Below are 576,716 nucleotides of genomic sequence, written 5' to 3'. Positions count from 1 at the left end.
GTGACAAGGAAGGGCTTCTCAACCTCCTTAATGCCCTTAAGGAAATCGAAGTCCTTAACATAATTTTTCGCGGCACCAGTGTCTATTCAAAATTTTAATTCCCTCCCTGCGAATGATCTACTTACATATGGCAGGAGGGACTTTGATCTAAAAAATTAATTTCATCAATAGGTTCGTCCAAGTATTGGTCGCCGTACTGTATGTCCTCGCCGTTATTAATATTCTGGCCACCACTATAGTCTTCATCGCACCCTTGCTTCTCGTCCCCATATCCCTGCGTTCCTAGGTGGTTTATGCACTGCACCTTTGGTGCCGTCTGCCTGTCGCTTTCCACTCGCCTCTTTTGAGCTACTTCTTGCTTTCCTTGGGACCGGTAAGTATTGAACGGATTCCTCTGAGAAAGAGGATTCACAGTGGATCCTGGTTGGGTTCCCTGGCTTTGGTTAATCGAATGATGCAATTGCAGTCTATTCTGTCGATGGTATGAAAGGGATGGATCGACCTCCATCGGTGTCACATCCTGTCGGGTGGCTTCCATTCTTCGATATTGAGGGAGATTCTGGGGGATGAATGGGGTTGCCCTCTGAATGGCTCCAAGCGGTCGCTCCTTCCTATTGAGGAAGAATAGGCGAATGCAGATCTGGCTTGGTTAGCTTCTAGCTTTTGTGCAAGGACTAGTGCTGTGGGCATATCGGCAGGCCTCGAGGAGAACAAAACATCGCATAGAGGCCTATTAAGACCTGAAATAAACACTCGTGGCGCATCTTGTCGATATTTTTGATTAAGAGTGCCGATTAGCTCAGCGTTTCCACTATACGACATCGCTGTTTTATTTACGAGCAAGGTAAGTTTTCGTTCTACTTCATCATAGAACTGCAGGATGTTCTTGTTGCTCTGACGCAACGTCGACATCTCTTGCTCAATCATATGAAGGGGTCTCTTATCGGAGTAAGTGAAATCTAGTCTGGCGATAATCGCCTTGAAATTTAGAACCGTGTTGAAAGAAGCAAGCACGGTGTCAGCTGTTCCTGTAATCTTGTTCCTTATGATCGCTACTGCTTGGTAGTGACGGGAACTACCGTCATATTGTTCATACACCTTATACGCTGCCTTAGCGGCATTTCTCCACGAAACATACCGTGATTCTGTCCCGTTGAATTCGGGCAGCGATTTTATCACGTCCAGAGATTCGTCACATTGAACATTGCCTGTGATTGTAACAGGCGCATATTCTATTACCCTTGTAGGGGTCTCTAAAGTCGCCAGTATGTTAGTCAATGAGTCAATGGTTCCTTGGAAATCTCTTTTTGTTATTTCAGTGGCAGTCCTTATGGCTGCTGTTATTAAGCCCTGCATCGTTTGTGCGTCCATGGTTTACACAAAAAACGATCACACAAACGAGAATAAAAAACCAGAAAAATTGTAATAACATTAACTATGTCGTGCTTCTGAGCAGTAATAGCGTCGCTTATTCAGAAAACTATAATTGATACACGCACACAAGTTAAGAAAAAAAATTATTTATTCGAAAGCCGATCACTTTACTTACATGTGAAAAATTATCATATATTATTATTTTATATTTAATGGGGATGTCCACAGCTTAGTCCGATTCTCTCCTCAGTCCCTCGCTGGCTACGTCTAGGCGCGACGTGCAAATCCTTAAGCTTGTTGATTTAAGCGTTGTTTTTATTTTTAATTAAAATTTTGGTTGTTACTCGCGGGTATCGAGCTCGCGGCCACCTTGCGAATTGTTAGACTATTATCCTTTTATAAGGATTTTACCGTATCTTTTTCCGCGCGTGGCCCCACGTTGGGCGCCAATAATGAAGTCTCTTCACTTATAATTTTTTAAACTTTTATTTCTCCTGCTATGCAGGAGCAGTCAAATCTTTTCGATTACAGAGTCGGTCTTAGACTAACTATTTCCCTAAACAAAAGCCAATTCCTAACTTAACGCTACCCTAAGCGTCGCTGCCGCTGCCACTGCGGTTCGCCGTTGTTGTCGTTATTGCTGTCACACGCTACTCTGCAGACAAAGCGTCAGCACTTTCCGTATCTATGGGAATGTTATTGTCGCTGATTTCGCATACTGTTGTTATTGCTGTTGTTGTCATGCGCGGAAAGTAAGTTGCATCAAAAGCACTTCGATGCACTACAGGTGAAATGAATAAGCAGATGGTGGTTTGGCTATGTGTGTTAACTTATATGGCATGTAGTTTTTATAATGGAGTACGAACCCTACAACAATGTGCTTATGACAATTGCGCTGTGATTCCTGACATACAATAAGCGGCTCCCGCTCGTGATATTTGGACGACTTCTTAACAAGATGAGAAAGTTTTGCCGATGCAGTAGAGCTGACTAAAAACGTGGACACCATCTTATCTGCGGGAAACTTCACCCTAAGAAAATACGGCTCGAACGATAGTTAGGTGATGATGCGTTCATCTAATGAGCAATCTCTTCCTAATTATATCTTCCATCCTGGTGAGGCTTCAGTTTGGGCTTAAGATGAAACGCACTCACGGGTTAGTTATTTTTTCGCCTCAATCTACGTCAAAGAACAGATATACCCACGAAGCGCTGTGTATTCAGCGACGCAGCATGACTCGATGATCCTACTAGATTGTTATCGCCTGTTATCGTAATCGGGAAAATACTGACTCAGGGATTGTAGTCTGATAGTCTATCTTAGGACTCACCATTATCTGACGATCTTTGCCTCGAATGACTGAAGCATCGGTCACAGCTTAAATAGCTTAATCGAATTCGTATCGCATGATAGATGGGAATGATTCCACCTGTTCAAACATCGTTTCACGGGTTTTGCGATGCTAGCTAACATGCATATGCAGTGGTGATTAATGCGAAGAGGCATGTACCAGAGTGGCACCACTCAAGGCTGCTACTATACGCGCGGCAGCGCTACTTCTTGCAAGACATTCAAGAACGTGCGGGATTTGTTGGGACTAGTTGACGTTCCCTACTATTCATGATCGGATTCAATCGTATTGTGTTCGCTTATGAAGGATCCAGCAAAAAAGTAAAAACCGTTCATGTCAAATCGGCTTCGTAGAGTACAAGATGGCATCACATTCGTTCTTCTTATAATTCAGCTGATTGTGATTGGACAGTAGTGATGTTCCTCTCAGTAAGTATAAAACAGATGTGTTAGTCGCCGAAAATCGCTAAACGAACAAACTAATTGTACTCGTGTCACATCCGTTATATACTAATCGTCCAAACAGGCATGCTATTCAGTTAACTGAACGTTTCAGTAGTATCACTCAATTGTTGGGAACGTTTACTATTATCTTACAATGGTTAAGAAAGCATCGACACTTTCGCCAACCGATGATCGTTGGTGAGGAAATGGACGACGCACTACACGCTATAATCCTTTTAGAGCAAGAGGAACATTTTGCAGATGAATTTCGACAATTGAGGTCTAATTCAGACTTAGAATCTTCCAGACATCAATTTATAGACAAGGACCGAATAATGCGTGTTGGAAGACGCATTCACAATGCTGAACGAGAACATATTCAACTATCCCTATTATTTTTCCAGAATCAATGCCGTTGATCAAGCTTTTACTACATCAGGCACATGAAGTTACACTGCATGGAGTAGTGATGAGCGATATTTCACTACCGGTGATTTTTTCACTGTGATTGAAAAATCGCAAATCGCAACTGCGATCACTTTTTATAAATAGCAGTTTGCTTCTATGAACTGCGATTGCGATCGCAGTTCGAAACTGTGATCGCAGTTCGAACCAGTGAATTGCGATCGCAGTTCGAAACTGTGATCGCAGTTCGAACCAGTGATTGCGATTGCAGTTCGAAACTGTGATCGCAGTTCGAACCAGTGATTGCGATCGCAGTTCGAACCTGTGAATTACGATCACAATAGCAAATAGCAGAAAAGTAACAACTTTCTTCAGGGTAAGTATATATATATGCGTATATATGCTATTTTTCATCATAGCGGTTTGAAGTTTAAAGTGCAACGTTCTAATAATTTGTAATAATGGCAGGAAATTTAGCAAGGAAAAGAAGTGAATTATGGCAGATGTTTGAAGTGTTAGATGAAATATATGCAAATTAAAACTCTTTTCATGGTTGCAATATTCATAAATATTTAATTTAAGTTTTTAATAACACTTATTAATAAATTATATGATTTTTAATAAAAATGGAGTTACTTTTACTGTTGTATATTTATTTATTCTTTTATTAAGAAGCTCTTATAATTATTTCGTTTAACCGAATATAATTTAATTTAAAACAAGAATTGTAATTAATTAATTTCAGAAAAAAATATGGAATAAAAAAATTACGGGTTTTTAATATTTTCCCAAAAATTAGGAAATTCCCGTTATTAATTTGGTCTTGAAAATATTATTAGCGGGTATTCAAAACATTCTGATGGATTATAGAATTCCCATCATTAGTTTTTCTTTGAAAATATTAAAAGCGGGTATTCTAAACAAACAAATGATCAACCACACTAATGGTAATCCCTTCTAAAAAATGTATGAAACCATCATACCAACATACAAATGAACACAATACACTCTACGGGTCAGGTAGCCGAACCGCTCCAACATTTGCGAAAATGTTGTGCAAGGAAAAGCGGAAAAACTTGACTCGAGTTACAGGAGCTAAAAGAAAATTTACCGCCAATAACGACAAAATGTTTCCGTCGTTCCCACGACAGTCGGGTCTACGTAATTGGAACGAACCCGGACGATCTGCCGCTACAACAACAACAACAAAAGGTCTCCGTTTAAACGTCGACTTAGTTGCGATCGCAATAGCAATATAAAATCACAGTGATTTAAAAATAGCAATCACTGAAATCACAGTGATTTAAAAATCGCAATATCGCTCATCTCTAGCATGGAGGAGAGCAATTCATGCTGTACACTCTTCTTCGCCGCTTCTGGATTCTGTGTTCCAGGTAAACAGTCAAAAGTTTCATCCATAACTGGTTTGTATATCGGCGTCGCAAAGAGGAAGTCCTGAAGCTGCAAATTACTTCCTTACCTTACCCGGGCATAGGATTAGAGCCGCTGGGCCGCTCAACTCATCTGGGGTCGATTACTGTGGAACTTTCGCATTATGAATCAGAACGAAATTCTCTCGAGCGCTTATCAAAACGTGTCTCACAATTTTCGTTTGTATGGATACCAAGGCTGTACACATTGAGGTAGATTTTACGCGTTCCTTGTCGGGGCTTATATAGAGATAACGGTACAGCGTTTTTTGGTGCCAACCAACTCCTGAAGGAAGATCTGGCAGCATGGCAGGGTGACAGTAATCCGCAATAGTTAGGGAATTCGGGCACTCATTGGCATTTCATTACCGGTGCGTAACACGCCGCTTAGGTACGCCGGTCATGTGGTATAGTCAATTCCCGTCCTATTACACCACTCACTATTCTGCAGAGACGAAACAAATGGCTTTGGTGCACAAGGAATATAAGGGTAAATGATAACATCCTAGTCAAACAAGAGAACCTGCCTCCCAACCCACTGATGCCTAGGTCGAGTGATAACAGTATATCCTTAAGCTAATGGTGTGGTCCATAATGTCACGTTAAGAACCTGTAAAGGATCCAGAAACTATGTCTATTGCTAGAGAAGCAGGTTTTCGATTCGAACGTGCTGGATGTTTAGGATAATTTACGTTAGTTTTAAGTTCATTTTCTAATGATATGAAGTCTGATTTTGCAATACTGTTTTATCTGAGCTTTCTATTTGTCATCTCTCTTTTATAATACATTTCTATTGGTTATTATCTTTGTTTATTTTTATTTTAAAGTTATTGTTTAATCCAAACAAATACTCCTCCTCATTACTCCCACAAGTTACATAAAGTAATAGAGGCGTAATACAGAGGAATATCAACCACCCCAACTTCACGCAACAGGCGAAAAAGGAAAAACAAAGAGAATATCTTTCCCGCGTTTTTTGCAACGAATATTATCCCGCCAACACAGCAATCAAACAGAAGTGAACACAACAAGTGAGACTTATAACATTTAGAATTTTATAATTAGAATTTAGAATTTCGCTATTTGCATCTTTTCAGAAGGGGAAATAATTTCTTGATAAAAAAGTCGTCTTGTTTGTGCCAATAGTAAATCGTCGCCAGAGTTACTACTCAACCCGTTAGTTTTTATGAATTTCGCTTTGCAAAAATAATATAGTATTGTTTCAGTTTAAACTTGTTTCGCGTTAAAATGTTCATTTTTTTCTCTCTGCAACGCTTTTGAACTCTCAATTCAACAATCCTGTTTTTAATATAAAGTTGCGATAACGCAATTTGAAGTTTCGTATCATGTTTTGATTAAGTGATTGGCAAACAGAGGTTGTGTTAGCTTTCAAAAATATTCACTTTATATTTTTGAGTGTCATGTCCCTGGTAACTGAAGTGGCGTTGTCCAAAAATAGCAAAACCTTTCCTCTCTCACTAATAATTTTTCTATCTAATTGGTGCTGCAACTCCATCATTATCTCACGAGTCATCCAGGACTTTGACTTACAAATAGATTGCAGATGTGTTCCAAAGGGTAAAACTGTTAAACGTTTCTTGGCTAGTTTTTCACCTACTCAAGTTTTTCCTTTAAAAGCCAAAGTCTTTTGAGAAAGAACTCAACAAAAGTGTCCAGTTTCATCCAGGTTATAGATTTCTTCTGATCGGTAACCAAAATTGGTGTAGCAACTCCGTCATTATCAAACGGTTCATCCATAACTTTGGCTTTTAAATAGCTAGCAGATGAGTTGCAAATGGTAAAGCTGTTAAATGTTCTTTGGCTAGTTTTTCACCCACACAAGTTTCTCCTTTAAAAGCCGAAGTCTCTTGGGGAAGATCTCAGTAAGAGCGTCCAGTTTCATCCAGGCTATAGATGTCTTCTTGTCGATAACCAAATTCTAAATTAACAAAACCCGCTTCGTTTTCTTAGAAACATATGCAAACATGTTTACAAAAATTCGAAATAGCAAAAGCTTAATTCTTTACCTGAAATGCATTTGAAATTGATGTTTATTCACTTTTTCCAACCATATCAGGCTTTTACAATTGGTATATTTACATTGAATTCTCGATTTATTGCATATACCAGTTTGGAGAGATTCCCCGAATTATTCAATAGATTTAACAGTGGCAAATAATTATATATGCATATATTAAGGAAGCACATTTTGCAAAAATTTGTTTGCTTCAAAGAGCGCGGTGTTAAATAATTAGTTTGTGTTAAATTTGCTGAGCTGGCAGTTTTCGTACTGCCTCAATCTATGGATAAAAGCCCTAAATCTTTGTAAAAAATAATTTTAAAACAAACAACATGAATCCTTATTTAATAAAAAAAACATTTGTTTCTTACTTATAAAACAGAATTTTCCTCCAATACTGGCTATTTATAAGGTTTAAATTTGATATTGACAGATACACACTGTTATGATACAGTATGAGGAATCTCATGCTCTTGGAAGATAGCAGATTGCAAAAATCCTATATCGAAATATACAAGGGCACGAGAGCACCCATTGCAGAATCTAGTGATATATGAACGGCTGATTCGGTCAATTTATTGCAACTGACTATTGTGCACGACTATTGTGAATTGGTGCACCTTCTGCATTCATTCTTAACAAAAAAACTATAAAAAATCTTTATAATTTAAATAGAAATTATAAAAATGTACTTAAAACTTGCCTTCCTCAACAATTTAACGACGAAATATGTCTTTATGTAAAATGATAGCCAAAACAGGGTTGCAATTATATTTTTATGTTTTTTGGTCTGACATATTTTACAGCCATTGCAAACAATTTTCTGCGTGCGTTTGTTGTTCTGCCGTTACACCAAGAGGAAACTTCTACAATTCTTGCATCGTGCAAGGGTTTCGCAAGAGCAAGAGAATCCGCCTAGTCTGTTAATCAATTTAAAACATTCTCATAAAATAAATTGTTTGTCTTGTTATGCAGCGCGAACACGCGACGTTAAATGTCCATGTGCGAAACTGGAAAACTCCTAGTTGATTCCGCAAACTTTTCAAGATTGTGAATGGTATACTCTTTTTTATATTTTCCTTTTATTATTGTTGTCTCAATGACAATAGCTGTCCACCCGGGATATGTTTACGGCCGTGTACATACCATCCTAAATTATCCCGGCGCAAAAACTGTATCACCTCAGATACAAAACCAAAGGTTTTGCAGGCGTAATCGCCAAACAGTTTGCTCTCAATGACGAAAATTTAAATTTTGCTTAGGAAGCTCTAAAAGCACGATACCAAAACGAAAGAATATTGCTCGATAAACAAGTGAGGAAGAATTAAACTTCAATCCACTTTGTCCAACTGTTTGTCGGTTCTAACGACACAAAACATTCCCACAGACAATTGGGATCCTATTCTGGTAAATATATACACAGCAGCATTACCAGAAAAGTCGTTACTTCTATGGGAGCAATCGCCCTCATCGCGAAGAAATGGCAGCAAACGAAAGAATTTTTTACTACCCGATATAAAATTGTACAAAGGCTAGATAAAACACTACCATCTTAGCATCAATAGATCCCAAGCAAGTAGCAACAACAATTTAAACAGAAGCTTTTTCAAGCAAATGTCATGCGAACTGTGTAAAGGAAGGTACAAGCTGAAATCTTGCGAAAAAATTAATATTAGCGACCGGAAGAATTTGCCACAAAAGACATTAAAACCTTAAACGCTACACAGCGAGAATCAAAGTAGGATACTACTACTCACAGCAGTCGTCTCCATCGAACTCCGAGGAGAACGTTTTAAACTCAGACCCTTAATAGACCAAGGATCACAACGATCTTTTATATCGTCAAGAGCACAAAATAATTTCTCTCAAAGCGGATAACCGCATTCAAGCAGGAGCTATTTAGTCTTAGCCTATAACCTTGCCGTAATCAACAAATATGCTTCCAAGCTATCATATAAACAACAAGCATTGGCAAACGATTTTACACCTAATGCTAGTAGACCCTAACTGCAACACCCCCTCCCTTGCAGCTATCTCATACCACAGATAATATAGTTTAGTTTTTGTGCCATTTGAATTTTATATGGAAACATCTTCAAATCTTTATGAATTATGCGTCGGAGAGTGGTGCGAGAGATGTCTAATTCCTGAGAGCGGCGATAACTCGATGTCGATGGAGTCTCCTCAATACTGGCTCGTACAGCTTCGATATTTTCATCAGAACGTCTTGTGCGTTGTCTGGATGCATGACTGGCATTACTGAGATTACCGGTGTTCACAAATTTTGCGTATAAAGACTTAATTGTGTTCTTAACTGGAGCACTTTTCACTTTATTTTTTTTGCGAAACGCACGTTGAGTTAACACAATTGAAAAGTTATTTTGAATATAAAGCTGAGCAATTTCAGCGCGTTCTTTTGGAGTGTACTGTTTCATGGTATAAATTGTCTTCGAATGACGCTTCTAACGCGGTATGACATTAGCCGATTTGTCAGCGCTGTTAAAAGTTACAGCGTTGCCAGATGGGTCAACTTTAAATGTACAAAAGTAGTATTAAGTTTGGTATTTGTATTGCTATATGCATCCCTTATTATAAACATTGGGCGCCGCGTACTACTAAAACAAGAGCTGCATTTGGCGCCGCGGCTGTCTGCTTGTTAACCAATAGCTGCATTTGGCGCCGTATAGCATTATGTTCTTATAATTGCCAGACGCAATATTCTAGAAGGACACTTCAGCATCAGCAAGGAGTGCGTGGCTATATAAGCTGTGGCAGCGCCAACGTAATCAACCAGTGCTAAGAGTAAACTGCTATAGTGTAGACGAGTTGTAAAATAAAGAGATTTTGTTGAAGTGAATTAAACGGTTTTTGGTTTTATTTGTCGATCCAGAGATACGAACCTAGTAAAGTAAACTAGTAAGCAGTAAAATCGTAACAATTGGTGTCAGAAGTGGGATTGTCAAATAATCCAAATTCAAGATGGTTAAATTCGGAGAATTGAGAATTCAGCAATTAAAAAAGGAACTGGAGGAGCGTAATTTGCCGATAAGCGGGCAAAAGGCGGATCTGCAGGCACGATTACGTGAAGCAATGGAAGCGGATGGAATTAATGTGGACGAGTTCGAATTTGTTGGGCCAGAAACTTCTACAAAGGTAGAAGAGAAAGTAGAAGAACAACGAACATCATCAAGTGTAGACATGAACACGTTGTTAGTGGCTATTAAGCAAATGGCAGAAAATGTAGTGCAAACAGAAAATCGTCTGGCACAGCAAATGGCAGAAAATGCAGTGCAAACAGAAAATCGTCTGGCCGAAAATGCAGAAAATGCAGTGCAGGCAGAAACTAGTCTGGCACAGCAAATAACGCAAATAGCTGAAAATAAATCACAGTTAGAGTCTCGCCTTACACAACAAATAACTGAAAATAATACGCAGTTAGAAAAGCGTTTGGTACAACAGATTACAGAAAATAATACACAAGTGCAAGAGAAATTTTCAAAATTTGAAGACGAATTAAGCACAATAAAAAATGACGAAGAAAATTTAAGATCAGAATTTCTTCAACTGAGTAATCGTGTGCGAGAACTGCAACTACATGGCCCTGCACCATCAACAAATAATCAAAGAATGAAGGCACCCACATTCGATGGAAGTATTCCATTTCAAATTTTCAAACTTCAGTTTGAAAAGACAGCAATGGCCAATAATTGGAATGCAGCGGACAAGGTGGCGTCCTTGTTTGTATCATTGAAAGGACCTGCGGCAGAAATCCTTCAGACTATTCCAGACTGTGAACGGGACAACTATGAGGCATTGATGAGTGCGATAGAAAGACGATATGGTAGTGAGCACTGGAAACAAATATACCAGATCGAACTGCAAAATAGGGGTCAGAAGATGAACGAGTCATTGCAAGAGTTCGCAACTGAAATAGAACGACTGGCTCATTTGGCAAATGCAGATGCACCTGTGGATTACATTGAGAGGGTAAAAATTCAATGTTTCATAAATGGAATTCGTGATGTGGACACCAAACGCGCCACATATGCATTGCCAAAAAGAACGTTTGCTGAAACGGTTTCGCACGCCCTCACACAGGAAACAGCTTCCCTACTAAGTAAACCAGCACACAAAGTACAAAGGGTTGAAATGGAACAACCGGCGCTGATGGAAGAAATATTGAAGACTCTGAAGACAATTGCTGCACCGCGAGTAAATACAACAGGAAGATGTTTCAACTGTGGAGAAGCGGGTCACTTTGCCCGAAATTGCAATATAAAAGTAAACCCATCAAAACGGAAACAACCAACAGATAACGAGGACAGAGTATCCACATCTCACAAGTCGTTAAACTAAAACGAAACAGTTCAAAGGGGCGTGAGTTGGTTCCCACAACTATTTGCCCCGCCATCTCGATATCACAAATAGGTCGCCATGACAACAATCTTACTATTAACGGTATCGTAAATGGACGACTGTCAACGCTTACTTAGGATGCTGGTGCCACACATTCAATTATCCGACCGGATGTGGTGAGAGGAACGGTTGAACCATTAGTCGGTTGCAAGCTTCGAACGGCCACCGGAGAGGAAGCAGCTGTTGCGGGAAAAGTGTTTTGCGAAGTGATGATTGGTACCCTGGAAGTTAATCACACCTTCATCGTAGCAGAAATCACGGATGAAATTATAATGGGAGTAGATTTCATGATTGATCACGGGGTTACTTTGGATTTAAACAAGCAAATGCTGTTTTGCCAGAACATGGAGCTGCCTATAAACACCTGATATGTGACCAACGTTGAAAGTAAGTGGGTGATTCTTGATGATAATCAGAGTATTCCACAAAAATCTGAGGCGATTGTATGGGCTAAAGTGAATGGAGGAAAAATAGATACACCCATATTGGTAGGAAGAACGCTTGTGAAAATTAGAGAAGACGCCACCATTCCGGTCAGAGTAGTGAATGAATTCAACACGCCTATAAGGCTGAAGAAAGGAGCAGTAATTGGACAGTGCCAGAATATAAGTGCAATAGCACGATGCGAATGGTCACAACAGAAGCCTACTATTGAGCCACAGCAGATAAGTCCTACACTCCTAAACAATTTGCTGAATGAGGTGCATGGAAATGAAAAATTAAAAGCAGAAAAACTATTACAAAAATACGCATCCATATTTGCAAACGAAGGAAACAACACAGGAAGGACCGGCATTGTCAAACATCGCATAAATACTGGAGACTCTAAACCAATCCGACAAGCTCCGCGTAGGGTTCCACTAGCAAAACGTGAGGATGCTAACAAAATTATTGAAGACATGCACAAAAACGGTGTAATCGAACCTTCAATAAGTCCATGAAGCTCACCTATCGTCTTAGTTAAAAAGAAAGATGGTAGCACCCGTTTCTGCGTAGATTATAGGAAGTTGAATGATGTCACAAAGAAAGACAGTTATCCTCTACCGAGAATCGACGATACATTAGACACCTTGTCTGGAGCGAAATGGTTTTCTACATTAGATCCACAAAGTGGATATTGGCAAGTCGAAATTGAGGGATGTGATCGTGAAAAGACCGCTTTCAGTATGGGCGACGGGTTAAGGGAATTCTCTGTGATGCCATTTGCGTTATGTAATGCGCCTACAACGTTCGAGCGACTGATGGAACATGTGTTAAAAGGACTCAACTGGAAGACATGTTTGGTGTATCTTGATGACATTATCATAATGGGAAAAAGTTTTGATGATCATCTGAAAAATCTAAAGGAAGTCTTTCAGCGAATAGCATCAGCCGGATTACGCTTGAATCCCAAAAAGTGTTCATTATGGAAGAAGCAGGTCACATATCTCGGACAGAAAGTGTCAACTGAGGGGATTCACACCGAGGAGGGAAAAATAAAAGTAGTTAAAGATTGGCCTCGACCCACCAACATACATGAACTCCGCAGCTTTCTCGGCTTATGCACGTATTACCGCCGTTTTGTACCTGGATTTGCGAACGTGGCTAGAAGTTTACATGATTTAACAAAGAAGAATCGCACGCTTGTATGGCAGTTGGAACAAGAAAAAGCGTTTGAGCAGCTTAAAGAACTACTTTGTACGGCGCCGATGTTAGCTTATCCAATACCTGGAAAGAAATTCATCCTGGATACAGATGCGAGCGCTTATGGAATTGGAGGTGTCCTGTCTCAGCTCACCGACGGGCAAGAAAAAGTAATTGGGTATTACAGCAGAGTGCTCGGGAAACCAGAGAAAAACTACTGTGTGACGCGAAAAGAACTACTAGCTGTGGTGGAATGTGTAAAACATTTCCACAAGTATTTGTATGGACAACGATTCTTGCTGAGGACTGATCATGCAGCATTAAAATGGTTATTACAGTTTAAGAATCCGGAAGGCCAAATTGCACGATGGATCGAAAGATTACAGAATTACGACTTCGAAACTTAACATCGAAAAGGGATTCACCACAAAAATGCGGATGCATTATCACGTCGCCCTTGTCCACTGGAATGTAAACATTGCTCCAAATCAGAAGGAAAAGAAGGTATAATCGACATGCGATTTCTGAATATAGAACCTGAAGATGATTGGACTCCTCACCGCATCAGAATCAATCAGCTGGAGGACCCTGATCTTGCAAATCTGATAGTAGCCAAAGAAAATGGGGTACGACCACCAAAGGAACAAATAAGTAACGAGAGTCCAACGGCAAAAGCATATTGGGCCCAATGGAACAGCATAAACCTCGTTAATGGATACCTTCATCGTACCTGGGAAAGTGAAGATGGCAAACAGTCTCGTCTGTTGATCATAGTACCGAAGTCCATGATCCCGAAAGTGTTGAAAGAATATCACAATGGACCTAGTGGAGGGCACCTTGGAATTACAAAAAATATAGAGAAGATTAAACAACGGTTCTACTGGATCGGTTGTCGCGATTCCATAGCAGAATGGATAAGTAATTGCGTAGAGTGCATGGCAGCTAAAGGTCCTCAGGCCAAAAGTCGCGGTGGGCTACAACAGTACAACGTGGGATCACCATTTGAACGAGTCGCAATGGATGTTGCAGGTCCGTTCCCGACCAGTACGGCCGGAAACAAATATCTACTGGTTGTCATGGACTATTTCAGTAAATGGCTAGAAGTATATGCCTTACCAAACCAAGAAGCGAAGACAGTAGCCGAAGCGTTTGTAGAAAATTGGATAACAAGGTTCGGAGTGCCCGTCGAATTACACTCAGATCAAGGCAGGAATTTCGAATCTTCCATTTTCCAAGAAGTCTGTACATTATTGGGCATCCACAAGACACGGACAACAGCGTTACATCCACAATCAGATGGAATGGTAGAGAGATTCAACCGAACGCTCGAAGAACATCTGCGGAAAATCGTTGATAAAGATCAACGGAATTGGGACAAGTGTATCCAGATGTTCCTGCTGGCGTACCGTTCAGCGAAGCACGAGACAACTGGTTACACGCCAGCAAAGATTATTTTCGGATCTGATCTGCGACTCCCTGCTGATCTTAAGTTTGGAACGAATCCTACAGCTGTAAGAAATGATGGAGATTATTGTTCTGCCTTAAATGAAGAAATGAATGAATTGCATCTAATGGTAAGACAGCATACGCATCTGAAGAGCAATAAGATGAAGGACCGGTTCGATCAAGCGGCAAATTCAAAAGGTTTTGAAGAAGGTGATCTGGTCCTGTTGTACAATCCACTTCGAAAGAAAGGCTTGTCCCCGAAACTGCAGACAGCCTGGGAAGGACCCTATATGGTGATGAAACGACTAAATGACGTGGTATACCGCATACAAAGAAATGGAAAAGCACGATGTAAAATGAAAGTAGTACATTTGGAGAGGCTCGCCCCATTTGGTTCAAGAGGATTTATGCCTAATCGGGACGATTAGGCTTTAGTGGAGGGCAGTGTTACAAAAGTAGTATTAAGTTGTGTTTGTATTGCTATATGCATCTCTTATTATGAACAATAGCTGTAGGTATATGGAATAGCATTTGTCTTGTTGTAGACATCTGGCGCCGCACTGTCTGCTTGTCTACTTAAACGATTGCTGAGTCTGGCGCCGCGGCTGTCTGCTTGCGTTTGGCGCCGTATAGCATTATGTTCTGGTAATTTCCAGACGCAATATTCTAGAAGGACACGTCGGCATCAGCGAGAAGTGCGTGGCTATATAAGCCGTGGCAGCGCCAACGTAATCAACCAGTGCTAAGAGTAAAGAGTGTAGACGAATTGTAAAATAAAGAGATTTTGTTGAAGTGAATTAAACGGCTTTTGGTTTCATTTGTCAATCCAGAGATACGAACTCAGTAAAGTAAAACTAGCAAGAAGTAAATTCGCAACAATATTTAAAAAATTTAATTTTATCTTTTATCAAGTAATTTGCAAATATCTATACAGATATACATAATGTAATATAAATATTTTAGAAAATGGAGTATGACGAAAAAATCGAATTAATTAAAGATATTGTGAAATGTATGGAGAAAGCCATACAAATTGATTCAGACGATAGTGAAAAGGGTGATATATGTATGTGAAAGTCTGTCATAGATTTTGAATTATAAATAAAATGTATTTCTTAATTGTCAGAACTGATTAATATATGTGATAGAGTGGCCCAAATACCTATAAGGAAAAAGAAACGACAATGGGTTAAAGTAAAGAGTAGACAATGGGTTAAAGTAAAGTGAAAGAAAATGAGAAAAAAACTCGAACAGAGTTGCGCAACATAAGTTGCTCGTGTGAAGGTAATGGGCGACAGCAAAAGAGAATCGCCGGAGAATTAGCAACTTTTGTTGCCTCGTGTAATAATAGACAAAGATGCGTGCGACACTGGTTATTATGAATCTATGTACATATGTATGTGGCTCGCTTTTGCTTTCGTAAGCAAATGTGCCAAAGAAATAATATATGTACATATGTATATGCCATAGAAATTCTATTGGTGCAAATATGGAAATGATAACGAAATAATGCGAATATGCATATTTCATGATATGCTGAACACAATACGACGACAGACGACATCTGTCAAATAAATAAAATACACACGTTCTTATGGACACTGTTATTTTGACGACGACACTACTAGGCCGACGGTTGTCGTTCTCGCTAACTTCAGTATTCTCCTATATTTGCCAACGACATTAGGACGACAGTAGAGTTGACAGTATAATGGAAGATAGAGAGATGATGAAGAGTGGTGATGCCACTAATATGTAAAATGTTATTTTACAAATAAAAGCATAAAATAGCTCTATTATAGCTCTATTTTACCATTTGTAATAACAATTGATAATTTAAAACAAATAAATTTACCTATTTACTTATTTTTTGCATAAAAAATTTCATTTTGAACAAAATATTAAAGTTTCATTGAAGTGCAAGGTATTAGTATGGCCACAATGAAATTGAGTACATGCAAAATGGAGAGCTGTGTTGTCTTGTTCACGTAGTAGGATGCCCAACGCCATTTTCAGTTCACTGTCGTTCTGTCGTGTCGTGTCGTAAGCATTGTAAACAGCATATGAGGGTCATCAATTTTGCGGAAACTTTAGTATACCATCCCACGATTTCAGGGTCAAAAGTGGTATGGTTGGATAGAGCTGATGCTCCAGATTAAGAAAATATATAATTGTTGCCGCCGCAAACTTATAGTTTTCGAGATATTTGCATTTAAAGTTGAAAATTTTACAAATTTTATCTTGCAATTTCTCGATTTCTAGTAATTATTTATTTCATATTATGCACTTTTTATGCACTTGTACTTTATTACATTGATTCTACATATTTATTTTTTAGTAATTACAGGGTGGCTGATGAAAGCCGCTACCAAAAAAAAAATTAAATAACTTTTTTTCTATTTAATGAATCTGGTTAATTTTTTTTTTTATTTTGCAGATTGACTTTTACATTTAACAAAAAATGGATAACTGGGACACTGAAATAAGAATTTGGATTGTCCGCCGCTATCACGCACTGGAGTCCATAGTTTCGGTTCAAAGAGAGTATAGGCGCACGTTTGGCGGCAATCTTCCGAGCAAATGGACCATAATGAGACTTGTAAACAATTTTGCCGAGCATGGGACAGTCAACAGAAGACCTTACCATCGAAACCATTCAGTTCGAACGGAGGAAACAATCGCTGCTGTAGCTGCTGCCATACAAAACAATCCACGTGTTTCGACAAGAAGCTTATCTGCTCAAATGGGTGTAAGCAGACAGCCACTACAGTCAATTATGCACAAAGATTTGGACTTATTCCCATATAAATTTCAAATGGCCAACAAATTCAACCCTGCAGACTTGCCGATTCGCTTGGAATTTTGAAAGAAGTTGCTTCAAATGGTGGAAGAGGATGGAAACATGTTGAACTGTCTTTTCATGTCTGACGAGGCACATTTCGATTTAAACGGCAACATAAACAAACAAAATTGTCTAATATGGAGTGCTTCCAACCCACAGATACTCCATGAGACGGAATTGCATCCACTTCGTGTCACAGTGTGGTGTGCAGTTTCATCACGCTGTATTGTCGGGCCCTACTTCTTCGAAGAAAACGGTCACACCTTTACGGTTACTGGAGACCGTTACTTGAGCATGTTGAGAGAATTTTTCTATCCAGAATTACGCCGAATGAGAATTTCTTTCAACTCTGTGTGGTTTCAGCAAGATGTTGCACCTCCTGTTTGTGTTCAATTTTAATATTCACTTTATAAAAAGTAATAATTAAAAGGTTTATAATTCCGAAAACTGGATGAAAAATGACGAAAACTGGAGGCGGGAAAAAACGCTGATGTTGTTCGGTTCAAATGTTCGCACACGCGTACAGGTCGCTGCTAAAATCGAAAGCGAAGTGAAGACATCGAACTCCTTCTCGGTTCCTTTTTTCCCTTTGTTGTGCGGGATCAGATGGGGTGATGTGGTTGGTTGGTGTACGTGTATGTCGGTGTTGATGTGTGGTGGTCTCATAGTGTGGAATGTGGGTTGTAAGCAGTGATGATTTGTGAAGTGAGTATGGTGAAGGTGCGTATCAGTGTTGTGAGGTTGGGTTGATGTGGTGTGATAGTGTGGTGTATGTGTGGATGTCCGGGAGGATGCTCATGTATACACCGTGCGATTCAAGTCTCTAAATTTGAGATTTTAAGTTGGATATAATTTTTGAGACGATTTTGCTATTTTGTAAGTGACAGTCACAAAATCTATTACATTTCATTATTCAGAGATATTTTTACAATTGAATGAAAATAAATATGTCGATAACAAATATTAAATTTTCTATAACATAGTCAAAAAACATAAGTATCAATAAAAATTAAAATATATGTTGATTTTATTTAATATTTACGAAATTTATGTAAAATTGATTTATTTTTAACATTTTCGTGTTTGTGTTGCTTACAAAATATAAAAAACGACAATCGGTTAATATCTATGATGATCATGGCAGATAAGAGTTCTTTTTAGTTTTGTAACCCTCTAACTATTAGGTCTCAAATTTGAGGCAATATTTTGAGACTAATGCTAGAGACTGTTTAATGAATAGTAACTAGTCACAAATTGACACTTTACCTCAAAATGTCTCAAATAGAGACTGGTTACAGAATCCTGCTGTAAATGTATGTGCTGACTTACTTTATCTGGTATTAGCGTAGCTCCAATTGGTTGTTTATTTGGTCTGCGTTCATATTTGTTTTTAAGGCAAATTTCAGCGTTTCATTTTTACACAGTTGGCAAAAAATATTTAGTTAGTATTTCTTGTGTGGTGTTTTTATAACTGCGATGTGCACATTTATGTGGTTGCAATACAATTTCTTTTTGTTTGTTTATATTTTTTACATGTTCTATAATTTTTTGAATTAAAACAATTGATATATTTGGAAATCTAGCAACAAATCTCATTCTCAATATTGAATAGAGCATCTTCTTCTATTTAAATAGCGGTTGTTTCTTTTGAATTTATTGTACATTTCAAGTTTAAGAGTTCTGGATATGAATGTAATAAGTTTCCTATTCTGAGAGAGTACAACTCCTATTCCAAAGTTACTTGTATCTGTCATTAATTCAAATGGTTTGTTGAAATCTGGTTGGAATAATTCTACTTTTGCTTGTAATGCATTTTTATACCCTGAACAGGGTATATTAAGTTTGCCACGAAGTTTGTAACACCCGGAATTAAGCGGCGGAGACCCTATAAAGTATACATACAGTAAGCCGCAAAACTGAGGACACATCAATATATTTTTAAGTTTTTTTTAAGAAAATTTTATTTGCCACAAAAAACTAACAAAAAACCATTCGAAATCGTAAGAATAAAATGTAGTAATACAATCTAACTAAAAACTAAGGAACTTTGTTTCATTATTTGGGAAATATATAAAAAATATTAGTATAACTCCATATATTTGCACCGCAAAAGTAAGGGCACACCTATAAAAATAATAGACATTTATTAAAAAAAAATCAAAATTATTTAAAAATTTAACAACTTTAGAATTTGGTAGGGTATCCTTTATTGTTTAAGACAGCTTTTAACCGATTAGCCATTGAATCTACCAATGTTTTTGTGGTTTCGGCGGTTATTTTGTTCCACTCCTCCATAATAACCTGCTTCAGTTGTGGCTTGCTCCGAATTTCGTGTTTTCGCACATTTATTTCTAAAATTTCCCATATGTGCTCTATGGGATTGAGGTCTGGGCTTTGTGGAAGGGTTTTCAGCATATGCGGGTGTTATAGAGAAGCCACATTTTCACATTGTGGGCTGTGTGCTTCGGATCGTTATCTTGTTGGAAGTAGTAGTCGTCAGCTAAACCCAATTTTGAAGCACTTTCCTGTAGATAGTGTTTTAATATTTCCAAATAAACGTACTGGTTCATTGTTTTTTCAATAAATACGAGATCACCCACTCCAGACGACGACATACAGCCCCACACCATGACACTCCCACCTCCATGTTTAACGGTCTTCACTGTATTTTTTGGATTCAAAGCTTCTCCTTCTCTACGCCACACTTTTAAACGACCATCGGATCCAAATATGTTATATTTGGATTCGTCAGAGAATATAACCTTGTTCCAGAACTCTTGTGGCTTATTTATATAGGTTTTTGCAAACTCTATGCGCTTTGCTCTGTTTACCTTGTTTATAAGCGCTTTCTTTCTTGGGACACGAGACTTCAGTCCCTGTTCAGCTAAGCATCTTCTAACAGTATCGGGCGAAACTTTAACGTTTTGGTATTTCTCTAGCTCTGCTGCAATTTGTGGGGCGCTGGTGAATGGATTTTTTTCAATGGTACGCTTTATAAGTCGCTTATCTTTCTCGCTAAATTTGGGTGGCCGGCCACTTCCAGGTATATTTTCGATCCGGTTCTCCTTTTTTTTGCGCTGGATGACTTTTCTAACCGTAAAGCGACTATGAGACTGAGCTGCTTACGCGCCATACTTTCAATTTTTTTCGAAAATATTTAGGTTACAACACAAAAATTTCAATAAATTTATATTTACGCGTGTTAACTGCAATGCTCCTTTCACACTCCAACTAAACTTTATTTCTTTGGTGTGTTCGTTGAACCGTTATTCAAAGAAAACAACAAGTGTGCCCTTAGTTTTGCGTTGCCATATAATTGGTTATTTTGAGTACACATAGATATTTTTAGGAATTTATTTAAAAGTCCACATTTTTTTACATAGGTATTAAGAACAACATTGAAATGAATAGTAAACATTACTATTGTGATTACATTTTAGAGAAAACTACAATAAAATTAGTAAAATATGAAAATACCCCTGGTGTGTCCTTAGATTTGCGGGTTACTGTATATAGTACATATGTATGTAAATGATCAGTACATTGAGCTGAGTCGGTTTAGCCATGTCTGTCTGTCTGTATATATACGAACTGTCCCTCAGTTTTTAAGATTTCGTTTTGAAATTTTGAAAACGTCACTTCTTCAAGAAGTTGTTCATCTGTCGGAACTGCCGATATCGGACCACATATAGCTGCCATACAAACTGATTGATCGGAATCAAGTTCTTGTATGGAAAACTTTCAGATTTGACAATGTATCTTCACAAATATTGGCACAGGTTATTTTATAAGATAATAATTTAATCTACGAAGAAATTGTTCAGATCGGCTTACTATAGTATATACGAGGTGTGTTCAAAAATTTTCGCGAATTTTGAATTTTCGCGGGTTACGTATATTCGAATTTTTTGTGGCGTTATGTTGGTACTCATGTCTCTCACTTATGCCGACAAGCTCGGCAATTTTGAATGTTCATTTAATTGTTGACAGCTGCTTTGCTTGCACGTGTTTTGGAACGTCTTCGATTTTTACCTATCAAAAAAATTGCACCATGATAACGCCCCTGCTCACACAACGTTGCTTGTGCCCGACTTTTTGGCCAAAAACAACACACAAATGATGCCGCAGCCACCGTATTCCCCAGATCTGGTCCCCTGTGACTTTTTCTTGTTCCTTAAACTGAAGAGGCCCATGAAAGGACGACGTTACGCTTCCCTTGACGAGATAAAGACGGCGTCGAAGGAGGAGCTGAAGAAGATAAAAGAAATGATTTTTTGAAGTGCTTCGAAGATCGGAAAAATCGTTGGCACAAGTGTATAATATCTCATGGGGATTACTTTGGAGGGGACAAAATAGATATTCATGAATAAATAAATAATTTTTGAAAAAACACAAAATTCGCGATACTTTTTGAACACACCTCGCAGCTGTTATACAAACTGAACTTTCCCATTTGATGTGTTACGAGTATCTTCACGAAATTTGACATGGTTTACTGCTTAAGGTAATAATATAATCTCCGAAAAAATTGTTCAGATCGGGTAAAGGGTACATTAGCTTTGGTGCAGCCGAAGTTAACGTTTTTTCTTGTTTATTTTTGTTAAAGCTTCAAGTGCCGGTTAATCTAAAATAATTAACATTTTCCAGCCTTGATTTTTTGTTTCCACTGTCATTTTCTCTTCGTAAAAAGATTGTAAAGAGTTTTACTATTGCAGCGAAATTCTGTATATATTTCCTATAGTAGCTTCCTAAATCTAGGACTGATCGTAATTAGGATTAGGATCTACAGTTATTTTATTATAATTCCAAGGTATTCGACTGAATCCTGGAAAAAAATTGATTTTTCGTTTGAAATTTTCATATTGACTTTGTGCAGTTAATTTTTAATTGTGCGAATATGCTCTACTATATACAAGTTAAAAAACTTTTTATTGTTTTTTATAAAAAAATATTTTATTGGAGCTATGCTCCTTTATTGAGTTTCACTTAAGAACTAACATTTACAATTAATTATACTTAACTCTAAACCTATGTTTGCCTGCTGCAACGGGTACGGAATTTTGATGACGCTGCGCTTGCCACAGGTTGGCACTTCGCTGACGTTGCGCTTCCCATAGGTTGCCACTACACGTGTCGCAGTCTCAGCGATTTAGTGGTATCATATTATTTTACTTTGTATCATATGATATTACTGCATCATATGATACTTTTGAATGTATGGGGTGCTAACTAGTCCCCCCTTGAAATTCAAACGTCCTCGTTTGAATCTTTAGGTGTATTAAAAATTTGGTTGAGACCTTCTATTGCCGGCTGTGAGAGTTTGTTGGGTTCATCTTCTTTTTGTTTGATTAGATGTTTCTTCCCGAAAATTAGGGCGATGAATATTAAAAAGATGATTAGCGTGATGCTGGTTCCGTGCTTTACTCTGTTTGCTGCTTCTAACAGACTTACTTCTTTTGTATTGTTGAAGTTAAGCTGTTTCAGCATCTCCAGCGAGAGGAATTCTTCTATATTGTGTAGTGCGGATGACGGTTGAAGGATGGCTGGTAGTGGTTTACTTGCTGTTCTTTCTTCGTTATAGAACTTTTTTCCATTGATAACGATTGTTACGTTGGTATACAAAATTATGAAGGTCCCGTTTAAAAATGTAGGTTCGTTGTTTATTGAAATTTCTCCGTTGTATTTATTTAGAAATATTATTCCTGGTCCCATTTCCTCTATGGTTGGAATATGCTGGTTGTTGATCTCCGTGCAGTTTGGCAAACGACTTTTTAAAAAATTATTTATACAAGTATCATTACTTAAATCTATTACATTATTGCTTAATCATATTTGTAAGGAATTGTATTTTTTACAATAATTTTCTATTCCATAAATTCCTTTTTCACAGTTTAGAATTGTATTGAAATTGATTTTATTGATTCTCCCGTTATTTTTTACTGCTCTAATATCTAAAGTTTTACAATTTTGATTATCTACGGTTGGGAGGCTAACAATATAAATTATAATTTTGCCATTGGTTGCAATTTTTATTTCGGAAAATTCGAGTGCTTCGTCTAAATTTACATATGGAATATTGTCATTGTCTATTACTTTTTTCACAATATTTATTTCTTCGTTTGATAAGATAAAAGAATTTATTATATTGGCTTTTGCCCAATGTATTGCGTATGCAATATTTAAAATTTCTTCCTTAATTATTTCTAATTTATATTTTAGCTGTAAAAATGCTTCAAATTCTAAACTCTTTTCATTTTGCATGGTTTTAATTATATTATTCGTAATATTTGTTATCTCGCTAATTTTGCCTATTGTGAGTTTGTTAATTAATACCTGATTATTGTTATTTTGTAAAACATTATTTATCTTACTTGAAATTATTTCGTAGTCTTCATGGTCTGGACTTCCTGCAATCCATTTCCATGCGCTACCCAGGAAATTTATTGATCTTTTAATTTTTTGCTCTACTTTTAGATTGTTAAGTTGGGCTCTTATCTGTGTTATTAAGTGGGATATGAAGGGGTAATTAGGGTTTTTGCGGATAGTTTCAATTTTAATAGTCGCTTCTATGTGGTCTAGTGTGTCCGTATATTTTTCTATGTCAATTTCATGTATTATCCTAAATGTTCCTGTTTGTAGTCTAGCCGTTCCCTTTTCTATTGTTATTAATTGGGAGTTTGAGTAGTCGAGGATCTGTACTTCCGCCAGGCATAGCGGTAGTAATATTCTGGAAAAAAATGTCAGTACATATTTAGTTACGTATTCTACCTTTGTGAATTATTTGTCCTTTTTCAGTTAACACGGTACTATTTCTATCTTCCTTAACTATTTCCTTACTGTAGGGTTTACTTAACTTAGTTCCTAATCTCCTATTTTTCTTAACAAATATTATTTGTCCTGGTAGATATGATTTTATTTCCTTCTTATTTTTGTTATGGTATTCGATATCCTTTCTTTGTTTCTCAGCTAATTTTTCTAAGTTGCTTTGTCTAGTTCTTTCTATGTCTTCGGGGGTAAATGTAACATTCCTATGAAAAAATAGGTCTACTGGTCTTTTAAGTGTAGTGGAATGAACTGAATGATTATACTCGGATACTGCTCTTTCTAAAAGTTCTTCAAAATTTCTGTGTCCACCGTTTTCTTTTATGCAGCGCATTATTTCAATTAATGTAGAGTGGAATCTTTCCACTTGTCCGTTAGCTTGGCTTTTGTATGGAGGAGTAGTGTAAACTTCTATTCCTAACTCGTCTTTCATCATAAATTTTAAAGAGGCTGAATTTAAAGATGGCTCATTGTCGATAACTATTAATTTTGGTACTCCGAAGAAAAATATAATATCTCTTAAAGGTTTCCTGACGTCTTCTATTGCTCTGCTATTTAGGCTTTTTGTTACTGCGTATTTTGTAAATTTGTCTAAAGCTGTCATTACTATTTTTCCTTCTGTTAAAAATATATCGATATGAATTGTGTGTCCTGGATATGTTGGTAATGGAGTTCCTGCAATTTTCGGTTGATTGGGATGCCTCTCGTACTTATTTTCTTTACAAACGGTGCAGTTGGCTATTATTCGTTTTATTTTATTTAACATACCGGGAAAATATTTTGTTTCGAGAATTTGTGTTTTATTTTCTGTGGCATTCCTATGTGCTCTTAAATGTTCTTTTAGTATGATGTTCTCCTGCTCTTGTTCATCACTAATATCTTCAACTAGTTTTTGGGTATATCGGCTTTTAATGCTACTAAAATGAATAGGATAGATATTTTGCATCATACCCATTATCCTTTCTTCGGTATGAATTCCATTTATAACGGATGGGTTAAGGTATCGTTTCATGTATGAAATCAATGACTGTTCGTTATACTCTGGCTCTGTAATTATATGTCTATGCACTGTTGGAAAAATTATTTTAAATTGATATGAAGATATTTCGTCAATCTTGAAAAAAATTTGATTTTTAAAAACATTGATTGGAACTTCTGTACAAGGAATTAAATTATGGCTTGAGCTTTCATCGCTATGAATAGTAGGTGTGAGTGAATTTATTTGTATTGGTATCCTTGAAAGTGCGTCTGCAACCACATATGTTTTACCAGGTTTGTAAGTTAGTTCGTAGTTATACTCTTCTAAAATGGCTTTCCATCGCTTCATTTTACTATTAGTATTCTTATGGCTTAAGGCATAGGTAAGAGGTTGATGATCGGTGATAATTTTAACTTTTTTTGAACCGTAGAGGTAATTTCTAAGTGAGTTAAGTGACCATATTATACCAAGCATTTCCTTCTCATTGGTGGCATAATGTTCTTCGGCTTTACTTAGAGTTCTCGATATGAAAGTAATTGGTCTACCGTCTTGCGATAGGACGGCACCTAATGCGAAATCTGAGGCATCGGTTGTTAATTCGAAATCTTTATCGAAATTTGGATGCGCTAAAACTATATCCTTGGATACTAAAGTATTTTTTATTTTATTAAATGCTTCTAGAGCCTCGTTGTCTAATTTTATTTCTATCTTTTTCGAGTTCCGTTTGGAGACATGACCGGCTTCTCCTCTTAACAGTGCTGTTAATGGTTTAGCTATTTTTGCGTAATCCTGGATAAATCGTCGGTAATAACCTGACATACCTAGGAAGGATCTTAATCCTTTGAGAGTTTGTGGAACTGGAAATTTGGCTACTGCTTCTACTTTTTCAGGGTTGGTTTTTATCCCATTTGAACTGATTACATATCCTAAAAATTCTACCTCTTCTTTAGCAAATGTACATTTATCTAATTGGATTTTCATATTAGCATTTTCTAGGGTTTGAAATACTAATTCTATGTTTTTATAATGTTCTTCTTCATTTTTGCCGAATATTATTACATCATCGATGTAAACGTAGCATCTTACTCCTATATGTTGACGAAGGATATCGTCTAGTGCTCTTTGGAATGTGGCCGGAGCATTTTTTAAACCGAAAGGTAAGCGGAGGAATTCATATTTTCCGTTGTTTACGGAAAATGCTGTTTTTTCAATGTCTGACTCGCGAAGTGGAATCTGATGGGACCCACTTTTTAAATCAATAACAGTAAATAGTTTATTGTTTCCCAGATTTGCAAGGACTTCGTTAATTTCTGGTATGGGATATTTATCGGGAATCGTAACTGAATTGAGTTTACGATAATCTACGACCATTCGGAATTTTTTTTCGCCAGAGGCATCTGCCTTTTTGTTAACTATCCAAATTGGGGAGTTATATGGAGATTTCGATCTCCTTATTATTCCGTTGTCTAAGAGTTCTTCAATTTGGCGTTCGATTTCGTATTTTAATGCCATGGGATACGGGTATGGCTTGGAATAGACGGGGGTTTCGGTTTAACGAGGGTGGTGTAGGTAAGTTTTTCATCAGGATCGGAAAAAAGGTTTGGACATTTATCGATAATATTATTAATTTTGTTTTGTTGTTGTAATGAGAGATGTGGAGTATTGATTGCCACATTATTCACCTCGTGAGATATTCGTTGCTTTAACGTTATATTTATCCTTTGACAAATTGTCATCAAATTTTTGTCGGTATGAATGATTGCTTTTAATTCTTTAAGTGTGTCGTTGCCTATTATGCCGTGGAACGACCCTAGAGTTGGTAATATAAAAATTTTATTTTCCCTATTGTTGGTCCGAAAATGTCGACGAAGGTATGGTGAGTAATTTCAATAGTTCCGGCAACAGATTTCACCGTAAAGGGCTTTTCGTTTAGAATTGGATTCCTAATTCTAGTGGATTGGATGTAATTCTTATTGGATCCGGTATCGATAAGAAAATCTATTGTGTCTCCGCGCCTTGTCCTAAATTCGTAATAAGGCAGCGAAGACGGCGCTAATCTAAAAAATTAATGGTATCAGGCTCATTTTTTCCTGCATTGTCGTAATTGCTATCGTAGAAATTGTCATCGTATATCCCGTTGGGGTCTGATTCTACTGCGTTAGTAAAAAAATTTCGTTGTATTTTGCTTGGAGGGTGAGTTAGTTGTGCGGAAATCGGACGTTTCGGTGGTCGATTGTCCTGGAATGTATTGGGCCTATTCTGATAATTGATTTGTCTTGAACGTATTGATTGGTCTACTTCCATTGGGGTCGGTGGTTTAGGTGGTAAATTCGGTCTGTTATTAAAGGAGGTATTTTCTCTGGTAATATGGGGGTTGTTCGAGTAATTGTTAAACCTCGGCATGAATCCTTGGTTATTTTGCATATAGTTGGGAGAGTGTTGGTGATATCGATTTGATTGACGACCAAATGCTTGTTGGCCGAAATTTCGTCTGGGGGAATGGGAATACGTTAATTCGGGGTAAAAAGGTTGTTATTGAAATTATTAAAATTGTTATTTCGGGGAGGTCGTGGTGGTGGTTGAATATTGGGTTTGTGTGAATTGTTCGCGTGGTTCATTCTATATGTCATGTTGTCAAGTTTTTGACATAGATGTAATGCTTGGGGCAAGGTCGTCGGTTCTCTCATGCTGAGAAGACGAGGTAAATCACCATTTAGTCCTCTTATGAATGTGTCGAGAGCTTTGTCCCTATATGAGTTCGTCATAGCCCGTATGGACTCGTCGCTTAGCTCGAGGCATGAAATTTTGTCTAATATAAGTGAAAGGTGTTGATAAACTCTTTGATAGAAGGTCGGAATGTCGTCGTAGCGTTGGACCAGAGTGGTCATCTGATATTCGAGGGTACCTATGTCCCTTTTGTCTGAATAATGCATCATGAGGCATTTTCTAATTTGGCTCCAATCAAGTGGAGTATTATATGACTCTAGTGCGGTGTCGGCATCACCAGTTACTTTATGCCTGATAGTATGAAGTATTGCAAAATATTTAGGGGTATTTTTGACTCCCTCGTAGGCTTTAAAAATCCTGTCTACGGTCTTCCTCCAGGAGTTAAATTCTCCTGGTCGTCCTGAGAATTCCCTAAGGCATTTCACCATGTCCGGAATTTTGTCTAGTTCATTTACGTTATTCGCGTTTAGTGTCACGCTATGGTCGGGTTTTGTAAAGTCTGTTACGGTCTGCGTACTCATTCGTTCGAGTACTTCACGGACTATTGTCGTTATTAAGGTTGGGTTAGGGGTGGGAGGGTTTAGAGGATGGGTGGAAGGATTTGGAGGATGGGTGGTTTGCCCATAATCTAGCCTCATTTGATTCAACTGCTCGATTAGCTCTTCGGCTGTATCCGGCATTATAATAATCTTTTCTTTTAGGTTAATTAATTTAAAAAAAAATCTCCTTTGCAATAGTACTTTCTTTGACAATATTTGGATCTTTTCGTAAAGTTTACGATAACTTAAGGCTTTTTTTTGTCGGATAATTAATTTCTTTCAATTCAAGTTCCGTATTCTTAATAATAAAATTCTTTATAATTTCTTTTTTTTCTTTTCTGTGTCGAATAATTATTTTCTTTCAATTCAAATTCCGTATTCTTTATAATAAAATTCTTTATAATTTCTTTTTTTTCTTTTCTGTGTCGAATAATTATTTTTTTCAATTTAAATTCCATATTCTTTATAATAGTATTAAAATATAATATTTTTTAAATCTTACATTAGGTGTTCCCAGCTTTCCATGGGATGTTGTGCTGCGCTCCGGGGTTGTCCCTTTTCTTTAACAGTACTGAGGTCCCTCGGCGTTTAGAAATCCCACGTTGCGTTGTAGCCGCTCGTTAGCACAGTATTATAATTTGCGTTTTCTTTTCCACTTTTAACGTAGCCTTATTTTTTTTTTCAGGCTTTCTTTTTCTGTTGTTTTTTTTTTCCACTGTCACTACCGTTCGCGTAGCCTTACTTTTTGATTTTCAGGCTTTTTTTTCTATTATTTTTTTCACTGTCACTACCGTTCGCGTTGCCTTACTTTTCGATTTTCAGGCTATTCTACTTCGCTCGCTGGTCCCTGCTCGGGCGCCAGTTAAAAAACTTTTTATTGTTTTTTATAAAAAAATATTTTATTGGAGCTATGCTCCTTTATTGAGTTTCACTTAAGAACTAACATTTACAATTAATTATACTTAACTCTAAACCTATGTTTGCCTGCTGCAACGGGTACGGAATTTTGATGACGCTGCGCTTCCCACAGGTTGGCACTTCGCTGACGTTGCGCTTCCCATAGGTTGCCACTACACATGTCGCAGTCTCAGCGATTTAGTGGTATCATATTATTTTACTTTGTATCATATGATATTACTGCATCATATGATACTTTTGAATGTATGGGGTGCTAACTTACATATGTTCTTCATGTGGGGAAGATCATTATAAACATATACGAATTTGTCAATATAGGGACGCTGGAATACAGAAGATGCGTTCTTTTAACCAAACTCACTGAAGTGGACTTTTACTAGGTTTAATCATGCGGTTTTTTAATAATTTGTTTGGTTCACTATTATAAATTCTTTGTCTGCTCGGATACGGATATTCTTTCCCCAAATAGGATTTTCTGATTTTGTCATAGATGTAGCTTCTATCGTAATTATAAACGGCGGCATTTCACATATTTCTTCATTTCTTCTAATAATATTTTCAATTTCACTTTTATATTTTTCGTTTTTGATTGTATAATTCACTTTTTGCACGGTTGAATATGCAGTTTCCAAATATTTCAGGCGCTGACTGTATAATGTATCACTTGTCAATTTACTATTTAGTCCTGTTATAAATGCTCGAACGACGTCTTCATTTGCATGCTCGCTCATTGAAGTTGAACCTTTCTTTGATCGGCATAACCAAGCCCAAGTTAATTTTTGTATTATATGTAGTTTATGGGTATGTCAGCAATATCTTCTATAATTTTTGAATGTTCTATCGTAAATGCTGTGTAGTAGTTTGGGTAATTGGGAATCTCTTTATGATTTCTATAAATATCCATACCCTTTCCCTCCAGAATCTTCAAATGTTTTCAAATTAATTTGCTATGCATCCATGATATTAACAATTTTGTAAATTCTTACTGACTACATTTCATACTCTTAATTAATTGATTCGTATATTGTCTTTTATCTGCTGCTCATCCGTTGTTGAGGATATTTTTGAACCTATTGTTTCTTTGTTTTGTGCATTAGGTGATAATACATTGTTGAAACATATTTGTTATGATGTTTACATGAATGGCAAATATTATTGTTTTATTTTTCTTGTAGTAGATAAGAGAATAGGTACAGATTTGAGATAACCATTAACTCATGCCAGTCGTTTCTTCTTTTCTATTTGGCGCCCATTCGAGTAGGACTAGGCGGCACAGTCCTTCTCCACTTGATCTCTCCCTCCACCGATGGATACAGAACCGAAAACCTTCGACGAGAGAGGACTTTACTTTTCAAATACCTACTCAGTCAGAAGTAGAACCTGCTGGCAAGAGTTATTCTGCGTTGGATTTCGAGTCTGACGTTGTTGTTGCTGTTAATGCTGGTTCCAAGATAGACGAAATTATCTACATCTTCGAAGTACTACATTCCTGTCAACAGTGACGTGGGAGCCTAGTCGCGAATACGACGACTGTTTGCTTGATGACAGGAAATATTTCGTCTTGTCCTCGTTCACAACTAGACCCATACGCTTCGTTTCCTTATCCAGTTTGGAGAAAGCAAAACTGACAACTACGTCAGCAGTTGGTCACTCTTGTAGAAGATTGCCCTTTCTCTGTTCTGTAATTCGAATTATTTGTTTGAAGAAGTCGCATGTTAGGGAGCCGCCTTATCTAAAACCTCGTTTGGTATCGAACGGCTTTGTGGGGATATCAAGTTCAGACAAAGCGGCATAAGTACCTTTTCGTGCTGTCGAAGGTGGCTTTAAAACCATCGAAGATGTGGTGTGTGTAGACCTTCTATTCACGGGTCTTTTCCAAGATTTCCACGTTTAAAGCCACACTGTCAGTTTTTCGCCACCGTATGCGAATAGCTCGGCCGGTAATCCATCGGCACCTATAACAAAATGTTCTTCAGGCGATTAATTGCTATTCGAATCTCATCATAGTCGGACAATGAAACATCTATTCTTCTTGTGGTCGATTGCAACATTGCGAGGTAAGCTGTTTCTTCACTACTACACGACATTTGTCATCGTACCATCGGTTTTTTCGTCCTTTACAAAAACCAATGGTTTCGCTTGCAACAACACTGGATACATGCCGTCCATCACAACATGATCGACCTGGTTTGGAACTTTTCGATCCAGAGACAGCAAATTAGCATGATACAGAAGTTAGTTGATATAATGCGTCCACCATAGCGTTCTATCAACAATTCCATGCGGGAGCTACTTGGTTCTATCGCGAAGCTTCACGCATGTGCCAAGGATGAGCATGCCCCACTAGGTGAATTGAATCGTAATGTGTCTAGCCAGACAAAAGTTGTCGAACTAACACCTAAAAGGCAACGTGACGGCAGACAAATGTTGAGAAGAACGCCCAAAAAAAAAAAAACCAAAACCATCCATGAAGTACTATCGATGAGAACTGTAGTCGATCTGACAATCGAGGACAAAGGTATGCTATCCTGAATTTGCTAGAACGAAACCAGCCACAGAGGAAGACTGGGTCACAGTCCAGCGTAGGACAAAAAAAAGATTAAGAAGAATACAAACACGACACAATGCCTTCGACCTGATGTTATCGTGATTGCAAAAGTTGGTGAAATGACGTACGCAGACATTCTTCGAACAGTTAAAACAAATGGGACACTAAAAGAACTTGGTAAAAATGTCTCGAGAGTAAAAAAGGACAGCCAATGGAGATATTCTACATGAACTAAAGAAAACCTTTGAAGCAAGAAACCACAGTGGAGTTGTGGGACTTGACGATATCACCACAAAAGAAGACATAGAAGAAGCAATCTGATCAGAAATTAAAAAACTCGTGGCCTACGCGCACCCAGATAGCAGTGATGTCTTCCTGAGCAAGAAGCAAGATATTTACTACAGGCCCAAAAGATAAGATCGGCTGGACAATATGCAGGATAAGGGAGAAAGTTCAACTGAAGAAGTGCTTTAGGTGTCTCGATTACGGGCATGTGGCGAAGGCGGCGTGCAGCTTGGAAGACAAGAGCAAGGGCTGTATTAGGTGCGAGTCACTTTACGAAATCCTGTACACCAAATATGGAGCCGAAAATGACACATTTACATAGCAGCGTGCAATAAAGGCATAATATGAAGATCCTGCCAATAAACCTGAACCACTGTGAGGCGGCTGTGGCGGCTATTAACGCAAACGATATATGAATATAGTATTGACGTAGCAATGAACAATACAAAAATAAAACGACTGACAAGTGGATCTCAGATATCACAAAAAAGGTAGCAATATGGGCATGTGGAGACAAAACGTTTCAACACAAACCACTAACTGGAAGTGCCTATTACGCAAGAGCGAAAATATATGGGATCTACTCTAGAGCCGCTACAAACCGCCAAGTATGCCACTTGACCAATAATAAATATACGTGACGAACTTGTGAAAGATGCAACGACAATTACACCAAACATAATTGCCAGGGACTTCAATGCCTGGGTGATAGAATGGGGAAGCAAAGTGACTAACCCAAGAGGAAGGTCACTGCTTAAAACCTTCGCTGTGTTGGACGCTTTTTAAAAAGAATAGACGTGGCTTCATTATTCTTCTTTGCTAGCAGAACCTTACTTCGATCAACGGACTGGCGGGTATGCGATATACATATATACTCAGAGTGATCACCTGGCTATATTAATAAACATCAGTAAATCCACACAAGGACTATGCAGAACCACTTGTCGCCAAAGAGTGCAGTCCGAAGGGTGGAGGATTGAAACACTTGACGATGAAAATGCAACGTCTAGTGCTATTGCGGAAGGCAAATAAAGTGTGTCCGACTAGAAAGTTACCTAGAAGGGTAAGCCTGCAGCCTATCAAATACCAATACGGCTTCCGCAAAAAACGCTCAACTGTTGACGCAATTAAGAGGCTCAAAGGTATTGCGGAAAAGGCCATAGAAGGAGAAAGATGGATGTACGGCAATAAAGAATACTGCGCGGTCATAACGTTTGATGTGAAAAACGCATTTAATTCGGCTTACTGGCCCCACATACTGCGTGCGTTACTGGCAAAGAAAAAACACTAACTTATTTGTTGAGCATCATACAGAGCTATTTGTCCAAAAGGCTGCTGCTCTATAACACAGACGAAGGTCCAAAAGAGTATACGGTAACTGGTGGTATGCCACAAGGTTCCGTATTGGGTCTAGGTCCTGTATAATGGAATAATACGCCTCCCGCTGCCTAAAGAAGTACAGATTATCGGATACGCCGATGATATAGCGGTAACCATACTGGCCAAAGAACTCCACCAAATTCAGAGCATATGTAATGAGACGGCACCAAAAATATTATAAAATACTGGCTAAATAGCTCAAAACTTCAACTCTCAGAACAAAAAACGGAAACAGTGCTTATTACAACATTAAACATTGACGGACACAGCATTACAACACAATCAGCACTAAAGTACCTTGGTGTAATGATCGTCGCGCGACAGAGCTACAAAGTTCACATTGAGAAAGTCTGCGAAAAAGCTGCCCATGTAAATGCGGTCCTACCCAGAAGTATGGGCAACATAGGAGGTCCAAAACAAAGCAGCACACCGCTTGACCAAGGTTAGCCAGTCAATCTTAACGTATGCCGCACCTGTATGGGGACCAGCACTAATGCAAAAAACATATGCAAGAATGGCACAATCAGTGTTCCGGCTAAGCGCAATTAGAACTATTAGCGCATTCCGCGCAGTATCTCATGAAGCCGCTAACATTATATGTGGAGCAATGGCGCCAGACATAATGGCTCGAGAACTAAAGCGGATCTATGACATGAGCAAAACTATAGGCAGAAAGCTGACAATGGCAGAGCGAAAAGAAGAGAGACAAGAAACCATAGAGGAATGGCAAAAACGTTGGGACACAACAAGAAAGGGAAGATGGTAGCACCGATTAATCGTACAAAAATGGTTGGAACGAAAGCATGACGAGATAGACAGGACACGGATGTTTCAGAGAGTACCTGCATAAGTATGGTCATGACAATGGAGTTACTTGCTCTTTCTGTGGTAACAGTAGTGAAAATGTGGAGCACATATTTTTCTACTGCCCAAGATTTACGTCAGAGCGCCAGGCTCTGGAGATGGAAGTGGCAGGCCGAGTAAAACCTGATAACATAGTGAATCATATGTGGTAAAAGAGACGAGTGTAGTATGCCATGGAGAGGACGACAGCTCTGATACTGCAAGAGCTGAGAAAGCCGAACACCAAAGAATGACGTGAGCCAATAGGCTAAGCTGGCCCTGCGATGTAATGCTTAGCGGCGGTCCCGCAGGGCCTTTCCATAAAGCTACAGATGACGGAATTAAGGGTTTAATACGTAGGCGTACTGTTCCGAAATGGTGCACCTCATTCGGTGCGAGCAGTATGATTCGTGCATACGGCATGCCACTAAGTATCAGTATCTATGAAAGATTCCCCCTTCGGAAACAAACAAAAAAACAATATGGTATTCTTACTACATGTCCTACTACATGACCTCTGCGAATGGTAGGCACCTTGTCGTGGTGCAGGGGCTTAAACCGCAGCACAGCACAGCATCTCCCAACCACCAAGAGGGATGCCGCATAGCATCTCTCCTGAGGGCTGGCAGAAGATGCATGTGCGCGGCGACCAAGAGCTACCACCTCCTAATCCAGGGTGTTATGCGACCCGTGCCCATTGGATGATTTGCAGCCAGGAGGTAAATTCGGCTGTATTCGTACGGAGCCTTCCTAACACCGGGCCGCCTTGGGAAGTAACGGTGGCCTTACTGCGTCAAGGGGCTCTGGCGCAGCGGGTTTTCAGCTTCCCCTTTCCAACACTAGGCCGGGAGGTTCACAACACGGGCAAAAACGGTCGTAAGAAAAAGATGATCCAACAACAACAGCAAAAACAACAACAACAAAAAAAAAAACAAACAAACAACAACAACAACAACATCTACAACAACAGCTAGCAGCAGCAGCAGCACTAGTGCCACTAGCAAGAGTGGCCCGGGAGCTAGACGGAAGCCTAGCTTTTTGGATGCCTTGTCGCCAGATGAACGTGTACTCTTTGAGGAGCACGCACGTGACGACGACGAAGTGCCCTCCTGCAGCGGCACTCAGCGTAGTGTGTCAACCGTGACCACTGTAAATCGCGCAAGCGCTGCCCCCGCAACCCCCTCGAGCAGGATCGACTGCGGACAGGAGGGTGGTTTCACGAAAGTGGAATCGAGGGGAGAACGGAAAAGGAGACGACAACGAGGGAACGTCTCATGTACCCCGGAGCCAGGACGGCCAGGAGGCCATGACGACCCACGCAGAGCTGGAATGAGTGGGACCACTCTAAAGTGGTACCTGAGGTTCCTCGAGGACGGCATGACGCCGGAGTCAGCCGAAAAGCGGGCTCTGAATAGGAGCAGTGGGAACAACCCCTCTCCAAGCAATACGCGACGCGTAGGTGCCAATGGCGGTTCGTCTGCAACTAGACGCAGGAATCGGAGGCGCCGCCGAGCTCAAGCAGCCCAATCGGAGGGGCGAATCGAAGCAAGGCCAGCACCCCAAGAGGAACCCAGTCGGATGGGGAAACGGAAGAGCGTCCAGATAACACCCCAGGAGCCACCATTGCCCAAGAGAATACGGGAAGACAGACCACAGGGAGCCGGTGGAAAACGCCCCAGCCCCAACCAGCAGCCGATGAAGACCACGAGCCGCAAATACTCGGAGGCTGTCAGCAACATACGGATGGCAGTGTTGCCCAACAACTACCCTGCGGAGACACTAGGGTCTGAGCAGCTGACGGCTCTCCAAGACTGCCTAGTTAATGCCCTAACTATCGGCGTTGGCTATACCGGTGCCTTTAACGGCATCTTCTTCAAGGGCGGCATGCTGCTGGTCGACTGCCAGGATGAAAAGTCGGCCACCTGGCTGAAGAATATCACGCCGAGGCTAGAGGGCTGGGAGGGTCCGGCCCTATGTGTCAGAAGAGGAGAGGAAATACCGCAACTGCATAGTATGGTGGCGTTCTTTCTCAGGAGTGCTGACAAGAGCTACGACTTCGACTGGTGAGAAACCAGAACAAAGGTTTAAGTACCTCAGCGTGGAAGGTCGTAGCAAGCACTGTTGAAGGTTCCGGGTGGAACCTCAACATTACGATGGACGACGTATCGTATAAGTATATTAAGCAGAAGGGGTACAGATTGAACTTCCGCTTCGGCAAGATTGTGGTGAGGCCATGGAGGCCCAAGGCTACGACCACGAGCCAAGAACCGCCAACGGGGACGACCGCAGCACCAGCTCCACCCATAACCCGCCCAGCTGCGCTTGAAGCGACTGCCGCCGTGGTTTCGTTCGAGCAAGACGAGTCCCCCAACGACCAAATCTCGGCTGGGCAGGTTGCGACCACCGCCGCAGACGTGAACAGCGGAAACGAGATCACCACAGCGCAGGAAGGCATGTTGCCGTCCACCCAAGAGCTCCTAGAAGGGCTGGAGATGCAGGTCGATGGAGAGATTGAAGACGAGGACCTGTCTCTCGTCGAACCCGCACTATAATCTCCAGTAACGGCATAGAGGTGGCTCAGGTGAACCTCCATCACGCATCGGCAGCCTCGGCGGTCATCGTGAGGAGGTTCATTTCGGATAACCTGAGCATCCTCCTAATCCAGGAGCCTTGGGTGGTCAGAGGAGAGGTAAGAGGCCTCAACACAAGAAAGAGCAAGGTAATCTGGGATCTCTCTAGCGAGAGACCCCGTTCCTGTTTAGTCGTTAGAGCCGATATAGACTTCTTCTGTATTTCAGAGTTTCTAACGCAAGATCTGGTGGCCGTGCAGATAAAGGACAAGGAAGGATCGGACTTCGTCCTTGCGTCAGCATATTTTCCGGGAGAAACAGCCACGGCACCAAATCAGAGAGAATCTAAGTAGGAACCTAAGTGGAGTGGAGCAAGCGGATGGTAGGTCCACCACAGTTGGGCTGGAGAGCAGACTAAGTGCCATAAACCAGTCCATTGTGGACGCCTACGATTGTGTCTGTCCACTGAAAGCGACCACCAGCAAACAAATTTGCCCCTGGTGGTCCAGTAAACTCTCATCTCTTAGACTTAGGGTGCGCAAGCTGTTTATCAAAGCCAAGCGCACGGGTAGCTGGGAAGAATACAAGCGGCAGCTAACAATCTACAACAAGGAGATTAAGCTTGCCAAGTCAAACAGTTTCAGGAAATTCTGTGAGAGCGTCTCCTCGACCCCGGAGGCAGCCCGACTGCACAAGGCGTTGTCGAAGGGTAAGACGGACACAGTATTATCCCTAAAAAGACAGGACGGGACCTATACGACAAGCGCAGAGGAGAGGGCGGAAACACTCCTACAAACGCACTTCCCGGAGACAGTTCAAGCTGACCTAACCCCAGCTTCGGTCATGCGTAGGCCGGATCGCTCAGACTGGCTGACTGCAAGGAACATGTTCACTGCAGACTCAGTCAGGTGGGCACTGGCCTCTTTTTCGAGCTACAAGTCACCGGGAGTGGATGTCGTCTTCCCAGCCCTCTTGCAGCAAGGTATGGACATTCTCTTACCACACCTGCTGGGGCTGATGAGAGACAGCCCGGCGATGTCGTATATTCCCGGGCCCTGAAGAATTGCCAAAGTAATTTTCATTCCCAAGATAGGAAGAAGAGATTATTCGTTAGCCAAGTCATTTCGGCCCATATGTCTAACGTCCTTCTTTCTAAAGGGGATGGAAAAAGTAATAGACAACCACATAAGATCGGAAGCGCTAAAAGTCGCACCCCTGCATGCCAGACAACATGCGTACAGAGCGGGAAGATCAACGAATACTGCTCTGTATCAACTTACGTCTGACCTGCAGGATTCGCTGGTCAATGGCGAGGTAGCGATCTGCGCCTTCCTTGACATTGAGGGTGCCTTTGACAATGCGTCTCATACAAGCGTGATTAAGGCACTCGAGAGAAGGAGTGTACCCTTCCGATACGCAGATGGATTGTAACCCTTCTGCGCACTAGGGTAGCAGAAATAACAGTGGGAGAAAGTAAGATTCGTCTTGGCACCACGAGGGGCTGCCCTCAGGGTGGAGTACTATCCCCTCTGCTATGGAGCCTGATTGTAGACGAACTACTCGAGTTACTCACAAGCAATGGAATCCGCTGTCTAGGGTACGCGGACGACATCGTCATAATGGCGAGAGGCAGATTTGAGAACACTCTCTGTGACATTGTTCAAAGGGGCCTAAACTTGGCAAAGGGATGGTGCAACACGGTAGGGCTTAACATCAACCCAGCGAAGACCACCGTGATCCCATTCACTAAGCCGAGATCTCTGCCGGGCCTGAGATCCCTTACAATCGGAGGCACAGAGGTGGAAATGTCTAAGGAGGTCAAATTTCTTGGCCTCACCTTAGACTCACAGTTAAAATGGAGTAGGCATTTGGACTTAACTTTATCCAAGGCAACTAGAGCGCTTATGATTTGTAGACGCCTGGCCGGCAGATCATGGGGATGCAAGCCACGCATCATCAGATGGCTGTATACCATGATAGTAAGGCCTATCGTCACCTATGGAGCGGTTGCCTGGGCCACCAAAGCTGCGCAGTCTTCGGTGATAGGAAGACTGTCAAAGCTGCAAAGACTTGCATGTGTCTGTGCTTCGGGGGCAATGCGCACATGTCCCACCGTGGCACTGGAAGTCTTGCTAGAGCTAACACCGCTTCATCAGGTGATCAAGATAGCAGCAAAGCACACCATGCTGCTAATGTCAGCAGAAGGCTGTGGAAGAGGGAAGATCATGTCCTCTAAACAGATGGACGCCCTAGCGGAGAGCACACCGCTAGCCCTCCTCCCGCGAGATGGTACAACTAAGCAAATAAATCTCAAAAAGAATTTCACAGTAACTCTAGGCAGCAAGATTGAGTGGAATGATTCCACTCTGGAAAAGCTGCTGGAAGACAGTAGCATTCAGTGGTACACTGATGGCTCAAAAACACCGGAAGGTATTGGGGCAGGTATTGCGGGACCGCGTACTAAGCTGTCCATACCTATGGGCAGCTTCCCAAGTATCTTCCAGGCTGAAATTTTTGCCATCAGTCAGTGCGCGGAAGTCAACCTCAGCCGCAACTATCGCATAGCTATTCTCAGTGATAGTCAAGCGGCACTAAAAGCGATTCTATCATACGAGACCAAATCGCTTTTAGTCGAGGAATGTATAGAAAGGCTAAACCGCCTGTCCCTGTGCAATCGGGTACCAGGGCACAAGGGAGTAGAAGGTAATGAGAAGGCCGACGAGCTGGCCCGCACGGCAGCAGCATCCAAGATGTTGGGACCAGAGCCATATATAGCGGTAGGACCCCACACTCTTAAGGAGCTGCTCCGCACGGAAGAAAGAGAGGATAGAGAGCGGCACTGGCGGCAGGCAGCAGGTATGCGCCACGCTAAGCTGCTCCTGGGAGGGTATAATCTCTCCAGGTTTAAAGAATTAATTAACCTACCTCGTGAGAAATTCCGTCTCCTCGTCGCAATATACACCGGCCACTGTAAACTCAGGAAGCACCTGTCCAACATGGGCATGGTCTCCTGTGCCAACTGCCGGTTCTGCGACCTGGAACAGGAGTCACCAGCACACCTTATCCATGATTGCACAGCAATCTGTGGGAAACGGCTTAAGGCCCTGGATTCAGTGTATATCAGCAGGGATCACATAACCTCGCTTGTGCCCGGCAAACTCCTGGAACTGTTCAGGCTGCTGGGGCTTTGTGAGGTCATGTGATATAGGAGAGGGCACAATAAACCCTAGGTCGCGGTGCATTACCTCAATTAATAATTCTAATTCTACTACATGTCTGCACGGGTATTATTCTGTGAGGGAAAACTAAAAATAAAAATAAAACGATGATTTTATGAGGAAAAAAATAAATTGGAAAATAATTATTAAACTTAATTTTTTTGCTCATTTCTTCATAACTGTTCCGGTCCCTGATATTGTAATGAATAAGAGCGTAATCTGGATACTTGAAAGCATCAAAATTTGGTAATAATCCAGGGCAACAAAAAAAAAAATAAACGCTTTATACACTGTAACAAAAATGCAAAATTTTATCAATGTATAATCACTTAACTAAAGAGATGGTCAAATATAACAATTATTTAATTACTACTTGATTTATTTATTGTAAAGAACTACATGAAATTCTTACTCTCTACATTATATATATAAATATATATATATATTATTTTGTTATTGTTTGCATAGGGTTAGTGCAATTTTAATTCCATATATATTAAAAATAACAAAGCAGTATATGATTCTTTGTGAGTGTTTTACGATTTTAGTGGTAGAAACAAAAGCTATATAAAAAAAAAAACTATTTAAAAAAAAAATGAAAAACTTCGTTGCACATACCAATGTAAACGTATTTTGAATATTTGGTGCGCATATGACAGTATTTATTGAAATTGATACAACTCGGTTAATTAGACAGTATCAATTGTGTTGATTTTGAAAACAAAAAATATTGTTTTAATTCAGGTCATACGTTTGACATAATATGCGCTAATTTAACGGTTATATTCATAAATTATTCAATTTCCATTTAACGTAGATATAGTAAGTAGTATACATGTATATTTAAAAAAAAGTATTAATGGGCGCTTACGGTGATGCAAACTGCGCAGTATGCATGATGAAATCTGATCAAAAAAGCAAACCTAGTATCTTCGCCGATATTGAAAGTTCGAAAAAACATCAATATCGTAGCGGGCACGCATAAACGTATAAAACTTGCAGCATTTGAAAAGTAGTTGCACAAAACTTTGCAGCAAAACCAACTGTGCTAGCTAAATTGTCATTGCAAGTGAGTTAAACATAATCTTAAATTATGGTTTTTATTATATTCCTGTTTTTTTTTTATTTGATAAGATATAGTAGAAAGAGATTAAGTCAAATTTTGGAATAATCTGTTTGACTTTAAAGCTATTCGCAATTAATAAATATCTTTTTTTGTACCTTTTTAATTGAAATCGATCATTTATTTTTGATTACTATGAGTTCCATGCAAGGGCATTAGCCGGCAGAAAATCAGTGCAAACTGCGCAATGTACTAGTATTTACTCCATTTCCAAAAAAGTCCAATATTTTTATTCTGTATAAAAATATTTGCAATATTTTATTACGCTCAAAAATATTTATGGACTTTTCATTTACAAAGAAAAATTGTATTAAACAAGTCCTTTTCAAATATCTGATCTATTTTAAAATGCAAAGTAAAAGAGCTAAATTAAACACAATCTTAATCTTGCTATATTAGTAAATGTGCTTCTCACTGAATTGAAGTTAATACTTTTAACTAATTAATATGTATAGTTTAAAGAAAGTATACTGCGATTAACACGTGTGTTTATGTATACGAACATATTAAATCTTAAAATAACTTATAACAATATTAAAATGTTGCAAGTTCATATATGTACATATATGTATTACTATTATCCAGCAGATCAAGTGCTTTATAGCATTAAACCTAGAATTTCCTTACATTATATTCTCACAAAGGACCTTAGCAGGAAAATCTAGAAATGGAATACATTCCTCTGCGAAAATATCTTGTATACGTAAATTAAAGTAGGGTGTTTTCAAATAGATTCTTGAAATAATTAGTTTGTATGGCATACATAAATATGCTTATGTATTGTGGGAAATGGAAGTAAGGAACAAAAAAATATAAATCACCAAGTTGGGCCTTATCAATTTTATATATGTATATGACATTTAAAGCCATTTACGCCATAATACGTGTTTACATTGCGTTTTTAAAGATATACAGTTTTAAGACTATAATATAGAAGTGGCAAATATATGCATTTATTGTGTAATGTATGTACAAAGAGCAGACTGGAATTACTCACGCCAAAAAAGTATATACATATGTATGTCGATAATTGCTGTTTGATATTTGCAAGCCGTATCGTCGCATTAATAATATAATAAATAAATGTGGTATCTATTTTTGATATTTTTATCGTATCAAGAAAAAAAGACAGGCATTAAATCAAAAATGTTAATCCCAAATAGCTTTCTTCAAAAAGGGTAAACCCATTTTTTCTTTTATAAATGGATTATATTATAAAACAAAGGATGTCAAGACGGAATCTAGCTGTTTTTGTTGAATTTGCAGCATTGCAGTCTTGAAATAAACTTTTAGAATGCCCTAAAATAGCTAAAGAGAAGAATATAAGGCGTATTCTTCTAAAGCGTTCCATATAATTGAAAATATCATATATTTTGCATTTGCTTAATTAAAAAATTAGCACAATGAGGACTCAGGTTTACTTATTCTGCTTCGCAAATCCAAAATGCAGGAAAATATGAAAATTTATTTATGTATTTAAAATTATATGTATTAATAATTTAACGAGTAGCTTGAGCTCTGCCCTTAGTGGATGCAACAGCGCTATTTGTCGATGTTTGTTGTTGTGGTGCAGATGTCCCTGTACTTAACGCATTGCTATTAATGCCGCTTGTACTAATAATGGGCATTGCTGTGGATGTTGCACTGGACTCAATTACTGAATGATTACTACTATTAACGCCACTTGCCACGACTGTCGATATAGCCATCGTTCTGGAGCAACGTATGCAGAAGTAATCATCATCGGCTTTAATTTGACTTCTATTTAGACCAACGCAGTACATATGGAACCATTCATTGCAACCGCCATCACATTGTACCCAATCAACTTCACGGCCAGTTGGTTTATGACAGTTTTCTGCGCGACACTCTTCTTCATCATCTTCTTGTTGCTCTGTTTGACTACGTTGAGAGTGTTTTTTTTGACCGGTAACATTAGTATTGATGTTCGAACTGTTTCCAACGCGTTTTCGCTTCTTTTGTCCTGAAAGTGTGTTTGAGTTCGTACTCCCGCTTCCACCATTTGATTGTTTACTATCAGGAGCATCATCTGCTTGCAGTACTTTACTATTAGCATCAATTGTAGATTTTCGTGTTGTCTTTTTAGCTGAAGAACTGTAGGGCTTATTGGGAGTTGCAGTCTTTTTACGTGGCAGTGGACAACTGCTATTAAGTGGTTCTAATGAGCGACGCTTTTTATTAGCACCGGTGGGGTTCCGACCACTAACACTGCCACTATTGCTGTTAGGGCTACTCTGAACTAATAAACTGTCGTTTGAATCTTCAGCAGCTGAGTTAACGTTTGAAGTCTGTTGAACCGATTGTTTTTGTATTTGAAGTTGCTTTTGCAGTGCAGCTGCTTCTGCTGCACAAATTGGTTGAATAGCTGATAAAATACGCCATAATTCCAATGACTCATCTAAGGACACTTCAAGGAGATCTCCTTCCATCATTAAGTCATTTAGATTTTCTTTCTCACTATCCGACAATAGCTTTTGCAACTCAGGTGGCGGTGCTACTTCAACATTACATAATTCTTCTTCCTCATTACTTAACGAATCTTCAACAATGTGTAATCGGTCTCCTTCGTCATCATCATCGGTACTATCTGGATTATCTGAGTTCAGCGCATTGTCTTTGGAATTACGAATACTTCTACGTCGTAGCTGCTTATGAGAATTACTTCTAGCTAAAATCGCAGTTATACCAACACCCTTTCGATTTCGTTTACGTTGTTGCGCAATAATTGCTTCTAGTGCGGCGGTTACATCTGGACTAGTCAACACTTTACGGGCACGATCTTGCCAATTCATGGCGCGTTCCGCTAAACAACGCAAGGCCTCATCTTCCGGTAAACGTATAGGCAAACGTTGCAATGACACCAGAAGTGGTAGAATAATTTCGAGCCGCGGTCGCTTTGATCGAACACATGACGGACAAAGCCACTTTGGGCGTGATATAAAATTACTTCCCGACGTTATGTTTGATATTCCCATTTGTGGCGGCACACAATCCTCATGGAACCAATCACGGCAGAGCTGGCAATTAAACATTACTCCTTGAAACGGAGATTTACACAGACAATATAGGTCTTTTAAGGGATTTTTTGACATATTTTGTCGCCTAAGTTCGCGCATATCTCGCAATTCTTTCTCTTCAGCCTTCTTAAAAGAATCGACTATTTGAGCGGGATTCATTTCCTTTACAAACCCATCTTCAAATGGCTGTTTTAAATCTGAGTCAATTATGACAGATTCGGAACGGGGCATCAACACTTCGAGTAATGTATAGAATGTTTGCTTTTTCAAAAAGACGCGCGCAGTATTGTCTTTCCACTCATGAGCACTATTCAAATGACCCTGCATGCGTTTTAATTCTTCAAGTTGTATAGGAATACATTTACCCCTTTGAACTATTGCTTCAAGAGTATGACAATAGGGAAAATGATCGTTGGTCTGTAGCTGTTCTACCGAATGTAACCACTCTTTAGCTTTTCGCAATGCATCTTTTAATGTTATATACGATGGAACTTGACCTTCTAAATCAGCAGCTGTTTTTAAAAACTGTTCAATGTCAGCTAACTCATGTTGTTGTGTTGTACATCGAAAATATCGCATCGCCTGCTTTTCCCAAGCTTCTATTGCAGCGCCGATTTCTTGTAATTTTCTCATTTCCTTATCTATTATTGGATCTGTTGGATCCACTTCAGCTGCTGCGCTATTCAGCAAGTTCTTTATATCACTATATGTCAATTTAGTATTGCCGTTTCGCAAACCTTGTGAACGTTTATACCATTTTATTTGTTTTAGACGGATGTATAATTGATTCATCTGCGGCAGTTCTATTCGAAGTGAGTTCCCCTCACTTATTAATTGATCTATTTCAGGTTCTTCCAATAAATGAATTGATCGATTTAATAGTACATTTGCACGTTCCAAAAATTGTTTACCAAGAGAAAGAAGCTCTCTTACGGAAGTGCCTTCTTCTATAATACAACACAAATTGTTAATTTCTTGCACAAACAGCTCTAATTCCTCCATGGTAAGCTTGTATTGAGCTGCTTCCTGGTTATTGTCGGAGCGTGTACGAACCTTTTGAAGAAAACGAAAATTATGTATTTAAAATAAAAATATCAGTATTTTTGAATAATCATCATAAATCTTTGTTTTATATAATTATTGGAATATTTCTATTTATGTGCATTTTAGAGCTTTTTTTTTTAATTCGAGAACATCTAAAATATCTGAGGACAATATATTTTTATTATTTTAAAGTCTCATGTTTTGTAAATCTCTCGGCTCTATGTAAAAGTATATATATATATATATAATTTGACAAGGTTGCTTCGCGAAATTTTGAACAGCATAATATAAAAATCACTTACAGCTTATCGACTGCACATCAGTCTGTAGACGCAGGCTTAGGCTTAAGGCCCTTGTATCCATGTTTCCACATCGTTTCGCTATTTATTAAAATCATTATTGAAATTTTCAAATGAGTTGGTCGGTGCATCCTCATCCTCACCAGAGAATGAAATGAGGATGTTAGTTGTTGAAGGAGATTTCCTACCCAAGTTAAATGCATTCGTAGAGGTTGTGAACGCTTACTTAGACCCAAAAAGTGTAAAATGAAAAGCTTATTTTCATTATTTTCGTAAATTTCGACGTCGAGAAGCTGCAATCACAACAGACAGCCGAACGATTTTCTACTCGGCTTGCACTCCTGCTGTTGTTGTTGTTTTAACGGTTAGCTAATCCCCGTTAGGATGGTAAGGGTTGTTTGTGTTGTCATCGAGATCATCTAACGGTAGGCCCAAGAAACGTGCTGTTTCGACGGGGTCGGACCAAAGGGAAGAAGGTGTTAGATGGGTGGGGTTTGTGGGGCATGCAAAGAGGTGGAGGGTGTCATGCGGAGACTCGTTGCATGAAGGACATACATTAGGTATGTCGGGGTCGATTCTGGATAAGTAGGAGTTTAACCTGCTACAATATCCAGAACGAAGTTGCGCTAGGGTCACTCGCGTTTCTCGCGGCAACTGGAGCTCTTCGTCTGCAATAGGTGGTGGTTGGACTCCAAGAACGCCATTCACGGGAAGGGAGTCGGTGAAGGTGTTGATGGCTCCACTGTGAATGGCGGTCAGTGGCTGTCGAAAGTTAGTTGCGTCCGAAGTCTGGTCGGCGTACTGTGCAATGTCGTCGACATAGTCGAGGAATGACCTCTTGATGCTCCTGGGAGGCGGTTCCGCTCCAAGCAGATGGCTGCAGGGGTGATTCCTACGGAAACAACCAAGCAGGAACTGCCTGGAGAGGAGTAGATTATGCTCCTTTACAGGAAGCATGTGCGTCTCACTATGGAGGTGTTCAACGGGAGACATCAAGAGGCATCCCGTCGTGGTCCGGAGTGCTGTATTTTGACAGGTCTTAAGTTTCCTCATCTTCGTACCATTGCATCTAGGCGACCATATTGGTGCTGCGTAGTTAAGGACCGACCGGCCGATCGCCTTGTAAGTTGCCAACAACGTTTCATTGTCTTTTCCCCATGTGCTGCCGGCTAGCGACTTGAGGATTTTGTTGCGGCTCTGTACCTTGGCGATAATCGCGGTCGTATGGGGAGAGAAGGAGCATAGACTATCGAAGGTTACGCCTTAAATCTTAGGGTTATTGACAGTCGGAATTTTGACGCCATCGACTGCAATATTAAGTTCAAGTCTATACTCCTTCGTCCAGTTTGTGAATATAGTCGCTGTGGATTTGGTGGGTGAAAGTTGGAGGTTTCGTGCAGTGAGGAAACGAGAAAGGTCGGAGAGGTAGCTGTTTACTTTCGAACACATGCCATCTTTTCCATTGCCCGACGTCAATATCGTGCAGTCATCTGCGTACGAGGTTATGGAGACCCCCTCTGGTGGTTGAGGAAGTTTCGAGATATAGAAATTAAACAGTAACGGGGAGAGGACACCACCCTGCGGAACCCCCTGTTTAATTCTTCTAAGTTTAGATGTTTCACCTCGAAATAGTACGGATGACTGACGACCGTTCAGATAGTTCATGGTCCTCCTCTTAAGCCCTGGAGGGAGAGTGGTTTTTTCAATGTCCTGCAGTAGCGTTGTGTGGTTGACCGTGTCAAAAGCTTTTGACAGGTCCAACGCTACGAGGATCGTTCTTTCGCAGGGTGGTTTCTGGTTGAGGCCACGAACCATCTGGGCGTTTATGACGCTAAGTGCTGTGGTGGTGCTGTGCACTTTGCGGAAACCATGCTGGTGGCTGGCTAGGCTCAGGTGGTGAGTGAAGGTCGGGAGTAACAAGGCCTCAAGTGTCTTCACTACTGGGGAGAGGAGAGTTATGGGTCGATAAGATTCCCCTTTGTTGGCGGGTTTCCCAGGTTTCAGTAGTGGGACCACTCTTCCGACTTTCCACACATCGGGTATTTGAAGAGTGGTGAGCGACAGGTTGAGGACCTTGGTGAGATATTTTACACCCGTCGAGCCTAGATGCTTTAACATTAGCATGTTGATTCCGTCTGGGCCGATGGATCTGGAGGATTTTGCCTTGTTGATGACACCCTGAACCTCCTCATCGGTGAAAGTCCTGCTCTCTGAGAGCACTCGTCAACAACTCGGTATAAGGGAACTGTGTGACGGCATTTCAAAATCCTTACGTACAGCTGCAACCGAAACCATTGGTTTTCGGAAAATGCAAAAGAACAGCTGGTACGACGAGGAGTACCGTGTCGCAGCGGAGAGAAAACCGACTGCCTACCTCACAACGATACGATCGACCACAACACTTGCGGGATGGGGTAGATACCGAAGTTTGAAAAAGGAAGCGAGACGCATTTGCAGACAGAAAAAGGAAAAGGTCGAAATGAGTGAGTACGAAGAGCTTGATAAGCTGGCCGACAGGGGTAATGCTCGAAAATTCTGCGAAAAAATGTGGCAAATCAACAACCGACCAGATATTCACCATGCGCCAAATCTTGGAAAAGACCCGTGAAAGGAGAATCGACACACATCACCTCTTCGTCGATTTCAAAGCTGCTTTCGACAGCACGAAAAGGTGCTGCCTTTATGCCGCGATGTCTGAATTTGGTTTCCCCCAAAACTAATACGGCTGTGTAAACTGACGTTGAGCAGCACCAAAAGCTCCGTCAGGATCGGTACCAAACGAGGTTTCAGACAAGGCGACTCCCTATCGTGCGACTTCTTCAATCTGCTGCTGGAGAAAATTATTCAAGCTGCAGAACTTAATCGAGCAGGTACAATCTTTTATAAGAGCGTACAGCTGCTGGCGTATGCCGATGATATTGATATTGATATCATCGGCCTCAACACAAGCGCCGTTAGTTCTGCTTTCTCCACACTGAACAAGGAAGCAACGCAAATGGGTCTGGCAGTGAACGAGGGCAAGACGAAATATCTCCTGTCATCAAACAAACAGCCGTCGCACTCGCGACTTGGCTCTCACGTCACTGTTCACAGTCATAACTTTGAAGTTGTAAATAATTTCGTCTATTTAGGAACCAGCATTAACATCACCAACAATGTCAGCCTGGAAATCCAACGCAGGATTATTCTTGCCAACAGGTGCTACTTCGGACTGAGTAGGCAATTGAAAAGTAAAGTCCTCTCTCGAAGAACAAAAACCAAACTCTATAAGACGTTCATAATTCCCGTCCTACTATATGGTGCAGAGGCTTGGACGATGACAACAACCGATGAGTCGACGTTAAGAGTTTTCGAGAGAAAGGTTCTGTAAAAGATTTATGGTCCTTTGCGCACTGGCCACGGCGAATATCGCATTCGATAGAAAGGTTCTGTAAAAGATTTATGGTCCTTTGCGCACTGGCCACGGCGAATATCGCATTCGATAGAACGATGAGCTGTACGAGATATACGACGCTATTGACAACAAGCCGTTCCCACGACAGTCGGGTCTACGTAACCGGAACGGACCCGGATTTTTATCCGGCCAAGGACTGTCAACTCGGCAGAACTCTGCCGCTACAACAACAACAACAACAACAACGCTATTGACATAGTTCAGGGAATTAAAAGACAGCGACTACGCTGGCTAGGTCATGTTGTCCGGATGGACGAAAACGCTCCTGCTCTGAAAGTATTCGATGCAGTACCCGCGGAGGGAAGCAGAGGAAGAGGAAGACCTCCACTCCGTTGGAAGGACCAAGTGAAGAAGGACCTGGCTTCGCTTGGAATATCCAATTGGCGCCACGTAGCGAAAAGAAATGACTGGCGCGCTGTTATTAACTCGTTTATAATCGCGTAAGAGGCGTCTACGCCAGTAAAGAAGAAGAAGAGTTTAAAAAGTTTATTGTATTGTATGTACTATGAACGAAAACAATGCAACAGCTGATTTATAATAGGTGCCAGTTTTTTGTTCTTTTATCATTTAAAAACTTTAGTATTTTTGCATGGTGTAATGAAACGTTTGTATAATTCTCTAACTTATACATTCATTCTTCGATCATACCCTTGATTTCTTATTCGCAGTGACTTATTATTCCTAGGCAAAGTTATCACTATAAAATATTAATTGAATTTAATTTAGCGTAACTCTTTTGCTACACATCGGATTGTCATCAACTTGCTCCTTATATACATATACATATTTGTGTATACAGCTATGGACAAAGATTTAGCGCACTTTCTTAATGTGAGATACAATAACGTCACAGTTAAGGGGGTATTCTACTCTAGAATTTTGAAAAATTCGACTTTTTTCATATATTTAAAGTTTAGACCCTTAAGAACATATCCTCCAAAGGATTTTTAAAAATTAAAATTATTTTAAGAGCTACAGTTACTTTAGTGACCCAGTACCTAGCCCGGTAGGTAGGTAGACTCACTTTTTAAACGCGTTTTTGTCGAAACTACTTTTTTCCACACGGTACCGGCATTATCCCAAGTTCTATACAACCCATTTAATTGAAATTTTGTGTGAACCTTCTTTATATAATCCTTTATGCTTTATCTTTATTTAATCCTTAATCCTTTGTTTTTAATATTTAAAAAACATTCAGGAATTTCAAAAAAAAAGCGTAAAAAATTATTTTTATTTTCATGCAGTCGCCATTTTTCAAAAAAATTTTCGTGTTCCCTGAGGTAGGGACTATAACGGCATTCTTATTGATTAAGAATTTGTTTTGATTTTTTTTTTCAGATGACCAGGAGAGTCAGGATCAATGTCACCAGGATGCGCCATTTTTTTTACACCTGTCTCTCTCCCCCCTCTACTTATTTTAATTTTTAATATTTTTTTGTATTCTTAAGATATCAATAAAAGCACCATAAAAAAATTGATAGTAAAAATATTTTTGGATTTTTAAATAAAATTCAAAAAACTGCTCAAAATTTGATTTCTAGAGTAGAATACCCCCTTAAAAAGAGCAACCCGTTATTTTGCACAAAAGCTATTTGTTTCTTCCTTAGAACTAAAATATTTCAAAATACTTAGCTTCTTATAGGAGTAATAAATATACAATGTTTGACTCAGTTTTTATTCTTAAGTCAAAATTGACTTGGACACATATTTAGCGCACTTTAAAAGATCTATAACTCTTTGATATTATATTTGCCCAGGTTAATACTTTGTGGAATAACCGTTATTCCTAATCACCGCATCACAGCTGCATGGAAAATTCTCTGTTGTTGTTGTTGTAGCGGCAGAATTCTGACGAGTTGACAGTCCTAGGCGGGATAAAAATCCGGGTCCGTTCCGGTTACGTAGACACGACTGTCGTGGGAACGGTGGAAAGTTCTCTATTAACTTTTGGCATCTGTCCAAAGGAATAGAGTTCGAAGCATCTTCTACTCCTGCTCAAAACTCGTTGCAATTTGTAAATTTTCTTTGTCCAATTTTTCCTTTAACTTCATTTCACAAGTTTTCGATCGGGTTTAGATTTTAATTTATTAAAATTTGTAATAAAATTAAGTATTAAATACAACTTCACGACTGAAAGCGGTTATTTGTTAAAACAAATACAACTAATGACCGATAACTATAAGTGCGCCATATCATTGTCCAATGAATTTATGACGAAATTTAACAAAAACATTTTAGCAACATCTGAACAGAAATGATAACGTTTATTTTCCTATGCGTTTAAAGAGGCGTCGGAAGCAGTATTGATCTCCTATTAATAACAAATTTTTGGAAATATCGCTCTCTTACAAGTAACAGTAATATTTCTAATTATCAATAGAAGTGTGCTAAATCTCTGTCCATAGCTGTATATTATATAGTATATACATATGTATTTATATATAATTAATTAATAACATAATATTAGAAATATAATGTTATATAAATCATGCCAAATAAATTTACCTTGTTTATTCCGAGTTGTTGAATGACAGTTACGCATTTTTCGGCTTCGACTATAGCTGAATTCAGGCGATCTATTAGTAACGATGACGGAAATTTCTTAATTTCAGCTTCCTTGCACAATTCCTGTAATTCAGCTAATGGCGCAGAAGTGGGCGTATTAGCATCCATAATGTCGCGACATCGTGATAACCAACGTTCAAAACTTTGTGCTTTGGCTTTAAGCTTTTGAAGCATTAATGGCATTTCGTCTAGTGTATATCTGTAAAGAAGAGTGTGTTTTTCTGGAATGCAATCACACAGAATTGTGTAATGGCGAAGACAAACGATTGACTTGGTGCATTCACATGATACAGCAGACAAAAAACACGTGGTATTGCATTCTTGACAATGTCGCTCGTCGTCTGGAACAAGTTCGAATGCCTTTCGCTCAGCGCGAGTAACACCCCATTCCAACAAAGATTTTCGAAGCTTCTTTTCGGAGTCTACCATTTCAGCCATGTCGATATAGCAAGCTGTTGCAATGCCAAATGTGAGTTTGGCTGGTTCTAGTGCCATTTTACATACTAACTCATCGTGAGAAAAAACGCAAAAACGTCGCAACATTGAATAGTGATTAACACACTCCCGACCCATTTTCAACCAATCAGCGGGAGCGAAATTCACAGCTTCAGCAAAGTTGTAGCCCTGATTAAATCCTGCATGATACGCACGGGGAAATGTTATGACAAATTCTCCAGCATTTTGATCAGTTCGATAAACAGGAACTCCATTATTCATTAAAATGTTCGGATTCATTATGGTCACTAGCTGATGCAATAAATCTGGCTGCGATGCAAAAAGTTCCGGAGCTGCCTGTTTCATTGTTTCTTCAAATTGTTCTGCCCAATAGCCCGGAACACCGTACCAAGTTTTTGGTTCTCCCCAATGCAAATAGTTAATGGAGTAACTCCAGTGGTCTTCATTGTGCCAGCAAAAAGCGGCAAAACACATTCCTACATACATCCAGGGTGCATTCATTCCACTGATATCAGCATTGATATGGCCCAAAATTGAGTCTTCCAGTAATGGTAAGTTATTTAAATTCCAACTAGATTCGGCGTATTCCTGATCCCCTGGAAGCAAATATAAAGAGCTTTTTGTTGGAAACCCCGACCCATGATCCATGGTATGCAAATCAGCTCCATATTCTACTGTTACATCTTCATCAATCGATGAAACAATGCGCCAAAATTCACGCTCCACTAAATTTGTTGGGACCAAATGAACTGGTTTTCGAAAATAATCCGTTTTAAACTGGTCAGCCATTTGTCCAAATTGCTGCAATGTATACTCTCGTTCTGCCTGCTCAAAGCCAAAGGCTTCAGTAGGCTTACTAACTTCTTCTACAACACAGCGTGGGCAAAGCCATTCACCTGAAAGTATGAACAAATAAAAATTAATTTGCTAATTACTTATATATCATGTCCATATTTTACAAAAAGTTACCTTGAAATTATTTATGATATGGTTGTGTAATTTCATCAATTAAAATTCATTTCATAAATTTATTATTGATGATATTAATATTATCTTGATGTACTTACCTTTAGGAATACTGGACAATGGTGGCAACAAGCAAAATGTATGATAGCTGTCGTCACATCCGTCACACAATAGCATTGATTCCTCCACATCGCCACGATTGCATATGTGGCAAATATACTTCATTAAAGGATCAACTATTTGAGGATCAGGTGCTTTCTTTAGAGCAATCGAATTTGCAGAAGATGTACCACCAACTTGACCGCGAGCCCCACTGGCAGACGACGAAGTACCAGCAGCATTAAAACAATTTAAGAGATCCCGCTTAAAATCCTCCTTTGTTTCCATCTTAACAGTATTGCGTGATGCCGCATTGTTCAATCCACAATTGGCGCTAGAATTGGCAAAGCGTTTAGACCGTCGAGCGTTATTTTCGTTTGGGGGTGTAATTTGTTGGCGAGTTGGTATTTCGTGTGTCTTATAATCTGTACCATCTTCAAGCTTCACTGCATCCACGCTAGTGCTGGCTCCAGCTCCGGCTCCCAACACTTTACCAGATGTATAAACCTCAAATGGATGAAGTATCCGCTCGTAATGGGCTTTTAAGGTTGCTCCAACGCTTTTGCTAGATGGATACGACATACGATTTGCAACTTTTGCCCATTTACGTTCTTTTGTTGTTTGTTCCATACCTCCTTCCTCTTGGACAATCCGATGTAAGGTATATAAATCTAATGCTTTACGTTCAACCATTGGTATTTTTAAAGAAGAACCCTGTAGTTCCCAAAATTTGGCAATTTGGTCTAAAAAATTAAGTTTCACTCGAGTTTTTGCTTCTAATTCATTGAGCCGTTGTACCCGTGGTGTAAATTTTAATTTGTCTACATCTACAGCAAATGGTGGTGACCACGATTCTGGTGGTAAGATTTTAGCTATTCCACATTTCTCCGCAATCGGTCGTATCTTACTAATGTAAGCTAGAGGATTCTTGAATTCTTCGTGCGTAGGGCGAAAAACCGGACATTCAACCGGTGTATCAAAATGAAATTCTTCTGTTTTATTCAAATTAAATGTACTCGAGCTATGAGGTTGTAAGTGTGTTAATGGTTTACCCCTACCACGGTCATTTGTTGGATGAGGACAACTATTATGATATTTTTTGCCTGACCCAGTGGTGGAATTTGTACCACTGCAGCTATTCGAACTTAGCTTGTCATCACCCGAACTAGCCCCTATAGCTGAAGTAGGAGCAGTGTTATTACTTCCTCCATTGTTTTTATTAAAATCTGAAGAACTCATACTTCGTTCGGTTCCATTAGAATTGTTTGATGACTTTTTGGCCGAATCTCCACCACTAACATTGCCTCCAGTCGAAGTTCTAGTACGTAAGCGTCTAGCGGGTGTAATGTTACCACTTAAACCACCTGTCGATGTGGATGCACTCGAAGCCGAAGTTCCCTCCGCTGCAGATAGTTTGGTTGCCATGACTTCAATTAAATTGTGCGTCTATAATATTAGTCTAAAATGTAAAAGAAAAATAAATGTATTAAATAGAAAAATTTATTTTGTATATTTTTCTCTGTGTAAATTTGGCGGGGAAAAAATTATATAATTTTTTAGAAAAATGTATTAAATAGAAAAAATGTCCATTTATACATTTGATATTTACGTTACAATTATTTTTTTATTTTCGTTGTAGAATAAAAAAATATTATATAAATTATTAAAGATTTTTGAGTTATAGCTTTGTAAAGTGTTTGCTCTGTTCAAACAGCTCAATCATTTTGCCTTTAAAGCGGGAGCCTACTTTAGAAGCTTAAAAAAATCGATTATTTTTTTTACTTAAATCTCTTTAAAAATAATCTAAGAATATGTCCCCAAAGTTTTAGATGAAAATTCGAAATATTTTCGAAACTAGAAGGGAAATAGTGACCAAGCATCTAGCAGATATATGAGCGATTGGGCAGAAAGCGAAAACTTTGACGCACGATTTCTCGGTTTTTCATTTGTACAATTTTTCTTAATTGGCGGGCAGGATAGAAAAAAAAGTAAACGTCCTATCGAAGCAAATCAAAATGCGTTGTATTTGTTAATCCGGTTTTTAAACGATTTTAAGAAAAATTTGTTTTTTAAATGCTTTTTTTTTTAATATGCGAAAAGTTGTTGAATTTTTCACTTTTTGGTGAATTTTCTTGGTTCACCTAGTAATCACACTATAGAAAATTAAAAATTTCTTTTGTTTTTTTGTTTCAAATGAAAATTGCGACCTGCATCTTGCCCGCCACACAGAAATTGCACACTCGAGGCGCCTCTGCCGATGAAAAAAATGATATGAATGATATTTTAATTTCATTTCATTTACACTATAATAGAAATTAATATTTTATTTATTTTTTTTACGAATTTAGTCGGTACATCATTTTAAAAACAATAAAATCGGCCGCTTTTGTACAAGCACAGAAAAGCTAATTTGCGCTTTATTCATTCAACATAATAAATTAAAAACTATAATTATAATTAGCTAATATAATTTAGTTTACTTATGCTTACTAAAAACATAAAAAAAAAAACAAATATGAAGAAAATCCCGAACGAACGAAAAAGTCCGAAAAATTTTAGAAAGTATAGTGGTAAGGTTTGCGTGGCCCCGAGTGTATAGTCGTATTAACATAATAGTACGTCCCCGCAATTACAGTTTGTGCAATCCACAGTATTTTCATTATATTATATTTAAGTGCCCGATGCTGTATTCTTTGATTGATGGAAATTTTAAATTTAGGATCTATGAAAGATATATGAAAAGCTAAAACAGTGTTAAGAACTTATAATTTTATCGTTTGGCATCGTATTAAAACGAAGTGCTCGCAATTTTTTTATTCGTCAACAATGAATATTGCGAAGAAACTCATACCAAAAGAAGATAATTTTCTGAATGGATAGGTAACGAAATTGCTACACCCTTCTTATACAAGAACGTATAAAACCAAACCCTACTTTGCTTTAAAATAGAAAATTGGTCGGAAATTATTAATTTTTTCAGCAAGATGTCGAAAAGGCCAAGAACCATTATCAAAGAGAAAATATTTTAGCAAAGAAAGTAAATTAAAGTCATTTAATAATTGTTGATAAATTAGTAAAGTGATTTTACAATTAGCCTGTGCGAAAAAATATGGACGCCAAAGTTATCTAAATAACTCTTTAAAAAATTGTAAATTTTAAACATTTATAATCGGTAATCGGTATTTAAATCAGCTTCAGCTTTGATAACTAATAAAACACCACTACAAAGATATTTTCGAACCGAAAATTAGACGAGACGTTGAAATGCTCTAAGATAATGGTAGAAAACTTTCAACATTCGCAAAAAGTTTAATGCAAGTTTGTTTCTAAAAAGCTACTTTATGCTCAGGAGCATGTCAACTAGCCAGTGAAAAAATTACGTCATATCCTATGAGTCTAAATGAAAAAGGATTCAACAAGGTTATGATTTTCTTATCGCGCTTAAGGTCCGTTAAATCGGACTGAAGATATAAAGATAGCAGCTTATTCCCATATTTTCAGTGAAGTCAAGTGAAGCAGTTATGAGGAAATTGGAAACAAAATATAACGATTATTTCGTGAGAAAAAAATAGAAATCAAAAATTAAAAGTTTTTGACATATTTGTGTAGTCTTCAAAAAATATTCTATTACCAAATCATATACAGTGATGAACGCTATTCTCGCAGACACTTGTTATTGCTTTCCACAAAATAATAGGAGTGTTTGATATTTCGTTTGCAAAATAATCCTTAACATAAATAATATTCACAGAATTAGAAAAGTAAGTATAGTTCCATCATCTAGCAGCTATTTTACTTAGTTATTGATTTATTTAAGCATTAACCATTGGGGTTTTCTCCAGTGGGAAGAGGAAAGCATTGTACATAGGAAAAGCGGTATAAGAAAAAAGGAGAAAACTAGGAAAAACTTATAAAGAGAACAAAGAAATCGTAAATAGCTCTCCTCAAATGGTAGCAAATGCCTTAAATTATAGAAATAAAAATGAAACTTGTGGACGCAAGCGCAAAACATCCACTGCAAATAATACGCTCCTGCAAGATTTTTCCGTTTGTGTCAGTTGAGAAACTATTCGTAGGCGTTTGGCGCAGAACAAATTATTTGTCATTGTACATACAATTTGCACAACATCATGGTTCGTGGCCCGTGGCTACATGGCGAAACATATTGTTGTCAGACGAATCCAAAATTGAGTTATTTACACGTTCTAGAAGCTTTGTCCTGCTGTCCCCATAACTCAGAATATAATCCCTGGTTTACAACAAATACCGTTAAACATGGCGGCGCTAAAATCATAGTATGGGGTTGTTTTTCACATAGTGGTGTTGGTCCAATACACTTAATTGAAGGCATAATGGATCAAAGGGCATATGTCAAAATGTTAGATGAGGTAATGTTACTATATGCCTTATGGATATGCCATTGATATGGGTATATTAACAGAATAATGACCCTAAACATACTATAGCACGAGCTCAAAAGAATGGTTTAGGGCCAACGGGGTTCAGGTTATTCGGTGGCCTGGTCAGTCTCCCATCAACCACATAGAAAACCTGTACACCGATCAACAAAAGAGTAGCTGAAGAGAGGTCAACCAATTCGAGAGATTTATGGCAAGTAGTGAAAGAAGCTTGGAAATGAATACCATTAAAAAGTTGCCAGGATCTCATAGATACCGTTTTAAAAAACCAAGGTTATCAACGAAATATTAATTATTTTATTATTCTGTGAAACTTTGGAAACATTATATGTATGTTAAAATTTTAGAAGAGCCTCGTATTACATAAAATACTCATATTTTTTGTAGAACTAGTTTTTGGTTTATTTGATATAGACTGCGATATAAAATTTGGTTTATGTTTAGTGGAAATATATAAAACTAGAGGGTCCGTCCACGATTCACTGTGGCTGATACATAGATAATACCACCATCTATATGATTTCTATTAGTTGGTTTATAACTATTAGTTAATGAGATATAGCATTTTTGTGAAGCAACTTGTATTAGTTTGCAAAAAAATGGATCATAAATCATTTCTTGTGTTAATAAAGCATTGCTTTTTTGGGGAAAATACAGTTGAATTTCGGCTCAGGGAAATCCACCGTTGACAAGATGTTTGTTAAGCTGGAAACAGGCGAAATGAGCAAAGCAGGTGCTTCGCAAGTTCATAATCCAACAAAAACAAATAACTGATTCTGAGAAGTGTTTAAGAGGTTAAGGGTAGTCAGAGGCACGAAAAAATGAGAATATTCAGTATTTTTTTTTTTTTTTGCTATTAAATCGTGTTATTTTACAAAAGTAGTAATATGGCATTATTATAGAATGTGTTGACTTGAAGTCACAAAACTGTGATAGTTGTTGTTGATCCTGTTCCAAAAAAAGGTACTTGCGGTGACAACCATAAGTCCTTGGAGATTCATCTAAAATCAATCGGACAAAAAAAATTTGTTTTATAAGTATATAATCCTGGGCCTGATCGAAGGATTTTTTTTTTTTTCAAAATTAACAAAATGGCGGCCTCAGGAAATTTTTTTCTAAATTTTTACGAAAAAAAATCAAATAAAAAAAATCCTTTGATCAGGCCCGAGTTTACTATGTATTCTAAAAGCTGTATAAATTTCATTAAAATCTACTAAGCGGTTTTCGAGTTACAGTTGTCACCTGTTCAAAAAACATAGTTTTGAGAAAAACACGTTTAACCCTTATGTTAGTAACCAAGTTTACCGACGTCTTTAGCAACCGGGTACCGGGGTACCCACGATCTGAGTATTAAACATTTTGTTTGATTTACTAAATTTTTCTAAATTTTTTCTAAAAAACTTTTTTCTTCAAATATTATTAGTCGGTGACAATTTAAAGAAAAAAAACGTAGCAATTAAAAAAAAAAAAAACGTAGAATCGTGAATCAGGGTGAAAGAGTAGTGAAAGAATTGGCGGCTCCGTACCGAGGTACTGGTAGAAACATCTGCATGGATAACTTCTTTACTACTGTACCAGTTACTAAACATTTGTTGTCGTGGAATATTACCATTGTTGGCACGCTTAAAAAGAATAAACCTTACATCCCTAGTGTTATGGAAGCGAATAAGACACGGGAGCAATATTCGACAGTTTTTGGATTTCACGAAAAGGTTACCATGTGTTCCTACGTTCCTAAAAAAAATAAAGCTGTCAGTTGATGATGACGCTAAACTAAAACCAGAAATAATAAATTTTTATAATAAACATAAAGCTGGAGTTGACACAATGGACCAAATGGTGCGGAGATACACCTGTCACGACGATCTTCGAGATGGCCAATGGCAATGTTCGTCAATATGCTAGATATGTCTTCACATGCGGCATATAAAATTTATTATGAAAATAATAAAATTATTGTCAAAAAAAGACAGAAAGTCATCAATTTATGCGTAAACAAAGTGAAGAACTAGCATTGCCGATGACTGAACATCGCACGGCGATTCCTCAAGTAATGCGCCACTTCTCCACAAAGATTGCCGTTCAAAGTGTACGAGGTGTATTCAAAAAGTATCGTGAATTTTGTGTTTTTTCAAAAATTATTTATTTATTCATGAATATCTATTTTATCCCCTTCAAAGTAATCCCCATGAGATATTATACACTTGTGCCAACGGTTTTTCCAATCTTCGAAGCACTTCAAAAAATAATTTTTTTTTATCTTCTTCAGCTCCTCCTTCGATGCTTTTTGAACGCTCCTCGTATTAGGCCATACACTGACAGAAAAGTCGTGATAAATCCTGGTCCAGAGACTCCGAAAGATAAAACCGGAAGGAAAAGAGTAATAGGATCTTGTCATGTCTGCAATGCTTTGCCAATAAGAAGACGGCGAAAGACACGGAAGGCCTGTGCCAATTGTCACCAACCTGTTTGTGACGAGCACTCAGTTAATCGTGTACAATGTGTTCAATGTCGTTAATTATAAAAAAAAGGGTAATATTTCTTTATTTCTTTAATAAAATTTAGTTGCATGGATTAATAGAAATTATATACAATTTATTTCCTATGCTTTCCATATATATATGCTTTAAGCTTATTTAAAATAAAAAATAAATCAATTAAATGAACTCACAAATAGCTTTCCTTTAAGTTAAAAAACGATGATTTGAGAGCTTAAAATGAAATATTGAATTTTTTTAAGCTATTCACACAAATACACCGCGGTGGGTACCCGGTTACTAACATAAGGGTTAAAGTTTCACACTAGCGCTTTGAAGTTATCAACGTGAAATTTTCAGAGAATATTTTTAAGATATTTCACTTAACGAAAATGCAAAAAGATATAAATTTTTTGAAAATTCTAACTACCCTTAACCCCTTAAGTGCTCTCTAATCGGAATAAAGCCGAATTTTTGCGTCGGTGATAGAAACATAGCTCCATCATTTCCCACTGGAATCCAATCGACAGACATTCTAGTGGACTGCACATGATGAACCGGTTCTAAGTCGTGGAAAGACGGAAAAGGCGGTTGGAAAGGTTATGACATCAGTCTTTTGGGATGCACGTGGTGTAATACATACTCAACGACTGATTAATGAGCCAGTTATAATCTATATATATATTTGGTTACAGTTCTTTTCTTCTATTCCAAATACTTAGCATTTGTATTATTTTTGAGGAAGAATCTGCTTAAAATTGTACGCATATATTCAAATGATTCCTACAAACATGAATTTTGAACAAATGCTTATGATTTAAAATATAACTTTTGTATTTATGAGTTGTATGGGAATCTAACATAAAGAGATAAAAAGAATCTTACGCCCTTGCCCTGGTTCTAAGCTACCTCCCCCACCAATTTTCAGCCAAATCGGTTCAGGCGTTCTTGAGTTATAAATGGTGTAACTAAAACAACTTTCTTTTATATACATATATAGACGTAAGGTTGTTTTTATAATTATATTGCTTTTTTTTTTTTGAAGAAATCAAATATTCAATTGATTCCTACAAACATGAATTTTGAACAAATGCTTATGATTTAAAATATAATTTTTGAATTTATGAGTTGTATTAAATTTTGACATAAAGAGATAAAAGGTATCCTATGTACTGGTTCTAAGCTATTTCTCCACCAATCTGGTGTAACTAACACAACTTTCTTTTATATACTTAGCAAAAAAACAACTTGTACACCATTCAAAGTAAAGTAATTTTCTTATTTAATTAGATCTGGTCTTAATTAATATTGACATTTTATATTAGCAATGAAAGGGATTTTTGTCTACTTTTAAATGTGTGTATAAGATTCTGCTTTTGACCGTTTTTTTTAAGTTACTTTTGAAAATATATTAGGTGGCAACATTGCTATGCCAAAAAAAAGTTGTACACTTGTTAGTTTGTAACAGAAAAATATCCCGTTATAAATTTGCTTCACAAAAACAATGTATTTTGTATTATAAGTAGTAAATCTATAAATTGCGGCAATTCATTCTGTTTTTGCGATCGAATAATAGTAAAAGATATGGCAGAAAAACAAATATCAAAAGATTTAAAGAAAACGATTATAAAACTGTGGAAAGAGAATAATTCAATGCGTGAAATCGGAAAAATAGTGAATAAACCGCATACTACTGTTCATTATGTTGTCAAAACATTCCAAAAGAACGGATCTGTGGAAAGACCTAGTGGAGGAGGTCGTCCAAAAAAACTAAATACACCTCAAATTCAACGGAAAGTTTTAAATTATGTAAAAAAAATAGCCAAAAATTTCCGCCATCAAAATCGCAAATGATCTGAAAAATGCAGAAATAGTTGACGTCACTCCACAGACAGTAAGAAACTTCCTCCATTCCCAGGATTTGAAGGCGTATGCAGTTCGAAAGAAGCCTCTCCTCTCTAAAGCAAATATTAAAAAAACGCTTAGTGTACGCAAACGAGTACTTACACAAGGATAATTCGTTTTGGGAAAATGCAATCTTCACGGATGAATCCAAATTCAATATATTTGGAAGTGATGGACACAAATCTGTATGGAGGAAGGAGGGACAGGCACTAAATCCTCGTAACATTACACATACGGTTAAGCACGGTGGGGGAAATATTATGGTTTGGGGCTGTATGAATGTTAATGGGGTAGGTAATCTTGTTTTCATAGAGGGTATAATGAATAAAATGGATTATTTAAATATTCTAAAAAATAATTTGCCGCAATCCGCTCAAAAAAATGGGCTTAGGGGATGGATTTGTGTTTATGCAAGACAATGACCCAAAGCACTCAGCTGTCATAGTAAGAGAATGGTTGCTTTATAGTACCAAAAAAGTGTTGCCTCATCCTCCCCAGAGCCCAGATTTTAATCCGATTGAGCACTTGTGGGCTTACATGAAAACGAAATTAAAAGATTACCACATGTCTGGCAAAGAAACCTTAAAAAACGCTCTTAAGGATATATGGAGTTCTATTGCTCAAGATGTAACACAAAATCTCGTACATTCGATGCCAAGAAGACTCTTAGCTGTTAAAGAAGCTAAAGGGCACCATACAAAATACTAAAAGCACAAAATTTTACTTTTTTATAGTTACATTAAGTTTTTTTGTTCTGTACAAGTATTTTTTGCATATGAATTTTAGCATGTTTTTGTTATAGTTATTTTTTTAACATAAAAATATTCAAAATCGAAAAGGATTTTTATTTAAATTACAATATTGCTTGTAAGCTTTAATTTATGTTAAACAAATATTATATACTCTTTCTAATTTAATTTCTGTATTTAATTTTATTTTAGTTCAATAAGAGTACAAGTTGTTTTTTTTGCTAACTGTATATGGCATGAATGAAACACGAAATAAAATGAAACATGAGTGAAACAAAATTTTAATATTGGTTGAAACAGGTTTATATCTGACCGCAGAACCTGATAATGTTGAACTTATGTAATATTATGTATGTAATTTGAAGTAGTGAAGCGTAATCAATAAGACACTCAATTTCAAATTTTTTGATGATACGTTAATTTGCATTTCAGGTGACGATATGTATATAGATGTGGAAATATTAATAGACCTTTAGTAAATTACATTCTTAAAAAAAAACTTTTTGTTAATGAATATTAAAAGAGTGGTGTTTCTCATGTGGTCACCCCCATATTTTTTATGGACAACTGTTTATTCGACCCTTCCTTCATATTTTTTAGTCAGAAATAATGAACTAAGTGTAGTTTTCTGTGCCTGGTTGTTCCGTTTTTCGAAGATTCTTAATGATTTTACTTATTTCGTCGCTGCGGTGTTTTCCTCTAACACTAACAAAATAAATATAGTTTAAAAAAACTAAAAAACACGCTTTTAAAGCATATCAAACTAAAAAGTGAAAAATAATTCTTTGTATAAACTAACAATAATAATGAAGGAAAATTTCCTGCATTATTGTGAGAAAAGCGTGGCATGCTCGATATATGAAAAATATGTCACAAAGCACCCCACGCTTTTCTCACAATAATGCAGGAAATTTTCCTTCATTATTATTGTTAGTTTATACAAAGAATTATTTTTCACTTTTTAGTTTGATATGCTTTAAAAGCGTGTTTTTTAGTTTTTTTTAAACTATATTTATTTTTAATTTTTTAGTTTGATCTGAGAAACCCCAAAATTAGTTAAAATATGAACTATGACATGTAGTATTGGTTAAGTAAATCGATACTTAGGCAGCATTTAATATCTACTCGTAACCTTTCATTGACTAATTGTTACATTATTTGCGACCAAGTTCTATTGACGACTTTACGAATTATTACTTCTTAATCGAATAATTTCTTCTAAAGCTTCACTGTTACATGGGGTTTTACCTGTCAACTTTGAACAGTCCAGTTCTTCAATTCGAATACAGTCCAAAGATCTACAACGACTAAGTGCTACATAAGCTTGTCCAGCAGCAAACAGTCGAGAGCCCAGATAAATTACTTCGTGTTCTACTGTACAACCTTGCATTTCATGAACGGTCGACGCCCAAATCAGTATGCTATTTAAATGTTACTAAAACTAGTTTTATATAGATGTTGCATACTTTTAAGCGCATCTTTTTGGTGAGGTGCTCAAACTTACTATCGCCTTCCTACAGTGTCGCTCAAATATTTTACGTTTCAGTACCACTTAAAAAGTTACAAACATACATACATACATACATACAAGTGAAGCTAATAAAAGCGTTTTAAAAAGACTTAAATTTTACATGTATCGTTTTTATTTTTCTACTCTTGCACTTTTACAGAATTTCTTCGGCTCACACTCCTATTTTTTGAGCAACGCAAATACGACACTGAAGTGAATGAATAATATCACAAAAGAAGTTTATGCTTTGTGTTTTACACGCGGAATATCGTTAGAAGTATTGCTTGAATAGTGCTTGATGTTTATGTTCCGTCACTTTTTCGACCAAATATTTTTCTCAAGGACACTAGTGTTATTTTGAACACATCTGTATGTAATAGATTCTATGATAGGAGGTGTCGACTTTGTTAATTAAGGGTTTTGGGAGTAGAAAAAATTTTCAAATTGTTTTTTATGTATCGTCTTACAAGTATACATAGCATAGAAAATCTCTCTGAAATTTTGATTTGAATCCGGTAAGTACTTTTGTAATTCCAGCAAAGAGTTTTCGTTGCTCTGGAATATTTGTGAGGAGGTAGCTAACAGAAGATGCAACTTCTAAAGTGTTTCCTGAAAACTTTTTAAACTGGCGTCTATTGTATAGTTTTCGAGATACATATTTCACTTTAAAGTTCAAAAATTTGTTAAAACAATGCTCGTTATTTCACTATGTTTAACCCACTTTTCACACAATTTTTAATTAATATATATTTAATTACACTGTAGACATTCGTATATATCAAAAATTTATATTAATTGTATATATTTTAAGAAAATAAATATACTTTAAAATAATTTTGCACATTCGAAGTTTCAAGCGATTTGTGTGTTTACATTTATGACAAATAGCAGTGTTGCCATTCTTTGTGTCCTGAATATATAATCAAAAATTTGTTTTATATATTTATATGATATATTTATTTATTTATATATTTTATTTGTAGTTCGACACAAAGGAACTATGAATATCCCGGCGTTCGATCGATGAGGGTTATTTTTTTTGAAGCGCGGCCGAAGGCCGTCAGTGCAGAAAATACTTCGACATAAAGGAACTATGAATACCCCGGTGATCGATGAGGGTTATTTTTTTTGAAACGCGGCCAAAGGCCGCCAGTGCAGAAAGTAGTTCGACACAAAGGAACTATGAATACCCCGGTGTTCGATCGATGAGGGTTATTTTTTTTGAAACGCGGTCGAAGGCCGCCAGTGCAGAAAGTAGTTCGACACAAAGGAATATTATTTTTTATCTTTATTTATCAATTAACATAATATACAAAAACCATTTGTACCATTTTCTGTATATATATACATATGTTAAACAGGAAAATTTTTAATAGTTTTTTTAAAAGAAAATATGTGGCAACACTGGTATTTGTCATGACATGTAAAGAAAAACAAAATAAAATAAGAGTGAATTGCATGTAAAATTGTGGAACTTTGAAGTGAAATATCTCGAAAACTATGCGTCTGAGGACGGTATATGTATATATATATATATATATATATATATATTTTAATCCTGAGGACCTCCTCTATCCATCGGTACCATCAAATCGCGGCGCCGCAAGAATCGTAATCGTGCCGTTACAAATAATCATAAATTAAAGTGTAATAACTAAATACATATATTATATGTCCATACATATGTGCAGTAAAATTAAATGTAGATATGTTTTAAAAAAAAAGAGGTGTTGGATTTAGTAGTTTAGATTTAAAAAATAACAATTATCAGCAATAAGATAAATATACTTTTATTATCTTTCACATAACATCCCTCTTTTTTAACAATTTATAGAACCATATGACGATAATTCAGCGAACTTGTTTTCAGTAAGTATACACTTTGCCGAATGGTGGTGGTTTTATCGGCCACATTGAAGTTAAAACTAGCAAAATCTTTAATATACGTAAGGGAATAAAGTACACAGTTTAAAATGTACAAAAAATTTATAATGTATAAATGTAAAAGTCAAAGTTATCAAATATGTAAAGCATGGGAGATTTTTAAAGTGATAATTACTAAATACCAACTGGTGGGCACTGAAATGATGGGAATATTTTTAATTTACATAAAAAAATTCCATTCTATTATTATAAACAAATGTTATGAAACCAAAAATGCTTGTTTGAGCAAATTTAATAATTTTGACTAACTGGAAATCTAATACATATTTTAAAAAGTCCCTTATTGTCAAATACATATATAAATGTGCAAAAACAATGTTAGAAGTAATGTATTATACATATTAAAAAGTTCTGTTTTGGCTGGAATTATGATTTCTGTAGAAATATATATTATTGAAATCTCGAAAGATTCTATTCATGTATATACTGGTTTGATATTAGTTAAATACTTTTTTTAATGATTTAGGATATAACAGTATAAACCTTCACTGTAGGCATCGGAAAATAAACTGTGCGAAAAGTTTATAGCATTTGAAGATAAAATAAATGATTATCAAATATTATTTACGCTCCTTTTCGCTGCCTTCATATCTTAAAATTTTCAAGGCTTATAACGCATTATAGTATTGAAAGGGCATTGATTGTTTATATAATTTTCTTTTTTTGGTCACCAAAGAAACCACGCACACTCAAGCGCAATGAAATTTACATATTGTAAATGAAATATAATGTTATTTACAACGCTTATTAAATTTTAGTACATCGCCAAACTTTGTATTCACATTAGACCAAGTCGATCCCACACAAAAACGTATTATAGATATTTTAAAGTAGTATGTCGACGTGTCTAATAAGGTAAATTTATTTTAGAAATACTGTTCCAGACAGTTCAGTAAAGTCAGAGCGAAAATGTGTGTACTTTACTTTCCTTATGTACTACTAAGTCCTCCCGTTGATTAACAAAAACGTGGTTATAAATATTTTCATTCGAAAAACAACTAAAACCATTTTCTATGATTAAGAAATTCTTTACAAAGCTGCAAAATATTAAATAGCGTTCCCAAACAACTATATGGAACGAATTCTAAGTAAAATGTCTATTGTAATCAAATAGTGAATTTATTTATATTTTTTTTTTTTCATTTTTAACACTGTATTCATTTTAATTAGGGAAATTAGTTGTGCATAGAAACAATTAATATTTTCATTCCTATGTACGTGTTTTATGTTGCAGATCTTCGAATTTTCAAATATATATATTAATTGAGCAGCAACTTAATAATTCCAGAGTACAATAATATATAATTGAGGTATCTTACTGTTTTTATCTTTGTCAACTTATTAACGCAGTAGTTCACTTTTTTCGGGACAAACACCCTGATGCCACAATAGTGAATATATCTCCGATTTTGTTGCGACTCACTGTCTTTCTTAAATACACGATTTGTACAATTTTCTGTTGGTTTGGCTCACTTCGAAAATGTAACATGTCCATTAACTTTGACTGTCTTGCAAATACTCGCAATGTAAAAACACAGAAAGTTTACCATTTTTTACAAAACACATACAAATTTCCTTTTTACCAAACGATAAACCCGAAGTCTATTGGTTACAGGCGAATCAGACATATTGAACGAACGAACAGACAAAACCAACGAGAGAATACTACTCACACAATTATATTACGCATCTCGCTACTTTTATTGGCGATTACACTTTGGCAACAGAAATTATAATATGACAAAATTTATCGATATGTAACAACATATTATATACTAGTTTCTAAAAATATGGATCAAGATATAGCGGGATTCTGTAACCAGTCTCTAGTCTCTATTTGAGACATTTTGAGGCAAAGTCTCAATTTGAGACTAGTTACTATTCACTAAACAGTCTCTAGCGTTATAGCGGGATTCTGTAACCAGTCTCTAGTCTCTATTTGAGACATTTTGAGGCAAAGTCTCAATTTGAGACTAGTTACTATTCACTAAACAGTCTCTACCGTTAGTCTCAAAATATTGAGGCTTGGTAGTTAGCAGGTCACAAAACTAACCGTGCGATTCTGTAACTTGAGACAGTCTCAAGTCTCTAAATTTGAGATTTTAAGTTAGAGACAATTTTTGAGACTTGAGACGATTTTGCTATTCTGTAAGTGACAGTCACAAAATCTATTACATTTCGTTATTCAGAGATGTTTTTACACTTGAATGGAAATATATATGTCGATAACAAATATTAAATTTTCTATAACATCGTCAAAAAACATAGTTATCAATAAAAATGAAAATATATGTTGACTTTGTTTCATAATATTTACGAAATTTATGTAAAATTTATTTATTTTTAACTTTTTCGTGTTTGAGTTGCTTACAAAATATAAAAATACGACAATCGATTAATATCTATGATGATCTCTATTCAGTATATTCAAAATGGCACACAAGAGCTCTTTTTAGTTTTGTGACCGGCTAACTACCAGGTCTCAATATTTTGAGACTAACGCTAGAGACTGTTTAGTGAATAGTAATTAGTCTCAAATTGAGACTTTGTCTCAAAATGTCTCAAATAGAGACTAGAGACTGGTTACAGAATCCCGCTATTATTCTACATGAGCGATAACATATACATTAGCTCAACGGACAAATACTCAAAATTTTGCTACTTTAGACAAATACCTTCAAGGAAAGATACATACAAATACGTCGACGAGATTCAAAGATTTGTGAAGACGCACAGGCGAAATAAAAACGTGAAAAAATACGCGAAAGAAATTGTTAAAGAAGACAAGGGAAGGACGGTAACGACAAATAGGGGACGTGTTATTCACAAAGATAACATAAGAGTACAGGCATGTACAGAATAATTTTTTTTCTTTATTACACTATCGCATTATGCGACAACATAATTGATTTAAAAAACAAAAAATATGTGCTTGTTGAAACTGACACGGTTTACTTTTACCAGAATAGTTCGTTTTTATATCACATTTCAAATTTGTCCAACATCCTTGCACCTTACGAAGAGATAATGAAATCTTCATATAATTTAGAAAACCAGCCTGAAACAAAAATATTAGTAAATAAAATTGAAACTTAAAAAAATCAACTCATTCCAAATATTTATAGGTCTAAAAGATCAATTAACTTTCTTGGTTCTGCGCTAAAATTTATAACTGGTACACCAGATCATGACGATCTTATAGAAATCAAAACGTCAATTAATATGCTAATAGAAAATAATAATAAACAAAAAAGCATTTTGAGAGAATACTTGAAACACTCGATCCTAAAGCAATAAATGAGAATTTAATCATAGCAGAAATTTATAATGAATTGCAAACAATTGCAAACACTATTAATTTTGCTAAAAATAACAATTCTTACTCTGGCACACTTAATTTAAATGATGTGCATGAATTAATAAACCATGAGGAGTTGGATCTTCCCCTTATTAATATATTGGAATATTCTAACATGCATATTTGTTACTTAGAACAAGCTAAAATAACAATTTACAAATATCCAATACTCGAAACTAAATGTAGACTATATAATGTATACCCTTTAGCACATAAGCATGGTAAAATAATTTTAGATTTTAATAAGATAGCAAAATGTAATAATTATGAAAGAATTTCAAAATGTAAGAATTTTCAGCAATTTTATTTGTAAATCAGAATCCTCAGATAATTGCACTATCAATATACTAAATGATAATCCAGCGAAATGAATCGTCTTCAATAACAACAATTTGTAGCAGCATAGCGAGGACGCTCCGTTTTTAAGAATGAGGGGAGTTAGCGACGCTGAAGATAGCCTAAGCACACTTAACCTAAACAAACAATAAAATTCCCGCACTATAAACAACAAACATCTGGCAATGGAATAACCTTTATGTCAACAGAGAATTTTACATACGCACGTCAACAGACAGCATACCCGGGTAAAACCATACATTTTGTATGAAGATTAGTGTAGTGTAAAGTGAAAAGGAGGTTCGCTTCACATTTTTACATGTTTGCAGTTACATTTTTAATTTCAAATTGAAAAGTAAAGATTGTGTTGTGCAAAAATAATTACAAAATGGCAGATGGAGATTGGTTAGAGCCTGAATTTGAACATGAATCTCATGAAAATATCTTGTAGAGAAGAGAGGAGTATGGGTGTCCAGATAGCGATGAAGAGCCGATGACATTTGAAAATGAAAACGATAATGAGCCTGTTATAAATTCAGCTGAATCTGATGTGGAAGACGTACAGCCGCCTGAATACAATCCAGAGTATGATAGTAGATAGCAGCGCGCGAACGTGAGGGAAATGTGGGTGAAAGAGTGGTCAAAGACTTATGCGTGGGCATGTTGCGTGGAAGTAGACACAACATTATTTGTGACAACTTTTTCACAACACACAACTTAGCAAAACAATTGGTGAACGATCGCAAATTGTCCATACTGGGCACAGTCAATAAGCGCCGCAGATTTGTGCCAAAACAATTGTCCATTGCAAAAGGGCGCCAACCAGAATGCAACATATTTGCATTCAGTGAGAGCGTTGCCATGTGCTCATATGTTCCCAAAAAGAACAAAGCTGTTGTGCTTCTATCTACAATGCACTATGATACGCAAATTGTTGGTCCTAGACGTAAACCAGCTGTGATAATGGATTACAACAAGTACAAAGGTGGCGTTGACAATATGGACAAATGCCTCGCTGAGTGTTTCACCAAACGGCGTACAAATAGATGGCCTTTGGCGTTTTTTTATAATATTCTGGATGTCGCAGCCTTTGCCGCATATATTATTTACATGGAGAAAAATCCACACATGAAGGTGTCAAAAGCACGGCGCAAATTTCTGCACAATCTCAGCGAGCAGCTGGCCCGTGCGGAGGTAGATGTCAGGTGCACTAATCCGCAAATATCTAAAATCTTCTCAACGCGCAACGCAATAGAAGCTATAACTGGTGCACCTTTGCAACTGGCAACGGCACAACCAGATACAGAAGAGCGGGACAACACTGGTCGACTAAAGTTGAAGGGTTCCTGCTACTTATGTCTCAGAAGACGCCGGACTCGTAAAGCATGCTCATTCTGCGGCAAGCCCATTTGTTCAGAGCACTCAAAGGATATGCCGCGCTGCCTGAATTGCCCATAAATAGTAATAAAATAATTTAAATTTTCAATTTATTGTCAAACTAAATAATATTATTATTAATAAATTAAATAAAAATTAATGAATTTCAAAAAAAAATGTATTTTTTCGCTTTTTTTCAGTATTGTTGCTTGAAAATTCAATGTGTTACCCGGGTATGCTCTATGTTGACGTAAGGGTTAGTTGTTAGTTTTTGGTCATAGCTCAGTTACAGGTGGTCCAGTCCGACTCAGATTAAACCACAATACGTAAAACCCTTCAGACTAGGCAATCATGAAATTTCAAGTTGATCGGACTTACGGATCCAGAGATATGGCACTTCAAAGGCAAAAAAGTTACCCAGGTAACGCTCTGTTGACATAAAGGATAATCCACTGCGATAACCACCTGCGCATCTCAACAATAACATACAAGCGATAACAGATATCAAATTACAACAAATAAGTTGCAAGCAGATAACAGCAGCCGCATTCCACAAGTAGTATAAATAGCACTAAGATTATAAAATGTAGTCAGTAAGAAATTATGAATAAAATAGGCAACACGATAATAAGTGTACTGCCCAAATAAATATAATTTCTTTTACTCGCGACAAACAACAGTTTGTTAACTCGTGTTCTGACTTCTTACTATTATATTAAAAAATTGTTTGTTTTTATTATTTTTATTAGCGGTTATTTATCTTTATCTTATCGGTTTGATAGACCGGTTATTTATTGTTTGCGTTTTCTGTATTATCGGCAGTTGTTTCCATTTTATTTATTATCGGCTTATGAAGGATAGTAACTTCACGCCTGGTACAGATATGGCCAGAATGGGTATTTCTTAGCCCTCGAATTAGGACTGGGAAAATATACGGATCTTGCCATGAATGGGGAACGGCTTCGATTCGTAAAGCAGAGAATTCTTCACAATTTATTTGAAGCTAAATGCGATAAAAATTACCTTTGCTTTTTGTAATTCTAGATGCGTCACTGTATTGCAATGCGAAAAAGGTGATCTCTTAACCCTATCATGCCCGAATTCAAATTGGCGGAGTTAAAACATGCTTTAGGACAGATGTATGTTATTCTTAACTCGAGTATGAAGTAATAAAAATTTCAAAGTCCTACGTGACCTGGTTCGTTAGGTACAGGATATTGCCTATAGCCAGCAGCACTTTTACAAAATTATTGTAAGCAAACTAAACACTTTTGCAAGGACCTATTTTTATTTTTAATAACTATCTTACCATTATTTATTTATGTTGTTTCCTTGGTTTTACAATAAAACAGTTATTCTCATCTTTTTAAACACTTTTTTCCTGAACACCTTTTTTCGCGATTTCGACAATTTCACTCTATAAAAACGCCTACTGAATGAACCCTTGCATAGCTTACAATAGAACAATTCACTGTAAGCTTACATAATACACTAGATTACATAACGCAAAAAACTGCGCGTCAAAAAAATTGAAATAACGGGATCTAGAAGCATATATGTAGAATGTTGCCTATAGGCAGCATCGGGCATGAAAGGGTTAATTTTATTTTTATATTATATATGATATTTTAGGAAGCTTGGCCTGGTATGTGGGTATGTTTAGACATTACGGATTTGTATATTGAGGATGCAGTTCAGTTTCACTTGTTCGTTAGGGGGTTGAAAAGTAACATATGTATATGTATTTTTGTTTGTAAGAATGGGATTGTCAGACTGAATTCTGACTTTGTTTTTTCTGCCAATAGTATGTGGGGTGTTGAACAATTGTGGCTCAAGTGGTAGTCGTACTACGTACCGGCCATTATTTGATCGCGTAGTTGTGGCTATATAGAAGTCTTCACAATACTGATCTTCTAGAGTTTTGTTTGTTGTGGGGGGAAGTTTCCTTAACTTTCTTGTGAACTTGCGAATTATAGTATTTGTTTGCATTAGCCTCATTGAGTTGGTATGGGTGTTGGCGGGTGACAAAGTAAAACACTTATTTTAAGCCGATTCGTCCTGTACTTAAATAATTCGATCGTTCGCTAAATTCGATCGTGAGCTAACACGGACAAATAGCGGGACATACATCTACATGGTTGCATTTTAATGTACAATCAAAGTAAAATAATTGCTTAGACTTGTATTTTAATGTACATTGCTTAGAATTGTATTTTAATGTACTTTCTTAGTTTAAACATTTTATAAAATTAGGGATGATGCTCGCTAACATTGGGGTTCACTTTCAGATCTAGGCGTGCAAGTTTGACTACTGGCCGCGTTATTAAGCCGTTGAATGTTTTGATTACGGCGCTTCTTATTTGTCCGTCGCTGCCCTTTATGACATCCAAAACTATTCCCTATGTCCAAGTGTTCCTTTTCATGTTTTCATCAACAATATTACGACGTCTTTTGGAGCGATGAGTTCTGGTGTTTTTTCAAACCATTTTGCGCGTCTTGTTAGGCCTGGCAAGTACTCGCGAATCTATCGCTTCCAGAATCGAACAGCCAAGTCACCAGATGTGCAAAATCTGTTAGTTAGCAGCGACGGATTGGTAACATCGCGATCACCCTTTTCTCTTATGCCACTTGAATTTCCCAGAAGGAAATCGTTTGGCGTTAATGCTTCGCTATCGTATGATTCCAGTGGAATGTATGTAGGTAAGAGGACGCATGTTAATAATATTTTTGACGTCGGCTAAAGTTGCTCTCAATACTTCCTCCCGTATACCTTCTTTTGGTAATATGGTAGGAGGAGTGTCAGTAGATAGTGATAAAGAAATCTCAATATGTACAGCACGCATGGTCATGCAGGTAAAAACAACTCCCCAACGCTTCTCATGCCTTCTGTCAATCGTCACGTCGAAGGGTTCGAAATAGTCCACTCCTGTATAAGCGAAGGGATCGGTGAATTACGCGAGGCGCTCTGGTGGTAACTATCCCATATCTGGCGGATTCGGTGTGGCTCTCCGATTACGGCATTGTTGCCTTCCTTTTATATTATCCGAACCAAAACTCGTAGATAATAAATGCAGAATCGCTCTCGCATCTCATTTACCGCTATCTCGTAATGATGGCGATGGAACCTTCGATGATAGAAATCTGTGATCAGATGAGTCACAATATTATTACGGAGAAGTATAATCGGTTGTTTGAGATCTGTTGTCACTCCCCTTGCTTCTTCGATCTGACCCTTTACGCGTAGCAGTCCGAGCTTGTCTACAAATGGGCGTGTTGTATAGTTTCCGTTACGATTTGTGGCTCTCTGAACTCGGATGTTGGCTAGAGAGTTTCTGATAGACTTAGGAATTCAGGGACCGTAAACCATCTCCCAAAGCTGTTAAATTGCGTATTACTGTGCCGTTTTGTACCGTCGCCATCTACGTTATCCTTCGTTGGAACCCACCGCCACTTGTTGATTTGTGAATCCTCTACAATTTCGCCAATCTGCACAGCTACAAACTGGTTGAATTGTCTGGCGTAAGACCTAATCCAATACAGTACATCCTTCGAATCGCGCCAGAAAATCCGGCGGTTAATTTGTATAGAGAGTTCCTTTCCTATGAACTTAGCTAGACAAATTCCTAAGATGGCTGCCACCAGCTCAAGTCTCGGCACCGATAGTGGCTTCAACGGAGCAACTCATGTCTTGGAGGCAACGAGACAGCAATGAACTTTGTCGCCCATACTTGAATGTAGAAAGGCCACAACATACCAAGAACCTTTTGAAGTTCTGACCCAGGCTCTATGAAGCATTTGTTCGCGGGTTTATAATTACTTGAGAGGGCTTGCAGAACTCGTTTAGAATTCGACAACCAGTTTCGCATCTCGAACTCGCCTTTACAATGGAGGATCGGACGTCAGTAGCGAGTCGAATCATTTCTTCCTCATCATCCATACTATGCAACTAATCGTCCACAAATGTATTTTCGACAATTGTTGCCACAGCATTTGGTAGTATCTTCTGGAATCGTAGAGCGTTCTTACCTTTTATGTAATTTGCCAAAGATGGGGAACACGATGCCCCAAATGTCATAGCGGTCATAGCGAATACATCGGGACGTCTGCTACTTTCGCCATTTCGCCACAGGAATTGCTGTACTACCTGATCTTCCGCTATCACCCTAATTTGATGAAAAATTTAATGAATATCTCCACAGATAGTCACTGGTCGTTCACGAAACCTCAATAGAACATCGAGTTTCCATAATACGTCGTTCAGACTGGTGCCACTCACCTTAACTGCTGCATTCTACACGATTCTCAATTTATTTTTGTTAACGTTCTAATTAAGAATATTGGAATAAACGAAAATTTGCCCCCTTTTGATATTTAGTTTTCTTATGTAACCCTTTGCGAGATAGTCATTTAACTTCCCAACAAGGTACTGCTTCAGATCGGGGCTCTTTTCCATCATCTTTTCCAGACATTGGAGAAGGTTATATGCCATTCGATATGGGTCGGGCAAGTCAATGTGGTCATATTTCCATAAGAGCCCCGTTTACCATTTCTTTACACTGGCATCATACAAGACTGTTTCTGTTTTCTCAGCGGTTTGAGAATGGGATTGATACGCCCCGAATGGATAGAGAAATAGGCTTTCATTAAGTTGTCAGACTGATCATACTTAGTACAGGTGCAAACGTGGAGCAGATTTTCGTCTGGTTGATAAGCCGACTTATTCTGACCATATACGGACCAACCTATTTTGCAACGCGCAGCTATTCGATCATCTCCTTCAGCTTGACTCACCTCCCCAGGTACGCAAAGTTTAGCCGTGTTGTCCAAGCCTATTAATAATAGCGCTTTGCAGTCGGTGTATGGTAGAATTTGCAATGGCTTCAGGTGTTTCTGCTCATTTAAAGTGCTTGCGTTGAGAGTTTATCGCGGTAACTCCAGGTCAGTGATTATTAGTTTATTGTGCAGCTTAGCCATGTCATCAAATTCAGTTTTATCTTTCCACAAGGTAATCATATTTCAAGTCATTTAAGTTATAAAAAGAAGCTGCAGACAATATTTGAAGGTCGATCTCTGCTTTAGTTTTTGTTTTAAATACAGCTGGGTGAAGGTATGACAAAGCAAAAGCAGAATTATTTTGATCGAAAAAGCGATTTTCAAAAGCCATTATTAACGAGTCCAAATACGGAATGTAAATTGAAATCTTAAAAAATTCAACTACAGTCGTTGCTGGTTGATTGGCACGATAAACTTGACGGACAACAATCCTTGGCAAGCTAATTTCAAAACCAAGTTGCAGGGCAATATTTGTAGCTTCGTCAAAAATGAATTTAAAAGTGCTGTCTGCTGTTTCTCTATCTTCTTCTTCTTCTTTACTGGCGTAGACACCGCTTACGCGATTATAGCCGAGTCAACAACAGCGCGCCAGTCGTTTCTTCTCTTCGCTACGTGGCGCCAATTGGATATTCCAAGCGAAGCCAGGTCCTTCTCCACTTGGTCCTTCCAACGGAGTGGAGGTCTTCCTCTTCCTCTGCTTCCCCCGGCGGGTACAGCGTCGAATACTTTCAGAGCTGGAGTGTTTTCGTCCATTCGGACAACATGACCTAGCCAGCGTAGCCGCTGTCTTTTAATTCGCTGAACTATGTCAATGTCGCCGTATATCTCGTACAGCTCATCGTTCCATCGAATGCGATATTCGCCGTGGCCAACGCGCAAAGGACCATAAATCTTTCGCAGAACTTTTCTCTCGAAAACTCTCAACGTCGACTCATCTGTTGTTGACATCGTCCAGGCCTCTGCACCATATAGCAGGACGGGAATTATGAGTGACTTATAGAGTTTGGTTTTTGTCTGTCGAGAGAGGACTTTGCTTCTCAATTGCCTACTCAGTCCGAAGTAGCACCTGTTGGCAAGAGTTATCCTGCGTTGGATTTCAAAGCTGACATTGTTGGTGGTGTTTACGCTGGTTCCAAGATAGACGAAATTATCTACAACTTCAAAGTTATGACTGTCAACAGTGACGTGAGTGCCAAGTCGCGAGTGCGACGACTGTTTGTTTGATGACAGGAGATATTTCGTCTTGCCCTCGTTCACTGCCAGACCCATTTGCGTTGCTTCCTTGTTCAGTCTGGAGAAAGCAGAACTAACGGCGCGGGTGTTGAGACCGATGATATCAATATCATCGGCATACGCCAGCAGCTGTACACTCTTATAAAAGATTGTACCTGCTCGATTAAGTTCTGCAGCTCGAACTATTTTCTCCAGCAGCAGATTGAAGAAATCGCACGACAGGTAGTCGCCTTGTCTGAAACCTCGTTTGGTATCGAACGGCTCGGAGAGGTCCTTCCCGATCCTGACGGAGCTTTTGGTCCCGCTCAATGTCAGTTTACACAGCCGTATTAGTTTTGCGGGGATACCAAATTCAGACATTGCGGCATAAAGGCAGCTCCTTTTCGTACTGTCGAAAGCAGCTTTAAAATCGACGAAGAGGTGATGTGTGTCGATTCTCCTTTCACGGGTCTTTTCCAAGATTTGGCGCATGGTGAATATCTGGTCGGTTGTTGATTTACCAGGTCTGAAGCCACACTGATAAGGTCCAATCAGTTTGTTGACGGTGGGCTTTAATCTTTCACACAATACGCTCGATAGAACCTTATACGCGATATTAAGGAGGCTAATCCCACGGTAGTTGGCGCAGATTGTGGGGTCTCCTTTTTTATGGATTGGGCATAGCACACTTAAATTCCAATCGTTGGGCATGCTTTCGTCCGACCATATTTTACAAAGAAGCTGATGCATGCTCCTTATCAGTTCTTCGCCGCCGTGTTTGAATAGCTCGGCTGGCAATCCATCCGCCCCCGCCGCTTTGTTGTTCTTCAGGCGGGTAATTGCTATTCGAACTTCTTCTTGGTCGGGCAATGGAACGTCTTTTCCATCGTCATCGATTGGGGAATCGGGTTCGTCTTCTCCTGGCGTTGTGTGTTCACTGCCATTCAGCAGGCTGGAGAAGTGTTCCCTCCATAATTTAAGTATGCTCTGGGCATCGGTGACTAGATCACCTTGGGGGGTTCTACATGAGTATGCTCCGGTCTTGAAACCTTCTGTAAGCCGCCGCATCTTTTGGTAGAATTTTCGAGCATTACCCCTGTCGGCCAGCTTATCAAGCTCTTCGTACTCACGCATTTCGGCTTCTTTCTTTTTCTGTCTACAAATGCGTCTCGCTTCCCTCTTCAACTCTCGGTATCTATCCCATCCCGCACGTGTTGTGGTCGATCGTAACGTTGCGAGGTAGGCAGCCTGTTTTCTCTCCGCTGCGACACGGCACTCCTCGTCGTACCAGCTGTTCTTTTGCACCTTCCGAAAACCAATGGTTTCGGTTGCAGCTGTACGTAAGGAGTTTGAAATGCCGTCCCACAGTTCCCTTATACCGAGTTGTTGACGAGTGCTCTCAGAGAGCAGGAGTGCAAGCCGAGTAGAAAATCGCTCGGCTGTCTGTTGTGATTGCAGCTTCTCGACGTCGAACCTTCCTTGTGTTTGTTGGCGTGCGTTTTTTGCTGCACAGAGGCGGGTGCGAATCTTAGCTGCAACAAGATAGTGGTCCGAATCGATGTTAGGACCTCGGAGCGCACGCACATCTAAAACACTGGAGACGTGTCTTCCGTCTATCACAACATGATCGATCTGGTTGGTAGTTTTTCGATCCGGAGACAGCCAGGTAGCTTGATGAATCTTCTTATGCTGGAATCTAGTACTACAGATAACCATATTTCGGGCCCCGGCGAAGTCGATCAGCCTCAACCCATTTGGGGATGTTTCCTCGTGGAGGCTGAATTTACCGACCGTAGTGCCAAAGATACCTTCTTTGCCCACCCTGGCGTTGAAGTCGCCAAGCACGATTTTGACATCGTGGCGGGGGCAGCTCTCATAAGCGAGCTCCAAGCGCTCATAAAAGTCATCTTTGGTCACATCGTCCTTCTCTTCCGTCGGGGCGTGGGCGCAAATCAGCGATATGTTGAAGAACCTCGCTTTGATGCGGATTGTGGCTAGACGTTCATTCACCGGAGTAAATGATAGTACTCGGCGACGGAGTCTCTCTCCCACCACGAATCCAACACCAAACTTGCGCTCCTTTATATGGCCACTGTAGTAAATGCCACAAGGACCTACTCGTCTTTGTCCTTGTCCCGTCCATCGCATTTCTTGGACGGCGGTGATGTCAGCCTTTATTTTCACGAGGACATCAACCAGCTGGGCAGCGGCACCTTCCCAATTAAGGGACCGGACATTCCAGGTGCATGCCCTCAATTCGTAGTCCTTATTTCGTTTTCCATGGTCGTCATCAAAAGGGGGGTCTCTCATCCGAGGCTGGTTGTTGCTATTCGCTGGGGTTGTTTTTTTACGTGGCGGGTCCCAAGCCCAGCGCACAACCCTATGTAGGGGATATTTCGCCTTCTCACGTTAGCTCGCCTTCAAACGGAAGTTCTTAGGCTACCCAGAGGATACTTGGTCAAAGACCGGAAGTCGTGAGCTGCTTGAGTCATATGTAAAAGAATCGTTTCTGGCCACTCCCAAGTGAATGGCGATCAGAGAACTTTCCTCACTTGCGTGAACTTCTACATATGACTCCATCCTCTATCAGACTTGATTAATTGCACGATCCGTTTTATATGGTTAGCAATGGCAAGTATATCCAACTGCTTACTCTGGAACAAATTTGCTGTTGGCTCCAAGATTGCTGAATAGTGCGAAATGATGCATAGACAGACAACGAATGTATTTTTAGCTGCACAACTTATCAGCTGGAAAGCAGTTTTCCTTGTTGCTGGGTTTCCTGCAAGTGAAAGTTTTTCTAAACCTTTTGTTATGGCCACAAAGTTATTTTTGCTATGCTTTTATACTTTTGTGACCAACGAGTTTCACATAAAAGTGACAAATTTGGGACATGTTTTCCTAAGTGGCGATTCCCAAAAAAATGTAATTACCTCCTTAATATTAGTTGTCGTGTTCCGAATTTCTGCAACGCTGTTCAAATCATTGATCACTAAATTTAGCTTATGAGAAGCACAATGGAAAAACAAAGCTTTTTTATAAAAATCTTTCATAATTTTTTGCACGCCACCATCTTTGCCAGCCATTGTTACACAACCATCATAACCCTGTCCGATGCATTTATTAGGATCCAAACCACAGTTTGTAATGATATGATGTATTGCACTTGCAATTGATTTTGCGTCCATATTGTCTAGATCAACAAAGCCTAGGGAATATTCACGTAACTCTGAAAATTCACTGTAGAAATATCGCACTCCAACAGACAATTGTTCTTTCCCAGCAATATCACAGCTTTCATCTGCTAAAATGCTAAACCCTTCAGCTTTATCAATGGAACGACAAATTGTTTCTTTGAGCAAGTCACCACAAATATTAATAATTTCCTTCGGAATACGAACAGAAATGTACTTCGCATTGCTCTTAGCGTTTTCAAAAATTAATTTCAAATCTGCGTCCGCTGAAATTAATTGCAATTTAAGCAAATCCCTAAAATTGCCTAGTAGTACATAACAGTTAAATTATTATCTTAAATAAAAAAAATTAATTCCACTAAAATGCTCACCTTCATCATTTTTTTTTTGCCACGAAGAGCAATATCATGCGTTCCACAATGAATAATAGCATATTTAATCAATCTGATCATTTTCTTATTGTCACTAGTTACTTTTTCATGCGCGTTTTGTGCCACTACATCAACAGGCACTAGGTTTAAAAATCCATTAGCATCCATACTTGCTTTTTTGTGACAAATAGATATTGCATGAGCTCTAAAATGCTCATGAGCGTCTTTGTACTTCGTAAATGGTCTAATGGTCAACGACCCTATAACGCCTCGTGTATTTTTTGGCGGAAATAGTACACAGTACATACAAAATGCTCCCTTCAGCCGACAAGAATATGCAAGCCATGGCTCATACATTTTAAGCCAATTATAAATAAATTTACGCTTGGAATCTTGACTATCTTTTCCAAAGTCATATGACTCATGTGGTTTCCAACAATGAAGCACCATATTTCTTTTATTTTCACCATTGGGAAGAAATGCGCGTCCCACCCAATTGCCAATGCCATTGGTAGCATAATCTTCGACCGTGGAAGTTATGTACATGAGTTAATTCAGAAGTTTCACTTTCTACAGTATTTTTCTCAATGACTGGTTCGCTGATTCTTGCGCGCTTTGTTTTTTCTAACAAATAAAAAACCATTAATTACCAACAAATTCTATAACTATGTTTTACCAAAAAACAATCTTATATCCATTTTCAACCAATTGATTAATTTAAATATATTCTACTTCTTTATTATGTTAAATATTGATTAAAAACCACCTTTTATTCTTTCCGCCACACAGTAAGTACTTTCAGAGTTTGCAGCGAATGAAACTAGGGATGGGAAAAGTATCGGTACTTGTCGAAAAGTATTGACAAGGTCCGTATTCGATATGTAACGACAACAATAAACGCAACAATAAGATATCGATAATCGTTTAGTATCGTTAAGTAGAAAAGTATCGATATTTATAGTTTCATGAGGAATTTGATTCCCATAAATTTTAGACTCTTTGACATTTTCATTTGCGAGCAAAATGGAGTAAGAACCAGGAGGATTTATTCATGAATGATATATGTGTGTATGTATACAGCTTTATTTTTTTTTTAAATATGTTAAAAATAGTTACTCTTTTCATTTCACATTACATAAAATTTCATTTGCAAATGCATTTATTATTTAATAGTTTTCCCAATTTTCGTCGGATTTGTATGAATGTACTGGGCAAATTGAATTCTTGCACAAGTTCTAAATCGCTGCTTGATAATAAGCGAATAAATGTTTTATTTTAAATTCCCTATAATAAAATCATACAAATGAGTAAAATATCATACAAATGAGGAAAATATCGTTACATACGGTACCATTTAAAATATAAAGCCTTAGAAATTGTATAACAATACATACATGAATATGATTAATATTGAAGTAAAGTTGTTGTTTACAAGTGCAGATATTACTTAAATACAGAAATATTTGCCCACTTTGTTGTTGTTTTATTGTGCTACCACGATCGTCAACCGTCTCGTTTTTATTCACAGCTTCTGTTTTTTACCTACACATTACTCTGTAATTATCCCCAATTTTTTTGCATTTTAAAGTGAAATTTCTCGAAAACTAGTTGAGTTTTTTTACCAAATGTTTAGATCTAAGCCTAAGCTATAGATTAAGTCCAAATACTAGGAACTACATATATGTATACCCATTAGTTGTTAAAATGTGTCGAATTTCATTTTCGATAATCTTTCGACTTTCGTGGCCCGTATCTCGAATATTTAGTTAAAACCTTTATAATTGAATATACAGTTTTAAGAGCTGGAGACTATTCTACGAATCGAGTGCTTAATATATGGCAAAACCTTGAAAATAATATCTTTTATGATGCAAAAAGGTCACAGGAACGGCTGTTTTTTTATTTTTCGTGCCACGCCCTTAAAGTTAAAACCACAGCTTTTTAATGTTGATATTCGTAATCAGTGACCCCAAATTAACTAGAAAATGTATGTCGTACCCCAGTGTAATTTTACGTGTTGTGTAGTGTTATTATTAGAGTGATTGGCCGTCCAAAGCCGATGCTTTTTAGTTATTTTACGCAAGGAAATTTTCTTTATTCGCACTGTATACATTGTAATTATAATAATATTAAATAAAAAATTATTAAAAAATATGTATGTACTTTTGTATTTAAATTTGAAATAATTGTTTTCTCTCAAATTGTAGAGGGGGGCAGTGGCCCTAGTTGCTCTCCCCCCCCCCCCCCTGTGGTCGCCATGTACATACATGCGTATGTATGCGCTATTTAAATAAGTATGCACGAATTGTTTGTGTGTTTATGATCAAAGAGATCAATTCGCTTTTTGTACGCAATCCTGCTTGTTTTTATTTGTCAAAGAACAACGCGTATTGCCGGATAATTGCCAACGTGGGCTTTGAATATTTGAATATTTATGTGCGCACACAATTTTTGTTTAACCGCGATTTAATTTTTGTTTTTAATAAAAGTAAGTAACATTAAGGAACTTTTATTTCTCTTTACCGTCTTATTGTAGGTGAACGTTAAAATTACTTTTTTTTTAATTTTAAGATTACTTATTATACATATACATATAGATAGGGTAAGAGATGGTGGATCTATCTCGTTGTATATCTGTATTTTTTTGTTTTGTTTTTCGCTAACTTTTTTGTCTTTTGTCTTTTTGTATGTTACATGTATTTTTACATTTAATACATATTATTTTTGTCACTTCACCGTGTTATTTGTTTTTCAGAAGTCCCTTTTTTAAGGCTATAAGGGGCGTTGATACAATATTGACCCAATTTATTGGGGAATCACGCCACTGTATTTGTATGTTTCAATTTGCACTCACACTCGCGCGAGGATATAAAATGAAAAAAACAGTAGGGGTATTCCCTTGCTCTTGCAAAACCCTCTCGTGCCCTTTTATATTTCGGTATAGGACTTTTGCAGTCTGCAATCTTGCAAGAGCAAGAGAATCCCCTAGTGTATTTAAGAAGAGTACAATCTTTGTACTATAAAGTATTTAAAAGAAAGTCATGTTAGTTACACCATTTATAACTTAGGAACGGCTGAAAAGATTTTGCTGAAAATTGGTGGGGAGGTAGCTTAGAACCGGGGTAAGGACATAGGATAATTTTTATCTCTTTATGTTAAAATTCAATACAATTCATAAATAAAAAAAAAATACATTTCAAGACATAAGCATTTGTTCTAAATTCATGTAAGAATCATTTGAAAATTATAGTAATTCAAAAATAGAAAGAAATAAGTAAACATGTTCACATCCCTACATGATATGATGAGTTACTTGTGTATGAGTTGTGAGTTATGTATACTGATTTTGCTTTTGAACCAGGCAGTTTTTTTTTACGTCAGATATATTTAATATCGCAACAAAAAAATGGCATTAAAATTTTCGTCGTAAAAGTATTGCGGATACATACTTTGCTATAATAAAAATATATCGGAATAACTGGAGTGTAACAAAAAAGGTCTATTCTAATTTGAGATATACAGAAATCTTTTGCAAGCATTACACAGAGCCGTGCAATATTTAAACGGCAACGATGAAGTATATGCGTACAATTTTAAACTGATCCATCCTAAAAAACAATAAATTTGCTAAATATTAAATATTGGGAATAGTAGAATAGAACTGGGCACGATTCCGATTACTTTGCCGGAGGTGTAAAAAAACTATGTGCGGATAGGGAAGCTTCTCCAGAGGAGGAATATGCCAAAATAATATAAAAATAACTTATACTTTTTAAAATATTCACGATTAAAAGTTAAAAAATTTGCACTAATAACACATGGTATTTCTCTATGTTTACTAAAATTTTTCACGTTTTTCACTCTGCATATTTAAATGTACACTCTAAACATTGGTTATTATACATATCTGTCAGCGATTTCCATTTATTTTTGATTATAAGTTGTTTTGTATTTTAGGTCAAAATATTACTATATAATATTACTTATTTGTTTATAAAATTATATAAAGTACATATCCATATGCATGGAAAGAGTGTTTATACTGTATACTTTACACTTTATTACTATATAATATTACTTACATATACATATATATAACATTATTAAATTTAAAAATGAAAATATCCATATGCAAGGATAGAGGAATTTTTGCCAAAAAAGGAATTTCAGCGAATTGCCCCATCATCACATGGCAGCGTTCCATTTCGTCGTAATTTTTAGCACACAAATGATGTTCACTACGAGTGAAAAATGAAATAAATTGTGGATTTATTTAAAAGTTTATAGTTTAATTTAATTAATTTAAATAGCTTCTTGAAATGTTCGAATTTTGCGAATTTTTGAACTTTAATGTCGAATATCTCTTAAACTAAGCGTTTACGGTACCTATAATCTTGAATATTTTTAAATCAGGAGGACTTCCTCTTTCCAACGGTACCTTCAAATCGCAGTGCCAAAGAAATCGGAATTGTGCCCAGAACTGCAACCAAATCAACCAGTGAAACCAATGAATTGAATTAAAACTGACTCAGTAATTATTCGATGAATAATATACCACGTGCATGCCATAATCTTACCAGTCGATCTTTTTGTCTTTCAACGATTGAGAACCGTTTCATAATATGCAGTCCACAAGGCTAAATGTCGATTGGACTCGGTTGATTTCACTGGTGCACTGCCCAAATTCAACAGTATTTTCCCCCCCAAAAACCAATGCTTTATTAACGCACGAAATGCTTTTTGATTCATTTTTTTTGTAAACTAAAACAAGTTGCTTCACCAAAAATGCTATATCTCTCTAACTAATAGTTATACTCTAACTAATAGAAATTATATAGATGGTATTGGTAGTATTACATATGTATGTATGTATCAGTAAAACGTGGATGGGTCCTCTAGTATATTCATAATTATCGCTTATTTACACTAATTTTTTTTTTCGAAATAATATAAAATTGTGGTGGTATCGAAGTAATGTAAACTAATTGTGCCCGACAATGGACAACTTTGTGAAGAGTGGGTTTGTGTACAGATGTGGTGAGTTGTGTTTGTGTTGTATTGTAGTGTCAGCAGTTGTGGCGAAATGAGCTGTGTTTTATAAGGATGTGTAAGTTTTTCTGGGTAGAGTGAGTGGATACTTACATAACTCTTTTAAACAATGATAAAGTTATGATTTGAATTTCTGAATGTATACATATGTACTGTCTTGTTGCTCATTTAAAGTTAAGCATCCATCCCTTCTACCCGGTAAAACTGGCGCATACTAATAAAACAGCGCAATTCACCACAGGATGCCACTACAATACAGCACCAATATAACACACCACACTCGCACCAACCCAACCAACAAAAGGAATGGACAACGGGGAAGCTGACACAATTCGTCACACACTCGTCACATATCCTCGCGCTGCAATATTTTCTCGCTTAACTTAGATCGGATGGATCCTGCGCGCTGCGTTCAGCATTCTATTCGTCCTGTACGACTTTTTTTTACTCCCTCGTCTGCTCGTCGTGGATTTCAATAACACATACGCACGTAGCGAGTACACTTTCCTTTTGCTTACACATTTTATTGTGAAATCTAAAGTATCAAAGTTACCATTATAAATTAAATTTAATAATATTTAAACGAACAAAAGCATTTTTCTTGTCCCCACTTATTCATGGTCCTTCGAGCCTTACAAAAAGGCACTATAAATCATAGATGGGCGTTTTGACTCACATGAGCAGTTACTCTCAGCACACGTATTCTTACGCTCTTATTTCAGTCGCTATTGAGAGCGAAAAAACCAGTTTTGCACTGTGGGATAATGAATTGATTTTCCTGCCAGTTGCGCTGCAGACAGCAACGAGGTAACATAGGTAGTCGGTATGTTGATGTTTTTTTATGCCCTGGTATATTTTTGCCCCATTTGAAATGTATAACATAAATAAAATTTTATAATTTCAGATACCTTTGGTGGGGTAAATTGGGAGTTGACTACTTTTACTAGCAAACTAGTTAGCGGAAATTTTAAGATAAATCTCTTCAGGCAATCACCCCGGCTTAACCACCGTACATCGGTGAACATCTTTAGGTCACTGTATTCACTATTTGAAGTTTTTAAGAACTCCTTAAATTTCCGGTGTGTGAGTGAATGATGACCTTCTCTTATTTTGTTAATTATTTTCTCTGCAGTTTTCATATATGGAAGCGCGCTCAGGAATTTGGAGGCAAGAGACAGCTGGTGTATTATGCAATGAAAAGAATAAACCTTAATATTATGCTTTTCCAACTGCCCAACGAAGCCTTCCAGTTTACCAATCATTACGTTGGCCCCATCCGTACAAACCCCAGCAAATTTCCTTAAGTCCACTTCAGAAAGTAATTTTTGGTGAATGGTTTCGAAAATTAACTTACCTGTTACATTTCCGTGGAAGCTTTCTAACGAGAGCATTGATTCAAAAACTTCAAAGTTTGAATCTACGCATCGAACACAAATGACCATTTCACATATGTCATTTATATCAGTGCTTTCATCCAAGCATATGGAGAAAAATTGGCAGTCATCAATTCTTTTTTTAATAGCTTTTTCAACAAACGTCCCTTTTCCGTCCACATTTCGTGTTATAGTTCTACGTGATAGAGGAACTTTTTCAACAAAAGCTGCTAATGGGCTGCTGAGTATTTGTAAAACTTTTACAACCACTTCTTTTACAAAAGTACCGTCTGAAAAAGGTCTTCCATGCATAGCAATGCTTGAACTAATTAGGCTCGAGATATCTTTTTTTAGTATGTTTTCCGTACCTGCATAATTTTTTTGACCATCGTTTTCAACTTGGAAAACCCAATCCTTATACTTCTGCAAAAGGGTATTTTTTTTTTCAAAAAACATATTATCTCTCTCAATACCCTCATATTTCTCAAAGTATTTATGGAAGGTATTATAGTGCCTCCTAAAATTATATGCCCGGGTCCCCTTTACACACATATTACACAATAGACATTGCATATTACCAAAGGCATCGGGAATCATAAAGCAATATTTGTCATTCATTTTGAACAAACACATATAAGTATATAGGTACGCGCATAAATAGTATCATAAAACAATCAAGCGGCGCACGATGTTGCTTCGCTGTTGTTTGTTAATCAACTGACTGCAAATGTTCTTTGTCCCATGGTAGCCACTTTACGCTCGCGGTTACCAATACATCCTCTTCTTCTTCTTCTTAATTGGCGTAGGCACCGCTTATGCGATTATAGCCGAGTTAATAACCGCGCGCCAGTCGTTTCTTCTTTTCGCAACGTGGCGCCAATTGGATATTCCAAGCGAGGCCAGGTCCTTCTCCACTTGGTCCTTCCAACGGAGTGGAGGTCTTCCTCTTCCTCTGCTTCCCGCGGCGGGTACTGCGTCGAATACTTTCAGAGCTGGAGTGTTTTCGTCCATCCGGACAACATGACCTAGCCAGCGTAGCCGCTGTCTTTTAATTCGCTGAACTATGTCAATGTCGTCGTATATCTCGTACAGCTCATCGTTCCATCGTATGCGATATTCGCCGTGGCCAACGCGCAAAGGACCATAAATCTTTCGCAGAACTTTTCTCTCGAAAACTCGCAACGTCGACTCATCTGTTGTTGACATCGTCCAGGCCTCTGCACCATAAAGCAGGACGGGAATTATGAGTGACTTATAGAGTTTGGTTTTTGTTTGTCGGGAGAGGACTTTGCTTCTCAATTGCCTACTTAGTCCGAAGTAGCACCTGTTGGCAAGAGTTATCCTGCGTTGGATTTCTAGGCTGACATTGTTGGTGGTGTTTACGCTGGTTCCAAGATAGACGAAATTATCTACAACTTCAAAGTTATGACTGTCAACAGTGACGTGAGTGCCAAGTCGCGAGTGCGACGACTGTTTGTTTGATGACAGGAGATATTTCGTCTTGTCCTCGTTCACTGCCAGACCCATTTCTTTTGCTTCCTTGTCCAGTCTGGAGAAAGCAGAACTAACGGCGCGGGTGTTAAGGCCGATGATATCAATATCATCGGCATACGCCAGCAGTTGTACACTCTTATAGAAGATGGTACCTTCTCTGTTGAGTTCTGCAGCTCGAACTATTTTCTCCAGAAGCAGGTTGAAAAAGTCGCACGATAGGGAATCGCCTTGTCTGAAACCTCGTTTGGTATCGAACGGCTCGGAGAGGTCCTTCCCGATCCTGACGGAGCTTTTCGTGTTGCTCAACGTCAGTTTACACAGCCATATTAGTTTTGCGGGGATACCAAATTCAGACATCGCGGCATAAAGGCAGCTCCTTTTCGTGCTGTCGAAAGCAGCTTTGAAATCGACGAATAGGTGGTGAGTGTCGATTCTCCTTTCACGGGTCTTTTCCAAGATTTGGCGCATGGTGAATATCTGGTCGGTTGTTGATTTACCAGGTCTGAAGCCACACTGATAAGGTCCAATCAGTTTGTTGACGGTGGGCTTTAATCTCTCACACAGTACGCTCGACAGAACCTTATATGCGATGTTGAGGAGGCTTATCCCACGGTAGTTGGCGCAGATTGTGGGGTCTCCTTTTTTATGGATTGGGCAGAGCACACTTAGATTCCAATCGTTGGGCATGCTTTCGTCCGACCATATTTTACAAAGAAGTTGATGCATGCTCCTTATCAGTTCTTCGCCGCCGTGTTTGAATAGCTCGGCCGGCAATCCATCGGCCCCTGCCGCTTTGTTGTTTTTCAGACGGGCAATTGCTATTCGAACTTCTTCATGATCGGGCAATGGAACGTCTGCTCCATCGTCATCGATTGGGGTATCGGGTTCGCCTTCTCCTGCTGTTGTGCGTTCACTGCCATTCAGCAGGCTGGAGAAGTGTTCCCTCCATAATTTAAGTATGCTCTGGGCATCGGTGGCTAGATCACCTTGGGGGGTTCTACAGGAGTATGCTCCGGTCTTGAAACCTTCTGTAAGCCGCCGCATTTTTTCGTAGAATTTTCGAGCATTACCCCTGTCGGCCAGCTTGTCAAGCTGCTCGTACTCACGCATTTCGGCCTCTTTCTTCTTCTGTTTGAAAATGCGTCTCGCTTCCCTCTTCAACTCTCGGTATCTATCCCATCCCGCACGTGTTGTGGTCGATCGTAACGTTGCGAGGTAGGCAGCCTGTTTTCTCTCCGCTGCGACACGGCACTCTTCGTCGTACCAGCTGTTCTTTTGCACTTTCCGAAAACCAATGGTTTCGGTTGCAGCTGTACGTAAGGAGTTTGAAATGCCGTCCCACAGTTCCCTTATACCGAGTTGTTGACGAGTGCTCTCAGAGAGCAGGAGTGCAAGCCGAGTAGAGAATCGTTCGGCTGTCTGTTGTGATTGCAGCTTCTCGACGTCGAAGCTTCCTTGTGTTTGTTGGCGTGCGTTTTTTGCTGCACAGAGGCGGGTGCGAATCTTAGCTGCAACAAGATAGTGGTCCGAGTTGATGTTAGGACCTCGGAGCGCACGCACATCTAAAACACTGGAGACGTGTCTTCCGTCTATCACAACATGATCGATCTGGTTGGTAGTTTTTCGATCCGGAGACAGCCAGGTGGCTTGATGGATCTTCTTATGCTGGAATCTAGTACTACAGATAACCATATTTCGGGCCCCGGCGAAGTCGATCAGCCTCAACCCATTTGGGGAAGTTTCCTCGTGGAGGCTGAATTTACCGACCGTAGTACCAAAGATACCTTCTTTGCCCACCCTGGCGTTGAAGTCGCCAAGCACGATTTTTACATCGTGACGGGGGCATCTCACATAAGTGCGCTCCAAGCACTCATAAAAAGCATCTTTGGTCACATCGTCCTTCTCTTCCGTCGGGGCGTGGGCGCAAATCAGCGATATGTTGAAGAACCTCGCTTTCATGCGGATTGTGGCTAGACGTTCATTCACCGCAGTGAATGATAGTACTCGGCGACGGAGTCTCTCTCCCACCACGAATCCCACACCAAACTTGCGCTCCTTTATATGGCCACTGTAGTAAATGTCACAAGGACCTACACGTCTCTGTCCTTGTCCCGTCCATCGCATTTCTTGGACGGCGGTGATGTCAGCCTTTGTTTTCACGAGGACATCAACCAGCTGGGCAGTGGCACCTTCCCAGTTAAGGGACCGGACATTCCAGGTGCATGCCCTCAATTCGTAGTCCTTATTTCGTTTGCCATGGTCGTCATCAAAAGGGGGGTCTCTCATCCGAGGCTGGTTATGACTATTCACTGGAGTGTTTTTTTACGTGGCGGGTCCCAAACCCAGCGCACAACCCTATGCAGGGGATGTTTCGCCTTCTCACGTTAGCTCGCCTTCAAACGGATGTTCTTAGGCTACCCAGAGGATACTTGGTCAAAGACCGGAAGTCGTGAGCTGCTTGAGTCACATGTAAAAGAATCGTTTCTGGCCACTCCCAAGTGAATGGCAATCAGAGAACTTTCCTCACTTGCGTGAACTTCTACACATGACTTCATCCTCCTCAATATATCCATACATTTCATTTTCCCATCTCTGCTATAAATTAACAGCCACAAGACAAACCAAAAATTAAAACAAAAACAAATCAGTGCAGTGCAGTAATATACATATGTATAGGCATAATAGTGTGGTGACCAACTAAAAAAAAAACAAAAATAAAAACAAAAAAACCCAAACAACAAAGTGCAGTGACCCAAACTGAACAAAACAGAGAAAATATACATATATTAGTAAGGTGACAAAACTGTGAACAAAAAGAGAGTGTATTTGAAAAATTAAACCACCAAACATTTTAAGCAAACAAAAAAGCAACAAACGCGCGTAATCTAAAAACAAAATATAAATCGGCCGCGAAATAGAAAATTAAAATAATATCTTGCGGGCGCGAATCGCAACAAAAACCAAAAACACAAACCACAACACACTCAAGAAGAGAATTTGCGACAAAACACCTTAGTACATACGTACACCTAAAAGGCCCCTTGAGGAAAAATAAAGTGAGCGTATTTATTTCATTTATTCAAAATGTACGTATATATGTATGTAAACATACGTTTTTATATACTAATATAAAACCATATTTTAAAATCCGTTTAACCGCGAAAAAACACGTTAAAAAAAAACCGTTAAAACACCCCCCGCACTCAGAGAAAAATATATGTTTGTTGATACGGGTTTGGAATGAGGTTATTGATCAAAAAATCACAGCAAATTATAAGCAATTATAATAAGTTACAAGATTTTTGTTGTTGTTTTTGCACAAGCAGTATCGCTAAAGCTCAGTGATTAATTGAGGATTACACGGGATCTCACATTGCATGTTATATTTTCCTTTGTTTTTGAAAGAATTCTTCTAGTATTTCATCAACTGACAGATCAGGGAGGATGGAGTCATGTGTAGAAGTTCACGCAAGTAAGGAAAGTTCTCTGATCGCCATTCACTTGGGAGTGGCAAGAAACGATTTTTTTTACATATGACTCAAGCAGCTCACGACTTCCGGTCTTTGACCAAGTATCCTCTGGGTAGCCTGAGAACATCCGTTTGAAAAGGAACAACAAGCCTCGGATGAGTGCGGTTCGACGTCGAGAAGCTGCAATCACAACAGACAGCCGAACGATTTTCTACTCGGCTTGCACTCCTGCTCTCTGAGAGCACTCGTCAACAACTCGGTATAAGGGAACTGTGGGACGGCATTTCAAACTCCTTACGTACAGCTGCAACTGAAGCCATTGGTTTTCCGAAAGTGCAAAAGAACAGCTGGTACGACGAGGAGTGCCATGTCGCAGCGGAAAGAAAACAGACTGCCTACCTTGCAACGTTACGATCGACCACAACACGTGCGTTATGGGATAGATACCGAGAGTTGAAGAGGTAAGCGCAACACATTTGTAGGCAGAAAAAGAAAGAGACCGAAATGAGTTAGTACGAAGAGCTTGATAAGCTGGCCGACAGGGGTAATGCTCGAAAATTCTACGAAAAGATGCGGCGGCTTACAGAAGGTTTCAAGACCGGAGCATACTCTTGTAGAACCCCCCAAGGTGATCTAGCCACCGATGCCCAGAGCATACTTAAATAATGGAGGGAAGACTTCTCCAGCCTGCTGAATGGCAGTGAATGCACAACACCAGGAGAAGACGAACCCGATACCCCAATCGATGACGATGGAGCAGACGTTCAATTGCCCGGCCATGAAGAAGTTCGAATAGCAATTGCCCTCCTGAAGAACAACAAAGCGGCAGGGGCCCATGGATTGCCGGCCGAGCTATTCAAACACGGCGGCGAAGAGCTGATAAGGTGCATGCATCAGCTTCTTTGCAAAATATGGCCGGACGAAAGTATGCCCAACGATTGGAATTTAAGTGTGCTATGCGCAATCCATAAAAAAGGAGACCCCACAATCTGCGCCAACTACCGTAAGATTAGCCTCCTCAACATCGCATATAAGGTTCTGTCGAGCATATTGTGTGAAAGGTTAAAGCCCACCGTCAACACACTGATTGGACCTTATCAGTCGGGCTTTAGACCTGGTAAATCAACAACCGACCAGATATTCACCATGCGCCAAATCTTGGAAAAGAGCCGTGAAAGGAGAATCGACACGCACCACCTCTTCGTCGATTTCAAAGCTGCTTTCGACAGCACGAAAAGGAGCTGCCTTTTGATATCATCGACCACAACACCCGCGCCGTTAGTTCTGCTTTCTCCAGACTGACCAAGGAAGCAACGCAAATGGGTCTGGCAGTGAACGAGGGCAAGACGAATTATCTCCTGTCATCAAACAAACAGTCGTCGCACTCGCGACTTGGCTCTCATGTCACTGTTGACAGTCATAACTTTGAAGTTGTAGATAATTTCGTCTATTTAGGAACCAGCATTAACACCACCAACAATGTCAGCCTGGAAATCCAACGCAGGATTACTCTTGCCAACAGGTGCTACTTCGGACTGAGTAGGCAATTGAAAAGTAAAGTCCTCTCTCGACGAACAAAAGCCAAACTCTATAAGTCGCTCATAATTCCCGTCCTGCTATATGGTGCCGAGGCTTGGACGATGACAACAACCGATGAGTCGACGTTGCGAGTTTTCGAAAGAAAAGTTCTGCGAAAGATTTATGGTCCTTTGCGCGTTGGCCACGGCGAATATCGCATTCGATGGAACGATGAGCTGTACGAGATATACGACGACATTGACATAGTTCAGCGAATTAAAAGACAGCGGCTACGCTGGCTAGGTCATGTTGTCCGGATGGATGAAAACACTCCAGCTCTGAAAGTATTCGACGCTGTACCCGCCGCGGGAAGCAGAGGAAGAGGAAGACCTCCACTCCGTTGGAAGGACCAAGTGGAGAAGGACCTGGCCTCGCTTGGAAAATCCAATTGGCGCCACGTAGCGAAGAGAAGAAACGACTGGCGCGCTGTTGTTGACTCGGCTATAATCGCGTAAGCGGTGTCTACGCCAGTAAAGAAGAAGAAGAAGAAGACAGATCAATAACCCTATGAATATTCATTGATGCTAGACCATTAAGCCTATCTTGACCTGTCGTATTTCGTAAATAGGTTTTAATTCTCTTTAAACTTGGAAAAGTTCCTTCCGGTGATGCTATTGTAACGCCAATATGCGTAAAGTGTTGCAAATAAAGTGGTTCTAAAAAAAACCTCGCGAAAAGAATAAAGGAATCTCGGGGAAAGTTATACTTCAGCATCTGGAAAAATTATCCCTGCTCGTATTGTGCGCCCGCTGGAATCTTGCAGAAAAAGATGCGCTGATAGAATAACATAAGAGGAACAGCAAATTATTCACAAACAATACTGGGAACAAGGCTCCTATAGACCGAATTGGAACTACTATTTTTTGGACGTTCATAAAATCAGTTGTGAAGTCAAAACTTGAAGGAGAATTTAGTGGAGATTTGCGTGGAAAACATTCGTGCTCTAAAAAGCTTTCTCGGCAAGAGAGCAAGAAATTTTAGACTTCATAAAAAGCTCTCCAAGCGTTATCTTCCGAGTGATTTGTCGGTAGCTGAATTATATCGCCTTTATAAAGATAAATACAACCATTCCGTGTCGCTTTCAAAATTTGCTCAACTCTTTGGCACACTCGATTTAAATTTAAAAAAACTTAAAGTTGACACTTACCACGAAAGTGATTTGCTTCAATGTAAAATACAAGTTGCCAATCTGAGGAACTTGAATCTCTAAAAATTGAGCAAACTGAACATCTCAATATAGCACAACAAGCTTATGATACTAAAAAAACCGATAAAGAAAAATCTTTAAATGATAATAAACTAAAAGTGTTTTGTTTCGATCTTCAACAGTGCCTTCCCACACCTTTGTTGAAACTTCATTGTCATTCTACAAAAGTCCTTTATGGACCTTTCACCTTACCATATAGGACTGTGCAACAAATCAACCAATATGCTACATGTGACATGAATCAATAGCTAAAAGAGGTGAAAACAAAATAGCTTCATGCGTGTTTACTCATTTACTGCAATTAAATGCAAACGTAAATCATATTGTTTTCTACAGTGATTTTGCCCCGGCCAAAACAAAACCTCTTTCGTTGCAACTATGTTTGCTATTTTCATGCAACTAGAAAACAATTTAATCATTCTTCTTAATTGGCGTAAACACCGCTTACGCGATTATAGCCGAGTTAACAACCGCGCGCCAGTCGTTCCTTCTTTTCGCTACATGGCGCCAATTGGATATTCCAAGCGAAGCTAGGTTCTTCTCCACTTGGTACTTCCAACGGAGTGGAGGTCTTCCTCTGCTACCCCCGGTGGATACTCCGTCGAATACTTTAAGAGCTGGAGTGTTTTCATCCATCCGGACAACATGACCTAGCCAGCGTAGCCGCGGTCTTTTAATTCGCTGAAATACGTCAATGTCGTCGTATATCTCGTACAGCTCATCGTTCCATCGAATGCGATATTCGCCGTGGCCAACGCGCAAAAGACCATAAATCTTTCGCAGAACTTTTCTCTCGAAAACTTGCACCGACGACTCATCCCTTGTTGACATCGTCCACGCCTCTGCACCATATAGCAGGACGGGAATTATGAGCGATTTATAGAGTTTGGTTTTTGTTTGTCGAGAGAGGACTTTGCTTCTCAATTGCCTACTCAGTCCAAAGTAGCACCTGTTGGCAAGAGTTATCCTGCGTTGGATTTATAGGCTGATATTGTTGGTGGTGTTTACGCTAGTTCCAAGATAGACGAAATTATCTACAACTTCAAAGTTATGACTGTTAACAGTGACAGTTGTTTGATGACAGGAGATATTCCGTCTTGCCCTCGTTCACTGCCAGACCCATTTGTTTTGCTTCGTTGTCCAGTCTGAAAAAAGGAGAACTAACGGCGCTTGTGTTGAGGCCGATGATATCAATATCATCGGCATACGCCAGCAGTTGTACACTCTTATAGAAGATTGTACCTTCTCTATTTAGTTCTGCAGATCGAACTATTTTCTCCAGAAGCAGGTTGAAAAAGTAGCACGATAGGGAATCGCCTTGTCTGAAACTTCGTTTGGTATCGAACGGCTCGGAGAGGTCCTTCCCGATTCTGACGGAGCTTTTGGTGTTGCTCAACATCAGCTTACACAGCCGTATTAGTTTTCGGGGATACCAAATTCAGACATCGCGGCATAAATCATACTGTTTTCTACAGTGATTTTGCCCCGGCCAAAACAAAAACTCTTTCGTTGCAAATATATTTGCTATTTTCATGCAACTTTTTTTTTATTAAAACGTAACAAGATGAGGTTTTATATTTCATTCGAATTGCAACTAGTGACAAGTGTACTAACAAGCAATATTAGCTCTATTAAGAAAGCTTAACTTTGTATTAAAAACTAAATATTATAATATATGTTATTTGCTTAGAAGGTCATGGAACGTTGCGCCTGGTATTTCTGGCCTCTCCTAGTTGTCGGGCTTCAGCGTTTACGTGGTTTTGCAGCCTTGTGGCATGTTTCGATGCCGTTTCGCGAATGACTTCCCGAACCGTTTTTATGTGAAGATCACGATGTAGATCTGAGTTTCGTATGTACCACGGGGCATTTACAATTTTTCGCAGAACTTTATTTTGGAATCTTTGCACCATTTCGATGTATAACGGTGCTGCGCATCCACATAGCTGAATTCCGTATGTCCAAATGGGCTTCAACGTTTGATTGTAGACTACAATTTTATTTGAGGTTGTTAATGGTGATTTCTTGCCGATTAACCAATTTATTTTGTTGTATTTTAGTTTTAGTTCTGTAACTTTTCTTTGTATATGCTCCTTCCACTTTAACTTTGCATCCAGCGTCAAACCAAGATATTTCGCCGAGGAGAAGTGCGGAATTACTTCATTCCCAATATATAAGGGATATACGAATCCGTTTTGTTAGTGAAGTTAATATGTATAGACTTCAATTCGTTGATAGTAATATTCCATTTTTGTGTCCATTCCACAATTAGGTTGATTGAAGACTGCATACTGTTCGACGACTCTACTACATTTTTACCAGTAGTAATGATGCTGATGTCATCTGCAAATGCACTATGGGCCAGCGGACCGCTTTTTTTTGGCAAAAAACCATTTTTTTTGCATCGTTCAAAAAAGGAAATTAATACATATAATTAATACCACTATACTTATCTTAAAAAAAAAAAAAATTATATGGACAGATGGCAATCCTATTCATTTACCGTACGTTCAAAGATGACATTTCAATCATATTGTTTTTCGTGATTCGTATGAAGAATAATAACTCAAAACGCAAGTGTTTCTAATAGTGAATGGTGAACATTTTTTTTTCTTTCTAAAAACGGAAAATAGTTATCAAGGTATTTTATATAAAATGGAATAGCTAGCATTTGTTTAATCATTGTTGTGAGCGATTTTTCATTACGTGTAATTATGTCGTTTTGTTGTGTAAATTTATCAATCGTGTTTGTGTTCTGTGGATGTGACCGTTACTTCATTTTGGTCCCTTTTGTATAAACAATATATCAGGTTAAAGGTGATAATGTGTACTTTCATGTGGTAATTAAAATTTTTGCGAATATTTGCGAATGATGGAAATAATGTATATTTTCAGAATCGATTAACCTCAAAAATAAAGATATTTTTAATGTATGGCTACAAAATAAGAAAAATAAAGATGTAATTGAGAATTGGATTATCCATGAAATAAATAAAAATATAAATGAAGAAGAATTGGAAGCGTTTAAAAAGAAAATTGAGAATCTTTGTTCATTCATAAATCGAAAATGGATCAAATACCAAATGTCATTAACTCGTTTTAAGCAATATAATAATGAATGGCTAGAGGGTGAGACAAATTTCATAATTGGTCGCAAATGTAAAAGAGGAAGACCACAACTTAGTTATAGTGAGGCGAGTGATCGCTTGAAGAAAAAATTTGCCCCAGATGTGTCTTCGGAGCAACAAAATGACCCTATGCTACTAGTTCACGCTGCCTCTAATGCAGCACGATCTGCAAATGAACCTGATTTAAGATTTGTGTTGAAAGAGTCGCTTAAATCTCCGACAAGGCCATCGAAAATTAAGAAAATTATTGTTTCTACAACGAAAAGTCCAATTGCGTTATCTGCAGAAGAAGCTTTAGTGTTTTTATTAGAGAATAACTTGAGCAGCAACAGTACGTAAACATGCGATTACTAAACAAAGGTCATAATTGCGACATATACCCTGCGTACAATATGTTAATTGAATGCAAGCTTCCCTGCCGGTCAGAGGGGATAACGAATTGTGAAACTTACGTAGAAGTTCCTTTACAAAAACTGGTAGACCACACTGCCAAAAGAATTTTATTGCTACAAAAAGAAGTTATTGAACAACTCTCAGATATAAATGAAGCTACATTGATATTGAGCTACGGTTTCGATGGTTCAACAGGATAGAGTATGTTCAAACAGATGTTTAACGAAAACACGCCTGAGTCCTTTGATCAGTCCCTCTTTGTAACCTCAATTATACCTCTTAAATTAATATCATTTTCGAATCAGATCATTTGGCTTAACCGCACCCCTCAATCCATACGGTTTTGCAGACCAATTAAAATTGAGTACGTTAAAGAAACTAAAGAACATATTTTAGCTGAAAAAAATTAAATTAGATCTGCAAATATCTAGTTTAGCGCCGTTAAAATGGGATTTGGAGGATGGTACGGAAATTATCATTAGATATGATTTAAATATGACATTGATAGATGGCAAGGTTTTGAACATATTAACCGGTAGAAATTCTACTCAATCTTGTCCTATTTGTGGTGCAAGTCCGAAACCATTTATGTCTATAAGAGATCTAAAATCTCCTGATTTTGAACCAAAATCAAGCACTTTAAAGTACGAGTAAACTTTCTTACTTTATACTCTCCATTTTTGCATAAAATAAATTCATTTTTATAAACTATTGAAACGTTTGCATATTACAGAATTTTTAATATTTTATATCTACGAGGGGTAGGAGTGGCAGTACTCCGACTAGCCTCATTTTTACAAAAGTCTATGAAATATGTAGATATGTATATGAAAACCATTTGAGCAAAGTTTTAGCGATCTAGGACGTTTCTCTGATTTTATGCCAAAAATAATGGTGCGCTGGCCCATAGTGAAATGTAGCGATTGTGCTGTTTGGCGGCGTTGGCATATCACTAGTAAACAAAATGTATAAAAGTGGTCCCAGGACGCTTCCTTGGGGTACACCTGTTTTTATTGGCTGTAACATGGTACATGATTGTCCCTGCTTGATTCTGAAGTAGCGGTCGCTAAGGTAAGAGGGGAAGAAAAGTCTTAACTTATGAAGTAAGCCATGGTGCCATACTCTGTCAAACGCCTGAGATACATCAAGAAAAACAGCTGTGCAAATTCAATGCGCTATTAAATATGTATATAAGTATGTGCGAATTGTTTGTGTGTTTATGATTATGCGACTGAGAGCTTGTTAACGTGATCAATTCGCTATTTGTTCGCAAGTATGCACGAAATGTTTGTGCTAATATACGTGTATGTGTGTTTAATATGTTTTTTTTTGTGCAATCTTGCATGTTTTTGTTTGACAAAAACAAAAGGTATTGTGGGATGTTTGCCAATGTGGCCAAATATGAATATAGTTTTGTACAGAAATGTATGTACAATTGTAGATGCACCAATAATATATTTATGTACATATATAGTGTTCAAAAACTTATTTATATTTTTGTATTCGCTCTAATTTAATTATTTACGGAAAATTACGTTATTTTCAAAGAAAAATTATAATTTTAAAAATTTAGCTTGTGGTACCCAGTGTAGGGTATACAATTACAGGCAGATTCTGAGCCGTATGATTATATCTGTGTCGTTTTGTCATAATATCTTAAGTCTAAAAATCGTGTTTGGAGATATTAACGATTTTGTATAAAATCATGTGTGCGGCAGTTTAAAAAAAAAAATGGGTAACCCAATATAAAGTTTAACTATTATTAAATTAAAATTAGGCAAGTTTTGAAAAATAGATTGTTTTAAAGTATTGTTTTTTTGTTGTTTTGCACTTAAGATGTTTTGTAAAACGAAAATAACTAAGAAACGATGTCCTAATTAGACTTAAGATTTTGTTACGCAAGAAAGATTTATTCCTTAGAAAAACGATTTAAATTCAAAATTTACAGTCTTCAGTTTTTATATTTTTATTTAAAACGAAAAAAAATCCAAAAAATAAAAGGCAATGTTTAAGTGTTTCAATCAAGCTTGTAAATATTTGATTGTACTATATATAATCGTTGCTTTCATCGTTTTCAGTTATATCTGGCTGACAGTCTAACATATCTTCTAAAGATAAGTTCGTATCTCTGTAAATTTCATCCGCGGCAGCATATCTATAAGATCATTTTTCGTTTTAGTGCTAATTTTGATTGGTGCGACATAACAATTTTTTAAATCTTTTATTTTGACGAAATTGATTTCTCGCTTTATTATATTAATGCACTTGAAAGGAATGAGGGAATGGCAACTTTGCTTGTTAAGAGAGTGAATAATTGTGAGTGCTAAAAAAATTAATTATTTTTGGTGAAAAAAGGTAGAAAATTAACAAAATCTGTTCGTCAATCCGGAGAGTGCAAAACGCGGCATTCGGGTGTATTGGAGTGCAGAACCAGCGACCTACAACCACTGACTAATCTGGATTTGAAGGTTTGTCATTTCGTCGATATCACTTTTCATTGGACACAGAGGAGAAAACCATCAGCTGTTTGGGAGACTTCTTATATTACCTTAGCCTAAAAGTATACCAAAAATTTTGTTCAACAATTATACCTAAGGCAACGAAGTTATAGGGTTGCCAAGTATTGTTTATTTTATATTTATATCTTTAATTGTTTATATGAATATAATTATAAGCAAATTTTAAAACCAATTATGCCAATTATCAAGACACCACTTCCAGAAGGGGGTAAATTAAGTAAAACAGCCAAAAAAGATGTCACAATAGAAGAAATTACAAAAAAGCTAGAGAAAATGGAAGAAATGTGTAAAAAACTCTCAATCGAAGTAAATACTTTAAAAGCCGAAAATATAAAGCTTAAGTCCACTGATGTGAAGAAAATCCAGAATTTGGAAAATAAAGTCGAATTCTCAACGGATGAGGAAGAACTAGCTAGTGAAACGGAATGGATTCTAAAAAAAAGACCGGCTAAAAAACGAAAAGCGGAGTATTCCCCTGATCTTCAGGAAAAAGCGAATAACGCCATATCAAACCCGCTTGCCCCAAAAAATAGTACGCGGCCTCCACCAATTATGGTCTCTGGAGATGCCAACCGCAATAATTATCAGCAACTATATGCTATTGCTAAATCAGAAGCAAAAAACAATTTTACTATTAAACTTCTGAATAATGGAATATATAAAGTAAATACTTTCTCCGTAGAGGACTATAGATGCATATCGAAAGCACTTTCGTGTAGAAATATATCTTGGTATAGCTTTGAGAATAAGCAAACGCGGCCAATTAGAGTTCTTGTAAAAAATTTGCACAATTCTTATGATCCAAAATCGATTATTGATGACTTAAAAGAGCAAGGATTAAATGCACTGAGTGCTGTCAATCGTCTCCAATGGAAAACTAAAGCTCCCCTCGACATGTTTTTGGTAATATTCGATCCCATGGAGAACATAAAAAAGATTTACGAAAGTAAAACTATATTAAATTCAATTGTTTCTATTGAACCGGTAAAACTCCCGAAGATGATACCACAATGCAAACATTGCCAGTCATTTGGCCACACACAAAACTATTGTGGCAAACAACCAAGATGCGTTAAGTGCGCCGGTAAGCATAAAACATCTGAGTGTTCGAAACCAGAAAACCTGCAGCCTAAATGCTGTAACTGTGGGGAAGCACATCCAGCCAACTATCGAGGGTGCCTTGTTGCCAAAGAATTACAGAAAATACGAGCCAACACAATTGGCCACAAAAAAGATGATGGTCTAGCCCAAAAAGTAGAAGGTCCTGTAGACTTTAGAACAAAAAACAATGAGCATCAACAGCAAGAAGATCCAAAAACTACAGCTGAAACATCAAACAAATTTACTTTTGCTCATGTTCTAAAAACAAATAATAATGATAAGATATCCAATAGCAGCATTCTATCACAGATCTTACAGAAACTTAATAAACAAGAGGAATTCAACACTTCATTACAAAATCGCTTAAGCGAGCTTGAAAAATATCTTTTTAATACCAAAGATGTCTAAGTCTATAAAAATTCTTTTATGGAACTCAAATGGATTAATCAAACATAAGAATGAAATCGAAATTGTACTGAACTCAGAAAATGTTGACGTATGTATGGTATCGGAGACACATTTTACGTCACAAACCTATTTTAAAATTAAAAACTACGAAACTTACCATACAATTCATTCTAGCAATTGCGCCCGTGGCGGGAGCGCAATACTAATCAAAAGTACGACCAAACATTTTGAGGAAGAAAAACTTTCATCTGATAAGTTTCAAGCTACAACAGTGACTATTTACGGAGTTAAAAGTCCACTCTCACTTACCTCTGTGTACAGTCCTCCAAGGTATCAAATCCAATTTGAAGAGTACCAACACTTAATAAACAGACACAGGTATAGATTCATAATGGGTGGAGATTTCAACGCAAAGAACACGCACTGGGGCTCAAGGCTTACGACTACAAAGGGAAGGGAACTCTATAAAGCACTGCAGTCAACCGGAAGTTACGCATTCTCGACGAACTTACCATCATATTGGCCACCAGACAATCAAAAGATTCCAGACCTGATAGATTTTTTGATTGTTGGCAAAATATCCCGGAACTATTTGTCGATCAATCAGGGTTATGATCTTAACTCGGATCATTCCCCAATCTATTTAAACTATAGTGAAACGGTAATCTTTAAAGACAAAGCAGCGGCCTTGTATAATAAACGTACAGATTGGGAATATTTTAGAACAATGATGGAATGTTACGAAAGTAAATATGACTCTATATTAAATATAGACCAGTTGGAATCTGAAATTTTTCACTTTACAACAAGTATACAACACGCAGCTTGGAAAAGTACACCGGAATTAAAGAAAATTGCAATAAAATCTCAATATCCTAATGATATAAGGGAAACAATTAAATTAAAGAGAAAGCTACGACGTAAGTGGCATCGAACTCTTTGCCCAGCTGATAAATCTATTTTAAATAAAGTCTGTAAAGATATTAATCGGAAAATTAAGAGGTTTAAAAATGAAAGTTTCACAAAATATCTTCGTTCCCTAAGCAATGGAAAAAATTCTGACTACTCTCTTTGGAAAAGCTGTAAAAGACTACAAGCACCAGAAACTCAAATATGTCCCATTAAAATAAGTGCTGATAGCTGGGCCAGAGACGATTCAAAAAAGCAGAAGTATTTTCGGATTATTTAGCCAAAATATTCTCCCCATATGAAACACACGTTGATTATCCTACTGCTTCCAGTCAAGAAAACGAAAAAATCCCATGTTGCACAAGTAGTGAGCTAAGTGAGGAAATCAAAAATCTTAAAAACAAAAAATCCCCCGGTTACGACCTAAATACTGCCGGGGTCCTAAAACAGCTTCCTCAAATAAGTATAGTAAAAATTACCAACATTATTAACGCAGCTTTTCATCTTAAATACGTGCCAACTTATTGGAAAGTTGCTGAAATTATCATGATTCCAAAGCCAGGAAAACCAGGATATGATGTATCTTCTTATAGGCCCATATCACTTCTACCGATAATATCGAAGCTATTTGAGAAAATTCTCATAAAACGTATCAATAAAATCATTGAACGGAAAACCATAATTCCAGCGCATCAATTTGGGTTTCGAGCCAACCATTCTACGATTGATCAAATCCACAGGATAACACACATTATTGAGAAAGTCTTTGAGGAAAAAAATTCTGTTCTGCCGTATTTTTGGATGTTGCAAAAGCGTTCGATAAAGTTTGTCACAAAGGACTGCTTTCGAAACTGAAACTAATTTTACCGAAACAGTATTATAACATCATAAAATCGTATTTATCTGATCGCTACTTTCGCGTTAAACAAGGAGACAAATATTCTGATCTTAGGGAAATAAAAGCTGGAGTTCCACAAGGTAGTGTGTTGGGTTCTCTTCTTTATATTATATTCACGCACGACCTGCCAATAGACTGCAATTATACAACAGCCATATTTGCAGATGACACCGCGTTGCTTGCTGTTGGTAGTAGTGAACACGAGTCCACTAAAAATCTCTAAAAAGCTGTAAATAAAGTCGTACAATGGGCAAAGAAATGGCAGATAAAGCTGAATGAAGCTAAGTCTGTACACATTGTTTTCACATACAACAAGATACAGTACTTACCAATTTTCATAGACGGTGCTCGAATACCGTACTTTAATTCCGCTAAATACTTAGGAATGACGCTTGACACTAAGCTTCGGTGGAAAGTTCACGTAAAAAACAAACGTAGGGAGCTGGACATGCGACTCAAAAATTACAATTGGTTAATCGGTAACAAATCAGTGTTATCCATTGAAAATAAGTTACTTATCTATAAACAAATACTCCGACCGATATGGAGCTATGGTGCACAACTCTGGGGATGTACTAATGCAAACAATAAGAAAGTCATCCAACAATTCCAAAACAAAGTACTAAGACTAATTGTCCAAGCGCCTTGGTATTGTAGATGTGCTGATATAGAGCGTGATCTAGGCGTAAACTCGGTTAATGCAGAAATATTAAAAATTGCAACAGCACATAGTGCAAGATTGCTACAGCATTGCAACGAAGAAGTAGCTATGTTAACTTCTGGAGATGGTCCACCAAGACGACTCAAACGCCTCAAACCCAGCGATCTTTTCAATTAACCAATACTCTCATAGTAGTTTTGTGATTTTGTAATTATATGTTTAAGTCATATTCAAGTTGCTTGTTAGTCCTTTCTTTTATTTGAACTAGTTGCAATGTATAAACGTAATAAAAAAAAAAAACTTGAAAGGATTACCTACAATGATGTTTTAAAATATATTTTACCGTATTCCTTAGTAAATCTGAACCATTTAATGTCATGCCAATTGAATTTATCACCGTTGTCATCCACTTTACGCTAAGTAAATACACTTTTTGATGCGAAGGCAAAATCATATATATTTCATTGATCCATTTCGTTAACTAAAAATTTTTTCTTCACTCCGACTGTTCTTATAAATTCTTATAGCAGGGTGGTCACTATCGCACTCCATGTGTGTGTGTCCACGGACCATGAATTTATGATCTATAATGCTTAAATTGTAGGACGGAGTCATGTGTAGAAGTTCACGCAAGTGAGGAAAGTTCTCTGATCGCCATTCACTTGGGAGTGGCCAGAAACGATTCTTTTACATATGACTCAAGCAGCTCACGGCTTCCGGTCGTTGAAAAAGTATTCTCTGGGTAGCCCAAGAACATCCGTTTGAAGGCGAGCTAAAGTGAGAAGGCGCAACAGCCCTATGCAACCCTATACAGTTGTGCGCTGGGTTTGGGACCCGCCATGTAAAATAACTCCCAATGAAAAAACAACAACAGCCTCGAATGAGAGATCCCCCTTTTGATGACGACCATGGAAAACGAATTAAGGGATATGATTTGAGGGCATGCACCTGGAATGTCCTCGTGAAAATAAAGGCTGACATCACCGCCGTCCAAGAAATGAGATGGACGGGACAAGGACAGATACGAGTAGGTCCTTGTGGCATTTACTACAGTGGCCATATAAAGGAGAACAAGTTTGGTGTGGGATTCGTGAAGAGAGACTCCGTTGCCGAGTACTATCATTCACTCCGGTGAGTGGACGTCTTGCCACAATCCGCATCAAAGCGAGGTTCTTTAACATATCGCTGATTTGCGCCCACGTCCTGACGGAAGAGAGGGACGATGTGACCAAAGATGCCTTTTATGAGTGCTTGGAGCGCACTTATGAGAGATGCCCCCGCCACGCAAGGGTGGGCAAAGAAGGTATCTTTGGCACTACGGTCGGTAAATTCAGCCTTCACGAGGAAACATCCCCAAATGGGTTGAGGCTGATCGACTTCGATGTGACCCGAAATATGGTTATCTGTAGTACTAGATTCCAGCATAAAAATTTTCATCAAGCTACCTGGCTGCCTCCGGATCGAAAAACCACCAACCAGATCGATCATGTTGTGATCGACGGAAGACACGTCTCCAGTGTTTTAAATGTGCGTGCGCGTAGAGGTCCTAACATCGACTCGGACGACAATCTTGTTGCAGCCAAGATTCACACCCGCCTCTGTGCAGCAAAAAACGCACGCCAAAATAACAAAGAAGGTTCGTCGAGAAGATGCAATCACAACAAACAGCCGAAGGATTTTCTACTCGGCTTGCACTTCTGCTCTCTGAGAGCACTCGTCAACAACTCGGTATAAGGAAACTGTGGGAAGGCATTTCAAACTCCTTACGTACAGCTGCAACCGAAACCATTGGTTTTCAGAAAGTGCAAAAGAACAGCTGGTACAACGAGAAGTGCCGTGTCGCAGCGGAGAAAAACAGGCTGCCTACCTCGCAACGTTACGATCGACCACAACACGTGCGGGATGGAATAGATACAGAGTTGAAGAGGGAAGCGAGACGCATTTGCAGACAGAAAAAGAAAGAGGCCGAAATGCGTAAGTACGAAGACCTTGAAAAGCTGGCCGACAGGGGCAATGCTCGAAAATTCTACGAAAAAATGCGGCGGCTTACAGAAGGTTTCACGATCGGAGCATACTCATGTAGAACCCCCCAAGGTGATCTAGTCACCGATGCCCAGAGCATACTTAAATTATGGAGGGAACACTTCTCCAGCCTGCTGAATGGCAGTGAACGCACAACGTCAGAAGAAGGCGAAACCGATTCCCCAATCGATGACGATGGAGGAGACGTTCCATTACCCGACCATGAAGAAGTTCGAATAGCAATTGCCCGCCTGAAGAACAACAAAGCGGCACGGGCCGACGGATTGCCGGCCGAGCTATTCAAACACGGCGGCGAAGAACTGATAAGGAGCATGCGTGGGTTTAGCCTCCTTAACATAGCATATACGGTTCTATGGAGCGTATTGTGTGAAAGATTAAAGCCCACCGTCAACAAACTGATTGGACTTTATCAGTGTGGCTTTAGACCTGGCAAATCAACAACCGACCAGATATTCACCATGCGCCAAGTCTTGGGAAAGACCTGTGAAAGGAGAATCGACACACACCACCTCTTCGTCGATTTCAAATCTGCTTTCGACAGCACGAAAAGGAGCTGCCTTTATGCAGCGATGTCTGAATTTGGTATCCCCGAAAACTAATACGGCTGTGTAAGATGACGTTGAGCAACACCAAAAGCTCCGTCAGAATCGGGAAAGACCTCTCCGAGCCGTTCGATACCAAACGAAGTTTCAGACAAGGCGATTCCCTATCGTGCTACTTTTTCAACCTGCTTCTGGAGAAAATAGTTCGATCTGCAGAACTAAATAGAGAAGGTACAATCTTCTATAAGAGTGTACAACTGCTGGCGTATGCCGATGATATTGATATCATCGGCCTCAACACAAGCGCCGTTAGTTCTCCTTTTTTCAGACTGGACAACGAAGCAAAACAAATGGGTCTGGCAGTGAACGAGGGCAAGACGGAATATCTCCTGTCATCAAACAACTGTCACTGTTAACAGTCATAACTTTGAAGTTGTAGATAATTTCGTCTATCTTGGAACTAGCGTAAACACCACCAACAATATCAGCCTATAAATCCAACGCAGGATAACTCTTGCCAACAGGTGCTACTTTGGACTGAGTAGGCAATTGAGAAGCAAAGTCCTCTCTCGACAAACAAAAACCAAACTCTATAAATCGCTCATAATTCCCGTCCTGCTATATGGTGCAGAGGCGTGGACGATGTCAACAAGGGATGAGTCGTCGGTGCAAGTTTTCGAGAGAAAAGTTCTGCGAAAGATTTATGGTCTTTTGCGCGTTGGCCACGGCGAATATCGCATTCGATGGAACGATGAGCTGTACGAGATATACGACGACATTGACGTAGTTCAGCGAATTAAAAGACCGCGGCTACGCTGGCTAGGTCATGTTGTCCGGATGGATGAAAACACTCCAGCTCTTAAAGTATTCGACGGAGTATCAACCGGGGGTAGCAGAGGAAGACCTCCACTCCGTTGGAAGGACCAAGTGGAGAAGAACCTAGCTTCGCTTGGAATATCCAATTGGCGCCATGTAGCGAAAAGAAGGAACGACTGGCGCGCGGTTGTTAACTCGGCTATAATCGCGTAAGCGGTGTTTACGCCAATTAAGAAGAATGATTAAATTGTTTTCTAGTTGCATGAAAATAGCAAACATAGTTGCAACGAAAGAGGTTTTGTTTTGGCCGGGGCAAAATCACTGTAGAAAACAATATGATTTACGTTTGCATTTAATTGCAGTAAATGAGTAAACACGCATGAAGCTATTTTGTTTTCACCTCTTTTAGCTATTGATTCATGTCACATGTAGCATATTGGTTGATTTGTTGCACAGTCCTATAAGGTAAGGTGAAAGGTCCATAAAGGACTTTTATAGAATGACAATGAAGTTTCAACAAAGGTGTGGGAAGGCACTGTTGAAGATCGAAACAAAACACTTTTAGTTTATTATCATTTAAAGATTTTTCTTTATCGGTTTTTTTAGTATCATAAGCTTGTTGTGCTATATTGAGATGTTCAGTTTGCTCAATTTTTAGAGATTCAAGTTCCTCAGATTGGCAACTTGTATTTTACATTGAAGCAAATCACATTTGTGGTAAGTGTCAACTTTAAGTTTTTTTAAATTTAAATCGAGTGTGCCAAAGAGTTGAGCAAATTTTGAAAGCGACACGGAATGGTTGTATTTATCTTTATAAAGGCGATATAATTCAGCTACCGACAAATCACTCGGAAGATAACGCTTGGAGAGCTTTTTATGAAGTCTAAAATTTCTTGCTCTCTTGCCGAGAAAGCTTTTTAGAGCACGAATGTTTTCCACGCAAATCTCCACTAAATTCTCCTTCAAGTTTTGACTTCACAACTGTTTTTATGAACGTCCAAAAAATAGTAGTTCCAATTCGGTCTATAGGAGCCTTGTTCCCAGTATTGTTTGTGAATAATTTGCTGTTCCTCTTATGTTATTCTATCAGCGCATCTTTTTCTGCAAGATTCCAGCGGGCGCACAATACGAGCAGGGATAATTTTTCCAGATGCTGAAGTATAACTTTCCCCGAGATTCCTTTATTCTTTTCGCGAGGTTTTTTTTAGAACCACTTTATTTGCAACACTTTACGCATATTGGCGTTTCAATAGCATCACCGGAAGGAACTTTTCCAAGTTTAAAGAGAATTAAAACCTATTTACAAAATACGACAGGTCAAGATAGGCTTAATGGTTTATATGAATATTCATAGGGATATTGATCTGTCAGTTGATGAAATACTAGAAGAATTCTTTTAAAAACAAAGAAAAATATAACATGGAATGTGAGATCCCGTCTAATCCTCAATTAATCGCTGAGCTTCAGCGATACTGCTTGTACAAATGTAGAGAAAAGTTCGAATTATATGAATAACAACAAAAACTTGTAACTTATTATAATTACTTATAAATTGCTGTAATTTTTTTGATCAATAACCTCATTCCAAACCCATATCAACAAACATATATTTTTCTCTGAGTGCAGGGGGTGTTTTAACACCAAAAACCCCCCCGTGGATCCGCCACTGATAAGCACTTATACCCATTTAAGTTATGAAAATCTGAAAACTCAATTTTAACATAACGGTTTAAGTAAACAGACCATTTCTTATTATATTAAATTTGTTGAATATTTTCTAGTAAATATTGAGTTTATGTTGACTTAAGAGATTATAAAAAAACTTCTTAACAACCGATACGGCATCTCAAAAACTATGGTTTACGTAAGATATTATGTCGTATGAAATATATTCAAAAATAAAGGACGTTAAAAAGTAAACCGTGACAGTTTTTTCTAAAATGGTTGAAATTGAAAACTGATTGCTAAAAAGACAAGCACTATACAATTTAATTTTTCAATAAAAATTCATATTTTTGTTTTAATAACAAGTAAGAAAATTATTTATTTGTTTATTGGTTATTTATATTATTATTTTTATACTTCATTTCAATTTCTAATTTCCTTATTCTTTCATTCATTGGAAATCGTATTCAATCTTTTTCTTTTCATTTTCATTTTTGTTTGCTTCAACTTCCTTCATCCACTTGAATTTTTCAATTTCAAATCGAAGCTGTTTTTTTCGAAAGCTCATCCTTTCAGCCTCTAATGTTGGTGTTTGGCCTTAATTTTATTGGCAAACAGGCTGGCCGTAGATGAGACAGATGCCAATACAGAAATGTAATGTTCTTCTTCGGGATCTTCCAAATTATCCACAACATTTTCCACAGAGTCGAGTTCCATTGCAGAGGAGCTCATTACCACCACCTCAGCTTTCCTCTCCGTAGCAAAAATGTCCGCTAATTGCTTGTAATACGGACAACTTTTAAGCACTTTATCTGTTATAAAGCAAATCAATTTAATTCCAAAGTTGATATTAAAATATATATAAAATCTACCCGTCACAATCAGCTCCACATTTAGCCAGTGTCCTGCCGATTTCATTTGGCTTCTTAAATACCGAAACTTTCATTTTAGAATGTTCCATGTTGTTTCAATTTTTGTTACTGCAAACAACTTACTATAGTAGATTTTCGCTGTTGGTTTCTGAAATTAAAGGAGATGTAATTAAATCAAAATAAATAACTAATGTGTCGAAAACTCGCCTCGATGTTTCGGTGATCCTGCATATAGCACAGCACGGTTTTGATTTCGGCTTCCGTCCATTACTTACTTTTGGATTACTGATCTTTATAACGGTATACAAGGTTCAAATGTGCTTCTGTATTGTGGCTGATATTCCGTCAGAAGGATTTGTACTTGTGAGCGTTTTCGCTTCTCTGCAGCTTCTTTATGTTTTGGCGTTGCAAGGTGTTGCTTCACATTAAATATTTTTGTAACCGTAATAGAGCAATTACAAAATGTGTAGAACAGCACAGAGCGATCCGACCTAAATACTCCCGGAAACTGATTTACCATTCGACGTATGAATTCACGCAACGATTTCTTTTCCTTCGGCGTTGTAAGTTAACCATAATATCCAAAATTTTTCAAATATGCTTTTAAGTATTAAATATGAAAAATTCTAAGCACTTATCCGCTCTAATTATAAGAGAGATACGGATTTCGAAGAGAATACATAGGGAATAGGGCCCAGATCCTTTCCTTATCTCCAATAAAGTCCGTTTAGTGATTTCTAACATTCCACCTGACTTTAATGCATAACACAAGGTGCATTCCAAAGGGCCTTTTTGAATCCAGCGCCCCTGGTGGCGCCATCTATATGTCGACTGGTGTGTTAGAATCTTTTATAATTATTGATTGCCCAGTTAGAATTTCATGACATTTCATCTATTGGAATTGAAGTTATTGCGTTTTAATTGTCAGTATGTTTGTGTTATCGGTGCGAAATTGAGCTTTGAACAAAGAGCCAACATTAAATTTTGTTTTAAAATTGGAAAGACTTAACCAAGACGTTTCAATTGATGAAACAAGTTTATGGCGATGATTGCCTATCCCGTAGCAGAGTGTGCAAGTGGTTTCAACGTTTTCAAAGTAGTCGTGAGCACAGAAAGACGATCAACATGTGGGCCAATCAAAATCCGTTTTTTTTTTTTTTTAATGAAACGTACGTGGTTTTACATTTCATTCAAATTGCAACTAGTGACTAACCTAAACTAACAAGCAATATTTTTCATAATTTATAAGGTACAACATAAAAGCTCTATTAAAAACTTTATTCAAAAACTAAACTTTGTGTTAAAAACTAAATATTATAATATTTGTTATTTGTTACTTGCTTAAAAGGTCACGAAACGTTGTCCTTTTCAGTTCGAGTTTCTCCCAGTTGTCGGGCTTCAGCGTTTACGTGATTTTGTAACCTTGTAGCATGTTTTGATGCCGTTTCATGAATGACTTCCCGAACCATTTTTATGCGGAGATCACGATGTAGATCTGAATTGCGAATCCATGAACACCGGAAAACTGTGCATGAATTCATCAAAATTCATGGAAATGGAATTGAACATCTCCAAAACATCGATTGATCGCATTTTGACCGAACATTTGGGCTTACGAAAGGTGTGTGCACGGTTTGTTCCGCACAAATTCACTGACGAACAAAAATTGCTCAGAATCGTCTCATCGATCGACGCTTGTGACCGATTATTTGACCAAAAACCACATTTTAACCACTCCCTGCATTCATCTGATATGGCACCGTGCGACTTCTTCCTTTTCGGAAAAATGCATTTGCCTATGGAAGGAGCTGAAACACTCGTTCGACATGCTTTTGGACCGTTTAAAAAGCTGTATTGAAGCAGAGGGAGACTATTTTGAAAAATATAAATTGATCTTACCGAAAAAACATTTTTTTTCTGTTTTTTTTTAAAGTCCTGTTAACGTTGGAACACACCTTGTATGTTTCGTTAGACTCAAACATCCTTATTTGTTTATTATAAAATATACCAACACTAGAAGATGGAGGATGGAGTCATGTGTAGAAGTTCACGCAAGTGAGGAAAGTTCTCTGATCGCCATTCACTTGGGAGTAGCTAGAAACGATTCTTTTACATATGACTCAAGCAGCTCACGGCTTCCGGTCTTTGACTAAGTGTCCTCTGGGTAGCTCAAGAACATTCGTTTGAAGGCGAGCTAAAGTGAGAAGGCGAAACATCCCTTGTATAGGGTTGTGCGCTGGGTTTGGACCCCTCACGTAAAAAAACACCCCCAATGAAAAATCAACAACAGCCTCGGATGAGAGACCCCCCTTTTGATGACGACCATGGAAAACGAAAGAAGGGCTAAGAATTGAGGGCATGCACCTGAAATGTCCGATCCCTTAATTGGGAAGGTGCCGCTGCCCAGCTGGTTGATGCCCTCGTGAAAATAAAGGCTGACATCACCGCCGTCCAATAAATGCGATGGACGGGACAAGGACTGAGACGAGTAGGTCCTTGTGGCATTTACTACAGTGGCCATATAAAGGAGCTCAAGTTTGGTGTTGGATTTGTGGTGGGAGAGAGACTCCGTCGCGGAGTACTATCATTCTCTCCGGTGAATGAACGTCTAGCCACAATCCGCATCAACGCGAGGTTCTTTAACATATCGCTGATTTGCGCCCACGCCCCGACGGAAGAGAAGAACGATGTGACCAAAGATGCCTTGTATGAGTGCTTGGAGCGCACTTATGAGAGATGCCCCGTCACGGTGTCAAAATCGTGCTTGGTGATTTTAACGCCGGGGTGGGCAAAGAAGGTATCTTTGGTACTACGGTCGGTAAATTCAGCCTTCACGAGGAAACATCCCCAAATGGGTTGAGGCTGATTGACTTCGATGGGACCCGAAATATGGTTATCTGTAGTACTAGATTCCAGCATAAGAAAATTCATCAAGCTACCTGGCTGTCTCCGGATCGAAAAACTACCAACGAGATCGAACATGTTGTGATAGACGGAAGACACGCCTCCAGTGTTTTAGATGTGCGTGCGCTCCGAGGTCCTAACATCGACTCGGACCACTATCTTGTTGCAGCCAAGATTCGCACCCGCCTCTGTGCAGCAAAAAAGGTACGCCAACAAACACAAGGAAGGTTCGACGTCGAGAAGCTACAATCATAACAAACAGCCGAACGATTTTCTACTCGACTTGCACTCCTGCTGTGGGACGGCATTTCAAACTCCTTACGTACAGCTGCAACCGAAACCATTGGTTTTCGGAAAGTGCAAAAAAACAGCTGGTACAACGAGAAGTGTCGTGTCGCAGCGGAGAGAAAACAGGCTGCCTACCTCGCAACGTTACGATCGACCACAACACGTGCCGGATGGGATAGATACAGAGTTGAAGAGGGAAGCGAGACACATTTGCGGACAGAAAAAGAAAGAGGCCGAAATACGAAGTACGAAGAGCTTAATAAGCTGGCTGACAGGGGCAATGCTCGAAAATTCTACGTAAAGATGCGGCTTCTTACAGAAAGTTTCAAGACCGGAGCAAACCTTTATAGAACCCCCAAAGGTGATCTAGTCACCGATGCCCAGAGCATACTTAAATTATGAAGGGAATACTTCTCCAGCCTGCTGAATGGTAGTGAACGCACAACGCCAGGAGAAGGCGTAACCCGATGCCTCAATCGATAACGATGGAGCAGACGTTCCATTACCCGACCATGAAGAAGTTCGAATAGCAATTGCCCGCCTGAAGAACAACAAAGCGGCAGGGGCCGATGGATTGACGGCCGAGCTATTCAAACACGGCAGCGAAGAACTGATAAAGAGCATGCATCAGCTTCTTTGTAAAATATGGTCAGACGAAAGCATGCCCAACGATTGGAATTTAAGTGTGCTATGCCCAATCCATAAAAAAGGAGACCCCACAATCTGCGCCAACTACCGTGGGATTGGCCTCCTCAACATCGCATATATGGTTCTATCGAGCGTATTGTATGAAAGATTAAAGCCCACCGTCAACAAACTGATTGGACCTTATCAGTGTGGCTTTAGACCTGGCAAATCTATAACCGACCAGAGATTCACCATGCGCCAAATCTTGGAAAAGAGCCGTGAAAGGAAAATCGACACACACCACCTCTTCGTCGATTTCAAAGCTGCTTTCGACAGCACGAAAAGCAGCTGCCTTTATGCCGCGATGTCTGAATTTGGTATCCCCGAAAACTAATAGGACTGTGTAAGCTGACGTTGAACATCACCAAAAGCTCCGTCAGAAGCGGGAAGGAACTTTCCGAGCCGTTCGATACCAAACGAGGTTTCAGACAAGGCGATTCCCTATCGTGCGACTTTTTCAACCTGCTTCTGGAGAAAATGGTTCGAGCTGTAGGGTTAAATAGAGAAAGTACCATCTTCTATAAGAGTGTACAGCTGCAGGTCCCTTTTGAAATTGAATTCTAACAGGACGGCAATAGCGGGTGGACGAAGGTCTGCAGATTTTCCAAATATGTTTGTGCACTTCATCATTTCGCGATTTTATTATCAGTTATACAAGCACATATGTCGTGAAAAATAAATTATTGTCTTCCAAATTATTATTTTCAAATTTCTGCTTATATTCGCTTTGACCAGAACTGACATTAAAGCCACATACATATTTCTATTGATAATAGGTAATTAGAGGACTTATTCCGTTCATTAATTACATTTGTGACGCAATGTGGTCCAATAATTTTTAAGCTCAACTTCAACATTACATTATGAGATTTTTATTTGCTCAGGATAACTGTTTTTCTTTCAAAATGTTATTATAGTAGGGTAAAAAGTTATTATAAAGTTTTTGGTTAACGAAGCTTCTAATAAGTTGATACTGATGCTTGGTTAAATTAGCTACGGTGATAAGAGATATTCATACATTTAAACATCTATTAAACATCTATTTAAACATCATTTAAACATCTAAACACCAAAATTCAAAAATATAATATTTTATATAAGCGTGAAAGTTTTTACCGATATGATGTGCCTAAATAGAAGGACGTATAAAACAAACATTTGATAAAAGTGAGAAAATGGTAAAATGAAAACCAATATATGGTTATGTAAGTTATATCGAGAAAACGACACACCCTAAAGTTATCGCGAGGAAACGATACACCCTAATTCCCGTCGTAATAAGAGCCTACCACTCTGCACATGTTGCTAAGTTAGAACATTTTGCGTGAGAACATTGGCCAGACATCAAAGTAAAGTAACACCATGCACGAGGCGCAAGGTCAGCAAAACGTCAGCAGAGGAGCCACAACGCGATGCGGGTTGGTGGCTTGAGCTAAGTTAGGGATAATTATAAGTTTCACTTTATACTTGACAACTAAGCCGAGATGACGGCAAATAAAGTAATTTTGAATTAAACATTACATTTGAATAATTGGCGCCCAATGTGGGGCCCGCGAGTGAAAAGTTTAATAGAAAAATATAAAGTTCTTAACTCGACTCGTGTAACTACGACAGCTGGCTCACTTAAAATCAACAACAATCAACTACTTGGACTCAACGTGGGCTTAAAGAAGAGACAGCATTTGGCCCGATCAACTAACCGGAAGAACCTGAACCTAATCTTAATCTATTCAAATCTAATGGAAGGGTAAGTGAGATGCTCGTTTCCTGGAATAAATATAGCAATAATTGTGAGTAAAATAAAAGAAAGTGACAGAACAAAAATTAATGAGTGAAGGTCTGGAAGACCTTTTTAGAAATTTAAAGTTAGGAAGTCAGAAAGCAAATATGAACACAGAACAAATAAGCGAGTTAATTAAGGCGGAAGTTAGAAGTGCTTTGGCAGCACAAAGTGACATGTGACATAACGCTTGATGCGATCAAATCACTTCCGGCGGCGCATAACGCTTATGAACTGTTCAAAAGGTACGATGGCAGTGAACGACACTACCAAGCAGTTACCATTTTGAGGAACAAAATAAGAGGGGCTGCCGATGCGGTCCTCTCATCATTTAGTACTGTGCTGAATTTTAATGCCATTATAGCACGTTTAGATTTTACGTACGCGGACAATCGTCCCGTATATCTTATAGAGCAGGAATTATCTACCTTAAGACAGGGTTCTAGGTCCTGTCTGGAATTCTACGAGGTAGAAAAGAAGCTAACGTTACTAGCTAATAAGACTATAATGTCTTACGAGAGTAGCGTGGCAGAAATTATGAACGAGAAATATAGGGCAGATACCCTAAGAGTTTTCATTTCCGGCTTAAGGTAGCCCTTATGCGATATTCTTTTCGCTTCACGGCCGTCTGACCTTCCGTCTGCTCTTGCTTTAGCACAGGAGGTAGACTCAAACCATGAGCGGTATGCGTTCGCGGCCAATTTTGCTGCCAGGAACGTCGAGGGCAACCACATTAAAAAAAATAATAATATAATTTCAAGCCAGAACAACCATAGGACAAACACTTACGACCCACCCTCAGCTCATAAAAGCCCACACTACTATAGTAGTAGGCAGTATAAACCCGGACATGCACCTCATTTTACGGAAAATCAAAGGGTAAATAACGGACGTGACAGCGACAGACTAGTTAGAGCGGAACCAATGGACGTTGATCCATCCTTATCAAAATTTAAACACCAATCGTTTGACAGAGACCGAGGTGCCTATCAAGGAAACAGTAATAGAACGCAACAGGGCTATCAACAAAAACGTCCAGCAAATTCTGGACGTTACACAGTACCAAAGATCCAACGCGTTAGTCATCTGGAGGAGGAAGTTGAGCTACAGAGTGAATCATTGTACGGTGCAGAAGCCGAACAAGCGGCGGATGACGTAAGTTTAGATCAACTTAATTTTTTAGGGGAAGATCCCTCCTACCCTGGATTTCAAAGTCCCTAGGAGGGAAGGAAGTGAAACTCCTTATCGATACCGGTGCGTCGAGGAGTTATATGAAACCAACACCGGCTTTAAGGACACAACATTTCAGGGACACATTCTCTGTAAAATCTATTCACGGGGTTACTTCTACCATGGAAAATTGCTACATAAAAATATTTGGCGTAGTGGCAGAATTTTTCATCTTATCGGACTTAACATCGTTTGATGGCGTGATTGGGCTCGACATACTAAACAGGGTCCATGCGAACATTGACCTTAAATCGAACACAATAAATCATGATTTTTGTGAGGAGGAAATCTTCTTCATTTCCAGTCATGACGTAAGCCATCTTAGGCTTCAAACAAATCTAGTACCAACAGACGTTAGGGAAGATTTTTCAAGGATGATCAAAAGGATGAATGGGGTTTTTGCTGACCCCAATGAGGCACTACCATACAATACAAAAGTGATAGCAACAATTCGCACGGAGGACGAAACACCAGTTTACTCAAGATTATACCCGTACCCACTGAGTGTAGCAGATTTCGTGGACAAAGAAATCAAGGACTTGTTAGCAAATGGAGTTATCCGGCCATCAAGATCACCGTTTAACAACCCTATATGGGTGGTAAAGAAAAAGAGGGTAGACGAAAACGGACAGGCGAAGCAGAGATTAGTTATTGATTTTCGGAAGCTCAATGAAAAAGCTATCGGTGATAAATACCCAATTCCTGACATAACAGGAATTCTTTCCAATTTGGGTGGTAGTAAATACTTCACCACTTTGGACTTAAAATCTGGTTTCCATCAAATTAAACTATTGGAGCGTGATAGGGAAAAAACAGCTTTCTCTGTCAAGAATGGCAAGTATGAATTTGCCGGTTACCTTTTGGATTAAAAAACGCGCCGAGCATCTTTCAACGCGCCATAGACGACGTATTAAGAGAGCATATTGGGAAAAGCTGTTTTGTTTATGTAGACGATGTTATTATTTTTTCGGAAAACAAACATCAGCATCTGAAAGATATAGAATCAATTTTAAATGAATTATTTAGGGCCAACATGAGAGTGTTCTTGGTTTCACAAGGAGGAATAAAAACGTGTCCAGACAAAGTCGACACAATACGAAGTTTCCCTGAGCCCACCACTCTAAGGGGACTCAGATCATTCCTAGGTTTAGCGGGTTATTATAGATGTTTTATAAGGGATTTCGCTAGAATATCAAAACCATTGTCGAGCATCATGAGAGGCGAAAACGGTCGAGTTACTGCGTCCCAATCAAAAAAAATCAGAATTGATTTGACGGATGAAAAGAAAAAGACCTTCGAAACAATTAAAGAAATTTTAGCGTCAGAGGATGTAACCCTGACGTATCCAGATTTTAACAAACCATTTGACCTAACTACTGACGCGTCGGCTCATGCTATAGGCGCCGTCCTCTCTCAGGAGGGCAAACCGATTACCATGATTTCTCGCACTTTGTCCGGGAGCGCGGAGCATTACGCTACCAATGAAAGGGAATTGTTAGCTATTGTATGGGCATTGAAAGCTCTTAGAAACTACCTATATGGCGTAACAAAACTTAATGTTTATACTGACTACCAGCCGCTGACCTTTGCGGTTTCGGATAGGAATCCTAATTCGAAAATTAAAAGATGGAAAGCCCTCATAGAAGAATGCAACGCAAAGCTAATCTACAAACCAGGAAAGGAAAATGTGTCGGCAGACGCTCTATCTAGGCAACATATAAATGCTTTAGATAACACGAGCGTCGAGACAATTCATAGCGAGGAATCATCAACCCATACAATTTAAAGATCGGAAAAACCGGTAAATTGCTTCCGCAACCAGATTATTGTGGAGGTAGGTACAGAACCTCAAAGAAAAACTTTTATAATTTTGGGAAAAAAGACAAGGCATATCATTTCTTACCGAGAAAAAAAGGATTTATTAAAACTTTTACAGGAGGCCGTAAACACAACAGCAGTAAACGCAATACACTGCGATCTGCATGCACTTGCACAGTTTCAACACGAACTGGTCGAAATGTTTCCAACAGTTAAATTCAGACATACGGAGAAATTCGTTAATGACATTACGAATCCGAATGAGCAGCAGGAAATTATCGCTGCTGAACATAACAGAGCGCTTCGAGCAGCGCAGGAGAACACAAAACAAATTCTAGAGGATTATTTCTTTCCAAAAATGGAGAAAAAAGTTAAAAAATTTGTGAGAAATTGTCGAACTTGCTCGCGGGCGAAGTATGATCGGCACCCAAAGAAGCAGCTTATTGCTCAAACGCCCATACCAACATATTGTGGAGAAATTCTTCACATCGACATATTTTCTACCGGGTCCAAGTTCTTCTTGACGTGCATCGACAAGTTTTCAAAAATTGCGATAGTACAGTCGTTGAAATCAAGAACGATAGTAGATGTCAAACCACAGCTCCTTCAGTTACTCAACATGTTTTTCGGTACTCGAATAGTTTATTGCGACAATGAGAAGTCGGTGAATTCACACAGCATCAAAGCTACATTAAAGAATCACTTCAATATCGACATTGCGAATGCTCCACCACTACATAGTACATCAAATGGTCAGGTGAAGCGATTCCATAACACACTAATGGAAATAGCACGATGCCTTAAACTTGACAAAAATCTTGATGATATTGAGGAAATTGTCCTTTTAGCTACGATTGGCAATAAGCTTACGCCTCTTTATACTGAGGAAGAGGTGGAAAAGGACTTGGGTACAACAGTTTTAATAAAAGGGGTCCATAAGGACAACCTTCGTTAAACTTAATCTAGAACCCTAGGTGTTTCTAATGATAAACAATTAACAAAAAGTTTTTAGGATTTTCATAACTTTGGCCATATCAATATCGGCAACGACAGGAAGGTTAATCGACTATACCAATGCAAGGTACATTCCGGTGGTCGGTGAGGACCTTGTAATTTGGGAGAATTCAGGACACATCAAGCATGTTACCAACTTGACACTTTACGAATTATTGAGAGACGAGACAATTAATGCCACAGACCACTTTCCTCAGTCACATATGAGGAAGTTACTAGACGCGGACATAAACCAGATAAGTCGACTGATACAAATGATAAACGCTCACCACAGACAGGCGAGAAGCCTGAATGCCCTAGAGACAGTCCTGAAATACATTACCGGAACTCCTGACCATGACGACTTCAATAGATTAATGAACACAGAAGAACAGCTAATTAACTCGCAAGACAGACAGTTTACCATAAACACTCAAGTACAGAAAGAAATCAATAACTGTAGGCGGGTGGCAAAGTAAAACACTTATTTTAAGCCGATTTGTATTTTATTTTAATTCAATATTTCGACCGTTCAATACTTCGCTAAAATAATTGTGCTCCTTGTAGGTGTATGTACCACTCCGCCAGCGAATCAAAAGAGAATGAGCCAACGCAAAAGGGTAAGCCGCAGTTGAGCTAGCACAGACAAATAGCGGGACATACATCTACATGGTTGCATTTTAATGTACAATCAAAATTCAATAAATCCTTAGAGTTGTATTTTAATGTACATTCTTTAAGTTTAAACATTTTTTAAAATTAGGGTTGTTGCGCGCTAACATTCCCCCCTCCGTGATCTCCATGCTCTGACGTGGGGTTCACTTTCAGATCTAGGCGCGCAAGTTTCACTACTGGCCGTGTTATTAAGCCGTTGGAAGTTTTGATTACGGCGCTTCTTATTTGTCCGTCGCTGCCCTTTATGACATCCATAACTATTCCCTTTGTCCAAGTGTTCCTTTTCATGTTTTCATCAACAATTATTACGACGTCTTTGGGAGCGATGGGTTCTGGGGTTTTTTCGAACCATTTTGCCCGTCTTGTCAGGCCTGGCAAGTACTCGCGAATCCATCGCTTCCAAAATCGATCAGCCAACTCACCAGATGTGCGAAATTTCTTATTTAGCAGCGACGGATTGGTAACATCGCAATCACCCTTCTCTCTTATGCCACTTGAATTTCCCAGAAGGAAATGGTTTGGCGTTAATGCTTCGCTATCGTATGATTCCAGTGGAACGTAGGTAAGAGGGCGCATGTTAATAATATTTTCGACGTCGGCTAAAGTTGCTCTCAGCACTTCCTCTCGTAGACCTTCTTTTGATAATATGTCCATCAATACTGACTTTATAGATCGTACCATGCGCTCCCACACTCCGCCCATATGTGGTGATGCTGGTGGTATGAAAGTCCACTCAATTTCGGGGTATTTTTCTATTAGTGTGCCAGATGATATTTTCTCGATTTCATCTGCTAGAATGCGACTAGCGCCTCTGAAATTAGTGCCGTTGTCAGAGAAGATTCGACGAGGAACTCCTCGTCGTGATATAAACAATTTCAGAACAAGGAGGAATGAGTCAGTAGATAGCGATGAAGAAATCTCAATATGTACGGCACGTATAGTCATGCAGGTAAAAACAACTCCCCAACGCTTCTCATGCCTTCTGCCAATCGTCACGTCGAAGGGTCCGAAATAGACCTCTCCTGTATAAGCGAAAGGATCAGTGAATGACGCGAGACGCTCTGGTGGTAACTTTCCCATTTCTGGTGGATTCGGTGTGGCTCTCCGATTACGACATTGTTGACATACTTTTGATATCATCCGCACCAAAGCTCGTAGACCATTAATGCAGAATCGCTGGCGCATCTCATTTACCACTATCTCGTTGTGGTGGTGATGGAACTTTCTATGATAGAAATCTGTGACCAAATGAGTAACAATATTGTTACGGGGAAGTATAATCGGTTGTTTGAGATCTGTTGTCACTCCTCTTGCTTCTTCGATCCGACCCTTTACGCGTAGCAGTCCCAGCTTGTCTATAAATGCAGAAAATTTGTAGATTGAGCTTTTTCGACTTACCGCGCCTTTTTTTATTTGATCAAACTCTGCGCCATAGCATTCTTCCTGGCACTTGCGGAAGAGAAGTAGTTCTGCACTTGTACAGGTGCTATCGGAAATAATTGTTTGAGTAACTGGATTTCTAGCGGTGTTCTTCATAGTCAAACGGAGAAAACGAAGAACACACATCTGTACAGCGCGCAATTTTTCCCACTTACTAAACCTTGTAGGATCTGGTTGCGTATCACCAATATCTTTCGAAGAATCAATTGTTACGTGCTGTATAGTTTCTGCTACGGCTTGTGGCTCTTTGAATTCGGATGTTGGCCAGAGAGTTTCTGATAGACTTAGAAATTCAGGGCCCGTAAGCCATCTCCCAGAGCTGTTTAATTCCATATTATTGTACCATTTTGTACCATCGTCAGCTACGTTATCCTTCGTTGGTACCCACCGCCACTCGTTGATTTGTGAATCCTCTAGAATTTCGCCAATTCGCACAGCTACAAACTGGTTGAATTTTCTGGCGTCAGACCTAATCCAATATAGGACATCCTTCGAATCGCACCAGAAGATCCGGCGGTTAATTTGTATGGAGAGTTCCTTTCTTATGAACTTAGCTAGACGAAGTCCTAAGATGGCTGCCATCAACTCAAGTCTCGGCACTGAGAGTGGCTTCAACGGAGCAACTCGTGTCTTGGAGGCAACGAGACAGCAATGAACTTTGTCGCCCATACTTGAACGAAGAAAGGCCACAGCAGCATATGCTGATATGCTAGCATCAACGAAGATATGAAGTTGGTTATCGCTGCTGCGATTTGCGAAAGTGTAGCACCTTGGAATACGGATTTTATCAATACAGCGTAGCTTTCGCAGCCACTGCCACCAAGCGGAACGTTCTTTATCATGTACAGGCTCATCCCAAGTTACGCCCGATCGCCACACATCTTGTAATATCATCTTTGCTTTAATTACAATAAACCCCAAAAGACCCAAAGGGTCGAATATAGTCATCATTACTCGAAGCATTTGTCGTTTCGTTGGAAAAGTGGATTCATTGAAGATATCCGGTTTGAACCTGTGAACAAAGGTTAGTTCGTCACTGGTTGGTAACCACCACATACCAAGAACCTTTTGAAGTTCTGATCCTGGCTCTATGAAGCATTTATTCGCGGGTTCATGCTTACTTGAGAGCGCTTGCAGAACTCGTTTAGAATTCGACAACCAGTTTCGCATCTCGAACCCACCTTCACAATGGATGAAGCGGACGTCAGTAGCTAGTCGAATCATTTCTTCCTCATCATCCATACTATGCAACCAATCGTCCACAAACGTATTTTCGACAATTGTTGCCACAGCATTTGGTAGTGTCTTCTGGAAACGTAGAGCGTTCTTATCTTTTATGTAGTTTGCCAAAGATGGGGAACACGATGCCCCAAACGTCATAACGGTCATAGCGAATACATCGGGATGTCTGCTACTATCGCCGTTTCGCCACAGGAACTGCTGTGCTACCTGATCTTCCGCTCTCACCCTAATTTGGTGAAACATTTCACGAATATCTCCACAGATGGCCACTGGTCGTTCACGAAATCTCAATAGGACACCTACCAACGATCTTAGAAGATCGGGTCCTTTCAATAATACGTCGTTCAGACTGGTGCCACTCACCTTAGCTGCTGCATCCCACACGATTCTCAATTTATTTTTGATAACGTTCTCAATTGTGAATATTGGAATAAACCAAGATTTGCCTCCTTTCGATATTTCCTCGACTTTTAGTTTTCTTATGTAACCCTTTTCGAGATAGTCATTTAACTTCCCAACAAGATATTGCTTCAGATCGGGGCTCTTTTCCATCTTCTTTTCCAGACATTGGAGACGATTATATGCCATTCGATAGGAGTCGGGCAAGTCAATGTGGTCATATTTCCACAAGAGGCCCGTTTCCCATTTCTTAACACTGGCATCATACAAAACTGTTTTCTCCATTATGTGGTAAGCACGCTCGTCTGCCCTTGATCTAAGGGGTTTGAGAACAGGATTGATACCCACCGAATCGATAGAGAAATAGGCTTTCATTAAGTTATCAAGCTGATCATATTTAGTACAGGTGCAAACGTGGAGCAGATTTTCGTCTGGCTGATATGCCGACTTATCCTGACCATATACTGACCAACCTATTTTACAACGCGCAGCTATTAGATCATCACCTTCAGCTTGACTCACCTCCACAGGTACGCAAAGTTTAGCCGTGTTGTCCAATCCTATTAATAATCGCGCTTTGCAGTCGGTGTATGGTAGAATAGGCAATGACTTCAGGTGTTTGTGCTCATTTAAAGTGTCTGCGTTGAGAGTTTGTTGCGGTAACTCAAGGTCAGTGATTGTTCGAATATTGTGCATACGATATCGCCTAGAATTTTTCTCTCTTGCAGATATTTCACAGTTTAAAACCTTTGAGTTTACCTCCTGCTGTGTTATGTCGCCCGTCCATCTCAAGCACAAGTCTTCACCAGGGCCGTCGAGACCTAGCTGCTCAGCCAATTTACTGTCCATCAACGTGCAAGATGCTCCCTCATCAATTAACGCAAATATCTCCACCGTGGCTTTAGGACCATACAATATCACCGGAATGTAGCGAAAAATGGCTCTCCTAAACTTACGTTGATGAACTAGGATTGTATTTACCCGACTAGTCTTAGCTGCAGCATTTTGGCTATGTAGTAGTGGGTTGTGCACCATTCTACATCCATCTACCCCGCAAACTTGCTTAGAGGTGCAGCGTCTAACCATGTGGGACTTAAAGCATCGAATGCATAGCCTTTTGTCCTTGATTAACTGCCAACGTTCATTTCGGCTCTTTGCTAGGAAGTTTGGACAATCGGCAAGATTGTGCTCTTTGCCGCACAGAGAACAAGCTATGGAATGTTTAGTTTCCTCATTACGCGTTTTGGTGGGGCTAAGCTCCTTTGGGATTTCGTCGTGCACGAAAACTCTTTGCCTATTGCTCTTTCCTAACACCTTTTCTTCCGCAGCGTTACCGTTGGTTTCGTTAAGTGGCGTTACCTGGCTTGCACATGAAGCCAGCGCAAATAACCATTCATCAAAGGCCACGACATCTACCCTTGAGATGGTCATTCGACGACGACCCCAGTCTAATTTCATATCTCCAGGAAGTTTACTCAGCAACTCATTGATTAGCATAGGGTCGTTGAGATAGTCGTTCAGACCTAATGCTTGCATGGTTGCTCTATAATTTTGTACACCCAACGCGAGATCGATAAGGGTATTCAGTCGATCGGTCCTCACTGCTGGTATCTGTCTCAATTTCCGTTGTAGGGTGTTATGTATAACGTCTGGCCTCCCGAAAAGCATACGAAGAGTTTCGATGGCTAGATGAACTGTAGATGGCATCATCAATTTTCCTCGAACAGCTTCAAGAGCGGCACCGCGCAGTGATTTTTGTAATCGTATTAAGTTTTCTTGTTCAGAAAACCCGCAGCGTACTGTTGATTGTTCATAGTTTGTTATAAACAATGGCCATTCTTCTGGCCTCCCGGAGAAAGGTGGCAAATCTTTGCTTATCGCCTGTCTAGACGCTATATGTGATGGGTTTAAACTCACGTCTGAACTATTCTGAACCTGCCTCCATGTACTATCGTTGACGGGCGCAAAACCTCCCTGTGGTTGCCCGAAATAGTTGCGTGCAGGAGAGAAGGGGTTATATTGGGCGGCAGCACTGCACCCATCTCCATTACCCAAAGATGTGACGCAAGGTAGTTGCGCGTTCTGAAAGACGCTTCCTCCATAAGTGGACGTATAAACTGAACTCATTGGTACGTGCTGGCTCTGACCAAACACGCAAGCGGATGAATGAGCAAATGTAGAGTTCATTTGGGGTCCACCTACAACTGGAGGCAGTTTGTTATAGAGCCCCACGTGGTTATGTTCCTTAGGCAAGCCCGCATATGCTGTTGGTTGATTCATAGCCATGTCCACGCCTCCGAACCCAAAAGGCAGCAAAGAATGTGACGAAATTCGATATAAACCATGCGATGAATATTGAGCAGATGTGATCGTTGTAGTCGCAGCAACATTTGTGGAAAAAATTGGTGAAAAATTAATTTGTGTCGTATTTATATTTGACATACTACTTTGTATTGAAGACTGTGTCCCAGTTATTGCGTTATCCACATTAAGAGGTGCTTCCACGTAGTTGGTATGCGCACCGGTAAACGGGATCACGCTATCATCAATAACGGCACCATCTAAGTTCCGCAAGTCAGGCATAACGGCTTAGCAAATGGCACTCCGCAATGCAAATTAATTTTAAGCGCGAATTTCCACAATTGTATTAAGTGACAAATATCACGAATATTTGATCGCTAATACCACAATTATTTTAGAATGTTGGCGGGTGGCAAAGTAAAACACTTATTTTAAGCCGATTTGTATTTTATTTTAATTCAATATTTCGACCGTTCAATACTTCGCTAAAATAATTGTGCTCCTTGTAGGTGTATGTACCACTCCGCCAGCGAATCAAAAGAGAATGAGCCAACGCAAAAGGGTAAGCCGCAGTTGAGCTAGCACAGACAAATAGCGGGACATACATCTACATGGTTGCATTTTAATGTACAATCAAAATTCAATAAATCCTTAGAGTTGTATTTTAATGTACATTCTTTAAGTTTAAACATTTTTTAAAATTAGGGTTGTTGCGCGCTAACAATAACCTTACCATTACAGTAAATAAAATCCTGAAATTAACAAAAGAAAGAGAAATAAACTCTGGTCACCTTTATGACATACTTCTGGCTAGAAACAGAGCAATTATTACGGAATTAAATAACATTATAACAGCTGTCACTTTCGCCAAAATTGGGGTCTTAAGTCCCATTCTCTTAGACAGTAAGGAAATAAATTTCATAACAGGAGACGAGCACTTCACTGACCTTACCGTGGCCGATGTTATGGCAGTAGCTAGAATTAAGATATTACAGTATAATAACATAATTTACTTTTTAATAAGATATCCGATTCCTATGTTTAGATGTAAGAAAATTACTATTTTACCAGTAGCTCATGGCCACCAAATCCTGCACCTTGAAGAATCCATTTTAGCCAAGTGTTATAACCATACCGTAGCCGTAAAGAACTGCAGCGACACAACACCAACGTTTTGCTTACCATCTCCGACTACATCATGCGCTCTGCAGCTACTGACTCGCAACACCGCTAATTGCAGTACAACATTTAACAACCTCACACCAATTTCACCGATAAGTGACGGCATTGTTGTCATCAATGACCAATTGGCTGTCATCGAGGAAAATAATGAGGACCCTAACGGAACATACTTCGTGGTCTTCAAAAACAACGTAAAGATTAATGGTACGACTTTTTATAACGAAAATTCTACGTTGCCTCTAAAACCTGAAACTCCATGGGCTTCTACAAAAAACTTGACGCAGCATACAGAAATATTAAGCGCTTCTTATCTTCACCATGTGAATCTAGAGAATGTTCAAAGGATCAATCACCTGCAGCGATCAATTCATTATAGGTCCGTTGAAACTGCAATTAAAACCGCTTCTTTGAGGACCGAGGACGTTCCCCATTTAGAAGGGGAGGAGTTATCGCGAGAAAACGACACACCCTAATTCCCGTCGTAATAAGAGCCTACCACTCTGCACATGTCGCTAAGTTAGCACATTTTGCGTGAGAACATAGGCCAGACATCAAAGTAAACTAACACCATGCACGAGGCGCAAGGTCAGCAAAACGTCAGCAGAGGAGCCACAACGCGAAGCGGGTTGGTGGCTTGAGCTAAGTTAGGGATAATTATAAGTTTCACTTTATACTTGACAACTAAGCCGAGATGACGGCAAATAAAGTAATTTTGAATTAAACTTTACATTTGAATAATTTGTATTATATGTATGATGAAAAAAAACATAAAAATAACAAAATATTTACCTACACGTAAATACAAAAAATTATAAAAAATAACACACAAAAATGGCATGCCTGGTAGAAAAACATGAAGAACAAAGAAAGTTGCAAAAAGTTGCAGCTGAAATCAAAAGCATAGACTTAGAAAACATTAGCTTATATAAACAAACTTGATTCATTTGAGGGCGAGACAGGGATCACAACTTTTTGTATACCTTAAATCGATGTATGAAGAAAAACATACCATCCAAAAGGGCACTTATTAAACAATTGTTTTAAAATAATTAAACAACATACTTATTATTACATATAAACCACTTTGTTATATAATGTATACCTCTATTATCAATACTCATTTCCATTTATGGGGATTGAACACGATTTTATATTGCAATTTAATTTATTATAACAGATAATTTTTAAGCTATTTTCACTGTACAGTCCCCGTGTTTCTATTGTCTCAATTCTCTCGCTTTTCGTGGCCCCTACGAATGGGATAGAGCAAAAATGTATCTACCGTTAGTTTTACTGGTGTTTTAAGAAATAGCCTTGATACAAACAGGGATAAATTTCAAACTTTTATTTTTGGCCTATGAAACAGACCAGTTTGCGTCGGTGTGAGCGTATGTTACGAGTATACTTGTATACGCGAACTAGTCCCTCAGTTTTTGAGATTTTCAATCGATGTGAAATTTTGTTCGAATTGTTTTCTCTGCAAGAATCTGCCCATTTGACGGAACGGGATGAAGTTCTTGTGTGGGTTTTTTATTTAATAAGATATCTTCAATTTGATATGGTTGCCCAAAGCAACGGATTAATCTCTGAACAAACTAACAACGCTTTTATAGAATAGAATAGAATTGATAAATAATTGAGGAATGCACCGCGATCTATTGTGCCCTCTCCTAACTCATAAGGACTCACTTAGCCCCAGCATATTGATGAAGTCCAATATCCTGCTGGGTGCTAGCGAGGCGATGTGATCCGTATCCGGAAACATGGATCCAAGGGTCTTCGACCTGCGCCTACAGACTGCGATGCAGTCGATTAGTAGGTGCTCCGGGGTTTTAGGCTCCCTGTCGTAAAACCGACAGTTAGCGCAAGATGATAGGCCCATGTTAGATAAATGCCTTTTCAACTTGCAGTGACCGGTGTAAAATACGTCCAGAAGCCTAAGTTTGTCCCTTGGGAGGTTTATTATCGATTTGAATCTCTTCTGGTTATACTCCCCAACTAGGCGTGTCGCATATCATGCGCTCGCTGCCAATGCCTTTCCCTGCACACTCTTTCTTCCTTGCGGAGCAGCTCCTTCACAATATGGGGACCCACGCCAGTGAACGGTTCGGGCCCAACCATATTGGTGGAGGCTGCAGAGCGGACAAGCTCGTCAGCCAGTTCGTTGCCGGCTATACCCCTGTGACCAGGCACCCGGATCAGGTGCACCTGGTTCTTTTCAGCTAGGTTGCTCAGCCGTTCTCTACACTCCTGCACTGTAGCGATTTGATCTCGTAAGAGGAGATCGCTTTTAGTGCCGCTTGACTATCGCTAAGTATAGCTATTCGCTCATTTCGATAGTTGCTGTGGAGGTTTACTCTATACACCGACTTATGGTCAAGACTTCGGCCTGAAAAATGCTCGGAAAGCTTCCCATCGGTATGGAGAGCTTGGTACGTGGACCTGCGATACCTGCACCGATTCCTTCCGACGTTTTCGAACCGTCGGTGTACCACTTTAATGTGCTATCCCTTAGCATTTTCTCAAGAGTGGGGTCGTTCCACTCACTCTTGCTACCGAGGGTAACCTTAAACTTCTTCGTGAAGTTAATTGTTTTGGTAATACCGTCCTTCGGGAGGAGCGCAATTGGAATGTTGCCACTTATCATCTCCATCCTCGGGACGAGATTACCTTGCCTTTGCCACATCCCTCTTCTGTTATCTGCAGAAGTAAGTGCTTGGCTATTTGACCTATCACTACATGAAGCGGTGTGAGTTCCAGCAGGATCTCCAGAGCTGCCGTCGGCAGGTTCGCATAGCACCCGTCATGCATACACATGCTAGCCGCTAAAGCTTCGATAATTGGGTTACAACCGAAGCCTGCGACGCTATGGAGGCCCAGGACACCGCCCCGTATGTAATTGTAGGTCGCACAATCATGGTGTACAACCACCTAACGATCCTTGGCTTACAGACCCAGGATTTTCCCGCTAGCCGTTTGCACACCATTAATGCTTTTGTTGCTTTGACTAACGTTTGGTTCACATGCTGCTTCCACCGCAGTGTAGAATCCAGCGTAAGACCAAGGTATTTATCCTTGCTAGTCACTCCGATCTCTCTGCCCCCAAGTGTGAGATTCCTGAGGCCGGGTAGGGACCTGCGCCTCGTAAAAGGGACTACGGTCGTCTTTGAGGGGTTGATATTTAATTCAACTCCCCTGCACCACCCCTTTGCCAGATTTAGACCTCGTTGCACTAGGTCACAGAGAGTATCCTCAACTTTGCCTCTTGCTATAATCACAATGTCGTCCGCATACCCTTGGCAGCGGATCCCATTGTCAGTTAGCAGTGCTAACAGTTCGTCCACGACAAGGCTCCATAGCAGTGGTGATATCACACCCCCCTGTGGGCAGCCTCTTGTTGCGCCCAGACGAATCTTTGTACCACCTACTGTGGTCTCGGCGATCCTGGTGCGCAGCACGGTCTCTATCCATCCACGCACCGGTGCTGCCACATTCCTTCTCTCCAGCGCCCAGGCTACACTCCTGTGAGATGTGTTGTCAAAGGCATCTTCGATGTTTAAGAAGGCTCATATCATCACCTCCCCTTTCTCCAGTGAACTCTCTATCTCAGAGGTCAGCTGGTACAGAGCCGTACTGGTGGATTTTCTCTCTCTGTATGCATGCTGAGCAGCATGCAGGGTGCAGTCTTCAGCGCCTTTGACCTTATATCATGGTCTATGATCTTTTCCAAAGTCTTTAGTTGGATGGAGGTTAGACTAATTGGCCTGAAAGATTTAGCCAAGGAATAGTCCTTCCTTCCTACTTTGGGTATGAACATTAGGCCGGGTCGATTTGTATGGGTGGAAAAAACCAACAAAGCGGCTAGCAAAACCGAAAACTACAGAAAATTCTAAGAAAGTTTTGCCAAGAAATCATGGGTCTGAAATTAATTCCCCGTTCGCGCAGATCGACTTTAGATTTCGAGGTCATACTTATTAAATTGTAGTCAAAAACCTATACTTTCAAAAGAAGCGATCCGGAAAATTGTGCTTGGTTTCTTCAATTATAACGAAAGTTTGTGCTTGTATGTATGCAGCGTATAGATATTCCCATATTGTTTTAAAAAATTCAAAAATTGTGGAAAATACGGTGGATTGAAAATAAATAAAATTTTATTATTGTAATTAAGTTTTCAAAAAATTAAAAGTTTTTGTTTTAATTTTAGTTTTTTAGGTTTTAAAGTCTTTTTTGGATTCCATACGTGGTGTTGTAGTACGACTTTCTATAGTTACGGCCATGATATGGTCTCTATTCTTTGCAATAGTGAGTCGGGAAACTCTTGTCAGAAGCTGTACACAATGCTCAGTTGCTTGGGTATGAGAAGGAATCCCTGGGTCAGGAAGCGGGGGATCATCAGACTCAATAAACTGCAACCAAGTGTTCGTATGGAATGTTTGCTGAGAATGGAGGCTCAGAAAAAACACTGCCATCATCTAGGTCAACCAGATCAAAGTAGTCTGAGCATTCAAAATTTATTGCGTGCTTTTTATCATAAGCCCTTGGATTAGTCGGATCACAAACTTTATCGCGATAATGTAGTATCTTTTTTATGGCTCTTTCGTGAACATCTTTTCTCTTATCATAAAGCATTGCCAGTAAGATATTTTCAGGATGAGCGAAGTATGAATTATTTTGGATTACAGTGTTAACAATTTCTCGCAGCGTTGGTGGTAAATATCGCGTGGACTGTATAAATTTAAATAACAAGAGACTGCCGTATACAACTAAGTTGTAGAACTTAATGTTAAAGTACATCGGTACATAAACTTTCAGTATGTAAGTTGCCAAAGTTTTCAAATTTACTGATGGTGAACTAGTTGTCACGTATAAACGTAAGAGTCTTCCTGCCTTTGTTAGCCATCGAGAGTGCAAAATCTGGCTAAATTTTCGGGGCAGAAACCATCACAAACTACATTTTCCACTCGATGCAAGTACTGAACGTCAGTCGAGAGCGTTTTTTCATGAATGGGTGGAGGCATATCTCCCAACGAAATGGCCTCAAAGTCGGGTACAGCCTACAGAAAGATTTTATTTATTTATCTCAGATGAAAATATACATTTTGCTTACCGCCATCTGCTCGCATGTTTTGATTTGCTTTGTTATTATCCCACTAGCTGTGCGCGGTCCGTTTGTAGTGGACTTTTCCAATGCGGAGAACAAGTGACGAAGTGGAAGTTTGTTGCTTCTCAATCATAGCAAATTCCAATCAGTCTCTTAAGGGACATATTTTTTTCTGTAAGGAACTAGCACAATTGCCTCTGTTTTGTTTTAGCGTCTTCGGCGTCGAGTTTTACGTAACCCAACTATCTGCTCTCAGACTCTTTAAGAACCACTAAATGTGATTATTTTACCATTCTCGGAAGATATCTTCCATTTTCTTCTTCGTTCGTCAGAGAGTTGCTTTTTCTGCCATCAAAGTAGTGATGAGCGATATTTCACTACCGGTGATTTTTTCACTGTGATTGAAAAATCGCAAATCGCAACTGTGATCAATTTGTGAAACTGTGATTTTTTAATAGTACAGTACATGTGATCACAATAGCAAATAGCAGAAAAGTAGCAGCTTTCTTCAGAGTATTGTATATATATAATATGTATATGCGTATATGCTATTTTTGTCATAGCGGTTTGAAGTTTTGAGTATAACGTTCTTATAATTTTTAATAATGGCAGGAAATTTATCAAGGAAAAGACACTTAGTAATAAATTATATGAATTTTAATAAAAATGGAGTTACTTTTACGGTTTTATATTTATTTATTCTTTTATAAAAATGCTCTTATAATTATTTCGTTTAACCGAATATGATTTAAATTAAAACAAGAATTGTAATTAGTTAATTTCAGAAAAAAATATGGAATAAAAAAATTATGGGTTTTTAATATTTCCCCAAAGATTAGGAAACTCCCGTTATTAATTTGGTCTTGAAAATATTATTAGCGGGTATTCAAAACATTCTGATGGATTATGGAATTCCCGTCATTAGTTTTTCTTTGAAAATATAAAAAGCGGATCATACCAACATACAAATGAACTATGCAATAAGCTCTAAGTTTCAGGTAGCCGAACCGCTCCAACATTTGCGAAAATGTAGTGAAAAGAAAGGCGGAAAAAAAAACTCGAGTTACAGGAACCAAAAGAGAATTTGCCGCCAATAATGACAAAAGGTTCCGTCCTACGACAGTCGGGTCTACGTACCAGGACTTTTATTCGGCCAAACACTGTCAAATCGGCAGAATCTGCCGCTACAACAACAACAACAAAAGGTATCCGTTTTAATGTCGACTCAGTTGCGATCGCAATAGCAATATAAAATCACAGTGATTTAAAAATAGCAATCACTGAAATCACAGGTATCGAAAAATCGCAATATCGCTCATCAAAGGAGAAGGCTTTCCCACATTTCATTCTTTCACGTGAAACTTTAAATTTGTCCATAATTATTGGTTCCCCATTTTCATCTTTAAAGTCAATGTCTTTGAAAAGCGACTCTCTTGCAGTTGGCATGGCAAACATCACCTCTGATTCAACATCCATATTTGTTGAACCAGGAAAAAAAATTGGATCAAGACTAGTTGGCGCCAGTGTTGATTGTTGGTCAACAGCAATCTCCTCGAATTCGGGAATGGTTAGTTTCCTCTTACTGTGCTGATCAATCATAAACTGTTGGAGTTCAATGGGTATTAAACCACAGCAGCAAGGCAATGCTTTTGCGCACTGACATTTTCCAATATAAAACACTTGATCAATTGTTTCCAGAAACGTTGAAGACTTACTTGGTCTATTTTGAAATTGTATTTCATTATGATATTTATTTAGCAATGTTTTCAGTTTTTTCGAGGCAGTTTTTTCCTTGATTAACGAAATGTTTAGTTTATTTTTTGCCACTTGTGTGTTAAGATTACCGTACGATTGCTTTTTAATACGCTTTTATTAGCTTCACTTGTATGTATGTATGTATGTTTGTAACTTTTTTAAGTGGTACTGAAACGTAGAATATTCGAGAGACACTGTAGGAAGGCGACAGTAAGTTTAAGCAGCTCACCAAAAATATGCAACATCTGTATAAAACTAGTTTTGGCGACATTTGAGTAGCATATGTATATACTGAAATATACATATGTACATATATAAGTATAACCGCGCACCAGAAGAAATAATATCAAATTAATAATGCAAAACATGTGACTTTTAGGTAATAAAAAAATTAATACTTATAATAAAATTTATGTAGTAAAAAAATTCAGATACTAGTTTTCAAAATGCCTCCGAGAAGCAACTGTAGTAGAAAACTCCTTTTTTTAACTTTGGCTGTCACGTCGATGTGAGCTTTTTAAAAATTTTCACCGAATCTAATGGCGGAGAGTACGATTTAAGTTATATTCGTTTATATTTCACAATATTGGCAAATCTCATAGAAGAAAAAATAGATTCTTTCAATAAAAAATAAGAATTCCTAAAAATTTTAAATACACAAAGAAATATTCTACCTACCCTCTTATTTGAACCCCTCTACCTGAAAAAATGGAGCTTACCTACTTTCCGGGTCGACCACTTGAATTAAAGGGTGATTTTTTAAGAGCTTGATAACTTTTTTTTTAAAAAAAACGCATAAAATTTGCAAAATCTCATCGGTTCTTTATTTGAAACGTTAGATTGGTTCATGACATTTACTTTTTGAAGATAATTTCATTTAAATGTTGACCGCGGCTGCGTCTTAGGTGGTCCATTCGGAAAGTCCAATTTTGGGCAACTTTTTCGAGCATTTCGGCCGGAATAGCCCGAATTTCTTCGGAAATGTTGTCTTCCAAAGCTGGAATAGTTGCTGGCTTATTTCTGTAGACTTTAGACTTGACGTAGCCCCACAAAAAATAGTCTAAAGGCGTTAAATCGCATGATCTTGGTGGCCAACTTACGGGTCCATTTCTTGAGATGAATTGTTGTCCGAAGTTTTCCCTCAAAATGGCCATAGAATCGCGAGCTGTGTGGCATGTAGCGCCATCTTGTTGAAACCACATGTCAACCAAGTTCAGTTCTTCCATTTTTGGCATCAAAAAGTTTGTTAGCATCGAACGATAGCGATCGCCATTCACCGTAACGTTGCGTCCAACAGCATCTTTGAAAAAATACGGTCCAATGATTCCACCAGCGTACAAACCACACCAAACAGTGCATTTTTCGGGATGCATGGGCAGTTCTTGAACGGCTTCTGGTTGCTCTTCACCCCAAATGCGGCAATTTTGCTTATTTACGTAGCCATTCAACCAGAAATGAGCCTCATCGCTGAACAAAATTTGTCGATAAAAAAGCGCGAAACACATTTCGAACCGAACACTGATTTTGGTAATAAAATTCAATGATTTGCAAGCGTTGCTCGTTAGTAAGTCTATTCATGATGAAATGTCAAAGCATACTGAGCATCTTTCTCTTTGACACCATGTCTGAAATCCCACGTGATCTGTCAAATACTAATGCATGAAAATCCTAACCTCAAAAAAATCACCCGTTATAAGTGCTAGTCAAGAACAATAGAAATGGATTAAGCCAAGTTTATACCGTTACTTTTTTGGTTCCCGCGGGACATCATAATTATCAGGAATATATTAGGTATACAATCAAACGAAAACAAACTAAAAAATTAAAAATAAATATAGTTTAAAAAAACTAAAAAACTAAAAAACACGCTTTTAAAGCATATCAAACTAAAAAGTGAAAAATAATTCTTTGTATAAACTAACAATAATACTGAAGGAAAAATTCCTGCATTATTGTGAGAAAAGCGTGGGGTGCTTTGTGACATATTTTTCATATATCGAGCATTCCACGCTATTTTCACAATAATGCAGGAATTTTTCCTTAATTATTATTGTTAGTTTATTCAAAGAATTATTTTTCACTTTTTATTTTGATATGCTTTAAAAGCGTGTTTTTTAGTTTTTTTAAACTATATTTTGTTGTTATTTTTTGCTCAGCCACGCGTAAAAATAAATAGTAATTTATTACGTCACGATTACTTGGTACATTTAAATCACTTTAATCTCTTGGCAAGCCAATATTCAGACTGGGAAGAACACAAGACCCGGAGTTAATTGAAATTGTATCAATGTCTGAATTGGTGGAATCAACTGACATTGCAGACGTTTCCATTATAATTTATTAATCGAAAACTATGTAAAACTTGAAAAAAAATTATTTAGAACACACATTGTTTATTCAACGCACACCACTTCTGTGGTAAGAGTACCGTACGATTGCTTTTTTTTTTTGTTGTTTTTTGCTCAGCCACGATAAAAACAAATAAGTTACAAGAGCCTGATTTTATTGCATTAATTGCATGGCATGGCTTTCGACAGCACGAAAAGGAGCTGCCTTTATGCCGCGATGTCTGAATTTGGTATCCCCGCAAAACTAATACGGCTGTGTAAACTGACGTTGAGCAACACGAAAAGCTCCGTCAGGATCGGGAAGGACCTCTCCGAGCCGTTCGATACCAAACAAGGTTTCAGACAAGGCGATTCCCTATCGTGCGCCTTTTTCAACCTGCTTCTGGAGAAAATAGTTCGAGCTGCAGAACTCAACAGAGAAGGTACCATCTTCTACAAGAGTGTACTACTACTGGCGTATGCCGATGATATTGATATCATCGGCCTCAACACCCGCGCCGTTAGTTCTGGTTTCTCCAGACTGAACAAGGAAGCAAAAGAAATGGGTCTTGCAGTGAACGAGGGCAAGACGAAATATCTCCTGTCATCAAACAAACAGTCGTCGCACTCGCGACTTGGCACTCACGTCACTGTTGGCAGTCATAACTTTGAAGTTGTAGATAATTTCGTCTATCTTGGAACCAGCGTAAACACCACCAACAATGTCAGCCTAGAAATAAAACGCAGGATAACTCTTGCCAACAGGTGCTACTTCGGACTAAGTAGGCAATTGAGAAGCAAAGTCCTCTCTCGACAAACAAAAACCAATCTCTATAAGTCACTCATAATTCCCGTCCTGCTATATGGTGCAGAGACTTGGACGATGTCAACAACGGATGAGTCAACGTTGCGAGTTTCCGAGAGAAAAGTTCTGCGAAAGATTTATGGTCCTTTGCGTGTTGGCCACGGCGAATATCGCATTCGATGGAACGATGAGCTGTACGAGATATACGACGACATTGACATAGTTCAGCGAATTAAAAGACCGCGGCTACGCTGGCTAGGTCATGTTGTCCGGATGGATGAAAACACTCCAGCTCTGAAAGTATTCGACGCAGTACCCGCCGGGCGAAGCAGAGGAAGAGGAAGACCTCCACTCCGTTGGAAGGACCAAGTGGAGAAGGACCTGGCTTCGCTTGGAATATCCAATTGGCGCCACGTAGCGAAAAGAAGAAACGACTGGCGCGCGGTTGTTAACTCGGCTATAATCGCGTAAGCGGTGTCTACGCCAATTGAGAAGAAGAATTGCATGGCATGCTGTTATTTTTAAAACTATAGGTTTTTGAGTACAATTTAGTAAGTACGAGAGCTACTATATATATTTCTGGCCTAATAATGAAAATAGGCATATTTATCAACGAAAATGTTTTTTTTTTTTTTCGTTGGATTTGGCTCGTCTTAGTCGATTGCGGTTTTGTTTCGGGCTCATACGTATAGATCCATGATTCATCACCTGTGACAATCTCATAGACGTCTTTTGAAGCACCGCGATCGTATTTTTTCAGCATTTCTTTACAACAATCCACACGTGCCTTTTTTTGAGCGATTGTCAAATTTCGCGGGATCCAACGAGAACAATCCTTTTTTACGGCCAGGTGTTCATGCAATATCGAATGTATGCTGGTAGGAGAAATGCATAGGCATGCTTCTATCTGAAGGTATGTTACATGACGGTTTTGCGTTATCAGTTCACGTACGGCATTGATGTTTTCTGGCACAACGACCTTCACGAAATTCGTCTTTGAGCGAGCTTCGGCCACGATTGAATTCGTTGTAACAGTTTTTCACAGTGCTATAGGATGGAGCTTCATAGTCATACAAAGATTTTAGTTCATGGATGCACTCTTGTCGTGATAATCCACGTCGAAAGTTGTAAAAATGATCGTACGAAAATGTTCACGAGTTAATTCCATTTTTTGGCCGAGATGAATTTTTTAATTCCCTGTAAATAAAATAATTCACGATTAAATGGCATTACGTTCTGAGTGATGTTATGCTAAAAAATGCCAAACTTTCCAATGGAAATGTCAGATTGCACCTGGCAACACTTAGTGTTGCCTAGTCCAGAAATATATATAGCAGCCTATGTATGACCTCAAAATCTAAAGTCGCTCTGCGCGAACTGGGAATTACTTTTAGACCCATGGTTTCTTTTCAAAACTTTCTTAAAATTTTCTGTAGTTGTTGCTTTTGCTAGCCGCTTTATGCGAAAAAAATTCGACCCGCCCTAATGAACATCACCTCAGCCGTCCTCCATGTGTCAGGGATGTACGCCATTGCGAGGCTCTCCCTCAGCAGCCGAACCAGGTGACGTAGCAAAAGCTGTTCACCTTGTTGTCCATTTTCACAATGTGACCTAAGAAAGTATGAAGAATGACTCGTATTAAATTTTGTCAAAATCGGCTGGTCGGGTCCCGCTCATAAGATTTCACCAAAAAGTTCGCGGAGCCACGCCCATCGACCAATTTTCACACCATTCTCTCATACCATCTCGGTTGTAAAATTTAATGTCTGTCGTATTTATCTATCACGCTTTTAGTAGTTTTTTATCAGTACCGTTATATGGTGAGTGAGCGGGGTTATCCTCCGATTTCATCCATTTTCACACTGTCGGTAGAAATTGTGAACAGAACTATAATACTCTGTAGCAACTGGTTGCAAGAGTATAAAAATCACCCGCATAAAATGGTGGAACAGATATTATTTTGTAAAACTACAAGAAATCAAGCCTTAATTGTATACTTTTATAATGGTATAGAATGAGGAAAGTAACGGTAAAAAATAAGCATTTGGTACGAATTTCCCAATAATATTCAAACCCAGGTACCTTTAGTTGACTTTTGATCGAAAATGTCGGTCAATGTATGATATAAATAAGTGAAATTAAGGGATAATTCTCCTCTTATAACGGTATGTCTATACATCGAAAATGGGTTGAATCGGACCTACATATGCATACTTCCCTTAGCCCCCATATACTTAATATAAAGATTTTCGAACTTCGGGATGACTCTGTACAGCATATATCGGCCAATATGTGAGTTATCCTAATGAAAATAAGATAGCGTGTTTTATTCATAACAGTGTATCTTTCTGTCTAAAATAGATAAATTTCAGCGAAAACTTGGTCTAGCCCCTATATAACTAGTATCATGATTTTCGAACATCCGGCAGACTTTACTTTATACGATTGGTTATATGTCAAGTGGTCTATGAAAATTTCGAAAAATCAATATTATTATTTAAATAAATGGATTGTGAAAAAATATCTCTAATGTAGCACTAACAGTTTTTTTTGTCTTCACAAAATTTCATCGATTTATCTCCAGTAGCTTATGAGAAAATAATTTTACAATTTTATCATGCTCTAAATTTCAACCTTCAATAACTTTAACAAAAAAAGAATTTTAACGAAATATTTATATCTCAGGGTATGCGTCTGGTTCCTTTTCTAATGAAAATCGGTGATTTTTTGAAATTTTCATGTACCACTTGACGTGGTTTGATCCACCTTAAAGTATTTTCCTGCTTTTATTCTGGCAAGTTGCAAGAATATAAAATGTTCGGTTGCATCCGAACTTAGCCCTTCCTTACTTGTTATTATATATTTTCTTAACTTTTACTTTATTGAGAATCCAGTAAACTTTATTGTTAGAGCTATTGAAGATAAAAGCATATTACCTGATTTTTTTCCATTTGTGATTATTAAGGTCAAACAAAGTACTAACAATAAACATAAGTATGTATGTATATGTTTTCTTATTCAAGATACAAGTATGTTCTTTAAATCATCTACATTACATAGTGTATAGTATGTGTATGTGATAATACATTTAGTTTTTATGCATATATAGATATGTATATTTATTTGCATATATTTCTTTATATATATATATATATATATATATATATATGTATATATACCGCTAAGCATTAATCTCATCTTAGGGATATGTTAAGCTTTTCCTAGAGCACTTTTAGGCATTTTTGCCCAATGATATTTTTCTTTTGCTAAAAGGCAACATAAGCGCATTAAACGCCGTACTAATTATTTCGCTTTAAATTAGTTTACCTGTGATTCTAGCATTTGATTATTTATTAAAAATATCTGTATAAGGGTCATAATTTACAACATTATTTAACTTATATATTCGTATCTATATTGTATATATTGATATATATGTATGTATATATTTATATGGCCATGCGATCGCGAAGTATGATTTAAGAGAACGAGCATGAAGGCATTTGGGGAGTAATATGTACTACGAAAGCGTTACATACATTACATAGATGCTTATATGATATATGAATGCAGATATATGGTATATTTTTAATAAACTCATGCTTCGGTATGGAACATTGGAGCTTGTGATGTTATGTTCTCATAAACATAGCCTTAATACTATAAGCATAGCAATCCACATTAGTTTATTGGCCAATATTTTTGACAGTGCTCCACCATTTAGACCAACCTTGTCATGGTGGGCTGCATCGGTGCTACTTGCTCCTGGACCGCCATTCGTTTTATCAGCAAATGATTTTCGTTCTGATAAGCCGATTTCATTTAGATTGGATAGAAAACGTGTACCTCGAATAAAAAAGAGAAAAAAACTTTTAATTACATAGGCGCATTAAAGATTTCTCTTCGATTTTGTATTCGTATAGGGAACTCTTGTTTTTATTACCTGATATGTAAGGCCTTCAAAAGTGAAATTATACATGAAATACTTAGACTTGCATCTTACCCTCTTAAATATTTTAATATTTAAACAAATATTATGTATGTAAGTATATATTATAATTTAAATATTTAGATTTGGTAAATCCGACAATAGACTTACTTTTGTCCTGGCCATAACTGCCATAACTTGATCGTGATGTCTCACTACCGTGCCCGAAAAATACATCCCAACGAATTTCAGTAGAAAAAGGTCCAGGAGGTGGTGTGGTTGGTGGATATGAAACTATATATGTATATAAGAAATACGTAAATCTATGTTTGTTGTAAACATTGTTGAGTAATTAAAATTTTATATTAATTTACTTAATGCGAGTGAAATAGTTCTGTTATAATATGATACATTATACAGGGTTTGTCCGGAAAGTAATAGGACTGAGTCGCTTGGTTGGGGTTGGCACATATGGGCCGCCCGGCTGCGAAAGCGTTAGGATGCCGTTCTTGGTTAGGGGTAGATTCCAATCGGCTGCAATGTCTTGTCGGACCGGATTGACCCTTCATTTGAGTCTTTTGAGAACTTCCACGAAAAACTTGACTTTGACGGTTTGTCCAGGAGGAGCAAATTCATGGTGGATGATGCCTTTGATGTCAGAAAAGAATGACCATCGTTTTTACTTTGGATTTGCTCAATCATCAGCGACATTTTTCTGGCCCTCCAAAATGACCTGGTGGCACCGAATCACACCACTTCTTGCTAAAGCAACATCTGGGTAAGCCTGATTGATCATATCAAAGAATTTAATCGCATACCTCTGCTCTAACGAACGCTGCTTTTTTGGCTTGACCCACTCACAGAAACACGTCGCGAGATAGATTTGTCCTAGATAGGAACGACCTCTACCGAATCTAGTCTGTGCGCGCATGCTCCGAAGTACAGTCGCGGCGGAAGAAATTCAGTCCTATTACTTTCCGGACAAACCCTGTATCACCAATCCCAGATTTCAGTTCGCATTCCTTGCCATATTTGTGGGCAACAGTAAATATAAACTTACCGTACAGCCGAATTACACCATCGGTTTCTCCACGTGGGTTTTTGGCCACACATTTGTAAATGCCATCATCGCCACTGCTAACGTTTATAATGGTTAATTTCATATGAGTTTTATAAACTGGAACACCAACACTAGATTCCACCCTAAAAGAAATTTTTAATGAGTAAAATTATAGAGTAAAGTTTTCTAGGTAATGTTTTTATTAATAAAAGTAACAAATAGTAAGTATCTGAAATATTTCAATTATATTTGAATATTTAATGATTTAAAAAAATTATCGAGTGTACATATTAATTTAAGGAGAAGTACGATTGTTTGAATAGCGATGCTAGAATCTATCAATTTGCAATGACCAAGGAGCCGAAATACTTTCAGGTGTTGAAAAAACTTTATATTCAAAAATTAAAAAAAAATAATTCTTTATTCATTATTCGACGAAATCGTGAATGACTTACAAATAAATTTGATATCTTATAACATTATATTGATGGTCGATAACAGGCGACAGAAGTCTACGTACGATCCTAATTTCTGATGTATTGCTGAATGTCAAAAGAAATGAAATTAATTGAAGTCTCTTTCAATTACATTTTATTAGGAAGTTATAAAAAAGTAAGTAAAAAAGGACAAGTTCGGGTGCAACCGAACATTTTATATTCTTGCAACTAGCAAGAACTAAAGCCAGGAAATACCTTAAGATGTAAAACGTCAACCAGAGGATCGGAACCTAAGAAGTTTTATATATAGTATACATACATATATTCTATGTAACTCATACACTGATCGACATATTAGGCAAACGCTTTGTTAGAAAAGGAAAACGCAGTATATGGAAATATCGACCCTATTTTATCTATTAACTATTATCATGCCTCTTATTACAAAATGTTACCTAGGTTTCATTAAGGTACCTCACATACAATCACCAATCATATGGAGCAAAGTCAGCCGGATGTTCGAAAATCCTGGTCATATTGGGTAGCCGAAAGTACATTGTGTCAATAGATGTCGTTGCGGTCATATATTTCCAGTACTACCAATGCACAGTGTTGGAAAGGTGATATTTCAAGCTTCATTTAACTAAAAAAATATATTTCGGGGAAGTTGAAAAAAGTTGCAGCTGTTGTCTAAATGACTCTCGGCCTACCCTGTCATGAAACACAGCCACACCACATTGCAACACACAAAATCATCATTACAGCACACCACACTCACCACTCACCTTCCATATCACTACACATCACACCAATACACTCAAATATGACACCACACTACCAACCAGAACACAACAGTTTTACACAAAAAAGGGACGGACAACTCCAGCCGCCACACTTCGCTTTTTGCTTCCGTACGCGTTAAGACTCAACGTACTTGCGCATACGCTTTCGCAGCATCGTTTTTTTTCCTCCCACGTACATCATCGTTCATCGATTGGGGTATTCGAGCAATTTATAACATTTGAAAAATATATGTAAAATGAAATAAAATAGAATTCCGAAATCTGTAAATCCAAAAAAACCTGTGCTGCGCGATATTTCTTTTATAACAAAAGTGAGTTCAGAAATAAAAATAGAATTGTGAATTTGAAATCCAGAAAACCCGTTCTGTGCGTTGTCCTTTCTAGACTAACAAGTGAAGTTTGGAAATAAAGGTGAGTTCACCAGTTATTAAAACATGGCCCTTCGACCCTACAGAAAGGCACCTTAAAAAAGAAAAACAAAAGGAAAAAAAGTAAATAATAATAATAAAAAATTTTTTATTAAATAAAGTGCGGTGACTAAAACACATATTTTAAAACTATTAAATTGGAAAAAAATTAGAAAAGAGTGTTGTGAAATATTATAAAGTGTTAGTGGAGTACAACCCAGTTCGGATATATAAACACATATGTATACATATATCTATACAGTGAAGCAAACAAAAACGCGCCAAAAAGAAGGGAAGACTAAACGAAAACAAAAACAACAACAACACCGAGCGCGAAACTAAATAAATCACACCACCGGGCGCGGATAATAAAAACAATACAACATACACAAAAGCACTTACATAAGGCACACCAGAAAATAGGAGCAAACTAAGAGCAGTGAGATAAGGCACAAGGCAACAAACATTAGGGCAAGCCACAATCAATGGAAATGAAAGAGAGATTCATAAATAATAAGAAAAATAGGAATTGGCGAAAAAAATTATTCCGACTCGCAGTAGATGCAGGTGTAAGTGTTCGGGTTCGGTCCGGCACATTTCAAGTGAACCCCTCGATCACAAACGATGCAATGGACCGTGTTTTGACGATTCTCGTGCTTCGGCATCTTTTTCTTGCAAATCGTGCAAAAATCGAAGTCCTCTTCGATGTCGGTTTCGGTCGGAGACGGGCTTCTCTTCCGTGGCGTCTTCGATTTGCCACGGCCTTTTTGCTTCTTGGCTGCTGGTTCATCGGCTGCCTTCGTCAATTTTTGCCGCTTTTTGCGGCCTTGTCACGCAGATCTGCGACAACCTCAGGCGATGTCAAAATCGTTGACTCCATTGTCTTGCGGCTACGTTTTGATTTCGGCGCAGGTGTGCCCAATTTCAACGGGCCAACCGATTTTAATGCATCACGGAGCTGTGGAGCCGAAACAAGAGACAACGACGATGATGCAGCACCACTTGTTGAAGCTGGGGCACTTGTCGATGCCTCCGACGTTGACACCTCCTCATTCGCAGCAGTCACAATGGCATCACCAGAGGCAACAACTCGACGTTGATTGTCGGCGTATTTCTCTTCGTCACCGAACAAATTTTCGCCACTCAGTTCCGAAGCGACAAAGTCAACTTCAGTGAAAATTTGCGGGTTGACCGGGTAGATGCCAGTTGTTCGGAAGCCGGATTTGATGGTTTTCGGCGTTAACATAACATCGAGGCACTGATCGACAAGGAGCGGCACATGATGCAGATCGAAAGTGACACCAATGTTGGACTTTTTCCATGCATCAAGCTCCATCAAACTAATCCCATAGTTGATGTCGCTGGCTTGGAGAATGTAGCTTATCAGCGCCTTCTCTTGTTCGATGTTGAAGATCTGAAATAAAAAAAAAATTATTTATTATTCGATGAAAGAAAAAGAAAGAAACCAGCAGAACTCACTGTTTTTGTGCCCATCGTCGTGCTTTCAGCCAGCAAATTCTTCATTACATCGGCATTAGCAGTAGTAACGTCGATGCTCGCACCATCAAATGCTACAATATAACGCATCAGGTTGGTCCTCGGAATTTTGTGTGCCGTCGCAGATTGTCGAACGCTGTTGTGATGTATTTTCACCGACTTGATCGCCTCCAGAATGTTGTCGAAATCAACAATTTTCTCTTGTTTGGGATAGTACCGCGGCATAATGACTAAAAAAAATTTTTCGGAGCACGAAACTATCAGGAAATGATGAAAAACTATTGTGTTGTTGAAATTCTGCACGAAAAATCACTTATACACGTCAAATATATGAAGTTAGCATGTCAAATGTAAAAAACCCGACATTCCCCGTAATAATATTTTGCAAAATGGCGGTGGATAATGAACACAATTTAAATTCGTGCAAAATTTCTTTTGTGTGTCGAAGGCTAAAGGCTCAACTAATATTATAAACATATTTACCTGGATGAATTTATTGGAAAATGTGAAAAAAAATCAACTGTACACAGAGTTGAAAAAAAACTTTCGAAGTGTCGAATTTCTTTTTGTTGTCGCAGAGAGGTTATAACACGTGTTCACAGCTCGAGTGCTATATAGAAACTGAGCTTAGTATGAGACGAGCCGATGACAGTTGGTTGCAGCTGTCAACCTATACTAGGGATAAAAATATCACCATTCCCCACCTTCCCCTACATATATGCACATATAAGTAGTATATATTCATATATTTAAATTCCAGATTTACAGCCGGTTCAAGCAATACCCCTTGTATTTGCACAACAAAACAAGCAGGTTTGCACCGTATTAAAGTAATTTAAGCATACTTATATGTATACGAAGCACATATCGTGCATACTTATTTACAAAAGGTATTGACCCCTTTCGTTACATACGAACGAGGGCATACCTATAAATCCGGAAGCTAAAAAATACTCGCAGTACATATAAAAAAAAAAAATAATATTGTTATAATAATATTATTATTAAAATAATATTTATAATAATAAAAACTATAAACGCGGATTTCATTAATTTTATCGAAAAAAAACTCTTATTTACCTAAAACAGTTTTCGGTTGATATAGTTCTCAGTATACACTGAAAGAAAATATATACAAATATTTTACAAATTTACATTTTCTAAATAAATATAGATTCAAAAGAATCTAAAATATCTCAATTCTTGAAAATTCCCAAAATGATTTCTGACGATAAAAGTCCATGTACACCTGCAGAAGCTACACGCTCTAAGCAAGGTGCTACAAAACAAAAGAGGGGGAAAGACATATCATACTCCAAATTCATTTCTGAGAGTGACTGTCTAATAAAATACTGCACTCGATTTGCTTCTTCAGGATAAAAAGCCAAACGATTGAAAATTTTTGGACATCTCACCAGAAAACTTTAAATTTTCTGCATACGCCAAATTTGAAAACTGCTGAGACCAGAATGAAGGCACAAAAGTTATGATCGCAGATCAACTAAAACTTATAAAGTCAATTGCACCTACTCCCCACAGTAGAGTAGAGTTACCACAATTGCAAGCCCAAGAGGCAACAGGCATTCATCTCAAAGTGCCAGCGTGCGATACAGAAATATTCCATGGAGGTTATGAACAATGGCCGTCCTTCCGGGACATGTTTACTGCCGTGTACATAAACCATCCAAAACTATCGCAAGCGCAAAAATTGTATCATCTCCGATACAAAACAAAAGGTCAAGCAGGCGTAATAGTAAAACAATTCGCATTAAGTGATGACAATTTAAATTTGGCTTGGGAAGCTCTGAAAGCAAGATATGAAGACAAAAGAATATTGGTTGACAAGCAAGTAACCATACTCATAAGCTTGCCGAAAAATCAAAAAGAAACAAGTGAAGAATTCATAAAATTAGAATCCACTGTTTTAAATTGTTTGTCGGATCTAACAACACAAAATGTTCCCACAGACAGCATTACCAGAAAAATCATTACTTCTATGGGAGCAATCGCTCTCATCAAGAAGAGACTGCCCAACGTGGCAGCAAATGAAAGATTTCTTAACTGCCTAATATGAAATTGCGGAAAGGGTAGATAAAAAAACAGTCAGAATTAAAAACGTTCAACCCGACCTAAACAGAAGCTTCAATAGACTCCGAGTCAATAACAACAACAATTTAAATAGAAGCTTTTTCAAAGCACAATCGTTCACATCTGAACAGAACAAATATACGTCATGCGAACTATGTACAGGAGGGCATAAACTCAAAACTTGCGAGAAGTTTAAAAAATTAAATATAAACGAAAGGAACAACTTTGTCAGGTCAAAAAGACTCTGTACAAAATGCTTGTCCCACGCGCACACTCTTACTAATTGCGAAAGCAAATTCAACTTCGTATATTGTCATAAAAGGCATCATTCTATGTTACATCTCAATAACTTTCCCAACACATCTCATAGCAGCGCTTTTTCAAAAAAGCCACGGGTTTAGTTGCAGCAGCAACTCCCGAAACAAAAATTCAAGAAATTTGCCAAGAGACACCATGCTGCTCAAAGGCATTAAAAACTCAAACGCTACACAGCGAGAATCAAAGTAAGGTATTACTCCCAACAGCAGTGGTCTCCATCGAACACAGAGGAGAACTGTTTAAACTTAGTGCCTTAATAGACCAAGGATCACAACGATCTTTTATAGCGTCTAAGGCACAAAATATATTAAAATTGCCAACAAGGCAAGCCAAATTTGAAATTACGGGAATGGGCGGAAGAGTAGTACAAAACTCTAACAAAATATGCCCCATTACCCTAATTTCCCCCCAAGCGGATAAGCGCATTTAAGCAAATGCTATTGTCTTACCGCAACTAACAAACTCGCTTCCAAGCTATCAAATAAATAGCAAGCATTGGGATAAGATTTCACATCTGACTCTAGCAGATCCCAACTGCAACACCCCGCTCAAATAGACCTTCTATTAGGCAGAGATCTTATTACGCAAATTATACTAGAGGGTGTTGAAAAAATTTCGAAAACACTACTGGGCATTTTCGGATGGGTACTAAGTGGACTAGTTGCGGAACCAGTCACAGTAATGACAACTCAAGTTGAGGAAATCTCAAATGAGTACCTCAATTCACAATTGAGAACATTTTGGGAGTTAGAAGAACTCCCCCCCATTTCAATTACAACACCAGAAGATCAGTATTGTGAAGACTTTTACAAAGCCACAACTACTCGATCAGATAATGGTATAAACGGTATGTCGTACGACTACCATTAAAACAATGCAATACGGCAGTTTCTAAGTATGGAAAAAAACCTACTTAGAAAAGGTGAGCTGAAACAAGATTATGATGGTGTCTTAGAAGAATACCTTCATTTAGATCACATGGAGAAAGTAAGCCCATGTGAAAAAATCTCAAAAGGCAAATATTACTCATTCTACTTGCCACATCATGCAGTAGTAAAGCCTGACAACAAAAAACAACAAAAGTCAGAGTTGTCCTCAATGCCTTAAGAAACACTAGCTCGGGGAATTCCCTAAATGATATTCTATTTACGGGACCTACACTCCAACCAGGTCTAATGCTCCTCATATTGAATTGGCGTATATACAAATACGTATTCAATGGGGATGTCGAAAAAATGTATCGACAAATAGTCGAATTGGCGTATATACAAATACGTATTCAATGGGGATGTCGAAAAAATGTATCGACAAATAGTCGTACATAAAGACGATCAAGATTTTAAGCGAATTATTTTCCGAAAATCTGCGACTTTAAATTAAAAACAGTAACCTTTGGCGTAAACTGTGCTCCATACTTAGCCGTCCGTACACTCCACGAACTGGCAGAAAACACAAAGTCAGAATTTCCACTGGCAACACAAGTGTTAAAAACACAGACGTGTGTAGACGATATCCTGTCTGGAAGCCACAGTCTACCGCAGGGTTTCCTTTAAAAAAGATTACAGGCAATCACCCGAATATTTTACAAAATATTCCTAAAGACCATTTGTTGGATACTAATTTCCTTATATTTGAAACGGAAAGTACAACGAAAACACTGGGCATACAATGGAATGCGATATCTGACCAGTTTTCATATATTACAGAGTCAATATCCGCATTATCCGCCATCACAAAGAGACAAATTTTATCCTCTGTGGCAAAACTTTTCGACCCCGCAGGATGGCTTTCGGCAATTATAATACAAGCGAAAATCCTGATCCAAGAATTATGGCTAGACGGAACCGACTGGGACGAACAAGTGAAGCCTCTTCGCTTAGAAAAATGGTCCCAGTTTGCTAATAACCTAAAAGACATTTCGCAGATACAAATTCCACGGTGGGTAAACTATTCCCCCGAATACAAAGTGGAACTACACGGCTTCTGCCTCTGAAAAGGCATATTATGCCACTATATATGTGCGCAAACAAAGCGATATTGCAACTACAAGCCACCTACTAGTGACAAAAACAAACGTTGCGCCTCTAAAAACCATAAGTCTACCACGACTTGAACTCTGTGGCGCTCTGCTACTAGCAAAGCTCGTCTCCATGGTGCAGACCCACTTAAACATGGAAAAATATAATGTATACCTTTGGTCCGATTCCGAAATAGTTCTAGCCTTTCCACACGCATGGAAAACATATATTTCTAATCGAACGTCTCAAATACTTGATCTAGTAGGACCAGCCACTTGGCGACTCGTAGCCAGTGCTGACAATCCTGCCGATCTTGGGACAAGAGGGTGCAAACCCCTTCATCTTGCCACCACCACCCTCAGTTGGAATGGCCCCCGATAGTTAACAGAATCTCCCGATTCTTGGCCACAATCGCCAATACGCAACAATGGATGATGCTGACATCCTTGAATGATTTTCATCGTTCCCCCGAGCACTCAGAGTAGTCGCCTATATTCTCAAATTCGCAGAGCGACTCAAACTTAAGGTAAAGGGAGCAACTTGCCCCCAATGCCATATACTGACGCACCAAGACTTACAAAAAGCGAAGGTCGCTCTTATCATCAACCCAAACGCGCTACTTCAGCCGCGACCTAGGGTTACTAAGAGAATCGAAGCCAATTGACAAAAAGAGCTCACTCTTAGTACTAAACCCATTTATAGACACGAAAGGTCTCCTTCATGCAAACGTCCGGCTTGCTAATTCCAGCCTTGTGTATAACGAACGCCATCCCATAATAATACCAGAGAAATCCTCATTTGCCACATTATTCATCAATTATATCCATATACTCATGTTACACGCCGAACATCGCCTCATGCAACATATGGTACGCCAAGAGTACTATGTTCCCCGCTTTAAGCCCCAAATCAAGAAGTGCATTTTCACGTGCAAGGTCTGCACTATGCACAAGCAGAAAATGAGAACGCAGATTATGGCAGCCCTTCCACCGGAACGCTGCAACTTCGCTCTGCCTTTCACCACCACAGGTGTCGACTTTGCTGGGCCTTTTCAAATAAAGGCGTCCATGCTAAGCTTTCCCACCCTGATGAAAGGCTATGTGGCTGTCTTTGTCTGTTTTAGGACAAAAGCAGTACACCTTGAGCTATGTACCAATCTGACAAAGGAGACTTTCCTCGCGGCATTTGCTCGCTTCGTCGGACGACGTGGCTTTCCATCCAAAATCATGAGCGATAATGGTAAAACATTTATCGGAGCTCAAAGAGCCACAGAAAAACAATTTGTGGATTTTATGAAACAAGTCTCACCTGACATTATACAAAAATATGCTCCCCAAGATATCAATTGGCAAGCGCTCCACATATGGGTGGTTTATGGGAATCAGCCGTAAAAAGCTTCAATTGGGAAAGAATTAAAATTCTCCATCATGATTTCAGTCTTCGATGGAAAGAAGATTATTTAAAGGACCTCCACAGAAGGTACCGGTGGAAAACACCAGAAAACGCGCCTAAGCTTGGAGATTGTGTCTTAATTCATGACGATTGTCTACCCCCCACTGAATGGCGGCTTGGCCGCATAGAGAAGCTTTACCACGGCTCCGACGGTCATATTCGCGTAGTTGATCTCCGTACGCAAAACACTAACTCGGCCGCTCGTTAAACTATGCTTTTTGCCCACAGCCGATAAAACCGACACGTAAACCGCAAACAATAAACGATAAATCGATATAACCCGCAAAACGAACCACAAATACTGTCTTAATGAAAACCGCAAAAGTAGTAATCGATGGGTGATCCACATGACTACCCACCAGTGCCACCTAACGTAGCACCAACTATCCGTTTCTACCACAAACATGTAACTTAAATAATATCTTTGACAGATCAAATGGATGTCGATATGCCGCCAGCACCAACGCCAATCGTTCGGTCGACCATTCACGTGCCACGAACGGGCCTTCGTGCCACGAACGGGCCTCGAAATCCCACGGCCACAACGCAACCAACCGTTGCCCGAGGTGCAACACGCGCAAATCCGGCGCCGGTGCCAGCAGACCCACAGCGCCTCCGATGCCCACTTTGCCGCCGCCCCCACAGGTTGCCGCACTGCGGCATATTTAAGAGGATGCTGCCTCCGCTCCGCCAGCAGATTGTCCAGGCACATGGCCACTGCCTAAATTGTCTGGCAACTACCCACTACACATCGGAGTGTACGTCCGGATATACGTGCCAAATATGCATGCGGCGGCATCACACGCTCCTTCATCGAGGCGGCAGACAATTACGACGACCACAGGCGTACCGTGCTGCACGACCACGAAGAGCTGAGCCACCACCAGAAACCCGAACACGTACTCGGCGCCAACAACCTAATACCTCTACGCGGCGGCGTCAACCTAGGCCGCGGTCTCGCCAACCCACTAGGCTCAGTAACGTGGTGGCCACATTGCAGCAATTGCAAAGGCTACTAGGCTAATAATTTGCCTAGGGGGGCCGGGATGTCTAAATGATTCTCGGCCTACCCTGTCATGAAACACAGCCACACCACATTTAAACACACAAAATCATCATAACAGCACACCACACTCACCACTCACCTTCCACATCACTACACATCACACCAATACACTCAAATATGACACCACACTACCAACCAGAACACAACAGTTTTACACAAAAAAGGGACGGACAACTCCAGCCGCCACACTTCGCTTTTTGCTTCCGTACGCGTTAAGACTCAACGCACTTGCGCATACGCTTTCGCAGCATCGTTTTTTTTTTCATCGATTCCGCCGCCGATTGGGCGAAATCTGTAAATCCAAAAAAACCTGTGCTGTCCGATATTTCTTTTATAACAAAAGTGAGTTCAGAAATAAAAATAGAATTGTGAATTTGAAATCCAGAAAACCCGTTCTGTGCGTTGTCCTTTCTAGACTAACAAGCGAAGTTTAGAAATAAAGGTGAGTTCACCAGTTATTAAAACAACTGTTCTAAAATGACTGAAAATAATGAAGAAATCCTCTATATTTTGAAATTTTTGTATAAAAAGGATGAAATTTGTGAAGTTTACGGAGACGATGCTGCATCAGTTCGTGTAGCACAACAATGTGACTAGAAATACGAAAAGAGTTTTTCCACTACCCAATAGTTAAATGGGGGTAGGTGAAGTTTTCGCCCAATTATATCTATCTCTAATCTATTTTAGACACAATGGTATATTGTTATGAGTAAAAAATGTTCTGTAATTTTCATTGAGAAAACTCTAATATACTTACTTGTAATGCCTAGTTTTCACTAGGTCATATTTGACGTCAAATGTTGTCAAAATAATGAAAACAGGTTGTCATATGGTGTCATTTGCGTTTGGCGGCATATTTGGCAGTGCACGGTCATTTCAAATGACAGTCAAATGAAAACAATCAATGTTCGATATGTGGCAACATTTTACAACTAATTTTTATTTGCCAACATGTTGTCAATCAGAGATAAAGAGATCCCCAACTCTCCTGTCACTGGAAATGTGAGAGCCGCTCACCTACCGAACTTTGACAGTTGACTGGATTGGGTAGGTGTTGACGTTTTGCAATTGGAATGACTGGAACAGCCAGATTGAAATTATACCAAAAATATATGTGAACGGAGGAATTTGTTGCCGCCGTTCAAGATCGCTAATAAAAATTTAAAACAATGAAAATCAAAGAAAATGCGAAATTTAAATATATTTCATGAAACGTTATGTAATTTGATGCATAATAGAATTAATTTTCTATTACAATTGATTAAAAACATTTATTAATTGAGAACTAACAGGCTTAATTCACCTTATTAAGTATTGAAAGATCGAAAGTCAGTTGTTTTAATATACCATAAAATCATAAAAAGGGAATTAAGTAGTTTCGCCATATATTAAAAGTGCAATATATAATAATTTGCAATCGTAATAAATGTTGGGTATTTTAATTTAAAATGCCCAAAAAATCTTATTTTGTTCGATCTGGCCATAATGGAAAAAGTTATAAAAAACGATTTTTCAAATTTCAAGGTAAGGTTTTTATTATATTTGATGAAAAATACTATAAATTTATTTTCTCAAACTTTTTCAGTTTCAAATATGGAGGAAGAAATGAATTCAGAGATTCAAACTTCAATGACCAAGCATGTGCGGAAAATGAAGGCAAAATGGACAGCGGAAGAGACCGAGGGGCTGATCCAAGAAGTGGAGTCCAGGGACAGGCCCGTAGCCAGCTTTTCATTTTAATCTATTTAATATCCCAGTGCACTGCAATAACAGCAAGTGCACTCAGCCGCTCATTGCCCATCACACTGCGTGGTAAAGTTTTTATTCTTTTTAAGGTTGAAGAAGTTCTTTCGAAGGAAGCGGTCCTCACTGGAAGAGTTGGTAAAATTGTAAGCAGGTAGTGAATATTTTTAAAATACGTTGCATCGCAATGTTGCAGTAATTTCAACACTTCTATGGTTGGATCTATTGTTGATAAGCTGGCACACCACAATCGATACTCTGATTTTAATGCTGTCATTGATATTTGCTCCTCGAAGTAAATAGTTAAATTTTTTAATTCTTCGGCATTATCAATTGCAGCAAAACCTGGGAGTAGAATTTGAAATGACGAGAGTATATCCTCATTCACTAATAAACGTTCTGTCATGTTTTGAATCAGAGCATCAACGCATGGAATAAATATTGTAACTCTGAAGTGGCTTTCAGGGGTTGTGCAAGGTGGATTAGCACTAGTAGTTTGACGCGAAGTCACTCTAGGCACTACAAGATCTATGTCATAAAGATCTTTAGACATTTGTGATGCTGTTTGGAAAATATCGTTGAAAAAACCATCCGCTGTTTCTCTTCTCTGGTGCAGAGTTCTTATTAATTCTTTGGCTCGGTTCATTGCTGATACAAAATCCATAGATTTTTCTTGGAGTTGCACAGACAGTGGCAGCGTTAAGCTGAACAATTGCTCACAGACGAATAGACTAAGCAAAAAATCGCTTTTCTTTACCGCTGCTAAGAAGGCTGATGCTTTAGACGAAATGGACCATGTCTTACTCGAAATTATTTCCAAACTTAGTACAATGAATTTGAAAAGCTCCACAAAGCTTATAATGCTTTCATGCCTTTCTATAAACCTTGTTTCACAAAGGCGAACAAGTCGTCTTTTTTTGCTTTCTGGTGCGTGCTTCTGTATAACGTCCTGGAAAGTTGTGTTTGCATTTGAATGGTTTCTAAATAAATTTGCTATTTCACTGACAATACCAAGGCAGTTCCGTATTGAAGGTAATGACATAGTATTAGAAAACGCAAGGTTCAATCGGTGACTAGCGCAATGAACATATCGTGCTTTTGGATACAGTTGTCTTATCCTGGTTTGCACTCCACTTAAATGCCCTGATATGTTTGCTGCTCCGTCATATCCCTGGCCAACCAACTTCGCCATATCAAGATGGAGATCTGTACAACGCTTAAGTATGACTTTTGATAAGTTTTCAGTCACCGTCTAGTGTAGTTGCGTACGACTGTTATAGGTTTGAGCTGAGTTGTGTATAAGAGTTTCAAAAGATTCAGTCAGTGATAAATCTTTTTTATTTGCGATTTATTTAAAAAATTTCCTTATTTCGGGGGGGGCTTCAGCCCTCTAGCCCCCCCCCCTGGCTACGTGCCTGTCCAGGGAAGGAACGTGGAATTTTCTTTCTCACGATTATAAAGATAGAAATTTGCGAGATGCTCAGTGGCATGAAGTAGCAGACGTATTAAATATGCCACGATCAGAAGTAGCAGCCAAATGGAACAGCCTTCGCTGCTCTTTTCGCGTAAGTGCTTGTGAAATAGTACAAATTGCATTATAAATATTACTTTTAGGCGGCCTTCAACCGAAAGGCACATACAAAAAGTGGTCAAGATGCTGAAAGAACGCCTGCAATGAATCAACTTTATAATTCCTTAAAGTTTCTGGAGCCCACCTTGCGTGTTGAAGCGAAGACGACAACAAATTTAATTAATGCAAGTATGCGCATTTATGCATACATTTGTCTGTAAAAATAATACTATGTGCATATTTGTTTTTACTGTACAACGAGTCGACCCTGACCCCTGGAACAATATTGTTTGAGGCGCAAGATGCAAGTTTATCTGGCGAAATACAACCAACGCCATCCACTTCATTCAATTTAGGGAGACGTCGAGCTCGTGATGATGATGAGTACATTCAAGTGGTGGAACGTGCACTGGAGACCCTCACATCAGCTACCAAAAGTGACGCTTGGGATGATTTGGGAAATTTTGTTTCATCCAATGGCCGAGAGTTGGCCCAAGAATCTCCACAACTGGCCAAAGAATATAAGCGAGATATTTGTGAATTGATATTCAAATATAAACAGAATATAGCTAGGTAAGAGCAGTTGCAAAATTTTATGTGTTAAAAAACCTAATTTTGGTGTTTTATTCTATAGTTCAACATAATGCTATTCGACATCTATTTCATGTACTACATCTGACTTTGTGCATGTAAATTTTTTTATAAAAAATGAAATATATAGAAATGAATTGAATTTTAACTTATTTTATTTAAATTTGAGAAAGTTTGTAATAAAGGAACATGAAAATATTTTGTATTTGCAAAATAACTTAAATTATAGAATTACATATTTATAAAAGAGGAAAGTACTACAAAGACGAATTATGCAATATCGTCCTATTATATTGTCATTCAACCTCTCCATGAGGAGTCATGAAATACTCCATAAAACTTTCACGGACATTTATCGCGCTGTCTGCTGGCCTACCTAAAATACTGCTTGGCCGAACTGATGGAAGCATTCCATTTTCTCCCAACTCCATTCGCCAATTACCTGGATCAGTAATGCCATTTGTATTTTTGTCTACATCAGATAATCGTATATATGAGCCATTCCATCAATTGGCGACATGGTTTTGTACCCGTGGTTCTTCGATTTTGACCAAACTTTAAAATATCATAATTTAGACCAATAGAAGAATATCTGTTAACTTTTTAGTGGGCAAGGTTGCTCCATTGTTTTTTGGCGTGCAGTTCAAATTGAGATCAAACAAATAAATGACATTTTCTTTTATTTTTTAACGACCTCAAAATTGAGTGAAAAAAATTTTTAAGTTATCCAATGTTATGTAAATAAATCTCAGCTTTCTGATAAAAATATTTTCAAAATCCAAACAAATTTTCTAAATCCAAAAAAAACATTTTTTTTTCAAAAACCCGTTTTTTGTGCTTTTTTCCCAGCTATTTTTCAAATTTGACTTTTTCATTCGATTCCTCGTTAAATTTTACATAAGAATCAGTGTTCAAAAATATGGGACTCTGATCCCATGAACAGCAAAAAAAATGCAAAGTTGACGCTCGAAATCCAAAAAAATATTAATTTTCCAAAAATCCGTTTTTTTGTGCTTTTCTACCAACTTTTTTTCAAAATTGACTTTTTCATTCGATTCCTCGTTAAATTTTACATAAGAATCAGTGTTCAAAAATATGGGACTCTGATCCCATGAACAGCAAAAAAATGCATAGTTGTCGGTATACGGCCAGGCACGTAGCCAGGGGGGGGGGCTAGAGGGCTGAAGCCCCCCCCGAAATAAGGAAATTTTTTAAATAAATCGCAAATAAAAAAGATTTATCACTGACTGAATCTTTTGAAACTCTTATACACAACTCAGCTTAAACCTATAACAGTCGTACGCAACTACACTAGACGGTGACTGAAAACTTATCAAAAGTCATACTTAAGCGTTGTACAGATCTCCATCTTGATATGGCGAAGTTGGTTGGCCAGGGATATGACGGAGCAGCAAACATATCAGGGCATTTAAGTGGAGTGCAAACCAGGATAAGACAACTGTATCCAAAAGCACGATATGTTCATTGCGCTAGTCACCGATTGAACCTTGCGCTTTCTAATACTATGTCATTACCTTCAATACGGAACTGCATTGGTATTGTCAATAAAATAGCAAATTTATTTAGAAACCATTCAAATGCAAACACAACTTTCCAGGACGTTATACAGAAGCACGCACCAGAAAGCAAAAAAAGACGACTTGTTCGCCTTTGTGAAACAAGGTTTATAGAAAGGCATGAAAGCATTATAAGCTTTGTGGAGCTTTTCAAATTCATTATACTAAGTTTGGAAATAATTTCGAGTAAGACATGGTCCACTTCGTCTAAAGCATCAGCCTTCTTAGCAGCAGTAGAGAAAAGCGATTTTTTGCTTAGTCTATTCGTCTGTGAGCAATTGTTCAGCTTAACGCTGCCACTGTCTGTGCAACTCCAAGAAAAATCTATGGATTTTGTATCAGCAATGAACCGAGCCAAAGAATTAATAAGAACTCTGCACCAGATAAGAGAAGCAGCGGATGGTTTTTTCAACGATATTCTCCAAACAGCATCACAAATGTCTAAAGATCTTTTTGACACAGATCTTGTAGTGCCTAAAGTGACTTCGCGTCAAACTACCCGTGCTAATCCACCTAGCATAACCTCTGAAAGCCACTTCAGAGTTACAATATTTATTCCATGCGTTGATGCTCTGATTCAAAACATGACAGAACGTTTATTAGTGAATGAGGATATACTCTCGTCATTTCAAATTCTACTCCCAGGTTTTGCTGCAATTGATAATGCCGAAGAATTAAAAAGTGTAACTATTTACTTCGAGGAGCAAATATCAATGATAGTATTAAAATCAGAGTATCGATTGTGGTGTGCCAGCTTATCAACAATAGATCCAACCAAAGAAGTGTTGAAATTACTGCAACATTGCGATGCAACGTATTTTAAAAATATTCACTACCTGCTTACAATTTTAGCAACTCTTCCAGTGACGACCGCTTCCGTTGAAAGAACTTTTTCAACCTTAACAAGTAAGGAAGGGCTAAGTTCGGGTGTAACCGAACATTTTATACTCTCGCATGATAATCGAGATTTCATTATCCGTCATTTACATATTTTTTTATTTTGCTGTAAAATTAATTAGAATTAAATTCTAAGAGATTTACCGATATTTTCGGTGAAAAATTAGGTTAGGTTAGGTAGGGCACTGAGTTCTTCGTGTTCGATATCAGGGACCTTGAAAAGTTATAGTCCGATCACGACAATTTTTCCACAAGGGATAACTCAGCTCAAATACCGTATTTGTGTAAAGTTTTATTCCGCTATAATCATTGGTTCCTAATGTATATATTATACAGATAAGGCATCAGATACATTCAAAATAGCGTTGTATTGGAAGAAGGCGTGGTTGTGAACCGATTTCACCCATATTTCGTACATATCATCAGGGTGTTAAGAAAATATTATACACAGAATTTCATTGAAATCGTTTGAGTAGTTCCTGAGATATGGTTTTTGGTCCATAAGTGGGCGACGCCACGCCCATTTTCAATTTTTAAAAAAAGCCTGGGTGCAACTTCTTTTTGCCATTTCTTCCGTAAAATTTTGTGTTTCTAACGTTTTTTGTTAGTCGGTTAACGTACTTTTAGTGATTTTCAACATAACCTTTGTATGGGAGGTGGGCGTGGTTATAATCCGATATCTTCCATTTTTGAACTGTATATGGAAATCCCTGAAGTAAATGACTATATAGAGTTTGGTTGACATAGCTATAGTAGTTTCCGAGATATGTACAAAAAACTTAGTAGGGGGCGGGGCCACGCCCACTTTTCCAAAAAAAATACTTCCAAATATGCTCCTCCCTAATGCGATCCTTTGTGCCAAATTTCACTTTAATATCTATATTTATGGCTTAGTTATGACACTTTATAGGTTTTCGGTTTCCGCTATTTTGTGGACGTGGCAGTGGGCCGACTTTGCCCATCTTCGAACTTAACCTTCTTATAGAGCCAAGAAATACGTGTACCAAGTTTCATCATGATACCTCAATTTTTACTGAAGTTACAGCTTGCACGGACGGACGGACAGACAGACATCCGCATTTCACCTCCACTCGTCACCCTGATCACTTTGGTATATATGACCCTATATCTGACTCTTTTAGTTTTAGGACTTACAAACAACCGTTATGTGAACAAAACTATAATACTCTCTTTAGCAACTTTGTTGCGAGAGTATAAAAAGAATAAAAACTTTACCACGCAGTGTGATGGGCAATGAGCGGCTGAGTGCACTTGCTGTTATTGCAGTGCACTGGGATATTAAAATAGATCCAGATGAAGTAATTAATGATATGGCAAACAAGAAGAAAAGACAAATATTACTTATTTAAGTTACAACTACCAAATAATTTAAGTAACATGTATATGAATTTATATTGTTTTTTTTAATAAACAGAAAATTTAAAGTTTATATATGTTTTTACTTCAGCCCCCCCCGAAATGAAAAGCTGGCTACGGGCCTGTATACGGCGCAGTCTGTTCGGTTAGAAGGTTGTGTGAAAAAGGTCAATATGTAAATTGTATTCTTAAGCTTAGTACGCAGCTCTCAAGAAACGTAAAAACTTCATATAAAAAAACGCTTAAGAAACGGTCCAGAAACGTTCCTGCGATAAAGTTACTTGTGCTAGTACGCAGCTCTTAAGAAAGCTAGTACTAATTTTTAATACTTTTTTTCAATAAAATGTGAATATGGCAAACCTGGTTTTGCAAAGAAACATCAAATCAACAATTGTTTCTTGCAGGAAATTCGAAGTAATCGTCAAATTCATCCTAAATTAGTTGAAATCATTATTATAAAGTATGTTCCGTTTTGAAATGTTGTATAAAACCAACCAATCATCAACAACATTCCTTAAATCTCAATGAAAATATTTGTGTTACCATACACATACATACATACATACATACGCACAAAGTTTGTTTACTTTGTTTATTCTCTCTTGCTCTTCTAATGTGGATCATTCACAATGCGTAACCAGCTGTCAAAATTACTTGAGAAATAATGTATTTTTGTTCTTGAGCAATTACTTGAGAGCTGCGTACCAACCTTTAAGCTTAGTACGCAGCTCTCAAGAAACGTAAAAACTTCATATAAAAAAACGCTTAAGAAACGGTCCAGAAACGTTCCTGCGATAAAGTTACTTGTGCTAGTACGCAGCTCTTAAGAAAGCTAGTACTAATTTTTAATACTTTTTTTCAATAAAATGTGAATATGGCAAACCTGGTTTTGCGAAGAAACATCAAATCAACAATTGTTTCTTGCAGGAAATTCGAAGTAATCGTCAAATTCATCCTAAATTAGTTGAAATCATTATTATAAAGTATGTTCCATTTTGAAATGTTGTATAAAACCAACCAATCATCAACAACATTCCTTAAATCTCAATGAAAATATTTGTGTTACCATACACATACATACATACAGTGTAATCCGGTTATAATGGACTCCACGGGACCATGTCAAATTGTCCATTATAACCGAGTGTCCATCTAATCAGAATATGAAATTTTTAACTGAAAAAGTAAATGCAATGTGTTTTTTTATTCAAGCAATAAATTTTATGAATAAAAATTCAAAATTAAGAAAATAATAAGTTTAATTAAGTCTTTTGAAAAAAGTCAGTGATTTTCTTTTGGGTGAATGCCTTATTGGCAAAATCTTTTTGTAGTTTGATTTCGAGTTTATTGAGCAAATTGATTGCATTTGAACAATGAAAAGCCAACGAACGTCACTTTCAGCCCACCGCAGAAGTTGTTTGACTTCTTTGACTTATTTCCAAGAAAAAATGAACATTTTCTGCTGCAGAGACTGATTGTGTCTCTTGATCGAATTTGGGGAAGTACAAAATTTTGCTTATTGCCAACTGATTGCCAACTTTATTTTGAAATTTGATTTTGAAAGCTTCGGTTATAATGGACAAAATCCGATTTTATTGTCTATTATAACCGAAGTCCATTATAACCGAGTCTATTTTAACCGAGTTTTTTACATATGTTTGAACTGGGACTTGACAAAGAGGTACATAATAACAGAGTTTCTATCTTAAGCGAGTCCATTATAAATGGATTACACTGTACATACATACGCACAAAGTTTGTTTACTTTGTTTATTCTCTCTTGCTCTTCTAATGTGGATCATTCACAATTCGTAACCAGCTGTCAAAATTACGTGAGAAATAATGTATTTTTGTTCTTGAGCAATTACTTGAGAGCTGCGTAGAAGTCTTTAGACTTGAATTAAGAAGAAATCACTGTCTTCATTCATAAAAATATGCGCCGTATAGCGAGAACTTTGCATTTTTTTTTGCTGTTCATGGGATCAGAGTCCCATATTTTTGAACACTGATTCTTATGTAAAATTTAACGTGGAATCGAATGAAAAAAACAATTTTGAAAAAAAGTTGGTGGAAAAGCACAAAAAACCGGATTTTTTGGAAAAATAATGTTTTTTTGGTTTTTGAGCGACAACTTTGCATTTTTTTTGCTGTTCATGGCGTCAGAGTCCCATATTTTTGAACACTGATTCTTATGTAAAGTTTAACGAGGAATCGAATGGAAAAGTCAATTTTGAAAAATAGTTGGGGGAAAAGCACAAAAAACCGGGTTTTTGGAAAAAAAATATTTTATTTTTTTTGGATTTTGAAAATATTTTTATCAGAAAGCTGAGATTTATTTACATAACATTGGATAACTTAAAAATTGTTTTCACTCAATTTTGAGATCGTTAAAAAATAAAAGAAAAAGTAATTTTTTTGTTTGATCTCAATTTGAAGTGCGCGCCAAAAAACAATGGAGCAACTTTGACCACTAAAAAGTTAACAGATATTCTTCCATTGGTCTATATTATGATATTATAAAGTTTGGTCAAAATCGGAGAACCACAGGTACAAAACCATGTTGCCAATTGATGGAATGGCCCATGTATAGACTTGCGTCTTAACACATAATTATGCAATATGCAAATCGCGAGAACAATAACTGTAGCATGTTCGGGAGTAATGTTCATGGGTCCTATGAGTATACGAAAACGTGATGCACATATGACGAACACATTTTCCACAACATTTCTGGCTCTGGATAGCCTATAATTAAATATTTTGTACGACATAACTTGATTGCGGAAGCTAAATGGTTTCATCAAGTACGTTTTTAACGGAAAAGCGTCGTCAGCTACAATGACAAATGGCATTTCATCACGTTCATGTGGAAGTGGTTTCGGCGACGGAAAATTTAACTTGTTTTCTGCAAGAGCCATTGAAAGAGCACATCTGAATATGTTACAATAGTAAGATATTTTAATTATGAACATTTAATGTTATTATTTTGTAATAGTTTTACCTTGCGAAAACGCCTCCATCAGATTCACGACCATAAGCTCCAACATCTACAAACAAAAATTTGTAGTCCGCATCAACCATAGCCATCAGAACAATGCTATTATATTTCTTATAATTGAAATATTCTGAACCGCAGTTCGCAGGCGCCTGAAACGCTATGTGCTTTCCGTCCAATGCCCCACAGCAGTTAGGAAAATGCCATCGCTGGTAAAAACGATCCGATACTTTTGTCCATTCCTCATGAGTGTCGGGTGTCTAATAAGGTTTAGAATCCACATTATATTTTTTCACTAACTAACGAACAGATATGAATACTCACTTTTAAAAACTCATTCTTTAAAGCTTCAAAAATTGCACCACACGTGTTATGCACTATATGGCAGATGGTAGTTTTCCCCAATAGAAAAACACTCATAAAACTCGAGAAGTTATCACCTGTGGCTAAATAGCGTAGTGTTACCGCCAGTCGTTCACCGACCGAGATCGCTTCACGGAATCGTGTGTTTCTTTTGTAAATATATGGAGTAAGACGCACCACTAAAAAATCGAAATCTTCCAGGGTGATCCTCAGGAAGTTCTTCAACCACTTTGGGTCCTGAGAAACCAGCTTGGATCGAAGTGTGGAGTAAAATTCACTGGTGCAACGATTCCTTAATCCTGGTCTAATCCACCACTGCTTTGGTTTCCTTTCCTGAGTCCTTTTCTTTTTCCAAGCTTTTAATGACGTTATAAGACATAACGCCGCAGTTACTATTGCAATTTTTCTATTTTTATTCATTTTTACACTTTCACGCACTTATTTAAAAATAATTATATCTTCAATTTAACAGCTGTCAAAATTGCCTGTTCACAATTGACCTAAATGAAAACAGGTGGTCAATCATCTGACACCAAAAATTGACGACAGTTTTTGAAAGGCACTGTAGTATCGACATTCGGTCAGTTTGGATGTTGTAATGAAAACGCATTTGCCACCAAAAGCACAGCTGTTCGTTTAGGCAGTTTTTGATGTCAATTATTTTGACCTAGTGAAAACCAGGCATTAGTTATTAATTTATTCCGCTTTTACTAGTTTTGAACAGTATATACAATCTGTCAAGTAAGAGCGTGGTCGGGAAAATTTATAAAAAAAAATATTTTATGAAACTTTCATATTTATATATACATTGTACACATTATAAACAATGATGCAATTTGGTAAATACTGTGTCCAGTCATCACCGGCGTCGATAATTGCATGACATCTCAAAGGCATGCTTTCTACTAATATGACGGCGTATTCTAGTAGCAAGTATCTCCAGATCCGATGAATTTCGTAAGACAACTGCTTCAAAGTGTATGTGCATCTTCCACGAAGCTTCTCTTTAATAATATGCCCACACATTTTCAACAGGGTTTGCATCAGGCGACTGCAGCGGACAATCCAATGTAACAGATTGAGTTTTTCACAGAGTACAGAGCTTGCTGCGGTGTTTAGGATCGTTGTCCTCCTGCAGAATCCAATCTTCATTTTTTCTGATGAACCATCGTTTGGCAAACGGCAGTGAAGCCTTTTTGTAGATTTTTATCATTTTCTCGGCATTTAGGTTATCAGTAAAGAGGTACAAAGTGCCGAACGCCTGCTTTGAGAAGCAGCCCCAAAGATGCACCTTTATTCCATGTTTTACGGTCCGCTGAACAAGCCTATTGGTGGAAGTTGACCAGGCTCGCGTGAGGACAGAACGTGCCCATATGGAACATTCATCAGTAAAAATTACATTTTCAATTTCTCTATCAATATTCTCATGCGCTCAAGCGAGTCGCTGTGCCACAAGTTTTTCAGTCAACAGAAGCTTCTTCATTGTGTTGCGCCATTTCAGATCATGAGTATGAAGAAGGGTTCGGATAGTTTCGTAGGATATATTTAAACCTTTTGCCATTCATTTTGCTTGTCCTTGCCGCAGTGTTAAAGCAGGATTCCGCGAAAATAGATTCACTATCCTTTTTTCATCTTTTTTGTTCACTTTTCCCATCGAACCGCTTCTGGTAAATCATCGACATTTTTAGTCACTATATATCGCTGTATCCACTTCTGTACAAATGCCTTCGACTTTCATATATTTAGCAGCCGCTGATTGCGACATTTTGGGACCTTTCGGGTGGATGCAAGGGAACACTGCTTCGTAAGGCGACGCGCACTTAGCATGTCATGGCGTTTAACGTGATTCTCTTTCAAAGATCAACGACAACTGAACCTTTGTTGACAATGCATCAAGGACAAAGCTTCCCCCTAACGACAGTCACCCGAATTTCAGATTTTTTCAACATCTTGACCATTTATATATTTATATATAATCCTACATCTATCTCGTTAAGTACAGCTTTTAGATGAACAAAACTATTATACGAGGTGTGCTCAAAAAGTATCGCGAATCGTAACTGACAGTTTTCTTCGATTGTAGGGGCGTGGTGCATCATGAGTTCTTGCCACAGGGAAGAACGGTCAGTAAGGAATATTACCTGCAAGTTATGCGCAATTTGCGCGAAGCAATCCGCCAGAAACGCCCGGATTTGTGGAAGAACAAAAATTGGCTTTTGCACCACGATAACGCCCCTGCTCACACACATCGTTGCTTGCGTGCCACTTTTTGGCCAAAAACAACACACTAATGATACCGCAGCCACCGTATTCCCCAGATCTGGCCCCCTGTGACTTTTTCTTGTTGCCTAAACAGAAGAGGCCCATGAAAGGACGACGTTCCGCTTCTCTTGACGAGATAAAGACGGCATCGAAGGAGGAGCTGAAGAAGATAAAAAAAAAAATGATTTTTTGAAGTGCTTCGAAAATTGGAAAAACCTTTGGCACAAGTGTATAATATCTCATGGGGATTACTTTGAAGGGGACAAAATAGATATTCATGAACAAATAAATAATTAAAAAAAAAACACAAACTTTGTGATACATTTTGAACACAGGTTGCAAGAGTATAAAAATATGTGCCAATAAAAATACAGTAAACTATTCACAAAAAATACTATAAAACATCATTGTTAAAAATTTACTTTCGACTAGCATTTTAATATAAAAAATTTCTTAATGCACTAAATCTTAAAAATTGTTTTGTTGGCCCGTTCGAAGTAATAGAAATATTGCCGCTGCTCAGGCAAGTGTAGCTAAAGATCGCAATTTGTGGATTCCAAGAAGTTCTTAAGATTTGGGACCGTCTTAAACCTTAACCTGACGGATTTTGAGAATGAATTTGGGCTTGCGTCTATATAAAATTGTTCTCACTCTAGAACTGAAGCCATTGGACCACCGTAGACGTCGTGAATTTGCTAATATTGCCTTGAACCAACTTGAAAAAGATAACTATTAAAGAAAATCGTTTTCTCTGATGAGGCTTACTTTGATCTAAATGGTTTAGTAAATAAACAAAACTGTCGATTCTGGTAAATCCACAAATTATTCATGAATAACATTACTTTCACCAAAATTGACGATTTGGTGTGATTTTTGGTCTGGTGGAATCATCTCTCCGTACTTCTTTCGAAATGAAGATGGTGACACCGTTAGTGCCAATGGAAAGCGGTATGAATCGATGGTAACCAATTTTTAATGGCCGCAAATGAAAGAAATTGATATTGAGAAGATCTATGCACATAGTTCTAATAAGACAGCACTTACAACAACCGAATTATTGCGAGAAAAGTTTGGAGATTCGATTATTTCAGAGATTGTGACTTTGAATGGAAATTGTGATTTAACAATTAACCAGACTCTTTTTAAGTTCTAGAAGTCAATATTGAACGTACTTTTCAAGACATACGACTTGACATAGTGAAAAACGTACTCTAGAATTGGGTACATAAAATTCGTTCAAGCAACAGAAATCGTGGAGGCCATTTGAATTATGTTATATTCAGAGCCTAATTGTATCGATTGTACTTCACATTGAATAAAAAATGTTTTCTTATTTTTTTAAATCACATCGCTCTTATTGTAAAACCATGCATAACTGTTTGTAAGTGCCTAGGCATTGAATTTAGATTTTCAAGCTCAACGGGTGTTACTTGTTGCCATTCCTCCTGTATTAACCTCTTGATACTCTGTTGCTACGGAGTATAATAGTTTTGTTCATCTAATGGTTGTACGTATCAACTAAAACTAATTGATATAGATAAGGGGTTATATCGTCACCTGAAATGCAAAATAACGTATCATCAAAAAATTCGAAATTGAGTGTCTTATTGATTACGCTTCACTACTTCAAATTTTATACATAATATTAAATATGTTCAACATTTTCTGGTTCTGCGGTCATATATAAACCAGTTTTAACCAATATTAATATTTTGTTTCACTCAGGTTCCATTTTATTCAGTGTTTCATTCATGCCACAGTAAATTTCTGAAAATGCTGTTACGTTATTTTGCATTTCAGGTGACGATATGTATACGAGTATAAACGATCAGGATGACGAGAAAAGTTGAAATACGATTCACTGTCTGCCTTTCCTTTCATCCTTTCATCCGTTCGTCCGTCCTAGCAAGCTGTAACTTGAGTAAATATTGAGATATTTCATAAAACTTGGTACTAGGGTTCCTTAGACCCAAAAAATTACGAGTTCGTAGATGGGCGTAATCGGACAACTGCCACGTCCACAAAACGCAATTAACCGAGAACCCATAAAGTGACATAATTAAGCACCACATTAATATAAAACTGTAGTTTGACAGCTGTAGTCAGAAAATTTTTAAAAATTGGGCGTGGCCCGCCCTCTAATAAGTTTAATGTACACTCCTAACGGCAGGGTGAAAGTGGATGAAATCGGAAGAAAACCCCGGTCACTCACCTTATAACGGTTCGGTTAAAAACTAGTAAAAACGGAATAAATTTATAACTAATTGCGCCTAATACATTAAATTTTATCGCCGAGATTCACCCATTTTAAGCATAAGGATATCTCGTAAATTTAATTAAGACGATTTACATATCAAGCAATACCTGCGGTATAAAGTCAACAGGACGTTAAAAAATCTTTATATTAGATATGTGTGGGCTATCGATTCTATATACTTTTCATGGTAAGACGTACCGTTATCATAACAAGATTCCTTTTGAATGTCAATAATAAATATCACAGATAGACTGATATCTTCGGTTTAAAATATTTTAATACACAGATGTCCGTTTCTGGTGCGAATACCTGTACGAATTTAGTACATAATGTTATTTCGTCAACGGGAACACTGCAACAACTACAAACTCGGTGGCGAGCTTTCATTGATCGATGTTATTTCCGCTTTCCGTGTCAAACTTAACACAGTCGTATACAGAAGTACATGTCGTCGATGTTCCGTATAGTGCCAAATACACATGTATATTGGGTATGTGTACCAATTTTATCTAGTGATTCAATTTTTCCTGTCTTCTTTGCATGCGGTTGGTTTGTTACAACTTTTATCGAAAATTGTATTGACAACGTTCATTTTATTTTGGTGAATTAGAAATTTTTAGGTATATTTCAAGTGCATTGTTTGATAGTTATATTAAATTTTTACCATTATTTTCCAAGGATAATTAGTTTGTTGAATCGACACCAACAACTCATAAAAACGGGAGATAATTTCTTCGTGTGTTTTGACGATTTCCCATTCCTCTTCTTTATTACTGCTTTAGATAGCGCTTGTGCGCCAAATTGGAGATTCCAAGCGAAGCCTGGTCCTTTTCCACCTGGTCTTTTCAACGCAGTGGAGGTCTTCCTCTTCCTCCCCCGGCGGGTATTGCGTTGAATACTTTCCGAGCTGGAGCGTTTTGGTCCATTCGAACGACATGAGCTAGCCAGCATAGCCGCTGTTTTTTAATTCGCTGAACTATATCACTGTCGCCGTATACGCCATGGCCAATGCGCAAAGGATCATAAATCTTCCGCAGAACTTTTCTCTCGAAAACTCGTAACGGCGACTAATCAGATGTTGTCATCGTCCATACCTCTACACCATATAGGAGGACGGGAATAATGAGTGACTTATAGACTTTGGTTTTTGTTCGTTGAGAGAGGACTTCACTTCTCAATGGCTTACACAGTACGAATCAGAAGATGCTAGCAAGAGTTATTCTGCGTTGGATTTCGAGGTTGACATTGTTTTTGCTGTTGTTTCTCGTTGCAAGATAGACGAAATCATCTGTCAACAGTGACCTGGGAGCCAACTCGCAAGTGGGACGACTGTTTGTTTGATGACAGGAGATATTTTGTCGTCCTGTCGTTCACAACCAGACCCATCTACTTCGTTTTTTTATCCATCATGGAAAAATCAAAACTAACGGCGCGGTTGTTATGTCAGCGGGTTACGCCAGTAGTTCTACTCTATTGTACCTTCTCTGTTCCGATCTGCTGCTCGAATTATTTTCTCCAGGAGTAGATTGTAGAAGGCGCTTGTCTAAAGCCGCGTTTGGTATCGAACGGCTCGGAGACATTCTTCCCTTCCTGACGGAGCTTTTGGTATTGCTCACCGTCACTTTACACAACCATAGTAGTTTTGAGGGAAACAAAATTCAGTTATCGCGGCATAAAAGTAGCTCCTTTTCGTGCTGTCAAAAGTAGCCTTAAATAGACGAAGAGGTAGTATGTGCCGACCCTTTTTTCACGGGTCTTTTTCAATTTTTCGCGCAAGGTGAATATCGGTCAGTTGTTTATTTGCCAGGCCTAAAGCCACTCTGATAAGATCAGTTTGTTGACAGTGCTGTAATTGCTTTTCGAACTTCAATGGAATGTCTGCTCCATTGTCATCGATTGAGGAATCGTGTTCACCATCCCAAGGTGTTATGCTATCTTTGCCATTCAGCAGGCTGGAGAAAAGTTTTCTCCATTATTTTAGTATTCACATTTCACGCACTCACGCATTTCGGCCACTCTCTTTTTGTCTGTAAATGCGTCTCGCTTTCTCTTTAACTCTCGGTATCTATCCCATCCCACCGTGTTGTGGTCGATTGTAACGTTGTGCCTACCTGTTTTCTCTCCACTGCGACACGACACACCTCATCGTACCAGCTCTTCTTTTATATTTTCTGAAAACCAAGGGTTTCGTTTGCAGGAATAAGGAGCTTGAAATGCCGTCCCACAGCTCCCTTGTATCTCTCCAATCACGAATCCCATACCGAATTTGTGCGTAAATGTCACAAGGACCTACTCCTCTTAGTCCTTTCCTTGGACGGCGGAGCTCTCAGCCTTTATTTTTACGAGGACAGCTGGCCAGCGGCACCTTCCCAATTAAGGGACCGGACTTTCTAGGTGCATGTACTTAGATCGTAATCCTGGAGAGGGCTCTCACTTAAGCTTGCCTTTAAACATAAGTGCTTCGGGTACCTAGAGGATACTTGGTGTAATACCAAAAGTTGTGAGCTGCTTGAGCCATATGTAAAATAATCAATTCCCAATCACCCAAGTGAATAGCAATTAGAAAACTTTCCTCAGTTACGTTAACTTCTACGCATGACTCCATGCTCCTATATCCCATTACTTCCTTTATTAAGGGTGACTTTATTTTTTCCTTTACTGCGGTGGCCGAATTTATTGCTAATCAGTCATTCGTTCATCTTTTCGGACGAGGCTCATTTCCACCTCTATGGTTACGTTAACAAGCTGAATTGTCGCATTTGGGGCACAGAAAACCCGTACGTAATCGTCGAAAACCCAATGTACCCAGCACGAATCACTGTATGGTGCGGATTTTGGTCTGGTGGAGTCATCGACCCATTTTTCGTCGAAAATGAAGAAGGAACCGCCGTAACCATCAATGGTGAGCGATATCGCGCAATGTTAACCGAACTTTTTATCAAGCAAATTGAAGAGGAAGACTTGGGTAACATTTGGTTCCAGCAGGACGGCGCTACGTGCAATACAGCAAACGCTACACTCAATCTTTTACGCCCTATCTTCGAAAATCGCATAACCAGCAAAAGAGGTGATATGAATTGGCCTCCCAGAAGTTGCGATTTAACTCCGTTGGACTATTTTCTGTGGGGAGCTGTTGAAGATAAATGTTACGCCAACCATACAGAAACAATTCAAAATCTAAAGTACGAGATTCAAGCTGCTGTAGCTGCCATAATTCCTGATCGAGAAAGTACTCCAAAATTGGGTGGATCGGATAAGCTACTGTAAACTCAGCCGTGGTGGTCCGAAATTGTTTTCCACAAATAAATTTCATAAAACAACCTTGTAAATAAATGTTAGACCTTTACAATAGTTTTTGTCTTATTTGACCTCTTTAATGATGTCCTTCGAACGTTGGATTCTGAGCAATTTTTGATCGTCGGTCAATTTGTGCGAAATAAGCCGTGCACACACCATTCGTAAGCCCAAATGTTCGGTCAAAATACGATAAATCGATGTTTTGGAGATGTTCAATTCCATTTTCAAGAATTGATTGTTGATTTCGGCTGATTTTTGATGAATTCACGGATTTTGATAGGCCCACATGTTGATCATCATTTATGTCCTCACGACCACTTTGAAAACGTTGAAACCACTCGTGCACTCGCTTGGGAATAGGCAATCATGGCCTTAACTTGTTTCATCAATAGAAACGTTTCGGTAAAAGTTTTACCAATTTTGAAACATAATTTAATTATGGCTTTTCGGTAAAGCTCATTTTCGCACCGATAACACAAACATACTGACTCCAATTTACTGCGAGAGCAAGGTGTTATGCAAAGTCGCCGTGTTGAAGTTTTGGCTTCATTAAGGAATGAATGCCATAAACTGAAAATTGAACACGATTCATTCAATAATAACTGCGATCAAAGATTTGCCTGAAGAACAAATGTGCGAAGCAGAGGACAAGATAGTTTCTTTGCTGAAAATATTTCAAAAAGAAGCATCAGTTCGAGACTTCATTACATATTTCATACAAACGATTCATCTAATTTTTTTGTATCCTTTCGCACGTGCATACGGGGCAACATATGACGACAATTCAAATTGTCCGACTTTATAAATGTTATTTTTTTAAATAAATTTTGCAAATTATTTTCTACAACTTTCTTCAGATTTTGTTCACATTTTGTTTATATTAGAATTTAAATGCTATTATTATTGTTAATTGCAAGCTTTTTATAAGTTTATAATCAACAAAGATATATAAATTGTAATGTGTCCTTTCCTTTATTGGCGTAGACACCGCTAATGCGGTTATAGCCGAGTTTACGACAGCACGCCTTTCTTTTCGTTGTTTGGCGCCAGTTGGAGAGTCCAAGCGAAGCCAGTTCTTCCTCCACCTGGTCCTTCGAACTGAGTGGAGGTCTTCCTTTTCCTCTATAGTGTTTTCATCCATTCGGACGACATGGCCTAGCCAGCGTAGCCACTGTCTTTTAATTTGCTAAACTATGTCATCTTTGTCTATCCCTAAGTAGCAAGAGTTATACTGTGCTGTTGGTGTTAATGACGGTTTCAAAATAGACGACATTATCTACGACTTCGAAGTTATGACTGTCAACATTGACCTGGGAGCCAACTCGCAAGTGGGACGACTGTTTGTTTGATGACATGAGATATACCAAACCCATTTGCTTCGCTTTTTTTCAACTTGGAGGAAATAAAACTAACGGCGCGGTTGTTATGGCTAATAATATGGATTTCAGCGCCGTACGCCAGCTATTGTACCATCTCTATTCAGATCTGTAATGTTTAGTGGCATAAAAAATTAAGACTTATGAAGTATCTAAAATGTTTAAATATGCCTTAAAACAAAATTTAAAAAAATAATATAATAAATAAAGACTATACAAATATTTATATTATACATATTTTTTTAATTTTTTTTGTTTTCGCAGATATAGTTCTGGAAAATTCGGTTTTTTCTGTATATAACAGCTATCAATAACCAACACATTAAGATAAAAAACTGTAAATAAAACAGGTCATCGAAATATGGATATACTATATATATACTCGTATATTGTTTTGAGCGAATTTGGTTATTTTAGCTTGTTTGGAAGATATGTAGATTAAACCTTTTAGAGAGCGGAGTCACGACAATTTTTTTCAAAATTCGTTAACTCACTGGTGGCATTTGCTAGTGCGATCCTATGTGCCAAATTACAGTTTTATATCTTAATTTATGACTTAGTTACGGCATTTATTAGATTTTCGTGTAATGATGTTTCGTAGGCGAGGCAGTGGTGCGATTATGCTCATCTGCAATACTAACCTCTCCTAGGTGCAAAGGAATATTCAGAAAAAGTTACTAACATACGCACAGGTTAAACTAATAAAAGCGTTTTAAAAATAGGAAATTTACCGTTACAGTAGCTAATTTCATATCAGATGAACGACCGGTAAAGGCTGGTGTACCTCATGGGAGTGTACTGAGCTCAACATTTCATCTTATAGCAATATATACACGCTGATTATTAGAGATGACAAGCCCCAGTATGCCGGAATATACAATATGTTCTATTAGAGAGTCAAGAATTCTAAAGAAGCATAAAGCTTTGGTCAATAATTGGCTACCCAACTCGCGAATAAATGTAAGTGAACAAAAGTACAAAAGCATGTTACATTTTCACCAGGTCCAAAAATGTGAAAGCTGATTAAAATCTATCTTAGTTCCATAAGCAAAAGGTTTAGCTTATCTTAGGATCACTGGGAGAGAAGGCTAACCTTCATGGCTAACTCCGCATGACACTGGCCACCTCTTTGCATGCCCCACAAACCCAACTCATCTAACACCTTCCTCCCTTTGGTCCGACCCCGTCGAAACAGCACGTTTCCTGGGCCTACCGTTAGATGACCTCGACGACAACACAGATGACCCTTACCATCCTAACGGGGATTAGCATATCCGTTAAAACAACAACAACAACAAGGCTAACCTGCGGATAACATATATGCAGCAAAATAACCAGCGTGAAAATAAGAGCGCAAATTTAAACCAACTTTTAAATAAAAGTTCTATACCTAGCCTTGTTAACAAAATTTTGTTATTCATCGCGGTAATAAAACCCATTTGGATGTATGGTTTCAACTCTGGGGTACGATCTGTGCAACTAATATAAAGTAAAGCCAAGTTCAATTGCGGAAGTATAATGTGTTTGGTTACATTCAAAGTTAGCCTTTTCTGGTTTGTGTTGGTAAAGTTTTATGCGCAAAGTTTAGAAACACGCATATCAGAAAAAGTGGTAATATCCCAATTCGTAGGCGCCGATTTCGATCAAATAATATAACCTTTTTTGCGTTAATAGCATGAGTCAATATCCTCTCATAGTTTTTTTTTTAATAATTAAACTGGGGCTATTAACATTGTGCGAATATCTGATTTGTAACCTTTCGTACAATAGTTGCTCTGCTGCGAGCATTGGAATAAAAGAAAATTGTTTGAAATCCAAGCTGGGTCAAATCAGGTCAAGTGGTCCAAGAAAATTTCGCAAAATCACCGATTTTGAAAATTAGCAGTTCGTTAGGAGGGGATCAGACGCATACCCCGTGATATAAATATTACTACTACTACTACTGGAGATAAGTCCATCAATTTGTTAAAATAATAATATTTTACATAATTTTTGCTAAACAATTGAAAATTTTCAGGTGTTCTTCACGCTAAAAAACTGAAAAGTATGTAATACAACGCGGAAAAAATTCACCTTTAATAATCTGCAAAAAAATGTTTGTTCATTCATACCATTCTACTGTGGTCGATTTTCCTGAAAAGTTGGATAAAAAGGTCGACAATTTTTTTTTTTGAAATTATCAAGCTTAAAAAATCTTCAAAGACGCACTGCTCTGTACTGTCAAGAAAGCTCAATGAGTTTTCATATGTATTTACCGGGTTAGAGTCGGTCGAATAGTCGCGTCTCGGAGTTACGCCGGTGAAGTGTATCGAGTCTCTAATTGAGCGCAGTTGAAAAAGTGTTTATCCAGGATTAAAAAAAAATGTTTCTATTTTATATCCGGTCCAATGGAGTGTATTATTGAAGGTACATATGCATAACATATTATGTGAATCATTTGCTCTGAATAAAACAAATGGCTGTTAAAATCTAACGTCAAACAAGAGCATGTATAACTAAATTTTTTCGTTGATAATTTACCTTTGCCGACGTTAAAAGTTATGAGATTAAAGGAGATGGGTCACCAACGTTTTTCGTGTCAATCATTTGTTGATGTTTCGCAAAATCTCGTGCCACGAGGCACCACTGCATTTTTAATGTCCGCTTTCATTTCGCGTTGACGCTTGAGAATTTTCTAGCTAATACCAGAGAACGTATAATATAGAGAAGGTTCAATTGCGAACAGGCGTGTGAACTGTCAAGCAAGGTAGAGGAGGAGTAGAGAAAGTATAAGCTGATGTTATGTAAACAAAGGCACAGCTGAGTAGAAACGTCAAGGGGAGTCAGGGGTTCAGTTTCTATTGGAATCCAAGATGGCCGACTTTAACTTTAAATGGTTGCATTATGTTATTTTTTTTTAATTTATGGAAAAGTTGTCCCAAAAATGTATATTATATATAAAACTTTAATATATTTTCAAAAGAAAATCGTTTTATTTTAATACATTTTCTTAAAGATGAGAACAATATGAGCAAATACATGAACAATTAAGTTTTCTATTTATGCCTCTTTTTAACTGTAAGTTAGGAAGTTGATAAATGTTCACCACAGAAAATTTTTTCGAACAAATAAACAACCATGCCGAATAGTGGGGTGCAGAATATGTTCATTCGCAGCCATATTTATTTTATTTAGTTTTTGTAAGACAATTTGTTTGAGTTTATTTCATGATACAATCCTTTACGATGGTTTATTTAGTTATTTGAATCTGGAAGAAGTGTTTGCAAATTTCCCTTGGGAGGATAAATAACAGATCGACTGGGATTTTAATCCAATAAAAGTACGAAATAACTAAACATGGCCTTGTTAATATTGCTGCGTAATGGGTCAGGTCCTGCTCAAATTTTATGATTTTAGAGATGAAAAAGCGATACGCAATGCTGTGAAGTACTCAAATGTAGTTATCAACTTAGTTGGTCGTGAATTCGAAACAAAAATTTAAATTTAATGACGTGCTCTTTGAAGGTGCACGTCGCATTGTTAGGTAAGCTAAAATTAAACTTTATTTCAAAAGATTTATCATGTATTTTTTATTTTTTTTTTTTATAAAATCAGCAAAGAAGCTGGTGTACAACGTTTGATTATTTGTCTGCCTTAAACGCTAGTCCCAAACCAATTAGCTTTGTGATTGAGGGTGGAAGCAACTTTTTGAAGAGCCAATACTACGGTGAATGTGCTGTTGCACAAGCTATTGTCGATTGCGCTTAGGATCCCGATACTGCTGGTCAGGTTTATCAAGCTGTTGTGTAGGTTTAGTGCAAAATTGAATTTACATACTTTCTAATATACTAAATACTCACCTTGCAGACCAAAACGTTACCAGTTGAGCGAATTAATTGAATTAATTGTGTTATGCGCAAAGATGAACAATGGTGGTTCACTGAGCTTATCTGCCCTGGACAACCTATTGTTGAGCTACATATGGAACGTATCGAACGCGAATGAATTACCGATGTCGTTTGGGTGTACAACAACAACAGCCAAGCAAATAATAAGCAACACTCATCAAATAAAAGTTGGTGGCGTTGGTGGTCAAGCAGCGGTTAAAAAAAAAAAACCTTTGCATCTATGCGAATTACAATTCTTCTTTACACGTAGTGAATTATAGTCGACTATGAACGCTGTCGAAATTGATAATTAAACTTAAAAAAAAAACAAATAAATGTAATTTGGTTTATAATAAACCGCTATTAAATATTAAGGAATTTGAGTTGTATTTTTATTTGGGCAAAACAAGTTATTACCGATTACGATAATTTCAAATGGAATATATTTCGAACAATCGATCTATTTGTATAAAGAACATTAAACTATTTCTTGCATAAAAATCTTATATTCACGTAGGCGTTAGTACTTTTTTAAGTATGAGTATTCCCCCCTACAAAGGGTTGTGCGCTGGGTTTGGTACCCGTCACGTAAAAAAACACCCCCAATGAAAATTAATAACTAGCCTCAGATGAGAGACCCCCCTTTTGATGACGACCATGGAAAACGAAATAAGGACTACAAATTGAGGGCATGCATCTGGAATGTCCGGTCCTTAATTGGGAAGGTGCCGATGCCCAGCTGGTTGATGTTCTCGTGAAAATAAAGGCTGACATCACCACCGTCCATGAAATGCGATGGAGGGGACGAGGACAGAGACGAGTAGGTCCATGTGACATTTACTACAGTGGCCATACAAAGGAGCGCAAGTTTGGTGTGGGATTCGTGGTGGGAGAGAGACTCCGTCGCCTAGTATTATCATTTACTCCGGTGAATGAACGTCTAGCCACAATCTGTATCAAAGCGAGGTCCTTCAACATTTCGCTGATTTGCGCCCACGTCCTGACGGAAGAGAGGGACGATGTGACCAAAGATGCCTTTTATGAGTGCTTGGAGCGCACTTATGAGAGCTGCCCCCGCCACGATGTCGAAATTGTGCCTGGCGACGTTAAATGAGTTGAGGCTGATTGACTACCCCAGGGCCCGAAATATGTCTAGTATCTGTAGTACTAGATTCCAGCATAAGAAGATTCATCAAGCCACCTGGCTGTCTCCAGATCGAAAAACCGCCAACCAGATGGATCATTTTGTGATAGACGGAAGACATGTCTGCAGTGTTTTAGATGTTGGTGCGCAACGAGGTCCTAACATCGACTCGGACCACTATCTTCCTGCAGCCAAGACTCACACCCGCAAAAAACGCACGCCAACAAACACATGGAAGGTTCGACGTCGAGAAGCTGCAATCACAATAGACAGCCGAACGATTTTCTACTCGGCTTGCACTCCTGCTATGGGACGGCATTTCAAACTCCTTACGTACAGCTGCAACCGAAACCATTGGTTTTCGGAAAGTGCAAAAGAACAGCTGGTACGACGAGAAGTGCCGTGTCGCAGCGGAGAGAAAACAGGCTGCCTACCTCGCAACGTTACGATCGACCACAACACGTGCGGGATGGGATAGATACAGAGTTGCAGAGGGAAGCGAGACACATTTGCGGACAGAAAAAGAAAGAGGCCGAAATGCGTGGGTACGAAGAGCTTGATAAGCTGGCCGACAGAGGTAATGCTCGAAAATTCTACGAAAAAATGCGGCGGCTTACAGAAGGTTTCAAGATCGGAGCATACTCTTGTAGAACCCCCAAAGGTGATCTAGTCACCGATGCTCAGAGCATACTTAAATTATGGAGGGAACACTTCTCCAGACTGCTGAATGGCAGTGAACGCACAACACCAGGAGAAGACGAACCCGATACCCCAATCGATGACGATGGAGTAGACGTTCAATTGCCCGGCCATGAAGAAGTTCGAATAGCAATTGCCCGCCTGAAGAACAACAAAGCGGCAGGGGCGGACGGATTGCCGGCTGAGCATACACGGCGGCGAAGAACTGATAAGGAACATGCATCAGCTTCTTTGTAAAATATGGCCGGACGAAAGCATGCCCAACGATTGGAATTTAAGTGCGCTATGCCCAATCCATAAAAAAGGAGACCCCACAATCTGCGCCAACTACCGTGGGATTGGCCTCCTCAACATCGCATATAAAGTTCTATCGAGCGTACTGTGTGAAAGATTAAAGCCCACCGTCAATAAACTGATTGGACCTGATCAATAACTGACCAGATATTCACTGATCGAGATTTAAGTTCAGTAAAATGCAGTCCTGCGCATATTAGTAAGGACACAAACCGATACCAGTCAGCTGATTGCTGAATGCTGAATGATCAATATGATTGTGTCCTCCTTTTATTCCTTTTATTCGTAGACTAGTAGTTTCACTCTAGCTTAGCGAATGTAAATGTAAATCTACAATATGTAAACTATAGACATTCATATATATGTATGCACTTATGTATCATGTGGCGTGATGCTACAATCCGTTAACCAAATGTATATTTGAGGAGGTATTCAATAAAGAAGCGGCCTTCTTTTTTTTTGCGATAGACGGTTATAAAATACAGACGTTCTTTTTTTTAATACAATTCTCATACATTCACCATGCGCCAAATCTTGGAAAAGACCCGTGAAAGGAGAATCGACACACACCATTTCTTCGATGATTTCAAAGCTGCTTTCGACAGTACGAAAAGGAGCTGCCTTTATGCCGCGATGTCTGAATTTGGTATCCCCGCAAAACTAATACGGCTGTGTAAGCTGACGTTGAGCAGCACAGAAAGCTCCGTCCGGATCAGGAAGGACCTCTCCGAGCCGTTCGATACCAAGCAAAGTTTCAGACAAGGCGACTCCCTATCGTCGGACTTCTTCAATCTGCTGTTGGAGAAAATAGTTCGAGCTGCAGAATTTAATCGAAAAGGTGCAATCTTTTATAAGAGTGTACAGCTGCTGGCGAATGTCGATGATATTGATATCATCGGCCTCAACACCAGCGCCGTTAGTTCTGCTTTCTCCAGACTGGACAAGGAAGCAAAGCAACTGGGTCTGGCAGTGAAGGAGGTCAAGACGAAATATCTCCTGTCATCAAAAAAATAGTCATCGCACTCGCGACTTGGCTCTCATGTCACTGTTGACAGTCATAACTTTTAAGTCGTAGATAATTTCGTCTACGCAGGATAACTCTTGCCAACAGGTGCTACTTCGGACTGAGTAGGCAATTGAGAAGTAAAGTCCTCTCTCGACGAACAAACCCCATTTTCTTTAAGTCAGTCATAATTCCCGTCCTGGTATATTTTGCAGAGGCTTGGACGATGACAACAACTGATGAGTCGACGTTGCGAGTTTTCGAGGGAAAAGTTCTGCGAAAGATTTATGGTCCTTTGCGCAATGGCCACTGCGGAACGATGACCTGTATGGGATAAATGACGACATTGATATAGTTCAGCGAATTAAAAGACAGCGGCTACGCTGGCTAGGTCATGTTGTCCGGATGGAGGAAAACACTCCAGCTCTGAAAGTATTCGACGCTGTACTCGTCGGGGGAAGCAGAGGAAGAGGAAAACCTCCACTCCGTTGAAAGGACCAAGTGGAGAAGGGCCTGAAATATCCAATTGGCGTCACGTAGCGAAAAGAATAAACGACTGGCGCGCTGTTGTTAACTCGGCTATAATCGCGTAAGCAGTGTGTACACCAATTAAGAAGAAGATTAGATATATAACTTATCGCAGTTTCTTTTTAATTACTTTTGTTTTCATTATTGCATTTAGTTTAAACCATGGATATCGACCCATCAAAATACCGACAATATTCATATATGTAGCTAAATCCAGAATTGCTATTAAGCATGGCAAAATAGTGTTGCGTAAGCTAATTTAAACTACTTCTTACTACTATATAGATATTGCAAATTTAAAAAATAATTTCTTTAAGAATCCAATTTATTTAGAAACTTAGAACTAAAAAATAATATGGTAAATCTGTTAGGATGGCCAAACACTCCATTTGAGAACGGGTGAAATTCCTGATCGCTAGCGTATAGCTAAATTTGACATATAAAACGTGTATGTAGTTTGTGATTAAAAAAAATTATACTTAAAATATAGGAAACATGGCTATTATAATTTTCTCTTGATTTATCTTACAATAAAAAATTGTGTTTTACTGTTCAGACGAATTATTATGATATGTAATACCAAATTTTTCCACAATAGTTATCTCTTTTGGTCCACTCCTTATCAAAACTAATTACCAATTTGTCCATGACTAAGTTACCTAAAAGGCTTAAAAATATATAGCATATTTATTTATATCAAGAAGATATAATTATTCTATAAGCAAAACAGTATTTATAAATGTATAAATATAGTACTGTGAATTTATAATTTAATATTAAAGCATTTTTGCTTAACGCAACCCGTTTAAACCTCTCGCCACCCTTATTCACCAGAGGTGGCTGTGATGTTTTTATTGTGAACATACACTTGGGGGGTAGGTTAAGTATTGTGAATGGCTCTTTTATTATGATGAATGAGCACTTTCCCTACTCCCTTGTACAATGCTGTCAAGAGCTAACAAAATCCTACTAGTGGATTTCACCACTTTTGGCTAGGAAGGTGAAATTTTAACAGAAACAATTGAACAGAGCCGAGAATTGAATGAAAATTATGCTTAGAAATATACATTGCTATTACAGATGTAAAGGGTGATTTTTTAAGAGCTTGATAACTTTTTTTTTAAAAAAAACGCATAAAATTTGCAAAATCTCATCGGTTCTTTATTTGAAACGTTAGATTGGTTCATGACATTTACTTTTTGAAGATAAATGTTGACCGCGGCTGCGTCTTAGGTGGTCCATTCGGAAAGTCCAATTTTGGGCAACTTTTTCGAGCATTTCGGCCGGAATAGCCCGAATTTCTTCGGAAATGTTGTCTTCCAAAGCTGGAATAGTTGCTGGCTTATTTCTGTAGACTTTAGACTTGACGTAGCCCCACAAAAAATAGTCTAAAGGCGTTAAATCGCATGATCTTGGTGGCCAACTTACGGGTCCATTTCTTGAGATGAATTGTTGTCCGAAGTTTTCCCTCAAAATGGCCATAGAATCGCGAGCTGTGTGGCATGTAGCGCCATCTTGTTGAAACCACATGTCAACCAAGTTCAGTTCTTCCATTTTTGGCAACAAAAAGTTTGTTAGCATCGAACGATAGCGATCGCCATTCACCGTAACGTTGCGTCCAACAGCATCTTTGAAAAAATACGGTCCAATGATTCCACCAGCGTACAAACCACACCAAACAGTGCATTTTTCGGGATGCATGGGCAGTTCTTGAACGGCTTCTGGTTGCTCTTCACCCCAAATGCGGCAATTTTGCTTATTTACGTAGCCATTCAACCAGAAATGAGCCTCATCGCTGAACAAAATTTGTCGATAAACACATTTCGAACCGAACACTGATTTTGGTAATAAAATTCAATGATTTGCAAGCGTTGCTCGTTAGTAAGTCTATTCATGATGAAATGTCAAAGCATACTGAGCATCTTTCTCTTTGACACCATGTCTGAAATCCCACGTGATCTGTCAAATACTAATGCATGAAAATCCTAACCTCAAAAAAATCACCCGTTATATTTGGCCTTTGGCTTACATTTGTATACGTTTACATGCAGTCATATCAATTGATATCAATATCTGTAATTATCACTAACTCACCTTCTTTACCACCACAAGATTTTGTTTTAGCAAGGAAAAAATGAAATTGGAATTGTGTACACGCGTGTATATATGAACTGATGCTTTCTTGTTTATGTACAACGATTTTCACTTTATAAATGTAAAAAACTATAGTATGTAGTTAAATTTTTTATTATTCCAAAACTGGATGAAAACGGCGAAACTCGGAAAAACCACTGATGCTGCTTGATGACGAAAACTCGGAAAAAACGCTGATGCGCGCTCGCTGCTAAGATCGAAAGCGAAGTGAGTTGCAGTTGTCCTTTTGGTTCACTTTTTTTCTTTTGTGTGTGGAATCAGCTGGTGTGATGTTGTTGGTTTGGGGTGTAGTGTGGAATGTGGGCTGTAAGCTTTGATGGTTATTGAAGTGAGTATGATGAAGGTGCGTGTCATTGTTGTGAAGTTGAGTTGATGTGGTGTGATCGTGTGGTGTGTGTGTGGATGCCCGGGGGAGGATGCTGATTTGTACATCCTGGCCCCCCTAGGCGAGTATTAGACCTGTCTTACGACGGGCTTGCGGCCTAGGGTGGCGCCTCCGATGCGGGGTGGTATGGTGATGATGGCGCCAGGCGCGGGACTCCTCCGAAGGGAAGGCTTGCCTTCGCGGTTGCGGTCGCGGGAGTCGTCGGCTGGCAGTACGGCCGCGAGGGGGATGACGACGTTCAACGTAGGGTCCGGTATTGCGGTGGAACATCGTGTGATGGTGACCCATACAAACCTGGCACTGATACCCGGTGGTGCATTCGCGTGATGAGTAGGCGCCAGACAATTTAAGCAATGCCCGTGGGCCTGGGCGACCTGCTGGCGTTGCTGAGGTGTCATCCCCTTGAATAAGCCACAATGTGGCAATCGATATCGGCGGCAACATAGCGCGCTGAAGTGGTGCTGGTTCCGGAGCCCGTGCTTGCGTGTCACTACGCGGAGCTGTTGGAACTTCTCGGTGGGCTGCGGTAGCGATGGTTGCTCGCGGCGCTGATACAGGGGTGGCTTTAGGGCGCGGAACAGTACGGCCGAACGTACAGTGGGCGTTGGAGTAGTGGGCATCTCGGCTTCCATATTGACTTGGTAAGAAATAGGTTTTTTTTAATTATCATATACATATATATGTGTATATAATCATATGGCCGGTGGTGCCAAGTAATGTGGCAGGAGTGAGCCGTCATATGGATCGACCTTTCCCTTTTGGTTTGGGTTTTTGGTGGCTATTTATTTAGAGTGGGTGAGTTTACTATTATATATATATATATATTTTTTTTTCTATTTTATTTCTTTGTTTATTAGTTGCGGTTACGTTTCGATTTTATCTGTGGTTGGCAAAAAGCATAATTTAACGAGCGGTCTAGTTAGCGTTCCCGATTGTGTACGGAGATCGACTACGCGAATATGACCGTCGGAGCCGTAGTAGAGCTTCTCTATGCGGCCAAGCCGCAATTCGGTAGGGGGGAGACAATTGCCCTTGATTAAGACACAATCTCCAAGCTTAGGCGCATTTTCGGTAATTTTCCATCAGTACCTTCTGTGGAGGTCCTTTAAATAATCATCTTTCCATCGGCGACTGAAGTCATGATGGAGAATCTTAATTCTTTCCCAACGGTTTAATAAGGAAAGCGACTCCACGCCTGGCTCAGGTGTGGCCAGAATGGGCGCTCCTTTAAGAAAATGCCCTGGCGTGAGGGCAGTAAAATCTGAGGGATCTTGCGAGAGTGCAGCGAGAGACCGTGAGTTAAGAACGGCTTCAATTCTAGTTAAGAGTGTCGTGAACTCTTCATAATTGAATTTATAGTTGCCAGCTAGCTTCTTGAAATGAGATTTGAAGCTTTTTACAGCTGACTCCCATAAGCCGCCCATGTGAGGGGCGCTTGGGGGGATAAACTGCCAATTGATACCTTGGGGAGCGTATTTTTGGACAATGTCCGGTGAGACTTGTTTTGTGAAGTCCACAAACTGTTTTTCGGTAGCTCTTTGAGCTCCGATAAATGTTTTACCATTATCGCTCATGATTTCTGATGGAAAGCCTCGTCGTCCGACGAAACGAACAAAAGCCGCAAGAAAAGCCTCCGTCGTCAGATTCGTACATGGCTCAAGGTGTACTGCTTTTGTCGTGAAACAGACAAAAACAGCCACATAGCCTTTCATGAGAGTAGGAGACCTTAGCATGGATGCCTTTATCATAAAAGGCCCAGCAAAATCTACACCTGTAGTGGTGAATGGCAGAGCAACATTGCAGCGTTCAGGTGGAAGTGCTGCCATAATCTGCTATCGCATTTTCTGCTTATGCATAGTGCAGATTTTGCACATGAAAATGCACTTCTTTATTTGGGGCTTCAGTCGTGGTATGTACAGCATGAATTAGCTAGCCGACCATTTGCACGAAGTAAACCCGTCGTGTCTAGAAATGGGTTTAAAACTAAGAGTGAGCTCGTTTTATCGATAGGCTTCGATTCCCTTAGTAATTTTATATCGCGGCTGAAGTAGCGCAATTGGGTTGATGCGATAAGAGCGACCTTTGCTTTTTGTAAGTCTTGGTGCGTCGATTTATCGCAATGGAGATCAGTTGCTCCTTTAACTTTAAGTTTAAGCCGCTCTAAAAACTTAAGCATATGGCAACTACCCGAAGGGCTCGAGGGAACGATGAGAATCGTTCAAGGATGTCAGTGGCATCCAGTGTTGCATGATAAGTGTCGATTTTACGACTTTCTGGGGCAAGTATGTTGCGCATTGGCGATTGTGGCCAAGAATCGGGAGATTCTGTTAACCATCGGGGGCCGTTCCACCAGACGGTGGAGGTGGCGAGATGCAGACGTTTGCATCCTCTTTGTACCTAGATCCGCAGGAATGTCAGCACTGGCTACTTGACGCCAAGTAACTGATCCTACTAGGTCAAGTATTTGAGACGTTCGATTAGAAATATATGTTTTCCATGCATGTGGTGGTTTTCCTAAGCAGGCTAGAACTATTTCGGAATCGGACCAAAGGTATACTTTATATTTTTCCATGCTTAAGTGGGTCTGCACCATAGAAGCTAGCGTTGCTAGTAGCAGAGCACCACTGAGTTCAAGTCGTGGGAGACTTAGCGATTTTAGAGGCGCAACTTTTGCTTTTGCCGCTAATAAGCTTGTAGTTGCGACATCGCTTTGTGTACGCACATATATACTGGCATAATATGCCTTTTCAGAGGCAGAAGCCGTGTAGTTCCACTTTGTATTCGGGGGAATAGTTTACCCACCGTGGAACTTGTATCTTCGAGATGTCGTTCAAATTATTAGCGAACTGGGACCATTTTTCTAACCGAAGAGGTTTCACTTGTATCGTCCCAGTCGGTTCCGTCTAGCCATAATTCTTGGATCAGCATTTTCGCTTGTATCATAATTGGCGAAAGCCATCCTGCGGGGTCCACCTGGGAGAGAATTTGGCGTTTTGTAATGGCGGATAATTCGGATATGGACTCAGTCGTGTATGAAAACTGGTCAGATATCGCATTCCATTGGATGCCTAGTGCTTTTGTTGTACTTTCCTTTTCAAATATAAGGAAATTAGTATCCAACAAATGGTCTTTAGGAATATTTTTTAAAATATTTGGGTGATTGGCTGTAATCTTTTTTAAAGGGAACCCTGTGGTATTGAGGGCATTTATTACCTGTGATAAGGTCTCGTATGCTTGTGGAAGACTGTGGCTTCCAGACAGGATATCGTCTACATACGTTTGCGTTTTTAAGACTTGTGTTGCCAGTGGAAATTCAGGCTTTGTGTCTTCTGCCAGTTCGTGTAGTGTACGAATGGCTAGATATGGGGCACAGTTTACGCCAAAGATAACTGTTTTCAATTTAAAGTCGCGTAGTGGACTATTGGCAGATTTTCGGAAAATAATCCGCTGAAAATCTTTATCATCTTTATGAACCAGTATTTGTCGATACATTTTTTCGACATCCCCATTGAATACGTATTTGTATATACGCCAGTTCAATATGAGGAGCATTAAATCTGGTTGGAGTGTGGGTCCCGTAAATAGAATATCATTTAGGGAATTACCCGAGCTCGTGGATCGTGATGCATTGAAGACAACTCGAACTTTTGTTGTTTTCTTCTCAGGCTTTACTACTGCATGATGTGGCAAGTGGAAAGAGTAATATTTGCTTCTTATGTTTTTTTTCACATGGGCTTACTTCCTCCATGTGATCTAAATGAAGGTATTCTTCCACGACACCATCATAAACTTGTTTAAGCTCACCTTTTCTAAGTAGGTTTTTCTCCATACTTAGAAACTGCTGTATTGCAGAGGTGCGAGAGTGACCTAAGGCGAGTGTGTCTGGAAATTGTTGTTTTATTGGTAGTCGTACGACATACCGTTTATACCATTATCTGGTCGAGTAGTCGTGGCTTTGTAAAAGTCTTCACAATACTGATCTTCAGGTGTTGTAATTGGAATGGGGGGGAGTTCTTCTACCTCCCAAAATTTTCTCAATTGTGAATTGAGGTACTCGTTTGAGATTTCCTCAACTTGAGTTGTCATGGCTGTGACTGGTTCCGCAACTGGTCCACTTAGGGCCCATCCGAAAATGGTATTTTGCGCCAGTAGTGTTTTCGAAATTTTTTCAGCACCTTCTAATATGATTTGCGGTATAAGGTCGCTGCCTATTAGAATGTCTATCTGAGCTGGCGAGTTGCAGTTGGGATTTGCCAGAGTCAGGTGTGAAATTTTATCCCAATGCTTGCTTTTTATTTGATAGCTTGGAATCATGTTTGTTAGTCGCGGTAAGACAATAGCATTTGCTTGAATGCGCTTATCCGCTTTGGGTGAGGTTAGGGTAATGGGGCAGATTTTACTTGAGTTTTGTACTACTCGTCCGCCCATTCCCGTAATTTCATAGTTGGCATGTTTTGTTGGCAGTTTTAGCATATTTTGTGCCCTAGATGCTATGAATGATCGTTGCGATCCTTGGTCTATTAGGGCTCTTAATTTGAACAGTTCTCCTCGATGTTCGATGGCGACAACTATTGTGGGTAGTAGTACTCTACTATGATTTTCGCTGTGTAGCGTTTGAGTTTTTAATGCCTTTGAACAACATGGTGTCTCTTGGCACTTTTCTTAAATTTTTGTTTCGGGAGTTGCTGTTGCAACTAAACCCGTGGCTTTTTTTTAAAAAGCGCTGCTATGAGATGTGTTGGGAAAGTTATTGAGATGTAACATAGAATGATGCCTTTTATGACAATATACGAAGTTGAATTTGCTTTCGCAAGTACTAAGAACGTGTGAGTGGGACAAGCAGTTTGTACAGAGTCTTTTTGACCTGACAAAGTTGTTCTTTTCATTGACATTCAATTTTTTAAATTTCTCGCAAGCTTTTAACTTATGCGTGAATTTATTTTGCTCAGATGTGAACAATTGTGCTTTGAAAAAGCTTCTGTTTAAATGATTGTTGCTTCCGGCTTGGGGTTTATTGAAGCTTCGATTAAGGTCTTGTTGAACGTTTTTAGTTCTAACTACCTTTTTGTCTACCCTTTCCGCCATTTCGTATTGGGTAGTTAAGAAATCGTTCATCTGTTGCTGCGTTGGGCATTTTCTTCTTGATGAGAGCGATTGCTCCCACAAAAGTAATGATTTTTCTGGTAATGCGGCGGTACATATGTTTACCAGAATAGGATGCCAATTGTGAGTGGGAATATTTTGTGTCGATAGAACCGACAAACAATTCGACACAGTGGATTCTAGTTTGATGAATTCTTCACTGGTTTCTCTTTGAATTTTAGGCAAGTTCATCAGTATCATTACTTGCTTGTCAACTAATATTCTCTCATTTTCACATCTTTGTCTTAAAACTTCCCAAGCTAAATTAAAATTGCCGTCGTATAATGCGAACTGCTTGACTATTACGCCTGCTTGACCTTTAGTTTTGTATCGGAGATGATACAATTTTTGCGCTTGTGATAATTTTGGATAGTTTATGTACACGGCTGTAAACATGTCCCAGAAGGACGGCCATTGTTCATAACCTCCGTATCACATGCTGGCACTTTGAGATGAATGCCTGTTGCCTCTTGGGCTTGCAATTGTGGTAACTCTTCTCTACTGTGGGGAGTAGGTGCAATTGCCTTCATAAGTTTTAATTGATCTGAGATCATTGCTTTTGTGTCTTTATAGCGGTCTAAGCAATTTTCGTATTTGGCGTAAGCCGAAGATTTAAAATTTTCAGGTAGATCTGAATCATCAGTTTCTACTATTGCGTCGCATGCAGCTTGGAGGCGTGTCCAAAAATTGTCAATCGATTTATTTTTTATTTCTAGTACCGATTCAGAGTTGTCCTGAATCGGTGAAGATGCAAATCGAGTGCAGTACTTAATCAAGCTGTCACTCTCAGAAATGAATTTAATATAAGAAATGTCCCTCCCCTTTTTTTGCTTTGTAGCACCTTGCTTTGAGCGTGTAGCTTCAGCAGGTGTACATGGGCTTTTATCGTCATTAATCATTTGCGGAATTTTTAAGAATTCTGCTTTAAATTCTTTTGAGTCAGTGCTCATTCAGAAACTTTTAATTATTAAAATATATATGTATATTTTATTATAATAGAGATATTACCGAAAACTCCTTTCAATAAATAAGAGTTGTTATTTCCGAAAAATTGGATGCGTAAAATATATATGTTAACGAAAGCTCTTTTCAAAAAATAAGAGTTTTTATTTCCGCAAAAGAATATAATAATGCGTTCATTGCTCGTATTGATCTCGTTTGTAGAACGATTTTTTTTTTCGAAAAATTTTGTATTATGGATTTATTCGTATGCCCTTGTATCAGCGCGCACTGAAACTAGGTCAATATCCTTTGTACATACATGTGGATTTTGTGTGCATATAGTATGCGTTAAATAAAATATGTGCAATTATGCTTGTTCTTGTGTGACAAGGAACAAGATAAATGCTAGGAATCGCCAAAATTGAACTTTCAATATGTGTGTGTATGTATTAGTGATGAGCGATATTTCACTACCGGTGATTTTTTCACTGTGATTGAAAAATCGCAAATCGCAACTGCGATCACTTTTTATAAATAGCAGTTCGCGATTGCGATCGCAGTTCGAAACTGTGATCGCAGTTCGAACCAGTGAATTGTGATCGCAGTTCGAAACTGTGATCGCAGTTCGAACCAGTGATTGCGATCGCAGTTCGAAACTGTGATCGCAGTTCGAACCTGTGATTTACGATAGCAGTTCGAACCTGTGAATTACGATCACAATAGCAAATAGCAGAAAAGTAACAACTTTCTTCATGGTATTGTATATGTATATCGTATATGCTATTTTTCGTCATAGCGGTTTGAATGTTTGAGTGTAACGTTCTTATATAAAGCATTTTGTGATGAAAACAAGAATTGTAACTAATTAATTTTAGAAAAAATGATGGAATAAAAAAATTACGGGTTTTTAATATTTTCCCAAAGATTAGGAAACTCGCGTTAATTATTTGGTCTTGAAAATATTAAAAGCGGGTATTCTAAACAAACAAATTATCAACCACACTAATGGTAATTCCTTCTAAGAAATGTGTGAAACCATCATACCAACATACAAATGAACTATGCAATACGCTCTAAGTGTCAGGTAGCCGAACCGCTCCAATATTTGCGAAAATGTAGTGAAAAGAAAGGCGGAAAACCTACGTAAGTGGTAAGTGGAACAGACCCGGACTGTTTTTCAACCAAACAGTGTCAAATTGGCAGAATCTGCCGCTACAACAACAACAACGACGTTTGAACGTCGACTTAGTTGCGATCGCAATAGCAATATAAAATCACAGTGATTTAAAAATAGCAATCACTGAAATCACAGTGATTTAAAAATCGCAATATCGCTCATCTCTAGTATGTATGTACAAAGGTAAGTAATTAGTTTGCAATATTTAATTTCTCAACCAATGTTCTTTGATTTTCCGCACCAAAATATATTTTCCCAATATCTCTAGATTAATTGTATCCTATTTTTATAGGTATACGCATGTGAGAATATAAAGCAATATCGAAATATTTCGCGGTTGTGTACTCGCGTTCAGAAATGCGCACAAAAGCGCTAATGTATAATATATGTATGTATATCTTTATAAATAAAAATGAATCGCCAAAATGTATGTACGCTCATAACTTTCATACGACTGAACCAAATTTGATAATTCTTTTTTTAAAATGTTCGTTGAGGTTCAGAGACGGTTTCTGCGGAGAAAAAATTCGAATAATTGCCGGAAAACCCCTAAAAACAGCCCTTTTATTTTTCTCATACAAACGAATGAATGTTTGTTTTTTAGTAACGCTAAGAGAACGGCTGAACCAATATTGATGAAATTTTCAAGAGAATGTTCTGTGTGAATCGGGGAAGGTTAAGAAATAAAAAATGTATGTATGTCTTTCATGAGAAAAAGTCGGAAAATTGAAAAATTCCAAAAAGTTAATTTTTTCCATACAAATTTTTTCATTCAATTTTTTTGTTTTGTTTTTCAATTATTTAAATCATTCAAATTTGGCGTTTGCTTCAAAAATTTTTGAAAATTATTCAGTGAAAATGTTATGTGTGTTGCAAACAAAGTGATCAACTATAGATTGAAATTTGTTACGATGCCATGAAGAGGTCGCGCTAATATCGGTCGGCGTTCTTTTTGGCATCAACATACATTAGCAGCCAAAGGCACATGTACGAGTACTCCCAGAATGCGATGCCATACGTGCGGTACTATGCATCGCGATCAATCAGCAAGCGATCGTCACGATGTCAGAGCAAGACTTTTGAAGCAACAGCTTCGACGGACTTTATCTTGAAGCAACATATATGTATATGGTGCAGTCAGTTGCTAGATGTATTCTGTTGAGTGACAAAAGAGATTCGATTTGTGTGACGACAATGGCACAAATGGATCGTGCTATATTCACCATTATTGTCTAATTCACATTCAAAACTCATATCAATGTTGAGTATTGCAGTTTGGTGTAACCGATAAAATACGTTTGTATGTACATCACCAAAGTAAGCAACATGGCGGTTATTAATCTTGAACGATACGGTCGATACGTGAATTGCACTAAAGCGCTCTGTATTTACTTTTGCAATTCATGAACGTTTTCCGACTGTTGTGCATCTAGCAGTTAATTTGGAGAATGGCCAAATAGTGTATTTCAACCCAGAGAATACAATACAGCTGGTGGAAACACCGCAACAAAATTAACATTGACGAGTTTTTGCTCAACTTTTGTCAGTGATCCGTTTGCTTACGCAGAAAGCAAGGCCAAGCAGTAGATGAACATCCAGATGTGTTATCAACTAATACATTAGGACGAATTTACACAATCCACCCGAAAAATGACTATTGTTTCTACCTTCGGTTGCTATTGATTAATGTACGTGGTTCCATTTCATTTGAGTCATTGCATACTGTGAATGATATGGTATATGCAACTTTTTGAAAAGCAAGCCAGCAATTACAATTGCTGGAAAATGATAATCACTGGAATGCAAATGAAGTTCGCACACTTTTCGCGATAATCATTTTGACATATCAGCTTCAAATCCGCGTCTATTATGAGATACGAAGAAAAATGACATTGCCGAAGACATTTTACATCGTCTTCACTAAAAAATGGAATGGGATCAATTTCGGTTGATACTTCCGATGGTTTGATATCAATTCCATCTGCACTTTATCGATTGACGAAAGATGAACTCATCACGAATGTGTATCCGAATATTGGCCAAATTATCGTAACTGCGATTCCTTAAGTGTACGCGCAATGTTAGCTGCCAAAAATACCGATGTTGTTTACTTAAACTGGAAAATTCAAAAGACGACGCCGTGAATTATCCAGTGGAATTTCTAAATTCTTTGGAGAGGATTGGTATGCCACCGCATTATTTGCGTCTCAAAGTTGGGTCTGTCATTATTATGTTTCGCAATCTTCATGCGCCGAAACTGTGTAATGGAACCCGACTGATTGTGATGCATCTATCGAATACAAGAGGCAGAATGCTTGATTCTACGAGTTCCTTTGAGTAAATAATAAATTTAACTTTCTCTTCATTTCAAAACACATATGTAATTTCACGCAGGACAACGGCTGCGGGGTCAGCTAGTATAGTATATATATGTATCAATTTCAGTTATATAATGATATAATCCGCTTGAGGATATGTATATATGTATGTTTGTACTTATTCCCTTTTATGCTGTGTTCTTCTTGCGATTTTTGCTTACTTTTTTGGAAGCAATTCCTCTCACAGCTTAATAAGCTGAAGAGGTATTGTTCGTATAATTGGCAAGTGTCCCTCTCACAGTTAATGAACTGGAGCGGTATTGCCAGAATAATTTGAAAATAAATTGAAAATATTGAATTTTTTTTCTGTGGGAATTGTGTGTATTGTATGCAAGGTAAGTGTAAAAAGCAAGAAATAATTATTTGTTTAGTTAAATATATTTAAATATAAATATATATACGAGGGCTGTCCGATAAATAACCGACCTAACCATGATGCACGCGACTTTTTCGAAATTTTTTTTTTTTATTTTTCTGCATAGTCTCCTTGTAACTCCACACACTTCTCTCAGCGATGCTCTCATCTCTGCAACCCTTCCAAATAATACTTGGCGTCTTTGTCTGCAAAATACGAGTTTGAAAGAGATTGCCTCCTCATTTGACGAAAATCTCTAGCCGCCGAGCGCAGTTTTAAGTTGAGGAAACAAAAAAAAAGTCGCTTGGTGCTAGATCCGGTGAATAAGGTGGATGGTCAAGCAGTTCGAACCGCAATTCGTGGATTTTCGGCATGGCGACTGTTGAGGTGTGAGATGGTGCGTTGTCTTGGTGGAACAAGACTTTCTTTTTTTTGCAAATGTGGCCGATTTTTCGAAATTTCTTCCTTTAGCTTGTCCAATAATGATGCATAGTATGCTCCTGTTATAGTTGTATAGTTTTTCCTTTTTCAAGATAGTCGATTAAAATAATTCCATGGCTGTCCCAAAAAACACTCGCCATCACTTTCCCAGCCGAATACACAGCTTTAGGTTTTTTTTGGGGGCTGGTTCCCCCTTTTCAATCCACTGTTTAGATTGGTTTTTTGCTTCGGGCGTATAATGATGAATCCAAGTTTCGTCTACAGTTATCAATCGGCGCCAAAACTCGGTCTGATTGCCTCTAAACTGAGCCAACAGAGCGCTGGAAATGTTCATGCGCGCACGTTTGTGGTCTAGCGTAAGCAACCGCGCCACCCAACGAGCGGACAGCTTTCTCATGCCCAAATCTTGGTTTAATATGTGACAAACAGTTTCTTTTGACATCTTCATAATCTCAGCTATTTCCCTAACTTTAATCCGGCGGTCGTCTAGTACCAATTGATGAACTTTAGCCATGTTATCGTTAGTGGTTACAGTTTTTGGACGCCCAGGACGTTCATCATCTTCCAAGCTCCTGCGACCACGTTTAAATTCAGCTGCCCAAAATTTTACGGTGGTAAACGATGGTGCAGAGTCACCATACACAGAGTCCAACTCATCTTTGATTTGTGAAGGCGTATTGCCTTTCAAAAATAAAAATATAATTACAGCTCGATATTCAATTTTTTCCATTTTGGGGAAATCACCGAAGTAGACTCACAAAAACGACTGTCAACAGATAATTGCGCAAGATAAATTTCTGAAATTTTGGCGAGTAGCTATTATAATATGCACAATTTGAAGTAGAAACTTTTTTTTCAGATGTGCCGCTAGCTTCACGTTGAGGTCGGTTATTTATCGGACAGCCCTCGTATATATATATATATATGTATGCTGTGGATACATATATGTATATACATATATACATATAATAAATAGAATCAAAAGTGAAATGGATACACTCACTCTGATTTTCCTCAGGGACTTTAGGAATTGATTTTGGTTGAAAAGGGGTGCGTTTCCTGGTTTGTCTCGATGGGAATTCCTTCCAACGCCGGCGTTCCGCTTGTTGTGTTGTTGGTTCTTTTTTTTATATTTGTTTATTATGAGTTCGCGCCCGTATCTTATTTATTTGTTTTTATTTAGTTTTAGTTTGCACCCACTTCTGGTAAAGTTTTTATTTATTAATTAGGAGTTCTCACAATTTTGTGCACTTTTACTTTTAGTTTTAGTATGTATATATTATTTCACTGCACTTGTGCACCTTTTTTTTTGTTTCTTTCACCACTTTTTTTGTTTTGTCATATGTAGATTTCTTGGTGTCACTGCCCTTTCATATGTAAAACTTTTTGTTGTTGTTATATATATATATTATCGTTTCACCAAAGTGCTGTTCTTTTTGTCTCGAAGGACCATGTAATTATCACTAACTCACCTTCTTTACCACCACAAGATTTTGTTTTAGCAAGGAAAAAATGAAATTGGAATTGTGTACACGCGTGTATATATGAACTGATGCTTTCTTGTTTATGTACAATGATTTTCACTTTATAAATGTAAAAAACTATAGTATGTAGTTAAATTTTTTATTATTCCAAAACTGGATGAAAACGGCGAAACTCGGAAAAACCACTGATGCTGCTTGATGACGAAAACTCGGAAAAAACGCTGATGCCGCTCGATGATGAAAACTCGGGGAAAAGCGCTGATGCCGCTCGATGATGAAAACTCGGGAAAAAACGTTGATGCCGCTCGATTACGAAGACTCGGGAAAAAAGTATCGCTTATGTTGCTTGGTTCAACTGTTCGCATACTCGCGCTCGCTGCTAAGATCGAAAGCGAAGTGAGTTGCAGTTGTCCTTTTGGTTCCCTTTTTTTCTTTTGTGTGTGGAATCAGCTGGTGTGATGTGGTTGGTTGAGGTGTAGTGTGGAATGTGGGCTGTAAGTTTTGATGGTTATTAAAGTGAGTATGATGAAGGTGCGTGTCAGTGTTGTGAAGGTTGATGTGGTGTGATCGTGTGGTGTGTGTGTGGATGCCCGGGGGAGGATGCTCATTTGTACAATACCATTTTTCGAATTTTTGTGAATTCATGCAAAATTGATAACATTATTATTATTATGCTATTTTCAAGGTAATATTTGTAGTTAAGGTCCAAATAAAATCCACTTTTTAAATATTTCTTATCTTTGATAATATTGTATAATTTCATATGTATGTATATATGCTATATACTATCTACTATAAAAACTTAATACATAAGTATATTGCAATAATAATTAATTTAAATTACAACTTTTATCATTTAAAACGTTCATACGCATCTATCTTGCGAATATGTATGTACATATGTACGTAACTACAAATCAATTTCAAATCATTTATCAAAAAAGAACCATAAATTCGGTTTGGAAAATTATTTTTATTTATTGTAAAGTACAAAATGTGTGAAAATAATCATAAATTCAGGACCAATTAACTTTAGCTCGATATGATCACCCTTTGCTTTAACTATGGCCTTGAGACGGTCAAAAAACGAATCGCAAGCTGCCCGAATGTGACTTGCCGGTATTTTGGCCCACTCATGGACAATTGCTTTTTTCAGCATCTCAAGACTGGTGTATTTTTTACTTCGGACCTTGCTCTCCAAAACGGCCCAGAGAGAATAATCCATTGGATTAGCATCTGGTGAATTCGAGAGCCATTGTGTGGTCGTAATGAAGTTCGGAACGTTGTTTTTCAGCCATTCTCGGTTCACTCGCGCTTTGTGAGTCGGTGCTGAGTCTTGTTGAAACGTCCATGGTTTACGACCGAAATGTTTGTTTGCCCACGGCTTTAAAGCAGCCACCAGAACACTTTCACGATAATATGTCGCATTTACTTTGAATTGCTCAATTGGAAAATTGTTTTCGTCAGAAAACACAATGTTCGAAATTTGACCGCTTTCGGCCAAGCGAAGCAGCTGCTTCGCTCTCTCAAGTCTTACTTGTTGCTGCTTCGGTGTGAGATCATGGAAATTGTAAGGCTTGATTTTGAACTCATTTTTCAATATGCGTCGGATGGATGCTGCAGTCGGATATTTTCAGTTCTTTAGCCATTTGATTGGCACTTCGTCGTGGATTTCGCTCAAGTCGCTTCTTCACTTCCTGAACCATCTCGCGTGACGTTCCAGTCTTTTGATGACCACCTCCATGGCGTTTTGCGATGCTACCAGTATCATTGTAACCAGAGATGGTGCGATAATCAAAAACTTTATTCAAATCAATGTGTATGAGCTCACGAACAATTGCTGGCTGTGATTTTCCAGCTAAATATAAAGCAATCTCACTATTACGTTTGAATTCCATCTCTGATCACTTTATTTGCGTTCATTTTTGGCAAAACGTTTTTGTACACTTGTGAACTCCGAACTGTCAATCAGCAAATTTATAAACAGCTGATTCCAGTGCGACAGCTGCGCGAACGGTCTGAAGTTGGTTACACTGCGCGCAAGTTACGTCATCAGATGACTCCACCACTCTCAAAATATTGCCTAATGTACGAAGAAACATATTTTAAGAAAGAATAATTAAATAATAATTGTAAATATGTGTATTTTGCAACTAACTGTGCCCAAAAAATAAGATGACATTTGAATTTAAACTGCGCGCGTCGAAGGATTTGGATAATTCTTTTTTTTTAGGTTGATAGTACTGTCAGTCACATTTATGTCAAATTTCATGTCAAAATATTCATTGGTGCTTGAAGTACGTGTCGTTTTGTGCCTATGTCTAAAAAAAATGTTTACAAGTGGTATAGTGAGTTCCAAGCCGGTCGTGAACGTGTCGAAGAGCGTCCAAGGCGACCATCAACCTCAACCGACGAAGCTCACGTTCAACAAATCAAAGATTTGGTGTTAAAAACCGTCGATTAACAATTAGAGACCTTGCTGATGAAGTTGGCATATCGAAAGGCACAGCCAATACCATTTTGAAGGATGTTTTGGTCCTCAAGCGCGTCAAATCTCGACTGGTACCGAAAACATTGAATTTTTTGGAAAAAATGCGTCGCGTTGAAGTGTGTGAAACGATGCTTTCCGGATGGATTGGATCTATGCTTACGACCCCGAAACAACCGACCAATCGACCGAATATCGTGCCAAAAGAGAGCCGAGACCAAAAAAATCGCGCCAAAGTCGCTCAAAAATCAAGGTCATGTTGACTGTTTTCTTCGATTATCGTGGTGTTGTGCATTATGAATTCCTTCCCACCGGTCATATAGTCAACAAGGAATATTATTTGAATGTTATGCGTCGTTTGCGTAACGCTATCCGCCTAAAAAGTCCGGAATTGTGGAAAGACAATTCTTGGTTTTTACACCACGATAATGCACCATCCCATACTGCCCTCGTAATTCGTGATCACTTCGCCAAAAACTCAACCGATATCGTTCCGCAACCACCGTATTCACCTGATCTGGCGCCGTGCGATTTCTGGCTGTTCACCAAGCTCAAAAAACCGCTCCGGGGACACCGTTTTTATACCATAGAGGAGATTACTTTGAAGGGGATGAAATTGATTTAGAAGAATAAATAAAGAATTTTCAAAATAAATACAATGTCACCTTATTTTTTGGGCACAAAAAAGTTGGAAAATAGCATAACCAAATACGGTACCATGATCGTGTATATACAAACACACATTTATATATACATATACATGAATAAACGTTCTTGGTGTCGTATTACCTAAATATTAAATTGATTACTTATTAATGAAATGTCGAATCAGTACAACGGCTCTAAGTAAATTACGCTAAGCATAGTTTAAGAATGAAATAATAATTTAATAAAGAACCTGACGGCAAACCGCACAGTACGGTGAATCGAGGTTTTTTATTCATAAAAAACATTTTCTGTTCCGTCAACAGAAAACGTAACGTCGGCTTTCGTAAAGAACCCAGTTTTTGTTTCAATTAAATACCGCTACCGAAAACTGAAAAAAGTAATAAATAAATAATCGTAATAACCTACTGTGATCAAATTGAAATGTGAAACAATTCTTCTTCAGCAAATAAAAATATGAAAAAAAACATTAAAACAATAGAAAAAATGCTGCATTAATTGGAAAATAAAAGCAAGAATTTTGCTTAAAACTAAAGAAAAGAAAAACGCCACAGAAAGTATATAAAAATATGAAAAAACATTAAAACACTGCTTTAATTAAAAAATAAGCAAGAATTTTGCGAAAAAGAAGAGAAAGGAAAAACACCACAGAAAGCCAGTTAAAAATTTGAAAAAAATAAAATAAAATAAAAATTGCAGCAAAGGCAAGAATAACAACAACAGGAGTAGCAGCAAAGACAACAATGGCAACAACAGGAGCAGCAGCAAAAGCAACAATAACAGTAACAATAGCAACAATCAATGTTATCATCAAAGCCAGCAGCAACAAGAGTAAGGTACAAAAACACTAATACATATTACACCCTAGATATTAATATTAATCTGAATTAAATTAAATTTAAAAACACACCAATTATAATGGCAGAACAAATAGAATTATTAACTCGATGCTTAGCATTTTTAACTCAAATAACTGTGCAAAATGTAGCCAATAACCAGTTGCCAATTAGGGAAGGAATAGAAAAATATTTACAATATTTAGCTTCCTTCAAAGGGAATGTAAAAAAATTGCCATCCTTCATTGAGGCAATTGACAGAGTACGGAGAGACTATGTAGAACAGGAAGAAATATTTTTTAGGGTCTATGATCTATAAATCGGTGGTTCAGCAAAAAATTTTGTGCAAACAAAGCCACCTCAAGATTGGGTAAGTTGTAAAGCTAAGCTAAGACAGCATTACAGACCCACAAAAGAACAAATGACGATTACGAAAGAAATTTCGGAACTTAGGGTACACAGCATAAAATAGTTCGAGCTGCAGAAGGTACCATCCATCTTCTATAAGAGTAGTTGTACACTCTGGCGTATGCCGATGATATTGATATCAAAAACCCACTAAATGGTGCAGAGGCTTGGACGATGTCAACAACGGATGAGTCGACGTTGTGAGTTTTCGAGAGAAAAGTTCTGCGAAAGATTTATGGTCCTTTGCGCATTGGCCACGGCGAATATCGCATTCGATGGAATCATGAGATGTACGAGATATACGACGACATTGACATAGTTCAGCGAATTAAAAGACAGCGGCTACGCTGGCTGGGTTATGTTGTCCGGATGGATGAAAACACTCCAGCTCTGAAAGTATTCGACGCAGTACCCGCCGGAGGAAGCAGAGGAAGAGGAAGACCTCCACTCCGTTGAAAGGACCAAGTGGAGAAGGACCTGGCTTCCCTTGGAATATCCAATTGGCGCCACGTAGCGAAAAGAAGAAACGACTGGCGCGCGGTTGTTAACTCGGCTACAATCGCATAAGCAGTGTCTACAAGAAGTAATAGATAATATAACAGAATATAGTAGCTAATAAAACAATTAGCAGCAGGGACATTTGCGTATACTGTGCAGCCAATCACATCATTGACTGACATAACAAATGAAACTTATAAATTTATTGGTATGGATAAAGACAATTTAAATCCTCATCGGATTTGGCGGAAAATGTCAGAATGAGATGGTTATTAATGGATTTTAATAAACCATATGATTTATTGATAGGAAATGGTTTCATTTTTTAAATGTAAAAACAACTGATGTCAAAAATATGACAAAAATTTAAAAAAATGGTGCGAATCTTCCATTCCACATAAAAACTATCCAAGAGCAAGTATATGCATTGGAAGAAAGTAAAATGCAAAACATTCAATTGGATCATTTAAATCAAACGAACGAAAGGAGGTTGAAAAATTGCTAAAGAAGTATGAAAAATTAATGCATAAAGAAGGAGATGCCTTGACAAACACAAAAACGGTGGTGCACGAAATAAGAACCATCACAAACCAGCAAATCAATTCAAAAATATATAGGTTACCTCCGAAACATGAGGAGCGTGGGAAATAAAAAATTTCGATTAGTAATCGATTACCGTAGACTAAATCAAATAACTGTCGATGATAAATATCCTTTGCCAAACATTGATGGAATCTTAGACAAGTTGAGCAAGGCGCAGTACTTTAGCAGTCTTGATCTAGCCAAAGGTAACCATCAAATTTTAAAGGATAAAAAGGATAATTAAAAGACCGCTTTTGTATCTCCGGTGGGATTATACAATATCTACATATAATTATCTTCTTCTTCGCGCGTTGGCCACAGCGGATATTGCATTCGATGGAACGATGAGCTTTATGAGATATATGACGACATTGACATAGTTCAGCGAATTAAGAGACAGTGGGTGCCCTTGCTAGGTCGTGTTGTACGTATGGACGAAAGACTCCAGCTCTGAAAGTATTCGACTCAGTACCTCTTTGAAGTTGGCCGCCTTGTCGTGGCGAACGGGCTTAAGTAAGAGTAAAGTGAGGGACACCTCATAATTCCCACAATAGGGATATGGATGAATAAACCCTAGGTTTTACGTCCATCTCCAATTATAGAAGTTGAGGTAAGTATGGGTATCCACCCGCACCAACACCACCCTAAGCCAAGGTGTCTAGGAACCCGTGCCGAGGGCTGAATGGTCAGCGGGGGGTAATAAATAGCTGATCGCGAATGGTCCCCTCCGATGCCCGGGCGAGGTCGGAGGTGTAAAAGCCTTTTCTACGCATACCAGCTCTGCGGATGAGTGACCAACCCGGCTTACTGTGGGACCAAAAATGAACTTAAATAATAATAGAACAACTGCAACTACAACATCAACCAAATTGACGACAACAGCGACGACTAAGGACATGATCTACAAGATTCCCATTACGGAATCCGAAGAGTACGAATTACTCGCCTCCAGCCAGGAGACGAGTAAGAGTACTGCCGGACATACCAACCAAAGTATACCGGTAGATACCGCAGTGAAAACAGCAAATTTAAGGGAGGAAGCATTCACCTCCAAAGCTGCCATGAGCACCAACCAAAGTGCACTGGCGGTTAAAGGAGAAAACAAAAAGAAGCGCAAAAAATCCCAGAATCAGCTGAGGAAAAACTGGTGCCAGAGGGCAGTTTTCATACTAGGAAAGATAGCCAAAGACCAGGCGGCCGGTACCCCAATTGATGAGGCCGAAAATAAGCTCCTCAAATCAATAGTAGAGGAATATGAAAACTTCCAGAAAAGGAAGCAATCAGAACCTCTAGAAGAGAGCAAACAAGAGAGCACTTCGCAAAAAAGGAGTTGCTCTATCACAGAAATAGATAGAGCATCTGAGACCCTCAGGGGCTACAGCGTCATCAAGTGCGCGGACCAGGCCTCGCTAGATTCCCTGACGGGTAGTGTTACCAAAATCTGCCACACATTTCAAGGCCTCCAATTGAGGCTTATATCCGTAAGGGACATTCTGAAGAGACCTCGTGCTCGCCCCTTCTAGAGGAAAACCCGAATTAAGCCAGTAGACCAATACTAGTGCCCTTTTGCGATGAGTCCATTGAGGCTCTCAAGAAGACGGACTACAAAATCAGCTTCGGAATTCACAAGGCCAGACTAAAAATCTTCCAAGGCGACAAAGCGGCTGACGAAGATGACACGGAAGAGGTCGACGACGCCAGCCAGTTGCTAAGGAATGTGGGCACCGAAGAAACCCGAGATGCCCATTAACTTAAGATGCGTACAGATAAACCTGCAGCACTGGAAGAGTGCTACAGCGAATCTGACAACCCTCATGAACGAGGGGGGCATCTACATCAGCCAAATACAGCAGCCCTGGATCAATGAAGACACCATTAAGGGGCTAAACAGCAGCAACTATAACTTTTTTTACGCACGGAACAAAGGTAAACCTAGGGGATGCATTCTTATCAATAAAGGTATAAATGCATTTCTTTGTCCTAATTACAGCAAAGCAGATATCACAGTGGTTAAGGTGGAACAGAAGGAAAAGCCCTTCTTCTTGGTCTCGGCCAACTTGGTCCATGACGAAGACACACCACCGGCGCCGCTCATCAGACTGGTAGAGGAAAACAGGAAGGAAGATGTCCTAATAGGGTGTGATGCAAACGCAAGGCACACTGTATGGGGTAGCTCCAGTATTAACAACAGAGGTGAGTCACTCTTGCAGTATATTCTGAATAGTAATTTAAGTATATGCAACAAGGGCGATAGGCCAACTTATATTTTCCCAAGCTCTAATAGGTTTCCGGGGTGGTGGGAGGAAGTACTGGACCTCACGCTATCAACAGACACAGACAGTCCCATTGTGGATAATTGGAGGGTATCCGATGAGCCTTCCATGTCAGATCACTCCTGGATACTCTTCAGCATCCGCGAGAAATACAGTGCACCTCTCACATATCGGAACCCTAGAAGGACAGCTTGAGGAAAATTTACCAGTATAGCAACAAAATGCCTTGAAAAGAGAGGCAATAAGAGTATTAGAAATCCTCAGAAACTAGATTGAGAAGTAGAGAAGTTGGAAAAAATCTTAACCACAACTTTCAATAAATCCACTCCGCTAACAGTTCTGAAAAAGAGAAAGTCTCTTCCTTGGTGGAAGAGTGAACGCAAGAATTTGAGAACACAACTAAGGAAAGCTTTCAATGAGAGTTTTAGAACCAAAATCTGGCAGCCATATAAAGATATTATGAAGAGATACAAAACAGCAGTCAGGAAAGCTAAAAACGACTCATGGCGATCTATCTGCACATTGATAGAAAGTTGCAGAGAAACCGCTATGCTGAGCAAAATGCTATCCAAAGATCATATTAATACTGCCTATATTAGGGCGGAGGGAAATGATTGGACCTCCTCGACAAAAAAGTTTCTAGATATACTAAATATAAAGAACTTCCCTGGGAGTCAGCAAACACCTTCAACGAGGGCTCAACCAGAACCACCGTTAAACGCATCTGATTACCGAAGCCAAATAGTAGACGAAAGCAAAATCAAATATGCCATAAATAGTTTTGCACCATTTAAAGCGGCAGGTCCTGACGCGATTATGCCCATAATGCTGCAAAAACTGGTAGAACCAATGGTTATACTCGTATATACAATGCTAGCATTCAACTATCTTACATCCCAAGAAGTTGGAAAAGAAGTAAAGTTTTGTTCCTTCCAAAACCAGGCAGAAGAACACACGAGAATGTCAGGGATTTTAGACCTATAAGCCTTACCTCCTTTATGCTGAAGGTACTAGAAAGGCTAGTAGATGTACACGTACGAAAAATAATGGCGGAGAAGTTAACGAAGTCCCAACACGCGAATATAAAGGGCCGATCAACCGAAACTGCCCTTCAAGAGGTGATAAGTGTAATTGAAAAATCACTACACCACAAACAATACACCATGGTTGCTTTTCTAGACATAGAAGGCGCCTTCAATAACATAGAAGTAAATGCTATAACTAATTCTCTGGCACATGGTGGCATAGATGACACTGTGTGCAGATGGATACTATCGATGCTTGAGAATAGGAAGATTATTGCTTCAAACGGCGCTGCAACACAAATAAGTTAGGTGAATAGAGGGAGGCCTCAAGGAGGGGTCCTCTCTCTGCTTCTATGGGTTGTAGCGCTGACCGAAATGCTACTCCAACTAAACGGTGGAGGAGCGAAAGCAATAGCATATGCGGACGATATAGTGTTGTTGGTATCAGGCGTGTTTCCTTCAACAGTCCATATGGAAAGAGCACTTCGAAGGTTAAACCTATGGGCTAAGAACAATGGACTAGGAGTTAACTCGAACAAAACAGAACTGATGCTATTCACAAGCAGAACCAAAATCCCTCAGTTTCAACTGCCAGTACTAAACGGTACAACACTCACTCTATCCCCCATAGCTAAATAATTGGGGGTGGAGATTGACACCAAATTGTCCTGGAAAATAAATATAGAAAACAATAAATAAAGCATACATGGCCTACTATAGTTGTAAGAGAATCGTCAGCAAGGATTGGGGCCTCAAACCAAGTATAATCATGTGGATGTATAGCTCTGGTATGGTAGCCAGCGCTAAACAAACAATACAACATTAGAAAATTAAATGGAATACAAAGAGAAGTATGCGCGGGTGTTACTGGTGCAATCAGGTCATGTCCGACTGATGCGCTCAATCTACCCATGGACATTTTTATTCACAAAACAGCTGCTATTGCGGCGATAAGAATAAAATAATTGGGTGGTTGGAATCAGCAGAACTACGAACATAGTGTAATCCTAAACAAGTTCACCATTAATAAATCAGACTACGTTCTCCCAAAGCTGGATTTCAATAGACACTTCTAGGTGAGGATACCATCTAGACGAGAATGGAGAAATAACATAAAGCAACTATATTTACGGATAGCCAGGCGCTCCTGACCTTGGCTTCTCCCATGACAAATTCCAGTATAGTTCACAACTGCAAGAGAGCACTAAGCTCAATAAAATAAAAGCTCCAACCAGACTTGATTTGGATTCCCGGCCACAGGAACATTTTCGGTAACGAAAAAGCAGACGAGTTGGCAAAGGCAGGAGCTTTTCTCAACGAATCCGAGGCGGAGCTAATATCAAGCCCGCTAGGATCGGTCAAAGAAGAGATCAATAGACAATTCAACAAGTTGCAAATAACAGGTGGGAAAACATTGCAAAATGATAGAAAAAGAACCAACCACTTATTAAATAGATCAAGAAAAAGAATCTACAGAGTAACAGCTATCACGACAGGGCACTGGCCATTTGGGGAACATGCGTCCAAAATGGGTATGCCCTACAAAGACATCTGCCGAGGCTGCGGAGTAGCAGGGAAGAAGGAGACAATTTTCCACTTTCTCTGCGAATGCCCAGCTCTAGCACAAATCCGACACAAAAGACTAGGAATCCATTAAGCACCAAACCCTGAATGGATTTCCACTAAAAGCATATCAGACATAAGTAGTTTCATCGAAATCTCAAAATAGTTTGAGAGAGAAGATAAAATGTAAGAGCAGATACAGGAGGTTCTACGAATAGTATATCAAAATGGCACATCAAGTACTAATTGGGCCCAATAGATAACAGGGCTGCACTCCTACCTACCTACCCGCCGGGGTAAACAGGAATAGGAAGACCTCCACTCTGTTGGAAATACCAGGTAGAGAAGGATCTGGCTTCTCATGGAATCTCCAATTGGCGCGACGTAACGAAAAGAAGAAACGACTGGCGCGCTGTTGTTAACTCGGTTATAATCACGTAAGCGGTGTCTGCGCCAGTAAAGAAAAATAAATAAAAATGAATCAAAGCACTTAAAACGTTTAAATTATTTTAAATCATTTTTGTATTATGTATTAACATAAACATTCATTAATTAATCTCGATTTTTGTCGTTGCTATAGGTAACGAGTGCGCAGCTACAGTTGGCGAAATTATTTAATATTAAAGTAAATATCAAAGAAGTAAGCTATGTTTGTATATAAAATAGTACTTAATTTTGAAACAACGGATAAAAGAGTGACGAGTAATATAATTTAGATAATACATTATAGTTTCTATAAAGGGAAAAGTGAACACCATATGTTAGAAACGTTTTCCTTGAACAAACAAACTTTTTATTATACATACTTACTATGTATATAGGTATTAATCATGCCGGCAAAGAGAAAAAGAGTCAGTTGCTCCATTTACCAGGAAGGTCAAAAAACCGAAATGAGTGCCGAATAATGAAATATCAACAAGATTGCAAATGAAATAAAGTTGGACTCTGGAGTTGATATATCACATGAAACAGTTCGCTAAGTGTTTCTTAAAAATAAATATTCGTTGCGAGCTGCGCCATCAAATGTGAACATAGAAAAGCGCCTGTCGTTCGCTACAAGTCATATTTTACAGAGCAACGTTATTTTTTATGACGGGACGAAGTTCATGCTTTATTATAACGATGGACCTAACGGAGTATCGTGTCAACCTTTAACAGCTTAAACCCAAAAATATATTATACCAACTGTAAAGTTCGGTAAAATTTCGGTGATAGAATGAGCCTGCATTTCTTGTAGAGAAATTGGAGATCTTTTTGTTACTGAAGGACATGCAGAAGCTACACAATACCGTAACATTTTATGTGTTCACTTACATCGTAGTGCGTCTAGATTTGAGTTTGATGGAAATAAATTTAAATTTTATCAAGATAATTACCCGAAACACAAAGCAGTTGTCCTCAGAACTTGGCTGCTTTATAATTGCGAAAAAAAAACTAAACGCGTCACCCCGAAGCCCAGATTTCAATCCCTTTGAGAATTTGTGCGCAAACCTAAAAAAGGGTGGCAAAAGAAATTCGGAGAACCGTAATGAATTGGCACCATATACATATTAATGAAGAATGGGCTAAAATTCCGAACGCATATACATATGTACTTTAGTAAAACTAATCATGTTAATATCGATATCTTGTTATTATTAAAATATAAACTTGAATATAAAACGGACTACAATATATGTATAGTATGTATAACAGATTCACCCTGGTGTCCTTTATTAGTTGTAAAAACATATTCTTGACAAACTGTATATATGTAAGTTAGCAAATAGTAAACTATGCGAGTTCAAACAATTTTATTTTGAATTTATTTTCTATTGTATTATTTACTTTTTGTAGTTTCCTTTAAAATAAATTAAAACATCAAATGATATAAAATAAAGTCATAAATATTTCTATTTAGACTTCCTGTACTCATAAACGTAGACGTAATTGTTATTTTTTAAGTTTTTGTAATTTAAAAGATTTCGTTAAAAAAAGTAGCGAATATGTTAAAAATATTTCACACACATACTATATAGTACTATGGCCGAATGGTTAAATGGTGCTCACACTTGTCAGAGGTATCAAGTTGGTGCCAAGTGTATGTAGTAGAAGCGACAGCAACTTCATAGCAGTACTCGTAATGCCCCATGAGACAAATATTCATATGTACGGAGAAATTTCCAGCATGTATAAATATTTTTATTATTGAATTAAATATCGCGGACATTTTTCTTTTCTGACATTTTTTACGAGTGGGATAGCGGAAAGTTAAAGCTAAGTAAAAATCGACTAAACTTGAGCGCTGCTCCGCTGAAATACCAACCTTCTGATTATTAATATACTCGTATAAATAACTTCTAACTAACTATCTATATTAGTTTTAAGGGTTACAAACTGTTTTATTTTTATTATTAATAACAAATAAAAACAAATTTTAGATCTTCATTAATTGTGTACTCACTTGTATTTATAGGAGTCATGTATAATGGGGCCTTCTCCACGAGTCCAGTAATTTAACGAAGTTGGATGTGCTTCCGTGAAACATTCGATTGTTACGTTGAAACCTTCAGGAGCTCCAACCAATTGATGGGGTATCAAAAGCATTGGAGGGACTGTAAAAATGGAAACAAGTAATAAGCTACTATATAGCAGAATAATTTAATTTAAGCGAATTGCCCTCTTATAATACAGGGTTGGTAATATCGATATTTTGTAGTTATTAAAAAATAAACTTGTATATATTGGGTAGTCGAAAAGGTCTTTTCGTACCTCTAATCAAACTTCAAGTTATTTTTTTTTATATTTAAGTAAGTGTAAGTTTTTTTCAACTTCCCCGAATTTAATTTTTTTTTGTTAAATGAAGCTTAAAAAGCTCACCTTTCCAACACTATATGGTATGACACAATGTGATTGAATTGAAATATGAAAATGAATGAATTGAAATATGAAAAGACTTTTTCGACTACTCAGTATTAGAAATATCCTTAAACTAACTCAGAATTCCAGTAGAATACTATTATTTATAAATAGATATACTATTTTCAATAGTTAGATTTTAGTTTTAATCTTTTTCATTATTAAAAATTATAACTTAAATGCTAGATGTGCAAAACCATGTAAACGAATTGAACAATGGCAATATTGAAAATAATACTAAAGCATCACAGTTAGTAAACGACGTTTCGCCTTTTCGTACTTATCACACGTAACAAACAAAATTTGACAAAAGTTCTGCCCAAAGTGACAATGTAAAAATCTGTTGTTCTCTTTTGTTCACATCTGAGCAATGTTGCCATTGCTCAATTTGTATACATGGTATTGCAACGTTGAGCCGTAAGAGATATACGACAACATTGACATAGTTCAGTGGCTTAAGGACAGCGGATACGCTATCTGTCATGTCGTCTAAATGGAAGAAAACAATCCAGATCTGAGAGCAGTCGACGCAGTAACTGCTGGAAGAAGCAGAGGATAAATAAGACCTCCACCCCGTTGGATGAAGAAGGACCTGGCTACACTTGGTATCTCCACTTGGCCCAATCTGCGAGAAAGGAAGAACAGCTGGTTCGCTGTTGTAAGCTCGGCTGTAATCGCGTAAGCGGTGTCTACACCAATAAAGAAGAAGAAGAACCACAAATTCAAAGTCAATCGTTCGAAGTATATTTGTGCAGAATTTAGTTTACAATTTTACGTGCATATTTATGGTCAATCGGAGTGTTTCAACGGAAGTCTGAGGGAAATCACCAGACAGTAGTAAGGTAACACCACCGAAAAATTCATCATTGCCGTTAAATTTTGCATTTTTCCGTGCAATGCTTCGAGAATATTTGTGAATCACTCCTCTCAAATTATGATTGAACTTTTCCTCAACACCGCAGCTTTTCGGGTATTTTTATAATATTGCAATGTTGCTACAGAGTAGGTCGAGGAACGTATTCCTTATGATATAAACAGAATGTATCAAAACAACATTAAAGAAAATGCATTAAAACAATCTTGAGTTGGGACAGTTGAAATGCAGTATCACTACAACAAACAATCATAAACAAACAAATATCAAACAACCTTGAGTTTGAATACCTCAACAACCGTATTGTTACGAATTTACTGCTTGCTAGTTTACTTTGTTAGGTTCGTATCTCTGGATTGACAAATAAAATCAACACTGTTTAATTTAATTCAACAACTCTTTATTTCACAACTCGTCTACACTATGGCAGTTTACTCTTAGCACTGATTGATTACGTTGGCGCTGCCACGGCTTATATAGCCACGCACTTCTCGCTGATGCCGACGTGTCCTTCTAGAATATCGCTTCTGGAAATTACCAGAACATACGGCTATACGGCGCCAGACGCAAGCAGACAGTCGCGGCGCCAGACTCAGCAATTGTTTAACTAGACAAGCAGACAGCCGTGGCGCCAGATGTCTACAACAAGACAAATGTTATTCCATATACCTACAGCTATTGTTCATAATCAGGGATGCATATAGTAATACAAATACAACTTAATACTACTTTTGTAACACTGCCCTCCACTAAAGCCTAATCGTCCCGATTAGGCACAAATCCTCTTGAACCAAATGGGGCGAGCCTCTCCAAATGTACTACTTTCATTTTACATCGTGCTTTTCCATTTCTTTGTATGCGGTATACCACGTCATTAAGTCGTTTCATCACCATATAGGGTCCTTCCCAGGCTGTCTGCAGTTTCGGGGACAAGCCTTTCTTTCGAAGTGGATTGTACAACAGGACCAGATCACCTTCTTCGAAACCTTTTGAATTTGCCGCTTGATCGAACCGGTCCTTCATCTTATTGCTCATCAGATGCGTATGCTGTCTTACCATTAGATGCAATTCATTCATTTCTTCCTTTAAGGCAGAACAATAATCTCCATCATTTCTTACAGCTGTAGGATTCGTTCCAAACTTAAGATCAGCAGGGAGTCGCAGATCAGATCCGAAAATAATCTCGTGCTTCGCTGAACGATACGCCAACAGGAACATCTGGATGCACTTGTCCCAATTCCGTTGATCTTTATCAACGATTTTCCGCAGATGTTCTTCGAGCGTTCGGTTGAATCTCTCCACCATTCCATCTGATTGTGGATGTAACGCTGTTGTCCGTGTCTTGTGGATGCCCAATAATGTACAGACTTCTTGAAAAATGGAAATTCCTGCCTTGATCTGAGTGTAATTCGACGGGCACTCCGAACCTTGTTATCCAATTTTCTACAAACGCTTCGGCTACTGTCTTCGCTTCTTGGTTTGGTAAGGCATATACTTCTGGCCATTTTTTGAAATAGTCCATGACGACCAGTAGATATTTGTTTCCGGCCGTACTGGTTGGAAACGGACCTGCAACATCCATTGCGACTCGTTCAAATGGTGATCCCACGTTGTACTGTTGTAGCCTACCGCGACTTTTGGCTTTAGGACCTTTAGCTGCCATGCACTCTACGCAATTACTTATCCATTCTGCTATGGAATCTCGACAACCGATCCAGTAGAACCGTTGTTTAATCTTCTCTATAGTTTTTGTAATCCCAAGGTGCCCTCCACTAGGTCCATTGTGATATTCTTTCAATACTTTCGGGATCATGGACTTCGGTACTATGATCAGCAGACGAGACTGTTTGCCATCTTCGCTTTCCCAGGTACGATGAAGGTATCCATTAACGAGGTTTATGCTGTTCCATTGGGCCCAATATGCTTTTGCCGTTGGACTCTCGCTACTTATTTGTTCCTTTGGTGGTCGTACCCCATTTTCTTTGGCTATTATCAGCTTTGCAAGATCAGGGTCCTCCAGCTGATTGATTCTGATGCGGTGAGGAGTCCAATCATCTTCAGGTTCTATATTCAGTAATCGCACGTCGATTATACCTTCTTTTCCTTCTGATTTGGAGCAATGTTTACATTCCAGTGGACAAGGGCGACGTGATAATGCATCCGCATTTTTGTGGTGAATCCCCTTTCGATGTTCCGTTTCGAAGTCGTAATTCTGTAATCTTTCGATCCATCGTGCAATTTGGCCTTCCGGATTCCTAAACTGTAATAACCATTTTAATGCTGCATGATCAGTCCTCAGCAAGAATCGTTGTCCATACAAATACTTGTGGAAATGTTTTACACATTCCACCACAGCTATTAGTTCTTTTCGCGTCACACAGTAGTTTTTCTCTGGTTTCCCGAGCACTCTGCTGTAATACCCAATTACTCTTTCTTGTCCGTCGATGAGCTGAGACAGGACACCTCCAATTCCATAAGCGCTCGCATCTGTATCCAGGATGAGTTTCTTTCCAGGTATTGGATAAGCCAACATCGGCGCCGTACAAAGTAGTTCTTTAAGCTGCTCAAACGCTTTTTCTTGTTCCAACTGCCATACAAACGGGCGATTCTTCTTTGTTAAATCATGTAAACTTCTAGCCACGTTCGCAAATCCAGGTACAAAACGGCGGTAATACGTGCATAAGCCGAGGAAGCTGCGGAGTTCATGTATGTTGGTGGGTTGAGGCCAATCTTTAACTGCTTTTATTTTTCCCTCCTCGGTGTGAATCCCCTCAGTTGACACTTTATGTCCGAGATATGTGATCTGCTTCTTCCATAATGAACACTTTTTGGGATTCAAGCGTAATCCGGCTGATGCTATTCGCTGAAAGACTTCCTCTTGATTTTTCAGATGATCATCAAAACTTTTTCCCATGATGATAATGTCATCAAGATACACCAAACATGTCTTCCAGTTGAGTCCTTTTAACACATGTTCCATCAGTCGCTCGAACGTTGCAGGCGCATTACATAACCCAAATGGCATCACAGAGAATTCTCATAGCTCGTCGCCCATACTGAAAGCGGTCTTTTCACGGTCACGTTCATCAATCTCGACTTGCCAATATCCACTTTGTAGATCTAATGTAGAAAACCATTTCGCTCCAGACAAGGTGTCTAAGGTATCGTCGATTCTTGGTAGAGGATAACTGTCTTTCTTTGTGACATCATTCAACTTCCTATAATCTACGCAGAAACGGGTGCTACCATCTTTCTTTTTAACTAAGACGATAGGTGAGCTCCATGGACTTATTGAAGGTTCGATTACACCGTTTTTGTGCATGTCTTCAATAATTTTGTTAGCATCCTCACGTTTTGCTAGTGGAACCCTACGCGGAGCTTGTCGGATTGGTTTAGCGTCTCCAGTATTTATGCGATGTTTGACAATGCCGGTTCTTCCTGTATTTCCTTCGTTTGCAAATATGGATGCGTATTTTTCTAATAGTTTTTCTGCTTTTAATTTTTCATTTCCATGCAGTTCGTTAAGTAAATTATTTAGGAGTGTAGGACTTATCTGCTGTGGCTCAATAGTAGACTTCTGTTCTGACCGTTCGCATCGTGCTATTGCACTTATATTCTGGCACTGTCCAATTACTGCTCCTTTCTTCAGCCTTATAGGCGTGTTGAATTTATTCACTACTCTGACCGGAATGGTGGCGTCTTCTCTAATTTTCACAAGCGTTCTTCCTACCAATATGGGTGTATCTATTTTTGTTGGTTCCACAATCCACAATTCTTCAGTCCCACCTCCTCCATTCACTTTAGCCCATACTATCGCCTCAGATTTTGGTGGAATACTCTGATTATCATCAACAATCACCCTCTTACTTTCAACGTTGGTCACATATCCGGTGTTTATAGGCATCTCCATGTTCTGGCAAAACAGCATTTGCTTGTTTAAATCCAAAGTAACCCCGTGATCAATCATGAAATCTACTCCCATTATAATTTCATCCGTGATTTCTGCTACGATGAAGGTGTGATTAACTTCCAGGGTACCAATCATCACTTTGCAAAACACTTTTCCCGCGACAGCTGCTTCCTCCCCGGTGGCCGTTCGAAGCTTGCAACCGACTAATGGTTCAACCGTTCCTCTTACCACATCCGGTCGGATAATTGAATGTGTGGCACCAGTATCCAAAGTAAGCGTTGACAGTCGTCCATTTACCATGCCGTTGATAGTAAGATTGTTGTCATGGCGACCTATTTGTGATATCGAGATGGCGGGGCAAATAGTTGTGGGAACCAGCTCACGCCCCTTTGAACTGTTCCGTTTTAGTTTAACGACTTGTGAGATGTGGATGCTCCGTCCTGTTATCTGTTCGTTGTTTCCGTTTTGATGGGTTTACTTTTATATTGCAATTTCGGGCAAAGTGACCCGCTTTTCCACAATTGAAACATCTGCCTGTTGTATTTACTCGCGGTGCAGCAATTGTCTTCAGAGTCTTCAATATTTCCTCCATCAGCGCCGGTTGTTCCATTTCAACCCTTTGTACTTTGTGTGCTGGTTTACTTAGTAGGGAAGCTGTTTCCTGTGTGAGGGCGTTCTTTTTGGCATTGCATATATGGCGCGTTTGGTGTCCACATCACGAATTCCATTTATGAAACATTGAATTTTTACCCTCTCAATGTAATCCACAGGTGCATCTGCATTTGCCAAATGAGCCAGTCGTTCTATTTCAGTTGCGAACTCTTGCAATGACTCGTTCATCTTCTGACCCCTATTTTGCAGTTCGATCTGGTATATTTGTTTCCGGTGCTCACTACCATAACATCTTTCTATCGCACTCATCAATGCCTCATAGTTGTCCCGTTCACAGTCTGGAATAGTCTGAAGGATTTCTGCTGCCGGTCCTTTCAATGATACAAACAAGGACGCCACTTTGTCCGCTGCATTTCAGTTATTGGCCGTTGCTGTCTTTTCAAACTGAAGTTTGAAAATTTGAAATGGAATACTTCCATCGAATGTGGGTGCCTTCAATCTTTGATTATTTGTTGATGGTGCAGGCCATGCAGTTGCAGTTCTCGCACACGATTACTTAATTGAAGAACTTCTGCTTTTAAATTTTCTTCGTCATTTTTTAAAGTGCTTAATTCGTCTTCAAATTTTGAAAATTTCTCTTGCACTTGTGTATTATTTTCCGTGATCTGTTGTACCAAACGATGTTGTTGTGTAAGGCGAGACTCTAACTGTGATGTATTTTCAGCTATTTGCTGTGCCAGACGATTTTCGGTTTGCACTGCATTCTCTGCCATTTGCTTAATAGCCACTAACAGCATGTTCATGTCCACACTTGATGATGTTCGTTGTTCTTCTACTTTTTCTTCTACCTTTGTAGAAGTTTCTGGGCCATCAAATTCGAATTCGTCGACATTAATTCCATCCGCTTCCATTGCTTCACGTAATCGTGCCTGCAGATCCGCCTTTTGCCCGCTTATCGGCAAATTACGCTCCTCCAGTTCCTTTTTTAATTGCTGAATTCTCAATTCTCCGAATTTAACCATCTTGAATTTGGATTATTTGACAATCCCACTTCTGACACCAATTGTTACGAATTTACTGCTTGCTAGTTTACTTTGTTAGGTTCGTATCTCTGGATTGACAAATAAAATCAACACTGTTTAATTTAATTCAACAACTCTTTATTTCACAACTCGTCTACACTATGGCAGTTTACTCTTAGCACTGATTGATTACGTTGGCGCTGCCACGGCTTATATAGCCACGCACTTTTCGCTGATGCCGACGTGTCCTTCTAGAATATCGCGTCTGGAAATTACCAGAACATACGGCTATACGGCGCCAGACGCAAGCAGACAGTCGCGGCGCCAGACTCAGCAATTGTTTAACTAGACAAGCAGACAGCCGTGGCGCCAGATGTCTACAACAAGACAAATGTTATTCCATATACCTACAGCTATTGTTCATAATCAGGGATGCATATAGTAATACAAATACAACTTAATACTACTTTTGTAACAGTATCTTAAACAAAGGAAATGTATCTAAACAAACAATATATGTATTTGTAAACAAACATAAACCAATAATACAATATAATGTACATCTATATCTAAACAAACTATGAGCTAGTAATAAGTAGATATACTAGTTAGTATAAATAGAAGTAAGAACCGTGTAATAAGTTAGTCTTAAGAGTATAAATAAGGAGTAATATTTCGGTACAGCTCGAAAGTACATTATTTTGACTCACTTTTACTTCATGTAAAAACTAACTAATATAATAGTTTTCTTCACCTAACGGTTATGCATACTACCTAAAACTAATTGAGATGGATATACAAGTATATTCATATACAAGTGCAGCCCGTCTGTCCGTTTATGCGTGTAAGTTTTAACTTGAGTAAAAATTGAGTTGCTATGAAATGTGGTACACGTGTTTCTTGGCAAAAAATAAGGTAGCTAAATAAGCCGCACTCAGAATCAGTAGCTAAATAAGCCACACTCAGAATGATAAGAGGCCTTTATATGACGCATAGCCAAAAATGGACAATGGTGACATCACCAAACCAAATTACCCCAAATTTGGGATTATTTTCACATTCCCATGTTATAGTGCGCAAATTGGCGAAATCGATTAAGAACCACACCTACTTTTCAATGTAATATAATTTCAAATTCCATCTCATTCATTCACTTTCTAGTATACAATCAATATACTCGTATACGCATAAAACTTTGTACGAATATTGCCTTTGAGGTGTGTCACCTTATGAATTGTCCAAATCGAATTATATTTCCCTTAGCCCCCAATATACCTAATAGAAAAAATTTCAAACTTCCATCTAACTTTATATCGCATATATCAGCCAATATGTGAAGTATTATAATTAAATTTAGTATACGTACGTATTTTTCGCTGAACGAAGCATCTCTTTGGCTAAATTGGATAAAATCGGATGAAAACTTGTCCTAACCACCAAATAACTAATATCAGGATTTTCAAACATTCGGTTGACTTTAGTATTTATATATTGTTGAAGGTATCTGAGGTACCTCAAAGATCATCTGTTTCTGTCAATAATATTTATTAATGCTAAAATTAGATAAAATCGAGTCAATACTACATGCTCCCATATACTTTTTGAAATATTTCAAGTATGCCTTATACTACATATGTATGTCGTCAATATTATCAACTCCGATCTTCTGGTTAACGTTTTGCACATCAACTAAATATAGCTATGTAATAAACTTAGCATCTACAATTAATGTCCCTATTGCGGTTTTCAACCCAACTTGGTCGAATTGAAGTTAAGGCAATTCAACTTCAGATCTACCAAACTCTTTTTCGGTATTGCGAACTTGAACTAAGTTCAGCCGAAGTATGATTGGCGTTGCCAACCTAAGAAAGGGAAATTTGACAGATAGTGAAACAGCTAAAAATTTTTAACGACATATTTAAACAATTGAATTCAGTTGTCGCTCACGAAAAAGTGAATAAACATTAAAATAAATAAAAAAAAGGTGCGTGGAGTCCCTACGCGCGGAAGAAGTTATACTTCTTAGTGATATTCAGAAATGCATATCATTTTGTATGAAAGAAAACTAGAAAACTTAAATTTACATTTTATAAATTTATTATGCACATAAAATGAAGAATAAAGCAAAGTCTAAATGAAGGAATTTTGAATCGGAAAGTAGTTCTGTCTCTTCGTTGCGGAAGAGAATATGCAGCGTAATCATCTCTCTTTTGTTCTTCGCCAATTTGGCTGCCATATTGACTTGTGAAGATCAATTTTTTGTTGTTGACATATTCATATGTGTACGCATATGTATGTTTGTAGGCTTGTGCATTATTTGTTCGGCAATGTATGCAAATATATGTACATATAAGTATATATGAATGTATGAACATGCAAGTCAGTGCGCGAGTTAATTTCTACATTAAGTAAAAATGAGTCAAAAGAATATATTTTGAGCTTCACCGAAATGTGTACTCTTTATTTATACTCTTAAGACTAACTTATTACTTGGTTCTTACTTCTATTTATACTAACTTTACTTATTACTAGTTGATAGTTTCTTTAGATATGGATTCTATTATTTGTTTAGGTTTGATTACATATATATTGGTTGCTTAGATATATTTGTTTTGTTTTAAGATAAGGTTGTGTGGTATTCAAAATCAATGTTGTTTTGATACTTGTTTGTTTAGGATTGTTTGTTGTAGTGATAGTGCATTTCAATTGTTCCAACTTAAGGTTGTTTGCATTCTGTTTACTGAAACAAAAGGTAGTTTTGCTGTTTGTTACTATTATAAGAAATACGTTCCTTAACTCGCGCACATGTAATAAGTACAGCCATAGTCAAATGTTATTACACATTACTAAAATTTTACACACATTTTATTCGTGTCAAAGATAACTACACAATGTCATATTATATGGTTTATATTAAGAACTATAAATTTTTAATTTTTTTTTTTAATTTTAATGAGTCAATATTTTGTTACTCCTCCTTTGGCATCAATTACTGCTTGCAACCTGGCCGGGATAGACTCAATCAAGGTGTGGATAAAAGAAAGAGGTAGCTCAGCCCAAATACTTTTAATTTCTTCAAGAGTGTCATTTAGTTTTCGACTTTTATCAATTTTTCTTTGTTGTTTCATGAAACCCCAAACATTTTCAATGATGTTAAGGTCCGGGCTTTGAGGGGGCCATGCAAGAACAGCTTGATCTACCTCATTTAAAAACTTCGTTACCAACCATCCTTTATAGCAAGGAGCATTATCCTGTTGCAGAATCCAGTCGGTATTTGGAAACAGGCTATTTGCTGAAGGAAATGCATGATCATTCAACACATCGATAAACCCACATTAATTCAAAGTTCCTTCAATCGGTACGAGCTCTCCCAATCCATAGAATGATATGCATCCCCAAAACATTACAGATCCTCCACCGAATCTGTTTAGAGGCTGCCGTGCTTTGCTTTTCAGAGTTGACGGTAGATGCATATACTTTCTTCCAAAAGACCCCTGGAACTGAAAAGAGGACTCGTCAGTCCACAGAACGTTGTGCCAGAACTCTATGGACTTATTAATATGCTCTCGAGCAAAGGCAAGGCGTTTGGCTTTGTTGTTTGGAGTTATGTCGATCACTTTCCCATGCTCTTCATCTTGCGACGTTAAGTAGCTTCACTAACTTTCTTCCTAATTAGTTCCTCCGAATTTTCTGCAAGACGAATAGGGCTTATTGTTGGATTTACCATAAGGACTCTCATTAATCTTGTTTTTTCCCTTTGGCCTATAACGAGTTTTCGTCCACTTTTTTTTATCTTTTAAATTCCCACAAGTGTCCTTCTTTTTTACTAAATTGTACACAGTTTTCCGCGAAATTCCATAAATTTTCAGAAGATCCGAAGCCGAAGTTCCCATTTTAAATTTGGTCACAATCTCGGATCGTGTTTCAATATTTAAATGCTTCCTTTTCGTGGATTAAATTAACAATATTAATTTTTGCGCAATCCTCTCCAAGAATCATGTAAAATGCGCCTACTTAACTCACAAGATAGCTAAAAACTAACGATCTTTACACGAATAAAATGTGTATAATAACTTCTGACGCCAATATGCATCAAACAAATGTATTGTTTTTGTAAGAAATATTCCGTTATTTTCTTTGAATTTTTGTTCCTTTCTTCTACACACTCTATTTCATCCAACAACAACAAATTTGCTTCATATTGAAAACAACAACAACGGCAATCGAAGCAGTCTTACCGAAATGCAAAAAATTTTAGTAATGTGTAATAACATTTGACTAAGGCTGTACATTGATAAGTGATGAAAATATGATTTCAATTTCTGAACGCGCACATGCGTATACTAATAGAAATTAAATTTATCACAGCAATATACATAATATATGTACATATACATAATATTGCTGTGATAAATTTAATTTCTATTAGTAAGAAAAATATTTATTTGTATAGTAAACGATGTTAAAAGCAAAAAACTAAAAATTGGGCCAAAACGAAACAATGAAATATATAATTACTTTTGCATGTCAATATGGAAATGCCGACGGCAAAACGCAAAGGCATATATTGTAGAGATGAGCGATATTGCGATTTTTAAATCACTGTGATTTCAGTGATTGCTATTTTTAAATCACTGTGATTTTATATTGCTATTGCGATCGCAACTAAGTCGACGTTCAAACGGAGACCTTTTGTTGTTGTTGTTGTAGCGGCAGATCGTCCGGGTTCGTTCCACTTACGTAGACCCGACTGTCGTGGGAACGACGGAAACATTTTGTCGTTATTGGCGGTAAATTTTTGTTTAGCTCCTGTAACTCGAGTCAAGTTTTTCCGCTTTTCCTTGCACAACATTTTCGCAAATGTTGGAGCGGTTCGGCTACCTGACACTTAGAGCGTATTGTATAGTTCATTTGTATGTTGGTATGATGGTTTCACACATTTTTTAGAAGGGATTACCATTAGTGTGGTTGATCATGTGTTTGTTTAGAATACCCGCTTTTAATATTTTCAAAGAAAAACTAATGATGGGAATTCCATAATCCATCAGAATGTTTTGAATACCCGCTAATAATATTTTCAAGACCAAATTAATAACGGGAATTTCCTAATTTTTGGGAAAATATTAAAAAAACCGTAATTTTTTTATTCCATAATTTTTTCTGAAATTAATTAATTACAATTCTTGTTTTAAATTAAATTATATTCGGTTAAACGAAATAATTATAAGAGCTTCTTAATAAAAGAATAAATAAATATACAACAGTAAAAGTAACTCCATTTTTATTAAAATTCATATAATTTATTAATAAGTGTTATTAAAAACTTAAATTGAATATTTATGAATATTGCATCCATGAAAAGAGTTTTAATTTGTACTCTAAACTAGAACGTTGCACTTAAAACTTCAAACCGCTATGATGAAAAATAGCATATATACGCATATATATATACTTACACTGAAGAAAGTTGTCACTTTTCTGCTATTTGCTATTGTGATCGTAATTCACAGGTTCGAACTGCTATCGTAAATCACAGGTTCGAACTGCGATCACAGTTTCGAACTGCGATCGCAATCGCAGTTCATAGAAGCGAACTGCTATTTATAAAAAGTGATCGCAGTTGCGATTTGCCGGTAGTGAAATATCGCTCATCACTAATATATTGCACAAACATACAAGCGATTTCTTGGTTGAAAGCAAAAATTGAAGCATGAGAAATTGAAATGCCGACTGCAAAACGAAATTGGTTACATTCGTACATTGCGTATGAGTCATGAAAATATCATCATAATGTTTAGGTAAATCTTTTATATATTTAAAATGAGTTATTATAAAATAAGATCAAATTAACATTAAATAATTTGAAAAATAATAAATCAAAAATAAAAAAATGTGTTTATGTTCTCTGTGTGAGAGGTGTATTTTGTACACATTTTTCGCTGTTAAAATGGAATAAAATATAAACGAAAAGCAAACCGAAATTCTTCGTTGGGAGTGTATTTCTGTCTCTTCATATTCCATGCTTCGGCATATAGTATGCCTTGTCATCATATGCCGTAAATACATATATTTCTGCCTCTTCATATTCTCGGTTAGAATATGTGAGAATATTGTAAAAAATGTTAAAATTGCGAGGCGAACGATTTTCGAAGAAACATCATTTCTAATATGCCACAAGACAAAATTAGAAATGAAGTTCTTAAACCGCACGCTGTCAGATGAAACGAAACGATATACCTCGTCATCGCGGTTCGATTTAAAAAAAAAAAGGTAAGTGAAGACTAACTACAGAAATGATTCTGTGAAGTATAGTCTTAATTTTTCAAAGGCCAACGCAGAGCTGTGCCGAAAGAAACGATCGCCGATTGTCACCCCTTCCCTTGCTACTCAAACATCTTCGCAGACAAGGTTGCGCAATATGAATCTATCGCAACCTTTTCCGAACTCGTATAAGAAGTATAACTTCAAAAATGGATATAAGTTTTGATTTATATTACAATGACGAAAATAATGGGGGCAAAATTGATGTGCTACGTATACGAAAAAGCCTTCGTGATCACTCAAATCCATTGGAGCTTCCAAATGCAAAGTAAGCCATAGTTTTTTCACAATTGAGTGGCTTTTTAATAATATTTGTTGCAGATTCATATGCAATGCTTGTTGCGCATTGCACAATATTTGCCAACACTTTCAAGTGGAATCTCTGGAAGAAATACCATCTACTTCAAAAACTACAATGACCAATGATGTTTTGGACATAGAAAGAGAAGAAGAGGATACGGCTCGAATAATTCGCAGTTTTTTCTTTAGATTTGCCTAATAGTGAATCCACACCTAATAAAAAAATTTTATTTTTAGTTAATATTTTTAATGTCATAACCATAACTTACTCGTCCCCATTCGTAGGCAGCTCTGCTTGGTGGCCCTAAACAATTTAACTGCAGTGCCACACTCTCCCACAATTCTTTGATTTTGAATTTATTATTTCCAAATTGTGGCTTTCCTCTTCCTACTTCTGGAAATTTCTCCATTAACACCACCAATTTTTCGAATTGCTTTTTTGTTTTAACTTAATTTTTTCTTTCCCTATCATGAAACACAGCCACACCACATTTCACCACTCACCTTCAACATCACTACACATCACACCAATACACTCAAACATGACACCACACTTCCAACTAGAACACAACAGTTTTACGCAAAAAAAGGGACGGACAAGTCCCGCCGCCGACACTTCGCTTTTTGCTTCCGTACGAGTCGACACTCCAAGCCTTTGGGCATACGCTTTTCGCAGCATCGTTTGTTTTTCCTCCCGCATCAATCGTCGCTAGCCGATTCTGCCGCCAATTGGGTTATTCGACCAACTTATCATTTTGTGAAATATACATACATAAGTATATAATTAAAATAGAGATACGAAATTTACAATTCCAAAAAAAAAGAAATTTACAATTCCAAAAAAAAACTTGTGTTGTGCGTTATTTCCTTTATACCAAAAACCTAAAAAGTGAGTTTGGGTAAACCAAAAGGTGAGTTCGCTAGTTAATATAACATGGTCCTTCGAACCTACAGAAACGCACCTTAAAAAAAAAGAGAACAACGAAAAATAATAATAACAATAAAAAATTTTTTAATAAAATAAAGTGCGGTGACTATTATACATATACTTAAAACTATACAAGTGGAAAAAATTTAAAATAAAAATTATAAAACAGTGAAGTGAAAAATACTTAAAACCATAAAAAGAAAATTGACATTTACAGTGTTAGTGCAGTGCAACACAGTTTGCATATATAATATATCCATACAGTGAAGCAAACAAAAATGCGCCAAAAAGAAGGGAAGACTAAACGAAAAAAAAACAACAACAACAGCGGGCGCGAAATTAAATAAATCACCAACGGGCGCGAAACTAAATAAAACACACTAACGGGCGCGGATAATAAAAGCAAAAGCAACATACACAAAACCACTTACACAAGGCACACAGGAGAATAGGAGGTATACTAACTGCATACTAACTGCGAGGACAAGACGAATAAGGAAATAAACATTAGGGCAACCCACAAACAAATACACTCCCCCAAAATTCCCTTGATGCGAGAAAGAGTAAGTGTATCGCTTCCACCTTACTTATATGCATGTACATATGTATGTGTGTTTAGAAAAAAAAAACTGGTTTACAAATTATAACTCGGTTATAACTTTAAACGGTTTCATCAAAACGGAAACTCAAATTTAATACGGTGCTTTAAAAGACCGATATTAAAGTTGATAAAATATATACTTGTATTTAAATTACTAATGCCTATGTATGCTTTTCTTTGTGAACACAATCACACAAAACACATTAAAATCGTACGAAATCATCCAAGTCTCTACTTGTAATATTTTCCGGCACCCCTTCTGCTTTTAAAGCAGCAAGCGAATTGCACTAATAAGCAAAAGGCATATTAAAAGGTACAAAACGAGAAATAAAAGAAAACATATATACAGAATATATGGTTTATAAATACATGCAAACATACTTTTCATAACTTATTAGAGGCAAATATAGGAACACACTTACGAGTATATACATACCGTCACACATGTGTGTTGAGTGCAGAAATTAACTACCTGCAAGTCTCGCCTCACTTTCACAAATTTTACAAACTTTCCTTCGTCACTTATTCGAACCGCGATTACAACAATAAATTGTATTTAAATAAATTGTATGCCTATATAGTGTATACCACACATACATAGGACAAATAAATTACGGGAAGTTAATACAATTTGGAAAATAAATAAACGTTAAGGGAATTTGCTAACGCGAATTAACAACAAAACGAGAAAAAAGGAAAAGAAAAAAAAATTATTATTATACCATACCAATTTTATTATTATTATACCATATATACATATATGCACATATATATTCATATACTCAAAGTCCAAATTGACATCAGGTTCAAGCAATACCCCTTGTATTTGCACAACAAAAACAAGCAGGTTTGCTTCATATTAAAATAATTTAAGCATACTTATATGCATACGAAGCACATATCGTGCACACATACATACATACTTACATACAAAAGGTATTGACCCTTTCCGGCACACAAGTACGAGGGCATACCAATAAATCCGAAAAAAAAAATATATACTCGCAATACATTAAAAAAAAAATAAAAAAAAAAATAATAATAATATTATAATATTATTATTATAATTATTATTATTATAATTATTATTATTATAATTATTATTATTATAATAAACACAAACGCCATCAAAAGTAGATACAACGGCGAGTAATATAAACTATAAACACGGATTTTATTAATTTTTATACGAAATAAAAAACTCTTATTTAACTAAAAGAGTTCTCGGTTAATTAAGTTCTCAGTATACACTGAAAGAAAATATACAAAAATATTTTACAAATTTACATTTTCTAAATGAATATAGATTCAAAAAAATCTAAAACATCTCAATTCCTAAAAATTCCAAAAATGATTTCTGACGATAAGAGTCCATGTACACCTGCAGAAGCTACACGCTCTAAGCAAGGTGCTACAAAACAAAAGAGGGGGAAAGACATATCATACTCCAAATTCATTTCTGAGAGTGACTGTCCAATAAAATACTGCTCTCGATTTGCTTCTTCGCCGATTCAAGACAATTCTGAATCGGCGCTAGAAATAAAAAGCCAAACTATTGAAAATTTTTGGACACGTCTCCAAGCTGCATATGACGCAATTGTAGATACTGACGATTCAGATCTACCAGAAAACTTTAAATCTTCTGCATACCCCAAATTTGAAAACGGCTTAGACCAGTATGAAGACACGAAAATTATGATCGCAGATCAACTAAAACTTATAAAGTCAATTGCACCTACTCCCCACAGTAGAGTAGAGTTACCACAATTGCAAGCCCAAGAGGCAACAGGCATTCATCTCAAAGTGCCAGCGTGCGATACAGAAATATTCCATGGAGGTTATGAACAATGGCCGTCCTTCCGGGACATGTTTACTGCCGTGTACATAAACCATCCAAAACTATCGCAAGCGCAAAAATTGTTTCACCTCCGATACAAAACAAAAGGTCAAGCAGGCGTAATAGTAAAACAATTCGCATTAAGTGATGACAATTTAAATTTGGCTTGGGAAGCTCTGAAAGCAAGATATGAAGACAAAAGAATATTGGTTGACAAGCAAGTAACCATACTCATGAACTTGCCGAAAAATCAAAAAGAAACAAGTGAAGAATTCATAAAATTAGAATCCACTGTTTTAAATTGTTTGTCGGATCTAACAACACAAAATGTTCCCACAGACAGCATTGCCAGAAAAATCATTACTTCTATGGGAGCAATCGCTCTCATCAAGAAGAGACTGCCCAACGTGGCAGCAAATGAAAGATTTCTTAACTGCCTAATATGAAATTGCGGAAAGGGTAGATAAAAAAACAGTCAGAATTAAAAACGTTCAACCCGACCTAAACAGAAGCTTCAATAGACTCCGAGTCAATAACAACAACAATTTAAGTAGAAGCTTTTTCAAAGCACAATCGTTCACATCTGAACAGAACAAATATACGTCATGCGAACTATGTACAGGAGGGCATAAACTCAAAACTTGCGAGAAGTTTAAAAAATTAAATATAAACGAAAGGAACAACTTTGTCAGGTCAAAAAGACTCTGTACAAACTGCTTGTCCCACGCGCACACTCTTACTAATTGCGAAAGCAAATTCAACTTCGTATATTGTCATAAAAGGCATCATTCTATGTTACATCTCAATAACTTTCCCAACACATCTCATAGCAGCGCTTTTTCAAAAAAGCCACGGGTTTAGTTGCAACAGCAACTCCCGAAACAAAAATTCAAGAAATGTGCCAAGAGACAATGCTGCTCAAAGGCATTAAAAACTCAAACGCTACACAGCGAGAATCAAAGTAAGGTATTACTCCCAACAGCAGTGGTCTCCATCGAACACAGAGGAGAACTGTTCAAACTAAGAGCCTTAATAGACCAAGGGTCCCAACGATCCTTTATAGCGTCTAAGGCCCAAAATAAATTAAAATTGCCAACAAAACATGCCAACTATGAAATTACGGGAATGGGCGGAAGAGTAGTACAAAACTCTAACAAAATATGCCCCATTACCCTAATTTTCCCCCAAGCGGATAAGCGCATTCAAGCAAATGCTATTGTCTTACCGCAACTAACAAACATGCTTCCAAGGTATTACTCCCAACAGCAGTGGTCTCCATCGAACACAGAGGAGAACTGTTCAAACTAAGAGCCTTAATAGACCAAGGGTCCCAACGATCCTTTATAGCGTCTAAGGCCCAAAATAAATTAAAATTGCCAACAAAACATGCCAACTATGAAATTACGGGAATGGGCGGAAGAGTAGTACAAAACTCTAACAAAATATGCCCCATTACCCTAATTTTCCCCCAAGCGGATAAGCGCATTCAAGCAAATGCTATTGTCTTACCGCAACTAACAAACATGCTTCCAAGCTATCAAATAAGTAGCAAGCATTGGGATAAGAATTCACATCTGACTCTAGCAGATCCCAACTGCAACACCCCCGCTCAAATAGACCTTCTGTTAGGCAGCGATCTTATATCGCAAATAATACTGGAAGGTGTTGAAAAAATTTCGAAAACACTACTGGCGCAAAATACCATTTTCGGATGGGTCCTAAGTGGACTAGTTGCGGAACCAGTCACAGCAATGACAACTCAAGTTGAGGAAATCTCAAACGAGTACCTCAATTCACAATTGAGAAAATTTTGGGAGTTAGAGGAACTCCTCCCCATTTCAATCACAACCCCCGAAGATCAGTATTGTGAAGACTTTTACAAAGCCACAACTACTAGATCAGATAATGGTCGGTATGTCGTACGACTACCACTAAAACAACAATTTCCCAACACAATCGCCTTAGGTCACTCTCGCACCTCTGCAATACAGCAGTTTCAAAGTATGGAAAGAAACCTACTTAAAAAAGGTGAACTCAAACCAGAATATGATGGTGTGTTGGAAGAATACCTCTATTTAGATCACATGGAGGAAGTAAGCCCATGCAAAAAAATTAAGAATGGCAAATACTACTCATTTTACTTGCCACATCATGCAGTAGTAAAGCCTGACAACAAAAAACAACAAAAGTAAGAGTTGTTTTCAACGCCTCAAGATCCACTAGCTCGGGGAATTCCCTAAAGGATATCCTGTTTACGGGACCCACGCTCCAACCTGATTTAATGCTGCTTATTCTAAACTGGCCTACATTCAAATACGTATTTAACGGGGACGTCGAAAAAATGTATAGACAAATAGTCGTACATAAAGACGATCAAGATTTTCAGCGAATTATTTTCCGAAAATCCCCCAATAGTCCACTACGCGACTTCAAGCTAAAAACAGTGACCTTTGGCGTTAACTGTGCCCCATACTTAGCCATTCGAACACTCCATGAATTGGCTGAAAACACCAAGTCAGAATTTCCTCTGGCGACCCAGGTGTTAAAAACACAAACGTACTAACGTAGACGATATTCTGTCTGGAAGTCACAGTCTTCCACAAGCATACGAATCATTATCACAAGTAATCCAAGCCCTCAAATCCGCAGGGTTTCCATTAAAAAAGATTACCGCAAATCACCCAACTATATTAAAAAATATACCAAAAGAAAATTTGTTGGACACTAATTTCCTTATTTTCGAAAAGGAAAGTACAACAAAAACTCTGGGCATCCAATGGAATGCGATATCGGACAAGTTTTCATACACAACTGAATCCATATCCGCATTATCCACCATTACGAAACGCCAAATCCTCTCCTCTGTGGCAAAACTTTTTGACCCCGCAGGATGGCTTTCGCCAATTATGATACAAGCGAAAATCCTGATTCAAGAATTATGGCTAGACGGAACTGACTGGGACGAACAAGTGAAACCTCTTCGCTTAGAAAGATGGTCCCAGTTTGCTAATAACCTAAAAGACATGTCGCAGATACAAATTCCACGGTGGGTAAACTATTCTCCCGAATACAAAGTGGAACTACACGGCTTCTGCGACGCCTCTGAAAAGGCATATTATGCCACTATATATTTGCGCACACAAAGCGATATTGCAACTACAAGCCACCTACTAGTGGCAAAAGCAAAAGTTGCGCCTCTAAAAACCATAAGTCTACCACGACTTGAACTCTGTGGCGCTCTGCTACTAGCAAAGCTCGTCTCCATGGTGCACACCCACTTAAACATGGCAAAATATAAATTATACCTCTGGTCCGATTCCGAAATAGAAAAAGCACCACACGCGTGGAAAACATATATTTCTAACCGAACGTCTCAAATACTTGATCTAGTAGGATCAGCCACTTGGCGCCACGTAGCCAGTGCTGACAATCCGGCCGATCTTGGGACAAGAGGGTGCAAACCCCTTCATCTCGCCACCACCACCTTCTGGTGGAATGGCCCCCGATGGTTAACAGAATCTCCCGATTCTTGGCCACAATCGCCAATGCGCAACATAATTGCCCCAGAAAGTCGAAAAATCGCCACTTATCACACAACAATGGATGATGCTGACATCCTTGAACGATTTTCATCGTTTCCCCGAGCACTCAGAGTAGTCGCCTATATTCTCAAATTCGTAGAGCGACTCAAACTTAAGGTAAAGGGAGCAACTTGCCCCCAATGCGATACATTGACGCCATCCCATAATAATACCGGAGAAATCCTCATTTGCCACATTATTCATCAATTATATCCATATACTCATGTTACACGCCGAACATCGCCTCATGCAACATATGGTACGCCAAGAGTACTATGTTCCCCGCCTTAAGCCCCAAATCAAGAAGTGCATTTTCACGTGCAAGGTCTGCACTATGCACAAGCAGAAAATGAGAACGCAGATTATGGCAGCACTTCCACCGGAACGGTGTAACTTTGCTCTGCCTTTCACCACTACAGGTGTCGACTTTGCTGGGCCTTTTCAAATAAAGGCGTCCATGCTAAGGTCTCCCACCATGATGAAAGGCTATGTGGCTGTCTTTGTCTGTTTTACGACAAAAGCAGTACACCTTGAGCTATGTTCCAATCTGACAAAGGAGGCCCTCCTCGCGGCATTTGCTCGCTTCGTCGGACGACGTGGCTTTCCATCCAAAATCATGAACGATAATGGTAAAACATTTATCGGAGCTCAAAGAGCCACAGAGAAACAATTTGTGGATTTTATGAAACAAGTTTCACCTGACATTATACAAAAATATGCTCCCCAAGGCATCAATTGGCAGTTTATTCCCCCAAGCGCTCCACATATGGGTGGTTTATGGGAATCAGCCGTAAAAAGCTTCAATTCACATTTCAAGAAGCTAGCTGGCACACAAATTCAATTATGAAGAATTCACGACCTTGTTAACTAGAATTGAAGCCGTTCTCAACTCACGGCCTCTCGCAGCCCTCTCGCAAGATCCATCAGACTTTACAGCCCTCACACCAGGGCATTTTCTTAAAGGAGCGCCCATTCTGGCCACACCTGAGCCAGGCGTGGAGTCGCTTTCCTTATTAAACAGATGGGAAAGAATTAAAAATCTCCATCACGATTTCAGTCTTCGATGGAAAGAAGATTATTTAAAGGACCTCCACAGAAGGTACCGGTGGAAAACACCAGAAAACGCGCCTAAGCTTGGAGATTGTGTCTTAATTCATGACGATTGTCTCCCCCTCACTGAATGGCGGCTTGGCCGCATAGAGAAGCTTTACCACGGCTCCGACGGTCATATTCGCGTAGTTGATCTCCGTACGCAAAACGGAACACTAACTCGGCGGCTCGTTAAACTATGCTTTTTGCCCACTGCCGATAAAACCGATACGTAAACCGTAAACATAAACGATAAATCGATATAGTCCACATGACTACCCACCAGTGCCACCTAACGTAGCACCAACTATCCTATCCGTATACCACAAACATATAACGTAAATATCTTTGACAGATCAAATGGATGTCGATATGCCGCCAGCACCAACGCCAGCCGTTCTGTCGACCATTCACGTGCCACGAACGGGGCCTACACCAGCTCCTCGAAATTCCACGGCCACGACGCAACCAACCGTTGCCCGAAGTGCAACACGCGCAAATCCGGCGCCGGTGCCAGCAGACCCACAGCGCCTCCGATGCCCACTTTGCCGCCGCCCCCACAGGTTGCCGCACTGCGGCATATTTAAGAGGATGCTGCCTCCGCTCCGCCAGCAGATTGTCCAGGCACATGGCCACTGCCTAAATTGTCTGGCAACTACCCACTACACATCGGAGTGTACGTCCGGATATACGTGCCAAATATGCATGCGGCGGCATCACACGCTCCTTCATCGAGACGGCAGACAATTACGACGACCACAGGCGAACCGTGCTGCACGACCACGAAGAGCTGAGCCACCACCAGAAACCCGAACACGTACTCGGCGCCAACAACCTAATACATCTACGCGGCGGCATCAACCTAGGCCGCGGTCTCGCCAAACCACTGGGCTTAGTAACGTGGTGGCCACCTTGCAGCAATTGCAACGGCTACTAGGCTAATAATTTGCCTAGGGGGGCCGGGATGTCTAAATGACTTTCGGCGTACCCTATCATGAAACACAGCCACACCACATTTCACCACTCACCTTCCACGTCACTACACATCACACCAATGCACTCAAACAGTACACCACACTTCCAACTAGAACACAACAGTTTTACGCAAAAAAAGGGACGGACAACTCCCGCCGCCGACACTTCGCTTTTTGCTTCCGTACGAGTCGACACTCCAAGCCTTTGCGCATACGCTTTTCGCAGCATCGTTTGTTTTTTCTCCCGCATCAATCGTCGCTAGCCGATTCTGCCGCCAATTGGGTTATTCGACCAACTTATCATTTTGTGAAATATACGTACATAAGTATATGATTAAAATAAAGATACGAAATTTCTTCTTCTTCTTAATTGGCGTAGACACCGCTTATGCGATTATAGCCGAGTCAACAACAGCGCGCCAGTCGTTTCTTCTTTTCGCTACGTGGCGCCAATTGGTTATTCCAAGCGAGGCCAGGTCCTTCTCCACTTGGTCCTTCCAACGGAGTGGAGGTGTTCCTCTTCCTCTGCTTCCCGCGGCGGGTACTGCGTCGAATACTTTCAGAGCTGGAGTGTTTTCGTCCATCTGGACAACATGACCTAGCCAGCGTAGCCGCTGTCTTTTAATTCGCTGGACTATGTCAATGTCGTCGTATATCTCGTACAGCTCATCGTTCCATCGAATGCGATATTCGCCGTGGCCAACGCGCAAAGGACCATAAATCTTTCGCAGAACTTTTCTCTCGAAAACTCGCAACGTCGACTCATCTGTTGCTGACATCGTCCAGGCCTCTGCACCATATAGCAGGACGGGAATTATGAGTGACTTATAGAGCTTGTTTTTTGTTTGTCGAGAGAGGACTTTGCTTCTCAATTGCCTACTTAATCCGAAGTGGCACCTGTTGGCAAGAGTTATCCTGCGTTGGATTTCTAGGCTGATATTGTTGGTGGTTTTTACGCTGGTTCCAAGATAGACGAATTTATCTACAACTTCAAAGTTATGACTGTCAACAGTGACGTGAGTGCCAAGTCGCGAGTGCGACGACTGTTTGTTTAATGACAGGAGATATTTCGTCTTGCCCTCGTTCACTGCCAGACCCATTTCGTTTGCTTCCTTGTCCAGTCTGGAGAAAGCAGAACTAACGGCGCGGGTTTTTGATATTGATATCATCGGCATACGCCAGCAGTTGTACACTCTTATAGAAGATGGCAGCTTCTCTGTTGAGTTCTGCAGCCCGAACTATTTTCTCCAGAAGCAGGTTGAAAAAGTCGCACGATAGGGAATCACCTTGTCTGAAACCTCGTTTGGTATCGATCGGCTCGTAGAGGTCCTTCCCGATCCTGACGGAGCTTTTCGTGTTGCTCAACGTCAGTTTACACAGCCGTATTAGTTTTGCGGGGATACCAAATTCAGACATCGCGGCATAAAGGCAGCTTCTTTTCGTGCTGTCGAAAGCAGCTTTGAAATCGACGAAGAAATGGTGTGTGTCGATTCTCCTTTCACGGGTCTTTTCCAAGATTTGGCGCATGGTGAATATCTGGTCGGTTGTTGATTTACCAGGTCTGAAGCCACACTGATAAGGTCCAATCAGTTTGTTGACGGTGGGCTTTAATCTTTCACACAATACGCTCGACAGAACCTTATATGCGATATTGAGGAGGCTTATCCCATGGTAGTTGGCGCAGATTGTGGGGTCTCCTTTTTTATGGATTGGGCATAGCACACTTAAATTCCAATCGTTGGGCATGCTTTCGTCCGACCATATTTTACAAAGAAGTTTATGCATGCTCCTTATCAGTTCTTCGCCGCCGTGTTTGAATAGCTCGGCTGGCAATCCATCCGCCCCTGCCGCTTTGTTGTTTTTCAGGCGGGCAATTGCTATTCGAACTTCTTCATGGCCGGGTAATGGAACGTCTGCTCCATCGTCATCGATTGGGGAATCGGGTTCGCCTTCTCCCGGTGTTGTGCTATCACTGCTATTCAGCAGGTTGGAGAAGTGTTCCCTCCATAATTTAAGTATGCTCTGGGCATCGGTAGCTAGATCACCTTGGGGGGTTCTACAGGAATATGCTCCGGTCTTGAAACCTTCTGTAAGCCGCCGCATCTTTTCGTAGAATTTTCGAGCATTACCCCTGTCGGCCAGCTTATCCAGCTGCTCGTACTCACGCATTTCGGCCTCTTTCTTCTTCTGTCTGCAAATGCGTCTCGCTTCCCTCTTCAACTCTCGGTATCTATCCCATCCCGCACGTGTTGTGGTCGATCGTAACGTTGCAAGGTAGGCAGCCTGTTTTCTCTCCGCTGCGACACGGCACTCCTCGTCGTACCAGCTGTTCTTTTGCACTTTCCGAAAACCAATGGTTTCGGAGCAGCTGTACGCAAGGAGTTTGAAATGCCGTCCCACAGTTCCCTTATACCGAGTTGTTGACGAGTGCAGGAGTGCAAGCCGAGTAGAGAATCGTTCGGCTGTCTGTTGTGATTGCAGCTTCTCGACGTCGAACCTTCCTTGTGTTTGTTGGCGTGCGTTTTTTGCTGCACAGAGGCGGGTGCGAATTTTGGCTGCAACAAGATAGTGGTCCGAGTCGATGTTAGGACCTCGGAGCGCACGCACATCTTAAACACTGGAGACGTGTCTTCCGTCTATCACAACATGATCGATCTGGTTGGTAGTTTTTCGATCCGGAGACAGCCAGGTAGCTTGATGGATCTTCTTATGCTGGAATCTAGTACTACAGATAACCATATTTCGGGTCCCGGCGAAGTCGATCAGCCTCAACCCATTTGGGAATGTTTCGTCGTGGAGGCTGAATTTACCGACCGTAGTACCAAAGATACCTTCTTTGCCCACCCTGGCGTTGAAGTCGCCAAGCACGATTTTTACATCGTGACGGGGGCATCTCTCATAAGTGCGCTCCAAGCACTCATAAAAGGCATCTTTGGTCACATCGTCCTTTTCTACCGTCGGGGCGTGGGCGCAAATCAGCGATATGTTGAAGAACCTCGCTTTGATGCGGATTGTGGCTAGACGTTCATTCACCGCAGTGAATGATAGTACTCGGCGACGGAGTCTCTCTCCCACCACGAATCCCACGCCGAACCTGCGCTCCTTTATATGGCCACTGTAGTAAATGTCACAAGGACCTACTCGTCTCTGTCCTTGTCCCGTCCTTCGCATTTATTGGACGGCGGTGATGTCAGCCTTTGTTTTCACGAGGACATCAACCAGTTGGGCAGTGGCACCTTCCCAGATAAGGGACCGGACATTCCAGGTGCATGCCCTCAATTCGTAGTCCTCACTTCGTTTGCCATGGTCGTCATCAAAAGGGGGGTCTCTCATCCGAGGCTGGTTCTGACTATTCACTGGGGGTGTTTTTTTACGTTGCGGGTCCCAAACCCAGCGCACATCCCTATGCAGGGGATGCTTCGCCTTCAAACGGATGTTCTTAGGCTACCCAGAGGATCCTTGGTCAAAGACCGGAAGTCGTGAGCTGCTTGAGTCACATGTAAAAGAATCGTTTCTGGCCACTCCCAAGTGAATGGCAATCAGAGAACTTTCCTCACTTGCGTGAACTTCTACACATGACTCCATCCTCCAGATACGAAATTTACAATTCCAAAAAATTTTTTTTGAATTTTTAAACTTCGACTGAAATGCAGTTGGGTTAAAAACCGCAATAGGGCATAAGTTTATGTCAGATGTATCTCATTTAATGAAGATTTGAACTAAGGGAAGTAAAATATACATACGTACCATAGATATTAAACTAACTGACCCCTAATACTTATAACTTAGTAAAATACAAAATTTGGTTGTACTTCATTCACAATTTCTTCGATTATTCGAATTCTTTCTAAACATTTTTATACTCTTGCAACATGTTGCTACAGAGTATAATAGTTTTGTTGTAACGGTTGTATGTATCATCTTATATTTATAAATGTTGACGATGACGAGGAAAGTTGAAATTCGGTTGACTGTCTGTCTGTTCGTGCAAGCTGTAATCGTAGATGGGCGTAATCGGACTATTGCCACGCACACAAATCACCATTAACCGAAAACTTATAAGGTACCATAACTAAACAATAAACTTAGATATAAAACTCCAATTTGGCACAGAGGATTGCAGTAGCCAGGGGCAGCTGTGGACGAAATTTTTTGAAAAAGTGGGCGTGGGCCAGCCCTCTAATAAGTTAAATGTATATATCTTCCAAACCACTAAAGATACAACAACCAAATCGGATGAGAACCCCACTCACTCCCCATATAACAGTACTGTTGAAAGCTACTAAACGCGCGATAAATCAATAACTAAATGCGGCAGAAAAGTAAAAAAAAACTGCCAGGATGGTATAACAAGGCTTTACAGGAGCCGGGGTAAAAGTTGGACGATGGGCCTGTTAGTTTTGCGGGGATACCAAATTCAGACATCGCGGCATAAAAGCAGCTCCTTTTCGTGCTGTCAAAAGCAGCTTTGAAATCGGCAAGGAAGTGGTCTGTGTCGATTCTCTTTTCACGGGCGGATGGTGCATATCTAGTCAGTTGTTGATTTGCCAGGGCTAAAGCCACACTGATAAGGTCCAATCAGTTTGTTGACGGTGGACTTTAATCTTTCACATAATACGGTCGATAGAACCTTATATGCGATGCGAGTTCTTCAGGCGGGCAGTTGCTATTCGAACTTCTTCATGGTTGGACAATGGAACGTTTGCGCCATCGTCATGGATTGAGGAATCGGATTCGCTTTCTCCTGGCGTTATGCTTTCGCTGCCATTCAGCAGTCTGAAGCCCCCATACACCTAATGTAAATAAATATAATCAAGCTTCCGTGTGACTTTGTACCGCATATATCAGCTAATTTTTGAGTTATCTCAATGAAGATGAGCTAGTGTATTTTCCTCACACAATGTATCTTTGTGCCCAAAATGAATAAATTTGAGCGAAAACTTGTTTTACCCCACATATATGTAATACCAACTACATGATTAGTTTTTTAGTAAGTGACATGTTTATGGTATTTGGGATTGGGAAAAATAGATAATATCGGGCCGATACTACCCCCACTTCCATATACTACATACAATGGTTTTCGTTTTTCTAACAAACTTTACGTGTCTGTTATATTTATTTATAAATTTGCTTGGATTTCGAACCTCACGTTGACGTTTTACACCATAAAGCATTTCCCTGGCTTTGATTCTTGTAAGTTGCACGAATATAAAATGTTCCGTTCCACCCGAACTTAGTCTTCCTTACTTGTTTAATATAAAGTTTTACCAGCGCTTCAAGTAATTTCCGTAGCTACTTCCGGTTTGCAAGAGTATAAAAAGTTCGGTTACACCTGAACTTTGCTATTCCATACATCTCTTAATATAAAGGTATTTACTGTAACACCTGAAGGTATTAGCTATAATAAAAGCTTTGTATCTTAAATACCTTAAATGCTAGGAGCTGCTAGATATTAGGAAAATAAGAGCAAAATAATAAAAAAGTAAAAAAAAAGGAAAACTGGCTGGAATTCACAATCGCTTCATATCAACACTTGAACATTACACATTAAACAAGAATAAGTAAAATCTGTTTTAAATTTGCTGTCTTCAAAATATTTTTTTATATTTTTTCGATTCTGGTTGCGCAACCTTCCATATAAAAGTAACGCAAGGTTGCGCAACCTCGCTCCATCCATATGAATGTAACGCAACCTTGTCTGCGAAGATGTGCGAGCAGCAAGCGAAGCGGTGACAATCGGCGATCGTTTGTTCGTTTCTTTCGGCACAGCTCGGCTTTTCTACCAACAACACAACGTTGCCATGCTTATGCTGTTGTTGTTTTTGTTTTCGTAGAACAATGTTTCAATTTTTGGTTGGTGACATATTCACATGTGTGCGCATAAATATGTTTGTATGCTTGTGCATTATTGAAGTTATAATTCTTTTTCTTTTCGTTTGTTCTGCGAATTCTCAACTATTTTGTGTGACTTTTAATTGAAATACTCTGCGTTGGCCTTTCAGAATCACACAGAATCATTTCTGTGGTTTTTGAAATCGACCCACGAGGACGAGGTATATCGTTTTATCTGGGAGCGTGAGATTTAAGAAAATCGCTCGCTTACAAGGGATAAAACGACTTCTGAGTGGCGATTTTAATGAATAAATTCACAGAATCATTTCTGTGCTTTTGGAAATCGACCCACGAGGACGAGGTATATCGTTTTATCTGGGAGCGTGAGATTTAAGAAAATCGCTCGCTTACAAGGGATAAAACGACTTCTGAGTGGTGATTTTAATGAATAAATTTCTTTTGGTTGAAAATACTCTGCGTTGGCCGTTAAGAAGTTAAGACTATACTTCTAAGGGATCACAGCAATATTATGTATATGTTTATACATATTATGTATATGTATGTATATTGCTGTGATAAATTTATTGCGAAAGCAAATGTGTTCTACAAAGTATGTATATTTCTATACCAGTGGTCGGCATTTCATAGCAAAATTTTGCAAACTAACTTCACACGTACGCTTACGCTCTATCGTTCAGTCGTTGTCGAGCCATCAACGAATTAACATCACGCAAGACCATAGCGCAAAACGAAATATGCCCTGCGAGAAATATTTTATGGTTCTAAATGCCTTTGATGCCATGCAATGCCTTTTATGTTCCAAGTCTTTTAAAGATAATAGGGAATATATCCTCAAAAGACAATTTGTTAATTTTCATTATACTATTAATTAATAATTAAAATTGCTTAATTTTAATTCCAAATTTTCACTGGGCTACTTTTTTTTCGTGCTCACCAACACAGTGACAGATCCTCTCATGCCGACCACTGTTCTATACTTAAACAAAATTATTAGAACCACCGTATGTTTCTTGCATGCATAACCAAATCATACTTAAGTCAGCGCAACCTAATTGTCAATGGTGGTGTTGGTGGTAAGCGCCTAGAATGTCATGATGTGAACACTGGTTCGAATCTCAACAGAATTTATTTTTAAATTTTTGCTTTTTAACATCGTATACTATACTAATAAATATTTTTTTCTTCCTAATAGAAAATAAATTTATCACAGCAATATACATATACATAAACAGCGGAAAAAGACGGTGTAGCCGTGTTTCAAGAGGAGAGAAATCAGCACAATATTATCGTGAATACCGAGCACGAAAGAAAGCAGAGCTGGAACAGAAGAAATTGGAAAAGATAGCTGGCAGCCAACCGAGGAAGAGGAAAACAGCTGAGGAATATCAGAGAGCGCGTAAAAAGATTCAACGTCTGCTGTTTCATCAATCTCTGCGGGAGCATCTATAACTACTGATGAATCAACGATCGTCAATTCACCGATAACTGCTGGGCTTTCAACGCGTGTTGATGGATTACAAAAGATATATGGTTACGCTGCATATTCCCTTCCGCAACGAAGAGACAGAACTTCTTTCCGAATTAAAATTCCTTCATTTAGACTTTGCTTTATAAAATGTGAATTTAAGTTTTCTTTCATAGAAAATGTTATGCATTTCTGAACACCGCTAAGAAGTATAACTTCTTCCGCGCGTAGGGACTCCACGCACCTTTTTTTTTTTTATAAATGATTTGTACAATACTTAATATTCTACAAATAAATATCTAGCAGCACTGGCAGCAGAGGCCTTCGGCTGTCTGTTATGCTACATACATATGTATGTATGTTTAATGTAATATTAAAACAGAAGTGAAAGGATAGATTAGTACTTAGGAAGTAGGGTAAGTGAGTTAATTAGAGTAGCTATAAATCTTTATATTCGTCGAAGTAGATCTGTTTCCTTAAGAAAATTATAAATCATATTCACATTTTTAGCGGTGGGCTCATTCAGAAGCTGGAATGGATCGGCCGAATTAAAAATCTCATGTCTAATTGTTGCAGTTATAGGGCAAGCGGTTAATATGTGTTCTAACGTTGCGTTTTCGTCGCAGAATGGACAGTTTGCATGAGGGGCACGTTGCAATAAATAAGCGTGTGTAATTATGGTGTGTCCCAGACGTAAGCGGGTAAAGGGCCTGATGGCGCGTAAGGTGATGTCGGCAGTGTAGGTCGGCTTAATTCTGAACGGGTTGATTTTAGAATAGTGATGAATATATCTACTCCAATTATCTTTTGCTGATTTTTTCCTTAGGCGTGTAATCTCAGTTATAATGTCTTGTTTTGTGAAATAACTGAAAGTTATGGTTGGTGTATTTGCTGCATTTTTCGCAGCTGCTTTTTCATTACCGGATATCCCTGTGTGCCCCGGGATCCATATCAATTTCAGTTTGTTTGGATATTTCAAAAGATTGTTGCGTATGGCGACTATTTCCTTTTGTGTATTTTCCGGCGATTCTATGGCTTCGATGCAACATTTGCTATCGGTGCATACGATATACTTTCCCCTGGTGTAATTAACATAAGTAACTGCTTCTAATAAAGCGACGACTTCGGCCGTAAATGATAAACATATTGTGTGGAGAGTGCCGTGTCGAATCAAGTCACCATTTTCTTTTGTGACTGCGAACGTTGAGCTGTTTGCTGTTTTTGAGCCGTCGGTGTATATAAAGTTCCAACCGTAACTGGAGTATTTTGACTTCTCCGAAGCGAAGAGTTGTCTGTATTTTCCGCTTGAGGTCTTATCCTTCGGCAGTTGCAGGGTCTTAATAGCAAAGGAAGAATTTTTTATCATCCATTGTGGACGAATTTCAGGTCCAAGAGAACATTTATAGGAAGGTAATTCAAGTTGCCTGGCGAAGTTAACGCATCGCGCGATGGCTGACAAGCACTTAGGTTTCCGTTTCCTCGAGAGCGCATTGTGGACGTCTTTGGCGAGAATAGTGTTGGTCGTGAACAGAAGCTTTGGTAGTAAACGTCTGGTGCAGTTGATAGTCCTGTCTATTATAGTTGACAGGCCAGTTTCAGCAAAGAGATTCTTTAGTGGTGTTGTTGGAAATGCTCTAATGCTTCTAAGCATGGCCACATGGTAAGGGGAGGAGAGTATTTTCATTGTAGAAACCGGGCAGCTGCCGAAGATAGGTAGAGCGTAGTCGATCTTGGAAATCACTAGAGCCTTGGTGACGTTGATAAGCGTTAATGGATGAATTAAACTTTTTTTCGACGTTAGATATTTGATTATATTTAGTCGCGTTAAGAGGCAGTCCTTAATATGCTTACAATGGGCCTTAAAGCTATATTTAGAGTCTAGTACTAGCCCTTAAGATTTTAAGTTCATTTACCATACTAATATTAATACTGTTAGAATAGGTTAGTAAACCTGAGCATGTTCGTTTTTTACAAATGTGTAATGTTTTTGATTTTTCGTAAGAGATAGTAGTTCCTGATGATAGGGACCATGTCGAAATTTCGGATAAGATATTCTCAAACAGTTGGGCTGTATTGGTGAGGTTTGCATTCTTTGTGTAGAAAATTTCATCGTCAGCATAAAGCTGGCACTCGATGCCGAGATGGTTGTAAGTGAGTTGTGTAATCTCTTCGAAAGCTATTATAAAAAGGAAGGCGGATAATCGAGACCCTTGCGGGGTTCCGTTGTCAAGTGAAGCTACGGAAGATAGGAAACCATTTATTTTTACTTTGCATTGCCTGTGACTGAGGAAGTTCTTGACAAATTTCTTGATTTTAGGGCCTAGTTTCCACTTATCTAATTGTATCAGAACGATATGGGCACCAACACGGTCGAATGCCTTCTGAAAATCAATTGCTAAAATTGAGACATGGTTTTTAGAGGAAAGAGCGCTTGATATAAAGTGATCTAGGTGCAAAAGAGCATCGATGGTGCCATAATTCTTACTGTATGCGGTTTGGTTGGGGCTTATGAGTTTTCTTTTGTTGCCATACCACATCAGCCGGTTAACTATAACTTTTTCAAGAAGTTTTCCCAAACAGGCTAAGAGCGATATCGGCCTATAGTTGTTGACATCAAGCGCTGAATTATTGGGCTTCAGGATAGGAACTATACACGAAGTTTTCCAGGTATGAGGATAGCATCCGCTTTCAAATATATTATTATAGAGGTTGAGTAAACGATGCTTAGCCTGGATATGCAAGTTTTGAATGATTGGATAGGTAATTTTGTCAAGACCAGGGGTTTTGCCTTTAACGGACGAAAGGGCGAATTCGAGTTCGGTTAGTAGAATTTCCGACTCTAGTTGCTTAGCGGGAGGCGATAAACGGTACAAAATAGGTGGTTCAATACTTATTCGTTGAGATTTTAGGTTGCGGAACGTGTCTGAGAAGCTTGCATCGGAAGAAGAGAGTGACAGGAAAGAAGCAAAATGGTTGGCAATATCTAGGGGAGCCGTTAATGGACCGCTTTGTGTTTGAATGTATGAAAATAGAGGCTGTTTAGGAGATCCGGTTAGCATTTTGATATCATCCCATATTTTCTTTGAGCTAGTTTGGGGGTTTATGGTCTCAGTATGGTTTATGGTCTCAGTAAGTTCTTCAAACTTTTTCTTTTTATAATGTTTGGCAGAACGTCGGAATAACGCATTTGACTTTTTGTAAAGGAGCAGGTTTTCAGCTGAGCGTGTTCGCTTGTATTCATACCATAAATTCTGCTTAGTGAGCCGTAGTCTGAACAAGTCAGCGTTCTACCAAGGAATATTTTTCCTACTTTTGTTGGAAAGCGTTCGAGGGATGGAAAAGTGAGAAGCGGTACGTATGATTCTTGAAATTTTAGCAGACTCCTGGTTCGAGTTGGAGGAAACTTGCGTGGTCTCACAAAGATTGTTGCATACATGCATTTGCATTTACTTTTTCCAATCAGCCTCATCAGTTTTGAATTTAGATGTAAATTTAAATGTACTCGTATTTTGATTGTTGCGCGGATTTGTTTGTATGAATATTGGGAAGTGGTCGCTGCCAAACAAAGAATTTAGCACTTGCCATGTGCATTGGGGCGCTATATTAGTAGAGCAAAACGTGACATCAATATTGGAGAAGGTGTTGTGGGCGGAAAAATGTGTGGCGGATCCATCGTTAAGACAGATAATATTGGATGCAAGTAGCGCATTTTCAACTTTTTCGCCTCTTGAGTTTGTGTGCGTAGATCCTCATATTGTACTCCAGGCGTTTATATCTCCTCCTAAAATAAGTGGTTTATCTAATTGGTTTATCAATTGCAGAATATCAGAAGAAGCAAAATCTTGTGTGGGTGGAATGTAGATGCAAGCTGTTGCTAGTTTTGTAGGTGCATTAATTTCAATGGCAACTACTGAGAGATTAGACCGAACAGGTAGTACTTTGTGGGGTATGCTTCTTCTTATTAAAATAGCTGCGCCTTTTTTTTGTTGTTACGTGCTGGAGTTTATTAAAATAGCCTGCGTAGGATTTTGGCGTGTGAGCAGGTTGATTATGTGGAATATGAGTTTCATTAAGGAAGATCATGAATGGAGTGTAAGAATTGATAAGAGTTTCTAGTTCGTGATAATTGTTGGCATAACCGTTCATATTCCATTGTATGATCGACAGCATACCGAAAAAAGTAAAGACAAGAAACAGAAAAGGGAGAAATATAAATAGCTAGTGAGTGGGGAGAGAAAATTGAGTCTGGCAACTATGAGTAAACTATGCTTGGCATAGCGCGTCTAGTCGCGTGAAGAAGAATGTTTAAGACTTGAGCTATTAGCGAATTGCGCAATGTCATTTAACTTAGCGCTTGCTAAGGTGGATTGCATTGCTTCGCTGAGCTGAGAGTTTAGAAAGGTGGGAAGATTGGTATTAGTACTTTGGGGGGATGGGGATAAAGCGGTAAGGCTTATTGCTTTCGATTTTAATGAAGAGGTGGATGGTGTATCGATTGGTGGAGATATAGAATGATGTTTGCATTATTGTTTGTTGTTGTAGTTTTTTCAGTGGGTATATTGATATTGTTGGTTGCTATGGGAGCAGGTCGCTTAGTAATTTCAGAGAATGATTGAAGAAGAGTGGGGGAGGAAGCTTGCGCTGTGTATTTCTTTGCTGCTTCGCGCATACTGCACTTTTCTTCCGTTCCGCGGGATGTTCACCAGAACAATTTGCGCACATTAATCTTGAGCATTTTTCTTCTTCGTGCGGAGGGAAATTGCAATTGACGCATGATGGAAGATTTTTGCAATGCTTTAGTGTATGGCCAAGCTTTTGGCAAGATTTGCAACGCATTGGGTTGGGGAAATATGGGCGAACAGAAATTTTCCTCCATGCAACATCTATTTTTTCGGGAAGTTTGTAGCTTTCAAAGGTTAAAAGTAACCCACCTGTTGGTGTTCGAACTCCTTCAGTTTTTCTCTGAAGTCTGTAAATGGATGTTACACCATATGCTTCTAAGCCTTCCACAATTTCGTTGTCTGGGACGTGATTGAAGAACGGAGCGAAAATTGTGCCTTTGACACTATTGAGTTGCTCATGGTATTTTGCTTCGATTTGGCAGATGTCTGAGAGGTTTTTGATGTTGATGAACTTTTGGGCAATTTTTTTATTTTTTGCAAGTAGCAAGAGATTTCCATCTCTCATCTCTGTGATTTTCACATCTTTACTTATGGCGTTAAGGGCTTTATGTACCAAAAAACATGAAAAACGTGATAGGGGCTTGTTGTTGTCGCACGATTTTAATACAATGAACTTAGGATCGTCGTTCTTTGTAATGTTTACAAGAGGGAGATCAGGAAACTCTTAAACAGATTTGTTGGCTTTTTTCCTTTTTGATTGTGGACTAGAGGAAAGCAGGGCAAACCTGTTTTCCCCTAGGTTAGTAGCCCCGGGGGGCATGTTGCACTTTTACGTTATTAGTCACTTGGTAGAGTATACCTTTGTTCGCACAAATAAAAGAAACACGTGGGATAGAGCGCAAAAGAAGAATAATTAAAGATAACTGCACTGAAGCGGGTGAGAAAATCAGACGAGATCCGCGAAAGAGAGCAAACGTATGCACACGACGGGATTTAGTCGATGACTGGTCTTCAAAATATTTTTACAGATTATACTGGAATATATGCCAAGCAAGATTTGACAGTTAATAATATTGAAAAGACAGAAATGTTTCATTCAAACATGTAAAATGTAAACAGGTATCTAGCGCCAGTGAATCTGCTATCTTTATTGATTGTCCAGTGAGAACTCATGACATTTCATAGATTGGAAGTGGAGTTATTGCGTTTTAATTGTCAGTATGTTTGTGTTATCGGTGCGAAAATGAGCTTTGAACAAAGAGCCAACATTAAATTTTGTTTTAAAATTGGTAAAACTTTTACTGTATTGAAGCAGGGAGACTATTTTGAACAAAATAAATTGATTTTGCCGAAAAAACCATTTGTTTTTTTTCCTGTCCTGTTTACTTTGGAAAGCTCAAATTTGCTTATTTGCTTATTTGCTTCAAAATTCCATCCACGTCTCGACGAGAGTTTTTTAACTTCTTTTAAAGCGTTTATAAATCCAAGAAGATTTTTCGCAAATGGATTGGCAGCATCGATTCTGTCGGATTACTTTGTATTCGAAAGACAATGAAGTCCATTGCGTAATTTGGAATTCAGAATTTTTCAACATTGTATGCTGCTACTGAAAGTATTGACACGTTTTTGAGTGACACCAAAAAAAGTTATTGCTCGAAGCATCACCTGGCGAAAAAAGTGGTTTTACGTTGGACATGATTTTGCGCTCTTTCATATTTACCGCTCATATTATTACCAGTATATTTGCCTTTTCTACGACAATCTTTAAATATTTTGCAAATTAAAGCGACAATATCTTTGCCTGTTTTTCGTGATAAGCTACAAAAGCGAGAAAGCGTTCATCGGCAATGAGAGCGTTTATGGTCAGGTCAAGTTTTCGCCCAATTGTATCTATTTTAAGCACAAAGATATACTATTGTGAGTAAAACATGTAATGTAATTTCGTAATCTTTAAATGAGGTATGTGGGGGCTCAGGAAAGTATTGACCCAATTCAACTCAATTTTGATTCACAGAATTACTACTGTAAGGAAAAGATTCTGTCAGAATTTCAATTGTATATCTCGCTTGAACAGTTATGTTCGGATTTCAACAATTTTTAGTCATAAGGTGGCATACTATAAAGGAATTATTGGTACAAAATTGTATATGTTATGCTAATTAGTTCTTGATTTGTGTACTGGAAACTGAAAGAATCAAGTGGAATTTAAGTTTTGTAATAGGGGAAATAGGCATGGTTACAGTTCGATTTCGCCCATTTTCGAACTGTGATATAGAAACAAGATAAGAGTGCCACGTACTTTATTTGATCGAAATGGGTTAGACGGGTCTTGAGATATGGGATTTCACCAAAAAGTAGGCGGTGCCCATCGTTTAATTTTTACATTTCTATAAAGCCTTCTCATACCCTTTAGGAGGTGAGATTTTATATCTCTGGCGTAATTAGATATTCATTTACAGAGCTTTTAGTAGTTTTGAACAGAACTGTTATATGGAGAGTGAGCGGGCTTATCTTCCGATTTAATTCATTTTACATTTTCTATAGAAGTTGTTATAAAATTTGCGCCGAGTTAACTTGGTTTTTTAGCTTTAGAAGTATAGGAGATATGTACATTAAACTTTGACCGCAGGTGTCCCATGCTTAGTTAGTTGGCACTTTATAGGTTATCGATTAATGGAGATTTGTGAGCATGGCAGTGGTCAAATTACGCCCATCTACGAACACGATTTACCAATTTCTATTAGATATCTCAATTTTTACTCAAGTTACAGCTTGCACTGACGGGGAAAGCCGGACAGACAGACAGTCACCCGGATTTCAACTCTTTTCGTCATCCTTTCTATTCGGAACATGTATTTCAAAAGTACTGTGGTTAGTAATAATGTTATCACTAAGTTAGGAAAAAGTCGATTTTGCGGTATAATGTAACTCGACAATCATCCAGGGTTATCAATCAGATTTGTCTCGCCTTTGCTAACATGCAACCAAAATATTCATAAGGGTTTTTTAATTTAACGAATCGAGGGATCGGAGTTTTATTTTAAACAATTCGGGTTTGAACAACTTATTTTGTTTTCAAACAGAGCACAATGTTCCTACATACATATATATGTACAGATGTCGAAGTAATAAAAGCCAAGAACCACAAGCGGCAGTCGGATGTCAAATTAAATGAATGTAGTTTAAAAACCACTTCAAACTATAAAGTATAGAATAACTGGCTGTATATTTTCTACTTTTTAAATTAATATACATATGTAATAACTTTTTAGCTTTTTAACTAACGTTCCTTCCTAAATTTGTTATTGAAATGACAGCACGGAAGCTTGATGCTTTTTTGCTAGGATAGACAGTTCATGTTTTTTTGTATCTACTAAACTGTGATTCTTTTGTCAGGTTATTCAGTTTCAGTATCACTGAATGAATATACATTTAAGCGAAGCTATTAAAAGGTTTATAAAATCAGTCAAATGCACTAGAGTCCAGATATTTAGTGTCTGGGGTCTTGAAAAGTTATGGCATGATTTCGACACTTTTTTGGCTTTTAGTGTTTGATTACTGGAAGTGATAGAATCAGATGGTACTTAAAGTTAATATATGGGAAGTATATAGTACGTCGTTATTGTCCGATTTCACCGATTTTCAGAGTGTGTAATAGGAATGGTTAACGTACCAAGTTTGGCTGAGATTCATCGGATAGTTCCTAAGCAATAGGATTTCATTTAAAGGTGGACGGTGCCACGCCCATTGTCCAATTTTTACAAATTCATGCAAGTTTGACTGAGTTAGCTTTAGCTGTTGGGACGATATGTACATTAAACCATTTTGAGGGCGGAGCTACGCCCACCTTATAAAAAATTTCAGTCAAGACATGGATCACTTGTACCAAAATAAAGTTCGGTATACTAATTTAATTCTTAGTTACGAAACTACACATTTTAAAATACAAAATATTAACCCTTACTTAAGCGCATCGAAAAAATCTCACAATTAGGCGCATGGGGCCTTGAGTGACCCCAAACAAATATTAGGAGATGAGTGTCAAAACGAAATAAAATGAAATAAATTTTATAGTAATTAATAAAGTTCTTTATTACTATTAACTTTAAGAAACAAAAACATAACTGGAACATTATCTTCTTCTTCTTTACTGGCGTAGACACCGCTTACGCGATTATAGCCGAGTCAACAATAGCGCGCCAGTCGTTTCTTCTCTTCGCTACGTGGCGCCAATTGGATATTCCAAGCGAAGCCAGGTCCTTCTCCACTTGGTCCTCTTCCTCTGCTTCCCCCGGCGGGTACAGCGTCGAATACTTTCAGAGCTGGAGTGTTTTCGTCCATTCGGACAACATGACCTAGCCAGCGTAGCCGCTGTCTTTTAATTCGCTGAACTATGTCAATGTCGCCGTATATCTCGTACAGCTCATCGTTCCATCGAATGCGATATTCGCCGTGGCCAACGCGCAAAGGACCATAAATCTTTCGCAGAACTTTTCTCTCGAAAACTCGCAACGTCGACTCATCAGATGTTGTCATCGTCCAAGCCTCTGCACCATATAACAGGACGGGTATTATGAGTGACTTATAGAGTTTGGTTTTTGTTCGTCGAGAGAGGACTTTGCTTCTCAATTGCCTACTTAGTCCGAAGTAGCACCTGTTGGCAAGAGTTATCCTGCGTTGGATTTCAAAGCTGACATTGTTGGTGGTGTTTACGCTAGTTCCAAGATAGACGAAATTATCTACAACTTCAAAGTTATGACTGTCAACAGTGACGTGAGTGCCAAGTCGCGAGTGCGACGACTGTTTGTTTGATGACAGGAGATATTTCGTCTTGCCCTCGTTCACTGCCAGACCCATTTGCGTTGCTTCCTTGTTCAGTCTGGAGAAAGCAGAACTAACGGCGCGGGTGTTGAGACCGATGATATCAATATCATCGGCATACGCCAGCAGCTGTACACTCTTATAAAAGATTGTACCTGCTCGATTAAGTTCTGCAGCTCGAACTATTTTCTCCAGCAGCAGATTGAAGAAATCGCACGACAGGGAGTCGCCTTGTCTGAAACCTCGTTTGGTATCGAACGGCTCGGAGAGGTCCTTCCCGATCCTGACGGAGCTTTTGGTCCCGCTCAATGTCAGTTTACACAGCCGTATTAGTTTTGCGGGGATACCAAATTCAGACATTGCGGCATAAAGGCAGCTCCTTTTCGTACTGTCGAAAGCAGCTTTAAAATCGACGAAGAGGTGATGTGTGTCGATTCTCTTTTCACCGGTTTTTTTCAAGATTTGGCGCATGGTGAATATCTGGTCGGTTGTTGATTTACCAGGTCTGAAGCCACACTGATAAGGTCCAATCAGTTTGTTGACGGTGGGCTTTAATCTTTCACACAATACGCTCGATAGAACCTTATACGCGATATTAAGGAGGCTAATCCCACGGTAGTTGGCGCAGATTGTGGGGTCTCCTTTTTTATGGATTGGGCATAGCACACTTAAATTCCAATCGTTGGGCATGCTTTCGTCCGACCATATTTTACAAAGAAGCTGATGCATGCTCCTTATCAGTTCTTCGCCGCCGTGTTTGAATAGCTCGGCTGGCAATCCATCCGCCCCCGCCGCTTTGTTGTTCTTCAGGCGGGTAATTGCTATTCGAACTTCTTCTTGGTCGGGCAATGGAACGTCTTTTCCATCGTCATCGATTGGGGAATCGGGTTCGTGTTCTCCTGGCGTTGTGTGTTCACTGCCATTCAGCAGGCTGGAGAAGTGTTCCCTCCATAATTTAAGTATGCTCTGGGCATAACTGGAACATTATACCTAATAAAAAAAAATTAAAAAACGTAAAAGTTCGGTTGGAATATCAGGCTTCCTTTTTTTCAAAGTGCCAACAAGAGTCAATTTGTATTGTTGTACGCTTTAGCAACCTTAGCTAGTTTTTTACTTGTGTGCAAATTGTCAGTTGTTATGTTTCGACTGCTGCGCTTTATTGGTTCAACTAGACGTTTTACAATCTCATCTGGAGAGTTAGATATCTGATATTCTCTATCTGGTTGTTTTCTAGAATAAACTTCAAAAATGCACAAGTAATATGTTTCGAGTCCACCATGGCTTGGACTTTTATTCCGTACTTGTTAGGTTTGTTAGGCATGTAAACCTTCCCTTTAAACCGACCACGAAAACCAATCAACTGTTCATCGATAGTTACATTCTCGCCGGGGCAATAAGCATATCTCTATATTTTGATTATTATCAATTTTTAGTCTTTCCTCACGATCTGACGTATTATCAAACCGTAGACATTTCATTTATAAAACATTGTTAGCCTAAACATTTTTAAGCCTGATCCATCTTGTGCCCATAAATCCATAAAGTTCAATTGCGACGCTTTTAAGACTCCAGCCATAATTAGTAAGCCCAAAAATCCATTAATTTCGATATCATCTGAGGTGAATGCATCCCGATCTCTTTCAAACTTTGCCTTTATTTTATCTGACCAAAAGTTCAGTAACATCTCTTTCAAAGAATAATTGAAAGCATTCAAGGAGAGATTTTGCGTTCCTTGCATACTTTTGACTCTCGGTAAGTGAAGAATAATATTTTGTGCTCAGGTCCTTACTGCGTTAGACGGTGGTACTTTAGACCATTTCACTTTCGGGCCATTTCTCTGAGTGTGTCGAGATAAAAAATAGTTACCTTCCGATGGTTCGGAGATGCTTTGAATACCTTCGGATTCTTCAATTTCGCTTTCTGAATCATGAACACTTTCAATAGCAGCATCATTTAACATTTCGTCTTCCGAATCCGAACCAGCTACATCTTGCTCTATATCAGACACTTCGTCCAACCATGGCAATATTTGCCTTTCGTTAGACTTTTCAAATCGGTGAAAAACTAAGAAAAAAGAATCAAAATAAACTCAAAAACACTTAAAATAATTACGTAGTTTATAAATACATACACACAAAGAAAAATAATTAACAATATACTAATATAAACTAAAAGAAAACACAATAGTTAAAACTTACCTCCTCCAAAAAATGTTACGTAACTGGTCGCATGCGGTCAGTGCTCTAAAGAGCCGCGATACGTGTGTATGCGTTGATGTTCTGGACGCGACTAATTTGCGTACCCCGCGCGGCGTGAAGAAGCTAGAAAAAGCGCGAGCACGATCTAACCACTGTAAAACTTTTTTTTTCTAATTTCAAGTGGCCCTGACACCATGCGCCTAATTAAGGGTTAACTTACTGGCGTATTTAAAAGAGAGTTGTTGTCATATTTAATTGCTAGAATTGTTTATAAACTTAAAATTAAAGAATTACGCCTTCACTTTCTCGTTAATAGTACAACTAGCGAATTCCGCTCCGTCCTTCCTTAGTTGCCGCCCGTAGTGAACAAAATTTGTCAAAAATTGAGCACGTAGTGGAAATCTAGAAATCAGCTGTTCTCTTTTGTGCCAATGGTGCCATTGCTCAATACGCATATATAGTTTTGTACACATCTAACTTTTTAATTATAGCTTTTAATAAAACAAAATACCAAAACAGAAATCAAATTATTAAAAATAGTTTACATATTTATAAATAATAGCAGTAGACCTTGATTTTGAGTTAGTTTAAGAAAATTTCAAATATATTGAAGACAAATTTTATAATTACTGCAGCATATCGAGACTGGCAACCCTCCGTTGTAAGAGAGCTATCAGCTGACTCGTTTCTACAGGAAAATTCAATTCGTGGAGAATTCTACAGTAACGTACAGTAATAGCAGAAACAGTCAAAAACTCTACTCCCTTCCTGATACGACCTATCCTATGGCCGCGCAATGTAAATGGACAGTGGAAAACGCTACTTCCTTCTCTCTTTGACGTAGCTTTCTCACAATATCGATATACTGTAGTAATTATCAACTTTTATAATTCAATCTGTTCAATATGTTTGAAATTTTCTTAAAATAACTCAAAATCAGAGTCGAATGCTATTATTTATAAAATTATAAACTATTCTCACTATTCAAACTCAAATGAAAACCAAGCAAATATGGCTGATTTCTACGTGCTCAACTGTGCGCACATTTTGACGATAAGGAAGGAAAAGGAAGGAAGGGAGTAGCGTTTTTGACTGTTTCTGCTATAAAGCGGGCGGTAGAAGCTGTGTTGACAAATCATTTACATTGCGCTCTCGTTAGATAGGTCGTATCAGCTAATTTGGGATGCGGGTTGCGGTGTTCGCTAGTTTAGCTATAAGATATGGATAATACTTTATTCGTAAGTCTTGATATTGTTTTATTAACCCTAATACATTGTGGGGTGATGAGGACAAGATCAATGACTTATCGAAAGATTGTGATGATGATGATGAAGTGAATGAAATATTTGCTCCTATCAATGCTGGTTATTAAACATTTTAACAAATTTTTTTAGTTGTCTTAGAAAAATTATATTCCCATTGAATTTATTTTCGTTTTGTACTGAAAACCTGCTTTGGCGAAAAAAACACAAAGATGTTTGGAATATTTAGAAAGAAATAATAATAGTATTTTCAGGCGTTTATATTAATATGCATTTCAGTAGAAAATATGTAGCATTTAATAAGTCGACATGGTTCCCAAATAACTTATTTGACATCGGTAAGTGCAATAACTCGGTAATAGCCACTCCCATGGTTTTTATTATGTGGGATAAGCGAGGCAGTACCGTATTTGCAAACATTGATCTTTATACACGTATGCTATTCACTTACAGTCTACGCTGACCTTAATACGCTTGGACACTGTTGGAGGTACTCCGTTCGATGCTATACAGAGGTAGGCGCCCATGTCAAGCCGAGATATTCTTGTAATCTCCAGAGTATCACCTTCCCATTCGTTCACTGAAATCATCAATTATAGTCATCAATAATTAGTGATAAAGCAATGTACAATAGTTGCAATTAGTAAATAACGAAGCTCAAGCGGATATACATATGTATGTTCGTGCATACATACAATCAAAACGAGGTAAGAAAATAATACCAAATTTCATATTTTGAAAAGGTTATTGTGATCTCTTTTTCATCTTCCGGTAACATTTGAAAACAATATAAAATATATGAAAATCCGCCGTGACAAAAAAATTGTACTATAACTCTGTTTGCTTAGCCATATGACTCTAAAAACTACTCAAACTTCGATTCTTTTTCTAACTGAATTGAGAATAATATTTTCAATGATTTTTTCGAAAACACGTTTTTATTTTAAACTAGCTGACCCCGCAGCCGTTGTCCTGCGTGAAATTATGTGTTTTGAAATGAAAAGGCAAAAATTCATATTGTATTAATAATCATTTATTTGCTATTTGTCTACATTTTTCTTCAATGTAACGCAGCTTGATAAACAAAATTTTTTGGTTTCTGTTCCGGTGCGTAAATGTACAGAGAAGATGGTTTTCCAACTCTTGAGCACGCCACGTATATCTGGCCATGTGAAAAACATAGCATTTCCAAATGTATGCCACCCACTATGCGACTATCCTGTTGATCGTCATTTTAAATTAAATTTTCACTGGAAACGGAATACTTTTGAACTGAAATGGCAAATCGTTAGAACTCAAAAGAAATCCGTAGAATCAAGCATCCTGTCCCTTATATTTGATAGGTGCATCATAATCAGATTGGGATGATGCGGTGGCATACCAGGCCTCTCCAAAGAATTTAGAAATTCCATTGGTAATTCACGGTGTCGTCTTCATTGTCAAGACGATCGAACGATTTGTATGACCGCAAGTCTCCTGGAATTTGACTTTGAATTTTCCAGTTTAAGTCAACAACATAGGTATTTGTGGCAGCTAAGATTGCCCGTATACTCAAGGAATCGTATTTACGACAATTTAGCCAATGTTCGTATAAACATTCGTGATGAGTCCATCTTTCGTGAATTGATAAACGGCATATGGGATTGATATCAGACCACGGGAAGTATCGACCAGTATTGACCCATTTTCAATTCTTAGCGTATACAATGTAAAATGTCTTCGACAATGTAATTTTCGGTCGTATCCCATAACGCAGATTTGAAGGCTGATCATCGCGAAATGTGTGCGAACTTCAGTGGCATTCGAAGTAGCCATCGCATCGTCTTCCGTTTGATTCCAGTGATCATCATATTCCAGCAATTGTAATTGCTGGCTTGCTTCTCAAAAACTTGCATACACCGTACCATTCAGAGTATGCAATAACTCTAATGAATTTGAACCGCGTACATTAATCAATAGCAACCGAAGGTAGAAGCAATAGTCGTTTTTCGGGTGGATTGTGTAAGTTCGTTCTAATGCATTAGTTGAGAACACACCTGGATGTCCATCTACTGGATGACCCTGCTTTCTGCGTAACTATTTCTTCGATGATGCATCCCATGTATAATATCAACGTATTTCGAATAAAGCAATGATCTCGCAAACGGATCACTGACAGAAGTTGAGAAAAAACTCGCCAATGTTAAATTTGTTGCTGGTAGTGCTTCTGTTGACTGTACTGTATTCTCTGGGTTGAAATATACTCTTTGGTCATTCTCCAAATTAACTTCGAGACGCACAGTCGGAAACCGTTCATGAATTGCAAAAGTAAATATCCTACAAAGCGCTTTATTTCAGTTCACGTAGCGACCGTGTCGTTCAAAACCAATAACCGCCATGTTGCTTCCTGTTTTATTTGTTAAGCACTTTAAGCGGCATTTACCTTGCACGGGAATAAATTCAAGTAAAAAAGGCGGAACGAAAAAAAGGCGAGTAACTCGGCGGAAAGAACGTGGCGATGCTTGCGCGTTCGTAGCGATCATGCGAAAGAGACTGGTGCCTTGTCTGTCCGTACCTTTTGTTCCTTTTTTTTGGTATGTTGAAGTCGTGATGTTGTAGTATTGGTGAGCGTGTGATGTGGAATGTAATGATGATGTGGTGTGTAATTAGGATATGGGAATGGAATGACGATGTGGTGGATGTAATGTGTGAGGTGTGGGAATGTAATATTGTGAGGGGGTCGGTGACTCATTTAGCCATCCCGGCCCCCCTAGGCAATTGATTAGCCTAGGAGTTGCTGCAGCTGTTGCAGCGTTGCCACGACGCTGCTAAGACCCACCGATCGCCGTGGCTGGGGCCTAGGCTGTCGACGCCGAATCGATGTTCCAACCCGCTGGTGCAAGGCTCGACTTCCGGGTTGATGCCTTGTTGCGTGGCTGCGAGGTATCGGTGGCCGATTCACATCGCGCCTCGTTGTGCGGTGAAGCAGCGTGTGATGTGGTCTGCTGCAGACTTGGCACAAACCCCTCGACTCGCACTCTTGAAGCCGATGCGTCTGCGATAGGCAGTTTAAACAGTGCCCATGTGCCTGGGCCACTTGCTGTCGTTGTAACGGCCGCATCCCTCTGAAGATCCCACAGTGGTGCAGGCGAAGTGGGCGACGGCATAGGGGACATCTTATACGATGCCCGGCCGAGACCCGTGATGCACGATTGCCTGTTGCCGGTGCGGTTGCCGGTGCTGTTGCAACTGCAGCTCGGGGCGTTAGGGTAGGCCTGGTGCGTTGCACGCTGGTAGCCGACCGAACGGTTATCGTGGCTAACACTGGCGTATCGAGGTCCATGGTAATCTACTATGTATAAAGGAGATTGTTAGTTATAAATCGGTCATGATTAGATATGAGCAATCGTGCCACGGTATGGGGCATGAATTTGTCGTCGTAATGATCGACCATTGGGGTTAGTTTTCTTTGTTAATTACTTACGAAATATTATTTTACGGTTGGTATTAGCGGGTTTCTCGTTTTTTAACGTTTTATTTAATTAGTTAATTGTATAGCGGGAACATCGGTTTGTTTTTTGCGGTTTATTTCGGTTTTAGTTATTAAACGGATTGTTTATTATGTGTATTTTCGGTGTTATCTGCGGTTGGTAAGAAGCATAGTTTAACGAGCGGTCTCGTTAGAATTCCGTTTTGAGTACGGAGGTCAACTACTCGAATGTGACCGTCGGAGCCGTGATGTAGCTTCTCTATCCGACCAAGTCGCCATTCTGTAGGGGGGAGACAGTCGTCATGTATTAGGACCAAATCTCCAAGCTTTGGCGCCTTTTCGGGAGTTTTCCAGCGGTACCTTTTGTGAAGGTCCTTTATATACTCCTCCTTCCATCGGCGGCTGAAATTATGATGGAGAATTTTAATTCTTTCCCATCTGTTTAGTAAGGATAGCGACTCCCCGCCTGGCTCAGGTATGGCCAGAATGGGTGCTGCTTTGAGAAAGTGCCCTGGTGTAAGAGCTGTTAGATCTGAGGGATCTTGCGAGAGTGTCGTCAATGGCCGTGAATTGAGAACGGCTTCAATACGAATTAATAATGTTGTAAATTCTTCAAAGTTGAATTTGTAGTTTCCAGCTACTTTTTTAAAGTGGGATTTAAAGCTTTTTACCGCTGATTCCCATAAACCACCCATATGAGGAGCGCTTGGAGGGATGAACTGCCAGTTAATGCCTTGCGGATCGTACTTTTGTACAATCTCAGGGGAAACTTGTTTGATAAAGTCCACAAACTGTTTTTCGGTGGCTCTTTGAGCGCCTATAAATGTCTTGCCGTTGTCGCTCATGAGCTTTGACGGAAAACCACGTCGTCCGACGAAGCGAGCAAATGCCGCGAGGAAAGCCTCTTTTGTCGGATTACCACATAGCTCGAGGTGTACTGCTTTTGTCGTAAAACAGACAAAGACAGCCACGTAGCCTTTCATCAGTGTGGGAGACCTTAGCATGGATGCCTTTATTTGAAAAGGTCCAGCAAAATCGACACCTGTGATAGTGAAGGGCGGAGCAAAGTTGCAGCGTTCCGGTGGAAGTGCTGCCATAATCTGTGTTCGCATGTTTTGCTTATGCACAGTGCATATCTTGCACGAAAAAATGCATTTCTTTATTTTTGGCTTGAGTCTTGGGATATAAAACTCTTGGCGGACTATTTGTTGCATGAGGCGGTGTTCAGCGTGTAATAATAGTACGTGGACATAATTGATATATAATGAGGCAAGTTGCGATCTCTCTGGTATAACAATGGGATGACGTTCGTTGTACGTTAGGCTTGAATTGACAAGCCGACCATTTGCACGAAGTAGACCCTTCGTATCTATGAATGGATTTAGTACTAGGAGTGAGCTTTTTTTATCAATCGGCTTCGATTCTCTCAGTACTGATATCTCTTGGCTGAAGTAGCGCGCTTGAGTAGATGCGATAAGAGCGACCTTTGCTTTTTGTAAGTCTAGGTGCGTCACTGTATCGCCTTGGGGATATACTGTGCGTATTCCTTTAAGGCTAAGGTTGAGTCGTTCTAACGGGTGATTTTTTTGAGGTTAGGATTTTCATGCATTAGTATTTGACAGATCACGTGGGATTTCAGACATGGTGTCAAAGAGAAAGATGCTCAGTATGCTTTGACATTTCATCATGAATAGACTTACTAACGAGCAACGCTTGCAAATCATTGAATTTTATTACCAAAATCAGTGTTCGGTTCGAAATGTGTTTCGCGCGCGTGTTTTGTTCAGCGATGAGGCTCATTTCTGGTTGAATGGCTACGTAAATAAGCAAAATTGCCGCATTTGGGGTGAAGATCAACCAGAAGCCGTTCAAGAACTGCCCATGCATCCCGAAAAATGCACTGTTTGGTGTGGTTTGTACGCTGGTGGAATCATTGGACCGTATTTTTTCAAAGATGCTGTTGGACGCAACGTTACGGTGAATGGCGATCGCTATCGTTCGATGCTAACAAACTTTTTGTTGCCAAAAATGGAAGAACTGAACTTGGTTGACATGTGGTTTCAACAAGATGGCGCTACATGCCACACAGCTCGCGATTCTATGGCCATTTTGAGGGAAAACTTCGGACAACAATTCATCTCAAGAAATGGACCCGTAAGTTGGCCACCAAGATCATGCGATTTAACGCCTTTAGACTATTTTTTGTGGGGCTACGTCAAGTCTAAAGTCTACAGAAATAAGCCAGCAACTATTCCAGCTTTGGAAGACAACATTTCCGAAGAAATTCGGGCTATTCCGGCCGAAATGCTCGAAAAAGTTGCCCAAAATTGGACTTTCCGAATGGACCACCTAAGACGCAGCCGCGGTCAACATTTAAATGAAATTATCTTCAAAAAGTAAATGTCATGAACCAATCTAACGTTTCAAATAAAGAACCGATGAGATTTTGCAAATTTTATGCGTTTTTTTTTTTAAAAAAAGTTATCAAGCTCTTAAAAAATCACCCTATATGAATTTAAGCATATAAGCGATTACCCTGAGGGCTCGGGGGTAAGAAGAAAATCTCTCCAGGATGTCAGTATCCTCCAATGCTGCGTGAAAGAAGTTGATCTTTCGACTTTCTGGGGCAATAATATTACGCATGGGCGATTGTGGCCAAGAATCGGGAGATTCTGTTAACCATCGGGGGCCATTCCACCAAAGGGTGGTAGTGGCAAGGTGCAGAGGTTTGCGCCCTCTTGTACGTATATCTGCAGGATTGTCAGCACTGGTTACGTGTCGCCAAGTGGCTGATCCCACTAAATCAAGAATTTGCGCCGTTCGATTAGAAATATAGGTTTTCCACGCGTGTGGTGGCTTTTCTAACAAGGCTAGAACAATTTCGGAATCAGACCATAGATATAATTTGTATTTTGCCATGTTTAAGTGGGTCTGCACCATGGAAACAAGCTTTGCTAGTAGCAGAACGCCACAGAGTTCAAGTCGTGGTAGACTTATGGTTTTTAGAGGCGCAACTTTTGCTTTTGCCACTAGTAGGTGGCTTGTAGTTGCAATATCGCTTTGTGTGCGCACATATATAGTGGCACAATAGGCCTTTTCAGAGGCGTCGCAGAAGCCATGTAGTTCCACTTTGTATTCGGGGGAATAGTTTACCCACCGTGGAATTTGTATCTGCGAAATGTCGGTCAGATTATTAGCGAACTGGGACCATCTTTCTAAGCGAAGAGGTTTCACTTGTTCGTCCCAGTCAGTTCCGTCTAGCCAGAATTCTTGGATCAGGATTTTCGCTTGTATCATAATTGGCGAAAGCCATCCTGCGGGGTCAAAAAGTTTTGCCACAGAGGAGAGGATTTGGCGTTTCGTAATGGCGGATAATGCGGATATGGACTCAGTTGTGTATGAAAACTTGTCCGATATCGCATTCCATTGGATGCCCAGAGTTTTTGTTGTACTTTCCTTTTCGAAAATAAGGAAATTAGTGTCCAACAAATTTTCTTTTGGTATATTTTTTAATATAGTTGGGTGATTTGCAGTAATCTTTTTTAATGGAAACCCTGCGGATTTGAGGGCTTGGATTACTTGTGATAATGATTCGTATGCTTGTGGAAGACTGTGACTTCCAGACAGAATATCGTCTACATACGTTTGTGTTTTTAACACCTGGGTCGCCAGAGGAAATTCTGACTTGGTGTTTTCAGCCAATTCATGGAGTGTTCGAATGGCTAAGTATGGGGCACAGTTAACGCCAAAGGTCACTGTTTTTAGCTTGAAGTCGCGTAGTGGACTATTGGGGGATTTTCGGAAAATAATTCGCTGAAAATCTTGATCGTCTTTATGTACGACTATTTGTCTATACATTTTTTCGACGTCCCCGTTAAATACGTATTTGAATGTACGCCAGTTTAGAATAAGCAGCATTAAATCAGGTTGGAGCGTGGGTCCCGTAAACAGGATATCGTTTAGGGAATTCCCTGAGCTAGTGGATCTTGAAGCGTTGAAAACAACTCTTACTTTAGTTGTTTTTTTATCTGGCTTTACTACTGCATGATGTGGCAAGTAAAATGAGTAGTATTTGCCATTGATAGTTTTTTCGCATGGGCTTACTTCCTCCATGTGATCTAAATAGAGGTATTCTTCCAACACAACATCATATTCTGGTTTGAGTTCACCTGTTTTAAGTAGGTTTCTTTCCATACTTTGAAACTGCTGTATTGCAGAGGTGCGAGAGTGACCTAAGGCGATTGTGTTGGGAAATTGTTGTTTTAGTGGTAGTCGTACGACATACCGACTGATGACGTGTAACACTAGTATACTTACTTGATACACTTGTAGTATACTTATTCCAAATAAAAACACTTTCTTTCACACTGTATTAATTTTCACTTCAATCTTGTATTTCCCTTTTTCTATTTGTATAACACTTTAATTACAATTATACAATTTATATTTGCTATAACAATTTTCTGTAATTATTTTCTTTTTATTTTGGTACTTGTTGTCACACACTGACACTGCGGCGAACTCCCGAACTCACGTCACAACGTCACTTTGGCGGGAAGTCACAAATGAGGAAAAATGCGGAGGTTGCAATTAGAAATAAAGGTATCGTTGCGGATCGACCGACTTGCTTTGCGGATCAAACGAAAAAGAGAGTGATCCCGTTCGGATCTATCCCTTTTGATAGTTTGGGTGGTGAATATTAAATTAATCCGAGTCGTCTCGCAAATGATCGTGTGGTTGTTGTGTTGTAATAGTGAGCGGTGTCAGGTACTGTGTTTGATGTGTGTGTGTGTAGTGGTGTGTGCTGAACTGTTGTGTGATGAGGTGTTGTGACGTGACGTGATGTGATGTGATGTGACGTGTGATGAGGTGTTGTGATGTTGCAGAATGCTCTTGCTCATGTGAACATCCCGGCCCCCCTAGGCGAATTAATCGGCTAGGAGCCTTTGTAGCTGTTGGAGTGTACTGAGTACCGCGCTCAACCCTGTTGAGCGTCGTTGTTGCTGGCGATGAGCGTGGCGTGGCGGAGATGGCCGCGTACGTCTTATGGTTGGTTGGGTACGTCGTCGTCGCCGGAGAGGATCGCTGCGTGGTCTAGTACGGGAGTTGGTGTGATTGGCTCGTGTGGGAAATCGATGAAACAGAGTGTGGTGCGGCCTGTGGCAATATTGACAGGCACCGTCAGCCCAGCACTCTATGGTGGCGTGGTCATCTGCCAGGCAGGTCATGCAATGTCCGTGAGCCCTTGCAACCTGTTGTCGTTGAGCGGGCTTCATACTTTGGAAGATGGTGCATCGTTTTAGAGCGTGTGGCCGATGGCACAGGCTGCAACATGGAGGCCCCTGTGGCTCTACGAGCTGCTCTTCTCCTACTTCTCTGACGGCTGCGGCGGATGGCGGGGGGCGCATAACATTGGCCCTTGGAGCGGCAACGGGTGCAGCCGACGCTTTGGGTGCATTGCTTTCGGACCTTACGGTGTTGGAGGTGGTTTGGGTCTCCTCTACGTCCATTTCTATGGGAATATAAGATTGCATTAAATTGATTTTATTTATAATGTTATGATGTAGTTGTTGTAGCTACATATCTATACATATGTATATGTATAATAAGTTGATCTTCAACGCGCTTGTTTGAATTTATTTTTATGTACGGATTATAAAACGGGTTATTTTCGAATTAGCGGAATTGTTTTATTATTTTTCGATTAATTTTGCGAGTTATTTTGCGGTTTTGATTGAAGTTGTTCTTCGCCGTTTGGAAGAAAACACAGTTTGGTGACTGGTCGAGTTAATATGCCGGTTTGTGTTCGCACATCGACTACTCTTATGTGACCATCTGATCCTCGATGAACCTTTTCAATGCGGCCTAGTCGCCATTCTGTTGGAGGAAGGCATTCGTCCTGTATGATTACGCATTCTCCTGCCTTGGCTTCCTTCTGAGCCGTTTTCCAGCGATATCTCTTATGGAGATCTTTGAGATAGTCTTCCTTCCATCTGTGGCTGAATTCGTGATGGAGAATCTTGATTCTTTCCCATCGATTTATTAAACTGAGTGAGTCTCCTTCTGTCTCAGGTATTGCGAGAAGAGGAGCTCCTCTGAGGAAATGACCTGGTGTAAGAGCTGTGAAATCGGAGGGATCTTGCGAGAGTGGTGATATAGGTCTTGAATTTAATACGGCTTCGATACGAGTGAGTAGTGTAGTAAACTCCTCATAATTAAATTTATGATTACCAGCCGTTTTCTTTAAATGGGACTTAAAGCTTTTGACTGCTGATTCCCAAAGTCCGCCCATGTGTGGAGAACATGGAGGTATAAACTGCCAATCGATCCCTTGAGGTGCATATTTTTTAACTATTTCAGGGGAGACTTCTTTCATGAAGTTTATAAACTCCTTCTCGGTTGCTCTTTGGGCTCCGACAAAGTTTTTCCCATTATCGCTCATTATTTTTGAAGGAAATCCGCGTCGTCCGACAAAGCGTGCAAATGCTGCAAGAAAAGCCGCAGTTGTCAGATCTGAACAAAGCTCTAGGTGTACTGCCTTTGTCGTAAAACATACAAAAACAGCCACATACCCTTTTCTAAAGGAAGAAGATCTTAACATCGAGGCCTTTATCTGGAAAGGTCCAGCAAAATCAACCCCAGTGATGGTAAAGGGTAGAGCATAGTTGCAGCGCTCAGGTGGTAAAGCTGCCATGATCTGCGTACGCATTTGTGTTTGTACATGGTACATGGTTTACACATGAAAATCGTCCTTTTTATTTGTGGCTTTAGTCGCGGTATATAAAATTCTTGACGGACCATTTGTTGCATTAATCGATGCTCACCATGCAGTGTAAGATGGTGCAGATATGCTAGAAATAGGTAAGTAAAACGGGATTTCTCTGGAATAATGATGGGATGTCGTTCGTTATAACTAAGGCTGGAGTTCGCCAATCTTCCATTTGCCCTTATTAATCCCTTAGAATCTAAGAATGGATTTAAGACGAGAAGTGAGCTTCCCTTTTCGAGAGGTCGCTTTTCGAGCAACTTTGCTTTCTCTCGACTGAAATAGAAAGTTTGGGTATATAATATTAGACTGACCTTGGCATGTTGCAAGTCGGAATGCGTTAGCTGCACGCAAGGATCGTTTGGTGCTCCTTTCATTTTTAGTTTAAGTCTTTGAATGAATTTGTGCAGGTAAGCGACTACTCTTAGTGCTCTAGCAAATGACGAAAATCGGTGGAGAATATCATCCTCTTCTGGAGTGATATGAAAATTTTCAATTTTGCGACTTTCCGGCGGTATAATATTCCGAGCAGGAGACTTTGGCCAGAATTCTTGTGATTCTGTTAGCCATGTTGGACCATTCCACCAGAGTGTAGTGCTGGTGAGGTGCAATGGCTTGCAACCTCTTGTCCCAAGATCCGCTGGGTTATCTGCACTTGCAACATGTTGCCATTTTGCTGGGCCAACCAGGTCTAAAATTTGGGATATTCGGTTAGACACATAGGTCTTCCAGCAATAGGGTGGTTTTTCTAACCATGCCAAAACTATCTCTGAGTCTGACCAAAGATATGTTTTATGATCGGTTAATTTCAGGTGGGTTTGAACTATTGAAATTAATTTTGCTAACAGAAGAGCACCATTCAGTTCAAGCCGTGGCAGACTGAGTGTCTTCAAAGGTGCAACTTTGGCTTTGGCTACCAAGAGGTGTGCAGATATTTTGTTATCGTACTGTGTGCGTACGTAAACTGTTGCGCAATATGCCTGTTCGGAGGCATCACAGAAACCGTGTAATTCTGTGTTAATGTGAGGTGTGAAATTTACCCATCGAGGGATTCGAATTTCAGATATAGTATGTAAATTGTTAGCAAATTGAACCCATTTCGCTAAACGTAAAGGTTTTACCTGTTCATCCCATTCAGTGCCGTCTTGCCACAATTCTTGAATGAGGATTTTTGCTTGAATCATTATTGGCGAAAGCCATCCTGCGGGGTCGAAAAGTTTTGCCACCGAGGAAAGTATTTGGCGTTTTGTAATGGCGGACATTGCAGATATTGACTCAATTGTATATGAGAATTGATCTGTTATCGCATTCCATTGAATTCCTAGAGTTTTAGTTGTACTAGCCTTTTCAAATTTAAGGAAGTCTGTATCTAATAAGTCTTCTTTTTTAATGTCTTTTATTATATCAGGGTGATTTGAAGTAATTTTCTTTAAGGGGAATCCCGCTGAATTTAGTGCTTTGATCACTTGAGATAGTGATTCGCACGCTAAGGACAAACTGTGGCTGCCTGATAGTATGTCGTCCACGTATGTTTGTGTTTGCAACACAGAAGATGCTAAAGGCAAATTTGTTGCATTTGTTTTTGCCACTTCATGTAGTGTCCTGATCGCCAAATAGGGTGCGCAATTGATGCCAAAGGTGACGGTTTTAAGTTTATAGTCGCTGATTGGACTATTACTTGATTTGCGGAAGACTATACGCTGGAAATCTTGGTCATCTTCATGTACTAGAATTTGTCTGTACATTTTTTCTACATCCCCATTGAAAACGTATTTAAACATGCGCCAATTTAGAATTAGCAACATGAGATCAGGTTGTAATGTTGGCCCTGTGTATAGTACATCATTGAGTGATTTGCCTGAGCTCGTACACTTTGAGGCATTGAAAACCACTCGTACTTTTGTTGTAATTTTATCAGGTCTTATTACCCCATGATGTGGCAGATAAAAAGATAAATATCTACCTTTAGATACTTTTTCATATGGTACAGCTTCTTCCATATGATTGAGGTCAAGATATTCGTCCATCACATTATCGTATGCCGATTTAAGCTCACTTTTCTTTATCAGGCTTTTTTCTAGGCTTAGAAATTGCTGGACTGCTGATATTCTAGAGTGGCCTAGAGCTATGGTTTCAGGGAAAGTTGGTTTGAAAGGTAATCGCACAACATAACGACCATGTTCGTTTCTTGTTGTTGTGGATTTGTAATAGGCTTCGCATGCCTGGTCTTCTTCTGAAAGCTGGGTGATTTGTATGTATGTTTATGTGTTTGTTAATTTGTGTGATTACAACGCGCCCGTTTTTGATTTTAGGATTTTTTTTTTTTTTTTTTTTTTTTTTTTTTTTTTTAAATATATATTTATGTATTTGTTAATTTATTTGTGGTTATAACGCGCCCGCTTTTGATTTTAGGTTTTATGTTTGATAAATTTTGTTGTTTTAATACCGCGCCCGTTTTAATGTTGGTAGGTTTTTTGTTGTTTTTTTTCACTCACTGTACAATTTCTGTTTCTTTTCTGTATCTTTTTCCTTCACTTCAGTTCACTTTTCGGTTTTTTTTTGTGTGTTCAACTTGTGTGATCTTTCTTTCCGTGTTTTTTTTTTTGTCACCGTGACTTTGTATATTCTGTGTTCACTTTAATATATGTATATACATGTATATATATTTTCGTTGTACTTAGGTGCCTTTCGGAAAGGCTCGAAGGACCATTTGATGACGTGTAACACTAGTATACTTACTTGATACACTTGTAGTATACTTATTCCAAATAAAAACACTTTCTTTCACACTGTATTAATTTTCACTTCAATCTTGTATTTCCCTTTTTCTATTTGTATAACACTTTAATTACAATTATACAATTTATATTTGCTATAACAATTTTCTGTAATTATTTTCTTTTTATTTTGGTACTTGTTGTCACACACTGACACTGCGGCGAACTCCCGAACTCACGTCACAACGTCACTTTGGCGGGAAGTCACAAATGAGGAAAAATGCGGAGGTTGCAATTAGAAATAAAGGTATCGTTGCGGATCGACCGACTTGCTTTGCGGATCAAACGAAAAAGAGAGTGATCCCGTTCGGATCTATCCCTTTTGATAGTTTGGGTGGTGAATATTAAATTAATCCGAGTCGTCTCGCTAATGATCGTGTGGTTGTTGTGTTGTAATAGTGAGCGGTGTCAGGTACTGTGTTTGATGTGTGTGTGTGTAGTGGTGTGTGCTGAACTGTTGTGTGATGAGGTGTTGTGACGTGACGTGATGTGATGTGATGTGACGTGTGATGAGGTGTTGTGATGTTGCAGAATGCTCTTGCTCATGTGAACACCGACCATTATCTGATTTAGTAGTTGTGGCCTTGTAAAAGTCTTCACAATACTGATCTTCGGGGGTTGTGATTGAAATGGGGGGGAGTTCTTCTATCTCCCAAAATTGTCTCAATTGTGAATTGAGGTACTCGTTTGAGATTTCCTCAACTTGAGTTGTCATTGTTGTGACTGGTTCCGTAACTAGTCCACTTAGGATCCAACCGAAAATGTCTTTTGTGCCAAAAGTGTGTTTGAAATTTTCTCAATACCTTCGAGTATTATTTGTGGTATGAGATCGCTGCCTAATAGAAGGTCTATTTGAGCGGGGGTGTTGCAATTGGGTTCTGCTAACTTAAGGTGTGAAACCTTTTCCCAATGCTTGCTATTTATGTGATAGCTTGGTAACATATTGGTTAATTGCGGTAAGACTATAGCTTCTGCTTGTATTCTTATATCCGCTTGGGGGGAAAATAGGGTAATGGGGCAGATTTTATTAGAGTTTTGAACTACTCTTCCGCCCATTCCCGTAATTTCAAAGTTGGCTTGTCTTATTGGCAGATTTAGCCTATTTTGTGCCCTAGACGCTATGAAAGATCGTTGTGATCCTTGGTCTATTAGGGCTCTGAGCTTAAACAGTTCTCCTCGATGTTCGATGGAGACGAGTGCTGTGGGTAGTAGTACCCTACTTTGATTTTCGCTATGTAGCGATTGGGTTTTTAACGCCTTTGAGCAGCATGGTGCTTCTTGGCAGTTTTCAGAATTTGTTGTTGCAACTAATCCTGTTGCTCTTTTGATATTTGCGCTGTTTGGGGGTAAGCTGGAAAAGTTATTTATATGAAGCATCGAATGGTGTCGTTTATGACAATAAACGCAATTTGCTTTCGCAATCTTTGAGCGCATGCGCATGTGACAAACAGTTGGTACAAAGTTTTTTCGTTCTTACGAAATTGTTTCTTTCGTTGATATTTAGTTTTTTAAATTTCTCGCAAGATTTCAGCCTGTGTCCTCATTTACACAGTTCGCATGACGTTTGTTTATTTTGTTCGGATGTGAACGCTTGTGTTTTGAAAAAACTACGATTTAAGTTGTTGTTGTTACTCGCTTGGGGTCTAATGAAGCTTCGATTTAGGTCGTGTTGAACGTTTTTAGTTCTGGCCATTTTTTTATCAACCCTTTCCGCAATTTCGTATTGGGTAGTTAAGAAATCGTTCATTTGTTGCCACGTTGGGCACTTTCTTCGTGGTGAGAGCGATTGCTCCCACAAAAGTAACGATTTTTCTGGTAATGTGGATGTGCATATATTTACCAGAATGGGGTCCCAAACGTCTGTGGGAATATTCTGTGTCGCTAGAACCGACAAGCAATTTGAAACAGTGGATTGAAGTTTTATAAATTCTTCACTTGTTTCTTTTTGAATTTTTGGTAAATTCATTAATATTGTGACTTGTTTTTCGACTAATATTCTTTCGTTTTCGTAATGAGCTTTTAGAACTTCCCAAGCATAATTGAAATTTTCGTCATTAAGAGCGAACTGTTTAACTAATACCCCTGCTTGACCTTTTGTTTTGTATCGGAGGTGATACAATTTTTGTGCATTAGATAATTTTGGGTGGTTTATGTAAACGGCTGTGAACATGTCCCGGAAGGACGGCCATTATTCATAACCACCATGAAAAATTTCAGTGTCACATGCTGGCACTTTAAGGTGAATGCCTGAACTCGCCTCTTGGCTTTGAATTTGTGGCAGCTCTACTCTCGGTTGTGGAGTAGGTGCAATTGCTTTAATTAATCTCAATTGATCGGAGATCATAGCTCTCGTTTCCTCGTACTGGTCTAAGCAGTGTTCATATTTAGAGTATGCTGAAGATTTGAAATTTTCAGGTAGATCTGATTCGTCAGATTCTACAATTGCGTCATACGCAGCTTGGAGACGTGTCCAGAAATTGCTTAGTTTTTCTTTTTTGATTTCTAATACCGATTCAGAATTGTCTTGAATCGGTGAAGTTGAAAATCGAGTGCAGTATCGAATTAGACTGTCACTCTCAGCAATAAACTTAGTATATGAAATATCTTTCAGCCTTTTTTGCTTTGTAGCACCTTGCTTTGAGCGTGTAGCATCAGCAGGTGTACAAGGGCTCTTTTCTTCTGAAATCATTTTAGGAACTTTTAGTGACTGTATTTCTTTAGATTCTTTTGAATCTGAGCTCATTTAGAAAATGTTTTAAAATAATTTAAAATGTCTAAGTGTAGACTAGACTGGTAGATATACAGAAACATCTTTGAATAATAATATAGGGAATAGAAAACTCTTTTGTATACGAGAGTCCCAAAGAGAATCAGTAAAACCACTGGCTTTTTGATAGCCAAACTTTCAAAATATTTTCGTATATAATTGTATATGTACTTATGTGTTTTGACGTGAACTCTTTTGCGTAAATAAGAGTTTTTAACGAATTTAATTTTAACGATAACGCGTTTAATTGTACGTGAAGCCGAACACCGAAACTCTCGTAGGTTAATAAGAGTTTTTCAAATGAGATACGTAAATTCCCGTATACTTCAATTATGTTTAATTTGGTTGTAATTACCGTAGCAGAAAATGTTTCCTATATGCGTATATATTTATATATATTTTTGGTAAGTATATGTATATATATATTTATTTATTATTATTATTTTTTTTGTATCTTTTATAAATATTTTGTGCCCGTAATTCTTATAGGGTATGCCTATAAGCGGATCTTTCGTAATTATCTTATGTGCTAGTGAGAGCTCGAGCAGAGATCACTGCACTTTGTACATGCGTATGTTTATATATGTATATGTTTGTATTTTGCTTTATATGCAATCCTGCTTGTTTTTGACGGTCAAAGAACAAGGGGTATTGCGAGATGGATGCCAAAGTGGACTTTGAAGCGATATTTATGTGTGGTGAATTTTATATTAACCCGCGTAATTTTTGTTGGTTTTCCGCAATATTTTCACCGTGATAGAAGATATGCCAATAAAGCGCAGCTATTTTTGCTGTCTGCACTTATGCTTACGGCTTCTATGTATATAGATATATAGTATATGTAAATGTACATATGTGTAAATATCCAAATTTGTATCAATTTGTATGTACCAATTTGTGTATATATATGTATGTTTGTATTATCAATATTTGTTAGTTTCTAAGCACGTATGTATGTATATTATGTTTCGCTTTTGTTATAGATCTGCCTTAGCTTGCGTTTTTATAAGCAATCCTGCTAACTGCTTTAGGAAGCAGAAGGGGTATTGCGGGAGAGTAGTGCAAGTGGATACTTGAATTTGTATATTTGTAGTGTGTTATGTGTGTATATGTACACAAATGTATAATCGCATGAAAAGGCAGCAAGAATATTAGTAAAATGATATGTGCATATGTTTTAATGTTTTAATCCTTTTTTTTCGTATATCGGTTTTCCCGTTTGCTCCGTTATAGGGCTGGGGAAGTCTAATACCGATATATGTATATATATATTTTTTTGTTTTTTATTATTGGCATCCGTTTTTAAACCTGTTTAAACGGGTTTTTTAGGTTTTGCCAGTACAAACATACATATACATATATAATGAAAATGAAAACGATACACTTACTTTGACGCGCTTCAAGGGTCTTTTGTTTTTTTGTGGGGGTTATAAGTGTATTTGCTCTGTTGTCTGGTGTCCGTGGCCTTCTCTTCTAACGGCGGTCAGCTGTTATAACTTTGTGCTCCTCTCCTTTGTTGGTAGTGTGCAAGTCTCTGATGTCCAGATGTTCAGGTGTGTTGTTAGTTTTGTTCCCACGTTGATAATTGTTGTTTGTATGTTTTATGTTGGTTTAGTTTCGCGCCCGTTTTCTTTTATTATATTTTTTTTTTGTTTATCGCGACCGTTTTAAGTATTTGCTTTAATTTTTCTAACCCGTTTGTTAGTACTTGTATATATGTATGTATATATTTTTTATTATGTAAGTTTGCGCACTCCAATTTCACCTCACTTTACTTCTTTTTTAGCTCACTTCTCTATGTACATATACATACATACATATCTGCTTGTGTGCTATTTTCCGCCATTTTTTTTTTTTTTTCCTTTTTTCTTTTTGCACTTTTGTTCACTTTAATTATTGCTATATGTATGTATATGCTTCTTCTACCGAGCTTATTGTCACTTCACTTTAATGATTTTGTCACCGCTTTTTATTTTTCTTTTTAATTTAATTTTATACGTTTACATATAATATTTTTTGTTTTTGGCACTACCGGTACATTGGTTTTGGCACCAACGGCTTTTGGTTTTCACTGACACCACCGTTGTTTTATAGTTTTGCTTTACAAATTTTTTTTTCACTAACGCCCTTTTTTTGTTCACTTTGCCACAACCAAACTATATTTTTTTTTCCAAACTAATTTTTTCACATTTTATATTTTATTTTGGTTTTTTTTTTTTTTCCTTGTCACACACGGTTTTTTATCTTCTGTTTTTGTTCACTTAGTCACCTCCTTACTTTTTTTTGTTTTTTCTTCACAAAAAATTTTATTTTTATTTGTTATATTAATTAGTATCACCACTTGTGCCGTCCGTTACGGCTCGAAAGACCATGTTTTATTTAGTTATTTGTTAAGCACTTTAAGCGGCACTTACCTTGCACGGGAATAAATTCAAGTAAAAAAGGCGGAACGAAAAAAAGGCGAGTAACTCGGCGGAAAGAACGTGGCGATGCTTGCGCGTTCGTAGCGATCATGCGAAAGAGACTGGTGCCTTGTCCGTCCGTACCTTTTGTTCCTTTTTTTTGGTATGTTGAAGTCGTGATGTTGTAGTATTTGTGAGCGTGTGATGTGGAATGTAATGATGATGTGGTGTGTAATTAGGATATGGGAATGGAATGACGATGTGGTGGATGTAATGTGTGAGGTGTGGGAGTGTAATATTGTGAGGGGGTCGGTGACTCATTTAGCCACTTCCTATAGTGACGTATTTACAAACGTATTTTATCGATTACACCAAACTACAATTTACAACATTCACATGACTTTTGAATGTGAATAGTGGCGAATATGGTACGATTCATGTGTTGTCAACCTTGATGTGTTGTTAATTACGCCTCGATGTTCGATATTTACGCCTCTAAATTGAATACTAAATGTCTGCCATTGTCGTCTGGTCAGCGATGCCGATAGAGTGGATATCCATCATTTCCTGTTTGTGTTTCCGAAAAGCACATGGATAATGTTTCGTGAATTTATTGTCAGACATACAAACCGAAGTGGGATTGTGGTGTCCGCAAGGTCCATGAACCATATTGGTTTTCATCACTTCATATAATACTGGATCTTTCTCTGCATCATTAATTTACGCAGAAATGAGTTCATCAATTTGATTTGGTGTGACAACCATCCACCATCCAAAGAAGAATATGTACGTGCGACAAACCTCTCTTTTGCCACTCAACAGAGTACATTTAGCATTTAACAGCACCACATATACCTACACTACTCCAAGATAAAGTCCGTGAAACCTCGTAACTGTTGTTTGAAAAGTCGTGCTGTGACATCGTAACGATCGCATGCTGATTGACCGCGATCCATAATTCCGCACGTATGTCACCGCATACTTCTTGCCTTGCCTTGCTTTGCCTTGCCCTGCCTTGTGCTGCCATACTTTGATGGACCGATATTAGGGCGACCTCTTCGTGGCTTCGTAACAAATTTCAATCTGCAATTGACCTCTTTGTGTGAAACACACGTAAAATTTTCACTGAGTAATTTTCAATAATTTCTCTTTTGAATAGAATAAAAAAGCAAGCGACCGAAATTTAACTATTCAAATAATTTACAAATCAAAATATTGAAAAACAAGACAAACAAAAATTAAAAAAAAAATGTTTATGGAAAAAAATTACTTTTTGGAATTATCCAATTTGCCGACTTTTCATGAAAAGTATAAGATATTTTTATTTCTAAACCTTCCTTGATCCACAACGAACAACCTCTTAAAATTTCATCAATATTGGTTCAGCCGTTCCCTTAGCGTTACTAACGAACAAACATTCATTCGTTTGTATGAGAAAAAAAAGGGCTGTTTTTAGGAGTTTTCCGGCAATTATTTGAATTTTTTTCTCCGCAGAAACCATCCCTGAACCTCAACGAACATTTTAAAATAAGAATTATCAAATTTGGTTCAGTCGTATGAAAGTTATGAGCGTACATACATTTTGGCGACTCATTTTTATTTACATATGTACTAGCTCACCCCGCTGCCGTTGTCCTGCGTGAAATTACATATGTGTTTTGAAATGAAGAGAAAGTTAAATTTATTATTTACTCAAAGGAACTCGTAGAATCAAGCATTCTGCCCCTTGTATTCGATAGATGCATCACAATCAGTCGGGTTCCATTACACAGTTTCGGCGCATGAAGATTGCGAAACATAATAACGACAGACCCAACTTTGAGACGCAAATAATGCGGTGGCATACCAATCCTCTCCAAATAATTTAGAAATTCCACTGGATAATTCACGGCGTCGTCTTTTGAATTTTCCAGTTTAAGTCAACAACATCGGTATTTTTGGCAGCTAACATTGCGCGTACACTTAAGGAATCGCAGTTACGATAATTTGGCCAATATTCGGATACACATTCGTGATGAGTTCATCTGTCGTCAATCGATAAACGGCAGATGGAATTGATATCAAACCATCGGAAGTATCAACCGAAATTGATCCCATTCCAATTTTTAGTGAAGACGATGTAAAATGTCTTCGGCAATGTCATTTTTCTTCGTATCCCATAATAGACGCGGATTTGAAGCTGATATGTCAAAATGATTATCGCGAAAAGTGTGCGAACTTCATTTGCATTCCAGTGATTATCATTTTCCAGCAATTGTAATTGCTGGCTTGCTTTTCAAAAAGTTGCATACACCATATCATTCACAGTATGCAATGACTCAAATGAAATGGAACCACGTACATTAATCAATAGCAACCGAAGGTAGAAACAATAGTCATTTTTCGGGTGGATTGTGTAAATTCGTCCTAATGTATTAGTTGATAACACATCTGGATGTTCATCTACTGGTTGGCCTTGCTTTCTGCGTAAGTATTTCTTCGACGATGCTTTCCATGTACAATATCAAGATATTTCCGAATAGAGCAATGTTCTCGCAAACGGATCACTGACAAAAGTTGAGCAAAAACTCGTCAATGTTAATTTTGTTGCTGGCGGTGTTTCCACCAGCTGTATTATATTCTCTGGGTTGAAATACACTATTTGGCCATTCTCCAAATTAACTGCTAGATGTACAACAGTCGGAAAACGTTCATGAATTGCAAAAGTAAATACAAAGCGCTTTAGTGCAATTCACGTATCGACCGTATCGTTCAAGACTAATAACCGCCATGTTGCTTCCTTTGGTGATGTACATACAAACGTATTTTATCGGTTACACCAAACTGCAATACTCAACATTGATATGAGTTTTGAATGTGAATTAGACAATAATGGTGAATATAGCACGATCCATTTGTGCCATTGTCGTCACGCAAATCGAAGTAGGATTGTGGTGCCCGCAAGTTCCATGAATCTTATTGGTTTTCATCACTTGTATAATACTGGATCTTCTTTCTTTGCATCAGTAATTACCGCATAATTAAATACTCGTAATTTCATCAATTTTATCTGGTGTAACCGCCATCCAAAGAATAACGTGTGCGTGCGGCAAACCTCTCTTTTGTCACTCAACTTCAAGATAAAGTCCGTCGAAGCTGTTGCTTCAAAAGTCTTGCTCTGACATCGTGACGATCGCTTGCTGATTGACCGCGATGCATAGTACCGCACGTATGGCATCGCATTCTGGGAGTACTCGTACATGTGCCTTGGGCTGCTAATGTATGTCGATGCCAAAAAGAACGCCGACCGATATTAGCGCGACCTCTTCATGGCATCGTAACAAATTTCAATCTGTAATTGATCACATTGTTTGCAACACACATAACATTTTCACTGAATAATTTTCAAAAATTTTTGAAGCAAACGCCAAATTTGAACGATTTAAATAATTGAAAAACAAAACAAAAAAATTGAAAGAAAAAATTTGTATGGAAAAAATTAACTTTTTGGAATTTTTCAATTTTCCGACTTTTCCTCATGAAAGACATACAGGTTTTTTTATTTCTAAACCCTCCCCGATTCACACAGAATTATTCGAATTTTTTTCTCCGCAGAAACCGTCTCTGAACCTCAACGAACATTTTAAAAAAAGAATTATCAAATTTGGTTCAGTCGTATGAAAGTTATGAGCGTACATACATTTTGGCGATTCATTTTTATTAGCAAACGTAACAACTAAGTCTAATGTAGCGTCTGTTCCCCAGAAGTGTGGCTGCGAGCATGCGTTGGTATTGAAAAAAGGGGCTTGCTATAAAAAGAAACAACAGCATCGAATAAAAGACCCCACTTTTAATGACGACCATAGCAAACGTAATAAGGATTATGATTTAAGGCATACACCTGGAATGTCTGGTTTCCAAATTGGGAAAGTGCCGATGGCCATCTGGTTGATGTCCCCGTAAAGTTAAACGCTGACATCACCGTCGGCCAACGCCAGGGTGGGTAAAGAAGACATCTTTCGTACAACACTTGCGAAAATCAGCCCTTAGGATGAAACCCTCTAAAGGTGATCGACTACGCAGAGGCCCGAGCAAACTCTTGTAGGACCTAAAAAGGTGATCTAGTGACTAATGTTAAGCATGCTCTCAAAGTTATGCTGCGGAACGGCAGTGAAAGTGTAACATCTGGAGATGACGCACTCGATTCCCCATTCGATGAAGGTGAAATAGATGTTCCATTGCACGACTGTGATGACGTTCAATGGGCAATCACCCACCTGAAGAACAAAAATACGTCAGGGGAGATATTCAAATACGGCGGCATAGAACATCCATCAGCTTCTACTCTGGTATTAGCCTTCTAAATATCGCAAATTAGGTCTTATAGAGCGTAGTGTGTGAAAGAAGTCCATCTGATTGGACCTTGTCAATGTGGCTTTAGACCTGCAAAATCTACGACAAGATTTTCACCATGCGCCAAAGCTTTATCTGAACTTGGTATCCCCGCATAGCTAATACGGCTGTGTAAGCTGACATAGACCAACACCAATAGCTCCGCCAAGATTGGGAAAGACTTCTATAAGCCGTCCGGTGACTTCTTCAATCTATTGCTGGTGAAAATAATACGAACTGAAAGCTAAATACGGAAGGTATAATCATGTACAAGAGTGTACTCTGCTGGCGTACACCGATGATATTGATATCATTGGCCACTACAACCGCGCCATTAGTTCTGCCTTCTCCAGACTGGATAAGACACAGAAGCATATAGATCAGTTTGTGAACGAGAACAAGACAAAATATCTCTTGCCATCAAATAACAGGCACTACTTTGGACTGAGTGGGTAAGAGGAAAATAAACTCCTCTATTAACGAACAAAGATCAAACTCTACAAGTCCCTCATTATTCCTGTCCTCCTATATTCAAGGAAACGGGTGCCGGGCGTGCCAAAGAGGCCGCAAAAAAGCGGGAGATTACACGGGAACCTGTCGTTGTTGGGGGTGGGGCAGTCAGCCATGTTGCGGCTGCCAAAAGGATTACAGGGGAGCTTAACGAGCTTGTGTTCGAGTCGAGGAATTTTGAGGTAGGGACTGCGAAGGGGCTGTATGAGGCGCTCCTAATGACGGTAATAACCGAGAATGCCCATCTTCGCGGTCAAGTCGAGGACCTTAGGGGGAGTTGTGGGAGTTCCTCCTCTTCGGCGCCGAGCAGGTCAATGCCGGTCGGCACCGATGCCTGCGCCTCCAGCACCTGAGCTTGAGGCAATCGCACCGGGGACGCCGAAGCCTGTGGAGACCTGGTCGGTCGTGGTCAGGAGTAAGGGGCCCGCAACTTCCTCTAAGGAAGTTATTCAGAAGGTAGTGAAGGAGGTGGGTCCCTCACTTGGCGTGAGGGTCCACGAGGTTAGGCCTATCAAGGGTGGTGGGGCGGTTATTCGCACTCGCTCCGTCCTAGAGAGGGAGAGAGTGGCGAATAACAAAAAATTCGGGGAGTTGGGGTTGGACGTCTCTGTCAACAGGAAGTTGGGTCGTCGGGTGGTAGTCCAGGGGGTCCATACGGAGATCCCCCATGAAGAATTCATGGAGGAACTACACCGGCTGAACCTCCAGGATTTCAGCCCGGCATCCCAGAGGACTGACGTGAGGATGGTCAGTCGTCCCTGGAAGGTGGCCGCTGATGGTAGCACCAATGTCGTCCTTGATGGTACGGACAAATTGATGTCCGCCCTCTTGGAGGCAGATCGGTGCTACATAAAGTGGTTCTCCTTCAGGGTGCGACCGGATAGCCCCGTCGCTGGATGCTTCCGTTGTATGGGATTTGACCATAGGGTGGCTGAATGTAGGGCTAGATCAGATGTCTGTCGTCAATGCACCAATGCAATGCACCGCATTGTCGCAACTGTGAGTTTAAGGGTAGGCCAGCTGGGCATCTGATGATGTCAGCTGTCTGCCCTATCTATTGTGGCATCGTTGAGCGCGCCCTCGCCAGACACTGATGGGGGGGATTATCCAGCTCAACTGTCAGGGCTCTTATGCCGTAATGTGTGAGTTGGGGGGTTGTATGGTAGAGGGTGGGTGCGGTATTGATCTACTCCAGGAGCCCTACGCCACCAATGGTGTGGTTCGGGGTCTTCCTGGGGGTTTTAGGGTCTTCACTGACCTTAGAGTTAACGCCGCAATAGTTGTGAATAATCCACGCTACGATTGCGTAGTGGTGGATTCTTCACAACTGGGTATATGTGTAGCGGTAGAAGGGGAGTTCGGTAGGATGATTGTCGCTAGTTTGTATTGCAAATATAGCGAGCCCCTAGAGCCCTACCTGGGCTACATGGATAAGCTACTACTACTTGCGAGTAGTAGCCCATTTATCCTAGGGTTGGATGCGAATGCTTCGTCCTCGATGTGGTTTAGTAAGGTATCCCGGCATTCGTCTGGATACTAAAGCCACAGTCGAGGCGAGGCATTAAGCGAATGGGTGGTGGCTAATAGCCTCCACGTTTTGAATGAGCCGAGCGAATGGTATACGTTCGATGGGCCTGGGGGCGTAAGCGACATTGACGTGACGTTTATGAACGAGGCAGCAAGTAGGGCTTTTGGTGTTAGTTGCGAGGTTAGGGGAAGGTGGGGATTGAGTGACCATAATTTGCTTCAAATTGTGGTCACCCCTCGATCCCCTCCTTCACCTTATGAGAGTCCATTGCGGCGATGGCGTACCACTGGTACTGACTGGAACCAATATGAACTCTTGGTTAGGGAAGCGGTATCCGATATACCGCTTAGTGAGTTTGAGGAGTTGGGGGTTGACGAGCAAATTGCTTGTCTATACGGGGTAGTTTGGGGGCTAAATGATAAGGTATTTAGGAGGTGTGAAAGTCGTAAGGTTAGTAAAGTTAAATGGTGGACGCGTGAGCTAACCTTGAAGAGGAGGACTGTCAGGCGTTTGAGGCGAAAGTTTCAACGCGCTCGACGGTCCAATTCTGATAGGCTGTCCCAGCTTAGGTACGAATTTAGTTGTGCGGATAGGGAGTACAAAGAGATGTTAGTAAAAGTTAAAAAGGAAGAGTGGAGGAGCTTTGTTAGAGAGGATAGGAACGACCCCTGGGGTCAAGTCTATAGGATCTGCAGGGGTCGTAGGAGGGAGGATATCACCCCTCTTCGCGTCGGTGACACTCTGTTATCGTCGTGGAGAGAGTGTGCGGGGGCTCTGTTAGGTGCGTTCTTTCCTAGGTCGGAGGTGCAGGTACCTCAAGCACAAGAGGTGCCTGTCCCTCCATTAGATTATGGGGAGTTGGGGTACGCCTTTGGCCTGGTTAGGTCTAAACGGTCCCCAGGTTTTGATGGTTTGAACGGAGAGATGTGTAAAAGCTTATGGAAGTTCATTCCGGAATACCTGGAGGCCATTTATAATAAGTGCGTCTGGGAGGGATACTTTCCACGCTAGTGGAAAAGTGCTAGGGTTGTTCCTCTCCTGAAGTCCCCTGATAAGGTCAGGAGCGATCCTCGATCTTATCGGGGCATCAGTCTCCTTCCAGTACTTGGAAAAGTGCTGGAAAGAGTCATGGTGGAACGGCTTCAGGAGCTAACGCGGGGTATGTGGTCGGATAGGCAGTTTGGGTTCAGGAAAGGACGCAGTATAGAGGATGCGTGGTTTTTTGTGCAGAATGTCGTTAGGGAGAATGTCAACAAATATGTCCTTGGCATATTTCTTGACTTCAAGGGGGCATTTGACTACCTAAGCTGGGATCGAGTGTTGCAACGGCTGGAGGAGCTTGGCTGTCCGGAAATTACTCTTTAGCGGAGTTATTTTTCGGACAGAAAGGCCTCTCTTGTCGGCATGAATGGGAGTGTGGAGATTGGAGTTGTTCAAGGCTGCCCGCAGGGTTCCATCTGTGGTCCATATATTTGGAACCTTATGATGGACACTCTGCTTGGGCAGCTCGAACCACTCTGTAAATGTTGCGCGTATGCGGACGACCTTCTTCTTATGGCTCGAGGTTGGAACTAGAACGGGCGGGAGGAGATCTCTTAGAGATCGTTAATTCTTGGGGTTTAGGTGTGGGGGTTGACATATCGATGGACAAAACGGTGGCAATGCTGCTGAAAGGTAGATTGTCGCCGTTTCGTCCACCGATTGTCCGTGTGAACGGGGTCAGCATCAGATATGTGACGCAAGTCAAGTATCTGGGGCTGACCATAAGTGAAAGGATGTGTTTTACTCCACACTTTGCGAAGGTGAAGGAGCGACTGCAGGCAGCCGTAGGCAAAATACGACGTATTTTGAGGAGCGATTGGGGTCTCGGACGTCGTGCTGTCCGCACCATATATCGTGGCTTGTTTGTGGCCTGTGCCACATATGGAGCCCCTGTATGGTGGGAGGCAACCACGACTGTCCTGGATTCTCAAAAACTCCTCTCAATACAGCGTTGAGGATATCTCAGACTTCAGATTTTGTCTGAGTCTGGGTTTTCTGCTTACGGGGCATGGGCCTCTGAATGCATTTTTGCATCAGAGGCACCTATCAGATACGTCAGGGTGTTTTTGTGGGGCGGGGTCAGAAAATTGGTCGCATTTAATTGCGGAGTGCCCGATGTACTCGGACATTAGGGATCTGGGTGGTATGGGGATTAGCTGGACTGATGGACGATTAGATGTTAGTGGTGTGATCTCCACTAGTCGGAATACCGAACAGTTAGGGTTGTTTGCGTGTGAACTATTTAAGCGGCGAAGGCGGTTAGCTGGATGTTAGGGTTTTTAGTTTTTTGTATGATTGGTGTGTGTAAGTGATGTATGTATGGGGTCCAACCCCTGGCCACCAGTCCAGAGCAGTATGGAAGCTCAACTGGTAGTAGTTTCGACTACGAGGTCTGACCGGAGACTTAATTCTGGTACCACGGGGAGCAGGAGCCCTTGGAGGTAACTCCAACCTGCTCATGCGGACTGGCCCCTCGGAGAGTATCGTGGTGGTTGTGGTTGAAACCCAAATCGCGGGAAGAACTGACTTTGTCAGTTGAATGTGGAGTTGCATTGCAACCGGGTGCCGGACCCAAAGCACGGCAGAGGTTTTAGATGGGCCTCGAACCCGACCAAGGTGGTTAGTGTGTACATTCCACACTGCCAATTGGTACTGAAAATGCTTAGCATTCTCAGGGCGCTGATCAACGCATTGATTTGATCCGCTGTGCTTTTGAGCGCCGTGGAGTAAAGTTGTCGTCAGCAGGTACCCACGTAAAACACACCGGACGTTGTCCTCCTATATGGTGCGGTGGCAGAGACAATGACGTTATCTTATGATTCGGCCTAGGATTGTTCGAGAGAATGGCTTTGCGGAAGAATAATGGTCCTCTGCGCATTGTGCTGTATATAATTCGGCGACATTTAGATAGTTCAGCGAAGCAAGAGACAGTGGGTGTCCAGGCTATGTTGGAGAAATTTAGCTGTTATTGAGAGTTTGCCACAAAATACTAGGTTTAACTTTTATTTAACTAAAAATAATATTCCGTTTTCTTTGAGTTGTAATTATATTGTCTTATTGAATTTAGATGTTTATATTTTATTTCTTTTTTTATATTAAACAAATAAAGTGTGAAATTTTAATAAATTTGTTTTGTTTACCTTAATCAACATTTAATGTTTAAAACAAAATTAAAATAGAAGATCACCGGCAATTACCGTCTGTGTACCATATTTCAGTTGCAAGTGATTTGTTCGATACGGATATGAATACATATATGCAATGTTGGTAAGATTCATATATGAATGTACATACCTATATAGTTTTTATTAATTGTGATTCTTGAATTGTCATCTCGCTTCCATTTAATAATTGGTCGTGGGCTACCACTGGCTCGGCAACGCAGGGATATATTAGTACCTTCACGTACAATAACATCACTGGAACTGAGTGAATCATCGATGTTGGGTGGTACTTTATTCAAAACAAAACCGGTGATATAAAACACAACAATGGTTAATTGTTTTCAAATTAGTATTTTAATTAATGATTTTGTTAATGTTGTTAGTTTTCTTCATCATATAAAATGTAGAATAAGTATAGTATATGTATATTTTTGGGGTCTTACAGCCTATTTCATACATTTTCTACCTTTAATTAACGATACTAATAAGAGAAAAAATTTGTGGGATAGGATTATGTCTGTATATATTTCAAAGTAAAAAAAAATGTAAAAAGATTCACTTAAATTAAACAATTTTCACGTTAACCATTGCTTGAAATACCATAAATAATTCGGATATGCAGATGTGTTGTTTACGCCAAGTCTGCTTTAGCTTTCAAGTAAAAAGATCATGAAAATTTTTTATTATTTTTTTTTTCAATTCTTACACCAGCGAGTCTTTTAATATTTGTTTGTTGAAAAATTCTAACAAAATGTGAACCCTACGAGTATTTCCGAATTTATACAGAGTGTAATAGCTGTGCACCTAATGGTTGTTTGTACCACCTAAAATCAAGCGAGATTGATATAGGGCTATATATATAAATGATTAAGATATCTGCCTGCCTGTTCGTCCCTCTTTGCAAGTTGTAATTTAAGTAAAAATTCTGGGTATACATCAGAGAACTGCAACGAGTAAAAAATTTTTGTTCATAATAATATGTAAGTGACATATCCTAATGTTGCATTGGAGACTTTTGCCAGCAAAAGCATCGAATGCAACATTGCATTTTCGCCATTGAAAGCGGTCCCGCACATTAAGCGGCAACGTTAGATAAATCGCGTTTGTCCTACTCGCAAGGTTTTGATTGTGTTACAAAATATTATTTAATAAAAACTGTTATTTGTTACAAAAATATTATTCAATAAAAAACTATTATTGTTATAAAAATATTACTGGCGCAGTCGGTAGGATCTGTGCAAAGGATCCTAAATAAAAAAAAACCTATTCGTCTAAAATACCCTGAACAACGACTCGGGTTGTACCACTTTCTTTTAAATACACACAATCGTGTAAGGGCCAAAAACAAACTAAAATAAAAAATAAATAAATAATTTTGATACGTTTTAAATAAAGTAACTTTTCAAGCTATCAAAAAACACGATACATATATGTAGTGAAAAAAAGAAATTACATATCGTTTAAAACAAAAAGGAAGATCCAAACTTCAACACCGTAACCCTAAACAACGTGGTAGTGAAAAAAAAACATTGTGAAGGAAAAATAGAACAAAAATATCATGGAAAAACAATTTTTCGGTATGTCGTTCAAAGCAAAATGATTAAAACCTTAACATCATACATTCGGTAACTCAAAACAACGTGGTAGTGAAAGCACGTGGAAATGGAAAAGTGAAAGATATCGCTTAACATCGTGGAAAAGAATGTATATCGTATAAAATAAAAATATCATAACTTTAACATCGTAAAATAAAGATTCGGTAACTCTAAAACAACGTGCAGTTAAAGAACGTCGAAGTGACGAAAAAGAAAAAAATAGCGTAACAAATAAAATTAAGTTGTTTAACATAGAGAGTGTATAGCCAACGTAAAAGAGAAACGTGAAAAGTGAAGAAAAAATATCGTAAAGAACAAAACGAATAGATCAACAACAAGAACGTAAAAGTGGAACGACGAAGCGAAGAAAAAGAAAAAATTATCGTAACAAACAGAACGAACTAAGTTACGATGGAACAGTGGAACAAAAATATCACAATACGTTAAAAATAAAAATAAAATATAATAAAATAAAAAAAGAAATAAAATAAAATCAAAATAATTAATATACGAGAAAATAATTCAACAAAATCTCTACTCCACAATCCTTAATAACAAAAAAAAAAGTTGAAGAGAAAACGAATGCAGAATGTCGTAAGTGCGACTACCTACTTGGTGAAACATAATCAAAAGTCCAAAGGCAACATTATACACGAAGGTGAATAAAAACAAAGCAGACAGTTTTTGGAGGAAGAAGTGGACGAACTAAGCCAAATTTTGAAATCCATTAAAATGAAAGAGGCAAACAATATAATGAAGCGACAAACCAGAGAAATGGCGATCCAAAACATCAAACTTATTCAACCATTTGATGGTGATCGAATCTACTTAGCACTCTTTATTCAAGGCGTCGACGCGATCATGCCACAGTCTCCTGTTATATCGGAAGAGGCGAAAATATTCTATCTACATTGTGTCATAAAAGTACTCAGAGAAGCTGCATTGGACGTGGTTAGGCGAGAGCAACCACCAGATTGGATGACGCTGAGGCTGTTACTTATAAATGAAATTTAAAAATAATGTTAAGCTACTATGCGAAGAGATTAATTTAGAAGTTTGTAAAGTAAAGGGTGTTATCAAACTAAAAAATGAAAGTTAAAAAAAAGTTAAAAAAGAAGTGAAAATATTTTTGTATAATGAATGAGATCAGATAAGTTTGAAAACATTAAAAAGAGAATTGCCAAACTATTTAACTGCGTTTATAAACGCAAATCTTGCTACCGACCTTAAGTCAACAATCAAAATATTAAGAGAAAACGGTGTTTATGAAAATAATAAACAATTCTCTAATAACAATTCAAAGAAACTACGTAAACTCTAGAAAACAATTCAAAGAAACTACGTAATAATATGAATAGCAACAATAATAGTAATATAGAATATTTTGCAACCAATACGAATAAATTTCTAGTTCGCTCCAATTACAACATTTTTCAAAAATTTATCCATGGTCCAATCAAAATAATTATTATAAAAATAAACCATTTTTCAATGAACATAGCAATCAACATAATACTTTACAAAATAATAATTTTCCACAAGTTAGACATACACCTTTCAATTCTGCAAACATTTATACTAATAGAAACTTAAATAATTTAAAACAAGATAAGATTCATGGGTCAAACCAATCTCGATTAAGACGCTTTGGATATCCTGAACCAATGGAACAGGACCAGGTAAATTTTCACTTAACAGCCTCGAAAGGCTCCCCCCAATTGAATTGAAATTTAATAAAAAAATATTATAAATTTTTAGTCGACACAGGTTCATCAGTTAGTTTAATAAAGCCTGGAATATCCAAAGAAAAGATTATTTATGTTCAACCAATAACATTAACAACAGCGATAGGAAAAGTTTGTCTAAATGAAACCCAATAATTATTTAGCTATGAACATATAAAAAAACTGAAATTTTTCGTTTATAATTTTTCGAATAACTACGATGGTTTACTTGGTTGTAATATACTTAAGCTACTTAAAGCTAAAATTTATCTAGAAAAAAATATGATACATATGAATGGTGTTCGGTATAACTTTTTCAAGAATAAATCAAATTCTGAAAATTTTGATAATTGTCTTCAAGAATTAAATATGAACGAAAATCATAACACTAAAGATAGTAAATTTAGACTTGAACATTTAAATTCAGAAGATTTAAATAAATTTAAAAAACTTTTAAATAAATTTGAAAATATATTTTATAAAGAAGGGGACAAACTCACCTTTACTCATAAAATAAAACATAGAATTAAAACGGTTCATGAAGATCCAATATATGTAAAGTCGTATAGATATCCCGAAATTCACAAATCAGAAGTAAACAAACAAATAAAAGAAATGCTTCTAAATCAAATTATTTCTCATATTGATTCCCCATATTCAGCCCCAATTTGGGTGGTACCAAAGAAGTCAGATGCTTCAGGTAAAAATAAGTGGAGGATTGTTGTCGATTTTCGCAAGGTCAATAGTATTACTATCGATGATAGATATCCCATTCCAAACATGGATGAAATTCTCGAAAAACTAGGTAGGTGTATGTATTTTTCAACAATAGACTTAGCGCAAGGCTTCCATCAAATAGAAATGAATCCGGCAGATAGGAAAAAACAGCTTTCTCTACTCAGAGCGGACATTTTGTGCTTTTAAGAATTCCATTTGAGCTTAAAAATGCACCAGCCACCTTCCAGAGACTGATGAATACGGTTCTAGATGGTTTAATAGGGAGAGATTGTATAGTTAACTTAGACGACATTGTAGTATTCAGTACGTCATTACAGGAACACATAGAATCTCTAAACAGAGTTTTTCGCAAATTAAACGAAGCAAATCTGAAAATTCAGATGGATAAAAGCGAGTTTTTCAAAAGAGAAACCGAATTTCTTTGTCATATCATAACGCCAGAAGCCTAACCCTATAAAATCAAAGCAATTTTAAATTATCCCGTTCCTAAAACGGAAAAAGAAATAAAACAATGGCATATCCAAATTATGAGTAAATATTTACATTGACGACTGATGCGTCAAATGTGGCATTAGGGGCAGTGTTAAGTCAACAGGGATATCCAATTTGTTTTGCTAGTCGCACACTCAATGAACATGAGCTGTACTACTCAACTACTGAAAAAGAACTTTTTGCCATGGTTTGGGCTACCAAATATTTTAGACCATATTTATACGGCAGGAAATTTTTAATAAATAGTGATCATAGACCATTGCAATAGCAGCAATAGTGTAGCAGACGCTCTTATTAAAAAAAAAATCTAAATCTAACGTAGACACTGTTCATTCTGCCGATGAAGATTCCGAAAGTTTTATTAAGATAACAGAGCGGACATTAAATGTATTCAAAAATCAAATTAAATTAATAAGAGATTGTGAAGACTCAACTACAATAACGAAAGGTTTTTTTTAATAACCTAATTGTAATTACATACAAAGAATTAACTAGAGATTATATTAAAGATATAATTAAAACCCATTTATTAAAAAATAATACAACAATTTTTAAGCCCAATGGTACTGATTTTATACAATTTCAAAACGTTCATAAGACACTAATAACAACAAGTCGCAACAAGATTTATCGGTGTACAAAAGAATTAGAAAACATTACAGATTTTGCAAATTTTAAAAGTAAAGTACTTGAAATCCATTTAAGTGGACTTCATTAAGGTATAAGGAAGGTTGCCAAATGCTTTAAATTACAGTATTATTACCCCAATTATCTTAAGGAAATCACCAAAATAATAAATGAATGTGAAATATGTAATCATTGTAAGAACGATAATATTTTTAACAAAATGCCGTTCAAAATTACACCGCCAATTTACAAAATAAGAGAAAAATATGTTGTAGATTTTTGGAAATGGAATAATGAATATTATTTAACATGTATCGATTTATACTCTAAGTTAGCTATGATAGAAAAAGTTAAAGCATTGAACTGGCTAGAATCCAAAAAAGCATTGCTAAAAATTTTTAATTTTATGGGTCTTCCAAAAACTTTAAAATTCGACCAAGACCAAGGTTTAAATATTATAAACATTAAATAATGGTATAATTTATTAAATATAAAAGTAGAAGTAACCATCGTTAAAACTGGTATAGGTGACATTGAAAGACTACATAAGACTTTAAATGAAAAACTTAGAATAATCAACACTTCAGGTGATAAAGAGCTAAAATATTTAGAAATTGAATAAATACTTTTCACTCATAACCATATATTTGTTTACTCTACTACCAATGAAGTTCCATATACAATTTTTTTTAAGAAAGAGTCACCAAAACTCAAATTATTAAAGAAAAAAGAATAAATAATGTAAATAAAAACCGTCAAGAAAAAGATATTGACACAAACTTTGTAAACGCAGAAGTTTCGAGGAAGAGATTACTTAAACTTAGTAATCCATACAAAAAAGTTAGTCTTATTAAAACTGAAGAAGATGGCGAACATCATATTGTAAAGTTTAAAAGTCAAAATGTAAGAAAATATAAAACCAATTTAAAAGAAAAAAGAAAACCAACTAAAACTAAATCTAATAATTGAAAATTGTATCTTATCAATCTTATCATTCCTTTTTACTTAATCATTTTTATATGCTAAAGATATCTTTAAATATTGTAAGAATTCTATTTAAAAACTTTAACTTGTAAACAAAGAAAAATTGCGATGAGGACATTGCATTATTTTAAGATGGGAAGAGTGACATATCCTAATGTTGCATTGGAGACTTTTTCCAGCAAAAGCATCGAATGCAATATTGCCAACGTGCTTCAATTCAGCATTTTGCCATTGAACGCGGTCCCGCACATTAAGCGGCACCATTTGTTAAATCGCGTTTGTCACGACTCACTCACATTTCGTCATCCTACTCGTAAGGTTGATCGTGTTACAAAATATTATTCAATAAAAAACTATTCAGCCCTATCACGCAATCCATCGATGTTTTTTCGGGAAAGTTACGAAACTGATATCATGCAATTCGAACAGTTCCGAAAATAAGTTCGAAATTCGTAGAGTTGCATTCACTGAATTCACTCGGAACGGAAAATTTTTAAGTTTAGCGGAATTTTTGTACGACAGGTTTTTGCTCACGGAGAAATAAATTTCCATATGTGGGAGTCATGATTGCTGCCAGGAAACTGAGCATTCACATAAGGTATTTTCATTTTATTGTCACATATCTGCAAAACATTTATTAAGATGTTTGAAATTCGAATTTGTCACCAAAATTACAATCATGGCATTGATACTAAAGTATCCTTTGCGGTTATAATAGAGAAACTTATCTTTAGTTGGAGCAACGATTTTAATATGTGTCCCGTCTACACACAAAATAGCGCCTGGAAATCCGTATTTCTGAAAAAAAAACTTTTTCGCTTCACTTTTTCAACGTTACTTAACTCGAGATTTATCCACTGAGGGCACAAATGGGACTGAAGCAATCCCAAGACTTCTTTTAAGATGCAACAAAATGTTGACTGAGCCATTGTAATATCGAAGTCTTTACCCACTCCATGCTGATAGCCTCCTTCAGCTAAAAACCGTAAAACCGAATACAATCGATGAAGTAAAGATATAGATGACGACCTTGAAGAACTTAGCGAATACATATTTTGTTCTTAAAATCAATTTGAATATAAACGATTTCACTTTCATTAATCAAAATTTTAATTTTTTCTTCTACACAGCTGATTTCGAAATGTCAAAATTCAAAATTAAGTCTGGCAACAAAAGTTTCGAATTCACATGAATTCAATGATAGCAAATTATGCGTATTCGTAGCGGACATTCGTATTCGTAGCTTCGCTACGATGGATTGCGTGATAGGTCTGATTATTGCTATAAAAATATTACTTGTATATAATGGAAATTCCATCGAGTATATACATACAACAGATGTTTGTATATATGTATGTACGTACTCGATGGAATTCTTTACGCATCGAAAATTTGTAACATGCGCACATGTTCAAAGCTAATACATTTTTTGCCTCACATGATTCAAATCAATCCAGCAGAAAATTCGCTGTACTCATAGTTTACATGTAATTTACTGGTAGTTTACCAGCAGTTTCACATCGATTCAAACAATCGTCGCAACGCTATGAACTGACATGATACGATTTCAACCGAAGCCAGCCATTCCGTCTACTCGATCGTGATTGCTGAAGAACATATTGTTCATTATGCATCAAATTAGTTGATCAGACAATAACCACGCTTATTCCTGATATAACGGTTTCGTCAAAAACTACTAAAATTGCGATAACTCAATAAATTAAATCGTTAGGCATGGGTCAAACCACGTCAAGTGGTCCATGAAAATTTCGTAAAATCACCGATTAGCAGTTCATTAGGAAGGGGACCAGACGATATAAATATTTCGTCAAAATTATTTTCTTTAAGTTATTGAAGGTTGAAATTTAGAGCACGATAAAATTGTAAAATTATTTTCTCATAAACTACTTGAGATAAATGGTTGAAATTTTGTAAAGTCAAAGAAAAATGTTCGTGCTCAATATAGACATTCTTTAACGATCCACTTGTTTAAATAATAATATTTACATAACTTTTGTTAAACACTTGAAATTTTTCATGCGTTCTTCACGCTAAAAAAACTGAAAAGTTTCACCTTAAATAATCTTCTAAAAAATTTTGTTCATTCATACCATTCCAAAGATATTGAATTTTTTGTCCCCCACCGCTCCTAAAGTGTATGACATGGTGTGGAAGGCTTTGTAACTTATAAGTATGTTCCTCAATATGTGAGATACATACAATATGTTAGAACAAGTACGGCAGGGCTTAGTTCGGGTGGAACCAAACATTTTATACTCTTGCAATTTGCAAAAATCAAAGCCTGGAAATACTTAAAGTGTAAAACGAAATAATGTAGAGTAAAGTCATCCGGATGTTCGAAAATCCTGATATTAGTTATATACGAGGTATGACAATTAAGTAATGATACTGATTCCGTAAAAACCGTATATTAGAAAATTATTCTGCAACTCTGTCATCCCCTTCAAAGTGGTCCACTTGGGCAGCTATACAGCTGCTGGGCGCACCCTGTTGACTCGTTTTCGCAATCTTTCGAGTACTTGGCAATAGTAGACTTGATTCACAGTTTTCCCCGGTGGAACAAATTCTTTGTGGACGATTCCACGGCTATCAAAAAAGGCAACAATCATCCTTTTCACCTTCGACTTGCTCATGCGAGCTTTTACGGGCGGGGGGCGACTGGGCATGACCTGCCTACACTCTTACAATTTTAGCGTACGTTTCGGAAGCTGTTTCGCCCAATCTGGCGCAAAATTTTATCGCGGCGCGTTGCTCTTGATTTCGTTTTTCCATTTCCGTGACGAGCACTACAAACACACGTCTACTCAACTTGACGCAGCAGGCGAACTAAACAAGCTAGAGCGATGGTGTCCAAAAAATAAGGTGACATTGTATTTAATTTCAAAATTCTTTATTTATTCTTTCAAATCAATTTCATCCCCTTCAAAGTAATCCCCTCCCGATGCAATGCACTTATGCCAACGGATTTTGCAATTTTCGAAACACTGGTGTAGTCACTTTCCGGGATGGCCTTCAGTTCCGTCTTCGCTGCGGCTTGAATCTCCTCTATGGTATAAAAACGGTGTCCCCGGAGCGGTCTTTGAGCTTGGTGAACAGCCAGAAGTCGCGCGGCGCCAGATCAGGTGAATACGGTGGTTTCGGAAATGATCACGAATTTTTTCCAAAAAATTCAATGTTTTCGGTACCAGTCGAGATTTGACGCGCTTGAGGCCCAAAACATCCTTCAAAATGGTATTGGCTGAGCCTTTCGATATGCCAACTTCATCAGCAAGGTCTCTAACAGAAAATTTATTCCGTAAACAAAATATAATGCAAATTCTTTGCTCAACAAATTTCGACAACGCAAAAAACGAAAAACTCACTTTTAGCAGCTCACAAAACGACTCGTATTTCAAACACTAATGAATATTTCGACATGAAATTTGACATAAATGTGACTGACAGTACTACCAACCTAAAAAAAAATAATTCTCCAAATCCTTCGATGCGCGCAGTTTAAATTCAAATGTCACCTTATTTTTTGAACACAGTAGTATATCAATGGAGAGGGGAGGGATGCCGGAAAAAGATAAAGGGAATTTCAAGGTCAGAGGTTTACCACAAGCGCGGCAATAAAATCCGTCTCATTACTTAATTGCCAAATCTCGTAGGGGCTAAACAAAGTTTTCGCTCAAATTTATCTATTTTAGGCACACACTGTTATGAATAAAACACGTTCACCTACTTTCATTGGGATAACTTACATATTGGCCGAAATGTACGGAACACCCGCACCCCGAAGTTCGAAAATTTGTATATTAGGTATATGGGGGCTAAGGGAAGTATTACTTCGATTCAACCCATTTTTGACGTACAGACATCCCATTATAAGAAAAGTTTTATCACTTAATTTCAGTTATATATATCACACATTGACCGACATTTTCGATTAAAAGTCTACTGTAGTTACTATGGTTCCACAATTTGGTACATAGAGGCTTGAACAGTTTTCATTGGATTTAAATAGTTTGGTCATAAGATGGCACACACAATAGACATTATTTGTGCAAAGTTTTATCCCGTTATATTAGTTGCTTCTTGATTTGTGTACTGAAAACTGAATTTCATTTTCCATTTCCATTTTCACACTGTCGGTAGAAGTTCCTAAAAGATTTGTATTTTGTAAATTTGGTTGTTGTAGCTTCAGTGGTTTAGGAGATATGTACATTAAACTGCCTGCCCTTTAGACCCAAAATTTTTTGCCCACAGGCGGCCCTTGCTACTATGATTATATATACCAAATTAAATTAATATCTTAAATTGGTGCTTAGCAGTGACACTTTGTATGGTTTCGGTTAAAACGATTTGTGGGTTTGACTGTGGTCCGATTACGCACATCTACGAACTCGATTTTTTTTTGTTTTTCTAAGAAACCCGCATACCAATTTTCATCAAGTTATCCTAATTTTTACTCAAGTTACAGCCTGCACTGACGGACTGACGGACAGATAGACAGTCACCCAGAGTTCAACTTTTCTTGTCATCCTGATCATTTATATATAATAACCCTATATCTATCTCGATTAGTTTTAGGTGAACAAAACTATAATACTCTGTGGCAACTGGTTGCGGAAAATGTCTATGATTACATCAACTCAAAATATTAAATTTTGCTTCTTCTTTCAATAATATGGCAACAATTCTTCTTTTATTGAAAATGAATTTGCACCACTTTATATTCCTGAAGTTGAATCTTTAATTAGTGCTTAGTTTAGTTTGACTACAACTATGCTTCCACCGTTTTTTTTGTAAATTTAAGGCTTTATTGTATAAAAACGGTCCAAAAGCGTTTTCCTTTATTCCCTCAAAAAGCAATGCTTAATTAACACACGAAATGGTTTATGATCCATTCTTTTGTAAACTAACACAAGTTGCTTTACAAAAATTCTATATTTTTTAATACCTATTAGAAATCATATAGACTACCATCTATGTAGAGTAGTAGTATTATCTATGTATGTGTCAGTCTCAGTAAGCGTGGACGGGTCCTTAGCCGCACTTTTCTTGGAATTAAAAAAGAAAAGCAAAATTTCCAGCAAATGTCGAGAATTCGGCTCAAAAAGCGACATTTTCAGTTGAGAATAAATTTGGGATGCAAACAGATCTCTACAAATACTTTGTTGGGAGGATGGAGTCATGTGTAGAAGTTCACGCAAGTGAGGAAAGTTCTCTGAAACAATTCTTTTACATATGACTCGAGCAGCTCACGACTTCCGGTCTTTGACCAAGTATCCTCTAGGTAGCCTAAGAACATCCGTTTGAAGGCGAGCTAAAGTGAGAAGGCGAAATGTCCCCTGCGTAGGGTTGTGTGCTGGGTTTGGGACCTGCCACGAAAAAAACACCCCCAATGAAAAATCAACAACAGCCTCGGATGAGAGACCCCCCTTTTGATGACGACCATGGAAAACGAAATAAGGACTACGAATTGAGGGCATGCATCTGGAATGTCCGGTCCCTTAATTGGGAAGGTGCCGCTGCCCAGCTGGTTGATGTCCTCGTGAAAATAAAGGCTGACATCACCGCCGTCCAATAAATGCGATGGACGGGATAAGGACAGAGACGAGTAGGTCCTTGTGGCATTTACTATAGTGGCCATATAAAGGAGCGCAAGTTTGGTGTGGGATTCATGGTGGAAGAGAGACTCCGTCGCCGAGTACTATCATTTACTCTGGTGAATTAGGGTCTAGCCACAATTCGCCACAATTCTTCAACATATCGCTAATTTGCGCCCACGCCCCGACGGAAGAGAAGGACGATGTGACCAAAGATGCATTTTATGAGTGCTTGGGGCGCACTTATGAGAGATGCCCCCGCCACGATGTCAAAATCGACAGCGACTTTAACGCCAGGCTGGGCAAAAAAGGCATCTTTGGCACTACGGTCGGTAAATTCAGCCTTCACGAGGAAGCATCCCCAAATTGGTTGAGGCTGATCGAGATCGCCGGGGCCCGAAATATGGTTATCTATAGTACTAGATTACAGCATAAGAAGATTCATCAAGCTACCTGGCTGTCTCCGGGGCGAAAAACTACCAACCAAATCAGTCATGTTGTGATAGACGGAAGACACGTCTCCAGTGTTTTAGATGTGCGTGCGCTCTGAGGTCCTAACATCGACTCGGACCACTATATTGTTGCAGCCAAGATTCACACCCGCCTCTGTGCAGCAAAAAACGCACGCCAACAAACACAAGGAAGGTTCGACGTCGAGAAGCTGCAATCACAACAGACAGCCAAAGGATTTTCTACTCGGCTTGCACTCTTGCTCTCTAAGGGAACTGTGGGACGGCATTTCAAACTCTTTACGTACAGCTGCAACCGAAACCATTGGTTTTCGGAAAGTGCAAAAGAACAGCTGGTACGACGAGAAGTGCCGTGTTGCAGCGGAGAGAAAATAGGCTGCCTACCTCGCAACGTTACGATCGACCACAACACGTACGGGATGGAATAGATACAGAGTTGCAGAGGGAAGCAAGACGCATTTGCGGACAGAAAAAGAAAGAGGCCGAAATGCGTGATTACGAACAGCTTGATAAGCTGGCCGACAGGGGTAATGCTCGAAAATTCTACGAGAAAATGGGGCGGATTACAGAAGGTTTCAAGACCGGAGCATACTCCTGTAGAACCCCCAAGGTGATCTAGTCACCGATGCCCAGAGCATACTTAAATTATGGAGGGAACACTTCTCAAGCCTGCTGAATGGCAGTGAACGCACAACACCAGGAGAAGGCGAACCCGATACCCCAATCGATAAGGATGGAGCAAACGTTCCATTACCCGAACATGAAGAAGTTCGAATAGCAATTGCCCGCCTGAAGAATAACATACGAGGTGTGTTCAAAAAGTATCGCGAATTTTGTGTTTTTTTTTTAATTATTTATTTATTTATGAATATCTATTTTGTCCTCTTCAAAGTAATCCCCATGAGATATTATACACTTGTGCCAACGGTTTTTCTAATCTTCGAAGCACTTCAAAAAATCATTTTTTTTTTAACCTCTTCAGCTCCTCCTTCGTCGTCCTTTCATGGGCCTCTTCAGTTTAGGGAACAAGAAAAAGTCACAGCGGGTCAGATCTGGGAAATACGGTGGCTGTGGCATCATTAGTGTGTTGTTTTTGGCCGAATTCATAATTAATATTAAACTACTAATTATTTTGCACTCAACTCACGCATATTATAGCCTTTTGCGAGTGTTCATTGCAAACATTATTGGTGCAAATTTGGCACCATTGCATAGAAACCCTCCATTTTTTGTAGGGGCATAAGTGACATCGACGGCGAACTGTTTTGGATGGAGGTGGTAAACATTTATTGGGGGATAATGATGTTGATATAGTGTCAGTGATAACTGCTTTATTAGCATTTGACAAACGGCTTAAACTTCTTCTTTTGATGTTTGGCATAATTAATTCCCGGGACAAATCTTTTAAAAATAATTTGCGGCGAGTGCCTTTTTTTGAATCATTCCAATTTGAATATAAGGACAACCAAATTACTTTGGATGCTATACCAGCGGCGTCTATCAAATTGTAAAAATGAGCTACAGGCCATCTGCGAGTTTTTCTTTTGCTTGTAGAAGCATGGCACAATTGATCAAACGTATCTACGCCGCTTTTAGTGGCATTATAATACAAATTTATTTCCGATTTTTTTGTCTCTGCGTCAATATCGGCAGTGTGGTGCATCGACGAGAGCAAGGACAAAGCTTACTAGAGTCATGTTCTTTCGAAAGCCAAAACGGTTGCTTCCTGCTTCTCGTTGCCGGGAAGGCAGAAAATTTGAAAGAGTGCATGTTTTGTTCTTTCGAAGAGTTCCAACACATGTAAGACGCTTTGATAAAAGATCGAGCGATAAATCAAAACTGGTAAAGAAATTGTCAAAAGTAATGTTTCGATTTGTACCCTCATAGAATTCACAAAGCTGTTTGGCAACATTCTGCGCCAAATTTGTCTGTCTATTAGCGCCTTCTTTACCCAAATAAGGCATTCCATGCAATGGATAACTCGTCTCACTGTCACATATCCACCAAATTTTCATTCCATACTTGTCTGGCTTTGCAGGCATATATTGTCGAAATGAAACACGACCTCGAAAGGGAACGAGCTGTTCATCGATTGTCAAATTAACACCAGGCATATAATATTTTCTGAAGTTTTTTATAATGATGTCCCAAATATCTCGTATCTCGAGAATTTCTTGTTGCTTTTTCATCAAATCGTAAGTAGCGCGATAAGTCAGAGAACCTGGTTTTTGACATGCAAGCTCGGAAAAGTAAACTTCCATATAAAGGATTCCAAAACTCTTTGTAGTCACTTATTCCATTTTTTCGGATTCCTGCATCAATCAGTAAGCCTATGTAGGCGCGCATCTCAATTTCATCAGTTTGCTTCCATTTTTGTTGCAGCTGTTCAGTAGCATTTATTTTTGTGCAATCAACAATAATTTTCAGAACGTCATTGTCAAAAAATAAGAAAAATCCATCCGATGGATATTGAATGTGTTTGGCTGGCGGCAACATTACTTTGTTTACGCTTCCTGTCACTATGTTGTAAGAAGGTGTCTTCCCGGTAATATTTGGAAGTTCACTCCACTCAGTTCCGTCTTTACCAACAAAAACATTTACAAGAGATTCCACTTCTTCAGTATCTGATACACACATTTCATCATCCACTTCAGAAACAGTTTCACAGCAGTCCTCTTCGCTATCAGAAGACACTACATCTTCCAAGTCATCAACAATTACTGCACATTCTGTCTCATAATCACTACTCTCATCATCACTATTTGATATAGCTGCGCGAATTTCCATTTCTGCCAATCCTCTCCTCTTTGCCATTTTTCTTAATACGAGTATTTCAATAATTTTATAGTTAAACTACAGACTATAAACAATATAAGTTTGCAACACAAACCTTTAGTAATTAAAAATTTCAAGTATGTAACATATAACTGTACAACATTTTCTTTACATAAACATAAACTGCGCTAAATAATACAACCTGCTGCTCCGAAAGACAAATGTAACTGATTTTTTCTCTGTTGTGAATGATACAAGAAGAAATGAAATAAAAATGTAGTAAAAACATCAGCTTTGCAAATTATGAAGAACTCAACTTTTGCACATGTTGATCCGTTATCTTTATCAAAACAATGTTTTCATACAGTGACTGTAAGTCACTACGTGGTACTTTGCGCAGCTATACACATAAATTTATTTTAACAAATATCTAAAAAAAACAATTTTACTATGAATTATGGATTTTTTCAAAGGTGAATTATGATTGAACGAATACATAAAATCTTGCCCAAAATTAAAAAATATTACAACAAGTACATCAGTTTACATTTAAAAAGTGACTCAAAGTCACTACGAGGTACGAATAGGGTTAAATAAACTTTTGTGCTGAGGTAAAAGTTACTCATTTGACAGTTAGATTAACAGTTTAAATAAACATTGAGAATATATTTCTTTATCCCCCAAATTATTTCAGATAAGCGAAAGTTTAAATTTTTTGATACTCACCAACCACATTTAGATATCCAAATTGTGTCTTAGCGGTTACTGTGTTTATCTGACACATATAACGTCCTTTGTCCTCTTCATGTACATTGCTTATATGTAGATACCAAGTCCGATGTCGATCATGTTTGTCGTGTGTTACGCTGATGCGTGGATTGCGCGTAATCACATGATTATGCACCGTTAATATTGCAGATTGTTCAAAATGCATCCATGCAACCTAAATCAAAATTATTGAAAATTAAGTTCAGATTTACTAAAAATTAAACAGCCAATATTTAATGATGATATTTCAATGTAACTGAATTTCATATACATATACGCTACGAAACCATTGAAAAAGATTTTTTGATATTGTAATTTTTGAATTTAAGTGGCATTTTGCGTTTGGCCAAAGGCAAGTAAAATATATATGTATTTTCTTAACATTGTAACGAAAAGAGACTAAATCGCTTGTTAACCACGTCTACTCTTTCAAAGGGTTAAATGTGAAACGGAAGCTTCACACTCACTTTATGTTATTCTCGCGTGCAAATGAATTGCGCGTTAATATGATGTGAAAGTGGCAAAGTGGTATATAACTTGTGTGAAGACCATAAATATTTAAAAATGTAATTGTTCATAATTTATGAAAGAGTGGGTATTTGCATGCTACAACACTTGAGGACAGTTATGCGATTTGGTTTATGATTTTGGTATATGCGTAGTTACAAAGATAATATTTCTAGAAACGTAACCTTTAAAAAGAATAAAACAAATTTTTTAAGTTCAAAGTATTCTTGGATATTTTTAAATAACAATTATTTTATTTAAGAGTTCACAGTGAATTAGCTTCTAAAGATTGTTGAAAATTATTTGTCAACGCGAAAGTTGAATAGATATTAAAGTTTTGATTCTTTTATTAAAAATTATTAAAAGTCAAAAAAGTATGTCAGTGGTGATATAGTAATTTAAAGTGCGCACTGGTATTTCGGAGCGACTGTGTTCGATACAAATGTTCAATTAAGATTCGAAAATATATACATAAACCTACGAATCTAGGAGTATTTTTGTCATGAAAATGCTTTTTACGTACTTATATACAATCCAACAGTGCCAGTATCATAGTTTTTGCGTTGTTTCATGTCATCGACGAAATATGGATCCTCTGGTTCACAACACAGACCAAAAAACAGTCGAAACAGTAAAAAGTTGGTTAAAGCTCTGTTTTCGTCAGGAAAGAACATATATTTAGAAACTCAGTAGGTGTTATGAAAGCGGTTACAAGGCTTTCTTCTTCTTTACTGGCGTAGACACCGCTTACGCGATTATAGCCGAGTCAACAACAGCGCGCCAGTCGTTTCTTCTCTTCGCTACGTGGCGCCAATTGGATATTCCAAGCGAAGCCAGGTCCTTCTCCACTTGGTCCTTCCAACGGAGTGGAGGTCTTCCTCTTCCTCTGCTTCCCCCGGCGGGTACAGCGTCGAATACTTTCAGAGCTGGAGTGTTTTCGTCCATTCGGACAACATGACCTAGCCAGCGTAGCCGCTGTCTTTTAATTCGCTGAACTATGTCAATGTCGCCGTATATCTCGTACAGCTCATCGTTCCATCGAATGCGATATTCGCCGTGGCCAACGCGCAAAGGACCATAAATCTTTCGCAGAACTTTTCTCTCGAAAACTCGCAACGTCGACTCATCAGATGTTGTCATCGTCCAAGCCTCTGCACCATATAACAGGACGGGTATTATGAGTGACTTATAGAGTTTGGTTTTTGTTCGTCGAGAGAGGACTTTGCTTCTCAATTGCCTACTTAGTCCGAAGTAGCACCTGTTGGCAAGAGTTATCCTGCGTTGGATTTCAAAGCTGACATTGTTGGTGGTGTTTACGCTGGTTCCAAGATAGACGAAATTATCTACAACTTCAAAGTTATGACTGTCAACAGTGACGTGAGTGCCAAGTCGCGAGTGCGACGACTGTTTGTTTGATGACAGGAGATATTTCGTCTTGCCCTCGTTCACTGCCAGACCCATTTGTGTTGCTTCCTTGTTCAGTCTGGAGAAAGCAGAACTAACGGCGCGGGTGTTGAGACCGATGATATCAATATCATCGGCATACGCCAGCTGTGTACCAGCTGTACACTGTTATAAAAGATTGTACCTGCTCGATTAAGTTCTGCAGCTCGAACTATTTTCTCCAGCAGCAGATTGAAGAAATCGCACGATAGGGAGTCGCCTTGTCTGAAACCTCGTTTGGTATCGAACGGCTCGGAGAGGTCCTTCCCGATCCTGACGGAGCTTTTGGTCCCGCTCAATGTCAGTTTACACAGCCGTATTAGTTTTGCGGGGATACCAAATTCAGACATTGCGGCATAAAGGCAGCTCCTTTTCGTACTGTCGAAAGCAGCTTTAAAATCGACGAAGAGGTGATGTGTGTCGATTCTCCTTTCACGGGTCTTTTCCAAGATTTGGTCGGTTGTTGATTTACCAGGTCTGAAGCCACACTGATAAGGTCCAATCAGTTTGTTGACGGTGGGCTTTAATCTTTCACACAATACGCTCGATAGAACCTTATACGCGATATTAAGGAGGCTAATCCCATGGTAGTTGGCGCAGATTGTGGGGTCTCCTTTTTTATGGATTGGGCATAGCACACTTAAATTCCAATCGTTGGGCATGCTTTCGTCCGACCATATTTTACAAAGAAGCTGATGCATGCTCCTTATCAGTTCTTCGCCGCCGTGTTTGAATAGCTCGGCTGGCAATCCATCCGCCCCCGCCGCTTTGTTGTTCTTCAGGCGGGTAATTGCTATTCGAACTTCTTCTTGGTCGGGCAATGGAACGTCTTTTCCATCGTCATCGATTGGGGAATCGGGTTCGTCTTCTCCTGGCGTTGTGTGTTCACTGCCATTCAGCAGGCTGGAGAAGTGTTCCCTCCATAATTTAAGTATGCTCTGGGCATCGGTGACTAGATCACCTTGGGGGGTTCTACATGAGTATGCTCCGGTCTTGAAACCTTCTGTAAGCCGCCGCATCTTTTGGTAGAATTTTCGAGCATTACCCCTGTCGGCCAGCTTATCAAGCTCTTCGTACTCACGCATTTCGGCCTCTTTCTTTTTCTGTCTACAAATGCGTCTCGCTTCCCTCTTCAACTCTCGGTATCTATCCCATCCCGCACGTGTTGTGGTCGATCGTAACGTTGCGAGGTAGGCAGCCTGTTTTCTCTCCGCTGCGACACGGCACTCCTCGTCGTACCAGCTGTTCTTTTGCACCTTCCGAAAACCAATGGTTTCGGTTGCAGCTGTACGTAAGGAGTTTGAAATGCCGTCCCACAGTTCCCTTATACCGAGTTGTTGACGAGTGCTCTCAGAGAGCAGGAGTGCAAGCCGAGTAGAAAATCGCTCGGCTGTCTGTTGTGATTGCAGCTTCTCGACGTCGAACCTTCCTTGTGTTTGTTGGCGTGCGTTTTTTGCTGCACAGAGGCGGGTGCGAATCTTAGCTGCAACAAGATAGTGGTCCGAGTCGATGTTAGGACCTCGGAGCGCACGCACATCTAAAACACTGGAGACATGTCTTCCGTCTATCACAATATGATCGATCTGGTTGGTGGTTTTTCGATCCGGAGACAGCCAGGTAGCTTGATGAATCTTCTTATGCTGGAATCTAGTACTACAGATAACCATATTTCGGGCCCCGGCGAAGTCGATCAGCCTCGACCCATTTGGCGATGTTTCCTCGTGGAGGCTGAATTTACCGACCGTAGTGCCAAAGATACCTTCTTTGCCCACCCTGGCGTTGAAGTCGCCAAGCACGATTTTGACATCGTGGCGGGGGCAGCTCTCATAAGCGAGCTCCAAGCGCTCATAAAAGTCATCTTTGGTCACATCGTCCTTCTCTTCCGTCGGGGCGTGGGCGCAAATCAGCGATATGTTGAAGAACCTCGCTTTGATGCGGATTGTGGCTAGACGTTCATTCACCGGAGTGAATGATAGTACTCGGCGACGGAGTCTCTCTCCCACCACGAATCCAACACCAAACTTGCGCTCCTTTATATGGCCACTGTAGTAAATGCCACAAGGACCTACTCGTCTTTGTCCTTGTCCCGTCCATCGCATTTCTTGGACGGCGGTGATGTCAGCCTTTATTTTCACGAGGACATCAACCAGCTGGGCAGCGGCACCTTCCCAATTAAGGGACCGGACATTCCAGGTGCATGCCCTCAATTCGTAGTCCTTATTTCGTTTTCCATGGTCGTCATCAAAAGGGGGGTCTCTCATCCGAGGCTGGTTGTTGCTATTCGCTGGGGTTGTTTTTTTACGTGGCGGGTCCCAAACCCAGCGCACAACCCTATGTAGGGGATATTTCGCCTTCTCACGTTAGCTCGCCTTCAAACGGATGTTCTTAGGCTACCCAGAGGATACTTGGTCAAAGACCGGAAGTCGTGAGCTGCTTGAGTCATATGTAAAAGAATCGTTTCTGGCCACTCCCAAGTGAATGGCGATCAGAGAACTTTCCTCACTTGCGTGAACTTCTACATATGACTTCATCCTCCGTTACAAGGCTTTATTACAAGGCTTTATTATACTTAATTATTGGGACGAACCACTGCGAATTGAGCTAAAAGGATGCTATGTTGATGGCTAAGTGATGTGCTGAACACATAGAGAGCGACACAACATAACTGCACGACAGTGAACTGTAAGTGGCATCGTGAAGCCGACTACATGAATTTATGTAAGAAGGCAGCGACATAACAATGGCCGGCATGTACAAATTAAGGTATCATCTTTGGATGATTGATTTTGCTACCCATTTTCGTATGCTGAGTTATGTTGGTAATCGCTTTTGACTTATCTATATACAAAATTGTTCTCCATTTTCTTATTCTTGGGATAACGTAAGAGTTTTGATGCTTGGCTGTCAAACGCAGCAACCTTTCACCAACCACAAAGTAAATAGTTATGATGACCTTCACATTTCTCACATTCCAGCACATTAGCATTAATTGCATAACGATACTAATAATATGGAAAAATACTAGCGCTAGTTGTTGAATCATGTGCTGAACACAATGACCGCGACAGACTGCAGCAGCACGACAGGGAACTGAAAATTTCGTTGTGAATCCTAATACATTAACATTTGTAAGAAGGCAGCGACATAACAATGGCCGGCATGTACACAAAACAACGCAGTTGTCCATTTTGTATGTACACAATTTCGTTGTGGCCATACTAATACCTTTCACTTCAATGAAATTTTAATATTTTGTTCAAAGTGAAATTTTTTATGCAAAAAGTAAGTAAATAGGTAAATATTTTTGTTTTAAATTATTGTTATTACAATGATATATGATTTTTTTTCATACATTTAAAGTTTAGACGTTAAAAAACATATCCTCCAAAGGATTTTTAAAAATTAGAATTATTTTAAGAGCTACAGTTACTTTAGTGACGCAGTACCTAGCCCGGTAGGTAGGCAGACTCACTTTTTTAAACGCGTTTTTCTCGAAACTACTTTTTTCCACACGATACCGGCATTATCTCAAGTTCTATACAACCGATTTATTTGAAATTTTGTGTGAAGCTTCTTTATATAATCCTTTATCCTTTACCTTTATGTAATCCTTATTCCTTTGTTTTTAATATTAAAAAAAAAATCAGGAATTTCAAAAAAAAAGCTTCAAAAATTATTTTTATTTTCAGGCAGCCGCCATTTTTCAAAAAAAAAAAATTTCCCTGAGGTAGGGACTATAACAGCATCCTTACTGATTAAGAATTTCTTTTGATTTTTTTTTTCAGACCACCAGGAGAGTCAGGTCAATGTCACCAGGATGCACCATTTTTATTACACATGTCTCTGCCCCCTCTAATTATTTTAATTTTTATAATTTTTTTGTAAACTTTTTTTTCTGTATTCTTAAGATATCAATAAAAACACCATAAAAATGGATAGTAAAAATATTTTTGGTTTTTTTTTAATAAAATTCAAAAAACTGCCCAAAATTTGATTTCTGGAATAGAATACCCCCATAATATAGCTATAATAGAGCTATTTTATGCTTTTATTTGTAAAATAACGTCAAGTTTGTTAGAGCTTGAATTATTAGTGGCATTACCACTCTACTTCATCTCTCTACCTTCAACTCTACTGTTGTCCTACTGTCGTTGGCAAATATAAGAATATATTGAAGTTAGACTGTCGATCTGCAGTCGTGCAGCTGTCAAAATAACTGTGCCCATAAGAACGTGTGTATTTTAATATTTGATAGATGTTGTTTGCAGTCTGTCGCGGTCATTGTGCTCAACACATCAGTGTTAGAAGGTAACGAGCAAATACAAAATTGAGGAGTTGAATTCTTGTAAAACTTAAAAGTTGTACTCATAAGTTATTTTCATAAGAATTAATATAATTATAAATATTAATTAAATAATGCACTTCAAGTGCAACCACGAAAATATAATTGGCGGCCAACTCGCACAAATTAAAAAAACCAAAGGGCCATAGTATCCAGAGAAGTTGCTCTATCGAAAAGGACCATAGAATCCTGTTTAGCTGTATTACCCGGAGGATCATACAATCTTTATAGTCTGTTTAACTCAATGCACAAAAATATCTAATATACTCGTAGGATAACAAAAAACTTTAAGTGATTTTTTAAAATTGGTTTAAAGTGGGCTAAAGTAAAATATGATGTTATATTTGATAATTAAACTGTGAAAAAGTTTGAAAATATTTCGAAAAAACTCGTGTTCATAATTGAACATATTGTCGGAATTTAAAGTTAAAATTTTGCTACATTTTCTGTAATAATTTATTGACAGAAAATATACATATATTAAATATATACTTATTTATTCTTTTTGGCTTAAAAAAAAAAAGTTTTCTAAAGTGCGGAATATTGAAATGAAATAAATTATTATGATTCTTCTATACATTTGTGTGAATAATTTTTTCTTTCTGACATTACATGTGAGAGTTTCTAAGCTTGCTTTAAGAAAAATTGTCTTGTGTGGTGATTCCTTTCTTGCTGCCAAAAATTTGTGAACTGTAATTTTTAATTAAGATTTTTTGATAATAAGAAGAGCAGGTCCTGCAAATTGTTAAAGAAACCAATGAGTGCACTAAGTTAGAATTTGCAAAACAGTTGCGTCAGTTAAATTTAGCAGTTTACAAGTTACATCCACCAAGCGTAGAACCATACCTTCCGTAATAGCCCTGATAGCGCATTGAAATTTTATGGTGACAGACAGCAGACTTGTGCATTTAGACAGCTGATAGTGAAATTTGTTTATTTATTAAAAAAAAGTTAAATAAAAATGAGTAAGATAAATTATTAATAGAAATTTTGGTATTTTTGGACTACGTTAAAAGAGTGAAATTAAAAGCAACAAGAAAAAACGCTAACTTCGGTTGCTCCGAACCTAAATATCCTTCACAGGTGCATTTCTGTTAGTAACTATGTGTTCAGTTTGTATGGCAGCTATATGCTATAGTTAACCGATCTGAACAATTTCTTCGGATATTACATTGTTGCCTTAGAAAATAATATATACCAAATTTCGTGAATATATCCTGTCAAATGTGAAAGTTGTCCATACAAGAACTTGATTTCGATCGTTCAGTTTGTATGACAGCTATATGCTATAGTTAACCGATCTGAACAATTTCTTCGGAGATTACATTGTTGCCTTAGAAAATAATATCTACCAATTCCTGAACATATCTTGTCAAATGTGAAAGTTTTCCATGCAAGCATTTGATTCCGATCGTTCAGTTTGTATGGCAGCTATATGTTATAGTGGTCCGATATCGGCCGTTCCGACAAATGGCAGCTTCTTGAAGAGAAAATGACGTTTGCAAAATTTCAAAACGATATCTTAAAAACAGACGGACAGACAGACAGACGGACATGGCTAAATCGACTCAGCACGACATACTGATCATTTATATACTTATATACTTTATAGGGTCTCCGACGATTTCTTCTGGGTGTTACAAACTTTGTGACAAACTTAATATACACTGTTCAGGGTATAATAATAGATTGTAATGCGAAAAAAGTGTGCGAAAAAGTTAAGAATGTTGGACAAATGGATAGCAAACTGTGCGTTGTTTATTTTCTGCCATATAAAAATATTAAAATTTGTTTTTGTTAATATACTTGCACAAAATTTAATTAGCAATATAAAACCTCTGAAGCTACAGACGCAAAGGAGGCGGCAGACTTCAAGCGACATCTGTCAAAAAATACCAAAAATCGGTCATTTTGCCTACTCAAATTTAGTAAAAATGACTACTCAAATTTAGTAAGCAAATGCACGAAATTTTTGTGCATTACTAACTTGCATTAACATGGGTCAAATGCGCAAGTTAAATTAAATTAAGCCTGCTAATGCAACTCAACGCTGTCGTTTGTAAGGACTATTAGCTATAAATCCATTATTTCAAGATAATACAAGTTTAGACTTGATTCGTTTTATACTGTTCTAAACTTTAAAACAATAATCGCTAGTCTTGACTAGACCTATTCAGATACTCGTAAAAGACCGTTATATGTATTAGAACATAAGTTTAATCAAAATGGAGAAGCTCGCTATAATTATGATAAAGTTGATGTCGCGATATCGGAATGTGAAGATAAAATCAATTATTTAAACTAAAATCGCTCCGCCGCTTGTAACAAAAAATACCAAACACGGTCAGGAGCTTCGTATTCTTATTGAATCAGGTGAACCAAAAAATTATATTATATTAAGCCATTACCATTTATTCAAGGAATTAAGGAATTAGAAAATAGTTTTAAACTAAAATCGATAAATGGTGATAATGTCATTAACAAAAAAATGCCAAATAAACATTTTAGGAAATATCTTAATGTTTTACTTGATACCAAGCTTAAGCACGTTTGACGGTATTATCGGGAACGATTTTTAAAGCAAATCGATTATCGAAATGGTAAAGTTAAACTCCATTTTACTTCATGTGACACCGTAAGTCTAATAACCATAGAAGAAGACTCAGTACCAGTAAAACATCAGAACCAATTCCATTTTAATGCTTTTGCTGATCCAGATAGAGCTTTGGCGTATAATGCTAGAGTTCAGGTCCGTATCCGTAAAACTACAAGAGATCCAATTTACACCAAAAGCTATCCATACCCGATATCAACAGCTCCATTCATTAACAACGAGATAAAATCACTTCTTAATGATGGTATCATTCAAGAATCTTGTTCACTTTACAATTCTCCTATGTACGTCGTTTCTAAAAAAAGCGTTGATGAAAATGGAAAGCCTAATTTACGTATGGTAATTGATTTTAGAAAATTCAATGAAAAAACTATTCCTGACCGATACCCTATCCTGGATACGTGTGTTATATTAGCTAAACTGGGAAGTTCAAAATGGTTTACAACTTTAGGCCTAAAATCCAAATTCCATCAAATCATAATGAGCGAACAGGACAGCAAAAAACCGCATTCAGTATTAATAACTGGAAATTCAAATTTTGTCAACGGCATAATCACATACTCCCCTAATGAAGAATCGCATATCGATAATATTCTGCAAAAGCTTGCAAATGCTGGAATCCGCGTGTCACCAGAAAAGTCAAAATTTTTCAAAACGGAAGTACAGTTTTAAGGTTTTCTTGTGTCTGAAAAAGGTATAAGAACTTACACCGATAAGGTCCATGATACCGTCAATTAAGAACCCCCCAAAACGCTGCGTTCCTTACGTTCATTTCTCGGTTTGGCCGGATATTATCGATGTTTTGTGAAGGATTATGCCTATATCGTAAAACCGTTAACTTTGTATTTTTGCGGTGAAAACTAGCAGCTTGGTTCAAAAACTTCGAAACAGATCAAAACAAATCATGACGACGAAGCATTACAGGCATTCGAAAAAATTAATCATATTTTAGCTTCTGAGAACGTTTTACTTCAATATCACGACTATAACCCACCATTTGAGCTTACAACTAATGCTTCGTCGAAGGCACTGGGTACGGTTTTGCCACAAAATGAACGTGAATTACTTGCTATAGTGTGGGCATTGAAAACACTGCGCCATAATTTATACAAAATACAGGACAACACAATTTTTACTGACCATCAACCACTAATATTTGCCGATGTCACAAAAAACCCAAAGACCAAAATGAAAAGTTGGTGCGCATTTATTAAAGAATTTTCACTTAAGTTTTATAAGCCCGAAAGAGAAAATAAAGTAGCGGATGCACTATCAAGACAGTTTTCTTACGACTTAAATGAGATCGCTTCGTTCGAAACTATGCATAGTGAGATATCATCAAGTAACGTAATAAAAATAGCCAGAAACTCCGTAAATCGGTTTAGAAATAAGCTTTTGTTATCTAAATCAGGCTCATGCAGTAGAAGTGCAAAGTTCCATTCCACATTCGGTGATTCGCAAGATCAACGGCGATCAAACGAAGTGACGTGCGAGATTGTAGCCCAATCCGAGTATATACATATGTTGTAGCGATGGATGTTGTAGCCGGGTGGTGACGACGGCGAACATTTTATCAAATCCTAAATGCAGCGCGCGAGTTAGGTGTCTGTAAGTGAATTTTATACAAGCGACTATCCAATTCCTTTTTGTTAGGTTGATGGTGTACGGTGTCGTCGTGTGGTGACCGCTGGCTGAGTATAGTGGTGTTCTCAGGTGTGGTGTGTTGTCGTAGGGTGCGCCAATTTTTCCCAGGTAGAGTGGTGTATACATGCCGGGGGGTGCTTAAGTCATTTAAACAAGGTGTAATCAAAATAAAAATATGAAAACATATTATCTGGGTGAAGACATATTATCTAGACGCATGAATTTTAGGCATTTTTTAAACTAAGATAAAAAAAATTAAAAACATTTATACTATCCACTTTTTTATAAATTTTGAATTGACATATTAATAATCTAAAAAAAAAATTGCAAGAAAAAAAACCAAAATTCTTCGAGGTACGGGCCGGTGGAGTGGGGACTTCAAAAAAAACGGTGCGTACTGGTTGACGTGATTTCAACCTTTGTAGAGATCTAAAACACTAAATATTTTTTTACCCGATTTTTTCGACATTTTTGAATTTTTTAAAGATACTTCAAATCAAAATTTTTGGAAATCCAAGGCAGACACGATAGAGCATTGTATAAAGAAGATATATACCAAATTTCAAAGGAATCGATTCAGTAGAACTTTAGATATTAGGTTGTCAAAAAAGTCTTGCGGTATTTTCGCTAGTTGGCGCTGAAAGCGCGTAGTTCTAGTTTTATTCGTCGCATCGGGTCATGCTATACCTTTCTGGAAAGCTCATTCACACACTAACACGTGTTTGATTGATTGTCGTTTCTTTTAAGTCGTTCTTGAGTTATAGCGTCGCAAAATTGGAGCAAAATAAAGAGAAAATACGGCATATTTTACAGTACTACTACGATAAAGGCAAAAATGCATCTGAAGCCGGCAATAAAATTTGTGCAGTTTATGGGCCCGATACAGTTTCCATTTCCACCACACAACGATGGTTTCCACGTTTTCGTTCTGGGGTAGAAGTGGTCGAAGATGCGCCACGCTACGGAAGGCTTGTCGTCGAAAATATCGCTGAATTGGTCGAAAGAGACCGGCATAGTAGTCATCAAACCGTTATAAACCATTTGAAGAAGCTTGGAGTCAGTAAGGAGCTCGATGTATGGATGGCACACGAATTGATTCAATAAAAATACCGCAAGACTTTTTGACAACCCAATATCATGTCAAACACCTCAAAAAAAGTAGTTTCGAGAAAAACGCGTTTAAAGTTTAGGAGAAAATTCTAGTGAATACGGACGCCACGTCACAAAATCGGCTGTATCTCCGAAAATAAGTCGAATTTTGAAAAATCCTTCCAAGGTCATATTTTTGAAAGTCTAAACTTTCAAAATATGCAAAAACATCGATTTTTTCAAAATCCTAGACCAGAATACCCCCTTAAGGCCCAACAAAAGACTTGGCAACAAATTCGATGAAGTTTTTCTACAGCTTTAATAGATGGCAAAAGGATACACAAGAGCAATCTTAGATAAAACCCATTATTAAGTGAAAAGAAGACAATAGAAACACGTTGACAAGCCGAATATAAAAAAGTAAACAAAACCAAAGTGGTTGTATTGAGAGATCATATTTTTTGTCTTTCGCTTTAAAAATTGTTAATTTAATAACTTTACGTTCTAAGAAAAAGTGTGACTATTTAAATTTAAATACCCTCTGTATCGAGGTGTATAGCATATATTTTAATTCATTTAAGATAAGCAATTGCTTCCGCAAATTGAATGTTAGCGACTGCGTAAAGATTCGCCAATCAACAGGAACATACCAACATCGAAAACAGATAAGGGGTATTCTCTTGCTCTTGCAAGATTGCAGATTGCAAAAATACTATAGCGAAATATACAAGGGCACGAGAGCACCCATTGCAGGATCTAGTGATATATGAACGGCTGATTCGGTCAAATTATTGTGAATGACTATTATGCATGGCTACTGTGAATGGTGCGCCAATCCTAAATAAAAAATCCTAGAAAAATAACTGTAACAAATCTTTATAATTTAAATAAAAGTTATAAAATCTATTTAAAACTTACCTTCCTCAACAATTTAACGACGTAATATGTCTTTATGTAAAATGACAACTAAAACAGGGTTGCAATTATATTTTTGCGTGACATTGCACGCAAATATACATGGGTTTTGGTCTGACATATTTTACAATTTTATTGCAAATAATTCTCTGCGTGTGTTTGTTGTTGTGCCGATGCACCCAGAGGAAATATATGCATTGCTTGCACCGTGCAAGTGATTTTCAAGAGCAAGAGAATACCGCTATAGTATTTTCTTCGAGCCGAGGACGTTCGATTTTAACAACGGGGGTAGTTAAAGTATCATCTTTGGATGATTGATCTTGCTACCTTTTTTCATATGCTGGGTTATGTTGGAAATCACTTTTGACTGATCTATTTTGTCTCCATTTTCTTATTCCTGGGACGTAAAAGTTTTAATGCTTGGCTGTCAAACGCAGCAACCTTGCACCAACCACAAAGTAAATAGTGATGATGACCTTCACATTCCTCGCATTCCATCACATTAGCATTAATTGCATAAATGTACTAATAATTTGGAAAAATACTGGCTCTAATTGTTGGATCATGACAGTGTTAGAAGGTAATGAGCAAACGCAAAATTAGTGGATCGATCATTATAAAAGTGGCCCTCAGCGAGAGGAGTTGAATCCTTGTAAAACTTAAAAAAACCCCGAAAATATAATTTACACAAAACAACACAGCTATCCATTTTGTATGTACACAATTTCGTTGTTGCCTTACTAATACTTTTCAGTACAATGAAATTTTAATATTATGTTCAAAATGAAATTATTATGCAAAAATTAAGTAAATTGGTAAATTTATTTGTTTTAAATATCAATTGTTATTACAGATGATATAACAGAGTTATATTATGATTTTTTGTAAAATAACGTCAGTTTGTTAGAGCTTTGAATAATTTTACATTTTACATATTAGTAGTATCCTCTCCTCTCTACATTAGTAGTATTCTCGCCTCTCGACAACTGAGAGCCCGCTGTCGTGTAGTCGTGCAGCTGTCTAATAACGTATGTATTTTAATATTTGAGAGATGTCGCTTGAAGTCTGTCGCCCTCTATGTGTTCAGCACATAGATTCGTTATTTCTCCGAACATTTCGTGTTTTTAGGCATTGCATGTATAATTGATTGAAGTCATTAATGCGAAAGTTGTATGGATCAAATGTTGCAGAGAACTCAATTTAAAAAAATTTTTGTTTATATATTTTTATTTATTTACTCGTGCTAGTAGTTTATTTACTCGTCACTAGTAGTATTTACTCGTGATTAGTTGTAATATTGAATGCTTCGGCACCACTAACTACATAAGTTCATTCTTGTCATTTCTTTTGCTCGTATACGAGTTACTTCCATAAACCATATTGTTAATGCGACCAAACACATACATACGCCAAGTAGTTATAGTCCAGTCATTATAGTAAGTTCACCTCGGAATTCGATATACCCATTTATATGTCTGTAAATACTTGTATCGAATTCCGAGATTCTTACCTAATTTAAGCTGAAATGACTGGACTTAAGCAGTCATAAAACCACAAAGTCAAGGTTTTTGCTCAAAAAACCCATCATTCATTCTGTGGTTTTCCCATCTTCGACATATACATCCTTACGAACAACAAAATGCACATGCACATACATACATATTATATGAATATGTCCTATCTACATAATATATACCATGTGCTACCTGCCAGTGATAAATTGCTTAGAAAATAAATGTACATACATATTATACATATAAATGAAAGTCTTTTACCATATAACTCAAGAATGGAACACATAGATTGCGACAGGCGACAAATATTGAAATAAACACGTTCTTATCGGCACAGTTTTTTACATGACAGCACGAGTGAACAGTTTTAGTAGGCAACAACGAAGTTGCGTATACGAGTATGTTGCTGACCTCTTCAAAATGTTCAAGAAACAGTCTTTAAGACGACATTTGCAGACAAAAAAAAATCGTTGTCGTGCAGTCGTCTTAAAGCATTACTACTGCCCCGTGATTTCCCATAGACTTTCAATGTGATTAACGAATGTCACTTTTATGCAAAAGTGTTGAAACACTTCGATTGACTAAAATTGAGAGCCGATTCACCAGTACCAATATACTCAGGTATACCTAGAACGCCATCACATAGTCTTCGTCACAATTTGAATATATTTTAATCAGCAACGGTACACGTTTAGTAATCAACAAGAACACATAAAATATTACCATTTTGACACGAGAATTTAATGTTGCCACGTACTTCAACTCCAACACTACAGTTCTCCATTTCAGATTGGCAAAACCATCGAATCTACTTCAGCTGGACCAAGAATAGAGCTACTTATATTAAATTTAATTGAAAAATTTTTAATATTAGGCAAGTAAGGAAGGACTTGGTTCGGGTGCAACCGAACATTTTATGTTCTTGCAACTTTCCAGAATCAAAACCAGGGAAATACTTTAAGGTGCAAATGCAATTATATACAGCAAAGTCAGCCGGATTTTCGCATATCCTGATATTAGTTATGTAGGGGCTAGGCAAATTTTTCCCTCAAATTTATATATTTTAGGAGAATGGAGTAAAAGATCACGCAAGTGAGGAAAGTTCTATGATCGCCATTCACTTGGGAGTGGCCAGAAACGATTCTTTTACATTTTTTTATCCTCTGGGAAGCCTAAGAACATCCGTTTGAAGGCGAGCTAAAGTAGAAGAAGGCGAAACATCCCCTGCTTAGGGTTGTGCGCTGGGTTTGGGACTCGCCACGTAAAAAAAACACCCCCAATGAAAAATAACAATCAGCCTCGGATGAGAGACCACCCCCCCCCCCCCCCCCCATTTTTTTCTACTCGGCTTGCACTTCTGCTCTCTGAGAGCATTCATCAACAACTCGGTATAAGGAGAAAATTTTTCGAGCGGCAGAACTTAATTGAGCATGTGAAAGGAGAATCGACACGCACCACCTCTTCGTCGATTTAAAAGCTGCTTTCGACAGCGCGAACAGGAGCTGCCTTTATGCAGCGATGTCTGAATTTGGTATCCCCGCAAAACTAATACGGCTGTGTAAATTGACATTGAGCAACACCCAAAGCTCCGTCAGGAACGGCCAGGACCTCTCCGAGCCGTTCGATACCAAACGAGGTTTCAGACAAGGCGACTCGGTGTGATGCGACTTCTTCAATCTGCTGCTGGAGAAAATAATTCGAGCTGCAGAACTTATTTTAGCAGGTACAATCTTTTATAAGAGTGTACAGCTGCTGGCGTATCCGATTATATTGATATCATCAGCCTCAACACCAGCGCCGTTGGTTCTGCTTTCTCCAGACTGAACAAGGAAGCAACGCAGTCGTCGCACTCGCGGCTTGGCTCTCACGTCACTGTTGACAGTCATAACTTTGAAGTTGTAGATAATTTCGTCTACTAAGTAACCAGCAATAACACCACCAACAATGTCAGCCTGGAAATCCAACGCAGGATTACTCGTGCCAAGAGGTGCTACTCTCGACGAACAAAAGTCAAACTCTATAAGTCGCTCATAATTCCCGTCCTGCTATATGGTGCAGAGGCTTGGACGATGACAACAACCGATGAGTCGACGTAACGAGTTTTCGAAAGAAAGGTTCTGCGAAAGATTTATGGTCCTTTGCGCATTGTCCACGGCGAACATCGCATTCGATGGAGTGATGAGCTGTACGAGATATACGACGACATTGACATAGTTCAGCGAATTAAAAGACAGCGGCTATGCTGGCTAGGTCATGTTGTCCGGATGGATGAAAACACTCCAGCTCCGAAAGTATTCGACGCAGTACCCGCCGCGGGAAGCAGAGGAAGAGGAAGACCTCCACTCCGTTGGAAGGACCAAGTGGAGAAGGACCTGGCTTCGCTTGGAATATCCAATTGGCGCCACGTAGCGAAGAGAAGAAACGACTGGCGCGCTGTTGTTGACTCGGCTATAATCGTGTAAGCGGTGTCTGCGCCAGTAAAGAAGAAGAATAATCTTAATGGATGCTATTTTACTAGAGATGTGTTTTCTCCACGTGAGCCTTCTATCTAAGTGAATGCCAAGATATGTTATTTCGTTTTCTTGGGGTACTAAAATATTGTTTATTTTTACGGCCGTTTTTGTTTACTAAGGAACCCACACACCAAGTTTCATCGAGATATCTCAATTTTTACTCAAGTTACAGCCTGCACGGACGAACGGATGGACAGACAGACAGTCAGCCTGATTTCAACTTTTCTAGTCAACCTGATCATTTATATACATATAAATAACTCTATATCTATCTCGTTTAGTTTCAGGTGATACGTACAACCGTTAGGTGAATAAAACTACATATAATGCTCTGTAGCGCGATTTTCAAGCATTGAAGGCGTCATGGAGGGCATTCTCCGAATAGCCTTGAGAGCCGAGCGACTTGGATCCCCTCTGTCGTCTCAAAATGCTTGCCTTGCATCGGCCTTTTCAGGAAAGGAAACAGAGAGGGCAGGGGGCCACATCTATGCTGTAGGGCGTCTGCGGAAGCGTTGGGATGCCGACCATGGTTAGGTAGCTGTCCGCAAGAAAGGCGGTGTTCTGTACAGATGTATATGGATTTTAAGTACATTAACAAAATAGCATGATATATGTAACACAATCTCACAAATGTTCTTTATATATTCTTAGATTAAATTTTGGAGAACCAGTAATTTTACACCCTGAACAGGGTATATTAAGTTTTTCACGAAGTTTGTAACACCCAGAAAGAAGCGTCGGAGGCCCTATAAAGTATATACTTATATAAATGATCATTATGTTAAGCTGAGTCGATTTAGCTATGTCCGTCTGTCTGCCTGTCTGTCCGTCTGTATATATACGAACTAGTCCCTCAGTTTTTAAGATATCGTTTTGACACTTTGTAAACGTCATTTTCTCTTCAAAAAGCTGGTCATTTGTCGGAACTGCCGACATCGGACTACTTTAACATATAGTAACAAACTGAACGATCGGAATCAAGTTCTTGTATCTTCACAAAAGTTGGCACCGGTTATTTTCTGAGAAAAAAATGTATTATACGAAGAAATTGTTCAGATCGGGTAACTATAGCATATAGCTGCCATACAAACTGAATGATCGGAATCAAATGCTTGCATGGGAAACTTCCTGATTTAACGATATATCTTCACGAAATTTGGTATGAGTTATTGCTTATAGAAATAATGTAATATCGAAAGAAATTGCTTAGATCGGCTCACTACAGCATATGCTGCCATACAAACCGAACGATCGGAATCAAGTATATAATAATGTAATCTCCGAAAAAATTTTTCAGATCGGATTACTATAGCATATAGCTTCAATACAAACTGAACACATATTTATAAAAAGAAATGCATCTGTGAAGGGTGATTTCGAGACTATGATTCTATATCGTTTCTTGAGCAACTCTTGTTCTTAAAGAAAAATACTATAACTCTTCTATTTGAGGGTTACCAGGGAATTTTTGAATTCTCAATCATTGAAGTAATAGGAGACAACCTAAAATATTCAAGTTTTTTATTATTTTAAATAAAATGTCTGTATTATTTACAGATAAAAGATTGGTTTGTAAGTTTCCGCTTTGCAAGTTTTAAAATATAAGTCAATCACTAATAATGTCAAAGATATTTTGCACTTGCCCAATACCTTGCCATATATGTATCTGCTTAAATTATGTACATATATATTCTTATTAGGGTGCTTCAAAAAATTTTTTTAACTCTTACCCTCTCAAATGTTAGTGATTGACAAACACAAAATCCTCCCTCAAGCCAAGCGCTGTAGCTTAACTCCAAGGGGTCGCTATTTTTTTTTTTAGGTTCCCATACATTTTACATAGGAATTTTTGTTTTTTTATTCAAACTAAAATTTCACCAACTAATTATCGTCGCCTACTTCTTCTTCTTCTTAACTGACTAACAACAGCGCACCAGTCGTTTCTTCTTTTCGCTATATGGCGCCAATTGGAGATTCCAAGCGAAGCCAGATCCTTCTCCACCTCGTCTTTTCAACAGAGTGGAGGTCTTCCTCTGCTTCCCCTGACTCGCTTCTCTTTTCACGGATCTTTTGCAAGATTTGGCGAATGGTGAATATCTGGTCGGTTGTTAATTTTCCAGGTCTAAAAATACACTAATAAGATCCAATCAGTTTGTTAACGGTGGACTTTAATCTTTCACACAATACCTTTAATAGAACCTTATATGCCATGTTTAGGAGACTTATCCCACCGTAGTCGGGGCAGATTGTGGGGCCTCCCTTTTTGTGGATTTGGCAGAGCACACTTAAATTCCAATCATTGGGCATGCTTTTTTCGGACCATATTTTGCAAAGAAGCGATGCATGCTCCTTATCAGTTCTTCGCCGCCGTATTTGAATAGCTCGGCCGGCAATCCATCGTACCCTGCCGCTTTGTTGTTCTTCAGAAAATGGAACGTCTGCTCCATCGTCATCAATTGCGGAGTTGGGTTCACCTTCTGCCGCTATACTTTCGCTGCCATACAGTAGGGTGGAGAAGTGTGTCTTCCATAAGTTTAGTATGTTCTAGACATCGGTTATCATAATCATAGAATTTTCTAGCATGACGATTGTCGACCAGCTTGTCAAGCTCTTCATACTCATCCATTTCGGCCTCTTTCTTTTTCTGTCTGCAAATGCGTCTCGCTTCCCTCTTCAACTCTCGATATCTATTCCATCTTACACGTGTTGCGGTTGATAGTAATGTTGCGAGGTAGGCAGTCTGTCTTCCCTCCGCTGCAACACGGCACTCCTCGTCATACCAGCTGTTCTGATGCATTTTCCGGAAACCAATGGTTTCGGTTGCAACAGTACGTAAGGAGCTTGAAATGCCGTCCCACAATTCCCTTATACTGAATACTATTGCTCTTAGAGACCAGGAGTGCAAGCCGAGTAGAAAATAGAAATCGCTCATAGAACGCATCTTTGGTCACATTGTCCTTCTCTTCTGTCGGAGTGGGGCCGCAAATCAGAGATATGTTGAAGAACTTCGCTTTGATGCGGATTGTGGTTAGACGTTCATCCACCGGGGTGAATGACAGTACTCAGCGACAGAGTATCTCTCCTACCACGAATCCCACACCGAATTTGCACTCCTTTGTATGGCCCCTGTAGTAAGTGCTACAAGGACCTACTCACATCAGTCCTTGTCCCGTCCATCCTATTTCTTGGACGGCGGTGATGTCAGCCTACACTCTAACGAGAACATTAACCCGCTGGGCAGGGGGGTCCCAATTAAGGGTCCGGATATTCATGGTGCATGCCCTTTCGAGGCTGTTTTCTTCTTTTCAGTGGTAGTGTTTCGCCTTCAAACGGATGTTTGTCGTGAGCTGCTTGAGTCATTTGTAAAATAATCGTTTCTGACTACTCCCAAGTGAATGGCAATTAGAGAACTTTCCTCACTTACGCGAACTTCTACATATGACTCCATCCTATGACACCTACTTTTGACTTTAAATTCCAACTGTTTCTTTCCCTTTCCAGTGTGCTAATCAAGCTCCAAGTGTATTGGGATAAAACTTTTCACGAATAGTGAGCTTAAAGTAAAGCAAGTTATGACCAAAAATTGTCCAATTCGGACCAACACTATTCAATCTCAGTCTAAGTGGATCAAAGTTCCTTATAAGATATATTATAGAAATTCGGAGAGTATCCTCTTCTAGTAATAGTATGCCTGTACATATTTCAAAAATGAGAGGAAATTAATCAATAATTTCTTTATCCCTATATACCTAATAGAAAGATTTTTGAACTTCCAGTTGTCTTTTTACCGCATATATTAGCAAGTGTGTTTTCATAAAATTGAGAGAACGTGTTTTTCTAATAACGGTGCATCTTTGTACCTAAAATGAAAAAAATCGGGTGAAATAGGGTAAACTTACAAATTATATGTGTCTGAAAGTATTTCCTTGGCCTCGAACATGGCAAATTGCAAGAGTGCGAAATGTTTGCTTACATCCGAACTAACGCCTGCCTTACTTGTTTATTAGACTGTAATTTTCTGCTCTAATAGAATCCAATGTGGTTGCAGGTTTTATCTTAGTTTTAGTTGCGGTCATTGTTGTTCTTATAGTGTACTTTGAAAATAGTTTGTGATGTGCCGGAAATGTTGTTGATAGGTCTTATTTGGTATGTTGATATTTTGTTAAGATGGGGGATGTAGAATTAGGGGAATCTCTTATTGATATTAATGTGGGTGAATAATGAAAATAGCGTTGCGTGTGAAGTAAATTAAATGTATTTCCTTTATTCTGTACGTTTGGAACGTACATAGTGGCTTGTATGTACATATGTATTTATGAATAAGTAAATACAAATATCTATTATAACTAACAATTTAGGAATTCAAATGGTAATGGAAATAAAGACTAAATTAACTTGAATTTATTTGGGTAGCCACAATATTCCCAAAGAAACTTCCAAATCGGAATTGATATATTTATAACACTATAAGCCTTACATAAAAATTAAAATATTTGGATAGAGATATGTAACTTCATAAAAGAATACAAATACTCATAAATATAGAAAATTTAAATGATGTATATTTTATTTGGTTTTTTATTTGCCTTTTCAAGAAAAATCTAAAATGCTTAAAAAATTATATCAAGATATTTATAGTATAAAAAAAAACCTTAAATTTGGCTGCACCGAAACGGATATACCCTTCACAGATGCATTTCTTTTAGTAACTAGGTGTCCAGTTTGTATGGAAGCTATATGCTATAGTAATCCGACAAATTTTCCATACCAGCACTAGATTCTGATCGTTCAGTTTGTATAGCAGATATATGCTATAGCAAGCCGATCTGAACAGTTTCTTCGTATACTACATTGTTATCTTAGAAAATAACCGGTGCCAACTTTTGTGAAGATACATTGTCGAAGCAAAAGTGTACGGTCAACAGTTGGGTGTGCTTCTCAAATTACCTTAATTAACGCGTAATCCAGGCTGTAAAAATTTGCAGACACATTCGCCGGAGGTCCTCGACATCGTTGACATCATGGGGTACATTAATTATCTGCATTAAAGTTTGAAAACCATAAATAATTTAACACAAAATCATAAAAATTTAAAACAATAACAAAAAAATAATAATAACAAAATAAAAAGCACTCAATCAGTTCCCGCGCTACGATTCTCCTTCGCACACCTGAAGTAGTTATCAGCTGTTCCTGTCACACGCCAAGCCAGCTGTTTACGTAGAGTTGTAGGTGGCCAGGGACACTACATTATCTGCACAGTCGGTAAAGCTGTGGATAAGGTAGTTTATACAATATCACGTAACGTAACCACATTTCCATTAGATCGTAATGGACATACAAGCCCCGCCTCCTGGTTGGGGATCACCACATAACCAATTAGGTATGTTGCTCGAACGTATTAAAAAAATAGAAGCATTGAACAATGAGCTAAAAAATGAAAATGCGACACTTAAACTCCAATATGAAAATTTAAAGAAATCGCTAATCAAATATACCAATGAAACGCCTTCTTCTTCACCAAAATCGTTTTTTGTAGCCGAAACAGACGAAGAAGAGCTTGAAAATGAAACAAATTGGTTATTAAAAAAAGAGAGTGTGCTTATGACCGCACGACTGAAGTAAAACTTCTTTCTCTCTATCTATATGTATATACATGAATGTGTGTGTGCAATATATGTATACATGTATGCACATATACATATATTTATTTCCTACAAATATTTACATTTATTTTATGTTTTCATTAGTAAATTAATACTTTTGCATAGATCTTTTATTTTTTTGCATTGTTTTATTCGTTATTTTCATTATTGGGTACATCAGTAATTACTGTGGTTGATTGTAAAACCGAGACAATAGGCTTATGATACGAGAAATACGATACGTATATTTTAGAATTAAAATTAGACAGAAATCTAGAAAAAACTGCATCGATTGTTGTTCCATGTCTTGTAGTTGGCTCATTACGGTCATTATTCATTTGTAATTCTAATTTATCTCGTAGAAAGTTTCTCAAGAGTTGTCCATCTTCGGATGCGAAATTGATATTGAAATCTCTTGCTAAGATTAGTGGCAACGTATGATAGTTTTCTCCTAGTTCTTCAGAACCTACTCGACCATAAATCATAAGTCTTCTGTATATAAACTTTATGATATTATTAACTGTGTTATTGGGCGACATGTAAACAACTACCATTATGATGTTTGTTCCATCGTCCAAAACACGGGAAAAATTAGGAAAAATTATTTTAATTTTATTTCTCTTTATTTTTATTTAAATAAAGTAATATTTCAAATAAATTATATTTATTTCCACTATTACAAAGTGAAGATGTGCAAAATGAACTTCATTTCTTCAAAGAAAATTGATGACCTTCATGAAATGTGTACATTCGCATTATTTCGTTATCATTTCCATATTTGTACCAATAGAATTTCTATGGCATATACATACATACATATGTATATTATTTCTTTGGCACATTTGTCTGTATGTTACGAAAACAAATGCGAGCCACATACATATGTACATATGTACATACATTCATAATAACAAGTGTCGCACGCATCTTTCGCATCTCCGTTGTCACGGACAATCAATGGCTGAAACTCAAAGAGTCACGCCCGGAACACATAGAGCGGGGCAGGCTGCAAGCGACATCTGTCAAATATTAAAATACACACGTTCTTATAGACACAGTTATGTAGTTGTGCAGCTGTCTAAATAACTGTGTCCTTAAGAATGTGTGTATTTCAATATCAGATTCAGATGGCGCTTGCAGTCTGTCGCATTCTATGTGTTCAGCACATCAATCTGTCGAAGCATTGACGCGACGAGACGCGAAAGAAACTAACAAACGATCGCCGATTGTTACCGCTTCCCTTGCCGCTGTAACAGCTTCGCCTTCCAACGTGCGTAAATATGTATTCATATGTATGAACTTGCATAAGGAGCATGCATGCATGTGTTTATGTCTTCATATTCATATTCATGCATACATATATTTATGTCTCTTCATATTCTTGCGTATGTGAGACAGAGAACATAATGTATTTTGTACACATTTTCGGTGTCAAAATGAAACAAAATACAAACAAGCAAACCGAAATTCTTCGTTGGGAGTCTCTTCATATTCTCTTCTTCGGCATATATGCCTTGTCATCATATGCCGTAAATACATATATTTCTGTCTCTTCATATTCTCGGTTAGAATATGTAATAGAATTGTAAACAATGTTAAAATTGCGAGGCGAATTCCGACCTTACATACAATGTTAACAAATTTTATGTTCTCTGTCTATACTTTTAAGTTCTCTGGTTCTTGCAAATTCGTTTACATGCACACATAATTACATATGTATGTACGTGAATATGCGCGACCGCTTGGTCTTTTAATATGTACATATGTTAAATGAAATGCCGTAAATTTGGCAACGCAGTGAGCCTTCTCTATATTATACGTTCTCTGCGTTCGCCTCGCCTGATCACACTTTTCGTTGCGCGTTCGTCAGCTTACTCCCCAAGCCAATTACCGTTCGCCTCGCCTGATCACACCTTTCGTTACACGTTCGCCTGATCACACTTTTCGTCACGCGTTCGTCAGTTTACTCCCCAAGCCAAGCGCGCCTAAAGAAGTTTTACTTCAAAAAGAAAAAAGTAGGGAAACTAAGAAACGCAAAGCGGACTTTTCACCGGATGTAACGCCGAAGTCTCCTAGCCCGGATAATACAACAAAAGATAAAAAAGTTTAAAAAGTAAGTCATCGCCCTCCGCCAATCATAATATCAGACAATTTTAATCAACCCTTAATGCGTTCTTTTATAAACGCAGAAGTTAAAAATTCTTACACACTTAAGCTCATTGGCAAAGTTCATGTAAAATAAACGTTTCTGCAGTCTTCGACAGGTGCTCGCTCTGAGAAGTCGTGTTTCGCTCTTTACGTATTGTTGACATTCTGCGCATCGTACATTTTCGGATACGTACACGTGTTTACATTTTCAATCTTCTTGAATTCTTTCAATCCATAAGTGTATCGCAGATAAGAGCATCAAGATTTGTTTAATATGGCCCCCGGGCTGCCCAACCTTATGGACAACAGGTTTGCATTGCTTGCCCCTGGATCCCAGCCAAAATGAAAGAAACCCACCTACTTTCCCCTCAACTTTCCTGACCTGCCGCAGGCCAAGAAAGAAAACCCGAAATATATCCTCATTAGTGCAACTGACCCAAACAAGCCAATTTCGAAGTATTCTTGCTTCGCTGTCCACAAAGCTTTAGAAGCTATTAGCAAAGAAATCATCTCAATTTCTGAGTTGCGTGCTGGTAATCTTCTGCTGCTGGTAAAAAATAACCAAATTGCCCAAAAGTTAATTTCAACCAAAAAACTTCCTGGTGTGTGTGAAATTGAAGCGAAATACCATGACAACCTCAATAGCGTGAAAGGTACAATCTTTGCTCCCTGTCTCAACAATGTCAGCGAGAAAGAGATAATAGAAAACATGAGAAGACAAGGTGTAGTCGATATTTACAAATTTACTAGGCGGACGGAGGGAGTACCACTACCCCAACCCACGGGAGTAGTTTTACTTACCTTTGATCTTTTTGAGTTACCTGAAAAGGTAGAAGTATCTTGGAGAAGTGCAAAAGTAAAACCCTATTACCCCAACCCAATGCAATGCAAATCTTGCCAACTACTTGGGCATACCGCGAAACGATGCAATAAACTTCTTGCACACTATGCGCAAACTGCTCAGGAGATCACCCATCCTCTGCCAACACTTGCCCAAAATATGTGCAAACGAAGGAGATACTAAAAATAAAATGTCAAAATAAATGCTCCATGAGAGAAGCAATTAAACTTTACAAAGCACAATCACCATCAATATTGAACACTTCTTTCGCCGTAGTTTGCAGAGAAGCACAGCTGTCAAATAGCAACGCTATGTCAACCTCCAATTCTTTTCATATACCTACACACTCTTTAGTCAACAAATCACCCATTACGACTTCACACGATCTTTCTTCCAACAACTCACCACCGGAAAACTCACCTCAAAACATCAGCAATCAACAAGTCAGCAATAGCTCAGCCTCCTCTCTCACTCCTGCTTCACAGTTTTTCACACACACACAACTAAACCTCGAATCAATTCTCGCCAACATTATCGCTCAATCCAACTCCTATCAATATAACGCAGGTTCACCTGCATTCTCAACAGAGACAACTGATACCCCCGTTATCAATCTCTGTCTCACGCAAAACAATTTAGATGACAAAGCCAACAACGATGCTCTGATCATGTCAGTAGACGACGATCACTAGTATCCACCGCTCTCAACTTAGCATATAAACACCTGCTTAGCAACCTTTTCTAGCAACAATGTTTAATATCTTACAGTGGAATATGCACGGATACTACAACAACTTTCACGAATTGGATATACTAATTAAAGAATACGCTCCAAGTTTTATTTCCCTTCAGGAAAATAACCTTGCTGCGGGCAAGTCTGCGGCGGCGCCTAATCAATACCAAAGTTACTTTTACAACTTGCCTCAAAATCTAACTAGCAAGCAAGGCATCGCCATTTTAATTAAGAAGTCCATACCACACAAGCAAATCCCTGTATCTTCAAATATAGCCACAATAGCAATAGAAATCTCATTATCTTTCCAATTTTCAGTTATTTCACTTTATATACCACCTCCACAAAATTTTTCTTGCAGCGACCTAATAAATATTTTTCGGACCATACCCACCCCATTTATAATCATAGGCGATTTCAATGCGTGGAGTCCTCTTTGGGGCTCTGCCACCACAAATATCCGGGGTTCTATGATTGAAGACTTAGTCTTCTCTGAAAACCTTATTATACTGAATGATAACAAACCAACACACTTTTCCACACACAAAACATTCACCACTGTGGACCTTACAATCTGTTCCTCTAACATTGCACCTAAATTAACGACAAACACCCTTTCCCATCTGCATGGCAGTGATCATTACCCTATCCTTACATCCCTTTCCACTCCTTTCACTTCTAAAAGCCCACACAAGCCAAGGTTTATTATAGAAAAAGCTAACTGGGACATGTTTGGAACGACGGCTTCCAGACTTTGCGCGGACCGTCCTTGCACTCCCAATATCAGCAGGGAAGTTGCCACAATTACAAAAATCATTCGCATATCAGCCCATCTGCCTATTCCACAAACCAATCCCAAAATTCATAAAAAGATCGCGCCCCACTGGTCCTCTGAACTATCCCAATTACGAAACGAGAAAAGATTTCTTTGGACGGAATATAAGCGAACAAGGTCAAATTCAAATTTAATGCTATACAAAAAGGCAAATGCAATGTTTAAGAAAAAACTCAAACAATTTAAAGAGAGTGCTTAAACAAATTCTCCGAGACCATTAACCATCAAACAAATCCAAAAAGAGCATGGTCCGATATCAAACGACTTTCTGGCACTAATCCTCAATCGCATATTACTTCAATTAATAGCGCTCATGGCCCTATCTTTGACCACAAGCAAATAGCAAATCACTTTGCAAAGTACTGGTCCGATTATTCACACGATTCAAATTTTCATCCTACTTTCCTTTCAGAGAAGAATCAAAAATACCTCAACAGTAGTTCCAAGAGTCCCCCTTGCTACTTCTAGCATCACCGACTGCAAGATCAATAACATTGAATTCGAATCAACTCTATCTTCTTTAAGTGGGAGAACCCCCGGGGCGGACAGAATATCATATCCTATGTTGCAACATTTACCCCCATGTATGAAGACAAGGATGTTAATGCTATATAACAACATCTTAAGCCAAGGTACGTTTCCTCAGGCTTGGAAGCACGCAGTCGTTGTCCCCATTCCAAAAGCTGGCAACCCCACTACAGAAACTTCAGGCTTTAGGCCTATTTCTTTACTGAATTGCCTGGGAAAACTACTCGAAAAAATTATAGCCAGACGTATTTCGTGGCATGCCTTAACCAAAAATTCCATTAGCCCTCAGCAAACCGGAACCACCTCTCTGCACTTAGCATTGACTTCGAAAAGGCCTTCGATCGGGTTGGAGTCCACGTTGTACTACGGCAACTCGAAAAATGGGGCATTGGGTTCCATATTCTAAGACTCATTCAGTCATTCCTCACAAACCGAAGATTCGTCTGTAAAGTCAACAACACATTGTCAGACCCGTTTACTCTCCACAACGGAATACCCCAGGGGTCTCTCCTCTCTGTATCCCTTTTTATCGCTGCTTTTAATGAATTGAGCCATATAATTAATAAATATATGAATATTGATCATATTTGCTATGCTGATGATGTGTTGATTTTCAGTAAACTGAATGATTTAAATGTTGTTAAACGAGACTTCACAAATATTCTTAGGGATCTAAATATATGGTCCGAATCTTCGGGCGCCAATGTGGCTGTAAATAAATGCAAAAATTTCCACATTTGTCGCAAGCACAAATGTGATTACTTTACAATTATTTACAATAACAGCCCTATCTCAAACACTAATAGTCTTAAGTTCTTAGGTGTAATTTTTGATAAGAAACTTACCTTTAAGGAACATTGTTTGTATTTAAGAAAGCAACTCTCTGCCCGACTGAATATTATCAAATATCTTTCATCTAAACATTGTTTAATCAACTCTGCAACTCTAATAAATGTAACGAGGGCGCTTGTGTTGTCGAAGATAGATTACGGCCTTCCTATCTATGGTAATTGCGCGAAAAACCACATCAAAAAACTGTACTCTCCGTACCACATGGCAGTAAGCAGAAGCATTCACGCATTTCCAAAATCGCCCACCAAACTCGTCCTAGTGGAAGCCGGCTTACCCACAATCGAAGAGAGATTCGAACTGAACCTTATGAAACTTATACCTAAGCTTTTTACATGTTACAACAGTACTCTTTACGAAACAGTAAGATCGGACCTCCAAAGGGAAATTAACCCTGGACGCAAATCGACAATTTCACTGTGTATAAACCTCGCCAGAAAGCTTGGAATCACCGTGCCATTACTGCGGCAGGGAGAAGTATTTCCTACCTGGCAGATAAAACATACATCGTTCATTTTAAGCTTGGGGAAATTCAACAAAACACACCAACCCCGCCATTTATCAACAACTCTTTGCTGAGTCTACAACTTCTCTTCTCCCTGAATGGACTCTAATCTTCACAGACGGATCCAAAACCGAGACAAGTACATCATTCGCAGTCGTCGATGACAAAGGAGCAACAATCAAAGTTGGAATCCTGCTAAGCTACGCATCCGTTTACACAACAGAAGCCGCAGCGATCCTCAACGCTATCATTTTCGCTTCAAATTCCAAATTGAAAGCAATTATTTGTACAGATAGCAAATCAACTATATCAGCGATCTTAAATGTTATGAATAAATCTAACATCATTTCTTGCATCCGGAGCAAATTAGTTGAAAATAGCCCCAATATAAAACTAATGTGGACTCCAGGCCATGCCGGCATAGGCGGGAATGAACTGGCGGATAAACGCGCTAAACTAGCGGCTAGTGAACCGCTCGTTACGTTTGACTTTCTTGAGAATAAAGACTTATTTATATAAGATGGCACACCAACACCAACTTAAGTCGCTAATGGAGAGTTGGAGACACATCTAGCACAAATACATGCGGTCTAAAACATTTAATATGACATCCTACCTAGCATAGATAAGAACTTTGTTTTTGTTTTACTTAAGCATGCATATAGATTTTATGAAGATTTTAAATATATAAAGCGTGGACAATAGAACTTAATTTTTAGTCATCTAGCCTTAGATCCGGCAACGAGCCGAAAGTCCTGGCAGCCAGTGCTCCTTTTTTCGTGTAAAAAATAATTGTATTATTTTACAATTATTTTATAAATAAATAAATAAATAAAATAACAATATTTGTTAAATGTAATCTTATTTTGTATTGAATGCAAACAAACATGATTGTGTGGTTTACCCGATATTATGTGGGTTATCATTCCAGTCAAACATAAGGACAAAAACATGTTTGTATTCATTTACATTATGTCCTTTATCTCTACTTGTTATCTTATTTTTTGTAATATTTACTTGTTTTCTTTAATCTTTTATTTTGTCCAATTTACAATATTTTGTTGTGTGGTGTCTGGTTGGGATGATGGTGTACACATAACTCGCGTGAGGACAGAACGTGCCCACATAGAACATTCATCAGTAAAATTGACATTTTCAAAATCTCTATCAATATTCTCATGCGCCCGCCCAAGCGAGTCGCTTTGTCACAAGTTTTTCAGTCAACAGAGGCTTCTTCATTGTGTTGCGCTATTTCAGATCATGAGTATGAAGAAGGATTCGGATAGTTTCGTAGGATATATCTAAACCTTTTGCCATTAATTTTGCTTGTCTTTGCCGCAGTGTTAAAGCACTATACTATATATCGCTGTATCCACTTCTGTACAATTGCCTTCGACTTTCTCATATATTTAGCAGCCGCTGATTGCGACATTTTAGGATCCTTCGGGTGGATGCAAAGGAAAACAGCTTTGTAGTGCGACGCGTTCTTAGCACTCATGGCGTTTAGCGTGATTATCTTTCAAAGGATCAATGACAACTGAACCTTTGTTGACAATGCATCAAGGACAAAGCTTCCCTCTATCGGCTCGCGAAAGAATTAAAGCGAAATCTTTCATTATCTGTCGGTAAAGCCGACCACGCTCTTACATGACAGATTGTACGTATGGAGAAAACCGAACACAGAATTTGAACGTAAAAATACACGTGCCACAGTAAAGCACGGTGGGGGTTCTGTGATGGTTTGGGCCTGTATGTCCAGTGCAGGAGTGGGAAACTTAACATTTGTCGAGGGAAATATGAATAGGTTTTCCTATCTTGATATACCAAAGGCAAATGTTAAGCAAAGTGTAACTAAATTGGGTATCGAGAGTAATTTTGCCTTTTACCAGGACAACGATCCCAAGCATACTTCCGAAGTTGCTAAGATGTGGTTAATCCATAACTGTCCCAAATTATTGCAACCACCTCTACAATCGCCAGACTTAAATGTCATTGATCATGTATGGGAAGAAATGGCTAGACGTGTATACAAAAACTGATTTAACTCAATCAATGGTCTGAAAACTGCAATACTGGCAGAATGGCTAAAAGTCCAACCAGATTTTTGCAAGAAATTAGTGGAATCTATGCCAAGACGTCTCCAAGCCGTTTTAACCGCAAAAGGTTATTCTACCAAATATTAATTTAAAAAAAAAATTTATCCAAATATAAACAAAAATAAAAGTGTCCCATTTTGCATTTGACATTGAAATTGTTTGTGTGTATGTTTTTTTTTTTGGCTTAGTTGCCATAAAGTTGGGCGATGGTTACCAAGTTTACGAGAAATTAGTAGTTAATATAAGTTCAAAATATGTTGCTTACTTTTTATTAAAAAAATGTATCGTTTTTACTCAAACTGGAGGCCTTTTCTGTAGCACAGTGCGCTGTCCCATTTTGCGCGGTTGAGCCACTGTATGTATTTCAAGGTGAAGAGAGAGATTCAGAATCTCAGTTCAAAATATCTTAATCGCCTAAGCTGCCGCCTCAACATACACACCATTAACCTACTAGACAACAGCGATAATTAGCACTTTTTTTCTTTAATAATTACTATTAATTAAATATAAGAGATAATTAAATGAATTAAAGCAAAGGAGGATGGAGTCATATGTAGAAGTTCACGCAAGTGAGGAAAGTTCTCTGATCGCCATTCACTTGGGAGTGGCCAGAAACGATTCTTTTACATATGACTCAAGCAGCTCATGACTTCCGGTCTTTGACCAAGTATCCTCTGGGTAGCCTAAGAACATCCGTTTGAAGGCGAGCTAACGTGAGAAGGCGAAATATCCCCTACATAGGGTTGTGCGCTGGGTTTGGGACCCGCCACGTAAAAAAACAACCCCAGCGAATAGCAACAACCAGCCTCGGATGAGAGACCCCCCTTTTGATGACGACCATGGAAAACGAAATAAGGACTACGAATTGAGGGCATGCACCTGGAATGTCCGGTCCCTTAATTGGGAAGGTGCCGCTGCCCAGCTGGTTGATGTCCTCGTGAAAATAAAGGCTGACATCACCGCCGTCCAAGAAATGCGATGGACGGGACAAGGACAAAGACGAGTAGGTCCTTGTGGCATTTACTACAGTGGCCATATAAAGGAGCGCAAGTTTGGTGTTGGATTCGTGGTGGGAGAGAGACTCCGTCGCCGAGTACTATCATTCACTCCGGTGAATGAACGTCTAGCCACAATCCGCATCAAAGCGAGGTTCTTCAACATATCGCTGATTTGCGCCCACGCCCCGACGGAAGAGAAGGACGATGTGACCAAAGATGACTTTTATGAGCGCTTGGAGCTCGCTTATGAGAGCTGCCCCCGCCACGATGTCAAAATCGTGCTTGGCGACTTCAACGCCAGGGTGGGCAAAGAAGGTATCTTTGGCACTACGGTCGGTAAATTCAGCCTCCACGAGGAAACATCCCCAAATGGGTTGAGGCTGATCGACTTCGCCGGGGCCCGAAATATGGTTATCTGTAGTACTAGATTCCAGCATAAGAAGATTCATCAAGCTACCTGGCTGTCTCCGGATCGAAAAACTACCAACCAGATCGATCATGTTGTGATAGACGGAAGACACGTCTCCAGTGTTTTAGATGTGCGTGCGCTCCGAGGTCCTAACATCGACTCGGACCACTATCTTGTTGCAGCTAAGATTCGCACCCGCCTCTGTGCAGCAAAAAACGCACGCCAACAAACACAAGGAAGGTTTGACGTCGAGAAGCTGCAATCACAACAGACAGCCGAGCGATTTTCTACTCAGCTTGCACTCCTGCTCTCTGAGAGCACTCGTCAACAACTCGGTATATGGGAACTGTGGGACGGCATTTCAAACTCCTTACGTACAGCTGCAACCGAAACCATTGGTTTTCGGAAGGTGCAAAAGAACAGCTGGTACGACGAGGAGTGCCGTGTCGCAGCGGAGAGAAAACAGGCTGCCTACCTCGCAACGTTACGATCGACCACAACACGTGCGGGATGGGATAGATACCGAGAGTTGAAGAGGGAAGCGAGACGCATTTGTAGACAGAAAAAGAAAGAGGCCGAAATGCGTGAGTACGAAGAGCTTGATAAGCTGGCCGACAGGGGTAATGCTCGAAAATTCTACCAAAAGATGCGGCGGCTTACAGAAGGTTTCAAGACCGGAGCATACTCATGTAGAACCCCCCAAGGTGATCTAGTCACCGATGCCCAGAGCATACTTAAATTATGGAGGGAACACTTCTCCAGCCTGCTGAATGGCAGTGAACACACAACGCCAGGAGAAGACGAACCCGATTCCCCAATCGATGACGATGGAAAAGACGTTCCATTGCCCGACCAAGAAGAAGTTCGAATAGCAATTACCCGCCTGAAGAACAACAAAGCGGCGGGGGCGGATGGATTGCCAGCCGAGCTATTCAAACACGGCGGCGAAGATCTGATAAGGAGCATGCATCAGCTTCTTTGTAAAATATGGTCGGACGAAAGCATGCCCAACGATTGGAATTTAAGAGATAATTAAATGAATTAAAGCAAATATAATTAATAATTACTCGTTCTCACTATGGACTTTTTTTGATGTTCAAAACTTATTTTATAAGTGGTAACAAACAGTGCTAAAGTCAAGGTATCTTGCTGTGCCAATACTTTAGTTCATCACTGTATATAAATAAAAATGAATCGCCAAAATGTACATATGTACGCTCATAACTTTCATACGACTGAACCAAATTTGATAATTCTTTTTTTTAAAATGTTCGTTGAGGTTCAGAGATGGTTTCTGCGGGAAAAATTCGAATAATTGCCGGAAAACCCCTAAAAACAGCCCTTTTATTTTTCTCATACAAACGAATGAATGTGTGTTTTTTAGTAACGCTAAGAGAACGGCTGAACCAATATTGATGAAATTTTCAAGAGAATGTTCTGTGTAAATCGGGGAAGGTTTAGAAATAAAAAACCTGTATGTCTTTCATGAGGAAAAGTCGGAAAATTGAAAAATTCCAAAAAGTTAATTTTTTCCATACAAATTTTTTCATTCAATCTTTTTGTTTTGTTTTTCAATTATTTAAATCGTTCAAATTTGCCGTTTGCTTCAAAAATTTTTGAAAATTATTCAGTGAAAATGTTATGTGTGTTGCAAACAAAGTGATCAATTACAGATTGAAATTTGTTACGATGCCATGAAGAGGTCGCGCTAATATCGGTCGGCGTTCTTTTTGGCATCAACATACATAAGCAGCCCAAGGCACATGTACGAGTACTCCCAGAATGCGATGCCATACGTGCGGTACTATGCATCGCGGTCAATCAGCAAGCGATCGTCACGATGTCAGAGCAAGACTTTTGAAGCAACAGCTTCGACGGACTTTATCTTGAAGCAACATATATGTATATGGTGCAGTCAGTTGCTAGATGTATTCTGTTGAGTGACAAAAGAGAGGTTTGCCGCACGCACACATTATTCTTTGGATGGCGGTTACACCAGATAAAATTGATGAAATTACGAGTATTTTATTATGCGGTAATTCCTGATGCAAAGAAAGAAGATCCGGTATTATACAAGTAATAAAACCAATAAGGTTCATGGAACTTGCGGGCACCACAATCCTACTTCGATTTGTGTGACGACAATGGCACAAATGGATCGTGCTATATTCACCATTATTGTCTAATTCACATTCAAAACTCATATCAATGTTGAGTATTGCAGTTTGGTGTAACCCATAAAATACGTTTGTATGTACATCACCAAAGTAAGCAACATGGCGGTTATTAGTCCTGAACGATACGGTCGATGCGTGAATTGCACTAAAGCGCTTTGTATTTACTTTTGCAACTCATGAACGTTTTCCGACTGTTGTGCATCTAGCAGTTAATTTGGAGAATGGCCAAATAGTGTATTTCAACCCATAGAATATAATACAGCTGGTGGAAACACCGCCAGCAACAAAATTAACATTGCTCTATTCGGAAATATCTTGATATTGTACATGGAAAGCATCGTCGAAGAAATACTTACGCAGAAAGCAAGGCCAACCAGTAGATGAACATCCAGATGTGTTATTAACTAATACATTAGAACGAATTTACACAATCCAACCGAAAAATGACTATTGTTTCTACCTTCGGTTGCTATTGATTAATGTACGTGGTTCCATTTCATTTGAGTCATTGCACACTGTGAATGGTAGAGTGTGTGCATCTTTTTGAGAAGCATGCCAGTAATAACAATTGCTGGAAAATGATAATCACTGGAATGAAAATGAAGTTCGCACACTTTTCGCGACAATCATTTTGACATGTCAGCTTCAAATCCGCGTCTATTATGAGATAGGAAGAAAAATGACATTGCCGAAGACATTTTACATCATCTTCACTAAAAATTGGAATGGGATCAATTTCGGTTGATACTTCCGATGGTTTGATATCAATTCCATCTGCCGTTTATCGATTGACGAAAGATGAACTCATCACGAATGTGTATCCGAATATTGGCCAAATTATCGTAACTGCGATTCCTTAAGTGTACGCGCAATGTTAGCTGCCAAAAATACCGATGTTGTTTACTTAAACTGGAAAATTCAAAAGACGACGCCGTGAATTATCCAGTGGAATTTCTAAATTCTTTGGAGAGGATTGGTATGCCACCGCATTATTTGCGTCTCAAAGTTGGGTCTGTCGTTATTATGTTTCGCAATCTTCATGCGCCGAAACTGTGTAATGGAACCCGACTGATTGTGATGCATCTATCGAATACAAGAGGCAGAATGCTTGATTCTACGAGTTCCTTTGAATAAATAATAAATTTAACTTTCTCTTCATTTCAAAACACATATGTAATTTCACGCAGGAGTCAGCTAGTTTATAAATAAATAAAAAAATAAACCTTTCTGACAGTTCAGATTATAGAATACTTACAAGTAAATTAAACGAATCGCAAATTTCCTGGTACTCGTACGAGGACAAGCATTCGCGGGATATACGCGTAATGGTTAAAGACCTTCATCACTCATGTGAGCCGGAAAGCATTGTCTCAGATCTTCAAAGGCCGGGTTTTAATGTTACAAAAGTCATAAATAAACTTCAATACAAAACAAAAAATCCATTAAATATGTTTATCGTATGCTTCGAATCCACAGAGAACATAAAGAAAATTTATGAAATCAAACATATTTTAAAGTCTGTCGTAAAACTTGAACCCATCAAGCCATCGAATCTCGTACCGCAGTGTAAGTCCTGTTAGGCATTCGGTCACACCAGAAATTACTGTTGTATACCACCAAGGTGTGTGAAGTGCGCCGGAAATCATACAACTCTAAGTTGCACAAAACCTGCCGAACTACCGCCAAAATGTTGCAACTGCAATCAGAATCACCCTGCGAACTATAGGGGATGTGAAGTTGCAAAAGAACTTCAAAAAATTCAAAACGCGACTGAGAAAAATTAAGAGCATCACCAAAAACCAAAACGCTTAAGGGAAACCGCTTCTACTGCTCCTCAGAAGGAAGTTACTAATGTAAGTCAGAACCCTGGAAAACCCTCATTTGCCAGCATAACTAAAAGTCAAATTCAACAACATACGTCTGCTAACCATACAAATTCGAATTCCATTAGTGATATTACCTATAATTTCTCGATAATTCTCGACAAGCTTAATAAGCTAGAAGAGCAAGGTAAACTTACCTACGAACGAACTAGAGCGACAGCAAAGTGTAAGTAAAGCGCAGAAATGAAACCGATAAAAAGTATGACCTGGAATGCAAATGGCTTGTTCAAACGAAGAAAAGAATTAGAGGCATTACTCTATGTAGAAAAAATTGATATTTGTCTTATATCAGAAACCCATTTCACTAATGAAACATTCGTTAAATTCAAAAAGTACAAGACAACGAAGAAATTAATACAAGTGTCCCAGAATTTCAAACCACGACCATATCGGTTGAATCTAGTTTCGGAAAAATAAGTATTACCGCGATATATAGCCCAGCTAGACACAATATCAAAATGGACTTGTACAAGGAACTTATACTAAAACACCATGGAAAATTCATCATGGGTGGTGACTTTAACGCAAAGCACTCCCAATGGGGCTCAAGAGTTACGACACCGAAGGGAAGAGAGCTATTTAAAGCTGCTATGGCTACTGGATGCGACTTTATGTCTACTGGCAAGCCGACTTACTGGCCTTCCGACACACGAAAACTACCTGACCTGATCGACTTTTTCATCACTCGACAAATATCTAAGAAATTCATTACCATGGAAAATGGCTCGGACTTAAATTCGGACTACTCGCCAGTATATCTAATCTTAAATGGCCATCTTCAAGAAATCGACATACCACCTTATCTCTCTAATAGACATACGGACTGGGAGTATTTCAAAGTTATGCTCGACAAAAATATTGATTGTAAAGTAAATATAACTACTAAAGATATATTAGAAGATGAAGTTCATACATTTACGAAAACTATTCAAGAATCGGCTTGGAAAAGTACTCCTGTTCCTAAACAAAAAAACTTGTATACTAAATATCCAATAAAACAGAACTAAACAATTTAACTAAGATTCTCAGTACCAAAATAAAGTTATTTACAAATCAAAATATTTCTAATTATATTGAGAAATTAACGCCAAGCAAACATACGGATTATCTCTTTGGAAAGCTATAAAAAATGATAGGAAACCAATATTGCCCGAATGCACCCCCCAGAAAGCCAAACGGATCCTGGGCCAGAAGCGACGAAGAAAAAGCGAAAGTTTTCTCAAAGAAACTAACTAAAACATTTAGTCCTTTTGCGTCCAGTGGTACTCTACCACAGCTGGAAGAATCGCAATACGTGGGTAAAATCCAACCAACAACAAACAAAGAAGTTGAAAATATTATTACAAGTAACCAAAAAAGGCTCCCGGCTTCGACTTGGTTACTGCTGATATACTAAAAAACCTAACGCGAAAAGCAATAGCAAAGCTTACGACGATAATAAACGCTTGCTTAAATCTCAGATACGTCCCACTGTCAAGGAAAGTATCTGAAATTATTATGGTACAAAAACCTGGCAAAAGCGCACATGAAGCCTCGTCATATCGTCCAATTTCACTGTTGCCTATTTTATCCAAACTACTTGAAGCTGTAATCATAAGAAGACTTCAGAACGTAATTGAAGAAAAGGAACTTATACCCATTCATCAATTTGGATTTAGATCTCAACATTCTACAATCGATCAAGTTCATCGAATAACGAGCATAATTGGAGACGCGATGGAAAAAAGCACAATTGCACAGCTTGACGAATCGCAGGCGTTCGATAGAGTATGGCACCATGACTTGCTTCATAAATTAAGACTTCACTTTCCTCAGTATCTAACCGAACTAGTTGACTCTTACCTGAGCAACCGCTACTTCAGAATCAAGCAGGGACAAGCATATACTACGTTACAGCCGATAAAAACAAGTGTACCCCAAGGAAGTGTCCTGAGACCAATCTTATACATTTTGTTTACTAGCGACATGCCTACGCCGCCAAACTGCGCAATAGCCACATTTGCAGATGATACCTGCATCATTACGACCGGCAAAAATGTAGTTAAGTCATCGCACAGAATGCCATCTTCACTAAACCAAATCGTAGAATGGACACAGAAATGGTACATTACTTTAAACGAGTTGAAGTCTATCCATATAAACTTCACTAACAAAAGTGCTACATACATCCCCTTACATATTGGAAATGAAGTAATCCCGTTTTCCACCTCGGTGAAATATCTTGGTATGACGTTGGATGCAAAGTTGAATTCGAAGGAGCATATACAAAAAAAAGTTTCTGAACTAAAACTAAAATACCACAAAATAAACTGGTTGATCGGCAAGAAATCACCCTTAACAACATCAAATAAGCTCCTAGTCTACAATCAAACTTTGAAACCTCTTTGGACATATGGAATTCAACTATGGGGATGCGCTGCCCCGTTATACATCGAAGCGGTTCAAATATTCCAAAACAAAGTTCTGCGAAAAATGGTGAATTCGCCGTGGTACATACGCAATTCAGATCTGCACCGTGATCTTCATTTAAAAATGTTTCGGGAAGTCATTCGCGAAACAGCATCGAAACATGCAAAAAGGTTACAAAATCATGTAAACAGTGAAGCCCGACAACTAGGAGAGGCTAGAAATAGCAGGCGCCTGAAAAGAACAACGTTTCATGATCTATTACGAATCTAAGAAAATAACAAATATCATTATATTTAGTTATTAAATTTAGTTTAAAAAAGAAAAGCTTGTTATTACAGCTTTTATTGATTTGCTTCATACATTGAGAAAAGTATTGCTTGTTAGTTTAAATTTATCACTAGTTGCAATTTCAATGAAATGCAAACCCATCATTTATTACGTTTCAATAAAAAAAAAAAAAACTTTGTCGAATGTGAAAGTTTTCCATACAAGAACTTGATTCCGATCGTTCAGTTTGTATGGCAGCTATATGTTTTAGTGGTCCGATATCGGCAGTTCCGACATATAAGCAGCTTCTTGAAGAGAAAATGACCTTTAAAAAATCTCAAAACGATATCTTAAAAACTGAGCGTCTAGTTGGTATATATACAGGCGGACAGATAGACAGAGAGACGGACATAGCTAAATGGATTCAGCTCAACATACTGTTCATTTACATATACTTTATAGGGTCTCCGACGCTTCTTTCAGGGTGTTATAAACTTCGTGACAAAATTAATATACCCTGTTCAGGGTATAAAAAGTATCGACACGATGACAAAGAGTGGATTTTTTTCACTTCTTCTTAGGAGGCGGTGAACTTTTGTTTAGATGGGTATATACTACATACATATACATACATACATACATACATTTATACATATAGACATAAAATCGCAGCGCATAGGTAATCCTATATAGCAAATAATCTTTGTGACATGAAATTTATGTACATACATATGTTAAGAAGCAATGAAAAATTTAATGGCCGTTATAAGAAGATACTTATGTAAGTAAAAATACTTTTCGTTGCTCTCTGGCAAACTAAATTTTCTTTTTCTTTGCAAAGCCCAACAAGTGTAAGAAATTCTTGGAACTCCAGAAATGTAAGTAAGTTACCGGTTATAAAAACGGGAGCATTGACTACAATACATACCACGACGCTTGACATTAACTTATAAAGTGCTCTTGTACGAGTATGCTATTATGTATTATTATGTCTAAGATAACATAGGCAATTGATAAGTTAATATCAAAATGTTTAAGTACTTCCTACTACTATAATATAACACCGTTGTGGAGGAAAGCTCGTGGATTATAACTGCCGTTTTTACTTGCATTGGGTAATAAAACAGGTTGCTATTGACAGAAGACTATAAAATTCGGGTTACGTGAAAACAACCACGAGTTTACGTTTTGAGAATAGTTTGGAAGATATTTTGAAGTTATGTAAACCTTTAAAAAATATATCGCAAAAATATTATGTACTCCAAAAATTCATACAGTGGTTAAAAATTTAAGGTTTTTTTCTGAAAAACAATTTTGATAAATCATATAGTTAGAACACATCCTTTTTTTTAAGATTTTCAATATATCTAAACTCTAAAGCTTGCAAAATTTTTTGCAAATAGGACGCGGTGAGATATTTATAAAGCGTAATTTTTGTTGGTCGAGAATGGGATTCGCTTTTCAATTTACTACCGATTCCAAACTAGCGACTGTTAGCAAGAGTTATTTTGCGCATGATTTCCAGACTTAGATTATTGGTGGAATTTAAGCTGGTACGGAGATGTATAAGTTCCTTAACTTTTTCAGTAACGTAATTAGCAAGACGCGAGGAGTCTTTGTGTGTGGACTTCAAGTGCTTTGTTTTGTCCTCATTCATCAAAAAACCAACCTCTTTCGTTCCTTTTCTAAGATTAAAAGGCTGCGCTTTCAATAGAGCGTTGCTGGAAAACTTTACGGATTGTTGATTGCTTTAGGTTGGTTTGGTTCCATTTTTTCTCATTTTCCACAAGACGAATCTTTAAAGATGTTAGTGGTTGATATGTAACATCACTTTTAGCAAACGTTTTCAAGCGAGAAATTTGTTTAAATGCTTCATTATAATTATTAATTAGATCCGAGTCTTCCACAGCCACCTCCTCATCAGAATCACTTAAATCCTCCCCAGTATTAGTAACGCCTTCATAATCAATTTCAGTACTGTCATTTTCTGCGTATGCAACGTTATCAATATTTAAATAATCCTCTAATATAAAGTCACTAAGTTGTGCAATTTCATTAAAATTAAAGAGCGTTGCTAATGGAATATCATCCTCAAGTTCAAACAGTTCGACATTCGAATTTTGTATAAATCCACATTTTCTGAAACAGTTTTCTATGTTTGACGCTTCAATTTTGTCCCAAGAAGCTTTAACAAAACACAGAGCATCAAGTACATTTATTATTATTTTTTTGATAATTCTCATGCGGATTTAGCTGTATCCATATTTGATAAAATATCTTTTATAATGAAGTTTCTGTATATGACTTTAAAATTTTGTATTACGACAAGATCTGGCATATGGATGTATGTATTAGAAGGTAAAAACTCTAAAGTTATGTTTGTCAGGCAGTTGTCTCTGGGATGAGAGGCAGCATTATCTAAAAATAAAAGAATATTCCGAAATTTCATTTTTGCGTCAAATTTTCGTAACCACTCTGTCATAATTTCTGTTATCATCCACGCCTTTTTGTTCGATCAACTGGTAAATCGGCAATTTGTATGTTTTTAAAAGCTCTCGGGCGGGCAGCAATTTGAAAATTTTGGTACTAAGAAATTTGTCCGGTTAAGAGAGCTGTCCGTAAGGAGAGCTTTCACTGTACACACATAAGTGTGTTTTGCTTATAATTTTGATGATTAAATTCCATTTTTTATAGAGAAAGAGACACGACTTCGAAGAATACGACAGATTTTATTTCAGCAATTATTCTTAAGATGATACTGCACAAGCGGGGCAAACGACGTAATTAATACAAAATTAAAGTAGAAACTAGTGATGAGCGATATTTCACTACCGGTGATTTTTTCACTGTGATTGAAAAATCGCAAATCGCAACTGCGATCACTTTTTATAAATAGCAGTTCGCTTCTATGAACTGCGATTGCGATCGCAGTTCGAACCAGTGAATTGTGATCGCAGTTCGAAACTTTGCAAATGCAGACTCAGCAGAACGTGAGTTGAATTCATTCATATGTTTGTGAAATCAATTAAGTCAACGAAATCGATCGTTGCTCCAAAATTATTATTATAAACAAAAATGGAAGTATCGAATTACTATTGCAGTGATCAATAAATTTTGGCTGTTGTATACAAAACAAAATTAATTAGGTTACAATGTTGCTGTGCAAGCAAACAATTGAATTTGTAAGTTCGGAAATCAATAAATTTGATCGGTCTGCAGTTTCATTATATAAACAACTGAAACTGTTTGTTTGTCATTTGCCCCATTTTATTGGAAGCGAGTTGAACGACTCATTGGAATATGAAGTGGACGTAACTCCTCCCCCATTTGACTGAAAACTCTTCTGAGTTTTTATAATAAATTCTATTTTGTTATTTTTACTTTTTTTGTAATAATAAAGAAATGTGAGTATTGTTATAAAAGTTATGACACTGTAAGTTAAAGCAAGTCCGCTAGAAGTGTAATTAATTTTTTATGAAATCTAAGTTCTTCAATTTTTTCTATATTTTTAATTTGGTTTGCAATGAGTTCATCAAACGTTAACTGAGATTTTGTATTTTTAATGAAGAAAGTGCCAGGAATTGTGAAACTTTCATGGAATTCATTATTATAGTTGTAAAAGATTATTCCATTTATTTCTATTTTACAATTATTGAACGTGATTAAAGCATTACCTTTTAATGTTAATTGTCTTTCATTACATGTATTATTAACTACTATGTCAACTCAGTAGTCAGAATTAGCAACCCTGGTCGTATTTCTTTAGTTTCTAACTTATGATTTTTGATTCTTAAACAAGTTTTTGTAAATATACATAATTGTGACATTTTTAAATTTTTTAATAAAGATTCATTGTTATAATCATACATAGTTCCATTAATTTTTATAACTTCTTGGGTTTCAAACAAAAGCTCTTCATGTTGGTAATTTGGTATTGGTATAAATAAAGATTTACTTTAATTATTTCGTTTGGTATTTGTATAACAAAAATTATTTCATTATTTTTATATTGAGCTGTGCTAACTTTAATATTTTGCATTTTATATAAATCTATATTATAATGAACTATTTCTTCTCCAGTTAGTATATTGTTATTCAGTACATTCATTTTTGCAGACATAAGGTTGTTTTGTATGTGTTCAACATCGTCTAACAAAATTTTAATTTTTAACAAGGTATCAAGATACATTATTTTTCACTTGCAGCGATTTCATTAAAGTTTTGCAATTGTTATATTAAATACGTTATTTATTTCTATATTTTGGTTTGAATTTTCTATTAATGCATGGTTATTCTCGTCTATTGTTTGAAGATGTTGTTCTATTTCTTTTCTGTCGCTATCGTCCATTGTACCATATAGCCATTTCATACCTGATCCTATGATATTAATTAATCCTCTTCGTTGTCTATGTGGGTTAATAGTTATTAATTTCGATTTAACCTTATTTAATTCTTGTATCAAAAAATGTTTTTCCTCATTACCTGTAATTTGTTCAATATTATGTTCAAGAGTTTCAGTAACTTTAATAATTTCTAACGGGTTGATAATATGTAGTATTGTGCTGTAATTGACTGTTATCTTTGCGTCTTCAAGAGAAATTTCAGTAAAACCGTTTGTACAATCAACGTTTTCCATCATTAGGGTTGCGTTGCTCAGTAACAGAAATGTCATTAGTACTGTAATCGTCAGTATTAATTTTGCCTGAAAATTTGCTAGTTCTTTTAATATCAGTTGTGTGAATATTGTCGATTGCCATTTTTTGTATCTGGGTTCCTGTTTGTGTCTAACAGCTTTATAGTTTTTTACATATCCCTCCCTGTCGGTGTGTTGATAATTTTCTTTTCTAGTGTTAAGCTTTTCGATTTGTTTTTCTTTTACTGTTTTAAGTAGTTCAAATATTTCATTTTTATCATAATTACCGTTTGCAATGTGTATATGATTTGAAGTAGTGAAGCGTAATCAATAAGACACTCAATTTCGAATTTTTTGATGATACGTTATTTTGCATTTCAGGTGACGATATATACTATATATTTCGTTTATTTCCAATTATTTCGATTTCTCCGGTTTTACTTTCCGTTAAGATAATTTGTATATGAAAACGGTTGGCAACTGTGTATAATATAACAAAGTGGTCATTATTTTCTTCTTGTTGAGAATGTATAGTTGCACATGTACTCATATTGTCTACTTCGTTTTCTCTTGTGCCAATGATTTCTGGATTTTCAGATTCTATTGTTAAAATTTCTCCGGTATCGGCGTTTAATCGACTAAGAAAATCAGCTAATGTATTTTTTTTCCTTTGAAATAGCCAGTGTTAATATCAATTCACCTAGTTTAAGCAGCCAGCGTTGCAACCTGGGGTTTATATCTTTCTCTTTATATTTTGTTTGCAACCATTTAAGTGGCTGATGGTCAGTCATAAGGTCAAAATGTCTGCCATATACATAAGGTCTGAAGTAATTAATGCCCCATACGATAGCCAAGAGCTCTTTTTCTGTGGTGGAATATTTTTTATCATGTTCATTTAGTGTTCTACTAGCATAGCATATTGGATGATTTTCCTGCGTTAAAACTGCGCCAATTGCAACTTCACTTGCATCTGTACACAATTTAAATTTTTTCTTAAAATCGGGGTAACGAAGAATTGGTGTGTCAATTAGAAGTCGTTTTAACTTATAGAAAGCATCTATATATTGTGGGTCGTTTTTTCTTAACTTAACATCCTTTTTTAAATACTTTGTCATTCCATGTGCAATTTTCGCATAGTCTTTTATGAATTTTCTGTAGTATCCGGTGACACCAAGAAAGGACTTAATTTGTTTAGAGGTTTCGGTAACTTTATATTTTGGATTACTGCTATTTTGTTTGGGTTGGGCTTGATCCCATCAGTGGTTAGAATATGTCCTAAATATTCTGTGGATTTAGCAAAGAAATTACATTTGTCGATTTGAATTTTTAAATTATGTTTTCGTAGCGCATTGGAAATTTTCTGGATATTTTGTTAATGTTCTTGTATTGTGCTACTAAATATTAGGATGTCGTCTAAATAAACAACACACGTTTTATTTATGTAGTCCCTTAACACAGAATTCATCAGCCTCTGAAATGTGGAAGGGGCGTTTTTGATTCGAAAAGGCATTCGGACGAATTCGTAGTGTCATAGGGGTGTGGAAAAAGCTGTTTTTTTCTGTCTTCTTCTTTAATGAGAATTTGGTGAAAACCCTTTGCAAGATCAATTGTTGTAAAGTATTGTGCACGGCCCAATTTTTCCAACATATTTTCTATGTTTGGTATAGGGAATTTCCCACTGACACTTATTTCATTTAGGGCTCTGTAATCAATTACAATCCTCCATTTTTTCTTTCCAGAATTGTCCATTTTTTTTCGGAACAATCCATAAAGGAGAAGTGTATGGAGATGAAAACCCACCGCGTGGAGGTAGCTGCTCTTCGGGTTCCTCCCAAGCCCAACCCAACCAACCAACCATATGTCAGGCTTGTTTTAGTCTGAATCTGTGTCAAATTTATTGATAAAATCAGATTTTGTACTAAACTTTGGCACTTGTTGCCTAGATTTCAGTGTAGAGCGTATAAAAAGATCACGAGATTGGGGGCCAATAACTTTAGAAGATGCCTCTGTCACCAGTTTGACGATTCTCTCGACTGTCTCCTCTGCCTCCCCTGCAGTGTCTCCCGACAGCCCTTTTATGAGTTTTTCGTTAGAAACTGAACAAAGAACTGGTGGAACAGTCAAGGTAATAGTCTTCCAGTTAATCATATCGTAATAAGTATTAGCTTTGAAATTCAGCTTTGGCAATTTATTACATCTAACTCTTCCATTTATGGTGTCAGACTCTGCTTCTCTGGCTGCCAGAAGACGGTCAAGGGCCAACTTTCTGACTTCTATCCGTTCGTCAGTCATCATACTAAGGAGAATGTTTTCTGGAAGAGCAAAGAAAGCATTCTCTTGAATGAATGAATCGACAACCTTGCGCAGTTTAGCAGGTAAGTATCTCGACCTTTGAATTGCAGCATAGAGATGGCGCGAGCCATCTTTGATTGAACTGTTGAATCTTTTTGAGAACCACAAAGGTGAGTAAACTGTAAGTATGTACTTGACCAAAATCTTTATTTCCTTTGTTGGTTTGTCAGTAGAAATGTATAATCTCAGAATTATATTTGCACAGGTGAGCCAGCAAAATTTGCACATGTTACCTGGATGCATCGACGCTAAATCTGAGGAACATTCTGATATTTTATAGAGATAAGCTTGGTCTGTGCTAAGTTGAGTCGGATTAATAACCTCAGAAGGTAAATTTGACAACAGGCAACTTCTCACAATCAGGGAGCAGTTTACCTATGTCGTCAGAGAATGTATTTGGACTCTTTGAGACACCATCTATGTGTACGAAAAGAGCACGAAATGGAAGTTCGTTGAAATGTAGAAGGCAAACAACCCACTGTAATGGCCTACCTATTCTTTCTTCTAGTTTCCGATTGATTCCACCTTTCCAACCTGTGTTCGTGTTGGTGCCATCAGCACCGACAACTTTTAGATGTTCCACATCAACTGAATTGTCTTATAAATGTTGCCATATAGCTTGCGTCTCATCCTCAGCTGACGCGGAAGGAGAAATGACGTGGCCAACGTAATGACAACCAGGTTCCGCTATAAGAGAAATATGTTCCTCTTTGACAGTGTCGCGGTAGTACCTTTCACCTTCGCTGACTTGTTTAAGTGTATTGTCTTTGCGGCCGTCACAATACAGCCCATATACAGAGTCAATACTTTCGATGTTTTGGAGCTTAACTCCAACACTTTTTTTTGCCCGACTAATCTTGCATTTGTCAGTGACAAAGCTAGCCTGATCCTTTTTTATCAAACCTGCTTTTTTGGCATCCAGAAAAGCCGATGAAACAATCAAGGCCGCTGCTCTATCACTTACTCCAAATCTTTGGGCAGCTAAAGCAGTGTGTTCTAAACAAAACACAAAACACACTAGTTTTGTTTGGTTTTAGAGGATGGAAGAGAAAATTCATCATCACCATCGTTTTTGGAAGAATCCATGTGCGCCGCACCTACATTGTTGTCGTCTGTATGAGAGTCTGGCTGATCTGAATGGTCACGTGTTCTAGCTGATACTTTTCTGGTAAGTGTTGATGTTGAATGACGTTTTGAAAGCTTTTCTTTACGTTCATTTTTCTTTGTAATCTTTTTTGTTTCAGGTAGATCAACACTTCCAACGCGATCAATTCTTGTGGTTCTCTGGTCCAAGAGAAATGGTTGTTCATTGATAGGAACTTTCCTTTCCTTTGGACAAGTGCAAGAAGAAAAATAAATGCATTTACAAGCAGCGATGTCAAATAATTTTTCGGCGAAATCAACGTCAAGAAGTGTGGCCGCAAGCCGATTTTCACCTTGCGCTGTGGCGCGCCGCCTTTTCGCTCGTATCTCGGGAACGGTTCGTCCTACGGCCATGATCACTTACACCATTTCGGTAGCAAATGACGGGACAAATAACTTTTGTTTTATACATTTTGCCAGGAGATGCGTATTTCAGGTGCTAGGTAGACAATTTCACGATTTTAGGCGAATTTCCGAAATTTCAAGGCCGAGGTTCGGGTTGAAGATGCAATCCGATCTCAAAACAAAAAGTTGCATTGGAATCAGGAAGTACTAAGGCAACTTTTCCGCACTATTAGAAATACCGAATCGAAAAAAGTCCGGAATCGACCCACCCTAGTATCTAATAATATAAACAAATCAATATATGTACTACCAGGGTATTTGGACCAACGTAACGTGGACCAACGTAACGTCACAGCAATAAAAAACTTAATCAGACTAGTAAAACACAATAACTTGTAAGTTTTTATTTCGCACCATTTGTCTACACATATTTTTTAGTAATACTACATACATTATTTTTTTTAGTTGCACGCAAGTAAAAAATATATATATACTTACTTTTTGGCCTTTGTCCCTCTCGACATTTTTCTTGTTTTCGATATATACACAAAACCAAATTAACGCCAAGCGCTATTCACAAGCAAAACTTAACTGCAACTGACGCAAACTTGATCGTACCGCTTAAGAAGAGATTATGTTGCATTTTAAATTAAATTTGCATTAGCCATTTTTTTTACGGCAAATAAAGAAGGGCTATGCTGTCGTGACGTCTACGTCACATTGGCCCTGAATGGGTCAATAAGTAAAATTCTAATATTGTCCATATATAAATCAGTTCATAAGATTTTCCACACTAAAGTTGAATTTGTATTTTATGACTTTATTCCCTGCTTATAAATATAACTGTATAAATGAGCATCCACACACACACACCACATTAGCACGCCCCATCAACTCCACATATCAACACTGACACGCATCCTTCACCACACTCATCACATCATCATTTACCATCCACATTACTCACGAGAGCAACACATATTGACACCCACACACAAGTACACCAACCAACAACCATGACACCGCCCCCTTACCAAAGCGAAAAATGGAACCTACGAGGAGATGCAGTTTCAGTTGGTTATCGACATCAGCAATGATCGGTGCATTTTTTTTCGTCGCGCATCTCCCACGCCGCCGAGAGTAACAGTGACATACCTTTTTTTCAATTTTTCGGGAAGTTTCCGGCTTTTTTCCATCAAACCCTAGTGGGCTTATACCGTTCCCGAAACTCGATCATCAGTGCCTTCGGGAATTTTAAAGCATTTATAGAACCTTATTGGAGGACATCCCGTCTCCAAAATTATTGTTAAGCAGCGGTGAATTTTAAATTAATAAAACCCTATTCGAGCACGCGTGCACAAACAAATTCATTGTCAGCTGAAAGGTGAGTGCTCGATAATTACATGGTCCTTCGAGCCATAAAGAACGGCACAGTGGAAATATAAAAGTGAAAGAAAAAGCACAAGATTGAATACAGTGACAAACAAAAAAAAATTTTTTTTTTTACAAAAGGAAATAATTATTTATGAATAAAGAACTACAAAACCAAGTAAAAAATTAAAAGTGCTTTAAACTAAAGAAGTGAAGTGGATTCACAGTGAAAAAATAAATTTATAAAAAACAAAAAGAATATCAGAACACATCAAAAGTGAAACTTTAGAGCAGTAAAAAAAAAAAAAAAAACACCTGTAAAAGATCATTACAAAACAACAAAGCAATTCTAACACTACAAAAAAGGAAACCGGGCGCGAAACTTAATAAATAGAAAACGGCTTACACAAATTACAAATAAAATATTAAATACAAACAAACAAAAACGTGAGAAAAAGTAACAAGAAATCAACACAACAACGAGAAATATACAAATCGGAACGCTGGTGAAGGAGAAAAACACCACCAAGGAACCGCACACAGCTCCTCAATTTAACCCCCAAAATCCCTGAGGGAAATCAGAGTGAGTGTATCCAATCCACTTTTGATTTTAATGTATATATGTATGTAACGTGCACGAACGGTCAAAATCATAGTACCGATAATAATTAAACCCGTTTAATAAAAACGGTTAGTAAAGGCTCTAAACCGGCCAATTCGGTAAATAATATATATATATATATATATGTTATGTATCCACAGTATACATATACATGTAGGTGTATATAATTAACTAAATAAATTCTTATTCCTTGCCCTTTTAAACTTAAATTCGTGTATAGAAATACACACAATTATTCTAGCAATACCGCTTCAGCTTGTTAAACTGTGAGAGGGATAATTGCAAATTATCACAGCAATACCCCTTCAGAATATTAAGCTGGAGAGAGAGTCACTTGCACATTAAACGGACAATACCGCTTCAGCTTGTTAAGCTAATAAGCTTAAGGGGTAATAGGAAAAATAAGGCACAAAAGAGAACGAAAACAAACATACATACATATATACATATCCTCAAGCGGATTATATATAACTAAAATTGACACATATATATAATATATATACATATATATATTTTACATTAGCGCTTTAGCGCATGTTTCTAAACGCGAGTACACAACCGCGAATTATTTCTACATACTGCCTTATATTCTCATATGCGTGTATACCTATAAAAATAGGATACAATTAATGAAGAGATATTGAGAAATTAAACAAACGGTGCGAAAAATATCTTTGGTGCGGAAAATCCAACAACATTGGTTGAGAGAATTGAATATTTCAAACTAATACCTCCCTTTGTACATACATACATACACATATTGAAAGTCCAATTTTGGCGAATTCCGAGCAGTTTCTTGTTCCTTGTCAAACAAGAACAAGCATAATTGCACATATTTATTTAACGCATACTATATGCTCATAAACTCCATACGTATGTACAAAGGGTATTGACCTAGTATTCAGTGCGCGCTGATACAAGGGCGTACGGATAAAACGGTAACAATATTTAAAACAAAAAAAAAAACAAGTAATACAAACACGAGTAATTAAAGCGATAAACGCATTTTTAAATCCTTTTACTGAAATAACAGCTCTTATTTACTGAAAAGAGCTACCGGTTACATACATATTTTAATAATCCAATTTTGCGGAAATAACAACTCTTATTTATTAAAAAGAGTTTTCGGTGACACAAATTTCTATTATAATAAAATATACATATATATTTTATTAAATACAATTTTCTGAATGAACACAGATTCAAAAGAATCAAAAACAGAATTCTTAAGAATTCCCAAAATTATTAATGATGACAAAAGTCCATGTACACCTGCAGAAGCTACACGCTCGAAGCAAGGTGCTACAAAGCAAAAAAGGGGGAAAGACATTTCGTATATTAAATTCATTTCTGAGAGTGATAGCTTAATTAAATACTGCACTCGATTTGCATCTTCACCGATTCAGGACAACTCTGAATCGGTACTAGAAATTAAAAATAAATCTATTGACAATTTTTGGACACGCCTCCAAGCAGCATACGACGCAATAGTAGAAACTGATGATTCAGATCTACCTGAAAATTTTAAATCTTCGGCTTACGCCAAATACGAAAATTGCTTAGACCGCTATGAAGACACCAAAGCAATGATCTCAGATCAATTAAAACTTATGAAGCCAATTGCGCCTACTCCCCACAGTAGAGTAGAGTTACCACAATTGCAAGCCCAAGAGGCAAGTTCAGGCATTCATCTCAAAGTGCCAGCGTGTGATACGGAAATATTTCATGGAGGTTATGAACAATGGCCGTCCTTCCGGGACATGTTTACAGCCGTGTACATAAACCATCCAAAATTATCACAAGCGCAAAAATTGTATCACCTCCGATACAAAACTAAAGGTCAAGCAGGCGTAATAGTCAAGCAGTTCGCATTGAATGACGATAATTTTAATTTAGCTTGGGAAGCTTTAAGACAAAGATACGAAAATGAAAGAATATTAGTTGACAAGCAAGTAACGATACTTATGAACTTGCCTAAAATTCAAAGAGAAACCAGTGAAGAATTCATGAAACTAGAATCCACTGTTTCAAATTGTTTGTCGGTTCTATCGACACAAAACATTCCCACTCACAATTGGGATCCTATTCTGGTAAACATATGTACCGCCGCATTACCAGAAAAATCATTGCTTTTGTGGGAGCAATCGCTCTCATCAAGAAGAAAATGCCCAACGTGGCAGCAAATGAAAGATTTCTTAACTACCCAGTACGAAATTGCGGAAAGGGTAGACAAAAAAGTAGTCAGAACTAAAAACGTTCAACAAGATTTAAATCGAAGCTTCAATAAACCCCAAGCCGGAAGCAACAATCATTTAAACAGAAGCTTTTTCAAAGCACAATCGTTCACATCTGAACAAAATAAATTCACGTCATGCGAACTATGTTCTGGAGGGCATAAGTTAAAAGCTTGCGAGAAATTTAAAAAAATGAATGTCACTGAAAGGAACAACTTTGTCAGGTCAAAAAGACTCTGCACAAACTGCTTGTCCCACTCACACAATCTTAATACTTGCGAAAGCAAATTTAATTGCGTATATTGCCACAAAAGGCAACATTCTATGTTACATCTCAATAACTTTCCCAACACATCTTATAGCAGCGCTTTTTCAAAAAAAGCCACGGGTTTAGTTGCAACAGCAACTCCCGAAACAAAAACTCAAGAAAATTGCCAAGAGACACCCTGTTGTTCAAAGGCATTAAAAACTCAAACGCTACACAGCGAAAATCATAGTAGAGTACTACTACCCACAGCAGTTGTCTCCATCGAGCATCGTGGAGAACTGTTCAAACTAAGAGCCCTAATCGACCAAGGATCGCAACGATCATTCATAGCGTCTAGGGCACAAAATAGGCTAAAACTGCCAACAAAACATGCCAACTATGAAATTACGGGAATGGGCGGACGAGTAGTACAAAACTCAAGTAAAATCTGCCCCATTACTCTAATTTCCCCCAAAGCGGATAAGCGCATTCAAGCAAATGCTATTGTCTTACCGCAACTAACAAACATGCTTCCAAGCTATCAAATAAATAGCAAGCATTGGGATAAAATTTCACACCTGACACTGGCAGATCCCAACTGCAACACGCCAGCTCAGATAGACATCTTAATAGGCAGCGACCTTATACCGCAAATCATATTAGAAGGTGTTGAAAAAATTTCGAAAACACTACTGGCGCAAAATACCATTTTCGGATGGGTCCTAAGTGGACTAGTTGCGGAACCAGTCACAGCCATGACAACTCAAGTTGAGGAAATCTCAAACGAGTACCTCAATTCACAATTGAGAAAATTTTGGGAGTTAGAAGAACTCCCCCCCAGTCCAATTACAACACCTGAAGATCAGTATTGTGAAGACTTTTACAAAGCCACAACTACTCGATCAGAAAATGGTCGGTATGTCGTACGACTACCAATAAAACAACAATTTCCAGACACACTCGCCTTAGGTCACTCTCGCACCTCTGCAATACAGCAGTTTCTAAGTATGGAGAAAAACCTACTTAAAAAAGGTGAGCTTAAACAAGTTTGTGATGGTGTCGTGGAAGAATACCTTCATTTAGATCACATGGAGGAAATAACCCCATGTGAAAAAATCATAAGAGGCAAATATTACTCTTTCTACTTGCCACATCATGCAGTAGTAAAGCCTGAGAAGAAAACAACAAAAGTTCGAGTGGTCTTCAATGCATCACGAGCCACGAGCTCAGGTAATTCCCTAAATGATATTCTATTTACGGGACCCACACTCCAACCAGATTTAATGCTTCTCATATTGAACTGGCGTATATACAAATACGTATTCAATGGGGATGTCGAAAAGATGTATCGACAGATACTGGTTCATAAAGATGATCAAGATTTTCAGCGGATTATTTTCCGAAAATCTGCCAATAGTCCATTACGCGACTTTAAATTGAAAACAGTTACCTTTGGCGTAAACTGTGCACCATATCTAGCCATTCGTACACTACACGAACTGGCAGAAGACACAAAGCCAGAATTTCCACTGGCAACACAAGTCTTAAAAACGCAAACGTATGTAGACGATATCCTGTCTGGAAGCCACAGTCTTCCGCAAGCATACGAGACCTTATCTCAGGTAATAAATGCCCTCAATACCGCAGGGTTTCCTTTAAAAAAGATTACTGCCAATCACCCAAATATTTTAAAAAATATTCCTAAAGACCATTTGTTGGATACTAATTTCCTTATATTTGAAAAGGATAGTACAACAAAAACACTAGGCATCCAATGGAATGCGATATCGGACCAGTTTTCATACACGACTGAGTGCATATCCGCATTATCCGCCATAACAAAACGCCAAATTCTCTCCTCGGTGGCAAAACTTTTTGACCCCGCAGGATGGCTTTCGCCAATTATGATACAGGCGAAGATCCTGATCCAAGAATTATGGCTAGACGGAACCGACTGGGACGAACAAGTGAAACCTCTTCGCTTAGAAAAATGGTCCCAGTTCGCTAATAACTTGAACGACATCTCGAAGATACAAATTCCACGGTGGGTAAACTATTCCCCCGAATACAAAGTGGAACTACACGGCTTTTGCGACGCCTCTGAAAAGGCATATTGTGCCACTATATATGTGCGTACACAAAGCGATGTCGCAACTACAAGCCACTTATTAGCGGCAAAAGCAAAAGTTGCGCCTCTAAAAACGCTAAGTCTCCCACGACTTGAACTCTGTGGCGCTCTGCTACTAGCAAAGCTAGCTTCAATGGTGCAGACCCACTTAAATATGGCGAAATACAGATTATATTTATGGTCCGATTCCGAGGTAGTTCTAGCCTGGTTAGAAAAACCACCACATGCGTGGAAAACTTATATTTCTAACCGAACATCTGAGATACTTGGCCTAGTAGGATCAGCCACTTGGCGTCACGTAGCCAGTGCTGACAATCCTGCTGATTTAGGTACAGGAGGATGCAAACCTCTGCATCTTGCCACCTCCACCCTATGGTGGAATGGCCCCCGATGGTTAACAGAATCTTCCGATTCTTGGCCACAATCGCCCATGCGCAACATACTTGCCCCAGAAAGTCGTAAAATCGACACTTATCATGCAACACTGGATGACACTGACATCCTTGAACGATTTTCATCGTTCCCCCGAGCCCTCCGGGTAGTTGCCTATATGCTCAAGTTTTTAGAGCGGCTTAAACTTAAAGTTAAAGGAGCAACTTATCTCTATTGCGATAAATTGACGCATCAAGACTTACAAAAAGCAAAGGTCGCTCTTATCGCATCAACCCAAATGCGCTACTTCAGCCGCGATATAGAATTACTAAGAGAATCGAAGCCTATCGATAAAAAGAGCTCACTCTTAGTTCTAAACCCATTTCTAGATACGAAAGGTTTACTTCGGGCGAATGGTCGGCTTGCTAATTCAAGCCTAACGTACAATGAACGCCACCCTATAATCATACCAGAGAGGTGTCCGTTTGCCACTTTATTCATTAGATATATCCACATACTAATGCTCCACGCCGAACATCGGCTCATGCAACATATGGTCCGCCAAGAGCTGTACATACCCCGACTGAAGCCCCAAATAAAGAAGTGCATTTTCATGTGCAAAATCTGCACTATGCATAAGCAGAAAATGCGATCGCAGATTATGGCAGCACTTCCACCTGAACGCTGCAATTTTGCTCTGCCTTTCACCACTACAGGTGTAGATTTTGCTGGGCCTTTTATGATAAAGGCATCCATGCTAAGGTCTCCTACCCTCATGAAAGGCTATGTGGCTGTTTTTGTCTGTTTCACGACAAAAGCAGTACACCTTGAGCTATGTGCGAATCTGACGACGGAGGCTTTTCTTGCGGCTTTTGCTCGTTTCGTCGGACGACGAGGCTTTCCATCAAAAATCATGAGCGACAATGGTAAAACATTTATCGGAGCTCAAAGAGCTACCGAAAAACAGTTTGTGGACTTCACAAAACAAGTCTCACCGGAAATTGTCCAAAAATACGCTCCTCAAGGTATCAATTGGCAGTTTATCCCCCCAAGCGCCCCTCACATGGGTGGCTTATGGGAGTCAGCCGTAAAAAGTTTCAAATCTCATTTCAAGAAGCTAGCTGGCAACTATAAATTCAATTATGAAGAGTTCACGACACTCTTAACTAGAATTGAAGCCGTTCTTAACTCACGGCCTCTCGCTGCACTCTCGCAAGATCCCTCAGATTTTACTGCCCTCACGCCAGGGCATTTTCTTAAAGGAGCGCCCATTCTGGCCACACCTGAGCCAGGCGTGGAGTCGCTTTCCTTATTAAACCGTTGGGAAAGAATTAAGATTCTCCATCACGACTTCAGTCGCCGATGGAAAGATGATTATTTAAAGGACCTCCACAGAAGGTACCGATGGAAAATCACAGAACATGCGCCTAAGCTTGGAGATTGTGTCTTAATCAATGACGATTGTCTCCCCCCTACCGAATGGCGGCTTGGCCGCATAGAGAAGCTCTACTACGGCTCCGACGGTCATATTCGCGTAGTCGATCTCCGTACACAATCGGGAACGCTAACTAGACCGCTCGTTAAATTATGCTTTTTGCCAACCGCAGATAAAATCGATACGTAACCGCAACCAATAAACAAGAAATTAACAAAAAAAATTATAATAATAATCTTACCCACTATAAATAAATAGCCACCAAAGCCAAAACCAAAAAAAAAAAAAAAGTCGATCCACATGACGACTCAATCGTGCCACATCACGTGGTACCAACGCCCATATGATTATATACACAATATATAATAATTAACCATACTATTTTCTTAACAGATTAATATGGACGCCGAGATGCCAATTGTGCCTACGCCCACTGTGCGTTCCGCCGTCACGGTTCCGCGCCCTAGAGCTACCCCAGTAGCAGCGCCGCGCACAACCATCGCGGCCGCACCTCCCCGAGAAAATCCATCGGCTCTCCGCAGTGAACCGCAAGCAATAGCTCCGGAGCAGCCACAGCGTCAATGCGTGCTGTGTCGCCGACGACATCGGTTGCCACACTGTGGCATCTTCAAGGGGATGACACCCTTGCAACGCCAGCAGATCGCACAGGCACACGGCCATTGCCTGAATTGCCTGGCGCCTACCCATAGCTCGCGCGAATGCACGACTGGGTACCAGTGCTAAGTCTGCATGCGGCACCATCACACGATGCTGCACCGCACCGCCGAACCCGACGTCGGGCGTCATCATGTCCCTCGCACTCGTACTGCCAGCCGTCGGCCCCCGCGGCCGCAACCGCGAAGGCCGGCATTACCATTGCAGGAGTCCCGATTTTGGCGTTATCGGCATGCAATCCCGAACCGGAGGCGCCACCCTAGTCCGCAAGCCCGTCGTACAACTGGCCTCAGCAACGTTGTTGCAACCCTGCAACAACTTCAGAGGCTATTAGGCTAAATACTCGCCTAGGGGGGCCAGGATGTATAAATGAGCATCCACACACACACACCACATTAGCACGCCCCATCAACTCCACATATCAACACTGACACGCATCCTTCACCACACTCATCACATCATCATTTACCATCCACATTACTCACGAGAGCAACACATATTGACACCCACACACAAGTACACCAACCAACAACCATGACACCGCCCCCTTACCAAAGCGAAAAAGGGAACCTACGAGGAGATGCAGTTTCAGTTGGTTATCGACATCAGCAACGATCGGTGCATTTTTTTTCGTCGCGCATCTCCCACGCCGCCGAGAGTAACAGTGACATACCTTTTTTTCAATTTTTCGGGAAGTTTCCGGCTTTTTTCCATCAAACCCTAGTGGGCTTATACCGTTCCCGAAACTCGATCATCAGTGCCTTCGGAAATTTTAAAGTATTTATAGAACCTTATTGGAGGACATCCCGTCTCCAAAATTATTGTTAAGCAGCGGTGAATTTTAAATTAATAAAACCCTATTCGAGCACGCGTGCACAAACAAATTCATTGTTTTAATTTCTTTTGTTACGGGAAATTTGTGGTCAGCTGAAAGGTGAGTGCTCGATAATTACAATAACATTTCTGTGATTACTTAACAATATATATAATATATTTATATAGTTTTACTATTCTTTTGCTGGAGCTCTTGCTGTCGTCTTTGAGGACATCAATTTATCCGTATGTATGTGTAAGGTTGCTGCACAGTGAGTTCACATTCAGCACACTGCACTCGCCAATTTCTGTTTGTTTTACTTGATTAATTTTTCGGGAACACGCGTAAATTAACTCCAACTCGTCGATTTTTGTTTAGTTTTTTTACTTTTATTTTTCTCCATAGTTGAGGAAACTTGATTGATTTTTTTCGGGAAGCACACGTAAATTAACTCAAACTCCCCGATTTTTGTTGTTTTCTTTTCTCCTCAGTTGAGGATACTTGATTGACTTTTGTCCCCTTCAATGGTTACCGCCGAATTTTATCATCACAGTTTGCTCCAACAGGAGTTTTACGTTGCTCCTGTCAGGATCGCAAATTAATTATTAGGCCAAGTTCTGATGGGCAACTGCTTCGTTTTATTTTATTTTCTTTTCTTAAATACAATATTTTTCTTAAGCCTAGATACAAATATTAATCTTACATATATCTAGAATCCACTTAAGATAGACCATATGTTATAAGTGGAAAGGTTCATCTTACAATCAATGAATTACATCTTGGGACCACTTAAGGCGGACCGTATTAGCAAAGTACAATGTTTCAATATGGACCATATGGGTCGTAAGTGTCCTGTTCCATATTTATGACAAATAAAAGATATGTTCATGTAATATGAACTGGTGGTATTAACTTGTACGCATGAGCATGTTTGTATACTTGTGCATTATTTGTTCGGCAATGTAGACAAATATATAGACGTATGTACATACATATGTCCAAAGAGATCAATGCTCGTGATTTAAGGAACGTATACCTTATAAGAGTAACAAACATCAAAACAACCTTGAGTTTAAATACCACAACAACCTTATCTTAAAACAAAGTAAATGTATCTAAACAATATGCTATATGCAAACAAACCTAAACAAATAATATAATCTGGATCTTAACAAACTATCAATTAGTAATAAGTATCATACTAGTAAGTACATATAAATAGAAGTAAGAACCATAATATGGTATGGTTATTATATTATAATAATTTAGTCTTAAGAGTATTAATAAAGAGTACACATTTCGTTGCGATTTGAGTTTCTGAATGGGCTCATGCATGCAAGTCAACGCTAGAAACAGCTAATGGCACTTATGCCTTAAATTAACAATAGTTATATAAATAAATGCATTATTAAACGAGTGTGTAAATATGTTATTGACACATCGCCAATTAGGCCATCAACTAAAACTTATGACACGCTTTAAGTAGAATTAGAAAGCACATCATCTAACACCTAATCTTTGCACTTCTTAGAATGTAAGACGAAACGTTGTCTCTAGTCTTTAGAAATCAGTTGTATAAGCAAAAGTGAGATAACGATATTTCAGTTCAGTTTGTCACATAAACTCACTAGATTCACTTTATTAGTGATCTTTTTTAAAAAAACCGCCCCCATCGCGTTCGCGGAAAACATAATTGGGGATCCTGTCAGGAGCAACAAAAGAGCTTCTGTTGGACCATACAAGTTACAAAATTTAAAAAACACATAAAAGGTTCAAGTAGCGCCACATCAATCATAAAAGGTACAAAATTTAAAAAACGCTCGAAGTGTTCAATTAACAGCTTATCAATTACAAAAGTAACATTGTTTTTGTAAAGCAACAATCCCTTGCATATACTACGCAACGTGACGATTTGCGAAGACAAACTAAACAACAAGTGCAACAAAATTAAAAGTTAAGCGGGGAGCGATCCACAAAGGCAACAGTGTGATCTGCGAAAGCAAAAAAATCAAATCAGAAAGAGAAAATTAACTAGTGCAAACAAAGCGATTAATCCACTCAATCAAACTAAATCTATAGTTTGACTAATATAATAAAGAAATAAACAGAAAGAAAAAACAAAAATAATTATAATTTCAAAAATATTCAGAACGCAGAATTCCTTAAAAACAACAAAATAAACAGCGTGCCATTGAAATCTCCGCATTAAAAGCAATAAAGCAGCAACCAAACATAGAGGGAAAAATACAACAAGTTTCCAAAACAACAGCAGCAGCAAAGGCAACAACTGAACAGCAACAGTAACAACAACAACTTAAAGTTAGTTGTGAGCATATCCTATATTTATTAATTAAATGGGAAGTAATCCCACTAATATTAAGTATGAAAAATTGTGAGTATGCAAAACCAATAATCATGACGTTTACAAGTGCTCTTATTTAAGAAAACAGAAAACGAATTAGTTATACTATTATTGTATTAAATATATATAAAAAAGAGAAATAAAAGTTTTTTGTAAAGTGGACAACATAATTCTAAAATTTTTGAAAATGGCGGTTAGTAATTTTACTGCAGAAGACATAGCTCGACTGATAGCGACTCAAACGACGAACTTAAGAGCTGAAATAGCTCAGCTAAATAACCAAATAAAAAACATAACAACTGCAACGCAGGTGACAGAATACAAAACACAGACAATAAACGACTCATATAATTGAGATAAAAAATTAGAAATTGTGAAATCTTCACCGGAATTTTCGGGAAGGTCATACGTCAGCTGGAGGGAAGCTGTAAAAAATTCAATGGGTCTCTATATAGAAGGGAGTAGGAGATAATTTGGAGCCTTAACCATACTAAGAAACAAGATTATTGGCACGCTAACGAAATTTTGACAAACTATGGCACAGTTTTAAATTTAGAGACCATATTTTCGAGATGAGATTTTGCATATGCTGATAGAAGGCCAATACACGTAATTGACCAGAAATGAGCATACTCAGACAAGGATCACAATCAAATAATAAATAACCCCAGACCTATACAAAATATATTATCAACAAAGAAATATACCAAAGAGGCAAAATGAAAGTGAACGTGCTTGCGTGCAGCCTCAACCTAAAATTGAAAGAATTAATAACATTGGAGAAAACCATATTTTAGGGTAAACTCTGACTTGCCTTATATTATAAAAACAGATATGAAAACCGGAAAAATCATTCGAATTTTAGTATATGAACTGGAATTTATAATAACAAAAACACTTTAATGGTTCGACTATCATAAAACATTTTCATAATATTAATCTATTGGGCGAACTAGAACGTTTTTATGAAATTGATAACTTAGAGAGCGATCTCTTAATTGGAATTAATTTCTTAAATCGGAGTCATAATAGATATTCCAAATCGAAAACTAATTTATGGAAATAAAAAAATAGAGAAACTACATTTTCTCAGTGATTTAATTTTATTAAACACCTTGGAACAAGAAAGTCTAAGGCGCCAGTCGAAGAAAGTACCGGCAATATTAAAAATAAAAAATACATTAAAATTGTGGAACAAACAAATATTACAACGCCAGCCAAAGATTTTACCGACAATACTGTATTAAAAAAAATTATTTTGGGCCAAAAAGAGCCTAAAACGCCAGCCGAAGTTCTTACCGGCAAAATAAAACAAAAAAAAAGAAAACCAAATAAAAATATAAAAATACAAAAGTTTAAACTACTTGGGACCTCCTACATACAGTTTTCTATTTTTCCTATTATCAGATAAAAAATTTATATCTCGCTACCCACTACTTGAAAAAATATCTTGTTCCTTAGTTATTGCAGGAAATTGAATGTTCTACAAAAAAGGTCTCCTATGATTTTTTCGAAAACCCAACCGTTTAAAAGATTTAACAGTTAAAATTTGATTATTTTTGGGAGCATTTTTTATTTCTTATTAATTTTATAACTCAATGAAAAAAAATTATTATGAATGATGGCCGACTGGGGTAATGCTCGAAAATTCTACGAAAAAATGCGGCGGCTAACTGAAGGTTTCAAGACCGGAGCATACTCCTGTAGAACCCCCAAAGGTGATCTAGCCACCGATGCCCAGAGCATACTTAAATTATGGACGGAACACTTCTCCAGCCTGCTGAATGGCAGTGAACGCATAACACCATGAGAAGGCGAACCCGATACCCCAATCGATGATGATGGAGCAGACGTTCAATTGCCCGGCCATGAAGAAGTTCGAATAGCAATTGCCCGCCTGAAGAACAACAAAGCGGCAGGGGCCGACGGATTGTCGGCTGAGCATACAAGGCGGCGAAGAACTGATAAGGAACATGCATCAGCTTCTTTGTAAAATATGGTCGGACGAAAGCATGCCCAACGATTGGAATTTAAGTGCGCTATGCCCAATCCATAAAAAGGAAACCCCACAATCTGCGCCAACTACCGTGGGATTAGCCTTCTCAACATCGCATGTAAGGTTCTATCGAGCGTATTGTGTGAAAGATTAAAGCCCACCGTCAACAAACTGATTGAACCTTATCAGTGTGGCTTTAGACCTAGCAAATCAACAACCGACCAGACAGCACGAAAAGGAGCTGCCTTTATGCCGCGATGTCGGAATTTGGTATCCCCGCAAAACTAATACGGCTGTGTAAACTGAAGTTGAGCAGCACCAAAAGCTCCGTCAGAATCGGGAAGGACCTCTCCGAGCCGTTCGATACCAAACGAGGTTTCAGACAAGGCGATTCCCTATTGAGAGACTTTTTCAACCTGCTTCTGAAGAAAATAATTCGAGCTGCAGAACTGAATCGAGCAGGTACAATCTTTTATAAAAGTGTACAACTGCTGGCGTATGCCGATGATATTGATATAATCGGTCTCAACACCCGCGCCGTTAGTTCTGCTTTCTCCAGACTGGACAAGGAAGCAAAAGAAATGGGTCTGGCAGTGAACGAGGGCAAGACGAAATATCTCCTGTCATCAAACAAACAGTCGCCGCACTCGCGACTTGGCACTCACGTCACTGTTGACAGTCATAACTTTGAAGTTGTAGATAATTTCGTCTATCTTGGAACCAGCGTAAACACCACCAACAATGTCAGTCGGGAATCCAACGCAGGATTACTCTTGCCAACAGGTGCTACTTCGGACTAAGCAGGCAATTGAGAAGCAAAGTCCTCTCTCAACAAACAAAGGCCAAACTCTATAAGTCGCTCATAATTCCCGTCCTGCTATATGGTGCAGAGGCTTGGACAATGATAACAACTGATGAGTCGACGTTGCGAATTTTCGAGAGAAAGGTTCTGCGAAAGATTTATGGTTCTTTGCGCGTTGGCCACGGCGAATATCGCATTCGATGGAACGATGAGCTCTACGAGATATACGACGACATTGACATAGTTCAGCGAATTAAAAACAGCGGCTACGCTGGCTAGGTCATGTTGTCCGGATGGACGAGTACACTCCAGCTCTAAAGCATTCGACGCAGTACCCGCCGGGGGAAGCAGAGGAAGAGGAAGACCTCCACTCCGTTGGAAGGACCAAGTGGAGAAGGACCTGGCTTCGCGTGGAATATCTAATTGGCGCCACGTTGCGAAAAGAAGAAACGACTGGCACGCGGTTGTTAACTCGGCTATAATCGCGTAAGCGGTGTCTACGCCAATTAAGAAAAAGAAGAAGACCTTTTTTTAGGACATTCAATTTCCTACAAAATCTATGGAACAATATATTTTTTCAAATAGTTGGAAGCGAGATATAAATTTTTCTTTCTGATAATAAAAAAAATAGAAAACTGTATGTAGGGGGACCTTCCCGTTACAATTAAAAACTCATATTTGTAGAGCCTTTCTTAGAGGTGTCTACGAACCTCTTTTCCGAGTACCAATCAAAAAAAAATTTTTTTTTTTGAATCACCCTAACTTATTAACTACTATAATCTAACTATATCAGACATTATCAACTACACAAGAGAAAATTACTAGTCGAAAGTGAAATAATAAAATGCGAAAATAAATTTTATTCAGTCCAATTTTGCAAAAAATAGTTAGATAATGCATTTTGTATGACAAAAAGAAATGATACTTGTTTATCAGACATGTTAAATAATTAGCATGTTAATTGTACAAAGATTAGTGAAGCAAATAAAGTAATAAATATTATAAAAGACGCTGCTATAATAATTTCTGGAAAACATATTGTGAATAATCATACAATAGACGGAGTATATTTAGTAATTATTGAAGATAATGTAACAATTGATGATACAAAATATGAAAATCACACATGAACATTTTGTATTAAGATATTTAAAAGAAGGAAAATTTAAGCCATTTTTTTGTAAAAGAATAAATTGAAACAACAAATATAGGTTTGTATATAAGATTGGAAAACTTTAACATGTTAAATCCAATAAAACAAGAAATAAAAATAAAAATTATTTTATTAAAAAAGTAATAACATATATTATATTTAATACCTAACGGCACTTAATCCTAAAATAAACAGTTATCATTATTAAATGATTGTGTCAAATATGTTATTGATACATCGCCATTTAGGAAGCGGCGATCAACTATAACTTAAGGCACGCATTAAGTAGAATTAGACAGCACATCAACTAACGCTCTGTACTTCTTAGAATGTAGTAAGGCTTAAGAAATCAATAGTATAAATAAAAGTGAAATAAAAATATTTTAGTTTAGTTTGTCACATAAACTCACTAGATTCACTCTATTTAGTGATCTTTTTGCATGTGCAAATGTATTAATACATATTGGGTTGTCAAAAAAGTCTTGCGGTATTTTCGCTAGTTGGCGCTGAAAGCGCATCGGGTCATGCTATACCTTTTTGGACAGCTCATTTCACACGCTAACACGTGTTTGATTGATTGTCGTTTCTTTTAAGTCTTTCGTGAGTTATAGCATCGCAAACATGGAGCAAAATAAAGAGAATATACGGCATATTTTACAGTACTACTACGATAAAGGCAAAAATGCATCTCCAGCCGCCAATTTGTGCAGTTTATGGACCCGATACAGTTTCCATTTCCACCGCACAACGATGGTTTCAACGTTTTCGTTCTGGGGTAGAGGTGGTCGAAGATGCGCCACGCTCCGGAAGGCCTGTCATCGAAAATTGCGCTAAAATCGCTGAATTGGTCGAAAGAGACCGGTATAGTAGTCATCAAATCGTTATAAACCATTTGAAGAAGCTTGGAGTCACTAAGAAGCTCGATGTATGGGTGCCACACGAATTGATTCAATAAAAATACTACAAGACTTTTTTGACAACCCAATATATAAAAATAATATGAATATAGAAATTGTATATATTGTTGTGATAAATTTAATTTTTATTAGCAAGTAATATAATACAAAAATATTTATGAAAAAAATATATTGTTTCAAAACCAAACAAAATTATTATTTTGCTGGTTTGTAAGGATGCATGTAAAGTAATATTTATAGTCAATTTGGACTTGTATAAATTGGCTACAAATATTACTTGCAATCATTCATTGGCAAGTTGGCAAAATTATACTCATTTCAATAAATATGATTGCATATATAAACCTACAAAATAGAAGCCATAGGGCAAAACATATATACCTAATGCACTTCTTAACCAAAATATGCAAAAATTAAAAAAACTTCTTTTATTTAACTTTCGCTTATTATCTATTCTAATATTTGTGTAAAAAAATATATGTACTTCCTCAAATTTTTCTTGGTAAAAAAACTATCACGTATATGTGACATGAAGTTTTTATTTTCTTCTCTTATTTTTCTCGTTTCGTCGACGATGATCTGTATGTAAATAGTCGTTGTTTTACAAGTTTCCGCTAAATAGCAGCAAATATGTTAGAAAATGGTGAGTTCCCTGGTTGAAGTTTTTCAGCGCTGTTAGAATCAGACAGAGTAACGGATCAATACTCGATTATGAACAAAAATTTATTACTCGTTGCAGCTCTCTGATAGATCAATATGCGCACATACGGTACATTGATAATGTAAATTTATAAGCGATAAAATCATTGTTTGAATTTCTGAATGCGCAAATGCCTGTGGTCAAATTGAAAGGTGAAGTTTTAATTTATACTTCCCGTGTTTTTCGAATCGGTTTTTTTTTCTGTAGGTTGGTAGTACTGTTAGTGATATCTATGCTAAATTTCACGTCAAAATATTCATTAGTATTTGAGCTACGCGTCGTTTTGTAAGGCTCGAAATCGAATATTTTTTTTATGCCTGAATTTATTGAACAAAAAAGTGCGATAATGCTTTGTTTATTCGTGATAATTTCGCCAATTAACTTAATTTAGGATATAAAAGCTGAATCGAAGTGTTCGCAATTGAACATGTTCGTTACTACCAAAGGACGGACAACAACATTATATTTAAAAACTTTTATATATTTCACAATTGTTAAATCTTACTATTATACAGTCCACAAATATTAGATATTTATGTATGTTCCAATATGCGAGTATTGAACACACATACATACACATATACATAAACATACTTAAAATGTATTGTCATGCAAAACAATAGCATTCAACAGACAATAACACAAACATTACTAAGGATAAGATGTTTGCAAATGATAACCCATGGGTTCTTATAAGATTCTATAGAATACATTTTAGAACAGTGTCGACCAAACTACCACACGCACAAAATTATACAAATGTTAGTTAAGAAGAACAAGAAGCGAAGCAAGCAGCGAAACAAAAAGTAAACAAAGCAGCTACACCGAAAATAAAGAGCAACTATAAACGACGCCTTTTTCTTTTGTTTACCCTTTTCTTCAGTATCAACTGCTTTGTAAATGTTAATTTTTTTTAAATTCGCTATTTTGTTTTCTCTTTCGGAAATTTCAAGATTAGAAATATCTTTATGAGAATTTAAAAAATGCTTTTCTAAATTGAAAAGACGCTTACTCTTAAAGTACTCTTGCACAACATGCATTGCGCAAGATTATTTTCATTTTCATACATAAAAAATTGATCCTTTTTTTTGCTCAGTGCAAGAACAAATTTTGCCGTAGCGAGTGTCTAATTTGCTGCGAAGCTTCGGGCATGTTGGTGTGAAAAAACGATCGCTCAACTGTAGGTGTGAAAAAACGAAGACTAATGTCGGTATTCTGCGTGAGACGATTGTCTCATGTCTCTAATAGTGACTATAGTAATTTAGTGATTCTGTTAGTCAGGAGTCTCATTTTGGTATTTTGGCAAATAGAGTATACTACTTTACAGTATACTATTATACTGTAACTGCCAGAATACCAAAATGAGACTCCTGACTAACAGAATCACTAAATTACTATAGTCACTATTAGAGACATGAGACAATCGTCTCACGCAGAATACCGACATAAAAATAGTAGGAGCTGGTCGAGGCTGATGTAAACCGTCAAACAGTGGATCGGAATCTCAGCTTTTTTATATACATATGCATATTCTCCATATAACTCATACACTGACCGATATATACGGCATACGATTTGTAGGCGCTCAGAGAAGTATTGACTATCTGCTTTTTAATTGCATATCTTCCGAATTAAAAAGCTAACTGTGATAGGAATATGAGAGGCATACCATGAAATAAGTTTGGTTGAAATCGGTAGGCCGGGTCTCGAGATACATATATGATTTTACCAAAAAGTAGGCGGTGGTCCCATCGTCCGATTTTCACACCGGCTCCCGTAAAGCCGCCTTAAACCAAAAAAAAAAATTTAATGTCTCTGGCGTAATTAGTTATTGATTTATTGTGCTTTTAGTAACAGTGAGCGGGGTCATCTTCCGATTTCATCCATTTTCACCTTGGTAGGAGTTCTTACAATATTTTATATTATTCAGCAAACTTGTTTGTTATAGCTTTAGTAGTTTAGAGGGTCGGGCACTTTTTAAGTTTTCGGTTATTGGCGATTTGTGGGCGTGGCAGTGGTCCGATTACCCCCATCTACGAGCTCGTAATTGTTTGTACTAAGAAATCCGTAAACCAAGTTAACAGAATTATAATCATATCAATAGATTCGAATGAATATGCGAAAACCTATGTATATGTAAAAATACACATACCTCAAAAGGTTCAAAATGAAAAGAATAAGTGTATACATACTTACATTTTGCACTTCTTAATTTGGAACACCAAAATACGCAAAATCTATCATCATCAATGCCAAATATGTGAGAAAAAAATGTAATTTTTATTTTGTTTAAATTTTTCTCGTTTCGTGGATGTTCCTCTGTGTGTAAGGAGTCGTTTTTTTACATATTTCGGCTAAATTATTGCGAATGAACGTAAAAATCGCAATAGTAAAGGAAAAAAATTAGAAAAATGAGGATCCGATATGGAGCCGACAGTATCCATTTCTCTTTTGCTAGAAGCATGAAGGAATACTATATACTAACAAGATACGGGAAGAGCCGTACCTACAATCATACTTATAAAAAGCAGAAAGATAAGAAAAACTTAGGAAATAAAGTAATTATAAATAATCTATCTATATGTATATATATGAATGTGTGTGTGCAATATATACATGTATGCACATATACATATATTTATTTCCTACAAATATTTAAATTTATTTTATATTTTTTTATTAGTAAATTAATATTTTTGCATAGATCTTTTATTTTTTTGCATTGTTTTATTCATTATTTTCATTATTGGGTACATCAGTAATTACTGTGGTTGATTGTAAAACCGAGACAATAGGCTTATGATACGAGAAATACGATACATATATTTTAGAATTAAAATTAGACAGAAATCTAGAAAAAACTGCAACGATTGTTGTTCCATGTCTTGTAGTTGGCTCATTACGGTCATTATTCATTTGTAATTCTAATTTATCTCGTAGAAAGTTTCTCAAGAGTTGTCCATCTTCGGATGCGAAATTGATATTGAAATCTCTTGCTAAGATTAGTGGCAACGTATGATAGTTTTCTCCTAGTTCTTCAGAACCTACTCGACCATAAATCATAAGTCTTCTGTATATAAACTTTATGATATTATTAACTGTGTTATTGGGCGACATGTAAACAACTACCATTATGATGTTTGTTCCATCGTCCAAAACACGGGAAAAATTAGGAAAAATTATTTTAATTTTATTTCTCTTTATTTTTATTTAAATAAAGTAATATTTCAAATAAATTATATTTATTTCCACTATTACAAAGTGAAGATGTGCAAAATGAACTTCATTTCTTCAAAGAAAATTGATGACCTTCATGAAATATGCATATTCGCATTATTTCGTTATCATTTCCATATTTGTACCAATAGAATTTCTATGGCATATACATACATACATATGTATATTATTTCTTTGGCACATTTGTCTGTATGTTACGAAAACAAATGCGAGCCACATACATATGTACATACATTCATAATAACAAGTGTCGCACGCATCTTTTGCATCTCCTTTGTCACGGACAATTAATGGCCGAAACTCAAAGAGTCACGCCCGGAACACATAGAGCGGGGCAGGGTGCAAGCAACATCTGTCAAATATTAAAATGCACACGTTCTTATGGACACAGTTATGTAGTTGTGCAGCTGTCTAAATAACTGTGTCCTTAAGAATGTGTGTATTTCAATATCAGATTCAGATGGCGCTTGCAGTCTGTCGCGTTCTATGTGTTCAGCACATCAATCTGTCGAAGCATTGACGCGACGAGACGCGAAAGAAACTAACAAACGATCGCCGATTGTTACCGCTTCCCTTGCCGCTGTAACAGCTTCGCCTTCCAACGTGCGTAAATATGTATGCATATGTATGAACTTGCATAAGGAGCATGCATGCATGTGTTTATGTCTTCATATACATATTCATGCATACATATATTTATGCCTCTTCATATTCTTGCGTATGTGAGACAGAGAACATAATGTATTTGGTACACATTTTCGGTATCAAAATGAAACAAAATATAAACAAGCAAAACGAAATTCTTCGTTGGGAGTCTCTTCATATTCTCTTCTTCGGCATATGTATATGCCTGGTCATCATATGCCGTAAATACATATATTTCTGTCTCTTCATATTCTCGGTTAGAATATGTGAGAGAATTGTAAACAATGTTAAAATTGCGAGGCGAATTCCGACCTTAAATACAATGTTAACAAATTTTATGTTCTCTGTCTATACTTTTAAGTTCTCTGGTTCTTGCAAATTTGTTTACATGCACACATAATTACATATGTATGTACGTGAATATGCGCGACCGCTTGGTCTTTTAATATGTACATATGTTAAATGAAATGTCGTAAAATTGGCAACGCGTTGAGCCTTCTCTATATTATACGTTCTCTGCGTTCGCCTCGCCTGATCACACTTTTCGTTACGCGTTCGTCAGCTTATTCCCCAAGCCAAGCGCGCCTAAAGAAGTTTTACTTCAATAATAGAATTCTAAATAAAGATAACATAAAACCATAATTACTTATAGGTTTTCAATATGAATCTTTCAATTCTTATAATACTAATTCGCTTGGCATACCCGTTGCCATAGACTATACCCGACAAGACTACGCACCTATTGAAATTGGAGACGTTTTATTTACGAAGAATATGGAAATACATATATTTCACATCACAAATTTGTCATATTTTGAAAAAATAATAGCAGAAGAAAAATTTCGATTTCACCATAAAGTTAGCGATGCCACGCTCATCGTCTAATTTTTACCTCGGTCCCTATAAGGCCTTGTGAAACCATTCCGGTGGCAAATCCTTGCGTCTCTGGCGCATTTAGTTATTGATTTTTCGCACATTTAGCAATTTTCAACAGTACGGTTACATGGGGAGTGAACGGGGTTTTCATCCCATTTCGTCCATTTTCAAATCATAGGAAGGAGTTCCTATAATATTCGTACTGAATTTGATTGTTATAACTTAAGTGGCTTAGGAGATATACATACACATTAAACTTCTTAGATGACGGGGCCATGCCCACTTTTTCAAAAATTTTCTCCCACAAGTTCCCCTGGCTACCGCGATATCCTGCGCCAAATATATTTATATCATTTATTAATTTAGTGCTTAGTTATGGCACTTTATAGATTTTCGGTTAATGGCTATTTGTGGGCGTTACAGTGGTCCGATTACCCCCATCTACGAACCCGAACTTTTTTGCACTAAGAAATCTGCATACCAAGTTTCGTCAATATACCTCAAGTTTTACTCAAGTTACAGCTTGCACGGGCGGACGGACGGACAAACAGACAGTCAACCGGATTTCAACTTCTCTCGTCACCCTGATCATTTATATATATGTACATATATATACGTAACCCTACATCTATCTCGATTAGTGTTTGCTGATACATACAAATGTTAGGTGAACAAAACTATAATACTCTGCGGCGACTGGTTGCTAGAGTATAGTATAAAAAAGAAATCAATATAGTATTCATGAATTGCAAAACACAATAAATACAATAACACTATCTTGTTATAGCCAAGATTCTCAAACAAGCAACAGAAACAAAGCAGGTTCGTCGTCGAAAAGACTTGCACTCCTGCTTTCTCTGTGGGACGGCATTTAAAGACCCTTGCGTACAGCTGAAAACGAGACTATAAGTTTTCGGAAAATGCAAAAGAACAGCTGGTATGCTGAGGAGTGCCGTGTCGCAGTGGAGAGAAAACAGGCTGCCTACCCCGCAAAGTTACAATCGACCACAACATGTGCGGGATGGGATAGGTACCGAGAGATGAAGAGGGAAGCGGTACGCATTTGCAGGCAAAAAAGAAAGAAGCCGAACTGCGTGAATATGAAGAGCTTGACAAGCTGGCCAAAAGGGGTAATGCTCGAAAATTCTATGAAAAGATGCGGCGGCTAACTGAAAGTTTCAAGACCGGATCAAACTCTTGTACAGCCCCCAGAGGTGATCTAGTAACCGATGTCCAGAACGTACTAAAATTATGGAGAAAACACTTATCCAGCCTGCTGAATGGCAGTAAAAGCATAACAGCAGGAGATGATGAACCCGATTTTCCCAATCGATGACGATGAAGCAGAAGTTCCATAGCCCGACCGTGAAGAAAATCGAAAAGCAATTTCCCGTCTGAAGAACAACAAACGGTTGCGAAAAAATGATGAGGAGCATGTACCAGATCTTGGAAAAAACTCGTGAAAATAAAATACACCACCTCTACGACGGTTTTGAATGTGTAGTGAATGAGGACAAAAAGAAATATCTCATGTCTTCAAGCAAACAGTCGTCGTACCCGCGACTTGGCTCCCACATCATTGTTGACAGTCATGACCTAGATATTTTCGTCTACATTGAAACCAGCATAAACACCAATAACAATGTCTGCCTGGAAATCCAACGGACTAAGTAGGCAATTGAGAAGTAAAGTACTCTCTAGACGAATATAGATCAAACTCTATAAGACACTCATTATTCCCGTCCTGCTATATGGTGCAGAGATATGGACGATGACAATATCTGATGAGTCGGTGTTAGGAGTTTTCTAGAGAAAGGTTTATGGCCCTTTGCGCTTTGATGGAACCATCGTCCAATATATTTTTAGGAACTATTTATAGGTCAGCTAACCACAATTAAGTGAAAACGGTTCTGTCAGTTAAACCTATCATCCAGTTAAGCTACATGCGGTTAAGGATAATATTAACCAGACAGTGAGAAAACAGCCTTAAAAAAGTTAAGTTAAATGTAAAAGTATGGATATGTCTAAATAAGTAGTTACGTCAGAATAGAAATATCCTTCTGTGCCTTAAAAATGCTGCTGAAAAAATTAATTACTTTTTACGCACGTAGTAAAATACCATATACATCTTAAAACAACTCTGCCTAAATGTATTATTAACCCATAATTAAGGTTTTCAGGTCAATTGGTATATTTTTAATATATTCATTTAGAAAATTGAAATAATAAAGCTTGGACAAAGTCGACTCACCTTATACGATCCAAGATTCTTTACAGAGCAGCCCAATTTAACATTTCTTCCAGCAGGTACAGTTACATTTTCGATGTAGTCAGTAAATTCGGGTTCTTCAACAACATCTGACATATAATAGTTAAAAATAAATATCAGTTATACAAATTAAATATATTTCTTGTCTAAAAAATTTATAGATACAGTTTGTCAAATATTCACATTGTTTGCATTTGTTTAATTAAAGCCAGCGATTCTAATGAATTTAGAGAGCCTTTCAAATTTATTTCATTAATTTACGTAGCTACCATAGCTTTTCAGCGATAAACTTTTTGCTTCTACCAAAGCAAACAAAAACAAAAATACAAAAACAAAACAATTGCTAAGCTCAGCTGTCAAGAAAATGTTTTTACATACACTGATGGGCAAAAGTCCAGAAAATATGTACAAAACAAATTTTAGCATTCTTTTTACAAACTACAATTCAATTGAACGTATTTGGTGCCAAAATAAAATGTTTTATGTTTTGCCTTATTTACAAAAACAACTATACTTTTTTTAAGTGCATATTCCTTTTGGACAACTGTCACCGTCAATCGTTATATTTTAGTAAAAATAGAAAACAAATAAATATAATTTGGGCACTCTAAAAAAATTAATGATAAAAATGATCTGTCACAATAAAGTACTGTTATTTTTGTGAGAAAGCTTTAAAACGCTGCTAATAAATAAGAAAAGAGTAAAAAAAGAAAAGAAACGACCGTTGAAGAGCGAAAAACTATATCAAATGCTTATAATCAGCAGAAGACTATTCGGGAAATATGTGAACTAGTTCAACGGCCCCGTACCTCAATTAGTGGTATTATAAATCGCTTCAAAAATTACCCAGATTGTGAGTATCACCCGAGAAGTGGAAGACTGCTTGCGCTATCAGAGCGGGACAAACGGGAAATAGTGAAGGTAATAAAAAAAATCCCAACATCTGGGGTTGGAGAGCTCGTGTTTATTAATGAAATAATGGACAAAACACTTTATTTGAATATTCTTAAAGAAAATTAAAAAAGTGCTCAAAAACTTGGAATAGAGCACGACTACCACTTTCAGCATGGCAACGACCCCAAGCATATAGCAGAAATTGTTCGATTATGGGTATTGTACAACACTCGTCACATTTTGAAAACTCCACCTCAAACTTCCGATCTCAATCTGATCGAACATTTATGGAGCCACTTGTATAGACGTGTTCGAGAACACCATGTTTCATCAAAAAATGCGCTAAAGCAAATACTTCTTGATGAATGGATGAAAATTAATTCAGATGTTACGAAAAAATTAGTGCATTCAATGCAGAAACTTTTATAAGAAGTTACAAGTATTAAAAATAACGGAAAACATCCAACATATTAGAATACATTTTCTCCACCTATAATGAAATTTTATGTATATAATATGATGGTGACTTTTGTCCATAGGAAATATGCATTATAATTTTTAAATTTACATTTTTGAACAATAAGTAAAGTTATAAAAAAATGGTTTTTTAAAAAATTAAATAAATTGCAGATTCAGTTGAGTAAATGAACTATTGTATTTTTAATATTTTGTGGGCATGACCACCCTTCAAAAATTGTTAATACCAAATGACGGTGACTTTTGTCCAGCAGTGTATTTATTTTCGGCATCGTTTGCTGATATTGTTTGATATACCGTTATCTCACTGAGTAGTTACACACGTATTAGTCATCAATCAGTCATAAAGTTCTAGTTGGAGTAATTTGTTCATAAAATTTGTAATATTTTCGTACATTAAAAGAAATGCCTGGAAAAGGTTTGAAGTGACTCAGTTGATTTACTATACCAGGGATGAGCATATTAGCCCGCACGGGCAGGGCACGAGTGCACATTTTGAAGGCTAGGTGAGGGGATCATCGCGGGCAAACATGAAGAGGGAAGTGAGCGCAACGTATTTTACCACTACATATTTACAAATGAGAGCAAGGTATTTTCTCACACCATGTTTACAAATGAGAGCGCACGCATATATGGGAAGTTGCACTGTGGGTAATAATTATAAAATTGCCTAACAATTTTAGTAATAAATTTTTTTAATATGTCTTTATATCAGCATTTAATTTTGTTTATTTGAAATAATAAATTATATGTTTGGTTTAATCTCATTTGCTATAGCTACACACATTATTGTACCAAAATTTAAATCAGATAACCTACTTCTTATTTTAGATATAATTTTCGAAGCAAAAAGTTTCAAGCCAGGTTATTTCTTTAAACTTCCTTATAAAAAGTAATTTCAGTAATAGCTTCAATTTATGAATCACTGTTTCTTCAAACACATATGACCAAATGAATCTTATGAGAGCGCAATGTAAATAATTACCCAACAACCCTTCTACCACCCGCCAATCGTAGAATTCTCAACGACTTTCCGCAGGGTTGTCAGGCTCGATATACTGTAGAAATCATAAAAATTGTCTTCAATATATTTGAAATTTTCTTAAAATAACTCAAATTCAGAATAGAATGCTATTATTTACAAATATATAAACTAATTTTAATAGTTTGATTTCAGGTTTGATATTATATATTATGAAAAATTATAATTGAAAACTTAGATGTGTACAAAACTACATATGCGTATTGAATAATGGCAACATTGTTCGAATGAAAACGAGAACAAAACGCTTGCCGCTCGTAGCGAAATGAGAAGATGTCTATGCCATTAGCGTTTGTATTCTATTTGTGTGCTTAGCCACTCTCAATTAATAATGCCATACCGCGCAAATATATTTTTATTTGATGATTTCTTATATTTTTGAAAATATGTGTTCCCTTTCTATAGCGCATATTATTATTTTAATACATTTCCAGAGGCAACTTAGATTTTTAAAATTTAACAAAATAATTATAGAAAAAAACCTCAATTCTTTGAATATTTTGATAAAACAACCAAACTGAAAATATCACAAATCATATATTTATATAAGCATTTTCATTAAATGGAACTGCAATATGTTTAAACACAATATATATAATGGTCATAAGTATCCTTTTTTAAGCATATACATATGCAGATATGCATACATGTACATGTACAGTGGTGTGAACAAAATAGGAACAACCATAAGGTGTTGTGAAGTTTAAAAATATGCTGTTTTCTTATTAAATAAAATTGTTTTTAGATACAAGTATAACATATATATATTTTTTCCTAACAGTGATTAGAATTTCCAGCATCCAAAGGTAAATTAAAACAGATATTAATGCGAATCTCTAAAACGTGCAAATTATGTTTATCTCTTTTTGTTCACACAACTGTAGAATTCCGATATGAAGTAAACTTCCACTCTTAAATTTGTGTACAATGTCAGTATTGCCGCAACCCCTCTGCGATGAACATCAAGTTACGAAGGAATGTAATTGATTTTTTTCGCAACTTTTCTCAACTTGTTATGCCCTTCTCTCCGTAGACTGATATTCCCCTCATCTAGCCCCGGGCGCACTTTGCTAACTTTGCGGGCTAAAAATGTGCCAATCCCTGTACTACACTATGAAAGAGGAAAAAACGTGCAAAAGTTATCAGAAATGGTTTCTGTTAAGCGACAAACTGTCTATAATATAATAAATCGTGCAAAAAATTAAAACAGGCTTGAGCCAAAAGCTGTAATGGAAGACCTCGGAAAATATCGGAAAGCGTGCCGAACGTATTTGGTTGCGAAAAGTAGCGGCACATTCTCAAATTTCGACGAGAAATCTTGCCAGTGAACTTAAAGATGAATATGGGACCGAAGTTTCTTAAGAAACAATCCGCCAAGTTTTGAGAAAACACAATTATACTTCACGAGTTGCTCGAAAGAAGCCGGTGCTCCCTGCACTGCACATTAAAAAGTGCTTATATTTCGCTAGAACGTAACTGCATAAACCAGACTGGAATGATGTGATATTCTGCGATGAGAGTAAGATTATGCTGTATTGCAATGATGGGCCCAATAGAGTGTGGAGGCAGCCGTTAAAAGCATTGGAAAAGCGGAATATTAGGGTCGGCCTTAGTATACCGTCCCAGAATTTCGGGAATAAAATGGGTATGGTCGGATAGAGGAGATTCGAGATATTCGCGTTTAAAGTTGAAAATTACCACTATTTTAATTACGTATTTTCTTTTATTTTTAATAAAGCAAACGTGTATTAAGATTTGTATATAAATTCTTCCCGAATATTTTGCAAACTTTCGGTCATGGTGTGGAGGTGCATATCTAGCAAGGGAATGGGTGGATTTGGTATTTATAGAGGATAAGATGGATGCACGATAATATTTCAGTATTCTGCAAGGCCATTTGACAAATAGTGCAAATAAATTTGGGTTCATTGTTAACAACAGACTTCAGCTTAATTTCTACCAGGACAACGACCCAAAGCATAGTGCTGACATGAGAGAACTTGGCTCCTTTTTAATTGCAGTAAAGTATTGGATACACCGGCTCAAAGTCCATATATGAATCCAATAGAAAACTTATGGGGGTCTTTGAAGAAAAAATTTGCAAAAAGGCACCCAAAAGGTCGAACAGAACTCAAATATGTAGTTTTAATTAAAATTTTAATTTTAAAATTTATTAATTCCATGAGAAGCAGACTTCAAGGTGTTATAGATGCCCGGGGCAATCATCCAAAGTACTAATTCATATTTCATTTTTTTTTAAATATTCAATTTAAAATTATTAACTGCAAATGTAAAAAGATTTTCTTGACAGCCGTGTTTGAAGTTTATTTTGTTTTTGCTTCTTATTTTTGTGTTCTTTTCAAAATGAGTAACTGTACTTTCTATTATTGGCATACAATTTATATCTGTTTGTTAAATAATACCAAATATTGAAAGAAAACCATTAAAAAGTATATATTTTCTTGGCAATATTTCTGAATTTCGCTAGATTAATAGATGTCAAAACACGTTCATGACAAACTGTATGTAGTTGAACACTTTGGCATTTCAAAAAGGGATTATGTGTTATTTCAAACGTAAAATATGGATCTTCGTCCTTGGGATGGCAAAATCGATTTCGATTCTACTGGAGAATCGATTTTTTTTCATATAATTGTGACCATATATCCGCAGTATCATTATACCTTGAACAGGGTATATCAAGTTTGTCACGAAGTGTGTAATACCCAGAAGGAAGTTTCGGAGACCCTATAAAGTATATATATATATGATCAATATGTTGAGCTGAGTCGATTTAGCTATGTCCGTCTGTCTGCCTGTCTGTCCGTTTGTATAGCATATATACGAACTAGTCTCTCAGTTTTTAAGATATTGTTTTGAAATTTTGTAAACGTCATTTTCTCTACAAGACGCTGCTCATTTGTCGGAACTGCCGATAGCGGACCACTATAACATATAGCTGCTATACAGACTGAATGATCGGAATCAAATGCCTGCATGAGAAACTTCCTCATTTAACGATATATCTTCACGAAATTCGAAATTATTGCTTATAGAAATAATGTAGTGTGGGAAGAAATTGGTCAGATCGGCTCACTATAGCATATAGTTGCCATACAAACGATCGGTATCAAGGGCATGTATGGAAAACTGTCGCATTTGACGTAATTAAGGTAATAACATAATCTCCGAAAAAAATTTTCAGATTGGATTACTATAGCATATAGCTTCTATATAAACTGGACACATAGTTACTAAAAGAAATGCACCTGAAGAAGGGTATATTAGCCTCGGTGCAGCCAAAGTTAACGTTTTTTCTTGTTTTTTTTTCATAACATAATCGATTCTTGGCATTCAATTTTACGGTTAGGTGACTAGTGTGATAAAGTCATATACAAGACGGAGGTAACCAATTCCCCACCACATTTGTAAGTTTCAGCTCTGACCAAATCTAACTTTTCTTTTTATAAAATTTCTTTTATAATGGAAAATTTTTTTCTACTATATGTGTAGCAATATTCATCATGCATAATTTTGGAATATGTAAGAATAAGACACACACACCATCTTTCATTAACAATGGCCGGGATTATTGGGCAAAAATGTTTGAGGTAAGTGCCTAGCCATACACGCGTAAACGGTGTCTACGACAGTAAAGAAGAAGAAGACGCGCTTTTTCTAATATGCTTCTTAAATATTATATTATTATTTTTAATTCATTGAATTGTTTATAATTGGTAAAACAAGTATAAATTATGACGTGCTTGGTTGTACAAATCCACTTTATTACGAGTATTTAGATTCAAACAACACGGAAATTTTTAACTTTAGTGTTAAATTTATTTGTTAAGGCCTTATTTTTAGCGCTATCAATGTAAATTTTTAATTGCGGCTTTATAAACTTATGTATGTCAAACAAAGCATTTTTGTGGTTTTCTTTATAGATTCAACAATAGTGGATGTTATTTACCCGGTTTGCCTCACAAAAGTTCAACATTGTTTGATATTTAATTATGCTGGGCGCGTAAATATCCAGCTGTTTATTATATTTTCCGTTTATAATCATAACACTACACTTTTAGTCCTTCACAATTCTATTTGATGCTTGATATGTCAAGTCAGTAAGTAAGTTACATATATAACTTTAAATATAATTGTGAGCATATGTCGGCAGGGCAGTATCATAACATATATATAACTAGCTGAGCCGTTGACCTGCCTGAAACTATATGTTTGAAATGAAAAAAAAAAATTTAATTTAAATATATTGTGTTGAAAAGCATTTATTTGCGATTTTTCTATATTTTTTTTTTCAATGTAATGCAAATGTACAGGAGAAGATGGTTTTCCTACTCTTGAGCACGTCACGTATATCTGGCCATGAGAAAAACATAGCATTTCCAAATGAATGCCACCCACTATGCGACTATCCTGTTGATCGTCATCTCAAATTCAATTTTCACTGGAAACGGAATACGTTTAAACTGAAATGGCAAATCGTTAGAACTCAAAGGAATTCGTAGAATCAAGCATTCTGCTCCCTTGTATTCGATAGGTGTGTCACAATCAGTCGTGTTCCATTACACAGCTTCAGCGCGTGAAGATGATGCGGTGGCATACCAGCCTTTGGAAATTCCACTGGATAATTAAGGGTGTCGTCTTCATTGTCAAGACGATCGATCGATTTGTATGACCGCAAGTCTCCCGGAATTTGACTTTGAATCTTCCAGTTTAAGTCAACAACATCGGTACTTTTGACAGCTAACATTGCGTACTTACGATAATTTGGCCATAATTTGGTATTAACCCATTTCCAATTCTTAGCGTATGCAATGTAAAATGTCTTCGACAATGTAATTTTTGGTCGTATTCCATAATTGACGCGGATTTGAAGGCTGATCATCGAGAAAAGTGTGCAAACTTCAGTGGCATTCGAAGTAGCTATCGCATCGTCCTTCGTTTGATTCCAGTGATTATCATGTTCCAGCAATTGTAATTACTGGCATGCTTCTCAAAAAGATGCACACACTCTACCATTCACAGTACGCAATGACCGAAATGAAATTGAACCACGTACATTTATCAATAGCAACCGAAGGTAGAAGCAATCGTCGTTTTTCGGGAGGATTGTGTAAATACGTCCTATTGCATTAGTTGAGAACACTCCTAGATGCCCATCTACTGGTTGAACTTGCTTTCTGCGTAACTATTTCTTCGATGATGCATCCCATGTATAATATCAACGTATTTCGAATAGAGCAATGTTCTCGCCAACGGATCACTGACGGAAGTAGAGAAAAATCTCGCCAATGTTAATTTTGTTGCTGGTGGTGTTTCTGTTGACTGTACTGTATTCTCTGGGTTGAAATACACTCTCTGGTCATTCTCCAATTTAACTGCGAGACGCACAGCAGTCGGAAAACGTTCATGAATTGCAAAAGTAAATATCCTACAAAGCGCTTTATTGCAGTTCACGTAACGACTGTATCGTTCAAGACCAATAACCGCCATGTTGCTTACTATGGAGACGTATTTACAAACGTATTTTATCGATTACCCCACACTACAATACGCAACATTGACATGACTTTTGAATGTGAATTAAACAAGAGTGGCGAATATGATACGATCCATGTGTTGTCAACTTCGATGTGTTGTTAACTTCGATATCCACGCCTCTAAATGCTAAATGTTCTGCCATTGTCGTCTGGTGAGCGACGCCGATACAGTGGATATCCATCATTTCTAGTTTGTGTGTTCCCAAAGAAAAGCCCGTGAATAGTGTGTCCGTAAGGTCCATGAACCATATTGGTTTTCATCACTTCATATAATACTGGATCTTTCTCTGCATCATGAATTTCCGCAGTAATGAGTTCATCAATTTGATCTGGTGAAACAACCATCCACCATCCAAAGAAGGACAAACCTCTCTTTTGCCACAAAAGAGTACATCTAGCATCTAACAGCAACATATATACCTACATTACTACAAGATAAAGTCCATGAAACATCGTAACTGTTGTTTGAAAAGTCATGCTGTAAAATCGTGATAATCGCTTGCTGATTGGTCGCGCCCCATAATCCCGCACGTATGTCATCGCATCCTGGGAGTACTTCTTGCCTTGCTTTGCCTTGCGCTGTCCTACCTTGATGACAAAAAGAACGCCGACCGACATTAGAGCGATCTTTTTGTGGCATCGTAACAAATTTCAATCTGTAATTGATCACTTTGTGTGAAACACACATAAAGTTTTCACTGAATAATTTTCAATAATTATTCTTAATAAAAAGGCAAGCGACTGAAATCGAACGATTCAAATAATTTACATTTCAAAATGTTAAAAACAAAACAAACAAAAATTTAAAATTTTTTGGAATTTTCCAATTTTCCGACTTTTTGCTGCTGCACAACTAAATAGAGAAGATACCATCTTATATACGAGTGTAGAGATGCTGACGCACGGTGACGATGTTGATATCATTGGCCGCAACAACCGCGTCATTAGTTTTGCTTTCTCCAGAATGTATAAGGAAGCGGAGCAAATGTGTCTGATTGTGAACGAGGGCAAGATGAAATGTCTCCTGTCATCAAACAAACAGTCGTCGCAATCGCGACTTGGCTCTCACGTCACTGTTGACGGTCATAACTTTGAAGTCGTGGATAATTTATGTGCTGTTTAAACTGAATCAATGGTTGTTTTCGTTTCCGGAATTTATACATTATCTGAGCTTTCCATTTTCCGACGAATCATCAGAAACCTGATTCAAATACATCTGCCACTATATTAACTTAACCTTATTTATATATTATTTTAGGAGCATATTCCTCAATACGGCATGCCAATTTTTCATTTTTACATTAGGATTTCTCGGAGAAAACGCAAAAAATAACGGCTGATGATCCGTGTGAATTTCCAAATTCAAAACACCATAAAGGTAACTCCTTAATCTCTTTAATGCCCAAACTATAGCATAAAATTCTTTTTCATTTGTTGCCTAATTCCTTTCTGTTGAATGTCAATGTCTTAGAGATAAAAGTAATAGGTTTATCTTCCTGACTTAATACTCCACCTAATGCGTCATTTGATGCATCTGTTGCCAACACAAATCGTTTTGTGAAATCTGGTTAAGTTAATTCAACCTGATATGCAAGCAATTGTTTTTTGTCAAAAGCTTTCATTGCATCCTGTACTAAACGCTCCTCAATTTTTTTTAGACATATAGTATGTTGAGACACATAACCGCCTGATAAATGCCTGTTTAAAGGTTTGGCTATTGCTGCGTAGTGCTTAATAAACTTCCTGTAATTCCCAAGAAACTACGAAGCTGACGTACCGTTCTTGGTAATGGATATCCTGAAATTCTTCTTCTTCTTAATTGGCGTAGTCACCGCTTACGCGATTATAGCCGAGTTAACAACCGCCCGTCAGTCGTTTCTTCTTTTCGCTACGTGGCGCCAATTGGATATTCCAAGCGAATCCAGGTCCACTTGGTCCTTCCGACGGAGTGGAGGTCTTCCTCTTCCTCTGCTTCCCCCGGCGGGTACTGCGTCGAATGCTTCAGAGCTGGAGTGTTTTCGTCCATCCGGACAACATGACCTAGCCAACGTAGCCGCTGTCATTTAATTCGCTGAACTACATATGTCAATGTCGTCATATATCTCGTACAGCTCATCGTTCCATTGAATGCGATATTCGCCGTGGCCAACGCGCAAAGGACCGTAAATGTTTCGCAGAACTTTTCTCTCGAAAACTCGCAACGTCGACTCATCAGTTGTTGTCATCGTCCAAGACTCTGCACCATATAACAGGACGGGAATTATGAGTGACTTATAGAGTTTGGTTTTTGTTTGTCGAGAGAGGACTTTGCTTCTCAATTGCCTACTTAGTCCGAATTAGCACTTATTGGCAAGAGTTATCCTGCGTTGGATTTCTAAGCTGCCGTTGTTGCTGGTGTTTACGCTGGTTCCAAGATAGACGAAATTATCTTCAAAGTTATGAGTGTCAACAGGAATGAGTGCCAAGTCTCTAGTGCGACGACTGTTTGTTTGATTACAGGAGATATTTCGTCTTGCCCTCGTTCACTGCCAAACCCATTTGTTTTGCATCCTTGTCCAGTTTGGAGAAAGTAAAACTAACGGCGCGGGTGTTGAGACCGATGATATCAATATCATCGGCATACGCCAGCAGCTGTACACTCTTATAGAAGATGGTACCTTCTTCTATTAAGTTCTGCTGCTTGAAATATTTTCTCCAGAAGCAGGTTGAAGAAGTCGCACGATAGGGAATCGCCTTGTCTGAAACCTCATTTGGTATCGAACCTCTCGGAGAGGTCCTTCCCGATTCTGACGGAGCTTTTGGTGTTGCTCAACGTCAGTTTACTCAGCCGTATTAGTTTTGCGGGGATACCAAATTCAGATATCGCGGCATAAATGCAACTCCTTTTCGTGCGGTCGAAAGGAGCTTTGAAATCAACGAAGAGGTGATGTGTGTCGATTCTCCTTTCACGTGTCTTTTCCAAGATTTGGCGCATGGTGAATATCTGGTCGGTTGTTGATTTGCCAGGTCTAAAGCCACACTAAAACGATCCAGTCAGTTTGTTGATGCTGGGCTTTAATCTTTCACACAATACGTTTTATAGGACCTTATACGCGACGTTGTGGAGGCTTATCCCACGGTAGTTGGCGCAGATTGTGGGGTCTTCCTTTTTGTAGATTGGGCAGAGCACACTTAAATTCCAATCGTTGGGCATGCTTTCGTCCGACCATATTTTACAAAGAAGCTGATGCATGCTCTTTATCAGTTCTTCGCCGCAGTTGGTAATCCATCGGCCCCGCTGCTATGTTGTTCTTCAGATGGGCTTTTCGAACTTCTTCATGGTCGGGCAATGCAACGTCTGCTCCATCGTCATCGATTGGGGAATCGTATTCGCGTCGTTGTACGTTCACTGCCATTCAGCAGGCTGGAGAAGTGTTCCCTACATAATTTAAGTATGTTCTGGGCACCGGTGACTAGATCACCTTTGGGGGTTTTACAAGAGTATGCTCCGGTCTTGAAACCTTCAGTTAGCCGCAGCATCTTTTCGTAGAAATTTCGAGCATTACCCTTGTTGGCCAGCTTATCAAGCTCTTCATACTCACGCATTTCGGCCTCTTTCTTTTTCTGTCTGCAAATGTGTCTCGCTTCCCTCTTCAACTCTCGGTATCTATCCTATCCCGCACATGTTGTGGTCGATCGTAACGTTGCGAGGTAGGCAGCCAGTTTTCTCTCCGCTGCGACACACCACTCCTCGTCGTACCAGCTGTTCTTTTGCACTTTCCGAAAATCAAAGGTTTCGGTTGCAGCTGTACGTAAGGAGCTTGAAGTGCCGTCCCACAGTTCCCTTATATCAAGTTGTTGACGAGTGCTCTCAGAGTGCAGGAGTGCAAGTTTAGTAGAAATTCATTCTTCTATCTGTTGTGATTGCAGCTTCTCGACGTCGAACCTTCCTTGTGTTTGTTGGTATGCCTTTCTTGCTGCGCAGAGGCGGGTGCGAATTTTTGCTGCAACAAGATAGTGGTGCGAGTCGATGTTATGACCTCGGAGTAATCTAGTACTACAGATAACCATATTTTGGGCACCGGTGAAGTAGATCAGCCTCAACCCATTTGGGGATGTTACCTTGTGGAGGCTGAATTTACCGGCCGTCGTGCCAAATATATCTTCTTTGCCCACCCTTTGGAGGATGGAGTCATGTGAAGATCCGTTTGAAGGCGAGCTAAAGTGAGAAGGTGAAACATCCCCTACATAGGGGATGCAGACTCCTTCCTACTAACGTAATTATTTTGTTTAGCAGAGAATTCTGGCAGTGACTTGATCACCTCAAGCAACTCCTCGCACCTGATCTGTGGATCATTCACCTCTGCTTGGTAATCGGTGACCGCAGCAGATTTTGTTAACCACTCTATTTGTCTTCGCAACTCCTCTACCTCATATTTAAGGACAGCATTTGTTGCTGCAATTATTGATAATTGCTTCGTTCCCGTTTTCTAATGACATATTTAAAAAGTTACTGATTAGTCCGTCTATTTTGAAAGTTTTTTACTATTTTTGTTTGCTGGTTACCTCCACAACTTTTACAATTATATAGTCTCTCGTACCTTTTATTATTATTAAGAAAATTTTTAACACTGTCCATCTATTAATCAGTTCATAAGATTTTCCATAATACAGTTGAATTCATTTGTTTATAAATTTATTCCCTGCTTATAAATATAACATTTCTACGAATGCTTATTATTATAATATATATAATATGTTTATATAATCTTACTATTCTTCTCTTGATCCGGCACTCGTTATTATAAATAAAACAAACAATATTAAGTGTTTTGCCAAAAATTTTAAGAGCACACTTTTGAGTTGACTGTTTAAAAGAACTGCGTTAGCTTTGAGTTGGCTGCGTTGAATTGCGTTAACTCGCCTTTTTTTCCTCAGTTGAAGATACTTTAAAATTTTTTAAACTATTGGTATTTACTTCTGTGGATACTTAATTTTTTTAATCGGAAAATACACGTAAATTATTTTGACTCGTGTCTAGAGATACAATCACTCTCCCTTTATTAGCGAATTTGATAATACATGTGCCCCACGTTGGGCGCCAATTAACTTTGTGGAAGCGCGGAAAGCGTTTTTGAAAATAAACTAGCTTCCTCCTGACTACAATCGAAAGTGGTCTTTGTTTGATGATACACTTATTTATAGGTTACAATATTGTTTATTTAATTATTTAATTCAGAACTTATCGGAATGAACTCGAATTTCTTAACTCCACTAATGTTTACAAATTGAAGTTGATTCAGGTTTATTTATTTCTTATTAATTCAATTTAAGCTTTACGGCTTTCTTATTGCAGTTTTGTTTATATTACCCATTATGCTATTGAGCTAAGGGCAATGTTAACTCGCATACCTGTACTTGTGAAGAAAGGTTGCATAATTGTGCTATGAAATGCCGACCACTGACTTACGCTCTTTCAACACTTTATAATACTACTACTACTACTAATACTTTGCCCATTCCTGATTCCATTCCTACTTTCAGAAGACGATTTCTTTATATATACATATATTTCGCATATTGACCGATATATTCAGTATAAAGTCAGCAAATATGACATTTTTACATGGGCTATATTTAACCGACGAGGTTTTTACAAAAAATAAACGTGAATTTTGAATTTTTGAAAGCTGTTTTGCTTAGAGGCGTTTGATTTATTTTATTTATATATTGCTTATTGCTAAAATTAATCCAATCTGTATACAATTTATTTGAAAAATAAAATTAAATGCGCGGACGCATTGCGAATGTTAACTGTGGCATATGGCGAAGATACCTTGGACAAAAGCAACGTTAATCAGTGGTACTAAATGTTCTCAGGGGGGTGAGAAAATGTTAACGACGAAGAACGTGCCGACAATTTGACAATTGGAAAAAGAGCTGGCGGAAGTATAATATATCTTTGTAAAAAAGGTATTCATTAATAAATAAACACTATCTTAAAAATACACAATTCAACATAATTTTTGAAGAAAGCTTTTAAGATGATGGTAGAATGCTCACTGTTATCCTGTACTAAAGTATAGATTTGTATCTTAATTTGTGGCTTAGTTATTTCACTTTATACTGTGTTAATTAACGGGATTTTGTGAGCGTGGATTTGGTCCGAATTCGTTCGGACAGGAAACGTCGCCCACCCGATTTCTGCTCTGTTGAACTAAAAATGCGACAATTCAATAAATAAATGAGATAGAGACGTCAAGTTTTATATCCGAGATGTTACAAAAGGACTTCATAGGACCTGGCTGGTATCAAAATTTTTAAGAATAAATTTTCGATCGCAAGTCACGCAAGTCAAAATCGGAGCAAGCCCTACATACCAAAGTGTAGGCCAATATATGAAATGTATTATAATTCAGAGAGAATCATTCACAGAGGTAGGTAAAACATTAGTATGTGTCAAATGTCAGTAAGTCATTTTTTACCTTCTAATGGATTGTCAGTTAAACGCACTAACGAAATGCGTAAAACGAGTACTTACAATGGAGTTAAGCAACGGTAAAGTTAGTCTGCAACAAGGATAAAAGGATGCCCAACTTATTTTTTTATGATTTAATGGTAGGACTAATACAACGGACTTAAGACTTTATACTTGCTCTAAATTAATAAATGTTTTTAACAATTTTTTATTGAAAATTAACACAATAATGCATCACATGACAAAATATTTCCTCAAATACATTTAAATTTCGTAGTTTCTTTAATTTTCGTTGTTTTACATTTTTAATAATGATCTTGAACGGCGGAAAAAACCCTCCGTTCACATTAATTTTGTGTAGAAATTCAATCTGACCCGATCCAGTCAACTATCAAAGTCGGGTAGGTGAGTTTCTCTCTCATTTCCAATGACAAAAGAGTTCGGCATCTCTTTATGTGGTCCGCAATCAAAGGATTGGTTTCGATTATATATTTTATGATCCACAGAATTGATTAATTCAGCACAAGAATCGATTCTTTCCATTTTAGTCGATTCAAATTTAAAAGATCAACAATAGTTAATAAATGTATTTATAAAACCGCAATGCCATGAACGGATAATTCAAATTGATTAAAAACAAAGCACGAAAACATATAAGAACAATACATTTTTTAAATAATTTGGGTTAAAAAAAGTTCATAATCTGCTGCGAATTGGATTCGCAATTCAACCGATATGCGAAAATAAACATTCAGAAGATGTTTAAGTTGCAACATTAGAAAATTATCCTTTTGAAATAGCGGATACGTATTGATACTCATTCCAGTACTCGTACAAGTAATGAATCTGGTGTACTGCTTCTATCCACTAATGGATGATAAATAAATTACCTTAATCCAGTTGGCACTCCCCCAACTTCATCACTATCGTACTGCTATATCCAAAAAACTTCAAAAATGTTTATACTAGCCAAGTGTTTGCTGGTCTTCGATAACTACATAGCTGACAACCACTTTCAACAGCTAAATTTTTGGATACTTTCTTCTTTATTCATTATCATTACCGTTGTGTTTAAAATTCCAATAACTTATTAATAGTGATTCAATGCAATATAGACATTTCTAATGCAGCAAATATAAACCTAATAAAAAAATATTTTATATGACTAATGTTTTGTCAAATCTTGTCTAATTTTCGCAATTGGATTTAGCTGATTTAGTTTTTTCAGAAAAATAAAAATCGGAGTTTGTGATTCTCTCATGATAGTAACTCCTACCGAAAATCACATTATCGGACTTCACATGAGTTTATGAAGGAAATATGATACTTTGATAAATATTAGTCCATAATCTGAATATCATGTAAAACTATAAATAGTGAAAGCAAAAAAAAAAAATACTTATCTTTTGAAGTTCTTTCAATAGGGAAATGAAATTTGCTTAAAATTACGTGCTTGTTTGCACTAACTTCAAACCAGAAAGGATGCAAACATTTTTACGTATTGAGATCATCACCTGTTGATTTTGATCTTAAACTGTTATCCCATTGTACTTTTAAAAGCGCTCTGTTTACGTAATCAGAAATTTTAATAAAACGATCTAACATCTCATAAAGAGAAATCCACCGAACATACAAGGTTTGTTCGGAAAGTAATATGGCTGATTTTCTTCCGCCGCGACTGTACGTCGGAGCGTACGCGCACTGACTGGATTCAGTAGAGAGCGTTCCTAGCTAACGGCTGGTCAGGTGTTTCCGAGCACCTGGAGAGTCAGAACAAACATTTTCGCGCGACGTGTTTCTGTGAGTGATGCAAGTCGAAAATGCAATGTTCGTTAGAGCAGAGGTGCGCTATTAAATTCTGTGTGAAACTCGGTAAATCTGCGACAGAGACGCTTGATATGATCATGTAGGCTTATCCAGATGTTGTTTAAGCAAGAAAAGGTGTGTTTTGATGGTACCAGGCCTTTTTGGAGGGCCTCGCTCAAAAGAGGGAAGAATGGGTAAATCCAAAGGTTTTGATATCAAAAGCATCGTCCAGCATCCATTTGTTCCTCCTGGACAGACCGTCAACGCCAAGTGTTACGTGGAAAACAAGAGACTCAAACGACGAGCCAATCGGGTCCAACAAGACATTGCAACCGATTGGCTTACACCGCCTTTCTTGTCAACAAATATCTAACCAAGGCCAACATCCCAGCGCTTCCGCAGTCGCCCTACAGTTCAGATGTGGCCGCCCCGGACTTTTTTTGTTTCTTTGCCTGAAAAGGCCGATGAAAAGCAAGTATTTTGAGATTATAGAGGGGATCCAAACAGCAAACACCTCGGCTATTCCGGAGAATGCCTTCAATGCTTCAAAATCGGCTGGCAGCGCTGCACCAACGCAGAAGGAGCTTGTTTTGAAAGTTTTTAAAGAATTTATTAAATGGACTCAGTTCTATTACTTTCCCGCCAATCCCTATACACTTACTCTCTATCCTTCGGACATTATCGACTTAGTAGATACAGTATGCCTTTGATTTGTTCACATATCATATAGGCTGACTTCGAAAACGTCCATTGAATTAACAAAGTAAAGCGGCCCACTCACGACAAATTTGTTTGACAAATCTGTTTGAAGACGGTTGAGCACTCACGACAAACCGATTTGACAAACTTTATTTCCATTGTGTGCTTCGCGGAGTTAACATGTCTGATTATAACGCGGATGATGTAATTGCGCTACTATGTAGTAATACACCAGTGCATGAAGCGAAAAAAGCCAAATGAAAAAAAAAAAAAAAATAATGAAGAAAGAATGGATGAAAGAGTGGTTATGTGAGAGATATAACCACTCACATGTAAAACTATTCAATTCAATGGAGCTGAATTTTTCCACGACTTATCTTTTTGGCATTTATTCTTATAATTTTCACTTTTGCATTGCCATAAGGCCGGTTCATTTTTAAATAATTCAATAAACTCTTCCAAAAAATGTTTGCTCACGCTTGCCATTTTTTTATCCGCTGATGTTTACTCTGCAAAAATTTCAAGCAACTGACCAAATGTTTGCAAACCACGCCACTCACGACAAACGAATCCACAAATCGGTTGTTAGTTTTTGAAATTTGTCGCAAACCTTCAATCCGTTTGACAACATGCCCACTCACGACAAAAACCACCTCAAACTCAAACAGATTTGTCAAACAAATTTGTCGTGAGTGGGCCGCTTTATCAAAAGAAATTGTTTATGACGAAATTATTTGATTTTAATTTCCTCTGTTTTTATCTTTATGCGCTCGCAAAAAAAAAAAACAGTTTGTGGCGAAAACAATCTTTGCAGTGAAAGTGTTCTATAACGTCAAATTACACAACGAATTATTTAGCAATATTAGGGGTATTCTCTTGCTCTTCCAAAACCCTTGCATGGTGTACGAATTGCAGAAAATTTATATCTCGCTTCCAACTACTTGAAAAAATATCTTGTTCCTTAGATTTTGTAGGAAATTGAATGCCCTAGAAAAGGTCCCCTATATTTTTTTCGTAAATCCAACCGTTTAGAAGATATTAATAGTTAAAGTTTGATTATTTTTGGGAAAAATTTTTATTTCTTATGGATTTTATAACTCAAAGAAAAAAATCATTATGAATGATGAAACTCATAGGTTTTTTGAGAGGCTTTCTTAGAGGTGTCTAAGAACCTATCTTTCAGAGTACCAAACGAAAAAAAAAAAATTTTTTTTTTAATCCACCCTAATATGTATTGATGTTTGACGCTGAATATCTCGTAAACGCTTAACTTAATCGAAAAATCATATGAGACCATTTTTATAGAGCAGTAAATTTCCTACAAAACTATGTGTTTCATCATTCACAATAATTTTTTTTCATTGAGTTATAAAATTAATAAGAAATAAAAAATGCTCCCAAAAATAATCAAACTTTAACTGTTAATATCTTTTAAACGATTGGGTAAAATCACATCAGACCTTTTTTGTAGAACATTCAATATCCTACAAAATCTAAGGAACAATATATTTTTTCAAGTAGTTGGAAGCGAGATATAAATTTTTCTATCTGATAATAAGAAAAAATAGAAAACTGTATGTAGGAGGACCTTCCCGTTACAATTAAAAACTCATATTTAGAGAGGCTTTTTTAGAGGTGTCTAGGAACTTATTTTTCCGAGTACCAATCGAAAAAAAAATTTTTTTTTAATCACCTTAATATGCATACTTACATAAGTATGTGTATACTTCATTATACATGGATATGTATATGTACATATATAACAAACTACCATAATATATTAAAAAAAAAATAAATAAATATATTGCAAAAGTGATAAATATACAATGGTGGTAATAATAAGGAAGAACCTAATGACCAATTTAAAAGTGCAAAAATAGTTTTTTATCAGGATAAGTTTGAATCACTAGCCACTGTGCAGCTATGCTTGATAACGGTACTTTATTTTTATTCTTTTTTTTTGAGCTGGAAAAAATAATAGGGACGCGGTTCATAAAATTATTTAAAAATTAAAATATCGATAAAAAATCAGGTTAGTAATATTTCCTTTTAATGGATACATTAATGGTAAATAAATAAATAGTACAAGGTTTGCTCCAAAGTAAACAGAATCGATAGTCCAGCGAGCTAAAATACTCGTTCGACATGTCTTTGGAATGTTCAAAAAGCTGTATTGAAGCAGAGGGAGACTATTTTGAATAAAATAAATTGATTTTGCCGAATAAATCATTTGTTCTGTTTTTTAAGTTCCGTTTACTTTGGAATCCACCTCGTATTCCTGGGTTTCTAGTTTTAAAATAAAAGGGAGAAAAGTAAAATATGGACCGCGCCGTACGTTGCATTTGAAAGGAAAAGTGAGGTAAAATTATACAAAAACGGTGAAAGTATGAGAGAAATAGCAAACACCATCAACTGCTCTAAAAATGTGGTATTTAACGCCTTTCACCACGTAAAAAAGACCGAAACTAGAGGAAGGAAAAATAAAGATTTAGCCCATTTCAACACTCCATTGGTATGTTACGCCAGGCAAAATCCGTTTAAAACTTCTAACGACTTCAAGGGGAACTGGATTCCCCAATTGCTTGTCGTACAATTCGGAACCCACTTAAAAAAGTTGGAATTGTTAGAAGCAGTGCTAGGAAGGTACCCTTGTTAAGCAAACAAAATATATACAGCAAAGGCTTTAATTTGCCAGTACGCACTTGAATCCCCAAAATTGGATAAACGTGCTTTGGTCGGATGAAACAAAGACAAACTTGTTTGGATCTGATGGAAACCGATATGTTAGGCGTCCTGAATGACAAGCGTTTAATCCAAAGTACACTATAAAAACTGTCAAGCACAGCGGTGGTTAAGGTATGGGGTTGCTTCACATCATCTGGTGTCGGACCAATCTACTGGATCACTGGATCGAACGTGTGCAGTAGACTATCTGGACATTCTCAAGACGTCGATGAAACCACATTCTAAAGAAGATATGCCATTAGAATGGGAATTTATGCACGACAACGACCCCAAATACTCTTCGAATCTCGTGAAGAGTTGGTTACATAACGAACGTGTCCCCATTATGGAGTGGCCCTCACAGTCTCCGGATCTAAATTCCATAGAGCACTTTTGGAGTGTTCTAAAGCGGTCATTAAGAGCTTATAAGTGCACAAATAAGCAACAAATGTGAGAAAAAATACAAGAAGCTTGGTATAGCAATCCGAAGGAGTTATGTGCTAAACTAGTGGCAACTATGCCTTGAAGATGTCAGGAAGTATTAAAAATGAAAGGAGCTACCACAAAATATTAAAAGTTATAAACATTTTACTCTATATATTGAATATCATAATAATTCGTTACCTATCCCTATTTTTTGGTACTGTGAATTAAGTTTTTCCTTTTTTTTGTGTTAATAATAATAATATGGTTTAATTTAATGTTAAGAAATTAAAGAGGGTATAAAATATAAAATCAAAATTTTTACTAACTTGCACTCATCTACAAAAAGAAACAAAAAAGTACAAAAAACATTGCTAAAGGAGCTCGTCCTTATTATTTCTGCCACCAGTGTACATAAATCGTATATTTTATAAATCAAAACTTATATTCACATGCATTATGACCATATGTGTTTTGAGTAATAACATTTGTGCACACAAATAATGTATACATATTTCTCCATACACATCCACCAGCGAAAACCACAAACATTGTTCTACAAAAACAACAATTGTCTCAAATAGCATCAGCAGCGTCACAAGTCAATATGTCTGACAAATGGCCTAAACCCAAATGTAGTAAATCTTACAACAAAAACATTTTCATTCATGAACGCAAGCGCACTTTCAACAAGTAAACTAGCTTCATTCATTAAGGCGACCACCTTCACATCTCCCCGAGCATGCGGTTGCCAACAAGCGGTTTTTTGCGAATGTGGCCTAAAAATCATAAACTGAACAACTTTCTGAAGTTTGTTCTAGAACGGAAAACTGACAACCCCACAAACTCGCAAAACACAGAATGAAGTGACAAAAGTGGCAAGACAGTTCTTGGTGACTTAAAATTTTTGTCATTTGTAAAATATTTTTCCGCTAGGATTTTCTTCCAACAACACAATTTTGTGACGCTTTGACGTCGCATCAATCCTTCGACAGATTGAAGTGCTGAACACATAGAGCGCGACAGACTGCAAGCGACATCTATCAAATATTAAAATACACACGTTCTTACGGACACAGATATTTAGACAGCTGCACGACTACACGACTGCAAGCCATCAGTTGTCGCTCTCGCTAACTTGAAAATATTCTTAAATTTGCTGACAACAGTAGAGTTGACAATAGAGAGGAGTGATGCTACTAATATGTAGAACGTAAAATTATTCAAAGCTCTAACAAACCTAACGTTATTTTACAAATAAAAGCATAAAATAGCTCTGTTATATCATTTCTAATAACAATTTATAATTTAAAACAAATAAATTTACAAATGTTCAGGTAGGAGGATTCACGACGCCATTTACAGTTCACTGTCGTGCTGCCATGTCGTGTCGCGCTCTATGTGTTCAGCCCTTGATTCTTTGACATGAACGCAAAAAACGTGAGCTTCGCAATTGGTTGTCGGTGTCAACTGAAATTTCACACGCATCATTGAGTGTACAATGTACATACATACATATTTACGAATGTACATACATTGCATGTAGACAAATTTACAAATATTATACGTATGGTCTGTCATATTTATTTAGAGGTACACATAATTATATACATATGTGCACATGTGCGAGCGCTTGATCTTTTAACACATTGCCATCGGGCGATTTTTGCTTCAAACTATTGAGGTGTGTGAAATAAAACTGCGGTTATTATTTGTCTAATAATATATTGTATTGAAATTTTTAGATGTTGTACATAAGTATTATTAGTATTGTTTTTATACTCAACAAAGTTGCTAAGGAGAGTATATAGTTTTGTTCACATAACGGTTGTTTGTAAGTCCTAAAACTAAAAGAGTCAGATACATAGTGTTATATATACCAAAGTGATCAAGGTGACGAGTAGAGTTGAAATCCGGATGTCTGTCTGTCCGTCCGTCCGTCTGTCCGTCCGTCCGTGCAAGCTATAACTTGAGTAAAAATTGAGATATCATGATGAAACTTGGTACACGTATTTCCATAAGAAGGTTAAATACGAAGATGGGCAAAATCGGCCACGCCCACAAAATGGCGAAAACCGAAAACCTATAAAGTGTGATAACTAAGCCATAAATTAATATATTAAAGTGAAATTTGGCACAAAGGATCGCATTAGGGAGCGGCATATTCGGACGTATTTTTTTTGGAAAAGTGGGCGTGGCCCCGCCCCCTACTAAGTTTTTTGTACATATCTCGGAAACTACTACAGCTATGTCAACCAAACTCTATAGAGTCGTTTCCTTCATGCATTTCCATATACAGTTTAAAAATGGAAGAAATCGGATAATAACCAAGCCCACCTCCCATACAAAGGTCATGTTGAAAATCACTAAAAGTGCGTTAACCGACTAACAAAAAACGTCAGAAACACGGAAGAAATGGCAGAAGAAAGCTGCACCCAGGCTTTTTTTTAAAATTGAAAATGGGCGTGGCGTCACCCACTTATGGACCAAAAACCATATCTCAGGAACTACTAATCTTATTAATTTTACCGCAAAATAAAAAAATATGTAAATGACGGATAATGAAATCTCGATTATCACTTTGTCATGCGAGAGTATAAAATGTTCGGTGACACCCGAACTTAGCCCTTCCTTACTTGTTTGGTATGATGTTTGGTAAAACAGCGTCATTTGTGTAACGGTACTTCACAGAATTTGCATGTATGTCGTGTTTCGCTCTACTCCATGTGTTTTACATACTATACATACTCTTGTGGGATGTTTTTTTATTTTTTGTCGGTTTTAGTGTCTCAAGAGCGTGTTGTTTCATACTCGTATCACCCAAATCGTGAAAAGCGAGACATCTCGTTTCCCCATGTCTAAGTAATTTTTTTAAAAACGAGAAAACTCGTTTCCCGATCGCAATGTGTTAAGGTGATATCAAAACTTTTAATGTAAATGTATAAATTTAAAACTAATTACAATAAAATTAAATTAAATGCACATTTGGGTAATAATGCAAACCTTACTCTATTATATATTTTTAATGATTTTATGAAAATGAATACATTGATGAACTGGCCCCACATGAAAATCAGAAAACGTCACCTTTAACTGTAAGGGTTCTAGCAGCTTTGAACTTCTTTGGACACGACTCATATCAGAAATGTGTAGGTAACAACGTCAACTTGCCCATGAGTCAGTCGTCCCTTTCGAGAAGTGTGCGAGCTGTAGCAAAACTTATTGTGAAAGTGAAGGGAGGAGAAATAAATAATAAATAAAGTTTCCCAGCTCAACAGAGGAAGAAACTTTTATAAAAACGGGACAAGTATTATTGTAATACAAATAATAATATGCTAATTTATTTGAAATATATTCCAGATTTTTTAGAAAATTTGAAATTTATTGCTATCATTGCTCCACCATCAAATAATGTCGAACGTCCTCTTAATTTATATTTAAATAGAAAAGGATTCTACAGTATCAATGTTGAAGCAGTAAGTTTTGTTTTTGCATGCACGTACATACATATATGCCAATGCAATTTTTGAATGTATCGTGTTTTAGGTTTGCGATCACCGTTTATGTTTTACATTTGTAAATGCCAAATTTCCGGGTGCAACACATGACTCTGGAATTTGGGCAACTTCAGACCTACGAGAACATCTCATTCGTCAGCATACTGTTACAAAAAGTAGTATTAAGTTGTATTTGTATTACTATATGCATCCCTGATTATGAACAATAGCTGTAGGTATATGGAATAGCATTTGTAGACATCTGGCGCCACACTGTCTGCTCGTCTAGTTAAACAATTGCCGCGACTGTCTGCTTGCGTCTGGCGCCGTATAGCCGTATGTTCTGGTAATTTCCAGACGCGATATTCTAGAAGGACACGTCGGCATCAGCGAGTAGTGCGTGGCTATAGCCGTATGTTCTGGTAATTTCCAGACGCGATATTCTAGAAGGACACGTCGGCATCAGCGAGAAGTGCGTGGCTATATAAGCCGTGGCAGCGCCAACGTAATCAATCAGTGCTAAGAGTAAACTGCTATAGTGTAGACGAGTTGTGAAATAAAGAGTTGTTGAATTAAATTAAACAGTGTTGATTTTATTTGTCAATCCAGAGATACGAACCTAACAAAGTAAACTAGCAAGAGTGAATTCGTAACAATACTAACACGTCTGAGCAACAACGGAGATAATCTTGGATGCTTGGCGATCAAGGTTATCCTCTAGAACCGTGGCTTTTAACACCAGTGGGAACACCTAATACCCATAAAGAGCAAAAATACAACAAAGTACATGGTTCTGCAAGAAACTCCATAGAGAGAGCATTTGGTGTTTTAAAATCTCGCTTCACATATTTGTTCAAGCACCGAGTTCTACATTATTCACACGAAACTTCCGCTTTGTTTGTTAATACTTGCGTTATATTGCATAATATAATGAAGAAAGCAGACATTACGTTCAACAAAATAGATGACGGGGTTGTAGAAGACTTTGATTCTCCAATAAATTATTATAACTGTTCACAGTACATTCGCGAAGGTGAAAGAAGAAGATCAAGATATATACCAACTCTTTAGTTATATAAGTATATACAGAAGCCAATCCATATATGTACATATATAAATATTCTAACAATTCGACTTTCGAAATACACTACTTACTTGCATTATTTGTTTATTTATTTATCCTTTTTGTTAAAAGAAAACAAATTGAAAATTGCATTGCATTTTTTTTATTCTATTATAAAACAAAAACCCAAACTTATTAAATTCAATAAATATTAATTAAATATATTACACATACGTTATTTAAATTTTAATTAAACTTTAGAAATTAATTTACATTATTAGAATTTGAATACTTACGTTGCAGAACAGTCCATTTTAACGAGAAATCAGCTGTTTTCTATTTACTTTATTTTGTTCACCACACGTGTGGGGAAAAGCTTTACGAATTGAAGCTTTTACTTTTATCAAGATTGCCACAGAATACCAAAATATTTCTCGCTTGATAAATATTTGAGTTAATTGTCAATATTTTATTAATTTGTCAAAAGCACAGAATATGGCTGTAAATATGTATATGCTTTGATACCAATTACTTATACTTATGTATACCGATCATTTATAAATTATATGCATTTTTTACATTGAAATTAGCACTATTTTTCTCATTTTACACTGAAAATGCTCAATTCTGATATTTTCGAGTCCCCTGATGCAAAACTTTCGTGAAACACACTTTGTTCAAAATTGAACATGTCCATTCCTTCAAAAAGGCGGTATATACATATTAATATACTCATTTTTAGACATTTTTATATTCTTTAAATAAGATAAGAAATATTCTAGCTATTGTAATATTATACAGTCCACTACTAATAGATATATATATAGATACGCGTTGCTCTAGAAATCAAACAGTTTGAATATAATTTCAAACATAGTTATACATAATTTGTCGATGGTGAAGCTCCCTCATCTCTGCCTGCGAAAAGTTACGATATGAATCGTAAACCTCTCTATGATATAAGTACGTTCTCTGGTTAAAACAACCGATTTTTTATTTTTCCCAATCAATAAATGTTCTTAATAATTTTCCATTGAAAATTAAAACTATGATGCTTCACATTGCAAAACGTTTTATCAAATACATTTATATTTCACAAATTTATTTAATTTTCATTGTCTTATAAGGGTAGGCCATTTAAAGTTGACCCATCTGGCAACGCTGTAACTTTTAACAGCGCTGACAAATCGGCTAATGTCATACCGCGTTAGAAGCGTCATTCGAAGACAATTTATACCATGGAACAGTACACTCCAAAAGAACGCGCTGAAATTGTTCAGCTTTATATTCAAAATAACTTTTCAATTGTGTTAACTCAACGTGCGTTTCGCAAAAAAAATAAAGTGAAAAGTGCTCCAGTTAAGAACACAATTAAGTCTTTATACGCAAAATTTGTGAACACCGGTAATCTCAGTAATGCCAGTCATGCATCCAGACAACGCACAAGACGTTCTGATGAAAATATCGAAGCTGTACGAGCCAGTATTGAGGAGACTCCATCGACATCGAGTTATCGCCGCTCGAGCCATGATAACGGATTTTGTGATACCCATTATTCGCGAAAATGACATGGATAACTTCTGGTTTCAACAGGACGGGGCTACATGCCATACAGCTCGACCAACAATCAATTTATTGCGACCATTTTTCCCCGGGCGATTGATATCGAAAAATGGTGATGTTGACTGGCCACCGAGATCACCAGATTTGACGCCACCAGACTTTTATTTCTGGGGTTATTTGAAATCCAAGGTATACGCTAATAAGCCAAAGACCTTAGCTCAACTGAAAGCCAACATTCGACGTGAAACAGCCGCCATATCATCCGAAACATTGGCCAAAGTCATGGAAAATGTCGAAAAAAGAGTGCATTTAGCTGTCAAAGCTAAAGGTGCCCATTTACGCGATCTAATTTTTAAATATTAGCTGAAACAAATCCCCTTGGACCAAAATAAATTATTTTTGAAATGAACAAAAAACATTGTTTTCTTTTGTTCTTTTTTTTAGAAACAAATGGGTCAACTTTAAATGGCCTACCCTGTATTTTGTCTTGAACGATATCAAAGTTCGGGAGGTTTTGACGTTTAGCAATTGGAAACGAGAGATGGCCAGATTGAAATTATACAAAAAATATATGTGAACGGAGGGATTTGTTGCCGCCGTTCAAAATCGCTAACAAAAAATGTAAAACAATGAAAATTAAAGAAAATGCGAAGTTTAAATATATTTCGAGCAACGTTTTGAAATTTGATGCATATTTAATATAGACTTAATATACCATAAAATCATAAAAAAGATTTAAGTAGTTTCGCCATATATTAAAAGTCCAATATACATACCTGTATAATAATTTGCAATTGTAATAAATGTTGGTTGTTTTAATTTAAATGCCCAAAAAATCATTATTTTGCCCGATCTGGCTACAATGGGAAATGAAATAAAAAAAATCTTACTGTATTTATACATCTTAATGCTGATGAAGCTCCATATATTGCGGATGAAATTAAACAAATTCTTAGTCGATAAAATAAGTTCATTTTTTAAATGCCAAATTGTCCAACGATGTTATTATCTAATTGCCATCAACCCGAAATAATTTTAATATCTTCAGTACGGCATAGACCAACTGATTTGTTTTGCCACACTGCAAACACACTAGTATAAAGGCATTTTGTGAGAGTCGGTTGGTAGTGTTCGTGCCCATCTCTGATCATTTAATATAAAAATAAATTGGTCAGTCTGCGAGATTTCTTAATAAAACTCATAGAGCTCAACTTAATAATATATATATTGATAATAATAATATATATCGGAACGACAAAAATTAATAAAAATCGGGTCAATATTACCCCAATATCGGCCAGTATGAAAGATATCTTAGCAAAATTAACCTATTAGGTCCCAACTTTTTATATGCAATTTTTTCCCAATATATAGACAAGCGCACAAATTTCGGTATTCAGAAATCATATATATATTTTATTTCATCTGAATAGTTAGTTCCCAAATGGGAACATTGGGTAAATAAGCCTTTAATACAGTGTCGACCAAACTACCACACGCACAAAATTATACAAATGTTAGTTAAGAAGAACAAGAAGCGAAGCAAGCAGCGAAACAAAAAGTAAACAAAGCAGCTACACCGAAAATAAAGAGCAACTATAAACGACGCCTTTTTCTTTTGTTTACCCTTTTCTTCAGTATCAACTGCTTTGTAAATGTTAATTTTTTTTAAATTCGCTATTTTGTTTTCTCTTTCGGAAATTTCAAGATTAGAAATATCTTTATGAGAATTTAAAAAATGCTTTTCTAAATTGAAAAGACGCTTACTCTTAAAGTACTCTTGCACAACATGCATTGCGCAAGATTATTTTCATTTTCATACATAAAAAATTGATCCTTTTTTTTGCTCAGTGCAAGAACAAATTTTGCCGTAGCGAGTGTCTACTTTGCTGCGAAGCTTCGGGCATGTTGGTGTGAAAAAACGATCGCTCAACTGTAGGTGTGAAAAAACGAAGACTAAAAATAGTAGGAGCTGGTCGAGGCTGCTTGAATCATATTGTGATAGTCCACAAAGCAATGAACGTGCATACCTCGATCGCATTCAGTACACATCTTACGTGAATTTTTTTTACAGAACGCACATCGTTTTTGTTTTCCATTTGGAATAGCAACTAAAACATGTTTTGTAATAGTCCTGTTTTGTTTGAGTGTACGAACTGGGCGACCAAGTATTTTCGGATCTGAAAGATCAGAATGTATATGCAAATAGCTTCGCGCTACCATACGAATGAAGTCAAGATAAGAAATCCTTTCATGACTTATGTAATATAAAACGAATGCATTGTACATACAAATATCCAAACAGTTTGTAAAAAGCCTGAAGTACCACTTTTTTCCTCTACTTTTTACAGGGTATTTATTAATATGCCAGTCTAACTTATTAACACCTCCCATGTACTTATTATATTGTGATATTACATTAGGCTGAAGTACTTCGACATACTTTTTGTACTTTTTGCAGTATCTCTGAACCGGTAGCATTGGATATATATTTAGGTGATTGCTAATAACTTTTACACATCTATTATCATTCCATGAGACAACTAGTACTTCACTATTTTTGTCAAATCTATAATCAACAGCGCCTCGAGGTTCTTTTTTCATAGCGTCATCTGATTTTATAGGACACTTATTGAGACGATTGAATCTGGCTGTTCCGGTGGCACGCACATTTTTCTTACTTAGAAGTGAAATAAGTCTGAAACTTGAAAAGAAATTGTCAAAATATAGTTCGTGGTCTTCAGGATTCTCCAGATGATTAACCATTGAAGTTATGACCTTTTCTCCCACACTTGTCAAATCCTTCTCAACAGGATCTCTTTTTCCTTGATACAGTTCAATATTGTAACAAAACCCAGTTTTTCCACAGGCCATAATCCACTGTTTTAACCCAAAACGTATTGGCTTTCCTTTAATAAATTACTTTAGGAAGTGACCTCCGTAATATCGTACCATCTGCTCATCTATAGACAATTGTTTTGAAAACACGTTGAGTTTCAAAAAATTTTCGTTGAGTTTTTCTATCGGCTTAATTTTGAAGTCTTTTTCAGGAAGACTGTTGCCAATGTTATCGTTGTTAGCAAAGTGCAAAAATCTCTTGATTTCAAAATTTGGTGTGCATAGCGCATACTTTCTTTAACTACGTGTTGGACTAGCAAATCGTCAAAAAAGAACTCAAAAATTTCGAATGGCTCTTTTTGTTGAAATTTTTCCAGAATACTTGCTTTGCTATTTTCGCAACGTTCAGACGATGAAAAATTTTGACTGTAGGTCGCATCAGTATGAGTCCAACGTGATGATCTAAATTTGTTGGCTGAATTTTCTTCGTCCAGCTTTTGTCGTTTTGAAGTTGTACTTGGTGAGAAGACGATATCTCTTTCCGTAAAGTGAATTTCTACTTCGCCAGTTACGTCCTTCAGTTGTACAACTTCATCGAGAGTGTCTTCATCAACATCTTCGCAATCAGTCAGACTATCAGCATCTGGTGGCAGTTGCTCTATATCAATAGTGCTTTCGTCACCCAACTCTCCGTCTTCGAGAATTTCTTCTAAAATTCCCTCAATTTCATGAAGTTTTAAAGCTCTTTGGCTGAACATAACAATTTCAGTCTAAAACGACAAGGGAAAATATTAACACATAGGGACCAATGCTCCCAATTGGGAACATTACAAATTCATCGGTATTAAAAAAATCAAGCAATTTTTCCAAAAAAAAACTGTTTATTTTATTTACTTACGTCACAATATAGTACAATAAAGAAGATTACACATGGATTTTATTGCTAAAATAAACAAATTTAGCGAAAAAAACCCGAAGAAAAGAAAAATGTACCACTTCCGACAATATTTTTACTGCTTGCTACTGTGCATGTGATCATTGATGATAATAAGCATAGGAATGTGAGAATATGTAACTGGTTATCGGCTGTTCGATATATAGGTGATTTTCGATAAAATTTCGTTATTTGTACAAATTCTCAAATGTGAACATTGGGACCTAATGGGTTAAACAAACGTATAATATTTAATATATGATAATTTAATGCTGAAAATGTGTAAATTGGTCCAAGAATTACCATTAATCTTATATACTACATATAATAATTCTCGTTTTTCTATCAGACTTTATGCCACATACTATGTTGACCAGTGTGTATGTTTTCTTCATAAAATTGAATATGCTTGAGTAAGTCATAGCAAACAATCTAAATATTATAGCAAAACCCTTTAATATAATATAAAAATAATATATGTATGTATATTAGGGTGGATCGATTCCGGAAATTTTTCGATTCGGTATTTCTAATAGTGCGGAAAAGTTGCCTTAGTACTTCCTGATTCCAATGCAACTTTTTATTTTGAGATCGGATTGCATCTTTAACCCGAAGCACCTGAAATATGCATCTCATGGCAAAATGTATAAAACAAAAGTTATTTGTCACGTTATTTGCTACCGAAATGGTATAAATGATCATGACCGTAGGACGAACCGTTCCCGAGATACGAGCGAAAAGGCGGCGCGCCACAGCGCAAGGTCAAAATTGTTGCAGCTCTCAGCTAACCTGTATTGGTCACCCAGAACCCACCGCGTGGAGGTAGCTGCTCTTCGGGTTCCTCCCAAGCCCAACCCAACCATCCAACCATATGTCAGGCTTGTTTTAGTCTGAATCTGTGTCAAATTTATTGATAAAATCAGATTTTGTACTAAACTTTGGCACTTGTTGCTTAGATTTCAGTGTAGAGCATAAAAAACGATCACGAGATTGGGGGCCAATAACTTTAGAAAGTGCCTCTATCACCAGTTTGACGGTTCTCTCGACTGCCACGGTGTGAGAGGGGAATTCACTAAATTTCCATACCTCTGCAGTGTCTCCCTACAGCCCTTTTATGAGTTCTTCGTTAGAAACTGAACAAAGAACTGGTGGAACAGTCAAGGTAATAGTCTTCCAGTTAATCATATCGTAATAAGTATTAGCTTTGAAATTCAGCTTTGGCACTTTATTACATCTAACTCTTCCATTTATGGTGTCAGACTCTGCTTCTCTGGCTGCCAGAAGACGGTCAAGGGCCAACTTTCTGACTTCTATCCGTTCGTCAGTCATCATACTAAGGAGAATGTTTTCTGGAAGAGCAAAGAAAGCATTCTGTTGAATGGATGAATCGACAACCTTGCGCAGTTTAGCGGGTAAGTATCTCGACCTTTGAATTGCAGCATAGAGATGGCGCGAGCCATCTTTGATTGAACTGTTGAATCTTATTGAGAACCACAAAGGTGAGTAAACTGTAAGTATGTACTTGACCAAAATCTTTATTTCCTTTTTTGGTTTGTCAGTAGAAATGTATAATCTCAGAATTCTATTTGCACAGGTGAGCCAGCGAGATTTGCACATGTTACCTGGATGCATCGACACTAAATCTGAGGAACATTGACCGGAAATAACAGCTTCTGATATTTTATAGAGATAAGCTTGGTCTGTGCTAAGTAGGGTAACCTCAGAAGGTAATTGGCAGGATGGAAAACTTTCAAATTTGACAACAGGCAACTTCTCACAATAAGGGAGCAGTTTACCTATGTCGCCAGAGAATGTATTTGGACTCTTTGAGACACCATCTATGTGTTCGAAAAGAGCACGGAATGGAAGTTCGTTGAAATGTAGAAGACAAACAACCCACTGTAATGGCCTACCTATTCTTTCTTCTAGTTTCCGAATGATTCCACCTTTCCAACCTGTGTTCGTGTTGGTGCCATCAGCACCGACAACTTCTATATGTTCCACATCAACTGAATTGTCTTGTAAATGTTGCCATATAGCTTGCGTCTCATCCTCAGCTGACCCGGAAGGAGAAGTGACGTGGCCAAAGTAATGACAACCAGGTTCCGCTATAAGAGAAATATGTTCCTCTTTGACAGTGTCGCGGTAGTACTTTTCACCTTCGCTGACTTGTGTAAGTGTATTGTCTTTGCGGCCGTCAAAATACAGCCCATATACGGAGTCAATACTTTCGGTGTTCTGGAGCTTAACACCAACACTTTTTTTTGCCCGACTAATCTTGCATTTGTCAGTGACAAAGCTAGCCTGGTCCTCTGTTATCAAACCTGCTTTTTTGGCATCCAGAAAAGCCGATGAAACAATACAGGCCGCTGCTCTATCACTTACTCCAAATCTTTGGACAGCTAAAGCAGTGTGTTGTAATACTAGTGTGTTTTGTTTGGTTTTAGAGGATGGAAGAGAAAATTCATCATCACCATCGTTTTTCGAAGAATCAATGTGCGACGCCCCTACATTGTTGTCGTCTGTATGAGAGTCTGGCTGATCTGAATGGTCACGTGTTCTAGCTGATACTTTTCTGGTAAGTGTTGATGTTGAATGACGTTTTGAAAGCTTTTCTTTACGTTCATTTTTCTTTGTAATCTTTTTTGTTTCAGGTAGATCAACACTTCCAATGCGACCAATTCTTGTGGTTCTCTGGTCCAAGAGAAATGGTTGTTCATTGATAGGAACTTTCCTTTCCTTTGGACAAGGCAAGAAGAAAAATAAATGCATTTACAAGCAGCGATGTCAAATAATTTTCCGGCAGAAGAGACAAAGTCGTCTCTTTTAGAGCTCAAACCTATTGGGTTCCTTAAAAACATTTTTTTAAGAATCAGAAATTTCTTATGGTATGTGGTGAGCATTTGTACAACTCTGGTGTGTGAAACTATCGGAATAGATGACTTTTTGAAAGTATTTTCAACCTTTTTTGCAACTATTTCTGTAACCTCTTTACTCCTAGGTTCATAGTTGTCGCTTCGGAGTCACCCTATACCAAATCTTTCAAACTGATAACACAAAAGAACATCCTGGTAAGTAGGTAACTGGGACTCAGAGAGATTGTACGGATATATGCCAAACACAGGACATTTCTGTCTAAATTTAGATACAGACATTTTGAGTTCTGTGTTTTGTTGAGAGAATATAAGTGATAGCACCTGGCGAAATCAACGACAAGAGTGAAGAAACTCGATGAAAAAATATTTATGTGGAGACCAGTCCGAACGTGTCGTATGGCGCAGGGAAATGAATGTAAGTGATAGAACTCGGCGAAATCACCGACAAGAGTGAAGGAACTCGATGAAAAAATATTTGTGTGGAGACCTATCCGAACGTGTCCTTTGGCGTAGGTGAATGAATGTGAGTGATAGCACTCGGCGAAATCAACGTCAAGAAGTGTGGCCGCAAGCCGATTTTCACCTTGCGCTGTGGCGCGCCGCCTTTTCGCTCGTATCTCGGGAACGGTTCGTCCTACGGCCATGATCACTTACAAAATTTCGGTAGCAAATGACGGGACAAATAACTTTTGTTTCATACATTTTGCCAGGAGATGCGTATTTCAGGTGCTAGGTAGACAATTTCACGATTTTAGGCGAATTTCCGAAATTTCAAGGCCGAGGTTCGGGTTGAAGATGCAATCCGATCTCAAAACAAAAAGTTGCATTGGAATCAGGAAGTACTAAGGCAACTTTTCCGCACTATTAGAAATACCGAATCGAAAAAAGTCCGGAATCGACCCACCCTATTACGTACAGCTGCAAATGAAACCATTGGTTTTCGGAAAATGCAAAAGAACAGCTGGTACGACGAGGAGTCCCGTGTTGCATCGGAGAGAAAACAGGCTGCCTACCTCGCAACGCTACGATCGATCACAACACGTGCGGGATGTGATAGATACCGAGAGTTGAAGAGGGAAGTGAGTCGCATTTACAAACAGAAAAAGAAAGAGACCGAAATTTGTGAGTATGAAAAGCTTGATAAGCTGGCCGACAAGGGTAATGCTCGAAAATTCTACGAAAAAATTAAGCGGCTAACTGAAGGTTTCAAGATCGGAGCATACTTTTGTAGAATTACTTAAATTATGGAGGGAACATTTCTCCAGCCTGCTGAATGGCAGTGAACGTACAACGCCGCGAATACGATTCCCCAATCGATGACGACGGAGCAAACGTTCCATTGCCCGACCATGAAGAAGTTCGAATAGCAATTACCTGTCTCAAGAACAACAAAGCAGCGGGGGCCGATGGATTGCCGGCCGAGCTATTCAAACAAGGCGGCGAAGAACTGATAAAGAGCATGCATCAGTTTTTTTTTATAAAATATAGGCGGACGCAAGCATGCCCAACGATTGGAATTTAAGTGTGCTCTGCCCAATCCACAAAAAGGGAGACCCCATAATCTGCGCCAACTACCGTGTGAAAGATTAAAGCCCACCGTCAACAAATTGATTGGATCGTATCAGTGTGACTTTAGACCTGGCAAATCAACAACCGACCAGAGATTAACCATGCGCCAAATTTTGGAAGAGACCCGTGAACAGAGAATCGACACACACCACCTCTTCGTCGATTTCAAAGCGGCTTTGGACAGCACGAAAAGGAGTTGCCTTTATGCCGCGATATCTGAATTTGGTATCCCCGCAAAACTAATACGGCTGTGTAAACTGACGTTGAGCAACACCAAACGCTCGGTCAGGATCGGGAAGGACCTCTCCGAGCCGTTTGATACGATGCTGGTGTATGCCGATGATATTGATATCATCGGCCTCAACACCCGCGCCGTTAGTTCTGCTTTCTCCAGACTGGAAAAGGAAGCAAAACAAAAGGGTCTGGCAGTGAACAAACAGTCGTCGCACTCGCGAATTGGCTCTCACGTCACTGTTGACGGTCATAACTTTGAAGTCGTAGATAATTTCGTCTATCTTGGAACCAGTGTTAACACCACCAACAATGTTAGCATGGAAATCCAATGCAGGATAACTCTTGCCAACAGGTGCTTCAGATTGAGTAAGCAATTGAGAAGTAAAGTCCTCGTTCGACGAACAAAAATCAAACTCTTTAAGTCACTCATAATTCCCGTCCTGTTATATGGTGCAGAGTCTTGGACGATGACAACAACCGATGAGTCGACGTTGCGAGTTTTCGAGAGAAAAGTTCTGCGAAAGATTTATGGTCCTTTACGCGTTGGCCACGATAGAACGATGAGCTGTATGAGTTATACGACGACAATGACATAGTTCAGTTTATAGTTTTCATAGTTTCATTGGCATATTGTCCGAATGGACGAAAGCACTCCAGCTCTGAAAGTATTCGACGCAGTACGCGCCGGTGCAAGCAGAGAAGCCTTTGATGGGTTTCTATTTTATATTTAAAAAAACCCACAGTAATCTGAAATCATGTGACAATTCAATCAATATTGATACTTTCTTCCATCATCTTTAGATTCTAAGTGAACCGTTCTCCGTGTTTCTTACTATAATTTTATCCAGACTATTACGGAGATAGTTTAATTTGATAATCAAATTTACTCGTACATATAGCTCCAGTTTGTCAGGTTGCTAGGAAATTTTCGACTATCAATACAAAGCGTTTTCAAAGCTTCAATTTCTAGAAAAGTTATTAAGTTTATATAATATTTATCTTTCATTATTTGCAGTATTTGAGGACCATAAGATGTACCACTTTTAACTATGTCATTCTAGGTATATGTCACTAAATCAAAATTTTTCCACGTCCAGTGCTTCGCAAAATTGTTGCATCCTCTCTAGATCATGTATTAAATATCTGAGTTCATTTAAAAATACATATGTATATTGTAATACTTACTAAACGGTAGGATACCGTTTCCTATCTCTGTAGAGAAGAGTAAACAAGGTTAGTAAGGAAATTTTAATTTCTTAAGCGGTATAAAAAAAACGGTTGAAAGAAACATCTTTGTGAAGAAAAACATTTTTTCTTAAATTGACTCTGAAACAATGTGAAGTGGTTAAGAATGTATGAAAATAATACGTAAAATTTTATGAAGTTTTAAGAAATACAAATGCAATTTTGTGTTTAATAAAGTGAAAACGCAATTACTATGAACAAACTTCAAAGCAAATGAATAAAAATTCAATCGAAAATATTTTGAGCAAAATAAATAACTGACAGCTGTAATAATTGCAGTGGTCGTGGTAAAGAGAAAAACGTTAACAAATAACGTACGGACTGTTAAAATAACAGAGTTCAAATAAAATTAAAATTGGATGTTGTGGAAATTGCAAAGAATTCACTTCAGGACATCCCTCAACTCCAAAACATCCCTCAACTCCAGAACATCCCTCAACTCCAAGACATCTCTCAACTCCAGGACATCGAAGACTTCGTTTAAATAAAGTAATAGATAGAAATAGAAGTTAATAGAGAATTAACTGACTTTGTTAGAGAAATAAAAAAAAATTCAAAATATTAAATAAGAGAAGCAAGAAAAATATTAAAATTTAAAATAAATAAAATCGTTCATAAACGTTTCGATACCCTTAAATATTATATACATATGATGAACTTTCACAAACCTTGTTTTCGGACTTAATTAAAAGTAAGTTAAAAGGCAAAGCAAGGGAGATCACTGAAATAAACTGCCAATTCATTTCTTGAAACGAAATCAAGGAATTACTCCAAAATAATTTTGATGATCGACTGAGTTGCGATGAACTTTCGATTCACTAAGAGCAGTTAGATTTAAAACCACAAGTTTCGTCTTTTTTGACGCGACCGAATGAAAACTTAGACGGCTCAACAATAAAATCTTATTAATTCTTGGACAAAACGTAGTAGCTGCAAATGCTGTTGCCCAAAATAATTCCCGCACAGCTTTAAATATTTTTAAATCTGAAATCCCCGAACCCATGAAGACTATTTTAGCATATAGGAATCCAAACATTATAGAAGAAGCAATGAACATCCTATTTGAAGCTGGATATGCTCTCCTTTGACAAGTCTATCAACAATTTTTCACACAAAACAAAAATGAACAAAACTCACCCAAGCAAAACAAATATATATCTTAACAGAAGTACACGCAACAAAATTCCAACCAAAATATTAGTCCATAAAATATTTCAAATCTCAGTGATTACAAACATAATTATAAATAACAAAACTCTAATTGCAATCAGAATAATACAATCCAAAATTATCAGAATCCTAATCAGAATTTCTATAACCTTAACCAACAAAATGTTAATCCACAACAAAATTTTACAACCCAAAATGGAAATTACAATAGTTTTCCATTACCTAAGCCAATGGATGCTAATTTTCCAAATACTGGAACTAATGATTCAAATTTCAATCAACATAACCAAGAACCGAATTTCGAATACTTGTACTACATGTATACAGATACTAATTACAGGGCTTACAATCAAAAACCTTTTGAAAATTTTCGGCCTTCAGTCTGGGAGAACTTCCATATATAAAAGTAAAAAAAAATAGAACACATAAAATGAACACAGGTACCTGACTCAATTTTAAATCAAATCAAATTTTAAATCCTGGCATTTGCCATCCTAATGGATTCAGAAAAAAATTTCATCTACACAAACACATTACAGAACTGTATAAATGAAAAAGTGACAATCAAAGTTTTTGCTGAATTTGGTACAGGACTCGATGTAATCAAATTCAATATAACTAAATTTCATAATTTCTATGACGGTTTAATAGGCAACAATTTATTAAGGACTTTAAAAGCAAGCATAAACTATGCGGATAACACAATTAAGTTTGAGAATTGCGAATTATCTTTTCTTGTCAAAAGAAAAGATGCCGCCAAAATAGAAGAAAACGTAATTCCAGACAAGGACTCTTTAACAATATTAAATCAAAGGCCGCCGGTGCAAGCCTTTTGAATGGCCTACGTCTGCATAACGCTTTTCTTTCATGGGCAAATGCATTTTTTCGAACCCGAAATGTTCGGTCAAAATGCGATAAATCGATGTTTTGGAGATGTTCAATTCCATTTCCATGAACTTCAATGGTGATTTCGGCTGATTTTTGATGAATTCACGCACTGTTTCGATGGAATTTCCGGTGACCACGGATTTTGATTGGCCGACATGTTGATCGTCATTTATGTCCTCACGACTACTTTGAAAATGTTAAAACCACTCGTGCACTCTGCTACGGGATAGGCAATCGTCGCCATAAACTTGTTTCATCAATTGAAACGTTTCGGTAAAAGTTTTACCAATTTTAGAACAAAATTTAATGTTGGCTCTTTGTTCAAAGCTCATTTTCGCCCCGATCACACAAACATACTGACCCTTAAAACGTAATAACTTCCCTTTCAATATATGAAATCTCAAGAAATTCTCATTGGACACTCACTGGATAGATGGCTCCACCAGGGGGCGCTAGATTCAAAAAGTCCTGTTTACTTTGGAACGCACCTTGTAGATAACCTTGTATTCATAAAGAAGAGACAGAAAAACAAATTCAAAAAATGCTGGATGATGCAGAGCAATTCCCCATATTCAGCATTCATATGGATCGTATCGAAAAGGGCCGATGCCAGTGGAAAGGCTAAATTAAGACTTGTAATAGACTATCGTAAAGTAAACGAAGTAACGGTAGACGATAAATATCCAATTCCAAATATTGATGAAATATTAAATAAATTGGGCAGATCCGATATGGTATTTCCCCACCCTAGATTTAGCAAAGGATTCCATCAAATTGAAATTGAAGAAAATGATATTCATAAAACTGCCTTCAGTGTCGAGGAAGGAATCCTCGTAAACAGGGCTTTTCTCCATTAATGAACCTAGTTCAAAACTTGTCAGATGGCGACTAATTATCCAAATTCGACTATGAAATAAAATACAAAAGATGAACGAAAAATAACAACGCAGAGGCGTTATCTCATATTGAACGTAAACCAATGAATATGAGAGCGTTAGAATCCGATCCTTTGACAATTAGAGAGAATTCCCCTCCACTACATCTTTTTAAAAATCAAATAGTTATCGAGAAAATTAAATCAGATTCTATGAGAATAAAAAACAAGTCCATTTTTAAGAACACAAGGAAAATAATCCTACTAAAAACCATTTTAACACAACTGAATGCAATTTTAATAGACGACGCATTTTATGTAAATGATAAGGCTACCCACGAGGAATTAATTTCTAATAAAAGTGATTTTAGAATTACATATAAGATGATTTACCTTACTAAAGGATATAGAAGAAGAAAACAATTTATGTGAAATCATTGAGAATGAGCACTTAGAAAAGAAACATAGAGGCATAAAAGTCGTTTTTGAAGAATTATAGACACAAATCTATAATATTAAACTAAAATTAAAAATAACCGAATTTATTAACAACTGCGAAATTTGTTACTTAAAAAAAATATGATAAGAAACCTCCTGAAATACCCTACAAAATCACCGAAACACCATCTAAACCTCGTGAAATTATTCACATTGACGTTTTCTACACATTAGAAAAAGAGATTTTTATGACAATAATTGATTAATTTACAAAATTTGTTGTAGCTTATATAATTAATGGAAGAACTTGGATAGAATTTAAAACTAAAATATTGCTTTATCTCAACACTTGCAGTAAAATTGAGAAAATCGAACGGAAATTTTTTAATCAAATTCGAAAATTGTGAAATTAACACAAGCAATAAAGCATTCATAAATGTTAAATTTCAATTTTACGATTAATTTATTCTACCTAATGTTATAACAATGTGTGTGGAATCATTATTTTAGCACAGATTGAATAGACAAAATATCTTCAAGAAATACATTATCAGAATAAGAAATGTGAGCATAAACGTATTAATTGTTTGTACTATTATAATGTTAGCAATATTTACTATATATATATACGACAAAAAGAAACATATTACTTTTTTTTCGGAGCCTCAATATAACGGTGGTCCAGAAAAACCGTTTAATATAACATAAAAATAATTAATATATTCATAATTAGCACTTAAATTGCACTTCCTGCACATGCACAATTATTTGTCAATAACCTGAACCTGCATTTCTGGCACATGCCGATTTTCACATAATCAACTCTTTCCAGTTCCTTAGAATTTGCATTCACCAACCAACTGACCAAATATAAAACGTAGACATAGTATGTAATATATAGTACTTACTAAAATCGAATCGAATTCGAAGAATAATGTAAGTAAATTTAAGGAAGAAAATAAAGTTATTTTAATGAAAAAACGGATGCATTTTTCATTTAAAAGTGTGTGCCATTTAAAAGTTCTAGACTCTCTCTTAGCGAAAATACACATGATATAATGGTTTCCGAATTTCTATCTGACTTTAACCCTAGAACACACACCCGGGTACAAATGTATCCACTTTCAACTTTGAAGTGTTGTAACTTTTGAACCGCTATACCTCTATGCCACTGACTTCGGACCTAGGAAGACTATTTAGTTTTGAGTTCAAATTCTAAATTTGAACCAGATCGGACCATTGGTTCAGGAGCTACAGCTTCCAAACACATTATATACGTAAACACACACCCTGGATACGTTTGTACCCCAATAGTGATGGGCGATGTTGTGACTTTTAAGGAACACTGCTACTTGTGACTGTGACTTTGTAGTAGCAGTGATTTTAAACTGTGACTGTGACTAGAATAAAAATTGTAACAGACATAGGCCAATAAAGTAGAACAAAATTGTTTCCTTTTTCATTTACGTACAAGGTACATATTTATTAGAATAAACAGAAATTAACATAGTAAATTCATTTTTAGAAAATCACCAAATACAAAGTATATACATAAAAGATAAAATTAAATAGTGTTAAAAATATTTACATTAAATGGAAAAGAAGGGCAAAATATCACATTTTGCGAAAACAGCATCCACTTCTTTAAAAAATTGCCACACATAACTCATTTTGGTTCTTTTTGACACAGACATCTTCAATTTTTATTAAGTATAAGTAAACTGATTTGTAACAGTTTCGTACAAAAATTAATGTAAATGATTCTTTATTTTTTAAGACGCACATTTTTAAAGTCGCACTAAATATATTCTCTGAAGGTTTTTTTCAATATAAGGATACTCAATAGAAGCTATTTAAAGTAAACGGAAACATGCTATTAAAAATATTTCGTTACTTATAAAATACTTTTTAAAAGTTTTTTTAAATTACTATATAAATTGATGCAATTTTAAAATTAAAAATTTTATAATTGGCCTTACTACAGCATTGAGGTTTCTGTAGTCAATTTAATTTGTACATGAATATTACCCGTTTAAAGATAAATTAACTTTTTATATGTTAACCAATTTATACTTGTCTAAAATTGAAGAAAATTCATAGCTTTAATGAATATGAATTCATCACAGTTGCAATTTTTTATATTCCACGGTGAATGCTATTTTGTCACAGTCGCAATTTTTCATATAATACTGTGAATGCTATTTTGTCCCAGTCGCAATTTTTCATATGATACTGTGACTGCTCCTTTGTCACAGTCGCAATTTTTTATATTCCGCGGTGAATGCTATTTTGTCACAGTCGCAATTTTTCATATGATACTGTGACTGCTACTTTGTCACAGTCGCAATTTTTCATATGATACTGTGAATGCTATTTTGTCACAGTCGCAATTTTTCATGTGATACTGTGACTGCTACTTTGTTCGTTAATTCCTGTCACCGCTACTTTAGGAAACTTGTCACAGCTGTGACCAGTGATTTTTAAGTAGCAGTGACAAAGTCACAGGTACTCAAATATTTGCCATCTCTATACCCCAATAGTAAAAATCTTCATAATAATCAAAAAAAACATTTTTTATATTATTTTTTTATTTGAAAAATTAAAAATATTCATTTCACACATTATATTATTGACTTTTATTATAAAAATGCATCTTATATCTAAGGAAAATCATGGCAAATAGAGCAATTTGTTGATGTGACCGAATGTTCAAGACACATTGGCTTCTTACATTTTGCGCACAGCTTTCTGGTTTTTCTACGGCGTTTTTTCTCTTGTGCGTAACATAAATAGCAAGATCCGGACACAGGTTTTGGCGTGCGCGCTGCGGCAGATGTTGATGCTGCTGTTGACACCATTGATTCCACCGGTCGGTTGAAATATGCTTCAATAGCAATTTTAGTCGAAAAATTTCGCGTCACATGACGATTTATGGCTCTGGCTTCAATAATGGGCATACACAATGCTTCAGCCAAGCTGCGCAGGATCTGCTTACGCTTGTTGTTTGTTCTCCAAGGCAACATAGGGTTATTCAAATCGTAGACCATGTAGGCTACAAGAGCTGTAATGTCTAACATGTTGAAGAACATCGCTGGTGGCCATCGTTTTGTTTGTCTTTGTGTTGGATATTCCGCTGCTTGGATATGTCCACTGTCAGCTATTTCAGCATCATTATGCATGGTCGAAAGCAAAATTACTGCTTTATTTTTTTTGGGAAAATAAGAGCACATTGTCATATTATTTTTGAAGCCAAATGTCGTTGAACCAATTGTCCTGTTTTTGTTCTGCTTCATTTCTTGAGGAATATATGATTTGTTTTTGCGCAAAGTTCCAACGTTCGTGAGTTTCCAGGTGAGAAGCAGTTCTGCAATTGGCAAGGTCGTAAACAAATTGTCCATTGTAATGTTTCGGCCACTTCCTTGGTATTTGGCAGACAAATCCTTCACCACTCATTCGCCTTGGTTCGTTTCCCTACCAGTTTCTGCTTGGCCAGTATATATTTGTCCATGCAGTGGATATGCATTTGTGGCATCGCAAATCCACCAAACCTTAACACCATATTTAGCAGGTTTTGACGGTATGTACTGCGCAAACCGTGTGCGTCCACGGTAAGGAAATAATTGTTCATCAATCGTCAAGCATGAGCTGGGCTTGTAATGTGCAGCAAGATTATTATTCATCATCGTCCACAACTCACTGATCGGTGCTGCTTTATCAGTTAGTAAGCGTGTTGCACGAGTGTTTTTATCGTTAAATCTTAGGAACCGCAATATCGAACAGAAACGGTTGACTCCCATTGTGGCGCGATATAAAGGATAGTTTTTGACGCTCCATAAATCTCGAACATGTTCTCCATTGCTATGGTTCGCACCAGTCATAATAAGTATGCCAAAAAATGCATACAGCTCTGTTATTGACACAGGCGTTCACGACTTAGGAGTTGTGTTTGGATGCGCATTGTTGTAAGCATTATAAGTTTCTTTTGCTAACTTATTTGTGTGGAGCATAATTATATCAGCCATTTCAACGTTCATGAAACATTTGAATGTTTGCTCTATTGACAACATTTCAGTGCATCTAGCTGGTCTTTTATCCACTCAGTACCATCACGTGCAACAAATTTTTCGGCACTAGCAGGTAATTCATTATTTTCTTCTTCTTCATCATCCTCATAGTCCGCATAATCAGGTAATACTTCTGCGGCACTTTGCGAAATTTCAGCATCGTCATCAGCAATTTCAATGTCATTGATTTGAATTTCTTCTTCATCTTCTGAGTCAAAGTCATAGGGAGCGTCATCGTCACAAATTTCATCAAATAAAGATTGTATATATGATTCTCGCTGTTCCTCAGTTAAGCTTAGTACGCAGCTCTCAAGAAACGTAAAAACTTCATATAAAAAAACGCTTAAGAAACGGTCCAGAAACGTTCCTGCGATAAAGTTACTTGTGCTAGTACGCAGCTCTTAAGAAAGCTAGTACTAATTTTTAATACTTTTTTTCAATAAAATGTGAATATGGCAAACCTGGTTTTGCGAAGAAACATCAAATCAACAATTGTTTCTTGCAGGAAATTCGAAGTAATCGTCAAATTCATCCTAAATTAGTTCATTAGATCATTATTATAAGGTATGTTCCATTTTGAAATGTTGTATAAAACCAACCAATCATCAACAACATTCCTTAAATCTCAATGAAAATAATTGTGTTACCATACACACACATACATGCATACATACGCACAAAGTTTGTTTATTTTGTTTATTCTCTCTTGCTCTTCTAATGTGGATCATTCACAATGCGTAACCAGCTGTCAAAATTACGTGAGAAATAATGTATTTTTGTTCTTGAGCAATTACTTGAGAGCTGCGTACCAACCTTTAGCCTGCATAATAAAAAAAATTAGTATATGTTTACATAGTTGCTTATTCTCCATTTTTTACCTTCTATATGCTGCACTTGATAAATATTCGTTTCTTCTAGAAGTCATTTCGTATCCAGTTATTTATAGTTTCAGTTATATTTATTTTCACTTATATTTTCACTTCTAAAGGTTGGTACGCAGCTCTCAAGTAATTGCTCAAGAACAAAAATACATTATTTCTCAAGTAATTTTGACAGCTGGTTACGCATTGTGAATGATCCACATTAGAAGAGCAAGAGAGAATAAACAAAGTAAACAAACTTTGTTCGTATGTATGTATGTATGTGTATGGTAACACAAATATTTTCATTGAGATTTAAGGAATGTTGTTGATGATTGGTTGGTTTTTATACAACATTTCAAAATGGAATATATTTTATAATAATGATTTCAACTAATTTAGGATGAATTTGACGATTACTTCGAATTTCCTTCAAGAAACAATTGTTGATTTGATGTTTCTTCGCAAAACCAGGTTTGCCATATTCACATTTTATTGAAAAAAAGTATTAAAAATTAGTACTAGATTTCTTGAGAGCTGCGTACTAGCACAAGTAAGTTTATCGCAGGAACGTTTCTGGACCGTTTCTTAAGCGTTTTTTTATATGAAGTTTTTACGTTTCTTGAGAGCTGCGTACACTTTTGAGCACCAAAACAATAATGAAAATATCAACAGGCAGCATTTATAACAACACCTCGTGTGAAAACAACCCTTGCAGCTGCATATAAAATACAAAAACCAGTTATACCAGTGTATTTGCTACCTACGTACCCATATCTTGCGCGACCTTTTTGCACATATCTTTTGAACCAGGTAAAATAAAAACCAAAATGTGTATTCGTTGTTACTCTACAAGTATATTATTATAAATTATATTCTTTTGTTTTGCATTTATCAGGACAACAACAAAAACAAAAATCCACTGTTGCATGACCTGACTTTATTTGCCCATATCGCTGGAACCAGTAGGAATATTCGAATGAAACAAAAGACAAAATACTTGTTATATATTAAAATATACATTTAAAAAATCATAGAAATCGGTTGAATAAGCATTAAAAAAACGCAAAATAAGGTCCCGGGTACAAACGTATCCCGGGTGTGTGTTTACGTGGTATTTTCTGGGTGTGTGTTCTAGGGTTAAGCTATTTATGTAGGTAATTTAGCTATGGATATGAATTATAGGTGTACACCGTGATCTAAAGCCATTACGACAATTACAGTGATTAAAGTTTCAATGGTTGAGTGAGTAACATACATATGTATGTACATATGCATACCTCATTTCAGTTATCTAGGTTTTAATTACTTCGAATATAAAACCAAGTAAAGTAATGTTCATTTGAAACCCATAATGTAAGATTATAAGATGGCAAGCGTGGCTGTTATGCTTCCATCTTTTCGTCGAATAATAAATTTTTTAATTCTTTCGCAATATGTTTATATTCTCGTATCATGTGAAGTTGAATATAGTGTGATATATATATAAAGGGTGATTTTTTAAGAGCTTGATAACTTTTTTAAAAAAAAAAACGCATAAAATTTGCAAAATCTCATCGGTTCTTTATTTGAAACGTTAGATTGGTTCATGACATTTACTTTTTGAAGATAATGTCATTTAAATGTTGACCGCGGCTGCGTCTTAGGTGGTCCATTCGGAAAGTCCAATTTTGGGCAACTTTTTCGAGCATTTCGGCCGGAATAGCCCGAATTTCTTCGGAAATGTTGTCTTCCAAAGCTGGAATAGTTGCTGGCTTATTTCTGTAGACTTTAGACTTGACGTAGCCCCACAAAAAATAGTCTAAAGGCGTTAAATCGCATGATCTTGGTGGCCAACTTACGGGTCCATTTCTTGAGATGAATTGTTGTCCGAAGTTTTCCCTCAAAATGGCCATAGAATCGCGAGCTGTGTGGCATGTAGCGCCATCTTGTTGAAACCACATGTCAACCAAGTTCAGTTCTTCCATTTTTGGCAACAAAAAGTTTGTTAGCATCGAACGATAGCGATCGCCATTCACCGTAACGTTGCGTCCAACAGCATCTTTGAAAAAATACGGTCCAATGATTCCACCAGCGTACAAACCACACCAAACAGTGCATTTTTCGGGATGCATGGGCAGTTCTTGAACGGCTTCTGGTTGCTCTTCACCCCAAATGCGGCAATTTTGCTTATTTACGTAGCCATTCAACCAGAAATGAGAAATGATATGTAGACCATAAATCGGACGTAAAGCGCGAAACACATTTCGAACCGAACACTGATTTTGGTAATAAAATTCAATGATTTGCAAGCGTTGCTCGTTAGTAAGTCTATTCATGATGAAATGTCAAAGCATACTGAGCATCTTTCTCTTTGACACCATGTCTGAAATCCCACATGATCTGTCAAATACTAATGCATGAAAATCCTAACCTCAAAAAAATCACCCGTTATGTACATATATCTATGTACATGTATGCATACATATGTATATATACTAGGGTGTCCCTTATATGACGGAAAATTTTTTTTTTTGGAAATTCAAAACGCATACCCAATATATTTTTTATAAATGTAAATATATACTCAAATATAAATTTTCATCTTTCTACGACGAGTGCAACTCGTGCCGACCAACCCCCCAAAGTTTTCTTTGTCTTATTATACAGCCATTATTCTGAGATATAGCCTATCTATTATTTGTGTTACTGTACAATTAATTAAAACGCTATTAAATAAAAAAGTGGTTAGGTTAGACAAATATTTATTAAAAGAACCTTAAAATTAAGCAGGATAACTTCTTTTTAGAGTATTTTTTTCACAATCTGGATATAAGTGGCTATGTTCCTGGACACATCGTAATAAAAATTGTTTTTGCTCTTCTGCGGCTGTGATTAGTCCGTTAAAGTCTTGCATTAATTTAACGGTCCTTTCAGCAGTGTCATTTACGACTTTTAACTAGCTTACTTTTCGTAAAGCATCCTGAAAGGCAGCATTACCTTCCCAAGCAGATACATCGACGTGGAGAAAGTTTACATCTATTTGAAATCTTGAAAAAAAATGGATGCTCCGCATAGAAACAAAATCATCCAGAGTTTTATCTGAAACAAAACAAAAATATATTAAATTTTAAATAACAAAAATAATATACATAAGATCTGTAAAAATTAGACTTACCAAACAACGTATTAGACATTTCTAGCGTCGATGGAATGTAGCGTTTTTCAATATTCGGACTTTCCTCTCTGTTTAAGTTGGCAATAATTTTCCTTTTAGTCTCATTATCAACTGTATTATCAAAAAGTGATAAACTAACAGTTTCTTCACAAAGGTACCATAAATGCTGACTAAACTTGCTTATGGAAGCTTTAGATATAGCTGCATCAACTTTTTCATATGCTTTCAATGCTTTCAAAAAGCACAAATCTTGGTTTGGTGCTTTAGTCGCCACCGAGCATTGAAGCCATGGTTTAACATACAATGTTACAATAAACAAGCAAACATCTTGCAGAGCCTTTTTATCATTAGCGTTCATACGAAATTGAGACTGCAGTAAACATATTTTCAATGAATATATTGCTCTTGACATCCATCTTGCCTGGTGCATAGCTCCAGGAGGTCTGATTTTTATTTTACGTTCTTTATCTCCTCCCAAAAATACTACACATAGCTCAACCAATTCCCGATAGTCATCTCTTACAAAAGATTTGTCTAGTTCTGCCTTATAATACATCAACAAGGATGTAATATCAGTCTCAGCAGAATAATTCTGTATGAAATCAAGGCAGAGTTCAATATTATTAGAATCGATGTTTTTCCAATTGTCTCTAAACTTTTTGAAGAAGGGAATGTCAGGACTATTAGTTACTTGTTTCAGTTTGATTTCAAAGACAGATTTTAGGACCAGCTCATAAATATGATGGCGACAAGCAAATAGCAGCAACTCTCTCTCTAAAATCTGCTCTAGAAGAACACAAGCTCCACTGAAACGGCCGGTATTAGAAGCAGTTGTATCGCAGCACATTATCTGTACTTTTTCATTAAGATTCCAATCGGAGAGGGCGATTGAAACGGCATTGGCTTGATCCTTACCAGAAGAACTGTCTAGTTTTGGTACTGCGAGAAGCTGTTCTCTATTGTCAAATGAAGCAATAATTGGTAAACGTTCTTCTTTTGAACTTCGCACGTCCAACCCAGGTAAAAGTTTCCCATCCCAATGAACTGTTACTACATCATGTATATTGTTCTGAAAGTCAGCTTTTATTGCTTCTGCTCTGGATTTTCTAGTCTGAGTACGAATTCGCTGAATTGAGGACTTGTTGATGGTGAAATCATCGCTACTTAGACCAAGTGCCTCTACGACTGCATGAAGAATGTAAACAGAGTCTCTTATGCTGAGTTGACATCGATCCAATGTCGCAACAAGTTTAGGTGTTACAATATTTTTTCGACCTCTTCTTTTAGTGCATGGAGCTTCTTCTGGTACTGCGTTTTGTGTATCCAAAATCTCTTCTTCCCCTGAATCATCTGAGTTTATTACATTAATGGCTGTTGAAGTTGATGGGACTGCCAATAACTCCCTATGTCTGACATTTCTTTCCTCTTCTCCTATCTGTCTTTGTTTAGCTCTTTCTTCTTTATCCGCTAACTTTCTGTCCACACCACCAAGACATCCTGGTCGACCTGGCTCCCGTTGTTTCATCAGAAATAGTTTGTCTTCCTCTATTTTTATCATATCAAAAGCATTAGCATGTGCGATATCAAATAAGTTATCAAGATTATTCATAAAATCATTTTCGCGATTTTTAAACGTAACTTGAGTTTTTTTGATATTTTTTTGCAGTTCTCTCCATGAATGATATAGGTCTATAAGTTTCTTTACGCAGTTGGGAAATGCTTTTGCGGGAATTCTTGCCTTTTCCCAATATATGATACACTCCCTAATCACTAAATTTGCACTTTCACTGACAGTCAATTTTACTTCTCGAATATTATAAAACAATACAGCGAGAACTTGTCGATTTGATGGTAATTTTGCACCACTAATTTGATGGCTAGGCAAACCGATAAGGAAAATATTTTGTTTATCATTTCGTAATTCAACCGACATCTTTAAGCATTAAACAATTGCACTCTAATGACCTGAAACATAAATACGAAATGGCAATTACAACCCGTAGCTACAGGTTGCAGGGCTCAGTTGCGCGGGTCTTGTATGAACAAGTTTCAATCGCAAGTCGGCACGGGTTATCGTTGATAAAACGAGCTGATATTTTTTTTAAATAGTATTATGCTAAAACAAAACTTTTAAGAAGGTATGCATAAAAAATTAAACACTTCGAAATTTAAGGGACACCCTAATATATACATATAATATAAACATGACGAAAAGAGTTAAAATCGGGGCTGTCTGTCTAACCATCCGTACGTCCCTTTGTCTGAGCAAGCTATAACTTTGGTAAAAATTCATACTCTACTCGGCCACGCCCACAAAATGCCATTAAACGAAAGCACATAAAACCCCATAACTGAGCCTAAATGGTTCATTGGACTATTCAGATTTGAAACCGCTTAAACTAAATCAACCAAACTTGTTGATAATAAGTCCTTTAAGCATCTCTTCATACGTATATACTATGAAAATGGGTAATAACCGTTTCCACCTTGTAGGAGCATTATATCTTAGCAACTATTCGAAAAATTACAACTCAACTTATTGAAAATGGACAATGACAACCTACTTCACATAAAACCGAATTCTAAATTTTATTTGATTCATTCACAGTACAGTACTTAAATCAAACATTAATGAAGTTTCATGTGAATAAAACTTTACACAAATAGTGCCATCATGGCATTCTATCTTACGTTCAAAATGTTTCAAGGCACCAATTATGTCGACCCTTGTGCAAATGGCTGAATTTTTATCGAACATATCGGTCCATCTGCGAGGTATATGTAGAATTGTTCAAAGAATGTACCTAATATATGTATAATAAATATTTTCCAACTTTAGGTTGACTTTAACCGATAGATTAATCATTTAATTTCTTTGAAATTCATGCGTAATATATAGACTGATATACACGCTTTATCGTCAGATGGAAAGTCAAAATAAATGGAAGTCATATTGTATATCGCGTATATTGGGCTAAGGAAAGATCTGGACTTATAGCATTGACATTTGGCATGACTCAATTAGTGGGGAACAATATACATATGTCTCATAATATAATAAAACTTTGTCGATGTCTGCGTTTCCTTTCTCAGGATGGATTTCGAAAAGGGAAATCTACTGTAATAAATTTACTTGGATTAATAAACAATGTATCAGTTGGCTTTAGGAAACACAAGCAGACGTACGTATGTTATATACACTGACTTTAGCAAAGCTTCATATGAACTATTATAGATATTTACACTCTCGTATATATATGTACTTTCAACCATGATTTATTTAATGGAATGATATTTGACGATACTCTTTCGAATTCAATCTTTCAGTTGCTTTGCAAGGTAGTCATCCTATTTCGATTTGATGTACAGCCTTTGAAAACATGTACTTTGAATGATGAAAGTTGTTTGTTGTAAACAGACTTAAACAATTTTATTGGGGTTGATAGAAATGATTTGCCATTGAACTACAAAAGTGTACGAAGATATGCTTTTCTCCTAGATCTGGCTACCCCTTTGCTTATGTAAAAAAATACTATAGGGGTATTCAGACCAAAGCCTGTTAATTTGGTAATTCGTTATTTGATACTTCGTTAAAAGGCTTAACTGTAAACATACTTTTTGTTCAACCTCTGTAGTATGGTAAATTCTATTCCGAAACAGCTGATTCAATTTTATTATATTAAATAGCAAAAATGCCTCAACAAAGTGCAAAATCAAAAATTGTCAGTCATTTAATTGAAAATTATGTGGAGGAGATCAAATTTACTACTGGTAAGTACTTTAAATTGATGTACAGAGGAGCAGGAGAACAGCTGATGTGATATTACCGAGTAAAGAAACAATTATCAAGCTTGCCAGATGGATAGTTCGTTACTCGGTAGAGCGATAGTCTGTTAATTTTACAAAAACAAAATACATGTAAAAAACTACCGAATAACTACTAACGAATTAACAAAGCTGGTCTGAGTACCCCTTATATAACAGAGCAAGTTTTTATCTTTGCTGATTTGGGAGTTACTATGAACCCTAAGCTTAATTTTAATCTTCTTATTGATACCATAGTCTTAAAACAAAAGGTGTTCTCAGTTTTGTTAAACGTTAGTCTAAATAAGTTGGAGGTCCGTATGTCACTAAAACACTTTTTAGAACTTAATGGCACTGTTGAATGAAACCCTAGTTACGGAATCCATTCCGACAATTCAGAGTTCGCTTAAAAACAATTTTACTTTTCGCTTTAGAGCATTTCTGATGGGATTCTAGGTTAAGTTTATTATACTTTCATAAAAGTTAGCTTAGGTTAGATGGCCGATCAGAGATCGCACATGGACTGATAAATGCAGTCCTTTGTGAAGCTATTGAAAATAAGAACTCCCACGTTCGGACTTACAGATTGGCAAAACGCTTAGTAGCCAATACAAATTTTCATAGGTTCTTAACTGCAACATCCGTCAGTTCGATAGGAAGTGCCTAAATCTTGACCTCCCAATCGCGGTACAGTCAACAAGGAAGTGCTGGCTTGTTTCTACCACATCTGCTTCCAAACAGCTTCTGCAGACGGCGTCCGGTAAGATTCCCAATCTTACAGCATGTATGCCAATAGAGCAGTGACCATGTTAAAAGCCCCACTACTAATGAAAGACTTGCCTTCCTGAGGGCAAAGAGATTGCTAAATCTCCTGCGATCTATCTTGGGCCAAAAGGCCAAAGTACCGATACTGGCCCAGCGTTAGCCAAACAAACGCGAGACCCAGCATTCAGTAGTGGAGCATAAGAGGATGCAGGAGCACCAACCCGTTCACATTCTACCGATAATGATCCTAGGGTGCCTTTCCTTGCTAGCCCATCAGCTTTGTAATTACCTGCGACTCCATGATCCAGATGATCTGGTATGTAGTCAAAGTATGTGGGGATATCCGACTGTTCAGATACGCATTCCTCTAAGAATCCAGATTATCTTAGTCTAATAGCCACCTTCGCAGCTATACACCTTCCGGCGATGTCCACGGGCGTTATGTTCAAAATTGCATTAAGCACCTTGGTTAGGGTAGACCTTAATGCACCGCACATACTGATGAGCGCAGCCCGTTGAACGCTCTCGAGTTTCTTTGCAAGTGTGGTCTTCTAAAACCCTTCACCGCATAAAGACTCCATAGAACATAATGGGCTTGACTATGGTATTATAGAGCCAGAGCACCACTTTCGGTGATAGGTCCCACCTCTTGCCAATAGCGATGCGTCTTTTGCTCTCTCCTCGATATTTAGCTTCCTTGAAAGCTTCCTATCCAGGAAATACCTCCCACGTGAGGCAGCGGTGCCACTCTTATCTTATATTTTCTACTTAATAAAACCATTGCTGTTTTATTTAGTTTCATGGTCAGACCACTTCCTACCGCTCATTTTGTTACAACGCGAGATACCCCTGCGTCAACTCCTGCACCGTGTAGGAACATTCCTTTGAGCATAAGTGCTACATCGTCTGTATAGGCAATCACCCGACAGCCACGATCCTCGAGCCTTTTGAGCAGGTCGTTAATGACTAAGTTCCATAGAAGAGGAGAAAGACCTTGTGGGGTTTCCTTACTCACATTTTGCTGCCCAATTATGTTTCGATCACTATGTCGCACAGAAGACTGAGGATGAGTTGCTTGAGGTTCTATTCAACCCCAAAATTGTCAAGAACAGTTACGACTGCCTCGGCAGGACGTTGTTAAAAGCTACCTCGATATCAAGGAAGGTCTCAACAGCGAAGTCCTTAACCTCAATGGCTTAATCAAGCCATGACACAATAGTATGCAGGGCAGTTTCGACTGACCTTCCTTTACGATATGCATGTTGCGTTCCGATAGATAGTCTCTCGGAATGCGCCCCTTATATACCAGTCTATTAGTCTCTCCAGACTTTTAAGCAGGAAGGAGGAGATGCTGATGGGCCTGAAATCCTTGGCCGTAATATGGGAGCCCTTGCCAGCCAGAATGTAACTCTGACTCGTCTCCAGGCTCCCAGGATGTAATTTAATCGGATACAGTTCGCATAGATAGGCGCCAAACAGTTGCATGACACCTTAAGAGCCTGCTGTAGCTGCGCTGGTATGATGCCGGTCCCGGGAACTTGAACGATTTCAACGAATTAATCGCCCATGTCAAGTGTGGCTCATCCAATACTCCAATATGTGGATTCGGATGGTCTGCAAAATACGCTTCAACTGCCGTTATGACCTCTTTATTTGATGAAAAACGCTTGTCACGTATGTATAAATTTTTTGAGTTCTGGAAACAAATGGCCACCAGCGACGCCAAATCTGGTGAATATGGTGAATGCTTCAACAATTCGAACTTTAATTCATAAACTTTATCCATTGTCAAAATGCTCATGTGACACGGTGTATTGTCCTGATGAAAAAGGATTTTTTCTTCTGCAAACCGGGTTTTTTTTAACGATTTTTTTCCTTCAACTGGTCCAAAGGGTTTCAATAAAATGCAAAATTAATTGTTTTACCAGTTTTTAAGTAACTCACAAACAAAATTACTCTCGCATCCCAAAAAACTAATGTCATAACCTTCTTGGTCGATTTGAAGCCGAACAACTACACCACTCTTTAGCCTCTTGGTTTTACTCAGGGTCATGGTGATAGACCCAAGACTGATCCATAGTGAAGAATCGAGGCACAAAAACCACTTTATCCTTTTTAAAACGCTCGAAATGTTGCTGAGAAAGTCGCATTCGAATGTGTTCCTGTTCCATTGTTAGCGAATGCGGCATCAATTATGTACATAGCTTTCTAAAACCCAAAATTTCACTTCAAATATGGCTCTCTACTATATCTATATATTACATTTTTTCTATTGTAAAAAAATACTGTGACACGGCGACACTAAATACCTTGGAAACAAAGAATAAATTGAAAGATTGAAGTTTACTTACGTTCACATGAAGAGTGTATCAACAAAACAAAAAAATAAATTTGGGCTAGTAGCAACGCCCTCTCTTATCGAACGACAAAACTTATTGAACAACCTGGTATATTGCTTTCTTTCAATAAATAAAATCGTAACAAACGGTTCTAACGTACTTTAAACCTTAGCTGTTGAAATTTTTGGTTATGTAAGTGAGCAGTTTTAGATCCCGTCGCTGAAAAAACTCTCTTGCCTTTCATGACTGCTTATTCTGCACAGTTATCCGTTTATTCTCAAAGAAGGTTCGGAAGTCTTTATAATTTCAATTTAAGATATTGAAATTGAAATTTCTATTACATATTTCTATTCGTGTACATATTATATAAGTATTTAGTAATATGGTATTGTGTAATAATTTTTATATTCCATCTAGTTTATATATGTATAAATTCCATTTCCTAATAATAATTAATAATCAGTAACCAAGAATTTGAAAATAATGAAGAACATTATTGTGTTTTAATAAAACCTCATACCTATTATTTTATTCAGTTGAAAAATATTTGAGGCTTAAGCGAGAATCAAGAACCGTAGAAACAAGATAATCTGTATTTTTCCTTAAAATCGCTAAACGCCTTAGTTAAGAACATGTTAACTTGTCTTGTGGTATTGAGATTTCTTTTCAGCGCATATTGATTCGTAGAGAAAACTCTGAATTGCTTGGTAAAATGGCTTTAATATGATGAATTAATATTGTAAACTTTAAAAGATGACAATATTGTGGTAATAAAAGAAGAAAAATTATATAATCTGTGCAAGGTAGCAGGAGCGATATACATATGTACATGTATAATCCATAACCCATCTCCAACATTGAAAGCCTTTTTTCTTTGTCTCACTCGTTTACCTCTTCTCTTTATATTGAGTTCAGCTTTATTTTGATAGAAGACAAGCTCCTCCTAGACTTGATCTGGGTTCCCGACCACAGGAACATTTTCGGCAACGCAAAAGTAGATGAGTTGGGAAAGGCAGGAGCTTTTCTAAACGAATCTGAGGCAGAGTTAATATCAAGTCCACTAGGATCGACCAGAGAAGAGCTTAATATACAATTTCAACAATTAGGAAATAAAAGATGGAAAAGTACAACAAAATGCAATGTAACTAAAGAGATATGGCCAAAATAAGACAATAAAACAAATAACTACTTACTAAATTGCCCTATCGCTGATCCGACACAGAACATCCATCCATCAATCTTCAAACCTTCAATGGTTTGTCCACAAAAAGCATATCGGACATTAGTAGCTTCATCGAAACCAAAAAATGGTTCGAACGAAGGAGGAAACGTGATAGAAATAACAGAAAGATCTACAACTAGTTCATCAAAATGGAATGAAATATAACAGGGCTGCACTCCTATCTACCTACCTACCTAATCCAGCTCCTCTACAAAGTTTGAATGGTGACTTGAACAATTAAATAAAATATAAGTATTGTAGTGTAGATTTTTATGTGTCCTCAACAACCCACAACTTGTTTGTTCCATTTGTAATAGATTCAGACTATTTCTCCCCAAAAAAGCTTCTAATTTTGGTGGAATCTGCTGGCTCTCTGTTATTATCACTCATAAAATACTGCATTTGTTACCATATCCGAACATATTCTATATTTGGAAAAGTCATAATCCATGTCAATTTTTATTCCTTGATTTTCTAGAAAGCCTGCTCCAGTTATGACTTCATCGACGATATCTGCTACTATGAAATTGTGTACACAGTTGCCTTCCCAATAACGATCTCGCACATTACTTCTCCGAGGACTTGAGTCTTCTTCTTCTTCTTCTACATTGGAACTACCAGCGCAATATTTTCTTCGGTCGCTTGGACGATGATGCTAATATTTTTAAATTCAAAGGTTAAAAAAGCAAGTCTTAGTTACATACGTTGCTTAAGGATTTTTTTATTTCATTTAATTCTACTTTTAATTTTATTTATTGTTAGAACCAACTGTGAAAGATAATGAGATGAATTGAAAAAATAAATATAGAGTACACGTTTTTCTCATATGTATATTCCGTTTTTTTGGTTGCAAGCGCAATAGCAATTTAAAAGCATGGAGATTTAAAGATAGATCAAATCATAGATATTGAAAAATCGATATATGGCTCATCACTGGTTCCAGGACCTAACATTGCCTCTGCTAATGGTCTTACTCTTTTATTAACCAGATACCAGATCAGATTGAATTATGGAATCAAGCATCAAATGGCGGGATAACGGTCGCCATCGACGGTTACGTTCAACCGACGATGGTAAAATAACGATAACAGACCCAACTATGGTATAATTATAATGTGTATAAAATATCCGAAAATAATAGAATAGAATAGATAGTCAACTAATACTTGGTCAAAACATAATATTCTGTAATAATGAACTTTTTAATATATAAAATTATAAAACTAACTATACTGCCAACTTTGTGCAGATATTATAAATAATAAAGTATTAGCAGGAACTTATTTGACCACATTTGAAAAGAACATTTTAATAAAAAATAAAATTGAATTGAAACAAAGATTTATTTTAAATAATAATCATGTTAGTAATATAATTTTGAAATTTTTGATTGTATGAAACAATCAATGAATTGCTAAAATTAGAAAATATAAATATATTAACAGAAATAATTAAGAACATCAAATTTCATTCCTTTTTCTGGTATTAAATTTTAATTTTGGAAATTAATTCTCATAATATATATATTATTTAATTTCAAACAGGCACGCGCAATTCCCAAACCAAACGAAATTATACACATACAAGAAGTTACATATAATGCTTTACCCCAATTGTAAACAAAACTACTGCATACTATGAATGAACAGTGGCTTACAAGTGATTATTTAGTGGAAGTTACTAACGAGATAGAAGCACCGAACTGTTCTAGCATGGTTAAACGTGGACGACCAACTATTGCCTTCGAAAACAGTAAGCCGCGAACAAAGAGAACAAAACTGCATGAATTTTATGAAAACACCTCGGAAGAAACGGTTTTGTATGCCGCAAAAAAACATGGTAGCGCAGATATGAATAAGGCTTTCACTCCAGAATGGCCCTGGCGTTGATTCTCGATCTCCAATATGAGGTTTTGCGCAGCTCTGCTAAGGAAATTGGTAGTGATATTTTCCCGCCTTAGTATGTTGTCTTGGATGAAAAAAAAATGTTATCCTGAAAATTTGCAAGTGGCTGAAAGTTGCGGTCAAATAGGTCTACAGGAGATACTGCACCATACAGTGACAAGAATTTTAAAATCAAAATTGCAAAATGAGATGGCAGAATTCCCCAACGAGCTGCAAATGGTTTCAAAATGAGGTTGTGATGGTAGTTCAGGGCAAAGTGAATACCAGCAAAAGTTTACAGATCCCAATACGTCAGACAAATTTATGTTTTTGACTTCATTTGTGCCGTTGGCTCTCACTGAGCGCAGCAACATGTCAACGATGTTGTGGAAAAATACTGAGCCTTCATCAACAAGATTTTGTCGGCCACTGAAGTTCGAATTTATAAAGGATACTGCTGATGTGATAAAGGCCGAAGTGAGCAGAGTAAATGCTGAAATAGGGAACTTGCAAAATACTGTTGTTGAGGTGCATAATAAAAAGTTTACGGTTGGTCATAGTTTGTCGTTAACGATGATAGATGGGAATGTGGCGAGTAGTATCACTGGAACTTCATCTATGGCGGTTTGTTTCAGTTGTGGAGCAGAACAGAAATGAATGACATTGATGCCTTGATATTAATTCGATATTTCTCCACTTCATGCTCGTATAAAATTTATGGAGTGCATTTTGCACATTGCGTACCGTCTTACTTTTAGAAAGTGGAGAATTACAAAGGACGTAAAGCTAGAGATGGAAGCAAATAAATCAGCTATTCAAGACAACCTGAAACAAATACTGGGTATCAATGTAGACGTAGTGAAACAAGGAATGGGCACAACAAATGACGGGAATATGTCTAGACGATTTTTTGCAAATCCTGCTCTAACATCTGATGCAACTGGAGTAAACGAAGAACTTGTTCATCGCTTTAAAATTATATTGACCACAATCAATAGCAGGAAGTCGATTGATACAGACAAATTCTATAGATATTGTTTGGATACCGCCAAACTGTATGTTGACCTTTATGTCCATAACTGTTCACAAAGTTTTAATTCATGGCAGCAAAATTATTTCAGAGGCTATTTTACCAATAGGTGAGTTTTGGTTAACCTTTTTTAATTTTATATTTTAATTTATTTAAGTTGTAATGTTTTTTTCATAGGAATGTTATCTGAGAAAGCACAAGAAGCACGCAACAAGGATTACAGGAACTATAGGATGTATCATTCCAGAAGAATTGGACGCATATCCACTAACGAAGATGTGATGCATCACTTATTAATGTCTTCGGATCCGCACATAAACATTTTTCGTACTAAAATAAAATTAAAAAAAATTAGAATGTCACGAAGATGTAAAAAAGATTCTAAAAGAGACTTGATAAAAGAGAATTTAGTTGTATGGGAGGTGGGCGTAAAAGTGGGCGGATATTATTGAAATTTAACACCAACATATATAATATCATAAAAATGCTATGTACCAAAAATCAGTACTGTAGGTCAAAAATTAAGTTTCACCTTTTATGGGAGGTGGGCGTAAAATAGGGGGCGTGATTTTGATTTTTTAATTTTTTTCTTGATTGGAATCCAAAACAATGATGTACCAAATGTCATTGTCCTGCGACAACTCCTTATATTTTTAGCCGCAGTATGCACTAGCATTTTTGCGACGTCCGCGAAAAAACGAATAACTGGGAAATACTTTAACGAACACCCTAATATGTATACATGTTCAATGCGTAAAATACGAGGGTGTGTTCAAAAAAATTAATGAGTTTGCAGGAGCTAGCTGGAATAAATAATTTTAAAATCGATAAGATATGAGGAAAAGCTGCCTTTCCGCTTCTCGAATTGAATAAATTCATTCATCATTTTGACTTTCAACAATAACACGCATACACGCGCCTTAGATAAAGGAGTGGTGTGCTAGTATCGCGTTACATAAATTAATCAAATTTTAATGAAACAAACACTCAAACATTTCGACAAAGTCAACGTCAATTAGTAAGTAGAAATATTATAGAGTAATCAAGCATCCTTGGAAGCCATACATTTAACGGGTGATTTTTTTGAGGTTAGGATTTTCATGCATTAGTATTTGACAGATCACGTGGGATTTCAAACATGGTGTCAAAGAGAAAGATGCTCAGTATGCTTTGACATTTCATCATGAATAGACTTACTAACGAGCAACGCTTGCAAATCATTGAATTTTATTACCAAAATCAGTGTTCGGTTCGAAATGTGTTTCGCGCTTTACGTCCGATTTATGGTCTACATAATCATTTCTCATTTCTGGTTGAATGGCTACGTAAATAAGCAAAATTGCCGCATTTGGGGTGAAGAGCAACCAGAAGCCGTTCAAGAACTGCCCATGCATCCCGAAAAATGCACTGTTTGGTGTGGTTTGTACGCTGGTGGAATCATTGGACCGTATTTTTTCAAAGATGCTGTTGGACGCAACGTTACGGTGAATGGCGATCGCTATCGTTCGATGCTAACAAACTTTTTGTTGCCAAAAATGGAAGAACTGAACTTGGTTGACATGTGGTTTCAACAAGATGGCGCTACATGCCACACAGCTCGCGATTCTATGGCCATTTTGAGGGAAAACTTCGGACAACAATTCATCTCAAGAAATGGACCCGTAAGTTGGCCACCAAGATCATGCGATTTAACGCCTTTAGACTATTTTTTGTGGGGCTACGTCAAGTCTAAAGTCTACAGAAATAAGCCAGCAACTATTCCAGCTTTGGAAGACAACATTTCCGAAGAAATTCGGGCTATTCCGGCCGAAATGGTCGAAAAAGTTGCCCAAAATTGGACTTTCGAATGGACCACCTAAGACGCAGCCGCGGTCAACATTTAAATGAAATTATCTTCAAAAAGTAAATGTCATGAACCAATCTAACGTTTCAAATAAAGAACCGATGAGATTTTGCAAATTTTATGCGTTTTTTTTTAAAAAAAAGTTATCAAGCTCTTAAAAAATCACCCTTTATATCGTCTTACCCAGTCGTAAATATCTTAACACGTTCGCGTTCATTTGAATTTAGCGGGTGGCTGCCAGATAATCACTTAATTTTTCCATACAAAATTGAAGAGCGGGAATGCCCGCTTTCTTTCTACAGGTTAATTTTTTTAAATAGTCTGAACAAATTAGGGAAATGCCGCCATTGCCGGAATTCCCGCATTTAATTTTTCAGGAGCATTTTTATATGTGCGGAAGAAATTGCGGGAATTCCTTAAATTAATTCTTTAATTCTTAATTCTTTATTTTTAATTCTTTATTTTTACTTAAATACTTTTATTTTTGCAACTTATTATTAAATACAAATATTATTTTCTGGTATGATATATTTCAAAGCATTCGGCGGGGCATAGCGCTGGCTTGTCAGGACAGTTCTTGCATTGAAAGCTTGTCTCCTTCCGGACTCCGTTTTCTGAACACACCTTACATCTCTTTTTGGTAACTTTTGTTTTTTCCTTGATTGTTATGTCCTAAAGGGAAGGGAATTTTCTCCGGGAAGTGATGGGTACTCATGTCTATTGGACAAGTCGCACTTTGCGCTTTTGGAGGGCGACCACGAGATGTTACGAGATTTACCAAATACTTGCCTTCAGTAACATTGGCTTGTAGATTGGACAAGCTTACTATAAGTTCTTCACGAAAATCTAGAAAGGAGCAGTTCGGATGAAACTGTTTGTATATGAAAAATGAGTTCCATACAGCCATGTCCAGTATGTGAAATAAAACCTTTTTGTACCATCTAATTGTTTTTCTGGGACTTGAATAATACGACAATAATTGGTCGGCCCGATCAATTCCTGCCATGTTCTCGTTATAAGCAGCAACGTCTATTGGTTTCATCTTCTTTTGGCCTCTTCTATTAGTAATTTCGATTAGACGTGGGTGATGTGCCGTAGTTTGTCTTTCCATTTTGTCACATAAACATTTCCTGTTCTTCGTCAAATATACTCGCCTCTTTTCAGTTTCTTACTGATTATACATTTAGGGCTCGGCTTACGATTGGAACGTAAAGTGCCAGTGGAATGGGTTTTATATTGCAGTAGCGTATTGGACAAATCAACGCTGTTATAATAATTATCCATATACAAATGATGACCACGATTGACGTATGGAGCCATAAGTTTTAAAACTACAGCTTTTGTTTTGGATCCTGTGATCTCTTCACCAATATCTTTTCCAGCATATATTTTTACATTTAAAATATACCCATCCTTTGTGGTAAGTTCGTAAAACTTTATACCATACCGAGCTCGGTTTCTCTTGTTGTATTGTCTAAAGGATAACTTTCCTCTGAAAAGCATAAGCGATTCATCTAAAGACAAGGCTGTATCTGGTTCATACGCCTTTTGAAAGTTTTTCAAAACCAAATCGAGCATCGGCATTACTTTTTCAAGTTTTGTGTCTTGATATTTTTGTTGATAAGGCATATGACAGCTGAAGCATCTTAGAATTTGCTGAAAACGTCTTCCAGACATTACAGCACAAAATATTGGTAGATAATATAAGATATCCTTCGAAAACATTTTCCTTATCAACGGTTTTCGGTTTTGGCCTTGTAATAGGCACATGTCTAAAAATTGAAGCATTTCATATTTTGTTATTGCAGTAAATTGCATCTTAGGTCGCTTTCGCGTTGAAAGCTTAGGGTCATTATCTTCCAAGTGAATCCCATAAGCATTGGTGGAAGATCATTATCGGGGATGTTTCGCTATCAAATTCATCCTGAACTCCCCAAGTAGCAGCAAAGGGGAAAAGTGGTATTGCTTTTGTTGTTTCACGCCAAATATCGGCACACTCCACTTCGCAATTATCGGTACCATCCTCGTAGATGGAATCTTCCTGATATGTTGTGTTATTTTCACTCTCATCGTCATCACTGGAACTAAACTTCTCCTCGTCTAATGAATATTCGTCTTCTGAATCACCAAATATTTCGTCCACCAAATTTTGCAATATTTTATTAGCCATATTTTATTACAAAATACCATGTACAACTTAGGCAAGAAAAAGTAAACTTTCGCATTTGCCACACTCAGAGAATCAATTTATTTCAACCACATGAATTTCCTACGCACTTTTGTCGGGATTTTCCGCATTTCGTTTTATTGAAACTTCTCCTCAACAAACAACAAATGACTGGCACGTTAACTTTGAGTGGGGATTCCCCAAATTAAATTTGTTTGAATTGCGGTTGGCCTGTCAGGGATGGTAGTTCACGACTTTACCAACACTAAAAATGTGCAGTGATAAGAAGTGAACCATTTTTGACGGTTGAAAAGCCCTATTCAAATAGCGCGGGAATTCCCGCAATTGTTTTATTGAAGGAAACATTAATGACGGGAATTCGAACAATTTACGCGAATGTGTTAAGGAGGAAGCCTGCTTTAGAGGCTTCAAAAAATCTATATTTTCAAGGATTTTTTTGGAAAAGAAAGAAATGTCTGATTGAAATGAAAATTTTAGGATTTATTCTTATATATTTAAAGAGTCTTCTCAAATTTTTTTATTATTATACATTAGACATTCTTCATGTATGAAGAAATTTACGGAGGCTCCTCGAGTGTGCAATTTCTGTGTGGCGGGCAAGATGCAGGTCGCAATTTTCATATGAAACAAAAAAACAAAAGAAATTTTTAATTTTCAATAGTGTAGTTCCTAGGTAAACCAAGAAAATTCAACAAAATGTGAAAAATTCAACAATTTTTCGCAGATTAAAAAAAATGCATTTAAAAAAAAAATTACTTTAAATCGTTTAAAAACCGGTTAACTTTCTTAAGGTATTTTAGGTTCACCTAGAAGAGAATTTAATTCCAAATACAACGCGTTTTGATTCGTTTCGATAGGACGTTTACTTTTTTTTATATCTTGCCCGCTAGTTCAGTAAAATCGTAAAAATCAAAAACCGAGAAATCGCCCGTCAAAATTTTCGCTTTCTGCTCTCAATTGCTCATATAACTACTAGACGCTCGGTCACTATTTTCCTTCTAGCTTCGAAAATTTTTCGAATTTCCATTTCTAACTTTGGGGACATATTCTTAGATATTTTTTAAAGAGATTTAAGCAAAAAAAAGAATACTCCATTTTTTTAAGCTTCTAAAGCAGGCTCCCCCCCCTTAAGTGTATTCTTGTTGAACAGAAATAGAAATTTTGTTAAAGGAATAAACAGGGGATCAACAACAGAGTAACAAAACTGTCAGTAATCATCTTAACAAATCGTGAATCGTTGTGAATGAATTACAATCACTTTTACTATAGATCATACTCTCACTAAGTTTCATTACTAACTTTTTTTTATGTCCGATACATTTACATATATTAGAAGCAATTTAAACAATATTTCACAGATTGAGTGATATTAAGTAAACCATTGAAAATTATAAGTAAGGCTTTCGATTTGTTTGACTTATACCATATTCAAAAGCGGAAGAGCCAAACGGAATTTAAAATTGTATTACTTGAGAAGTAAACGTGGTTGCAGATGCGGTTTCGTCTCTTCGAATCGTAAAATATAAGTGCGAGCACAATTCCATGCAAACTAAATTTTTTTGAAATCGATTAGGTCTTAAGATATGGAACTTCTAAGAAAAGAAGATGAAGTCGGTCCTAATGTCAATTTAAAGGGCTATACCAGTGTGACACTTTCAAAAAAAAAAATTTATTTGCTTTTTCGATAGAATATATTTCCGTAAATATTCTGTGAAATCGGGAAGATCCTATCTTGAATAGTTTTCGGATGGCAGTGTTCTAAATAGCGACCGCTCGGAGGTGCAAACATATATAAGTGAAACTTTAAACGCGTTTTTCTCGAAACGACATTTTTCAAAATTGCTGGCATCATAACTCAAGCAGAAATTTGATTGTCGACCTCAAATTAAAGCTGAGTATTTTTAAATACATTTACTATACAATGAACTACGATCTTTTTGATTGATTGAAAATTGTAAATTTCGCATTAAAATAAATATAGTTTAAAAAAACTAAAAAACACGCTTTTAAAGCATATCAAACTGAAAAGTGAAAAATAATTCTTTGTATAAACTAATAATAATAAATAAGGAAAAATTCCTGCATTATTGTGAGAAAAGCGTGGCATGCTCGATATATGAAAAATATGTCACAAAGCACCCCACGCTTTTCTCACAATAATGCAGGAATTTTTCGTTCATTATTATTGTTAGTTTATACAAAGAATTATTTTTTACTTTTAAGTTTGATATGCTTTAAAAGCGTGGTTTTTAGTTTTTTTAAACTATATTTTTTTTTAATTTTTTAGTTTGATGTGAGAAACCCTAAATTTATTAAAATATGAACTATGACATGTAGTATTGGTTAAGTAAATCGATAATTAGGCAGCATTTAATATCTACTCGTAACCTTTCATTGACTAATTGTTACATTATTTGCGACCAAGTTCTATTGACGACTTTACGAATTATTACTTCTTAATCGAATCATTTCTTCTAAAGCTTCACTGTTACATGGGGTTTTACCAACTTTGAACAGTCTAGTTCTTCAATCCGAATACCATCCAAAGATCTACAACGACTAAGTGCTACAAAAGCTTGTCCAGCAGCAAACAGTCGAGAGCCCAGATAAATTACTGCATGTTCTACTGTACAACCTTACATCTCTTGAACGGTCGACGCCCAACTCAGTATGCTATTTAAATGTCACCAAAACTAGTTTTATATAGATGTTGCATACTTTTCGGTATGCTATTTAAATGTCACCGAAACTAGTTTTATATATATGTTGCTTTTAAGCGCATCTTTTTGGTGAGCTGCTTAAACTTACTATCGCCTTCCTACAGTGTAGCTCAAATATTCTAGGTTTCAGTACCACTTAAAAAAGTGACAAACAAACATACATACATACAAGTGCAGCTAATAAAAGCGTATTAAAAAAGGATTTTTCTACTACAGTTGCTTCTCGGAGGCATTTTGAAAAGTAGTATCTGAATTTTTTTACTACAAAAATTTTATTATAAGTATTAATTTTTTTATTACCTAAAAGTCACATGTTTTGCATTATTTGATATTACTTCTTCTGGTGCGCGGTTATACTTATATACATAAGTATATCTATATAAAGTATACTTTCTTTGAGAATATACATACATATGTATATTTCAGTACATACATATGCCACTCAAATGTCGCCAAAACTAGTTTTATATAGATGTTGCATATTTTTGGTGAGCTGCTTAAACTTATTGTCGCCTTCCTCCAATGTCGCTCAAATATTCTACGTTACAGTACCACTTAAAAAAGTTACAAACATTCAAACATACATACAAGTGAAGCTAATAAAAGCGTATTAAAAATGATCTTTTTTTCCCAAAAAAAAACGATTTTTTTATTTTCAAAATTACGCCATTTTGTTAATTTTTGATTTTTTTTCAAAGATAGTAGTTCATTGTATAGGAAATATCTTTGAGTTTAATAAACTTTTCAATTTTTTTTTGTTTCAGCTACTCATTCGGCCGGAATCATGCCAGCAGGTGGGGCAGTCCCAACCGTTATTTTCCAACATTTTTGTAAAAAAAAATCTTAAAATATAACTGAAAATATAGTATACCTTATTCCGTTCAAAGAAATTTGAAATATTCAATCACGTACTTTCTCTTAACAAAATTCACGAAAATCGTCTAAGTTTTCATGCGTTACACTGGTATAACCCCTTAAACTATCAAAAAATTTCCATCACGTACAGTTTTTTGTGTCATTTTAGTGAACAACTACAGTTTTTTTACTATCATCTTCGGTTTTAGTAACATAAAATTAGCAAGAAATATCCTGTAAAATCACAGTCGCAAAATATCTGTAAATTATCTGTTATTATTTAATAATGAATAATAACTAAAACAAGACCGCTTACACGATTATAGGCGAGTTAACAACCGCGCGCCAGTCGTTTCTACTTTTCGCTACGTGGCGCCAATTGGATATTCCTAGCGAAGCCAGGTCCTTCTCCACTTTGTACTTTCAGAGCTGGAGTGTTTTCGTCCATCCGGACAACATTACCTAGCCAGCGTAGCCGCTGTCTTTTAATTCGCTGAACTATGTCAATGTCGTCGTATATCTCGTACAGCTCATCGTTCCATCGAATGCGATATTCGCCGTGGCCAACGCGCAAAGGACCATAAATCTTTCGCAGAACTTTTCTCTCGTAAACTCGCAACGTCGACTCATCAGTTGTTGTCATAGTCCAAGTCTCTGCACCATAAAACAGGACGGGAATTATGAGTGCCTTATAGAGTTTGGTTTTTATTCGTCGAGAGAGGGCTTTGGTTCTCAAATGCCTCGTTCACTGCCAGATCCATTTGCTGTGCTTCCTTGTCCAGTCTGGAGAAAGCAGCATACGTCAACCAGTACACTCTTATAAAAGATTGTACTTGCTCGATTCAGTTCTGCAGCTCGAATTATTTTCTCTAGCAGCACGATAGGGAGTCGCCTTGTCTGAAACTTTTGGTGTTTACACATCCTTATTAGTTTTGCAGGGATACCAAATTCAGACATCGCGCCATAAAGGCAGCTCCTTTTCGTGCTGTCGAAAGTAGCTTTGAAATCGACGAAAAGGTGGTGAGTGTCAATTCTCTTTCACGGGTTCTTTCCATGATGTGGCGCATGATTAATCTCTGGTCGGTTGTTGATTTTCCAGGTCTAAAGCCACACTAATAAAGTCCAATCAGTTTGTTGACGGTGGACTTTAATCTTTTACACAATACGGTCTATTGTGCCTTATGTACGATGTTTGAGGGACTTATCCTACAGTAGTTGGCGCAGACTGGGGTCTCATTTTTCGTGAATTGGACAAAGCACACTTCATCTGCTTCATCGTCATCAATTGGGGAATCGGATTTGCCTTCTTCTGACATTGTGCTTTTTTGCCATTAAGCAGACTGGAGAAGAGTTCTCTTCATAGTTTTGGTATGCTCTGGGCATCCGTTACTACATCGCCTTTGGGTGTTCTATAAGAGTATACTCCGGTCTTGAAACCTTCTATCAGTGCCAACAATTTTTCGTATAATTTTCGAGCATTACCATTGTCGGTCAGTTTATCAAGGTCTTCATACTCACTCGTTTCGGTCTCTTTCTTTTTCTGTCTGTAAATGCGACTCGCTTCCCTCTTCAATCCTCGGTATCCATCCCATCGCGCATGTGTTGTGGTCGATCGTAACGTTACGCGGTAAGCAGTCTGTTTTCTCTCCGCTGCGACTCGGCACTCTACGTCGTCCCAACTGTTCTTTGCCTTTTCCAAAAACCAATGGTTTCGATTGTAGCTGTACGTAAAGAGCTTGAAATCCCATCCCACAGGTCCCTTATACCGAGTTGTTGACGAGTGCTCTCAGAGAGCACGAGTGCAAGTCCAGTAGAAAATCGTTCGGCAGTCTGTTGTGATTACAGCTTTTCGACGTCGAACCTTCCTTGTGTTGTGTTGACCACCTTGTAACTCTGGTAAAATGCAATAATAAAAAATTCTTCTCGATTGAAAATATGCATCTACTTGGATCACCCGTTAGTTAGTATGTATGTAAGTTATCCTAATTGTGACAACTTCGCAATGAGTGATATCGATAGTAATTTGCATTTTGTAACGAAATGTAGAAAATTGCAAATTACTTTTTAATTACGGTAATTATTTAGAAAATTCTGAATGAAGTATTTATGTGTTTAATTATTTATACAGGGCTTTCCATTAAGACTGATATATTTCTAAAAAAACACGGACTGATTGTTAAAGAAATTCAAATGTTCTTCATTTAATGTAAATTCAAATGTTCTTCATTTAATGTAAATTTTTATTGATACAATTAAGCTCTGAATAAAACATAATTCAATCGACCTCACGCCAGGAACGAATTCCATGAACCCGATTTTTGAGTACTTTTTCCACTAAATCAAGTCATATGTCATGAAGCAGGAAGGATGGAGTAAGGAAAGTTCTCTGAGCGCCATTCATTTGGAAGTGGCCAGAAACGATTATTTTACACATGACTCAAAAAGCTCACGACTGCCGGTCTTAGACCAAGTATCCTCTGGGTAGCCAAAAAGCATGCGTTTGAAGGCGACACATCCCTCCCCAGGGTTGTGCGCTGGGTTTGGGACCCGCCACATAAAAGACACTACCAATAAAAGAAGAAAACAGATTCGGATGAGAGAACTCCCTTTCGATGACAACATCACTGCCAACGCATTAAGTCCGGTCCCTTAATTGGGAAGGTGCCGCCGCCAAATTAATTGATGTCCTCGTTAGAGTAAAGGCTGACATCAACGCTATTCAAGAAATGTGACGCCTTGTAGCATTTATTACAGTGGCCATATAAAGGAGCGCAAATTCGGTTTTGGATTCAGGAGACTCAGTCGCCTAGACCTGGTATTCACCACGGTGGATTAACGAAGTTCTTCAACAAACGAGTATACCTGATTTGCGCCTACAGCCACATGGAAGAGAAATATAAAAAAAAATATTAAAAAATCGTGTTTGGTGACTTTATCGTTAAGGTGGTCAAAGAAGGTATTATCGGCGCAACAGTCGGTAAATTCAGCGCCGCCCTTGCTCTCTGAGAGCATGGCATCTCAAGCCCCTTACGTATTGCAGCAAGCGAACCCATTCGTTATCGGAAATGTGGAAGAAAAAGCTGATACGATAAGGACTGTCGTAAATAAATCATTAGTTTTCGACTTTTGTTCTTGTTTTCATCGATGAACCCTTATAAAAAATGGCATAAATATATATGAATATGTATATATTATTTTGTTTCATGTGTTTGGATTTTTAATATAAAAAGAAAATAAATATTTAAAAATTAACGAAAACAAATCTTGCACAATCGTTGATAGGTTCATTAATTGTGAGTACAGGTATCGATCATAAATTAACAACGTTTAGACTTTAATCTAAACCTCATAACTCTAATATCATTGTATCCGATCCCCTGATTAAAGTATTCATAACATATTAATGAAACTTAGTTAGTCAACATGTTTTAATATAAACCTGAAATTAAATGCCCGGATTTGTTTTCTCGGAAATTCGTTTTCATCAGATCATAGCCGTTCCTTACAAGTTTCATACAAATGTTTGTTAAGAACTAATAGTTGTCTCGTGAAATAATTAAAATATATTTTTGCAAGAAGTGAGAAAACGCCTATGATGTGGATTATTTTTATAATTTTCCAGATCACAAATTCTTTGTAAGCACCGGCAATGGAGCTGCCATTGCCATATCTGACGATCCCGTCAACCACGATTCCTTGCCACATTCACTTTTATAGTCGAACCTGATAGAATCGTTTTCCTTGTTCCTCACTATAATTTCCTAAATTACATATGAATTTATCCAAATGATTGCGGAGATAGTCTAACTTGAAACACTATCAACAAAAGGTTTTTCAAGGGTTTACTTTCCAGAAAAGCCATAACTTTAATAAAATCTTCTCTTAGTTATTTGCTTTATTTTAGAATCATGAAATATTATATGTTTCATCTTTTTAACACTTAGCTTCGACCGACATGAAGTCGATAATTGTTAAGTTACTTGTTTAAGATAAGCAATACTTATACAGACAAGAAAATATTGAATACTTTCATCAATAAACTCAGATTCTGAGAATTTGAAAACATCAAAATTTGTGAACATATCCAAGGCAACAAAAAATGTATTTTTTTGTAGAGCCACATTGACCAACATTTGAAGCCAAGCACTAAATCCAAAATCAATAAAGCGGGTATATTGGGATTTTGGGGGTCTGTTTCTAACTCATGTGTGATAACTCACACACTGGTCGATGTTACAGTTATATGAAAATAAGAACAGGGATCCTTAAAATATACAATACATTTTTAGTAAGCCATAAAAATTTCCGCCAGTTAACATTATCTTTTTATTATTTAAAAGTGTTTATTTTTAGAGATAAGGTGAGAATAATATTTACAGATTTATTTAAATAGGGGAGAAACTTGAAAGCATATTAAAAATATAGTCAAACAGGAAAATTCGTACAGAAAAGTAGCGAATTTACTTCAAGTTTCCAAAACAATGGTTGAACAAATAGTTAAAAAGATTCCTCAGGTTGACTTACGCGGCTAGAGACCCAAAATTATATTTTCTGTCAAAATAAATTGTATATTGGTTTGTCAAAAAAACGGTGCGTCCTAGTTGACGTGATTTCAACCTTTGTAGAGATCTAAAACACAAAAAACAAGAAGATTCTTCATTAGTAAGGATGTCGTTATCGGGTTGACCATTTAAAAAAAAAAATAAGTAAATAACAAAATGGCGTCGACTTGAAAAATCTTTTTTTTTACCCGATTTTTTCGACCTTTTCGAATTTTTTAAAAATACTTCAACTCAAAATTTTTGGAAATCCAAGGCAGACACGATCTGGAAAGGAATCAGTTCAGTAGAACTTGAGATATCATGTCAACCACCTCAAAAAAGTAGTTTCGAGAAAAACACGTTTAAAGTTTAGGAGACAATTCTAGTGAACACGGACGCCACGTCACAAAATCGGCTGTATCTCCGACAATCGACATATAGATGGCGCCACCAGGAGGCGCTAGATTCAAAAAGGTTTTTACTTTGGGTGTTACTTTGTTTACTTTGGAACGCATATATGTATAAAATTGTTTGGATACTGATCCACTCCTAAGTTATTTCCCTGTCTTTAATTCTTGCAAGTTGCAAGAGTATAAAATGTTCGGTTGCACCCGAACTTATCTCTTTCTCACTTGTTTTGGTTTACGATTTTAAACTATTTTCAGTCAAAGTTTGATTGGTGTTGTCAACCTAGAAAATGAAGATTTGACAGATAATTAAACAGCGGAAATTTTTTTTTTTTTTTAATCAAAATAACCTCGTTGTTACTCAAAAACTAATGTTCTGCCCGTAAGGTAAAGCGTCCGTGATCACTCAAATTTATTCGAACTTCCTAACACCAAGCAAGCCAATATTTTATTGACAATCAAAGGGCTTTTAATACTTTTTTTTTACTAAAGGAGATGGGGGAACATAACCACAAATACTCCATTTTCCTTCTGCCGGCACTTATCCGGAATGCAATTTAAATGATTTTAAGTTTGGGCTGGAGTAAACTAAGATATCTATGGTTGCATTAATATGCTTCGCAAATTTAAGTTTACTCAAAACATATATGTATTTCTAGAAGTAGTAGATTGTGCCGCCTTTTTATGTTCAAAGCGCTGCCCACTTTTAATTCTGTTTTAATGTTTCCAAATTGTAGATTGCGTCGTCGGGATTTTACTCCACGAGCTCAACAAATTTTTCATCTTCATATGTATTTGAATGTAAAAAGTAATTAAAATTTTGAAATTAGGAATAAAATAGTTACTTTTTTATTTTATTTTTTTAATAAATAAATTTATGAATGTTAAAATGAAATGAATTAATGTAATTTTTTGATTCTTTAATCAATCCCACTGAAAACTGAAATACCAAAAAAGTTGAAGTTTGACAACACATCAACCAGTACATTTTTTGGCGGGTTCAGTTGAAAACCATAATACCGAATTTCAAAACATAAACCAAAATACACTTGGGTTGAAAACCGTAATAGGGGACTTAATGAAAAGAGTGTTGAAATCCAGGTGACTGTCTGTCCGTCCGTGCAAGCGATAACTATACTATACTATAAGGTTGGTATTGCATATGGGCGGAATTGGTTTATTTGCTTCTCCCACCAAATTCCGTTAATCGAAAAGTTATGTATAAAGTTACATACATAACTAAACCACAAATTAAGATACAAAACCGTCATTTTGTATAGGGCAACCGAATTTGTGTTAGCATCTGTTGTAGCAGTGTGTCACCACCCTCTAATTGGTTAAATGTACATACATATTTACGAGTATATCCCAAAAGAAAGAAAAAAAGTTTTCAAAGTGTTGGCCTTTGCTTTTAATAAACACATTTTGAACAGTTTTCTGGCAATTTGTGGAAGCCATGCCAATAGAAATGTTCGTCTTTTGAAGCAAACCAATCAGAACCTAATTTTCGACTTCCGCGTAGGAATCAAAGTGTTGCTCAGCCAATACGCGTTCCATCGATGAAAACAAAACAATAGTAATCGGAAGGGGCCAACCCTGGTGAAAACGGCGGGTGGGGTAGCAGGCCCCAGACAACTACTTAGATTGATCCTGAACCGATTTTTCTTTATGTGCAGGTGCATTGTCGTGTAACAAAATTACTTTGCCGTGTTTTCTGGCCCGAATGTAAATATTCACCTTTTTATGAGCAATAACTAAATTAAGTTGTTTTGATCTTTCATTTAATCTTGTTTGGTTAAGTTGACAGGAAACGATGATAAAGGCAAAGGTACATAACAAATTGATTAAAGAAGAAGTTGACAGTCATAAGGGAATGGAAACGAGGTTCTAAAAAGTAAGAATATATACATTATTTTATGTAATGATAATATATAAATACAAAAGGTTTAAAATTACACTTTATATAATCAATCGCATTTACCGATGACTTAGAGCTAATCGATAAATAGCTCCTGGCTAAGTTATTCGTTAACTTAAATAACTATGATTATAGAAAACGTGATTTAATTAAGAATAATACGTGGTAGTGCTTATTGGTAGTGTGATTGAGGTTGAATTATAAAAGTGAGGTAGCTAGTGCAAAAAGCAAATGTTCCTTTGTAAACAATTTAATTTAATTTATTTCAATGGATTTTTCTTATATATTTATTTTGACAGACAATATAATTTTGGGTCTCCAGCCACGTAATTTAACCTGAGGAACCTTTTTAACTATTTGTTCAACCATTGTTTTGGAAACTTGAAGTAAATTCGCTACTTTTCTGTACGAATTTTTCTGTTTGACTATATTTTTAATATGCTTTCAAGTTTCTCTCCTATTTAAATAAATCTGTAAATATTATTCTTACCTTATCTCTAAAAATAAACCCTTTTAAATAATAAAAGGATATTGTTAACTGGCGGAAATTTTTATCGCTTACTAAAAATGTATTGTATTTTTTTAGGATCCCTGTTCTTATTATTTTTCATATAACTGAAACATCGCCCAATGTGTGAGTTATCCTCATAAAATTTGAAATATGTCCTCGAGTATACTTGAGTACTGCCAATGGAGAGAACTAAACTCCCTATCTCTAAAAATAAATAAGGAGAGAACAGACCCCCAAATCCCAATATTCCCGTTTTATTGATTTTGGATTTAGCGCTTGGCTTCAAACCGTTTATGTTGGTCAATGTGTGTCATACTTTATTGAAATTAAGTGAATAGGGTTTATTAAAAAATGTGGCTCTACAAAGAAATACATTTTTTGTTGCCTTGGAAATGTTCACAAATTTTGATGTTTTCAAATTCTCAGAATATGAATTTATTCATGAAAGTATTAAATATTGGGTTGTCAAAAAAGTCTTGCGGTATTTTTATTGAATTTTATTTTTTTTTAAATTGAAATGAATTTTTGATGACTCATGCCCAGCTCTTGACCGATGCTACGGCTACTACTATGCCGGTCTCTTTCGACCAATTCAGCGATTTTATCGCAATTTTCGACGACAGGCCTTTCGGAGCGTGAATGAAAACGTTGAAACCATCGTTGTGCGGTACTGTATCGGGTCCATAAATTGCACAAATTTTATTGGCGGCTTGAGATGCATTTTTGCCTTTAACGTAGTAGTACTGTAAACTATGCCGTATTTTGTTTATATTTTGCTCCATGTTTGCGACGCTATAACTCACGCACGACTTAAAAGAAACGACAATCAATCAAACACGTGTTAGCGCGTGAAATGAGCTTTCCAAAAAGGTATAGCATGACCCGATGCCACGAATAAAATTAGAACTACGCGCTTTCAGCGCCAACTAGCGAAAATACCGCAAGACTTTTTTGACAACCAATATACTCGTAATACTAACGCATATACATCTTATATATATATAAGGAAATACGAAGTAATTTAAAATTTTACTGTAATCTTGTTCGATTGGCTTATATTATCTGCATGTTATTTCTAATATTTCTGAGTTTTATTGATTAAATTTGTCTCTTTTGGGTCGTTCACTAAATGATTTCTTTTGATGACAACTGCTGTTCTGATTGAATTTTTTTGCAGCCAATTTTCCATTTAACCACTTTTCCGTTAAATATGTATTGTATTAGAATCCCCTGTAAAATTTTCTTAAATGGTAAAAAATTTCTTAAATTTTTTGGAATAGTGCTTGTTTAGTGCGTTCGCCTATTTTCACTTGCCGTTAGGACTTTACTAGGACCAAGGTACGTCGGTCTTAGTCTAAGTTCACTACTGAACTGAGTGGCCGAGACACCCCTACTGTACCTTCATTCTTCGGCATAATCAAGACAAAGGCGTTACAATCAGTGAATTGTCTTATTATAATAGCTTAATCGCTGTTTTCTGATTTTCTGTAAGAACAAACTTTGTATCTTTTCGTAGATAGATATTCGGAGATCCTACATAACTTGCGATAAATCGATAGAAATAAGAAAAGGCTTTCACCGCATTCGTCTTTGCTTCCGAAGGTCTAATTGTACCACTTTCATAAATGTAGCAGAAAATCAACTTTAGTTCGAAAGAACTGACATTTTTCTTATTTCTTATTTTTCTTATTCGTAAGTTGAACTGCACCGCCCTTTCCAGAACTACGACTAGCTTTGCTTTGTCCTGATCTACATCATTTGAAGGAATAATATTCATATTGCCTTGGGTAGGTCCCGTATTTTTTCTATCCCTCCACAATAGGCACGGGAAGGAACCTCTTTCATAGGTTAGGCACGTCACTGTTGACATTCATAACTTTGAAGACGTAGATAATTTCCTATATCTTGGAACCAGTATCGACACAAATAACGAAATCTAACGCAGAATCACTCTTGCCAAGAAGTGCCACTTTGAACTTTGATTTGCAACAGCGAATACCACAGTTGATAGAATGGTGAGCTGTACGAGATATACAGCCCCGATGGCTGGGTAATGTTGTCCGAATGAAATAGAACACTCCAAATTTGAAGGTTTTCGATTCAGTATCTACCGGTGGAAGCAGAGGAAGAAGAAGTTGGAGAGACCAGGTGGAGAAGAACCCGGCTGCACGATTTCCACATAGCGAAAAAAAGAAACAACTGTGTGTATTTTATCGTTCACGAATATTTGAGTATGACAAAGGTCTATGCAAAGGGGGTGCCGACCGAGTTTTTGCTTCCAAATGTGATAATGGATGAAACATGTATTCATCATTTAACTTCGCAGTCCAATTCACAGTCATCCGCGTGAACTGCACACGAAGAACCCGCTCTAAAGCGTGAAAAAACCTAACAGTCGGCTAACAACTGACTTTGACCGCATTTAAAGGGAAAGAAGGTGCTGTTTCACTAAGACAATATACCGTGTCACAAGTCAGAGAAAAGGATAGTAAAAAATCTATGAATTGGACTTCTCAGATCTCAAAATGATCGCTGGGAAGAAAATTTCGGCGGCATTGAAGCCTATTTTGAAGCGAAGAACAAATCGTACTACAAAAATGTTACACTTTTGAGTTGAACTGTTAGCAAACAGGACAATAGGTAAGCCAAACTCGCATATGCTGGGCTGGATTATAACCGCCTGAGCCACTCAGTGCTTTTCTAGTCCACGATGCGTCTATCGGAATTTGACATTTGACGTGGTTCTTGCTTAATATTTCAAGGTACCACAGCTAGTCCGGATTAAGCTTTTCCACTAAATTTGACGGTATCTCTCATGCAATCACTACAGATAGCCGAACAATTTTCTACTCGACTTGCACTCCTGCTCTCTGAGAGTACTCGTCAATAACTCGGCAGTGTCGTGCCGCAGCGAAGAGAAAACAGACTGCCTACCTCGTCACATTACGATCGACCACAACACGTGCGGGATGGGATAGATATCCAAAGTTGAAGAGAGAAGCGTGACGCATTTGCAGAGAGAAAAAGAGAGAGGCCGAAATGCGTGAGTATGAAGAGTTTGATAAGCTGACCGATAGGGGTCATGCTCGAATATTCTACGAAAAAATGCGGCGATTAACAAAATGTTTTAAGGCCAGAGCATACACTTGTAGAAACCCCCAGAGGTGACGGTCGGAATTGAAGTGTACTCTATATCTCTCGCATATAAGGTTCTATGGAGCGTATTGTGTGATATATTCAATCGCAGCGTCAACAAACTGAACCGACCAGATATTCACCATGTGCCACATCTTGGAAAAGACATGTGAAAAAAGAATTGACATTCACCACCTTTTCGTCGATTTCAAAGATGCTTTTGACAGCACGAAAAGGAGCTGCCTTTATGCCGCGATGTCTGAGTTTAATATCCCCGCAAAACTAATATGGATGTGTAAGTTGACGTTGAGCAAAACTTAAAGCTCCATCAGGATCAAGTAGGACCTCTCCGATCCGTTCGATACTAAACGAGATTTCAGACAAGGCGAATTCCTATCGTGCGACTTCTTCAATCTGCAGCTGGACAAAATAATTCGAGCTGCAGAACTTAATCAAGCACGTACAATATTTTAATGGAAGTGTACAGCTGTTGGCGTATGCCGATGATATTGATATCATTTGCCTCAACACCCGCGCCGTTAGTTCTGCTTTCTCCAGACTGGATAAGAAAGCAAAGCAAATGGGTCTGTTGGTGAACGAGGGCAAGACGAAATATCTCCTGTCATCAAACAAACAGTCGTCGCACTCGCGACTAGGCTCCCCCGTCACTGTTGGCAGCCATTACTTCGAAGTTGTAGATAATTTTGTCTATCTTGGAATCAGCATTAACAGCAACAACAACATCAACCTCGAAATCCCACTCAGAATATCTCTTACCAACAGGTGCTACTTTAGTAAAGTCCTCTCGCGACGAACAAAAACCAAACTCTATAAGTCACTCATTATTCCCGTCCTGTTATTTGGTGCAGAAGCATGGGCGATGACAACATCTGATGAGTCGACGTTGCGAGTTTTCAAGGAGAAAGGTTCTGCGAAAGATTTATGGTGCTTTGCGCATTTGCTTCGGCGAATATCGCAATCGATGGAACGATGAGCTTTTAAGATATACGATGACATTGACATAGCTTAGCGCAGTAAGAGAGCAGCTAGGCCGGCTAGGTCATGATGTTGGGCTATGGACGAAAACACTCCAGCTCTGAAAGTATTCGACGCAGTACCCGCCGCGGGAAGCAGAAGAAGAAGAAGACCTCCATTTGGGCGAATGAACCAGGCGGAAAAAGACCTGGCTTCGCTTGGAATTTCCGATTGGCGCCATGTTGTGAAAAGAAGAAACGACTGGCGCGCTGTTGTTAACTCGGCTGTAATCGCGTAAGTGGTGTCTACTACAGTGAAGAAAAAGAAGAATAAAAAAATCCAGACTGATTGCGTTATCGTTTGGCATTTCTCAAGTATTCTGCATAGTCGAATGTATTACGTGTGGATCGATTTGATACATTCTTAGCATCAAACTATAGTAAATCCAGTGTTATAAGGTATTTTAATTTTCTAAAATATCTTACACATTAACATCTATATATGGTACATAATAAAGCCAACCGGAAGTTTGAAATTCTTAAAATAGGTAAATGGTAACTATGGGTAGTATAATCCATTTCGTAATTATTACGTAAAAGATATGATCTATAACAGTCTTACAGACTGACCATTATATATGGAGAGTAATGTCAACCGAAAGTTAAAAAAAAATACACGTTCTTTAAAAAATCGATTTTTTTTATTGTACAAATCGAAGGCTTAATTTAGAATATGTTGGTAAAATGTTTTTTCGTTTCGTGAATTAGTTCCGTCAAAACACGACATTGAATGGGCCTATGTCTTTAGCATTGACAGACGCTTTGAAACTTTGATACGGGTTTCCTCTAAACAAGATTTTTCGAATTTGTGGGTATTCTCGTTTTGAACCATTCAACCAATTATCTTCGCATTTTACAGCAGGTCAAAGTGGAAAAATCATGCGAAAAAACGAAACTTTATTTTCAAGTGGCCGCTATTTTGTTTCTATAACAAATTGTTTCATGTTTTTTAGGTTGGGGCGCCTCTACGGAATGTTATCATTAGGATTCGTTTGATTTTCTGCTTGTACACACTGTTACATTTTATGCAATTTTCAATTGTTTGGAAGTAAGCGTAAGTAAGAAACAGAAAAACTATCGAATTTCAAGCTTATCGAAATATTTATATGTTAAAAGGGAAAAAGCGATACACAATTTTTCAAGAAGAAGAATTAATAATGAATGCTGGGAACTGCGCAATAGTTTGGTTAATTTTGGCGTTTCAATAAAAAAGATCCTATTTGATAAATATTTTAATTAGGAATAATTATTTTAAATATACCTATAGTATTTATAGAAATCAAGTCGAATATTTTTAACCAAAACTTTCTTCTTGCTGATTAACAAGCAGAGAAAAAATGATCAGAGTAAGTTTACAAAAGCGACTGGATATTGCTGGCCGTGATAGCACACGATATCTGTTTAAGGTTAGTAACACTTAATACATACATTAGTATGAAAATAAAGTTAGAAAAAAGAAGCTTAATAAAATAATGAAATTAAAATAAGTTATTGCAAAAAAATAACAGAGAATGAAATAAAAATATTTTAATTTGCAAATCCGCTACAATGAAAAGTTATGGTCTTTATCAGCGCCGTAATTTGGCAGAGATCACAAAGGATCGCGATGGTTTTTGAACGTTTATATGAAACAAGAATATTAACAAAAGTATTACAGAAACTTATAAAGAGTTGACAATAGTAACATGGGCCAAAAAGTTATAGAAGGAAATTTCATACAGTTATTGTCTTGTAATAATATGTATATTTACGTTAAAAATGGCAAGTTATCCATTAATAATAATATATTATATTTCTCACACGCTATGTATAAGTATGTATATGGTCTTAATTAATTTTAACTAAACTAATTGTTAAATATAAATATATTAAATATAATTTTACAACAACATTTTATAACAAATCGAGATAACAGATATGCTTGTTACTGCCAACCGAAATTATAATAAAGGGTGATTTTTTAAGAGCTTGATAACTTTTTTTAAAAAAAAAAACGCATAAAATTTGCAAAATCTCATCGGTTCTTTATTTGAAACGTTAGATTGGTTCATGACATTTACTTTTTGAAGATAATTTCATTTAAATGTTGACCGCGGCTGCGTCTTAGGTGGTCCATTCGGAAAGTCCAATTTTGGGCAACTTTTTCGAGCATTTCGGCCGGAATAGCCCGAATTTCTTCGGAAATGTTGTCTTCCAAAGCTGGAATAGTTGCTGGCTTATTTCTGTAGACTTTAGACTTGACGTAGCCCCACAAAAAATAGTCTAAAGGCGTTAAATCGCATGATCTTGGTGGCCAACTTACGGGTCCATTTCTTCAGATGAATTGTTGTCCGAAGTTTTCCCTCAAAATGGCCATAGAATCGCGAGCTGTGTGGCATGTAGCGCCATCTTGTTGAAACCACATGTCAACCAAGTTCAGTTCTTCCATTTTTGGCAACAAAAAGTTTGTTAGCATCGAACGATAGCGATCGCCATTCACCGTAACGTTGCGTCCAACAGCATCTTTGAAAAAATACGGTCCAATGATTCCACCAGCGTACAAACCACACCAAACAGTGCATTTTTCGGGATGCATGGGCAGTTCTTGAACGGCTTCTGGTTGCTCTTCACCCCAAATGCGGCAATTTTGCTTATTTACGTAGCCATTCAACCAGAAATGAGCCTCATCGCTGAACAAAATTTGTCGATAAAACACATTTCGAACCGAACACTGATTTTGGTAATAAAATTCAATGATTTGCAAGCGTTGCTCGTTAGTAAGTCTATTCATGATGAAATGTCAAAGCATACTGAGCATCTTTCTCTTTGACACCATGTCTGAAATCCCACGTGATCTGTCAAATACTAATGCATGAAAATCCTAACCTCAAAAAAATCACCCGTTATTAACAGAAATTTGGGTAACAAACACTTTTTGTTATGCATAACACATAAGCTATGCGCGAACAAAAGTATTTGTTACCTTCAAATTTCTAATTTTAATCACTTCTTCATTGAGATCCACAAAAACTTAAAATTAAAAAAAAAGGTTTATTTTCTGGTTTCAATCTTAATCGCTAAAACTTTTATAAAATGAATTAAAAAAAAAAATAAGCTTTCAACTGAACATGGTCCGAGCCTATTTCTTTTTTCAGTTATAATATTTCCAGCTAAAGAAAAAGAACGCTCAGCGACTGCTCTGCTGGCAGGAACCACCCGGTATGACCAAACGGTATGATTGTGATCGATCGGAATGCAAGCAGCATTCTCGAACATTCTTTGCTGCTCACATAAGGCTTTCGATCGATAAAAATCATAACGAAACAAGCAACAGTGATTGGAACTGAATGTTCGCTTTGAGCACGTTCGCTTACGATCATTCATTTTTGTTGAAGCAAAGTTTTCCGTCGCAAAAAATCTGAGTCAATGATCGGGTATGATTGAAAAAATTGTGATCGTTGCAGCTCTCTGATATGTATGTAAGTTAACACATAATGCCCAATTTCCAGTTGGGTACGAGTGTGGTGAGGCCAATACAACATCTTGCCTCATCAGCAGATTGTGTGGGCGACGACCGCCACTAAAGCAACGACTCAGATTACATAAACAATAACAACCACCAAAGCGGCGAGGCGGACGGACAGCGAACCACAGTGTCAATAGCCTATTGCGTAAACAGTTGACCAGCGATCGTTGCTTGCACTATCAGCAATTGGGTAAACAATTGTATGGAGCAGAGTCAGCACGACGCAGACGTCAAAGCCGGCAGCGTCGATTACTGGATATGGATATGCGTTCTTAGGCTTAATTGTTAAGTTAGGTATTGAGCTAGTTTAGATTTAAGTTGAACTTAAGCCGAAGTACACGTCTGTGGCCAATAAAAGAGTACTTGCAAATATATAACCTGTATAGTTATTGCCGCGTCCATCGACCGGCTGATACAGGGATTACTGCATACATCCTTTACTGGCGCCCAACGTGGGGCACGAAGAGCAAAATTAGCGATCAACAATCAACAACCCAGCCACAGAGCAACGGAATTAACATATTCATTGAAAAATCATGTAAGTGAATGGCACAGCCAATCGTCATCATTTGTGAAAATAATAAAGCAGCATTATATAAAGAGTGAAGTGATCCTTTTTATTTTTTATTGTTTTGGTGGCCGTTAACGATTGTGCCGCGTTTGAGTGAAAAAATACTTATGTGTGTTAGTTTGTTCAGGGTCTAATGAGCCACCCCCCTCACGATAAAGAGCTTTACGATAACACAGTGCAGGAATTAATAAACCATACTAGAAGGTTACGTGTGGCAGACGTAGTGGAAACAGAAACGGATATGGACGCAAGACAGGTACAAACGGTGTTAGAAGCCGCATTGGCGGCACAGGCCGCTCAATGGAAACAGGTTATTGATGAAAAAATTAGTGAAGTTAGGAACGAGATGAGTGCATTGAGGATCACGGCCCCTGAAGTAGAAAGCTACCAGAAAATTGCGATAGTGCAGGGAAAATCGTGTAGTCAGACGTTAGACCTCGTCAAGTCATTGCCAGAGTTTGATGGTAAACAAGAGGAATATATTTCGTGGAGGCAGGCAGCGATGGCCGCCTACGAATTATTCGAACCTTATGAAGGCAGCGTAAAGCATTACGAGGCAGTAGGTATTATTCGGAATAAGATTAGGGGTTCAGCGAATAATATACTGGCCTCATTTAACACAGTTTTAAATTTTAAGGCCATTGTGGCACGGTTAGATTTCACCTACGCTGACAAAACTCCAGTGCGCATTCTCCAACAAGAGTTAGATACCTTGCGTCAGGGCGATTTGAGCTTGTCACAGTACTATGATGAGATAGAAAGGAAACTGACCCTCATAATAAATAAAACGCTTATGACATATGATGCAGCTGCTGCAGCTGTCCTAAATGAAAAATTTAGATGTGATGCCCTAAACACGTTCGTATCGGGTTTAAAAAGACCCCTACACCAGGCTGTATTCCCAGCTAGACCAAAGGATCTACCAAGTGCCTTGGCACTAGCCCGCGAGGCCGAGTCGAGTCACGATAGGTACATGTTCGCGGCAACGTACGCTAAAAATGCCGAAGAGAGAGCCCAAAAGTCAGGGGGTCAAAAATCCCAAACTCGGCGGCAAAATAATTATTCACAGAATAGTGGCGGCGATGCCAATCACGCAAAAAATCCACATTACTTCAAGAGTCAGGGCAGAAATAATCCAGGAAAGGCTTCATCGTTTAGGCAACGCGAAAATGATAGGGATTTTCATGGTAGAGGCCCCGAACCTATGGACGTCGATCCTAGTTCGTTTAAATTTAGGCACCCAACGGAATACCAACAGGCACAAGCTGCCGGTATTCACAATGCTCCCGTTCAGAGAAATAAGAGACAGAATAATTCAGAGCGTATGACAGATTTTAGGCGTCAAAGGATCAACAATTTGAATCATTCAGATGTTGATCAGGATTACCAAGCGTATGAGGCTGCTGCCGCAGCTGCAGTAGCAGAGGTAGACAATGAAAATGGGGTTGACTACGAAAGTGACTCTATTAATTTTTTAGAGGCCACTCCCGGCTACCGTTCCTTGAGCGGACGTTGGCTGGGAAAACACTAAGGTTTTTAATTGACACGGGAGCGGCAAAAAATTATGTCAGGCCCGTAAAGGAGCTTAAAGGCGTAAAGTCGGTAGACTCCCCGTTTAATGTGAACTCTATCCATGGGTCCAATAAAATCAAACAGAAATGCCTGATAAATATTTTCGGGGTAACATCCCCATTCTTTGTGTTGGATAGTCTAACACTGTTCGACGGAATCATAGGCCTTGACCTGCTAACGCAGGTGGGCGCGACTATTGACCTAGACGGAGGCAAAATAAATTATGGTACCATGTCAGAAGATCTGCAATATCATAAGTGCAGCAACGTTAACTTTACAAATGTCAACGACATACAGGTACCAAGTTCAGTGAAGGCAGAATTTAAAAAAATGATCCTGAAAAGGACTAAGGCATTCGCAGACACTAACGAGCTGTTGCCATTTAACACTTCGGTTGTGGCCACGATCCGAACCAAAGATAACGAGCCTATTTATTCGAAGTTGTACCCTCACCCAATGGGAGTGGCAGATTTCGTCGAAAAGGAAATAAGAGAACTGCTACGCAATAAAATCATTAGACCGTCAAGGTCCCCTTACAACAACCCAACCTGGGTCGTAGATAAAAAGGGTTACGACGAGTTAGGCAACAAAAACAAACGTCTGGTTATTGATTTTAGGAAGCTCAACGAGCGCACTATTGCCGATAAGTACCCAATGCCGAACATTTCAATGATTCTGGCAAATTTAGGGAAAGCCAAGTACTTTACGACTTTAGATTTAAAGTCAGGCTACCATCAGATTGTCCTCGCCGAGCAGGATCGCGAGAAAACGTCTTTTTCCGTTAACGGTGGAAAATATGAGTTTTGTCGATTGCCATTCGGTTTGAAGAATGCTGGAAGCATCTTCCAGAGGGCGATCGACGACGTCTTACGTGAACAAATTGGCAAATCATGCTATGTTTACGTCGATGACGTCATAATTTTTTCTGAAAATGAATCGGAACATGTCAAACATATAAATTGGGTCTTGCAAAAACTGTGTGAGGCCAACATGAAAGTTTCACGAGAAAAAACACATTTTTTTAAAACAAGTGTGGAATATCTCGGTTTCATAGTAACAAGAGGTGGGGCAAAAACTGACCCCGCAAAGGTCAAAGCCGTTCAGGAATATCCTGAACCTAAGGATTTGTTCAGCCTTAGATCCTTTCTAGGGCTAGCAAGTTATTACAGGTGTTTCATAAAAGATTTCGCCTCCATAGCAAGACCTCTAACTGAGATCCTAAAAGGTGAAAATGGCTTAGTAAGTAAGCACAAGTCTAGAAGGGTACCCATTGATTTTAGTGAAGCGCAACGCAATGCCTTCGAAAGATTAAGAAACATCCTAGCATCTGAAGATGTCATCTTAATGTATCCAGATTTTAAAAAACCATTTGACTTAACGACAGACGCCTCCGCTCACGGCATTGGCGCAGTCCTCTCGCAGAATGGTAAACCGATTACAATGATTTCAAGAACGCTGAAAGATAGGGAAATGCATTATGCAACAAATGAAAGAGAATTACTGGCCATAGTATGGGCTTTAGGGAAACTTCAAAATTATCTCTATGGAACTAGGGACATCAACATCTATACAGACCACCAGCCTCTAACGTTTGCGGTTTCTGATAAGAACCCGAATGCAAAGATAAAACGGTGGAAGGCATTCATAGACGAGCATAATGCTAAAATTTATTATAAACCTGGTAAGGAAAACTCTGTCGCAGATGCTCTTTCACGGCAGAACATAAATGCGTTGGAGAGCGAACTCAAATCTGACGCAGCGACAGTTCACAGTGAATTGTCACTGACCTACACGGTCGAATCAACAGAAAAACCCATAAACTGCTTCAGGAATCAAATAGTTTTGGAGAAGTCGCGTTTCCCTCTGAAACGGAATTTTATACTCTTTGGCGGAAAAACCCGCCACGTTATTCACTTCATAGATAAAAACAGCCTCATTGACGAAGTAAAGGAGGTTGTTAACCCCCTCGTGGTGAACGCGATTCACTGCGAGCTACCGGCGCTAGCCAGCATACAACACGAATTGGTAAGATGCTTCCCATCTACCAAATTCTGGTACTGCAAAAATATGGTGTCGGATATTACGAACAAGGATGAACAAAGGGAAATAGTCACTACTGAACACAATCGTGCTCATAGAGCTGCGCAGGAAAATGTGAAACAGATCCTCTGTGACTATTATTTTCCGAAAATGTCCAAATTGGCAAACGAAATTGTCACAAACTGCAAAATATGCACGAAAGCCAAATACGATCGACACCCTAGAAGGCAGGAACTCGGCGTTACGCCGATTCCATCGTACGCAGGTGAAATGCTGCACATAGATATTTTCTCCACAGACAAGAAGCATTTTTTAACTTGTGTTGATAAATTCTCTAAATTTGCAGTAGTTCAACCGATACCGTCGCGGACAATAACGGATGTAAAAATACCCATCCTCCAATTGATTAATTTCTTCCCAGGAACAAAAACTATCTATTGTGATAATGAGGCGTCCTTCAACTCGGACACCATTGTGACTCTGTTGAAGAACCAATATGGGATTGATATAGTAAACGCTCCCCCTCTCCACAGTACTTCCAACGGACAAGTAGAGAAGTTTCACAGTACCTTGGTAGAAATTGCTAGGTGCCTTAAACTTGAAAGAAGAATAAGCGATACAATGGACCTGATCACTCAAGCTACCATTGAATACAACCGAACAATACACTCGGTCACAAATAAGGAGGTAATATACGCCTCAACCGAAGAATTCCGAAAGGAAGTGAAAGGTAAAATCGAACAAGCACAACAGGCTCAGCTCGATAGAAATAACCCGTCAAGGCAGAACAGGGTATTTGAAGTAGGGGAAAAGGTAATGGTAAAAACTAATAGAAGGTTAGGGAACAAGTTAACCCCCCTGTGTGAGGAGAGGAGAGTAGATGCAGATCTGGGGACAACAGTCCTAATAAATGGAAGGATAGTTCATAAGGACAACCTTAGATAAAGTACTTAGCCTTAGAAAATGACGACATTAATTTCTAATCACCTTATATTGCTTCTTTAGGTTTTCAATCACAATTCTTCGCACTTTCGGGATAGCGGCAGCCAAGTTAACGGATTACTCACACTCACATTACATACCGGTAGTGGACGGCGACGCACTAGTATGGAACGAATACAATTACCTGAGGCACTCAACTAATTTGACCGAGTTTATGCGCATGACAGACGAAACTGCCAACATGACGGACTTGTTCCCGCAGCATAGGCACAGGAACAGATTAACGCACTAACTAGTACGGTAAATGAACTCCTCAAAGAAGCGAAGAAAGAAAGAATCGATACGGCACACCTTTTTGAAATTTTACTCACTCGAAATAGGATTATGATCACGGAAATTCAGAATATAATGCTCGCAATAACCCTTGCGAAAATAAAGGTAGTAAATCCAGCAATCATTGATGACGAGGGTTTGAAATCCATATTGGTTGGGCCAATCACAGATATAGCAATCACTGAACTAATGGAAGTGTCAACCGTTAAAGTTATTCAGCACAATGATGTAATTCATTTTATAATCAAATATCCTAGAATTAAGTTTTTGTGTAGGAAAGTTTTGATTTTTCCGGTGGTACACAACGGCGTCGTGCTGCAAATCAACGAAAACACAGTGGTCGAGTGCAAGAGCGGAATTTTGGCGGTCAACAACTGTGAAGCAACAACAACTTCAACGTTCTGCAGCTTAACTACAAATACAACATGCGCTCTGCAACTTCACACCGGTGGCACAGCACATTGTAACACGCAACCGAGTCACCTTAACGCTAGCACCATAGTAGACGACGGAGTCATAATCATTAACGACAGCCCAACCAGAATCGCCATTGATGAAACACCTGAGAAAAATGTAAGTGGCACGTATCTCGTCACTTTCGAGAACCATGTGTTTCTGAACGGCACTAAGTACGTTAACAGAATGAGTAGGCTGGAAAAGGCTCCAGGTATTGCTGCTTCACCCCTGCGGAACATCACTGGCCATGAGACCATTTTGAGTTTGCCTTACCTTCACCGCCTCAACAATCAAAATCTACAAACCATTGACGAAATTAAAGAAGAACTAACGACCGTCACGAGCCGGACACTTTCTTTCATCCTGGGTCTGGGAGTAGCTGCGTTGATCAGTTGCCTCGCTTTCCTCTGGCAGTACAAGAAGAAAACACGAGCATTACACGAGATCAACCTGGTAGTGAAAGATATGGCAACGAACGAGGACGATCGTGTTTCGAAGGGGGGAGTAGTTAACACATAATGCCCAATTTCCAGTTGGGTACGAGTGTGGTGAGGCCAATACAACATCTTGCCTCATCACACTCGTACCCAACTGGAAATTGGGCATTATGTGTTAACTACTCCCCCCTTCGAAACACGATCGTCCTCGTTCGTTGCCTCGTTCGTTGCCATATCTACTAGGGGATTCATATAATAAACTATTCAATACAGTGAAAATTTTATTTACAAATAAAAGCGAAAACCTTTTGTCGGTATAAGAATCCAAGAGATTGTACTTGAGGTTTAATTTTGAATTTGTTCATACAAATAAATTTCAATGGAAAAAATAACGTATTTAAGTCTGCTTTCTCAATGTCTGGTAACTAGCCCTTATGTCCAGTTAATAGAGTTGAGTTTTCAGGGTATTTTTTTATTTATGAATTGTTTTTACTATCCTATTTACTAAGTTGATTCAAACTGGACACAGTGTGCTAAATTTTAGTAAAATCGGTTCAGTACTTTAGGAGTCCATCGCGGACAAACAACGTGACACATACTTTTTATATATAAAGTGGCATATGCATAATTGAGCCTTCAGTCTCTGCCCATCTCTGTCTATGGGAGTGTGCCTACTGACTACACCTTTATTATTCTCAAATTGATGCGAATATTTTGTGATTGCGAATATCGATGCGAATGTTTAAAATGAAGCGAATTTAAATATTCGCAACATTTCTAATAGTGGAAATGGGGGACATTTTCTCCCAAAGGTTAAATGTCTTATTATTAATTTTACGAGGGCTGTCCGATAAATAACCGACCTAACCATGATGCACGCGACTTTTTCAATTTTTTTTTTTTCTACATAGTCTCCTTGTAACTCCACACACTTCTCCCAGCGATGCTCCTATCTCTGCAACCCTTCCAAATAGTACTTGGCGTCTTTGTCTGCAAAATACGAGTTCACGAAAGAGATTGCCTCCTCATTTGACGAAAATCTCTGGCCGCCGAGCGCAGTTTTAAGTTGAGGAAACAAAAAAAAGTCGCTTGGTGCTAGATCCGGTGAATAAGGTGGATGGTCCAGCAGTTCGAACCGCAATTCGTGGATTTTTGCCATGGCGACTGTTGAGGTGTGAGATGGTGCGTTGTCTTGGTGGAACAAGACTTTCTTTTTTTGCAAATGTGGCCGATTTTTCGAAATTTCTTCCTTTAGCTTGTCCAATAATGATGCGTAGTATGCTCCTGTTATAGTTTTTCCTTTTTCAAGATAGTCGATAAAAATAATTCCATGGCTGTCCCAAAAAACACTCGCCATCACTTTCCCAGCCGAATACACAGCTTTAGGTTTTTTTGGGGCTGGTTTCCCCTTTTCAATCCACTGTTTAGATTGTTTTTTTGTTTCGGGCGTATAATGATGAATCCAAGTTTCGTCTACAGTTATCAATCGGCGCCAAAAACGGGTTTTATTGCCTCTAAACTGAGCCAACAGAGCGCTGGAAATGTTCATGCGCGCACGTTTGTGGTCTAGCGTAAGCAAACGCGGCACCCAACGCGCGGACAGCTTTCTCATGCCCAAATCTTGGTTTAATATGTGACAAACAGTTTCTTTTGACATCTTCATAATCTCAGCTATTTCCCTAACTTTAATCCGGCGGTCGTCTAGTACCAATTGATGAACTTTAGCGATGTTATCGTTAGTGGTTACAGTTTTTGGACGCCCAGGACGTTCATTATCTTCCAAGCTCCTGCGACCACGTTTAAATTCAGCTGCCCAAAATTTTACGGTGGTAAACGATGGTGCAGAGTCACCATACACAGAGTCCAACTCATCTTTGATTTGTGAAGGCGTATTGCCTTTCAAAAATAAAAATTTAATTACAGCTCGATATTAAATTTTTTCCATTTTGGTGAAATCTCCGAAATAGACTCACAAAAACGACTGTCAACAGATAATTGCGCAAGATAAATTTCTGAAATTTTGGCGAGTAGCTATTATAATATGCACAATTTGAAGTAGAAACTTTTTTTTCAGATGTGCCGCTAGCTTCACGTTGAGGTCGGTTATTTATCGGACAGCCCTCGTACTACTCTGAAATAATATAAATTAACAGAAATACTATATTATCCAGAAATTTGATTTTTTTATTTCAGAAACAAAATTAAAGACCTCTTCAATTTTGAATATAATAAATAATGCTAAGATACCATTGAAAATACAAATTAGCAACGTACGCAGATTAATTTGTTAATAATTCCAATCAGATCCATAACTGAAAGTGCTAAATTGAGAACGACCCGGCTTGATAGAGAACTTGAACTCCATCTGTGATCTGTTCGATTGATACATTCTGCGTGGTTTATCATCCAAGCTTTCCAACATAAAAAGCCAACAGCTGACAGCTAAAAACATTGTCCAACGAGCATTCTGACACTTAATGTATTATACAATATATTTTAAACACAAGTTTTTACCACTCTCCTATGTATGTGTGGCCGATGGTGGATGTCTGATTATGAGTAATTAGTAAAATAGTATAATGTCATAGTTGAATCTCCTTAACTTGATTACAATTTATTTTGGACTAACTGTTATTGTTTTGCTGTTTGCAATTAACAACCATCATGTGCATTATACATATATTGATCACATACAAACAAAGGTAACCTTCGTTAAAAGTACGTTATGTGGACCAATAACGTTTGTTGCTACAGTTATTTGTACATTATCAGGAGCAGGCCATAAGAACAACAGTGCAGTGAAACCATTAAAACAGCAATAAGTATCAAGTTCCAGTTTGAATTCTTGCCTTTTGGGCTACATGAGTGAATGTGCTTATAGTTATTAATATCCACTATCCGCATTTTACTATTTACTATTTTCACGGGTAATCAGTTAAATTGCCAAAAACTATACGACCTTATGGTTGGAGCGAATAGTCGAGTAGCGCGAATAGACTGATTCAGAACTTGAATGTATTGCACTTTAACATTCACCAAGCTACAGAAAAATACTATTCTAGAAAAAACTACAACTGCTTGTATGTACGCAAACTCGTATTAATGCGTGGTATGCGTGGATTGCACGGTGAAGGAAAAATAAGACACATTAGACGCTGCATTTGTACAATAAAATTAAGGTGCATACGTCATTCTCCTAATTCGGCCATGCATATAATAGTGGCGTTAAAGTTACTTTCTGTACGGTCTCACTAATAAGATAGGATACACTTTTCCGATGATTAATGCTTTTTTCGCATATTTACGTTGTCATTAAAAGAGCAGTCGACCAATTTATCATTTCACAATATGTAAGAATCAAAGTGGTTATTCTAAAACTGTTATGTGTAGAATTAAATATTTTAATTATTATAAATTCTACAGCTGCTCAATTTTTGGACTAGTTCACATACCGAAGAATCTTCATTTTTAAAGTTGATGTTTCTGTGCTGTCAAAATTTTCTCAACAACTTAGTTTAACTCAGCCTTAGTAATTCAATTGTTAACGAAATTGCATCTTTTACAAATCCAATCATTTTTACGAAAAATTTAACAAATTGTCATCGACTAAAAAATATACTTAATTTCTTTCCGAAACCTTGAAGGTGTATTTTTTACTTGTGAAATCACAGTAAAAATTATGTGATAAAATGATAGTAAAAGAAAAGCTGGTTCAAGAGATTTTGCTATAACTATGTACATTAGTGGTCCAAAATGGCCTATACGTGTTAAACGAATATGAGAACTTTGTTAACACTTGCGGTTTTTCGTTGTTGATTTTTTATACAAATAATTGTTTTCAGTTATTTTATTAAGTCAAAGTTCTTATTCTCATATATTTTACGACCCATACTGGATAGGAATCCATTTTGCGCACATCCCACTCTTGCAACTTGCTGGAATCAAAGCCAGTGACCATACGATGTAAAACGTCAATCAGTTTTATATATACATACATACATACACCATATATAACTTATGCACTGACCTACGTAGCAGATTTGTTAGAAAAACCAAAGTCATTATACGCAGTCATTACACAAAGTCAGCCGGATGTTCAAAAATTCTGGTAATGGTCATATGTATGTGGACTAGATGAAGTTTTTGCCCAATTATATTCATTTCAGGTACAATGATATACTGTTATGAGTCAAATACATTCTGAAATTTTCATTGAAATAACTCAAATATCGGCCGATATATCTAGCATAAAGTCACCAGGAAGCTCGAAAATCTTTATATTATGTATATGGGAGCTCAGGAAAGTATTGACCCGGTTCCACCCATTTTGCATACAGAGAATTACTATTGCAGGAAAACGATTCTATTTGAATTTCTATTATACATCTCACACATTGACCGATATTTCAACAAAAGTCAACAATAGGTACTGGTGTCCACATATTCGGTACCTAGGGTCTTGAACAGTTTAGGTTGGATTTGAACAGTTTTTGGTCAAAAAGTGGCATACACTAAATGCATTATTCACGCAAAGTTTTATCCCGATATATTAATTACTTCTTGATTTGTATACTGGGAAGTGAAGGAATCTAGTAAAATTTAAAATTGTGTTACTTGGGAAGTTGGCGTGGTTGTTGTCCGAATTTCACACTGTGATGCGCAAATGTAATAGGCACCATTCCTACCGTACCAAATTTTGTCGAAATCGATTAGTCAGGTCCCGAGATATGGGGTTTCACCAAAACGTCCAATTTTCACTCGGGCTCCTATAAAGCCTTCTCATACTTTCTCGGACATAAAATTTAATGTCTCTGATGTATTGTTATTGATTTAATGCGCTTTTAGTTGTTTTATATTCAACCGGATTTCAACTTTTCTCGTCATCTTGATCATTTATATATATATAATCCTATATTTATCTCGCTTAGTTTTAGGTGATACGTACTACCGTTAGGTGAACAAAATTATAATACTTTGTAGCAACTGATTGCAAGAGTATAAAAACGCGAAACAGCTGCGAACATTATTGTAATACACCAACCGTTTCTCTAGTATACACAAACACATACAAACATATGGATGTAAATGTAGACAAATCATGCGATTAGAAATGTAATCAAAAATTTAAAGAAACTAATTAGACTGAAATAATATTACTTACTGTTTAACATAGACGAAGGTCCAGCGCTACCTGCCACTATTACACCATTGCCAGTGACAACAGTACCACCTCCAACACCATTTCCACTAACACGACTACCAGCTACGCCGACAACACTTACGGTCGCTGTGGTGTAATCTGCGTTGCCGTTGGCATGGCTGCCGCTACTAATTCTGCTACTTTGTTGCGGCGCTATAATTTTGCTAGTGGAATCCCCAGCTGTTGCTGAGAGCACTATTAGCGCTCCGATTAGAGACCAAGGGCCCATCAACTTGCTGCTTTTTTTGTACAGTTCGCACGGTACATTGATTCGTAACAAAGGCGACATTGACGTTTGCACATTATTCACCGACGATTGAACCACTTCAATCTTTCAATTATTTTCCTAAGATTTGTTCTGACATGGTCATTAGCGAAAAAATTGGGAAGTAAATCTGCAATAAAGAAATATATTTGTATTGTTCATAAATATTTAAAATAAAGTTAATTAAAATTGTTAAAATTCTTACATAATAATATCATATTTATGTCTATGAAGTATATGAGGTTTGCCACGAGCTCTTCGAAGACCCTATAAAATTTATACTATGTACTTGTATATGTATGTAAAGGGTGATTTTTTAAGAGCTTGATAACTTTTTTTAAAAAAAAACGCATAAAATTTGCAAAATCTCATCGGTTCTTTATTTGAAACGTTAGATTGGTTCATGACATTTACTTTTTGAAGATAATTTCATTTAAATGTTGACCGCGGCTGCGTCTTAGGTGGTCCATTCGGAAAGTCCAATTTTGGGCAACTTTTTCGAGCATTTCGGCCGGAATAGCCCGAATTTCTTCGGAAATGTTGTCTTCCAAAGCTGGAATAGTTGCTGGCTTATTTCTGTAGACTTTAGACTTGACGTAGCCCCACAAAAAATAGTCTAAAGGCGTTAAATCGCATGATCTTGGTGGCCAACTTACGGGTCCATTTCTTGAGATGAATTGTTGTCCGAAGTTTTCCCTCAAAATGGCCATAGAATCGCGAGCTGTGTGGCATGTAGCGCCATCTTGTTGAAACCACATGTCAACCAAGTTCAGTTCTTCCATTTTTGGCAACAAAAAGTTTGTTAGCATCGAACGATAGCGATCGCCATTCACCGTAACGTTGCGTCCAACAGCATCTTTGAAAAAATACGGTCCAATGATTCCACCAGCGTACAAACCACACCAAACAGTGCATTTTTCGGGATGCATGGGCAGTTCTTGAACGGCTTCTGGTTGCTCTTCACCCCAAATGCGGCAATTTTCATATTTCATAAATCGGACGTAATGCGCGAAACACATTTCGAACCGAACACTGATTTTGGTAATAAAATTCAATGATTTGCAAGCGTTGCTCGTTAGTAAGTCTATTCATGATGAAATGTCAAAGCATACTGAGCATCTTTCTCTTTGACACCATGTCTGAAATCCCACGTGATCTGTCAAATACTAATGCATGAAAATCCTAACCTCAAAAAAATCACCCGTTATATGTATGTAAATGATAAGCGTGTCGAGATGAGTCGATTTAGTCGTTTCCGTCTGTCTGTCCATCGCACACTGGTCGATTTCATAGGCCAAAAATAAAAAAAATAAAAGTTTGAAATTTATCATTGTTTGTATCAAAGCTATTTCTTAAAACGGTAAATGCATTTTTTCGTAGGAACGGGAAAGCGAGAGAAGTGAGACAATAGAAGCACGCGGACTGGGCAGTGGAAATAGCTTAAAAATTATCCCTTATAATAAATTAAATTGCAATATAAAATCGTGCTTAATCCCTATAAATTGAAATGAATATTGAGAATAAAGGTATATGTTACATAACAAAGTGGTTTTTATGTAACAATATGTTTTTTTTTTTATTATTTTAAAACAATTGTTTTATAAGTGGGATTGGAAATGGACAAATTCCGATCATCTTGACAATGAAGACGAAGCCGTGAATTATCCAGTGGAATTTATAAATTCTATGGAGAGGCTTTGTATGCCGCCCCATTATTTACGGCTGAAAGTTGGATCTGTCATTATTATGTTTCGCAATCGCAGCTATCGAATACAACAGGGCCGAATGCTTGATTCTACGAATTCCTTTGAGTTCCAACGATTTGCCATTTCAGTTCAAACCTATACAGTTTCCAGGGAAAATTGTATTTGAAATGACAATCAACAGGACACAAGTGTGTGGCATAAATCTGGAAATGCCATGTTTTTCACCCGGCCTGCTATACGTGGCGTGTTCATAAGTCCGAAACCCATCTTTTCTATACATACATTTACGCAACGGAACAGAAACCACATTGAAATATCTAGAAAATTAGCAAATAAATGATTTAAACACAAAATATAGTACATTCAACTTGTTTTCGTTTCAAAACACATAATTTCAAGCAAGAAAACGCTGGGATCAGCTAGTAATATTATATTTTTTGAATTTTGGTGTTTAGAAAATGTGTGAAGTAATATCACTTATCACCAAAGCAAATTTAATAAAGCTTCAGTATCTACTTATTAGAAGCTTCGTTAACAAAGAACTTAGAGGACTCATTCGGTTCAATTCTGGTCAGAGCGAATATAAGCAGAAATTTTAAAATAATAATTTGGAAGACAATAATTTATTTTTCACGACATACATAAGTATGTCGCTGTATAACTGATAATAAAATCGCAAAATGGTGAAGAGCACCAACAAATTTTGAAAAACTGCAGACCTTCGTCCACCCGCTAACTTCAAAATACTCCTGGTATTATTTTCCTTCGTCAGTCCGCAAAATTTTAATTCACGCTCCGGATGTTAATCAATATGCACCAGTTTCAATTGAAGAGCTCTCATAAGAATCTGCTGAGTCAAGCAATAAGGACGTTAAGATGTATCGACTCCATCATACACGAAAGAACTAACGGATCGCCGCAAATCAGGATTTGCTAAACCGATTGCTTTTAAGCTTAGATCCTTTCATCACCAGTCAAAGAAACTATCATGCAAAAGTAAATCAATTTTAATAAAATCAGTTTTGATTTAGTTGAATAATATTCAAAAAATTCCATTTTTCGCTTATCAACTTTTTAAATTTAATATTATTAATTAAAATTTGTTACCATCGGGGGGGGCAGTGGAGTGGGATGCGGGAGTGGGAGATTTTAAAAAGCTTTAGCGAAAGTTTCACTTTTATATAGACAGTGGAAGTTTTTTGACCGCTCCTTCCATACAAGACCGACCCCTGTGCATCGATCCGTAGTCTCTCAGTTTCTGAAATAACAATCTGAAATTGTATCCTTTTCTCACCCAGCAGCTTCTCATTTATCGGAAATGCCGATATCTGACCACTATAGTATATAGCCGTCATACAAACTGAACGATTAGAATCAAGTGCCAGTATAGAAAGCTTTTTTATTTTCACGAGATATTGTTGCAAAATTTGGCACAGGTAATTGTCAAAGGCATTAGTGCAATACCCGAAGAAATTGTTCAGATCGGATCACTTTAGCTTATAGCCATACAATCTGACCAATCGAAATCAGTTCAGGTGAGGAATATCTTGTATTTGTAAAGGGTGCAAACGAAATTATTGAAATTTCTTTTTGAAATTTTTTGTAAACCAAAGCAATTAATTTTTGTACACACATGCATATGTATATGCATGGAAACAATAATGAACCCATTAAATGTAGCTGTAGGAAAAGCATTTAAAATCAAATTTTAAACATAAACGTGTATCTGATGTCATGGTATCGACTTGTTTGGAATGTTGGAAGGTTCCAATTAATCGAAAGCGCAATGCGTTAAATTAAATTATTACGATTCTTTTGATTGTGAAACTTTAAATACAAATATCTCGATATTATAAGCCTGAGAAGGGTATATGTGTATGATTTAGCCAAATCTACCTGTCTGCCCCACCGTCCGTGTTTGCTTGCTTCTAAGTGGCTTGGCTTGTATACTTTTGAATTCCTTTTTCATTATATCTGTTATACGTACATTAACTTCATGTACAAAAAAATATATACAAGGTGCTTTCCAAAGTAAACTCGACTTTAAAAAAAAAAAACAGAACAAAAGGTTTTTTTTCGGCAAAATCAATTTATTTTATTCAAACTGGTCTCCTTCTGCTTCAATACAGCTTTTTGCACGGTCCAAACGCATGTCGAACGAGTGTTTTAGCTCGTTGGCCGGTATAGCCGCCTGTATGCCGGTGCAAGGCCTCTACGTCTAAATATCGCTTTCCTTTCATGAGCAAATGCATTTTTTTCCAAAAAGGAAGAAATCGCACGGTGCCATATCAGGTGAATACGGGGAGTGGTTAATGGTTACAATGTGATTTTTGGTCAAATAATCTTCCTTCGATTGTATTCTAAGCCATTTTTGGTCGTCAGTGAATTTGTGCGGAACAAACCGTGCACACATCTTACGTAAGCCCAAATGTTCGGTCAAAATGAAATAAATCGATGTATTGGAGATGTTCAATTCCATTTCCATGATTTCGGCTAATTTCTGATGAATTCACGCATAGTTTCGATGGAATTTCCGGTGATCACGGATTTTGATTGACCCACATGTTGGTTGTCATTTATGTCCTCACGACCATTTTGAAAACGTTGAACGGGTGGTGCACTCTGCTACGGGATAGCCAATCATCGCCATAAACTTGTTTAATCAGTTGAAACGTTTCGGTAAAAGTTTTGCCAATTTTAAAACAAAATGTAATGTTTAACACGCAATAACTTCACTTCCAATCTATGAAATGTCATGAAATTCTCACTGGGTAATCGATAAAGATAGCAGATTCTAACGCCTCAGTCGACATTTAGATGGCGCCACCAGGGGGCGCTAGATTCAAAAAGTTTACTTTGGAACACACCTTGTATAAATTAAATTCAGAGATAGCACTCATATACCTCATACAACGATTTTCATATTTTCAGATGACTTTATATCGCATATATGCATGTATATATACATATGTACATATATTCTTCTTCTTTAATGACGCGGTTGTTAAGGCCAATAATGTCAATATCATCAGCATACACCAGCAGCTGTACACTCTTATAGAAAATTGTATATTCTCGGTTTAGTTCTGCAACTCGAATTAATTTCCCCAGAAGTAAGTTGAAGAAGTCACATGAGAGAGAATCGTGTTGTCTGAAACCTCGTTTGGTAACGAATGGCTCGGAGAGATCCTTACCGAACCTGGCGGAGCTTTTGGTGTTGCTCAACGTCAACTTACACAGCCATATTAGTTTTGCGGGGATACCAATTTCAGACACCCCGGCATAAAAGAAGTTCCTTTTCGTGCTGTCAAAGGTAGCTTTTTTTTACAGGTCTTCTTCAAGATTGTGCTCATGGTGAATATCTGGTCAATTGTTTTTTAGACCTGCTAAGACCGCACTGATAAAGTCCAATCAGTTTGTTGACGGTGGACTTTAATATTTCACACAATACGCTCAAAAGAACTTTGTACGCGATGTTTCAGATTTTAAGCTTCATTTAACCAAAAAATGTAATTCGAGGAAGTTGTAAAAAATTACAGCTGTTCAGAAATGTGTGAAAATAATGAAGAAATTCGCATCATATTTTGAAATTTTTGTATAAAAAAGGGAAGAATGCCACGCAAGCCACGAATGAAATTTTTGAAGTTTACGGAGACGATGTATCAGTTCGTGAAGCATAACAATGGTTCGAAATTTTGATTTAAACTTATGGAATAATGTCCCAAAATAATGGTGGTCGAAAAAGTGTTTTCGTTTAGAATTTGAAAATCAAAATTCAACTTTTTTATAATAAAACCATTTTGGTCGATCGCTTTTTGCCATTTTTCCGCTAGAGAAATTAAATGAAGCTTAAAATCTTACTTTTCCGACACTGCACTATGGGCCAGCGGACCGCTTTTTTTTTGGAAAAAAAACATTTTTTTTGAATCGTTCAAAAAAGGAAATTAATACATATAATTAATACCACTATACTTATCTTAAAAAAAAAAATTATATGGACAGATGGCAATCCTATTCATTTACCTTACGTTCAAAGATGACATTTCAATCATATTGTTTTTCGTGATTCGTATGAAGAATAATAACTCAAAACGCAAGTGTTTCTAATAGTGAAGGGTGAACATTTTTTTTCTTTCTAAAAACGGAAAATAGTTATCAAGGTATTTTATATAAAATGGAATAGCTAGCATTTGTTTAATCATTGTTGTGAGCGATTTTTCATTACGTGTAAGTATGTGGTTTTGTTGTGTAAATTTATCAATCGTGTTTGTGTTCTGTGGATGTGACCGTTACTTCATTTTGGTCCCTTTTGTATAAACAATATATCAGGTTAAAGGTGATAATGTGTACTTTCATGTGGTAATTAAAATTTTTGCGAATATTTGCGAATGATGGAAATAATGTATATTTTCAGAATCGATTAACCTCAAAAATAAAGATATTTTTAATGTATGGCTACAAAATAAGAAAAATAAAGATGTAGTTGAGAATTGGATTATCCATGAAATAAATAAAAATATAAATGAAGAAGAATTGGAAGCGTTTAAAAAGAAAATTGAGAATCTTTGTTCATTCATAAATCGAAAATGGATCAAATACCAAATGTCATTAACTCGTTTTAAGCAATATAATAATGAATGGCTAGAGGGTGAGACAAATTTCATAATTGGTTGCAAATGTAAAAGAGGAAGACCACAACTTAGTTATAGTGAGGCGAGTGATCGCTTGAAGAAAAAACTTGCCCCAGATGTGTCTTCGGAGCAACAAAATGACCCTATGCTACTAGTTCACGCTGCCTCTAATGCAGCACGATCTGCAAATGAACCTGATTTAAGATTTGTGTTGAAAGAGTCGCTTAAATCTCCGACAAGGCCATCGAAAATTAAGAAAATTATTGTTTCTACAACGAAAAGTCCAATTGCGTTATCTGCAGAAGAAGCTTCAGTGTTTTTATTAGAGAATAACTTGAGCAGCAACAGTACGTAAACATGCGATTACTAAACAAAGGTCGTAATTGCGACATATACCCTGCGTACAATATGTTAATTGAATGCAAGCTTCCCTGCCGGCCAGAGGGGATAACGAATTGTGAAACTTACGTAGAAGTTCCTTTACAAAAACTGGTAGACCACACTGCCAAAAGAATTTTATTGCTACAAAAAGAAGTTATTGAACAACTCTCAGATATAAATGAAGCTACATTGATATTGAGCTACGGTTTCGCTGGTTCAACAGGATAGAGTATGTTCAAACAGATGTTTAACGAAAACACGCCTGAGTCCTTTGATCAGTCCCTCTTTGTAACCTCAATTATACCTCTTAAATTAATATCATTTTCGAATCAGATCATTTGGCTTAACCGCACCCCTCAATCCATACGGTTTTGCAGACCAATTAAAATTGAGTACGTTAAAGAAACTAAAGGACATATTTTAGCTGAAAAAAAAATAAATTAGATCTGCAAATATCTAGTTTAGCGCCGTTAAAATGGGATTTGGAGGATGGTACGGAAATTATCATTAGATATGATTTAAATATGACATTGATAGATGGCAAGGTTTTGAACATATTAACCGGTACAAATTCTACTCAATCTTGTCCTATTTGTGGTGCAAGTCCGAAACAATTTATGTCTATAAGAGATCTAAAATCTCTTGTTTTTGAACCAAAACCAAGCACTTTAAAGTACGAGTAAACTTTTTTACTTTATACTCTCCATTTTTGCATAAAATAAATTCATTTTTATAAACTATTGAAACGTTTGCATATTACAGAATTTTTAATATTTAGGGTAGGAGTGGCAGTACTCCGACTAGCCTCATTTTTACAAAAGTCTATGAAATATGTACATATGTATATGAAAACCATTTGAGCAAAGTTTTAGCGATCTAGGACTTTTCTCTGATTTTATGCCAAAAATAATGTTGCGCTGGCCCATAGTGCACTATGGAATGATGCAATGTGATTGGTAGCACTACTCAATATATACTGACGATTTTCTATATGTATTAGAGCAGAGCCGCTCAAAATAATGCGCAATTTATTTACCAACGCATACAATCACACATTTGATATCTGCTAGCGTATGATTGTGTGCGCGCGCTTGCTTAGTACACTGAGTGAAATCGTGCAATTTGGTTATTTTGTTATTAAAAATTTAGAAAAAAATAAAAAATTATGGTTTTTGATTAAAAAAGCAATTAAGAAGGACAATAATTTTAAGTTAATTTTTTTTAACTTTCCATGATTTTTTCCATATCGACTTCAAGATCGTAAGTTTTGATTCTCATTAAGTCCTCTGTATGCTTATTCGAAACTGAATTCCTGTATTTCGAGTGTATTTTGACGCTGGCAGAATTAGCGTCATAGCGTACATGCTTCGACTGCATTTGCTTGCCTATACTCCGAGTATAGGCAGGAAAAATTTTGAGCGGCTCTGTATTAGAGTGTCTGTTATTTACCAAGTTGGCTCTTTCCACTTGGGTATCGTCAAAATCGTTTCTTTTTGACCTAAAAAAAATGTTTTCGATGCCGTTTAACCCTGCCTAAATAAGGATACTTTTCCTATTTAATTAACATGGGATTTTTGCACTATTTAGCAAATATTTCATATTTCGTACATTATACTGTTTAACTTACCAACAATGCTCAATTCTGCTTCTATTATGATCCCTTTAGACGGAAAATTTTTCATATTGGCGCAAAAAATGTATTACATAACCTTTGGAAGGGTCAAAATTTATTTGTATTGAGTATTCTAATTATTTTGCTTAAACTACTTACTAATTAATTTTTATTCTGAATTTCATTTAAGGTTTCTTATTTTTTGCTTCTGAAAGTCACACAGTGATTCTATGAAGGAATTATAGTTTAAATTGAAGTACGGTAATATGATTAGTACCAACACAAAATAAAAAACCAGATATATTGGATACGTGGCCTTCTGGACTAGTGCAATGAATAGAAAGTGTAAAAATTGATTTGGTATCCAGCTAAAAAATATCTTTCTAACCTCGAGAGCTCCAATCTATTGAACATTAAGAACTTTCATCATGAGTTTAGAAAAAAATTTACGAAAACCGATGTTTTTATTGGAGAACCTTACGGGTGATATAAATGGTAATAAATTACCTACTAATAAACAAGTTTTAAGGTTACTATTTTATTATACTAACAGTATCAAACAATAGTGTACGATGGATGTAAAATAACTATTGAAAAAGTTAAAACATTTTGGATATTTGCTGGTATTTTTATATTAGATGACAAACGATGTATTCAGAAATTAGAAAAATTGCATGAAGAATACAGAAATGTGCATAAAAAAACAAAAAAACCTACCAACAAAAAGAGCACGAGTTTTCAATCAAATTAGAAAGTTTATTTGACATAGCTCACGGTAGAGTTTTTGAAATGGTCAGCAATGATATAATAAAGTTTCTAATCGATAAACGATCAGAAAGACAATTTCATCTGAATTTTTCGGGAAATCAACGAGGAAATGTAATTAAATTATCTGGTAATATCAATAAAATATTAGTCAATTAATAAATTTTTTTTTTTTTTTTTTTTTTTTTTTTTTTTATTGAAACGTAACAAGATATGGATTTACATTTCATTCAAATTGCAACTAGTGACAAGTGTACTAACAAGCAATATTTTTCATAACTTATAAGGTAAAACAACAAAAGCTCTATTAAGAAGCTTTTTCAAAACTAAACTTTGTATTAAAAGCTAAATATTATAATATTTGCTATTTGCTTAGAAGATCATGGAACGTTGTTCTTTTCAATCTGCGCCTGCTATTTCTGGCCTCACCTAGTTGTCGGGCTTCAGCGTTTACGTGGTTTTGCAGCCTTGTGGCATGTTTCGATGCCGTTTCGCGAATGACTTCCCGAACCGTTTTTATGTGAAGATCACGATGTAGATCTGAGTTCCGTACGTACCACGGGGCATTTACAATTTTTCGAAGAACTTTATTTTGGAATCTTTGCATCATTTCGATGTATAACGGCGCAGCGCATCCCCATAGCTGAATTCCGTATGTCCAAATGGGCTTCAACGTTTGATTGTAGACTAAAATTTTATTTGAGGTTGTTAGGGGTGATTTCTTGCCGATTAACCAATTTATTTTGTTGTATTTTAGTTTAAGTTCTGCAGCTTTTCTTTGTATATGCTCCTTCCACTTTAACTTTGCATCCAGCGTCAAACCAAGATATTTCGCCGAGGTGGAGTACGGAATTACTTCATTCTCAATATATAAGGGGACATACGTATCCGTTTTGTTAGTGAAGTTTATATGTATAGACTTCAACTCGTTGAGGGTAATATACCATTTTTGTGTCCATTCTACAATTAGGTTGATTGAAGACTGCATTCTGTTCGACGATTCTATTACATTTTTACCGGTAGTAATTATGCAGGTATCATCTGCAAATGTGGCGATTGTGCTGTTTGGCGGCGTAGGCATATCACTAGTAAACAAAATGTATAAGAGTGGTCCCAGGACGCTTCCTTGGGGTACACCTGTTTTTATTGGCTGCAACATAGTATATGATTGTCCCTGCTTGATTCTGAAGTAGCGGTCGCTCAGGTAAGAGGCAAGTAGCTCAGTTAGATGCTGTGGGAAGAGAAGTCTTAATTTATGGAGTAAGCCATGGTGCCATACTCTATCAAACGCCTGGGATACGTCAAGAAAAACAGCTGTGCAAATTTGCTTTTTTTCCATCGCATCCTCAATTATATCTGTTATTCGATGAACTTGATCGATTGTAGAATGTTGCGATCTAAATCCAAACTGATGAATTGGTATAAGGTGCTTTTCTTCAATTATGTTCTGAAGTCTTTTTATAATTACAACTTCAAGTAGTTTCGACAAAATAGGCAACAGTGAGATTGGACGATATGATGATGCTTCCTGTGCGCTTTTCCCGGGTTTTTGTACCATAATGATTTCAGATACCTTCCATGACAACGGAACGTATCTGAGATTTAAGCAAGCGTTTACTATCGATGTCAGTTTTTCTAATGCTTTCCGCGTTAGATTTTTCAGTACCTCAGCTGTCACCAAGTCGAAGCCGGGAGCTTTTCTTGATTTAAATCTACTTTTAATTATATTTTCCACTTCTTTAATTGTTGCTGGTTGGATTTCTCCTACGCATTGCGAGCCTTCCATCTGAGGTAATGTTCCATGGAGCAGAATAGGACTAAACGTTTTAGTGAGTTTTTCTGAAAAAACTTCCGCTTTTTCTTCGTCGCTTTTGGCCCAGGAACCATTTGGCTTTCTGAGGGGTGCATTTGACAATATTGGTTTCCTAGCATTTTTTACTGCTTTCCAAAGGGAATAATCGGATTGTTTGTTCAGCGTTAATTTCTCAATATAATTAGAAATACTTTGATTCGTGAATAACTTTATTTTAATACTGAGAACCTTGGTTAAATTGTTCAGTTCTGTTTTATATTGGGGAAATCGCGTGTTTTGCCATTTTTTGCGTAGTTTTCTCTTTTTCTTTATGAGATCTAAAATGTCCGATGGATATTTAATATACAAATTTTTTTGTTTAGGAAGGGGAGTACTTTTCCAAGCCGATTCCTGTATAGCTTTCGTAAATGTATGAATTTCTTCTTCTAACATATCTTGAGTTGTTATATTTACATCAAATTCAATATTTTTGTCGAGCATCACTTTGAAATACTCCCAATCAGTATGTCTATTAGAAAGATAAGGCGGTATGTCGAGTTCTTTTAGATGGCTATTTAGGATTAGATATACTGGCGAGTGGTCCGAATTAAGGTCCAATCCATTTTCGATAGTAATGAATGTCTTGGATATTTGTCGAGTGATGTAAAAGTCGATCAAGTCAGGTAATTTCTTTGCGTCGGAAGGCTAGTAAGTCGGCTTGCCAGTAGACATGAAGTCGCATCCAGTGGCCGTAGCAGCTTTAAATAGCTCTCTCCCCTTCGGTGTCGTAACTCTTGAACCCCATTGTGAGTGTTTTGCGTTAAAATCACCACCCATGATGAATTTCCCATGGTGTTTTAATATAAGTTCTGTGTATAAGTCCATTTTAATATTGTGTCTAGGTGGGCTATATATTGCGGTAATGCTTATTTTTCCGAAACTAGATTCAACAGTTATGGTCGTAGTTTGGAATTCTGGGATACTTATATTATTTTCTTCGTAGTGGGGAATATTATCTCTGATAATTATGGCACTCCCCCCTCTCGCATTGTTATTTGGGTGATTCGAGCAATACGTCTTGTAGTTTTTGAATGTAACAAAAGTCTCATTTGTAAAATGGGTTTCTGATATAAGACAAATATCAATTTTTTCAACATGGAGTAGTGTCTCTAATTCTTTACTACGCTTGAGCAAGCCATTTGCATTCCAGGTCATAATTTTCATCGGTTTCATTTTTGCGCCTTATTTTCGCTGTGTTGTCGCTCAAGTTTAGTAAGACGTTCGTGCGTAAGTCTATTTTGCTCTTCTAGCTTATTAAGCTTGTTGAGAATTAACGAAAAATTGTCAGTAAAATCACCAATGGCATTCGTATTTGTTTGATTTTCAGACAGATGTTGTTGAGCTTTATTAGCACCTTTAGTTATGCTGGCAAATGAGGGCTTCCCAGATTGATGATTTATAGTAGTGTCATCTTTCTGAGGAGCAGTGGAAGTGGTTATGCTTAAGCGTTTTGGTTCATATTTATGCTCTTTATTTTTCCCAGTCGCGTTTTTAATTTTTTGAAGTTGCTTTGCCACTTCACATCCCCTATAATTCGCAGGGTGATTTTGACTACAGTTACAGCATTTTGGCGGTAGTTCGGCAGGTTTTGTGCAGCTTAGTGTTGAATGATTTCCAGCGCACTTTACACACCTCGGTGGTTTACAACAATAGTTTCTAGTGTGACCGAACGCCTGACAGGATTTACACTGCGGCACAAGATTCGATGGCTTGATGGGCTCGACTTTAACGACAGAATTTAGAATATGCTTGATTTCATAAATTTTCTTAATGTTCTCAGTAGGTTCGAAACATACAATAAACATATTTAACGGGTTTTTTGTTTTATATTGAAGTTTGTTTAATACTTTCGTAACTTTAAACCCTTGCTTTTGAAGGTCTGTGATAATACTTTCAGGCTCACATGAGTGATGAAGGTCTTTTACCATTACGCGTATATCACGCGATTGTTTGTCTTCGTACGAGTACCAAGGAATTTTCGAGTCGTTTAATTTCCTTGTAAGTATTCTGTAGTCGGAACTATCTGAAAGATTTATTTTACAGGAACTAGGGCCAGTGAGCTTGAGTGTGTAACATTTTTTTACATCTGCGTTAATCAAGGAACGCATCAAGGGTTGGTTAAAATTTTCCGATATTATAATTGGCGGAGGGCGATGTCTTACTTTTGTATCTGTTTTATCTTCCGCTGTTGCATCCGGAATCGGAGACTTTAGTGTTACATCCGGTGAAGAATCTGCTTTGCGTTTCTTACTTTCCCTACTTTTTTTCTTTTTTAATAGCCAATTCGTTTCTTTTTCAAGCTCTTCTTCGTCTGTTTCGGCTGCAAAGTTCGACTTTGATGGAGAAGAAGAAGTTTCATTTACATATTTGGTTAGCGATTTCTTTAAGTCTTCATTTTGAAATTTAAGTGCCGCATTTTCGTTTTTCAGTTCATTGTTCAACGTTTCTATTTTTTTAATACGTTCGAGCAACATACCTATTTGGTTACACTGTGAACCCCCGCCAGGAGGCGGAGTTTGTATGTCCATTACGACCTTACTGAATTGTGGTTACGTTAAGTCAAAGAACTGCCTTATCAACTGCTTTACCGACTTCACGTGCAGATAATGTAGTGTCCCTGGCCACTTACAACTCTGCGTAGACAGCTGTTTTGCCGTGCGACAGAAACAGCTGATACCCACTTTAGATGTCGGAGGAGAATTTTTGCGCGAAAATTTATTGAGTGTTTTTAATTTGGTATTATTTTTGTTATTCTTTTAAATTTCCAAAGGTTATAAATCACTTATGTTTTTACCTATTTTTATAGAAATTTCGATTAAATTGATATACCGCGTGGTGCCAACGATGATAAGGTCCTCCGGAGAGTCTGCTTACGAGTTTCCCCAGCCGGGATTTCACGTATATTACAAGAGATTGAGGAGCACACTTTACTGTTGACCGTACGCGCGAACGTTTTTATGGCCATACCCATAACCATTAATAAATGAAACGTTTATTATGTATGTATATTTTTAAACTACAGATCTCTGAGCATTAGAAGTATCCACGCAGTTTAGTAGTCAAAAAATCCAATATCACATACGTTTGTATGCACTTTAGATTGGAAATGGCAGTTCAGTTTTGAGGAGGATAATAACAGCCAATTCGTTATGCAAAAAAAAAAAATTAAATTTCTATTTTGCATTTATTGATACTGCATTGTCTCCAATCGAATGCTGAAGACCGTAAATTGTCGATTCCAAAACGTTCTCAGGAATCGGGACTGCTTCAAAACACAACAAAAACAGCTTGCATCCGTATAAAATTGTTCTCACTCAAGAACTGAAACCATTGAACGTGACATGAATTTTTAATTTTTAAGAAAATCATCTTATCCGATGATTGCTGCGGTAAATAAACAAAACTGTCGATTCTAGTTGTGAAGAAAGTCAACAAGTTATTCATGAACAACCCTTATATTCACCTAAATTGACAGTGGATTTTGGTCTGTTGGAATCATCGGCCTGAATTTCTTTCGAAATGAAAGCTCAATGGAGAGCAGTAAAGTAAGTAGATCGATTATAACCAACTTTTTATGGCCGCAATTGGAAGAAGTTGATCTTGACAACATCTGGTTGAATCAAGACGGGGCTACGGGCCAAACAACAAGTTTGAAGATTCGATTATATCAATATGTTGTAACATTGAATGGCCTCCAAGGAGTTGTGATTTAACACCATTAGACTAGTTCTTGTGGAGTTATTTGAAGTCATTGGTCTTTGGCAATCTTCAAGCTTTGGAAGTCAATATTGAACTTGCCATTCATGGCATATGACTTAACTTAGTGGGTTCATCGAATTCGTTCCTGCAAAAGAAGTCGTGGAGGCCGCTTAAATGATATTATATTCAGAAATTAATTGTATCGATTTTACTTCTTCTTAAAAAAAAAATATTTGAATTTCCTTAACAAAATGAGTTTTGTTTTGTTGAAAAGAAGTCACATGACTCTTATTGGAAGATCCTGTGCGTAAATGCAACAAATGTATGCAACGAAGTTATTGAAAAGTTAAGAAAAATTTATAAGAAAATCTATATATATAAAAATGAGTCCGTATATGTACGTCGCCGAACTAATCATAAACGCGTCGTGCGATTTCAACCAAACTTATACACTACGTAGGCAGTGACCCATATATGGTTTTTATGAAGTTTGGTTGAAATCCGATAACGCATGTGTGTGCGGTGCGTATGTGAAGTGAGTGTGTTTTTGCCGCAGGCATCTTTTGTAACGCATACAGTATTCATTAGTATTGAATACATTTTACAAGCTCTAATCAATCATATTTTGCCTCACAATTTCAGATACAAAGACAAATTTATCATAGGATTGGTTCATTATTGCCATTTCCAGATGCAAACCACCAGTTCTTGCAAATCTACTTCCTTGGCAATAATGAAAATGAAGTAGATGCCCGTTGTTCAATATTCACAAGTGCCAGAAGAATAATAATACGTGAATTGCAAGCATTGTTTCATGAACATAATGATTTGATTAATACTTTTCGGACAGCACTTGATCAGATGTCATCTGATGATCATAAAATCGCGCTTCGTGCTGATAGAAGACCAATCGGAGAACACGAACAAAGATTTAATGCACCTATAAATAATGAAGTTGCTGTGATGATTGTCGGTTTCAATCACGTGACATTGTATTGCGTGTTTGTGAAACACATCGCTCTTACGATGCCCTACAGAACCCAATTTTGTTTTGTCGGGGTGAAGATGGATACTCTATTAATTTAAAAATGGCAGATCCCGCAAACCCACGTGAGTGTTTGTTGTGTTTAATATACTCTTCCAATTTTGTTTAACAAGAATTAGTATGAAATGATTTAAATTTCCATTTGTTTTTTTTTCTCTTCAGAACGTGAAGTCAATTGAAATGTCGGAGACTCTTTCATCAATATGTCGAAGACATGTATGCACAGATAGAAACAGAGCGTTTGAACTTTATTCGATTCAATCAACGGAAGTTGCGATCAGAAGAGTATATACATCTCCGCGATGCAATCAATAATGATGGAAATGTTGACAATTTACCACCAAGTTACACAGGCAGTCCAAGGCACATATGTATGTATGTACATGAATATACACAAGATGCTATTTGCTATGTTCGTTTGTATGGTCGACCATATTTGTTTATTACATTTACATGTAATCCACAATGGGACGAAATCAAGCAATATCTATATGAAGGGCAATCTTCTAGAGACCGTCACGACATAACTGCATGAGTATTTAGACAGAAGCTGAAATCATTGATGGATTTTATTGTTAAATATCAAGTTTTCGATGTTGGATGTATTCGGTGGAATGGCAAAAGAGAGGATTACCACATGCCCATATTTTGGTATGGTTAGTCAACAAAATAACAAGCGATCAGATAGATGACATCATCTCAACAGAAATTCCTGATCAGGAAATCGATCCAGGTTAATTCGATGTTGTTACAAAAAGTATGATTCATGGACCATGTGGTGTTCTAAATTTTAATTCGCCATGTATGAAAGATGGGAAATTCATAAAGCGGTATCCCAGAGATTTGATTTCCGAGACAATTAATGGAAATGATAGTTACCCATTGTATCGCCGACGCTTAACAGATGATAATGGCAAATCAATCAATCTACGAGTCAATAATCAAGATATTACAGTTGATAATAGGTGGGTTGTCCCCTATTCACCAATACTATAAAAAGCATTCAAAGCTCATATCAATGTAGAATATTGTAATTCTGTTAAATCGATTAAATATATCTGCAAGTTTGTAAATAAAGGCAGCGACATGGCTGTGTTTGGTGTTGCAGAGAACCGAAATGAAATGATGAAATAACACAATGTCAAATGGGAAGGTATATCAGTAGCAATGAGGCAGTTTGGAGAATATTATCGTTCCCAATTCATAATCGAAATATGTATATCGTTTTTCGAATTGTGTCAAAATGATCAATTTACTAAAACATTGCTTTATTCACAAGTACCAAAATATTACACTTGGAATGCATCTAGAAAGAAATGGAACAGACGTAAGCAAGGAAGACCAGTTCAAGGTTATGCTGGCATTTTTGAAAGTGGCGCCATTGGACGTCTCTACACAGTGCATCCCAGTCATGCTGTTTGTTTTTATTTGCGTCTATTATTGATTCATGTTCGTGGGCCTACATCTTTTTTGAGTTTGAAAAGAGTTAACGGCCCACAGTGTCACACTTTTCGTCAAGCATTTCAGGAATTGCATTTACTGGATAATCACTGGGATGCGACACTTGGGGATGCATTAGCAGCAGGTTCTCCTCATCAAATACGAACATTATTTGCTATTATTATTGCAACATGTTTTCCATCTGATCCATTGCAATTATGGGAAAATTTTAAGGATTTTATGACCCAAGACATTTTGCATCGAATGCGCCGAATTGCAGGAAATAACGATTTAATGATTACACTTGAAATGTTTAATGAGGCATTGATTATCATTGAAGTTATTTGTTTAGTAATTGCAAATAAAGCATTGACACAATTGGGTTTGCAAGCTCCAAATCGACCAATGCATGATGCAATCAATCAAGAAATAAATCGTGAAAAAACAATATGATTTGAATGAGTTGACCACAATTATAAACTTGAATTTGCATAAATTGAATCCAGAACAGAGACACGCATATGATACCATAAAGGAATCAGTACGAAACGAAACTGGAGGAATGTTTTTTTTAGACGCTCCAGGAGGAACTGGCAAAACATTTCTGATTTCCTATTAGCGACTATAAATCACAGAGTAATATAGCATTAGCACTTGCATCGTCTGGAATAGCAGCGGCGTTATTAGATGGTGGTCGGACAGCCTATTCTGCGCTTAAATTACCACTGAATATGAATGTAAATGAAAATCCTACCTGTAATGTTTCCAAAAATTCGGGAATGTGCAAAGTCTTGCAACAATGCAAATAAGAAATCAGTGGAAGCGTTAAACAGGACATTGCAAGACTTGCGTAGTAATGATCAACAGATATTTGGTGGCGCTTTGATTCTGTTGTCTGGTGATTTTCGTCAGATATTGCCTGTGATTCCCCGTCCAATACCAGCAGATGAATTAAAAGTATGTTTAAAGTCATCTTATTTACGGAGACATGTACAAATACTCAATTTGACTACAAATGTGCGAGTACAAATTCAAAACGATCCATCGGCCGACACATTTTCAAGGCAACTGTTGGCAATAGGTAATGGTCAACTTGCTGTCGATCGTGAAACTGGCGTAATCACTTTACCAGATAACTTTTGTAGCAGCTGAAATAGAACGACTGGCTCATTTGGAAAATGCAGATGCACCTGTGGATTACATTGAGAGGATGAAAATTCAAAGTTTCATAAATGGAATTCGTGATATGGACACCAAACGCGCCACATATGCATTGCCAAAAAGAACGTTTGCTGAAACGGTTTCGCACGCCCTCACACAGGAAACATTCCCTACTAAGTAAACCAGCTCACAAGGTACAAAGGGTTGAAATGGAACAACCGGCGCTGATGGAAGAAATATTGAAGACTCTGAAGACAATTGCTGCACCGCGAGTAAATACAACAGGAAGATGTTTCAACTGTGGAAAAGCGGGTCACTTTGCCCGAAATTGCAATATAAAAGTAAACCCATCAAAACGGAAACAACCAACAGATAACGAGGACGGAGCATCCACATCTCACAAGTCGTTAAACTAAAACGGAACAGTTCAAAGGGGCGTGAGCTGGTTCCCACAACTATTTGCCCCGCCATCTCGATATCACAAATAGGTCGCCATGACAACAATCTTACTATCAACGGCATCGTAAATGGACGACTGTCAACGCTTACTTTGGATACTGGTGCCACACATTCCCCCTTTGAACTGTTCCGTTTTAGTTTAACGACTTGTGAGATGTGGATGCTCCGTCCTCGTTATCTGTTGGTTGTTTCCGTTTTGATGGGTTTACTTTTATATTGCAATTTCGGGCAAAGTGACCCGCTTTTCCACAGTTGAAACATCTTCTTGTTGTATTTACTCGCGGTGCCGGATGTGGTAAGAGGAACGATTGAACCATTAGTCGGTTGCAAGCTTCGAACGGCCACCGGGGAGGAAGCAGCTGTCGCGGGAAAAGTGTTTTGCAAAGTGATGATTGGTACCCTGGAAGTTAATCACACCTTCATCGTAGCAGAAATCACGGATGAAATTATAATGGGAGTAGATTTCATGATTGATCACGGGGTTACTTTGGATTTAAACAAGCAAATGCTGTTTTGCCAGAACATGGAGATGCCTATAAACACCGGATATGAGACCAACGTTGAAAGTAAGTGGGTGATTCTTGATGATAATCAGAGTATTCCACCAAAATCTGAGGCGATTGTATGGGCTACAGTGAATGGAGGAGGTGGGACTGAAAAATTGTGGATTGTGGAACCAACAAAAATAGATACACCCATATTGGTAGGAAGAACGCTTGTGAAAACTAGAGAAGACGCTACCATTCCGGTCAGAGTAGTGAATGAATTCAACACGCCTATAAGTCTGAAGAAAGGAGCGGTAATTGGACAGTGCCAGAATATAAGTGCAATAGCACGATGCGAACGGTCACAACAGAAGCCTACTCTTGAGCCACAGCAGATAAGTCCTACACTCCTAAACAATTTGCTGAACGAACTGCATGGAAATGAAAAATTAAAAGCAGAAAAACTATTAGAAAAATACGCATCCATATTTGCAAACGAAGGAAACACAGGAAGAACCGGCATTGTCAAACATCGCATAAATACCGGAGACGCTAAACCAATCCGACAAGCTCCGCGTAGGGTTCCACTAGCAAAACGTGAGGATGCTAACAAAATTATCGAAGACATGTACAAAAACGGTGTAGTCGAACCTTCAATAAGTCCATGGAGCTTACCTATCGTCTTAGTTAAAAAGAAAGATGGTAGCACCCGTTTCTGCGTAGATTATAGGAAGTTGAATGATGTCACAAAGAAAGACAGTTATCCTCTACCAAGAATCGACGATACCTTAGACACCTTGTCTGGAGCGAAATGGTTTTCTACATTAGATCTACAAAGTGGATATTGGCAAGTCGAGATTGATGAACGTGACCGTGAAAAGACCGCTTTCAGTATGGGCGACGAGCTATGAGAATTCTCTGTGATGCCATTTGGGTTATGTAATGCGCCTGCAACGTTCGAGCGACTGATGGAACATGTGTTAAAAGGACTCAACTGGAAGACATGTTTGGTGTATCTTGATGACATTATCATCATGGGAAAAAGTTTTGATGATCATCTGAAAAATCTAGAGGAAGTCTTTCAGCGAATAGCATCAGCCGGATTACGCTTGAATCCCAAAAAGTGTTCATTATGGAAGAAGCAGATCACATATCTCGGACATAAAGTGTCAACTGAGGGGATTCACACCAAGGAAGGAAAAATAAAAGCAGTCAAAGATTGGCCTCGACCCACCAACATACATGAACTCCGCAGCTTCCTTGGCTTATGCACGTATTACCGCCGTTTTGTACCTGGATTTGCGAACGTGGCTAGAAGTTTACATGATTTAACAAAGAAGAATCGCCCGTTTGTATGGCAGTTGGAACAAGAAAAAGCGTTTGAGCAGATGAAAGAACTACTTTGTACGGCGCCGATGTTAGCTTATCCAATACCTAGAAAGAAATTCATCCTGGATACAGATGCGAGTGCTTATGGAATTGGAGGTGTCCTGTCTCAGTTCATCGACGGACAAGAAAGAGTAATTGGGTATTACAGCAGAGTGCTCGGGAAACCAGAGAAAAACTACTGTGTGACGCGAAAAGAACTACTAGCTGTGGTGGAATGTGTAAAACATTTCCACAAGTATTTGTATGGACAACGATTCTTGCTGAGGACTGATCATGCAGCATTAAATGGTTATTACAGTTTAAGAATCCGGAAGGCCAAATTGCACGATAGATCGAAAGATTACAGAATTACGACTTCGAAACGGAACATCGAAAGGGGATTCACCACAAAAATGCGGATGCATTATCGCGTCGCCCTTGTCCACTGGAATGTAAACATTGCTCCAAATCAGAAGGAAAAGAAGGTATAATCGACGTGCGATTACTGAATATAGAACCTGAAGATGATTGGACTCCTCACCGCATCAGAATCAATCAGCTGGAGGACCCTGATCTTGCAAAGCTGGTAATGGCCAAAGAAAATGGGGTACGACCACCAAAGGAACAAATAAGTAGCGAGAGTCCAACGGCAAAAGCATATTACCTTGCTTTTCATACGGCCAGTTATATGTTGTCTACGAAAGAGCTCTAAGATAGTTTAAGTGATACATGGTCTAAGATTGTAAGAAACCAGAATTAAAAGTTGAATAATAGGGAACAAAACCGACTTTATTAAAAACAACTGTGTTTCTTTTCTTATTTTGTTTTGCCGTGCGAAGCAGGCACCGGGCCCGCTAGTACTGTATATAACTCATACACTGTCATACACATTAGGTATGTTAAAAAAACGATAAACAATAAAATTAGTATGAAAGTGGGAATAGCATTGACCCTATTATATCTATTTTTGCCAATACCATAACTATTAACATGCCTTATACTAAAAAGCCAATCATAGAGTTAAGTCAGCCGGATGTTCAAAAATCGTGGTATTAGTTATATAAGAGCTAGGTCAAGTTTTCGCTGAAATGAATCTATTTTAATCACAAAGATACACTTTTATGAGCAAAATACGCGGTATAAAGTCACCCGGAAAATCGAAAATCTTTATATTAGGTATATGGGGGCTAAGAGATGCATTGGCCCAATTCATCCCATTTTTTGACATACCATTGTCAGAGAAGGATTATCCCTGAACTTCAAATACATATATATCTCACATATTGACCAATATTTTCGATAAATGTCAACTGTAGATACTGGAGTCAAAATATTCGGTACCAAACGTGCAATGTTTTATCTCGTTATATTAATTGCTTGCTGATTTATGTAGTGGAAAGTGAAAGATTCAAATGGAATTTAATATTGTGCTATATGAAAAGTAGGCGTGATTATAGTCCGATTTAATTCATTTTCGCAATGCCATCGTCCAATTTTCCTACCGGCTCCTATAAAGCGCTCTCATTTCATCTCGGAGGTAAAACTGAATGTTTCTGGCTTGTTCTTGTATTATTTGTGCCGAATTTGGTTGTTGTAGCTTTAATGGTTTACGAGATACACATTTACATTAATCTTAAACTTATTAGAGGTCGGGGCCACGTCCACTTTTTAAAAATTTTTTGCCACAGGTGTATCACTACTGCGACCTTTTGTGTCAAATTACAGTTTTATATCTTAATTTAGAGCTTAGTTATGTCACTTTATAAGTTTTTGGTTAATGGCGTTCTGTGCACATGGCAATCGTCCGATTACGCCCATTTACGAATTTGAAACTTTTATCGTCATCCTGATCATTTATCTATGTATATGTATGTATAACCCCATATATATCTCATTTAGTTTTAGATATCACGTACAACCTTTAGATCAGTGTTTCCCAAAGTGGGCGACAACACCCCCTTGTGGGCGCTGCAGGTGTCAAGGGGGGCGGTAAGACAGACCTGTATAAATTGTTCAACGACATGAATCTCCAACTGCATGGCGATAAACTAAATTTAATTAAAACAAAAAACGTCGTTGCTGCTTTCGCAGCCAAACTGCTTCTACACAAAAAGAATCTGGGCAGACGTGAGTTTCATAATTTTCCGAATTTATCAGTATCATGCAGTAACGACGAGTTGTTTGTCTACTGCCAACATTTGGAAAACCTTCACATTGACTTCACCGAACGATACCAGGACATTTTGAACTTAGAAATACCAGACTGGGTGTTGGATCCGTTTTCAAATGTCAACACAGCAATGTCACCTCAGCTGGAAGAAGAACTTATAGAATTGACAACAAACGAGGAAATAAAAATCAAGTTCAAAAATGGTTACCAAGAATTTTGGCTACAAAAACCGACCTTGCAATTGTACCCTGGATTGTGGTCAATCGTTCAACGATTCTTGATAGCATTCCCATCGTCATATTTGTGTGAACGCGGATTTAGTGCTGTGACAACACTGCTTACTAAAAATAGAAATCGTTTGCTTATTACCGAACGTGGCGACTTCACATTAGTTTTTATATATGGATCGATTATTTTAGTTTTATTTTTTAATAAAAAATACTCTGTTTTAATACTATAAAGTTGTGTTTCAATAGTCATTCTTATTGGCAGGTGGAGTCCGTAAGTGTTAACTTGAGACCTAAGCGCCGTTGTATGTTACCTACTGCGCTCAGGTTTCAAGTTGCTGGTTATAGTAAAAGTTTCGTTTAGAATTCTCCGTTAATATACATATATAGGTCACAATAATAAATTGTAAATTATAATGGTTTTTAAATAGGTGAAAAAATGGAGGCGCAAAAAAAATATTTATTCTCAAAGTGGGCGGTAGACAAAATAAGTTTGGGAACCACTGCTTTAGATGAACAAAACTATTGGGGTACTCACAACGTGTCATAAAGCATTTTAAAATCGTAAAATCATAAGTTTTTATATCAGTTTAAAAAATTTGTTGTTGGATTGCATATTAAAATAAGTTTACGCAAATACAATTCTGAACGCTATGTTTTCGGATCGTTATAACTTTATGAGACTATGTGAAACCCCTATATTATGCTTTGTATCAACAGCTTGCAGAGTATAGAAATAATATTTTATTTATTGAGTATTTTAATCGTTTATTTTGTACAAATACATAGAAAGGTGAAAATTTGTTGAGTCTCTGGAGAAAATTTCCGAAACTGGACGAAGCAAGCTGCCGTATGGAAACAGCAAATAAAACATTAAGGAACTGTGGGAAGTGTTGCGAACATATGGAGGCGGTACAGAGGTGCGGCTACGAGCGTCGGCCTTGAAACAAGCGGCTCGATATATAAATGTGTAGAAAATTTTACACTACTCGCCTAGCGAGGTTGTGTGATAGACCCACCTCATAGAAACTACTTCCAATAAAAAAGAAACAAGAGAATCAGATGAAACGTGATCAGAACTATGATTTAAGGACATGCATTGTCCATAAATTGTTAAGGTACTGATGCCCAACTGGTTGTTGTCCTCGTAAAGGCTGTTATCTCCGCCGTCCAAGAAATGCGATGGAAGTAATTCTTTATGACATCTATGTGGGATTTGTGGTGTGAGAAAGATTCAGTCGTCGAGTTCTGACAATCACTCCAGTGGATGACCGTCTAGCGAAAATCCGCATTAATGCAAAATTTTTCAACATAACACTGATTTGCGCCTATGCCTCGACGGAAGCGAAGGACGATATAAACAATGATGACTTTCAAGAACGGCTGGAGCGCGCTTATGACGACTGCTCCACCATGATGTAAAAATTGTGCTTGGCGGTTTAACGCCAGGGTGGTCAAAGAAGGCTTCTTTGGTACGACAGTCATAAAATTGAACGTCCCCTCTCCGAATGGAATAAGACTGATCGACTTCGCAGGGGTTAGAAATATGGTTGTCTGTAGTACTAGATTTGCAGCACAAGAAAATTCATCAAGCTACATAGCTATCTCCGGATTGAAAAGTTCGAAACCAGATCGATCATGTTGTGACTGATAGACGACATGTCTCCAGTGTCCTTAACGTATGCACGCTTTGAGGACCTAACATCGATTCGGACCACAAAGTACGCCTATCATAACACATACAATCACAAACGACGGCTAAACGGCCCTCTACTTGACTTAGACACTTGTTCTCTGAGAGCACGCATCAGGAACTCGGTATAAGAGAACTGTGGGACGGTATTTCAAGCTCCTTACGTTCAACCATTAATTTTCGTAAAGTTCGAAAGAACAACTGGTACAACAAAGATTAACGTGTCGCAGTTCAGAGACAGCAGACAGCCTACCTCGCAATGTTGCGTTCGACCACAACACGTGCGTGATGGGACAGATATCGGGAGTTGAAGCGAGATGAATATATAAAGGAAGAAGCCAAAATTGCTTACTGGACAAAAAGTGGTGATATAGTGGCTGAAGTTATGGAGGGAACACTTCAGACCAGCAGTGAAAGTTTTCAGAAGAACTAACAAGGTGCATGCATCAGCTTATTTGTAAAATAGAGTCGAATGAAAGCATTGCCGTGGCTGGTTTTATAGAGGTGCGCGTGTATAGGGTATAGTAAGTGTTAAAGCTACCTTCGACAGCTACCGCTAGTTCTGCTTTCTCTAGACATCCAGTCTTATCGAAGCGTATGGGTGTGGTTGATGATATCAATATCATCGGCATACGCCAGCAGCTGTACACTCTTATAGAATATTGTACCTGCTCGATTAAGTTCTGCAGCTCGAATAATTTTCTCCAGCAGTAGATTGAAGAAGTCGCACGATAGGGAGTCACCTTGTCTGAAACCTCGTTTTAAATTAATAAAGTTATATTTAATTCAAATAGTTGTTATAGATGTGAATTTTTGTGAAATATGTAATTTGTGCATCTACATACATATATATGTAAATGTAGAAAAGTTGAAACTAAAATTGAAACGAATTGTGCGGTTACAATTATAATTGTGTAGAATTTAGAATGCCGTCCCAGGATTTCGGGAATAAAATGGGTATGGTCGGATAGAGGAGGTTCTTCAGATCAATAATGCAATCCTTTAGTTGATATTAAATAAATATAATTGAACAACAAGTTAATATTAAAAGAAATTCACACGAATTAGTGAAGGGTTAGTGCACATAAAAATTTTTTGAAGAAAAAAATTAAATATTTTTTAAGTTATATTCGATCTCCAACGGCGCGAAAAAAAAGGTCCTTCACTGCTGCAGTGATTCCGGCCGTCTCCGTGGATGAAATCTAAAAAAACAAATCTCGTTAAACTAGATAATATTGTCTGTACAATGACCTACGATAAAAAAATTGGCAATATGGCGGTGTTTTAAAAAAAATATTCGAATTTTACCTAAAATTTTGGTCGTTTTTGGCCTGCTAAAATTCGATTTTTTGATCATATCAAAAATCCATTGCTCATTGTACGGAGAACTATATATAGAACATGTAAACAAAATTCGATAGTGATGGGATCTTTTGTTTTTGAGTAATCACTTCAGCAAATTCGGAAAATGCTGTTTCGAGAAAAACGCGTTAAAAGTTCCAATGCAACTATCTAACTGCCGAGCGGCTACTCTTTTAGATGGCTGTAACTCAAAAACTGTTTCAGATATCGATTTGAAATTTTAGTATGTTATTTTATTTATATTTTATTAACGGTATAACCTATCGAAATATGAAAAAAAATTATTTTTTGAAAATTTCACACTAGGTGTGCCCCGTAAACGCAAATATCTCGAATATTCCCGCGAGTATAAATATGTACTATATTCTTGAACTGGAGAACCTCCTCTATAACGAAAAATGTTCATTTGAACATATCGTTCAAGATATCTGTTCGTATGCAGACTATCTAATATTGTTTAAAATACAAACAACATTAGTGTTTCATAATGAATAAAAGTGAGCATAGTTCGAATATAAATACGCATTTCTGCTCCGAAGTAAGATTTTAAAAATTAAATTTAAATAATAGTTGTCTCGTACGTTCTACTTTTTCAAGCTTGCTTCAAGCTAATGAGGAGTGTCTTTTCAAAAGAGGATATTTACATTTTAATTTTTTTAAACTAATTATGCCGTCTTGTCCTTAATGCTAAAATACACAACTTCTTTACATGGATGTTCAACTATCTTCTATATTTCGCAAGTAAAAAAACGTTAAATTGTGAGTCCTAAACTGAAATACTATTATTCGGCAAATCAGTAAATGTTTCCCTTATAATGTTTTCTCATTATAGAAAAATTAATTAAGAAGTAGATATCCTCTTTTAAAAAGACACTTCTCAAATATATTTTCCTCCTGTTATATACTATTTGTAAGTATTTACAAATCAAAAATCTTTTTCAAACTTATATTTGTTGCTATAAACTATTTAACTTTAAAATATTATTAATATAAAGTACTAACATCTCATTTTATAAATTAGTTCCCATTTTTAATCGGTATTTTTTAATTAAATTACTACTTAATATTTTTTTTTTGTTTCAGTTTGCGACATGGATATTTGATTCCTATCCGTTGAGCCCCCATAGAGGTTGAATTGAACATAAATATTTTTAATTTTTTAATAATATTTTTTTTACAGAAAAAGTGTTTAAAAAAATATCTTACAACCTCGTTTGCGCTCCTCGAGTAGAACCATCACAAATTGGTACCGTCACCATCTTCTGGCGGCCATGCATGTATAATGTATTATTATATAAATGGATTAGTATTTGCTTTATAAAAATACATTTATGTTTTTCAGATATAATCCAGAAGCTGGATGCCATTGAGACCCGACTGACTGCCATTGAAAAGTCCCTAACAGACAAAGTAAGTAACGCAGTATTACATTACCAATTTATATTTCAACTAGCTGACCCCGCAGCCGTTGTCCTGCGTGAAATTATGTGTTTTGAAATGAAAAGACAAAAATTCATATTGTAATCATTTATTTGCTATTTGTCTACATTTTCTTCAATGTAACGCAGCTTGATAAACAAATTTTTTTGGTTTCTGTTCCGGTGCGTAAATGTACAGAGAAGATGGTTTTCCAACTCTTGAGCACGCCACGTATACATATCTGGCCGTGTGAAAAACATAGCATTTCCAAATGTATGCCACCCACTATGCGACTATCCTGTCGTCATTTTAAATTAAATTTTCACTGGAAACGGAATGCTTTTGAACTGAAATGGCAGATCGTTGGAACTTAAAAGAAATCCGTAGAATCAAGCATTCTGCCCCTTATATTTGATAGGTGCATCACAATCATATTGCGATGATGCGGTAGCATACCTGGCCTCTCCAAAGAATTTAGAAATTCCACTGGTAATTCACGGTGTCGTCTTCATTGTCAAGACGATCGATCGATTTGTATGACCGCAAGTCTCCTGGAATTTGACTTTGAATTTTCTAGTTTAAGTCAACAACATAGGTATTTGTGGCAGCTAAGATTGCCCGTACACTCAAGGAATCGTACTTACGAAAATTTGGCCAATGTTCGTATAAACATTCGTGATGAGTCCATCTTTCGTGAATTGATAAACGGCATATGGGATTGATATCAGACCACGGGAAGTATCAACCAGTATTGACCCATTTCCAATTCTTAGCGTATACAATGTAAAATGTCTTCGACAATGTAATTTTCGGTCGTATCCCATAACGCAGATTTGAAGGCTGATCATCGCGAAATGTGTGCGAACTTCAGTGGCATTCGGAGTAGCCATCGCATCGTCTTCCGTTTGATTCCAGTGATCATCATATTCCAGCAATTGTAATTGCTGGCTTGCTTCTCAAAAACTTGCATACACCGTACCATTCACAGTATGCAATAACTCTAATGAATTTGAACCGCGTACATTAATCAATAGCAACCGAAGGTAGAAGCAATAGTCGTTTTACGGGTGGATTGTGTAAGTTCGTTCTAATGCATTAGTTGAGAACACACCTGGATGTCCATCTACTGGATGACCCTGCTTTCTGCGTAACTATTTCTTCGATGATGCATCCCATGTATAATATCAACGTATTTCGAATAAAGCAATGATCTCGCAAACGGATCACTGACAGAAGTTGAGAAAAAACTCGCCAATGTTAAATTTGTTGCTGGTAGTGCTTCTGTTGACTGTACTGTATTCTCTGGGTTGAAATATACTCTTTGGTCATTCTCCAAATTTACTTCGAGACGCACAACAGTCGGAAAACGTTCATGAATTGCAAAAGTAAATATCCTACAAAGCGCTTTATTTCAGTTCACGTAGCGACCGTGTTGTCCAAAACCAATAACCGCCATGTTGCTTCCTATGGTGACGTATTTACAAACGTATTTTATCGATTACACCAAACTACAATACACAACATTCACATGACTTTTGAATGTGAATTAGACAATAGTGGCGAATATGGTACGATCCATGTGTTGTCAACCTTGATGTGTTGTTAACTTCGATATTTACGCCTCTAAATTGAATACTAAATGTCTGCCATTGTCGTCTGGTCAGCGACGCCGATAGAGTGGATATCCATCATTTCCTGTTTGTGTTTCCGGAAAGCACATGGATAATGTTTCGTGAATTTATTGTCAGACATACAAACCGAAGTGGGATTGTGGTGTCTGCAAGGTCCATGAACCATATTGGTTTTCATCACTTCATATAATACTGGATCTTTCTCTGCATCATTAATTTACGCAGAAATGAGTTCATCAATTTGATTTGGTGTGACAACCATCCACCATCCAAAGAAGAATATGTACGTGCGACAAACCTCTCTTTTGCCACTCAACAGAGTACATTTAGCATCTAACAGCACCATATATACCTACACTACTCCAAGATAAAGTCCATGAAACATCGTAACTGTTGTTTGAAAAGTCGTGCTGTGACATCGTGACGATCGCATGCTGATTTACCGCGATCCATAATTCCGCACGTATGTCACCGCATCCTGGGAGTACTTCTTGCCTTGCCTTGCCTTGCCTTGCCCTGCCTTGTGCTGCCATACTTTGATGGACCGATATTAGGGCGACCTCTTCGTGGCTTTGTAACAAATTTCAATCTGCAATTAACCTATTTGTGTGAAACACACGTAAAATTTTCACTGAGTAATTTTCAATAATTTCTCTTTTGAATAGAATAAAAAAGCAAGCGACCGAAATTGAACTATTCAAATAATTTACAAATCAAAATATTGAAAAATAAAACAAACAAAAATTGAAAAAAATGTTTATGGAAAAAAGTTACTTTTTTGAATTATCCAATTTGCCGACTTTTCATGAAAAGTATAAGATATTTTTATTTCTAAACCTTTCTTGATCCACAGCCAACAACCTCTTAAAATTTCATCAATATAGGTTCAGCCGTTCTCTTAGCGTTACTAACGAACAAACATTCATTCGTTTGTATGAGAAAAAGAAAAGGGCTGTTTTTAGGGGTTTTCCGGATTATTGCGCGAATGCCGCGTCATAGCGGCAAAGATGCACCATTCAATTAGCTGTTACACCGTTGACTTGGAGGACGAATATTACGTGGAGCTCGCTTCGAAACTGCCCATGTCATCGGAAGAGCACGTGAGCTTCGTGGAAGACAAACTTTCACAAAAAGAAAGCACGGATGCTACGGTAAATATTTCGTTTTGAAATATTCTGCGATTGTAATATAATTTACTATATTTTTTTTTACAGATGCGGCTAATATTGAAGTCAAAGGGCGTAAAAGGCAGTGGGAACGGCGTACTGCGTGGTATGTTTTCTGACGACCTAATGTACCACTACAATTTAGAGGGGCGCAAGGAGAAGGGATCCCTACTAAAGCTAAAGGTCGTTGGTTTAGTTTTTGGGAGGTTATTTTACTGATATATATTTGAATGCCTTAACTTATAACGTTTCAGTTTAGATATATTTCCTGACAAGGTTAAAAACATTATCTGTGGGGAGCTCCGGAGATTTGTGGCCTTAAGTTACAATCGTTTTAAGCAAAAAAAGCATAAACTTAAGGCAAAATTAATATAAGTTTTCTTATTATGACTTATATATATTAGTTTTAAGTTGTAAATATTAGTTCTAAGTTGTACATATGTATTAGTTTTAATTTGTACAAATTAGTTTTAAGTTGCATATATTAGTTTTAAATTGTATATACATATTAGTTCTAAGTTGTACATACAAGTTTAAAGTTGAAGTTACTAATTTTACTTTTATAAATATGAAATTTTAGAATTATAATTTTTATACTGAAATAAACTTGATTTGTATTATTTTTTTGCCGAATGTAATAATAATAGGCGAATTATTAGCTTAAGTAAATATTTGATTATCTTGATTTTATTATTAAATAAAGCGAAATAATAAAAAAAACTGAGTTTTAATTAAAAGAATTGAATTTGCTAGAAGTAACAAATGCGTAACAGATAATCTTGTTACTGCTTGTTCTTGCTAACATGTTTATTTGTTATAGATAACAAACTGATATCGAAAATAATAACACTAACAGATATTCGGGAACAAATACTTTTTGTTATCGATAACACATAGGTAAGGTATGCGCTAACAAAAGAATTTGTTACCCGTAACATACTGTGAAGAGTGACAAATGTATGTATTTTGTTAGAACAAGGCAGCATGCGATATTTGCCATCGGTTAGAGCGAGATAACCATTGAACATCAAATAGCTATGTGTTATTTTTTCCCACTCTCTGAACACATGTAACAAATACTTTAACGAAACCAAAAGTGAAAAATAACATGTCGCTTACACGTTTGCTAACAGCTACCCGTCTTGCAGGGTAGCTTTGTTCAACTATCGGCTGTGCGTATCACTTAAATTTAAGCGAGATAGGTATTCAAGGTGTGTTCTCAAGTAAACCGGACTTAAAAAAAAAAAACAGAACAAATAGTTTTTTCGGCAAAAACAATTTATTTTATACAAAATAGTCTCCTTATGCTTAAATACAGCTTTTTGCACGGACCAAACGCATGTCGAACGAGTGTTTTAGCTCGTTGACCGGTATAGCCGCCAGTATGCCGGTGCAAGCCTTTTGAATAACCTCTAGGTCTGCATAACGCTTTCCTTTCATGGCCAAATGCATTTTTCCGAAAAGGAAGAAGTCGTACGGTGCCATATCAGGTCAATACAAGGAGTGGTTAATGGTTAAAACGTGATTTTTGGCCCAATAATCGGACACATGATGTCCTTCGAAGGTCGGAGTCTGAGCAATTTTTGGTCGTCAGTCAATTTGTGCGAAACAAACCGTACACACACCTCTCGTAAGCCCAAATGTTCGGTCAAAATGCGGTAAATCGATGTTTTGGCGATGTTCAATTCCATTTCCATGAACTTCAATGGTGATTTCGGCTGATTTTTGATGAATTCACGCACTGTTTCGATGGAATTTCCGGTGACCACGGATTTTGATTGGCCGACATGTTGATCGTCATTTATGTCCTCACGACTACTTTGAAAACGTTAAAACCACTCGTGCACTCTGTTACGGGATAGGCAATCATCGCCATAAACTTGCTTCATCAATTGAAACATTTCGGTAAAAATTGTACCAATTTAAAACAAAATTTAATGTTGGCTCTTTGTTCGAAGCTCATTTTCGCACCGAAAACACAAACATACTGACAATTGAAATGCAATAACTTCACTTCCAATCGATGAAATGTCATGAAATTCTAAATGGACAATCGATAAAGATTCTAACGCACTAGTCGACATATAGATGGCGCCGCCAGGGGTGCTAGATTCAAAAAGTGCTGTTTTCTTTGAAACGCACCGTGTAGATAAAATAAACACCAAATTAATATATAAAACTGAAATTTCGCCCAAGGGTATGCCCTCTGCATATCTCCTAAACCACTAAAGCTACAATAATCGAATTTACCCAGCTGAAATATTATAAGAATGCTGTGAAAATGACTGAAATCGGATGATAATCCCACTCAATCAACATACAATATAATACAGTACAGTACGAAACTACTAAAAGCGCAATAAATCAATAACCAAATACGTTCGAGGCATAAAATTTTACTTCTGCGATGGTATGAGAGGAGCCGATTTAAAAATTAAACGATGTACGTGGCACTGTCAACTTTTTTGTGAAATTACATATATATTTCGAGAGCCGAACGTCCGATTTCGGATAAATTTAGTATGTGACATTATTCTCATATTCATGTATTATAGAGCAAAAATGGGTGAAATCAGACTATAACCCACATCCATCCAAAACTGTTCAAGCCCCCAAATACTGGAAATGTGGACTCTCGTATGTATTGTTGACTTTAGTCCGAAAAAATCGGTCAATGTATGGAATATAAAATTGAAATTCTTATAGGTAACTTTATGCTGCATTAATCGGCAATATTTGTGCTTAAAATAAATAAAATTGGGAGAAAACTTGAGCTACCCCGCATATAATGAATGAATGAATGGATTTTCGAAAATCCGGCTGACTTTACACCATATGATATGATGTGATTGCATGTAAGGTACCTTAATGAAGTTAGCCATTTTACATTTAAGTCATTTTCCAGGCTTTGGCTCCTGCAAGTTGCAAGAGTATAAAATGTTCGGTAGCATTGGACTCTTCTTTACTTTTTTTTAAATTACTTTAGCACCCTGAAGTCTTGCACCATATAATATGAGAAATAATTGTCTGCCAAAAATTAATTTGCTCAAAACAGTAGATTTTCCCTTCTGCCCATAAAATAACTAAACAATTATTACTAGATCAGTTCCATACCAACATTTATTTTCGGATGCTAGTCGGACAGTAAGCAAACAAAGAAATATACAACTTAAAAGGTTTAATAAAATGCAATTTTTACAAATTGTAGGATTAGAATTCAAGAGAATCCATACCCGTCTGTGCATGAGCGGAAGTTAGCTTGTATGCTTATTTATCTATTTTAAACCATCTGCATTTTGCAAGGTTGTCCGCCGCAAATGTCGTCTTTAATGCATTCGAAAGGGTTGTCAGAAATGTTTAAATCTCAAATAGAAATTAACTGGTCCTCATTCATTCACTACTATTTACCCTTGAAGTTACGTTTAGAATTCCTTATGATACTATTAATCTGCAGCATTCGGTTGCGTTGCATAGTAATGGATACAAGTTAACTCAAATAGCTCATCCACAGACGGAGAACTCACGCGTGGCTTGAGTTAACAAAATTCTTATCCCAAGCTAGCCACTGCGTTGGTCGCTCGATATTATTAATAGTACAACAGAAGATATTGAGAAGATAAGGAAATTCGTTATCTCACGTCAGCCACTGCATTGGTCGCCTGATGCTATTAATAGTGTAACAATACAAAGCCACGTAGCTTATAGTAAACATAGGCTCTAGATATACTTTTCTTTAGATTTAAGTTTTAGTTATAAATTGTAGCTCATAAGGTGCAGCAGTAGCTCACCAAATTATTATAAAATAAATAATTAAAAAAATAAGACTTGTTCAACTTATTTAACTGGCGCCCAACAAGAAGGAGGAACCCAACAAAAGGACTGGAACACAACAAAAACAAATAAGACTTGTTCAACTTATTTCACTGGCGCCCAACAAGAAGGAGGAACCCAACAAAAGGACTGGAACCCAACAAAAACAAACGAATTGGAATATAATTATTATAAATAAATAAAGAAGCATGTAAGTAGAGTGCTTATTAAACAAAGAAACAAATAGAATCTGTGCGAAAGGTTAATTAATTTTCATTAAATATTGTAATATTTTTACGAGTGATAGTGAAGTAGAGTAATCAGACCATATAAAATGTCGCTTAGAGAATCAGAAATAAAAACGCTTATTGAGTTTGCGGTTAACTCTGCACTTTCAAATCAAGCTCAAATTTTTGAACAAAGGTTAAAAACTTTAGAAAATAAATTTGCATCATTAACGGTACCTGAAGTAGAAGTATTTAGAGATGCTGAAATAGTAGTGGTTATCGACTCTACGTCAAGGAAACTTGTCAATAATGCAGTACTATGAGGAAATCGAGCGTAAGTTAACGCTCCTCATTAATAAAACTATAATGACACACGACAGCCCCTTAGCTTCCTCCCTTAACGACAAATACAGAACAGATGCACTGAGAGTATTTATTTCAGGCACGAAAAAACCCTTAAGTGACATTCTTTTTGCAGCACGTCCAAATGACCTGCCATCAGCATTAGCCTTAGCTCAAGAAGTTGAGTCTAATCATAAACGTTTCCAATTCGCAAACAATTTTGCTAAAAGCTTAGAAGAAAGAGCTCATAGAAATGAATATCAGCATCAAAAAAGCTTAGATCCAAACAATGAAAACGTGCAACTGGCTAAAAATCCATTTTTTGGTAGACAAAAAACACAAAATAGAAGATCATTTTCAAAACAGGATACACCCCAACCGATGGATATTGACAATTCATCTCGATTTAGGCGATCTATCCAACAACCAAATAGAAGTTTCTCTCATTATGTACCACCCCCTAATCAGATCATTAAAAGATCATATAATGGCACTGCACGGTATACGGGACCAAAGCAACAAAGGATAAATCATCTTTTACAAAATAAAACCACACTTGCTCAAGACGAATCTGATTATCAAATTACAGCCGAATTAGAGGCAAATGATATTACAGATCAAACTAATCAATATGATGAAGTAAATTTTTTAGAAATTGCTCCCTGTTACCGTTTGTAGAGCGAACGATAGCAGGTAGAACCATAAAGCTTCTTATTGACACAGGAGCTTCAAAAAATTATATTAAACCTTTAACTGAACTAAATAACGTCACTGCAGTAAACGAATCTTTCTTAGTTAAGTCACTTCATGGCTTCAATTCCGTTAAAAAAAAATGTCCTATGCATATTTTCAACACCATAACTACATTCTTTATACTCCCAAATCTGTCAACATTCGACGGAATAATAGGATTAGACCTGCTTAATGAAGTAGGTGCTACATTGGATTTCAAACATAAAGTATTAAAAACAGCATCCGGTTCAGAAATAATTCAGTTTTTAAAATCTTCTGACGTTAATTTTACAGAGATCGAAAGCATAGAAGTTCCCAAACAAATTCAGCCAAAATTCAGAGAAATGATAACAAAAAGACAAGGAGTATTTGCTGACCCTAATGAGGCACTGCCTTACAATACCAATATTGTTGCCACCATCCGAACAGAAGACGAAGAAGCGGTATACTCTAGATTGTACCCTTACCCAATGGGAGTTTCTGACTTTGTAAATAGCGAAGTTAGTAACTGAGAAATAATATAATTAGGCCATCTAGAGCATCACCCTACAATAACCCAGTATGGGTAGTAGATAAAAAAGGATTAGACGAACAAGGAAACAAAAAAAAAAGACTAGTTATAGACTTTAGGAAGCTTAATTCCAAAACAATTGACGATAAATATCCCATACCAAATATAAGTGCAATTCTGTCGAATCTCGGAAAAGCCAAATATTTTACCAGATATTACTTTCTGAAAAGGACAGAGAAAAAACCGCTTTTTCTGTAGCAAATGGGAAATACGAATTTTGCAGACTTCCTTTTGGTTTGAAAAATGCTCCCAGCATTTTTCAAAGAGCTATAGACGATGTACTTAGGGAGCGAATAGGAAAATCATGCTACGTTTATGTAGATGATGTTATAATTTTTTCAGAGAATATGGAAGACCATGTAAGACATATAGCATGGGTATTAGATAAACTTTATACAGCCAATATGAGGGTTTCACGAGAAAAATCGCATTTTTTCAAAGAAAAAGTCGAGTATCTTGGGTTCGTAGTCTCACGAGGAGGCATTACAACAAACCCAAGTAAAATAGAAGCTATTAGCCGATTTGAACAACCAACCACATTGTTTCAAGTTCGATCATTTTTGGGTATGGCAAGCTATTATAGATGCTTTATCAAAGACTTTGCATCTATAGCCAAACCATTAACAGAAATTCTGAAGGGTGATAACGGTAAAGTGAGTGCCGGTCAATCAAAAAAGATACCAGTAAGCCTCAATGAAAAACAACGACTAGCTTTTGACAAACTAAAAAATATTCTAATTTCGGAAGACGTCATGCTACTCTATCCTGACTACCAAAAACCATTTGACTTAACAACAGATGCCTCATCTCTTGGCTTAGGAGCAGTTTTATCTCAAGCTGGGAAACCAATTACTATGATTTCTAGGACCCTTAGGGATAACGAACAAAATTTCGCAACAAATGAACGTGAGCTACTTGCTATAGTGTGGGCATTAAAAACCTTAAGAAACTATTTGTATGGCGAAAAAATCTAAACATTTATACCGACCATCAGCCGCTTACGTTCGCAGTTTCGGATAAAAATCCAAACGCGAAAATAAAAAGATGGAAAGCCTTTATTGATGAACATAATGCACAAATCTATTATAAGCCAGGAAAAGAAAATTTTGTTGCTGATGCTTTATCAAGGCAAAATTTACATGCTTTAGAAGAAGATGTACCATCTGATATAGCCACTGTACATAGCGAATTGTCGTTGACATATGTCATTGACTCCACTGACAAACCAGTAAATTGCTTCCGGAATCAAATAATCATTGAAGAAACCTCAGTCTCCTCAACACAAACTATAATTATGTTTGGCCAAAAAACAAGACATATCATAAATTTTTCAGACAGGAAGGGTCTGCTAGAAAAAGTAAAAGACGCAGTCAATAAGAATGTGGTTAATGCAATCGTGTGTGAATTACCAATCTTAGCACATATTCAAAGTAAACTCGTAGAGATTTTCCCGACAACAAAATTTTGGCACTCAAAAAAATTGGTCATAGACGTTATCGACAAGAATGAGCAAAAAGAGATAATAGTCGCCGAACACAATAGGGCCCACAGGGCAGCCCAAGAAAATAGCACACAAATACTTCAAGACTATTATTTCCCAAAGATGACCCATCTGATAAATGAAATAGTTGCAAATTGCAAAATTTGTAATAGAGCAAAATATGTCCGACACCCGAAAAAACATATTATCGGCGAAACACCTATTCCTTCTCATGTAGGCGAAATACTCCATATTGACATATTTTCTACAGATAAAAAATATTTCTTAACTTGTATCGATAAATTTTCAAAATTCGTCATAGTACAACCTATAGCGTCGAGAACTATAATTGATATAGAACCATCAATTTTACAACTTATGAATTTCTATGCGCATACCAGAATTATATTTTGCGATAATGAGCCATCTTTAAATTCAGGGACAATAAAATCACTTCTGGAAAATAGTTTTAACGTTCAAATTATAAACTCTCCACCACTCCATAGTACATCAAATGGACAGGTAGAGAGATTTCATAGTACCCTCGCGGAAATTGCTAGGTGCTTGAAACTTGAAAAACACATTAATGACACAGTTGAATTAATACTTCAAGCAACAATTGAATACAATAAGTCTGTACACTCTATAATAAATAAGAGACCAATCGACGTAATACACTCCCACCCACCAGATCTCGAAGCAGATATAAGAGAAAAAATAAAAAAGAGTCAAGAAATACAACTAGAGACACATAATGAGACAAGACGTAACAGAACTTTTCAGGTAGGGGATAAAGTACTTATGAAAATAAATAAGAGGCTAGGCAACAAACTTACGCCTCTGTATGAAGAAGCTACAATAGAAGCCGACTTGGGAACAGTGGTTCTAATTAAAGGGAGAGAGGTCCATAAGGACAATTTAAGATAAGTCTAAATCCCACTTTCTATTCTAAACTATATTTTTCTATTAAGGCTACCGACCGTGCTGTTTTTCGTGACTGTAGCAACTGCAAAACTATCCGATTATACACACTCGGACTACATCCCATTAATCGATGGAAATGTAGTTATCTGGCAGCATTTTAAATATCTCAGACACTCATCTAATTTAACCATGTATTCAGAAATAGCTGGCGAAACAAGATTACTGATAAACACTTTCCACAGTCGCATATGAAAAAAATTTTAGAATCTGATATAGGTCATATAGAAAGACTTTTAGAAACAGTTAACATTCACCATAGGCAAGCAAGGAGTATTAATATTCTAGGAACTGCTTTGAAAGTGGTTGCTGGAACTCCCGATTTTGATGATTTTGAAAAACTAAAATTCAATCAACAAAAGCTAATTGAGTCAATAGATAGACAAGCAATAATAAATACACGGATACAGGAACGAATTAACAAATTAACAGAAACCGTAAATACTATCGTTAATTATGCAAAAGATAAAGAAATCGCCACTGGTCACCTCCATGAAACATTACTCGCAAGGGATAGAACCTTAATCTCAGAACTTGAAACTCTATTGTTGTCAATTACACTCGCAAAGATTCGCGTTATTAACCCTCTTATTCTCGATTCTAAAGATATAGAAAACATGTTAAATGAGCACTCTACAGGTATGACAATAATAGATTTAATGGAAGTAGCATATGTCAATGTAATACTAGATCATAATTTCCTACATTTCATAATTAAATATCCTGAACCTAGCTTAGTTTGTAAAAAGATAACTCTTTTTCCTGTTGAACACAACGGCATAATTCTACATTTCGCTAAAGGCAACAACGTTGCAGATTGCGGCGATAAGATCCTGCCAATTGGAAACTGCACCAATACATTAACTAAGACTTTCTGCAAGAAATTACCTTTCACCACTTGCGCTCAACAACTACACTCCGGTGGCACGGCACATTGCAATACTCGTCCCAGCCACCTAAAACCATTGGAAGTAATAGACGACGGTATCATCATTTTAAATGATGTAACTGCTGTTATAAAAATGGACAACAGTTCCGGAAAAACCATCTATGGTACATTTCTGGTGACATTCGATGAAGAAGTCGAAATAAATGGGTCTCTATTCTCGAACATGAAGAATATTGTTAGACGACATCCCAGCTCAGCGACATCGGCGTTCTTGAATATCACTGGACACCAAGAAATTCTAAGTCTATCATACCTACAAAGGCTTAACATCAAGAATCTACAATACATTGGAGAAATAGATAAAAAACTGACAACAAGGCCCGCAACTTTTAGCGTGGCTATCCCCCTCATCATAGCTATTGTATTTTCTATTTTGAAGGTGCTCCAAAAATTAAAAGAAAAGAGACGCGCATCTTCCCTAAAGATTGTTATTGACAGCCTGAGGAAGCCCGAGGACGGCCTACAACTAGAAGGGGAGGAGTTAACTCAAATAGTTCATCCACAGACGGAAAACTGACGCGTGGCTTGAGTTAACAAAATTCTTATCCCACGCTAGCCACTGCGTTGGTCGCTCGATATTATTAATAGTACAACAGAAGATATTGAGAAGATAAGGAAATTCGTTATCTCACGTCAGCCACTGCATTGGTCGCCTGATGCTATTAATAGTGTAACAATACATAGCCACGTAGCTAATAGAAAACATAGGCTCTAGATATACTTTTCTTTATATTTAAGTTTTAGTTATAAATTGTAGCTCATAAGGTGCAGCAGTAGCTCACCAAATTATTATAAAATAAATAATTAAAAAAATAAGACTTGTTCAACTTATTTAACTTACATACAATACATATACGCAGAAAGTAAGTTGGCGGCAGTTCAATTTCGCTACTCATGTAATTATAAAGGCAAACAAAATAATGAACGATTCAACGGACAAACCGTTTAAGCCGATAGCTCCCTCATCTGAAGTTGCGCCATTGCCACGGATATTGAAAATTTTAGCAACATATTCATCTCACTCTATCAGACGACAAAATGACTCACCCCATCCCCTTCCTGAGCTTTGTAAAACCTAACCTACACTTAGTGGCCTGGAAGTGGGTTCATTTGTTTGTCGCAAAAGCCAGGAAAAAGACAACATGCGATAGCGAAAATAGCTGAGAGGAAATAACAAAACACCAAACGATGACAATTGCAAACATATGTCTCCAAAGCTGACGCAAATGTAAAGCTGCGCCCGCACCTTAGGCGTTCAATGTACTCATTCAAAACATAGATAGCAACCAGCTAAGCAAATATTGTAGAACGCTTCGAGGAGTTGAATGGAATTTTAACCATATGTACAATATGTATGAAATGAAATGTTGTACGCATGTACATATACACACCCGTAACTCTATATAAAACATTATTTTACCTTATTCTTGGTATTATTTTGACGGTTTTAGGCGGCTCAAATAGATTCCTTTGGCAAAACGAGCTTGTCCATTTTTCTTTTTCATGAATTTACATATGTAAAAGCTTTTATTTGAGTGTTTATGCCAATGTTGGAATACTTAGCTGCTCCACTTTTAAAAATATGATGGTCATTATATTGAAAATTGTTTTTATTATTCTTTAACATAATTCTTACTGCGGTGATCTTTTTACACCACACTCACTTGATAATTTTATGTTAATTACTTGTAATTATCAGAAAAAAAAACAAAATCATTATACGTAGTTATTATATGTACAAATTCAGCCGGATGTCCTAACATCCTGGTAATAGTTATCTGAGGACTAGGTCAAGTTTTCGCCCAATTGTATCCGTTTTAGGGGCAATGCTATACTGTTACGTGTAAAATATGCACTGAAATTTTCATTGAGATAACTCAAATATTGGTCGATTAATCCAGCATAAAGTCACCTGGAAGTTCAAAAATCTTTATATTAGGTATATGGCAGAGACCTTCATTGAGTATGATCGATCCAGTTTGATCAGCAGAGATAAAGAGATGTCCAACTCCTCTCTCACTGGAAGTGAGGGAGCAATTGCTAAACGTCAAAACCTACTGAACTTTGACAGCTAATCGAGTTCAGTAGGTTTTGACGTTTAGCAATTGGAAACGAGCGATGGCCAGATTGAAATCTTACCAAAAAAATATGTAAACGGAGAGATTTGTTGCACTTACAAATTATGTAAAACAATGAAAATTAAATAAATTTGTGAAATCTAAATGTATTTGATGAAACATTTTGTAATGTGAAGCATCATAGTATTATTTTCAATGGAAAATTATTAAAAACATTTATTGATTAAGAGCTTAAAAGCTTAAAACCTTTTATTGGGTATTGAAAAGTCAAAAGTCAGTTGTTTTAACATGCCATACAAAGATTTAAATAAATTCTCTATGTATTAAATAACCACTAAATAGTAACTTTTATTCTTACTAAATGTTGGGTGTTTTAATTTAAATGTCCAAAAATTAGTATTTTGTCCAACCTGGCCATAATGGAAAATGTTATAAAAAACGCTTATTTTGAAGCGCTCTCACACTGGAATAAGTTGGACATCCCTTTATTCCTGTTGATCAGCCTCGCTCAAATTGGTCACAACTCAGTACAGCGGTTCGCAACAAAATTGTTCGATCGAGTTTCGTGCTCAAAACGAAGGAGTTCGATCAATTGATTTGATTGCTCTGCTTACTGATTGAAACTGATTGTTCGGTTCCGGTATGATGATTGGAAATGATTGTACAGAAAAACACGATCAAGTACAATGATGCACGAAAACTCATACATCGATCAAGTGTGCGTTTGAATTGATTGTGATTGAACCAATCAGATCGAGAATTGTCCTGCAAATATGTATGTGCATAGTTTGTATGTACATATTTGTGTGTTTTAACGGAAACAAGTTGCGATGCATAAAATCCAAAACATTACTGCATATATTTCTTCATTTTTAACGCTTAAAACTAAAATTCAATTAATGCTTAAAATTAATAAACAAAGGTAATGCTTAAAATATTAGGGAACACAAATTTCAAATTTTTATCACTTCTTCATTGAGATCAACAAAAACTTAAAATTAAAATAAATAATAAAAATAAACTTGGTTTCTTAATCGCTAAAACTTAAAAAAAATGAATTTAAAAACAATAAATTATCAACTGAACATGGTCCGAGCCTATTTCTTTTTTCAGTTATAATATTTCCAGCTAAAGAAAAAGAACGCTCAGCGACTGCGCTGCTGGCAGGAACCACCCGGTATGACCAAACGGTATGATTGTGATCGATCGGAATGCAAGCAGCATTCTCGAACATTCTTTGCTGCTCACACAAGGCGTTCGATCGAGAAAAATCATTACGAAACAAGCAACAGTGATTGAAACTGATTGTTCGCTTTGAGCACGCTCGCTTACGATCATTCATTTTTGTTGAAGCAAAGTTTTCCGTCACAAAAAATCTGAGTCAATGATCGGGTATGATTGAAAAAATTGTGATCGTTGCAACTCTCTGGTATATGGGGGCTCAGAGAAGTATTGACCCGATTCAAGCCATTTTTGATATTTTTTAGTTGAAATCGGTCTTTCGGATCCCGAGATATGTGATTTCATCAAAAAGTGGGCGATGCTACGCCCACCGTAAAATTTTCGGATGTGAAATTTAATGTTTCTGGCGTATTTAGTTATTGATTTATTGCACTTTTAGTAGTTTTGAACACTACCGTTATATGGGGAGTGAGCGGATTATCTTCCGATTTCATCCATTTTCACATTTTTGGTCGGAGTTCTTATAATATTCAAGCTCGACAACTTTGGTTGCTTTAGTGGCTTAGGCGATAAGCACATTTAACTTATTAGAAGGCGGGGCCACGCCCATTTTTTTTTTAAATTTTCTCCCACAGATGTCCAAGGTCCTGCGATCCCCTGTGCCAAACTGCAGTTTAATATATTTAATAGGTATTTAGTTATGGCAGTTGATATCTCCAAGGTCCTGCGACCCCCTGTGCTAAACTGTAGTTTAATATATTAATTGGGTATGTAGTTATGGCACTTGATATGTTTTCGTTTAATGGAGGTTTGTGGGCGTGGCAGTGGTCAGATTACGCTCGTCTACGAACTCGAAATTTACCCACATACCAAGTTTCATTAAGATATCTCCATTTTTACTTAAGCTACAGCTTGCACGGACGGACAGACAGTCAACCGGATTTCAACTCGTCAACCCTATATCTATCTCGCTTAGTTTTGGGTAATACGTACAAACGTTAGGTGAACAAAATTATAATACACGGTAGCAACTGGTTGCAAGTGGATAAAAACGAATGTACATATGCGTACTTCCAAGAGTTTGTATGTCTCTACTGGCAAAAGACATTTTAAATAATTTAATAATTTTTTAAAAGTTTTGTAAAAATGATCTGATGTAAGTCTTCCATAGTATGGAAATATGACAACATGACGATGCGTTATACGAATGAACAAATAACTTTATGTACACTCGCACAATGCTAGATAGACACGTCTTATAAAATAATAGCGTGATATAATATCGTATTGTGAAGCTGAGTTATGGCACTTTATCAATTTTGGTTAGTGGCATTTTATGGATGTGGCAATATTCCGACTTGCAATACAAACTTCCTAATCATCCTAAATCATGTATACATATATAGTATTATATATAATATTAACACAATTTTCTCAACGACATGAAACGTTTTTTAATCGATTGACAAATTGGGTGAGATCCACCAAAAATTATTATATTAAATATAATAGTCTTTATTCAGTTTAATATCATGGTGGAAAATTTTCAAATCGTCCTTCTAATATCATATTTTGCTAAATAAAAAAAACACATTATGAATCGTTAACGTGCGAGTGACCTGCTTTATTGCAATAACACTGCAGTCAGTTCGTGTATTGAATAGAAAAAAGTCGCAAAAAAAAAAGTTTGGGCCAAGTTTTGTGAATCTTTCGAGAATTTCTTCTGCAGTGGCTTCATTTTCATTATGCGTGTGCAGCAACGCCAGGCTGATCAATCTATCATGAATAATGTTCGTCCTCAGCAACTTTTTCATTCGGCGAAGTGTCAAAAAAGAGTGTTCAGAGCTCACGTTCGTCAGAGGAAATGTGCAGAATATGCGAGTAAAACAATGAATTCAAGGGTGGTATAGGTCTATATCGCAGTTCTTCAACGTTTTCAATGCAGTAGTCGGTAACTTGCTGTCTTTTGACTTTTGCTTCTGTCCCCAATAGCACTGCTATTTATCACGTTCACCTTTGAGCTTAAAACGTAGCACAACGTTGCCATTATCCAAAAAGGCCTTTGAAACTATCTATCAAGCAGTCAATAAGATTTTCCATTTCTTTGGTTTTCAACAACATACTTTTTTTGTGAGCAGCAAACTCAGTTAAAACCATCCAATACTTCTCTAGGAAAGCGCGTCTTCAAATCTTCGACGATTGTATCCAACAGAGGAATGTACACTGAGACCCTGTAGTATTCTTCGCAAGTTGTCATCCAAAAATTTTTGCGATTTGTTTGTCGGCTGTGGATTCTTGGTTTTTCTTCGTCAACTTTCAGTTCTGCCCAATTTTTTCGTGTCTGAATAAATGGATCGAAAATGTTCCTCACATTTTTCGGAACGTTACAACCAACCTATCTATCATATTTGATGCCTCTGCCAGAGCGATCGTTTCAGAAAGAATCACGCTGAATGAATGAGTTAGAGAAAGAATATCACATATGCAAAAAACATAAACAAAAAAACATTTCAAGTACTCTATCAAGCCGCGTCGCTTCAAATTTAGCATTTTCAGTTATTGATCTGATTGGATGTATTAACAATTTAATCTGCATACGTTGCTACACTTTAAACTTCAGTGGTATCTTAGCATTATTTATTATATTCAAAAATGAAACCACACTAATGTCCATGCGCTCATCTATTTATCTCTATGTGTGTACGTATGCGTATATACGCTCGTAAATATGCAGAGCTTTGTGTAGCAAAGGCTGCTAATTTGATCGATGATATGTAGAAATTGTTGACATAAAAGCATATACATATGTATATATTAGGATGTCCCTTACATGACGGAATTTTTTTTTTTTTGGAAATTCAAAACGCATACCCAATATATTTTTTATAAATGTAAATATATACTCAAATATAAATTTTCATCTTTCTACGACGAGTGCAACTCGTGCCGACCAACCCCCCAAAGTTTTCTTTGTCTTAGTATATAGCCATTATTCTGAGATATAGCCTATCTATTATTTGTGTTACTGTAAAATTAATTAAAACGCTATTAAATAAAAAAGTGGTTAGGTTAGACAAATATTTATTAAAAGAACCTTAAAATTAAGCAGGATAACTTCTTTTTAGAGTATTTTTTTTTACAATCTGGATATAAGTGCCTATGTTCCTGGACACATCGTAATAAAAATTGTTTTTGCTCTTCTGCGGCTGTGATTAGTCCGTTAAAGTCTTGCATTAATTTAACGGCCCTTTCAGCAGTGTCATTTACGACTTTTAACTGGCTTACTTTTCGTAAAGCATCCTGAAAGGCAGCATTACCTTCCCAAGCAGATACATCGACGTGGAGAAAGTTTACATCTATTTGAAATCTTGAAAAAAAATGGATGCTCCGCATAGAAACAAAATCATCCAGAGTTTTATCTGAAACAAAACAAAAATATATTAAATTTTAAATAACAAAAATAATATAGATAAGATCTGTAAAAATTAGACTTACCAAACAACGTATTAGACATTTCTAGCGTCGATGGAATGTAGCGTTTTTCAATATTCGGACTTTCCTCTCTGTTTAAGTTGGCAATAATTTTCCTTTTAGTCTCATTATCAACTGTATTATCAAAAAGTGATAAACTAACAGTTTCTTCACAAAGGTACCATAAATGCTGACTAAACTTGCTTATGGAAGCTTTAGATATAGCTGCATCAACTTTTTCATATGCTTTCAATGCTTTCAAAAAGCACAAATCTTGGTTTGGTGCTTTAGCCGCCACCGAGCATTGAAGCCATGGTTTAACATACAATGTTACAATAAACAAGCAAACATCTTGCAGAGCCTTTTTATCATTAGCGTTCATACGAAATTGAGACTGCAGTAAACATATTTTCAATGAATATATTGCTCTTGACATCCATCTTGCCTGGTGCATAGCTCCAGGAGGTCTGATTTTTATTTTACGTTCTTTATCTCCTCCCAAAAATACTACACATAGCTCAACCAATTCCCGATAGTCATCTCTTACAAAAGATTTGTCTAGTTCTGCCTTATAATACATCAACAAGGATGTAATATCAGTCTCAGCAGAATAATTCTGTATGAAATCAAGGCAGAGTTCAATATTATTAGAATCGATGTTTTTCCAATTGTCTCTAAACTTTTTGAAGAAGGGAATGTCAGGACTATTAGTTACTTGTTTCAGTTTGATTTCAAAGACAGATTTTAGGACCAGCTCATAAATATGATGGCGACAAGCAAATAGCAGCAACTCTCTCTCTAAAATCTGCTCTAGAAGAACACAAGCTCCACTGAAACGGCCGGTATTAGAAGCAGTTGTATCGCAGCACATTATCTGTACTTTTTCATTAAGATTCCAATCGGAGAGGGCGATTGAAACGGCATTGGCTTGATCCTTACCAGAAGAACTGTCTAGTTTTGGTACTGCGAGAAGCTGTTCTCTATTGTCAAATGAAGCAATAATTGGTAAACGTTCTTCTTTTGAACTTCGCACGTCCAACCCAGGTAAAAGTTTCCCATCCCAATGAACTGTTACTACATCAGGTATATTGTTCTGAAAGTCAGCTTTTATTGCTTCTGCTCTGGATTTTCTAGTCTGAGTACGAATTCGCTGAATTGAGGACTTGTTGATGGTGAAATCATCGCTACTTAGACCAAGTGCCTCTACGACTGCATGAAGAATGTAAACAGAGTCTCTTATGCTGAGTTGACATCGATCCAATGTCGCAACAAGTTTAGGTGTTACAATATTTTTTCGACCTCTTCTTTTAGTGCATGGAGCTTCTTCTGGTACTGCGTTTTGTGTATCCAAAATCTCTTCTTCCCCTGAATCATCTGAGTTTATTACATTAATGGCTGTTGAAGTTGATGGGACTGCCAATAACTCCCTATGTCTGACATTTCTTTCCTCTTCTCCTATCTGTCTTTGTTTAGCTCTTTCTTCTTTATCCGCTAACTTTCTGTCCACACCACCAAGACATCCTGGTCGACCTGGCTCCCGTTGTTTCATCAGAAATAGTTTGTCTTCCTCTATTTTTATCATATCAAAAGCATTAGCATGTGCGATATCAAATAAGTTATCAAGATTATTCATAAAATCATTTTCACGATTTTTAAACGTAACTTGAGTTTTTTTGATATTTTTTTGCAGTTCTCTCCATGAATGATATAGGTCTATAAGTTTCTTTACGCAGTTGGGAAATGCTTTTGCGGGAATTCTTGCCTTTTCCCAATATATGATACACTCCCTAATCACTAAATTTGCACTTTCACTGACAGTCAATTTTACTTCTCGAATATTATAAAACAATACAGCGAGAACTTGTCGATTTGATGGTAATTTTGCACCACTAATTTGATGGCTAGGCAAACCGATAAGGAAAATATTTTGTTTATCATTTCGTAATTCAACCGACATCTTTAAGCATTAAACAATTGCACTCTAATGACCTGAAACATAAATACGAAATGGCAATTACAACCCGTAGCTACAGGTTGCAGGGCTCAGTTGCGCGGGTCTTGTATGAACAAGTTTCAATCGCAAGTCGGCACGGGTTATCGTTGATAAAACGAGCTGATATTTTTTTTTAAATAGTATTATGCTAAAACAAAACTTTTAAGAAGGTATGCATAAAAAATTAAACACTTCGAAATTTAAGGGACACCCTAGTATATATATATAAGTATGTGTGGTATATACATAAAATTTACTCTTGGGTCATGTTTGGTTGGGTAATTCATTAAAACTCAATTAATTTAAATCTCGCGCTTTATATTGCATAAACCTGCATGTAGCGTTATGTGTTTAGGCAAACACGTTCGTATATTCTCTTATACATACATATCTAAAAATTAAACGCGTTTTTTGTAAGTCGCGCATTATGCCCGAACCACAGCACGGAAAGACGTGAAAATAGTCCTGGAAAAGGTCCTAACGGCTTCCTTTTTTGCAAAACCACCCTCGATTTCGCAATTTATGTCCATATTTATAACTCAAGAACGGCTGAAAATTTGTGATGGCATAGCTTCCTTCTACTTTCTATCGTTTTATGTTAAAAGTCGCAACAATTCATGAATAAAAAATTATATTTCAAAACATAAGCATGTGTTCAATATTCATGTAAAAATCATTTGAAAATTTTTTTCTTCAAAAATACAAAATAAAATTACACTGGTACTGGCAGCGTACAGTGGTTTTGTTTACATAAACTATATATGGATTACAGTTATAGTTGTAACTGATACCGATAAGTTTGAGAAGTAGTTCTTAAGTCTAGTATCGGGATTTTAACCAGATTACATTCGATGAATGTTGGACAAAACAACCATATGATTAGATATAGGGCGTGCCCATTTCTGCTCTACTCACTATAACTAGAAGCATATACATATGTATATGGGTACCGGTATACGATGCAGATGCATATTTATGTATGTACTATTCCTTAAGTCAGCGTTTCCCAAATGCCGGGTCGCGACCCGTTACCGGGCCATCAAAATAAAATACCGGGAAGCAACATTCCCGCCTTGTTTTCAAAATAATACCTACTATCGATCGATCGATGCATCGTAATATTCGTAAGCGGAAATCGACGCGCGCGCGCCCGCACGTGCCACTCACCGCTGATGACTGACCTGAAGTTGAAAGAAAAGAGCGAGGCGAAGGCACAGCCAGAGAACTTAAATTATATAATCTTTAATTAAAAATAAGCAACAGCTACATACTTCGCACTAAAAAGTGAGTACCAACGATACCAAAATATTATAATTTAATATTAATAAAACATTTCTCTTACTATTATTAAACGTGTATTATGTAATCTCATGTAACCGTCTTGAGTTAAATATTATTAAGTGGGTCACGAAAGGACAGTGTGAAAATTCCGGGTCATGGCAAAACTAAGTTTGGGAAGCACTGCCTTAAGTGATTTACGATGACAAAAAAATATAGATTGCCAATTTAATTATTCCATTCGATATCCTTGACAACAAAGAGCGTACGGTGTAACTACATATAAAGCTTAATCATATAACTCCATTTAACAACTAAAACTATTTAAATTATTTTTCAAAAATTTTAAAATTAGAAACGCAATTGATAGTAACATCAATGTTATAAATTCTCGTGATTAACATAGTCTTTATTTAATAGCTCTAGCTGATTTTTATCCAACCAGTTTCAAAATTTAACAACATTTATTGAATATGAAACCAAGTATGACAGACGGCAGCGTTGAACCCTATTAACTGCATTAAGTATTGTATTATAAACAACAAAATGAGTATTGTTAAATACGCGAATAACTTTTAAAAGTTGGAAACTTTGTTGTTAAAGCAAAACAGGCTAAGAAGCGGTGAAGAATTTGTCATTTGCCTAGGGTGGTAAATTGTCTTCGGCCAGCCCTGTGTGCAACCGAACATTATAAACAGTCTCAGAACATTGTAAACCTCTTGAAGAATTAAAGAGGTGGAAATATTTTCGGATGTCTGTAAAATTTTATAAAAAAATGTTTCATATGAGTTTAACATTAATTATTAGACGATGTTGACTATAATCATATTTTCGTATTACATACTTCCTATATGTACTACACTATATTTTTTTTGTTAGAACTGTTGGATGGTATACACTGATATTACTAATTTTTAAACCAACTATGAAATTAAGCGAGACTATTTAAAAAATAAAAATAATTTTTAAATAAAATCGACAATATGTTTGGGTGCTTGTGGATGTACTGGAAAAAATTAATTAATTTTTAACATCAGACCACATTATTAGACATAAGACACTTAATTTCATTAAGATAGTTCATAAATTGGCTGGTATTTTCTGTATAATGCCAATCGTTGGTTCATAGCTTCTTGTAATAGAGACTTAAACAGCTTCAGTCTGATTTCGAACAGTTTCAAAAGAGAGCCATGACTTTTGCTAAGTTCTACACCGTTATCTATATTGGTATAACCTTTCAACTGGTATGAATTCTACTAACGGGTGATTTTTTTGAGGTTAGGATTTTCATGCATTAGTATTTGACAGATCACGTGGGATTTCAGACATGGTGTCAAAGAGAAAGATGCTCAGTATGCTTTGACATTTCATCATGAATAGACTTACTAACGAGCAACGCTTGCAAATCATTGAATTTTATTACCAAAATCAGTGTTCGGTTCGAAATGTGTTTCGCGCTTTACGTCCGACAAATTTTGTTCAGCGATGAGGCTCATTTCTGGTTGAATGGCTACGTAAATAAGCAAAATTGCCGCATTTGGGGTGAAGAGCAACCAGAAGCCGTTCAAGAACTGTGTGGTGTGGTTTGTACGCTGGTGGAATCATTGGACCGTATTTTTTCAAAGATGCTGTTGGACGCAACGTTACGGTGAATGGCGATCGCTATCGTTCGATGCTAACAAACTTTTTGTTGCCAAAAATGGAAGAACTGAACTTGGTTGACATGTGGTTTCAACAAGATGGCGCTACATGCCACACAGCTCGCGATTCTATGGCCATTTTGAGGGAAAACTTCGGACAACAATTCATCTCAAGAAATGGACCCGTAAGTTGGCCACCAAGATCATGCGATTTAACGCCTTTAGACTATTTTTTGTGGGGCTACGTCAAGTCTAAAGTCTACAGAAATAAGCCAGCAACTATTCCAGCTTTGGAAGACAACATTTCCGAAGAAATTCGGGCTATTCCGGCCGAAATGCTCGAAAAAGTTGCCCAAAATTGGACTTTCCGAATGGACCACCTAAGACGCAGCCGCGGTCAACATTTAAATGAAATTATCTTCAAAAAGTAAATGTCATGAACCAATCTAACGTTTCAAATAAAGAACCGATGAGATTTTGCAAATTTTATGCGTTTTTTTTTTAAAAAAAGTTATCAAGCTCTTAAAAAATCACCCTTTAGTTATTGATTGCTCCCGAAATAGAATAATTAAAATTTCTTCGAAAGACATTTCATGTTTTACAATATTTAGGAATTGTCTTATACTATGTTCGGACCGACAACGAAAACATGTTTTCTTGGGAAAAACTGGTTTTCGCACGAAAACTTGTGTTTTCGTCCATGTAAAATCTGTCAAACGAAAACACAGTTTTCGCTGAAACTACTTGAAAACTTATATTCCACTCTTTATAATCGGTGCCTGCTCTGGTTTAATCAATGTTTTTGGAAGACATGTTCTGCCAGCCCTAAATTGTCACTTGATATTTGTTTACATTCCATATACAAATACAGCTGTCGCTTGATATTCTCATATTAGGGCGATTCTCTTGCTCTTGCAAAACCTTGTACCGTGCAGAAATTGCAGAGTTTTCCATTTGGTGCAACCGCACAACAACAAACACAAAATTTACAATGGCTGTAAAATATGTCAGACCAAAACTCATGTTTATTTTCCGGCCGTCATATATCACTAGATTCTGCAGTGGTGGCTCTTTTGGCCTCGCACATTTCGGTATAGGATTTTTACGTTTTGTGTCATTGTGCAATTTTGCAAAAGCAAGGGAATACCGCTTTTGATAGTTGTAAGTGAAAACTCATCGAAAACACACATTGTCGGTCCGAACGACTTAGATTCCATAACATACAAATGTGTTTTCAAAATGTTTTCAATGTCGGTCCGAACATAATATTAAGTGTTTAGGCTTAATGCAACTTAATGCAGAAATTCCAATAAGTTGAATGAATTAAATTACATTGGAAGCATTCTCGAAGCATCATTAATCTTAAGCCGTATTCTCTAGGCGCGTTTATACCTACGGTAAATATTGAGTTGAACTTTTCTTCTTAGTCCCACATTGTGTACATTTCAAATTGATACATACTGGGTCGTTTCCATTGGTCTTTGTTTTATGGAATATTTTTTTATATTACGGATTCGAATCAGATACTCAGCGTACTCCACTATGCCTACTTTAAATTTGTAAAAGAAACAAAAAGTTCTGCTATAAAGTGTTGCCAAATATGCGCAACGCCTGAAAATTTCGAATGCATGGCAGAAGGTGTACAATATTTCAACATATTGAACCAGCAAATACCATTAAACCCATACAAGATTGTTGGATTGTTGAAAGCTAAATATTCGAGGCGAGTTGTGACATTAGACCAATATGTTAATTTCAGCTGTTCAGTATTGGTCAATTCTAGATGGATTATAGACCAATTTTTTCATTAAAACTAAACCAGTTGATGTTTTAAATAAAAATAAATGGTAAGTATGTACTACATGTATCCGAAAATTCACAAAAAGATCTTTTAGTAACCGGTATAAATATCACAATAACAATATCAGATCGATATATTACATTTAATAAGAATTCGACTCTGGCGCCACCTAGCGTTGGTTTTCCTTTCCCTACAATTCGGACAATAGCCTTGCGGCACAATCAGCATCATAATGTTGATATACGTATATATGTATTCTAATTTTTAAAAAGGGACAAATACTCTTTACGTAAATATATGTATTTGTGTCAAGTATTTGACAATATTATTTTATTTTCTAAAATATTTTAATAAAAAACCTATAACCATGGACATTGTTGTATTTACATAAGAGGCTTGTCAGTATCCACTTTTGTATGAATATTAACCAAACTGCCAAAATCTTACTATATATCTTCCCCTCTGCCTCTTTTTACCTCCTTAATCAATGTCATAATTTTATAATTCTCTAATTTAGTGTAGGATAAACATACAAGAATACATTATATTAAATAGGTGAAAAATCATTAAAAAGTCAGTCTACGTAGAATTATATTAATTATATAATAAGATACTTTTCACAGCTTTCGATATTAACTCAACTCACGACATTTATTGCACAAACATGAGCATATAGTATTTCCCAAAACCCTCTATAGTGATAATAACAATAAATTTATTAGATCTAAGTGTTGAAGGCCTTGAAATGTTTGGTGATACGTAAGAAACACATATTTAAATATGAATATGCTCGTATGTAATTAGATTTTATATAATTTTATTAAGTTTTAAGCAATTAATTGTGTTTTTCTAAACATTGCATGGTTTAAATTAACGAACTTAAATTAATTTTCGTTAATTTAACTTTTTTGAATATGTCAAATTTATCGTCACTATTTCCTCTACCAGCCGTTTTATTTTTTGGTTGTTTTTATATTGGTTCTTACTCCTCTGAATTATTTGTGTTTTTCTAGACATTGCATGGTTTAAAATAACGAACATAAATTAATTTTCGTTAATTTAACTTTTTTGAATATGTCAAATTTATCTTCACTATTTCCTCTACCAGCCGTTTTATTTTTTGGTTGTTTTTATATTGAGTCTTACTCCTCTGAACATTTGATTTGCAATTAAAAACACTTACAAACGCATATTTTTTCTTTGATTTTTATGTTCTTCTCAATAAATGGTTTATTGGTGCAAGTTTTCGTTAACTTTAAAATAGTTAATTGCAATCTCTACAAAATACCATGTAAGCTCGATATTCGGAGCACTACCGAACTAAGCAAGTAAATGTCGGAACCGTTCCACGCAATGAACACTCGCGTCCAATTCGTACAGAATCTTTTGCGCAACTGAATACGAAGCTACTCAAAACAGGACATCAGGATACGGTGCGACAATTCCTGTATAGGCCGACACAAATTGGCCAAAATTAACAACAACCACAATAGTAAGCAAAAAACGAATACATCGGTATACAATTTAAAGGTACGAAGACGATGTGGGCACATGCTACCGCCAACCAGCGCGACGTACTGCTATCCAACAACACGGTTGTGCCACATATACATATGGTACAAAAATAACAGCGGCAGCGTTAAGTCGAAGCGAACAATGGAACGAAGCAGATAGTTGGTAAACCCGAGATGTGCACGAAAGCCAAAACAACAATAAAGGCAGAAATATAGCAACATCAATGAGAATAAATGTGTTTACGACGCCAAACCCGAATAGCGAATATTATTATTACATTTGGATAGTTGCGATGGAGCTGCCGACTGGAGATATGTTTCTGTTCGTGTTCGTTTTTGTATGGGAGGCTCACTTCGGTACAGGAGGCATACTTCGGCAGAAAGAGCGACAAAACGAAGTATGGAGCAAGTGGGTGGTCTATGTTTCTGGCTGGCTGAAGTTGGCCGATATGTATTGTCGGATGGTTGTTACCGGTGTTATTGCCGACATTGTAGTTAGATTGGGAGCGAGAGACCACAACCACAACAACATACCGCAAACACGCGTCAAAAACGTAACAACATGACTAACACAATCACACTTTCATATCCATACACGTTAGAGTTGGTTCAAAGTTTGGGTTTGAGCCTGCACAGAACGAAGGCAGGCGTTCAGGCACTAGTACATTATCATTGAAGGAGGGCGAGAAGACTATGTTGATCACACATGTTGCATCGAACTTATACTAATGCTGGCTCAAACAGCTGTTTGAAACAATTACATATTTTATAATTTTATACGTCTATACATCAAACAACAAATACCTATCTTCATATAAGTACAATAAGTATGTACATATGTATGACTATGCATGCATTTAGAAACCTGACATTGCTTGCAGAAATAAATAATTTTAAACTTTCGTTGTATAAAAAAATACATGTTCGCGGCTTGGGCTTACTAGTGACTGATTAACAGCGAATATTTTTAATTCTCACAGGTAATGTCTTAAACCTTAATGGCCGGTTTCACAACCTATACCTAAGTTGTGCCCAAATAAAATCCTAGCTATGCATATATTTTGCAAATGTCATCCATAAATATATGTTTGAAATATTTAAATAATAACAGACAATACATAAATTTACAAAAAAAAGTTATATCGAAAATGGATGTAAACAACAAAAGAACCCCGAATTTCATTGCTAGAGAGTCGGAGCACCTATTGGAACTGGTGGAAATCCCAATCCGATTCCATATTTTTTCACATAAAATAATTTCTTATTTCTTATTATTGTTTTTTTAACAAATAACTGAAAATTCAAAACAAAAATCAGCTGTTACTTAAGCACTGCTTAAGTTGTCCCATATTCAGTACTTAAGCATAACTTAAGTATGAACTGTAAAACACTATTTTCCTGTTTTATTTTAATGTAATGCATAATGTTGCCATATGTCATAATAAAATATTATAAAAATCAAGCACTGACTGTGAAGCGCAAACGACTACTCAGTCTGCAACAATGCTTAGGTAAGATTTTATTTGAGCACAACTTATGTATGAACTGTGAAATCGGGCATAAATATATGATTTTTTGTTATAATGGAAGTAAACTACTTTATTATTTTTATTTTTTTTTACAAGAATTAAGCGACATTTCATTGAGCCCAGTCGTAGGTCACTTAGCTCTTGTTCATTAATGTGAATTGGACTTGGAGTTAAATATGGAAAATCGGATCAAAAGCTAAGGTGGGAGTGCGTAATGAGCTGTTACTCTCCAGTTAAGATATCTCTAAATTTTTCCCTAAGAAATTTCGTTCAGTTATAATATCGAATAAACTGGCAGTCCGACGGGTACGGGAACTTAATTGCGCAAACATGTTATAATTTTTATTATTTTATAGCTTTCAGATCTTTACAAACACACTTGATTTTGATTTTGATTTTTTTTTGCATTTTTTACTTAAAAATTTCAATCTGAATTATTCTACACGCTTTTTTATTATAGTCTGTCTAGTCAGTTTTATTCACCTAACTTATATACAAATGAATGACGGTATGTACTTAAAAATATGTGCATGAATTTGGAGAAGATATTTCACTGGGGAAACTAATGCATAAATTGAGACCTAATTCAATTCATACCCATTCACATTTCACTTTTAAGCACCCAAAGCAGTAAAATATATTTACTCGTTTATTATTTTGAGAAGAGAGAAATGAAGCAAAAAATTCGCGTTTGCAACCACACCTAGCGATTGTGCGAAAGTTGACTGACAATCCGCAAACAAATACTAGGACAATAGATATAAATTTATGTTTTCCACAGCAGCCGTGTGAATTCGACATTTGCCAGGTGTAGCTGTGTGCAAACGAAAAAAAAACTATATAAAAATCGATTCAAGGAAAACTTCGCTATTAGTATGCCGAACTTGTTATCACTCCATGCTCGATGCAAGGCTACTTTACAAGTTAGTACTGAAGATATTACAGACTTTAGTCGATTTAAGGAAAGTTCTTAAATTGTATAAAAGAAGAAATTTGTAGAATAGATGTTTATAAGCATATCATTGTGCTTCAAGGAATTAAATTTGATGAACATAATAATGATTTGCAAAATTTTAAATCATTGCTTCCAGTTTCCCTTAGTTAACTCAAATTGCCATTATTAAAGAGTCAACTAGAATTTCAGGGATATAATCTAAAAACATACTAACTAAAACCTGAGTTCTAGAGGTTTCAGCTGATCTGCTCAACTATCAGTTTCAATTTATTTCTTCAATCACAGAAACAATTTCTTTTCCATTACTTGATTGAATGCCACGAACGAGAAATTCAAAACCTCATAGATCTTTTAATAGTAGATGAATTGTAGTTTATTATTATTACAATATTATTTGTTTATGCTAATGTCGAAGAAGATTCCTCTAATGCATTGAATGCTAAATGAGGTTTATTTTAGGTAACCAAGAATAAATAAATTTAAAAATATAAACAAGTTAAGAAGAGCATTGTAAGAAGAGCATTGTAAATTTAAAAATATAAACAAGTTAAGAAGAGCATTGTTTGATGAAGAAATATTTTTGATGATTATAAAATAGATTAGATTAGCAATGCCAGGCAATTTTATTAAGATCATTCACGCATAACGCATTATAAAGTGAACTGTAGGCACCAAGGTCTTCGTCTTTGTACCTGTGATCTGGAAAACGTGTGGTTCAATTTTCACCACTTTGAAATGAAAGGTGACCAACCTTAAGGTGGAGGTAAAAAAAGTCGTTTTTAGCTAATTTATTTCTTAAATATGGATTGAGTCATTTATTCTGATTTTATGTACATTATTGAGCACACTTTTGGCAAAATAGGCTAATTTTTTCTCAAAACTATTTTTTCAGAGTCCATGTTCACTGTCATTTCAAAACTTCTTGACCGATTCATTTCAAACTTTGTACACCCTTTAGAAATATAACAATGGTGGGAGGTATCGTTTAGTCAATTTTTTTTTTACATTAAGGGTTTTTTTCCACCCACAAAATGGCGGAATTTTTAGTGAAAAATAGCAAAAAAAAAATTTTAAATGAAAAAAAATTATCAGAAAGCGATGGGGAGGATATGATTATAATTCTACTAATTTTTCTTGTTTTTTATTTTCGGATAATTTCCAGTCGAGCTATAGTGAACACCATAAAGTGTTTTTTTCTCAAGACGTTCTGAAAGAAGCTCTGTTACTGACTTATGAAAAAATACCCTAGATTGTCAAAAATATGCTCAATAATATACAAAAGGTCCGAATAAAATTACTCAATTTATATTTAAGAAACAAATAAGCAAAAAATAATAATTTTTTAACCTTAAAACCCTAAGAACATGAATATAAAGAAAAGTTTAACCCATATTATATGATACGGGTAGTACCATCGGCACTGTATTTTATGAAACTTTCAATATTACCTTGTTTAAAAATATATTTTTATTTATATTTGAAATAGTTCTTCAACAAATCTCAGAAGAGCTTACAAAAAAAAATGAGTTTACCATTGCACTTGAGAAGAGGCTTCAGAAACTCGAAAAAGCAGTAAAAAAAAAATAAATAAATATGACAAAATTCTTACTAAACACCAAAATGAGCTAAAAACAATACTCGTTACTGAAAAAAATTGACGTATGCTTAATATCTGAGACCCATTTTAGCAAGCAAACTTACATTAAATTCAGAAACTTCGAAATGTATCATGCAATACATCCGAACAATTGTGCACGTGGAGGAGCTGCTATTATAATAAGAAGCAATATAAAACACCAAAACCGCACAGATGAATTTCAAGCAATAACGGTAACAATAGATAGTGACAACAATTTGTCCCTCACAGCAGTTTACAGTCCCCTACGACATCAAATAAAATGCCATAGCTATCTAGAACTGATCAATAGCCATAAAAACCGATTTATAATGGGTGGTGATTATAATGCGAAAAATACTCATTGGGCTCGAGGCTTATAACCACAAAGGGCAAAGAGTTATTGAAAGTTCTTCAATTGACTGAGTGCTGTATCATGTTTACTGGAACACCAACTTATTGGCCAACAGATCCACTTAAAACACCAGATCTTATTGATTTTTTCATTACAAAACATATCTCCTCAAATTATATGTGCTGGGAATACTTTAAGCAAATGCTATCCAATGTTGATAGTCACGTAAAAATAAGTTGTAATTCCGAGCTAGATAACGAAATCATGAATTTGATAAATACCAATCAATATGCAACCTGGAGTAGTACACCAATTAAAGAACGTCACAGCAGGTCATAAGTATATCAAAGAAATTAAAGAATTGGTAGCAGAAAAACGACCATTACGCTGCAAGTGGCAACAAACAAGATCTCCATATGACAAAAGTTGTCTTAATAAATTGTGTAAAAAACTTACCAATAAGATAAAGGCATTTAAAAATATAACTCTCATCTATTATCTGAAAAGTTTATCTAACGACCATAGGAATAATTATTCACTTTGGAAGAGTACCAAAAATTTTTCTCGACCCGTAACTCAGCATCATTCAATTAGAAAAGCAGACCAGACATGGCCAAGAGCGATATAGAGAAAGAAATGTTTTTTAGGCATACCTTGAAGGTGTCTTCAAACCATATGACACATCCAATTCAGTAGAAATGGAACCACATGCTTACGAGAATTATACCGAAATTCCTCTGATAACTAACGATGAGGTATGTATGTGCAGAAATAAAAAAACTGAAGTCTAAAAAATCACCTGGGTTTGACTTTATTACCAGTGAAATACTAAAACAGCTTCCTCACAACGTTATATGTAAAATTACTGCTATAATGAATGCTACTATAAATCTTCAATACGTATCTATTTATTGGAAAACTGCAGAGGTGATTATGTTCAATAAACCTGGTAAGCCAGCGCTGAAGGAAATAAAGGCTGGTGTTCCTCAGGGTAGTGTGTTAGGACGCATCATTTACTTACTCTTATTACAGCAACGTTTGCAGATGATACTGCGGTTCTGTCTGTCGGCAAAACACAAACTGCATCAATTGCAAGATTGCAGGAACATTTAAACAAAATATTTGAATGGACAGCTAAATGGCGAATAAAATTAAACGATACTAAATCAGTACACATTGATTTCACATACAACTATACTAGATACATGCCTCTGTACCTAAACGATGTGCCTAAACGACTGTGCATATCATAATACTGCGAAATACGTAGCCATGACCCTAGACACAAAATTTAGATGGAGTGCACAAAAAAAAAAAGAATTAGAATACAATTCAGAAACATGTATCGGCTCTTGGGTAGAAACTGCATTATCCACATATAACAAAGTTCTAGTCTACAAGCAGGTGTTCAGACCAGTTTGGACTTATGGGATACAACTTTGGGGCTGCTCAAGCCCTAGCATTGTTGCACAAATCCAGCGATTTCAAAAGAAAGTTTTAAGATGCGCCGTCAATGCGCCTTGATATGTTCGCAGTCACGATCTTGAACGCGATCTCGGAATTGACTCAGTTGCTGCATCAATCAACAAATGTTCAAAGTCTCATATGGAAAGACTTTCTGACCCTGTGAACACTGAAGCCAGAACTCTTGTCACTCGAAGTAAATGGAAAGAAAGGCTTAAGCGCAAAAAACCGTATCACCTTATACAGTAACCAGATTCTCTGCAATGTATACGCAGAGCACCAACAATTTTTTTGTATTATACAATAAGCAAAACAAATTGTTCGTTAGTTTATTTTATGCTAACTAGTTAAAATGGCATTGAATTAAAAAAAAAATGAAATAGTTTTACGGCATTTTTAATTGCAAAACGTTTCAAAGAAATGTTGCTTCTATTGAATTATGTATATTCACATACATACATATGGATATAATAATAAATATGTACGTTTATTTATTACTACATATTATATATGTATGTGAATATAATTTTATAATTTTATTGGAAAAATAGATACATATGGTATTTTTCAGTTCAGAATAATGAATTTGTCGTTTTTTAACGGTCACCAGAAATTATAATTAAATTGATTACAAATTTTATTTATGTTGCGATTGACTCTTTGAAAACCCAGTAAGTCTTTCTGTATCCTGAAAAAAAATTATACGAGTTTCTTATTTTTTCCCCAGTCTCTATATTCGTCTATATATTCTGTCTTTTCCTAGTTTCGAATAATAATCCGTCGTTTTACAAGCATGGAAAACATTAAAACCTCATCGCTGAAAGAGCTAAGGGCTATTCCTGAAATCGAGTTTGAGAAGTATTGCGATGATTGCAAGAACCGCTGACATCCCGTTATTTTTGAATAAGTTTTAATGCAGTAATATGGGATTCGACATTACATAACTATTTGACCCATTTTCATTGTAAATTTACATTGAAAGCCTGCTTCTCGGCCTACGATTTACGATAAAATACTCGATACCCGATTGTTACAAAAATACTATCTAAGAAATCACCTGCTATTTACTTTTAATCGATTTTCTTTTCCCATGTGCAATGACACAAGCACTGTATATATCATTATCACTATGTTAAAAATGTTTTTATTTGAAAAGTATGTCTAGCTTCAATGTACATCGTCCACATCCACGACAATCGTCGATTTCAAATGAAATATTTAGGCTTTGTTTAGCCATCTAAATATCAAGGTTTTACATCGCAATGACTCTCATATGAAAACAGTTTTGAAATCAATTAAATCCAATTGAAATAAAGTAGTCATATGCCAAGAGAAAGGGGGGAACTGATGATATTGTTGTCTTCAATTCGACTGACAAGATATATAATGAAGTTCTTTATCGCATAAGTCTCCAATGTACAGCATCAACATCAAATGTTGCCACATCAGTAACATCCTCACACATTGTTTTATATTTGATATTGTATTAGATTCATGTGTTACATAACACCCTAGGTATTGTGCCCGCACTATGTCCCCACCCAATTGGTCATTCATACACTTAGCGGTTTGGCTGTGGCCACAAATAGACGTAGCTCCATAGCCAACAGTAACAACACAATATCACCATGTGGGATCATCATTAGCAGATATACTAGACGCTGAGGCACATTTAAGCTTCATTACATTGCTCTGCACAACGTCTTTGTGAAACGCTCCCGTGATTCGATGTTTTGTTTTTGCGTGCATGGTTGCTAAGGTAGGAAATCACTTCTATGGATGAAAATACGTAAAAGCTATAAAAACATATGTATTAACGTACTATATGGTATATGAATATACTTGTTTGTACTAAGGAGTGGGAAAAACTAGTCAGCCGACGACTTTTTTCACGTACAAACAACTAGTGTTGAACATGTGAGTTGTCATTTTAGTCACAAATATCAGTTCATTCAAAATTTTCATCACAGCTGCAGATGCAGAGATAAGCTTGTATCCTCAGGAAACTATTTTAATGTTTAATTTTAATGTTTAATGTAGCGAGGTAGTGTTATGTTCCTTAAACAATTTCGAAAGAATACTCAGTTTACGTTGACGATAAAGTTTATCACTTTTACGAGTGCAAATACTTGTACATAATGATGTATGTACGTATGTTACTTGCACACATACTCTGACCAACACAAATAGAGGCGAGTCGGGCGATTGTCACCTTTCCCTTTGATATCCTATTCTCAATTTACCACTTATAAAAATTTTTGTTCATTAGTTAATATTTATCCTTATTCACGCTTTTATAAATTATTCGATTACATTAGGCATATTTCTATACATATGTATATTGTAACATACAAAAATTAGTTAATAAAACTTAAGTTTTTGAAGATATTGTAAATATTTATCTGAGCCGAGCGCAACCACAACAATTGAAAAGACTTCAAATTGAAAAGGAATGCCGATATAAGGGTTTTCATAAATGTATGTATGTATATATCCAATAGTTTTTTTGCGCTATTAAATTTTTTCAATCCCCTCATGAAATCTTCTTTGGAAATACCATAAAAAAATTCCCTGAAAATTTGTGCCTTTAATATTAACAGTAAGTACTCAATCAAGGCATGTAAAGATTTTCCTCTGAAAATAGATGAAAATCGTGATTTTTATCTTTAAATTTCTATAGCTCAGAGGCATTTTGTGGCATCGCTTGGACTTTAGACACATTTTTTTTAGAATTGTCCATTGCAACAAAGTCGTAACTCACACCGGCGAGGTAGGACGAGGCTCTTTTCCTAATTTTTCCATGAAATTCGCATTTATTTGTATATTTCTCGTAAATTACAAGAGCTAGAGAAAAAATGTAAATGACAAATTTGTGGGAAATTTTATTTGCTACAAAAAAGGTCCAAGTTCCCAATGTCATTAATACTTCTCGAAATATTCGGCCTTTTAAGTAGGCTGTATAGAATTTTCATGTTCTATGAAATGAACTATGTTGAATGATTTAATAGTTGATTATTTGAAACAGCAACTGAGAGAAAAAATTTCAAAAAAGACGTTGTTTGATTTTTTTTTAATATTCTTATAAATGCTGATTATTCTTTATGTATTGAATCTGCTTTTTTGTTTTAAAAGTCTAACAATAAGTTATAAATTCTTAAATTTATTTAAAAACTAGACAAACTTAAGCAAATAACTGAGCTGTATTGATGATACGTTGCTCTTTAGGTATATCTCTTATTTTAAGGCGTGTTTGATAGCAGGAATGTACCAAAGCAGTAGCCAAAGGGTTTGGGTGATCTCGGAGTTTAAGAAGATCTGCTGTATATATGATGTATAGTGTTGGGCCTAAAACACTGCCCTGAGGTACACCAGCCCTTATCTGTCGTTCATCAGATATGAAATCTCCCACTTTTACCATAAATTTTCTATTTTTTAAATAAGACTCCAATGTTTTATACAATTCTAAAGGTAGAATGTTTTTAGTTTCATATAAAAAGCCTTCATGGCACACTTTATCAAATGCCTGAGCCACATCTAGAAATATAGCTGAACAGTGCTCTCTGGGCTCAAATGCTTTTCTTTTCTCGTAATTCTATTTACTTGCTCTATCGTGCTATGTTTTTCACGAAACCAGTATTGTTGCGTTGGTATTATATTGTTTTCGTGAAGAAAATATAATGAAAAATAAGATGTTTATGAACAAGACAGAGTATATTGGAAGTATATGTATATATTTACTCTTTAGTACTCGTAAGTCATCGACTAGCTAAGAAAGCGATCGGTCGTGTTGACTACAGAAAACGCTCTCTCGCATCTCTCGTGCACATCTCAATAAATTCGTCTTTACTAGTGTTACTTCTTTTTGTTATAAAAAAAAAAACAAAAAGAAAGAAAAAACACACCTACAAAAAAATGGCTCCTGGGCCGCCGGCTAAATCTTCCAACAGATTTGCTTTGCTATCGGAGGATGTCAGTTCTCCAAAAAGATCACGGATTGACTTGCAAGCTAAAAACTTTCCCAAATTACCAACTATAAACAAAACAGTGAAAAATTCCAAATATTTTGTGATCCCTCCGACCGATACTGACAAAAGACTTATTAAACTTAGCCCATTTGCAATTAAAAAAGGACTTGAATCTATTTCTTAAGAAATCGATTCCATTTCGAAAGCATATTAATCCTAGCAAACAATGCTAAATCGACTAAAAAATTTTTAAAATTAAAAGACTATTGTGGTGAGTGTGCAATATTAATGAAACTACACGCTAGTTTAAACTCAAAAAAAGGTGTCGTTTTCGATAAACAAATAAATCTTGCCGAAGTGGACGAAAACGAACTTATTAGTGAACTAAGCTCTCAAGGAATAACATATGCAAGTTCACCAAACTAGCCACAGAAAAACCAATTCATACTGGCCTCATTGTCTTATTATAACTTTCGACAGATTTCAACTACCTACTGAATTATATGTAGCATGGTACAAACTAAAAATTAAACCATAGATACCCAACCCCATGAGAAGTTTAAAGCTTAAGTAAGAGTAAAATGTGCATCCCAAAGGAAACGCACTCTAATCTTACGAACTAAGAGGGACACCTTCATAATTCCCACAATAGTGATATGGATGAATAAACCCTAGGTTTTACGCCCATCTCCTATTGTGGAAGTATGAGGATACCCGCACCAACACCACCCTAAGCCAAGGTGTCGAGGTACCCATGCTGAGGGCTGAATGGTCAGCGGGGGTAATAAATAGCTGATCGCAAACGGTCCTCTCCGATGCCCGGGCGAGGTCGGAGGTATAAAAGCCTTCTCTCCGCATACCGGCTCTGCGGACGAGTGACCAACCCTTTCCGGCCAACTCTTGGGACCAAAAATGAACGAAAACAACAAAACAACAACAACAACTACATCAACCAAATTTACGATAACAGCGACGACTAAGGACATGAACTACAGGATTCCCATTACGGAATCCGAAGAAGACGAACTACTCGCCTCCAGCCACCTCCAAAGCTGCCATGAGCACCAATCAAAGTGCACTGGCGGCTCAAGGTGAAACCAGAATCAGCTGAGGAAAAACTGGTACCAGAGGGCAGTCTTCATATTAGGGAAGATAGCCAAAGACCAGGCAGCCGGTACCCCAGTTGATGAGGCAGAAACAAACCGCCTCAAATCAATAGTAGAGGAATATGAAAGCTACCTGAAAAGGAAGTAATCAGAACCTCTAGAAGAGAACAAACAGGAGAGCACTTCACAAAAAAGGAATCGTTCTACTACAGAAACACCAGAAACTCTGCCTAAAAAACCGAGGCGGAGTGAAGGCGAACACAGTAGCGAAACAGCGGCAAGGCATTTCTGCGATGTAGCCAGGGATAGCCTGCAAGTGGCCATCATAGATGGTAATTCCTCCTCTCCGAGCACGGTACAAGAAAGATGGGTGGAGATCGACGTCAAATTGTCGAGTATGGTGCTAAGCTATGTACTCGACAATCCCGCGGGTCCTCACCCGGAGTTTGACTCCTCTGAGACCCTCAGGGGCTACAAGGTCATCAAGTGCGCAGACCAGGCCTCGCTAGATTTCCTGACGAGTAGTGTTGCGAAAATCAGCAATGACTTTGTAGGCCTCCAATTGAGGTTTATACCCGTCAGGCACATTCCGAAGAGACCTCGTGGCTACCCCCACTGGAGGAGCCAGGCGAAAAACTCCTGAGGTGTATTAAGCTGCAGAACAAATCTATACCTGGTAGTGGAGTGGCAGCTGATCAAGGAGCAAAAACCAAATAAAGTAAGCAGACCAATACTAGTTGCCATTTGCGATGAGTCCATTGAGGCTCTCAAGAAGACTGACTACAAAATCAGCTTCGGAATTCGCAAAGCCAGACTAAAAATCTTCCAAGATGACAAAGCGGCTGACGAAGACGACACGGAAGAGGTCGACGGTGCCAGCCAGTTGCTAAGGAATGTGGGCATCGAAGAAACCCGAGATGTCCAATAACTTAGGATGCGTACAGATAAACCTGCAGCACTCGAAGAGTGCTACAGCGAATCTGACAACCCTCATGAACGTGGGGGGCATCGACATCAGCCTAGTACAGAGCCCTGAGAAGATACCATTAAAGGGCTAAAAAGCAGCAACTAAAACCTGTTTTACACACGGAACAAAGGTACACCTAGGGCATGAATTCTTATCAATAAAAGTATAAATGCATTTCTTAGTCCTAATTACAGCATAGCAGATATCATAGTGGTAAAGGTGGAACAGAAGGAAATCACTTCTTCTTGGTCTCGGCCTACTTGGCCCATGACGAAGACATACCACCGGCCCCGCTTACCAGACTAGAGGAGAAGAAGTAAGAAGATGTCCTAATAGGGTGTGATGCAAACGCAAGGCACACCGTGAGAAATACAGTGCTCCTCTCACATACCGTAACGCTAGAAGAGCAGCATGGGACAATTTTACCAGTATAGCAACAATATGCCTCGAAAGGGGGGGCAATAAGTGTATTAGAAATCCTCAGGAACTAGATTCAGAAGTAGAGAAGTTGGAAAAAATCTTAACCACAACTTTCAATAAATCCACTCCGCTAACAGTTCTGAAAAAGAAAAAGTCTCTTCCTTGGTGAAATAGTGAACTCAAGAATTTGAGAACACAACTAAGGAAAGCTTTCAATGAGAGTCTTAGAACCAAAATCTGGCAACCATATAAAGATCTTATGAAAAAATACAAAAAAGCAGTCACGAAAGCTAAAAACGACTCATGGCGATCTTTCTGCACATCGATAGAAAGTTGCAGGGAAACCGCTAGGCTGAGCAAAATTTTATCCAAAGATCATATTAATACTGCCTACATTAGGACGGAGGGAAGTGATTGGACCTCCTCGGCAAAAGTGTCTCTGGAAGTACTAATTAACGCACTTCCCCGGGAGTCAGAAAACAACTTCAAAGAGGGTTCAACCAGAACCACCGTTGAACGTAGCTGATTATCAAAGCCAAATAGTAGACAAAAGCAAAATCAAATATGCCATAAATAGTTTTGCACCATAATGCTTGGAAAACTGGTGGAACCAATGATTCAAAGGCTTGAAAATATATACAATGCTAGCATTCAACTATCTTACATTCCAAGAAGTTGGAAAAGAAGTAAAGTTGTGTTCCTTCTAAAACCAGGCAGAAGAACACATGAGAATGCCAAGGATTTTAGACCTATAAGCCTTACCACCTTTATGCTGAAGGTACTGGAATAATGACGGAGAAGTTATCGAACTATCGATGCTTGAGAATAGGAAGGATGCTTGAGAATAGGAACAAAAACAAGTTATGTGAGTAGAGGGACGCCTCACGGAGGGGTCCTCTCTCCGCTTCTATGGGTTGTAGCGCTGAACGAAATGCTACTCCAACTAAACGGTGGAGGAGTGAAAGCAGTAGCATATGCAGACGATATAGTGTTGTTGGTATCAGGCGTGATTCCTTCAATAGTCAGCGAGATTATGGAAAGAGCACTTCGAAGGTTAAACCTATGGATTAAGAACAATGGACTAGGATTTAACCCGAACAAAACAGAACTGATGCTATTCACAAGCAGAACCAAAATCCCTCAGTTTCAACTTCCAGTACTAAACGGTACAACACTCACTCTATCCCCCATAGCTAAATAATTGGGGGTGGAGTTTGACACCAAATTGTCCTGGAAAATAAATATAGAAAACAGAAAAATAAAGCATACATGGCCTACTATAGTTGTAAGAGAATCGTCAGCAAGAATTGGGGCCTCAAACCAAGTATAATCATGTGGATGTATACGGCTGTCATAAGACCTATACTTACATATGGAGCTCTGGTATGGTAGCCAGCGCTAAACAAACAATACAACATTAGAAAATTAAATGGAATACAAAGAGAAGTATGTGCACTTACACATACACTTTGACCGTACACTTTTGCTTCGACAATGTATTTTCACAAAAGTTAGCACAGGTTATTTTCAAAGGCAACAATGTAATCTCCGAAGAAATTGTTCAGATTGGTTAACTATAGCATATAGCTGCCATACAAACTGAACGATCGGAATCAAATTCTTGTATGGACAACTTTCACATTTGACAAGATATATTCACGAAATTTGGTAGATATTATTTTCTAAGGCAACAATGTAATCTCCGAAGAAATTGTTCAGATCGGCTTACTATAGCACATAGCTTCCATACAAACTGGATATAAAGTTACTAAAAGAAATGCACCTGCTAATATACGCTTCCGTGCAGCCAAAATTAACGTTTTTCTTGTTTTAATTTACATCGCAATGTAATATATAAGCAGGGTTCTGCTATATTAGTGCATAAGCCTATTCAACATAAACATATTAACATTACGTCAAATCTTATAGCTTCAGCTGTACAAATTAACTTTCCCCATGTTATAACAATTTTTTGTATTTAACATACTATATACATATTCCCCCCAACAACCTGCAACCGTAGCTGATCTTCTTAGCTTAACCAACAACGTAAATACTCCGATAATAATGTTTCAATGGTTGGAACCCTTTGTGGGGCTCCCAATATTGTAACGTTAGAGGACAAATAATTGAGAATTACATATTAAGCTCAAATATACATAGCTATCCTTAACGAAAAAGTACCAACCCACTTTTCAACACATAGTAGCTTCACCAATGTAGATCTAACACTATGCTCGCCACACTATCTTCCTCATGCCTGTTGGAATGTTATAGATGATTATCACAATAGTGACTACTTTCCTATACAATGTACCTTCAATTTTCTATCCCATTCGGAGAAGATACCTTCTTAAAATACTCAATTCTACTGCGACCGTGCAGATTAGCGAAAGTTTCAAAATATTGCAACACAGAATCATTGTATAGTTTCACTCAATATTAACGAAGAAGCCGCACAAATTCAAAAAACCCTAAAAAAGGCTGCCAAACAAAATACTAAACAAAACGTTTCATGGTGGAATCCAAACCTTAATTCATTAAGGCAGGCAAAACAAGGCGCATAGAAAACATATTGGCAAGTGAAAAGCATAGAAAGTCTTATAGATTACAAAAAGAAGAATGTCTTTATCCGACAAAAGAAAATAGCCAAAACCAAAGCCTTTGAAGACCTCAAAAAAGCTATTAATCCATCTTCACCAACAAGCTACATTTGTAAAAATATTCACCTTCTCTTCAGTACTTACAAGCCATTTGGCATTAAATACATCTCGGTTAATAACAACAATTTGTCAATTCCAAAAGACATTGCTCTTGAATTCACTCTATTTCTGACTCATCAAACTTCACTATTGAATTCCAAATAGAAAAAAATACAACTCTTAACACAGAAGCTAATTTTTCTCCGAATAAGTATTTAAATTTTTTGCAAAACTAATTTTACAATTGAGGAATTCGAAGCATGCTTGATGAACTCCAGGGGCAAAACTCCATGCCACGATAAAATAATCTACAAAATGATTGCCAACTCTCCTATAGACATTAAAAAACGAATATTTACACTATATAATCGGTCATACGAAAACGACATTATCCAACAAAATTTTAAAATAGCCACAGTCATACCCATACTTAAACCAAGCAAAAATGAGATCTCCATCCAATATTATAGACCTATATTCCTATTACCATGCTTAGGGAAATTATAAGAAAAAATGATAAATTAATTTCCCAACAACAAGTTGGCTTTAAAAAAGGATCCAGCACAACAGATGCTCTGCTATATATTGACCACCTAATAAGTAAAAATGTATCAGTAACAAACTATGGGTTTATGTATATTAGCAATAGATTTTCAAAGCGCATTCGATAATATAGGAGTTCACGTTGTACTAAAAAAACTAGTGGAATGGAAAACAGGAGAAAAAATGTACAACTATATAATTTTTTTTTAACAAACAGGAAACTTCCTGTGAGGGTTAAAAATGCCTTTTCTCCATTATTCCCTCTGTCAAACGGAATCCCTCAAGGCTCCTCATTGTCAATAGTCCTCTTTTTAATTGCTTTTGAAGATATCGTCACAATACTAAAAGAACAAGAAACCATAGAATTTTATCTGTACGCGGATGACCTCTACATTATGTGCAACAAAAAAGATCCATATGATATCCAATCCATTTTCCAAAAAACATTTACAATTTTAGCATTCACATCTGGTTTGATCTGGCGCCCAAACTTTCTTTACAAAAATGTAAACATTTTCATTCCTGCAGAAAACATAATTGCAGGAGAATAAGTATTGAATTCAATAATATTACAATAGAAAATACCGAAAATATTTAGATTTTAGGGTTGCATTTTGATAAAAGGAATACATTTAACAAACATTGTACTTACTTGTATAATAAAATAGCTTTCCTCAAACAAAAGCCATATCCACAATAACACACTCATAAATTTTAAAAGGATTACCATCCTCGCAAAAATGGACTATGGATTGCAAATTTATGGCAAGTCCTCGTAATCATCTCTTAAGAAAATAATTGACGCATATCATGCTGCTGTCCGATTTCGGACAACTCCTGTCAAATATCTGCTAGCCGAAGGTGGTTTTCTTTCATTAGTAGATCGTGTCGCTTATAAAGGGTGATTTTTTAAGAGCTTGATAACTTTTTTTAAAAAAAAAACGCATAAAATTTGCAAAATCTCATCGGTTCTTTATTTGAAACGTTAGATTGGTTCATGACATTTACTTTTTGAAGATAATTTCATTTAAATGTTGACCGCGGCTGCGTCTTAGGTGGTCCATTCGGAAAGTCCAATTTTGGGCAACTTTTTCGAGCATTTCGGCCGGAATAGCCCGAATTTCTTCGGAAATGTTGTCTTCCAAAGCTGGAATAGTTGCTGGCTTATTTCTGTAGACTTTAGACTTGACGTAGCCCCACAAAAAATAGTCTAAAGGCGTTAAATCGCATGATCTTGGTGGCCAACTTACGGGTCCATTTCTTGAGATGAATTGTTGTCCGAAGTTTTCCCTCAAAATGGCCATAGAATCGCGAGCTGTGTGGCATGTAGCGCCATCTTGTTGAAACCACATGTCAACCAAGTTCAGTTCTTCCATTTTTGGCAACAAAAAGTTTGTTAGCATCGAACGATAGCGATCGCCATTCACCGTAACGTTGCGTCCAACAGCATCTTTGAAAAAATACGGTCCAATGATTCCACCAGCGTACAAACCACACCAAACAGTGCATTTTTCGGGATGCATGGGCAGTTCTTGAACGGCTTCTTGTTGCTCTTCACCCCAAATGCGGCAATTTTGCTTATTTACGTAGCCATTCAACCAGAAATGAGCCTCATCGCTGAACAAAACACTCGCGCGAAACACATTTCGAACCGAACACTGATTTTGGTAATAAAATTCAATGATTTGCAAGCGTTGCTCGTTAGTAAGTCTATTCATGATGAAATGTCAAAGCATACTGAGCATCTTTCTCTTTGACACCATGTCTGAAATCCCACGTGATCTGTCAAATACTAATGCATGAAAATCCTAACCTCAAAAAAATCACCCGTTATTAGAGCACGTTCTGTTAACATCATATGTTCTAACAATAACTAAATTTTGTATAAGGAAATATAGCTACTTAAACCATATCTATAAAAGGTGTTGTGGAGATGTTCTATATAATAAGCAAACACAGAAATGGGTAATCAAAAACTCAGAGAAACATATCACTCCCCCTTGGTTGTTATGTTCCGAGTCATTTATCAACACGCTTTCTGTATACCCTAAAGACTCAACTAGCCCACTAATCTATTAACAAGCATTTCTAGAGGCGCCCAATCCACTAAAAAACAACCACTGGAAAAATCTATTTACGGATGGATCAAAAAATAATAATGGAACATCTTTTGTAGTAGTCCATGAAAATGGTGATCTCATAGCAAACGGAGTTTTACAGGTTCACCTTACGAGGCTGAAATTCAAGCTGTCCTAAGCGCCTTGCAATTCGCCACTAAAAAAAGCAATAAGTTTATTATCTGCACAGACAGCAAAGCAATACTGCATGGAGTTCATAACCTCAACAACCACTCAGAAGAAATAGCTACCATTAGGACTTCCTTAATGAACTTCAAAAAAGAATCAAGCTCATATGGATCCCAGGACATGTTGCTATAACAGGAAACGAGCTATCAGATAAAGCAGCCAAAGCGGCTTCGACATCTACTCTTCCGCTATTTATTCCATTTCCAAAAAAACGAATCAAAAGTGAGATATTACAATACCTTCACAAAAAAGTTCAATGCGAATGGAGCAAAGAAATTGGTCATTACAGAAAAATAAATCCAGACAAACACGCAATAAGACTACCAACCAATACCACAGCTGTAATGAACAAATGTTTTATAAGATTACGCCTTGGGCACACCCCTCTTACACATCTTCACTCGATGAAGAAGGAGTCACAGCCAACGTGCCTTTTCTGCAACTCATCTGCTTTAACAATCACCCATCAGCCTTAAGGAATGCCAATCTTTAAACCTCCACCGATCCACCGTATTTCATCAAGATCCCATAAACACCCCATACGAAGACAATGTCAAACATATTTTCAATTATTTAAAATTTTTAAATATCCATAAATTAATACAAGTTATATATTACTTAACCAAATGTAACCGAACACTTACAATTATTTAGTTGGATTTGAAACAAGTCAAAAAAATATAAATAAACTTCCATCTTATCGTAAAGTGTTAAATTTGTTTATTTATAAACATCAGTGTCTAAATATTATTATTCGAAACACTGCCTTGAGTGGTATCAGCGATATTAATGCTGTTTGGGCAAATTTTATGATACCAACTACATATTCGTCCTCAGCATAGTATCAAAAGAAAGAAAGATTTTACTTTCAATATCAATTAATTAAAAAATATAGGAATCCCGAAAAAAAATCAATAGGGCAACAAAAATGTTGAAAAGTTCAGTAAAAAAAATAAATTGTTCGATATATCCAATACCTCGGCGGTTAAAAATCTAATATAGAACAAGAAATAACTAATGTAGATAATGAGAACGACAACACGATATAGCCTAGTTTCAAAACTACAATATTTCTTGTACAATCATAAATTCTTACATTTTTTTTTTTTAATATTTCATTTTATTTACAATCTGTCGTGTGACAATAAGCAAATTTTATTATATCTAAGATTCAATTTGATGCTAAAATTGCAATTTGTCCCTTAAATACATAAAGGCATTTGAAGTATAAGATTTGTACTATATATGTATCACAATTCACTTAATTTAGTATTATATATACTTTACAAAGTAATTAATTCAGTTAGACTTAAAATCTAAATGGTAAGTCTAAGGGATGTAGCCTTTGCAGTCGGCGAGTATCTTCACTGTTGTCCAGTAGGTTAATGGCATGTATGTTGGGGTGGCAGTTTAGGCGATTAAGATATCTTGAACTGAGTTTCTGAATCTCGCTCTTCACCATATTTATTTCAAGATCTTTGTGTAAGTTAATATTTCTGATGTACCATGGAGCGTTTGCAATCAACCTGAGTGTTTTCGACTGATATCTTTGTATTACTTCTACGTTCGATTTACTTGCAGTTCCCCAGATTTGTATTCCATATGCCCAAATCGGTTTTAGAATGCTTTTATATAGGATCACCTTATTTTTTAGACTAAGTTTTGATTTGGGACCCAGTAGCCAGTACATTTTTCTCGTCTTGATTTTTAACTGATCTCGTTTAATTTTTATATGTTGTTGCCATGTTAGTCTTCTGTCTAAGTGCATCCCGAGGTACTTAGTGCTAGTGCATTCTGGAATAATTGCTTGATTGAGATTGACGCTGGGGCAATCTCCTGCTTTCATGGTGAATGTAACATGCGCTGATTTTCTTTCATTTACCATAATGTTCCAATTTCGAAGCCAAGATTCAACTGCGCTCAGTTGTTTTTGAACAGTTTTAGACGCTTCGTTTGCAGAGAAAGCAGATGCAAGAATGGCGGTGTCGTCCGCATATGTGGCAACAGTTATATTTTCATCGTTTATTATTGGCATATCGGCAGTGAAAATCGTGTACAGCGTTGGGCCTAGCACGCTGCCTTGCGGAACGCCTGCTTTGACTTCGTATATGTCGGAAGTCTCATCATTAATTCTAACGTAAAAATGTCTGCAATCTAGGTATGACCGAAGAAATAGGTAGAATTGAGCTGGTAGTTTCATTTTTATTTTATATAACAACCCCTCATGCCAGACTCTATCGAAGGCTTGTTGAATGTCTAAGAAAACTGCCGAACAATACTGTTTCTCTTCGAGACATTTTAGTATGGTTTTTACGATTCTGTGGCACTGTTCAGGGGTTCCATGTAGTTGCCTGAATCCAAATTGATGGTCTGGGATAACGGATAAGGAATCCAAAACTGGCAACAATCGACGAAGAAATATTCTTTCGAATATTTTAGAGAATATTGTCAGCAAACTTATTGGTCTGTAAGAGGTTATTTCGTTCTCGGGCTTGTTTGGCTTCGGAATCATTATAATTTCGGCACATTTCCATTGCGTAGGAAAGTGACTTAGCCTAAAACCACAATTAAAGATTAAAACTAAGAATAGCAGGCATTTCTTTGGTAATTGTTTGATTGTCCATGCATCAATATTATCTGGGCCAGGCGATTTAGAAATTTTCAACTGTGATACTTCTGATTGTACTTCAGTCAGTTTAACGTAATATATTGGTTTATCCATTTGACATGGATTCTCAAGAAAAGTCTGAACATTTTGGCGCTGATGGTCAGTATTGAGAGCAAAAGGCTTGAAAGTGTTCGCAAGGTGGTTGCCAAAAGCGTCGGCTTTTCTTTTGTCAGATCTACACCAAGAGTTGTTTTCATCTTTTATCGGTACCTGTCGCTTTGGAGGACGTTTCAGGTATTTAGTAGCTTTCCACAGATTGTATTCATCGTTTTTATTTGGATCAGCATTCTTAAGAAATTCTGCAATAGATTCTTCTTTCAGCTCTGCCAACTTGGATTTTAATTCTTTAATTGCTTTGTTTAGCCTGGTTTTGTCAACCGGATTTCTGCTATTCTGCCAGATCCTTCGAAGTCGTCTTTTGTTTTGTACCATCTGCGTTACTTCATCTGAATATGGCACATTGTTGGTAGAGTATGGTTTCGATGAATTAAGAGGAGAAGCTAACGAAGCGGCTTGATGTATTTTTTGGGTGAAGTTTTCCACAGCGTCATCTAAGTCACGTTTTGTTGTTATTTCCATGTTTAGGTTTACGTGGGACTCCAGCCAAGTTTGGAAAAATCGTATGTTCGACCTTTTAGTTAAAGAACGCTGCTTTCGGGATGTGACAACCACAGGCATATTCATATTGATAATGAGAGCAGAATGATCTGAGGTCAAATCTTCATTATTCGAAATTTCTAGATGATGTGGGTTTATGCCGGTATAAATTGCGAAGTCAATTAGATCCGGGATTTTGTTGGGATCAGTCGGCCAGTATGTGGGTCTGCCAGCTGATAAAACATTTAAGCTTTTTTGAGAAACACACCTGTACAGTTCGCGGCCTTTGGGATTCGTAAGGCGTGAACCCCACCATGGATGTTTGGCATTGAAATCACCTCCTGCTAAAAATCTGGGACCCATTTTGTCGAAAAACGATTTAAAAGTTTCTTTGCTTATATTGAATCGAGGTGGAAGATATAAAGAAGTTATTACAATCGCTCCACTGCCGGTGTGGATTTTCAAAGAAGCTGCTTGAATTGATGGTACTGAAACTGGCTCTAAAACGATGTGTTTTAGTGATGATTTTATAAGAATTGCCGAACCACCATGTGCTTTACCGTCGGGGTGGTTTGAAGTAATGAGATCGAATCCATTAATTTTAAAATAGGACTTAGCGGTAAAGTGGGTTTCTGAAACCAGTAATATATCTATATTGTTAGTTTTTATAAAATATTCAACTTCCAGTCTATGGCTGCTTAGTCCATTGGCATTCCAAATCGCTATTTTTAGACTTAATTGCATAGCTTAGTTAAGAGAGAAGACATCATATTTATTAGTGTTGTGGTTAGCTCAATTTGTTTGGCTATCAATTCTTCAAGTTTGTCAATTTTTTCATGGCGCACTGTGGTTGTAGTAGAACTAAGTTGTCCTCTTGTTACATCAGCATAGCTAACGTTTTTATGGTGAACTTGTGGTTCGGCATTTGTAAGTTTGACCAAGGAAGGCCTTGTCTTATTATTAAGCGAGTCTTTTTTTGACACTAACTCCTGATAAATTCTACAACCTTTGTAATTGGCGGTATGATTTTGAAGGCAATGAAAGCATTTCGGTGGAGTTTCTCTATCTTTTGAACAAAGAGACGAGGGATGGTCTAGTGCACACTTTACACATCTATAAGGCTTTTTGCAATATTGCTTGGTATGGCCGAACTCTTGACAGCGGTGGCATTGTACCAAATCGTTAAATTTTCTAGGTGGCTCAATCTTTACTACGGCATTGCATAAGCGATTTACGTCAAATACTTTTTTATTGTTTGTTGAAGGTTCAAGATCAACAAAGAATATTGACATCGGCAATTTTGAAATTTTGCTTTTTGCATTCACAATATTTCGTACAGTATGCCCGTTTTTTGCTAAGTCATGCTTGATATCCTCGATAGGAGTTGAAAAGTGAATATTTTTTATAACTATTCGATATGGTTTATCTTCTTTCAATTGATATGTATGAAAAGTTATATTATTGGTATCTAAATAGCTAACAAGTTTTCTGTAGCAATCACTGTTTGAGGTCATTACTCTCGCTTGTCCGTCCCTACCTGACTTGTAGGTGAAGTTTTCTTTACCAATAACAATTGAAAAGCTTTTCAACATTTTATTTATATCACTCACTTGAGGTACAAAAATTGGTGGTGGTTTGTGAGAAACTACAGCAGTTAACATAGAGTCCTCTTTTTCCTTAGAATTGTTTTTATTAGTTTGCACGTCCAAATCTAGCACAGAAAACCGGTTTGAGTTGTTTGACCCTTCACTCATCTTTTGTTGTTTTTTAGTTACTTTTGGAGAGTCAATGCTCATACGCTTTCTTGCTTTAGGTAGGTATGTGGTTTGCCAGCCTTCGCTGTCCACACACGTCCCGTCGCTGTCAGTGTCATCGATCATTAGATCAATGTGTTCTTTTTGTTTTGTTGTTTTTTTTCTTCTATTTTAGTTCACACGCGTTCGGATTATTAATATTCGCTTGTTTTAGTTAATAAATCCAGAGCTTAGTACGTACGACTGCACTCACTAAGCACACATTAGGAACTGATTCTTACATTTAATCATCAGTAATTTGTCAGTATTTAAGACCGTTTAAGTGTAATTCAGATAGGTTTTTGTTTTGTTTATTTGTCAAATTTACTTTGCATTAAAACTATTATTAAAAAATTAATATTAAGATTGGCATATTTTAACTTTTCAAAAATAACTTTTAAACTGATAATTATTTTTATTACTTCCTTATCATTACTTGATTATTTTTGATAGATTTGATATGATCTTAATCAAAATCAATTTATAATTTAAAGAACAATTTAATTGTGAAAGCAATCTTAATTCACAGTCAAGACTACTATACTATATTTTTATTAAATCACATATGCTGGAAGTCATATAAAACTGCTCGAATTTGTTATATTTACTAATTTAACAACAATAAATATTTAATTCTAGGCTTAAAACTACCTCAACACTCAGTGTCATCGAGTTTTTATAGTCTTACATCACATTCCAGTGGGTTGGAGCGAACTTATTCGGATTTTAAGAATGAATTTTCTGTACCTCCTAAGATAAAAGAAAATACACATTTTAACTCCAGAACTAGAATCAGCCCTATATCGCACTCAAACGAGTGATAGAAATGCAATGTTCATTATTTCAGCTGTTATCACTAGAATAGGGTTAGATATTGATAGAAATAACGTGAGCCATTCTTCCATTGCATCGCCTACATTTCCAAAAAAGAGGAAATTGTTGATTCAAGTAAAAAAGAAGAAATTACAGAATCTTGTGGTATCCACTGTTACTGTAAAGCGTACCCCAAAGAACAAGGGGCATTAAAAGCAAAACGGATTTCGATTTTCATCTCAGGAACAAATACTGAAAAATATTACAAGCTCCGTTTTTTTCTGGTGATACAGGTATGTAGTATGACTCAAGCTTCAGCAGTTTTTGAAACTCTGATGAAATGGAATATTTGCAACAATATTAAAGCAATGTGTTCTGTTGCAACAGTTGCAAATACTGGTGAATTATTATATTGTTTAAATTAATTGTTTAGTTTATATTTTTCCTAAACTATTTTAATTAAAACATGGAATTTTTTTTAAGGTGATAGTAACGGAGCTTGCTTGTCGCCAACATACGTCTGAATTAATGTTGCGCAACGTCGCAGAAGTTGCTTGGCCAGCCACAAGTGGTCTAAATATATTTATGTACTTATTTTTAAACGGTTTAGAGATAATAGGAATAAAATTTATACTTCCATTTACGAAATCGGTACAAACGATAAACGAATTGCTGCAATCTTTAATCACAAAGATATTCTCGGTTTTATAGAGAATCAATTGAAAGTATATAGAAGCAATTTTACACAAACAATTAAATGTTTAGCTTTAAAAACTTATAAACTAATTTTTAGTACTGATTTGAGTGGGTTGAGATATCTATCTGATTTAATTTACATACTTTAGATCTATTTTCGTTTGAATATTTGTAAATTCTATTTATTTTTTTTTTACGAAAGTAAAACATTTTTTCTCACTTTCTTATTTTTTTCGCAATTCTTCAATTAATAGATATAAAAATTTTTAGTACTGAGTAATATCTTTTTGGCTGGTGTTAGCAGTCAAGATGGGTGATTTAAAGAACCTGTTGCTTGTCAGCAATTAAGCATTACTCAGTGCCTTATAGCATAATTTCTTTACTTGCTGATAGAAATATCAGTGATTTTGTGACCCCAAATTCATCGTTCATCTTCAAACAGTTTGACCTTCCTTATGATTTTTGAATACTGAAGTACACATATGGGAATGAAATCCTGATTACTAAAAATGTCTTGAGACATTTAGAAAATTGAAAGTGGTAAATAATTTTTCAAACAGTATACTACATAATCATCGCACCTAGTATTCATTAAGTAGAAGATAAACGTGCTGAAAGAAGGAAATTTCCTTAAATATGATTATTCGTATTTTTAGTAAATATATTTACTGTGATTAAATTTTTTTATTTCTTACGTCTTAATTATCTTTAAAATCCATTAAAACTATTATTAAATAAGTTATTTTGTTTTTTCGTATTTAAATGAAATTATATTTAGCTATAAATTGAGCTAAAAAATCTATAATAGTTCCATGCAGCCTTACTTAAAAAGCCGAATATCTCGAGACGTATTAATGATAGCGATTTTGAGCTTCGACCTTTTTTTTGTAGCAAATAAAATTTTCTTGAATTTCAAGTGCGAATTTTATAGAAAAATCTGGTTTAGAGCCTCGTAATACCTCGTCTGTGTGATATACAACTTTGTCGCAATGTTGTTGTTAACTCGGCTATAACCGAGTATTCTTTTCTATGTCAGTAAAGAAGAAGAATGTGGCATTATTAGTAAAACCAAGCAGAGCTCGCCTTTAACTAAAAAAAATTAAAAATCCATTATGACTGTTACGATGGGAGCTATAGGATATAGTCGCACGAAGTTCCCATTTTTTATATTTTTATCATATCATCTATAGATTTCTGGTGGATGAGCTGAGCCATCTCATGTTTGTTTGACTGTAACGTTTCAAGAGGCCAAATACCAAATATGAGGACTGAGGAATATAGTTAATATAAAGTTATTATATTACTTTATTGCACACAGCCTATATCGGTCAGTCTGTAAAATGTTTTAGCAAAGGTGAACGTATAACACTGAATATAATTTAGTTTAAGGGGGTATTCTACTCTAGAATTTTGAAAAATTCGATTTTTTTTATATATTCAAAGTTTAGACCCTTAAGAACATATCCTCCAAAGGATTTTTAAAAATTAAAATTATTTTAAGAGCTCCAGTTACTTTAGTGACGCAGTACCTAGCCCGGTTCGGCCGCATCGAATTTTTTAAACGCGTTTTCTCGAAACTACTTTTTTCCACACGGTACCGGCATTATCTCAAGTTCTATACAACCGATTTACTTGAAATTTTGTGTGAACCTTCTTTATATAATAGTCTAAGAACCAGTGAATAGCAGAGTACATGTATTTTACCAAAGATGATATTTGGTTCGGTGACCCTTCTATACATACCTTACATGGGGAACAGCTAAGCGCAGCGAAGGTAGCTATGACGTCACCCAGGTAAGACGGGTACGTAAATCAGACCAAGGTCGCAAGTATTTTACCAAAGCTGGCGTTTGATCACAGCAAATAATATGGTAAATATAGCCTGAAAAATAAATGGCAGAAGATTTTTTCGGTTGTAACCTCGTGGCAGACGTTTTTGAAAATATGAAAAAAAAATTCGAAAGTATTTTAACAAATCCGATTTTTATATATGTTATTTGTAATAGTATTATTAGTTTATTCTTCAAACGGCATACGTTTTCTCCGGTTATAATACTCCAGCAGACGACAATATATTGACAGTGTGATTATATGTACCTACTGTCATTACTTGTATTTCGATAATTTCTGCATGGAAATATACATATATAGTATATTGTATTATGAAAAATATAAAAAAATTATATTTCCTACTTTATAATAAAGAATGGGGAAGATGAGTTGTTTATAAATCAATAATAATAACTATTATAACAACATTTACTTTATTGATATTAATGAAAATATGTTTCGTGTTTTTATTGGTATATTTTATACATACATTTTCCATCGTATTATGATTCGTCAATTTCGTCGTCGGAAGCATTACTATTGTCATAATGCTCATCATCTTGGTCTTCTTTTTCATCATCTTCGTTGTCGTCTGGAAAATTATGTATAAATGTTTCAACTGAACAATTTGATTATAATATAGCATATATAAAATTACCTGGTATATCTTGAATAAAATCACTAACTAAACATGGTAGCTGGTCTACCTCAAACCACTTGAACACGTATGATGTACATATCTTGTTGTTCGCAACCATATTCTAGTGGGTTTAACATCGTCGGATTTTTCTGTGAAGCATTTTTCCAGATGCTGGAAATGTAATGAACCCTTAAGAATTGTTGGTAAAGTTCAGCTTTACATGGAGGTATTGAACTAGCGTCGAAGTTTACAACTTCTTCATTTAAGTCAGATGCTTTGTAGCTATTAACAAATAGTTGAAAGCGACTATCATCAACGTCTTTGGTTTTCTTGGTGTTATACATGTAGCAAGTAAATTCTTGAATAAATAAATAAATAAATATCCAGAGTTAACTCAGCGTTTCCTAAACTTTCAAAACCTTTTTGAAATTCAACATTTTTTTAACAAGGTAAAAGGCCTTTTTTTGCCTTTAATAAAAAAAGCAGGGTTAAAGTCGCACCCCGTAAAAGCGTGAAAACCAATCAAGCTCTTTGTCAATAATTCACCGTACAGCTCGTAAATTTCAGTAATATCAATAAATCTTTCATGGTTTCCAGTCCCAGACAAATATGAGACAACCGGTTTTTTAAGTGAACCATATTGCCAAGCATTATAATTAATATATCTGTATCAGAACCTCTAATGACGATATTTGATTCGTCTAGAATACTGCATACATGATAAATAATTTTACTATCGGCTTCCTCGTGTAAAGGACAGGAGAGATCATCAACAAAACTCGATTCAACAATTTCATGATTCACTTTGTAGGAATAACAGTCGCGAAAGTTGAGATGTATTAATTTAGTCCCAAGGAACGGAATGATTTCACTGCTATCCCAATGAACTGTGAAAAATCGATTAAAGCCTCCTTAAATCGGGATGTTTTTCAACTCCTTCGAGAAATCAGTTGGTCTAACTTGTTCAGGTCCTGAAATTATATACTGCATTTGAACAGCCTCAAGTCGTAAAGATCTTGCATTGTCTTTAATAAATGGAGACCAATATTGGTCGAAAACAACATCAATTCTTTGTCCGGGATATTTTGTGATCATTTGCAAAAATTTTTTAGAAATATTACCAAACGTTTTTGGCACTTCTTTCATGGAATGTAAAATGAAAAAACCATCAACAACGTAGACATTAGAAAACCGTGGCGGATTGTGGTCAATATTACCTTCCAAAGCTTTAGCAAGTGCTGATTTGTTAGTTTTGTACATTGCACCATCTAAATGGCACAAAGCTAATGGCACAGGTGTGATGGGGTGTGACAAAATTTTTATTACATCGATTTTATGATCCATTGATATCCCTAGCATGCGACCAAATAGATCTCGCTGTATTTTTATTTCTTGAGTTTTTCCACCCACTTTGATAGATTTACGTTTTTCAATTTGGCTAGCAAAATTATGTAGCGGTATTTTCTTAATTGTTTTGTCGAATCGATTGACGTTCGAGGAACACTCCGACAAAAATAATTCTCGTTGTTCACAGCCAATCTTTCCACGTTCAGCAGAAATTCTTCGACTTGAATTGTTGCTGCTTTACCAGAGGCAATATTAAACAATTGATTTGTCGGCAACTCAAGATTAAAGGGATTCATGTATTGATCAAAAGTTTTTATAAATTTATCGAGTTGTTGTGAGCTTTTCTTTATATTGTGCGCTTTCAAATCTGCAGTGATATCTTGCTCTTTGCTCAATCCAACCTGTCTCAAAACATGAGAGATGATGGAAGAGCGTATATCGTGGCTTTTAGCCCAACGTTGACGTGCTGAGATTGAATCCGTGAGGTGGATGGTTCCCGTAAGCTTCCTAGCCGCATCGGTGTTGGTAGTTTCTTCGAGAGTTATATCTTCATTTGCTTCAGTAGTATCTCCAATATCGGGTTGGAAGCCACTGGTCATCTTAGCTTTTTTTGCGTAAAAAGGTAGTTCTATGTCGATTGCTTCAAATGACCTTCTTCGGCGCCTATTTGAAAATATTTCTGATAGCACCTCTTCATCCACCAGGTCATTAGGTTTAATATTCTGATCTCGTAGATTTTGCCTACGGTATCATGGAGAGTATCTTTACAGATTTTCAGTTTTTTTTATGACCTCTGGACACACTCCAGTTCGTGAAGTTGAAGTAAAAGTTGCCTCTGTTACTAATTCTTCAACAGCATTATAACTAATACAATGACCATACCGATTTATAATATCTATAACTTTCCGACTGCTTGTCAAACTTTTCAATACTATTCCTAAGCAAATATGTTTTGATGTTTTGATATTACCATTATGTACCATATATACCATATCTTCAGACATAGAATTGACGTGCCGTTTAAAATTGTCCCAACTCCGACGCTTACGAGCATAACCTCCTATAACAGAAGCTACAAAATTAGAAACAGTAAGTGGTATCGAGCATTCACCTTGTATCAATCGTTTACTATGTAGTTATGTCATCTGGTAATCTAGATTTATTTATGTTTATTATCTCATTACGCAAAATTGATGCTGCAGCTTGTAGAATATCTTGATCTTGTAAATGAGTAAATAGTGAATCATCAATAGTAGTTATTGCTTTAGGTGCAACGACTTTTTTATTACTTGATTACAAGATATGAATTTGATCTTTAAATTTATCACGAATTTTGTCTTCTAAACAATGGGATCTGAATCGAACACTGGATGTTTCTTCGTTATTTACCTCTCTGAATGAGTCATTATATTGTTTATATATATACGAAACGAAATAGCATCGCCCACGTTTAATTACGTTCTCTTCTATTAGAGAACAGATTTCTTCAAAAACAATTTGATGATTTTCTCGGGAAGCATACCATGATGAATGCGCTGATTTTTTTATTGATGAGGTTTTTTTGTTTCGAAATTCACTCCGACAAGCATTGTGATAAAAAATTACTTGGGTTGTAATATTTGTCAGCTTTTTTAGTGTTTGGTCATATAAATCTGTATCAATCTTGAGATCTTCCAGAAGGCTCGTTTGAAATGTTTCTTTATTTGAAGTGTGCAGAGCTTCGATTTTCGAACGAAATTTTTTATTTCTTTTGTTGCAAAAGAAGCATACCATACCAAAATTTATTGAACTGAAAGTTTCGGAAGATCTACTATCATGACTATCAGTTGTTGATTCTGGGGGAACATCGACCTCTTCTTCCAACGCAGCAGTTTGTCCAAGATTTTGATCTTCTAGAATTTCACTTACATTACTATTTCTCTTAACGGTCGAATCTTGCATTGAAGTGTCAGCAATTGTCGAGTTGCTCGTAGACAGGCCCGTAGCCAGCAATTCATATACATATTACTTAAATGATTTGGTAGTTGTAACTTAAATAAGTAATATTTTTCTTTTCTTCTTGTTTGCCATATCATTAATTACTTCATCTGGATCTATTTTAATATCCCAGTGCACTGCAATAACAGCAAGTGCACTCAGCCGCTCATTGCCCATCACACTGCGTGGTAAAGTTTTTATTCTTTTTAAGGTTGAAAAAGTTCTTTCAACGTAAGCGGTCGTCACTGGAAGAGTTGCTAAAATTGTAAGCAGGTAGTGAATATTTTTAAATTACGTTGCATCGCAATGTTGCAGTAATTTCAACACTTCTATGGTTGGATCTATTGTTGATAAGCTGGCACACCACAATCGATACTCTGATTTTAATTCTGTCATTGATATTTGCTCCTCGAAGTAAATAGTTAAATTTTTTAATTCTGCGGCATTATCAATTGCAGCAAAACCTGGGAGTAGAATTTGAAATGACGAGAGTATATCCTCATTCACTAATAAACGTTCTGTCATGTTTTGAATCAGGGCATCAACGCATGGAATAAATATTGTAACTCTGAAGTGGCTTTCAGGGGTTGTGCAAGGTGGATTAGCACGAGTAGTTTGACGCGAAGTCACTCTAGGCACTACAAGATCTGTGTCAAAAAGATTTTTAGACATTTGTGATGCTGTTTGGAAAATATCGTTGAAAAAACCATCCGCTGTTTCTCTTATCTGGTGCAGAGTTCTTATTAATTCTTTGGCTCGGTTCATTGCTGATACAAAATCCATAGATTTTTCTTGGAGTTGCACAGACAGTGGCAGCGTTAAGCTGAACAATTGCTCACAGACGAATAGACTAAGCAAAAAATCGCTTTTCTCTACCGCTGCTAAGAAGGCTGATGCTTTAGACGAAATGGACCATGTTTTACTCGAAATTATTTCCAAACTTAGTACAATGAATTTGAAAAGCTCCACAAAGCTTATAATGCTTTCATGCCTTTCTATAAACCTTATTTCACAAAGGCGAACAAGTCAACAAGTTGCTTTCTGTTGCGTGCTTCTGTATAACGTCCTTGAAAGTTGTGTTTGCATTTGAATGGTTTCTAAATAAATTTTCTATTTTATTGACAATACCAAGGCAGTTCCGTATTGAAGGTAATGACATAGTATTAGAAAACGCAAGGTTCAATCGGTGACTAGCGCAATGAACATATCGTGCTTTTGGATACAGTTGTCTCATCCTGGTTTGCACTCCACTTAAATTCCTTGACATGTTTGCTGCTCCGTCATATCCCTGTCCAACCAACTTCGCCATATCAAGATGGAGATCTGTACAACGCTTAAGTATGACTTTTGATAAGTTTTCAGTCACCGTCTAGTGTAGTTGCGTACGACTGTTATAGGTTTGAGCTGAGTTGTGTATAAGAGTTTCAAAAGATTCAGTCAGTGATAAATCTTTTTTATTTGCGATTTATTTAAAAAATTTCCTTATTTCGGGGGGGGGCCCTCTAGATTGACCACAATCCAGGGTACAATTGCGAGATCGGTTTTTGTAGCCAAAATTCTTGGTAACCATTTTTGAACTTAATTTTTATTTCCTCGTTTGTTGTCAATTCTACAAGTTCTTCTTCCAGCTGAGGTGACATTGCTGTGTTGACATTTGAAAACGGATCCAACACCCAGTCTGGTATTTCTAAGTTCAAAATGTCCTGGTATCGTTCGGTGAAGTCAATGTGAAGGTTTTCCAAATGTTGGCAGTAGGCAAACAATTCGTCGTTACTGCATGATACTGATAAATTCGGAAAATTGTGAAACTCACGTCTGCCCAGATTTTTTTTGTGTAGAAGCAGTTTGGCTGCGAAAGCAGCAACGACGTTTTTTGTTTTAATTAAATTTAGTTTATCGCCTTGCAGTTGGAGATTCATGTCGTTGAATAATTTATACAGGTCTGTCATGTAAGCTATATCATTCTTTGATTTTATGAGCTTGTCTTGAAATTCTTTATCTTTAGTTTTCAAGAACTCTATAACAGAGTCAAACAGGTTGTAGAATCGAGTCAGACAATTGCCTCTTGATAGCCAACGAACTTCAGTATGAAACAACAAACCATTGTATAACCCTACAAGTAACAAAAGAATCAGCTGTTTTCCAAGAATTTTTCACAGCTGAGATCACCTGATCGGAATCTGCCTTTTTTAGGCACAGAGATGTAATTAAAAGAAATGTAGTAGATAAATTTTTTTGTGAAAAAGTATTTGTAACGGAAAACATTAATGAAAACTTTCAAGAATATTTTTGAAACAAAAATTTATTGGATATTTTTTGCTCTTCCTCACCACCTCTAATATTTACAAAATATTCTAAATCACCCACAGCGAAATACTTATTAAAAACCCTATCAAAGGAATAGTGGTGGAAAGAAGGGTCCTATACCTGGTATACGAAAACACTTAAAAAACAAAAAAAATATTGATAATAAGCGTACAAACCTAATCGCTAAAATTCTCATTTTAAAATCACAGTTCAAGGTAACTATGGAAATGCCGCCTTCGACAGATAAACTTTTTGACAAATATAAAATAATTCAGACTGACAGACATATATACATATAAATTCCGACTCATACAGACAGACAAGCGGACGTGATTACTATTTATGTGTAACACACAAGAACTTTACGTTTTTGAAATCACTTTGTTTTACATTTTTATTAAAAGCATTTATTAGGAAATATGTTCTAATTCTAATGAATAGACATTTTATAATATCAGAATTACAATTTTCACTACAATAATACGGTTCGGAAAAAATCTTCTACAGTAATAACACCATCAAATCTTAGCAAGGGCATTAAACAATTATGTTGTTTAAAATATTTTTAGTACAAATAACCGCAAAAATACACAAAAGCATTTTTATGTAGAAAGCTGTTTTCATCTACGTCCACATTTACCTCGATTTGTATATTTTGAAATGAAATAGAATTGGTGGGTCTTGGTAAACTTTGAAAAGTTATATAAATATTTTTTTATAAAATTGGAAACATTTAATAATATATTGATACTAGGGTTGCCAGATAGAAAATCGTTATTAACTGGACAGAATAAAAAAAAATGGACTTGTCTGGACACCGCGAACAAATTAAATAAGTCAATTATTTAAAAAACAAAATTTATTATATTAAAAAAAACATATATAAATTCATATTAATAAGTACGTATAGGTATAATACATATTTCAAAATGTATACTTGTTATTACTTTTTAACGCCTTAGCCAATTTTATGCCTTTTTCTGTATTTAAAAATTTTATAAATTCATTACAATTTTCAGATAAATTTTGTCTTATTAAAAGCTCTGATTTTATTAGATCTATAAGCATTTTGTTCCTTTCTTTCGAAAATAAATTATTAAATAAACTAAATATTTTTTCACAAAAAGCGTTGCTAATTTGTATGGAAAATATGAATGAAATAATTTTTTTCATATTTTTCATTTCATTTTCATTGTATTTTGAAAAAAAAAATTAGACCATATTTTATCATTTGGAATGTCTTTTGGCAAATTGTCGTAAATATTACGTAAGGAGCAATATTCAGTATATAACTCATCACAATTAATATCGTTACATATATTTAAGTTTGATATCACATCATTTAATTCAGTCCATGTGCATAATTTTGTTTTGATACAAAACAAAGATAACTGTTTCATAATTGAATTCTCGCCGTAATCGTACTTAGCTTCTAAGTAGTTTAATGTTTTTGTTAGGAATAATTCCGCTTGTTGTTTAAATTCATCTTTGTCATCTGGGTTCATTTTGCGCATCAATGTATTTGCCTTATTCCCCAAAAAATTATCATTCAGTCTATTTTTGAGGCCTATTCTTAATTTTTCCATCACAGTCGACTTCAACAATTGTGCATGGATCAGATTCCAATACTTTGATTGCCATATGAAAATCGTGCAAAACATTTTGCGCAAAATATAAATATGCTTCCGAAATACCTTCTTCAAAGCATTCTTCGTTTTCATTCATTACATCAATATTCGAAACCCCTCTGGTAACAAAATCCCATAGCTCCCTGCGACAGTTTTCTTTTTTTTTTAAGAAAATATCTTTTGATAGCAGGCCAATCCAGCAGTAATCTATCTATTGCTGGTAAGAGCTCAAGGCATGCGCTACATCAGCTCGAACCTACCTATCCTACGCCTTTGCGCAAATGATTCTATCATGCTAGCAAATGCCCACGTACAGATTTGGCAATGGCAATAGCAATACGTTTGACAGCTAGTATTCTATAAATCCTATCGTGTCGACATGCCCCGTAAGAACGTGTGTATTTCTAGTTTGAGAGATGCTGCTTGTCGCTCACTGTTGTCTAATGCTCTGAACACATAAGGACGACAGACGACAAACGACATCTGTCAAATATTACACACGTTCTTATGGACACTTATTTTGACGACGACACGAAAACACGACTGTTGGCCGACAGTTGTCATTCTCGCTAATTCCTATTTGCCAACGACAGTAGAATGAAGAAGAGAGATGAGGAAGAGTGGTGATGCCACTAATATGTAAAATGTAAAATTATTCACAGCTCTTACAAACTTGACGTTATTTTACAAATAAAAGCATAAAATAGCTCTATTTTATCATTTGTAATAACAATTGATAATTTAAAACAAATATACATACCTATTTACTTATTTTTTGCATAAAAAATTTAACTTTGAACAAAATATTAAAATTTCATTGAAGTGCAAGGTATTAGTATGGCCACAACGAAATTGTGTACATGCAAAATGGACAGCTGCGTTGTTTTGTGTACATGCGTTGTTTTGTTTTCATTTCACTTTCGTACTCTCGTTTGTCGTTTGTCGTCTGTCGTCGTTATGTGTTCAGTACATAAGTGTTCAATGCATTATGTATTCTCACTGCGTTCGATAATTATCGATATTCTAACTCCAAATATACATTTTACAACACGTTGAGACACATGATAATGGAAATAACTAAAAAATAACTTTTAAAAACAAGTCAATATAAAAATAATGAAAAAAGAGAAAAAAAGAAACAAATAAATCTGGACAAAGACTTCTTTGTCTGGACTCTGGACAGCAACACAAATATCTGGACAATCCAGACGAATCCAGACCACCTGGCAACCCTAATTGATACAATAATTAATATTTTGGACAAAACTGATAAAATTTAATATATAGGAATTTAAATAATCGAAAAATATTTAAATATTTTATAAAAATATTGTTAAAGTTATAAATTTTGAAACCTAACACGGCAACGCACTATAGCAGATTTGAGGCAGTTGAACGTTTTGGTAGTAGAATATTTGCGGGCAACCCGTACCAAGTGACTAATTAGTAGCAGAATATTTGAGGGCAACCCGAACCAAGTGCCTAATTTGTAGTAGATTTTTGCGTATGTGTTGGTGAAAAATGAAGGATTGGTTACTTGTAGGTTTATACAACGCAACAAACGATTGAAATCCTCGTCATTAGTAACACAAAGCTGATGAAATAATCTACCATTCAAAGAGCTGTTGCGGATTTTATTGACTGCTTTGATGACATACATATTGCAGTGATTGAAATAGTTTTTCACTTAAGTTTCTAGCAACTAAATGTTGTCTATGAATAACGCAATGTACACCAAGGACATCTGGAATTTTATTTTTTAAGTGCGCTATTAAGCCTTTATGGCACCCTATCATAGCCGGAGCGCCATCCGTAGCAATTGAAATAATATTTTTCAAAGGAATCTCTTTCTCATCGCAAAACTTTTCCAATATATTGAATATGGTTTCGCCTTTTGTATCGGTCTGTAAATTTCTAGCAAATAATAGTTCTTCACATATTTTCTCATCTTTAATAAACCTCACGTAAGACAACAACAATGCTTCATTAGTTGGTAAAGTGGACTCATCGAGCTGAATTGAGAATTGGCTTGTCCTCAGGTGATCGCACAATGATTCTTCAATGTTTTCAGCCATTTCATCAATTCGTCTTTGCACAGAATTATTACTCAAAGGAATTTTTTTGGATAATATCTGCGGCCGGTTTATGAAGCACGGTAGTTATTACGTCATTTATTGCTGGCAATATTAACTCTTCTCCGATGTTATGTGGTTTGCCTTTTTGAGCAATTAACAAATAGATATTGTACGAAGTTCGAAGTCCGTCGTCATCTTGCTTAGCAGCCGCCGAAAATAGTTTTGCTACACTTTGCTGAGTATTATGCTTCTTCTCTAGGTCTTGAAAATATACTATATTCTTGTCTCTCTTATCTGGATGCATTTTATTCAAATGATCTTGCAGTATTGAAGGCTTCATTGCTTCATTCGAAAATGTTTTTAGACATAGAAGGCACAAAGGCGAGGATGGGTTTGTGGGATTTTCAATGAATCCGAATTTAATGTGTTCCGCACACTATTGCCGTCTCTTCTTTTTTACTTCCGATATTATTTTGCTTTGAGAAATATGTTTAACTTCGCGAGTAGTGTAAAGGAGGCGTAAGTAATGCTCATCTATTGCGCGCAAAACCACAAATGAATATAAAATAAATATTACATTGTTTATATAGGAATACTTAAGCACAATTATTATATAGTAGTCCAAAAATATGAATTCTTATTTTTCCTAGAAATACATTTGTAAAAAAAGGATCTTTCTCCTTTTCGTATTATCTAATTTTTCCCAGAAATACATTTGTGAAAAAAGGACCTTTCTCCTTTTCGTATTATCTTATTTTCCCCAGAACTACATTTGTAAGAAAGGATAAAGATCCTTTTTTATTTTCCACATAAAAGATTTAAGGAGTTCAAAAGCTCAAAACGTGCGCTACATCAGCTACCTACCCGACGTCATTTCGCAAGTGATAAAATAAATTTTTCAAGAGCTCAAAGCGTGCGCTACATCAGCTCGAACCTACCTACCCTACACCTTTGCGCAAATGATTATATTATGATAGCAAATGCCCACATACAGATTTGGCAATGGCAATAGCAATACGTTTGACAGTTAGTATTCTATAAATTCTATCCTGTAGAAATGCCCCGTTATGAAACGGAGCCACCGATGGACATGATTTTTTCTATATTCAATAAAATAGGAGAGATATATGAACTACGCGGAGAGAAATATAGAACCGAGTTTGAGCAATCTTTTAATTCATGTTAGTTGATGCTCACAAGTTGTTGTTGAGAGTCGAGAGCTCATGTAGTCGTTGTCTAAGAGGCCTTCTAGCTAAATAAAATTGCAAATAACCCCCCAGGCCTCTACACAACGTCCCCATTTTCTTTCTGAGTCTCTTACCGCCCCCCTTGACACCTGCAGCGCCCACAAGGGGGCGTTATCGCCCACTTTGGGAAACACTGCTGTAGATGAACTATAACATGCACTGTGATAATCTGATTCATAAATATCACTAGGTAAAACAGTATTTTGATATTTAAGTTTATGAAGTTTTCGTTGTCGCAAAATCAATCGACATTTTCCTATAGTTTCCTCAGAAAACAAATGTACTTTATCATTTTTTTCTTTGGCACAGAAAACACACTTCAATTCCGACGACATATTGTGATTCACGAAAACAATAATTACAACCATAAGAATTAAAATAAACTTTATAATATTAAATATTGTATTACGCTCAATGAAATGCTTCTCGACTAACGGTCCAAAACAAAGCAAAAACATGTGACAACTTAACCGTTACGCCGGGTGTGCTATTTAATTGTCTAGGGTTATACTGCGTTTAGGCAGAGATATTCACGAGAGTGAATGCGATAGCAGTAGTATAACATAGGAAATAAAGAGAGAATAGAAATATACTTTATATATACCTTATACACAACCTAATGTTCGAGGCTCGAGTGTGTCGTGCACTGTCAATATACTGTTACAAAAGTAGTATTAAGTTGTATTTGTATTACTATATGCATCCCTGATTATGAACAATAGCTGTAGATATATGGAATAGCATTTGTCTTGTTGTAGACATCTGGCGCCAACATCTGGCGCCGCACTGTCTGCTTGTCTAGGTAAACAATTGCTGAGTCTGGCGCCGCGACTGTCTGCTTGCGTCTGGCGCCGTATAGCCGTATGTTCTGGTAATTTCCAGACGCGATATTCTAGAAGGACACGTCGGCATCAGCGAGAAGTGCGTGGCTATATAAGCCGTGGCAGCGCCAACGTAATCGATCAGTGCTAAGAGTAAACTACTATAGTGTAGACGAGTTGTGAAATAAAGAGTTGTTGAATTAAATTAAACAGTGTTGATTTTATTTGTCAATCCAGAGATACGAACCTAACAAAGTAAACTAGCAAGAGTAAATTCGTAACAATTGGTGTCAGAAGTGGGATTGTCAAATAATCCAAATTCAAGATGGTTAAATTCGGAGAATTGAGAATTCAGCAATTAAAAAAGGAACTGGAGGAGCGTAATTTGCCGATAAGTGGGCAAAAGGCGGATCTGCAAGCACGATTACGTAAAGCAATGGAAGCGGATGGAATTAATGTGGACGAGTTTGAATTTGATGGGCCAGAAACTTCTACAAAGGTAGAAGAAAAAGTAGAAGAACAACGAACATCATCAAGTGCAGACATGAACATGCTGTTAGTGGCTATACAGAAAATAGCTGAAAATACAGAAAATGCAGTGCAAACAGGAAATCGTCTGGCACAGCAAATAGCTGAAAATGCAGAAAAAGCAGTGCAAACAGAAAATCGTCTGGCACAGCAAATAGCCGAAAATATATCACAAATAACAGAAAATGCAGTGCAAACAGAAAATCGTCTGGCACAGCAAATAACGCAAATAGCTGAAAATACATCACAGTTAGAGTCTCGCCTTACACAACAAATGACTGAAAATAATACGCAGTTAGAAAAGCGTTTGGTACAACAGATTACAGAAAATAATACACAAGTGCAAGAGAAATTTTCAAAATTTGAAGACGAATTAAGCACAATAAAAAATGACGAAGAAAATTTAAGATCAGAATTTCTTCAACTGAGTAATCGTATGCGAGAACTGCAACTGCATGGCCCTGCACCATCAACAAATAATCCAAGACTGAAGGCACCCACATTCGATGGAAGTATTCCATTTCAAATTTTCAAACTTCAGTTTGAAAAGACAGCAATGGCCAATAACTGGAATGCAGCAGACAAAGTGGCATCCTTGTTTGTATCATTGAAAGGACCTGCGGCAGAAATCCTTCAGACTATTCCAGACTGTGAACGGGACAACTATGAGGCATTGATGAGTGCGATAGAAAGACGATATGGTAGTGAGCACCGGAAACAAATATACCAGATCGAACTGCAAAATAGGGGTCAGAAGATGAACGAGTCGTTGCAAGAGTTCGCAACTGAAATAGAACGACTGGCTCATTTGGCAAATGCAGATGCACCTGTGGATTACATTGAGAGGGTAAAAATTCAATGTTTCATAAATGGAATTCGTGATGTGGACACCAAACGCGCCACATATGCAATGCCAAAAAGAACGTTTGCTGAAACGGTTTCGCACGCCCTCACACAGGAAACAGCTTCCCTACTAAGTAAACCAGCACCCAAAGTACAAAGGGTTGAAATGGAACAACCGGCGCTGATGGAGGAAATATTGAAGACTCTGAAGACAATTGCTGCACCGCGAGTAAATACAACAGGCAGATGTTTCAACTGTGGAAAAGCGGGTCACTTTGCCCGAAATTGCAATATAAAAGTAAACTCATCAAAACGGAAACAACCAACAGATAACGAGGACGGAGCATCTACATCTCACAAGTCGTTAAACTAAAACGGAACAGTTCAAAGGGGCGTGAGCTGGTTCCCACAACTATTTGCCCCACCATCTCGATATCACAAATAGGTCGCCATGACAACAATCTTACTATCAACGGTATCGTAAATGGACGACTGTCAACGCTTACTTTGGATACTGGTGCCACACATTCAATTATCCGACCGGATGTGGTAAGAGGAACGGTTGAACCATTAGTCGGTTGCAAGCTTCGAACGGCCACCGGAGAGGAAGCAGCTGTCGCGGGAAAAGTGTTTTGCGAAGTGATGATTGGTACCCTGGAAGTTAATCACACCTTCATCGTAGCAGAAATCACAAATGAATGCCAAACTTATGGGGGCCCCTTGGATGACAGAAATTCCAATAAGTGGTTTGATGACAGTTGGTTTTGATGTCTGCCATTCTGGCAAAGAAAAAAATAAAATCAACACTGTTTAATTTAATTCAACAACTCTTTATTTCACAACTCGTCTACACTATAGTAGTTTACTCTTAGCACTGATCGATTACGTTGGCGCTGCCACGGCTTATATAGCCACGCACTTCTCGCTGATGCCGACGTGTCCTTCTAGAATATCGCGTCTGGAAATTACCAGAACATACGGCTATACGGCGCCAGACGCAAGCAGACAGTCGCGGCGCCAGACTCAGCAATTGTTTACCTAGACAAGCAGACAGTGCGGCGCCAGATGTTGGCGCCAGATGTCTACAACAAGACAAATGCTATTCCATATATCTACAGCTATTGTTCATAATCAGGGATGCATATAGTAATACAAATACAACTTAATACTACTTTTGTAACAATACTATATATTGTCGCCTGCCGGAGTATTATAACCGGAGAAAATGTCTGCCGTTTGAAGAATAAACTAATAATACTATTACAAATAACATATATAAAAATCAGATTTGTTAAAATACTTTCGAAATTTTTTTTTTTAAATTTTCAAAAACGTCTGCCATTTATTTTTCGGGCTATATTTACCATATTATTTGCTGTGGCCAAACGCCTGCTTTGGTAAAATACTTGCGAACTTGGTCTGATTTACGTACCTGTCTTACCTGGGTGACGTCATAGCTACCTTCGCTGGGCTTAGCTGTTCCCCATGTAAGGTATGTATAGAAGGGTCACCGAACAAAATATCATCTTTGGTAAAATACATGTACTCTGCCATTCACTGGCTCTTAGACTATAATCCTTTATCGGTCCTACCAGCATCGTGTCAAATTTTTTGTTTTTAATATTTAAAAAAAATTCAGGAATTTCAAAATAAAGCGTAAAAATGATTTTTATTTTCGGGCGTTCGTGTTCCCTATAACAGCATCCTTACTGATTAAGAATTTCTTTTGATTTTTTTTAGACCACCTGGAGAGTCAGGATCAATGTCACCAGGATACGCCATTTTTTTACACCTGTCTCCCCCTCTAATTATTTTAATTTTTAATATTTTTTTGTAATTTTTTTTCTGTATTGTTAAGATATTAGTACAAACACCATACAAAAATGGATAGTAAAAATATTTCTTCTTTCTTTTCTTTCTTTTCAAAATTTGATTTCTAGACTAGAATACCCCCTTAATCAGTAGCGGTGTTAGGGTAGGACGCGGTTGGGCGACCGCCCAGGGCGCCGGTCAAAAGGGGCGCCGCAGGCGCCCCCCCCCGCTCATGCTGATAGTTCGAGGTCTGCTTAGTCGTAAATTCCCTAAATTAAGCGGATTATAAGCGTAACAAATTCAGCTCATTCGCATTCATAAAGTCGGTGCACATACAAAACAATTATTTTAAAACAAACAGACGCGAAGTAGTAACCAGACGGTCCATGTTCCATTGTGCTGCTATGTTCGTCACTATCCGTTTCTACTATCGAGTGACATTAGTTTTATCTAAAAAGTTGTATGGTGTAAAAAAATATACTTATTTGTTTTTTGTCGGATTATTTAATTAGGTATGTAAGTACTTTTATCTATCTATAATTATTATAATAAAGAGGTAACATTTGTTTGTTTAAATGTTTGGCGTGGGGTGGCAGAGAAATAAGTGGCTTCTAAAAAATGTAATATTGGTTATACATATTATTATAATTGCAATATCTATAATTTTTTGTAGAAGATACATTATTTTAATTTAAAATTTCCAAACTGAAATATCTCTGAAAGTATATCATTTACGACATCTTGTCAAAAAATATTTGTTGTTTGTAATTGTGTATATTATTTGTCGATTGGCGTACGTTTTACGTACACCTATGTGTACACCAAAATACGACATTTTCGGTACTTAAAATGTTAGCCTATACCAAGCTCCATACAAAAAAGTTCGAAGTCTTTTGAAAAAAACGAATAATAATTCAATTATTTTTGCATAAAAAACCTAATATACGATTTAAATCTGTTTAAAGTTGTTTGATTTGTAAATTTTATTGTATTTATCTATTTTTAGAAATTATTGGACCTAAAGGTTTAATTTGTTGCAGATTTTATTGATTTACAAAAATTGATTAGTACAAAATGTCTGAAAACGTTGAGAAAAAAAAGCCCATCTGGGTCAGAATATAGAAAACGGAAAGCAGAAAAAGAGAAGGAATTTCAGAGAACAAAAAAGTTCAGGAATATAGATAAATATATCACAACAAAAAATGAAGACCTGAATATGCCGTCTACATCTGGAATACAAATTAATGTATCGGTAGCAGAGCCTCTATCTGAGAAGTCAAATCAGATAACTGAAGATTGTGTTGAAGAGATTGTGGACAAAGTTTCCCAAAGTGAGATGATAAGCTGTGGTACAATTACAAATGCTGCTCCGGATGATTCCATTGGTGATGTACAACCAATACAAATTCTAGATGACGTTAGTACCTACTGTTGTCGCCAATATATCGGATCCTGCCACTTGGCTAGTCACTCGAAATGGCAAAATCATTGATCATATAATTACTAGTGGCCGACATTTCTCTAATTCCCATTTCACAAAAAATCTTGCAAACAATGAAGCAATTCAGCGCCGTTGGTTAATTTACTCCGTTTCTAAGGATCGAGTTTATTGTTTTTGTTGTAGACTATTTGATAGTAGCTCAACGTCTAACTTAGTATCTGAAGGGTATAACACTAAATGTTAAAAATTCATGAAAATAGCACTTTTCATAAGAAGTTTTACCTTTCATGGATTGATGCTGAACTACGATTAAAAATAGCAAACACAATAGACTACCAAGAGCAACACTTGATTAGAAAGGAAACTACAAGATGGAATAATGTTTTGTCTAGATTGATACATATGACACTTTATTTAGCCGAAAACAATATGGGGTTCAGAGGTACTTCCGACAAACTATATAAGCCAAATAACGGAAAGTTCTTAGGCTTAGTACAACTACTAGCCAAATTTGATCTAGTCATGCAGGAGCACTTGCGATTAGCTATGAAGGGTGATATTTCAGACTAAAGGGTTGCAAGAATTAATTCACGCTATGAATGCAACAGAGAATTTATGAATTCATCTCATAACTCGAGTTCAGCGCCGACGCTGAGTTCGAATTATGTGAATGCAGATACAGAGAAGACATTGTGAGTTGTTGTTTATCGCTAGCAGGTAGACTCAGCTCATTCATCTCATAAACAAACCCAACTCACACTCATATCATCAACCAGCAATGAATGCAAAGCGTTAGCGTTCGCTTAGTAGTGGAATAGTGTGTGATCGTCACTTATTGTTATGTGAATTCATTGTTTCTCTAATTCTGTTAACAGAACAGTGTGCACCCATAGTGTTCAGCTAAGCAAGCAAATAGAGAAGATAAACGGAAGGGTTTTCCCCACAACAAGTTTGCCTGCATTGTACTGGCCGTAGACGCTTAACCGAGACAGTTTATTAAATTTTTAAATTCGTCATTTGTTTTGTGTATACGGAGATAAAAGGGGGTAAAATAGTTTTGGCAGATTTTTATTTTAATATTTCATATTTTTCATCAAAAATAATGGATGTAAGTAATTGACCGCGAAATTCAGTGCAATTGTTTGCTAATATTTGCCATGTTGTAATACAATTTACACCTGTGTCTCTGTTTTACAAAAATAGGTAACATTAGATGAATCTGCATCGTCAACCCAGTCGACGCCTGTACTAAGGCAGCAGCTTAATGAAATTAAGGATAATATAGTGAAAGGGAAATATACAGTGGTTATTGAGCTGGGAAAAGCAAGGTTTGGGAAATTTTTGGCAAGGTTGAATAGATTTAAAAAGAGTTTTTTTTTTTTCAATTGTTCCAAAGGACAGGTTTTAGTTCTAAAATATTTTTTTTTTTATAATATTTTGTTAAATCTATTAATCCCTAAATAAACTTTATGAAAAATTGCAATAAAATTGAATATTGGAAACATTTTTTTTATCCATATTCGTATGTAATTATCTATGCGTATTTACATACTTCTTTCTAGTCGTGCAACTAGAATAACTCGAGTTAACAGTTGTTAATTCACACGAACATCATTCACTCATCCAACATCCTTCTTGCACAGAATTAATTCACACCAACAGAATGAAATGCTTTGGTAGACCAATTCTACAGAGAGTGGATCGTTACTTGTGAGAGTGCTATGAGTTGAGCGAACTCGTTGTTCTTCTCACTAATGAGACTCGGTCCTTATTTCACCCAAACATGAGAATTCATTTTTACGTTGTGTGAGTGAGTGCAAGTTGAAATTTTTGGACAGTGACTCAAAGTTTGTTTTTTGCGTATTCATGCAGCCCTTTATTTCAGACCACTACTGTGGAAAAGACATTCAAAATGAATTAATAGAGCTGATGGGTGAAAAAGTGAAGTGAGAAATCATATTACACACAAAGAAATCAAAATATTATTCTATTATAGCTGACTATACTGCTGACATTAGTCATGTAGAACAACTTTCGTTGACATTACGATTTGTTGATTTATCAGACGATAATGAAAAAATATCAGTAAAAGAGCATTTCTTGGAATTTATACCTGTCAATGAGTCATTTTTCAGCTTCTGTTCATCGATGGAAAATTCTAACCGATCACTTGGGACTATATACTATGAAAAAGCTCAGTGACACACGTTGGGAAGCAAGAATAAATAGTGTTAAAGCAATCCGTTATCAAATTAGTACTATCCATGATGCTTTGATTACTTTGGCTCTTGAAACTCAGAAAACTGATGTTCAAGTGTCTCATGAGACTACTACTTTGGCCGAACAGCTGAAAGATTTCAGCTTCATAGTTTCATTGGTTGTTTGGTATGACATACTTTATCAAATAAATACTGTAAGTAAATCTCTACAGTCAACAGATATGGATCTTGGTAAATGTACAGAAATGTTAAAAAAATGCTGCAATTTCTTGGAAGACTACAGAAATACAGGCTTTAAAGCGCTATTTTAACTGCGAAGGAGTTGGCCGAAGAACTAGAAATTGAAACTGTATTTCGAGCTACAACAAGAATTTGGCGTGTTGAGCGTTAAGCTAGGGAAATTGCACGCGATGACCCTATAACTTCTCCAGAAAAAAATGTTGAGGTTGAATTTTTCAACTGTCTCTTGGACACTACATTAATTTCAGTCAATGAAAGGTTCGAACAGTTAAATGAGACTCGGAATCTTGGTCTTTTTTGTACAATATTAAACAGATTCCAGAAAAACCTTGTCAAGCTCTGTAGTGATGTTGTGTAATGAACTTGTAAGTCTGATATCCTTTTTGCCTGATCAAAATGTGGTTACTCCCATTTTAGTTTTAAATTTCATCAAAAATTGCAACTTACAAGAACTGTATGCAAATGTATGGATAGCATTGCGAATATTATTAACTATACCTGTAACGGTTTCTAGTGGGGAGCGGAGCTTTTCAAAGATGAAAACCTATCTTCGATCAACAATTCCTCAATCTAGATTTGAAAACGAAATTGCTGAAAACATCGACTTTGACAACCTTATAAAAGAGTTCGCTGATAGAAAGGCCAGAAAAGTAAAATTTTATTAGTGTTTTTGTAATAAATGGTTATTTTTTATAATAAATAATTATTTCTTTTAATGAACGGTTATTTCATTAAATGTTCTCCCTTTTTTCTAGTGGGTTTGAAATGCAGTTGGAGGGCGCTGTAGAAATCTCGCCCAGGGCGCTGGTAGTGTTAAAACCGGCACTGCCCTTAATGACAAAAATGTGGGAAATCGATACACCAATTTCCAAGCTCTCTATAACGAATAGAACTTTCACTGAATATGAATATGAATGATATCGTCCAGACCATACTTTAAAATTCATATCCCTAATACGTGTATTCTGTCTGATTATTTCATTTATATATACATACATATATACCCTTTCATCGAATAATTAATGCCAATTCTTTCGCAACATTTTTTAATACGTATACAAAATTTTCGAAAAACCTGAAAGTATTTTCTCACCATTGTATTGTATATGTAATACGACTTCCACGATGTTGAAATTACATTCGATGAAATAAATTTCAATTCAATTTCAGTTTCAGTTTGTAAAATAATTTTCTAAATTGAAGAAAACTCGTTTGGTTAAGACAAAGAAGTCTTAAGCATCCTCAAAAGTTGCATGTTTAGAGAGGATTCTTCTCTGCTTATCGATTTGTGGCTTCGACTAAAATGACGAATACGTAATAAAATTGTATAAAAAGGATTTACTGAAGGGCGCTGAAATTTATTTCGGCAAAAATAACCATGATTGGATATTGGAAGAAGCCAATGTCCGAAGTCCAGCAAAAAGTTTAATGCTTGGACTGGCAATGAAGTCTTTAACCAATTCTCGACAAGTAATCCCGATGCTCAATAGATATGGTCATACTATTGGGTACAATTTGGCCGAAGAACTGGAAATGACGTATACGTCGGTCCAAGATAATAATGTAATACCAACCGGTATCAAATCATCGAATGGACACTGTACGCATGAATCAGATTTTGAATAATGTAAATTAATTAACTTTTTTTTAAATGGCACTGAATACGTTTCTCGGACCTCTCTTTCACACGTATTCAGCCGAACGAATATTTCGTTTTTTTAAAATCGACAACCGGGATTCAGCACCAATTTTTCGCAGACAACCTTATATCATTATACTCGCAATAAAATTATCTTTATTTTGGTATAAGGTTAATCGCGTAAGTGGATAGGTGTAAATCACTATGTTTAAGTTACCTGTATGTACCTGCCTACCTAATAATTGCACCAAGAAAAAGAAGACAACCCAGTGTTTGCATATTCTATTAGCTATATACTTTCAATTAGTCTACAGCTTATTGCGTAAGAGAGTGGGTGTAATGTAAAAAAAAATAGTTTTTTAATTATTAATTAATTACACTTAGCATCACAATTTCCAGCCAACCTCTTCGAAATTAATATTTTAATGTAATAAATTTTATATAAAAATTATTTTCATCCTGTAATACGATGCACAGTGGTTCCATTTGTATGGAGGATAGCGACAAAAATAGTCAGAATGGAGATACTGACCTGCAATATACTCAGCATATTTCCGTTCATGCAAGTACGATATTCTGAGCATGTAATAAATTTTGTTCCAATTCCCGGATTTATTATTAATAAATAAGAAAGGAAAACAGAGTTGGCATTTAATTTTATAAAATTAAACAATTTATTTTTACAGTTCAAATAAAATTTTTATTAATTTGGAAGAAAAATAAGGACGTTGTAAACCTCAATAAAAAATTCCTTTACGTAATTAGTCTTCCAACAATTCTATTGTAGATTTTAATAATGCGCTTTTCTTTTTGCATGGCAATTTTCGTTGGCCTGTAATAAATGGATCTGAGCTCAACAATAACATATTAAGAAAATTCGTATTTGTTGCAATTCGATAAGTTTTCCTCGTATGTTGAAGCCTATACCTCTTAATATCCTTGTTTTTGGCTTCCGCAGCTTCCTCTGATAGTTCTCCAATGGATATTATTGCACTTTCGATGACTTCGGAACCATGCACTAGAATCTTGTGAACTGAAGGTGGAAGATAGAACCAAGGGTACTTCTCTACAAGCCCTTCAGCAGTTTCAAGTGCGAATTGCTTAAATTTGTCCGCGTTTATTTTAATCTCAGAGAGAGAGAGTGAGACAACAACAACTAATTCTACATTTGTTTATTGACATTACTTGCAAAAACCAATGCTATAACACGCACATTTGATGTACAAAATACACTTTGAAACTAAAAAGTTAGGTTAGTTTAATGAACTTTATTTAGAAACCTGCAAATCCCTGCACATGAACTTAATATTATTTTAAACTATATACTTTTATCAACATTTATACACTAATCCGGTCACTGCATTCGGTTGACAAAGTTACTGAATCTCCAAATACTTTTAACAAAGAACAAAAGAACTGAATCAAAAAGACACTTCATTAAAATTTGTTATTTTAAAAACAACAGTACAATTTAAAAACTTGTTATTACTGAAAAATAATACTATTACCATTTACTTTAATTTCCATTTTCAGTATTTTTATTTAGACACTTTTTTGAATTAAACTTTTGCAGTTGAATGTACACGTTGCTTTTGCTTTTATTTTTGTCAACTATTTATTTCTGTGTAAGGCCGTACATATGTTGCTTTCACTCAAGAAGTTCCGTTAGAAATAATCAAAACAAACTCAAAATACATAAATTTGATGGCATATGCAACTATTTATTTAGCTACAAGCCCAATATATAAACATAGACTTTTTTATTTTTGTCGTATGGGAGGAACCACCGTGCGATAGGTGATGGTGGTACTATGGTGGGATCTTAGACTAGAATACCCTGGAATAAATTGCGCCGACTATCTTGAAGAGTACCAAACTGTAAATAACGAGTATTTGTGTTATTTGAAGAACGGAACTGTATTTAACGTACTATAAACCACTCTATAACTGATCTTAAAATTCGTATGGGTTATAGTATATACGAGGTGTGTTTAAAAAGTATCGCGAATTTTATGTTTTTTCAAAAATTATTTATTTATTCATGAATATCTATTTTGTCCCCTTCAAAGTAATCCCCATGAGATATTATACACTTGTGCCAACGGTTTTTCCAATCTTCGAAGCACTTCAAAAAATCATTTTTTTTTTATCTTCTTCAGCTCCTCCTTCGATGCCGTCTTTATCTCGTCAAGAGAAGCGGAACGTCGTTCTTTTATGGGCCTCTTCAGTCTAGGGAACAAGAAAAAGACACAGGGGGCCAGATCTGTGGAATACGGTGGCTGTGGCATCATTAGTGTGTTGTTTTTGGCCAAAAAGTCGCGGACAAGCAACGATGTGTGTGAGCAGGGGCGTTATCGTGGTGCAAAAGCCAATTTATGTTCTTTCACAAATCCGGGCGTTTCTGGCGGATTGCTTCGCGCAAACTGCGCATAACTTGCAGGTAATATTCCTTATTGACCGTTCTTCCCTGTGGCAAGAACTCATGATGCACCACGCCCCTACAATCGAAGAAAACTGTCAGTTACGATTCGCGATACTTTTTGAACACACCTCGTAAGGACTTGCAACAGATTCCACTCACTTAAACATAGCCCAGCGCCAACTTTTATGAGTCATCTTCTTCACTCACAAGCTGCTTCAATGATGCTATTTAACATACATATGTAAGTATCAAACACTCATTCGTTTAGACCTTTAGCAAGTTATTTTATATTTCTTAGACATGTTGCTGCAGAGTATAATAACCTAAAACCGAAAAATATTCGAGTTAGATATGGAGTTATGTATATTAGGTTGTCAAAAAAGTCTTGTGGTATTTTCGCTAGTTGGCGCTGAAAGCGCGTAGTTCTAGTTTTATTCGTCGCATCGGGTCATGCTATACCTTTTTGGAAAGCTCATTTCACGCGCTAACACGTGTTTGATGGATTGTTTCTTTTAAGTCTTTCGTGAGTTATAGCGTCACAAACATGGAGCAAAATATAAACAAGATACGGCATATTTTACAGTACTACTACGATAAAGGCAAAAATGCGTCTCAAGCCGCCAATAAAATTTGTGCAGTTTATGGACCCGATACAGTTTCCATTTCCACCGCACAACGATGGTTTCAACGTTTTCGTTCTGGTGGTCGAAGATGCGCCACGCTGCGATAAAATCGCTGAATTGGTCGAAAGAGACCGGCATAGTAGTAGCCGTAGCATCGGTCAAGAGCTGGGCATGAGTCATCAAAAATTCATTTCAATTTCAAAAAAAAAAAAAATTCAATAAAAATACCGCAAGACTTTGAAATCCGAGTGAATGTCTGTTTGTCCGTCTGTCCAGCTGTGCAAATAATAATTAAAATATCTTAATTAAACTTGGTACATGTGTTTCTTGACATAAAAGAAGAAGTAGCCGGGCGTGGTCGGATCACTGCCACGCCCACGAAACGCCATTAATTTATAATTTATAAATAATTGTAACTAAATCCCAAATAAAGATATAACACTGTAATTAACACTCGTGGCCTAAAAATTAAAAAAAAAATCGGCTTGGCCCAGCTCTCTTATGTACATATCTCCTAAACTACTTAAGATACAATACCCAAATCTTTAATAAGGACCCCAACACTATAAAATGGATTAAATTGGGTGATAACCCCTCTCACTCCCCATATAAAGGCTCTGTTAAAAACTACTAAATGCGTGATAAATCAACAAATAAATACGCCAGAGATATTATATTTTACATCTATAATGATGCATTACGGATCCGGGGTCAAAATTGGACCCATATATCGGTGAAAACTCATCCCTCAGGATCTATCCGACCGATATTGACTATATTTGGTACATAATGTTGTCTTGACATTCCCTCACGCCTACTCCTATATAACACAATTTTAAATTCCTTCTGATTGTTTCACTTTCCAGTACGTTAATCAAGCCCCAATAAATAGTACGCTACGCTACCTTTTGACCAAAAATTATCAAAATCGGTCGAAATCTATTCAAACACCCAGATAGCGAATATGTGCCAAGAGTACCAATTGCAAACTTTTTATCGAAAATATCGATCAATGTGTGATACATATTACACAAATTGAAAGAGAAACCTTTTCTAATAACAGTATGCCTGTGTGTTAAAAATGGGTTGAATCGGATTAATAATTCTTTTAACCCTAAGATTTTCGAACTTCCAGCTGACTTTATACCGCATATGTATATCGGCAAAATCGGGTAAAGTCACGACGACCTTATACTTCATATTCAGAATGTAATATCTACTTTGTGTATTCTATACATACTATATATATTGATATTCTTGAAGCTTCTTCGGTGTCAGTCCAAAAACTGAAACTATAATTTATACATCAAATATTACAAGCTTCATCTATGTTCTCTTAAATATAACTTACTACTAATTACAATAAATAAATTATGAACTCTCTGTGGGCCAATCTAAATCCGTGATCACCGGAAACTCCGTCGAAACTGTGCGTGAATTCATTAAAAATCAGCCGAAGTCATCATTGAAATTCATGGAAATGGAATTGAAAATCTCCAAAACATCGATTTATCACACTTGGGCTAACGATTTGTTTCGCACAAATTGACTGACGAATTGCGACGTGTTCGGCCCGAATATCGCGAAGATGAAAGTTAGCGTTTGTTGCACGATAATGCAGTGTCTCATTGCACGACGCTTGTGCCGAATATTTGACCAAAAATCACATTTTAAACGTGCGACTTCTTCCTTTTCTTTCCTTTTCGAATGAAAAAAAGCGTTATGCAGACGTAGAGGTCATTTAAAAGGCTTGCCATACCGGCCAACGAGTTAAAACACTCATTCGACATGCTTTTGGACCGTGCAAAAAGCTGTATTGAAACAGAAGGAGATTATTTTGAATAAAATACATTTATTTTGCCGAAAAACCATTTGTTCTGGTTTTTTAAAGTCCTGTTTACTTTGGAATATATATATAATACATACAAGTATATATATTAGGGTGTCCGTTATTTCCCAAATTTATTTTTGAGTCTGCAGCGCCCTCAAAATTTTTAGTAAATGCCCTAAAAAAAATTATGAAACCCATATGAGCTCTTAATATTGATAATAACCCGTGCCGCAACGACGATTTATTTCCCATATAAATAACATGGGGTTTTCGTACTTTTTGCAATTAATTTTTTCTTTGCGAAACCAATTGATACATTGCTGCGGCACCGAATTATTTTTGTAGGAAATTGAACGTTCCCAAAAAGTTTCTCAGAAATTAAAAAAAAATCATTATGAATGATGAAACTCATAGTTTTGTAGGAAATTTACTGCTGTATAAAAATGGTCTCAAATGATCTTTCGATTAAGTTAAGCGTTTACAAGATATTCATCGTCAAACATCAATGCATATTAAGGTGGATTAAAAAAAAAGGTTCCTGGACACCTCTAAGAAAGCCTCTCTAAAAACTTATATTTCATCATTCATAATGATTTTTTTTCATTGAGTTATAAAATTCATAAGAAATAAAAAATTTTCCCAAAAATAATCAAACTTTAACTGTTAATATCTTTTAAACGGTTGGGTTTACGTTTTTTTAGAGCATTCAATTTCCTACAAAATCTAAGGAACAAGATATTTTTTCAAGTAGTTGGAAGCGAGATATAAATTTTTCTATCTGATAATAAGAAAAAATAGAAAACTGTAAGTAGGGGGACCTTCCCGTTACAATTATGAAGAGACTTTCTTAGAGGTGTCTAGGAACATATTTTTCCGAGTACCAAACAAAAAAAAAATTTTTTTTTTGAATTACCCCAATATATATACAAGATATATATATGTATATACAAGGTGCGTTCCAAAGTAAACAGAACAAAGGTTTTTATCTACAAAATCAATTTATTTTATATACATATATAAGTATATACATATATATCTATATATATATAAAGAGAGAGAGAGAGAGATAAGTATATATATATATACTTTATTTATGTACACTCACGTTTATTATTGCTGAGAACTTCACATTTCAATTTGTTCAGTTATACTCGTATTATTTCACTCTACGTTACTAACGTAGTCTTTACTTACTGTGCCACCTAAAAAAGTTTTCACTTCGTCTCAGAAACTTTCTCATGAGTCATGACATTGCAGTAAATTAATTATTCTTACATACAAACATACAGTGAGCGCATTTCGTTTAGCCGAATGGCTAGATGTTCCTATTATTTAACATTATTCTGAAAACTGCTACGGTACTTTATGCCGGCTGCGAATATTTTGCATTTTGCAAATTATTTAATTAATTAATTTAATTAGTCTACATACATAAGTATATCATACTTGAAAAATTGTTAGTGGAAAGAGGTAATCAGTGTCAATTTCAGTGCGCATTTCGTTTAGCCGAAAAGGTGGTAAAAGTCATTTTACAAAGAAATAAAGAGGTAATTTGTATTTTTTTAGAAATAATATTATAATTGACACTGCATAGATTTATTGGGTTCATTTAAGTTATTATGTTTTCCTTTTTTTTATACCCTTTAAAGCCATGCCGAAGGGACCCTACTTGTCAAGTAAAGAGAATGCCGTTATAAAGGCACATAAAGAAAACGGCATGAGTAATGCTCAGATTGCTTTAAAAATTCGTAGATCTGAGAAAGTTATTAGAAATGATTTAAGATAAAAGGGCCATACCGGCCAAAGGGCAATTAAGGACAGCTGGGAAAAATGCATGAAGATATCTTAAAAAAACTAATAGAAAATATGAGAAATCGCATTTTCGATTTAATAAAATGTAATGGAGGCAAAATAAAATATTAATTATTTACTAGCTTTTTTAATTTTGTCTCTATTTATTATTATTGAAACATTCGGCTAAACGAAATTCGCACCTTCTTATCGTAATATCACTATTATATTAGCAAAAACACAATGAAATTCGAAAATCTTTGTTTTGTTTAGTAATAAGATATATGTATTTTGAATTAGTTGTAAAAGGTTTATTTTCTTGTTTGTACTTTATGTGGTAGAAATTAAAAAAAAAAAATACATACATTCGGCTAAACGAAATGCGCGAGTTAATTTTTACATTAAGTAAAATTGAGTCAAAAGAATATATCGTCACCTGAAATGCAAATTAACGTAACAACATTTTCAGAAATTTACAGTGGCATGAATGAAACACGGAATAAAATGGAACATGAGTGAAACAAAATATTAATATTGGTTAAAACTGGTTTATATATGACCGCAGAACCAGAAAATGTTGAACATATTTAATATTACGTATATAATTTGATGTAGTGAAGCGTAATCAATAAGACACTCAATTTCGAATTTTTTGATGATACGTTATTTTGCATTTCAGGTGACGATATGTATTTTGAGCTGCACCGAAATGTGTACTCTCGTTCTTACTTCTATTTATACTAACTAGTATATTTACTTATTACTAAATAGTTGATAGTTTGTCTACATACAGATTAATTATTTGCTTAGGTTTGTTTACATATAAGTATATTGTTTGCTTAGATACATTTTCTTTGTTTTAAGATAAGGTTGTCGTGGTATTCAAACTCAATGCTGTTTTGATACTTCTTTGTTTAGGATTGTTTGTTTTAGTGATAGTGCATTCCAATTGTTCCAACTCAAGGTTGTTTTGATGCATTCTATTTACTGAAACAAAAAATTGTTTTGTTGTTTGTTACTATTATAAGGAATACGTTCCTTAACTCGCGCACAGCATCTACTCAGCACACACCTTCTGCAGTGTAGTAGACATCTCTTTAAAGGGAGTTTCCTATAAAATTATTTAAATATTAAACATACATAAAATTATAGAACAGTTTGTACTTAGAAAGTTTTATTAGTATTTAGAGAGTGAAAGTTCTTTGTGCATAGTTATGCCGATTACAGTTTGAATTCCGTAATCAATAGATAAGAACTAAACATTTATGGGTTTAAGTTTTTTTTAACGTTTTGAGAACTCATTCAATGGCGTAAGGAATTTGTCCCTGCGAATGATCGCTATTATTGAACAATTCTTTAACATATCAAGTCATTAAAAAGTGAATCGTTCGATCAATAGAGCCTAATTGTGTTCATAAGTAGCATAAGAGCTAGACTAATAAATTAAATCAATGCTTCTTCTCCTGACCTGAAGTTTCCAAAATACCGCTAAGGAAGTTATTGCTGTACTGATAGTACTGAATACTTAAATTTGCGTTTTCAAATATCAATAATAAGCGCTTTTCGTTCTCAATATATACATTATGTACATGCATTTCATTAGTATTCCTTGCTTTCCCTGTAATCGTTAGCTCGTTGAAAATGTGACAGATATGCTAATTTTTTATTAACACCATTCGGAGGCTGCCAAAAACTTTTGCGAATGTTTTGACGTAAAACGTCTTTAAAATCGCGGGTACCAGGTTTAAAAAGCGGACCGTAACGAAAAGGTCTATATCATCGTACATTAATAATTAAAAAACTACTAGTCTTAGAAACAAAAATGTGGTGTGAATATTTCGCTTATATAGTATGCTCGCTGTTACGACATTGAGTTCGTGTCGGGATGGAGCGGGGCGGCGGGGGAGGCATACTGCGTTAACTGTACGAAACCGGCGCTCTCGCTGGTTTCTATTCAGTGTAACTCGTGACTCCGACTTTGATTCTTTCATATGTTTGTCAATTTTATTTAAACCGATTGATTTCTACAAAAATTAGATTAACTTGGACAGTATTTATATTTAAAATAACCAGAAAGTGATAATAAACATATAAACTTTTGCTACGTCGGCCTCAGCTCGTGCAAGAGCCAGCCAGAAATATAAAGTACGGCTATCATTACAAAGACTATTGGCCACTCATAGGTACTCCAATGTCCGGCGCCGAGCGAGCGAGACGGTTTCGGGAACGTCGCAAAGCTGCTGTCGCCGAACTCTCGAGTACCTTACCACTAGAATACCTATACTTATCTATTGGATCTGCCATACTGAGAGATGTCAATATCAGTAGAAGTGAAGCAATGCAAAATCATTGGCGTTCAGCGGACAAAGGCCCAAAACGGTATTTGAAGACAATCCGTTTGGTTTATCTTGTAACGTTTGTAAGTTAAATAAAATTGTTGCCGAATATTAATCGTAATAATAAGTATGTTTAAGTTAAGTTATGTTTATTTTATGTACCCGATTTTTTTTAAATATTTCTTTAATGATAAATGGAAGAAAAAGCTCTAATCGACGAATCAATTCACCAAAAGGTAAACAAGACATCAAGATAAATAATTAAATTGGTTTATGTGTAAATTAACCTTACTTTCTACTAGTTGTATTTCTTCATCGTTCTTTCGAGCACTTTCTAATTGGAATTACAATGTAATTCTTAAAAATATTATATGAATAAAACAGTCAAAGTACTGAATTATATACATACATACATACATAATTTACAGCGGCTAATTAAACCACGAACTAATAATAAATTATTATCCATTCTAAAAATGTTACCTACCTTAATGTGAGTTGAATGTGAGGAATCAATGGTCATAAACGTCAAATGGCATTCGTACCAAATGACCGTGTTTTAAATGGCTGAATGTAGTGGATGAATGTCATATTTGCATTACTTCTTTCGCTTAGTATATATGTATATACATAGACACAAATATCCGTGCATCAATTCGTATGTCCAAGATAAAAATCGGACACAACCAAAGTACTTTGCTCATTGTGGATTGCTTTCTGGAACTGTCTCTTTTCGGTAGCAACAATCAACCACCCATAATATCCTTTGCATAGTATTTTCATCGCCTGTTTTGGTTGTCGGTGTTGTCCTTTTTGTTGGGTATTGTAACGTTCGTACATATATGCCTTGAAGCTTTGCTTCTCTAGTGCAAATATATTTATTCAAGACTATGTTTTGGTCGTTTTTTATACTCGTCATTGTTGCTGCGGCGTGCCATGTCACGCCAGTCCCAACAACAATGCAACGTAGCAAATACCATAAAGTCCACATACATATGTTGAGTCGATTTGTTATTCAATTCACAGCAACATCTCCTAAACGAATTCGATGTTTTGAGGTTTTTTCTCTTATCCCTTCAATATAAAATTTGTACATACCATGAGATGTGAAAAAATGAACAAGGAGGTTAACCGTAGAAATGTGGCTGATACATAAATTAGATAAGACAACACATTCGTCAAACTGTTTAAACTGCTACTTAAGTAGTCGGTAATGTATATGGTAGCATGTTGCTATACTTAGATATAGGAAACGATTAGAGAATAATAAATATAGCAAATCTAAAACGCAAAACGCCAGTTACGAATTTCTGTAATGTAAAGTAAATTGTTTGTGAATAAAAATCTGTTACAAATATAAAAAAAAATACAAACATAGCAAAATTATTATAAACAATTAAAGATTATAAACAATTAAAGGAATACTTTTTTGCATATTTATTTATGTTATATATGATTAACGCTTCTTCATATTTACAGCTCATATTACTACCATTACCATGCATACATATGGTAATCTCGGTTTTCCTTAAATTTTTCCTTGGATAAATATTTGTAGTGCCTCATAATATGTCCTAGGTAGGCTGCTTTTCTTTGTTTTATAGTCTTTAATAACTCTCTATTGCGGCTCGCTCTTCTCAAAACTTCACCGTTTGTAACTCTATCAGTCCATGGGATTTTTAGGATTCTTCTAATAAGCCATAGCTCAAAGGACTCTAGATTGTTCATATCTGTGATTTTTAGAGTCCACGTTTCCATCGCATAGGGAAGAACTGTCCAAACATAGCATTTTAAAAAATGTATTTAGGTTGTGATGTTGAGGTAATGGCTACATTATATGTTTTTGTATTTGAGAAAAGTTGTTCGCGCAAATTCGATTCGACATTTTATTTCTTTTGAACAATCCCAACTTTCATTGATCTGACAACCATACCTTGAAATGGAAGGTATCATGTAAAAATTGTAGTCTTTCGATTTCTTGGCATTCATTGTTTATCCAGTTTGTTTTTGTATTACAGATCATCTTCCTTACTTCTCTATTCAGTTGTCTATACATATTAGTGTTTTTATTTTTATATTCCCGGCGTTTACTTACGAGTTTTAATATGTCATCCAATCCAACATTTTTATTATTTTCTTTCTTTTCTATTCCAAAAGAGTTTTTTGCTGTAGTACAAATTATCTCTTTTAAGTCGCTCCATATACTTTCTGCACTTCCAGATGGGATATCATTTATTTTTTCATTAATTTCGCTTTCAAATAGCCGTTTCACACTTTCGTCTCCCAACATATCTATACGTATATTTCGCTTAATTTTACTTTACTTTTTTTAATTACGGCTAGCCTAATATGCAATTTTGCCAGTAGCAAGTTGTGATCCGAAGGTACATCCGCTTCTGGATATGTATTGACCTTTTTTTATTGAGGAACAGAAGCAATTATTTATCAGAATGTAATCTATTTGATTTCTGTTCAAGTCGCTCCTTAGAAATAGGATTTCATTCAAAGGTGGTCAGTTCCGCGCTCTTCCGTGCCATTTTGGCTGCGAACAATCTAAGGGACTATAGGTTCAATAGGTCTATTTTCATCTCACTATCGGTAATTTATTTTGACTTAACTAGACTTACCAACAATTGCACGATCCCAAGAAACTTTGAGTAAAATCCCTGATAGCGATGTAGATTAATTAACCGGTAATTTAACCGATATCTTAACTGGAAAATATTTATTTCATTTTTGGCTTCGTTTCAAATTCGTAAGTACCTTTGTAAAATAATATACAAATTACTAAATTAAACTATTAGAAGGCTAGTTTCGAAATTTACAATTCGTAAGAATTTCTAATGATTTGACATGCCAGCTGCACATAACCTCAGTTATTCATATAACCCCAATTCGGAATTTTTGAGGCCACTGGTTTCCAGTATTTTAATAAAAATTAAGAACCATGGAAAAACAAAAACTGTGCAAAAACCTTCTGCTTTTGGAAAATAAAATTATGGAATTGAAGCATTTTGCATACACCCAGAGGCATTAGTCGGCCTACAGTGCATATAAACGAATATCACGATAACTAATTTTGATTTTATAGAGTCGTATAGACTGTTTAGCCTGCCTGAATTTAGGATGTATTGCTAATATCTGATAGAACAGCACTAAAGGCTAAAAACGTTACTAGTTTTAAATAAAAAGAAATGGATTATTGAGAAATAAAGTATTCTACCGCAACGTATTGTAAGTGTGAATTTTTGATCTCATATTACATTAGTAAATATGTATATAAAAATTTACCTTTTTATACTAGACAACAACAGTTTATATAGTAACATAAAAAATTATAATTTTTTGTTTTTTTTTGCATTTCGGTTAAGGTTATTGTTGTCATTTTCAAAATTTTTTATACTCTCGCAAGATGTTGCAACAGAGAATTCATCTAACGGTTACTTGTAAAACCTAAAATAAATGCATATAGTAATAAAGTAACACATTCATATACATATGTAATTATAAATAATAAGAAGAATAAGACGAGCTGATCTCTGAGTGACTGTATGTCGGTCCATCTGTATGTCCGTACCAGCGGCGATTTGAGTAAAAATTTAGATATGTTTATGGTACTTGGTGAATGTGTTCGTGGCTTCCACTGAATGCCGTTCATTGAAAACCATTAAGCTTTATAACTAAACCACAAATTAAAATAAAACACTGTAATTTGTTAGAGGGCATCAAATTATGAATGGGCAAATGTATGTATTTTAAGGGGACATCTCGTTTGACAGCCTTTAGAAATTAAAAATAACTACTTTATATTTTGTTTATAATTTTAAGGAAATATTTAAACATATTTCAAGAATACACAATATTTTTAAACCTAAATAAAAATTAGGCGAAACTAGAAACTATAAAATTGGACGAAACGAGATGATAACCACGCTCATATAACGTTTGTTTTTAATTTATTACATAATTTATCAAAAAAGCATTAAATGTCTCGCCCGAAATGGTACGAAAGGACTGCATAGGGCTTATTATAAAAATTGGACAACAGGCACCGCCAATATGAATTTTCAAATCTATGAACCTACTCGTCCTACATATACCAAATTTGTTGCATAATATAACTCTAACGTACAACCCCGATCCGATATATCACAATTTGAAAGACTATTTCTTATGAAATTAACATACATATATAAATCAAGCACCAATGAAGACATCCACATAAAACTCTGTCATCTGTTAACTAAAAATTATTTAAGTAAGACCATAAATTCTTAAGCCCCCAAAATATCGAGTAAGTACACCTAATAGAGCGTGAGCTGCCAAATAACTTACATAAAGATTTTAAAAAATTCGATTGGATGTACACATTTTATATTGATCAATCTTTGAGAACCTTGACGAAAGTAAGACTATTTTTTTCTTCCGGTAATGATATCAGGTCAACACTATCCGAGACCCCATTATACTAAATATAATGATTTTCAACATTCCAGTTTCCAGTTAAATGTAGGTCAATAAGTGTGATATTTTAATGATGTTAAGTGTTTTCTTAACCCCTAGCTGAATATCTTCTTCATTATTGGCGTAGACAACTCGTATACATATCCGAGTAGCCAGGTCCTTTTCCACCTGAACTTTTCAACGGAGTGGAGGTCTTCCCCTTCCTCTGCTTCCCCCGGTGGGTACTGGGTCGGACACTCCCAGAGCCAGAGTGTTTTCATCCATTCGGACGACATGACCTAGCCAGCGCAGCCTCTATCTCTAAATTCGCTGAACTATATCAATGTTGTCATAAATCTCATACAACTACTCGCTCCATCGAATGTGGTATTCGCCGTGGTCAATGTGTAAAGAATCATTAATCTTCCACAAAACTTTTCTCTCGAACACTCCTAAGGCCGATTATGAGATGATGTCATTGTCCATACCTCCGCACCATATAGCAGGGCGAAAATTATGAGGGACTTGTAGGGTTTGGTATTTGTTCGTCGATAGAAAACTTTACTTTTCAATTGTCTACGCAGTCCGAAGAAGTACATGTTGGCAAGAGTTTTTCTGCGTTAGATCTCGAGGCTGAAGTTGTTGTTAACGCTGGTTCTAAGAAAGACGAAATTATCTAGGGCTTCGACTGTTCGTTAACCGTGACATGGGAGACAAGTCGCGATTGTGTCTGGAGAAAGTTTAACTAACGGTGCAGAGGTTGAGGGCTTATAGAAGATGGTATCTTCTTTCTTTAGTTTTACTGCTCGAATATTTTTCCCAGGAGTAGATTGAAAAATTCGCACGATAGGGAGTCGCTTAGTCTGAAACCTTGTTTGGTATCGAACGGCCCGTATTCTTTGGTATTGCTCAACGTCAACTTACACAGCCGTTTTAGTCTTGCGGGGATACCAAATTCTGAAACAACTGCATAAAAGCAGCTCGTTTTCGTGCTCTCAAAAGCTGCTGAATAAAAATAAGTTAAATTGGTTTAACGCAAACACCTAATTAAAAGGTGTCTACGCCCCCAATAAATTTTCCCATTTACACCCTTTTTATACAGAAACAAAAATTTCCCACAGCACTAATATGATAAATCTAGAAGTTTGATTAGGTTAAATTGAATATAAGATACATAAGTATATCAAACTAAATGACTATATGATACCAAGTATGACTAAAATACAAAATTTCGTGAAATAGTAAATATTTAATTCTTTTGCCACATCTACATATACATATAAATAAAAATGAATTGTTGTTCGTGAGTCTGATTAAAACTCGAGAACGGCTGTGCCGATTGAGCTAATTTTGGTTTTAAAATGTTTGTCGTAGTCCAGCGTAGGTCTAAACGGTGAGCAAATAAGGAAAAATTGCGAGTAAGATAGAGTAAGACGACAATTCCATTTTCCCATATAATAGTTGACCAAACTGTATGTACGCCTTTCATACGACTGAACCAAATTTGATAATTCTTTTTTTAAAATGTTCGTTGAGCTTCAAGGATGGTATTTGCGGAGAGAAACATTCAAATAATTGCCGGGAAACTACTAAAAACAGCCCTTTTCTTTTTCTCATACATACGAATGAATGTTTGTTCGTTAGTAACGCTAAGAGAACGGCTGAACCAATATTTATGAAATTTTCAGAAGTTGTTCGTTGTGGACCGAGGAAGGTTTAGAAATAAAAATATCTTATACTTTTCATGAAAAGTCGAAAAATTGGATAATTCCAAAATGTAATTTTTTTCTATACAATTTTTTTTTCAATTTTTGTTTGTTTTGTTTTTCAATATTTTGATTTGTAAATTACTTGAATAGTTCAATTTCGGTCGCATGCTTTTTTATTCCGGCTATTCAAAAGAAAAATTATTGAAAATTATTCAGTGAAAACTTTACGTGTGTTTCACACAAAGAGGTCAATCGCAGATTGAAATTTGTTACGAAGCCACCAAGAGGTCGCCCTAATATCGGTCGGTGTTCTTTTTGCCATCAAAGTATAGCAGCCCAAGGCAAGGCAAGCCAAAAAGTACTCCCAAGATGCGGTGACATACGTGCGGAATTATGGATCGCGGTAAATCAGCAAGCGATCGTCACGATGTCACAGCACGACTTTTCAAACAACAGTTACGATGTTTGATTGACTTTATCTTGAAGCAACGTACATGTGGTGCTGTTGGATGCTAAATGTACTCTGTTGAGTGGCAAAATAAAGGTTTTCCGCACGCACACATTCTTCTTTCGATGATGGTTACACCAGATCAAATTGATGAAATCATTTCTCCGGAAATTCCTAATGTAGAGA

The 576,716-nt window shown here is 37.3% G+C and overlaps 4 protein-coding genes and 4 pseudogenes across 9 annotated transcripts; 2 read left to right on the top strand and 6 right to left on the bottom strand.

Moving 5' to 3' along the window:
- Nucleotides 1–40,538: 40,538 nt before the first annotated feature.
- On the bottom strand, nucleotides 40,539–67,910 carry LOC105226707 (lysine-specific demethylase lid). 2 transcript variants are annotated; one of them, XM_011205728.4, is made up of 5 exons: nucleotides 67,547–67,910; nucleotides 54,466–54,683; nucleotides 53,227–54,402; nucleotides 51,644–53,055; nucleotides 40,539–45,394 (listed from the first exon to the last, which is right to left on the bottom strand). In XM_011205728.4, exons 2-5 carry the CDS (start codon nucleotides 54,647–54,649, stop codon nucleotides 42,803–42,805), a joined length of 5,364 nt encoding a protein of 1,787 aa, XP_011204030.1. In that variant the 5' UTR covers nucleotides 54,650–54,683; nucleotides 67,547–67,910; the 3' UTR covers nucleotides 40,539–42,802. The 2 variants fall into 2 exon arrangements, with proteins under 2 accessions (XP_011204030.1, XP_011204024.1); XM_011205722.4 differs by having other exon boundaries at nucleotides 53,227–54,683.
- Nucleotides 67,911–121,490: 53,580 nt separating this feature from the next.
- On the bottom strand, nucleotides 121,491–127,070 carry LOC125777677 (uncharacterized). Its single transcript, XM_049452808.1, has one exon. The coding sequence runs from the start codon at nucleotides 127,068–127,070 to the stop codon at nucleotides 121,491–121,493; it is 5,580 nt and encodes a 1,859-aa protein (XP_049308765.1).
- A 13,844-nt stretch (nucleotides 127,071–140,914) lies between these two features.
- LOC105233023 (lachesin) lies at nucleotides 140,915–514,094 on the bottom strand. 5 transcript variants are annotated; one of them, XM_049462633.1, is made up of 10 exons: nucleotides 513,614–514,090; nucleotides 459,215–459,648; nucleotides 366,635–366,741; nucleotides 294,379–294,595; nucleotides 278,766–278,924; nucleotides 251,291–251,419; nucleotides 208,112–208,262; nucleotides 142,947–143,089; nucleotides 142,058–142,180; nucleotides 140,917–141,804 (listed from the first exon to the last, which is right to left on the bottom strand). In XM_049462633.1, exons 2-10 carry the CDS (start codon nucleotides 459,540–459,542, stop codon nucleotides 141,599–141,601), a joined length of 1,563 nt encoding a protein of 520 aa, XP_049318590.1. In that variant the 5' UTR covers nucleotides 459,543–459,648; nucleotides 513,614–514,090; the 3' UTR covers nucleotides 140,917–141,598. The 5 variants fall into 5 exon arrangements, with proteins under 5 accessions (XP_049318592.1, XP_049318593.1, XP_049318590.1 ...); XM_049462634.1 differs by lacking the exon at nucleotides 513,614–514,090 and adding an exon at nucleotides 487,638–488,836; XM_049462632.1 differs by having other exon boundaries at nucleotides 140,918–141,804; nucleotides 513,509–514,089.
- Nucleotides 143,120–146,990, bottom strand: LOC125775466 (uncharacterized). Its single transcript, XM_049446109.1, has 2 exons — nucleotides 146,073–146,990; nucleotides 143,120–146,007 (listed from the first exon to the last, which is right to left on the bottom strand). Exons 1-2 carry the CDS (start codon nucleotides 146,313–146,315, stop codon nucleotides 145,396–145,398), a joined length of 855 nt encoding a protein of 284 aa, XP_049302066.1. The 5' UTR covers nucleotides 146,316–146,990; the 3' UTR covers nucleotides 143,120–145,395.
- Nucleotides 221,188–221,300, bottom strand: LOC125775936 (small nucleolar RNA U3; annotated as a pseudogene).
- Nucleotides 236,618–236,747, top strand: LOC125775922 (small nucleolar RNA U3; annotated as a pseudogene).
- LOC125775928 (small nucleolar RNA U3) lies at nucleotides 236,760–236,887 on the top strand (annotated as a pseudogene).
- Nucleotides 258,600–259,842, bottom strand: LOC125775470 (uncharacterized; annotated as a pseudogene).
- Nucleotides 514,095–576,716: the final 62,622 nt, after the last annotated feature.

Source organism: Bactrocera dorsalis, chromosome 1 (assembly GCF_023373825.1).
Source record: "Bactrocera dorsalis isolate Fly_Bdor chromosome 1, ASM2337382v1, whole genome shotgun sequence".
NCBI lineage: Eukaryota > Metazoa > Arthropoda > Insecta > Diptera > Tephritidae > Bactrocera > Bactrocera dorsalis.
Note: the sequence above shows the minus strand (reverse complement) of the source record. Positions and strands in the feature narration are given on the sequence as shown.

Bases quoted from the DNA above. Each gene is read 5' to 3' on its own strand.
- LOC105226707 (XM_011205722.4), bottom strand. From the start codon at position 54,649: ATGGCAACCAAACTATCTGCAGCGGAGGGAACTTCGGCTTCGAGTGCA. The intron at 53,056-53,226 runs GTAAGTACATCA...TCATACTTTCAG, and splicing joins ATTGTCCAGTATTCCTAAAG to GTGAATGGCTTTGCCCACGC. The intron at 45,395-51,643 runs GTAAATTTATTT...TTTCTTCAAAAG, and splicing joins AACAACTCGGAATAAACAAG to GTTCGTACACGCTCCGACAA.
- LOC125777677 (XM_049452808.1), bottom strand. From the start codon at position 127,070: ATGCCTGACTTGCGGAACTTAGATGGTGCCGTTATTGATGATAGCGTG.
- LOC125775466 (XM_049446109.1), bottom strand. From the start codon at position 146,315: ATGCCGCGGTACTATCCCAAACAAGAGAAAATTGTTGATTTCGACAAC. The intron at 146,008-146,072 runs GTGAGTTCTGCT...TTTTTATTTCAG, and splicing joins CGACGATGGGCACAAAAACA to ATCTTCAACATCGAACAAGA.
- LOC105233023 (XM_049462633.1), bottom strand. From the start codon at position 459,542: ATGTCGCCTTTGTTACGAATCAATGTACCGTGCGAACTGTACAAAAAA. The intron at 278,925-294,378 runs GTGAGTATCAAA...TTTTGAATAAAG, and splicing joins TGGATATCTAAATGTGGTTG to TACCACCCAACATCGATGAT. The intron at 251,420-278,765 runs GTATGTACATTC...TGATGATTTCAG, and splicing joins AATTAATAAAAACTATATAG to TGAACGAATGGGAAGGTGAT.